We start from the raw sequence: 576,716 nt of genomic DNA, 5'->3' as shown, positions 1-576,716 counted from the left end.
AGGTACAGTAGGACTTGCTAATGGATCAGAGATGCAACATAAGAGAAAGAAAAGAGTCAAGAACGGCTCTAAGGTTTTTTCCTGAGCAACCGAAAGAATGAATGTAATACTGTTTACTGAGACGAGGAGGAGCAGTGTGAGAGGAAACCAGGAGTTCTGATTTAGGTGTGTTAAGTTTGAAATCCTTCTTAGAAAACCAAGTGGAAATGTCAAGGAAGCAGTTGGATATGTGAATATGGAATGCAGGGGAGCCATTGGAACTGGAGGTATAATTTTGGAATTGTTAATATAACGCCTTGAGACCAGACAAAATCACCTAGAGTAATTGTTCCCAGCCCTGGCTGTGCATTGTAATCAGCTGCGGAGCTTTCAGAAAGGACTGAGGACTGAGCCCCAACCCAGACTAATTAAATCAAAACCTCAGAGGGTGGCAGCAAGGCATCGATATTTTTAAAAAGCTTCCAAATGATTCTTAAAAGCAGCTGGGGTTGAGAACCATTGACCTAAAGAGTCAGTGAAAAGATGAAAGAATGTCTAGGAACTCAGGCCTGGAAGACTCTAAGCTTCATAAATCAGGAAGACGAAGAGGAGGCAGCACAGGAGACCATGACTGAGTAAGTGGGCTGTAGAGCAGTGGTCAGAAAACTTTATCTGTAAAGGGGTAAACAGCAATGATTTCTGGCTTTCTGGGCCATACAGACTCTGTCGCCCCTACTGAACTCTGCTGTTATAGCATGACAGCAGCCTTAGGCAGTACATGAAGGAATGAATGTGGCTGTGTTCCGATAAAACTTTATTTACAAAAGTAGCTGGTGGGCCATTGGTAGTTTGCCGACCTCTGATGTAGAGCATCACAGGATTAGTCCTAGTGGTCTCCTAGGCAGATTATGATGGTGAGCCAGTGAGTGGGAATTAACAAGGATCCCCTGGAACGGAGTGGGTCCACTCTTCAGTGACACTCATGAAGATATCAAAGTCATTGGAGGAGCAGTCTCTGGAGCATGTGGGCACCTGTTACTCATTTAAATATTTTTAAAATTTTTTATTGAATCTGTTGTGCCTAATATAATGCTTGCAGGTTGGGATTCAATAATAGGTATTGAGGGCTGGCCCCGTGGCTTAGCGGTTAAGTGCGTGTGCTCCGCTACTGGGGGCCCAGTTTCCATCCCGGGCACCCACCGACGCATCGCTTCTCCCGCCATGCTGAGGCCGCGTCCCACATACAGCAACTAGAAGGATGTGCAACTGTGACGTACAACTATCTACTGGGGCTTTGGGGAAAAAAAAGAGGAGGATTAGCATGGATGTTAGCTCAGGGCTGATCTTCCTCGGAAAAAAAAATAAATAAATAAATAAATAATAGGTATTGATTTTTATAATTTCACAAAAGCTTTTTTCAAGTGAAATACAACAAAATGAGAAAATATGCAATCTAAAATGAATCCATGAACATACTGGTTAGTGTTTTCCCTTTAATATCAACTATACTGCTGCTTTCAATGTTGGCCAGGTGGGGGTGGGTGGGTGGGAAGTGTGCATGATTGTCTCAAGAGCTCCTATTGGGGTTTCCCTGGAGAAGTTTCATTATTCTTCTCACCACACTTGTTAAAATGAGGCAGAGGGAGTTTTATCTTACGGGTTGTCCCAGACACACAAGGATACAGGTGTATTACTAATGTTGAAACCAGAAGCCTCTGGGAAATTGTGAGGAACCCGTAGAAAATGCAACTTCCCACACAAGGAAAAAAATCACAAAGCAAGCAATTCTTTGGAGACCCAGACTGTTGCTCTCACTGGGTTAGCAGCTAAATCATAATGATAATCATGGTAATTTACAGTTTACTAGGCCCTCTAACTCAAACACCTCAGAGGGTTTTAGAAACCCAAACAAAACTTGTTATCCTTCTGTGGCTAAAAAGCATACAATCTAAAAAGACAAGAAGGAAACAGAAGCAAGGCTAACATAAGTGATTGTTCTAAGTGGTCAGAGAGAAGGGAAGGTAGAAGCAAATTCTAAGAGCAGAGTTCTCGAAATCTGGCTACCCCTAGACACAACTGAGGTGCCATCCCTGTGTGAGGGCTGGAATGCCGTAGGTGGCCTGGAGACTTCTGCTCAAGGTCATAAGCGGAATTGTTATACAGTAGGGCTACGACCAGAATTGGCCGATTGAAAGTACACAAAGCAGATAATCAAGTCACAACTCTTCAACAATATGCAGGTGGGTCTAACTGAGCAAGTCTTGAGTTCCAAATCAACCAGCATTTATTGAGCACCTACTGTGTGTCAACCCTTGGTTGGGTTATACTATTAAATGTTGATATTAAAACAGAATAAAGCAGAGGACTTCCCAGTTCTGGGGAAGATGGAGTAGCCTCACTCCATCCAGGTCCTCCCTCTTACAAGTAAAAATCTCTGGACTTAACATAATAAACAACCTAGGGAGACTCTGAAAAGTGGGAAGAAGAAGGAACCTTGGGAATCAAGGAATGACACAGCAGCGAGTTCCCTGGGCTTCCTTATTGCCTCCCATATATCAAGGACAGGGCACCGCAGAAGCCTTCGGCTCTGAACCACCAACCAATACAGACAAAAAAGCTCCAAGAAAAGCCTGTTCTTCTTAACCAAAAGACCAGGGAAAGAGCATGCTAACAACAGACAACCTTTTTGGTAATGACCACTCTACACCAACCAAAGACCAATAGAATAAAGGCACCATCCCCAAGCCCCGCCCCGCCCAGGGTTAAGTGTGGTCAAACAGAGAGCTGATATTCCACTCAAGCAAGCAAGGGGCACTCTTGATTCCCCCACCCAAGTGCTGTCAGTGAGGCTAAGCAGGAAGCTAATCTTCCATCCTTCTACTGGCCTGGCAGAATCAGGCAGCTATCAAATTCCCCCGCCCCCGCCGGGTGGTGTCATCAAGCTAAGCAGGGAGCTTGGTTCTGATTACTATCACCACGGACTAGTTTTGCCTGTTCTTGGGCTTCATATAAATGGAACCATACAGTGTGTATTATTTTGTGTCTGGCTTCTTTTGTGTAACAAAACATTTTTGAGATTTACCCAAGTAATTGTATGCATCAGTAGTTAGCTCTTTTTTATTTGTGAGTAGTATTCTATTGCATGGATATACACAATTTGTTTATTCATTCTCTTGTTGATGGATATTTGTGTTGTTTCCAGTTTTGGGCTATTATTAAAAGCTACTGTGATCATTCTTGTACAGTCTTTGTATGGATATAACTGATGTGATTTGATCATATAGACAACATTCCAGATAAATATCAATCTCCTGAGTGTCTTCATGTGCTTTACCCATCTCTTCTAACTAAATTAAACAGATAATTGTTAAATTTTATCTTATTTCATGCTGTTTAAAATCAACCTCAACAGGGAGAAAAAGTATGGGAGAATTGGGTGGTAGGAACACAGTGTGGTTAAAAGATATTTCAGTTCACACTAATTGTATAAAATAGAAATTTATATTTCATTTATTCAACCCACTTAATGAATCTAATTAAGTAGCAACACTTGAGATGAACGAAGTGCCATCTTTGCTGCTGAGCAGTTACAGCCAAGTTACTTGATAGTATAAAAGTTAAACCATTTAATTTGAGGGAGTTTTGGGATTGGGGGGATATCTTATTGAATTCTCAGTCTTTGAATATTATTTTTGTATGAACCTTTTCTGAAGTTGGAAGTGATCAAATTTCATGCTGAGCAAGGAAACTGGTAAGCTTTTAAGATCAACAAACTAAAGGGAATGATAAGAATTTAAACGCAGGCCGGCCCTGTGGCTTGGTGGTTAAGTGCGCGCGCTGCGATGCTGGTGGCCCGGGTTCGGATCCCGGGTGCACATCGAGGCACCACTTCTCCGTTCATCCTGAGGCCGAGTCCCACATACAGCAACTAGAAGGATGTGCAGCTACGACACACAACTATCCACTGGGGCTTTGGGGGGAAAAATAAAATAAATAAAATCTTTAAAAAAAAAAAAAAAAAAAAGAATTTAAACGGTCTCCATTCTTGGGAAAACACAAGGCAATGTTATGTGATAAGTAGAATGTCAATTCATCTTCCTCTATGGGTAATTCCTAAGGTATTTTCTTCTCTCCTTCATGAAAGAAAGAGAAAGAGAGTGGCAGGTGAGTCATTTTCAAAACAGACCCAATGACATGGAGAATCCATTCTTCCAAACCGTTTAGAAACCTATTGTACCTTGCCATAATTTAACCAATGCCTCCCATTACAGTTAGATGAGAAACTGGAAAGGCAAGACATTTTGAGTTGAAAATGTAAGCGAATACTTGCAAAAATGTATTTTGAAGTAGAAATTAGAATGGCTGGAACCTGTGATCCAAGAAGGAAAAAAAAAAAAGCCTCTTAAATAAAAATATATTAGGGAAATGAATTCCATTAATAGCATCATCCCAATTTCTATCTTCATCCATAATTTTTAGTTTCATCCCTGCACCCTACCCCTTCCCTAGGAACCTATTCAGCTTCCAGTATGGCTAATGTACTAGATTCAGAGTTTACTTGGCACTTCTCTGAAAGACTTGGTAAACATTCCCATCTATGGTGGTGATGAAGGTTTTGCAAGAGATGAAGGGCCTCCTGTTAGATGCTGCTAAGTGCTCATCATTTTTATTAAGAGAGACATGGTTCAGCTATAAGAGTCCTACAGAAAGGAGCCTAAGCACAATGGGCAGTATTTATAAAGCCTTTAGACTGATTACGCCGATTCTCAAGGGAACACTAAGGAAGAAACTTGAATTATCTTGTTTCTGAGAAACTCTGTGGACTCATGTTCTCAATTGCTTTATTCTGACCTTCACAATATGCTTTTCTATTGATATTATGAATCTCTGTCTTATAAGTTCACTTGAAGTACAATAAAGTCTTGATCAACTAAATTAAAAATAGAGGTTCTTTCCCTCTCATGCATTCTACAAATTGCCTTTTGCCCATTAGCTAGTAATGGTTTCTCTTTCAATTTGCATGGCTTTGCAGTTTTCAAGATCTCTCTGAGCCCTCTCAGCACCCTACTTCTACGTTCTGCTTTTGGACTATCACTTCCACATTGTTTTTTGCTTAATTGTTTGTGAGAAAAGAAAATTCCCCAGTTGTCACAGTGGAAAATGTATCCCATATCCGACAGGAATATGGATGCCATTTCTTCTTGTGTAAAACTATTAAATACCACTCTGCCATAACATCTTAGAACCATGACAAACTAGAAGCCAAAGGGCAGGGGATCCCGGCTGTTGCAGTCCACAGATAATCACCTTCCAAGGGCACAAAGCCAAGCGGAGAAAGATGGAAATGTATATGGAGGGCCAACGGAAAATAACCATCACAAGAAAGGATGAGCCAGGTTCTGACATTGCTGGGTTGTGATCCACCATTGTTGAAACACCAATTAAGGGAAATATTCGATTGAAGGATGAGGGAAATCAGTATACAACTAATGCCTCATCATAAAACTCTCCTAGGCAGGCAGAGTTTCACGGTATAGGACCACCAAGACTGTCTGCCTTATGAGAAGATACAGTAGTCTTTGTAACTCAGTAACTAAACTCTTTCCCATGAGTGTCATTCTACAGCAAATTCTGATATAATGAGATTGTATTGTGCAATATTTTAGGAAAATCAAAGCATCCTGACAATTATAACAGCAAACATTCTAAACAAGAGGGCACCAACAATTTGAATGATGGTTTGAGACCTTCAAGATGACAAGCTTTGGTAGCTTAAGCTCTGGTTTATCCTGGATAAACTGAAAATTGCCTCCTTGCTGGTCTTGCATAAATTTGGATTGCAGGTAAAAAGTGACAAGATGAATTTTCCTTTCCGATGAAATCACTTGTCACCCTTCAGTCCACCTTCAATTACTTGTGCTATCTTTAGCATTCAAGATATATTTCTATTTATATATCAAATTATGGGAAACTATTTAAGGGCTAGAAAGGAATTTTCTTTTCCTGATGTTTTTTGTACCCCCTCAATTTCAAAGTCGTACATTTATGGTTTATTTCAATTCAAATCAACTCCACAATTTCACAAACATTTATTGGATCCTATTCTGTTCAGACAAAACCTGCATATGCTGAAATTACCTTTGAAATGCTCCTGACTCACTCAATGTGTGCCATACTGTGTGTGTGACTTTTGTGTTTACAGCCCTGTATCAGTTTATCTATATTCTCTTTATTCAGTATTACTTTATGACTAACTATTAACACTTGAATTTCTTTCCTTGAGGCTATTAATATAGCTTCACCACCTATTTGTCTGGCCACTCTGTCAATGTTTCACCACTTGGTCTCTAGCTAGAAGAGCTTAGAGTCATCCATACATTTTTCCATAGGTTTTGCCAACATGCATTGACCATGGCAGGCTTGCTTACACCCACTGATCGTCTAAAATGAGGAGTGTAATGATGACATTGCAAACTAGCATGGTTGAGATCCTGCAAGTTAGATCTGTCTGTGTCATGACTCCGCTGTGCTGTGCCAGGCATTATAGAGACACAAAGATGAGCTTTGTGCAGTTTCCAAATTCAAGGAGATTCTAGCCTTCTGTGGGAGAAAGATGGTACAGAATAACTAAAGCACAAGGGAGAAGGTAGTGAAAGTCTTAAGCAGAACATAGGAAGGGGTTAAATCTGAGGACTGTCCATACAACTGAAGGGAGGAGGTGGCATTTGAGCAGAGCCTGGAAAGATAGGTAGGATTTCCAGGGGAATAGGCAGAGGGAAAGGTGAGTCCAGACAAAGCAAACATAAGCAAACTCTCAAAGCCGGGAAAGGACAGAGGTGTTCAGGGAATGTGAAGATGCTGGGAGTTGCTACTGCTGGAGTGAAGAGATGGGGGTGTCGCAGTGGCAAGAGTAAAGCAGACAGGATGAGGTAAATGTGCACGTGAATCCTAGTTCTGCCTCTTATGTGACCCTGGATATGTTACTCAACCTTGTAAGACTCTGTGCCCTCATCTTTTGGTTAGGGAAAATAACACCGTCTCATAGGATGGTTGTAAGGATTAAACAAGCTGAGGCGTTCATTGAATGCTAATATCCTTCCCCCATACCTTATTTTTCTTCTGAAATCATAGTACCTCCAATGAAAGCAAAAGAAGAATTTGAATACTGATTTTTAAAAATGCATAATAACAATTAATATCTATTGAGAATTCAACATAGGCCAGACACTGGGCTTAGTGTTCTGTATGCATCCTCTCCATGAGGCGTGTGCTATTTTCATACCCATTTTGCAGATGGGAAAACTGGGGCTTATAGAGGTGAAATAAATGTCCTAAAACTCTTAAGGGGTAGAGCAGGAATTTTGAGCCAGGCAGTCTGGCACCATGGTCCGTGTTCTTAAACACCACACTAAAGTATGCCCTGTTAAATTTCATCCATTTATTCAACACAAATTCATTGAACACATAGTATGTGTCAGGCACTGTCAGCAAACCAAAGAGACAAAGATCTCGGGACTCGTGAACCTCTGGTCTGTGCAGAAAGAAGGCCAATAAACAAATAAGTAAGTTGTATAATATTTTGGAGGGTGGTAAGTGTGATGAGCAAGAAAAAAGCAGGAACAGACAGTACGGAGCGTAGGAGGAGGTTACAACGTTTCAATATGGTGGTCTTAGGGAAGGTTGTGTAGTGAAGGTGACTTTGAGCAAAGACTTGAAGGAAATGAAGGAGGGCCCTTGAGGATTTCTGTGAGACTACAAATAAGAGGGCCCTGAGATGGGAGCAGGCTGGGTGTGTGGTAGGAACAGCAAGGAGGTCAGGCGGCTGCAAAGGAGTGAGTGAGGAGAAGAATGACCGGACACACCTTGTAAGGCCTTGTGGGCCCCGTAAGGCCTTTGGCTTTTCTAAGAATGAGCTGTGAGCCATGGGTGGGTTTTGAGCAGAGGAATGACAGTATCAACCTGCCTGTGCTTTTGAGGCAGGGGGACCGGTCTGCAGGCTGCTGCAGCCGCCCAGGCAAAATAAAGACAGAGAAGTTGGCAATAGCAGAGGAAGAAGTGACAAGTGGTCTCATTCTGGGTATATCATGAAAGTGGAACCCATAGGGTTCACTGACAGATTAAATGTGGGGTATGAGAGAAAAGTGGAGCCAAGGTTTTTTTTAACCTCCATAACCAGATTGCTCTAAGGCATTCTCCCGCTAACCAGCTTGCTTCACTAGGAAAGGGAAGTCCGCCCCCCTAGGTCTCTCACATCTGGGGTAACAACCTGGGGACAGTGAAAATAAGGGCCAGAGGAACACAGGTGTGCCAGGGTGGAGCGCTGATAGGAACAGTGAAGTAGGGAATTTTAGTTGCTGTATTGGCCCAAATACAACAATAGATTGTGTTTTCAGGCTCCCTAGTGCCCGCAAAGTGCTTCAGGCTGAGAGGGAAGGGAGGTTCACTGATAGAACGTGAATATCTGCCTCGGGAGTTTTGCTACTAGTTTTGCTTTAATTACTCTACATTTTATTAAGCTGCAGAGAATGTAAAGGCTTACCTACTCAGCCCAGTTTTCCCTCTGTGTCTGGGAAAAAGCCATTTCCGTCTTCCTAATCTTGCCCTCTCTACCCAAATGCATGCATCTTCTGCTTGAGGAAATCCTGGTTTTCTGTACACATGAGCATGTGACCCCATACCCAGGGGATACTTAGCACCCACCACAGATCAATGAGGGCTCAGGGCACTTCCCCAGAGATCATCAAATGAGAGCATATGTATACGGACTGGCTCTCCCACTTACCTGCTGTGCGATCTAGTCCAAGTTACTTAACTTAGAAAGGCTCCTTTCCTTATCTGTGTCTTGGGGACATTGATAACACCAACCTCTTAGGGTTTTCATGAAAAAGTGAAATAAAGCATGTCAATCCCCATCTCAGGGTCTGGCACATAAAAAGTCCTCAATAAATATCATTTGCTATTTTATTATGATTATGGTTATGTTTGTGACTAACTTTATCAATAAACTTAATTAAGTGCCTGGAATAAAGCAGATGCCTAATAAATGTTAATCCATTTCCTTTCTTTCTTAAAAAAATTGGGTGCAGAATCTTCCAAAATTGGAGCAGATTATAAAGATACGTGGAGGGATGTGCACAGCGGTATCAGGCAGCATGAGAAGTTTCAAGAGATGAAGATGACTGGGCTAAGTGAGTGGCAGTGATGATGATGTGAAGTGGATGCATTAGAGAGATTTCCAGGACATAAAATGGGCCAACACCTGGTGATTGATTAGACATGAAAGGTGAATGCACACACTCTCTACTCTTTCTGCCAAGTAACAAACCTTTTCTGTACCTTGCACCAGTTATCTAATGCTATAAATAATGCTCTATACCAAACAGCCATAAAGGCTCAATGGCACACAATAAACATTAATTTCTGCTTGTGATTATAACGGTCAGCCAGGTAGCACTGCTGATCCGGGCCAGGCTCAGCAAGCCCTGGTTGAGCTTACTCATGCATCACCAGGCAGGGTCTGCTGGGACCTAGCTGGTTGACAATAACTGGATGTTGACTGCGGCAGTGAAATAACAGAGCCACTATATTGTTATCCCGCAGACTCACTGGGCTTGTTCACACAGGTGCAGCAGAGTTCCAAGAGAGAAAGCAGAGGCCTCTCAAGGCTTGGACTTGGAGCTGGCACACTGTCTCTTCTACCACATTCTATTTGACAGAGCCAGTCATTGACAGCTATTGGCCATGCAATGGATGTGGATACGGGAGAGAGGAGGCATGAAGAATTGAGGACATTTCTGCAATCAGTTTGCTACATACATCAACTTATGCAAGTCAACACCTGTATGGAGAAGAAAGGGTACCAGTCCATAAATCCAATCTCTTACGCTCAGCTGGGTCATCCTGCTACAAACTTATGACAGATTGACTGTTGATCACAAGAGTTATTTGCATCTTTTTAATGACTGAGAAATTGAGTTTTTGGCTACTTAAACGCAGGGTCCCTGTCTAACCTTCACCATCATCTTAGAGAACCCCACTTTGCAGAGGCAATCTTGAAAAGTTGTATGCAGATCACATTGTTGTAAATTGATCCTATTTCCCCAGAGACCTGTTATTTTTGTTGTCATCATTTCTGATTGATCTTGGCAGGATCTGTGAGTCTCTGCTATACTCTAACCTTTAGCTCCCAGATATCTCTTCCAGACTTTCTAATAAGCTCTTTATAAACAAACACTTTCATTTATTGGAGGTGTTTCTTTGTAAAGTAATTCAGTGACAAATCCTTGCTTAAGTCATTTGTCTCCATTGGAAAATTGGTTTTTTTCTTTTTTTAACGCAGGCATCCCTGGACATACTCATTGGTAGATTCAGAAATCAGAATAACAGCCTGAGCAGTGTTTCCACTGAGGTTTCACCTAAAATCAAAAATATCATCCTTAAACCGATGAACTACTGCTCGGTGATTAAGTGACTGAACAGTCCCTTAAGTGAGTGTGTAGACACCACCTTCCAAGCAGACTAACTAGGCAGCCTCCTTACAAGCTGTAATTGTAGGGCTATGGAAAACACATCCATCCATCTGCTCAGTGATAGCTGAAATTGACAGCACACAAAGGTTTTTATTACATAATTAAAATTAAGGCTTAAATTGCAAATATCCCCGTTGGATCTAACACAAGAACTTGTATTCATATTAATGATATACTATGGTTAGATAGGGAAATGATAGATAGACTGATATTCCATCATTTATTTATTTATTTATTCATCAAGTATAATCTGAGTACCTATTGTGTGATCAGTCCCTTTCTTTCCTCTACCTTTTTTCTTTTTAAAATTCTTTCTTTCTTCCTTGCTGCCTTTCTTCCTTTCTTCTTTCCTTTTCAATCTGAAGTATCATTACAATGTTGGCTCCAGACCTCAATGCAGAACTCTCATCAGTTAGAAAGAACCACGTGAAGTGTCATCCTGTGAGTTAGTGAAAGCTGGTATAATAAGCAGGTCTTTTGATTATGATGCTTTGACATCTTGGGGTCTTGCTGACACTGGAAGAGACTGTCCCTTCCAGAGTTAGTGTATTCCTTGAGAAAGCAAACAAATCCTCCATGAGTGTAGCTTTCATATGCAAACCAACCAATCCAGAGCCCATACTCCCCAACCACCTCTTTTATCTAGCTCTTACATTCTAGGCCAATATCCACCTGCCCCAAGGCCAGGTACCAGAGGACTAGAATCAGACACCATGCTGCAGAGCCCACTGAAATTATTCAAACTAGCCAATCCTAAACCTGTTTACCCTGCCTCACAAGTTCCTTCCTGCAGAAACCACAATAAGGGCTCTTGCTACGTTTCCTCCTTTCTCCTTCTGCCTCCTGACTGACCCTGGTGCTTCCCCATGTAGTCCTTCGTGGAGTGATGTGCTTCCTGTTTCTAGGTATCTGTGAGTGTAAAAAATTCTTCCTTTGTGATCGTCATTTCCATGTCTGCATGTGTTACCATATCTGATTAAAACAAATCCCAGATGTTAAAATACCAAAATACTTGGGATCAAACAGGAGGTGAGAAATGTTAGTTTGTCCATTTCCCAGATCTCCTTCCCAGGCCCACAAGTGAGGCAGATCTGACAACCTCAATACGAAAAAAGTGAATCCAAAGGATACCTACCAGTGACAAGGAAAATCCTTTGTACCCAGCCCCTGAGCTGCCTAAGCTTCCTGCCCCGTGAGAGGAAGAGAGAGCCTGCAACTCCATGCCAGGCATAAAGCAGCGATATGCTCAGTGTCAGTTCACATTCTCTCTTCAGTAAAAGGTTTGGAGATAGAAAATTGAACAAGACATGTCCCCGCCCTGAAGAGGGTCATCTGCTGGTGAGGGAGAGGGACAGTACATGAGATAACCACTGTAAGCATGTTAAAACTCCACCCAGTTCTCAGGGAAGCTTCCGGTACAGGTGGAATTTGCATCGGGTGCAATGCAACAAATGAAGGATGAGCAGACATTTACCTGAAGAAAGCCAGGCTGGGGATCTTAGGTAGAGGAATATTATTTCTTTGCAAGAATAAAAAGGGTGAGAAAGGGTATGTAGAGTTTGTTTTTAGAAACCTGATGGTGTTTCCGTGGTTTTACATTTTTCCTTAGTTTGTATTTTCTCCATCAGCCACTCTACCTAGTCAGCAGATCGCAAGAGTAGAGCAGAATTGCAGAGTTGCAGTCTGACAGTCTCAGGAGATAAATCATCCCTTGGGATTGCGAGTTGGCAGGCATGAGGGCAGATCCTTCCTCCTCTTCAGAGCTCAGACCCTGTCTCTGGAGTCTGGTGGGTAGGCAAGAAAGAGAAAGCAAGGTAATTTGCATGTGTCTGGCCCTTTAAGAGCCACTTGAAGTAATACCAAGGAGAGAAAAATTAGCTGGTGAGTTGAGTTTTTAGCAGCAGATTTACACTCTACCATTACTGCACTTTAATCTTCAGCAAACTGTTATTGCCCAACCCCAAACATTGGAAAATGAAGGTGGAAGCCAGAGGTTAGCATTTTCAAGATAGCAGCTATTAAGCACGACAATCATATTTTAGCAGTGGCCCAGATCTTTGACACTCACTGATGCTCACCAATTCCCAAACTCCAAAGGTTTGCAAAATGTAGCCCTCTGAAAAAACTCAAGGCACTCCATTACTTTCAAATTGCTCTACTCTGCCCAGACCCAAACTGTACTCATTTCCAAAGGAAATGACTCTTGAGAATCTGAAGAGCCTCAATTATTCTAAATCACTCTGCAAGGCAAGCACAAAACTAATTGGGGCTCCTGTGTTTGGCGTCAGTCAGGCATGCGGCAGAGAATGCCATAAATAACAACACCAAGTTCAACTGTTGGCCAAAACTCAGGGACGTCTGTTTTCAGCTGGGTAAAATAAAGCCACGCCAACCTGTTCAACACATTCTACTGTGTGAGAGGAAAAACTGGAAAAAGTCTCAAATAAATAAATAAAGCCCTGATTACCAGGGAGTTGCTCCTTCACTATTAACCCATGAGCAGAGATATTTGCTTCTTTTTTTAATATTAAAATAATTACCCTTATTTCCTCCTATTGGGTCAGCAGTGTTTCCAGCTGGACAATATTCAGGGTTTAGGGCCTTTTCATGAGCATTACTACCAGAGGGGCTAAAAGTCCTTTGATCCTTTCAAAGTTCGCTGGCACTGGTTTACCTGTTTGATGTTTTGGAAACCTAGGATACTATAAGTGGAAGAGACTTTGGAGATCTCTTTTGCAGAAGAGAGAAAAACACACACACACAAAAACATTCTGAAGATAAATCATAACCCTGAGCATTTATACCGAGCGTTCATTATGTGTGAGACATTCTGATAAAAGCTTTACATGGCAACTCTTGAATTCTCACAACAGCCCTATGAGAAAAGGCCTTTTATCACCCCTACTTTATATATGGGAAAACTAGAGAAGTTAAGTAAGCTATCCAGGATGACACCACTGAGAATGGGAGGAGCAGGGATTCAATCCAAGTTTCGGCCTGGGGACCTCAGCCCTACAGCAACAGGGCTGGACCCCAGCGGGGTGTTAGGGCTGGACCACAGTGAGTGGTGGGGCCAGAATGAGGACTCAGCCCTTGCAACTCCCTTTAGTTCTGCTCATACACAAGGTTGGCTAACAGAGGCACAGCACAAGAATATAAATCCTTTACTTTCAGCCCACCCCAGATTATGAGCTACATAAGAAAGGCAATATGTTCCTTCCAGTTGTATACCCAACACCTACTACAGCCAGGCCTTTGGTTATTGATCAACTAATGTTCATTGAATAAGGGAATGGATGAGTTTAACCAAAAGTCATGTTCCCTTTGACAGTTTTCAAGTTTCAAGTAAACAACACAATGCAACCTATTTCTAGAGATAAAAGTCCCAGATACAACTTGGCTTCCAGAAATATCCATGCATCCACTTAAAAGAAGAGTCATTCCAAACTATCATCAGTGTTCCATCCACCCAAACATGTACATTAGGCAGCAAGTGGACAAAAGGAGCTTGGGGTAATCATAGGGTTGTCCTGGACAAGATGCTTGAATTTAAATGAGACTCAACTCCGCTAGTGACAGATTCCTGGCCTTTCTCTCCGATATAATTCAGTTAAGGGATAGAGGGGAGAGCTGCAGCCAAAAATACTAAAATAACAAGAAAATGTATTCAAAAAAGTTTCTTATTTTCCGAGGAAAACTACAAGTAAAAAATACTTAAGATGCAAAAGTTAATTATTCAATATATAGCTTTCAAAAATAATTCCATGATATATAGGAGTCCTCATTAATTTCATATATTCAGTCTATATTGTTTCTTTCCAAAATCGTAGCCACTCAACCCAAAAAACACATTTTATCATACTAATTAGGTGTTATTTCCCTTACCCAGATTTGTAGGTATATTTATATGGGGCTATTTTCTGGAAGAAAGTGATGGGAATGGGGGAATAAAGAACAGGGCAACTGAAATCAGACTGCCTGAGTCGAAATCTTTGCACTGCCACTTACCAGCTGTGGGACTCAGGCAAGTTATTTAATATCTTTGTGCCTCATTTTCTTTAATTGTAAGTGGGGATGATAATAAGAGTATCAAAAGACCCAATCCCCTAGGGATGCTCCAAGGATTGACTGAAATGATACATGTAGAGCTTATGAAACAGTGCCTGGCCGGTGTTAAATACTCAAGAAAGGTTAAGTATCATTATTGATTTTCTGTTATCATCAATTTACCTTATTTCCTTAGATCTCGTTTGGAATAATGTGACTTGAGAGGGGTCTACCATTCACAAGTTAGCTTTGATAATAAAGCTGTCACCTTATTTGCCAATTTCATCTCTTAGAGATGCAAGTTCCATTTCCACAGCCCAGATAAGATACTATCACCATGTACTCCATATAAAAGTACTTGAGGTGTTTGGGACTAAACTGAAGAAAACAAACAAAAATTATCTTACCTAAATACAAAAATAATGAAAATGGTCAATTATGATGACCTACTATGTATTGGAACTTTATATAATTTCTAATCCTCACCACCTTAAAAGGTAGACATTATTGTCCTATTTTATAAATATACACCCCAAGGCTCTGAGAGATTAAGTAATCTGCACCAGGTCACACAGCTAGAAAGTGACTGAGATGGGTTTTAAATCCTGCTTTTTCTGACCAAAGCCCACATTATATTATATACACACTACTTCCCTTAGACAGCAGTTTTCAGCTCTGACAACACACTAGAATCACCTGGGGAGTCTTTAAGAGTATCAATATACAGGACTCATCCAAAATAATTGAGTCATAGCCTCAGGTGGAGGGAACACCTAGGCACTGTAATTTATAAAGCTTTCCAGGTGGTTCTAATGTGCAGTCAGAACTGAGAGCCACTTAGCTAGACTGCTATCTTCTGAAATGTGTAAAACAAAGATTAGCTTAAAGGAGCACCTTTCACATTATCTATTCCATTAATTAGTTTAAAGTGGCTTAAATGGAGACTCATTTGCATCATTTACTCCATGAACTAATTTTCCCTTCTTAGAAAGTCATCCATCCAAATTTGGATGAAGAATCACTTACTTTGTTTCTAAATTATAAGCCGTACAATTGCTTCTGGTGATTTTTTCCTTCAAAAAGTATTTTTGAGAGCCCCCTTTGCGTCCTTATTGTTAGTTACAAGAAACACACAAAAAAATGAGCCACTATTCTTCTCTAGGAACTTGTGATCATTATTGCAACAGATACATATAAAGCATTTTATTGATACTGGGCATCGTAAAAGCCATTGGGTATATTGTGGTAAACAATGAACATGTAACTCCTGTCCTCTTGGAACTTATAGTCTAGTATGAGACAGGAGATCAACATGCAAATCAATAGATAAATATGTAATTACAAATTATGGTAAATGTTATGAAGGAAATAGAGAGAGTTTCTGTTAGATTGGATGGTTGGGGCAGTTTCTGTGAAACAGCTTCAAAATCAGGAGGTTATTTGGTAGTTGTCTGATGTATTCATACTAGTTAATTTCATAATAATGAGTATACCCAGTATATGCTTTTTTACATCTGGCTTCTTTCTCTCAGCATAATGTTTTTGAGATGCATCCACGTTGCTGAGTGTATCAATAGTTCATTTCTTATTATCACTAAGTAGAATTTAAACATATGATTATATGCACGGCGATTTTTATGCATGTGAAAGTTTAAATACCACTGAATTAGATTGTCGGTTCTTTAAGGGCAGAGACAATGACAAATACATTTATTGTACTTTCCAAAACTTGACTGCCAATATTGGACTTAGTAGGTATTTAATACACATTAGCTGATTGGATGAATTTTGATGCTCACAGATAATACCTATTGTTCTCTTTCCAATGTCCCTGCCCACGATATACATGTGACTCTTTTTTTATTTTTAATTTAAAGTAGATGTTAATTTGAGCCAACAAAAGACAGGAGTGATTGAGTATTTCTACACAAGGCAAATGATTCATTTAGAGTGAGGGCAAGAAATCACATCAACAGCATTGAACCTGTTTATTCTCAACATCCTTTAAAATCAAATGAGTCTAACACAGACAGACATTGCCCCGTTCATAAACATCTCCAGGGTGGGTTCTTTCTCTTTAGCAGTGATGTTAATTAACTAGACAAAATTCAGATTTATTGAAAGGTGAAGATACTGCTATAAGATCCTAGGAAAACCTGGCTTATACCTTTATTCATCTCTGCCTCCACTGTAGCCTGAGTCACAGCATCTAAGTAGGTGCTCAACAAATGTTTCTGGAATTGAACTGAATGTAGACAAATTGCTTTAATACCAAATACAAACGTTTACAATGTGCTTATCCATAATAATTAGCTTGGGAAATGTTAAAGGAAACCCTTACCCAGCCTGCATTTTAATACAGGGCACATTTCTGAGCCGAGATTGATATTCTCCTTAACGTCTCCCATGAAACCAGACTAACATTTAAAACAGTTTGTATGCCAGAAGCAGTCTGGGAAATGTCAGTGTGGGGTGCGATCATGAGCTGGTCTACTTGAAGAAAACAAGCTCCCCGTAATAAACTGAACTTTACATGGGCTGAGGAAACCTATTAAAATGAAGGGAGACTGACTTGACTAAGCGAAAAGGCTTAGACATATTATTGCCTATTAAAATTTATTCGTTAATTACGGGAGGAAGCCATCAAGAGTGATTCCATTTTGATAGGAGGCAGTTAGAAGATAGTTGTTAAGTGTTCAGGTTCTGGAGTCAGATAGAATTAGGTCCGCCATGTCCTACCTGAGACCTAGGGCAATCCACCTAACCTCTCTGGCCCTTAGTTCCCTGACCTATAAAGAGATGATAATACTAACAACCTCACTGTGTTGCACTCTGATTGAATTACATAATGCATAATGTAATACCTTGCTAGACAAATTGTGGATGGAAGTCAAGCACATCAGCATCATCTGAGAGCTTGTTAGAAATGCAGAATCATAAGCCCCACCCCAGACCTACTGAATCAAAACTCCATTTTAGCAAGACCCTCAGGTGACTTGCTTGCATATTAAAGTCTGAGAAATGCAGATCTTAAGCATATTACACATGCCAGGCACACAGTAAATGCTTGATAAATATTCACTACTATTATTCTATGGAAAATTTTAGAAATATAAACAAAATATAGTTCCATCCTCTCCCAAGAGATAGTCAGATGCATTTCTTTACCGTATTTTACATGTCTTTCATCTTCTTAGAATTCTTTCACCGTTGCAAAGATCAACAATCCTATAATATACAGCATCCAATATAAATACTGACTTTCTTAGTTTTGATGATCATTTGCAAAACTGGGGTTCAACAGTAGACATTCATCACCTAAAAACGCAGGCCAGGACTACAAACTTACAGGTTTATCAAAATTGGAAGGCTGATGGTAAAATGAAATTATTAATTAACCTTTTTCCCCCCACACCATGAACAGATGTATTGGTTTTAAATGGATTCTTCACACTCTGGCAGCTTGGTCGCTGCTTTCCACACCCATAATTGACAGCAAAAGATGAAACACAAAGCAACAAAAGGTAAAAATTTAAGAGGTGATAATTTCTCATTTCCTTAAGCCTATTTTAACAAAGATTGGAGAGAGTGTCTATTGGGTGGAGACAACAACGCTTTCCTCCTGGATTTGTTTCCCCTCTGCATCATTACACTGGCGTGTATTGTCTGAAAACCTCTAAGAGAAATAAATAGTTCAGCATTTGGCTTTGAGAATTCTCCATCTCCCCTGAGTAGGAGCTGTGAGCATAGCGAAGGCAGTGCACTCTTTGAGGGCTTCAAATGGAAAGTACAAGCCATCAGAATTTTTCAGAGCAGCATGCTAGCCCCAAAGCAAATGTATGGTGTCAGGCTGTAAACGTTAATTTACTGGAGTCTTTTCTAAGAACAGTCAAGTTATTTAAAATTCTAATGCAACATTTCTACCCCTCTTCCACAACTGCAGCTGAACGGAACAGAAGAAACAAGAGGAATTTACAATGGAAGCTTTAAAAAGGGTGGAATCATAAGTTTGCTCGCCTGTTGGCATGCTGATCTGAGCTGTTATCCCTCTCTGACTTGGTTGAGAATGCTTTCTGGTCTCCTAAGAATTGCACCAGCCCGCTGCATGGAGACCAGGTCTCCCTGCACAACCCTGTACGTGGTTTGCATGCTATTATCTGATCATGAAATTGAGAAAGTACAATTCATCTTCAGCAAACACTCCCTACACACACACACACACACACATAGACACACTTCCTTCTCGGCTCCTTTCACCCCACATTGGACAGATTTACCTTCATGGGGCCCTCCATTTGCCCCAAGCCCCTCTGATTATAGACATGATGAAGCTAATAAAATAATTCACTTTGCAACGTCTGTGTCTGATAACGTCTCTCTTTTTTAAAACTTGTTATGAAATGAAGGCATATACAAAAGGCACAAAGAATAGGACTTTTCTATGCAGCATACTCCAAAGACTTCCCATCTCATAGAGAATAAAACCCCAATTCCCCACACTGGCCGTGCAGCCCTACATGAGATGCTTTCTCTATCACCCAACCATCCCCCTCCTCTCCCGCCCCACCCAGCCACTCCTGTTTCCTGCGTCTGCTCCCAGAGCATTAGCACTCAATGCTCCTTTTGCCTTCAACATTCTTCTCCTAAATGCCTGTTTGACTCTATCCCTTGATTTCTTCAGGTCTCTCTGAAACATCTCCTTATCAGAATGGCCCTTCCTGACAAGCCTAAATGAGATACCTGTCTCTCCCCAACCCCAGTCTCAGCATTTCACCTCCCCTTATCCTGTTTTGTTTTTCTCCATAGCGCCAATCACATAAAGTATATACTTAGTTGTGTATTTATTTATTGTCTGAACTAAAATGTTCATTTCACGAAGTCAAGGCTTTTGTCTGTTTTCTCTCTGCTGTATTTCCAGAACCTAAAAAGGAGCCTAGGACATGGCAGAGGCTCAATAAATAACTGTAATGGATGAATAATTTCAGCTTTATCTGTGCCCATCATTCAGCTTAAGAAAACTGTAAATATATATATACCATAAACAAAATACACATTATGTACGTGAGTGTGTGTTGATGTCACCCATGTATACTTTCTGGTTTCCGGCACCTTCCTCCTTCCTCTCTCCCAGAAGTAATCACTATCTTGAACTTGGAACTTATTATTATCTCCGTGCATTTCTTTATCTTACACACATATGTATCCTCAAGCAATAGGTAACATTAGGGTGGCTGCATACCATGCTATATCAGAGCATAGCATAACAGAACACAGCAAGGCATGGTATAGTATTATAGTATAGTAAAAGTATAACATAATCGAGTGTAATCATATAGAAAGAAACAGCAGTTATCAAACTTCGACTCATACCAGAATCACCAAGGGAGCTTTAAAAAATCCCAATGCCCAGGCCCCATAAGAAATTCATCTGGACATCCCTGAGGGTGGGACCCTGGCACTGTTTCTTTAAAGCTCCCAGGTGCTTTCAGGGGCAGCCAGGTTTGAGGACCAGTGGTATTTCCCACAACAGTGTAGTGGCCAGGAGTCAGGCTCAGGAGGCAGCCTGCTGGGGTTGGAATCCTGCTTCCAAATCTCTCTGGGGTCTAAAGTTTCCCAGACACCACACTAGTCACCCTGGTTGGGGGAGTAGCATACAGAATCCCTTCTCAGAGATACTGAGCAGAATCCAGTGCTATCCCTTCAACTAACTTCTCTTGGCCGTTTTTCTGAAACATTCAACTCTGTCATTTTAATATGGTCTTCCATCTAAGTCATTGACAATCTCGAAAAAAAACAGATCAATTTCTTGCTTCAAAACACTCATGTTTCTGAATTTGTAGAACTTTATTGACATACAACGTATATAAGGAAGAGTGCACAAGTCATAACTGTACAGCTCAATGAATTTTCACAAACTGAACACACCCACATGACAAGCACCTAAATCAAGAAACAGAACATCCCCAGCCCCAGAGCCCCTCTCCGATCTCCTCCAGGCTCTACTCTCCCAGGGGTAACTACTCACTTGACATCTAATATAATGGATTAATTTTACCTGTTTTTGAATTTCACATAAATAAAATTATAGAATATATACTCTTTCGTCTGGTTCTTTCATTTGACATAATACAAAGCACATTACTATTTAATATCTTTCAGATTAAAAAAAAAGTTTAAAATGGAAAACCAGGCAGAAAAGAACCCAAAGGCACTAATTATGAATAATATATTTGATTCACTACACAGAAAAATTAGAGAAACATGTAAAGGGTTTATAATTTATTTTTTAAGACAGTTATCCATTTTTCTTCAAAGAATAGAGAAACTTTTAGATTGCCTATTTTACCAACTCATTCATAGACCTGTCATTACACTTTTGCATAATGTATATCACTTAGAAAACAATGTGAATATAGATTACAGTCATGCTCCGCATAACGACATTTCAGTCACGGACAGACCGCATATACGACGGTTGTCTCATAAGATTGGTACCATATAGCCTAGGTATATAGTAGGCTATACCATCTAGGTTTGTGTAAATACACTCCATGATATTCATACAACCGTGAAATCGCCTAACAACGCATATCTCAGACATTTCCCTGTCGTTAAGTGACGCATGACTGTATCTATAAAGGCATTGCTAGAAAGGCCAGTGAGGCCAACTCTGTGTGCCCTATTAGTAGGTTACAATAGTCCATAATCCAAAATTCATTTATATTTCATCTGGGTGTATGCTTTAAGGGATATGTGAACTCATAGTGATAATGTTAAGCTAATAACAATATTAGTCTGAAATACCTCTTGATTCACTTATTCAACAAATTTTGAGGGCTAGAAATACGAAGTTGAACAAAAACAAACTTGGTTCTTGCCCTAAAGGATCTTACAGTCTGGAAAGACACAGATATTAATCAAAGACTCATACAAATAAACTTAATGCAAAGGGCTGAGTGGACACACACACAGCCCTGTGAGAGCATATCAAGGGGGGAACTGACTTGCTTGGGAGAGTCAGAGATAGTTTCCCCAAAGAAGTGATGATGGAGCTGATAACTAAAAACAGGACAACAAAAAATGGTGCTGGAACTTAAAACAGCCTTGAAAGTTTACAAACTGCATATATGCAGAAACTGAGTGCAACATCCCAGGGTTCTGTTCACCTAGAATATTCTCCATCATTCCTATTACTATACACCAAACACACACATACACACATGCATACACACACTTTTCTGTGGAGCTGTTATGCAACCTCAGGTGTCAGCTGAAACTTCTCTTACTTAGAGAAGAAATCCCTGGATGTTCCTCATGCACCTAAAGTAGATCAACGTTCCCAGTTTTATGCTATTATATTACTTCTCACATCTTCTTCACAGCATTTGTGATAGAATTTTTCCCCTTCTTTGTTAAGAATAACATGAGATGATATACACCATGTGCTTTATACAATGCCTTGCACATCGTAAATATACACCAAACATTAGCTCTTAGTGTATTTAATGTGTATAATCTCTGCAAAAACACTCTAAGCTCGATGAGGGCAGGAACCGGATGTCACATTTTCCCCAGTAATCCCAGCACTTGACATGGGGCTGGGCATAAGCAGCTCAGTGCAGCACAGTGTTACGCCAGAAGCTACTGGAATCAGACTGTCTGGGTTTGAATTCAGAGCTAGCAGTGTTACCTTGGGCAATTTGTTTAAGTTGTCTTGCTCATGTCTCATCAGAAACTAGACCTAGTCTCTGTGATGCTTTGATTCTGAGATCCTATGATAAAACTTACCCCATAGGGTTGCGAGTGTTTATAAATTGAAAGGAACAGTACCTGGCTCATAGTAAGGGATTTATGTATTAACTGTTACTATTATTAGGGATTCAATAACTACTACAATTCCACTCTGCCTTCTTTAATACTACACTAATATAGTGTTAGAATCCAAGAAAATGAGAATTGAATCCTGCAACATGGTTCACCCAGGGTCACTTCATGCTTCTTGGGCCCTCCTCAGCTGAGTTAACTGAGCCTTGAGGTAGACCCATGAACCTCAGCAGGACTCATTTGGAAAAGAGCTAAATTGACAGACTCTTGGAAAGAACTTGTACTTTTAAACACTTTCCTCTTCTTTCCCTCTTCTCAATTTACCAGTTGGGCTCCTTTCCAACTTACACATGGGTTCATGCCCTTTAATTTTATGGGAATTCCAGGATTTTATACCTGAAAAGGAGCTGGGATATCATCTACTCCAGCATCAGTGACTTATATATGAAGAAACTGAGGCCCAGAGACAAAAAGTGAGTGAAACACTGTGAGACTACAACAGACCAGGGATGAACAGGTATACCTCTTGACTCCAAAAGCAGTATCCTTTCTAACATACCACACAATGTCCTGATTGCTTTGGTTAGTATTGTATTGGTCTTCATTTTTAGAACAAACCAGAAGAACTTGTCCACAGTGGAATGGAAAATATGCTAATAGCTTCTTGGTATTTTCCCAAATGAAAATTGTAGCATAGTTAATACATACACAAAACAATAATAATTTATTCAAATTAAATGCATTAAGAGCTAATATTTATTGCATACTATGGTGTGTCACTATGTGAAGAAGAAGGTATGTATTAAGTCATGTTTTCTTTAAAAAAATAGGAAACAAAAGATGAACAGTACTATTACAAGTCTCACTCAGCCTAGAGAGGTTAAATGACTTGCCTAAGGTCACAAAGCTTATAAGAGCTAAGATTTAAACCAGATGAGTCTACTCTAGAGCAAGCACTGCTGTCCAATAGAAATATAGTGCAACTATAAAATACAATTTTAAAATTTCTAGTAATTATATCTAAAAAGCAAAAAGAAACAGTGAAATTAATTTTAACAATATTTTCTACTTAACCCTATATATCCAAAATACTATTATTTCAATATACAATCAATAACTATATTGATTGTATTGATTGTCTACTAATGAGACATTTAACATTTTTAAAAATCATATTGTTCTGAAATCCAGTGTGTATTTTACACTTACAGCACATCTCCATTTGAATGCTAAATTTTCAGCAGAAATACTTAATCTGTATCTAGATTTCATAAAATTTACAGTTGAAAAACAAGATTCACATACCCAAATTGTTCCAAACAAACTTAAAAGTTTCTCTGATAACTGAACTATTTTTTAATTGAAATTTTATTTATTATTAAATAAAATTAAAAATTTAATTCTACAATCCCTGCAGATACGTTTCAAGTACTCAGTGATTGCATGTGACTTGCAGCTAGAATTTTGGACAGCACAGCTCCTGAGCGCATGCCCTAACCACTACTCACTCTGCTTCCTTTATCACTACACTAACATCATGGTGCTGTAAGGCCGTGTCCACAGAATCCAGGAAAATGAAAATTGGGTTCTACATTATGGTTCACCCAGGATCACTTCATGCATCTTAGACCTTCTTCAGCTGAATTAACTGAGGCTTGGGGCAGGCCCACGAACCTCATCAGAAATCATTTGGAAAGGGCCTAAATTAAGAACCCAGTGAAGTCATTAAGAATAGAGTCTCAGTGGAAGCAAAGAATATGCACTATTGAAATGAACCATCCTACAAAGACACTAATAGCTGGGACTTCTGAAGTGAAGAGCACAACTTACTAGATAAAAGAGAAGCAACAATTCCTTCTGTGGTGAAGGGAGCCAATGGGTCACCTCTCCCCTTTCCATTTCAGAGCATGTTTAAATTAGTTAGAAATTTTATGTTCTGATCATTCCAGTGTAAAAATTCCAACAAGGACGGGAGGAGGTCTGGAAATGTAGATATTACTCATAAAGCACTTATCACACAGATCACACTGGACCTCACAGAATTGCTTCTTTAATTAATATATCTTTTCAGTTGCTCTTTTTTTTCCATTTAATAAGAATTTATTGAGAGGGTACCATGCGTTATATACTTTATACATATTATCTCATGGGAATCATTACAACAAACTCATAGAGAATGTGCTATTATTGTTCCCAACTTACAGAGGATGGAATTGAGGCTGTCTTCTCTTTAGATCTAGAGCTATGCTATGCTGATGTAAACACAGGACGTAGGTAAGAAAAAGTACAGTGTATTGGAGGAATCCAAGGAAATTGGATATTCCCAGAGAGAAGAAGCTGAGAAGAAGAAGTATAAGGGTCAGATCTTACACTAAGCTAAGGAGTTTGAATTTATCTTGAAGAAAATGAGAAGCAGCTCAGGGATTTTTAAACTGGAGACTGACATGATATTATTGGTGTTTTGAAGCACATAAGTTAAAAATCTTTTTGTTGAAAGCAAAAAGACACCCAATCCAAACTGGAAACATTAAAGACTATTTTTTGGTTCTTCATTGAAAAGCCCAGCAGGCTTCAGGTAAGCTTTGATCCAGGTGCTTAAAAATATGTTACGAGGACTCAGTTTTTATCTTTCCTTTTGTGTGTGTGTGTGTGAGGAAGATTAGCCCTGAGCCAACATCTGTTGCCAATCCTCCTGTATTTGCTGAGGAAGACTGGCCCTGGGCTAACATCCGTGCCCATCTTCCTCCATTTTATATGGGACGCCACCACAGCATGTCTTGACAAGTGGTGCATCGGTGCGCGTCTGGGATCTGAACCCCAGGCTGCTGCAGCGGAGCGTGTGCACTTTACCGATATGGCCACCAGGCCGGCTCCCTCTTTCCGTTTCTTAACTCCAATTCCTCTTACTGGTTCTGTTTTGGGCAGTCTCACTCTATGTGTTCCCAACATAAATGTCAACACTTTTCAGTCTATATGATTCTTTATGTCCAGTGGGAGAGAGAGGGCCTGCTTTTTCAGGAGCTTACAAGAGTTAGACCTCTGATTGGCCTGATTTGAAGATACATCCATTTTTGAATTACTGTATAGGCAAGGGGAACAATCCTTTGCTTGGCATAGGCCTGGGTCACGAGATCTAGACCTGGGACTGTGGGTAGAGTCAACTTCTCCCAGATACATTTGGCTGAAATTGGAGGAGGAGTCCCAGAGGAAGTTCAGAATGCTGGCTTTAATGAGCCATTTCTGCTCTTAGGGAAATCTAAAGAAGTTGGTCACTCTATGCCTCCTGACAGCACCAGGCAGGGGGTGTGGCTTTGCCTCTAAGATGCCTAATGCCATGGTCAATTTTCGATGTGACTTAAAAGGAGAATTTTCATCTACTTTTTTTGTGTGTGAGAACACTTACATTCTTAAAAAAAGAGATAAATATGTGAGGCAATGGATGTGTTAAATAACTACATGGAGGGGAATCCTTTCACAATGTATATGTGCACCAAATCACTACGATGTATACTTTAAATATCTTACAATTTTATAGGTCAATTATACCTCAATAAATCTGAAATTTTTTTTAAAAAAAGGAGAATTTTCACAGGTAGTAAGTGTCCTACTGTGATGATACTGTGATTGGTGAGTCAATGGTCCAATAAAAGGCAGAGGGAGGGCACCAGTGGTACAAAGCAAAGGGAGAAGAGGCTGGATGTGGTTTGTCATTTGCGCTAGTCAGAAAAAGAAATGCATCAATCTTCCCTCAATACTGTAGCCATGGCCAAAGGAGACATTCTGTCATTTTCCATCACCATAATTTGTTGGCCCTTTTCTATAGTGACAGTAACAATCTCCGTGTTGGGAACTCACAGCAAAATGAACTACCATTCTTAGCTCTTATAAGGAGCAATAAATTTCAACAGGAAAAAAAGATTATTTCTGTAAAACAAAACCAGCAAACATCTCCAGCTAGGGAAGTTAGCTCTAAATGAAAAACAGAAAAATTAAAGTTTGAGTTTCAGGCTGTGAATTACATGTTTTATTTTCTATGATTGATTTTTCTAGTTAATTAGAGTGGTTCCTTATTAAATCAACACTTCCCCCAAGGGATGCTGTAAATCTTTACTGTGGTTTTATATCTTTCTTGACAAATGAATTATATTTCCTCATGGTATTGTTTTCACTTTTATACCCTAACATTTTTCAGAACAAATGCTTACAGAAACCGGTAGTTAATAAAACAGATTAAAATGAAATCATGAAGGAATAGTTTCTAGTACGATCCAAATTCCCTTGAATTGAGAAGTTTAAAAGAAAAAACTGAAGCTTAAAATGAACTTTTTAACAGTTCTAATGTTATATTTTAGTTTCTGCCCTCATGAAAAGTAAAGTAGAGGAATCAAGACACAAGAGCAACATAAACAGATTGCACCACATTTTACCGCACCTTGATGTTAAGAACATCTGCTTGATGAAGCTATAAAATTCCTATTTAAATCTCACTGGACTGGAACAATAGCTCGATGAGGACAGGGATGGTTCTGCTATCTCCACTGTATGGATGTCCTGCCCATGATAGAAGTTTGGGAAAATTTGTTAAGCAAATAAATTTAAGATGTTCTAAGGGTCAACTGAGTATGCAAGTCTTAGAGCTAGAAGAGGATCAAAATTATAACATGAGTCTCTTAATTTACCCTAACCCAATGTTCTATTATCTAATTAGAATGATAATAATGCAAGATAACATCCATGGACATACTGCTGTATCCCCAGCATCTTTTCCCCTTCTGCCTTCCCCATCAGCTCTCAATTTTCGTTGGAGATCCACAGGATCTTTAAAAATATGACTCCATTCCCAACTCCAGGAACACAGGAGCCAAGTTAAGCCAATCAGTGCATTCCACCCTCTAGTTGCAGGGATTGGTTCAGGATAGGCATGTGACCTAAACAAATTCACTCAGATTGACTCTTAGAACGTGTCCAGGAAATGTTCTTGCATACGCTTTCTTTCTCTAGATAGAATGGAGTGCTGGCATGAGGCCTGGAACCTCTGCAGGGATGTACAGAATAAGGCCTGTGGCAGAAACTGCCATCTTTGTCATTATATAGGAAGCCAGTCAGATGAAAATGCAGATTCACCTGGAGGATACAACTAAGAGAATGAAGGGAATGAGTCCATCGTAAATCTTTAGAGGAAACCACACTTAAAGGTGTGACTTACCTTAGAATGTTCTGCCATGGGAAACAACACATTTCACTTTATTGTCTGAGTTGAGTTTTTTGGGGAAAAGATTTTATGATGAACCCAATGACGTGTAGATATGGTGATAAGCACTTAACGTACAATATTTTATTTAATCTTTACAACATCTATTTGAGGTAGTAATTGTATTACCCCGTTTTACAGATGAGAAAACTGGGGCTTCCAAAGGTTAAATGATGTGCCCAAGATCACAGAGCTATGAAGTGGTAGTCTCTGGATCCAGAGCCCACCCAATTAACTACTATACTATAATCCCTAAAACCGCATTGCCTCTTCTCAGACCCTCTAACACAACAGGCCCTTTCCCATTCAGGGCCCTTTAATTTGTATTTCCCTCTGCTTAAAAAGGTTGTTCTTGTCATTCACATCTCAGGTCAATTAAAACCTCTGAAGTGGCCTCCTCTGGCCACCTTATAGAAAGTAGGACCCTCCCAGGGACTCTGTATCCTCTCTCTCTGTTTCCTTCATTATATTCTTCTCATTCTGTATGTATTCCCCATGAGAATGTAAACTCCATGAAGGCAGAAACCTTGAACGTTGTTCACTCCTGTATTCTAGAGTTTGACATAGGACAGGCACTCAAAAAACATTTGATATTTTTGAATGAATAAATACTTCAATTAATTAGAAATTATTATGATTATTCATATAATCTCACTCCCATTACTGTGTGTTAATGAAATAAAACAGAGATGGAGAGAAAGAGAGAGATTTTAGAGCCGTTGGAGACCATGATCACTGGTACATTTGTTTTGCTATGGTGCCTAAGCAATTTGATGAGTCAGCAGGTCTGCATTCATCTGTGAATAGCCAAGTTATCATTTTAAATGTCCTCTGTATCCAGTCATATGCATGATTACCCAGACAGCTATTTAAGGGAAGAAGGGAAGGAGTTGACTCCAGGTTCTGTGTGATTCATGGGCACGAGGAGACCAAGCAGAAGGAAAATGGAATGAAAATGAGTGCCGAACAAGATCAGTTCTTGGCCAGGTCTGTGTAAATTCAGGGGGCCTTGTTAGCATGACCCTTCCCCAAATCCACTTCTTCTGGAACATTCTTGGCAAAACTCCCAGCCTACATCTGTGCCCTGCAACACATCCCCTGAGCCCAGCCAACTTCAGAACCGCTGTGATGGACAGTTCCATGTACTTTGCCAAGGACCCACCTCAAGAGCATGCCTGGGGAAGTCTACCCACTTTTCTGCCTCAGAAGGCAAACTAGCCCTAAAATGTGGGTGTCCAGGGTCAGTCTTCAACCAATGGAGGATAGAAGTCAGTAAATAAGTGCACCAGTCTCCTGCTCTTTAACAATTTCTCCAAATTTTCCTAAGAAGGGCGCTAATGGGATTGGGCTCTAGTTGTCCACAGTGTGAAGCAGCTTAATACTGTAAACTTTATTAGCTTTTCCCATCCCTGTGTCACTCCCTCTTCTTTTTCTGGTATCTCCTTCCAAATAAACTATCTGCACCCAAGTCCTTATCTCAGGATTTTCTTTCAGGGGAGACTTTGAGCAAACTACAAAAAGATTCTCCCAGATGTGTGAATGCAAACAAGAGCCCTTTCTGGTGGAAAAATTACAAAAAAGAAAAAGGTACCTTTTCCTTTAAGCTGATATAGACCCCTCTCGACAAGCCTAACTTGTATTTCAATCCACCTCCCCTGCCTCCCAGGCCAGGTGATTTTTGTGCAGCCCAAAAGTGCACAACTGTACATGGCCTTCCTACCCTAGCCTCTTTCTGCATCTCCTCAGATGTAGCAAAAACATTCCTGAGGTTTATTTACCTTCGAATTTCTCAAATTCCGAAAATGACCTTATCCCCACAAACTCCATTTTTCCATAACAGATCTATTATTTGTGAATGTATATATTTAAAACCTCTTCTTATAGACAATGAGGGTTACATGTGTTTAAGTTTCATTTCCAAATTACTATACCATACATTACCACACAAGTTCCTCACATGTGGATATTATTTATTCCCATTGTACAGGTGAGAAAATTGAGACTCAGAGAGGATAACTAACTTGCCCCAAACAAAACTAGCTAGTAAGCTACAGTATGATTAACCCGATATTTAAACCCAGGTCTTCTGATTCCAAATCTTAAAATCTTTCCATCAGCCCAGGCAGCCTCAGTAAGCAGTCCAGGAGACAACTGGACATTTTTGGAAGCTGAATATTCCTTCTCTTACTCTACTGAGTTCTATATAAATTTCCTACTGATTTGCAAAGTAATTTAGAGGGACAAGTATCTGGCATGTAAAACTCAATATATATTTTTTCACTGAATGGATGAATGATTGAAAGGATGAGTAAGGAGGAAATGGAATTGCTTCCTAATTGATTCCCTAATATTGCAAATTAAAACTCAAATGATTAACGTATGACAACAACTGCCATTATACCAAAGAGATTCAAGTATGTAAAAAAAATGGTGGGTTTGAAGTCAAACCAGAGCTGGAATCTTGCCACTTACTAACTTTGAGACTTTGAGCAACTCACCTTACAGGGTTGTTTGGAGGGTTAAATGAGACAATATTTTCCCAGTGCCTAGGGCAACTTCCGGAACATAGCAGACTTTCAATAATGAGATGTTTTTATTAATTAATTAACATATATTATGTGTCTCCTCTATGCCAGTCACTGTGCAAGTCACAGCGGTGACCAATAAAAGACAGTGCCTGCCATCAACCAGCCCCCAGCCTACGTGTGTGTGTTGGGGGGGCTGGGTTTATAAATCAGAAGGAAAATTTGAAATGCTCTTGAGTTCTGAATGTCCCCTGGCCATGTGTTACAGTAAATGTGCATCTCATTGCCTCGTCATTCTCCTAGGAGTTCCAGGAAAATCACTCAGCCACTGTTTTGTTTAGGATTGTGTGTGAATCATGGTCTGCACTGGGTTTCTCTGTCTCTTTCTCATTTTGGATCAGTCTGTGTTTATTAAAGCCAACTGATGAGAAAAGTACCTGAGCACAGAATCAAATGGCCAGAGAATTTTCACATTTCCAAGCTGTGGACTCTCAAAAGAGGAGTTTGGGCTAAGTGGGCAGAGGCAGAAGTCCTGAGTTTTAACTACTTCCTGTCCTGTGGCTAACTGAGAAAGCAAGTATGACTCTCAGTTCATGAGCTTAGATGTGCAAAACAAAACAAAAAGCCCCTATATTTCTTTATCTTCTTTAAAGACACTTGGTTCCAATTCAGTGTCCACACCTTCTGGCTGAGTGGTGGGGGGATCGGCTATTAGAGATTCTCTTTCCTTGAGATGACAAATGTCCTGGAGGCTATGTAGCATTGCAATCTCAAGGAAGCCTGTCTGGTCATCAACTCTAACCCACCCTGGTCATCACTGAGAGTCCACACTTCCTCCAGCCCACACTATCCCTCCAGTTCTGATGACGCGACTGCCTCAGGGCCATGTGTGGGGCTAGGGACCTTTGGGATGATTGTGGCCTCTGGTGTCTCCAGGGACCTGAAGCACTCATTCCTGTTGGTGGTCTGCACATCTTCCAAGGGCACTTCCAGGGAGGACAGCCAAAATCTCTTTTGCTTGGGGCATACACACACATACACGCATACTTCTGTCTCCAAAAATCCCTTCTTAACCCAAAGTAAAATTTTTCTCCCTTTCTCTTCTTTCCCATAGAGGCCACTTCCCTCTTCTCTCCCTGCCAGAAGTTGAGCATCATCTATTCAGTAGACTTAGACTTCCAAGATCCAAAGCCCAAAAGGAAACTGTCCCCTCTCCTTTCTTGCTTACCGCTAACCTTCCCTGAGGCAAGGGAGCAAGCCTTGTGACCTGCTTGAGTAAGGAAAGGAAAAGAAAAATATATGGGAAAAACATGCAAATTAACCTATCTGTACGTGATTCTACAAAGGCTCTACGTTACTTGCGTCTCAATGCAGCAAGCAGGGTAGTCAAGTAGGGTTTTGACTAGCTAAATGTCTGATATCAAATATCAAAGGATAGAACCATCTCGTAAAAGCATGTGCTTATAGATAATTAGAAGTTAGACATAAAAGGAAATTACTGCTGCGATGTTTGTATTTGAGCAGAATTGATTATGATGAGGTGTGAGAAAGACAAGGGTGCAAGAGAGTATCACAAGCCATCCATCGCCTTTCCCTAGAGAGCCTGGAGTGGCATCCAACAGCACCAGAGGAAAAGATACAGTTACAATAGCAGTCATTCACTGGGCATTTACTATATGCCAGTAACTCTATCGCATTATTATACTTAAATTTCACAAAAAGGTGAAATGTGAGCTCCATGAGGGGAAGGACTTGTTTCCTTCACTGTTGCACCCCACAGCAATAAGCAGTGCCTGGCACATTGTAGGTGCTCCATAGATATTTGTTAAAAGAATGAATAGATTGAATTATCTCCACTTTCTAGATTAAAATCCGAGGTTTATGGCTGGCAATAACGTAGTGAAAGAGAGAGGATTTGGACCTAGATTAGTCTAGTGCCAAAGAGTCTACTCTTCCTAATCTAAATCCTTGGATTTGACAAAGAAAAAAACAGAGAAGTTTCAAATTACAACAATCAGATGTTTCATGGTCAAGCCAGCATATAGGTTAATCTGGATTTTTCAATATAAAAATTCTGGTTTAGACACAGAAAGACAAACACTGCATGATTTCACTCATATGTGGAAGATCAACACACGGACAGAGAGAAGAGTTTGGTAGTTACCAGGGGGAAGGCGGTTAGAGGGTGGGCACAAAGGGTGAAGGGATGCATTTATATGGTGTGACTAACAAACAATAATGTACAACTAAAATATGACAATGTTATAAAGTATTATGACATCAATAAAAAAAAATTCTGGTTTCTCCTAGACTCAAACAAAAACAAGTTATGACAATCAGATATGAAAGAGGGGACATAGCTAGTCATCTTATAGCAATAAAAAGGATTGTAAAGGAAAACTATAAAAAACTATCTGCCAACAAATCAGCTAATTTAGATGACATGGACAAATTCCTAGAAAAACACAAACTACTGAAATTGACTCACTCAAAAAGAAATGGAAAATTTGAGTAGACCTATAACAAGTAAAGAGATTGAGTTAGTAATTTTAAAACTTCCCAAAAACAGAAGCCCAGGCCAAGATGGCTTTACTGGGGAATTGTTCTAAACATTTGGGGCCGGCCCGGTGGCTTAGCGGTTAAGTGCACGCGCTCCACTGCTGGCGGCCCGGGGTTCGGATCCCGGGCGCGCACCGATGTACCGCTTCTCCGGCCATGCTGAGGCCACATCCCACATACAGCAACTAGAAGGATGTGCAACTATGACATATAACTATCTACTGGGGCTTTGGGGGAAAAAAAAATAAATAAAAAATTATAAACATTTAAAGAATTAATCTAAGAAAAATTAATAGCCATTCTTCACAAACTCTTCCAAAGAATAGAAGAGGAGGGAACAATATCCAACTCATTCTATGAGGCAGTTACAACCCTGATACTAAATCCAGACAAAGACATCACAAGAAAAGAAAACTATAGACCAATACTTCCTATGAATATAGACACAAAAATCTTCAATAACATACTAGCAAATTAAATCCAGTGACATAAAAAAATGATTCACCATGACTAAGTGAGATTTAGTCCGAGAATGTAAGGTTGCTTTAACATCCAAAAATCCATGTAATACACCATATCAATAGAATAAAAAACAAAAGCCACATGATTATTTCAATAGATACAGAAAAAGCATTTTATAAAACCTAATACCCTTTCATAAAAAAAAACGCACAACAAACAAGGAATGGAAGGAAACTTCTTCAACTTCATAAAACCCAAAGCTGTATAAACCCACAGCTAACGTCACACTTCATGGTGAGAGACTGAATGTATCCCTCTAAAATCAGAAATGAGACAAAGATGTCCATTCTCATCATTTCTATTTAACATTGTACTGAAGATTCTAGCCAGGCCAATCAGATAAGAAAATAAAAGGCATTTAAATTGGAAAGGAATAAGTTAAACTATCTCTATTGGCAAATGGCTTGATTTCATATATACATAGATAAATCCTAAGAAACCCACTAAAAAATGATTAGAAAAAAATTAACAAGCTCATTAAGGTTGCAGTGTACAAGATCAATATGCAAAAATCAATTGTATTTCTATACACTAGTGTTATGGACTGAATGTGTTGCCCCAAAATTCATATGTTAAAGCCCTAACCCCCAATGAGACGTATATTTGGAGATGGGGCCTTTGGGAGGCAATTAGGTTTAGATAAGTTTATGAGAGTGAGGTCCTTATGATGGGATTAGTGCCCTTATAAGAAGAGATGAGAGAGCACTTCTCTTTCTCAGTCTATTTCTCACCCCTCCCTGCCACGAGAGGATATAGTAAGAAGGCAGCTATCTGCAAGCCAAGAAGAAGGTCCTCACCAGATGTGGACCAGGCTAGCACCCTGATCTCCAACTTCTCAGCCTCCATAACTGTGAGAAATAATGTTGTTGTTTAAGCCACTCCAGTCTATGGTATTTTGTTATAGCGGGCTGAGCTAAGACAACTAGCAATGAGTAATCAAAAATGAAATTAAGAAAATAACTCCTTTTAAAATAGCATCCAGGGCTGGCCCCATGGCTTAGAGGTTAAGTGCACACGCTCTGCTGCTGGTGGCCTGGGTTCGGATCCTGGGTGCACACCGACGCACCGCTTCTCCGGTCATGCTGAGGCCGTGTCCCACATACAGCAACTAGAAGGATGTGCAGCTATGACATACAACTATCTACTGGGGCTTTGGTGGAAAAAATAGATAAATAAAAAATTAAAAAAGAAAAAAGCATCCAAATGAATAAAATACTTGACAATAAATTTAACAAAAGCAGGGCAAAATATATTCTCTGAAAACTACAAATCTTTGTTGAAAGAAATTAGAGAAGACTCAAACAAATGGAAAGACATCTCGTGTTCATTAATCAGGAAACAATATTGTTAAGATGGAAATACTCCCCAAATTGGTCTACGAATTCCACACAATCCCTGTCAAAATCTCAGCTGTCGTCTTTGCAGGAATTGACAAGCTGATTCTAAAATTTATGTGGAAATTTAAGGAACCCAGAATAGCCAAAACAATCTTAAATAATAATGATGTTAGGGGCCAGCCCGGTGGTGCAGCAGTTAAGTTCATGCACTCCGCTTCGGTGGCCCAGGGTTCACAGGTCCGGATTCCAGGCACAGACCTATGCACCACTTATCAAGCCACGCTGTGGCAGGTGTCCCACATATAAAGTAGAAGAAGATGGGCATGAATGTTAGCCCAGGGCCAATCTTCCTCAGCAAAAAGAGAAGGAATGGCAACAGATGTTAGCTCAGAGCTAATCTTCCTCACCAAAAAAAAAAAGAAAGAAAGAAAAGAAGAATGAAGTTGGAAGACTCACATTTCCCAATTTCAAAACTTAGTCCAAAGCCATAGTAATCAGATAGAGTGGTACTGGCATAGGATAGACATACAGATGGAATAGAATTGAGATGTCGGAAATAATAGTCAATCGATTTTTGACAAGGATGCTGAGACAACTCAATGGCAGAAAATAATTGTCTTTTCAACAAATGATGCTGGGAGAACTGAATATCCACATGCAACAGAATGAAGTTGGGCCCCTTTCTCGTGTCATCCATGTTAAATATTGTCATCTAATATTTAATGCAAAATGGATCATAGACCTAAATGTAGGAGATAAAACTATAAGACTCTTAACAAGAAAATATAAGAGGAAATCTTTGTGATCTTGGTTTAGGCAAAGACTTCTTGGATATGAAACTAAATATTGTGGACTCTCCATGGCTGCAAGTGGTGAAGTGAGACTGTGCAAGCATTTCCTCCCTGCAAGCACGGCCCATGTTGATGTTTCTCAGCTTCGATTTTATATGGTGCTGCTCAGAGTTTAGTCCCAGCTCTTCTTGGGACCCTTGCCTTCCTTGTGCTGGGCTAAGAACCCTGCCCCTCAACACACACGTATACACATTGGCCATTGCTGGATGCTGTTGTAACACAACCTCCTATCTACTTCAAGCTCCAGGAAAATGAAAACTGAGGTGAGATTTTATGACCTGGATGACAGAGGATGTGGTGTCTAAACACAGACCACCCACTCAGACACCTCATGATGGTCCAAGAGGGTGTAACTAAGAAATATGAGTGTCAAGACTTGGATGGCAAGTATGGCAGATTTTAGGTACCTATCTGCCACATGTCATAGATGATTTACTGTGATGAGTAATAAATTGAACCTCCAATAGATCTATAACGTAATCCTCAGCACCAAATAATGGTAAAGGCAGAGCAGGTTCCAGAAGAACTGAAGGACTGCTGAAGCATGAGAATCACATCCAAATTAAATCATGCAACTCTAGTGATTCAAGGTAGAAAATCTTAAAACCCTGTGGTGAGGGCAGAATACTAGGTGGGGGGAAGCTGAGGATATTCAGTGTGGGGGACACTGATGCACATCCAGTTCTCCCTTCAGTGAAGGACTCATTGGCCCAGCTGCTAGCAGTGCTGTCAGCAGACAGCCTTCAGCTGTCAGCCCCTTCAAGGATGGTCTCAGCTATAGGGACCACCTCTTCTTCCTAGGGTAGCCCATATCCAACGGCCATTATAAAAGAGATGCTCAGGAGTATAAAGACTTGGTCATCTTAGCCCTCCTTGGGACACCTCAGAAGGGCTTTCTAGCTCCAGAGTCCCTTGGACAGTTGGCAGAAGCTGTTGCTGGGTCTGCATCACCACTCAGTTTCTTTCTCTAGTCTCCTGCTTCATTCCCCTCCCTTCCACAAGTGTTCATCCCAAGGATACTCCTTAGATAAACCTCCTGCATGATAAACTCTATCTCAGCAAATATGGAGAACCCAACGCTCAGACATGAAAATTCTTGTCCCTGAAACACAGGCCCTGAACACTTTTGTACCATTTTTTATATCATCTGTTGACCATCATCTCTAATGTCTAGTATATCCAACCCCAGGCATGGCATTTTACCTAAGAAAAAAATGTATACTTGACTTGCAGAAGTGTGAGGAATTAGAATTTCAATTTATTTGTTTCATTAGCTTGTCAGCTTCTCCCTCTTATACCTAGAGCATTGGAGGGGAGGAAAAAGTTTCCTCGACCGTCTGAGGGTCCTGGCCGTGTCTGAAAATTAAACTGACAATGACAGATTGAAAGGAGAAAAGCATACAAATTTATTTAATATAAGTTTTACGTGACACGGGAGCCTTCAAGAGGAAATGAAGACCCAAAGAAACAGCTTAACCTGAGTAATTTTATGCTGGGCTTGATGAAGAGTAGACAGATGTGGAGAAGTATGAGAGAGCAGAGAGTATGAAGTAGGTGCATACTGGGGGGAACTTAGTAAGAGCTGTTTGTTCTGATTTTTCTCTACATCCCTTCATCTTGGGAGATAAGGATGCTCCTTTCCTCTGGGAACAGGGAGGGCACCCCTCACAGGAGTGTTTTGTGACCTACTTCAGGAGAGAAGGGAGGGAGAAAGTCAGAATGACCTTCCTGTGCCTGCCATTTCCTCAAACTGCTTCAGCTTAAAATATTCATCATGTCAAGGTCCCATATTTTTGGAGTAGCGTGCCCTGACCCCCATCAGCATCAAGGTAATTTTATTCTTTCTCTTCAAAATCTGTGTAGAATGAAGCATTCTCCGCCATTCATGTACCCACAAATGATTAAACTCACTTAAAACAGTTTCAACCCTGTTCCCCCCACCCTCTTTGGTTTGTATGCCTTGATTCATCCAGAATAAGACAATCAACACTTAGTAAGCACCTAGTTTGAACAAACTTCAGGCATGAGAAGTAGAAATGGCTAAGCCACCCAGAGGCTTTCAGTGGTCAGTGTGTACCCCTCAGGCCTTACCACTTCAGTGCCCTCTGGCTGCTTCCGATGGGCTATGGCTGCTTCTCTTCAGTCAGAAATGTCAGAAAATTAACACACACTCCTCCAGGAGTCCTAAACCAATGAATGAGTGATGGGAGTTGGTGTATAAAATCTCTAGAACCCTCAGCTCTCAGTGGGTTAATTCTGAGTCTTCTTTGACATAACATTGCCCAGAGTTGCACAGGAGTATTCTGGTGGCAGCTGGATGCTACTGACCGAGTGATAACACCCAAATTGAATGCCTTCTCTTCCCTACCTTGTTTCCCCACTGCGCTACTGGCTTCCTTACCTCCCAAATAAGCTGCTTACACTCAAATCTTTGCTTCAAGATCTGCTTCTTAGGAAACAAAATTAAGGTGTACATCATTCCCCACCATGAAGAATTTATAATCTATTAAAGATTCAATATAGACACCGAATAACATAAACAGGCATGCAGGTTTCCCATGACCCAAAAAGAATTTTTGGGTTCTCCCAGCCTTTCTTTGAAATGGAATAAATAATGAATTAAGAATTCACCTCCGCTGTTTAGTATAGTGGTTGTCTGTGGTAACCATAGGGAGTTGTTAGTTAATCCCATCAAAGGCTGTCTTTCTTGCTGAGAGAGTCAGGCCCTCCTCCTGTTCTCTCCACGCTTCCTCACCAAGGGCCTTGTCACCATTAGCACCTCACTGATGGCAGATTAAGCAACTAGAGAAACACAGAAAGTCTCGTTTTGGGAACCAAGAACACCGTTCCTGCTTTGATCTCGGAATCAAAATTCAATGTCAACAGCTATGATTGAATTGTTAAACCTTTCTTTTAAGTTTAAGGAAAAGTAACTTTCAGCTCCAGTTCTTTCTGAATAGCCAGGAAGGAAACACACACACACACACACACACACACACACACACACACAAACTAACAAGTATAAAGAAGTTGTTTGTTGTCCGGAAATCCGGAGAGTAAGAAAAATAATAAAAATACTACGATAACAGCCAACCATTTTTGAATATTTACCGTGTGCCTAGCTCTCTCCTCACAACAACCCTAAGATTTAGGTATTTTTATCCCTATTTTACAGATGAGAAAACTGAGGCTTAGATAATGTAGTAACTTGCTCAAATATTGGAGAAGAAAATAAATATAAAGTCCATGAGAATAGTGATTGTGTCTTGTTTATATTTGTATCCTTTTAGCACAATGTCTAGTGCATAATAAGTGTTAGATAAATGTTCATCGGATGCTGGATGAGTGTTGAAAATCTCTCTGGAGGAATAAGTATTCAATATCAAAGGAATCATCTAGGGTAGCAAACTTGCTCTGTAAGGAGCCAGATAGCAAATATTTTAGGCTTTGCAGGGCGTGAGGTCTCTGTCATAACTACTTGGCTCTGCCATTACAGCAGGAAAGCAGCCACAGGCAATACATAAACAAATGGGCATGGCTATGTTCCAATAAAACTTTATTTACAAAACTGGCAGAGGGCTGGATTTGGCCCACTGGTAGTTTGCTGACCACTGATCTAGGATCTTGCTACTCAAAGTGGAGTCTGTGGATCAGCATCACCTGGGGCAGAAATCCAGGCCCATGCCATTCCTACTAAATTAGAATCTAAATTCTAGAAATAATAAGGGCCCCAGGGATTCATATGCACAGTAACATTTGAGAAGCACTGCTCTAGGAGATTTGGATAGCGTTGACTCTCAACCAGAATAATTACATTGGTTTTAAAATAAACTTTTATTTCCACTCAACATTGCCTGAGCGTGGTGATAGCAGAAATTTGCTTGGTTTGATGTGACCAGGTACGCACTGGTCACTCTTCCTTATTGGTGGAGAGAGGAACGGGCAAAGATGCAGAGGATCAGTTTAAGGCCTACAAAATTGGAAGAGACCACTAAATCTGGATGGCCCAATTTATTACACTCACAAGTAATCACACCACCCCATAGAACCAAGAAGCCCCGCATGCCTGCTTTTCCTTTCCTTCCACAAAGTAGAAATAGCTTCTATTGAACTGAACCAATCAGCCCTGAATCTGATTGCTGAGATGTGTGTGCAAATAATTTAGGTGTCTTTGCCATCACAGGTCATTAAATGCCCACAAAGTGCATAGCTTTTCCCATAAATGTCAGGCTCAGAGCCTTGAAAAAAAATTAATGTCACTCTCCCAGGGCTGAAATGCCTGCTTGTCAAACTTATTAATCATTTTATGTTCTATCAGAGATGAATCCATAGTGGAAAGGACAAAGGAGGGAGAGTGTGGGGTTGAGAGTACGGCCCCGGGAAACGATTGGCAACCTGCTCTGCCTCTTACCAAACACGTGAGCCTGAGCAATGCACTTGAGTCCTCAGAACCAGTCTTCTCATCTGGAAAATGGGGATTAAAAACAGCAGCTCCTATTTTTCTCAGTACCTATAAACATTTTAGCCAGCCCTGGTGGTCTAGTGGTTAAGAATCAGTACTCTCACCACCACGGCCTGAGTTCATTTCCTAGTCAGGGAACCACATCACCCGTCTGTTGGTTGTCATACTGTGGCAGCTGCGTGTTGCTGTGATGCTGAAGACTATGCCACTGATATGTCAAATACCAGCAGGGTCACCCATGGTGGACAGGTTTCAGCAGAGCTTTCAGACTAAGATAGACTAGGAAGAAGGACTTGGCCACCCACTTCTGAAAAACTTGGCCATGAAAACCCAATGAACAGCAGTGGAGCATTGTCTGATATAGCGCCGGAAGGTGAGAGGATGGCGCAAAAAGACCAGGCAGGGTTCTGCTCTGCTGTACACAGGGTCGCTAGGAGTCAGAATCAACTTGAATAAAAAATTAACAACAATGAATAAACATTTTACCGGCTCATAACCTTTGACCCAGCAGTTATACTTCTAGGAATGTTCTATAAAATTTTCGTGTAAGCATGCCAAGGTTTACAGTGACATATATTCATCCAGCACTATTTTTTTTTAAATTTTTTAGTTTATTTATTTTTCCCCCAAAGCCCCAGTAGATAGTCGTATGTCATAGATGCACATCCTTCTAGTTGCTGTACGTGGGACGCTGCCTCAGCATGGCCGGAGAAGCGGTGCGTCGGTGCGCGCCCGGGATCCGAACCCGGGCCGCCAGCAGCAGAGCGCGCGCACTTAACTGCTAAGCCACAGGGCCGGCCCCATCCAGCGCTATTTTAATGGTAAATTTGAAAGTAATCTTAAGGTTCAACAGTATGAGAATGGCCAAATAAATTGTGGGGCAACTAACTAGGTTACAATATGCAACAGTTTAAAAAGAGGTGGATCCATTTGCCCTGAAGTGGAAATATATCTGTGCTGTCCTGTTAAATGAAAAAAAAAAAGATGCAAAATAATGCCATATTTCATTGATTCCAAGATGTGCATTTTTCTCATTTTCACATTATTATGAGTCTTATAATTGATGATGTCTTATAATCGCTATCAGCCAGGCAACAATCTTGATGCTGCACATAAAATAATGGCAAATTGGATAATCAGTGCATCTCACATTTAATGCAGTATGCAAAAAGCACCACATAAATATGGGAATGAATGTTCATATATGTTTCTTTTACACTGTGTATATCTATATTTATAAACACACACACATACATGTTTATATGAAAGCATTGAAAAATGTCTAGAAATATGCATACCAAATGAAGAGTAATCAGTTTTAAGGAGGAGAATTAAGTAAATAGGGCTGGGAAGTGAAATGGGAGAGGCAGTTTTGCTTTTCAGTTTTTATACTTTTGACGCTTTTTGTATTGTTTTGACAGCGAACATATTTTACTTTTTGTTGTTGTTGTTGAGGAAGATTTGTCCTGAGCTAACATCTGTGCCAATCTTCCTCTATTTTGTGTGGGGGTTGCCGCCACAGCACGGCCGCTGACAAGTGGTGTAGGTCTGCCCCTGGAACCAAGCCTGGATCACCGAACTGGAGCACACCGAACTTACCCACTAGGCCACAGGGCTGGCCCCCATATTTTACTTTTTCAGTTAAAAAAAAATAGTGTGATAATAATAACGGCTTTATTCTTGTCTCACAAGACTGGGGTGAAAATGTTATCATACAAAAGTAATTGCTATAGGGCTGTGTGGTGGCTGTACTTTCTTATCTACAGAGACTAAGCATAAGAGACAAGAAACTGGAGATATTTAGTGCTGCCACCTTTTTGATTTTGCCTCGAGTGCAACATTTATTCCGTGAGAAAATGAGACGGGATGGCCTGTGGCAAGAGGAGAAGCCAATCTTTGGCTCATTGGGATATCACTTCTGATCACAAATGTGTCATGAGGCGTTCATTCATGAGGCAAATCAGCAAGGAAATGTCAAAACATAGGCAAATTGTAAGTAAATAGACTCAGACGCTTTGGTGCAAACTTGCTGAGAACAGAGGCTGTAGTTTCCATATGCCCTGACAGGCTCCACTGGTAGAAGCCCTCATGAATATTAACCACTTATACATTTCACGGTGAATGATGGTGGCACAACCAAGCACGCCAACCCAACTCTTGAAGAAGGGCCTGGCCCTGGGGTAGGAGGGACTGAAAGGAGGATAGTCTGGTTTGGCACTTCAAAGGCTTTCTCTGGGAGCCAGAGAAACCACACCCTGAGCAGAGCAGTTTCCTCAAAGACGGATGTTCCATCACATATGATGAAATATACGACTGTGATTTGCAAACTAGACCATAGCATCCTGTTCCTTCTTATTTTGTAGGTATATATGTAAGTTTCATGATGGTATCTATATATTTAGCTCCTGGAACTCAGCACATTCTATTCACCTTGTGCTTTACTGTAACCAAGGCTCAGCCCACTGTAACAGGCACCAGGTACATTTTCCTTCTTAGGCAAAATTAACACAGCAACCTTGCCTCTTTGAAAGTACTGGACTCTTTCGTGTTTACCCCTGAGGATCTGCAGGGTGAGATAGCCTCAACTGATCTGCGCACAGAGAAGTCTCATGGAAAACGGGAACAAAAAGTGGGTGGAGTTAATGAAACAAGATTGACATGTGTGGACAGTTGTTGAAGTTGGATGCTGGGTACACAGAGGTTCATGATGCTTTTTACTCTACTTTTGTGTAAGTTTGAATTTTCCATAATAAAAGGTTAAATAAAAAAAAACAACTGAGGGACTCTTTTTTTTTTGTGAGGAAGATCAGCCCTGAGCTAACATCCATGCCAATCCTCCTCTTTTTCTGCTGAGGAAGACTGGCCCTGAGCTAATATCTATTGCCAATCCTCCTCCTTTTTTTTTTTGCCCCCAAAGCCCCAGTAGATAGTTGCACATCCTTCTAGTTGCTGTATGTGGGACGCCGCCTCAGCATGGCTGGACAAGTGGTGCGCCAGTGCGAGCCCGGGATCTGAACCCTGGGCCACCAGTAGCGGATCACACTCACTCAACTGCTAAGCCACAGGGCTGGCCCCTGCAGGACTCTTGAAGAGGAGTGCTGAATGTCTATATCAGCAGGGAGGGACTAATAGGCCAGCAAAATTTCTATTCTATTCTCAGTTTCTTTACCTAAAAAATGGAGATAATACCAATTCATTGGGTTGTGACAATTAAAGAAAGAAATGAATGTAAAATTTCCGGCACTGTGCCTGAAAGTCTACTATTGCTAAAATAAAATAAGACAAAAATACCAATGTATTGACAATGATTGTATTTTAATGGTGGAATTATTTTTACTTTGCTTTTAACTCCATTTTCCCTATTTTCTACATTGAGTATGTATATCATTTATAATTACCAACAAATTAAATAGTCTTTATTTGAAATTCACGTAGGCTCATTTCTACCCATAGATGAAGAGGCTTGAAAAACTTGGACTACAAAACATTCAAACACTTTCCTAATATTGTAACTTCAATTCTTCCTTGTCTGAAGTTTCAAGGCTTCTGGAACAATAACTTTGAAGTTCCCTTAAAGAACAATTTTTTTAAAAAGCTGAATTATAATATATCCATCTCTTCTACCTAGGGGTTCCAAAAAATGTTTAAATTAGTTGCTCGCTATTTCTGTTTTAAATTAGTTAGTGATTTTACTTGACGAGTGATGGGTTATAGTAACTGACCATCTAGTTCCTCCAGGGATAAACATGAACTATTCTACTACTGTCAAAGAAGCTAGATTGCTGTTGGGTTTTTTCCTAAAATCATGCGCCATGTGCCTGTTGCCTCTGCTTTTATTTAGAGCATAAAACAAATAGAAGACACTGACTTTCAAGAGTTTTTGATGTTGATGCTGCTATGAAATGGTCTCATATATTGTATCAGTTATCAGTTGTCACAATGATGCTGCACGATGAGGCAAAGTTGATACAGCAATATAACTTCCTTGAGAGTAGTAGAATTTTTCATGTTTTTCCCTGGAGTAACTACAGGGTCAGTTACTGTATCCTTCAAACTATCTTCAGATAGAGGAAACCTAGGAGGAAAACTCAGCAGCCTACAATAATAAGCATTGATTTAGCGTGAGTCTGCAGGGTGTGGTTGATCAGGCTGGGCTTGGCTGATCTGGGTTGGACCCTCTCTCACACACACGTCTAGGGGTCAACTGGTAGGCTTGGCTAAAAGAAAAGGGCACCAGGGGCTCTGCTCTGTTCCACCTGTTTTCCATCCTCCAGCAGGCAATCCTAGATGTAATTCTCTTCGTGGGAGAAGAGCGAGCACAAGAAAAATGCCCACGTGCTTTTTTTTGTCCCTCATCATTTTATTCAAAATATGTCTTATATTTTCCCCTTATTTTTTTTCCAAGTGCTTTCTTTAAGCATCTGTTGTGTCATGTCTGCTATCATCCCCATGGCTAAGCAAGTAACTAAGCCCGGATTCAAGAGTGAGGAAGTAGACTCTGCCTCTCTATTGAAAGGAATTGCAAAGTTATGTGACAAAAGTTGAGGCTACAAGAGAGGATAAAGCATAGAGGTCATTAATGCAATCGACATGTCATATAAACTTACGTAATAAGAACTAGCATTTCTCTGTGATGTTGTGTATTTTGCAAAGCATTGTTATGTTTCATATTTCTAAATATATCCCCAAGGACTGAAGAGGGTTAATTCTTTTAGTAGGGCAGCAGTGAGTTGTTTCAATGCTGACATTTCTTTTTACTTCCAGCCTCTTGTCCCCTAGTTTGTACATATATGCTATGATAGTTTGAAGTTACATTTCAGAGATCAGTGAATAAAATTGTGTCTTTGCTTTTTGCACATGCAGTTTGTGGCTGCTTGGTACACTCTTGTGGTTGCCTGATAAACACGCATTCATCTTTCAAAACCTACCTATTATATCACCTCCTCCAGGAAGCCTCTCTGGTCTCTCCAGATAAAGTTAATGAAGCTCCTCTGATCTACCTTTGTGCCTTGTACCTGATTCTGCTTTCACGCTTATGTGTTTGTTTAAGCTATGATCTGCCTCTTGGAGTCCGAGCCCATTGAGAGGAATAAAGATCCCAGGTTCTGGGATCAGTTTCCCAGAGTTCAAATCCCAGGTCTGCTATTTCCTGTATGTGGGACCTTGAACCAGTTATTCAACTTGGGCTCCATGTGCCTCCTTTTTCTCATCTGTATAATGGGAATAATAATTGTACTTACTTAAAAGGGACATTGAGAGAATTAAATGAGATTAAACATTTGGTAAAATACCTGACATAGAGTGCTAAACAAAATTAGCTATTATTAATTATAATCTTATTATCCTTAATGCAATTTAGTTGACTTATATTACCTTGGAGTAAATTTATAACAATGAGTCTAGACTGCCAAAGTACTCCCAGTTCCTTGAGTCCTAATAGGGTCCTTTCAAGTCTATTGTTCAGATCCAAATTATTAATGATACTGCAATCAAGACCTGAATGAGAAGGGGGTGGAAAATTAATAGGTGGGCAGGGGAACAAGCCTCTGAAGACCACCTCATTCTGACCCTGATATGTAATTCCATGAAGATAAAGAAAATACGGGAGGATCAAAATGTACCCTATTAATATTCATCTTTATAGATTTCATTTCCAGGTATTGTCTTTCTGTTTCTCTGAGTAGAAGGTTCACTTAAGTCATTTCACTAAGCTCTGTTTGCCAAAAACCAAATAATAAGATGATGTGGGGACAATGGGAAATAAAATGAAATGGCATAACCCATCCCTGAGGCTGGAAGAGGCGACGAAATAGAATTACATAAGCCGCCCCTAAGTCCTTAATTTGAATGATGCATTTACTTTGAGACGTCTCATCTTCAAAATGGGCGAGCTGAGGATTAGAGGAATTGAACAGATGGCATCTTGATAAATTAAATTAATTTAATTAATTTAAATGAAAATGAAGGAGGAGACACATTGTCTACAAAATTCAGAAAGTATTTCTAGTAGAATAAACCATATGCTATATTTTGAAGCATCTGAAGATTAAATGCTTGTGTCATCATCATTATTTTAACACATTTTGGGGGAAAAAAGAATCTTAACAAATGGAAAGATATACTTTAGCATTTATTCACTGCGTCATAGTGCTACTAAATATTAAATTCAAAAGACGAACTTGGTATATAAATAAACATACCATTGCTTATCAAATAAATTGTCTTGGTAGAATCATATAATTGGGATTTTTAACAGGTAAATGTATACATAGTAAAAATAAAAACACAAGTAGTACAAAAGGGTATACAGTGAAAATTGCGTCTCCCTCCCAACATTAATTCTCCGTTCTTCAAGGGAAACTGTTATCAGTTTTGATATATCCTTTCTTTTCTTGTATATGCTTGTATATTCTGATAATTATATTACAGCTTGACAAAATTAAAGGTTTTTTTTTCAATTTATACCCTCATTTTGCATATATCTTTTAGAAACTAAAATCAAAGCCTTGCAGCTTAGAGAATTTACATGATTTGGGCAAAGTTGTTCAGTGAATCAGTTAGGATTAGTTTGGTTTCAAGTGACCAAAAGAAAGCTGGTTTTAAGCAAAAAAAAAAAAAAAAAAAGCTCATGGGAATATATCCATGAGGTAGATCTGACAGCTTCAAACACAGCTTGAGGTCTTGGCTATTCATTTTCTCTCTTGCTTTTCAGTTCTGTTCGCCACAGGTTGCTTCCATTTTTAGATTCTGTGGAGCGACAAAATAGTGGTCAGCAGCTCTGGCCCCACATTCCACCTAGCTTCAAATCTAGCAAAATGAAAAAGAGCTCTTCTCTTCTCTGGCTATCCGAGGAAAATCTGAAGCTTAATTCTTATTGCTCCAAACTGTCTCATACTCATCCCTGAACAGATCACGGTGCCAAGAGGAATGTCCTTTTGCCCCCAAAGCACATGCATCCCTCTCCCCTACACCCCGCAAAGCTTGTGATCTAAGAGCGAAGGAAGCAGTATTGCCCAGAGGAAAATTAGGGTGCCATTATCAGAAGAAGGATGAATTGATGGCAGGCAGATGGAAATCACAGAGGTTCACAGCACTTATCCAATTAGAAGAAAGATGGGAGTAGGTACCTCTTGCTTTGTGGTAGAAACTAGTCATACTAAGATTAGGGAAACTATACCCTCCTCTTATAGTGCCACATAGTTGTTTATTTCCAAATCTTATTTCTATTATAGGATAAATCTCAGTTGGACAAGGGGTATAAGCTATCTGTCTAAAAGCCAGTCCCATGTTCGTGCTTTCTACAATACTGACTGGAGTTCAATAGTACAATAATTCAGATTTTGGTCACTTCCAATTGCTTTCAGAATCATTCCCAGAAAACACATGGTGAGAGCTTTATGTTTTTCTCCCTTTCAGGAAATCCATTATTATAATGCTTCTTAGCCACTAAAACTAGCAGTTATGTTTTTCTATCACCCAGATAATATGAACATACACATTAAAGCCTATATGAAATAAAAATGATGAAAGAATATAGATGACTTCTATCGAATTAGGGAAATAGTAGGTAAGACTCAGACGAGGTAAACCAATACAAGGCAAAATCTCTCTTTCTTAAATGCACATTTCAAGTGACATTTAAGAATGCTGTTTATGATAAAAAAAAAAACTATTCTCTAACATTGAAAATATATTGCTTTTAACCTCAAGACTACAGTAGATTCAGGCAAGAGCAAGGATCACCTAGTCTAGTGACATGCATGACAGAGCAGACCATTGGGAAGAGAATGAACTCAGGTGCTCTCTTAAAATGCAAATTGTTGGGCATGACCTGGATCTAATGAGCTAATGATCTGCAGGTGGGACCTGAGACCCAGTGTATTAATTATACAATGCGTATGCAGCCTCAACTCGAAAAATGTTGATGATCTAACCCCTTCTTTTTATAAACAGGGCTATTGAAGTGAAGAAGAGGGAAATGATTTGCCAGTAAATGGCAGAGCTGGGGCTAAACCCATGTGTTCTGATTGCTATACTCCTACCTCTTCTCTTGCTTTTCACCTTTCTATACATCCATTTCCACAGGATCATTGAGAATGAATCTGGCTGACCAGATTGTCCAACCTGGTGTGAAATTCTATTAAAAAGATATCTGGTGGGGAAATTACCAGATCAATGGGCTTTAACTGTTTCTTAGAGGATTCATTTTCCTAACCATACAAAGCATCTGTCTGGTTTAATGTTTAGTTAGCTGGTTCTTAAACAAAAGTGTTCCAGATAAGAAATGGTGTTTCCCTTCGTTAAAAAGCCATATATTCAGAAGATCCAAATCAACCGATGGAACTCATTCAAGTTCGGGATACACTGTACCTGAAATGTGCCTGAAACATCAACAGTTCAATTGATTCCTTTTGTTTTCTTTACAATAAAAGTGAAGAGAGACTGAAAAAATTATTACATTGAAACCTTCTAGATTATATTTTTGCTGGCTACTTTAGGTCTTATCTCACCTTATTTCAATTTTATTTTACATAAAATTATATCTGGATAATTTATTTGAAGTGATGTTTCAAACTGGAATTAAGCAGCCTCTACAGTCTTTAAATTTCCACTTGGCAAGATGGTCTCTTCTTTCTGCTGTGACTGATTCAACTTTGTATCTTCTGTAGCCAGCACAATGCCTAGTACATAATATTATGGCATTGTGTGGAAATTATATGCTGTAGTAGTTAAGAGAAAGGGCCACTGGTGTGCTGGTAAGTGTTTAACAACCGGCTCTCCAGGAGAAAAATGTCCTGATTTGTAGCATTTGCTGATTGCCATGGTGTAAATAGCCCACCATAGCCTATTTCAAGCCACCAACATGCTCACTGAATGCAGAGTTGCAAAAAGACGTGCCATAGCACATCATTATATAGTATTTCCACCATAGAGATTCAATAGACAGAAATAACTTCAAGTGCAAGGATAAAGTAGAATGTAGTAAAATAATTAGAAAGCAATGAATTTGAGTATTTATTACGTATGTTTTAATATAATTTATTTGATCAATAGTTTGTGTAATTTAATTTTTAATAATAGCTGAATTTAACAATCAGTGCTCAAAATTCCTGGACGTTTAACAAATGGCTCTTGTAAGCCAATATGATCTGACTTCAGTTGCCACTAGAAAGGGCTTTTGGATCAAAAAGATCTGGGTTTGACGATCAAAAAATGGGCAGAGGAAATGAACAGACACTTCTCCAAAGAAGATATGCAGATGGCCAATAGGCACATGAAAAGATATTCAACATCATTAATCATCAGGGAAATGTAAATCAAAACAACACTAAGATATCACCTCACGCCTGTTAGAATGGCTATAATCACCAAGACAAAAAACAACAAATGTTGGAGAGGATGTGGGGAAACAGGAACCCTCATACACAGCTGGTGGGAATGCAAACTGGTTCAGCCTCTATGGAAAACGGTATGGAGATTCCTCAAAGAATTAAAAATAGAGATGCCCTATGATCCAGCCATCCCACTACTGGGAATCTATCCAACGAACCTGAAATCAACAATCCAAAGAGGCTTATGCACCCCTATGTTCATTGCCGCATTATTCACCATAGCCAAGAAGTGGAAGCAACCTAAGTGTCCCTTGACTGATGATTGGATCAAGAAGATGTGGTATATCTATACAATGGAATACTACTCAGCCATAAAAAAAGACAAAATCGTCCCATTTGCAATAACATGGATGGGCCTGGAGGGTATTATGTTAAGTGAAGTTAGCCAGAAAGAGAAAGACAAACACTGTATGATCTCACTCATATGTGGAATATAAACCAACACATGGACAGAGAAAACTGTATTGTGGTTACCAGGGGCAATGGGGGAGGCGGGTGGGCACAAGGGGTAAAGGGAGTCATATATATGGCGATGGACAAACAAAAATGTACAACCCAAAATTTAACAATGTTAAAAACTATTAAAACATCAATAAAAAATGAAACAAACAAAGAAAAGATCTGGGTTTGAGTCATGACTCCTTCAACTATAAGCTCTGAGACTTTGAGCAAATCTTCTTCACCTCCTTATGCTTCACTCTCCTCATCTGTACAATGGACTAACTGTAGTAAGTATCTCACAAGTTGTGTGAAGAATAAATGAGAAAGTACATGTAAAATTAGTGAAATTTTGTAAGAGCTCAACAAATGTTAGCTTTTTGTAATAATAACAATAATACTCAATAAATGTTGACTCCATGATGAATGGTGAATGGATGGATGGATGGATGGATGCATGGATGGACAGATACTTTTCAAGTGGGAGGAAAAAAAGCCTTTTTTAATGCAAAAAAACATAAATAAAAATGAGCTGTGTTCACCCACCAAATGTCTCTGAGGAGGAAATGAAATCGTCCACTCTGAAATGCTGGGTGATTTAATCAACTCCTCTGCTTTCTCTGGTGTTACAGGCCTACCATAGTATACTAAGAGACACAACGTGACTTGCTATTAGTAGAGTCAGCAGCCACTGAAAAAGCAGGAAAAGAAGTGCCTGTTATTCACCTGGGAGCACAAGTGTTAAATCTGCTCTTTCAGACTTCATTTCTGCATGTCCATGATCTCTTGTCTTCGGAAAAGGGCTGAGTCTGTCTTTTTCAGAATCACACCTCAGCTAATATCCAGTGGCATTGTTTTCCCTTCAGTTACTGCCTCCTCTCCTAAGACCATGCAAGGAAACATCTGTTTCCTGTTCACAATGAATTGATCCCAGCACGCTTAACATTGCCCTGTGGGAATGTCTCTCACTCAGAGCGAGAGTCCGACATATTGGGAACTCTGTTTCCTCTCAGACTGAGTAGAGCCCTTCTCCTTTGGAATTGCTTCCTCCTCTTTGCTCCAGTTTGGGCTTTAGTTTACTTTCACCTGACAAGAGGGGAGAAAAGAGTCTCCTGACAACTGTGGATCCTGAGTCTTCTGTGCAATAACGTCTCAGAGAGAAACTAGTAAGTAGAAGCCCAGTTACCATCACACTCAGCTTTCTCAATCATTCAAATGAATCCCCAAGTGGTGGTGTAACAGCAATGAAAATAGGTGACCTGCAAAGAGGCCTTTGACAAAAGTTTTCGTCAACGAGTCAGGATGAGAATATGGACCTCCACGCTCTAAGTCTAGAACTTTCATTCATTGAATCATGATGCATTGTTGGGGTGCTGGCAGGGAGTTCTTGACATATGAGTAATGCCCTTATTTTTGCTTCTTTCAAATGTTAACCACTGAAAGTATCTATGTGTTTGACTGAAGGCACAAATCTAACTAGTTCTTCTATCCTAAATACATCAAAATGAAGAAGAGATGTTTTTAAGTATCTATAACATGACTGGTAAACAAAGAAAAAGTTTCATCAAATGACAATAATAGAAAATGGATAGAGATTTGGAATAGAAGAAATGTCCTTAACCTGATAAAGGTTACCAACCCAAAGCCCAGAGCAAGCCCCATACTTAATGGTGATATGTTCCTCTTTAAATCAAGGAAAACCCCAGGATATCCACTCTAACTTCTTCTATTATCCTGGAGGTTTTAGTGATTGCAGTAAGACAAGAAAAAGAAAGCAAAAGTATAAGGATTAGAAAGGAGAAAATGAAACTGTCATTCACAAATGAGAAAAACTCAAAAAGCTCAAAAAATCTTCAAATTATTAGAATTAACGAGTTTAAGAAAGGTAGTTGGATGCAAAATCAGTATGCAAAGATAAATTTATACACCAGTATCAACTATTTAGAAAATTGATTCAAAGTCTGTGTATAACATTTTTATGATGCTAGGGAATAAAGCTAAAAGAAGTAACCCTATGTTAATGGGTAGGAAGATTCATAAAGTTGTTGACTCTCTCCAAAATTATCTATAAGTTAAGTACTCTTCCAATCTAAATTTCTGGTTTTTTTTAAAAAGTACTTTAAAAAATAGTTATAGAATTTATGTAAAAGGGGATAGGGATAAGCCATGACATTTTTAAAGAAAAATAAGGTTGGGAGAGTGATATGCTCTCTAGATAACAAAACATAGTATAAATCTATAGTAATTAAGACAGTGTGGTATTGTTTTGGTTATAGACAAATAGACAGAAAATGTAACAGAGTAGCAAAGCCAGAAATACACTTAGGGACTGTTGTGAGTTGAATTGTGTCCCCCAAAAAGATGTGTTCAAGTCCAAGCCCCTGGTACCTGTGAGTATGACCTTATGAGGAAATAGGGTCTTTGCAGATGTAATCAAGTTAAAATAAGATGAACCCTAATCCATTCACTGGTGTTTTTTTAAGAAGGAACAGAGACACACAGAGAGAGAGGGAAAAGCCAGATCTTGGAGTTATGCTGCTACAAGCCAAGGAATGCTAACGAATGCAAGCAACCACTAGAGGCTAGGAAGAAGCAAGAAAGCATTCTTCACTAGAGCCTTCTGAGGGAGCATGGCCCTGCCAGCACCTTGATTTTGGACTTCTAGCCTCTAAAATTGTGAGAGAATAAATTTCTATTGTTTTAAGCCACTCAGTTTGCGACATTTTGTTATGGCAGCCCTGGGAAACCAATACAGGGGTATATGAAATCAAAGTCTAAAAGTCACCAACCGTGAAAAGAAATATTGACAAATTTCACTAATGACCTAAAAGGGAAAGATGATTCTTTTAAAGTTTTAGAAGAAAATATAAAGGGATATCTTTATTTCCTGTTACAGGAATTCTTTATATATTTTGAATACTAATCCATTTTCAGATCTATATATGTATTTTATTGTTCCCCAGGCTTCTCCCTTTCAGTCAAAGACCCACCATCCACTCTAAGTCTTAGGTCTCAAACCTAGGAGACCTCCTTAACTCCTTTCTTTGTCTTGCAAGACATTCAATCCTCCAGAAAGTCCTCTGTTTTGCCACCAAACATATCCAAACTCCCACCACTGCTCATTTTTGCTGCTGCCTCTCAAGTCAAAGCAACCATTGTATACCTCTGGGCCATTGAAGTAGCTTTCTAACTTATCTTCCCGCCCCCACTTTACAGCCCCAATCCTCGCCGAACAGATAATTCTCCACCAAGCTACTTGGTATGGACTGAATGTTTGTGTCCCCCCCAAATTCATGTGTTAAAGCCTTAATCCCCAATGTGATGATATTTGGAGGTGGGGCCCCTGGGAGGTAATTAGAGTTAGATGAGATCGTGATGTGAAGCCCTCATGATGGGATCAATACCATATAAGATGAGAAGAAGGCAATCTCTCGCTGCCACATGAGGGCAAAGCGAGAAGGCAGCCATCTGCAAACCAGGAAGAGAGTTTTCGCTAGAACCTGACCTTGCTGGAGCCCTGATCTCAGAGTTCCAGACTCCAGAATGGTGAACAATAAATGTCTGTTGTTGAAGTCACCTAATCTGTGGTCTTTGTTAGAGCAGTCAGAGCTGATTATGACATTCGTTGAGGATTTAAAAAAAAATAATAAATATAAACCCTATCACACCCTTACTTGAAATCCTCCAGTGACCCCTGGTTGGACTTAGAATAACATTTAAGCATATTTAGAAGTCCTACAAGATCCTATGTGGCCTGGTCCTCCCTACTTCTCTGACTTCTCCTTCTATTGTCCCCTGAGGCCACACAAAACTATCCCAAACTCTCTTCCACATCATGGATCTACATGTATTTAAGTAGAGACTGATGTCACATCTCCCCTAGTGCTTCTCGTGTTCACACTAAACATGCAAAATTTTGTTAAAAGTATCTCATAGGACAGCATTTTGTGTCACTTAATTTTGTACTTTTTAAAATTTATGACTTTATTGTCCAAGTAACACATGGATTCTTATTATAAAAAAATCAAGCAATATGTAAGTATACAGAATAAAACTCAAAAGTCTCTTTTCATATCCCTTCTCAATCTAACTTCCCTCTCAGGCAGTAGAAACTATAAATAGTGTGGCATGTTCTTCCAGATCTTTATCTTTTCACTATGCACTTATATGGACACATACCCAGGACTTTAAGTACAAATAGAATTATATTATTCCCATTATGTCCCCTTCTTCAATGTCTTGTGGACTTTCCATGCCAGTATATATTGATGTATTTTATTTTTTAGTAGCCACACCATATTCTACAGTATACATATACCAAAGTGCACACCATACATCAAAATGTATTTAATGTTTCACCTACTAATGGAATTTAATTTGTTTCTATTTTTGCAATAATGGATAACACTATGATGAACCTCGGTGCACACACAACTTTGTGCACATGTAGGAGCATCTCCAATGGAAGTATCGCTACATATACAGCAATACCCAAGTCACGTCTGGTAAGAGAAGTTAAGTTGGTGAAACGATAATATGGGCCAGGAGATTCATATTGTGTGATTTGATTACAAATCTCTTCTGAGGATCCTTCAAACAGTTGGATTATATAATCTTTGCGAAGCCCTAGGAATGTGTACTACTATTATCGCATTTTCACATGAGGAAGCTGGAGCTCAGAGAGGTTGTCACTTGCTGACAGCTCGCGTGTAGTAGAGACAGAGTCTAAGTCTGGACAGTCCAGTCATGGGCCATGTAGCTCACTGCTACAGCGAAGCTCATGGCTCTATCCTAGGTGAAGAGATGAAGTCTCAGATCAGGTGAAAAGCTAAACCAACGTAAAAGAAAGAGCTAGTGTTTCCTAGTTCTGCCTGGTTCCAAATACCATTTTCTACCCGTGACACCATCTGAGCACCCATAGTGTAGCCACCCATGAGAGGCAAACACTTGAGATTTTTCCCTGTAATTACAAAGTGGAGAAGTGACAACACCAATATTACCAACTGAAGTACTCAACTGGTTATTACCTGAGGCGAGGGAGCAGCCATCCTGGGAAATTAATAGTTTTCACAGTGACATGGAAAATAGCAAGGAGTAGACCAATATTTGTCGACCTACCTTTTGCAAACTCCCAAGGGTCTCTAGAGATATTCTGAGGGTTTATATTGTTACAGATGTTGAGATATATGCATTCATTTTGATTTTTTAAGGTCATAAAATAAAGTAATTAGGTAAAGGGTTTTTTTTTTTTTTTTTTTTTGGTTAAAAAAAGCAAAACAAAACAAAACAGAACAGAATAGTCTGAAGACTTGAAGCTCTTATCATGGGTGTTTTTAAGGTATATAATCACTTTTCACTCAGCTAAATGCCGTTGACCAAAACAGGGAGTTTACAGTTACACAGTTTCGTTTGGTTTTGATTATTGTTGTTTATTCACATACTGCTTAATTTATACTCTTACTAGACAAGATAAAGATAGGAAGCAAGAGAAAAGTAAGAAATTAATGATCATGAAAATGGTAATAAATCTACAACTTCCCCTCAAATCGATACCTTCTAGATTCATACACTGATTTGTCTGATCAGAACTTGTAAACCATACATGTCAGGGTATCTCTACTGCCTCAACTTCTGTTGCTCAATAGAGGAACTTCAGTGGTGATTATGGTTAACTTGCTTTCGATTTATTGGAGATAATAATAACTATCCATATGATGGGTTATTTGCAGAGACACATTGCAAATAGAAGCCCTGAAATTTTTTATTAACTTGTCATTTGGAAACAAAATAGAAAGACATTAAAAATAAACCAGTTAACTTTAAAGTGAAAAATCTAAGCGTTCCAAACAATCAAGTCATGAAGCCATTTTTAAAAATCTATTTCTGATGCTGTAACACCTGTTAAATCCCAATCTCTTTTTAAATAACCATTCAATCCTCAAACTAAATAAGATATGATGTCCTTCTAAAATGTGTTCTTGTGACAGAGTTAATTCCAAGTAGATTAACTAGTGTCTTTCCTTTTTTAAAGGAGAAAAGTTGGCATTTCCTTTTACATATAAGGTGGTTACTGTTGATGGCATTTTAAATTGTATTTTATTATACAATATATATCTAAATATTTTTTAAATAAAATCACTTCTTTATGATATGCCATGAAAGAAATAATGAAGTTATTTATTAACCTGACAAGGGGATTCATGAAGCATCACTGTGTGTAGTAGATGTTTGTTGCTTTTGTGCATTCAGCATCATTTCCTCTTCTTTTGACAATGCTGCTTGGAGTCTCTTTTGGGAACTACTCCCTCCCAGCCACAGTCCCACACGATTTAGGGGAAGCTTATCTGACGCCCTGCCTTGTTGATGGGCACCTTGACTCAGACTAAGAAAATCAGAATGTGACATGTTCTTGGCCACTGGTTGGTTCAGAACTAGACCATGACCCAAACTGGGCTAAAGACTTTTACTGGAACCAGTAGTATAAAGAAGTCCTCTTTTGGCTGGACCCACTGAGATGGGAGGACCTAAGACTGGAATTGTCTTAGCACTTCATAAGAAGAAAGCAACACAGAGAAAAGCAGAGCCAAGTGATAGATAGAGACAAATTCCTGATGACATGTTTGAGCCCCTGGATCCAGCTATTACTGAACTCAGTTGGATTTCTCTCCTAGACTTCTTGGTCACATCAAGCAATAACTTGATAGATGACCTTGAGTAAATAATTTTATTTCTCTGGACTTCAATGTCCTCATCTATAAAATAAAGGCATTAGACTAGATGACTGCCTAAGATCTCTTTCAAATCTTATAATTTTTTAACACTGTGATTGACCATGCATTAGTGACTCCATTGATAGAATTCTTAAAAGGACCCAATTTCCATTGACAGAATAAATGGTGCTGACCATCTCTGCTCTGTTCATAGATTAAAAAAGGTGACGTGCACTGTAATCATAATTGTAGGGGTCTTGAGAGGTCATCTAATCCTCCTTCTGAGTCTCTGATCTAAATTGAAAATATATGAAGATTGTTTCATATATGGTATTTTCATTTTGATGGAGCTCAAGAGCAAATGTCTAAGTTAACTTAATCAAAGATGTTGTTCACAGTCTAAGTATTCCTGCCCCCATTTCGTGAATAACCTTGGTAGTTATCCATTTTAGTTTCCAATGTATTTGACGAAATTCTTCTTGTACAATTTAACAAATGCAAAGAAAAAGCACTTTTATGTAATCCTTCATAGTTTAATAATTCTTTGATAGACAGCATCCATATCCCCTGCTAATTATTTTCCATAAGGTAGGGTATTATATTTCCCAGAAGATGTTTTACAGGTAGGAAAGCTTTTGAAAATATATAATATTTTGACCTTTTGAGATAAGAGATTTGTTGTGAAACTAGTCCTTTTTATTACTAGGGTGTCATTCAAAATAAAATAATACGTTTAGACATGGTGCAGCAATTTACTTGCTATTACTCAAATCTTACCCTCTAATTAGAAAGAGAAATATGAAGCCTCATCAGAGTATAATTTAACAAACTCAATGTCACAAAATTACCATATTTTATTCTTGCCTAGTATCAAAATTTGTAGGCATGGAGGAAAAATGTTCACTTCTAAAATGCAAGATATAACTTATAACAAAAGAGTGCTTGAGAGGTGAGAGTACGGGTTCAGGCTAATCAAAGGTTTTGGACAAGTTCCAAAAGGCGGATTTTAAAACATGACTGAGTCTCCAAATCCTATATGCTTTGGGATGCAGTGGAAAAAGAAATGAAGTCCTTTAGGAAGAGAGAAAACTCTGAAAACCAGAACTTTTAAGTCACTGATGGAAATTATAATGGAGCAATGGGGATTCGACGAAGAATTCTTGAGGGAGGTAGGATTTCACCTCCAGGTGAAAAAGTACATCCCCATGAATGTGACAGAGATCTCCCACATTGGAATCCAGGTTTACTTTACTCTGTCATATCTATCCATCATCTACTTATATACCCATATTAGGGTAGGTCAGAGGCTTTATCCAATAACCCTAAAACTATATTAGTGTAACAAAATCAAGGATATTTCTCATTCACACCACAGTCCCATTGGAGTGTTCCTGTCCAGGAAGCCTTCTACTTGGTCATTCCATTTTGTGGCTCTACCCTCCTCTAAACCCTCCAGGGCCTCTTCAGCTAGCAGTTGAGAAAAGAGGACATAGAGAAAGCACACCCCCATCTTTTTCGCCTAGAAATGACACAAATCACTTCTCTTCATTCCATTGGCCGGAACTCTATCACATATCTATATCCAGGTGCAAATGAGGCAGGAAAATAGAGTCTGTGTGCCAAGAGGAAAAGGGAAAAGGTTTTGGTGAACATGTCATAGTGTCTGCCTCCCCACCCCCATCATCTTTGCAGAAGCAATATTGCAAAATAGTTAAGAATGCAGAGTTAAGTATGTTCTAGAGTCAGACTACTAGGATTCAAATGTAAATTCTGCTCCTAGTAGCTATGTGATCTTGGGAAATTACGTAAATTTTCTGGGTTTACTCTTCTCTAAAACAGGAATAATGAAACTACTTACTCATAGCATTGTTGTGAATATTAAATAAATTAATGCCTGTAAAGAACTTAGAATGTGTTTACAACTTATTTACTTCTCAATATCCGTATCAGTCAGACCTCTAGGTTACAACAGACACAATCTTGCTAACTTAAACAACAGCACAGTATGAGGGGACCGGGAAGATTGCAGAAACAGGCTTAGAAAGCAAACATAAAGCAAGCAACCTCTGGAGGTGCAGGCATCAGGAAGCAGAGCAGTTCCAGCAGGAACAGGTCTATCCATAGATTCACAGGTCACCTCTGCTGCTGAGGTGATGATTTCCTCCAAACGCCGCCATACCCTGCAGCACTTATTCAAATTCCAAGTGCTACAGGAGACCGTCTGATTGGCCAAGCTGAAGTCAAATGCCTGCCTCGAACTTGTCAGAATGGAAAGAGAATTTGGCCCCATTTGCTTTCCAGTTCCCAAGAATGCACACAATGGCACATTTCTAACAGGAGAAAAAGTTTTAATAGTCACAGTACTTTGCCATGATTGAATGCTGGACAACCAAAAAAAAAAAAAGATAAGCATCCACTATATGATCCCTCTCGCCATACATCTACCTATCAATCCATCCAACCACCCACCTGCCCACCCAGCCAGCCAGCCAGTCATCCACTCATCCACGCACCCAAACATCCAGTCATCCACCTGCCCCTCTATCCATCCGCCCACCCACCTATCCATCCACCCACCTATCCATCCACCTATCCACTCAGTCATCCATCCGTCAACCCGCCCACCTACCCATCCATCCACCCAGTCATTCATCCATCCACCCACCTATTCATTCACCCATCCACTCATCCAGCCGTCCATCCACCCACCCACCTACCCATCCATCCATCCATCCATCCATCCATCCATTCATCCATCCATCCATCTAAGTCATCCAGCCAACCACCCCGCCAGCAAGCCAGCCATCTATCCATCCATACAAGCACAGATACATACATATTTGACAAACACATATCACCGGATTTCAGTCATGTTCTTTATATCCAAGCGCCCATAAAAAATAAGTCTTTCCAAGGAAGCTTTTATGGACCTAATTCTCCCCAAGGCTTATGTCTCTCTGAGCAGTAGATGAAAAATATTGCAGCCTGAAAAGAATTGCCTTGAAAGAATTAAGTCCCCTGCCTAAATGCCTAACATAGTATAAAAGAGTGACTCCAGCTCCAGGGTGAATGGAGTCTTATGTTTCATAAGGCAAGATATTTGTTATGATGGCAGAACAAAATGGCCTTGATCAAATCTTAAATCCAGGATGCAGCTAAAGCAAGGATGTCACTTTCAAATTCAGATCCAAGATTTACACTAAAGGCAAAGAGTGTGTGAATTCTATTTAAAATTCTCTTTATAGACCGGATTAGGGTTGCCATTGATACCAAGCTTCTATTCTACCTGAGATGTATTTAATGCTTTGAGCAGAGTTTTAAGGCTTTCCTCTGGAACAAATAACCTCATTTAATTTGCAATTTCTATATTAGAACTGAGGTACTCAAAATAAAAGGAAAAAATTACATTATTTTCTTCAATGAAATTCTAAATTAGCCCTTGGGATCTCCAACTGTGACAGCCCTCACAAAAGATTCTATATTTTAAGGGAGTTAATAGTCTTGGTATTTTAATGCCATGTTTTTGAGGAATTAAAATTCAGTCACCAAAATGTGCTGTAATGCAGTTGTAATAGATACCTTCTTGTGTCTGCTACCCACCCCTTAATGATTGAGTGCAAGGCATCATGCTAAGATGTTTACATAGATCAGCTCATTTAGTCCTCACAACAACCTATGACATAGGCTTTATTGTTTCCATTTTATATATGGTGAAATTAAGACTTGCAGCATCAAGTAGCTTTCCCAACTTCACACACGTATAAATGATGAAACTGGAAACCAAACCCAGTAGTAGTCTGATTCTAGAATCCATGTTCAATTACTATATAGCCTTGCAGATCCATTTACCTGTCTCTCTCCTTCAGGTTGGCTCAGTGATCAAGATCTTGATTATTTGATTATTATTAGGGTTAGATAACTCATCCATGAAGGGCTAACTGGGATAGTTCTGAGAATCTGGAATTGAGATTAAGAGATTTCTGTTTAGCCTATGTTAGCTTCAAAAAATAGAAGAGATAAAATCTGAGAAGTATTGGGTGGACGTATTCTCTACATGGTGTGGGGCTAAGTAGCAGGAAAACTTGGACGGCAGAGGGCAAAAGAATTAAGAGGACATTTGAAGAGAAGTTTTGTGAGTTTCTCAAACCATTTTTGACTTTGTTTAAATAGCATTTGGTAAAACAAGGAATCAATGGCAACCTCAATAGTAATAGCAATGTTGGTGACATCGTTTCCCAGATTTTTATAAGTACAACTATTTCAGTACTTAAGAAAATCTGTAGAATGTGATAAACTAGACAATACTACTGAAATGTGTACCTGTTAGTTGCTTCACTATTATGTCTTTAACGGATTTTTTTAGCATTTTACTTAACTCATGTTAGCAGTCCCAAAGGCATCTCATTTGTAGGTTATTATTCTGAATAAAGCACTGACACTTAACTGGTTGTTTTCTCTTAGCATCCCCTTTTAAAATAAAGTGTTTTTTTCTTTATTATAAAACTTTGTAAATGGCTTCCTAATCTGTATGAATTATGTTTAAATACTATAGACATTATATCAACCAAATACTGCTCGTGTTTTTCTTGGCTGTCCAGTAGTTCAAATCTCTCATAAGCCTAGTTGCATCTCTTCCTTTGAGTTTTGCGGTTTGTCCCTATGTCTCTACCATGTATTTGCCAGTGTGTTTAAGATAGCTGGAATTGCTTTCTGTTGCTTGCAACCCAAACTGTCCTAATCCTATAAGAACGGGAAGGGGACCCAGTATTTATTAAATGTTTGCTACCTGCTAGGACATTTACATAAATTTACTAATTTAATTCTCATGACATTCCTGGGAGTACCAAGTTCAAAGTATTTAAGTGATTTGAAGCAGTCAAGATTTCAACTCTGGTCTCCTGAACTCCAGAGTGCAAGCTCTTTCTTACATCATGAGGCAGCCTACCTCAGAATTAAGAGAAAAGAAAAAACTCAGAAATATTGCTCAAAAGCTGAACTTCAACATCTGTGAATTATGAGTATACAAATAAAATGTGATGACAGTTGCTTGCTTCTAAAGTATATCACTGCCCGCCCTAAAACGTTGAATAGCAAGTGCCTATTTCTTTATGATCCTGTGTACCCGGGGATTATAAAAGCCTACTTGGTTACTGTCATAACTTGCACAAAGCAAGAACAAAGAATGAGGCCCATCCTTTTGAAAAATGTAGGCACTGAACAAGAAATGAGCAAAGAATGAATAAAAGAAGACAGCACATGCAAAACCACGGTGTATATATAGTTGCACGGTTATACTGGTGTTTGCTTTACTTTAGCTCTTTCTTTGGTCATAAGGAAGAGACTCAGACCAAGTTAAGAAAAGCAATTTAATGGTCAGCCAGGGAGACAGGGATCTCAAAACAGAAACCCAGGTGTGAAGGGGCCTCGGGGATGCACGAGCAGAAGCCAGAGCAACTCCAGAGATCTTGGCAGTGGATTTGTACGGATCTTCCCACCAATGCTCCATCCAGAAGGTGACCTGACTGCTCTTTGTCCCATCTTTGTGTATTTTTGCTTCTCCTCTCGCTGCCAACTAGCTTCCTTGCCCATACTCTATGTTTCTCTCTACCTCACAGCTTCTGTTACTCATGGCTTCTGCTTTCTTGTGACTTCTGCTTACTTATAGCTTCTCCTATGTATTATGTTCCTCATGACCCCAGCTCCTCTACGTGGTACCTTTCAACTTCACCTGGTCCATTAGCAACCTGGTGGGCTCCATGTTTCCCAATTCAAAGTCCTAGAGCTAGAGTTTGACGTCTGAGCTCCTCCTTGCTTGGGCAGAGGTTTGTTTGTTTATTTGTGGGTTCTTTAACCAAGACCTCTCATATAGAGCTGGCCAAACCATGGATTGCCTGCTGTGCTTATCCCTAGTCCAAACAACTCTGGGTAGTGTGTGTGTGTTTGTGTGTGTCAGGGAGGTTTGGGGGCATTGGTGGAGCCAGGACACATAATTTAGAAATCACTATAGTGTAAGGCTGCCCCCTCATCAGTGGCAGTGGTGGGAAAAGAACGGACGTGCTTAGTCCGAGTTTTGCCTGGAGTTTCTGTGTATTAATAAGACAATAGCTAATATGTGCCAGCCCCTACTATTTGCTTGGCACTGTTCAAAATGCTTCATGTACATGGTCCTGTGTACTGCTGATAATAACTTTGAGAAATAGGCCCCCATTTTGAAGTATCACCCCCACTTTAGAGATGAAGAAACTGAGGCACAGACAGTTAGCACTCCTAACCCCTACATAGATTAGGTGTTCTCAGGAGAGGTACCATTCAGAAAGTGGAATGGGGCAAAGTCATTGCTTGACTTTGGTATTTTGGATCCCTGATAAGACAAGAATATTTTTTAAGCCCCTAAACAAAGAAACTAAAAGCCAAGGATGGAGAGTGTTCCTCAGTGAAATTGACATGGCAGATCCAAATAAACTACCCATCCCTAAGGATAGTCTGGAGAAGGATTGTCTTGCCAACACGAGGTTGGGAAAATGGAGTCAGCAAAGCAATCGAGGTATATAGATTGACAAGGACACTCAAGTCTCCCTCTGCCAACCTGGATCCTCGATTGTAAAAGGGGAAGAGGAAGGGCCAATTCAGAGTCCACCTGACCTTAAAATATGATGTTCCTCTCATCCAAGTAGACTTTCCAGGTTATTGCAGGATCTCTCCTGCCTTGGAACTCTCCTTTTCCTTCTTTGGTGGCTAACCCCATAATACTACCCACAAAATAGAAAAAGGAAGAAACAATTGTGGATCCAATGTCTGAGCCACATTGTGGCAGCCACTGGGGCCACAGCAGCTGCTGGAATATTAGCATTAGCAGTTTGGGCGGATGCCCAAAGCCAACAGTAGACATGCATCTGGGGCTTTTTTTAGTCCTGGCTGAGGTGGCTGCTGGGTTCTTTTCCTTCTAATGTGCTACTCTCTCTCTTTTCTCTTTGGAGGGCCTGGTCCTGGGTTCTGAGGACGCCTGCAGATCTCTGTGGCCTGGTCAAAGACCATTATGTCTGGGTGAGTCCACTGAGCCATCAGAGGGAAGAGAGGACAAATGCAGAGAGAAGACAAGCTGCTAAATGAACTGAAACAAAATAGAACGGCATAAGGAGTCCCCTGCGGTCACTGTGCATTGGCTAGTCCACCTAACGCAAACTAAAGAGTTAATGGAGGTGGTATCCGTCTCATGCCTCAGCAAACGCCTGCTGTGGTGAATGGTGCTGGCTCCCATCCTCCTGAACGCAGTCGGTTACAGCTTTCAAGCTGCAGACAAACTACCTTGATAGGAAGAAATGTGTAATTACATTCCAAGTCCATCCCCTGTCCTCCTGTCTTTTCCTGCCAGCAAAAACTTACTACTCTATTTCTATCAACAGCAATTCTTCTATCAGAGAAATGCCTAAGTTTTTTTTTTTTCCTCTCTCAAACTTCAGAGTACTTTCTTATGTATTTGTGTGCCTATGTTTTCCAAGGAACAAATTCCCTGCAGAAGCAGGGTCACATACATTGTCATGTCTATGTTGAACACCTGTCTATCAGTTATAGAATCAGAAAATGTAAAGACTTAAATGTTGAGCCACTGTGTGTGTGTGTGTGTGTGTGTGTGTGTCTTTCATTAGACCAAATTTTCCTTCTGAGCCAGAGTATGTCTATCTTTTAGAAAAGAATCACTGGGATCCAGTAAGTTTTGTATTTTTATTTTCGTTTTTAACAGCACAGTGGCAGTCTCTTTGGGGAAGACTTTTTTTTTTCTGCTTTTAAAAAATAGACGTCTAAATATCTTTTCTTCACCTAGTCCAGCTGAAGTGGACTTCACCAGAGTCCGCTCACTCAAGTGACACTTCCTCAGGGAAATGACAGTGAAGTCTTCCCTTAACGGATTTCACCCTTTATTACAGCCACTCTCCTACCTCATGCCCTTCCTTCTTAGCTCTTGTCGTGGTTGAATGTTTCTATTTGTATGTGGATTTCTGATAACTGTCTCTCTGCCCTGCCAGGCTGCAAGCTCTATGAGGGCAGGGACCAGAACCAGGTGTGTTTTTCTCTTTGATTCTCATTTTTCCAACACTGTTGCCCAGAATCTAGCACAGTTCCTGGATCACCTTGATGTATAAGGTGTTTGAATAAATGAGTATATCATTAAATGATTCAAAGGACTGTTTCCTAACTGACTATTTCAAATATTCTACTTCCTTGTTCCTGTTGGTAAAGAGATTTGAATTCAAATAGATGCTGATATCAAAAAGATGCCCTTTTATTTTAAAATCTTGACTTAGGTTAGTACATTCAATTGATCCCTCAAAAATGTGGAAAGTAGCAAGAATTTGCACATGATAATTTGGATTAGAACCAACTAAATCAGAAGACTCTAGAGCAGTGATTCTCAAACTTTAGTGCATCAGAATCACCTGGAGGGCTTGTGGAAACAGATCCAATTCCTGAGCCCCACCTCTGGAGTTTCTATCAGCAGGTCTGGGATGGGGCCTGAGAATATGCATTTCTAACAAGTTCCCAGGTGATGCTGATAATGCTAGTTGGAGAACCACATTTTGAGAACCAGTGTCCCAGAACAAGCAGATGCATAGAAAGCCTGTAGGAGTCTGGGCTTCTCTTAGTGATAGCTTTTCTGCAAAAAATTATTCTAATAACCATTTTACTAGAAATTGAGGTTGAGAACGATGACATGACTGGCCGTGACCACGCAGCTAGCCAGTAAGCTGTAGTGTCAAGAAACGGATCCGTTTCTGATTGCAAAGCCTGTGTTTTTTTGCTCCCATGCCCACGTGTCTCCAAGTTGCCTAAGGGTAAGTGCTGAAGGTAGTTGTTCAATAGGCAGGTGAGTCTCGTGGTGCAGCAGGTTTGGGAAACACTGCACTAGCTTTACTTCCTGCCTCCCACTCAGAAACACAGCTCTGTGGCTGGGACTTCCCCCGCTCCATCTTCTTTCGGAGCCACCCCCAGGCTGGTCCATCCCTCAGCTGTGACACAAACCAACCTACTTGGTACTTCTTCAGCTGGGATCTCTCCAGAGACGAGCAATAGCGTGCGGAAGTTATGCAAAGCTGCAAGGTAAAAAGGGCCCCTTAAATTTTTTTAAGCGTCAAATTTTATTTCTTGGTGAGCAACTCAAGACATTAAAAACAGAACTATTATAGGCTTTTAAGAATAATTCTGCGTGTGTGTGTGTGTGTGCTTGAGATGAGCTAATCATTCTCCCTTATAAACGCTTCTTTTCTGCTGTTGGGGTAATTTGGTGACAAATTGCAAATGCTTTCTGCCTCAGTACATGAGAGGATTCTAATCGCATCCAGGGGAACAGCAAGGACACTCAAGGAGAGTTTGCTATCTGGGGTTTGAAGGCCACTTTCGTTCCTGAAAGGCAGATAAAAAGACGAGTTAGACACAGTACCTAATTTCAAGAAGTTACAATCCAGTGGGGCTCATGTTGCCAGATAAAGTATAGGACACCCAGTAAAATTTGAACGTCACATAAGTCTATCCCATGCAATACTTAGATATACTAACACAATTATTTATTACTTATCTGAAATTCAAATATAACTAGATATCCTGTTTTCTAGCAATCCTGTACAATTATAACACAATTCCAATACTGGTTGGACAATGAGCGTTACTTCAACGGAACTACAAAGGGAGTGGTTTCAGAGGAAGCAGAAGCCACATCTGGCTGAGAAACTAAAGGAAGATGATGCAGGAGGTGGAATTGGAGTTGAGCCTTAAAGGATAAGCAAGATTTGGAAGAAGCAAGATATGGAAGGGTGCTCCAAGCAGGAGGAAGAGGTGAGGAGACGGGAAAGTATAGAGCAGATTTAGCTCACCAGAATACAGATTTTGTGTCAAGGACGCGAAGCTGAAGGGGAGTGAGGAAGCCAGAGCACAGAAGCGGGGCCGGCCGAGGCCTTTAGGATTGATCAGTTCCATAGGTGCTGAAGGTTGCACAGGATCTGGGCTTCAAAGAAGGTTAATCTGGCAGGGGTCTATAGAATGGACTAGAAAGGGAAGATCAATTAGAAAGCTATTCCAAGGGTCTATGTCAGTTTTTTTCTGTGGGTCACAGCTTTTTAGCAAGTTGTGAAATCAGTTTAATTGGTCGTGACCAGCACTTTTAAAGAATGAAACAGAAAAAGACAGATTAAGAAATATCAGTATATATTAGCAATCAACACACTTCAGTGTTGCTTTAATAAATACTTGTTTGGGATGTGTGTGTCTGTCTGTCTGTCTGAGGGTCATGATGTAAAATGTGCTTCTTACAGAGTCAAAGTCCAAAATGTTTGAAAGCCATTGTTCTACGCAGAGGCAGGTCAGTGGTTTCTTTGCCTTGTGCACACCACCTTCTAAAGAATCAGTGCTCTCGCACTGACTTTGGCAGTGGCAGTTCAATATACTATATGATCCCTAGCTCAGACCAGGGTGAACATCTGACCCAAGAGGAACCAGTGTATAGACTGGAGCTGAGCCAATCATCCCGTCCTGAGGGGAAGTCTTGGAAGACATAGTCTGCATTTACACGAAATGGTGGGCTGCAGCCATAAGAGCATGTAATCTGGTAGCTGGTGGCCACACTGGGCCCTTGGCAAACTGAAACAACAAGTTAAGAGGGCAAGAAGCAAGCATGAGAGGGACTATCCAGTCTCCAAAAGATGGAGAGAGATGAAACCTAGTGAGGTCACTGATGGACAAAGAGAGTAATTTTGTGTTCCCCATGTGGCCAGACTATTATTTCTGACCCTTGGATGTCTGTGAGATTGCCTAGTGTGTCTGTGTGTTTTTATTTGCAATAAATTTCCCTTGGTCTTAAGTGAACTGGAGCAGGTCCAGTTCCTTGTTACCAACCGGTCTCTCAGTAAGGCAGACTATTTGGACAGGGATGACGTCGATAAGTAAATATTTATTGTGGAAGTAGAGGGAAAGAGATATACAAAATTGCTAAGAGGGCCTGACAGCTGCTAATAATAATTATAATAATTATAGTTATTATTTATTTATTTGGTGCCTCTGTGTGCCCAGAAACGGTAGAGTAGATAATCCACTGGTTGTGGCTGCCATAATGTGAATCTTCACCACCACTCTACAAGTTCTATGCTTTTTACAAATGTAGACGAGGGGTCTCCAAGAGATTAAGGAAATTGTCCTGGGTCACCTTACTAGAAAGTGACAGCAGGGATTTGCCCTGGCTCCTCATCCTCCACTCTTAGTGCTTTACCTCACTTGATGTAGCCAGTGAAGGGCAAAGATAAAGCTAAGATAGTAAGATCCCCAGCCCTGGGACTACAAAAGCAGTTCAAGCTCTAACTGTGTTGATTTCCCTTTTCATTTCTTTCTTCAACTTATATCCTGACAGCAGTCAATCAATCTCACAGCATGAAACTGTTTCCATCCCACCCCAAATGAAGTGGAAATGACAATTATATAGTTAATTTGATCAACAGTCAAGCCACACAATTCAGATTTACAAAAAAATCTTTAAAAGTGATTTGTCTTCTCTGATTGCTGGTTTCAGTTCTGCCCTGGTTCCACGTGGAAGATTGACAAGGCCTTGGTGCATAATGACCCAATGCTTCAGCTCTCACGTATTCTCTTGGTCCAGTTAGTACTGTGCCCACCCCCCCAACCCCTTCTGATGGCAATTAAGGGAGGACTCAGGGCTACTGTGTACTGTCTTCCTGCTCCAAACCTTTAATGGCTCTATTTCCTGTGGAATATAATCCACATCCTTAGTATGATATTCAGGTGCCTCTAGAACCTAAAACTGAGCTCAAATGTAAGAACTCCCAACTTTCATTCCACAGTTCATCCATACATTAATGTGTGTGTGTATTTATGTATGTATTTGTGCAGAGAACATTTACTGTGCTCCTACCATGTGCCATCCCTGTTCTAGCCATTGGGCATTCAAAAATTAATAATAATGATAATGATAACCAATATTTACCAACTGCCTAACACAGGCCAGTTACTAGGCTAAGCCATTTGTTTGCACTAACCAATTTTATGTTTATCATAAGTGTAGGAGGTGAGTACTATTATCATCCTTTTTACAGTTGAGGAAATCAAAACTTAATGGGTGTTGACCTTACTAAAGGCCACACAGCTAATAAAGGGCAGAGCCAAGATTCAACCCAGATCTTTCTAACTCCAGAATCTAAATATTGAGCTATTGTTCCCCACTGCATCTCCAGAATGAGACCCACACAGTTCTTGTCCTCAAGCAGCTCACTCTCTAGAAGGAGAAATAGTGTAAAAATAATTAAAGGCAAATGAGATATTATGATGGAAGTATGAAAAAAAGAGTCAATCTCATCAAACTGGTTTGCTGGTTCTGCCCCAAGGACCAGCAGCAAATTTCTACCCTCTGCCTTTGCTCCCCTGCCCAGAGATTCCCCCACCATCTTCTCTCAATTTGTCTAATCATACTGCTGCTTAAAGGCCCGTGGGCTTCCTCCTATCTTCTTTCACCCTTCGCTCACCTAGGGCAGACATAGCTAATCAAACATGAAGCTCTCTCCTGCCGAAACTGGATTCACCTCAGAATTCTTCTCAACACAGCCTTGAGGGTCGCCGTTATTAATTAGAGTTGGCACATAAGATAAATATATTTTGTCTCTCAAAGCTAATCTACCTCAATTCATTTTATAAATGAGGAAGCTGGGGCTTGGCAAGCTGGAATGACTGGCCTGAGGTCATACGGTGAGTCAAAGACAGACCTAGGTCTAGAAGCCAGGCGTCCTCCCTCCCAATCCAGGACACTTCCTCCTGTCCCATGCCCTCCCCATTCTTCAGTCTGCCCGTGTCACCTACTGCCAATCATGAAAAATGATGATAAATGTAGTCCAAGTATGCAGAGGGAGAGAAGGAAAGGAAAATGCCAATTAGTCCCAACAGACTGCTGCCTGCTTGCAAGCTGCATAGGGATACACCTTCAGAAAATGTCTTTAATTAGAGACAGATTCTGATGAAAGGTTGGCAGTGTCTCTGAAATCCTTGTTTGCGTTTAAGTGCATGGAAGGCTATGCATTTATATAATTTCCATGCCATATTTGAGTTGAGGAATATTAAATATTTACTCTTTGTCAGTAGCTGAGTAACATGCTGCTCAACTTTCCTATTTACTAACACCACTCATTTATTTAGTCCACGGCTACATTTCCAGTTGGATATTTGAAATATCATTTTCAGCAGATTCTTACATATTTAAAGAAAATTTAAACTTACAAACGAAGGCATAGAAATTATGCACCTGTAAAATAAAGTACAGGCCTACTCACGGTCAGCTAATCCCACAGTGTAGTAGGAAGGGCCTTTACAACCAAGAAGACTGGGGTTTGCATCAAAATTCTGTTCTTACCACCTGTGTGAATTGGACAAATTAATTAACCTCTCTGATCCTGGCTCCTCATCTCTCTCAGAGGTGCAATATTGGTGTAAGACAAGAGGAACTATATTGTCTCTGATGTTTCAATTTTTTGTGCTAAAAATATTATCTTTTGTCTACTTTATGCTAAGTAATAATAGCCAATAGTTAGTAAGCGCTTAATACATTCTAGGCCATGTGGTCGCTGTACACGTGTTATTTTGGGCTGCCTCACTGTATAAGTGCCTGAGTGCCAAGGGCAAGCATCCTGAGAGACAGAGAGACAGCACCAGGCAATGGGTCCTGGCCTGGAAGTCACATAGCATCACATCTACCACACTCTGTTGCTTGGATCAGTCACAAGCCTGCTCAGGTACAGAGGGAGAGAAATAGGCTCCATCTTGGATAGAGGAGTGACAAAGTTGTGGAAGAACAGGTGAGACCAGAAATATTGCTGCGACAATTTGGGGAAATACAATCTTTCTACAGAATATAAATGCCACGAGAGCAAGAAATTATGTAGTTTTCTTCTCTATTTGGTTCCCTTGTCTAGGAGGGAACTGACTCCCAAAAGTGCACAGTACATTTTTGCTGAATGAATGAAAGAATGCCAGTTTGTAAGATTTGTGACTTGTCAAATGCCTTGTTTTATGGAAGAGGAAACAGACCCACTGAGAAGAACGGATCTGTGCAAAGGCAGAGCTGGGACTAAACCTGAGATTCCTGTTTCCAGGCTTGTGTTCTTTCCACACCCAAAATTCTGCCTCTCTTGGATGAAGTTACTGGGAAAATCTGAGACTAAAAACCACATTCTGATTCAACGTCTGGCGATAATGACCAATTTTGGAGCTCCCAGAGAGCTCCTGGAAGTAACAACCCTTCTCCCAACAAAATATCAGTACTATAAATTGCTACTTGTTAAGAAACTTGTGGGAGTGCACCATATTCATAGAAGTAGCTGGAAACCGAGAGAACAATTATTACAGAATTGGTTGCCCATGGTTCAACCCAATGAGATTTGGATTGTCCTGTGTGGTGAAGTGCCAATGAACCAAATGCTGTGATATTTTGGAAGGACCATTGATGGCCCTCTGAATAAAGTTTCAAGCAATTTGAGCCAAAAAGCAATCCTGCATGGGACTCCTGATGGAATTTTATGTAGCTCCTGTGCAATGTATGTTTAGAAAGTAATTGCTAGGCTGGGTTGTGATGTTTTAGTGTTCTGGTCTCAGAAGACTGCACAGCGTTTATGTCATCAGATTAAACTAGTTTATTAGCAGGTTAGTATTAGATGATTCTGTTGAATATCATCTAGAGCTGAAAGAGAGTAAATCAAAGGTCAGAGCAAAGCCTGCAACATTTTCCAGTTAGAATACTGATAAGATGAACGATAAACAAGACAAAAACTGCTGAGCAACAGTAGGGCAGTGGTTAAACACGTCAACTTTGCCACCAAGTTCCGTGGACTCATAGCCCCTCCGTTACCAACTAGCTGTTTGAACTTTGTGAGTTGCTCAAGCTCCCTGTCCCATAGTTTCTATAATGGAGATAATCATAGCATATCCTTAGCTAACTGTGACTTTGTTACTTTATAAACTTTTAAAATTTTAAAACATTTTTTGACTCTTTTATAATAACAGCTTAAAACACAAACACAATGTACAGCTGTACAAAAATATTTTCTTTATATCCTTATTCTATCAGCTTTTTTCCTTTTTTTAATTTTTTTTTCTTTTTAAACTTTTCTGTTAAAAACGAAGACACAAACATACACATTAGCCTAGGCCTACACAGGGCCAGGATCATCAATATCAATTCCACCTCCACATCTTGTCCACTGGAAGGTCTTCAGGGGCAGTAACACGCATGGAGCTGTCATCTCCTATGATATCAATGACTTCTTCTGGAACACCTCCTGAAGGACCTGCCTGAGGCTTTTCTTGAGGAGGTGTCACTCTTTTCAGAAGTATGTCCATGGTGGTTTGCTTGGTTTGTTTCTTTTTTTCATCATAGATTTGCTTGTAAGCAGATAATGCATCATGAACATTCCTCTAGGAATGAAAACCTTTTGGGGTTGGTGTTCGTGCTTTCAAACTTTTTAAGGAGCTTGTTGAAGTCTGCAAAAGCTTCTGCTGAACGCTTCACTGCAAATTTTCTTGGAGGTGCTTCTTTTTCTTCTCTTACAGTTTCCTTTTCTTTTCCTCTTCAGCTATAGTTCCAATGACTCTTCATTAGTCAATTCTTCAGGAAACACCTCTAGGTGCTCCTCAATGTTATCTTCATCCACACTCAGGTTGAAGTTGTTTGTCATCTTAACCACAGTCTTGTTGATTTTTGCAACCTCCTCATCCTTGGCAAATCCTTTGTAGTTGTGGATGAACCTCTTGAGAGTCTTCTTCTGGATTTCATTCATATACTCCTTGGTGACATCAACCCAAGACCAAGCAAGGTTCTTAATGCAGTCATAGATGTTGTACTCCTTCTGGAATTGCATTAGTGTCTTCCAGTGTCTTCCCCAATTGCAGCAATAGGCTGGGCAAATGTCCTCCTTAGAGAGTAGGCCTTAAATGCTACTATAACTCTTGATCCATTGATTGGATCAAAGAGGTGGTGTTTGGAGGGAGAAACACCACTTTGATATTGGGATGAAGATCACCAATGAAAGGAGGATGTCCAGGAACATTATCAACAATAAGCAAAATCTTGAAATGTATGTTGTTCTCCAAACAGTACTTCTCCATTTCACAGGCATAACAATTCAGGAGGGCATCTTGGAAGAGGAGCTGGGTCACCCATGGCTTCTTATTGCTCCTCTAGCACACAGGCAGTGTGTGCTTATTGATATGCTTGACAGGCCCTGGGGTTCTCACTGTGCCAGGTCACAAAGGGTTTCAATTTGAAGCCTGCAATATTGCCCTCAAGCAAGACTGTTATCCTGTCATTAAAAGCATTGAAACTTGCCGTTGACTTGGCCTCCTATTGGATGAAAGTCCTTTCAGGCATCCTTCCAGAAGAGGGAGGTTTTATTCATATTGAATATTTGCTCTAGCAAGTAATTTTCCTCCACAGTCAGCTTATCTAGAGTTTCCAAAAGCTCTTCAGGGGACTTCACATCAGTACTTGCAGACTCACCACTAACTTTCACTTTATATAATGAATAATGATTCTTGAGTCATTTAAACTACCCAGAGCTAGCAGTAAATTCAATATCATAGTCAAGTCCAGCCTTTTCTTTCAATATTGCAAACAAACTTTTTGCTTTGGCCGTGATCATCATGGTGCTGAGAGGGATACGCTTCTGTGTCTGGTCTTCGATATATGTCATTAGAAGTTTCTCCATGTCTGATATAGGTCTTTCTGGAATTTTTATTAGTCTCATTACTTTCGATGAAGCAGGTCCTTTAACACTTCCATCACTTTGTTCTTGTTCTTCAAGATGGCAGCTGCGGTGGAACGGGATGTGCCTGACCAGCGAGCAAAAACCACCACTGACTTTCCAACTTCGTAGTCCTTAATCGCTTTTAATTTTGTTTCCAGGTCAATCACTCAACATGGCCTCTTACTGGCAACATTAGCTGTGGATTTCCTATGCTCGGGGGCTATGATGAACAAAACAACACGAGATTAAATCAAGCACAGGAGGAAATGATACAGGGCCGGCCTGGTGGCGCAGTGGTCAAGTTCACGCCTTCTGCTTTGGCAGCCCGGGGTTCTCTGGTTCGGATCCTGGGCGTGGACCTACTTACCGCTCACCAAGCCATGCTGAGGCGGTGTCCCACATAGAAGAACACTATAACTAGGATATATAACAGTGTACTGGGGGCTTTGGGGAGAAAAAAGAAGAAAAGAGGAAGATTGGCAACAGATGTTAGATCAGTGCCAATCTTCCTCAAAAAAGAAAAAAAAAAACAAAAAGAATGCCAGCATATCTTCCTTACAAAAAAAAAAAAAATGATGCAATCAAGAGACGTGGTAAATGCAAAATGTATGAGGCTGCTGCCGGCATAACATAGCATACTGTTTTACAGTAAACTTGTTTTTTTATAAGTAGAAAATGCACACTCCAAAATAGCAATAAAAAGTATAGTATAGTAAATACATAAACCAGTAACATAGTCATTTACTATTGTTATCAAGTATTATGTACTGTACATAATTGTATGTGCTGTACTTTTGTACGACTGGCAGCACAGTAGGTTCTTTTACACCAGCATCACCACAAACACATGACTAATGCATTGCCCTATGATGTTACAATGGCTGTGATACTAGGTGATAGGAATTTTTCTGCTCCATTATAATTTTATGGGACCACCGTTGTATCTGCAGTCCATCGTTGACTGAAATGTCATTATGCAGCACATGACTGTATAGCACTTTCCTTCGCAGTCTTTCAGGTTATCCTCTTTCCTTCCTTTGTTCCTTCATTCCAATATTTTATGAGCCACCTACCACATGGCTGGCACTCTATCACTTTCTGGGGATGAGGTGATGAAAACTTCACAATCTGACCTCTAGGAGATCACTTACTGTCTTAGGTCAGATTCACCAGAAGGAGACCCCAAGACCAGGATTCACTTGAAAGTGATTTATTCAATGTTCTTAGGTGAAACCAGTGAAGGAGTAGGGGACTCAGGATAGGGGAAGCGGTAAAAGCCAATCACAGGTACCATTTCAGGCAAAATCTCAACCTCAGAATGGTCCTGCCAGAGAGATCTGGACTCTAAATTACCTCTCAAAGTTTGTCCCTACTGGAGGCCGGAGACCTGGGCATCCATACCCAACATCAGTCAGTCCTGGGCTAAAGGGTGCCCTGGGGGTGAAATAAACCCCCAGGCACTTCCACCTCTCTACTTGAAGCAGCTCTGGTAGCTCGGGGTGGGGGTGAGGGAGCAGGTAAAGTAGATTCTAGGGGACCTGGGTGGAGCACAGACAGTGTCCACTCCACTTAATTGCCTTTAACGTTCAGTTTGGAACTTGACCGCTTTCTATTCGGTTCTTTATACTATCTCCCTCATTCTACTCCGATGTCTTAGGGATTTCTTCCTTCCTCCCTATAGATACATTTATTGAGAACCTATAATGGACCAAGGACTGTGCCAGGAGCTGAACATCAGCCCTGTCCTCATGGAGTCCACAGCCTGCTGCTGTTTACTGAACCATGCCATGTATCTTTACCATATGAATGGCTGTAGCCAAATTACCCCCATTCAACATTTATTCTATTGAGTACTCTAACCAATTAGGGGACTCTATCATCTTCCTTTAAAATATATTTGATTTCAGCTTCTCAGGTGGTCAGCATCTATTAGGCTGTTTAGAATTCCTCCCAATTTTCTGTCACCTATGGATTTGTACAGTAGGCAAGTCATGGACAAAAGTGTTGACAGAATTGTACTGAAGACGTGTCCATACATGGACTTCTAGATTGGCACAGATGTGATTAAACAACACTTTTGGAAGTGTGTGCTTAATCCTCTCCACTTACCTGTGCTATTGTCCTGTCCATTTTTTTCTTTCCTTTTTATTTTTAACTTCATAATGAATTTTGTCACATTCATTTGATACAACCCAGTTGTGCTATATCTGTAATAGTCCCCTGACTTTCCAGACTAGTGGCCTTCATGGAATTTCTTGGGATCCCCCGCCTCTTTTAATCTATACTACAAATCATCTCCAAATTAATCTTCTTGAAATTTAATCTTTTATTAATTTATTCCTAACACCACCTTTCATTTCTTTTATCTCTCCTACCTTCCCAAGTCATTCATCAAGTATTTCATTAGACAATAATAACATTCTGTGTAAGGGTAGTATTTCCATTTCAATGGGAGTAGGTAACTATTATAACTTCTATGTCCCAGGTGGAAATGTTTTAGAAATGTATTGTTTGACCAGAGAGACAAATATCCCTTACAACCTATATATTTACACTTTCATTCTCTTTTTATCACAAGCAATTTAAACAATTAGGAGGAGAATGGTGATCCCAGGAGCAAAGAGCATCATACAGTATGTTGAGATCCTCCTACGGCATACGGCGGGAAAATAGGTATGTGCAGTTATTTTATTATTTTTTTTTGCTGAGGAAGATTTGCCCTGAGCTAAAATCTGTGAGACTCTTCCTCTATTTTGTATGTGGGTTGCTGCCCCAGCATGGCTGACGAGTGGTGTGGGTCCGTGCCTGGGATCTGAACCCGCGAACCCAGGTCGCCAAAGTGGAGTGCACCAAACCCAGCCACTATACTGTGAGGCCAGCCCCATGTGCAGCTATTTTGAAAATAGAACATTAGACTAAGATAATTGACTCTTATGGAAAGCTAAACTTTGCACAACCCTCTTAGAGTACCTTGTTCTACTATTAAGACCATATGAAATAATAAGTAATCATTTCCCAGAATATAATATTCTTAATAATGATAATAATAACACCACCATTTATTGGGTACTTATTTGTATGTCAGTCACTATGCTAAAGGTTCTATATCTATCAGTTTATTTAATCCTCACATCTCTATGGAGTAATTACTGTTGTAATCCCAGTTTCATAGATGAAGAATCTGAAGCTCAGAAATGTTGAGTAATTTGTCCAAGATCACCTACATAGCAAGGAGCAGAATGAGATTCAAAAAGAAGCTGTGTGACATTACTGCCTGCTCTCTTAATCCTTGGCTATATTGACCCCATGTATTTTCTCCAAATGGCAGAGGGTTGGAAAGAGAAATTAATCATTAATTTCCTAGACAGCTCCCGTTTAAAAAAAAGGAAAAGAAGTTGTAGTTTTGCATCTTTAACCATAAAAAACTATACTATATCAGTTATCTATTGCCATAATAATGCAAAGTAACGACCCCCAAGCTTTATTATTATACAATAATTAACACTTATTTGTGCTCATGAGTCTATGGCTTTGCTAAGTAGTTCTGTGATCTGGGCTGAGTTCAGCTGATCTGAACTGGGTTCACTCATATGCTTGATGTCAGCTGGTGAGTTACTGGGGGCTGGATGATCTAGGATGGCCTCTCCTTTATGTGATCTCACCTCCTCCGGAAGACAAGACTTAGCTCTTTCTCAAGGCATGATAGGAGTCCAAAAGAGGTGATGGAAGCATGTAAGCTGTCTTAAGAAGCCCAAACTCAGAAACTTAGTCTGCCGTGTACTATTGGCCAAAGCAAGACAGTCCATATTCACAGGTGGGAAACTTGACTCTATTTCTTGATGGGATGCTGCAAAGGCAATGTGTAGAAGGAGGCCATTAACGGGGGTCAAAAATACAATCAACCTACCACAGATACTTTCATTTTCCCTTCTTTATACATATCCTCTTCCTGGCATGCAAGGCCTTCAAGAGTCTGTCTTGACCTTGCCAATCTGAGGGTATTTGCCTTTCCTCTCCAACATGAGCCTTCTACTCTGGCTAGCCCAGGCTCTGGCTTTTGCCTCTGTGGCTCCCCATCTTCGCTCCCAGGAGTAGTGCTCTTCTCCTCCCTCTCACCCATTCAAGCCCTGCTCATCCTCCCAATCTTGGCTCAAGTTTTACTTCCTCCCTGTAGCCATCCCAGACTTCTCTTGAGCCCTCCCTACTCTGAACACTTACTAACATTGGTTAATAACTGAATGGCATTCAGGTCAAATATCTTTCTGAATCTAGGAGTTAAATAAATGTTAGATGCTATTGGAAAATTTTTTTAATCCACTGGCCATGCCTAGAATAAGATTGCAGGGAAGGGAGACTGTACAGGGAAGCTGTATATAATACTTTGACAAAGTCTCAGCAGTTAGACCAACCTGGGTTTGAATCCCTGCACACCCACTTACAAGCTGTGTGACTTTGGACAAGTAACTCAAACTCTCTGAACCTAAAATGTATCATCTGTTAAATTAAATACTATATCATAGAATTTTCTTGGGGATTTAACAAGATAATGTGCATAAAGCACTCAGCATGGTGCCTGGCACATAGTGTTTAGTAAATGTTAGCGACAGCTATAGCTGCCACAACTAATAATATTTCTTTATGTTAGTAATTTATTCATTTTCTAACTTTCCTCTAATACCTTTGGCTAAACGAGGCAAGTTAAATTCACCAAGCCTTTCATTGGCCTCTTTTTTTGACTATCCTGGTAAGTTACACTAGAAAGAACCTTCACTTATATGATTAAAGTGATACTCAAAATATCAAGGTGTGCTAGTTGGAAAAGGAAGAAATAAAATGAGGAAAGACCAAAAGGGTACACAGAATTTCTCATCAGCTGGAACTGGATTGTATGCTCAACAGTGGCAGGGGCTGTGATCATATTATCAACCAATACATACTCAACAAGAACACAGTGCCTGGCATGCAGTAGACCATCAATAAATACGTGTGGGATGATTGATTGAATGAAGGAATGAATTAGATTACAATAAAACCCAAAGTTTATAAAGAGAACACTATTACAGGCCTTAAGTCACTCTGAATGCTTTAAGGATCAAGGCAGGATATTAACTAATTTACTAAAATCCCCAGTTTACCAGTCTAGCGGCCCTCTCAAGAAAAGGAAACCAGACTAGATTGGAAATAATTACTTTAACAATCTTCCTCTAGGGACTTGTTTCCCCCTTCTAATCTATACTCCAAATCACCTCCAAATTAATCTTCTTGAACTTTAATCTTTTATTAATTTATTCCTAACACCACCTATCATTTCTTTTATCTCTCCTACTTTCTCAACTCATTCATCAAGTATTTCATTAGACAATTATAACATTCTGTGTAAGGGTAATACTTCCATTTCAATGGGAGTAGGTAACTGTTGTGATTTCTATGCCCCAAGTAGAAATGTCTTAGAAATGTACTGTTTGATCAGAAAGACAAATATCCCTCACAAACTATATATTTACACTTTCACTCTTTTTATTGCAAGCAGTTTAAAAAATTAGGAGGAGAATGGTGATCCTAGGAGCAAATAGCATCATCCAGCATGTTGAGATCCTCCTACGGCATATGGTAGGAAAATAGATACGTGTAGCTACTTTGAAAATAGGACATTTGGACTAAGATAACTGACTATCATGGAAAGCTAAATTTTTGCCCAACTCTCTTAGAGTAGCATGTTCTATTAAGACCGTACAAAATAATAAGTAACCATTTCCCAGAACATAGTATTCTTAATAATGATAATAACACCAACCATTTTATTGAGTACTTATTTGTATGTTAGCCACTATGCTAAATGTTCTACATCTATCAGTTATTTAATCCTCATGTCTCTGTGAAGTAATTACTGTTGTAATCCCAGTTTCACAGATGAGGAACCTGAAGCTCAGAAATTTGCCCAAGGTGACCCACATAGCAAGGAGCAGAATGGGATTCAAAAAGAAGCTGTCTAACATTACCGCCGGCTCTCTTAATCTCTGGCTATCTTGACCTTATGTATTTTCTCTAAATGTCAGAAGTTTGGAAAGAGAACAGGAGAATATTTCAACATTTCTTCTTTGATTCACTCTATAAATATGGAAAGCCACTGTATTGGACACTGTTAATCACTCCGATCAATAGATCAATGAGTGTTGGCAAAGGAGAAGGGGAGTGAACGCAAATTTTTAGCATTGAAATACGTACCAGGTACTGTGCTAGTGCTTTTCATAGTTATTTTTTTAACCAACACACAAGCACTGCTCTTAACACAGTGACTGCCACAGAGTAAGTACCCATTAAACATATGTTGAATCAAACAGCCAAATTAATACTTCAAAGTGGGGAGCATCCAGCGACAGATCTGGAGGTGAGGGGCTACCCAAAGAGCCCTCTCTTTTTTACTTTTCACAAAATTTATAATGACTCAACCTCCTGATCAGGAGAGCTGTGAAAATATTTTTCACAAACATGAGTTGTTAGACGGAAAAACAATAATGTAAAAATGTGAATATATTTTTTAGACTGTAGAGGTAGCTGAAATTAACTTCTATAAATCACCAGAAATAATGGCCAAAAGGGTGTTAAAATATGAGGTATGAGTGGGATCTGCGACAGGGTTCAGAGTAAAATTTCATGGATTATTTGACAAGGCAGGGGTTCAGAGCACAGAGAAGATGGCTGGAGTGGTCCCATGGACGTGAAGAGATGAAGGGATCCCCCACTCTAGGGAGAGAATCCAAACGCAGGAATCAGACTTCTCACATCCTGTCTAACCCAATGGCAATGGATGCAAACTTGAAGCAAGTGTCTAGAAGATAGAGCAGATCTGCTGACCATTTCCAGCTCCCCATATTAACGGCAAAATGTTCACCCTGCCTGCCTAGGAGTGCAGCAGCCCCAGCCCCTTTCTAGCTGTCCATATAAAGCCATCCTTTGCAAACACTTGGCTCACAGTCATGCCTCCCTCTCACCTCTATACTCCTCTCTTTTTATTCTCCAGCTATTTGAGAGTGATGAAAGGAGAAAAGAACCAGAAGCTGCTATCTCTATTTTTAGATCGTTTCATTCCCGGCTAACCTTGGAGTAACAGTAAATAGCTAAAAAGGAAAAAACTCAGAAAATGTTAAGGGCTTTGAAAATCAAATCCAGGCAAGAAGCCGTCACCCCCATTTTACAGATGAGGAAATGGAGGCTCAGAGGAGGTAAGTAACTTGCCTGAGTTTGGGGGAGTGAGGGGCAGAGCTGGAATTTGAGTTCAGATCTCTCTGCTTCCAAACTGTGTACTCTTACTCAAGGTAAAGAGGATTAAACAGAAAGTTTTCCAACATAAATGTTCAATTTAGAATTCAAAACAGATTTTATGGAGAGGTGATGACAAAAATCAAGCAGCAAGCTTGATTATGGACATTCTGCATCCGTGAGGACTTAAATAGCTGAAGCTAAAACAACAGATTGGGGTGTGGAGCTCATAGGGTGGCACCAAACAGATTGTTGAAAGAATCTTGTTAAAGGAAACTACTATCTATTTGTAGAGCACTGAAGGTGGAGAGGAAAAAAAAGACCCTATTTCACACAATCTACCATGATAGTGTAAAACTATTCAAATATTTTGGAATTGGAGGTTTAAATTATTTGTAAAATTAGGTAAACCAGAATTGAGATAATGTGCCTCACAGAGAGAAATTGTCGCCAGCGAAAAACATCCCCTTCTTGTTAGGTTATGACCTCCTGCAGTCAAAGGATTAATATGAAGAAGACCATATCTGAAACACTACTTGCCAAGTCATGAGTCCCGAGAAACATTTTGTTTTCCTAAGACCCTCTAAAAACACACAAGAAGGCAATAAAGCAACATCTCAAGCCCACTTGAAAGAAGTAAACTTGATAAAATTCTGGGTAGATTAAAATCCTTCCTAAAGTAAAGGAAGACTGAGAAATTGTCACAGGATGCAGGAAACTTGGGAGCATAACTAAAGATTGGGGAGGCATCATAACTAAATGCAATGTAGATTCCTAAATTGGATCCTGGAACAGACAGAGGACATTAGTGGAAAAACTAGTGAAATCCAAATAAAATCTGGAGCTTAGACTCCCAGTTTTTTTGCTTTTAAAAATATACCATGGAGGTGGCCGGCCCGGTGGGCACAAGCGGTTAAGTGCACGTGCTCTGCTGCTGTGGCCTGGGGTTTGCCGATTCGGATCCTGGGCGCCCACCGACGCACCGCTTGTTAAGCCATGCTGTGGTGGCATCCCATATAAAGTAGAGGAAGATGGGCACAGATGTTAGCCCAGGGCCAGTCTTCCTTAGCAAAAAAGAGGAGGATTGGCATCACATGTTAGCTCAGGGCTGGTCTTCCTCACACACACACACACACACACACAAAATATATATATATATACCATGGAAATATACAATGGGAGAAACTGGGTGAGGGGTATATGGGAACTCTGTTACTATCTTTGCAACTTTTCTGTAAATCTAAAATTATTGCAAAAATAAAAAGTTAATTTAAAATACCCTTTATAGGCCACTGCAATATTTTGGCAATGGTCTTCCAATTCAGTGTTCTCTTCCCCTATCACCATAGCCATCTGCATCCTATGACAAGTGGTGAGGTTACAAGAGAGGAGGAAGAAGCAAGCTGCCAAATGTGACCTTGGTTCCCAATCAAGGGACTTTGCCCGTGGAGGGCTCCTCCAGCAAGTTCGTCTTTGTATTGTCTGTACTTGGAATCTTGGGATCTATATATAACATCTGCCCATGAACGTGGGCAATACCCAGTTTGTGCTCCCGATTGTCTTGGCATTAAGCTTATTGCTTAGTCCGTAAGCGTTGTGCCTGGTTTCAAGAATCAACAATCCTAAAAATGTTTATGTTACATAAATGTATACATCCCAGAAGGAGAAAGGCCAAGCGTTCTAAGAAAAAGACAATGTGGGAAGGCCCTAACCATGGATATGGATATTTCAAAAGTTAGAAAACTGCTATGGTGTCTAACTTAGAGATCAAAGAAAAGAATTACTGACCAAATTCTAACTCTCTTCAAGAGAGAGGAGGAAAGACACAAAGAATTCTCACAACCGGGAAAAATCCAAAAAGCATTTAGGACATTGGGTGCTGTTTTCTGAGAATTCTATTATTTAACATCAACTAGTTACTTAGTAAATCCCCACTATGTGCTAATTGCACTCATGTATATACATAATTTCTTTCACTTAAAGAGTGCCTAACACTTTTTAGAAAAATTGTGTATGGTAAACTGCCCAACAGAGGTAACTTATTTGCTGAAATGTATGTAGTACCCCAAAATATGAGATAAAACAAAAAACTATGATGCAAGCTAAATTCAGTATAAACTGGGGAAAGTGTGTAAGTTCTAACATATGATAGACACCCAAATGGAATTTTGATTTTAAATGTAATGTGATGGAAAATATTCTGTGGCTTCCTTCTTAATATGGGATAGAGAGGGGATAGAGACAGTGCATACTCTTCATCATTTTTTATATACATATAAATAAACAAATATATATACACACATATTACTATAACTCTTACTACAAGTCAATGAAGAAAATTATTTAAAAGACTAAATCGCCCAATTCCTTACCTGCAAACCAGGTAATTGAGTCGATTAATTTAACATTATCTCAGTGTGAAATATTAAATAAATGAAATAATTTTTTTTTAAATAAAGAAAGAAGGAAAGAAAACAAGAAAGAGAGACAGAGAAAGGGGGAGAGAAGAAGGAAAGAGGCAAGGTAAGAGGGGAGCGGGGGAGAGAAGCAAAGGGGGAGGGAGGGAGTAACAGATCTGCTAAAAAACAGATACTGCCAGAGGCTTAATTTAATACACTAGCATTTCTTCTCCCACTCAAGATGCTTAAAACAGTGTTCCTCTTCCAGGAATACTAAGTTTGGGAAACACTCCTACAGTTATATGATGCTTTCTAAGAGGGAAGAAAAATAATAGATTTGTCTATGTGGTCTTTGTTAGACAGTAACTGTTCTACTGGTCTCATTGAAAATGCCATCATGAAGAACAGCTGTAACAGACAACAGCCCATCCCCTCCTTTTTCTTGGGATTTGCTATTTTTTTCATAAATCATAAGATATTGGTTCTGAAGAGCAGAAGAATCTAGCAGTACTGTGCTAGCCTCCCAGATAACTCTGGCCAGGGTGACATTACAGGCACAGTCTTTGCCTTAAAGCACCCCCCTCCCTCTTTATTATTGAACTTATCTTCTTGCATTTTTTTAAAAAGTATAAGTATAATGTGCACTTACCATAACAAGTCATACAAAAGTTAATAATATGCCCTTCCCTCCAAGCATCCCTCCCTATACTCTCCAGGTAATCAATCCAATTTTAACAGGTTAGTAGGTATCATTCCACATGGTATCTATACTCCTTCAAACATGTAAAAATATAAATGCTCATAAACAGATTTTGGACACAATATTTTACAAAAATTGGAGCATATCCCTTACTCTACACTGAAACTTGTTTTTTCCTTTGACGATTATAATATGAACATCCCTCTAGGCCAATACATATAGATCTAACTTACTGGTTGTTGTTTACAGCTATGTAGCACTTCATGTTATAAATGTGTCATAATTTAATCAACTATCCTTCTATTGATGGACTTTGTTTCTAGTTTTTTTTTATACTTTTGTTTTTGACTACAACAATGTTACAATAAATATCTGTATCTATTTATATATTAGATACCTGCATTTTTATTTAAATAGATATGCATAGGTGTTTTATTTCTGCAAGAGAGATATCCCAAAAATGAGACTACTGTCTCAAGGAAGGAACCCACTTTGCAATCCAGATATGGAGGCGATTATAACTACAAGTATCCATTTTCCCTCTTTAATATTTGGGATCCCCTTGAGGGTTGTATAGTAACATAAAAAAGACAATAATCAGCAGGATCCAAAGTGAATTTATTGGCATAAAAACCCTCCACTTCGGGGCTGGCCCGGTGGCGCAAGCGGTTAGGTGTGCGCGCTCCGCTGCGGCGGCCCGGGGTTCGCTGGTTCGGATCCCGGGCGCGCACCGAAGCACTGCTTGGCAAGCCATGCTGTGGCGGCGTCCCATATAAAGTGGAGGAAGATGGGCACAGATGTTAGCCCAGGGCCGTCTTCCTCAGCAAAAAAAGAGGAGGATTGGCGGATGTTAGCACAGGGCTGATCTCCTCACAAAAAAAAAAACCAAAAAAAAACCCTCCACTTCATGGGACCAAGCAAAGTACCCCACTGAGCTTGATGGAAAGAGCTTTTCACAGAGATTTCCTAAACCAAAATGTGAAGGTAACTTCCCTAGGCCCTTCTCCACCATGGCTCATTCTCATCACCATGACAACTTCTTAGTAAAGGGAGAAGGAAAAGAGGTTTCTAATATTGCCTTAGCCAGGGTGCTTGTCTCCTCCTTGGAAGGCCAAGATTTGCCCATCACTAATTATTCCTATTTCGAAGAATCAGGGTACCTAATGTTAAAAAAAAGAAAAGAGTAAGACTAGACCTTGCTTTTTTTCAGGGGGAGGGGCTGTGGCAGGCTTTGGAAACAGCAGTGGTTTTCTAGTTAGAGGCAATGCAAATAACAAAAAGAAAGCCATTATTTGTCTGTAAGGCAATGTAGCACTCTTTGACCTCAAGAAAGCTTGCTAGGAAAAGGGGAGAAGGTCATTCTCTTAAATTGGAGCCCAAGTGAGATATTAAATTCCTTGCAATGAATAACAATTCCTTTATGATTATTAATATTATACCTCAGCAGAAGCCTTGGCACAGAGATGGCTGTGAAAATGGATCAGCCCCCTGAGGGCTTTCCAAACACCCAGTGGAGTAGGATTTGTGTGGTGAAAGCCCTCAGCCACCTCTGCTCAATGTAATGAAAACTATTTGGACCAGAGCTCAGGAGATCCAGGTAATGTTGAGCAACTCGCTTGAGTTTCCATTTTCTTTCTGCAAAATGGGGCTAACACTGCCCCTTGCTCTCTTTACCTCCCTGAAGTCAATCAAGCAACATACCTGGAAGAACACCGGAGCCATATCAGGGCAGAGGTTGAGAACACAGGCTCTAGAGTCAACCAAACTCTGACTGTGGCTTTTCTGGTTACTACTGGGTAATCTTGATCCCAATACTTGCCCTCCAACCTTCAGCTTCCAAAAAGGAGATAATATGCCACTTTTATGACTGATTTAAGAGTGAGATGGGATCATGCATTCAAAAGCGCAAGCACAGTGCCTGGCACATAGTGAGATCTCAATGAATAAGAGTTATTATTTGTAAAGAGCCATTCTAATGTGCTAATTCCTTAAGGGAGCTCTAGCTCTTCTCCGAGGTCACTTAAGCATTTCCTTCCGTTCAGTAGCTGCTTTCCTTCCTCTTCTGAGCCCTCTGTTCTTGCTAAAGCCCATTTGCCCTGTCTCTAAGAGATAAACAGGGCCTCGGTGCTAGAATCAAGGCTGCAGAAAACGGTCAAGAACATGAGATCCAGCTGTGGTTTGATTGGAAGCCAAGTGCTCAGGAGCCCCCCAGGCACCACACAGCATGAACACCAAAGTAACTCCTGATTGCTCTGCATCATAGAACAAACCAAGAGATCAAAGAGCAGCAAATAGAGATGGATATAACTAGAGAAATTTCCTTCCATCCACTTTGAGATGAAGATGTGGGTTTGGGAATCAGCAAATGTGTTCCCTTGCCTTGGCCTTTCAGTAGCTGCCATTCTAGCTATCATCTTGCCTTCTACTTATTGCCCTTAAGATCAGGATGTAGAGATTATTTGTCTGAATCAGTCATCCCAAGACATGTATGGAGGACAATTTGTATTTGAGTAGGCTGGGCCAGGATCATTCTACACTAGCTCTGGGGTAAGAGACAGCTCTGGCCTGAGGCTATGGGTAAGAAAGTCATGGTCAAAATAATTCTCAGATGAGGGAGGTTGGATGGCCCTTGTAACATGGTGATAGCTCAGAGGACTGGGAGACCCCTCTGGAGGTGCACAATCTACAGACTCTACCAATAGTAATAGTTACTATCCAATATTAAATTTTCCTTTTCTGCTTTGTAATTCCCTTCCTTAAGTCTGTTAAATACCACAGGCTGGTTGTCATTGTGTTTTGAAGGTCTAAGAGAAGGGCTTGTGGTCATGTTTGGAGTGAATAAAACAAAGAAGGAAAAACATTACAAGATGACAAAATTGACCCATGTTGCTCTCAAGATGAAATTCAAGAGCAAAGAGGGATACGGGGGGGGGGGTGCCGTGGAGTCTTCAAGACAGATTTCAGTGTGTCCCAGGAATTATCTAGGGAGGAGATCATGGTCTATTGAGAGTTGGATCAGTGTATTATCTTGGGTTTAAACAAAAGGGTGACTGACCCCTGAAGGCTGGAGAGCTAGGGATCATCTGAGTTATGTAATCATCATAATAATGACCTCAGCAGCTGCTGATTCTTGGCCACCAGACACTATGTCAAGGACATCAATGCTGATATGAGGTAAGTGATATTAACTCCATTTCACAGGTGACGATCAGAGGTTCAAGCCACTTACCTGAGGTCTTGTAGTAGGTATGTGATAATCTGGGATTCAGACCCAAATCTGTATGTCTCCAAAGCCTGGGCTTTTCACCACAGGGGCAACGTCTTGTAGGATATCAGATCTAGAGTTTTATGTCCAGCCCCACATTTGCCAGGATTTCCTGCCAACAATGCAGCCAGATTTCCTGCCTTAAAGCTTCAAGTAGAGCTTGGGGAGGGGGTGGCAGTTACAAGCTATTGACCCCTGCATGGTATGACTGTAGAGATGCCCAGAGCAGACAGTATGTAAAGGGAGGGTGATGGAAGGGCATGGCTGCTCAATGTGATGAGGGATTAGACAGTAAATGGGGAAGGACCGCCAGTATGGTGGGTAGGGATGCTCCATGGCAAATAGTCAGTTCCCACTCCCCATATCAAGATTGGAAATGACGTTTAGAATTCATCTACTACTGTCACCCAATAGAATTTTCTTGTAAGAATGGAATTGATATCTGCACTAGCCACATGTGGCTAATAAGAACCTGAAATGTGACTAGTGAACTGAGAAACTAAATTTTCATTTTATTTCATTTTAATTAATTTTAATTTAAATAGCCACATGAGGCCAGTAACACATTGGACAGTGCAGGTATAGACCATCTCTCTGCTGCTCAGTATGGTTCTATCATAATTGTGAGTCAAGCGCCAGTGCTGGTGGCCTAGTGGTTAAGTTCAGTGCACTCTGCTTCAGCAGCCCAGGTTTGGTTTCAGGGCACAGACCTACACTGCTCTGTTAGCAGCCATGCTGTGTTGGCGGCCCATATACTAAGAAATAGAGGAAGACTGGCACGGATGTTAGCTCAGGGCGAATTGTCCTCAGCAAAAAAATAAAAAAATAAAAATAAAATTGTGAGTCAGGGAGCTAGATCCCTATTTCTGTGTTTACATTCATGAGAATTACTTTCTAGGAGAAGCTCTAAAGTCAGCCTGCCTGGTCTTGAATCCCAGCTCTTCCATTTACTGCCTGCGTAACCTCTTTGTGCCTCAATTTCCTCATCTGTAAAATGGAGGTTAAAAACTGTAACTACTTCATAGGGTTGTTGTGAGGATTAAATGAGTTAGGGTTTTAAAAGTACTTCGCACAGTACCCAGAACATAGTAAAATGATAAGGATACAGAAATGAACAAGATATATTCCCTACCCTTAAGAGGTTTTTTTTACCACTGCTGTGCCTTTAGCATTTTTATTTATTTCAGTGCCCCCAACCCAATGAGTCTAAATAGTATGCATAGATCAGTGGTATCAATCTAAATAGTATGTAGAGATCGGCAATGTTTTCTGTGTGTGTGCGTAGCACCTAGCAGAGCACCTGGCCCACGGTAGGCACTCACTAAATAATAGCAATTTCTCTCTTGTTGAACGAGATTATGTGCTATGCAGAGCAAGAATGGACCAAACTTTTGCTTCAGTCTTGGCCTCCAGCACGCTGGACTCTGGCAGGACAAGCAGGTCATACCATGAGAGGATTTGCTTTTTTCCTTTTCTTCCCTTGACCATATTTCAGAGGTTTCATGAGATTTGGGGGTATGAGGGCCCTGGGGGTAGTGGGTGCTCCCCCAAATCTGGAAGTCCATTAAGGGACTCGCAATCATCCTTTGTTTTGTCTACTCAAGTAATATGTAGCAGGGTTGTTGGGTTTTTTTTCCCCAATGTCTACTATTTTCTTCTGAGGACTGAACATGTATTTTTCTTGGAGAACCACTCCTTCACATGGCGATTCATGCCCTTCAGTGGGTGATTCTGACTCGAAGAGTGAGCGGGTGAGTTTGGGTTAGCTAATCAGAGCACTGCATGCCCTTAGCCATGGCAATCGAGTATAAGTGTCATTTGGCCCAAATCAATCCAATGAGGTTCAAGTCAAAACTTTTAAGGGACTGTTGGGAAGAAAGAATATTTCTTTCCAAAGGACTTAAACTGAAAGGACGTTGTCTGGAGTTGCCAGGGGATGTTACATGGAGAAAGCCTGACCTGGGGTAAAGTCAACACAAAGCAAAGCAGAACTGAAAGAAAAAGGAACTGAGTCTTGTTGACGTCTCTTGAGCTCTGGACCAACGGTGCCTGAAGCTCTATTGCTGAGTTAGGTATGTGAGCCAATATATTCCCTTCCTTGCTTAAACCAGTTTGAATTGAGTTTCTATTTCTTGTAACCAAAGCAGGATGTTCCCTCTGCCATTTCCTCAGTGCTAAGAGTGTTGTTTCCAGCAACCCTGTAAAAGTAGAGGCCAGATGACCTGCACTCTCCTTCCCATGGTAGCAGCCTTTGGAACCCTAATCATAAAAGACCAAATGGCAAAAGCCGCTCACATGCTCACAGCAGCAATTTTAAGGATGCCCTGTGTGGGGCTGACCCTAAGAAGGGATTCTAAAAAGGGCCTTGCTTCTGTGATTTAAATTCTTAAAATAACTGCAGATTAAGTCTGAGAATTCCGCTGGGGCTCCTGACTGCCTAACCTGGATGGAAAGGTCAGAGATACTCAGTGAATGAAAAATAGGCTAACAGCAAAATAGGCTAAGAACAAAATCATCTCTTATCCTCGGCAGAGCAGAAGAGTGGGTCAGGACTCCGAGTGGCAAATTAGTGACTTTGCATTTATTTAATGACTTCTCAAAAATACCTTTAGCAGCATAGGAGGAGAGCTGACCCATTTTTGGAATCAATAGATTAATAAAAGTAATCCTTAAAAATAGCTTTCCCTTCTTAAAATATATTTCCCATTGAGCAGCAACCAGAAGAAAATTTTTGTCTGGGCCCTGACTCATTTTTCTATGGATTGAAACAGAGTAAGACAGAAGCTTTGGGATACCGGGTGGTTCTTTGCCTGGATACGTGGGCAGGGTTTCCATTCCTGAGTAGAGACTCCAGGCCGAGGTTTCCTAGCTCTCCTTGGTGAGCTGCTCCTCCTCCCTCAGGTGGGGAAAGGGGCAAGGCCTTAGAGGCTCCCCAATGTCACTTTGCCAAGAGGGATGCATCTGGTCTTCATGTCCTGTTTCCATCAAACTGAAACCTGGAATCTGAGAGTAAGAAGCAAGGTCTGTAGTGCCAAGAATGACAACTTGGAACAGGGCAGGGAAGTCCTCTGGGAGGAGTGGCTGCTTAGATTATCCTGGCGCTGAGTGGAGAGGAGAGAGGGAGGAAAGTCATCTTCAGAAAAAGGCAAACCCTTCAGGGCTGATTGTGATTGCGGACAGTGGCATTTTTTTGGGCTTGGGTATTTCCTCATTCTGACTCCCTCAGAATAACACGGTCAATAAGACCCCATTCTGCTTGTTTTTTCCCCCAAGGATTCGCTGCCTTACATATGTAGAAGAAAATATCTTTCTTTCTTCCAGGTTCTGTCCAGTACTTCCTGAACAAGTAATAACTTGGGATCTATGTCCCATCTCCTCCATCCATGTGTCATAGGAATGAAATTCCCTAAGGAGCATTTCTCAAAGGGAGGACATAAACCATTTGTACCAATTCCTCCTAGCACACCTGACAAAAATGCATATTCCAGAAACCCACCACAGACCTACTACATCAAAAACTTGGGGGATGGTACCCAGGAATTTTCATCTTTAAGATTTTTTTCCAGGCATCCTTTATGCACACTAAAATTTGAAAACCATGGCCCAATGGTAAGAGCAGATGTTTTGAGTTGCCACAAGCAGATGCAAAGTAGGGCCTCATATCACCATATGCCCTCTGATCTCCAGGGGAAGGCCCACGTGAAGGGGTGGTGTTTAAACTTGATTGAGGGGGGAAGTAAAAGAGAAAGGACAGAAGTAAAGTAATCCTGTATTTTCCTTCCCACCTCATTGTCAAAGCAATGACAATAGAAACAGGAAACAGAAATAGGTCCTGTTTCTCCCTAGTTCATGGGGAAAGACTTACCTTGAAAATTCCAGAAGCTCCAAGCTCCTTCCTAAATTCAACTCAAAGTCACTTTGATAAAATTGTGGTTAATGTTGTTTTATGGACTTTGGAGGTTTGGCTGCCCCTCACGCCACCAGAGATGGCATGTGTTGTGAAAATTATATTCTTTCAGACCATAGCCTACATTTTTGATAAAGGGAACAATGGTTATTTCACAACCCTGCCTTCTGAGCTCTGAGGTTAAATAATGCCCATGGGAGGGACAAAGGGAAAATGAAAAACTTACTTCAAGATTTCTTAACTGGAATTTGGAAAGGATAGGAAATAGAGACTAGAAGTTATCAATGGGATATAGAATACAAAATTATTAACACATGAAAATTGAACCAAAGGGACTTTCTAGGGAGCAGACAAGATAAGGTCAGAGTTGTCCATAATGATATTTGAATGGTGTTTCATGGAAGCAACATAAAGGTGGGAAAAGGATGACTGACCCCATAAGATCAAACCTCTTTACTCAGGAGCCCTCCCTTAAAGTGAGAAGACTGAAGAAAACCAAAGCAAAGCGGAAGTCCTGAGCTGTGCTTTTGTTGGTAGCAGATCTACCCATCCAGTACGGAGAAAAAAACTAGGTGATGATTCTGATGAAATGTAACAGTTACATTTCTTGGGGCTTACTTCTTAATCCTCAGAATGATTCTATGAATTAAATACCGTAGCAAAGGAAACTTGGGACCTGATTAAGTTGTTAATAACTTGCCCAAGACACATGTATTTATCAAGTAGTATGGTCAGGAACTGAATCCAGTTTCTTGTAGTAAAGGATTTGACTCTTAAATCTTTTAATGATGACCTTTATAATGACTGGAATTCAGACTAGAAGGAAGAAGCAATCTTAGAACTTGAATTGCCCTATAGTTACTGAGGTGTCTAGGAGCACAAGTTTGAATCAAGACAATGGGTCATTTGTTAGGAAAAAAGAATGAGAGAAAGCATATAAAGCACTTAGTGTCTGCATAGATTAAGCAAGCTCTCTGTAAATGAATGTTGTGTTCATCATCGTTATTATTATCAACGACATTTATCATTACGGTCATTACCATTATTCTCCAAATTGGACAAATTTTAAAGTTTACTTAATCTTAGACGTCTCTAAAGCTAACAACAAAAGTCTAAATTAAAAATAGAATAACAAAGCAGGTTGTGAGTAGATTCAACTGCTCTAGGAAATTGAACAGGGTTCAATGTTAGCTAGAGAGTGACAGAGTTGCGATTTGAATCCAGGCCTTTCTGACTTCAGTTTCTGAGCAGATCCTTCCATGTACCATTCTGCTTTTTGCCCTTGAGCCTTTGCTCACATAATTCTCCCTGCCCAGAAAACCCCTTCTGTCTTCCTTCTCCTCTTAGAAAAGTATCACCTTAAAACCTTTCTGGCACTATCATAGAGACATATTTCAAAGTAGAGATTCTCTCCAGATCACCCTCCTTGGTACATTTTCCATCTTTCAGATATATTGGACTATAGCCCATTGTCAATTCCGCTCGTCTAGTTCCTTATACTGTTTCACATCCCAACTCTAGGTACTCCTCTTAGCTGATCTTGTAATACTCGAGGCCTATAGCTCTATCCTTAGACCTTCCAGAGGACATTATCATTTTTCTTTTATTGCCTATATTCCCAACTAGACTGTAAGCTCCTGGGAAGCAAAAAACATTTCGTGCATTCAACTTTGTATGCTCAGGATCTAGCACAGAAGCTGGTACATAATAGGGGCCCAATGTGTGTTTATTAAATCAATGAAAAATAATTGAACTCTAAAATCAAGAGTTACTTAACAAGCCCTATTAGAAATCCCCATATGCCTGCCATAAGTGATAAGGATTATCAGAGCCTCTGCTCACAAAATCTAACTTAAATGACAAGTGATGCTGGTCCCAGTGGTTAAAAACACACCCACGTTTCAATTAGCAGAATTGACATGCCTTTGAGGTCCTGGAATGCACTTTCAGGGCGCATACACCAGAACTCTTGGCTCACTGTAAGGTTTCACGTATAATTCTTGTCACTTAGCATCCCCAGGCTTGAAAATTGGCACATGCTGAAAGGAATCTCTGGGGTAAGAGAAAATCCTGATTCCCTGATATGTTCCAACAGGGACAGAAGGATTGCAGTTTCATTTCCTGCCAATTTTTAAATTATGAATATGTTGGTATGATTATAAGTAAGCGAGACAAGCCTACCAGGGAATCAAATAATCTAGGAACATGAAAACATAGATTATTGTTTTCCTTCTCTTTTCCTCTCCAGTTGATTTGTTTTGCCTTTGCAAAAGAAAATAAGGTCAGGTGGCAGGAAAATTACTTTGGGAAATTTAAATCTACAAAATCAGAGTAAATGGAAATGTGTTCTCTCTCACTCAATCACACCATCCAAATGCTTAACTCTGCTCTGGTTTTCTTGGAATTATGGACAAATTATTTGATTAGTTTAAGCCCTATTTTATGTTAAAAAAAATCACCCTGCTTGTCGCCCCAAATTCCTCTCCAGATTAGATAACCTCTTTAGGAGCCACTTCTTTAAAATAATCATAGTAAAAAATATGACCATTTCAAAAGAATTCCTAATTCAGAACAATAATAGGAGAACAGACTTCCTTTTAAGTTTCTGGAGTAAAGTAAAAAAGCTTAGATTTTATGGCATCTTTTTGTAGTAATCTGAAACACAGCTTTTGTTATGTTAATGTAACACACGACACTATTTGAGGACTCACTATATTTTCCTTTCATACAAAAGCACTTTCAGAATCCAGACAGATTAGGTAGGGCAAGACTACCTTTCCCATCACCATTTTACAAGCAAATCTTCCAACATCCAGCACATGTTAGGTGAATTAATGAGAGGAATAAACGAAGAAATCAAGACTAGGGATGAACGCACTCAATGGAAAACTTCATCTTCCTCTAAAATCTCTCGTTGTTCGTCATCTGAATGTTATTGCTAATATAAGATGAGAATGCTTTCTTGCATACTTCCCTTTATGTTTCAGTCTCCTTCACAGACTTTCTGACTCACCCCTATTCATGATCAAACACAAATTTCACAAAAGGTTTAATTGCATCTAGACTTTAATAAATATTCTATCTGGGATCTGCAAATAAGACTATAGGAAGGTGGGGGAATCTTTTTGTTATGCAAATACAAGCTAGTGGGAGCTCTTTCTGAAAGCTATTTAGCTGAGCCCTCAAAAAGGCAATGTTTGAATGGCCTTTTCTTTCTTTTTTCTTCCAGGAATGTCAACCTCATTACAAGTCTGGTTATAACATCCTTATTTCGTGGTCATTTGGCAAATAAGTTCTTCCTGAGATGAATTTTGATAAACTATGTAATGATAACTTCATGTATTTTTATAATTTCTTTATTCAGGGATGGAAGGCTAAGTGCTTGATAGCAAAATAGAATTTTTGTGGAAGCTTTTCCAACAGGACCTGTCCTCTCTGCAGAAGGCAAATGATGGATATTTCTTTTAGTTGGCCCATTCGGTGGGACACAAATTCATGTATAATGTTGATAATATAGCTCCCATTTCCTGAACATGTGCCAGACATTGTGCTAAGCATTTTAGATGCGTGAACTTGATTCACCTTCATAAAAACCGTATGCATTATTAGTACTTTCACTGCCAATTTCAAAGTTGAAGAACTGAGGATCAAAGAATTAACTATCTTTTTCCAGGTCACACAGCTGGTAGAACTAGGATTTGAACCCAAGTCTGATTCCAAAGGCACAACTCATACCCTTTACGCAAAATTCGGTGTTTTAGGTTCTTGGTTTGGGTATCTTTTTTCTTTTTTTTTGTGAGGAGATCAACCCTGTGCTAACATCTGCCAATCCTCCTCTTTTTTTGCTGAGGAAGACTGGCCCTGGGCTAACATCTGTTCCCATCTTCTGTCACTTTATATGGGATGCTGCCACAGCATGGCTTGACAAGTGGTGCATCAGTGCGCTCCAGGGATCCGAACCGGTGAACCCCGGACTGCTGCAGCGGAGCACACGCACTTAACGGCTTGCGCCACCGGGCTGGCCCCGTGAGTATCTTTTTTCTTTCTGAAAAAAAAACTCAATTAATAAAACTGGAGGTAGTTAGACAGGTTTTACCCGGTGAGTCCTGTCTATAAAAATAAAAAAACAATATACAAACCACGACAATATCAAAGGTAATTATGAAGACAAAAATATCAGATATTTGACCTCGGGACTATATCAATAATTGTGGAGTAAAAGGTTAATATGGACATATCAGAAATTTGCCTTTATCACCTAGATGCCAGTTAACCTGGACAAACTTAGGAAAAAATAACAAACTCTTAACAGGCTATAATTTCTCTTATTTTTCATTTTTATTTTTTTGAGGAAGATCAGCCCTGAGCTAACAACCATGCTAATCCTCCTCTTGCTGAGGAAGACCGGCTCTGAGCTAACATCTATTGCCAGTCTTCCTCCTTTTTTTCCCCAAAGCCCCAGTAGATAGCTGTATGTCATAGATACACATCCTTCTAGTTGCTGTATGTGGGACGCAGCCTCAGTATGGCCGGAGAAGCAGTGCGTCGGTGCGCACCCGGGATCCGAACCCGGGCTGCCAGCAGCGGAGCGCGTGCACTCAACTGCTCAGCCACCGGGCTGGCCCCTCTTATTTTTTAACTAGTTACTCCTATGAGAGATTAATTTTAAAATCAGATATTTTCTATCATGAATTTGGGCACAATTTGAACATTCATCTCTTTTCATCATCCAACTAGTAATATTAGTCAGCAAGGAACTGAGGACTCAGTTGCCCTCAACAATCCTGAGTAAATAATTAAGCCCCATGATGAAGCTACTCTATGATGAAGTCATTCCTACCACCTGTAAAGTCACTAGAGGTTATACAAATCAATGGGTGGAAAAAAAAAATGATTACTCAGTTTTATGTGATTAATCAACCTATTGCCTGAAGGCAACATCACAATGTAAGGTTTTCCCTGTTCCACACATTTTCTGCAGTAATCAAATGTGTTATAGCCACTGCATCATAAATGTGGTGTTTCAATGGCTCACAGTACAAAAGATTTGGTGACTCATAGGAGTCTCATGTTGTTGTGTAGTATAAATAATAATGCAAGAAAAGATAAAGCCTTATGATTTAGGTCTAACTTTCTGCAGTCTCTCCACTGTGAGTTGACTTCGAGTACAGAATATTCTTGAAACATTTATTGCATTTCCTACAATGAGGTGATTGAAACGGAGATTGATTTTCACCAATCCAAGGAAAGCCTATATACTGGTCTTTTAATGGGACGAAGTAATGCCCTGCAAGGAAAAGGTAGAAAAGCATCTCTATGGTGGTTGATGTACCAGCTCAAATACACTCCAAGGGTTCTCCTTAGAGTCCTAGCCAACTCTTCCAGCTTTACCACTTTGCCCCTGCTCTTCACTTAACTCTTCTCCTTATGTTAGTATACCTTCTCAAAATATAAAAGTAGACCAAGATATCAGAGTGGGTGAAAGAAAGAGGAGGTATTCAATCTACCTCCACTCACTCACCTCCAAGGCCTGTGTTGTAGCTCTGGTGTTGACTCTCATAGCCTACTGCAGGTTTCCAGTGCTAGGTTGCCTTTCTCTTAAGGGGCAAGAGGTTTCTCTCTGGCCTTAGAGAACCATGCCCCTCTCTCTCCTTCCAAAAAGTATGGTCTAGCCTTGTTATGTGGAATACAATTTTCATAATAGTTCTCAACAGCATCCCCATCTCCATTGGCATTAATCAGAAGCTTACTACGGGCTAGACTTTGTTCTAAGCATACACATGCATTAGCTTATTATCTCCTTCAAAGATACTGCCAATAAAAGTGCCAGAATTCCAAACAAACACAAGTGATGGAAAGAGACCCACTCCTAAGGAACAAGTTCAAGGGTTCATCTGAATTCTTGGTTTCAGGCCAATCAGGGATCTGAGTACCTGAGCCACCTGGTGAAAGATGGTAGCTTGCCTTATAATCTTGCAGGGAGAAAGGCAAGCTTCTGGCCCCCTGCCAGATTGTTTTGCTACCTTCTTCTATCTCTTCCTCAAGAAGAGGGTGTATTAATCAGATTTATCAGGTGATATATGCCAGTGGAGGCGTGTATATGTGTAGGCAGGTCACTGTACATTGAAGGGCTGTGGCACTCATGTATATCTCTTCTATTTTGTGACTGGGGTAAGTGGATTCAAGGCCTGCAGTCTTGGGGCAGGCCCTTCTCTCTCTTTTTGCAGGCTTGCCTAATTGTACTAATTGTTATTCAGTTTCCTGTACCTTGCAACTGGCCAGAAAGTGATAAAACACCAAAATATGAATTCTAGATAATGAAGCCAGAGTTTCTGCTTAACTATCAAGCCTAAAATGTATGTGTCACTCAAGCATTATCAGAGTTCTGTGTTGAGGGAGTGTTGAGCCCTGGTCTAGCTACCATCATAATGGCGTTGTGATTTTTATCTGCAGTTGTTCCTTGTACATCTCTCCCAAGAGCCACACCAGATAAAGGACAATGAAAGAACAGGATTTGTACACTCATAAGTACTTGGTTGGAACATACCAATTCTAAGTTCTTACAGAAGTCCATTGCTCCTCATGGTAAATTGCTATATAACTTGTAAGTGAAAAATAACAAGATGTCAGCATCTCCCTAAATATTCTTTTGGAACCAGACTAGGCAGAAAGTTCTTATCAATGAAAGAAACAAGAGAAGACTGGTGGCATTCTTATGGACAATGGACTGGAGGAGTTAACTCTACTATGGAAGAAGAGTCAGTGTCACCCTTAGGAGAAGAGGAAGAGAAAGAAGGACACTCTTACGAGCACAGCCCAGGCCTTAATCTATCAACTTCCGTTTTGCTAGTTTGATTTGGCATGTAAGTGACTAGACTTGGTTTAGAGCATTTCTCCCGATGTGTCTACCTCTATTGACCCCAACCCAGATCTACCACTTGATGGGACCCATCCGTACATTTTCATGTACTTTCCCTTTATTCATCAAGCCTCTTTTTCCTACTCACTTTCTTTCTCCAAAAGATTATATAGCCAAAAGAACCATCTTTTAGAGTAGCCTGAATTGAAGGAACTCACCATTTTATTTAAAATTGAAAACAAACTTGTTAATGTGAAAATACCCTGACTTCAGTCATTCTTATCTACAATCTCAGAAAGCCTCTCAGTGTAAAGCCAGTGTAGTTTGTAAAAACAATTAAATACAACCCAGATAATCAACCTAGAAAATTCTTTTGAGAAGGTGAAGATACAATGGTAGCAACATTTACCAAAGTAATCCCAATTGAAGAATTGGGCTAATTAGGCAAATTATCTACCTAATATCTTATCATGTGGAAACAGCTATGTGGATGCTTTTTTCCCGTTTATTTGCTGGCATGTTGCTGTATCCCAGAGTCAAGGCAAAAGATTCTATCCTCCACTTGATCCCTGTAAAGACCAGCATAAACTGCATTTCAATCTGTACCACATCTAGCTCCTACTTCTATGAAAAGAAGTTGTATACACCAAAAATGTGATTACCCTTGTGAATAGTTGGTTTTCAGAATTCAAGTTAACTATTTATTGTAAAATACATCGTTCCATTTTTCTTTTTCATCTTCTTAATTAACAAGGTGGTTTTCCAAGACGAGTTCCTGCAAGTAGTATTATTTATCATTGCAAAACATGTTTTGTTGCCTGGACTGAAAGAAGATGTTTTTGTGTGGTTTGATTCTATTATTTTCAGTCTTATGATTATCCTTTAATTCCATCCTAACTCACTCCATTTTACTTTAGCAAGAATTATCATATGATAAAGAGTAATGATGAAGGGTAGATTTCTCAAGTAAAATAAACCATTTTATAAGTCCCATAAAATACTATTTAAAATAAGGCAAGGATCAATTAAATAAATAAGCAAATATTCTATTATTCAAGGATCTATTTCTGGATTATTTGATCTTTTTAATGTTGTTTCTCTGTCCAATTATTTGTATCCAATTTCTGGTCATTTCATTTATTACAAGTCCTTCTTCCACCAGTTGAAAAAATGTTTAAAACTAAAATCTGTTGAAAAACACTTTTAATACAACATTTAATTTAATTTTATTGTCATTCCAAGGGAAGTGAGTGCTACTATCGCTCATTTTACAGATGAGGAAACTGAGTTTGAGTCATTAAATAATTTTCTCAGAATAACTCTGCTATTAGGTGCCAGAGATAGAACTGCTTGGGTTGAGAGTCCAAGCACTTAAGTTGACATAGGCATACCATAAGGTTCAAATTTTTCCTTTTTGGTGCCTGTGAGCTATTCTTAAAATTAAAAAAATGTTGATTGGATGAGATGATTACATCTAGATACTATGAAATTTATTGTGAGATAAAAAAATTACTTAGTCAAACTATCTTCTAGTAACAAACACACAAAAACATTAAAATGGGCATTAAACTCAGTTTTATTTGATTGAAACATGTTATATGAGTGACATAAACAGCGATTGTTTTTCATCAAAGTGTCTATCAATTGCCAACACGTCAGATATTCCCTCCTACTTGTGGCCTTTTACACAATGACAGCAAATGCTTTGGAGGAGAACGGAGATAATCTAAGCCTATCTAACCCCGGTTTAGTATCTCAGTCATTTCCATTTCCCCTAGACTTTGCTTTTAGTGGGTGGGATTTAAAAATTCAATGTTAAAACTTCTACTTTCACGATATAGTCTCCAGATGGCTGACTAAAATTTATTCCATCACCTTGGGGTTATTCAAGTTTCCTACAAAGCAGAACTGGAGGTGGGGGCAAACAAGCAAGTACCTAAAATAGCTTGTTTGAGGATATAAATACTTACGTGTATCAGAACCTATGGTAGAATTGTACTCTTTAAAATAGGAATATGGATGTTAACAAAAGATAAACACATGTTAAGAGCCTGTGGATGTGTTCTGGGGTTATTTTCTTCCTTGTTCATCAAAATTTGCATCTAGGAAAGCCATAACTCCTGGTTAAGATGCCTAAGGAGTTCTGGTTGACATTTCTTATCTTCACCAGTAGCAAAGACTTATAATATCTCCAAGGATACTGGATTGACTTTTAGCTAAGGTAAAAGATGTCTTTGAGAGGATGTACATTTTAAAAGACAGAAATGCACACCATTTGAAAAAAATTATAAGTATTTCTAGGAAAATCTGCTTAAGTCTCTTTGATTGAACACTCATGGGTGGAATGAGAAGAGTGTAGGTTTACCTGCGCAATGTTATATTTAATACCCATCATAGGTTTATATGATTAACCAAAGGCAGATACTGATTTTATGTTTTAATGAGTATAACTGGGGAAAAAAACGCCACATAACTACAAAGGAATTTGTAAAAATACAAAACTAAACAAATCTTTATTATAGCGATTGAGAAATTCCAAATGGTTCTGAAGACAGAATTCACGGTCACTCTTCTACCAATGCCTAATGTGATAATACTTAAATGCCTAACCTTGCTTAGAGAAGAAATATTTAATTAGTAAATGGCCTTTATCTGGCCTTGAAGAGCACCTCCTCTGCAAACCACATGCTCCCTAGCTAATAATTCATTTGTGTCCTAAACATGATCTCCCCATTTGGCCAAATGGATTATTATTTCAGCTCTTTTTTTCCTCCTCGATTCACCCTTACCTATCCACACACCATCTCCACAACACTTATACCTTACTTGGTCCCTTGTCTTATCACTGTGGCTTTGCAAATCACTTTATCACTTGCAATATCTTCCCTTTTCATCATCCATTCATGTGATTCCTTCCTTTAAAATTTAACTCTCTTTGAGAAATATATGATTCTCTTCCATTCCCAACTGCTTCATTCAAGCCAGCTTTTAGGGGTTTACTAACTTGGATTTGTTGATATGTTGCCTTGAAATAAGTGCTGTCAACCTTTTTCACGTGTATCTGTTGTATCTCCCGTACGGGAAAGCAAGAGTGATGTCTCTTATGAGACATTCTCATAAGAGAATGTCTTCCAAAAATTCCATCCACCACAAGCACCTAGAACTTCATGTTCATTCCACTCACTCCACAAAAAGGTGCTGAAGGGCTGTTGATTAATTGACTGACTGGCCTACTGTATTTTCTGTTCCAGGGAAACGAGTACAACATAATTTGAACATCTTTTACTCCTTTAGAAGAATTAAAAAGTGAAGATTGCTACATTGTAACAATTTTCACATTGCTGGATTATTTATTTTAAATTGATACAGAATGCATGATGGCCACAGAAGTTATGTCCTTCAGGTGAGTATGGTGGTGAAGTCAAATATAAGCCATACATATATTACTTAATTTAAGAAATCAAATAGGATTTTTGGAGTTAATGTGAAGTGAGATGTTGTTTTAAGTTCATTTTTAGCTCTCAGATTAGCTAGAAAGCTTCACTTGAATACCAAAGCCTACAGTAAAACTCATGGTAAATTTGAAAATACCTAAAGACAGATGTGATGTAAACTTTAAATTCATGCTACACTTTTACAATAAATCCTACGAGTATCTATGGATAATTAGAGCATTAGAAAATAAATATAGGAGATAGGGTGGCGGGGAGGTGGAGAGAGGTCTCTAGATAGCCTAAGATCCAAGGGTGGCGGGCGTCGGTTTGTTTTCAATCCATCTGCGGGTCGCTGATTAGATTCAGCACGCTGGCCAGCTCCCGGGTCCGCCGGGTTTATTGGCCTAAGTGAAAAAAAGCAGGGGAAAGGAAGGCACCATCTGCTGCTTTGAATTAATAGATAACCGAGGAGCAGAGATGAAGACAGTGCAACAGAGTCAACGCATTAGATGGTGATGCCGCTGAGTTCTTGGGGTGTCTTTGTCTGATCTGGAGGTCCCCCCTCCTCCACCCAGATCTCCCAGCGAGCCAGAATGGAGGAAGGGCTGAGCAATCAGAAACCCTTCTATTTCTCTGGTAGGCTTACCTCAGCAGAAAGTATTCCCAGTTCTTGGAATTGAAGAATGTTCATAATAGCTTTTGCGGAGGAGACAAGGGCGAGGGTTCTACTCAAATAGTTGAGCTGCATGGTCGATACATCAATCCGCTCAAAATTTGATTCACTTTTATTTTAATGAGAGTGGACGTATGTAAAGTAAATTGCTGGAATCAGAGTTTACACAGGTGGGATAAACACTCTGCCCAGCCCCACTGCCCCCACGCCCCAGGTGTGAAGAAACCTGGGGACAGGAGATACACTCTTGCTTTCCCGTACGGGATCTCGCCGACTTCCTCTTAGTGAGACCTCTGGATTTAGCGTCTCCAGACAGACAGTCCACTCTACGCTGACAAAAAGTCATCACTGGTTTGTCTATTTCTTCCTCCCCCAAGAACTTTTTGTCTGCGGGAGGAGGAGAGAGGTCCAGGCAGTGAGAGCTGGGGATCAAGGAGGAAATTACCCACAAAAGGGAGGGGCTGATGGGGGTGGGAAGGCGTTCGGGTCAGTACCGAAGCTCTGAGACTTTGCGGAGGCTCCGCGCTCTCCCCCCTCCAGCCCTCTGCAGCCACCCTTTACGCCGCGGACACGGGAGAGTTAAGCCAATAAACACGTAAGCGCCGCTCCCTCCCCAATCGGCAAGATGCCTCTTCGGCTCTTGGCTGCATCGACAGCTTGCAACACTCGGCATCTTTTCTGGAGGCGCCTTCTTCAGCGGCTGCAGATGGCATCCGGCTGCGGGCTTGGGGCTCGCAACTGATTCTCCCCCTTGCCCACCTCGGGTCCACGGACACACCTCTCCCTGTCCCTCCTCCCCTCGCTCCTGGGTCTGAGCCCAGCTCCAGATCGCCAGGCGGAGGAAGCAGTCGCGGCGGCCGAGACTGAGCAGCAGCGCGCTCGCTCCCCGAATTCGGGAGAAGAGCCCATCCGGGAGAGCCGACTCCCAGCTGCCTCCGGCGCCCCCCACCTTTTGCACCCCAAGCCGGGGGCTCCAAGGACCCCCTTCCCCAAACGCCACCATGCTGGACCCTTCGTCCAGCGAAGAGGAATCGGATGAGATCGTGGAGGAGGAGAGTGGCAAGGAGGTGCTTGGCTCGGCCGCGTCCGGCGCGCGCCTGTCTCCCAGCCGCACCAGCGAAGGCTCGGGCGGCGGCGCCGGGCTCGGAGGCGGCGGCGGTGCTGGCGCCGGGGCCGGAGTGGGAGCCGGTGGTGGCGGGGCCAGCGGCGCGAGCGGCGGCGGCGGGGCCGGTGGTCTGCAGCCCAGCAGCCGCGCCGGTGGCGGCCGGCCCTCCAGCCCCAGCCCGTCGGTGGTGAGCGAAAAGGAGAAAGAAGAGTTGGAGCGGCTGCAGAAGGAGGAGGAGGAGAGGAAGAAGAGGCTGCAGCTCTATGTGTTCGTGATGCGCTGCATCGCCTACCCCTTCAACGCCAAGCAGCCCACCGACATGGCTCGCCGGCAGCAGAAGGTAGGTGCGCCTGGGAGGCCCAGGGAGCAGCGCCGGGACGTCGCCAGGCGGGCGGGGCGAACAATAGGAGCTGGCGGTGCAGCTGGCGAGGAGGAGGAGGAGACCGCGCCCTGGGGAAGGGGCTACGAGGCCCCCTCTCCGCGGCCAGGCCCGGCCCGGCCCAGCCCAGCCCGGAGCGCGCCAGGAGCTACCTGGGACCGGCGAGGGGCCTGGAGCGCAGTGCCGCGTGCTGGAGCCTCTCTTCCCTGGAGCGCCGGGGAGCAAGGCGGGCAAGTCCCGCTTTGTGGCCCAGGAGGCTCAGGGAGTGACTTGCAGCCCACAGCGCCCAGAAAGGCCTTGCTCGTTTCCTGGGCTCCCAGCACTCTCCAGCGGCGGGCGGCTGCGCTCAGCTCCGGGCCCGCCCTCCTGGGCGTGCGCTCGGCGGGCGGGGGCACCCGGCAGGTGGGGGCGCCGATGTGGAGCGAGGAGAGCGCCTCCGAGCTGCGCTCAGGCTAGCCTGAGCAGAGAGCAACCCCAGGGGCAGGCGGAAGGAAGCAAGCCTGGAAGGCGAAGCTTCCAGTCACACTGCGAAGGGCACCCTCCTCCCCTGCCCAGGTCGGCTGATCACCGACTAGGGTTGCCCAGGGGTCCTCGGGCACCGCTTCCCTCTGGCCGGGGTTCCCTCCCATCTCCCTTCCCTTTCCTCACTGACCCCAGAGCAGGGGCACGCCCTCTGGTCCTGCCGGGGTCAGCCCCTCTACCTTCCTCCCTTTGACTCTCTTCTCTTCCCAAGGTGACTTCGCCGCCACCTTCTGGCTCTCCGAGGCCCTCCAAGCCCCGCCGCTGCCGGCTTGATAAAGTGCAGCTGCAAAAAGCCTCACAATTACAAACATCAAAAGCTTTTTGTGTCTGAGGCTGGGGCAAGGCTGAGGCGGCTCCGGGCTGCCTTTGATGTGAAAAAAAAGCATCTATTTCTATCAGCTGTTCTCTAGCCAGAGAAAGGAGGGGGCGGTTACTAAAAGATGAGAGGCAGTGGTGGGGGTCCAGAAGAGAAGGGGTCAGGTACCCGTTGGAGTGAGTGAGTTAAGAAAGTCAGCCTTCTATTCTGTCTCTTTTAAATGAATCTGCAGCTCTTGGGCTCTCAGAAAAGCCAGTGAAGCCCCCAGAGGGGAGTGCGAGAAGCCAGCTCTAACCCCATCGAGGTGGGGTTTCTTAAAAGTGAATTTCTCCGTTGCTGTCATTTAAGACTGAATTATATGTTGCTGTAGTCGGGTGTTAGGTTTTCCTATATTTATCCACCCTTATCTTGAGTTAGCACAGATTTCTCTGTTTGTTTTGCTAATATGTATACACACACCACCCAGCACTGATGGTTTATTTCAGCTATCACAAGCCTGCGTATCAGTTTTATTAAAAATAAAACTCATTTCCTGGTTGAGAAGTAGCAGGTGGGCTACATACTCCACTCTCCACCTGGGTCAGTGGCCCCTTGCCTTTTCAACCTGTATATTGGACTACACAGAGCAAAAGCATCCTCAGAGCAGTAAGTTTTTTGGATACTCCTTTAAGGTTGGGTGTTGCGTCCACAGGGTCTGATATTTCCAATTTCAGCTTGGAATTATGATAATTGTGTCTTTATGGCAGGGGAAATTCCATCTCCAAAATCTATCCTATAAACAGCACCAACCCAAGATGTCCTATTCCTTTAGCAATGAAAACTGTTGTGACTTAAAGGGAAGTTTGTTTTTTATTTTCTCTTTATCAGTCGAAGGCTCTAGAGCTGTGTCATTTAAGTGGATGCTTAAATCCAGCACTAGAATGGGTAAAGAAGTCCATTCTCGCAGAGACACCCTTCTTCTAAACAGAACCTTCAGCCACCAGGAAAGATCATTGCGAGGCTAAGTTTCTCTGATCCGATTGTATGTTTTACCTGAATCCATTGAAAGCTGTGGTTTTGAGGAGTAAATGAGTTCTGTTTTTACACATGACCTTAACATCAGAGAGACTCCAGGACAGATTAATAACACTAGCATTTGGTCAAACTATTTTTAGTTATTGCAGCAAACTAGTGCTAAATACATATTCTGGCAAAGCTACCTCAGGGCTGTTGGCCAAACTGAGAAGCTGCATATCTTGCTCCTTACTACAAAAGAAAACAAGCTTTTCCATTGCTATATCTTTAAGTTTTTAGTGCCTTCCTGGAAAAGGGTGTTATGCTATTTTTCTCCAAGTAGAAAGCTTGGAACTTTATTATTTTTTTTTTTAATGAGCAATCATTGGAAGTAACTAAGTTTGCATAATCATTGTGGTAAAATTTAAAGCCAACAAGTAAGATTGGTCAACTAAAATTAGTCTTGGAGAAATATAAACTAGTTGTAAATTCAACATGAGTCTGTAGTAGGACAGAAATGGATGAACTAGAAAAAGCTGGAGGAAAAATGATGTAGAGAAAGGGAATAGAGTGATATGGGGGGCAGAGAGAGAGAGGACTGCCCATGAAAAAAATTGCTGAATTGGGGAAAAGAAAATATCATATTGTCAGGTCAAATCATCGTGCTGTACACCTTAAACTTACACAATGTTATACGTCAATTGTATCTCAATAAAGCCAGGGGAAAAAAAAGAAAAGATCATGTTGTATAGAGTATAATAGACTTTATGAAACCAAATAGTCTATATCGTAACACTGGCTGCCATTTTTCAAGTCCCTACTATGTGCAAGGCACTTCACTTAGGTCATTTTTCAAAAATAGGCTTTATTTTTTAAGAAGAGTTTTAGATTTACCAAAAAATTGAGAAAATAGTACAGAGCTTCCATATGCCTCACACCCAGTTTTCCCCTATTATTAATATTTTACAATAGTGTGGTACATTGTGTTACAATTAAAGAACCAATATTGATACATTATTATTAACTAAAATCTGTAGTTCATTCAGATTTCCTTAGTTTTTACCTAAATTCCTTTTTCTGTTCTTAGATCATTTTAAATTCTCCTAATAACCCTGAGAATGTAGGAATTACCATCCTTGTTTTTAGAGGAGAAAACTGAGACTCAAAGTGGTTTTGTAATTTGCCTAAAGCACTAGTATATAGGTGAAAGAGTGGGAATTGAGGCATGGGGTATTCTGATTCCAAATCCTGTCTATTTAATATGCAACACTGGCCAGAAATATTCTAGAGTGGAAAACAGAATCCTAGCATCCTGACAATATGTCAGGTGTAATTCTTCACCCAGGGTTATTTCTATTTGAGTTAAGAAAGGCCTGCCCCTCTCCATTTGAGCACCTATCAAATAGTCAACATGAGCAAATGGACATTTAAGTACTAACCTTATAAAGAGTATGAAGGAGGGAGATGGGCTGGTAGCTGGTTAATCTGAACAGCAGACTGTTTTCAGTCTTTCTAAGTGGTTCAAGCTAAAAAAAAAAAAGTATTTTAAGAACAATTGGGAAGGAGCAGAGGGAGAAAGGGCTATTGCCGGATCATTCTGATAGTTAATTACTTTGTTTTCACTTTACTGGGAAAAGGAATGTCTGGGCTTTCCAATAATCCTTCCAGTTAAAAGAAGGGATTTTAAACAGACTAGGTGAAAACGTATTTTATCATTTATAGGTATATTTTTCTTGACTTACTGTGAATTTAAATATAATATGCTGGTAATGATAATTTATGATCAAAACAAAAACCTAGCCATCAGACTGTCACAATGTATGTTTCAGCAGCTGATAAATGACAATTTGGAAAACAGTTCTGTGCTTTTTTTTTTTTTTTTTTAATCTTCTTTTGTCAGAATGGTAGAGTGAATACCTACAAGTTGGCATGGAAAAGCTACACCATATGTTTCTAAATTATGTAGTAACGGTGATGGGTGGCTACCTCATGTGAACTACTACTTATAGATGTTACTAAGGGAATGTAAAAGCAGGCACTGTAAACAATTCTGTGTAATATTTAGATTGACATGACCAATTTTTTTAATTAGCTAGGAATTATTCATAATGTCTGGATTAAAATGCTCAAAATAAATTATGTGTGCATATGTAGGTTTGTGTACCTCTGTGTCTGTTTGTATATGACAAGGGAAAGGGAGAATTCTAAAACTGTGTCTATTCTATGTGAACTCCTGTTTCATTCAAGAGGACTTTATGACGAAACCAAATGTGTGGTAAATTCAGTCTACTCATTTCCATGTGATTCAGCTTATATCTTACCATGAAATTACGGTCAACGTTGAGTCACTGTTAGCTATAGAAATTTCATTTTTTATTCATTTATGTATTTGACTTTGTTAGTTGGTCATGACTCAAAAGCCCATAACTTTCATAAAATTTAAGACCCACCACTAGTTAACTATATATATGTGTGAGTGTGTGTGTATTTTAAATCGATAAAAGTGATTCATCCATTCAGATATGCTTTAAGGCATTTGGGTCAGCTCCACTATTCAAAATTCTTAAGAGTTGCTTTGTCAGTGCAATATGTGATTTGCATTTTGAAAAATAAAATATTCTAACCTTTTGAGAGAACTAAATGACTATTAAACCAAGATTCCTTCAAAACGAATTATGTGTTTCTCTCTTCATCAGGGAAAGAATTGAATTCTTTAAATATTTTTTGGCATTTTCCCCTCAGTCTCCTTAGTGCAATGAGCGGGAACTACTATGCACTGGTACCAGCAGAGACATCCTGAAGATGCAGAATACCAGAAAAGTAATAAGAGAGATTCTTGCCTCATTACACACTTGGAATAGCCTTATGCTTCGCTAAAACTGGACTGAAGAACAAAGGAAATTAAATATTTCTTTCCTGAAGAATTGAACTGTGTAAAGTGGTAAAAGTCAAATGATTCAGAGATCTTGCCCCTGCAAAAGCAAAATTATTACACGATCGTAAGCTATCACATTGAAGTATAACCAGCATTTGTGATTTGGGGCCAGATGTCTATACAACTTAAGCTGGAATGATTAAGAGAGCTCTAGTAACTTAGTTCTAAGTTCTAAATAAATGACCAGTTACTCATTGCACCAAGCACTCTCCCATACTTGGTGGCAGAACCAGAAGATATCAGGAGAAGATATCTCCTGAATTGGGGAGCTTATGTTCTAGTTTGGAAGATAATACATAAACATGTCAAATAAGTTGAGAATAAGAAAGTGTTTAATTGTGAGATGCTGGTAACAAACACTAAAGTAGAAGAGGGGAAGAGAGGGTAGATATATAATGGTAGAGAAAATCTTCATGGAGGAAGTAGACTAGGGTGAGGTCTTAAAGAATTTACGTGATTTGTGTAAGCATAAGGAAGTTCTGGTACTCCAGTCTGGAGAAGAGCATGATGTAGCAGGAGTGTGGAAAGGAGTCATTGTTTGTAGGACACTATTAGTCTGAATCTTTTGCTTCCAAGTGACAGAAACCCAACTCAAGTGGCTAAATCAAAAGGAAAATAAGGGGGAAGGGAAAGATTTATTGGTGCATGTAATTGAAAAATCCAGTGCAGGGTGACTGCAGGCATGGCTGGATCTAGGAGTCCAAATGACTTCCTAGATAGAATGAAGAAAGCTGGTTGATGAGGAGAAAGGACATATATTGAAACCTGTGTTTGAGCTCAAACTCTATCACTAATAAACCACTGATTGTAGACAAGTCATCCTCTGTCTCTGGGGTGATTTCTCATCTGTCCTAGGAAGAGAGGAATGGGGAAGCTTCAGATAATCTCTATTGTTTCCTCTCTATATAATAGTTGATATTTCGTTCAGGGCAATGAGGTTACTCATTATCAAGATTTGTAATTTCATTCAAACTTGTATTTGGTACGCTTTTACATTACAAAATAAGTCATTGTCTTCAAAGAATCAGATGATTAGAGATGAAGTTAGAGTACACTTTGTCCAACTATCTAAATTTTCAAATGAGAAGATAAGATCTTAAAACGTTACAAGTCTACAGACTACCCGAGAGATTGTAAACTGTGGCCTATGGGCTGAAACTCATCCACAAATATATTTTGTTTTGTCTACAATGCATTTTTCAAATTTTTGAATTAGTTTGCAACATTTAAAACTATCAAGATATTTCACATAAAAAATTGTATTTCTGGCTTCTCTTATAATTGGAAGATGTAGCAAAGCTGCACCCAAATTTTTATGTCCGCAAAAAGCAATAGAAATAAGACTACCCAACCATCACTTAAATAATGGAATGTTAATCACTTTTAACTAAAATTATCCTTGTTCTAAGAGTAACACCATATATAGCTGGATGGTAGGACACAAGCTATCCGGTTCTTTCCAACACCATCTTTCCTTGCCATTGCTGCACAGATATTGATGGTCTGACCCTGGCCCCTGTAACGCATCCAAGAAAAGGATCTGGAATTTGGAACTCTGTGTTCCCTATCTCTGGCAACAATTTCCCGGTTAGGATCAGATTTATAGTTTCTGCAGAATTGGAGGGCTGATGACCTCGTTATTTTTTCATTTGTCAGTCCAAGCATATGATAGAATTACTTCTCTGTTGTTGGCAGGTAAATAAAGGGGAATGAAGCCAGCCAGTGGTTTGAAGTCCGGTCATTGCTTTTGACATATGATGGACAGTAGTTAAGAGCATAGACTCTGAACTTGAATGCCTGGCTTTGCTTCCTGGCTGTACCCCTAACTGGTTCTGTGACTTTGGGCAACTTAACCTCTCTGTGACTCAGTTTACTCATCAATAAAATGGGTAATGGTATCTCCATCATTTGGTTCTTGTGAAAATTAAGTGAGATAATACAGTGAAGCTCTTCGAATAATGCCTGGCATGTGGTAAGTGCTATATAAGTGTTAGTTCTTGTTATTGATAAATGAATATGTGTAATGTTTTCTTATTTTTATCTGTGCAAGGATTTAGCAAGTTAATTATATGTAATGTACTGACAATAGCAAGTTTTATATTCATTATTGTTATCATCATCATGATCATTATCATTATTGACATGATAAGTGGACCTAGAAGGCAATGGTTACCATTATAGCATTGTCTATGGAATAGACGGGGTCAAGAATACAATACATGCCTCTTCCTCTTTTGTTGAGACACTTCACTAACTCTGCAGGCCACCAGTCTTTGATTCAAATCCCTGGTCAGTTTTGTGATCTGGTGGCTATGTGACCTTGGGCACATTATCCAATCTCTTTAAGTCTTAGTTTCCTCATCTGTAAAATGGGGAAAAATAATTACAAGAAAAAAGCATGTTACTTGCTTTACAAGTCCTTAATAAGTAGTAAATGTTGAACAAATGCTGTCAGTAACGGTAATAATAGTATTCTTGCATTTTTGTCCAACGAATGCCCCCATGCTATTTCATACTAGGATACGTTTCCTCATGCTGTTCCTTATGTTAGAACATCTTTCTCCCCTTTCTTCACATGATTGGCTCTTGTTTTTCCTTAAATTAACTCAAGTGTTATCTCCTTCGAGAAATCTTACCCAAACCTTTATATTGGACTAAATTCTCCCATAACTCTCTAGTCTATTTCCACTTAACTCCTACACATTATGTTTAAATTACCTTTTCTGTGTGCCTCTCTGTCACTAGACTGTAGGAACCCCAAAGACAGGGATCACATTTTACTCCTCTTTGATTCCTCATCTCCTAAAACAATGCTTAGCACATAGTAGGTGCTTGTAAACATTGACTGTGGAAATTCCACACTGGCGCTTTATTTCCTAAGGAATTTCTAAGGAGAGGAAGTGACGGAGTTTTAAATACAGTCTCTTTCTGTTATGAAGACAACTTCTGTACCTTATAGAAGCTTCTTAGTGGAAAACATGAAGGATAAACCAATTACCAAATGGTTTCAAAATAATTTATGTTGCAGAAACACACCATCAATCACTTTCCAACTTGGCTTGTTTATACCAACAACTGACAAATTTGTAGACCCATTATAGAGAAAAGTCTTCCTTTAAACACCATAAGCAATTATGAATTTTTTGCAATGGCTGAATCCCAGTTGAACTTGAATCACTGTAGTGCATGTTTAAGTAGCCAAACATTCAGTCAGAAGGAGCGAAGGTGAGAACTAAATCTCCATATTGGGTATATGTGCTTTAGTAACTTTTATTTGATTTAACTCTTTCTGAAAGAAAAACAAAAGAATGGGCAGTCAACAGCATTATAGTGAAAGTTAGGCTCTTTAAAATATTATCTGTCTCAATGTTGCCAAAGTTGTATAATAGAATCTATAAGTTCTACGTATTTAGACATAAATAAATATGCTTCTTTTCTCTACTTTTATTCTCTTATGGGATTTTGGCACTACTTTCTCTCTTATTGTAAGTTATCTAAAGTCCTTTCTAGTGAAGTTAGGATATAAATAAATAACTAAAGTGCTATTGCATACTGGATGTGGTAATAAGAATACTATGGGTATGAAATATCTATAAAAAAGTAAAACTGCTTAGGTATGGATTTTTCTGATGCCTTTCACTAGTCGAAGGGAAAGTTACTTTTGCTAAGCCACTCCTTTCATTTTAACAAGCAGGGGAAACATTGAGAGGTTTGAAAAATAAATTGAATTATCAACCCCCAAGTGTTCCAAGTTTCCAGCTGCTATTCTAAAATTGAGAGATACGGAGTAAACTGATAATGTGGTGATGTCCTCTCAGTAGCCTATGGGAGGAAAATATCAACCTGTCACATGATATTCCTCAGGATCACTTCTGTGCTGTACCAAAGTTCTGAGACACTTTGAAGTTAACTTTTTTTTTATTCCTAAGTGTTGCAGAAGCACATGCTTAGTTACAAACCCTCCAGGAGCTGTAGCGCTTTCAAAAAGACAATGGGATTTTGGCAAACACGCAGAGTGGTACAGAGAACCCACTGTGCCACTTAAGAAAGCAAAAGAAAAACATTGAAAATTCTCGCAAATAATTATGCCTTCTGTTGCCCATGCAGAAAAACAGCCTTTTGGTGTGGATGGTAGGCATAGAGTTGTTTAAGCAAATGAGTTAAAATATATCTTGAACATCTACTTTGGCGATTTTTCTGACAAGTATAGCAACTGTTGTCTCGAAGGCAGTGTGTCATAACATACTGTGTTCAAAACATTTCATGGGGGCTCTTCCATATTCAATTTTTGTTTGTTATACATCGTCAGACAACATTGTTTTGAGCCACTTCTACATACAAGAGAGTCACTAAATCCTGTAGGCAAAATATGCAAAGACAATTTAGACAGCCTTCCTGATCTCTAAAAACCTATCAAACTGCTTGAGAAGTTGAGATGCACCAACATAAGAACATAACTTATAGCGTAACTTATAGACATGGTGATTGTCTGAATCTTAAATATTGACGTTTTTCAGGTCTCCATCCTTGGTTCTTGTTATGGGTTGGTGTGTCCCCCCAAAATCCATATGTCGAAGTCCTAGCCCCTAGTACCTCAGAATATGACCTTATTTGGAAATAAGGCCTTTGCAGATGTAATTAGTTAAAGATGAGGTTGTTAGAGTGTATCCTAATCCATTGTGACTAGTGTTCATATTGAAAGGGGAAATTTGGACACAGAGACAAGCACACAGGGAGAACACCATGTGAAGAGGAAGGCAGAGATTGGAGTGATGTGCAGGGAACACCAAAGATTGCCAGAAAACCACCAGAAGCTAGGGGAGAGGCATGGAATATATTCTTCCCTAAGGCCCTCAGAAGGAACCAACACTGCCAATATCTTGATCTCAAATTTCTAGCCTCCAGAACCGTAAAACAATAAATTTCTGTTGTTTAAGCCACCTAGTTTGTGGTACTTTGTTACGGCAGCCCTAGCAAACTAATATATCCCTCTTGTCATCTCTATACCATCTCTCAGCAACCTCACCACTAATGATGGCTTTAGCTAATAACATCTCTACACTTCCCATTCTCAAATCTTTATCTCCAGCATAGGCTTTTCACCATATCTCAAACACATACATTTAGTCATTTACATCAGTGTTGCTGGAGGTGTGGTCTCAGACCCATGCAAGTCAGTGAACACTTTGTCATGGGTCTACAGTGACATAAGGAACTTGCACTAGTGTGTAAATCAACTCACTACTTTCTTCAAGAAAGTCTTGCTACAAAAAATTGTCAGCTGAATTGAACAGCTTAGTGCTGAAGTTGATGTAATTTCCAGTACTCGCACTTTATCTTGGTGAAGACCAATAACATGCAGTTCACAGACGGCACAGGTCTACAGACTACACTTGAAGAGCATTGACCTCCATGACATGTCCTCTAGGATGTCCTCGGACCACTCAACAGTAGAATTTCTCACCAAGACTCTTTTCCCCTCTATTTTCTAACTCAGTGAAGACAGATTTATTTTCTTACAGTTCTGGTGCTACTATATAACTAGGCAGAAGCGCACAACTCAACTTCAGACCTTTACAGTCGTTCGTCCTCACCACCAAGGGATGCACATATCCTGTCGATATTCCTGCTGAGAAAATTTTCGTCTCTTTCTCCTCCACTTCATCTTCCTCACTGGTGCTCAGCTTTGGGCCCTCATGATTGTTTGCATGGACTTTTGCAATAACCTTCTGTTTTCTCTGCCTCCTTTCTTGCCCACATTCCATCCAGCTTCCAGAGCAATCACTCTGAGGCACAAATCCAATCATGACCTTTCCCTGATCAGAATTCTTTAGCTTGCTGTTGTCTACACAGGATAAACTCTAAACTCATTTGCATGGCATAACTTTGCATGGCATAAATGGATCCTCTCTCCGTATCCAACCTCAACTCCTGCAATTCTGCATACACCCTCAGTTTCAGCCCATTAAATCACTTAACATCCCTGCACTGTTGGTAGCTCTTTTGTGCCTCAGTGTCTTTGCACGTGCTAATGCTATTCCTCCTGCTTAAAAAGTGCCCCCCCATGCCTTCCATCACTCTCCTGGGTAGACAGTGGCACCCAGTCATTATAAAGAACAGGAATAAATAATGACCACTGGATGATTACTCTATGTAGAGTATAGGATATTACTCTATACATTTATAAGCCGTATCTCATTAAATTCTCATAGTAACTCTATAAGATAGGTACTAACCATCTCAACCCTACAGATGAGGAAACCAAGAGGCAAAGCAGTTAAGCAGCTTGTCTTAGGTCACACATTTAATAAGTGGTAGAGCTCAGTCAGGGCCCAGGTGGTCTGACACTGGCGTGCACTCTTAACCATGTGCTATATTAACTATGTTGGAGCATTGAGCGCACCTTACTTCAATTATACCTGTTTCTTTCTCCTGACTCTACAGAGATGATTTCATTTAGTATCCCCTGGTGTCTGATAGATAGTGTATAGATCTAATAGGTGCTCAGTAAATAGTTGATGCGTGAATTCATGATTGTTGTATTCTTGATTGTTTAGAAAACAGTAATAAATATTCCTTACCATTTATAGCATGTTCACTGAGATGATCTCATTTCTTCTTTAAAACAAACTTTTTGAGTAGGTGGGGCATGTATTCTAAATCCCTGTTTTGTGGTAGGCAAAAGTGAGGTCCAGAGAGGTCCCACTGGCTGGACAGAACTATAGAACACCAACCTGGTCCTCCTGAATGCATCTAGGGCTCTCCCTGCTGCGCTGCCAGTCTTGGGTTCACACTAAAAATGGCCAAGGCCATTGAAGACTTTTGAAGATCATAGTGACTCACACTTTTAGAAGGTCCACCCACCTGATAGCAAACATATTAAAATGTACCTCACATTTCACATTCATTTATCTTTATTATTATTAAAACACTGGAAAGGATTTTTTTCACTCTTTCTTTTAAAATTATTTGTCTGTATAACTTGGTTAATAAGTGACTATGATTTCTCAGGAATCATGGTGCATTCACAGGAATCCTTGCCAACTGAAAAAACTAATTTCACCAATTTTCAATTGTAGCAATATTTTCTGAATATTAAATTTAGCAATTAATGAAGCTGACATATGTTTGGAAGTCATTTCACTGAACATATATTAATTTTTATTTTCCATTTTTAGTTTTACATTTTGGAGACAATACATTTTATTTAAGATCTTTGACTTTTTTTAGGCCCCTGCAAAGTTTCAAGACTCTGGTTACCATGATTCTGTTGCTTAACAGATAAAATAGCCTTTGACCAGGCTTGATAGAAAAAGTGGCGTTTGAATTAAGCCTCAAGCTGACTGAGAAGATCAAAGGATAGGGATGTGACATATTTTGGGGGGAAGGAAAGATGCTTTCAAGTATTCAGAAATAAGGTAACGCAAAACGAGTTTGAGGACCTCTGAACAAATATGATTGTATAAGATCCCAATATTGGAGATAAAAGAAATGAGAACAAAGGTTTGTTCGTGATTGTGGATTCTCTTCAACACCAGCGTAAAGGGGTTGGGCTGGGGCGAGGACGACTGTATTTTGTAGGCAATGGAGAACCACTGCAGAATTCTGAGCAGGGCAGTGATATGAACAATGCAGCATTTTAAGAAGATTCATCTAAGTGAAGTGTGTGGAAGGCATGGAAAAGAGAGAGAAAGGAGGAGTGTAAATGTCTTCACACTGTGAAAAAGTTCATGAATTAGCCTTGAATGTTTTATCCAGCACAAATTATCTTTATAGTTTTGTGGGGAAATTTGTAGAAAATCTCAGAAAATTAATGCCTATATATAGAAGTGTCTTGAATCACTAGTTCAAAGGCATTTCATTAGAACAATTGTTGATCCTTGTGTTCATTTTATTAGAGTAATTTTTATGTATTTGTCATAATGTGTGGGGTATGAGTGTCCATTTCTCTTCTTACAAATCTTAAAGATGTGAAGCAAGATGCCTGCCCTTTAAAGTATATTTAATTTCAGTGACCAATATTCTGATATCCTGTGCAGATGCAGACTCTCCTGCATAATGTCGTGGAGAACATAATGACTCTTGGACAAAAATTGTAGAGCTGGACCTCGTGTAATTTCAGAAAATGTACATGTGATTCCATTTCAGTTCCAGCTGACCTACAGGATTCAAATGGAGCTTAATCTGGCCCCAAGAGGGCATGAGCCCCATAATAAGCCCAGGTTTATATCAAGCCCACAGGAGGACAGAGGAGGGGGCTTAGCTTGTGGTGTAGGTATGGGATCGGGAGAGAAAATTTCTGAATGCCCAACCAGACTAGAAGAGAATCTTGGATTTGTCTCTACTACCATATGATTCCATCCCCAAAACTGACCTAGGTTTGCATAGGCATCTGGGGGATAGGATACATTCATACTCCCTGCCCTTCCTCACTCCTCAAGTGGAAAGATTCTGATCTTAGTGGTAAGATTCGAGAAAAGTTATTGGGCCACATTTATTAGTGGTCAGAGCTACTTATGTTAAAAGGGAAGCATAACATTCCCGATAGTTTCTCTCTTCTTGCACATTCTTGGGTACCATCATCTTTTCTATTTTTCACCTGTTAATCCCTATTTGGTAAGATTTGGATGTGGACATAGGGATGGTTAAAGATTATATGTTCCAACCCAGTCTTCCAAAGTTCTAATAATAGAGAGGGTTTTTATTTTCCATTTGTCATTGTTATCTGTGTGTGTAGTTCTCCTGAGAAGATAGATGACTTTAGTCTAAGATAAGATTCAGGTGTTCCTGGGTCACCATGTCATTACACCATCTCAAGGGCTTCAGAACACCACATTAATTACCAAAGGGTCACAGCCGGCTTCCTGGAGGAGGTTGTTTTGCTGCTGAGGAATAGGTAGAATTTGAACACTGGGAGGCAGGAGTGTAGGTATTCTAGTGACAGCATGAGCAAAGGCACAGAAGCCACAAAATGCTAGAACAAAGAGCACATACAAGTTGTAAGATTGGAAAGGTAGGTTGGGACTAGGTAGTGTCAACATTGAATACTACTAGACTTTATCAGTTATCCTTTATTTGGTAGGCAGTCAGGAACCTTTGAAAATGACCTGTACCCCTGAGTAGCTCCAATGGAAATACCACTGAACCGAGGCATAGGGCCTATCACAGATAATGCAGACATCTGGATGAATGCCAAATGGGGGGTGATTGGCCTTGACCTTGTCTTGAAGTGATATGTTTTTCCCATAAGGTACTTGAGGTTTCAAAATTTCCAAAAAATATTGTCAATGCAAGCAGAATGTCTTATTTGCAAAGGACATGATTTGCTCCAGCATTTTTCCATGGCCAGGTTAGAAACAACTTCCTATGAGCTTTGACAACAGCCCCACATCATTTGCCAGACTTCCTGTTTGCCTGGCAATGGAGAAAAGAAAAGGATTTCTCTCTACTGTCTACTTTCCACAGGCAGCCTATGTACCACTGTGTATTATGATTCAGCATTATAGACCTTCCAAGCGAACAGACACTAGTTAAGATTTGTACTCATTTTAATTAATCAGAAACACATTCCCCTCCCCCCACCCCCAAAGAAGCAGTTCTAAACAATTGTGGATCTGCTGTTTAATCTAAAGAGCTTTTCATATTCCTTCCATTTCTATTTGCTGAGGGCTTAAAGCTGTCTTTTAGTCAATATTCAATTAGGATTTGAGTCAGAAGGCCATATTGAGCTCTTACAGCAGGGCAAAACATAGTCACTTGCTCTTGCCTCTATTTGCCTTGTGCAGAAAACAATCCATCACTTTTCACTAAAAAAATGTAGGTCTGCTGCAGCATAAGTTCAATATGATGCCAAATTAAGTGTCTGTTTGCTTCCTTATGACCTGGCAGGAAATGACAGTGTTAGAAAAGAATTGTCAGAAAGAAAACCAAACTCAACATTATACATATTGTATATGCCAAAATTTAGGGAGATTTATGATCTAGAACATTTCCCTCGTCTCCATTCACGGTAAGAATTCTGTGCGTTTCTGTTTTGTGTTCTCATCCAAATGCTTTTATATAAGCCTTTCTCTAATCACTATCCTTTGGCATATTCTTTTGTTTCCAGCACAATCTATTACTCAATATTACCTTTGTCATGGAGCTGTGGTTTCAGAACAGAAGCAATTCACTCCTAGGATTAAAAAAAAAAAAAATCCTAACAAAGATTTTCCACAAATGTGATAGCAACAAAGATATTTGGAGAATGCAGTAATTAGTTTTGATTTTATTTATACCAAATTTACCTGCCTACTTGAAATGTCAAATCTTTGGGGACAACAGCAATATAAGACACTTTTGTTAAGTTAGATGAACATTTACACCTGTTCCATAACCCTAAACTCATGTAAGCAACACACATCATTAAAGTGATGTAGGTAATCCCCCAAATTACCCGATGAATATAATCAATATGACCAGCCAATTGAGATGATTCAGATGAAACTTTCAATTGTACCTTATAAAGATAAAAAAATCTGTATGTCCTATTTTAGTGGACACTATTAGTTACTTACCGGTTATTCATGCCCCAATTTCAAACAGAATTATGTTTTTTTCAGGTAGTTAGTTTTCCTCTTCCCCAACTTCAGAAATAGATGCAGATTTGTCCAAGCCAATCAGCACATGGCACTGCACTGGAAATATAATTGGTTCATGAGTGACCACATGACCTAAGTTGATCCAATCAGACTGAAGGGAAGAACTTGAATTCTATGCTTGGGAGAAAAATTTTGCTCCTCTTCTGATGGACATACCAAGGAAGCATGTGCTGTTGATGCTACTGGCAGCCACCTTTGAACCATGAGGAGACCCAATTTAGGCTGAAGTGAAAACTGAAGATAGTGAAGTAGTTGAGATATGGAAATAACTTGAGTTTCTGATGTCAGTAATGGGCCACAACATTAAGCCAGATCTGGAGCCCACCTTTCATCTGGACTTCCAATAATGTAGTAAATTCTCTTGTTGTGTAAATAATTTTGAGTTGGAGTTTTCCTAGTCAAAACTAGTCTACCCCGTGTTGTATTTCTCTTCAAAACAGGAATTCTGGGACTTGAATTTTCAGGACTTAACTCTTTAATTTATTTTGTATATTTAGGTTCAGACATAGGTAGAAATCTAATCCTATTTACCATGTAAGAAGCAAAATGAGAATTATTTCCTTCTAACTCTGTGTAATTTGGCCAAAACTAAAGTTTGTTGATTAGATATAAATCATGTCTTATCACAAGGTTAGCTTTTATTATGACTAAAAAGATAAATAAGTGAATTCAATAAAATAGTCTTCCTCACTCTGAGTTGACTATTTTCCATATTTTTCTGTAAACAAAAATAAAACATGTTTATTACAGAAAAGTCAAATAATATGGAAATATATGAAGTAGAATTAAAAGTAATCCCCTAACTCCTCTACTCAAAGACATCCACTCTACACATAAAATATATTTGTATTATCTACACGGGCATATATATAGAGAGAGATCAAGATTGCATATACTTTATATAAAAGTAATAATTCTATGTATAATGTTTTCAACCTGCTTTTTTGCATGACAGTATGTAAAGGAAATCTTTCCATGTCAGTAAATATAAAAATATGTCTCCTCCTAAATGGCTTGTAGCAATCCAGTTTATGAATGCGCCATAATTTATTCAACCAGTAGTCTATTAATTTCTGTTTCTTACTACTACATGCATTCTACAGTATCTTTATGTACCTATCTTTCTACACTTCTCCAAATGTGTATGCCCTTAATATAAAGAGTATGTTCATTTAAAATTTTATTACCGATTTCCAAAGCATCTATAAATATTTACACTCCCACTAGTGGGGTGTGAGCATTTCTAATTCCCCAGGTTAAAACTAGACATCAGTTTTTTTTCAGCTTTGCCAACCTGATGGGTGATTTTAAAAATTCTGTATCTGTATTTCCTTTTTACATGTTTATTGCCTCTTTCTATTTCTTCTTTTACAAATTCCCTGTTACATCTCATCATTTTTCTGTTTATTATTTGTTTTTAAGAGCTCTTTCTATTTTAATGTATTAACACTTTGTCATGTGTGTGCAATTTATTTTTGTCATTTGTTGTTGGACCTTGTATTTGTTATGTTGCTGGCCTATTTATGTTTAGCTGAACAGAATTTTTTAATGTAGTGAAATCTGTCCACTTTCCTCCTTTATGGTTTCTAGGTTTCATGTAATGAAATAGCTTTTCCACCCAAAGATTATAAAACTGTTCATACATATTTTTTTGTACTACTTTTATGGTTTCATTTTTTACCTTTATATTTTTGATTCATCTGAAATTTATAATAGTGTAATGAATGAAGTATGAAACCAACTTACTTTTCAAACTAGCCAGTTGTCTCAACATCATAGATTAATTTTTTGCTCTCCAGTTATGTTAAATGGTTATCAAATACACTAAATTCTTCTTTTAATTGAGGTATAATTGACATATAACATTATATTAGTTTCAGGCATACAACATAATGATTCGATATTTGTATGCACTGCAAAATGATTGCCACAATAAATCCAGTTAACATCTGTCACCATACATAGTTAAAAAAATTTTTTTCTGATGATGAACTTTTAAGATCCACTCTCTTAGCCACTTTCAAATATGTGATATGGTATTATTAACTATAGTCACAATGCTGTACATTACATCCCCATGACTTACTTATTTTATAACTCGAAGTTTGTACCTTTTGACCCCCTTCATCCATTTTTACCATTCCTCACCCCCTGCCTCTGGCAACCATCAATCTGTTCTCTGTATCTATGAGCTTGCTTTTATTCTTTTTTTGTTTAGATTCCACATATAAGTGAGATCAAACAGTATTTGTTTTTCTCTGTCTGACATTTCATTTAGCATAATGCCCTCAATGTCTAACCATGTTGTCACAAATGGCAAGATTTGATTCTTTTTTATGGCTGAATAATATTCTGTTGCATTTATATACCACATTTTTTTATCCATTCATCCAGTGATGGACACTTAGGTTGTTACGATATCTTGGCTATTGTAAATAATGCTGCAGTGAACATAGTGTGCATATATTTTTTCTAGTTAGTATTTTCATTTTCTTCAGATAAATACCCAGAAGTGGAATTGCTGGATCATATGGTAGTCCTATTTTTAATTTTTTGAGGAACCTCCATACTGTTTTTTATAGTGGTTGCATCAATTTACATTCCCACCAAGAGTGTACAAGGGTTCCCTTTTTTTTCTCCATATCCTTGCCAACACTTGTTTTTTCATGTCTTTAATAATAGTCATTCTAACAGGTGTGAGGTGATATCTCATTGTGGTTTTGATTTTGCATTTCCCTGATGATTAATGATGTTGAGCATCTTTTTATATACCTGTTGGCCATCTGTGTGTCTTCTCTGGAAAAATATCTATTCAGATCTTCTGCCCGTTTTTTAATTGGATTGGTTGTTTTTCTATTGAGTTGTCTTAGTTCTTTATATATTTTGGATATTAACCCCTTATCAGATATATGATTTGCAAATATTTTCTCCTGTTCTGTAGGCTGCCTTTTCCTTTTATCATTAATGAGTGTCCTCCCTCAGAAAGGTGTGATTAGAAGGTTAAAATTATACTCTTTATAGTAGAGACTCTAGAATAAAATTCCCTGCACCAAAAAAGATGAATCTTCCTGCCACCAGATACATTGATTATTTGCTATGACCTTCACAGGACAAAACTATAAAAGCAACTTACGGAGAGAAACTTATTAACAAAGAGATTAGTAATTTGATTCTATCAATTCCAACCACATAGATCCTATCTCTCAGTTTACATAATTAAAGAAGTGTCGAAATTGTGGGTTGGAATTATTGACAAGCAAGTCACTTTTAAAACTTTCTAAGCTGAGATTTCTGTATTTTAGTTCATTCCAAATAAACTTTTTTTTTTTTTTTTTTTTTTTAGCAAACGGCCTTGCAAATGTTGAGATGCGTGCCAGTGGAGCAGCAGTAGGTTTAGCATAAAATGACACCAAGAAGAAAGAATTCAATCTCTCCTTTTACTTATGTTGTCATATATCTTTTAGATGCTCTCTCACAACATATCACTATATTCTTGACTGTAGGCCATAGATACTGAAAACAATGTGATTGAGTATGATGGAATCCATTCTGACTTGACCTGGTAGAATTATATTTTATTTTCTGGAGGTTCATTCTTTTTTTTAGTCTGTCTACAGAAAAAGGTGATAAAAGTGGCAGTGATCACAGTGGTGTTTTCCCATTTTTCTTCTTTTCAATTAGGAATTTAGTTCCTTCCCTTTGTGCAAAATTAATATGTCAAGTACAAGATAAAGCATTTGAACCACTGCTTAGGTAGGCTTCCTAGGGCTTGCAGCTCATTTGCATATCATTGGAGAATTGAGAAAAAGATTCCAGAGGGTATTATCACTCCAATATCTTTTAAACATTTTTTTAAATAAAAGAACAATTGAATATTGAAACTATCACTAATATAGCTCTGATCTGAGTTATTTTAAGTTTGTAGTTATTTATTTATTCATTCAATGCTACATAGACATGTGGGTAAGTAACTAAAATAGATGAGAGAGAGAAAGGGAAGAGGAAGGGGAAGAGGAGGAAACATTGGTAGATTAAAAGAAATTTAAGGGATATATCAACCAATTATATCAAATACTTTAGGGCAGCAGGGGTTCAATGGAGTTTGGAATTTAAATTCTCACGACCCACTAGATAATTATGATTTAATAACGGCCATGAAAACCATATTATCATATTAATGTTGATGGAATCAAGCATTTTTCCTGTCTTTCCTCACAACTGCACATGAGGCCAATATATTGAGTGCTTACTATGAGCCTTATAATTTACAGTTAGATATATAATCTGATTTGATCTTCAAAATGACTCTGTGAGATATGCATTAATTATCTCGTTTTTAGAGGTGATGGAACTGAGACTCTGAGAGTTAAAGTAACTTGCTCAAGATGGCACATCTGGTAAGTTGCAGATTCTATACGAAGTGCTACATATTTGGCTGCTCAACATCTGTACACTTCTATTTGGGGAAAAATGTAAAAATGTGAGTCTTGTCATATGGGGCTCAGTCTTCTGCGACAAAAGCTTAGGAGACCAGACCTCTGACAGATCTGAAAATCTGATGTAAGATTGACCAATCTGGGGCCGGCCCGGTGGCGTAGCAGTTAGTTTCGTGCCTTCTGTTTTGGCGGCCCAGGGTTCACCGGTTCGGATCCTGGGCCCTGACCTACTCACCACTCATCAAGCCATGCTGGGACGGTGTCCCATATAGAAGAGCTACAACTCTACAACTATGATACACAACTATGTACTGGGGCTTTGAAGAAAAAATGGAAAAAAGAGGAAGATTGGCAACAGATGTTAGCACAGGGCCAATTTTCCTAAAAAAAAAAAATGACCAATGTCTGATGGACATTTCCTTCTGAGGTGAAAAGTGTGGAACAGTTGAAGCGAAGGAACAGAAAACATTTAGAATTTATTCCACCCCCGGCGATAGCATCCCGTGTCCAGCAGGAATAAAGGTAGCAGAGTTACAAGCCCCACTCTGTGAGGGGGAGTGTGCATGACTGTTTTCAAGTGTGATCTAGCTCCTTTCTCAGCAGCCTGGCTTTAGTTCCTGCCTGTTTTCCAAACCCATTCTGCCTTCCTGAAGACCCTGAGACCTACCCAATGTTTTCCCAATAAGTTCTTTTTTCTAAGTTCACTAGAATTAATTTCTTTTGTTTGCAATCAAGAACCCTGGTTTGATTAGCTTGGCCAGAGTTTGACCACAAGTTTGTCTGAAACTGAGCCTGTGACTTTGCCACATAATTAAATCAGACTAACAGAGACTACTTGGCTCTTTTCTCTAGTTTGTGTTATACTAAGTATCCATTTTCTCATTTGCAATAGTATGTTGAATAACCTACCCCTTGAGATCTTTAAGTCTCTAGTTTTAGTCTTCAAATAGTTCAGAGGCCATGGTAACTCCAGATCCTTATGACTTCTTTAAATTTGTGTTCACACTTAGATTAGTGGGTGTTCCCCTCCAAGGGTGCATGTTGTGTGTCCTTGGCTTTGACAGGCATTCATTGGAGGAGGGGGTGTGCCTCCTCAGTACAGTAGGAAAAAAGGATAGGAAAAAAGAAGAAGGGAATCTTCCCATAAGTTGAACATGAAAAGAAAAAGTCTGAAATAAACCATAGGAACAGGCAATTTTGTTAAAAAGGGATGTTAACCACCCAAATCAAATTGTCCTTTGGTCACACATTCCAGCCTGAATTCTTGTTCTGAACAAGATTGTTTCCTGTTTTGTATTTTCCCTTTCATTACAGTTTTGTCAAGTCTGGGATTTTTGTTGTTTGTCAGCCTGGTGTTTTAAACCTGATGAACCTGTGCTAAAGGACGGCATTGATGCTTGTTAATTTTCTCGGAAGAGGTCTACCCATAACACTGTGGTTTGGCTGTGTGCTTTTCCCCCTCCTTTCCTAGACAATGGTGTCGAGGCTCAATGAAAGACATTTTTTTTGTGTGTGTGAGGAAGATCGGCCCTGAGCTAACATCTGCCAATCCTCCTCTTTTTGCTGAGGAAGACTGGCCCGGGGCTAACATCCATGCCCATCTTCCTCTACTTTATATGGGATGCTGCCACAGCATGGCCTGCCAAGCGGTGCGTCGGTGCGCGCCGGGGATCCGAACCCGCGAACCCTGGCCCGCTGCAGCGGAGCGCATGCACTTAACCGCTTGCGCCACCGGGCCGGCCCCTCAATGAAAGACATTTTAAGAGCATAGCAATAACATGCACTCCTATATGTAAAATGTCTACATTTAGCTCTGGATTATGTGATTTCAATTAAGGTTTTAGATTTTATACAGTTGCCAAGGGCCTAGATTTTGAGGGGGAGAATACCTACAAAGCCTAAGGATAAATCTTTTTACATTCTTAAGCTCTGATAGAGATTTTTAATTATCTTCTAATATCCATTCTCCTCTTCTTCCTAATAATAGGGCCTCATTTTTTTTAGTTGGAGACAAAGGCGACACTTCCCATTCCCCCTCTTGTAGCTAGATATTGCACTGGGACTAAGTTCTTGTCAATGGGTTGAAAGCACAGGTGTCTGAGTGACTTCCAGGAAGTGTCATTTAAAGAAGCGGCCCCTCCTTTCCACATCTTTCCTCCTTCCTTTTGGCTAGAAAGCAGACCTGATGGCTGGAGCTTAAGCAGCTTTCTTGGACAATAAGGCAGAATTTTTCTTTTGAAAATAGTGGAACAACAAAATGGAAGTAACTAGGGCCCAGATCAGGTTGAATCCAACTCTATACTGCTTTCCTCCAGCTTTAGTTTGCATGTATATGTGTGCGAGTACACGCACACACACACATGCTAACTGCTGTCTTGCTTACGTCACTATCATTTGGGGACATTTTGTAATTCAATTGTATTTGTCTTCAAAATACGAACATGAGATATTGTCTCTCTTTAACATAGGAACCTCTGATGTATCTGTTTCATGGCCATGAGTCTTCATTATTTATTAATTTCAGTAATAGTGGAAAATACATGTGGTTTTAGTCATAAACAGAGTAGGGAAATAATGTGGATTTGTTTTCTGTTTAATATTAATAATCACTGAAATGAATGAGTATTTGCCTATAATACTTGGAAGATTAATTCACTTTAACTTTAAACTGTATCATTTGTCTCATGGGAAAGATCATTCTTGATAGAATTATCTGTTAATGTTTTTGCAGTTCAGGAAAAATATCAGAAATTAATTATCCAATGGAACATAGAATAAAAAGCATTTCATTATACTAGAGCCTGATAGTGACACTAAACTTGATGATTAATCATCATGTTTATTTTAAACGCATTTGTCGCGTGCTTTACAAAATACCATGCCTTCTAGCAGCTAGGAAGAACATGAATTCTCAACCAGGCTCGTTGGGTATGGCTCTAAGAACCTTCCAAGTGAACCTGGTTTAAGCAGTGAAGGTATGTTTGCACTGCACAGATAGGTATGGCTAATCCTGGGCATCAGGAAAGTGAGTGTGAAACTTTTAAATTATCATAATTCTAAGCAAAGGCAAATTCTATAGAGTGAGTTGGAGTCAATGTATCGTTATCGGAGGCCATGGGCCATGAAGTCTAGATTCTTGACTCTCTACCTCCTTGTTTTTGATCTTGGGAAAGGCACTTAACTTCTCTAAGCCTCAATGTTCATACCTATAAAATGAGGCTAACTTCCGCCTTGGTAGAATTTTTATAAGAAATCAGTTAAATGAGATAATCTTAGGCAATGTTCCTATTATAGTGCTAGGATTTATGATTATTGTTACTGTTAATATTATCATGATAATGATTAAATGGGTAATAGAGATGATCATGCGGAAAATTAAACACACAGTCTTGCTGTGAAATTAAAAACAGGATTATTTTACTGGCTGTATATTGGACAGATTTACTGAAGAAAATCTTCACTCCATACTGGTTAAGAGTACAGACTCTGGAACCAGTCTACCTGGGTTCCAGTCCCATCTCTACCACATACCACCTGTGTCACTTTGGGCAAGTTACTTGACCTCTCTGTATCTCAGTTTTCTCATCTGAAAAATGGGGATGAGAGTACCTACTTCACTGGGTTCTTGGGAAAATTAGATGAGGTAATATTTGTAAAGCTCTTAGAACAATGTCTTGACACTGCTAAGTGCTATATTTGTATCAGCTCTTATTATAGCTGAGTAAATGCGTGAACACTGTGCCCTCTTGACCCGTGATGAAAAAGATCCGTGTAGATTTTGTCTTCTCTATAAACCATTCCAGATATCTTGGTTTACTTCAAATAGGATTATCTGCTTCTTGGACGTGGTTTAAGTAATTTCTTCATGTGTTGATTTTAATCTGAGATGTAGGTTATCTAAATCTACACTTGTGGCTAAAATCCATGAATAGGAGAACTGTCATGGAGACATCTTCAGTAAGTGAACAATGGCTTCTACTTAAAGGAAATAAATCATTTTTCTCAACCCTCATTTGTAGGGGGAGAGAACCATAAGGCAGAGGAAAATAATACATTGACATATTTGGGAGAGAACATTATAGTTAGCAGGCCTAGTTTCAAAGTGCCCTCTTAGAGAAGTCCCAGGATTACAAGATGATGCCAGGTGAACATAGAATTTTCTCTTATTCCCTTTTGCTTTGAATTATTTTATACCTTGCAGGTGTAAGTGCCAAAATGAGTCCCCAGGAGGTCAGGATTGCTCCCTCTCCAAGAAGATAGTTGTGAGGCCACCCCATACAGCGTATATGTTTGTTTGTTTGTTTTTCTATTTTAGAAAACTTTTTGCATGTTGTTTTATTTACAATGCCAACTTTTAAGAGGTCACTCAACTGAAGTTAACTGGACAATAAACTAGGCAGAATCACTTAACAAAAAGAGGGAAAGCCCAAAATGCCACTTTCTGTAGAGAATCCACAGTTCAGCTTTATTCAGAGCAAAAAAAAAAAAAACTGTTGATCGTACTAGAAGAAACTCGCCGGTAGGTTTGGAATCTGTACTCAAACTACACACGCAGCCAGGACAGGATTCTGCTAAGACAGCGGATTTGCTGCACATGTCGTTCCGAGGAGCAGCCAATGACAGTCTGGCTGGTGGCTTTCTTTTGTTTGTTTTGGACTGAAAGGTTTTCTTTCTTCTCTTCCTCACTTGCTAAATCACAAGTTTTCCTCTCAACATTTCGCGTGCTAGTTGGTGCCGAACAATGGACTTAGATGAGACTCGGAGGAGATATTTGCCGTCAATAAGGGCTGTTAAAAAATAGAATGTGTTACAGGGAGAAATTCAGGATTCTCATTTACTGCCTGGAGATGAAGAATGGTCCCTTTTGCTCAAAAGTGAATGGACTTTTAGATGAATGAATACAAGGACTGTCTGGTTCTTGGAGACACCAAGATGACTAGCACTACAAAACAGGATTTCAACGAGATGATTCTATTGTGATTTCCTGACTTGGTCAGTATATCATAAAGGATTGGCAGTAATCCAGAAAATTAGAGGCAAACAAGAATCTGCATCATTTGGGACCCAGGTTTCTCCAGATACCTTGGATAATTGCCAGTCCTTAATTTTGACTTTTGATTTTTCCCTACAGGCCAGTTCCGTTGGTCAGGATATCAAGGGTTTATATTAAAGTGTGAAAACCGTTTATAAAAGGTTTTACTCCCTCAGCTTCAGTTTGCCAACCAACTCCAGGGACCCAGGCTGTTTATTTCCCATCTGTACATATGGCGGGTACACACTTCTAGGCACAAACACACACACACCATACACATACAGAAACATATGCAATATTTTGTTTTCTGGAAAAGAATCCTCAAAATAGACATACGACTGATAGAAAAAATAAGTTTTCACTTACATAATTAAAAATATCATGGTGATCTGGCTGTCATGTTAAGCCATGCATTTCAGAGCTATAATTGTCTTCTCATTATTAAGTATTGTGGAAATTGTTATTGTACACTGTCTCATCTCTTTGAATTTCATGCTATTTAATGATCTTATGGTAGATTTATGTGTCTTTCCCACAAAGAACTCGATGTTTCATAGACAATTTCATTTTATACCCAAATATCTTATGAGTTAGGGGTAATGGGTGGTTATTATCCCCATTGAAGTGGATGGAAATTTAAGGCTGAGAGAGGTTAAATAAGAACTTGTGAGGCTCATGCTGTAAGCTAACAGCAATAATAATGGGGATAATTAGTTTTTTGTAGTTCACAAAGCAGTCCATGTACATTATCTAATTTAATCTTTATTGGAGACCTAGTCTGGATTCACTCAATACATCCTATTTAATTTGCTCCAACTCACTATGTCCCATACTGAGCTCATCATCCGCTTCCCATCCCTCTGAACATTTGCTTTAGATCCTCCTTGCTCTCCTAATTTCAGATGTTAGAATCACCATGCACTCAGTCACCCAAGCTAGAAATCTCAGTAGTTATACTTGAATGTGTCTCCCTTGAATCCCAAGAGTAGTTAATCACCAGTCATTCCATGTTTATCTCCTAAATGTTTCATGCATCTTTCTTCCTCATAGTATCCCCTCAGCTAAGAACTCAGTTCATGCTTTGGCCTTAGTTCTTGCCATCCTCATTTCTCTCTTTGGGTACTTCAAAACCTCTTATAATTAATCTCCTTCGCTCCAGTCCTGGCCCTCTCCAACCCATTCTTCATGCTTATTGCCAGATTCACCTTCTTTGTAAGACCTATAGTGTTTCCTACAGGGTAAGTTATAGTTCCTCACCAAGGCATCCAGGCCCTTCATGGTCCAGCCCCACTGCTGCTCCCTTCTCACCACTTCCTGTCCCATATTTTGGACTCCAGTAAACTGAATCCACCATGGCCCTTCACATTTCAGTGGGGTTTCTAGTCTCTTGGCCTTTGCTAATACTCTCTGCTTCAAAGACCCTGACCATTCCCTTCCCCTGCAATATTACCTCTTTAAGCAGCTTTCCTGGACAGATGTTGGAGGTCATCTGTCCCCACAACTGAATTAGCATCTCTCATCTGTGTCCCCATAATCGTCTGAATATAACTCTGTTATTGAACTTGACAGTTAATTATAATTACCTATGTTTATTTTATACTTATCTGCCCATCCCAGACCCTGAGTTCCTCCAGGGAAGGGCATTATCTTCCTCATCTTTATAGTAAGAGGGCCTACCCAGTGCCTGGAGCAAAGCAGGTGTTCAAAAGTATTAGAGCTGGGAGGAATCTTGTTTTATATTTTGGACATCTGATGCCCTGCTCTCTCCAGTGACTTGTTCATTAATTTTAGAGCAAGGTTTGTCCACGACCCAGAAATCTAGAGTCCAAACAGCTCCTTCTACATCCAGGATGATGGTGATTATTAATGAACACTGACTCTGTCCCGGGTGATTTCTAAATGCGTTATAAATATTAACTCATTTAATTATCATGAAACAGCATGGGATAAGTTTTATTATTATTCCCAGAGAGGGTAAGCAATTTTCGTAACAATCACACAGTTAGAAATTTGTAGAGCCAGGATTTGAACACAGTCTGTGCTCTTAACCCTTTTGAAAATCCGAAGAATGTAGATTTTCTTTCCCCCAAGACACATGTTCCCACACACTATTTTGCACACAGTTTTAGGGGTTTCATAGATTCCCTAAGGACCGTATAAGAATCCCTTGTTTGAGAACCCCAGCTAAACGACCCTAACACTGGATTTTCCTACTTCTAGAGTATCTCGAAGCTCTTTAATCTTCAAGGTATTGCATGATTTATACCCATTCCCTCCTGCCTCCTGACTCTGACTTTTTAATTTACATTCTATAAACCAAGTGTTTTCTCTCCATAACACTTTACATCGTGTTGCCTGCCTCTGTCAAACCAGGAGACCCACGCGTTTCTGAGGCATCTCCAAGCCTCACCATTTCATACCTGATTGGTAGCGAGGACAGTGATGCAAGCAGTGAAAGAAACCAACCCCTGGGCTGATCTCCGGGGTGCCCCACAAGTAGCCATGTCTTCTCAAGTCTGTGCAGATGCTGGGCGCTCAGAACTCACTCCTGCAGTGACATGCTTACGGAGCATGTAGGTTTCTTACCCATATCAGAAAGTGACATTTGTTTTGCTCAAAGTGAGTCCATTTATATAAAGTCAGTCCTCTCTGTCAGCTTTAGCATGTCCATTTTGGAGGCTGTTTCACTAATGCTTAATTAATCCCTCACTGGTCACATCAGAAGAAGAAAATTCTACACTTGTTGAGGGCTCACTATGTGGCAAGACTTGGACTTTCATGCATTATGTCTAGTGGCTACAATTTCCCTGCATTTTACAGATGAAGAAACTGAGACCCAGAGAGGGTGGTCAGTCTTTTGCCTCAAGTCAACTCAGTTAATAAGTGGTGAAACAGAAATTTAAATCTGTATTTGACGAAGTCTCTTTGCTCCATGATAGCTTGCTCTACGGTCTTCTCATGTTAATAAATATCTATTACTTGGGTATATCCTCATATCCTGGCACTGAGTCACCAGATAATTCATTGTGAAACATGATGTAGGGCAGCTCACAAGATCAAAAGGAAACAACTGTATAAAGAGGTGGGAACATTGAGCAGCCCAAGCCATGAATCAGGGGCTGTTCCACATTGCTTCTGAAAGCTATAGCCAGCACATATAGCTACACTGAAAATAAGCTCTGATTGGTCCACAAGCCTGGACCCTAATTAGCATTTTTTAATTTTTATTTTATTTATTTTATTTTTTATTTTATTTTTCCCCCCAAAGCCCCAGTAGATAGTTGTATGTCATAGCTGCACATCCTTCTAGTTGCCTAATTAGCCTTAATGAGGCTCTGTCAGTGTAACTGGAAGGAACTGGTTACACTTTCCTCATCTTTCCTTTTGGACTGATTTTCCTAGGGCTGTTGTATGTGCCCAGGCAGATTGTTCACGCTGCAGTTCTCTCAACTTACCCTCTGCTGTGAGGCTGGGGGAGCAAAGGGTATTCTCTATGTGGATTGGGGGACTGAAAAGTATAAGATGAAAGAGCCCTAATTTTGCATTCAGTTGTGAGTTTTTATCCCAGCTCAGTCACATACAAGCTGTGTGATCTTGGGCAAGTTACTTAACTTCACTGAGCTTCAGTTTTATCATGTGTAAAATGAGAATAATAATCCCACCTTAATAAGAGTTACTGTAAGGATTACATGTAGTAAATTCCCTGACACATAGAATGTGATAGAAGTTATCAATATTAATATTATTATTACTGTTGTGTTACCTGAAAGAGGGCTTTAGTGTCTTTCAGATACTAAGGTATGGTGTGAGGCTTCCCCCTTCATCGTGAAGAGTTATCTACAAAAATGTTTAATAAATTCAGACTGAACAGCAAGGTGTCCACATTGGCATAAAGATGAGCAGAGAAATTGTTTACTTAGGATGAACAAATGTGTCCCTGATTCCTTCTTTTATCAAAAGAAAGTTTCAGGATTTACCTCAAAACCCAAAACTTACTAGTTTAAAGTTCTTCAAAAGCTTCTCTATAGCCTTCGGAATGAAGTTCCAACTCTTGGGCATGGCAAACAATTTTTTTTTATACAGTCATGTGCCGCATAATGACATTTCAGTCAACAATAGACCATATATACGACGGTGGTCCCATAGGATCAGTACCATATAGCCTAGGCGTGTAGCAGGCCATAGCAGCTAGGTTTATCTAAGTACACTCTATGATGTTCACACAATGATGAAATCGCCCAGCAACGCATTTCTCAGAACATATCCCTGTTGTTAAGTGACACGTGCCTGTAATCTGAATCTAGCCTCTCCAGTCTTGCTCTCAAATACTCTTTACTTCAGCCTCCTTGATAAACTCACGGCTCCCAAGATGCGCAGCTCTTTCTCATCTTTGTGCCTTTGCACCTGCTGTTTCCTTAACTAGAACGCCCTTGCCGTTATGTACACACACACATGAATATATACAGGCTAACTCCAAGTCAACCTTGAAAATTCTGGTCACGTTTTACCTCCTTAAAAAGATTTTTCCTTGAACTTGCATCCTGGCTGGCCAAAGGACCTTCCTTTTGGGAATCCCTTTGAATCCAGTGCTTACCTTTCTCCTCATTTTATTTTCATTGCCTGTGTCTCCCACCAGACCATGCACTCTTGGGAGACAGGGCGCTGTCTCTGTTGCCTCAGTTTCTGGCACATAATAGATACTCAATAAATATTTGAATAAAAGGAAGGAAGAAAGAAGGAAGAAAGGAAGAAGTAGTGCGAGGAATATTTTAACTTAGTTTTTTCTTTATTTGGGTCTGAATTTGCCTTATGATTTAGTAAATTCCTGGAGATCAGGGGAAATGCCTGATTTATCTTTGAATCCGAGGTGTTTAGACCAGTTATTCTCAAACTGGAATGCACAGTTATTCTCAAACTGGAATACACACTGGATTCTCCCAGGAGCTCTAAAAGATCCAGAAGCCGAGGCATCAGTCATTTTACAATCTCCCCAGGTGATTCAATGTGCAGAAACACTGGATTAACCAGAAGATGCTCAAAAAATGTGTAGTGATTGAATCATTTGATCAATAAGTATCACCTGGGCAATGTGTCTAACTAGATACAGTTGAGGATGAAAAAGAGCAGAAGACTGGAGAGGAAGAAGAAGAGAGAAAGGCGTTATTAGCTTTTGATTGAGTCTCCCAATGAGTTTGACTCCTCCCAGGAATACAAAATGTTTTTCAAAAATAGTTTAATGTAAACAGTTTCAGTTTCCTCTTTCTCTTTCATTTCTAATTCCGTTGGGCATTGTCAAGTCTAGGTTTGGGTTAGGAAAGCTGAACTTCCCTGAAATGTTGTGAGTGTATCTTGGTAAAGTAACCAGGAGAATGTCTGGCAGTTCCTCCTGTGAAGACTACATGGCTCAATTTTGCCCTTGCTATGACTTCCTGTGTCCCCTTTGTGAGGTCCACACAGCTGCTCTCTCATAATAAGACAGCCAATACTGGCATGCATAATTCATGATTACAAAGTATATAAGCGTGATGATAAAGGAAACTGATGTTCAATTTACATGGCTTCATATTTTCTCATAAAGAACCAAGCACAAACAAATCACAGACTCAAAAATGAAAAGTAACAAGGAGAATGTGTTTGGGTGTCATTTAATAGACATGATGCAAGAAAATTGAGTTTGGAGATTATATGAATACCTGGATCAAAATAGGTTTTTTAAAAATTCAACTGAAGTGTGGCATTAAACACAAAATTTTCTGGATTAGACACACCAATGTCCTTAATGTTTTCTGATTATTTTAATTTGCTGCAAGGTAGCCTGCAATATCAGTTATTTCTGTTTTTATTTCAAGATGGTACTTAATGGGAAAAGGTAACTTTATCTTGTATATCATCATTTATTTCCATGAAACTAAAAAGATGTGCTCTAACTTCCTTTTTCCAATTCAAAAGCTACCACTAGGGCATTGTTTCTTATAAAATGGATTTATATTTTGCAAAGATTTAGAAAAATTTGGAGTTAAATAATATGAAGGTCTTTGCTTCATCAACTTTGTATTCCAAACAATGAACTTTGTTCCTCTAAATGTCATCTCCTCTTCCAAGCAAATGAAAAATGGATGTAAAATTTCATATTTGAACTCTGATGACAGACCAAATAATGATACTACTCACTGTTACGTGGGCATATTTGTGTAAGAAAATTGTAGATGGGAGAACATTGCAGTCTCTTACCTTAGTTTTCCAAAATGCCAAGGAAACCCCTTACCTACACCATTAGCTCATCCTCTATAACTGGGCTGGACTTAAAAAACTTAGATGCTTTCAGGAAAGGCACATAGATGGGAGGAGCAAAGGAATATGGTAATAGTTATCATACTAATAAATATTTGATGAATATTTTATCATGCTAATAAATATCTGGCCCTGTGTTAGCCAACATGCATGAGATCACTGGACATAAGCCTCACAGTAACCCTGTACAGTAATATCATGGCTCTGATGTTTCAAATGAAGAAGGTGAAGCATGGGGAACTTGCCCATGACTTGCCTGTGGTCGCAGCTGGTTAGATGTGGAACCGAGGCCCTGAGAGATATCTGACCTCCAAGTTGGTGCCCTTAACTACTATGCTTCTGCCTGAGCTTATCATTTGAAGAAGCACTAATTATGCCCAGTTGATTTAGAGGAACTCAGAAGACTAAGGATCTAGCTCTGATTTTCCGTAACCATTGTGTGGTGGGCCTTGGCCACCACTTCTCTTCTCTGCTTTCTCCTCTGTAAAAGGAGAGCGTCTGCTCAAGTGTGAAATTAGACTGTTCTTTAAGTCTAAATTGCCTGCTACTGGGTATCCCATCTCCATCCAGTTGGAAATGATAATTCTTGTAGGTATGGTGGGTGGGGTCAATTGAACGCCAACAGCTTGCCCCGTTTCTGGATGTGTAAGCTGCAGAGATGCCCCAAAGCGAATGCCTCCACACCAGAAGCAGGGTGTTATGCTCAACTGATGTGTCTAGAAGAGCAGCTCTTCATGTTGTACCAAACTTCACACTGCCAAGGGGTCCTCAAAGGTCCAAATTTGTTGAAAACATGAATTTTCTCTTATCTACACTCATGATTCTTTTTTCTTCTTAGAAAAACCCATGACAGAGAATTTAGAAAATACAGATAAGCAAAACAGCAAAAATATGAATCATTACTGATCACATCAGAAAGATAATTTGGTGCACATAATTCTAGCACCTTTTTTCTGTGCATTATACATGCACGTATGTAAATTTTTTGAAAAATCAGACTATACTATACACATGGTTAATGATCTGATTTTTCCCCAATTAATATTTTTTAATAGAATAGTTTTATCAAAAATAATCTTATTCAGAACCTCAATAGATAAACAGATAAAAATGGAGATGTTCTGGGGCCGGCCTGGTGATGTAGTGGTTAAGTTTGTGGGCTGTGCTTTGGCAGCCCGGGGTTTGTGGGTTTGGATCCCAGGCACAGACCTACACACTGCTCATAAAGCCATGCTGTGGTGGTGTCCCACATATAAAATAGAGGAAGATTGGCACAGACAGCTCAGGGACAATCTTCCTCACCAAAAAACAAAAAAATAGAGATGTTCTCTTTTGGAGGAAGGGATGTGGAGGGAGGGAAATGAGCCCACGCTCAGCTCCTCTCTGTCTCCCTTATGTCCCCATGGGGGATCTGGAAGCACAACAGGGTGCTCAGAGCCCAGTTTGAACATCTTTTTCTTTAATATTAATTAAGATCCTGTTTTATGTTATACCAGTGCAAAGCCCAGAACTTAGTTAATGAATATCTCCTCTAGGATAGAAATAATATTAAAAGGTACTAGTAGCCATAATCGTTGAAACTATCATTTGTTAAAAATCTAAGAATAGAAAAGTCTGGGCTGTCTCTTCCCAGGCTAGAAAAGTAGCCTGGACTTTCCCTCCAGACCATTGAAAGAGAACTGGGGACAAAAAAGAAGGTACCTTTTGGCTTTCGTACTCTTTCCTAATTTTAGACGTGCAAATGTATTTAAAACATTCCCTACCTAGAAGAAGCAATTCCTCCAAAAATGAACAAGAAGTTGTTAGTTGTTGATGTTGTTTTAAAGAAATAGAGGGGCTCTTCATTCCATCCAAGCAGAAATGAATCCATAGCCAGCAAGAAGCAGATGGCCCCTTCTTCTCTGCCCTTTCGTTTTATGCCTGTGAGACTGGGAGATTTTTCAGCAGTTGCAATGGTTGGCTTCATCTATGGTGCCAGGCAATGCCGCAGCGGCGGCAGCTTGTCTTTTTACGTTTAGATTTTACAGATATGGACTAAGCAAAGCTTCATGTTTTCACATCAGAAGCTGATGATGAGCGATGTGAGGAGAGACCAAGTTAAACAGATTCTTCCCCACTCTCCATTTCTTAGTCCTACGGGTAACAAGTGCACTTGAAGCTGGAATTTATGGCGCTAGGTGAAAACTAGGCTCCAAGGTGAAATTTATTCTCTACAACGTCCTCTGGTGGAATAACCACCTTCCTGTTTACATTTTATGCTGTCTGTGGTAGCAGAAGCATCTTTATCTCAAAATGATTCCTAAGATCCAGGCACTGGGTTTCTGGATTCTGTTTTAACTTTGGCATAGTATATGGTTTGGCCTTGAGCAAGTCATGGAAGCTCTCTATTCCTCTAAGATCATAATGTCACTTCACTTATCCCTTAAAGCTTAACGTAAAGCACTTCTTTAAGAGATTTGCATGGATTGCTGGCTCTCAACCCTAGCTGCACTTTAGGATCACCTGGAGTATTTTTTTTAAACTAGCAGTACCAAGCTCCAATGATTCTCAAGTGTAGCCAGGATTTAGGAACCCTAGCCTTGACAAACCCATTCAAAGTTACTTTCACTCCTATATTTGTTATCTGTTTTTCTTTTCTTTTTTTTGGTAGGAAAAGATTTGCCCTGAGCTAACATCTGTTTCCAATCTTCCTTTTTTTTTTTTTTTTTTCTCTCCCCAAAGCTCCAGTGCATGGTTGTATATCCTAGTTGTAAGTCCTTCTAGTTATTCTAGGTGAGCCGCCACCACAGCATGGCAACTGACAGACCGGAGGTGTGATTCCACAACCGGGAAACGAACCCGGGCCGCCAAAGTGGTGAGAGTGCCAAACTTTAACCACTAGACCATCAGGGCTGGCTCTCTGTTTTTCTTTTTATAACTCTTAACCCAACAGGTCTCAATTTTTAATTTCTGCACGTAGCTTACCTACTGACAATGAACTGTAATCTTCTTAAGGAAAGAGACAGATGCATAATTCATCTTTGTATTCCCACCGTATCTTGACTAGACAGAACCTGTATTCAAAAATTAGCCCTAAGACTTCTTAGCTATGCAATCTTGGGCAAGATGCTTAGCTCTTCTGCATCTGTTTCCTTACTTGTTCCTCATGGATGAGAATACAAATACCTACACGGCAGGGTAGTCTTAAGGCTTAATGAAATTATTTATGTTACGCTTGTAGCACCTAGAAGGCAGTCAACTCAGATGAGCTATGCAATAAATGTTTGCTGAATTCAATTCCTTTTGTGTAGTGATTTTTCCTTTGTTGCATCATTCATTCATTCACTCAACAAAAATTTTTATCACTTCCTACTATGGTTCTAGGTGTTGGGAGAATATGTTCATGGAATTTACATTCTAGAATATCATTTCTGTGACCTTATTTAATTTTTACAAACACCTGTGTTTTCTTATGCCTGAATCAAATAAGACCCTGAAGGCTAAGAGAAATTTAGTGACTTATCTAAGGCCTCGGAGTAATTTGTGACAGAGCCGTGCCTGCAATCCAGGCTTTAAGACTTGCACCCAATGCTCATTCCAAAGGACAAAACCACCATATTGATTCCCCAGTCAGTGACTGTACAATGGGACTATTGTCACAGAAGCAGCCTCATATAGGGGATAAGATTGTGGACTGCCCAGGTATAACTAGGGACTGTCACTTATTAGCTGTGTGACTTTGGAAAAGTTATTTTACCTCTCTGCATTTCAGTTTCCTCATCTGGAAAATGAAGATAATAATATTTACTTTGAAGAGTTCATGTGGGAATTAAGTACATGTAAAGTGCTGCCCAGTACCTGGCATATACAACACAATAGAGGTTAGCTATTATGATGCTTATTATTATATCTACAGTTAAAAGTGAGTAGTCTCTATTTAAAAGCTCCCCAGGACTTGAGGGAGGCTCCATGCCCTGCTGCCCTTAAAATGGTGGGGGTTTGTTATCAAGCAAATGTCCTGGTTATAATGTTTAAAATGTACATACTTGTCTACAATTGTATGTCTAGGAAACGCAACGATACTGACATTTGTTCATATGAAGGAATAAATCCTGCCTGGTAAATTGGAATTCGTCCATGGCCAACAGTTGGTCAAGTCCACAATTTGCACGAGGATATGCGAGGATGTTACACATCCATTTGTAAAAAGAATGACTGGATAATAGAAATATCCTATGGCATCTGTAGCCTGGGCTTGGACAAGATGATCTCTTGTGTGTGTTTGTGTTTTCCTAATGCAAGAATAATCTAATCAAGTCTTCACAGAACATGTGGCGTCTTATTTTGGGAGAGAAATGTCCAAGTCCAGCACACCCATCAGTCAGTGTAACAGCTTTAACATCGTCGGAAAGGCCATGTATTGAAAGATTTCTTAAATCCTGTCTGTGCAGCTATAGAACCATTTTTCTGTAGAGAGACTTTGTTTATGACTGAGTGGGGTTGTGGGGTTTCTAATTGATTTGGCTTTTCTAGCACTCAGTCTAGCCATTATCCCTTCACCTGGCTTTTCCTGTATTTACTCTTCTAGAGAAAAATGAGGAGAGGACAACAAAGACAGTAGCACAAGTTTTTTCAGCATTTCCCTCACTTAGTGTACCAATTTGGCTGATAAGCATATCCAAGGGGGAAGAAAGAAGGCTAGCAAGTGATTGTGATTGAAGTGGACTGGGAGAAGGCTTTTAACTCAGATGGGGGTAATATTTTATGTTGAAGATGATCCTGATTTGTAAAAACGTCAGAATCTAGAGAAGCAACTTTGTTAACTTGCTGTGGGCTAGAGGAGAGAGAGAATGATTTTCAAAGATGAGCACTACTTGGATCTTTCAACGAGGCTCAACGATGAGGACCCACTGGATGCCAGACCTCCACTCGAGACATGGGATTGTGTGAAGATGCTTATGGTCTTCTGTAATGGAATGATTTCAATATAATGTGATGGGTGGCTTAATCGAGCTAAGCACATGATGTTATAGGAGCAAAGAGTGGGGGAACCAACCCACCTGGTGGTAGTAGTAGAAGAGAGGGTCGATGCCCCTGTTTATTGATGACAGTTGGCTGTTAGGCAGGGATAGTTCCTGAATGTTATAATCAAGTGGACAGTTGAAACTCAGCATCTCCTCCAACTACTCTTGCCTCTATCTTGCATTCTTCTCAATATAAACTATATTTTGGTCTTGCATCAAAGAGTGGTTGTCAAAAACGAGTAGAGTACTCGTTAACGTTGAGTATAAAGCCTCGAGAGCTTATACTAGCTCCATGAAGCCTTGATTTGTTCATTATTCTTGTCCCAGAACCCAAGAACCAAGAGTGTCTGGTAAATCGTAGGCCCTTGGTAAATGGTCCGTGGATGGGTAGATGCTGAATTTAAGCCTTATCAAAGTGTTTTCACATTTATCCATTCATTTAATCTTCACAATAACATGTAACATGGGTGAACTTATAATACCAGTCTCATTTTTTATGCTGGGAAACCAAGGTCTCAGAAGGTGAAAAGACTGCACATTTTTAAATCATTAGCTATCAAGCAGGCCCCTAAAATCTTGATATGCCATCATTTTCATTAATCCTCAAACTTTTTTTCTTGTGTAATCAGCCCTAGACTATGCACCTCTACATGCCCATCAAATTAAGTTGCCTATAGGGATCATATATATAAGGTAAAATATTAAAGTAAACTAAATGGAAAACAATTGGGAGTGGTAGAGACTGTGATGAAATGGAGCATGCGTATATCAACTAAAGGAAAGCAAAATCAAATTCTTAATAAAAAACGCAAATACTCCCATTTATTGGTAGGATTGGGTTCATTATAAGCCAATTTGCAACCTCAACAGAAAAAATGAAATGTAAAATATGTCCTAAGCAGAAGAATAAGTAGAAGAGATAATTTTAAAAAAATCTGTTCGTATGTATCTACATGTTATTAAAAGCATACTGAAGGATCTAATTTGGCTCCCCAACTGTTAGCATATCATTAAATTAAGTGGAATAGTAAAAAGTTACTGATATGCAAGATAAATCTAGACCTACCCCTTGTGTTATATAAGACTCTTCTGCATCCATTTGCCTTTTGGATTCCAGAAACTTTTGTTTTTTTTAAAAAGAGTTTTATGGCAAAGGTATGATTATCTCAATGATCAATTGGTCATTTGGTCAGTTCCTCAGTGATAATCCTATCTTTCTACCCAGTTACTTTACAGTCCTCTCCCTGGTAACTGACAACATGGGAAGTGTTTTATGGAGACCACCCAACCCCAGTTAGGCTACTACACGTGTGATGGCTTAAAATAATGATATGGTAGAAAGAGTGTTGGAATTTTGTCTGGAGACCAGATTTGAGCCCCTGCTCCATGAGTTACAAAAGTGTGATCCCAACTTGATCTCTGCCATATATCAGTGGCTCTTCATAGTATTGGGGGGGCGTTCAATTCCTCAAGGGCACATTTGAAAATGTGGTTGGTTGGGGGAGTTGGTTGTGACAATGACTAGGCAGAGCTCTTGGTATTTAATGGGTGGGAGCCCAGGATTGCTACACACCCTGCAGTTCACAGGACAGCCCCACACAGTAAAGCAGTGTCCTGGCCAAAGTTCAGAGAGTCCTCCTTTGAGAAACAGTGCTCTGGCAATTTATTTACCCTCTGTGAACCTCATTTTCCTCATTTGTGTAATATCCTACTGAGCTTATAGGATTATTATGAAGATCAAATGAGATAATATATGTGAAAGTGCTTTGTAAGCCCTAAAGCATTGTATGCATGGGAGGTATTATAACGATTACTCTAAGTGGCAAAGAGAGGCAAAGCTCTTTACAACAAATTATGAACTGTGCAGATCTATAATCTCCCTCTTTTTTTTACATGGCTTAATCTGGACCATCTGGGCCAAGAGGGTTGTTTTGATCCATTAAGGTCTTCTGGTTCTCTCTACTCTTAGGAGAATTCCTTGATTACAAGGTGTATTTATTTTTGAAAGTGCCAACCATGATGGTCATTTACCAGTATCTAATTAATATCAAAGCTACTCCAAAGAATAGTTTCTTAATTATTCATAGAGTCTTAGAAAAATCTATAATAGAAAAAGTCTACATAGCATACAACAGCGTAACTGCTAGGAGTATGGAGTATGAATTTGAATTTAAAGTCTGAAGGCATCCAGTTGGAGGCCTGACCCCACCACATCTGGCCATGGTATCTTGGTAAATTAATTCATTTTTCTAATCCTCAATGATCTATAAAATGGGGATTAAAATATTTGCCTCATAGGTTTTGTGAGGCTTAAATGATATATCTTTGGCATAATGAGTGTTTCCAATTAAAATATACTTTCATCTTGTCCAGCTCCCAAACTTTTGCTTGCAAAGTGTCCATCCTGCCTCAATTTTCACACCTCACTACTGAGGGAAGCATTTATCCCATTTTCAGACTTCTGGAAAGATGTTTGGGGACTATATTGTATTTCCAGTTACATGGTAGAGAGATTCCTTCATAGAACTGGGGGAAAAATCAAGAAATAGCCTCCACCTTGCCCTGCAGTCTATTGTCTGATGTCGTCTGCAATCAAATTGTCTACTGGAATGCTGGTATGTCATATCAAGCCTCCCATCAAAACCATTATAAGACAGTCAGTTGATGTGACATTCTTGGCTTGCAACAACAACTTAGGTGTATTTTTAAATATTCTGTCTGGCACCTCAGGAAAAAAAAAAAAGAATTGAATAGGCAGCCACCAACAGATTTTTTTCCAACAAAGATTCCTTCCCCACAACCTGTCCACCTCTTTCGAGGAAGGAATAGGTTGAGAAATGCTGTACCAAAATAGTAGAGTGGTCATGTTACCTAGCAACCATGCCTAAAGATGGGTGCTAGACATGCCAACTAATTACCAGATCAAGGAGACCCTCCCTCAGAGTGTGGCTTCAACAGTGAGCAAAAGCGTCTGGGTTTCAGTGACTCCTGTGAAGGGATAAGTTGATTTGAGAGCCTCCCTTTCTGCTCAAGAGCTATAGGGATCCTATGGCCCAGGTTGGAATGACATCTAAGCATCTGAAATGGTATGGCCCCAGGTTACTTTCCCCAGACCACCTCCTGCCCTTCTTGTCATGACACCAATTTTTTTCCAGTTTTATTGAGATATGATTGACAAATAAAAATTGTAGATATTTAGGTTGTACAACATGATTTTTTAAGGTATACAGTGTAATGATTTGATATATGTGTACATTGTGAAATGATTACCACAATCAAGTTAATTAACACATCCATTGCCTCACATAGTTACTGTTTGTATGTTGTGTGTGTGTTGGGGGGGAAACATTTAAGATCTACTCTCTTAGCAAACTTCAAGTTTACAATACAGTATTATTAACTATAATCACCATGTTGTACGTTAGATCTCCAGAACTTATTCATCTTTTTTTTGTGTGTGTGAGGAAGATCAGCCCTGAGCTAACATCCGATGCCAATCCTCCTCTTTTTGCTGAGGAAGATTGGCTCTGGGCTAACATCCCAGGGCCCATCTTCCTCTACTTTATATGAGACACCGCCACAGTATGGCTTGACAAGCAGTGTACTGGTGCGCGCCTGGGATCCGAACCTGTGAACCCCGGGCCAATGAAGCAGAGCACGTGAACTTAACTGCTACACCACCAGGCTGGCCTGAACTTATTCATCTTAAAACTGAAAATTTGTAACCTTTGACCAACATCTCCCCATTTTTCCCACCCCTCCATGATGCCAATTTTTTTTAACTTTTCATTTTGAGATAATTGTAGATGCACATGCAGTTATAAGAAACAGAACAGAGAAGTCCTACATACCCTTCACCCAGTTTCTCCTAATGGTAACATCTTGCATAGCTGTAGTACAATATCACAACCAGGAAATTAATACAATCCATCAACCTTATTTAAATCTCACCAGTTTTACATGCACTATGACACCAATTTTAAGGAAAATATAAACCTAGTGCAACAAAACCTCCCTTTAAAAAATCTTTCCTGATAACTCTGATCAGTTGAAAACATGGCCAGAACAAAATGGTCTTGGACATGTCTCAATAACTCCATAAGAGTCTGACTCACATTCTTCTACTTCTGTTACCTGACTCAGAGTTCTTAGGATGGAGTGAAGAGCTGTGTCTCAAGGTCACATTAGGATTTAGGATCAGGCACAGCAGCCCATTTTTCAGTTACTTGTAAGCCCATGGCCTCTGTATAGTCGGGAGGCTAAAGTCTGAATTCTTTAAGATCAAGAAATGTGAAGATCCGGTCGTCACCGTGGGCTACTCTCCTGACGCTTTAACTGCTGCTAAAACTTCCCAGCTGAAGTGTATGATTCTGTATCTGTCAGATTGAGGGCTGAGGGTAGAAGAAGAGTTTTGACTGCAGGTGTATAGAGAGGAAGGACCGTTGCACCTTCACGCCTGGAAAGCTGCTCCATTTCTGTGCAAGGCCAGGCAGAGCTGTTTTCAAAGTTTGAGGCAATTTCTATAGCCAATAGTGACTGACTATGTTGAAGGCTACATGGAAAGGCTTTAAGTATAGAAGCCTGAATTACTGCAGTTTAAATCCAAGCCCCATTATTGACCAGCTATGTGACAAGTGACCTCACCTCTCTGAGCCTCACTTTCCTCCACTATAAGAAATTGGAGATGGAGATGACAATTCATACTTCATAAGGCATTTGTGAGGTTTAAATGATATAAGGCAGTGGTTCTCAAACTTAAGCATGCATTGGAGTCACCTGGAGGGCTTGTCCCAACATATTGCTGGACCCCAGCTCAGAGTTTCAGATTCTGTAAGCTTTGCATGAGGCCTGATAATGTGCATTTCTAACAAGTTCCCAGGTGTTGCTGCTGCCAGCTTGGGGATACACTTTGGGAACCCCTAACATAAGGGACATAAAGAGCCTAAAAACATACCCGACCCTTGGTATTGACCCAAGGGAAGCTTGTTCCCCTCCAAGCTAATAAGGAATGAAGTGCCCCTCCACCCCACCCCCCCCAAAAAAAACCCAAAACCTGAGTTCTCTGACTTTCCAGAAACTGACCTCCTGGTTAACGTCTTAACAAGCAATGTAAAAAAAAAAGCTGTGAAATTATTAACCGTATTTGACAAGAGTACATAACCAATTTTGATATTCCCAGTTTAAAAATGATTTTCCCCTTAGAAGCAAATTTAGGGTTACGGGTTTCATGCCAGATGTGTGTTCATGTGTGTGTGTTTGCAAGCACATATGTACACACACTTCTTGGCTTTTGGTTTGCCAGCTTCACCCCCGACACATAATATTTTCACCAGGCGGGCGTACCTTCCTTGCTATTTTTTGGCAGGTGTATGTGGGAGAAGGAAGATTGGGAAAACAAGCGTTCTTAGAAGAACTGCAAAGAACCTCTCATTAGAGAGGCAAACTAATATATTCCAGTCCCTGGGCTAGTCTCTTTAAATACACCAAATTACATCAGTTCCTTATAGAATAAACTGCAGGCTATAAAATTATCTTTAGAAAAAGAATACTTCTGATATATTTCACTTGTGCTGTGAGCGATATAAAGAAAATCACTCTAGATGTTATTTTCGTCGCCACTGTGGATGTTTCTGCAGGAGAGGGAACCCCAGATGTGAACCCGAGGGATTATTTTAATAATCTTTGGTGCCCTGGGTTTCCCGACCTTGCACGCAACCCTTGATTTCTTTTTATTAGAAGAAATAATGACTCCTTACATGCACTGACTTCCAGCATTGGAGAGAACACCCTCAACAGCCTATGATGGAACTCAGGTTCATTGCTGTAGCCTCACACGTGACTTCCAGATTCAAGGTGATGTTTAACCCATTGCTACAACAAATGGTATAATTGACTCCATTTTTAGCAGATGATAACTGTTGAATATTCATACATTATACAAACATCAGTAGCTTTCACTTTCTGTCAAATATCTGGCTGGGCTTTGAAACGTGTCTTTGAAGATACATCCGTTTTTTCGAAGTTGTAGCAACAGGTACCAAAACACAGCTGCAAAATGTTACAGAATCAGGAGATTGGAAGGGCAATGACAATCTCAGCCTTCGATGTCAATTTGGATTTGGTTCTTTGTCCGAGTCCTCCTAATCCGAGATTATTTCAGGCCATTTCCCCCTTGTGCATTATGTAATGTCTGCAAAGAGAAGTCAGATGGAGAATAACAGCTGGAGGCGTGGCAGAAAAACATGGGCAGTGTTACCTTAGGCTGTCATGTAGCTTACAAACCTGCAGCCCCCTAAGGTCCAGCAAAGATGGAATTGACAGGACTCTTAATCTCTGATTACTTCATTCCTAGGAAAGGCAACCAGCAGGAACTGAAATAGTAATTGCTTTCTTTTAGTCAAAGAAATCATGGATGAAACGATTAAACAGATTAAGTCTTACCTCCTTCAATGCACCAGAATAAATGTAGTCTGGTTTCCTGATAGGACTGTAACTGTCAGTCAAAGGATTAGGCCTTTAGGGGGTAGAAGGATTTAAGGTGGCCTTAAAATGTATTCAAATTTGCAAACTACAGCTGTGTATTTTAATCCTGGAGATACACATTGATCTTGCCTCCTCTTTGAAGTCTGCTGTTCTATTAGCTACAGGCTCTCTGCCCCCGACCACTTTTCTTACATGAAAAAAAAAAGCGATTTTAAAAACTCACTTAAAATATTACTGCACCGAATCACCCGAAAGGGAAATATAATTAAAGGTAACCATTTGTATTACCCTCATTGAGGACAAACTTGGGAAATGTGATTAACTTTGGAATATACGAGCCCGATTATCATCAGAAATGCAGCATTGCTTATCTAAAAAAAGTTTTTTTTAGCCCATTCGGGATTTTGTACTTTCAGGGAGGCTGTTTATCCATTTAGCAATTCAACTGAGGGCTGAGGGTAGCTTTTTAATGTTAGCAACACAAGAATGCCTGTTGGTTTCAGTCGAATCAGCTGAGTTAGTACAACTTCAGAATGCACATTCTATTTTCTCATTAGCTGTCATACAATTGTCTGCACCTATTAATTTTTTGAAAAGGTAATAGATATCCCTGGAGAAATCAAGAGAAAGTGGCAGAATAAATGGCAGGCCATTTCTTATGTGGTGACAGAACTTAAGCATTTGCAAGTTTCTGACTGTCATTGGTCAATGTTCTGGGTTCATTATCTCAGCCTTGACATCTGGGTTTTTAATCTGCAAACCCAATTTCTTTCCACCATTTTGCTGCCTGAAAACAAAAGTCCCATCAGCCAAGACTGTGGTTCTTAATGTTTCTATATCTAATGAACAAGATAATGCATTAGCTACTATATATTGAACTAGGAGAAACCCATCCATCTTTCCATTCGCTTATCTATGCATCCATCCATCCATTTGTTGATTCATTCATTCAACAGGGCCTTCTCAGTCTCTTGCTTGGTGCTCAAGACACCAGCTGTGAATAACAAGTGTTTATTTCCTATGCTTTTGGAGCATACAATCTAACATGGAAGACAGATTTTGAATAAATAGTTAGACATTTGAGGAACCTCCCAAAGAGACTGGCCAGGAAGATGTGGTGGGCAAAATTATAAGATGACCCCCAGTGACCTTCACTCTTGTATAATTCTCTCCACTTTGTGTGTGGGTGGAAACTGTGCATATAATAAGATATCATTCTTTTGTTTATGTTAAATTATATGACAAAAGGGAAATTATTCCAGTGGGCCTAATCTAATTATAAGAGCCCTTTAAAAGCAGATCATTTTCTCCAGCTGGTGGGCAGAAGGGGAAGTCAGCGAGATTCCAAGCATGAGAAGGATTCGATGCACCATTACTGCTTGAAGATGGAGGTGGCCATGTGATGGAGAATGTTGGTGGCCTCCAAAAACCAAGAGCAGCCCCTGGCTGATAACAGGCAAGGAAACAGAGACCTCATTCCTACAGCTGCAAGGAACTGAGTTCTGCCAACAACCTAAAGGAGCTTCGAAGTGAATTCTTCCCCCCAGCTTCCAGGTAAGAGTCCAGCCCTGCTGAAAGCTTGAATTCAGCTTTGGGAGACTGCTATGGGTTTAATTCTGTCTACTGTAAAAAGATATATTGAAGTCCTAACCCCCCAGTACCTATGAATGTTTTTAGAGATAGGGTCCTTGCAGTTTTAATCAAGTTGAGATAAGGTCATTAGGATGGGCCTTCATCCAGAATGACTGGTGTTCGTATAACAAGAGGGAAATTTGGACACAGATACAGGCACACAGGAAGAATGCCATGTGAAGACACAAAGACACACAGACACAGAGGGAAGATGGCCATGTGAAGATGAAAGTGGACATTGGAGTGACGCTGACACAAGCCAAGGAATGCTTGGGGCTACCAGAGGCTGGAAGAGGCAAAGAAGGTTCTCTCCTAGGGCCTTCAAAGGGATCATGGCCCTGCCAACACCTCAAATTTGGACTTCTAGCTTCCAGAACTGTATGAGAATAAACTTCTTCTGTTTTAAGCCATCCAGTTTTTGGTACTTTGTTACAGCAGACTTAGGAATATAATACAAAAATAGAGCAGAGACCCTGGTTGATCCTGCCCAGATTTTCATCTACAGAACTGTGAGATATAAATGGGTGTTGTTTTAAGCCACTGAGTTTGAGGTAGTTTGTTATATAGCAACAGAAAACTAATATAGAAGAGCATGAAAAGAGTAATCTACCAAATCTGAGGGCTGTTGTCTGAGAAGGATGTTTAAGATGAGGAAAAAGAATGAATATGAATTATCTAGCTGAAAGGAGCGAGGGAAGATTGTTCCAAACAGAGGAAATAACATGTGAAAGGCCTTGAGACAGTAAAGAGCCAGCTGCATTCAAGGAACTAAAATATTCAGGCTTTCGCCCTTCAAACAGTGTTGCTATCAATGCCAGGCCTAAACTAGGTACTGGAGGTAAAATAAGGACCTACAGACATCATCCTTGTCCTTACAGGACTCAGATTTTAGTAAGGGAGATTAAAAAGTGTTAATCAGACTAAGAAATAATAATTACAGTTTATAAGGTGGGCTGTGAAGGAAAACACGTGGGACTGAGACAGAAAACCAGAGTATTGGATGGGACATTGAAAATGAGACCGAGAGTGTTGTGCTGTGAAACCAGGGAGGTGGGCGAGGCCGGATCAAGAAGGATGCTGTGATGGTCTGATTCTCTTGGGGAATATTTCAGGAAGGCACTGTCTCCCTTACTAAAATGCACAGTAATCAGGCTGCTATAATAACCTCAGCATCCTGTATAGTAGACAGCTGCACCTTCTCAGATCAAGGCCAGCAGAGAAAATTCTAGACCATTCCCCTAACCTAACACAGGATTGTACCCCCAAGGTGGTAAATTATAGCCTGTCCAGGAGCACTGGGCTTTTATTTAACCATCACCAAAACCCTCCACTCCCATTTGCACTGCAAACAGTCTTGGTTTCATTAATTTCAATTTACTTGCATCGTGGTGTGTGTTTGTGTGTAAGTGGATGTGTGTGTGTCTATCTGTCTCAGGGGTCCCTAAGACTACCCTCTGGCTCAATGATCCACTAGAAAGACTTACAGAAATCAGAAGAGCTGTTACACTCATTATTACAGTTGTTACAGCAAAAGGATACAGATTAAAATCAGCAAAGGTAAAAGGTGCCTAGAGCAGAGTTCAAGAGAGACCTGGCACAAGCTTCCAGTTCTCCTCTCCCAGTGGAGTCATAGGGACAGCGCTTACTTCTCCCAGCAACAATGTATGACAACTCGTACAGAATATTGCCAACTGGGGAATCTCACTTGAGCCTTGACATGCAGGATTTTTATTGGGGGTCATCCAGGTAGGCCTGGAGTGCTCACGTGGCTGACCTTGGTCACTCAGTCTCCACTCCCCCCAGAGGTCAAACTGGTACAGTGTGGCCCCAGGCCCCCACTGTTAATCATATTGTTCATATAAACTATCTGGCATGGCTCAAGGACTCAGGTAAACAGGAATATTTTCATCAAGGTACTCATATTCCAAGAGTTTAGAGGTTATCTCCCAGGAGTTGGTGAAGGGGGTGGGGGTGGGGAAGGCTATCTTTCTTTGGAATGTGCAGGGTTTGAATATCACAGACCTGCTGAATCAACCCTTTACTGTAACATACACACACAGACATTACTTTAACCCTAACTCCAACCTTTGCTTCCATCAAATGTTGAAAGCATCATTACCAAATTCTTGAAATCATAGCAAAAAATGAAAACTATTTTGCAATGCTTTTATTTTATATTCCTTGCTTTAGTCTTTACAGTCAAGATTCACATTGTCAGTATGTTTGGAAACCCTTTTTTCCATTTAATTTTATTGAGGGATAACTTACATCCAGTCAGATGCACAGAAGTGGACAGTTCAATGAGTTTTGACAAATGCATGCACCCATGTAACCTAAACTTCTATCAAAATATAGAACATTTCCATCACCCTAGAGACTTCTCTCATGCCCCTTCACAGTCAGTCCCTCCCCACTCACCCCCACCCCCATCCCCTAGAGCCAATCATTGTTCTTACCTCTCACCAAAAATTAGTTTTGCCTAGTCTAAAACTTCATATAAATGGACGCATACAATGTGTGGTCTTTCGCATCTGCTTTTGTTTTTTTTCACTCAGGATAATGCTCTTGAGAATCAACTATGTTGTTGTGTGTATTAGCAGTTTGTTCCTGTTAATTGCTGAGTAGCTTTCCATTGTATGGCTATAACATAATTTATGTATCAATTCTCCTTTTGACGGACATTTGGATTCTTTCCAGTTTTTATCTATGATGAGTAAAGTTACTGTGTATATTCCCATTCAAGTTTTTCTGCGGACATATGTTTTCATTTCTTTTGGGTAAATAGCTAAGAGTGGAGTTGCTGGCTCATAAGGTAGGTATATATATTTACCATATCTGCCAGGCCATTATGCAAAGTTGTTGTACCATTTTACACAGCTACCAGCAAAGTGTGAGAGCTATGGTTGCTCCACATCCTCTCCAACACTGGTTGGCTGTCTTTTTAATTTTAGCTATTCAAATAGACATGTAGTGGTCTCCTTGTAGTTTCCTTTGCATTTTCCTGTTGACTAATGATGTAGAGCAATTTTTCATGTGCTTATTAGCCACTCATACATCTTCATTTGTTGAAGTGTCTGTTAAAGTCTTTTGCCTGTTTTAAAAATTGGGTTGTTTGACTTTTTATTACTAAGCTGTAGGAGTGCTGTCCCTGGCTTAGCCTTTCTTGGGATTTTGATACAGTAGGTCTAGTGCATGTCCCCCTGTGACTCTGAAGTGCAGGCACGTTTGAGGACCACTGCATTAATGGGTAAGATATGAGTATGCTAAGACTTCAACTGTTCTGGGCAGCTGTAACTGAGATTTTCCCATACATTAGTTTACCCAGTGATTATTGTAAATTGTCAAGGAAAACATTTGAAAAGTGATTCCCAGTGTGTTGTTTCCTTCTCATTCTGAACTTGACACTGAATTTTAATGTCAAACGTGAGCTAGAAAATTCCTAGGTAGGTGACAGTCACTTAAACCAAATGTGGGTTGCATACAAGGTATTATATAGTTATTAAACGGCCCTTGAGTCCAATGTAGCAGCATCCTAAACCATATCCTGTTTTTCCTCCCTCAAAGGGAAATGTGGTAATGTAGGTAGACATTTGAACTTGGAAGCCTATATGAAATTTACATTCTTTCCTTAGTAAAATTGGTTTGGAAACAACTCGAACCTGTGTTAATGTTCATATCATATGAATTTGTCTAGCAGACAATCTTCCTGACCCAAAATGTTAGGCTTCTATTCAATAATTCCTTGCGCTTTCATACTGATTCACAGAGAACAAGCTATCTGCTTAAGGACCTCTATTTACTATTGAAAGAAAAGATTAAATGAAGAATTCCACCCAATTATTTAATAAACCCTAGACATTTTCCCTTTAAAGGAAACTCCACATTTGAACATTGTTTTGACCTTTGGTTCATGGTTCTAGGGGGTTAAAAGGCTAAAGAATCATAGTATCAAGGAATCAAAAAGTTTCTACAAACTTAAATGTGCCAGTAGATTGTTTCTCTTTTCCAGGGAGCCCTACAGCCTGAATAAGCTAATACCAAGACGGTAAGTAGGTTGCATCTCATATGAAAATGCTGATTGATGTGGTTTCCTGAAGGGTCCAGAGGCCCTTCCCTGTTCTTAGGATTTGTGATGCCCACCATCCCTGAGCAAGCGAGTACCTTTTTCAATATTGTGTACCTGACCTTTCAAGATATGAGGTTCTGAAGTTAGCCAGACAGCAAAAGCAAACAAACTGTGCAGTGTCTGTCAAATATTGTTATCATGATGTTTAGAAAGGCTCACCAGTCAACTTTTGATTCTCCATGTAACTGAGAGAAGATATGTGAAATCCTAGGGAAGGAAGATATTCAGATCCTCAGAGACTCCAGAGGATCTTTGCCGAGACCTCACCTGACCTTGTTTTTATTTCCTGACCTTGGACCGTTGGGTGTTATTCTTACTAGGTCAAGGTTGAGAAAGACCAAGAAAAGTTCAACCCAGATCCTTTACTTCATTTGCAACTCTGGCCGGAACATTTTGATGAGGAGAAGGTGGAGGAAAACCTGGGCTTCAACGAAGCTTCTGGGTCACTAGTGGTTTTCCTTGTCACTGCTGTTATTCTTGTCACTGCAGACTGTGGAGATTTGAAAGCTGGGGGGATTAGCACAAGATGCTGAGATGTGAAAGGAGTGATGACTATGTGTCAGTTCTGTTTGAATTACTCCAGGAGAAACTGCATTTTTAAAACTCTCCTATAAAAAGACGTGAAGTTTTCTGAACACACAGCTTCATACTATTCTGCAGTAAGGTAGGTTTCTGCGAAAATGGTAGGGTCGTCTTATCCAGCAGTTTTCCTTAGCCATGTCTGATTTTTATTTTATTTTATTTTTATATTTTAACTTGCCATCAAGGGAAAATTTCTTCCTTTTTTTTCACCCTGGAGTAATGTGTTTGCTCTAAATGACTGTCCTAAGCTGTGAATAGATTTCTTTTTTTTTTTTTTATAAAGAGGTGAATAGTCTCCTTTTTTGGTGAGGAAGATTGACCTTGAGCTAACATCCGTTGCCAATCTTCCTCTTTTTGCTGAGGAAGATTAGCCCTGAGCTAATATCTGTACCCATCTTCCTCCATTTTATATATGGGATGCCACCGCAGCATGGCTTGATGTGCAGTGTGTAGGTCTACGCCTGGATCCAAACCTGCCAACCCATGGCCGTGAAAGCAGAGCGCTCCAACTTAACCACTACATCACCAGGCTGGCCCCTAGATTTTTTTTTTTTAAAGTTCTCTTCTGTAATTTCCATATGATGCTTTGAGATGAGGTCATTTTAACATGTTACTTAGTGGGAGGAGGCAGAGACTAATAAAATACCCACCATTGTAAACAAATTTATTTGAGGATGGGTAGGAGTGGGACATAGGGACAACCTCTAAGACCAGAACATAGTCAGTTCCTTGAGGACTGTATCCAAAGCCTGCAGCTAGACTATACTTTTCCTACAGGTAAAGTGTCCCTTTCCTAAAGGGGCACGGTTCCAGAAACAGTTGAAATGGAAAGGGTTTTTTCCCACCACATATAAATAGGTTTTGGTGTAGAAACACATTTTTTTGTCTTTTGGCCTTACCTATATGCCTTGCAAATATGCTAAGTGTTCATAGCAAGCCAGGGTCAGAGTGTCTGTCATGCAGTTGTTAATTTAAAACTTTATAAAAATATATCTGTCTTCCATGGTCACTCTTTGTGAGAGCTAGACAGGTGGAGAAAAACTGATCTCTCTTCCAGCTTGAATTGGGAAATGAAATTATTACCGAGCAATGGGATCGCTCTGCTCACTGCGATCTGAGACAATTAATCATGAGTTAGGGATCGAGAAAGGAAGCTTTGCTTCGATTAGCTGGCATAATGGGAAGATGGGTGACTAATGTCTCAAAAAAACCCATCTTCAAGAATTACAGAATCTTGAGGTAGTTATATAGGGAAAACAGGTAGTAAGGAGGGGGTATAGAAATGTCAGCCTTCAGGCGTGACAGACTCCAGGGTCTTTCTTTATTCTTTTTTTCTGTCATTGATGATGAATATCTTGTAGGTGCATTTCCCACCTGTGGTCTGCCTGTTCCTGGAAAGAAACTCATAGAACAAAGTTTTAATTTATTAAGCTATAGGGAAGTGGATATGTAAGCAGAGGCCATAAGTCAGGAGAGCATATGAATTATTTTAGAGTCACACAGAGGAGGGGCTGGGGTCATTTAGCATAACAAGATGGCCTCACTTATGTTCACTTACAATTTGAGAAATTGACAATAAATACTTTAACTATTCTAGTTCCCCACAGTATCATGGAAAGATTAACTTGAGGGTTTCCAAGGCAGCCCTTAGCTCTTCTAATTCAATCAGAAAAGTTTAGTTATTACTAATCTCTCTGCTTTCAATGAATTTGCACACCTGAAGAAGAGAGTAGACCCAAGAGACAGAGAGAGACAGAGATAGACATATAGAAAGAAAAGACACACACACACACAGGAAAAAAATGCCTTTTACTTAAAAGCCATATCAGTTATTTTATCTCAGCTTACTTAGAAATTCAAAAAGGCAGAAGCATGAAGCAGCATAAAGTGACTATCTTTAATAGAAACACATAAGATAGGAGTATATGACACGAAGCTTCTAACTTTCTCATGTGTCGAGTTATTTTTATGTAAATGGTATCGAATTATAATGGACATATGGAAAATTGCACAGATCTTACATGTACACTCGTGTAATCTGCATCCAGACCAAGAAAAATGACGTTACCTGCACCCAGCCCCGCCCAGTCACTTGCCCCACCGAAGGTCACCACTATTCTGATTTCTGACACCACGGATTAGTTTTGCCTATTTCTGAACCTTATATAAATAGAATCATGGAGTGTGATGTCTCTGGTGTCTGGTTTCTTGTACTCACTAATTTGTTTGTGAGGTTCATCTATGTTGTTGCATGTAGCAGTAGTTGATTCATTTTCTTCCATGTAGATTCCATTGACTATACCACAATTTTTCACCCATTCTACTCATGATGGACATTCCGGGCTTACAATTTGTGTCTGGGGTTGTTACAATTTGTGTTGCCGTGATCAATCTAGTACATACCTTTTGGTGAATATATACATATATATTTTGTCTCTATTTATCTTTAGAACTGTAGTCTCACACAAAAATGTTAAGAAACAGAAATTTAAGTTTTTTAAGAAACTGTACACTTCAAGAGAAGGACAGAACAATTTCAAAAGGGGTGACTAGCTCTGCTAAGGGAGGGAAGAAAAAGAAGACAGAAGCAAAGCAAAATCTGTTTAGTGAAGTTTGTGTCTTGACAGGGAGGAGCCCTCAGAATTGTTTGCCTTTAAAATGTTAAAATTTGTTTAGTGATTCATATCTTTGACTAATTGCTTTGATCTTTAAAGTAATGAAAACAGTTGAAAGAGGAAGAGAGTGGGTACTCCCTGTGCTCAACAATTAAGTTTCATGGAAAAATCCCTAATGACTGCCGAGCGCACAGTTTACTCCAGACTCATTCAAAACATGCTTTGCGGTAACAAATTCATGTTGGCATTTTCAGAATATGGCTTGCCAGTTTCAAAGGAATCGTAAATTTGAGAACAACCGTAGTTTAGGTTCTCCCACAGTGTAACTTCTTCCTGAGATTTGATTAGACATTTTGCAAAATTATAAACCTGTGTTGTATGTGTAAAATACATACAGATTTAGAAGAATGATAAAAAAATAAAATATGAATAATTTTTTATATTGATTACATTTTAAAATGGTAATATTGTGGATATATGGGTTAAATATTTTATTAAAATTAATTTCATCTGTTTCTCTTTATTAAGGCAGCTACTATAATATTTAAAATTACATATGTGGCTTACATGACATTTCTGTCGGGTTTTTAGACCTTCACATCACCTTCCAAGGACTGGTGGTTTGGCCCAGAAAACAGTGAGTTTGACAGGATTGGGGAAATAACTTTTTCAGGTGTACTTACCTTCTAAGTACTTATTTTCTACATCTACTGCAGATTCCGTGGCATATGTGGGCTTAGTTCAGCTCCAACTATCTTTTACCTTGTTGTTTCATAGTTTTTGTCATAACATTAGAAGACAGTTAGTAAGTGCCAATTGTGTGCAGAGATAAGAGAGATGTGTTGTATAGCTGTGCCTCTGGTTGAAGATAAAAGCCACATGTGTTTCATTCTTTTATTCATTTAATAAAGATTTAGTGAGCTTCTACTGTGTGCTGGCAACTAGGCAAAGCATGGAGGATTTAGTGATAAACCAAGCACAGCTTCTGCTGGAAGGGAGCTTGGAGACCAATGGAAGAGAAAAACAAGAAAACAAAGCAAGTGAATGGAAAGGAGAGACCGTGGGGAGAGTGGGGAGGCTTCTGGAGTATGATCTGCTATGAGATAATAGAAAATTTTTGATGGTCTCTGCCCTGGTTCCTGGCATGGAGCTCCTGAAACCCTTGTCATTTCCTAAGCAATAAGAGTGTCTTTTGTTCTGATGAGGAGACTTTGAGTAGCCTCCTGGATGGTTCCTAGATAAGGGCTAGTCAGAGGAAAGACCAAGTCATGATTAGAAACTTGGAATTTTCAGCCCTGCTTCCCATTGTCATGAGAAGAGAAAAGGGCTAAAAATGGAGTTAATGATGGATCATGCCTCCGTGATGAAGCCTCCATAAAAATCCCAAAAGTATGGGGTTAGGAGAGCTTCTGTGTTTGTGGACACATGGAGGTGCTAGGAAAGTGGCAACCCCAGAGAGGGCACGGAAGCTGTACCCTCTTTTCCATATACCTTGCTCTACTCATCTCTTCCATCTGGATGTTCATCCTTTATCATATCCTTTTAAAATAAATTGGTAAACAGTAAGTAAACTGTTTGCCTGAGTTCTGTGAGCCACTCTAGCAAATTAATCAAACCTGAGGAGGGGGTCATGGGCACCTCTGATTTACAGCTGATTGGTCAGAAGCCCAGGTGACAACCTGGACTTTCGATTGGAATCTGAAGTGCAGGAGGGAGACAGTCTGGTGGGACTGAGCCCTTAACCTTTGGAATCTGATGCCATCTCAGGCAGATAGTGTCAGAATTGAGTTAAATTGTAGGACACCCTGCTGGTGTTGTGGAGAATTGTTTGGTGTGGGGAACCCCCCCACCCACATTCACCCACCTTAGAATTGGGTGTTAGAGTCAAAATACTTGCTTTAGACACTTCTGACCAGTGTTCTTCTAGTCCCAATGCTTTTTTTCCCCAGAAACAGGCTCATTTAATTTCCACCAGGAAGTCAGAGGATCAGGAGGTCAACAACCAAGAGTGTTCTGGAAATGGAGTCTTACATATCCATACATAAATCAGTTGTGGCAGAATCATGCCTTTGGCGGATGCTTTGGGGCGCTGTCTCAAATGGAGTGATGGAGAATCCACTTAATCCCTCCTAATTCAGAAAGAAGTCCAACATCAGTTTCCTAAAAGAAGACGTGTATGTTATTTCAGATGATGGAGAGTGTAGGGGAAGAGGGAGAATCCCCCTCTGCCCTTTCCCTTAAGGTTCTTATGGCTGACCAAATAATTAACAAGACAGGTTAGCAGGAGAAAATAATACCAAGTTTAATAACATGTATACATGAGAGAAACCAGGGATACTGTGTTTCTCAACACAATAGCAGAGATTCTCGTCTTAAATACCATCTTCAGCTAAAGACAAAGGAGGATGTTGGGGGTGAGGGGAGTCAGTTACAGGAGATTACCACTAAAGCACAGTAAACAAGAGTAAGGTTATTATGCAGATTTAAGGCCTCACCTTCCACATTGATAAGTTTCTAGAAATGAGGTCATCCCCCCTCTTCCCAATACAGAGAGGGAGATACCTTTACAAATGGAGATTTCCCTTATAAATGTAAATGTTTGTCTGGCAACTTCTTGCAGGGCCATCTAGAGAATGTGGCCAGAGAGACAGAACTTTTGATAAGATGGGCTTGTTGGTGCCTTTCCTATTGTAACATCTATTTTACATTATATTACAGCCATCAGATAGTAACTCCTTCCTGGAACAGATCTTCTGTGTCAAATTCTTTAGGCAGTTAGTGGGGGAAGTCAAATGTCCCTCAGAGAAAGCAATCAAGGTAAAGAGATATATTTCAGGGTGGCCAAATCTTGATCTCCCACAAGAGCACACTTTTAAACCACTTAATTGCTCCTATAAGTGATTTGCATAATGCCCATAGAACCATCTAGAGAGCATGTGTGGCCTGAGGCAGTGCAAGCCAGTTGTTTTCTCTGCTGCCTTTAAAATGAGACTGCATGCATATCTGAAGCTGAGAGACCTGTGTGATTGCATCTTTTCACTGGTTCAGAATATAAAAGATGGCTTTTTGTTAACTCATTTTCTAGTAGGAAGGAATTGTTTCTAAAGAGTGACAGTTTCTGGGTTCAGACCTCAGCTCTGATAGTCACCTCTGATTAACCTCGGGCATATTAGCTAGACTGGGCATCATCACCTCACAGTTGAAGGCCCACTTACATATGGCAGTGAAAGGACTTTTAAAAAGTAACATTTATCTGATTATATCAGTGAAATTATGCTCATTGTATAAAATGTACTCATGAAGAAAAGTATATAAAAATAAGTTTAAAATCATCTGGGGGAGCCAGCCCAGTGGCGGAGTGGTTAAGTTCGCACGCTCCACTTCAGTGGCCAAGAGTTCGCAGGTGTGGATCCCAGGCACAGACCTACGCACCGCTTATCAAGCGATGCTGTGGCAGGCGTCCCACATATTAAGTGGAGAAGATGGGCGTGGATGTTAGCCCAGGGTCAGTCTTCCTCAGAAAAAAAAAAAAAAAAATCACCTATGTTCCCACCACCAAAGAAAAGTATGTTAACATTTTTGTGCATTTCCTTCCAGTTGTTTTTGGATATTATTTTTTCATAGTTGAGGTCATACTATATTATATGATTATGTTTCCTGCCTTTTTCATTTGACATTATTGTGTAAATATTTTTAGAATGAAATTATTAAGTAAATATTATTGTGTAAAACTGTTTTCAGAATGAAAAATAATTTAAAAACATAATTTTGATTTCGTATATAATTTTTCAGGATAAGCATATATTATGTAATCCTTTGGAGGACTTTTAGGTAAATAAGAGACATTTAAGCCCTTGGAGGACATTTAAGTAAATAAAAGGCAATTTTAAAACTTTAAAGCAAAATAAATACAGTATTTTAAAAGTTTAATTCAAACTCCAACATAACATATCTTTTGATTTTCTTTTAATGCTTTTTTTTTTTGAGGAAGAGTGGCCCTGCGCTAACATCTGTTGCCAATCTTCCTGTTTTTCTTTTTTTCTCCCCAAAGCCCCAGTTCAAAGTTGTGTATCATAATTGTAGAGTTGCAGCTCCCCTGTATGGGACACTGCCTCAGCATGGCCTGATGAGTGGTGAGTAGGTCAGCGCCCAGGATCTGAACCAGTGAACCCTGGGCCACTGAAGCGGTGCGCATACACTTAACTGCTACGCCACTGGGCCAGACCCTCTTTTGATTTTCTTAAGGTTATAAATTAATTTACTTAAACTATGACACTCAGAGATAATGAATGTCCTCATTTGAGAGAGAGAGATACTTTATAGCAAAAATCAACTGATGAGTATTTAATAAACACTAGTCCTGCCCTATATGAAAGAATTGTGAATTACCAATTACAGTGCATGGGCGAAAACATTAGGTGGCATACCTGTGAGAGAAGGTTTCAGAAAGAGATGAGGGAACCTTAAGCTGGGCTTTGAAGGATGGGATAGGATTGAAATAAGTCTGTGTAATGTAGAACTTTTGACAGTCATGTGGCATATCCCTTCATCTGCAGATATTGGTTTTCGTGATTATTTTAATACAACAGATGTAAATCCATACTGCCAAATGCGTGCATTTTCTTGAAGCTTCCAGTGTGGATGGCTGTCCTTCTGAGAGAGGAAAATGCCAAGCAACTAGGTCTAGTGTTGATTATGTAATACACAGCGCTGAAGGGGGTGCAGGAGAGGATTGTCTTACAGATTTTTCATAAGATTGCCTGGTAGCAGGAGTGGGGAGGACATGTGGAATCAGCAGGACAGAGCAATTAAGTAAACATGTTATAGATGCTGTAGAGAGTTTGACTTGATTCATTCACGTGTGCTTTACACCCGTCTCGTCAGGGAATTGACATCTCTGAGTCTCAGATTTTGTCAGGTCATCGGCCTCCTTGAAAGCCTGATGAAAGCTAATGACCCGCTCCTTTCCAACACACACACACACACACACAAAGTTGTATATGTTCATATCTCAACATCCACCTTTTAACTTACAATGTCATGAGTTCTAGGTGAAGAATGGCTGATTTAGAAACAGAGTATGGTTTGTTTATTAAATACTATTCCCCAAATCTGGGTTTGGCTTCCTCCTTCTAATTGCTTTGGTTTTGGAATCGGGCTCATTAGAAACAGAAGCAGAGAAGGGAGCTTGGCTTAGCTGTGCACACCTCCCCCCACCCACCCAGCACTATGCTTGGCATCTAATACACACTGGGGTCCTGAGTCTTCACAATAGCACGGAGTGGGTGGCATCTCCTCTTAAGAACTGAGACTGGAGAATGATTTTTATTTTATCTATAAATTTTCACAATGGAGTAAAACTGAGGCTACCTAAAACTGCACATGATAAAATCTGATACTGCCTAAAAATTGATGGGAAATAACATCTTGACAAAATTTAGATTTTGCCAAAGTTGACCCAGGAAAATGAGCGATGGTCGAAATAATGGCCGATGAGATAATTCACTGTGGCAAAAAATCTTTGAAGTCATTGTGAAAAAAATCTGATAGAAGAAGCAAATGTTTATTAAGGTTCGAAAGAAATGAGCTCACCTGTATGAAAATAATTTTGATAAAATAAAAATGAAAATGGAAAAATTGGAGGTGATTCACTTGTGCGGAATAGAAATTTGATTAAGGAATTAAATTGGCTTAATGTCATTTACCTGAGAAACTACTGCCTTAATGAAGATTCTCCAGTGTTGATTTAAATCTGATTAATGTTTGTAATCAAAACATTTATGGTATTGAAATGTCAGGGTCAAACTCTGGGGTCAAAAGCTCTTGTTCCCTGATGGGTCCACTTTATGCAATAATACATCAGAAACACAACTGTCTCTAAAGTGCAAGAATTAATTGCTGTTGCAGTCGTTAAAGGTCCATGGAAGCAATTCTTGACTTCAAAGCGATTGATTGGAAAAAGTGATCACTTTTGGACTGCAGCCTTTGCTGTCTCAATTAAGACTGTAAATGTTAGAGAGGAAATAATTATTCCAGTATCTTATTCAGGAAGAGTTGCAGATTCCTCGCCTAAGCAAGGATAATTTCTGTATTAGTGTCATCTGAATTACTGCCTTTTCAACTGGAAACAGTTCTCTCTAAAATACTTGTTTGTTCTTATGCTTGTTTTCTTTTATTTTTAAATTGTATTTGGTTGCAATTGAGGTTAATATTAGTCAAATTTGACTTGACTTGGATCACTAAATTCAGTAACAGGCTCTGCCAGTTCCCGCCTGTGTGGCCTTAAACAAGTTACTTAATCTCTCAAACCTTGTTTCCTCAACCATAAATGGGAGCAATAACACTCACAGCATGAGGTTATTGTGAAAATTAAATGAGAGGAAGACTTTAAATACTTTGGCTTAAAGTAGATGCTCCATAGCTTGTAGTCTTTATTGTTGCCACTATTATTAGTACATTGCACATTTTTTATGCTCACAATGTAATTACTCTAGCCCTTTGGTTTGAATGATTTGTCCCCCAGTTAGGTTGAAAATTTTCCAAGACAAGGGTTAGGCTTTCCTCCTTTATCTGTCCCTTCCATTCCTCTGTATCAGTCATCAGAATCCTGGGAGAAAACAGCAGGCTTACCCAGGCTGGGTAATTGAGGTGTGCTGAATGAAGGGGTTATTTAAAGAAGAGTGGACAGAATAAGGGAAACCCATAAGGGATGAAGCAGCACCCCAGGGCTAGCAATAGGAGGGAGCCCATAATGCCCATAGCTTGAAGGGGTAGGGGAGGAGGGTCACCCAAAAAGAGCTGTGGCTTTAGACGGAGAAGTACCAACCTGCCATGTGACAGGAAGGGAGCCAGTAGAATAAATACTCCAACCTCTCTCTCATCCCTCCCTCTGATCTCCTGCTGGTGCCTCTCACTGGCTGAGCCCAACAGAAAGCCAGAAGACAAGGAAGCTGGTTAAGACAGTCTGTAGAAATCAACATCTCCAAACACAAAGCAGGGAGGAGAAAGGAGGAGCGGATCTGGGAAGTAAACAGAGTAAGCAGCAGAGCCTCCCCGCCCAGGCAATTGATACAGCTGTTTTCCATACAATAGGTGCCCATCAAGGTTTATGGAAGGAAGGGAAAGGAAAACTGATTGAAAGTGGTTGATAAAATGTTAAAAATCCATTTTTAATAGTAGATTGAGAAAGATTCTTCCTAATAGCATAGTAGTTTGGAGGTAAGGTTTGGAATGAGACCAACCCCAGTTTGAACCATGCCTTTACATCTTTCTAACTAAACAATTAAAGGCTGTTACTAAATGAGTCAGCCTCAGTTTCTTCCTTAGAAAGGGGGAGATAAAGTTAATATCTACCTCATAGGCTGCTTTTGAGGAGTAAATGAGATGATGTAGATAGTACGCTTGGCGCAGAAAGAAATGCCAAAGAAATAGCAAATGAATTCTCAACTGGGGCAATTTTGCCCCCCAGGGAACATTCTGCAGTGTCAGGAGACATTTTTGTTTGTAACAGCTGAGAGGATGCTACTGGCATCTAGTGGGTAGAAGCCAGGGATTCTACTAAACATTCTGCTATTCCCAGGACAACCCTCCGCAACAAAGAATTATCTGACCCAAAACGTCAATAGTGCCAAGATTGAGAGGCAGTGGCCTAGACTGTTTTCATCTCTGCATCTCCATCCTTGGGCCTATTATTTGATACTGGCCCTTAGACCCATGATTGCTATTCCTTTGTTCATTCTCAGTAAATTGGAGATTTTTGTCCTCTCCCCCATAAAAAGGTGAGGCGATATCATATATATAGCACTTCAACACTCTGTGACTTTGTCCTTCCACTGTGTTAAATAAATAAGGAAAAATAGAAATCACTGTGATATGTTGTAATCCGAACTACAACTACCCAATATTAAAGCACTTATGTCAAATACATGTTATAGATTTGTAAGGCAACAACAATACAGCGCTATCTCTAGGGGCATTTCAAATCACCAGGGAGCAGTATGCTGGAACATATTGTTATTTCTACAGCTATAATCTCTGTTGAGTCTCTTTCCTATAGCAAATAAAAGCACAAACTCATAAAACTAATAAATCTGAAATAAGTCAGTGGAATTAAACATTAATTTAAATAAGGACCAGCCTTAAATATAGTTTGATGGGGTGTTTTTCTCTCTCTATCGCTTTTCTCTATCCCCCGACTCAGCCCATTCTATCCAGAGTTGTTGCCCCTGGCAACAGGAGACTTCCCTCTTGAGAAAGTTGAGGTTATTAAAGCACAATGCCCCACAACCTCAAGATGGCTCTGGGTCTTCACTGTTTGTTTCATTTCCTCCAACCTCAAAGGAAGAGTGATCCTCCCAGCTCTCCAATTCACTCATTTATTCATCAAGTATTTACTCCAGTCTTGGCTAAGGCAGAACAAGCATAATGTTCCCTGTTCTCGTGGAGCATGCAGTCTACTGGGGGATGGGCACATAAATCAAGCAAGCAAACAAAGGGCTGTGACAGAAAGCAAAAGCGGTCCTACTTAGGCAATCTGATCAAGGAAGGTCTTTTTGAGGAGGCAACATTTCAGGTGAGGCAAGAAGGAAGAGAAGGGGCTTTCCAAGTGCAAGGCAGGGGAAGGCTCTCTAGGAAAAGGACTAGCATGTGCAAAGGCCCCCGGGTAGGAAGGAGTTGGCTATGTTCAGGAAATAAACATTGGTGAGTGAGGCTTCAATGGTGAGAGGATGTGGGGCAAGATCGGCTAGAGAAGAGAGTGGGGTCAGTGAGGAGCTTCAAGTTCTTCTGAAAGAAGTGCGAAAATGGAAGTATTTTAAGCTGGGCAGCAACTTAATATTTGTCAACATCCAGTGTGCATTTTCTATGGGCCGATGGCACTTTATAGAGGGTAACTCATTTAACCCTCAAATCTACCTTGTAAGATAAGAACTATTATCATACCCATTTTTACAGATGAGAAAACAGAGGCACGAGGAGGTTAAGAAACCCAAAGTCACATAGCTATATATCAGGGTTTCTTAACCTCACTGCCATTGACATATGGGGCAGGGACTAGAGTGTTGATTGCAGGATGCTTAGCAGCAACGCTGCCCTCCACCCACTAGATGCCTGTAGCAATCTCCGTTCTCCTCCCAGTATTTTTTTTTTTTTTGAGGAAGATCAGCCCTGAGCTAACATCCAATGCCAGTCCTCCTCTTTTTGCTGAAGAAGATTGGCCCTGGGCTAATATCTGTGCCCATCTTCCTCTATTTTATATGTGGGACCCCACCACACCATGGCTTGACAAGCAGTGTGTCGGTGCATACCCAGGATCCGAACCTGCAAACCCTGGGCCACCGAAGAAGAGCGTGCGCGCTTAACCGCTGTGCCACTGGGCCAGCCCCCCGCTCCTCCCAGTTTTGACAACCAAAAACATGTCTAGACTTTGTGAGATGTCCCTTGGGGGGAGGGGAGCAAAGGAGCAAAATTATCCCTGTTTGAGAACCGCTGCTTCATAGAGAAAAAAATTAAAACACCTCAAATCCCATCATCCTGTAATGACTACATTGATGTCATCCAGGCTCCTTTCTAAGCTTTCTCTATGTTTACTTCGGGGCTGGCCTGGTGGCATTTCCATTGATATATTCCACTGATATATATTATTATACACAGAATAGACTTTTGCTATTTAGCTCAGTTTTGGAAGACAAATTTACCGATCTGAATCTTTGTCTTCATGAAAGCCTCCCTGGATAGAAACCATAAAACAGCATGTTAACACAAGCAAAGTGACGTGGAAGAGTGATGCCTACACGATTGTGTCCAATGAAACAAATATGTATAAAAAGAGGAAAATCAGGGGACCGGCCCCGTGGCATAGTGATTAAGTGCGCCTACTCTGCTGCTGGCGGCCTGGGTTCGGATCCCGGGCGTGCACCAATGCACTGCTTGTCAGGCCATGCTGTGGCGGTGTCCCATATGAAGTAGAGGAAGATGGGCACAGAGGTTAGCCCAGGGCCAGTCTTCCTCAGCAAAAAGAGGAGGATTGGCATGGATGTTAGCTCAGGGCTGATCTTCCTTACAAAAAAAAAAAAAGAAGGAAAATCAGGATCTAGGAAAATCTAGACAGGATGGATGATCGAAACTGGAAGTATTATGACATTGTCGAAAGAATGTAAATTTTGAGGTCAGAACTATCCAGATTCAAATCTCTCCTTAACCTCCTGTGTAACCCTGAACTTGTCTGAGCCTGTTTTCTTATCTGTAAAATGGGGTGATGACACCTACTTCATGGGATCAGTGTGAGGAGTAAAGATGATTTATGAAAAATACCTGGCACATTGCTGGTGCTAAATAAATTCTAGCTACCATTATTATGATTGAGATGATAAGGTTGGAACTGCTGGATTTTAAAAATTGAACCACAGATTTCGTTTAGAGCTTCCTGGAGTCCGTAGCAAAACAGGAAAGTTACATGATTGATAATGTTAGTGAAGTAAAAGCATAGAAATTCCTTGGGCAAGACAAGATTATCTGGGAAGATAGGCATGAAAGAAATGTTTTACCTGGGTCTTCATTGAGACCTCATTGAGCAATATAAGCGACAATATCTTTAACATTATCCCCACAGCAAAGAAATTAATTTCTATGCATTCATTTTTTCTTTAATCTTTCATAGTAAGCCAAAGTCATAAAGCCAAAGAGCAGTCCTTGGCAGGAATTATTTTTAATTTAGCCTTACATCTGCCAAAAAATTCTTGCATTGGTGGCATTTACTATGATCATCTATTCTTTCTGTTTTTATTTTACAGGCACACATTTGAGTAGTGTTTATGAGGCACTATCTCTCAGTTAGACTTCTAAGTAAGTCTTTGAGGTATATGTTATAATGCCCATTTTACAGATGAGCAAATTAGGATTCACAGTCCAAGGTTAGTCACAGAGATGGATCCAGGACTTGAACCAAGGTCCATTTAACTCATTCAATTCCATCCTTCTCCTCTACCCCAGCCTGCCACTTTAACAAATATAGCTACACTGTGAATTCCCCTGACGGAAAAATAAAAGGCCTTTATAGAAAAATAGAAAAAAGGAAAATTAAATTGGGGGCTGTAGGTGTAAAACTGTTTCATTACTAAGACATCAAGGAAGAATGTTTTGTAAATGAGTTTTCTGGGAGTGATGTTTTAATCTTTCTGTTGTTGTTCTGGTTTATTCCATCTCGTTTAACTAAAATGGCACAGATAAAAAGGACATTAAAAAACACATTCCACAAGATCATGGCAGTGCAATATATACACCAAATTGCATGGATGGCTCTGTTTTGAACTGTGTCTTCAAAACAAGCAGAAATAAATGAACCTGTTTATATTAACAAAGAAAACACAAATCTGCCATTTGTACCTTAAATGTAATTCTATATTTAATCAGTCAGGTTAATTCATATCCAGTAAAGACACTCAAAGTTAACTGGCATTTAAAATATCTTCTCAGTTAATTTAATTTTCGTTGTTCTGCACGATTCTGAGTGAGAGTATAATAAATTAGTCATAGTCTATATATTAAAGTAAATGATTAGTGCCTTCAAAGAGAGTGATACCCTGGAATCATACAAGGAATTTCACTTCCGATAAAGACCTTAATATTTGCTTTCAACATTTTCTTTCCTCAAAAGAATGATGATGATGATGGTAATGATTGTGAGGAACTGTGAAGGGTCGGAGATTTTACTCTACTTGCAAGTGAACAAGTTAACTTTCCAGAGATTCATAGATGCTGGCAGATGACACAAAACTCCTGTGTCAATGACAGAGGCCTTTCCTAACTACAGCACAGCAGGGGGCATGTGCTTCCTGTTTAGACTGGTTCCCCACGTTCCCCAAGTCCTACGGGGTGACATAGAGGAGCCCAGGTAGATACTACATATTCAGTGGGTCTGTATCATAGCTGAGGAACCCCAAGCTTAGGAAACCCCACTCTTTTAAGATGCTGCTAGCAAACCTGCCCAATCTTTGTCCTGGAGGGCGACAGTATCTTTATCATCCTGGTCAGGAAACAAATCTTCCCTCCACCCTGCAGAGAAATCCTATCTCAATCTTCCAAAATATAAACATCTTTGAAAGGACAGTCAAGAACAAAAGCTGTCACAAGAATTGTGAAAACACTCCGGGGAATCCCTTCCCAACAATGATGATGATGGTGATGGTGGCAGTGGGGACTAACGTTTATTGAGCTCCCATTTCCCAGACACTGGGCCAAGCTCTTTATACACATAACCTTACTCAACCCTCATTACAACCCTTGAAGTGGACAGTATTATCCACATTTATACATAAACATAGTGGAGACTCAGAGAGGTTTAGCAACTTTCCCAGGGTCACGTATGCAGAAAGTGGCAGAGCCAACACTTGAATGTAGGTTTATTTGACTCGAAATTTGTGCCCTTAATCCTAACATTATTTTGCTGTTTTACAAAATGTACTTACACCTGAATATTTGCCATAGAGGAAACAAGTTGCCGTATAAATATAGAAAGAATTTAGATTAGGTCTGTAAAGGTATAATCATTTTTCTTACCAAGATGTCAAAGGAGAGTGTTTTACAAGTGAACTTATTGGGAGAGTAGATTTGAATCTAGGATGCCTGTCTCCAGAGTTGGAGCACTTCACCACTGGGCTATATTGCCAACACTGGACAGATGAACCCTCAGTCATAAAAGCCAGAGTCCTCAGTTAACTGTGGGCAACTAGCCCCCTTATTTGACGCTTTAACCTTCTATTTAAGAAATGTACAGTCCCTCAAAGCACGGGGGTAAATTGTCATCAATAATGGTGTGTACTATTTGTGAAGTGCTGCCCTTCTCTTGGAGAACAATTTAGAAACACACGACACACGTGGGCTGTCCAGGGATGAACCACTGCAACAGGATGCTAGAAATGACAGCCAACTTGGGTGAGCAGTTCTATAGGTTAACACCAACAGTGGCTGGTGACGTTAAGGCCAAAATATCTTCTGATGTCTAGAGATACCCATGGCAATGGATTATCCATCAGCATCTGGGAGATTCTGATACTTTAAGAGCCAGGGCAGGTCATGCATTCTTTCATTCAACAAATTCTTAAAGAATTTCTACTATGTGTGAGATCTTTGTTCCTAGTCTGGTATAAATACTGAGAAGCAAGCCTGTTATTAGAATACAAAGTGATACATCCTATATGGGAGCTTTATACACAGTTTGATGGCAGAAGATAAGAAAAAGTAGACAACACATCCCAAGGACACTGGGGGGAGCTCCACATGGGTAACACTCGGAGTAAACTTTAAAAAATGAGTAGAAATCTGATATCCCTGTTCATGTCCTTCATTTATTTCAACCTGGAATGTTTAATTTATTTAACACTTATTTGTATATTGTCTATATCCCATGTCTTTCTTGTCCACTTTTGTATTCACAGTCCCAAGAATAGTGCCAGAAACACAGTAGATGCTAAGTATTTGTTGAATGAATGAATGAATGTTAAACATTGTTTTGGTTGTATTCTTCATGATGGTGTTTAAAAAATACATATGTGCATTTTGCAGTGCCAAAAGCTTCCTTTGTTATAAGTAACTTTCAGAAAACCTTTTAAATTTGCCTTCATGGCAAGATCTGTCTTCTATAAAAGACAGGAGGCAAAGTGGAATGAGAGTTGATGGACTGATTCATTCATTATTCATTAAGTGTCTTTTGAGTGTCTACTACACGCCAAGTGCCGATGTTAAGCAGTCGTATAGAAGCCAACAGCTTGATCCCTATTCATGAGGAAATCAAACATAGCCATGGGACACAGTTTGTAGGCACACTGTATAAGAAAGAAAAAAACAAAGAGGCGTAACTTCAAAAAAATGTATGGAGTTAAAAGGCTATTTCTTGGCCATTCCCTGCAGAAAAACTCGGTGCCTCAAATTTCAATTTTCTGGGAGGAAAGCTTTTGGGTTGGATAATATAGGTTACCTCTGTACATTATTAATTTCCCCAGACTGTTTCTCATCCTCATCTTACTTTTATTTTTCTCTTAGAATAAAGGAAAAATTATGCAATTGGTGAAATTGTAAATATAAGCATGCTTATAGTTTTAAGAAAAAGGATGAATTAAGCTTAGAAATATCCTAGGATTTATTTAATTGGAAGGTGATTACTAAATACTAAATTAATGGGAACTAGTGTTTTCATAGCAATGGTTTGTTTATCCAAAGAATTTTTGTCACACATCTTTTTGATTCGAACATTCCCTACATTTATTCCAATTTTATTTTTTCTGTGCAGCACTAAAGCATACAAGTTTATTGAGCAGTCTAGCTTATTCTCAAATATGCTGATCCTGAGTGGTTATAAAATATTTATGCAGGTCATTTAAGTTGAATCAGAAATGCTTTCTAATCAGAGTGAAATCATCTTTTAGTTTAAGCAAATGATGCCAGTATAAAAAAAGAGTTGCAATTATGCCTGTACCTAGACTCTCTCTGCTATCGGCCTTCTGCAGAAAAATTTTTAATGTTTTTTTTAACACAGCTATTGTCTTCTTATGTAACTCCTTCGTGGACTTCATCACTTCTTCTCTTAACTTGACCAAGTGCAAATTGCTGCTCTTCAGGAGCTCAAGGAAAGGAAACTTTGAGGTTGCTTCATAAAAATCGAAAGAACTTAATACCTTCCCTGGAGATTTCACTCTCCTGAATAAAACCTCCCATAGCTCCCCATTGCTTATAGGATCAGATTCAAGCTTTTTCACACGTGATTCACGACCATCCCTGATCTGGCCCATGCCATCCTTTCTCACACTTAACCATCTAGAGTTTAACCGCTTAGAGTTTCCACACCATCATGATTTCTGTACCCTTGTTGATGCCGTTCTGTCTACCTGGAATACCTGTCCCAACTCTCTTTAGTTGACTGTCTCCCAGTTGTCTTTCAAAAATCAGCTCTGCTCTCATGTCCTGCAGGAAGTCTCTCCCCACTGCACAGGTCTGGCAGAGTCCCTCTGCACTCCATAATACAGAACCTTCTCTTGGAATCATCTACCCATATCTGCCTCACCTAAATAGACGAAAGTTCCACAAGGCCCAGAATGTGTTTTATTCATCTTTATGACCCAATGTCTGGCAATTTGTCAGCACTCAATAAACATTTGTTGAATGAATAAATGAATGCATGAGGGTCCATGAGGGAGAACCTGAAATGGGAAGTCAATGAGGCAGGAAAGACCTTAAAAATACAATTCTAGGGAGGCAAGAAGGCAAGTCTGAGGGATACAGCTAATGCAAAGGAGAGCAAATTTATGCATTTGTTGAATCAATGTTTATTGAGCATCCATGTGCTAACATAGGAGGTGCAGTGACGAACAAGATAAATAAGAACCCTACTTCATGGAGCTTCTAGAGCGTATGCCTAGATTATTACCGGAAAAAAAAAAAAAAGGTAAGTGCTATGAGGAAATGAACAAAGTGAAGGTGATGAAAGGGTGGTATGGGGAGAGATTTAGATTGGATGGTTAGAACAGGCTTCCTTGAGATGATTTTGGAGATGACACCAGAAGGGTGAGAAGGGGAGTTAGCCTTGCCAAGAGCTGGTGGGTGAGTATTCTAGGGTATGCAAAGGCCCTGAGGTGGGACAAAGTTCAAGATTTTGAGGAAGAGAAAGTCTATCATTATATAGAAGTTAGGTTGGGGAATTGGAGGGCCTGAGTTCAGAAGGAAGATGACCAGTAAAAATAAAGGTGGCTTGTTGGTAACTCTGAGACAGAAGACTCAGAAGCCTACAGAGAAAGGACCCCTTCGAGCTGAAGAGGCTCTGGCAGGGAGACAAGCATCTGAAAGAGAGCCTCCCACAGGCTAATTATTGGCATCCACATTTGGTAAACTGTTGTGTAAAAGGAGAAGGAAGAAATTAGATTTTTGAAAATTCTTCCCCTAAACTACTGGGACCAGAACATTCATTTGGAAGGGCTGTTGCATTCTTTAGCACCTTGCCCCTGCTTTGTGAACAGGAACCACAGATTATCTAGCCCACAAAAATATATCAGCAGGGCCCTCCGTTCCCCAGGGAGGGACAAGGGATGGCATAAGGGACATTAGCAATGATTTCTGCTCTATTTTTCGTTACTGTCCAGCCTAAATGCAATAACAATGAAAACTAATATAATATCAATAACACTTACGCCAGTGACTGTGCCAAACAACTCATAGCACAATGGTCAACACATGGGCTTGGGAGTCAGACTTCCTGAGTTCAAATACTACCTCCTGCACTTACCAGCTCTGTGGCTTTTGGCAAGCTACCAAGTATGCATGCCTTCATTTCCTCATCTGTAAAATGGGAGGAGGAGGAGATAATAGCACATATCCCACCCTACGGGCCATTGTGAGGAGTAATTAGATAATACACGTAAAGTGCTTAGAACACTTCACACATACTGCTGTGAATGCAAGCTTGTACCACTAACGTTTAATTATCACAACCACCTTATCTGGTGGGTAAGTTTGCTATCCCCATTCTACGTATGAGAAAACTTTAGAGGCTTTATGTAACTTGCCAAGGTTTCATAGCTGGTTGGTAGCAGAGCTGGGATTTGAACCAAGACTGATTTCAGAGCCTAAGCTCTTAATCATCGCTCTGTCATACTTTTTATTTAAATTAGAGTTATCATCTGGCTTGGAAACTAGCCCATTTATTCACACATTTATTTTGGCAGATTTTGATTGTAAGCTTGTTTGTTTGTTTGTGAGGCTTTAAGAGAAAAGGGGCATAAGTGTGCTGGAAATTCAAGGGTCTTGGGTCTTGCTCAGACTTCTGGTCCTAGATCAGCCCAGAGTTCCACAGGTCCATACAACAAATTAGATGTTAATTGGAGCTCCTGCTCTTCAAAGGCTTTTCAACAACGTTATCTACAACTTATAATAATGATTCTAAGGGACAAAATCATTAAACACACGTGTGTATGCACACACACACACCCCTCATGCTTAGGATGGTTTCAGTTTTTCTTTTAATTTTCCCTGAAAATTGGAAATCCGTAAAGATATCTATTGAAATTCTCTAAAAACCAGATTCACTACTCTCAGAAAATAACCCCATCTATAATTAACATGAGGTCACCAAGTTTTCCGATCTAGGGTCAGGATGTGTTAGGGGAAAGGACCCCTGTTATTTGGTGCAGTCATTTTCTAGCAATGGTTTGTGTCAGAAGGTCCATGCTCTGGGTTAACAGTAATGCTGGCAAATTTCTCTAGAAAGGGTGCTGTATGAGATGATCTGCTGCATATATTAGCTCAAATGCTGAATTTGTTTCTCCAGGCTCTTCCATAATTTTTAATTCAGTTCATGATAAATTTGGTCAGCAGCGCCACTGAAACTGATTCTTACATAATTCAGGTCTGTGTTGGATTCTTTCCAAGAAGACTCAGTTACAGAGAATAGCAAAAGGACCCTGCTTCATATAGATAACTCAATTTGACCTTTAACAGCAGCATCGACCCCCAAAGATACCATGGAGGAAAGCTACCAATTAATATACTTGTTCTAAGAAATCAAATAAGTAGTGGTGCCATATTCTGCACTGTATTAAATGTTGTGTGTTATGTTTCATGAGCATTGCAAATGCTTATTGTCACTCGGCATTCACAAGTTCTTGCAACATTTGGTTTGAAAGCTGAGCAAAGTAGAGGCAGAACTAATTTGTAAAGAAAAATACTGCCAAACACTTCCTAGGCTGATAACCTTTAGGCAGTTTTTTTTAAAATGTCGCTTGAGGGCTGGCCCCATGGCGTGGTGGTGAAGTTCCGCGCACTTTGCTTTGGCAGCCTGGGTTCCTGGGTTTGGATCCCAGGCGTGGACCTACACCACTTGTCAGCCATGCTGTGGCAGGGACCCACATACAAAATGGAAGAAGGTTGGCACAGTGTAAGCTCAGAGCTAATCTTCTTCAAGGAAAAAAAAAGAGGAAGATTGGCAACAGATGTTAGCTCAGGGTGAATCTTCCTCAGCAAAAAAATAAATAAATAAATAAATAAATAAATAAAGTCACTTGGCTACTGAGTTGGGTATTTTTAGATGCATGTATGTTTTTATTTTATTCACCAGTGGTGTCTTTCTAGCTTGTATTTACTGAGCTCCCAAGTACCTGATCCTCTAACTGAGTACTTTAAATGTATCAACTCATTTCATCTTTACACAGCCCTGTGAGGGTGATGCTACTATCATTCCCATTTTACAGATGAAAAGACTAAGGCACAAGAAAAATTTTCTAGGAGGTGGCAGAGCTGGGCTTCTCATTCAGGTAGTTGGGCTCCAGAATCCAAGCTGTAAATCTCTATGCTATACTGCCTCCCAAAATGAGGTTATCAATAAATATTTGTTAAATAAATGAATTATCATGTGAGCTTCAATTGGTCCTGTGGCAGAGGACGTGGCCTTTAACAATTAAACAGTGTATTTATTATTCACGTGAAGTGATTACCTTGTGATATTTTATGTAATGAAACATATATCCACGTACAGAGGATCCATCTCTTTCTACCTGCTGAATTTGGTAAGAGTGACATTCCCCGAGAATTAAGCCACAGGAGAAGCCACAGCATCATTTCAGCATGGCTTACAGTTTATACTCTTATCTGCTGCAAGGGTCCATCTAAACAACTGGTTCCAGAGTGTGAATCTCCTGCAGCTGCATTGTAAGAGCCTTGAGAATGAAAACAACAGCAACAACGACCATTTATTGGGCGCTTGCTATGTGCCAGACATGTGCTAAACACTTAGTGTGCATTATCTCATTGACTCTATACAAATTGTTTCTGTTTAGAGGATAAGGAAACAGTCTGAGCGAAGTCAATTCACTTGCTCAAGATAACACGTGTAGAAAGGGGTGTTGCCAGAACAGTTTGATCCCAAGCTCATTTCTTACCTTCCGTGCCATACTGCCGAGTGCCCACTCTCATACCTTCTCTATTTTCCCTGTTGTACCTTGTCCAGTGCCTGGTGACATGGACAGATACTGGTATCTGCTGATTGACTGAAAGATTATTTGGTTGCTTGATTGACTGCTGGAATCAAATGGAAAGTTCAACAGTTGTCTCTAGAGTGGTGATTCTTGTACGTTTGTTTGCATATGAATCACCTGGGGGCCTTGTTAAAATGCAGATTCTGGTTCCCTAGGTTCTAGTAGCGAATGAGATTCTGCATTTCTAACAAGCTCCCAGGTCATGTTGATGCTGCTGGTCCACGGGCCACGCTTTGCATTGCAAGGCTCTAACCTGAGCTGTCCAATGTGGTAGCCACAAGCCTCATGTGACTATTTAGATTTAAAACAATTAAAATTAAAATCCAGCTTCTCATTCACACTAGTCACATTTAAAGTGCTAAATAGCCGTTTGTGGCTATTGTCTACCATATTAGACAGGCAGATGTAGAGCCTGTCCATCATCATAAAAAGTCCCTTTGGTCTGCACTGCTATAGAATATTCAGTTAATACAGAAAAATAATCTACTTTGTGAGTCCCGAATACATTCATATCTCATTTCATTGGCCTGAAGAAGTGTCTCTTTTCGCATTATCTCTTAGGTTATCCTATCCATACATCGGATATACAGATCTTTGGTGGGAAACGGCAATATTGCACAAAGAATACTGATAAATATATTTTTTTACTTAGGATCCAACACATGTGCTTGAGAGAGAAAAAAAAAATGACACTGTTTTTAAAATAACAAATTACAGGATTGTCACGACTCCAAAAGCACCAGAACTTTATTGAAACTGTTCTAATTAGACTTAGAAAGCATATGAGAGTGCATCTGCAAACCCAGCACTCTCTGGTCTTTTTTAATCACAACTGTGACTCTTCTCCACACACAGCTTTGTCAAGGACTGAACTTCCATGAATGCCTTGGGATCTATAGTCATTGTCAACAGAATAAGGAAAATCATTTGATCATTGACCATATCCTTAAAAATCATTTTGTCCAATCCTCTCATTTCATAGATGGATAAACAAAGGCTCAAAGAGGAGATGTAATTTGCAGTTAGTGCTAATAGAGCTGGTCTTAGGTGCACAGTGATATTTGCTGAACTGATGTAAATCTAGTTTTCTTTTCCCCCCCTGGATTATCTGCGACTGAATGACACTAATCACAGAAATATAACACTTTTTACTTCCGTTTCTCTGCATTCTGTCAAAGATATAACTGGAGACATTAGATTCAGGAAGAAATACACACGGAGACATTAGATTCAGAAACAAATTGTCTGGAATGAAAGTGAATATGGGGCTACAACATTTATAAAGTAATTTCTTTTTGTATCAGTGGTACCTATTCACTACAGAAATTTAGAAAATACAAATAAGGAAAAAGAATAAAATTTAAATTGCCTATAACATGGTTATTCAGAGATCCTACTATAAATTTGGTCATTATATAGCCTTATTATTTTTCTGCGTGTGATTTATAAAAATATATATCACATACTCTTTTTCAGTATCATGGACATTTTCCAAAATCATTTCATAAGATTCTAAATCATTTTAGTGGCTGAAGTAATATTCCATTGTATGCTAATACAAAAATTTATCCATTTGAATCACAGTCATTCAGCATTTATATTGTTACTTTTATTTATTATAAACAACCCTGTGAGGAGCATCATTGCAGGAAAAATCGATATAACTTTCTTTAGAATAAATTCCTAAAAATGGAACCGTTTGGTCAACTGTTTTAAAAGATTTTAAGCCTTCTGATGCAAATTTTCAAATTCCCCTACAAAAAGCTTGTAGTCATGTACCCAAGAGAAAATATATAAAAATAAACTCCCTGAGGATATGAACGATGGCTATTTTATTCAAGACTCTCTTCACAGAATCTAGAATAGTACCTAACACAGAGTAAGCCCTCCATAAATATTTGTTAATTAGCCCAGAGCCTGCTACATAAGGATGCTTGATAAATGTTAATTACAATTATTACTTTCTTTGAAGTTGTTATTCTTCTCACTATGCACACATTCTCACTGCAAAGCAACATTTTTATAGGTTAATGTGGAATTATGTCTAAGAATAAACGTAAAACTCCTGAAAAACTCCAACCTAATCCCTTTTGTATTCTCACGTGGATTGCCTCCTTTGTTGAATATCTCTAGAACACGTTTAGTGTAGAACTGGTTTCTGCCTTTTTTTAAAAAAAAAAAACTTAATTCTCTTTATTCTTTTTTTTTCTTTGTTTTAAGCTTTTTTTTTTTTGAGGAAGATTGGCCCTGAGCTAACATCTCTTGCCAATCTTCCTCCTTTTTTCCTTTTCTCTCTTTAAAGTCCCAGCAGATAGTTGTATGTCACAGTTGTACATCCTTCTAGTTGCTCTATGTGGGACGCCACCTCAGCATGTGTTGATGAGCCGTGCATAGGTCCGCGCCGAGGATCCGAACCAGGGAACCCCAGGTTGCCGAAGCGGAGCACACGAACTTAACTGCTATACCACTGGGCCGGCCCCTCTGCCTTTTTTTTTTTTTTTGACAGCATATTTGTAAAACTTCTTCCTTGCTGTCAGTTGATGTCTGCTCAGGCTCAAAAAATACAGCTCACTGGGGCAAATCAGCCTGAACAAAATACTATTGAATTTATGAAAAACAAAGAAAATGGGGCAAGTCATCCCCCATATAAGTGCTTTTTAGTGTGTCTGCTGGTTGGACTCACACACTCCTTCTCCCCTTTATGCGGGAGTATAGCGGGATAATTAAAAACATTGGCTTTAGGTTGGAACTTGGGGTCTGCCATCCTGGCTCTGTCACTTGGGCAAATTAGTCTCCCTAAGTCTTGGTTTCCTCAGTCTTAATAGCACTGCCTGCTTCTCAGGGTCTTCAAGAAGAGCCCTGAGACAGTGCACATAAAGCTCTTAGCACCAAGTCTGGCTCAGAATGAACCCCGTCAACAATGGCCACTGTTACTAGAACTTCATTACCACCGGTGCTTGAGAACTGAATATGTGTACAGTTTTATGTTCCCATGGCTGCATTTTTATAGACTTGACATTTGTTTCCAAATTCTAAGAGATTAGTGCAGTAGATTTTACTGAGCTTACCACGCAGGGGAATCTCTCAGCAGATTTTATTGAGCTCATCTTCCACCTGGAAAAAATCAGACCCAAAGTCGCGTAGCAAATGCTTCCGGCATGCCAGAGATCCAGAAAAATGTCAGAACTAGAACTTTAACCAAATCATCTCCATTCCCACGTCAAAGTGTCAGACTACTTCATGATAATCATGCAAATGGTACTAGTGGTAGTAATGATCATCACAATGGTGACGAAAGCTCGTGTAAAATGAGTGCTTATTTCTGGCCAGGCAGTATGCATTTCTACGTAGTATCTCATTTAATCCTCACAACGACCACAAACGTTAAGTGCTATTATTCCCAGAAGCTGAGAGAATTTGTTGATTTGTCCAGGATCACATAGCTGGGGACTGTAGAGCTGTGACCAGAAACTAGTGCTATCTAGAGCCCAAACTTGTGCTTTTAACCACCACAAGCTGCCCTGTAAAAACCCACCATTCAGAAACTAGTCCCTGCTCTCAGCAGAAATCAGAATATTTTTTTCTGATCATTGAAATGACTGCCAAATCACCAGGATTGAATATGTAGCCAGATCACTATTAGAACCTAAACTCTGTTTCCTGTTTGCAGTCATACTTAATATCAGTGAAAAACACCTGAAGCCTCTAGACTTTGAAATTTGAAGTTCAGCGGAATTTATTTTTCAAGTCTTCTTGGAAAAATATCTGTGTGAAATCCTGCTTTCCTTTGTAAGAAGAGACTTCTTTTGCCTGTATTCATTAGCTCTCTGGTTGAGCACACAGAGAGGAGCAAGACAGCAGATTATTCAAATAAACAAGTCCTCTGATTGAGAGCACACTAATAACCTTGTTATTTAGGAGAGACCCTGTCCGCAGGAAAGACTTTTTAGCAAGAAGTCATGTCACTGAATCAGGAGCTAGAACAGGGACTAAAGTACACATGCAGTGGCTTTGCAGAATTTTTAAATGCAGCTATGTGGATCTCCCAGGTCATTTTGGTGGGTCTTTAAAACACGTGGATTGAAGGCATGAATTTAAGTGGACATTGAGAAATGAGTAACTTTCTAAGTCACCGACTTCCTAGGTATCCCCAGAATAAAGTGCATGCTTATCTCAACTTCCTCTTAACTCAGTTGGTTCTCATCTAAGGAAACGTAGGGATACAGAAACTGTATGATGCAGCCATACAAGCAAAACCTGAGAGGAAGTTGGAGAGAGGATGTATATGGTGAGAAGTGCAGGCTCTGTGCCCTGTCTTATTTCTTCCAAGGGCCTCTTATTTTTCAATTGTGCCCTTTGTAAACAAATTGAGGGAGGTAACTAGTGAGGAAAGGTATTGCATTCTCTGCCCTTCAGTTATTTCAGAGTTGACTGTGTGGGGTACATTCCATGTCATTCAAGCGAGCCTTGAGGGACACCTGACCTAGATGAGCAGTCATGCCTTTAATAAAACTGCCAAAATAAGTTACGGAACTTCTTATACAACTGTGAGATTCCCTCAAAGACACACTGAAGGTTACTTGTATTTTATTATTTAGAGCATAACATGGGTGGTAGTGATCAGAGAGCTTGGTTGCACCATGATAATGACGATGACAATGATGATGATGATGACGAACACTATGATGATAGTACCTAATATTTCGGTATACTTACATATACCAAGGGCAGAGCTACAACTTTGTACATTATCTCATTTAGTCTTTACAACAGTTGTAATGAAGATACTGTTAATATACCTATTTTACAAACAAACTGAGAAACCAAGCTATTACCCAAGGCCACAAAGCTAGTGAGCAATGGATCCAGAATTCAAACCCAGTCTAATTCCAAAAGGAAGATCCTTAATTACTATACCCATGGTCTCCAAACTTTTGGAACACACACCCCATTAGTAAAACATTTTAAGGATACCCCCTCTTTATACTTATTTATTAATGACTAATACTATACTAATATACTACATACATAATAAAATATATATAAAAAGTATAAGAAGGATGAACCAAAGATGAAATAATGTTTGATTTTATTATATTTATTAATGGTAAAAAGTTTTCTGATCTCGGGAAAAGATAATTATAATTAATATTCTGATGAAAGTAATATGCTTCAGTATTTGAAAATTTCTGTTTACTGCTTTTGGATGAATAACTGAAAGGCCCACTTCTGAGTTTTTTCCAGTGCTTGGTTATAACTGGAAAAGATGCTTCAGAAAGATCCTTAGATCCAAATGAAAGATGGGCGTCATTGGCTGCACTTTTGAAATCAAGATATCCATGTTTCAATACTATCCGCCAATTATGCAAAGATTTTTGTTGAAATCCAGCTAGTAAATTGCTGTCGTTTCCAGTGTCAATCTATGTTATTCAGCAAACATCGCATCTTTATAATTTTTTGAAGTTTGTTTAAAACATACTAAAAGTCTTAGTTCAAAATCTCCGAAAACTGATTAATCAAGTTTATGAAATTGTTTCCAATATTTTAAAGAGATTTTTATAGATACATCAAGTATATGGATATACTCTGACATCACACAATAAAAGATTCATTTCCAAAAACAGCTTCTGCTTTAAAATTGCTCTCTTGGGGCCGGCCCTGTGGTGTAGTGGTTAAGTTTGGAGCGTCCTGCTTCAGCGGCCCAGGTTCGTGGGTTTGGATCCTGAGTGCGGACCTACACCACTGCGACCCACATATATAGTGGAGAAGGATTGGCATGGATGTTAGCTCAGGGCTAATCTTCCTCAAGCAAAAAAACACACGAAGAAGATTGGCAACAGACGTTAGCTCAGGGTGAATCTTCCTCACAAAACAGTAAATAAATAAATAAGTAAAATTGCTCTCTCCATAACATTAATTTTTTTTAAAGAGTTTGTCTTTGTGTCCTAGATGCTTGGTTTTTATATGTCTTGCTAATTGTGATGCCTTCAGGCCATCGTTAGCTAATGTCAAGACCGTATGCATAGGGCATGGTTCAGCGTTGATGATGATGATCCATATATCAAATCTTTTTCCTCATAATTTTGCTCTGAGGAGGCCTGGCCTCTTGATAGATGTGAGGAGCTCCTCTTTGTTTTTACTTCATTATACAGCTGATGAGGAGTAAAGGTGGAAGCATTGATTGTGCCATTTTCCTCCTCGTTTGTTACGTTATCATCAACTTAACCAGCTTAGGCAGGGACAGGAGGTGGGAAGCTGGCGGCTCTTTAGTAACATCACATTGCTTTCTTTTCATGGGTTCTCGGTTTGGGGAATGGCCAAAGATCTCACCGTTATGAATTGGGTGAATACGGCAGTTCTGTGAGAAGTTTACTTTGTTGTCAACCCAAAAAAATCACGGGATGGCAACAGTAAGGCTCAATGTGCGACATTCAAAATCCAGTTTTTCAAAATATTCAAAGTACAGCACAAGCAAATGAAACTCACGGTGTTAGGAGATTGAGACTCGGCATTATCGTGGTGGGGGAGTTAAATTGCTGTAAATAGCCTTGGACACTAACATTCCCTGCCCCCGGCCCAACCACTACTATCACCAGAGTTAAATCACTCATGAATTTTTACAAAATCTGTTTCTAAATTACAGAAATATCAAATATGTACACAAAAGCAGTGAGGTTAGTGTGATGAACCCTCATGTACCCGTCACAAAGCTTATTAATTGTCACTTCATGGCCAATCTGTTTCACCTATATTTCCCATGCCTCCCTATTGCATTATTTTGAAGCAGATCTCAGACATAGTATCATTATATGCATAAATATTTTAGTACGAATCTCCAAAATATTTTTTAAAAGTAACCCATGGTACATTTATTACACCTGATAAGTTAACAATAACTCCTAATATCAAATGTCCAGCCGGTTTTAAGCTTCCCTGAGGTTCTTGCAAATATTTTCTAGTTTGTTCATTCAAATCAGATTCCAAATAAGGTCCATACATTGTAATTGATTCATATGGCACATATATTTTAACTTATAGATTTTCTCTCCATCTATTTTATTATTATATTTTTTTGCCTGCAATTTTTTGGTTGAAGATCCAGGTCATTTGTCTTAGAGAGTTTCCCACCGTCTGGATGTTGCTCACTGCACCCTGGTGGTATTATTTAACATGGTCTTCTGCAGTTCCCATAAATTGGTATAGGATCCAGTGGATTATCACATTAAGATTTGATTCTTTTACAAGAACACCTCAGAGGCAGTATTTGTACTTCCATTAGTAGTCACATAATCACTAGTTCTCTCCCTTTTAAGGATGTTAACAGCCCGCAATAACAGTTACCTAGATCATTATTTTATTGAGGGGTTGCTACAAAGTGACACTCTATCACTCTTTTTTCATATATTAGCTGGAACAATTCTATAAAGAGAATGTTTCATTCATCAATTGTTTACTTAGTCTGAGGTACAGATCCTACAAGAAAGGCAAAAAAAAAAAAAAAGAAAAGCTTGATACTTTATATGTATCATCAAAATAATGAGTTGGTTTCTGAGCATCCTTTGAAGGTAACCAATTACGTTCCTTTTCTTCTGTTTTGTTTTGTTTATTTGAGTGCTGTTATGATTTAGATATATTTGACATGACATCCTGTGTAGCCATTATTTTTATTGATTCTCAAATCACCTATGTTCAGTGGGAGTCTCCTCTAATTGGTTCCTGAGTCCTCTTATCAAGATCCCAGCAATCTCTGATATCTTCCTTAATTTCTGGTAATATAAGGGTCATCTTGTACATTTCCTGCCTCAGACAGGGAATCAGCTGAGGAAGCCTGTCAATTTTCCTGAGTATTCAGAGATCACAATAAAGAAATCATTTTCATTTTAAGCTTTGATTCATCTTCCATTTTTAAAATATAAGCTGAGTGTATGTGTGTGTGTTTCTCTCCCTTTCTCTTAGATAAATGGTACCACACTATACATACATTTCTCTGCCTCATATTTTTGCAATTAACAATCTGTACTGGAGGTCACTCTGTATCAATATCTAAAACTATTCTCCACTCCTTCTTTATAATTGTATAGTCCTCCATTGTATGGTGATACAATAGTTTATTCAACCAGTCCTCAACAATGGACATTTGCTACTAGAAGTAATACTTCAATGAGTAGCCTTGTACAGAAATCTTTTTTAACTCATCTTACCTAACTTTATAGTCATGCCTATTAGCTTAAGTACATTGCTTAAGGTAACACAACTGATAAGTGCTGAGCTGGGATTCAGACCCCATGTAATTGTCTAGCTCCAGAACCCGGGTATTTATTTGCTGTCTCTTTATTATCCCAGGATAATTAAAACACTGGACCTGGAATTGTATTAATTCAGTGTAGAGGTACTGCTTATCTGAAGCTTAAAGTTTACTCTGCCTTTGATTAATACAAATAAGGGGGAAAATGACTATTACTTGATAAATGCACAGTTTTAGGAAGGAGACAACTTTCAAAACTTGGATCCATAGGAAGAAAAAACAGAAGTTCTTGATGGTGGAGAAACTTGGGGTGCTTGAAACTAGAGTTGGCCTTTTACTGGGGCACAAACCAAGCACACATCAATCAGACTGCTTACCCAGGTCTTACTCAGACTCGTCACTTAGGTCATGTTTGTTTGAGGAGAGCCATACATTTTGTTGTTTGTTTTCTTTCTGGAACCATGGGAATATTCTAGAAGGGTGGAAGATGGTGCTATTAGGAAGATAATAGTCTAGACTATATTCAAAACTCCTGGAATCCAATGCTTAAGCACCAAAGACAGTTTCTGATGCCATTTTTCCTTCTGTCCAGGATTTGGCCTCCAGGTAACACAATACAACTTTGTATATCCTTCTAGAGAAAGAAATTTGGCCATTCTTCATAGCCAAATTTGACCCATGAAGACAATTTTCCTTTTGGTGACTGCATGGAAAATTGTGAGTCAGAATTTACCTCTTCTTTTATTACACACTAAGTGAAATGTCAGATGTGAACTCATACCACCCGTTGGGCATTATGAGGGTCAATCAGAATGGTAGCTCAAAAAAGGCAAGGTTTTTTTGCTTTTTAAATTACCACTGAACCCTCAAGGTCTACAACAGTGCTTGGCACACAGCAATGCTCAATAAATGTTTGGGTGGGTGGGTGGATGGATGGATGGATGGATGGGTGGACCGATGGGTGGATGGGTGGACCGATGGATGGGTGGGTGGATGGATGGATGGATATCGAGTGGATGAATGGATGGATGGGTGAATTTGGGCTCCAGAAATTTGAACAGTAAGCGCTGATGTTAAACTTTAGAGATGCTTCTTTGGAGTCCGCATTGTGCAAAAATTACCAAGAGAGGGAAATGCTTTTTTCCCTCATACTTTTCTTCTCTTTCTGTCTCTCGCCTTTGGATATTCTTTCCTTTCTCCAGAGCTTTTCAACTAGTTCCAGAATGCTGCTTCTCTTCTCCCTTACCCTCACCAAAAGTCCAGATTTCTCAACAGAGCAGATGTCAGCTTAGTGTTGGCTGGAGGAAGGCAGAGTATTAGGGTATAAATGACTAGAAATAGATATTTAGTTTTTTAAAAAAATGCTTCTTTGAACTAAAAAAACCTTAATACAATTGCGAGGGTTCTGGGGACCAAAAGGAGATGAAGAATTTTAGTGAAGTGGAGGATAAAAAGCCTGCTATGATCTCTTATTATTAATTTTTAAAATCAAAGAGGCAAGCTTCCAAAAGGTGGTCCCTGAGATGCAAAGACTTGGAATGCCCGGCCTCTGCATCACCCCTGCCATCTGGTGTTCTGCTTGGCTTTGTGTATTGGCTTCTGTGGAGCACCTCAGATCACTCCTGCTGTCGTCTGAGCCCCCACTGCCCCCCAACAAGCACAGCGTGTCCTGGTGCCCAGGAGTAGTTTTCTCTGCACTCCAGCCCTCCCAGCAAAATTTACCTTGCTTTTTCTAGAAACATTGTCCCACATTGCCCCCTTGCTATTTCTGCTCAAGGATCCTTTGCTGCCCATGCTGAGTGTCAAATATGTCCTTATTCCTTCATTCTGGTGTGTTAGAGGCCCAGGAGGCTGACCCAGCGTATCTGCTCTTCTCTGGATTTCTACAGCCAACTTCAAAGCTGCTTGTTCTTTGAAAGGAGGAGGTTTGTGTAGAAATAGCTTCTGTGTTTCTGAATGGGAGTGTGTCTGTGGAGTGCGTGTCCTGACATAGCCTCAAGTTTCTCCTACCAGCAGAGTCAGTGCTCTTGTGATTGGCAGCAGCCAACTCAGCTGTAAAAGAGCTGGTGGCTTTGTCTGCTGTGAGCCCTCAGGGCAGTAAACTCTCCCAAGAGAGACTGTGGAGTCTGCCCTGGGACAAGCCTTCTGGTTATGGGTTATTTGAACAGTAGTGTGTGTCCTCTCACCCCCAGGAAAACACATCTCCTGCAACCCAAGGTTGCCTGTCTCCAAGAGGTCTCGTTCACATTAGCAGAGTCACAGATCATGAAGCAGACTGGACCCCAATGAGCATCAGGCCAACTTTTTATTTCTATAAATGTAGAAATTAAGTCCTGAAGAGAGACATCAGGACTAACACTTACTGAGTAGCACTTAACTGCCAAGTTCCACGATCAGTCTTTATATAGTGCCAAAGTATATTTTTTAAGAAGTTAAAAACATGACTCACGTATAAACACGTATTGAGAATTTATCAAAAGTTTTATTTAACTCATTATTGAAAGTACCAGCAGGATGGAAAAACTGGTTCAAAGAGCATTAGAAGGTGAGAGATTTATATAGTCAGCCAGCAAAGGAGTGCTAAGAAAAGTTTACTAAGTTATATTCAGTATTTGTTAGTGTCCTACAGGTCAGTAAAGCTGTAAGTTTGGGGATTATCTTTTCCCACCAGACGTAAATCATTTGCAATTTATCAATATTCTGCAAGTTAACCTCTGGCTTCACAGAGTCTGGGCCCTAATTAATAGAAACAAGTAAATCAAAGAAACTTACCATTCTTCTGAGACTGGGGTTACCTCTGGGTAGGTTTATTAGACAGTGCCCTGCATGACAAAAAAGGTGACACAGTCATCTTTTAGCTTTATTTCCAAGTTTTAGGTATTTTTCCTAATAAATTATCTAATTTAATGTTCAATAACCTAAGATATAAATATCAATATCCCTATTTTAAAACAAGCAAACTTAGACAGTTACAAAGTCACATAGCTCAAAGGTGGTAGAGCAGAGAAAAACATACCTTCATCTTCATTCCCCACCTAGGGCTTTAAAAAAATGTATCCAGCTGTATTTTATGATATGTTCATTTATCCAACAAATATTGAATAAGTGGCTTCTATGTATCAGGCACTCTGCTAGTGCAGGAAATTCAGTAGTGAGTGGAACAGACTCAGTTCCAGCCTTTCTGAGTATGTTATAGTAGGGAACATGCACATTCAACAGATAAATACAAGAGTGATGACAATTGCCATTTTAAGGAGCCATAGGAATATGGAGCCTTATCTGGATGTTCAGAGACAGCTTCCTGGAGGAAGTGACGTTTTACTTGAGTTTAGTATTTAAACTGGGGTGGGAGAGGGGAAGTAAAGCATTGCAGGTGTGCACTAAAGCTGTGCATTGAGACAGAGTTTGTGCCTGAATGACTATTTCCCAGTTGCTTAATTCAAATATGAATTCTAGATTTTGAAGAAGTGAGATGAATTTTCTTGGAGTTTCAACTTAAATTCTTCCCACTCATAAATTATATAATGATAAAAGATGAAGATGGATGAAGGAGGAGGGAGAAATGGGGGAAAACATAGGCGAGAAGGATGAAAAAGGAGGCAGCTTTCCAGTGGTGTGCTCAAACTAGCTCTCAGGACCAAATTTAAGATTTCAGGAACTTCATGAGCCAGATAACGTCACATTGGTAGCTTGAGATCCCTCATGGTGAAAATATTTACATCACAGAAACCAGCAAATGCTACAAATCAGGGCTTTTTTTCCTCCCAGAGATCTGGTTGTTAGACCTTTACCAGCACATCACTGCAGCTTTCCCTGGAGGAAATTCAAAATCGTGAATTTATTTATCATTTTCAGAGAGGGTAATTAACTGCTCCTTATCTCTGCTGATTATACATTTCTAAGTTTGGAAAATACCTCTTTAGAATGAAGTACCAGGAACTCTGTGTGTGGCTGTGGTAGCCTCATAGTCCAACTCTCATCAATGATGAATCCCCTCTAAACAACCAAATACTCTCAATGATAAGAGACTTTGCATCAGAGAGCAACCTAATCCATTTTTTTAAAGTTCCAAATAACAGAAAGTCTGTCCTAATGTTGCCCCTAAATTGGCTTCCCTGTACTTTCTCATCACAAAGTCGCAGAATATTCAATCCATGCTAAAGAGAATAGGAAAATACCTTTAATCCTTTATAAAAATACATCATAGTTCAATTAATTCAGCAAACATTTCTTGGAGTGTCTCTCACCTTTGGCTGTGCATCAGGAATGCTCGTGAAGTTTCTAAACTTGTATGTACCCGGATCTCTGCCCCCAGATGTTCTGAATGAGTGGGTCTGTGGAGGGGCCACAGACATTGATATGTTCTACAAGCTTCATAGGTGATACTGATATAAATGATGAGCCCCCAAATTTATTGAGCCTCTTGGCCGCTGCTAGGATCCGGGATTCAGTGATTTAAAAAAAGAGGGTTCCTCTCCTAAGGAGCAGTTTAGTAGGAAGGACAGACATAAGAGTTCATGCTTTACATTAATATTATAATAAATGCCGAGAGGCAGGGGATGAGCAAGTTCAGACAAGGGAGGTCCAGCTCAGGGGCTGGGAGGGGCCATCAGAGAGAGGTGGCCTTAAACAGCATTTTGATAGGCAAGTAAGGTTTAGCCAAGTGAAGAAAGTAAAGAGAGAAGACAGAAGGAAAGCCCTTTAAACAGCATTAATAGCCAAAAAAAAAAGAACAGTGCATCAGTGGAGTTGTGAGGACTGGCAGAAAATGAAATTCAGATTATTATTAACCAACCACAGGGGCAATGTTCCAGACACAGCATAAAAGCATATCGTTCCCCAATTGCAGACAAATATCACAAAGGGCAAAGAAGGAACTTTGCTCAAAGAGATTTCAGGAATCTTCCATGCAGTTTACCCATGTGCTTACCTATACATGAAATAAATACTGCTTGTTCATTGGTAGGACAACAGGTGTCATTCAACCTGAAGGAAATTCACCCTCTCGGCTGCTTTCAGAAGGAACCAAAACTATTTCTGTCAGATAGAGCAAGAGTCATTAAATCATCAATGCCTTTAAAATATCAGTAACACAAAATCTTGGGGGAGGGAATTGAGTCAGTGATAAATATCACTTTAATAAGCTGGAACTCATTTGTGGATGCAGAAAGGTCCCTGAAACCTCTGTACAGCCCAGCAAGTTCATATTGCCACAAGGCATTGGAAGATGGAACTCAAGGACACTGACGGCTTTTTACTCTTTCCTGCTTCTGAATTTCAAGACAAGCTTGAGTGGCAGGATTTTATGTTTTCCGCTGTGCAGGCTTAGGTCTGCATTGTGTGTGTTGCTATGTTTGGATCCCTTTATAGAAAAATCTTCACAGGTGTGTGTGTGTTTAATTTACTTTCGTTTTTAGAGCAGTTTTAGGTTTACAGAAAAACTGAGCCAAAAGTACAGTGAGTTCCCACGTATTTGGTGTCCCCCCACGCCCAATGCAATCACGCCTATTATTAACATCTTGCATTACTGTGGTACATTTGTTACGATTGATGAGCCAATATTGACACATTATTATTAACGAAAGTCCATCGTTTACATTAAGGTTTGCACTTGTGTTTTTAGTATTTCCCAGTTTCAGAGCATTTTCCCGCTTTGTCTGGATCATGAAAGGAGATTGTTAGAACCTAACTGAAGACCTTAACTTGGTCTCCACATCCCTCCAAATACCCCAGCAACCTGAAGAGTGACTGCCAATCAGTTGTACCTTCTCTCCCTGTTCATGACCGACAGGACAAGATTCGTACCTAAATCAATTTCAGTGAAGCCCATAGTCACAGTTTGTGAGGTGTTACATTGAAGTATCTTCTATAACCTATACATAGACTGCATCCAGATTTTTTCAACTTTTTCTCTGGAAATAATTGCTGCTGATAAGTTCACTATTAAACCTCATAAGACTCAGGATGGTGTTTAGGGATTTAGTGATTTCATATGCTGCTGTGCTGGTCTTTTTAATCTGGGCTCCAGCCAAATGGAACGATCTGTCATTCCATTTCCTATAGATTGTTGTAGCTTTATTTTTGGACTGCCCTGCTGTACATGCTCATACTAAGAGCTGCCTCTAATCATTTTTTTTTTAGTCTACTTGGTCTAAATTATAAATTGACAAAAGAAATTCTTACTATGTTCCCCAAATAGGCCCCATGTTTTCTCATCTCTCTTTCTTCACTCATTTTTTGACCCCATCCTGGAATGCCCTTCTCACCTGTCTCCCACTTCTCCTCCCTCTTCTTCTTCTCCCAACTATTCCTATCTCTGCCAGATGAAAGTCTGGACACTATTCAAGACCCTCCTCTCCTCAGATGCCACAGCTGGCGTGAAACATTCTTCTGATTCTACACTGAACCCAAAAATTCATTACTGTTCCCTGGTCCTGCATGCTCTCAAACCATGTCACTCTCCTGAATAAAACACTTCAGTGGTTTCCCATCCTACTTTGAATTAAATCCCAACTCCTCACTTTGGCACACAAGGCCCTCCGCCATGCTCTGCTCCCTGCCTACCTCTGCAAGATCTACCCTACCATGCACCTCCTGGCTAACTTCCTTGCAGGATTAATAGCTAGCTGGTCAAGTCTGGTGATTCACTAGGTCAGTGGTTCTCAAAGTCTGGTCCACAAACCCCTAAGGGTCTGCAAGATGATTTTCCTCGTAATACTAAGACATTATTTGTTTTTTTCCCCACTGCATTGACATTTGCACCAATAGTGCAAAAGCAATGGTGAGTAAAACTGCTGGTGCATTAGCACAAACCAAGGCAGTGGTGCCAAACTATACTAGTCATTGTATTCTTTACAGCCACACACTCGCTGTTTAAAAACTACCAGGTTCACTGGATACTCTTCTTGATAAAGCAGTAGAAATTATTAATTTTATTAAAATTTGACCCTGAATACACACCCTTTTAATATTTTGTATAATGAAGTGGTAAATATACATAATGCAGTAGGCTGCTTAACAAAGGGCGGTGGTTGTGTCGTGGAAGTGGACTTGCGTGATGGAGTTGCCAACTCCTGCCCAAATAGGTCTTCAGCAATAACATGGCTCGTTGGTCTTTCTATTATTTAATGATTTAATGAAACATCAATTTTACTTGAAAGAACAACTGAAAAACTAAGATTATGCAAACTTAGGTATTTAGCAGATGTTTTCTAGAAAATGAATGGAGGTAGCCTGTTACTTCAAGAAAAGCAACTAGCAGTATTTTTTGCCAATGATAACCACTATAGCTTGACAGTATCTGACACCTAAAGATGTTTTTGGTGATGCCAGTCGTGATAATAAAAAATACGTCTGATTTTTTGCATATCGTGTAATGAAATGTATCAACATTTAGAATCTTTTCATAACTCAGTGAGCTAATATCTTACATATGATATTATTTTAAAAATCATGCATGGGTAGGGGCCGGCCCGGTGGTGTAGCGGTTAAGTGTGCGCGCTCTGCTGCAGTGGCCCGGAGTTCGTGGGTTCGGATCCCGAATGCACACTGACACACCACTTGTCAAGCCATGCTGTGGCGGCGTCCCATATAAAGTAGAGGAAGACAGGCACAGATGTTAGCCCAGAGCCGGTCTTCCTCAGCGACAAGAGGGAGATTGGCAATAGATGTTAGCTCAGGGCTAATCTTCCTCACCAAAAAAAAAAAAAAAAAACCATGCATGGGTAAATGATTCATTCAAAGAGCAAGATAGACCAATGAGTTTTAATGTAATAGAGTACAAAAAGGTCATTGATATGGTTTCCAATTTTACTTTGCAACTAACCTTTAAGAAATACCACTGGTTGAGCTTTGGTATACTATCAAAGAAAACGATCCACGTATATCTGAAAGGGCTATTAAAATATTCCTCCCTTTTCTGACAACGTACTGGGGGAGGCCAGATTTTTTTCACTAACTTCAACCAAAACAGCATATCACAACAGACTGACTACAGAAAAGATATGAGAATCCAGCTGCCTTCTATTAATCTCTACAAGAGATTTGCAATACTATAAATTGGTGCCAGCCATTTCACTAATTTTTGTTTTGGAAAATATAGTTATTTTCATAAAAGTGTGTTATCTAGGTTAACACATAATGAATTTATTGTTATTTTTAATGAATTAATAAATATTTTAAACTTCCCGGTTTTAATGTCTATCACAGTACTTATGAATAAATGTAACATAACTTGCATAAACAAAAGCTCTTTGGAGTCTTAAATAAATTTTGAGAGTGTAAAGAAACTTGAAACCAAAATGTTTGAGAACCGTGGCAACTAGAACAACTCTTAATGAGGCTTAGAGCCTAAAAATCCATATTTGACCGCATGTCTGAAGAATCTAGGTGAATACTGCCTGAGTACTTCCTAATTGGAAAAACATATTCTTACCTTTAAAAAACTGTATGTATTTCATTCAGGGGCAGGACACTTGATCCAACGTCTAAGACGCTTTGCGGTGTGTGTGTAGGGTACCTCCTCCCCCTGTTCTTTTTCTCCCCCTCTATCCTTTTCCTCCTCTCATCCCATCTTCAATCCAACTCTTAGCCCAACTCATTCTCTAGATTGACTTTTTTCTAATTTCTTTTCCTTTTCTACTAAATAATTTTCTGAGAGAATTCCAGCTTAATCAATGTTTATGTTTTTTCTCCAAGATCACTTCCCTTTAAGTCATAAAACCCTTTGTTCTTTCTCTCCTGCCCAAATAGGGCCTTAGGAATAACATGGCTAGTTGGTCTTTCCATTATTTAATGATTTAAAAATTCAGAGTTAGTTTTTTTTTTTTTTTAAGTCAGGAAGATTAGCCCTGAGCTAACCTTCATTGCCAATCCTCCTCTTTTTCCTGAGGAAGATTGGCCCTGGGCTAACATCCGTGCCCATTTTCCTCTACTTTACACGTGGGATGCCACCACAGCATGGCTCAATAAGCGGTATGTCCATCTGCACCTGGGACCTGAAACTGCGAAGCCCGGGCTGCAGAAGCTGAGCACGCAAACTTCACCACTACGCCACCAGGCCAGCCATCAGAGGTAGTTTTTAAAATAGCAATTAACTCAAAGATATTCAGCTGCTGTTACCTAATTTCAATTTTTTTTTTAAATGATCCAGAACTTTTATAGTGGATTTTAAAAATTTGTCTGAGGAAGCACTTCCTAAAATGTGGTAGCTGTACGCAAGATGATGGTACCTATCTAGTTTAGCTATTGCTAGCACATAAAGCCAATGATTTCACAGATATTATTGCTTAGAACAAGTTTCAGTTATAAAAAATGAAGTGATTTGAGATATATTCAAGGCGAAATATAAACTAAATAGTAGTATAGTTGGTATATGGAGACAGTATACTCATGAAAGTATTACTTGAATGGTTGAATTTTGGGAAACCATGTTCTAAAGAGAAGTCCAGGGTTACAACCTCATCATAACTCCTCCCACCTTCAATACTTTTGCCTCTTCAACTTTTATTTCAGAATTATTTAGTCACATTTTTCCATGATGAAGTCTTGCAAATTTATATTTTTTGCTCAAGCCAAATGTATAAAAGTCGCTTAAAACACCTTTTTCAGAATATGTTATGTAAATGTACATAATATAGAAGGTGAGAAGAATTTTATGTAAATAAGTAAATATTTGGCTAGGATGATATAATTTCTAAATTTTCTAGAATCGAAACTTCACTTAGGGTAGAAAATATTTTAATCTGGTGGTAAGAGGAGGATATTTTATTAATAAAATTCATGGACTAATGTAAATTTTTGGTAACCTGTAAGGAAAGGAAATTAAATAAACATTGCTCTCATCTCTGTAGACTAACTTATGGCTCTTAAAGCACTTGTTAATGACATTTTGGTCAGCTTTTGTAATGAAGAAGGGTTTTAAAAACTACTTTTTTCCTCAAACAGTGATTTCTTTTTAAAAAGAGGAAGCCTAGCTCACATCATTGATTGTAATATACAGTGCCGACCTTATACTTTAGAGAAGGACTTCACTTATGTGTATAATTGGAACATCTCCTTACACCCCAAAACAATTTTGTACTACCTGTTGCCTATGCTTAGAATGCTACCATTTTAAATTCGTTCTTTTAGGGTAAACATTGCTTCCCCCCTCTTTCATAATACAGTTGCTGCTGTGATAGGAGGCATATTAACCAATAAGCACCTTGGGAACTATGTGTTCCTTCATGCCTAGAGGAAGCCACATGTATCCATTAGGAAAGCATCTGGCTGTAAGTAAGAGAGAACACAATGACTTGAACAAATAGCAATTCATTTTTTCTTACACAATGGAAAGGCCAGAGATGGGTGTTTACAAACATTTGTTCAGCTCTTCAAAATGTAAGGACTGACATCTCTATGATGCTTTTGGCCTTTCCTTCATGGTCACATAACAGACACCACAGCTCTAGATAATATACAGATGGTCCCTGACATGATGGTTCAACAGACAATTTTTTGACTTTACAATGGTGCAAAAGCGAGATGCATTCAGCAGCAACCATACTTCAAATTTTGATCTTGTCCTGGGCTAGCGATATGTAGTACAGTACTCTCTCCAGATGCTGGGCAGTGAGCCGCAGCTCCCCGTCAGCCATGTGATCATGAGGGTAAACAACCGATGCACTTACAACCATTCTGTCCCCATCCAACCATTCTGTTTTTCACTTTCAGCACAGTACTCAATAAATTACATGAAATATTCTACACTTTATTATAAAATAGGCTTTGTGTTAGATGATTTTGCCCAACTGTAGGCTAACGTAAGTGTTCTGAGGTAGCACCTATAAGGTAGGCTAGGCTAAGCTATAATGTTCAGTCATATAAGTGCATTAAATACATTTTCAACTTTCAATATTTTCAACTTAAGATGGGTTTATCTGGACATAACTCTATCATAAGTAGGGGAAGATCTGTATTTGTATTCTTAGCGGAAGAAGAGGGCAGCTGGAAAGGAAAAGGTTATACCAGCAGGTATGTTCCTTTTTTTGAGAATTTCAAAAGCTTTTCCAAAAGAGCCTTAATACCTTCCTGCCTCTGTCGCATAGCTACTCCTAGATGCAAGGGAGATGGGAAAGGAGTATTTGTCTTCTCAGCCTCTAAAATGTGAGGACCAAGAAAGTGGGGGTAAAGACTACCACATCTATGTAACTTCGAAAGACTGAAGAAACAAGGGAAAAGGAGCACTGAAAAAAGATAAAAGATGAACGAAAGGGAAGAGGAAAAACTAAATCATAACAATAATACTGCTCGTTGTTTTTATCAGTTGAGTCGTTACTCTGTGCCAGATACTATGGTATGTACCTTACATATATTATCTCAGGTAGTCCTGACAAAAATGCTATATAAGGGAGATAAGATTATCTCCTATTTACAGAGGAGAAAACCAAAGTTAACTTACTTGCCCAAGGACTTATAATAATAAAGCCAAGATTTGACCTGAGCTTGCTCTGACTTCAGTATCACCTCTCCCGAAACCAGCACTTAGAACATTTGGTTTTCTCTTCCCTGTAGATCCCGTTTCACACTTCTCCAGAACGCTGCAGTAAATTACCAACTGCCTGAAATGCTGTGGGAATTTTCGGGCCTTGCCTAATGAGGTAGATTGAACCAAGAATGCTTGAATAGTTCTTGCAAACGCTGCTGCAGCACTTTCTTCTGCCTTAATTACCTTTCATCTTTTCAGGTTTTCTGCTCTTGGAACTCATTACTTCAATTTTGAATTCTGATCTGATGCACAAGTGATTTCTATACATACTGAATGCTTTTAGATGGACTTCTATTTTAGGAGAGTTTTGTTTGTAAGTGGCCCATAGAAGCTGGTTTGTCTATTTAGAGTTGTACTGTCAGCTACTCTGGGCCAATTATCTCGGCATGTTCGTGCAAGGTCACCTTCAGGGTTTAATCCTATCTAGGTCAGTTAACTCTTACCCAGAGATAAATTCTGTCCCACAGATTCATTCTTAGACTGGTTATTTGTGTGAGTTCCTAAGGGAGATTTTCATCCACTCATACAGTCAGCAAAAGGATGCTAAGGAATCAAAGATGAATATGTGATCTCTGACTACACTGTAAGAAAACGGTAGGCTAAGATTGTGCCCTGGTCATTTTATATTCCAGAGCCTAACACTGTGCCTGGCATACATTAAACACTCCGTAAGTTTATGTATTCATTCAACAAATATTTAATTAGAACCCACTATTTGCCAGGCACTAGAAGCACAGCAGTAAACAAGATAGTGGTGGTTCTTGTACATGGGAAACATATGCTCTTATGGGTAGATAGACAATGAAAAGTAAGCACAATTTTAAAACTAAGAAAGAAGGCCCAAATGTCCCTCAATAGGAAAGTGGATAAATAATGGTCGAGTCATACAATATTATACTGCTCAGTAATGAAGGTGAACAAGCTATTGCTACCCCCAAGCATGCGGCAGAATCTCATAATGCAGGCTGCACTCATATCAAGTTCAAAAACAGGCAACAGTGGGGCTGGCCTGGTGGCGTAGTGGTTAAGTTTGCATGCTCTGCTTTGGCAGCCTGGGGTTTGTGGGTTCGGATCCCAGGCCTGGACCTACGCACCGCTCATCAAGCCATGCTGTGGCAGCATCCCACATACAAAATAGAGGAAGATTGGCACAGATGTTAGCTCAGGGCCAATCTTCCTCAAGCAGAAAGAGGAAGATTGGCAACAGATGTTAGCTCAAGGCCAATATTCCTCACGAAAAAAAAAAAAAAAAAAAAAATCCAGGCAAAACTAATCTATGATGATAGAAGTCAGCTTAGGAGTCACCTTTGGAGAGGGACAATGACTTTGGGGACATGCAGAAGCTTCTGGAGTCCAGGCACTGTTTTTATCTTGAGGGGAGAGTTGGTTCCATGGGAAAGTTCACTTTGTGAAGATTTCTCATGCTCTGTGCTTATGACGTATTTTTTTCTATACGCATGTTATAATTCAATTAAATAAATTTATCTTAGAGAAGATAAGTGCTGACTATGGTGATGGCTGTGAAGGCAATGCCTAGGGTCCGGGGCAATGTGCTAGAGATTAGCTTGAGGGGCACTGCGTTAGACAGGGTGGTCAGGGAAGACCTTCCTGGGAGATGCTGGGTAAGCTGAGCCACAAGGGTGAGAAGGTGGCAGCTATGGGAAGATGCAGGGGGAGAGCATCCCAGGCAGGGGCAACAGCAAGTGCAAAGGCTGTCGGGCAGGAAAGGTTGGAGCACATTTGAGAAGGAGAAAAGAGGCCAGGGTGGCTGGAGCAGAGTAAGTGAAGAGCAGAGCGGGACAAGACAAAGCCAGGGGCGGGCAGAGGCCACGTCATGTGGGGCCTTGGGGCCGTTTTGTTTATGGTCTGCCCCTTATCGTTTGACTCTTCTTTTGTGCCAGGCAGCGTGCTAAGATCCTTAGGTACATGATCTCATTTCCTTTTAATTTTTCCAGTGACCCTGGGAAGTAAGGTAGCTTATAATCCCCACTTTATACATGAAGAACCAAGGCTTAGGGAGAGTAGCTTGCCCAAGGTCACCCAGCTTGGAAGCAGGTGGTGTAACCAGGATCAGAACCTACGTCCCTTTGACCACAGCCTGTGTTCTCAACTCTTGACTTCTGACCCTGCCTCTGCACTGGTGTCTACATAAATAACTACTTCACAGCATGATGCATATACCCTTAGGACTGTGAATAACTACTGAGGAAGTAGCAAACTCCACCTGGAGGGTCTGGGAAGGAACACATGGGCTGGATTTTGAAGATACATATGGAATATTCCCTCAGCCATGCTTTCTTGAGGGAACAGTACAGGCAAAGACTCAAAGATGAGGATTAGTCATCACAGCAGCCATCCTTTACTGAGCATTCATGCTATGCCAGGCTTTGCAGTGAGGATTTTACTCATCCCAGTTAATCCTCACAACAATCCTATGAGGTCACTAATGGCCCATTTTGCAGATGAAAAAACTGAGGTGTGGGTAGGTTAGTCATTCCACCAGTGAAACACAGCAAGGGAGGTGACTAAATAAACACTAAATAATAAACAGTTTATTAAATAACATAAATAAATAAACACTGTTTTAATTAAAATAGTGGTGAGAAAAGTAGTGAATGCGGAGTGGCAGGCGTCAACACCCAGATATGAACATAGCTCTGCCACTGAAATCTGTGCCCCTAACTCTCCTGCTGAGAGCTTGAGGTGTCCAGGGAAGTGGGGGTGTTTTGTGTGGCTTCACGATGTGTGTTCTCTGAACTTGACTTAAATTAATGTTCCTGGAGGCCTTCTCTTTTTGAACATTTTATATTCTGCAATTTCTCTCCTCTGAAATCCTAAAACATACTTTTGTGCACTTTGTTTTGCATGCCTATTCCTGTCCATCTAGACTACAAGGTCCCCGAGGACAATCCCTTATTTCTTTTGGTTCCCCAGAGCCTAGCCCTGCTCAGTAAGATGAGTAGTTGAGTGGGTTTTGTTGCCTATTGAACCCCAGGGCCTGGGGCAGGGCTGGGCAGGCGGTAGGTACTCTGTAAATATTTCTTGAATAAATAAGCACTATGCTTATTTAACAGAAGGTTAGAGTGATAATGGATTTTCCTGGGTCAACAATCAATCTTCATCATTCAGATGGTGTGCACCTAATTTTATTTCAATTGCTTAGGCATTTAAGGCAAAAGCAAGGTTTATTGGTCTCTCCTCCCTTTCCTGCCCCACCACTCCACTCCATCCCACCCCTAAAATCATGCAGAATTGGTATTGACCCAGTCTCTGAGCAAGAAATTCTGTGAGACGCCTTGGTTGGTACTATACTGCAAGGATTTATGACTTAGGCTGGTTAAGCCTGGCCTGTTTAAAAGAAATTCATGTTGCGGTGTCACTTTTATGAGCAAATCAACTACCGCCTAATATTTCACTTTAAATGGTTTCAAGCACATACCAAATAACGATGATTTTCTCTACAACTCCACTGATACCGATATACCGGGGTCAGAACAGGAAAGCTTCAGCAGCTTAGAAGTGATTTCATTCCATTCTCTAGGCCTGCGCTGTCCAATATGGTCGGTAGCCACTAGCCCCATGTGGCTATTGGACACTTGCAATGTGGTTATGTTGAATTGAGATGTATTGTAATACACCAGATAAATACACCTGTACTGTAATACACCAGATAAGCACAGTAAAAATACAACAGATTCAAAGACATAGTATAAAAATAGATCGTAAAATATCTCGTTAATCATTTGTATAATGATTACATGTTGAAATGATAATATTTTGGACATATTGGGTTCAATAAAGTATATTAAAATTCACTTCACCTGTTTCTTTTTACTTTTTTAAATGTGACTACTAGAAAATGTAAAATGACACATGTGGCTAACAGTGGGCAGTGGTGATCTAGAATGTAACAAATAAAAACCTGATAAAACCCAACTCCTTTATACCTGCCCCCTACTTCGCTATTCTCCCCTTCTCCCAAAGTTACAAAAATGAGCTACAGCACCCCAGCTCCTGTCTATGTCCACTCCCAAAACTCTGGTTTGTTTTGTTTCCTAAATGAGTCAACACTCAAGCCAGGCTTCAGTCTCCTATAGCTTTAAGCTTTGTTTTCTATTAGCAAGACTTGTATTGACTCTAACGATGCAAGCACTTTAAATTTATATAGAAACTCATAATTAAAAAGAAAAACTCATATTAAATAGCTATAACTATCCCAAAGTAGCAAGTAGTTAGAACTGTCACCATTTTCTAAGTGACAAAATTATCCATTTTTCAAGTGAGAAAACTGAGGATGATAAAACATTTGTTTATTTAAATCAGCCTTATTCCAGAAAGGCTTTTAACTCTCTGGCCAATTTAGAGAATACAAGTGGCTTTTCCAAGATGACAAAATGGTCGACAGAACTGGGACTGAAATGACCTTCTTACTCTTTCCACTAGAACCGCAGCTCTCAGCACGGTGTCCCAATATCACTTATGAAGTATAACTTTTTATAAAGAAGGGCTAAAAGAGCAAAGTTTTTAGCTGACTATCTTTTTATATAAATTAGAATAGATTCAAGGATATTCAAAAGTAATTTATCTTCTGTACACTTCGCTCATTTATTCATTTAACAAGCACTTACTGAGGGCCTGCTGTGTGTAGAGCGCTAAGCTGGCCCTGGGGAAACACTGAGGAACAAAATAGCGAGAAGAGACAGATCATCTAGTAAATTTACTCATAACTAACAAGTAAGCGTAAATGGTATGCTGTGGAATCATGTAGCAGGAAGACCCGGCTTCATAAGTCAGTACTGCTCATGCTGAGACGGAAGGACAGTGGGATACGGCTACATAAGTGGCGGAGGAGACAGAATAGGTAGGAATCTTTTAGGAATGCTTTCCTAAGTGGGAAAGAAAGGTGGCATTGATCAGGCAAGGAATTGCACATAACCTACTCTCCAAATGATCTATGCCACATCCCGGAAGTGTATCCTGTACCTAGACTTCATCTGTCACGTGGTCATAGAAGAAATAACAACAATCAAGTTTGAAAACTTCTGCATTTTGACATGCTGCACTTAGCAGGATATTTCTTTCTTTTTTCCCCAGCTTTATTGAAATATTATTGACATATAACATACGTAAATTTAAAGTGTACAATATGATGATTTGATACACATATATTGCAAAATGATTACCACAATAAAGTTAATCAACATCTCCATCCCCTCACATAATTACCATTTAGTATTATTAGCTATAATCACTATGCTAATCATATAAGTGGATGTTTTTACCCTTTGACCAATATCTCATTTCCCCCAATCTCCAGCCCCTGGTAAACACCACTCTACTCTCTGTTTCTCTGAGTTCAGCTTTTTTTAGATTCTACATGTAAGTGATATCATACTGTATTTAACTTTCTCTGTCTGATTTATTTCACTTAGCATAACACCTTCAAGTTTCATCCAAGTTGTCCCAAACAGCAGGATTTCCTTCTTTCTCATGGCCGAATAATATTTAATTGCCTGTTATATATATATATACACACACACACATACATACATACACACACATACCACATCTTCTTTATCCATTCATCTGTTGATGGCTATTGTGAACAATGATGCAATGAACGTGAAGGGGCAGATATCTCTTTGAGATCCTGTTTTCGTTTCCTTTAGATATATACCCAGAAGTGGGAGTGCTGGATCATATGGCAGTTCTATTTTTAATTTTTTGAGGAACCTCCATACTGTTTTCCATAGTGGCTCTACCAATATACATTCCCACCAACAGTGCACAAGGGTCCCCTTTTCTCCACATCCTTGCCAACACTTGTCTCTTGTCTTTTTGATGATATCCATTCTAACAGGTGTGAGGTGCTATCTCATTGTGGTTTTGATTTGCATTTCCCAGATGCTTAGTGATATTGAACATCTTCTCATGTACCTGTGGCCATTTGTATGTCTTCTTTGGAAAAATGTATACTTAATTCCTCTGCCAGATTTTTAATTGGATTGTTTGTTTTATTGCTATTGAGTTGTATGAGTTCCTTATATATTTCGGATATTAACTCCTTATCAGATAGATGGTTTGCAAATATTTTCTCCCATTCCATAGGTTGCCTTTTCATTTTGCTAATTGTTTCTTTTTCAGAAGCTTTTTAGCTTGATATAGTCCTACTTGTTTATTTATGCTTTTGTTCCTTGTGCTTTTGGTGTCAAAAAAACATCACCAAGACCAATGTTAAGGAGCTATTTTCCTACGTTTTCTTCTAGTAGTTTTACAGTTTTGGGTCTTACATTTAACCCTTTAATCCACTTCAAGTTAATTTTTGTGAGTGGCGTAAGATAGGGGTCCAATTTCACTCTTCCGCGTGTGGATATCCACTTTTCCCAGCACCATTTACTGAAGAGACCATCCTTTCCCCACTGAGTGTTCTTGGCTCTCTTGTCAAATATTAACTGACTGTATACATGTGGGTTTATTTCTGGGTTCTCAGTTCTGTTCCATTGTTCTATGTGTTTGATTTAATGCCAGTACCACACAGTTTTGATTACTATAGCTCTGTAAAGCGGGATGTTTCAGACCACCTGAGAGGCCTGTGCAGAGGTGTCTTTATCAATCATCTCTTAAAAAACAAAACAAAACCCTGATTTGTAGCATTTACCAATTTCCATAGTGTAACTAACTACTCCCATCTTGGCTGTTATCTAGCTTCCAATAAGACGTCACTGACTGTGGAGTTGGGAAGAGAGGTATGGTAGCACCCCATTATATATCCACAATACAAATATATACAAGTGACAAGTACAGCAGATATAAGTAACCTCAAAAGCGCAGATAATGGTAAAATAATCAGAAAGCAACAAATTTTGAGTATGTATTGCCTTTGTTTTTAATAATTTCTATTTGTATTTATGTAACTTATAAATATTATTTTATTATTATTATATATTATTTTTCGGTAATGGCTGTGTTGAACAACTGCCTCACAAAATTCCTGCAAATTCCTGCAACCATCAGCTCTCACATGCCTGTACAAGCTGGCTTCAGCACGCCAATGGGCCTGGCATCTTCAGTGTAAAGTAACCATGATCCTTTTCTAGGACAAGTCCTCACTGTCCCCTCTTTCTATGTCTCTTACAGATCAGCAAACAGCAGCTGCAGACAGTCAAGGACCGGTTTCAGGCTTTTCTCAATGGGGAAACCCAGATTGTGGCTGACGAAGCCTTCATGAACGCAGTCCAGAGTTACTATGAGGTAAGACCCACCATGTGGAAGAATGCCGGGACTGCTCAAGCCTACAGCCCAGGGCTTATGAACTACTGGTCAGTGGAAACTGCAGCCCTGGCCTTCTACAGGAGCATCCCTCCTGAGGCAAAGGGGTTGGTGATTGGTTACAATTTTAAGGAACAACAGCATTTTGCTTCGGGGAAAACTGTAAATAGAAGCTACTGTTTACCAACTGATTTTTATACCAGGCAGTGTGCTGAGTGCTTTACATAAAATTTCTTGTTTAATCTTTACAAAAGTCTTATAAGTTAAGTCCTGATATTATTCCCATTTTGCTGATGAAGAGACTGAGGTTCAGAGAGGTTAGGTCCATTACTCAGGGTCACACAGCTATTAAAATGCCACAAGCTGAGACTTGAACTGAGTCAAGAGCATTTTCCCACCGCTTACACCCTTTCTAAAGGATGTTAACACCTGCTAAGGTTGGAGCCTTCACTAGCTTCCTTGTTCTTTCTATTAAAGTGGTGCTGCGAGTTCTTTTCTGCAAGTTAGAACACCATCCAAAACGTAGTCCCGTTCTCAGGGGAAAACCTATAAATGAGATAATATATCCGAGTACATATTACAAGTAAATTTTCACCTTTAGACCTCAGAGGCTTATTTATCAGTAAAGTGAATTTGGAATTCCACTAGGATTTTTTTTTCCTCCCCAAAACCCCAGTACATAGTTGTATGTTCTAGTTGTAAATCCTACTAGTTCTTCTATGTGAGCCGCCACCAAAGCATGGCTACTAACAGACAAGTGGTGTGGTTCTGCGCCCAGGAACGGACCTGGGCTCCCGAAGTGGAATGCACCAAACTTTAACCATTAAGCCCTTAGGCCTGGCTCCACTAGTATTTTTAAATTTTATAATTATTCTTCCATAATATGTACATTGGCTATTGATTGTACACCATTAATGAAATAGAAATGCCACACCTTCCTACTGGCAATGTTTACCTGACATGCATAATGTCAAAAATGATTATTTGGTCATTGAAAGACATTTTCCTTTATATTAATCTATTTTTATGTGAACCAAATGTCCTCTGTATTTGGAATCCTATGCCCCAAATGTCTTACCCACTGTCAAGGCTAGACTAAAACTATTAGAAACCAACTCCTAAGCACTGAAAAACTTATGGCATCCTGCCATATGCAATTCAGAGTAATAACAATCAACAGTAAAATAGGTGTAAGGAAATCCAACAAATTCTGATTTTTCCCCCAATGGATTGATTCACTGATTTTCTTCCTTCCTTTCTTTTTTTAATTATTAGGTAGCAAATTATTTCAAAACAAAAACATTGGTGCTCCTGCTTCTCTGGTGCTCCAAGCACATGCTGCTTCTGCTCGTTAGGCAATCTAGTCCTCAACAGATGCTTTAAAAACGTTTAGTTGATTGATTCGGTTAAACTCTCCTTCCCACTTGTGAAAGCACTTGATTCCTCCTTTCACGGAGAGAGTGGAGCAAGATTGCAATTAGATCTTGTGAAAATATTATTGATTGGTTTGTTAATTAACGTTTAATAGTAAACAGCCTTTGTCTCTCTGATGTTTGCTGGGTCCAGCCACACTCGTTTTATACACAATTTCTTCAGTGAAGTTTCTATTCAGATCTATTTTAGAAGTCAGGCTCATTTTTATATTTGTCAACCTTAAGCTTTCTTTCGTTTCATGAGTAGTATTAATTATTGCCAATAAGTGTCAAACTTACTGCTCTATCTGATGTGATGCAATTTTTCTGTTGAATTTAATGGAGAGTGGAAATGAGATTTGGAATCACAATGATGGTATGGCAGAGAATAATCTGAATATATTTAACAAAAGAGTCTGTTTAGAAACTACCAGAGAATGAAATTAATTTCCCCCATTTTTTTCAAGTTCCAAAAGCCAGTTCAGACCAGGAAGACCCTTATCAATAATTGTCCATGTTTAGAGTCATTCACCAGTTTATAAATTTTGAGATTGCAAATCTCAATTAGAAAGCTCATTTGACTAATGACATAAATTAAAAGAAAGTGCCATTTCTATCTATTAATTAAATTTGAAAATTAGTAGTCATCAACATGCTAATGAGTCTCTGGAAATTACCATTATATTTATAGTGATTCTGATATTTTCTTCTCTAGTGGCCAGTTTATTTGAAAGCACTTCTTTTTATTCTGGTGAGAATACAGGCATTGAGAAATTACTGAATATTTGGTGTTGAGATTTGAGTAACAGGAAATAATGTGGAATATTAATGATTTACCATATTCACTAGCAAAGCTTTAGAGTGTCTTGAGATTCAAGTTTCCTGGAAAGCCTGACCCTCTGAGCAAAGGTCCCCAGTCAAGGGATCAGGATGAACACTTTCCCTGGGATTGTTGCAAGGTGGCCACTCCTCCATTTCTCCCTTTCCCTTTACTCTTGGGCAGTGGAGAAGCAAGTGTCTCTTCCTCCACCCTCCTCTGGGATCCAGTTGCTTCCCTGTCAGAGTATCTGTCTTGATCAGGACTCTTTGGATTTTAAGTGACATATACCTGCTTCTGACTGGCTTAGGCAAAAACGACAGTTATTTGCTCAAGCAACTTAAAAGTCCAGTGGTAGACCTGGTTTCAGCTGCGGCTGGATCTAGAAACTCCAAAGATGCCAGCAGGATGGGTATCTTTCTCCGCATACGTAGGCTTTGCCCTCGCCTGCGTTGGCTTCATTCTTGGGCAAGTTCTCACCATGTGGAGGACCCTGGCAGCACCAGGTCACATCCTCCCAGCTTCACAACCCCAGGAGCCATACCTCTTTACTGAGAGTTCCAGCAAAAGGCCTGAAGGTGACTTGGTTGCACTGACATGGGTCATGTGTCCTTTATGGAGCCAATCACAATGCATGAGGTGTTAAGTAGACTGGGGCATCAGACCTAAGACAGATACCACCTCTGGAGCCTGAGTGCAGGCTCAGCCCCACTGGACCCATTTGTGTTGAAAATACAATGGATTCCCAATAAGAAATTAGGCTGCTTTTTACCAGAAGGGACAATGTATGCTCTGCAGGCAAAACCCACAGATATCCTCCTCCTAAACTCACTCTCTCTTTCTCTCTCTCTCTCTCTCTCACACACACACACACACACACACACTCACACACTCACACACACATTCCACCCCACCACAGCTTCACCTCCCAGTTTACCAAGAGTAATGTCATTAAAAAAGAAAACAAACTCTTTTTCAAAAAGTCCTGAGATTACTACACTAAAAAAAATCAGTTTCAGGTATTGGCCTTGTCTTGCTAGGGCAATAATGGTTTGTCAACAGAGTAGAGTAGCAAAGAGCCATTTTTAAAACGGAAAAGGAGTGGGGAGGCACTGTCCTTTCTCCATCTGTGCCTATCCAGCCCAGCCTGAACCCAGCTGGCCAGCATTAACGGCAAGCTGGAGAGGCCGGGGACCTGATCTGGGCCAGGATAAAGCGAGGTCACGGTTCCCTAACGCTCTCGAGAGCATGCAGGTTAATTTTATCCTTTGGTGGTGGCCCTGATTGTCAAAGAGGATCAAGCAGGGCAGCGAAGTAATCCCTTAATCTCTTCCATTATGGCTTTGAGGGCCCACCGCTGAGGTGGGTGCTCTGAGGTCAGGCCCAGCAATCCCATCCTGTTTCCACAGCCACCGTCCTAAGACATCAGAGAGCCCACGCATTTCTCCACGGCCCCCAAGTCTTTTCTAACTCTCAGCTCTGTTAAGACAAATGTCTGAAACATAAGCCTTCCCACCCCCCATCCTTATCCTCACCTCCCCATCTCCCTGCTGAATTTTGGTTCCTTCACGTGCTGGTCTTGGCGTTACAGAAAAGAGGTAAATGGAAAAGTTTCACAAAACCTTTCTCACTAAGATGCTGCCTGAAGTGAACGTGGGGGTATTTGGTGAGAAGTGGGAGTGTAGAATGAGATGGAAGACGTACAAGCACTCGTTTTAGAACACTACAGCTGAACTCTGGGCTTCAGCCAGTGAAGCTGCTCTGATTGAGTTTGGTTTGGTTTGGTTTGGTTTTTGCTGAGCTCCTCTAACAAAGGGCCAGTTGGTTTTTGTCAAACTAGCTTTGAATGTTGTACCCAACAGAATTCTTGAGTTGCTAACAACAGAAACTGAATGTGGTTAAATTAACAATAACTGTTGTTATTGCTGTTTTTGTTATTAAAAGAAATAACCAAGCTTAAGAAAAGATGGAAACCAGGGCAGCTGAACTTCAGGAAGCCAGGTAGCAGGATATAATGGACACCTCGTTATTGGTATGGATCTGCTCCAACCCCATTCCATCCTTGTACCACCCCACTCTGGGGTCTGAACCCCACAAGGAGAAGTCTGATTGGCCAAGCTCAGGTCCCAACCCACCACTTGGCTAAGGAAGGACAAGATCCCATGATTTGTAGTCCCACTGAAACTGTGTGCAATGGCAAAGATGTTCTTGGACTGAGGTGCTGTTATCAGAGTGGAAGGACGGTTGGCAGGCAAAAACTGCAGGTGTGTCCCCTACACTGGGGGGCATACTTTGTTTAGTCTTTATGATTGAACTTTTTTTAATCTAAGAAAAGTAGAAGCCAGGTCTTAATCCAGCTATTTTTCTGAAATGATGTTATATATTTTCCAGCAAGCAAAACTATAACTCTCAGGGGTTTTAAACCAGATATATCCCTAGGAGAAGAGTAACTACCCATTCTAAAGGCATTTGTTCTTGTGGGGAAAACCAGGCAACGACGGAGACGGCAGAGGTCAGAGTGGTTAGGAGGATGAGTTTGTTCCCCAAAAGATGAACTAGAATTCAACCCCACATCTTTTGGACGTTAAACGTATCCTCCAACCCTCCCTGACCTCTGCCTCCTGATTCTAGTCCTGTTCCACACTGGCTGTGGGACCTCAGCCAAGTCTGAGCTTCAGTTTCTTCCTCTGTAATAGGACCTTCCTGGCATAATTGTTGTCAAGATTGAATTATACCCACACACACCACCTCACCCTAATCTAGCACCCAGACAGTGCTGTTATAAATATATTAAGGTGAGAGGGGGACCCTGGTGCCCATCTGCTGCATGGAAAGAATAGAAGAGAGTTGAGAGTGGATAGAATCAATCCACTCCCTAGTTCCAGGGAGTGGGCGTGGGATAAGGGAGGTGCAAGGTCAAGGAGGGGAAGGATACAGACAGGGGAGAGAGAACTCTTTTGCTCCTAACCTACAACCACCTACCACAGGTCATGGCCCAGTTCTGCTCCTCAAGTTTGCCCCAGTGTCCCTGGCTTTTTTGGGAGGAATATCTTTAAGATCCAAAGGTGCGTTTGATTTTAGAAATTAACATGGACCTTGCCTCAATGAAGGCAAAATTTGTAATTTTGCCACATAGAAAAAGGTGTTTTCAGTGATAATGAAAGTAAAACATATTATAAAAACATATATAAATTATAAAAATAGACAATATAGAAAATAATTTAAGTGAAATGGTTAGAAAATTGCCTGTAATCCCATCATCCTAGACAACTACTATGAAATTTTGGTGTGTATCTTTTCAAGTTTATTTTTGATGTGTCTATACACATAAAGATAGCTATTCAATTTCCATATAAAGATTATCAGGGAAATTACCACAAGATATTAATAACCCACTTGTTTCATTTAGCACAGTGGTTTTCGATCTCCTTCCTACCACTGCAAAAGTCACACATGTGACATACTTTCATCAGTTTTATTACCTATGATGTTCTCAATCCATGCTCCTGTCCCCTTACCCCACTGCACCCCTACCATTGGAAGTCTCTGGTTTAACAATATATCATGGACATCTTTTGACACTAATGAAAAAATATTATCTTTTTTCATGGCTGCATGATATTCTACTTAAAAATAACAGCTAACTTTTGTTACCTTCTGTAGCTGGCACCATGCTCACCAGTTGACACACATTGTCTCATTGAATCTTCACTTAAATCTTACAAAAGAGGTTTATTATGATTCCCGTTTGAATGATGGAGAAACTGAAGCCTGGAAAGATTAAGGTATCACCTTGCTCAAGTGACAAAGTTAGCAACTGGTAGTGCCAGGATTTGAACCCAGGCCATCTGACACTAGAGCCTCCTCTTCCCATTACTTATGTGCCATTCATGAGTAGCAACCAAGTTTGGTGGAGTTTTTTGATCTTATTTCCTCTAACATCTACATCTATTTCTTGTTTATGTTGGAATGACATGCTTTTCTAGAGCAGGAAAGGGTCTGTCTTGGTTTTTCAGCCTGTCAGCAAGGAAGTGGGCGCTGGGCCAGCTTTACCCGGTACCATGTACGGTAGTTAAGTCCTGACAGGCTTGTGTGTTTCTAAAACAACCCTGAGGTTGCTTGGCTCTGGTGATGGAGGGAAGGACTGATGGATGAGGTCAAGTCTCTGAATTGACTGCCCTTCATCATTCCATATTTATTTGTTTATCTTCCATCTCCTATTATGACCTGTCTGGATGTTGGAAGAGGAGCAGGGAGGATTTGTGGATGTGCCGCATAGAACTGTGCCTGGGGTTGAAGTCTTTTTTGACAGCCACCAAAAACAAAACAGAAAACAAAAACAAAAGCAAGAGGTAGAGCTCCCAGTACAAATGAGTTTCAAGAGTTGTTTTAGAGACACACAAGCACATCAGTACTCTGTGGCTATATTCACTGCAGGGCGAGGCTGGCCCAGGCCCCACTTCCCTTCTGACAGACTGAGAAGCCAAGACAGATGATCTGCCTGGAAAATTAGTTTTCTGCTGCCTCCTTCTCTCCCCATGGCTGTTTTGCCTTCTTTTGACACTTCATCTTTTCTGTCTTCTCAATCTTCAGCCTCCTTCCTCCACACTCTTGACACTCTGCTCATCTCCCCTCATTCTGGGGCCTGGCAGTCATATCTAACCTCTGGACAGATGGAGCCCTCCATCCTTCAAAGTCCTCTCAGTTTGATCCTCATCAAAGAAAGCCGACTGGATTAACCCCATGTGACAGTGAAGGAGAGTGAGGTTGATAGAGGTTAAGTGACTTGTCAAGGCCATCTACTAGGAGTTCAACAAATATTTATTGAGTAGCTATTATGTACAAGGGAAAAGACTATGTGAAGCAGATGATGTGTGCAGGATCCAGGGGTCACCCAGCCAGGTATGGATGCCAGATGGGACCAATATGCCAACACCCTCATTTCTTACCCCTGGTTATCAGGTCCCATGGAAAATCTAGCCTCAGTCAATTGTTTTGAGAGATCAGTATATTGTGCTTTCTGGTTTCTCCTTTACCTTCTTGCCCCCATCCAGATATAAGCTCAATAAGGTCTCTGCTTTGAGATGTCTGCTTTGTTTGTATTGTTCATTCACTCATTCAACATAGCACCAACTATGTGCCAGGCACTGTCTTAGGCTCTCAGAAGAAGTAATAGGAAAAAACAGCTACAATGCCTTCCTTCCTGGGACTTACAGTGTAGCTGGAGCCTCAGGTATTAACCAAACAGTCACAAAGACAAATGACAAATGGCAACTATGGAAGGACTTTGGAGGAAAGGAATATGGTGCTGAGAGCTTACAATGGGGTCCTGCTCCAGGTTTATGGGACACTAGTATGGACAGATGGGGAGGATAGTATGGCTTCATTGTCAATTGAATGTTTTTAAGTCACTTCGAATGTTCAGTAGAGCTGACAACAAAGAATTAACCCCTTTGGATCCCCACCACCATTGTCACCCACCTGTGCTCCTACAAGGGCCTCCCACTGGCCTTCTGCCCATTCTCTTGGCCTCCTTCAGGTCTGTTTTCCACATTAAAGTCAGAGAATGTTAACTTGATCACGCCATGTCCCAGCTAAAACCTTCAATGGCTTCCCAGTGCCCTTTAAATGTAGACCAATATCCTTAATGTGGCCCCCTATGCCCTTGGCCATCTAGCCCCTTCCCGCCCATCTTATATTGGTCATTCTCCCACCCCTCACTGACATAGCCACACTGGCTTCTTCTTGTTTCCTCAGACACTCAGGCTCTTTACATATATTGTTGCTTCTCTCTGAAATATTCTTCTACTGTCTCTTTACCTATCCATCTTTCACATATCACCTCAAAGGAGTTTTCCTCTGGGAAGGCTTTCCTAACTACATATTGGAATAGATTCCTGGCAATAGGCACCCATGGACTTCCCCTTGATAGCACTTGTCCCAGATATTGACAATTGGACATTTGGATGGGATTATAGGATGATGTCATGGAGGGCTGGATCTGCATCTGTTTTACTCACCACAGTATCCCTGGCACCTGGCACAGTGCCTTCTACCTCGTGAGTGGCCAAAGAAAGGAAGAATGGGTTCATGAAGAAGAGTATAAACATTGCAGCTGGAAGGACAACCCCACAGCTTTATAGTTCAACTCCCTCAGTATACAGATAAGAAACTGGAAAATCAGAGAGGGGAGGTGACTTACCCAAGGTCACACAGTGAGTTAGTGGCAGAACTGGCCTGGGACCTCTGTTTAGAGCTCCTATCACAATGCTATACTTCCTCTCCAGAAATTTTCTCTAATTGCCCCAAAACTTTGATGTTTGAGATCTAGACTTATAACTGAGATACAGTGTACTAGGAAAAACTGTCTGCATTAAGCATTACAGATTTTCAGGTGAATTCTTTAGCTCATTAAGAGTCACTAAGGCCTGAGGATTCATTTGAATCTTTTTTTCTATAATTGATTTTTAAATGAACTCTAAGGTCTCAACTGAGTACCGGTTCCCAGACACAGGGGAGCGGACCATGGCCTCAGCCCTCCTTCTTTCTAAATTAGTTCATTAAGTTGACAATAGGTGGAGGCCACCTTTATAACATCTCTCCTCCCCAAGGAAGGCTTTGTGATGAAGCAGGAGGCAATGCCATCTCATGGCCAACAAGGGCATTTCCTGAAATCTGACGGGGGAGTGAACATTTGTTCTGCCTCTGGAAGGGTATTTATGCACCTTCTGAAGTGTGACCAGGACACAGCTCAGAAGTGTCAGATGTTTCCTCTCTGTGAACAGGAAGTAGCAGCTTCACCGCCTTATATTACACCCCAGAACCGTGTAGCTAGTGGAATCCCCCGAACGGTGGGCACTGGAACAAAATTAAACTGTTCTTAATGGATGGCTCGGCCCCAGGACCCAGGAAGCACCAGTAAAACAACCAAGGTTCTCCACCAGACAGGTGAGACCCACAGGAAAGGAAGGAACCAGGGTGAAGTCAAAAGATCATCCATTTATATTCAGCCAATTTGAGTTACAAAGAACAAGTCCCCTCTCCTCTCTGGAGTCTTGGTTTTTCCATCTACAAAATGGACTGCATATAATGCCTACCTTCTTTGTTCACTCACTTTCAAAGCGCCAGGCTCTATACTAGGGACAAATGATATTGTGGGGGACAAGAAGGACACAGTCCTTGCCCATGTGGAGTTCACATGTTGGGAAGGGAGACAGACATTAAATGTATACTTACCTAATACTTATTCAATTTCAATTGTGATGTGTATCAATGAGAGGGTAAAATAAAATGAGATATAAATAGTGGTTAACATCTAAGTGCTATGAGCCAGACATCATGCCATATACTTTACATATAATAATGATAACAACCACAACCACAACCCATAAGGCATTAATATGTGCCCCTTTTTTAAGCACTTATCATATATTAACTCATGTAATCCTCATTTAAAAATACCTGTGATGCAGAGACTACTATTATCCCCATTTTATAGATGAGAAAACTGAGGTACAAAGAGGTTAACTTGCCAAGAGAAGTACAGCCACTAAGTGGCAGAGAAAGAGCCCAGGCAGTCTGAGCACAAAGTCTGTATACTATATGCTGCCTCTCAGGGTATTATTATCTCATTTAATCCTTGCAACAACTGGGTAAGTACTATTGTTTCTCTCACTTTCCAGATTTCGACGCAAAAGCAAAATGTGTAAGTGACTTCTCTGAGTCTGCACAGCTAGGAGATGGTGGGGCAGGATGTGACCCACACTGGTGCCTTCTGTGACGCCCATGAGAGGGTTGATCCAGCCCCCAGCCCCAGGAAACTGGTATCTCCAAGGCTGACTTCCTAATGTATATCCTGGCCCTGTTCTTGCTCAGGTATTCCTGAAGAGTGACCGTGTGGCCCGCATGGTGCAGAGTGGGGGCTGCTCTGCCAACGACTCTCGGGAGGTCTTCAAGAAGCACATCGAGAAGAGGGTGCGCAGCCTGCCCGAGATTGATGGCCTCAGCAAGGAGACTGTGCTGAGCTCCTGGATGGCCAAGTTTGATGCCATCTACCGTGGGGAAGAGGACCCCAGGAAGCAGCAGGCCCGGATGACGGCGAGCGCAGCCTCTGAGCTCATTCTGAGCAAAGAGCAGCTCTACGAGATGTTCCAGAACATTCTTGGGATCAAGAAGTTTGAACACCAGCTCCTGTACAATGCCTGCCAGGTAAGGTGTCAATCATCTGGGCCCAGAGCTGTGAGTAAGCATGGCCACATTATGAGTTCCTTATGCCCTAGTCCCTGTTGACTTCATGGGCCACTTCTTGCTAAAAAAACGTTAAAAATTATGTTTTACAAATGCATTGGTAAAAGTTGACTATAATCCAGGCTAGAATATATTCATATTTTTCTTCTACTTTTAAAAGAAATTAAAACATTTTTGTGAGCCCCAAAAAGTCTTGTGGGCCCTAGGCACTGTGCATATTGGGTCTAATGGGTAAATTGGCCCTGTGAGTAAGGTCTGGCTCCGGTGTGTTGCAAGTGCTACAAGAACAAAATAATGGGTTTTTTTAAAAAGATTGTTTTGCCTTTAAAATAGGTGGTGTTTACCAGTTGAGGGACTTATACTTCCTTAGCTGGGGAGACAACTGGACTTAGCACGTGGTCATCAAGAGGAATTATTTAAAATCGAAAGCTTCCAGAAGGCCTGAGTATATCATACCCACATATTAGTCACATCATGAATTTCCGAGTGGATCTGAGGGGTCTAGCTGCGACTCTGCTTGGGTCCACCCCAAACTGGGCCTGTATTTTTTCTGGATTGGGGGTTGGGGGTATGTGACACTCTAGATCTTCATTTCCTGCAAACCTTTCCATTATATTCGTTCATTCAACAAATCTTTATTGAGTGCTTACCTTGCAGTCTTTGCAAATTTTAGTGAGTGTCACTAGGGAACATTTTTTAAATGCACATTCCCAGCCCCCAAATCTAGAGATTCTGATTGTACATTCTTGGGGTAGGGCCCAGGAACCTGAATCTGAATCTTTAAACAAGGGCCTCCTTTCCTGGTACTTTTGTTGCCCTTCCCCTTCTAAGAACCATTAGAGAAACTCAGCTGTGCCCCCGTTTCTCTGGCCCAGCTCTACCCCTAAGGTAGGTTAAATGAAGACACTCCAGGGTTTTGGCTAAAAGTTGTTTCTTGCTCAGAATCAGACCGACCTAGGTAAATCTTAATATGACCCCTCACTAGCTTTGTGGCCTTGGGGAGTTAGTTAACCTCTCCACACATGAGCTTGGGATGAAACTGTTACGAGGATTCAATGTGTATAAAGCCCAGAGCAACACGGGGCACTTTATAAACGGTAGCAGTTGAAATATATTCTAGTCTACAGGAAGAGGCAAAAAGTCAACAGACAGTATTAGAACTGCCATAAACATTTAACATGAGAACAGGATTGTGAGGCTTACTTCTTTAAGTCTCCTAGCCACTCCCTAGTTCAAGGCACCAACATCCCTCACCTGGATGACCACGTTGTCTACTCAACTGGTAACCCTGGCTCCCCACTTGCCACACGATAAAGCACCCACCACACACAGCTGGAGGGATCTTCTTAAAATGTAAATTGGATCATGCCACTCCTCTGCTTAAAACCTTCTCGTGGCATCCCATTGCCTTGAGAATGATGTCCCAACTCCTTGCTAAGCCTTGAGGCAGTACATGAACCAACGCTGCTCAGACCATTTTCTCCGCATGCTTGCTCACTGACCTTCTTTCCGTTTCCCCAACACATCAAATCGGTTCTGGGCCTTTGCCTTTGCTCCTCCCTCAGCTTAGAATGCTCTTTGCCAAGACCTTTGCATGACTGGCATGGCTTAAATGCCAACTTCTCCAAGAGGTCTTGTAAGACCACCCCATCGAAAGTTCCCCCTTGCCTCACACCTCACCAAGTCACTCTCTCTTCCATCCCTCTGTTCTATTTTTATCACATATTTTCCATTGCTTGATCATCTATTTTTACGAGTTTACTACCTGTCTCACCCTCCATGTGCATCCTTCACTAGAATGTTAGCCTCGTGAGGATGCAATTCATCTTTGCCTTATTTGCTAATATTTCCAGTGCATGAAAAAATTCTTGGTACATGGTAGGTGTTCAATAATTGCCTGCTGAATTAATAAATGGATGATAGCAGATTATTTTAACTGGTAGATAGGGTCTTATTATCAACCGTTATAGCTCACCTAGACTTTCTGGATGTTTTGGTAATTAAGAATCTGTTTAGCATTTCATAATATAATATATACATTATACTCAAAGATATTTCTGACATCCTACTTTCTTCTTAGCCAACTTCAATTCAGAACACTGATTGCCAACCCGAAGGTAGATGATTTCTCTGGTAGGTCAGGAAGTATTTTGAAATTCTCAAATAAATCTCAATATAAAATTAAATTTCATTGTTCTTTCGATTTAAAATAGTACTGCATACCACGTGGCACTTTTAGAATGGGTAGGCAGGTGGTATTACCATCCGCCACCACCACTACCACCTTTTCCACCATGAGAAGATGGGTTGTCATAGCTTCAAAAAGTTTGACAATCACCCACCTAGGTTACAAGTAAGATTCAAAATTACAGAGATAATCGATTGTTCTTAAGCCTGCTAGGCATAAAGTGATTCTAGGAATTAATTTTTCTTCTTATTGTGATGGTTTATCATGCATATTTTCTGTTCTTGCTCAAACATCAGCATCATTGGAATAAATCCAGTGCTATGCCATTGCTTATTTCGGTGTTTCTGAACTTGTTGAGTAGGATGAAGTGACAGGACCATATTTTACTGTTTTCCACTAAAAAAATAATTAATTCAACTCATATTTTTAACATCTGTTCCTTGAGTTAGAAAAAAAATAAAATAATATAAAAGAATTATGTCCTATATCCCAAGAATAACAGTTGTCCCCTTAGCTAAAAGAGAATTCTAAGAAATGTAAAGGAAATAAGGCATTATTATTATATTCTATACTCACACCTGAGTCTGATTATTGCTTCAGGGGTTCATGTCAGTAGAAATTAGGACAAAGAGCATATGCAGGTGATTCACAAAAGAAAAAAATATAAATGAAATCTAAACATATGATTATTTTTATGTTCCATGTTTTCAGTAATCTGAGTTATATAAGTATATTGGCAACAGTAAAAGTATTTTAAAACAAAAATAACATTGGTAATGATAATACATCGCAAATGTTATAGAAATGGGTATTCTTGTACCTTACTGTTGGAATAATTTATTATTATAACCTTTCTGTAATTTGTTAATTTCCAGCAAAACACATTTATAATGGGCAAACCTTTTGACCTAGCAGCTCTCCCTCTAGGAATTTGTTACAAGTAAATACTCAGAGACGTGCACAAGAGTGTTAAATCCAAAGATGTTCATTGCAGCACTTTATATGGCAGTGAAAAAATGGAAGCAGCTTTACTTCCCAACAGTAGGAGATTAATTAATTAGATTTAAATTTAACCATATGAGAGAATACCCTTCAGCCAATAAAATAGCTGTTGAAGAAGAAAGCTTACCACAGGGGAAAATGTTCATTAGATATTGCTAAGTGGAAAATCAGGCTATGAAACAGAGCATGAAGGCATAATCTCATTTTTATGGAAAAAGTACTGGATAGGCAAAAAAAAAATCTTAACTGTGCTTATCTTTAGGGATAGCGTTATTGTTGAATTTTATGGTTTTCAGTTGTGCTTTTCTGTGTTCCAAATTTTCTTAAACATGTAGGTATTTTGTAAAGGGAAACAACAAAACTTTCAACAAAGAAACTATTAAAACAATGGGATAAGAAGAAAATTATTTTCTGCATTGTTTTCTAGACTTCAGCCATTAATATACCATCTTCATAAATTTTGTCATTTCTGAGTACTACCTATATGATTATTTAATATTTCTAGTTAAACCAGCTCCTAACTCACTTTTAAAACCTATCTTTTTTTTTTTTTTTTTGTGAGGAAGATCAGCCCTGAGCTAACATCCATACATCCATGCCAATCCTCTTCTTTTTGCTGAGGAAGACCGGCTCTGAGCTAACATCTATTGCCAATCCTCCTCCTTTTTTTCCCTTTTTCTCCTCAAAGCCCCAGTAGATAGTTGTATATCATAGTTGCACTTCCCTCTAGCTGCTGTATGCGGGACCCCGCCCCAGCGTGGCCGGAGAAGCGGTGCGTGGGTGCGCGCCCGGGATCAGAACCCAGGCCGCCAGTAGCGGAGCCTGCGCATTTAACCGCTAAGCCACGGGGCCACCCCCCCAAACCTATCTTTATCTTTAGAAGTAGCGTATGTGAAATCACAGCTTTGAAGTACAAGGTTTTTGTTTTAAACAATATGCATTAAAGTGAAACATAACCATTAAAATGGGAGCTCTTCATCAGTTCCCCCTCTTAAATCATTTCACACTACTGTTGATGTGGGAGAGGTGCCTGGGGTGACCAGTGCCCTGACATACTGAGGTTGGTGGGACAGAGCCCTCTGACGCCGTCCCTGAAAATAGCCCCAGACTGACCAGAACAGCTTTCAATGAAGTCTGCACGTCTTATGCCCTGAAATCAAGTTTCAGAAATTATAGATTCACTCCCTGGCTTTCTCATAGACTGCGCTCAGCTCTGCGCAACTCTATCAACTCACAGGAGCAAAGATACAGAAGTGAAAATCATACGGCTTTCCTTCTCACCCTGCTGAAATTGTTTCTTGTTTTGTTTTATATTTTCTGGACCGTCTTCTCCTTATGAGACAAAGCAATTCCTTGGTGCTCCCAAACCCAGAAATGAACACAATGTTTTCTTCTTATGCTTATCGCATTCTAGGGGAAGCGGTAATCTGATTGCTGGTGCTGCTTTGTGAAGGTTCCTGTGATCTCTCTTTATGAGGTTCTGCCAGTAACTGCAGTTTTCATCTCAAAGGAGAAATGACATTTATCAAAGAGTGATTATATCAGTTACATATCAGTTGTCTGTTGTAACTATCAAAAGTTAAAAAAACTATCAAAAGTTAAAAAAAGCAAGGAGGCTTACCAAATGTCTTCATATTTGCACCTGCAATTTTGTCAAGTCCATTTTGTTTGAGAATGCATGGTTCTATCTCGTAAAAGATTTTGCTCGTACTCCACATAATAATTAACGTAAAATAATTGGAAACTCTTATTATGAAATCAGTGTTTTTATTTTCCTAAACTCTTAGGAGGACGCAGTCAATTGTGTAGCTATTTGAGCATTTGAGTTGAATTCTAAACCTAACTCAAAAAAAGTAGAGTAACTTCTTTGCGAATGGGTGGCCTCATCTGAAAAATGAGACTAAGACAGACCTGATTTCCATCTTCATAAAATGCAAAGCTAATTATAATAAGGATGATGATGTATCTTAAAAGTTTAAAAATGTGAAGCACCATTTCTCCCCTTTCCCTTTTGTGACCTCTGTATCTGGAGTCGCTTTGATGCCTAGTTGTACCAAGTATCTGCTACTTCCTACCCCTCTGCTTAACTTTACAAATTATCCTTAATTGCTTCATTCTGAAATGTGTGGACATTTTCCCTTGAAAAGCACCTCTGGGGGGTGTTTTAGCAGGAGGCAAAACTACGTCTTCATGTATTTTTTACATGTAAATAAACTCCTCTTAGAGAAGCAACCCGGCTAATTTCCAAGGGGATATGGATGAGTATGAGCTAAGGAAGACAGCTGTTTCCTCGTGTTTTGGTTCTGTGCTTTTAGAATGACATCTCTGGGCAGCCCCGTGGCTTAGCGGTTAAGTGCGCGCGCTCCGCTACTGGCGGCCCAGGTTCGGATCCCGGGCGTGCACCGACGCACCGCTTCTCTGGCCATGCTGAGGCCGTGTCCTACGAACAGCAACTAGAAGGATGTGCAACTATGACATACAACTGTCTACTGGGGCTTTGGGGAAGAAAAAAAAAGGAGGAGGATTGGCAATAGATGTTAGCTCAGAGCCGGTCTTCCTCAGCAAAAAGAGGAGGATTAGCACGGATGTTAGCTCAGGGCTGATCTCCCTCACAAAAAAAATAAATAAATAGAATGACATCTCTGGTTGTGCTATTACTGATCTCACTCATAGCTGCTGGAAATGTGAGCGGGATGACTCTCACCTTCTCCTCAGCCATCATTTGTGCCTAATGGGCAGCAGGGATAACATGCATGCTCCAAAACTAATAGAAGGTGACAGTATTCTCTTCATCTATCTTCTCTCAATTTCTGGATATTTTCCACATAATCTGGAAGACTTGGCTAGAAACACATGGGATGTAATTTCCCAAGCTATAAACACCTTTGCATTTTCAATATTGAATTTCCCATCATTATTGAACTACTCATTTTGTTAACATTTTACTTTCTTTCCTCTAAACCATCATCAATGTGGCCTCTGATGATATGGGTATCTTATTACAGTGCTATCTTCCTTGGTCTTGATTAGCACTTGGCAGCTTTTCAGATAGTTTATTAGACTCTAAAGAGAAACCTCAAATTATCAGGCTTTCAGCTGTGACCCAGATTACTGGGTTGTTTCCGTACCTCATTACAGAGTCTTTAATCCAGAAGTTTCCAGTAGATCTGTTGGCTGAGAATTCACTTCTTGGGCCAGGCTCTGTTTCTTAATCACTTTTCTTGGCCCTCTAATACCAGTTCAGTTCTTTGCACACAACGGTCTTTCAGTAAATATCTATTGAATAAATGTTTTAAAATCTGAGGAGGATGGCAATGGCAGTCTAGTATTAAATACTTTTATTTAGCAAAGTACTTTCATTATTCATTCATTCATTGAACAGATGTTTTAAGCACCTACTGTGTATTAGGTACCACATGTCAGATGCTGGGGATAAAGCCTAAACTTCCCTACTTTGCCACAGAATGGCCCATGATCTGGCTCCTGATAGTCTTCCTCCTTGCTCACAACTACATACCTCCCAAAGACTTTATAGCTTTTGTTCTGCTTAGAGTATTGTATTTGTTTTTCATTGTGTTGCTGGGTAACAAATTATCAAATTTAATGGCTTAAGAGAATATCCATTTATTATCTCACAGTCTCTGTAGGTCAGAAGTCCAGGCATTACTTAGCTGGGTTCTCTGCTCAGGGACTCATAAGGCTAGAATTAAGGTTCTGACTAGGCTGATCTGTAGGCTCAACAAAGAAGGATCTGCTTCCAAGATGCTTCATGTTGTTGGTGCATCTCATATCCTTGCAGCTGTAGAATTCTTCAAAGCACCAGCAACAGAGAGAGAGAGAGTCACTGGTACTTCAAGTTTCTGATTTCTAGACCCCCTTTTTAAAGGATCACCTGATTAAGTCAGGTCCACCCAAGATAATCACCCTTTTCTATTAAAGTCAACTGATTAAAGACTTTAATTACATCTGCAAAATCTCTTCACTCTTGTCATATACTATTGATTAGAAGCAAGTCACGAGTTCTAGCCACACTCAAGGGGAAGAGACTGCAGTAGGAAGAGATTATAATATACCCAGTATGGCTGGCTCCTTTAATTATTGTTTTAAACGTAACCTTTTTAGAGAAGCTCTCCCTCACCATTCTGTCTAAAATAGGGTTCTCCTTGGGGTTTTTTTGTATTTTTGTTTGTTTGCTTTTTTTGTAACAGTACCTTCTTTGTTACCGTCATAGAACTTCATATAATCTGACATTACCTTACATACTTATTCATTCTCTTATTGTCTGTCTCTCTCTAGACTATCTCTTTAAGAGCAAGGACCAGGTTTGTTGCATTCACCACTATATAGCCAGCACTTAGCACAATGTTTGGCACAAATAGATGTTCCACTAAATATTGATTAAATCAGTCAACGCAGAGTCCAAGGCATTCATGGCCTCCTGGGGCTTAAATGCCCACGTTCCACAAAGGTGTGTGTTTGGTCGTTTTTTCTGGTTAGGCCGAGTGCAGCAATGAAGCAGACATGTCAATCTGAGACCTGAATCCACCTCCCAACACTCCTATTTTATAGTGTGGATTTCACCTGAGACTCATAGTACGTCTTTCCCTCTGGCACACTCAACCTGTCACTCCTATCACAGGGTTGAAGGAAGACGTAGAGAAGTTAAACCTTGTCTTCCCACCAAAGTCACACGCTGCCTCTAACAGTCGTTAGATATTTGACGGACTGCTGGTTTTCAATGGCTTTGCTTGCCAGATGTACTTTAATTTCAGGGATCTTGGGATGTGGAAAGAGATCAAGATGTGTATACCACATGAACATGTTCTACTCTGTCAGTAGGGGAAAAATTAGAGGGCATTAAAGATGTGGAGGGCACAGGGCTAGATAGCAATCTTTAATTTCCCAGAGCAACAATTTTCTGATGACTCCATCATGATTTTTTTTACTTCTTTATCAGTTCTTCCTAGAACACATGGCCAGATATTTCTATCTGACTGCACCTGCTGTTATGAGAGACTAACTTCAATGGGAAGTTGAAATTGAGAGACAGTGGGTATCCTGCATCTGTAGCACAGGGAATTGGGTATTTTCTATGCAGCCTTCAAACCTGCTATAGAGATTTGAGCAATCTCTTCCCTTTGTTGCCAAAATGGAATCATAAATATGCTCTTTTATTCGAAGTCCTTTTGTAAGCATTGAACTACAAAATTGTAATCAGAGATGTTAAAGAACTGTACTTTCAGAAAAAGATATACAGAAATAGTGTTTTCTACTTTTGCTACCTTTTGCCAAATGATGGAAGCTATTATAAACTATCTAACACAGCTTTGCAAATAGAGATATTTACAAGCCTTCTGATCTGTTTCACCAGCCCAGACTCCCCATGGTAATAATTTGACTTTGTCTTCTTCCAGCATGTAGCCTTCTGGCTTCTCCAATGATTCAGACCTACAATTAGCAGAAATTTGGGTAATAGAGTGTAGTGTACTGATTAAATTTTGTTGTTAACCCTTTTTGTTTTAACCCTTTCTGAAAACATACATAAAGTGTCCTAGTCTGTTTCCTGCCTGCCTAGTGAATAATTCTGCCTGTCTTTCATGGTGGACTCTCAGCCAGGGAAGGCCTCGTGATCTATGTTCTGACCTCCAGTTTGAACCGTAATAATGCTACCAAATATGAAGCATTTACTATGTGCCAGGCACTAAGCCTAGTACTCTACATATGTTATCATATTTAATTCTCACAATAAGCCCGTAAGGTGGATATTTTTACCGACATTGTAATAAGGAACCTAAAAAAAGAGTTAAACAATTTTTCCAAGGTCAAACAGACAGGCAGCAGCAAAACCAGGATTTGAACTCAAGGTTGTATGACTCCAAAATAAGCTCTTTAACTCAATTGCTGAAGATAGTAGTGATTTTCCACTGCTGTGGAAGGTTCTGGAGAGTAAGTAGAAAGTTTACTGATCCTGCCTATACTCTGGGAAGATAGGTATATGTGTGTTCTACTAAATCTTTTAGGAATCTCTTTTTAAATAGTCTGCTCCTTTTTTTCCCTAAAATTTATTGGAGGAAAAGAAAGGTCAGCTGAGGACTCAATTCTGTGTATTGGCTAATTATGATTTAATAGGTATGTCTATATTCAATGGATACCGATTAGGTTTATGTTTGCTTCACTCAGTTAGCTTCTACCATATCAATACAAGTGTTTCCTGATTTAATTTTTGAAAACATACTTAAAGCCCCACATTGTTCAGAGGACGGTTAAGGACAGGAAATGCTTGTCTTGTCTTGTTCTTGCTAGTGTGTGATCAAGCCAATTGGATGACTTAAAAAAGTGGCTACTTCCTGCTTCACAACATGAGCATCTTCCTGATGGGGCCCAGTGACCCCAGAATTAAAACAAAGTTGCTCTTTGGAGAAAGAACACCTGCAAAAGCTCGCATGAAATTTCAGATTATGAAGGTTGTAAATGAAGAATTAAACCAGTGGTTGGTAAATATTTTAGGCTTTGTGGGCTCTACATTCTTTGCAGCAACTACTTAATTCTGTCATTGTAGCAAAAAGCAGCCATAGACAATATGTAAAGGAATGGGCATGGCTGTGTTCCAGTAAAATTTTATTTACAAAAACAGGCAGCTGGTGGATTTGACCCAAAGGCTCAGTTTGTCAGCCCTTGAATTAAATAACATATCACATCATAACAAAAAGAATTCTTCACTTTCCAAAAAATTACCCTAGGGATATAAGATGTTACGTTTTCAACCCAAAAGGATTTTACACAAAACTTAGCCTATCCATTCAGTGAACAGTGGGAAGTAATGGTTGTTTACAATGTTGGAACTGAAGACAGTCATTATGTAACACAGAAGCCAAGTATGTGCTGTCAGATTCTTAATATACTAGACTCACTACAGGCTCTGCTCTTTACCACTGTAAATCTTGGACAAGTCACTTAACCTCCCCTAAGCATCAGTGTGCTTGTCTGTAAAATGGGAATAACAGATTGTGCCTCACTACATTTATTGTGAGACTGTGATAAATTAATGAATAAATCACTTAGCACCATGCTTGGCATATACGCATTTTTAAAAAATATAAACTATCATTATTATTTGTTATTATTGCCACTTGAGCCAAGACTTGGTCCGTGATTAGGGGTTTACCAAAGGTTAGTCTTTACAGAATTTCACAGTTAAAACCTTCAGCAGAGTTATAATTTAACTCTAGTATTATACAGAAATTAAACATTGAACACCAGTGGTTGAAAAATAGGACTCTAAAGTTAGAGATCTGCATTTACATTCTGGCTCTGCTACTTACTGTGTGTTCATAAGCCAGTCAGTTAACTTCTCTGAGCCTCACTTTTTCCTCATATAAAATGGGAATGATGATAGTACCCACCTAATAAGATGGTTGGTGCTGGTTATTATTAGGTCACCATTAATTAATCAAATTCCTGTGTCTTGGAAAATTTCCATTCTGATGAATAGTGATGTTTAGAATTGGGCTAGTTCTCTGGAATCAGTTCTTGAAATCAAACAATTAATCAAATTGTGCTAGGGAAAAATCTGAAGGAGTGTAACACAAAGTCCTTGCCTTCAAGAAATATACAATGTAGTGAGGGAGCAAAACTAATATGCAAGCAAAATCCATCCATACTACAAAGTCAGTGTATAACAGAGTAGACACTAGTAATGTACAGAGGCAGCGTGATATGGTAGAGATATCACGTGTGTGTTTTACAGAAACATCTGGGTCTGAATCCAGGCTCAGCTACTCATTATCTATGTAACCTTTAGCAAGTTCATTGACTTCTCTATAAAACAGGGATATTAATAGCTACCAGGTAGAAATAAGAGCCTGTCACATAATAGAGATTCAGTAAACAGTAGCCTGAGTTGGTCATGGTAGTTAGTGGCAATGGTGATGGAGGCAGTGGGGGTGGTGGCACAGCAGTGTCAACTTCAACAGCTGGAAGACTTTGGAGATGTCAGGTAACAATGGGGTTTGATTGGTCCATAGCCACTCCATAGAGGAGGTACTGGTTGAGCTGGGTTTGGATGATGAGGAGACAGTTTAGGCTGAATGAAGAGAGATTATCTGAGATATCTACTATCCTATTTTGCCCAGTGATGAACCAGAGCAGAGAACAAATTGTATCATAAAGATAATGTGGTTGATTAAATAATTGGTCCTAATTCTTCACTCGCCTATATTAGAATTAAAAACCCTACCATGGCTTATGGTGCATCGAGTAAATTTATCCACTACTTGACTTTGAGCCTAGCCATCACATTTGCTTTGTCAATGGGCTATTGCCAGACTTGAAGAGTAGAAGACTTAAAATGTGGTCTTGCTGCCACTACACTTGGTGGTCTTCTAGGAGAAGAACATGCTTCAGGTGGTTGTTACTCCTCCAGCCTGGGTCTCAGGATAATACACATGGAACAGACCTGAACTGAACACACAGCCTGGAACCAAGCCCAGCTAGCCCTTAGTCTAAAGCTATCCACAGTTAGAAGCTTACAGCCAAACCTAGTCTAGATCAGCAGAACCCCAGCAAACTCACAGACCCATCAACATGATAACAAATATTTGTTGATGTAGGTCACTGAGTCGGGAGCGGTTTGTTATGCAGCATTATTGTGGCAATAGCTGACTAATGCAAATGACATTTGAAATAAGAATACATTATAAGTAGTAAACCATTAGCAAGATACAAGTGTAACTGTATCTTATAGAACTCCAAGTATAGTGGGGTTCTAGGGTTAATTACCAACCTCTCTTTACTATTGCAACTGTCTTAATCCAGAATCTCTTCTTTTGTTCCTCTCATTGTCTGTGTTAAACGTGAATTGTCCGCTTTTCCGGACTATACTGATGTGCTGGCTTCCTGGCATCAATGCTAATGTGCTAACTTTAAAGGGCCCCTGCTATGAAATTGGAAAGAAGGAGAAGATAGATTGACTGGGGCAAATATTTGAAAACTAAAGCTACATGGTTTTACTCATTATCCAAGAGTGGGGGTAGAGTCTGAATAGATTTGGGAACTGGACAAGAGATCAGGACGTTTGAAATTTCTCTTTATTAAAGAAGCCAAGGAAACTTAATGAGGATTGTTTGAAATCTGCAAAGCCCTTGCCATGTAAGGGAATTTATTTTACTGTTACCATGATACCTGTGTCAGTTATCTATTGCTGAATGATAAACAACCCTCAAACTCAATAGCTTAAAACAGTAAGCATTTGTTATTGCTCACAAGTCTACAAATGAGCTGGGTGGTTTGTCTGGTCTTGACTGGACTCACTCATGTGGTTGTTGTCCACTGTGGGTGTGATAGGAAGTTTTGTTCTATTTGGGGGTCTGGTGGCTATAAGTTCACCTAGGATGACTTTAGCTGGAATGATGCAGGAATCCCCCATGAGGTCTCACACCCTGGATTTCTTCACATGGCTGCTAGACAGGGTACTAAGTGAGAGAATGGAAGAGTGCAAAGCCTCTGGAAATCTTGGCTCAGAACTGTCACACTGTCCCTTCTCTTGGCCAAGAGAAGTCACAAGTTCAGCCAAGATTCAAAAGGAGGAGAAACAGTCTCCATCTCTTAACAGGAGGAGCTGCAAAGTCACAGTGCAAATCATGTGGGGACAAACAGAGTAAAGGATGTGGCCACCTTTTTAAATCTACCTTCAAATCTTTGAGTTGTTGTTGACATGATTGTTGTTGTCATGCCCAAGTACTCAACTGTTTAAAGCCAATATATGTTCAATGTATTTTATCAATGTCTTGTAATGAATAGGCAATGTTTTATTAGAAAATACTTTTTTTTTTGCTATAGAAAAAATAAACACCATATATAACAAGACCTGAAGGTTGCTGACCTCTCCTAGTGAAAAGGGAAGCAAAATTTTTAAATGTGGAAGTATTTTTGTTCTCAAGAAACTTAACAAATATAGAAAGATAAGTCCGATAATGTTTTCAGGTAGCGGTTTGGAGAGTCATCAGCTTTTTATCATTTCAAATGTCTTTCAGAGAAAAGAACATATTTTCTCTTCTGATCCTTTTGTCATGGAGAAGCATTAGCTACTTTGTTATGTTGCCCTGAGACAAGCTGCCATTGCTTTTCAATCTTAAAATACTGTGTTGATTACAATAAAATCAGCAAAATTTTATTAAAAAGTGTGGTGAAAGTGAAATTAGGTGTGCAAGACTGGATATACCATTAATGATAAAAAAATCACGCATTTATTCAACATGAGTTGAGTGTCTATCATATGCCAGATATTATTCCAGGAACTGGGGATACAGCAGTGAATGTGACAGGCACGATTCCTGCCCTCATGAAACTGACATTTAATGGACAGGAGAGGATATTGTCTGTGTGCACATGATTCAAGCTGTCTCACCACCAACACATTCATCTTCATCCCACAAGAAGAGACCAAGAGGAAGTGGTAGCAAGCTACTTCTTTTTAAGGATGTAACCCAGAAGTTGTACTCACCTCCACTCAGATCCCATGGAATAACTTAGTCATATGACCACATCTCTTTACCAAAAGCCATGGCTGCCCAGCTAAGACTTTGTGTGTGTGTGTGTGGGGGGGGGGGTCGAGATTCATGCACCAATAGGAAGAAAGTGGGCGTAGATACAAGGGCATGCTTAGCAGTCTCCACCACTTTGGCAGATTCTTTCATTGTTATTATATAGTTAGACACCACATGATGTCGTTTCAGTCGATGACAAACTACATGTACAATGGTGGTCCCGTGAGATCAGTACCATATAGTCTAGGTGTGTAGTAGGCTATACCATCTAAGTTTGTGTAAGTACATTCTATGGTGTTTGCACAAAAGTGAAATCGCCTAACAACGTGTCTCTCAGAACACGTCCCCGACATTAAGTGACACATGACTGTATACTATTTAAGACATGCAAAATGATAGAAAATATAATAACACCAACACCTACATACCCATTACCCAGATTAATAAATAAATGTTATTGGTGCAGTTGAAGTCTCAGTCTCTCACCCTGCCCCAAATATAGAGTAATCATTTTCTGCTTTTGCTGTTTATCCTTTCCGTGCATTTCTCAGTACTTTCATTACCGACATATGTATCCTTAATTTAGGTCTAGTACTGTTGTGACTATTTAAAATCTTTATATAAAGTTATGTTGAACTGTGATTTTTTGCCATTTTTTTGGGCTCACAATTATACTGAAAGATTCATTCATATTGATACATGTAACTCTATTCATTTTCTGGATATATTCCATTATGGATATATTTGCATTTATTTACTTAATAAAGAAATTCTAATTCTTTTGCTATTACAAAAAATGCTGTTATAAATATTTCTTGTGCACATGTACAAGAATTTCTCCAGGGAACATATCTAAAAGTATAATGACTGGGACATGAGGTAATTGCATCTTAAAGTTATTAGATATTACCAAATACTGCTTCAATTAGTTGTGCAATCCCTTGGACAGTATAAAAGTAACTACTGTACTCTACAAATATCCATAGTCCAAAATAAAATTTTATTTTATGAAGCAACTGTCCCTCTCCTACATTGTTGTGGGGAGCATAAGACTCAACAATTCCATCCCTTGGTACATATCTAAGAGAAATTAGTATATTTGTCCATCAAAAGATATGCACAAGAATATTTATAGCAGCTTCATTCCCAATAGCCAAAAACTGGAAATAATCCAAATATCCATCAACAGTAGAATAGATAAACTACGGTATTCTCATTTAATGGAACACTCACACAATTTTTGAAAAAGAAGAAAAACACTGCTACATTTGACAAAAAGGACGAATCTCACAGACATTATATTAAGAGAAAATATCGCAGCCCAAAGTGTATGTCTTCTATGATTTCATTTATATGAAATTCAAGATCAGGAAAAACTAATCTATGGGATAGAAATCAGGATAGTGATTGCATCATTGGAGATAGGAAGGGAAACTTTGAAGGGATTGATTTAAAGGTACTCAAATGCTGGAAATGTTCTATATCTGTAATGTCCAAAATGGTAGCCACTAGCCTCATTAAGTAAAATTAACAATTTAGTTTTTCAGTTACATTAGCCACATTTCAAGTGCTCGATAGCCACATATGGCTTGTGGCTGCCAAAATGGAAAGCACAGACAGAACATTTCCATCATCACACAAGGTTCTTTTGGACAGCACTGTTCTATATCTTGAGTTGGGTGGTGGTTACACAAGTGTACATACGTAACAATTAATCGAGCTGTGCTCTTAAAATTTGTACTTTATAATAAGAATGCCTCACAAATAAAATATGCTTCAAAATGAATGTTATTCCTCATAAAATGAGAGTGAAGAGAGCAAGAGAGAAAAAAACAATAAAAAAATCTTATAAATAAGGGCTTTTTAAATTTGAATTTTGAATGTAATATATGACATGAATTCAGGAGAAAAAAAGCACAAGAGCTTGGTACAAAAATAAATTAATAAGACTTTTTAAATGGAGATTATTTCTCATTCACTTTAATTAAGATCCTTCTATGTTTGCGAGTTTAGCAAATTATCAAACCAAAAATAAAAACCTTAGGCTCATCTCTCAGGCAAGTTTTCTCAAATTCTGCAGCATCCATGGATGTTCTTCTGGCATCATTGCCTTTGTTACATTTCTATGTACCTAATCTATGTTGCTAATTAGATTTCATCATGAAGCATGGTTTCAATCATTTTCTGTCCAACACCAGCATCTTTGTTTGTGTAGAGATGGTGACCCCCAACCGTGTGCAAATGCGTGCAGAGTAATGAGTTAGATTACAGTGGTCTGATTTCTGGTTTATGAAAGTTAATTGGAAGTGTAACTTCAATCTTCATCATGGAAACCTGATTAACCCGTTGCCTATCTTATATTTGCAATAAAGAATTCATTTCCACATATATTTGGTTTTAGATTAGCAAGTAGCATAACAGAGACGCAGTCTGAGAATTGTAGGTCAAAGTAGACAGTCTTACACTGGAAATAAATACATGTCCTCCATCATGTTTGAACAGAGAGAATGAATCAGAGGAGCTGTGTGACCTTGGGCAACTTCTTACTTTCCCTAGGGCTGTTTTCTCACGTCCTGCCTTTCCTGACTCTGCCAGAAAGAGTTATTTTGTCCCTTCTATTTGTTCCCACTACAAGACATTGTGACCCCCGTAACAGCACAGAGCACGGTTGTCCTGTAATTTAGTCCCATGCACATCATCTGCCTCTATGAGACTGTGAGCATCTGGAGACTGTAAAATACGTCTTTGTTTCCTTAGCACATATGCCACTGCCTGGCCTGCAGGATATATCTCAAAATAATTTGTTGAATAAGTGAGTGAGTGAATGAATGAATGAATGAACGTTGTATTATTTATTGCTGTGTAACACATTACCCCAAAATTTAGTGGCTTAAAACAACACGCATTTATTATTTCATAGTTCCTGAGGGTGAGGCATAGCTTAGCTGGGTCCTTTGTTCCAGGATCTCTCACAGGCTACGATCAGAGTGTCAGCTGGAGTCACAGTCCTCCCAAGTAGGGATGAATCTGCTTCCAAATTCATGGTCATTTTTGGAAGAATTCAGTTCCTTATGGGCTGTTGGATTGAGCCATCGGTTTCTTGCCATGTGGGACTTTCCAACATGGCAGCTTGCTCCAGCAAGAAGGAGAGGGTCTGCTAGGAAGACAGGAGTCACAATCTTTTATAACCTAATCACAGAAGTGACATACTGTGGCTTTTGCTGTGTTGGATTTGTTTGAAGCAAGTTACTAGGTCCAGACTTCACTCAAGGGGAAGAGATTACACAAGGGTATGAATACCAAGGTAGGGATCACTGAGGACCATGTCGAAAGTGGCCTACCACAAATGCCTACTTCACAAGACTATGAGGAAGTTCAGAATGAGACGTGTCTATGAAAAAATAGAGTATGCTTGCTGCATGCTCTTCCTACATTGTTCTTTCCCCTTGAACGCACTTCCCCTACATCCTTCTCATCTTTCATGTTTCAGCTTAAATGCCACACCTCCAAGAGGCCTTCACTGAATATTAAAATATGAGCCCTGAGCCATTCTTTTAACCCAGCACCCTATTTATTTTCTTTCAAGCAGAAATTACCATCCATAATTATTTTATTTTCTTATTGTCAGTCTCTTCCACTAGAAAGCAAGCTCCCTGAGTGCAGGAACCCAGCCTACCAATCCTCTCCTCTCTTACCAGTTCCTCACACATGGTAGGCCTCTTAATAAGTGCTGAGAAACAGTACTACTCTATCCTATTGTAACGTATTTGCTTTAGAAGATTAGTGCCAGTTGGAGTCATCATAGTTGTATTAGTTTTCAGGGGTTTAGAATCAGAACAGAGCTGTCCCAAGGTAGGAGACTCTTTATTGAGAGTGCACATCCCAACAAAACAAACCATCTTTGGTGGGAAAGTTATTAATAAACTACAGTGACAAACTTGGATTACCTACATTTGAGAGCTAAGACAATACTGAGGCACTATGACAGTGACATTTGTGTTTGGTTTTTGTCAACTCCCTTCCCTGTCCTCTCCTGAAGCCTTCTTCATACCTCTAAAGTAGCCAACAGCCTTACACCCCTCTGTGCCACCCCTCTCAGCTCTGCCCGCTGCCCCAGCAGTAAGGGCTACATTTTCCAATGCTATAATGGCCACCATTTATTGAGTAATAACTACATGTCAGGCTTGTACTAAAAATTTGATATATGTTCTTCCTAATTCTCACCATAACTTTTATACAGGAAACTGAAGTACAAATAAGTTAAAATGAAAAACTTAGGACACCCAGACTTTGAAGGTCAAGCTAATTCCACCATCAGTGTATTCATCACACACTCACCAAGCCCACTCCCCTCCCCAACATATATAAAAAATACGAGCGCCAGCCCAGCAGCGTAGTGGTTATGTTCACAAACTCTACTTTGGCAGCCCGGGGTTGGCAGGTTCACATCCTGGTCACGGACCCACACACTGCTCATCAAGCCATGCTGTGGCGGAGTCCCACATACAAAATAAGGAAGATTGGCACAGATGGTAGCTCAGCAACAGTCTTTGTCAAGCAGCAAAAAAAAAGGAAGATTGGCAACAGATGTCAGCACAGGGCCACTCTTCCTCACCAAAAAAACAAAATTAAATTAAAAAAAAAAAAGACTAAAGACTTGGGAGTGAGCAGGTCTCTGTTCTGGCCGTGGTTGTGCCACTAACCATGTTACCTTATACATGTCATTTTTAAACCTCTTTCAAATACAGTAGTCAGTCTCTCTGAAAGAGGCCTATTAGAATTCCAACTCAGGCCTTGCCTACAGATATCAGACTGTCAGAAGCCTGGGCCCAAATAAACATCTCATACCTATGTCAAATTCTTCTTTCCTTCCAAGCTATTAAACTGAAATGTTAAATGAGCCAGAGAATGGATTTTTCTCTAATTTTCCCAGAAGACATCAGGAGAGTGTATAACTCAGTGGTAAAAGTGGAAGCTTATAATAGAACAGAAAGAGACCTCTTCAGGTGAAAGATGGCTTGTTTCTCCTGCAGTGTCTGGACTTCAAGTCTGGCTCAACCTCCAGGATATCCTTTGCAAGTGTGGTCTGCAGAATACTCATGGCAGAATGTTTATGATCCCAACATAGCTCAGTGTCCCAGGTAACCAAGTGTAGTGAGAAATGAGCATGGTCCCTGTGGTATGCACAGGCATTATTAGCACATTCTCTGATGATAGGAAGTGGGATCTGGGGGGAGGGGGTTGAAGAGGGTAAGAAGTATGAGAGGCTCAGTATGAGGAGAATGAGGAAGCTTAATATTGGGCTAGAGTACTATTGACATTTTCAGCTGAATGATTCATTCTTTTGGGGGATTGCCCTGTGCATTGCAGGATGTTTACCAGCATCCCTGGCCTCTACTCACTAGATACCATTTACATACACCATCCTCCATTTGTGACAACCAAAATATCCCAAGACATTGCCAAACGTCCCACGGGGTGGCGGTGGTGGCCTAAATCACCACCAGCTGAAACCACTGGACCGGTGTAGGGATGTGGTTTTGGTCAGAATAGGTTACACAGCAAACAACCCCAACATCTCAGTGGCTAAGACAAGCAAGAGTTTGTCTCTTGCTCCTTCTACATGACCATCATGGGGTGACAGAAGGGCTCTAGACTTCACAGTTACTCAGAGGCTCAGGCTGATGGAGCAGCCAGCATCTCTAATGTCATGAGTTACCATGCCAGAGCGAATAGAGTGCTCGAACCAGGAATTAAATGCTTCATCCCAGAAGCTTCACTTCTCTTACTCTCGCAACCCATTGATCAGAACTAGACTCACCCAACCACAGGGAGACCAGGAAGTGTAGCCTTACCATGGGCCCAGCAGAGAGGAGAACTAGAAATATTTGACAAGCAGCATTTATGACCACCACAGAGCAGAGGAGGTCTCCCTTCCCTGTTGACCAGAATGAGACAGTGTTAAAGGCGTGATATACAAGGTTATCCAGTACTTACAGAAAACAACAACAAGAAGAAGAACACTGATGTAATAATGGCTACAATTTGGATTGTGCTTATCATGTATCAGATACAGTCACGGCCCACATAATGATGTTCAGTCAATGATGGACTACATATACAATGGGGGTCCCATAAGATTAGTACCATGTAGCCTAGGTGTGTAGTAGCCCATACCATCTGGGTTTGTGTAAGTACACTCTATGAGGTTTGCACAATGACAAAATTGCCTAACGACGCATTTCGTAGAATGTATCCCTGTCCGTTAAGCAACACGTGACTGTAATTTAATTCTCACACAACAACCCAAGGAGGAAAGTAATTCTGTTCTTTTCATTTTATGGATTGTGAAACTGAGACAGTGAATGCTTAAGTAACTTGCCTAGAATGACATAGCTAGTAAGTAGCAGGACTGAGATTTGATCCGAGGTCTCTCTGACATTAAAGACTGAGCACGTAGACCTCACTTTATAAATCAATTTGGCTGTTGTGCAAATCACTTCTTTCAGTATCGGGTTGAATGAGCAAGTTGTCTCTCCTGCAACCTGCTCTGAAACTTTGTGGTTTAAGTTAGAGGCATGATTGAGGTGTGTTTGCAAAATTGGTCCATCCTTCCATTCCCTGACAATTTTTCTTAATGAATCCTACCATTCCTAGAGCATTTGGAAAAGTGCCTTCAGTCACTTTCGTGGGGTGATCATACTCAGAGAAACAAATAGAGTGTTTCCAGACATTCAGAGACAGCCCTGAGCTCCACATCATTTTGAATATTAAGAAAACAGGCTCCTGGGCCGGCCCTGTGGCTTGGTGGTTAAGCGCGCGCGCTGCAATGCTGGTGGCCCGGGTTCGGATCCCGGGTGCGCATCGAAGCGCCACTTCTCCGTCCATCCTGAGGCCGAGTCCCACATACAGCAACTAGAAGGATGTGCAGCTATGACATACAACTATCTACTGGGGCTTTGGGGGGAAAAAATAAAATAAATAAAATCTTTAGAACTCTGAAGACTGATAAGAACATGGAAAAATCTTTAAAAAAAAAAAAAAGAAAACAGGCTCCTACAGTAAAATCAGATAGTGGACTCAGCAACAGGAATACTTTAGGATGCTGTGACCACTCCACTTGAAGCAGGCGTGGGCACACCTACTGTTTCTAGATCCCAGATGCTAAAGCCAGGGGGTTAATTACAAAAGCAAGCAATAATAAAAATGACTAACATTTATGCTAGGGATTATTATAAGTAGGCATTATCTCATGCAGATAAATACTGTTAACATAACCATTTTCGAGATGAGAAAATCGAAGCTGAGAGAAGTTAACTAGTCAAGGTCACAGAGCAGGGTTTTGGAAGGACTCCAGATTTGACTCCAAATTTCAAGCATTTATCCCCACTAGTGGATGCATGAAGTTGCCTAACCTTTTAAACACACACACACGTCTCTTTCTAGTGCCTTCCCTGCCCCCAAGTCAAACTGAAAATATTTATTTCAGAGAAAAAGAAGAATAAAAGAGAGATTTATTTCACTTTCCTCCTCCCTTGGTCCAAGGGGCTACTGAGAATTGTTAAATTTATGATGTCTAAATACCAACAGTAAGGCTTTCCCAAGCAGCCTTCAGAATGAGATAACTCAGCCATTTACTCAAGTTATTATCACTGAGAAAACCTGTAGATTGGAATATGAAATGACACTGGGTCCAAAGTCTCCCTCAAGCTCAAATTCCAGTCTTCAATGCCATATTTGAGGGGCTGTTGAAGATCTTGGTGATAATTATTGTTAAAGGAATGAAGATATAGAAGGAAAAGAGGAAGCTGAGATGTGGGGCTCTTACTATCTTCCAAAGAATTTAAATGAATTTATTTAAGGAAAAAGTGAGATGAGTGTTAGATTTAAGAAAGATTTCCCTAATTAAGTTGGAAACAGATTGTTAAAGGTAATAAGGAGTGTATAACATCTCCCTCCCTCAGAAGTCTGAGAAGAGGCCCATCCATGCCAGATGGAAACAGCCACTGTGGTAAAAAGAACATGGACTTTGCAGACAGAACCTTCTGGATTTGAATTCCAGCCCTGTTGTTTACTAGCTATGTAACCTTAAGCAGCAACTTCACCTTGCTAAGCCTCAATTTCCCCACCTGAAAAATAAAAACAATAAAATGTGCTCTATTGGCCATATAGGGTTATCTATGTAATTGAAGGATGTAATGTGTAGATGGCCATTTATAAATTGATAAGAGCTATGCCAGCACAAGCTGAACCAAAACTGACTTTATGCCATTTCTGAAAACCCACCCTTGCTCCTGAACTTATAGAAGAAGAACAAGACCAGCAGTCAGAATGTTCTCATTTTAGTTTCACTCCAGATATTAGCAAACTAAGTATTTGGGAGGAAGCTTCATCAGGCTTTGCATTTTCTCTGTCCATTTTCCACCAGATGGATCACAGGCTCCCAAGACTGAAACAACAATGGTAGGTTCTTAACAAATGTTAGTTCTGTCCCTCAAGACAATGGTTATAAAAGGCCTCCATGGTGTTCTCATTCAAAGTTGCGTTACCGTTATCCTCTGCAAAACCTTTCTCTAATGGCAAAAAGTGTAGGAAGCCCCACATCTCTGCAGGTGCCACTTTAACAGGGCATTGGCCACTTTCCCAGGCAGCTGTTGAGAATGACAATGTCTTTTTTGTTGAAGAGGCTACTCACTTTAGAGTCTGTGACTATTGCTATGGAGACAACTGGGAAATCAGAGAAAAACTAGGTATTGGGCTTTTAAAATCAACATTTCTCCCCAGATTGCCCACCAACTGAAACGGTTCTTACGGATTAGTTTTGCCTGATTTGAACTTCCTACAAGTGAAATTATAAAATACATACATACCCTCTTGTGTCTGCCTTCTTTTTCTCAACTTCACATCTAGGAGACTTATTTTTATTGTTGTGGGTAACAGTAGTTCGTTCTCATTCATTGCTATATAGTGTTCCAGTATGTGAATATACCAGAATATATCCACCCTATTGTTGATGAACTTTTGAGATATTTCTAGTTTGTAGTTCCTATGAATAAAGTTGTTCTGAATACTCTTAAACATGCTGTTTGATGAGTGTTAGCACTGCTTTCTTTTGGTAGATACCCAGGAGTGGAATTCTGGATCATGAGACAGATATAGAGATATAGATATGTAGATGTTCATCTTCAGTAGATATTGCCACACTGTTTTCCAAAGTGGTTTTACCAATAAACACTGCTACCAGCAAAGTAAGAGAATCTGGGTGCTTCACATGTTCACCCACAAATAGACCTTACCTATGTATTTTAAAGCAATGACTTCTTAAAAAAGAGTTGCCTTAAAAATCGGTATAATTCCACATAACTCTCCCAAATGCCTACCAATACCAGATAGAACCATGAATAGAGCAAGAACTTGACTCTCTTATGGATGGTTTTTCTGATCTTACTGTGCCATTAAGAAAGAGAGAGAATTTTTGTTTGAGGGTTGGTTTGTTGGTTGGTAGGAAAAATATAAAGAAGGGTTAATTACTTTGGGCTAAATATTGTTTTTACTTTTTTTTGCCAGAATCCTGTATTATTTATCGTTAGCCATTGATCAATGCACTTAATGGGTCACTTGAAGATATTGCATATCCCCTGCGTAACTAGAAACTAAGCAATCTTGGATCCCTGTAATTAAGGATAAAGCAAATTAGCCTTCGTAGTAGAGTCTATCTCATGTCTTAAGATAATTTCGTGTCTCCTCCTGTGAGGGCTGGATCAGTGGTCCCTGACAGCAGTAAGTAATACTATGTTCCCCTGATATTTGTGGCTAAGGCCTGGTCTACTGAGAACCGCAGGGTTGTTTTCATTTCATCTGAAGGGTATGAATTTTTCATTTCATCTAGAACCAGAGTTTTATTTCAAATTTGAATACAGGAAAGTCAAAAGTTTCATTTGGGGAAAGAGGTACAAATGCATTACTTATGCCATGAAGAGCTATTAATTATGATTTCTCAGTCCATGAGGTCCCCAAATCTGGGAACTACTGAGTTAGACACCATCGCAGTGGTGCCCAGGTGAGATCTGATGAGTTCTTAAGAAAAGGAGGAGGTGGGCGTGAGAGTGGCTGAGATAAGCCAGCAGACATGTGGAGGAAAGAGTGGTCTCCACCGAGTTTGTGGTTTCTCCCGTCCCGTGAGTGAAGTGGGGGCAGCGCATATTGACCTGAAGTCCTGCTGCAGTGCCTTCACTTCTGTTTCAGCCCCGATGCGTGGGAGCTCCTGAGCATCTATCCTGAGCACATACGCATCAAGGTTAAGTGCATGCAGGGAAACAGATGGCTCCCATCTCATGGCACCAGGAAGCCACAGACACAGCTCCCTTAGACACTGCAGGACCCAAGTGAGGCCACCTGACCTGTGACACCCTCTTCCTTGTGCCCTTCCTCTGCCCTCTCTGGGATATGTGGCCCCCAAGAGAAGGCTTTCCAAAGCACCTCAGTGAATCCTGCACCTCTCTGAGACAATGGCCACCACGGTACCTCTCAGACAGAGCCTGCAGAGGCAGGAAAGGGCCCTGCCATGCCCGGAGAGCTGCCAGGCTCCGAGCAGCAGGCTTCTCGCATTTTAAGCAGCACATGCAAATTAAATTAGCAAGGGTTCCACTTCATCTCCTGATCAGCTCAGCCACACTCCCCAATAATTCCCAAGCCAAACTGACCCAGTTTGAAATTAAAATCAGGTTTATTTTTAGAGGGATATATTTTCCCCATGCCTCAGTCTCAGTGGATGCTTTTTCTGTTTGGCCTGATAAACATCCAAGTACAGTATCCCCAGACCTGCTGAGCCCTTCCAACAGCCACTTGATAGATAAAAGGCCTAGCAGAGTCTAGCTCATGTATATTCAGATGGCAGAGGCCGGCCCCACACCCCTCTTGTGCCGTGCCTGTGTTGACAAAGGGGGCTGTGGACATGGTGTCCCTTTACCTGCACCTGTCTGCCAACCTTAAAGCTGGCGTCAAGGTCTCTTGAACTGGAAAAACCTTAGAGTTTAAGGTGATTTAGAGCCTGGTCACAGTCGGGTTCAGCAGAATCTGCTAGCATTCATTGGAGACCTATAACATCTTCTCTTGATAAAAATCTAGTCAGTATGAATTGCCTCTTTGCAGCCAGGTCCAAGAACATTTTTCATCCCAGCTGAAGGCTCCGTACTTTTCCTTTGTAGCATTTTCCACAAGGAATTATTCACAGGATTGTGTGGTTAACATCTGGCAATTTTCGCAAAACTGTAAGCTCCCGGACGGCCTCCGCCACCTCTGACTTGCCCATCACCATCCCCTACTAGTGCGTAGCACCATAAGAAGTCCTCCACAAATGAGTAACAGCAGCTGCTGGACCAGTGCTTCTCAGCTGGGGACAATTTTGATACCTAATCCCCACCCCTTGTGGACATTTTCAACATCTGGAGACATTTTTGGTTCAACTGGGGGAGGAGGGGTGTTACAGGAATCTGGTAAAGGCTGAAGGCCATGTTGCTGCTAAACATCCCACAGGGCACAGGACAGCCATAACAAAGAATTACCCAGACCCAAATGTCATTAGTGGTGAGATTGAGAAACCTGTGCTGGATAAACCACTCATGAGTGGTTATGCCTAAGCTGACAGGCCTGCCCTCTCAGTGATAAACATCACATGGGGTTTGGAGTAAGGCAGAATCAGGCTCCACCTCCCACAAACAAGCTGACTTTGTACAATTTACTCGACTTCCCTGAACCGAATTTCTGCATCTGTAAACTGAGAATAAAGCTATTACCACCCTTATACCATTTTAGTGAGATTGACATGAGCTAATTCCTGTAACGCTTATAGAACCATACCTGACACATGGTAACTTTTCAATAAATGTTTATTGTTATTGTTGTAATTATTATTATTGTTCTTGTTACTTTTTGAGTAAGGAAGTTTGGATTCAGCTCTTACATCAGTCAGGATAAGCTACATTGTGCTGTAGTAACAAACAGCCCCAAATCTCAGTGGAATTTGAAAGACTAGGACTTATTTCTCTTTTATGTTATGTGTCCAACATAGGTTGGCAAGGGAGTTCTGTTCATAATAATTACTCAATGATTCAAGCCAATGGTGCAGCCCCTATTTCAAATGATGTTCCCTCTGTGCCAGAACAAAAGAAAGCTCTGGTGGATCTTGCACCAGCAAATAAGGGTTCTAGCCTGGAAGGGACACATAGCACATGTGTCACAACTCATTGGCCAGAACTAGCCACATAACCCCACCCAATCCCAGTATAGGAAGTTTACTCCTACCATGTTAGCTTAGGGAGCTGGAAATGTTTTACTAACAGGATGAAGGATGACCACAGACCTTTAGCATAATGGTAGGATGAACTTTTTCTTCTGGTAATGGCTATGTTTTTCAGGATGTGTATTTTCCAGGAATGCGTTACCTTTATTTACAGATCATCTAATTATTTATATTTAACAAATACTTGCTGAAGGTGGGCACTGTGCTAGGCACTGGGGATATAATAGTAAGCAAAAAGAGGTAAATCCCTGCTCCCATGTACCTTACAGACCTTTTGGGGAGACTAAAATTAATTTACAGATCTCACTAATGAGTTTGTAGTTATAAATTGGGATAAAAACTCTGAAGGAAAGAAATAGAGCTCTGTGGGTGAATCGGACATACATTAGGGGTTCAGGAGTAGCTTGTCTTAACTGATGTTTGAGTTGAATATGTAAAGGATGAGTAGGCATCCACCAGGTGAAGTAGAGAGGGAGTGGGGAACATTTACGACAGAGGGAATAGTATATGCAATGGCCCTGGGCCAGGAGAGGGACTGAAAGTATGAGGGGTTGCATGCAGGTGTGTGTGGTTAGAGCAGGGCCAAGGAGAGGCATGGTGGCAGATGGGGCAGGAAAGTCAGGCAGGGACCAGGACATGCAGATCCTGGGTGACATCTAGTCGGGATCTGGTACTTGAACTCCACTGTGAGCTGAAGCCTTTGAAGGACTTCATGCAAGGAATTGGCATATGAACCCAGATGGCATGCCCATGAACTTTGAACTTACAAAGGGAGTCCTTGTGTTTGGAAGGCTCCTGATTCCTTTTCCTCACCAGAAATGTTCTGAAATCACAAGTCCATACCTTTACCTGCGGGATTTTAAAGCAGATACTCTGAGCCTCTCTCCAAACCTGAACCCCAGAGCCAGCTTATGTACAACAAATGTGTCCCTTTCTGTTTGCACTTCTCATGCTCAAGGAGGCCTCCCACAGACTCTTATAAGCAAATGACATATCCACCCATAGCAGTACAAAATACGCCTAATGCAACTGACAGTATGTTGTTCCCTCCTGGGAATGTAGGTTGCACTCAGTCGTTCAGACATGGAAGATTGGAATGTGTCACCTCCTTAATCTTGAAGGATTAGAGTTTCCAGATCTGTTGCCAAAATGGATTCCACTCACTGAGCCCACCCAGTCTAATGTCTACATCTTTACATGGATGAGAAGACTTGAGCAACAGTTACTCAACTGGGGAGCATCCAGGATTCTCAAACTAGTATTCTAGGAATTTCACCAGGCCATGCTTATCTTAGAGGAGAGAAATAGCCTGGATGTTGCCCTTCAGACTTGGACAGAAAAACTTCAAGCTCTCTGGTCATTTCCCTTTGGGTTGAAAGATATACAGTCAGGCACCACATAAAGTTTTGGTCGACGACAGACTGCACGTACAACAGTGGTCCCATAAGATTAGTACCGTATAGCCTACGTGTGTAATAAGCTATACCATCTAGGTTTCTGTAAGTACACTCTGCTCTGATGTTCACACAATGACAGAATCACCTAACGATGCATTTCTTAGAATGTATCCCTGTCATTAAACAATGTATGACTGTAGTTTGGAAACTCTCTAAGGGTGGAAATTGCTTAAGCTTTGCACCTTCAGAAAAAAGTTCCTGGTTTATAGTGGGCCCTCAAACACTGCAATGGAGGGATTTTTTTTTAATGCATTAGTTCATTCATTAGCATAGCCATCATCCATTGAGCACCTACAATGAGCCAGACACTGTGCCGGGCGCTGGGAATGTTAAATATGTGAACAGGGCAGGTGTGTTCTTGGCTCTATGGAGCTTTCATTCTGGTGAGAGAAGACAGGCAATAAGCATATAAATAATTAAATAAGATAATTGCAGATGGTAGTAATTGTTATTAATAAAATAAAAGAAGGTTATGAGATAGAGTGTCAAAGAGGGGGGGAGCAATTTCTTTAGTTGGAGAGGTCAGGAGAAAAATCACTCTAAGAGGTAACATTTGACCCAAGAACTAAATAATGAGAAAGAGGCAGCCATGAGGTGGATGGAGACAAGTTTCCAGGGGGAAGGAGTAGCAAGGAGAAAACAAGTGTGGAGGGTTGCAGGAGCATGGAGGACAAGGAGAAAGGTGGTAAGAAATGAAGTCAGAGAGGTGGACTAGATCCAGATCTTACAGGGTCTAGGAGTCCATGAGAGTGAGTGTGGATTGTGTCCTACCTGCAACAGGACACCATTGGTGAATTTTAAGCAGGGTGGTAATAAGATTCATTTGTTCCTTGAGATTACTTGGGCTGTTTTGTGGAAACTGTGGTGAAGGGTGAGCGAGCATGGATGTAGGAATCTGAGCAGCAGTCAAGTGAGAGATGATGCTGGTTTGGAGATACTGAGAAGCTGTCAGATTCAGCAGAAAGTACAGATATAGGACTAATAAGAATTACTGCTAGACTGAACATGGAGTGTGAGGGAAAAGAGGAAATAAGGATGATCCCCGAGTTTTTAAATACAAGCAGTGGGATGGACATAGGTGTTGTTTTCAAACATGAGAAAAGAGGTTTGGCGGTAGATGGAGTCAAGATTTCTCTTTTGTGCAAGTTAACTTTGATACTTCTATTAGATATCTACGTGGGCATGTTTAGGAGGCATACAAATATGTATGGCGCTCAGGGCTGGAGATGTGATTAGGGTATTCAGTTGTGTAATAAATGCCAAATACCACAGGACTAATTTGCATCGTTAACAGAACATTTGGCATTTCTCTATTCTTTCATTCAACAAATAATGTGTTTACTACTACAGTATGTGAGATTCTGTACTGAACTCTAGCAGTTTCGATCTCATCTTGATTTGTGATGGGCAAGTAGTACAACTCTTCATCGATTGTTTTATCTGTCTAGTCTTCAATGTAATGGGTATATTGAAAAAGAAGTGAATGAATTGGAGATATTGGCGTATAGGAGAAGGAAAACATAAAATCAATCAATTCCAATCTGCAGACTTTCTATGGCTGTTGCTGCAAGAGTAAATTGCCCTGCCACTGAGAAGTTCTGAAACAACTAAGATTGAAGCACTGGTTTGAATGCCTACACTGTGGACTTCACTAGTCTTTTAATTATCTCTGCCTGCCTAGAGTTGACCTTACAAACTATTAACTAACATTTCCAGAATTTGCATTTGTACCACCAGGAGATTAGAAAAATAGGATCATTTGGGACGTGAGTACTAGATTTTCAAGACTTTGTGATGTTTTGTGTCCCTCCAAAATATCCACTAATTCAGCCAAAAAGCCAATCAAGCTACATTATACAAGTTAGATAGTCAATGCAAGCAGATGATGAGAGACCAATATACTCTTCAGCTAATTATCCTGATACCCCAGAAGTCTGATATAAAAGATAAAGATCATGTCATTTCTCCGCCCCGATTCTGTCATTTTTTTAAAGGTTTGGTTTTGATATAGACAAGTGGTGGAAAAAACAGTAAAGTCTTCCCGTTGGGTGACAGTATCTAATGTAATGCCACCTTCAGAAAATGGCAAAGCGCTTTGATCTGTCAGACTACGTAGCAAGCAAGTGATATAGAATGTTCTGAGTTTGCATAAAGATCTGGCTTCACATTTAAAAAACTATCATTTAGGGACCTGGACCCTAAGCTTTCTAGATTTTTCCAGAAATTCTTCTACCATTCTCTACTGGATCTAGATTCACAATAGTATAAATTGAAATATACCACTATTGTAATCTATTGTTTTCTTATCTATAACCAAGAGATAAATGTGAATTTTCATGGTCTGATAGTATTCTAAATGCTACACTGAATTTTAAATAACTAAGCATTATGTCTTTTGTTTCATTTTAAAAGACTTTGTATATCTTCAAGTAGCATTTATAATATTTAATGTGCATGTATTAATGTGTGGCAATGATTCCTAAGGTTCAGGTAAATTGTCTTTTACTGAAATACAGCATGGATATGGTGTCTTTTGTGACTCAAACAAATGTAATATAATGCTTAATTCCTATATTTATTAATTCTTCCTGCATATAGTATTCTAAGGAGGAAAAGCAAGCTCCAAATAACATGTTGAAAACATAATAGGCATTTAATGAATGTTGAATAAATATACACCTCAAAATATTTTTATATATTATTAATAATTGTAATAGTAGTAGTTAACACTTGCCAAGTTTTTATAATATCTCAGGCACTAGGCTGAGTACCTTATAGGGATTATTAATTTGATATTCACAAAAATCCTATAATGTGTGCTTTATCAATATCATGATTTTAAAGATCAGAAAACTGAGCTATTAGAGAGTTATAGTAACTTGTCTAAGTCCCAACAGCTAAGTAGAAATGAGACTCATGCAAAGGATATTCAGAAACTAATAACTATTGTAGATGTTGGTTAAATTAAAAAAATTAACTTCATGACATCTATTACATATACAAAACAATATATGTAATGTATATAAAGAGTTGAAAGAGTAATAATAAAATGAACACATACACTTAGCTTAAGAAATACATTTTACCTCTTTATCTAACTTTTTACTATGGAAAATCTCTCACATGTGCTAAACAAAATACAATTGTATAATGAGCCCCCATGTAGCAATCATCCAGGTTTTATCATCTGTCACTCAATGAGTTATGGTCATTCTTGTTTCATCTTTGTCCCCACCTACACCCTCTACCCTCAGATTACTTTGAAGCAAGTTTCAAACATCATATCATCTGCATTTCTATATGTATCTTTAAAAGAAATGAATTCTTTAAAAAATAATTATCATTGCCACAAAGCCATTATCACACCTTAAACAAATTTACAAATGTTCCTTATCATGTAGTATCAAATGTGGTCACATTTCCCCGTTTTGTGGGTGGATGTGCATATATAAATTTTTTTACAGTTTGTTTGAATTGCTATACAAATGGGGTCTATACATGTGATTGGGTACTCTATCCCTCAAGTCTCTTTTTAATCTATAAGTAGAAACTTTATTTTTTAAATAAAAGTTTCGCTGATCCCAGGAAAAATGAGCGTCCTACATGGCAGGCGATTTTGCATCAGCACAAACTTAAAATGACAAGAATATTGTGCTCTTAGGCATCTTCTTTTTAGGACTCTGGCCTAACCATATCTTCTTTAGATCTGTGAATTTTGCCAAATACTGGGGGTTTTTTAAATTAATTTTTTCTACCCATCTAATTGGTTCCTTTGACCTACCTGATATTTTGCAGGCAGGCTTCTCCTTTTTGTCTTGGAAGTCTCTTGCTTTGCACAAACAACCTCCCCTCTTCTTTCCTTCCATTCCTTTCTTTGCCGTTGGAATCACAGCCCTGCGGTAGTTAGCTTTCCTCTGATTCCTTCTGGTCTCCATTCAGCACAGCTAAACAGCAATTCCAAAGCGGTAGCTGAGAGGGCAAAGCCTTCCTTGTTAGCACCCCAAAATTGGCCTAATGCGGATTCTAGTTCCCCAAACAATCTCTTCAAAATAGGAATTTGTGCAGTCTTGTGTAGCAAAAATGAGCAATTAATTAGCCATGATATAAAGCTATTTAATGCTACATATACAATTCCTTCATTATAAAAAAGATTTTTAAATTCAACTACTTTGTAACAGAGAAATTAAAAGAAACCTCCAAAGTTTGTTTGCTTGCTTGCTTTTCCTCTGTACCAGCTGTAACCTTAGTTACATATATGTGTTTAAGAGCTTTTTGGTACAGAACAGGTTTTTGGGAGTTCCCGGTTTCTTAACTTACTAGCTGGATGAGCCTCAATTACTTCGTCTGTACAACAGGACTAATAATAATCTATAAAAACTGTGGTTGATTTAACCAAAGGTGAAGGTTTTGGAAGGATATGGAGAATTCAGAGAATCAAAGAAATAGCTGGAAACCTAGGTTAAGGAAAAGGCAGAAAGACGGGTGGCTATAGGGATCTAAGTAGCAAGAACTAATAAGAAGTCTCCCCCAGGTCACAACTCCTGAGAAGGATCAGCTCTAACGGGAAGGATTCCAAGTCCCAGCAGAGTGATGCTGGCCAGGGTTGGGTCACAATATCCCTCCTTGACAAGGCTCCTCTATTGACAGGTCTCATCACAACTAAACAAACTGAGGAAGACGCCATCCCTCTAAAGGAAACTAGTCCTTTACCAGGAGAAAGAGGATTGGTCTGGACAACAAAACAATGCCCATCACATTATCTCACAGAGTTTTAATGAGGATTAAAGAAGATAAAATGTATAAAATTCACGGTGTCTGGAATTTGGTAAAAGCTCAATAAATGGTGGCCAGTATGATTATTACGGTATAAAGGAGAAAATGAGCAACAATTCAGCCGTGATACAACGCTATACAATTATTAGCAATTCCTTCACTATGAGAAGGTCCTGACATTACAACTCTAGAATTCTCAGCAACGGCCAGGTTTGATGTTGGCTCATTTACATCCATTAACATTATGACCTTAAGTCTTAACCTTTCTGGCCAGTTCCTTCTTGTACAAAATGGTGGTGATAATACCAAGTTATGTCAGAGAACTGCTGTAGAGCGCAATTTCTGACCAGTTGTCAAGGACTCAGGGAAATAAAGAGGGACTTTAGTGCCAAACATCTCCAGTGGAGTCAAAAAGAAAAACTGAGGCAAGCTGCATAAAACCATAGTGTATGCATTTTAAAAAGTGTCTTTTAGGGCTCAGCCTCGTGGCATAGTGATTAAGTTTGCGTGCTCTGCTTTAGTGGCCCAGGGTTCGCAGGTTCGGATCCTGGGCGCAGACCTACACAACACTCATCAGGCCATACTGTGGCGGTGTCCCACATACAAAATAGAGGAAAGTTGGCACAGATGTTAGCTCAGGGCCAATCTTCCTCACCAAAAAAAAAAAAAAAAGGTCTTTCATTAATAACCCTACCTCATTGCAAAAGGATTTTTGGCTGCTCATATTCTGTGTAAGTAGCAGTGATTCAACTTTTAACTAATCAAGTTAAGGATGCAAACTGGTGAAATGAAATTCAGAAATGAGCGACAAACCTTCATTTTTAATTCATCATCTAAGAAACATGTCTATAACGCAAATAGGAAAATGGGCAAAGGGCATAAACACTGAATAAATGCAAATATACAATAAGCATAGGAAAATAGTATCAACATTGCTAATAATCAACGAAATGCATGTGTGACAGCAGTATCAGATTTTTCACCTATCATATTGGCAACAATTAAAAATAAAGATTACCAATACCTAATGCTGGCAAGAGTGCAGGGGACTGGCACCCTCACACCTTGCTGTTAGGACTATAAATTAGCACAATGTTTCTGGAGGCAAATAAAATGATATCTTTCAAAATTAAATCATAAAATACCAATTGATCCAATAATTCCACTTCTAGTAATCTGTCTTACACAAGTATTCATATATGTGATCAAAGAAATATATACATGAATATGCATTGTTTTTAATAGCTAAAAATTAGAAACAAAATATCATTTGAGGATTGTTTAAAATTTTGATATAACTATACAATCAAAATTTTTTGTAGTCATTAGAGAATTAAGTCTATCTATCTTCTGAAATGAAAAGATATCCAAAATACATTTTAAAGTGCAAATCCTAAGTTGCAGAAAATTGATAGTGGGATCTCGTTTTGTAAATATGTGTTCTAGATATTTTAGAAGGACTAAAAAGCTATTACTCAGGAAAATGTTGGTTTTTTAAGTTGCTATTAAGTAGCCACTATGGAGTTAGTGAAGTGGCAAAAGGAAATAAGACTAAATTCTTTGATCTTGGACTCTACATCATAATAGGAGAGAAATAACAAACATGCATGTAGCTATTAGAATATAAAGCAATACTATGAATAAACAATTAAATAATAAATAGGATGCAAACCTGGTACAAACCAAGAGAACAATCAGGTAATTTAAGATGCTAGGAGGGTTGACATGGGGGGAGACCTGGAATTCAATCCCAGCAACCAGCTGTGTGACCCTGGACAGTCCCTTCCGCCCTCCACATCTTAGCTTCCTTGTTGGTAGCACAACCAAGCTGGCTGGACAAATCACCCTCAAGAGCTAATGGCTTATGATCCAGACAGTCACGGTAAGATAAGAATTTATTGTTTTTGTTTTTTCAATATATAATTATTTTTAATGACCAGAGTTTATAGAATTTAAAACTGTTTCATGCAAGGGATTTTTGGAGGTTTTAGGGGGAGTCTATAAATTGCATTTAGGAAGTCCATGAACTCAATTGGGAAAAAAAAATTGCATCTTTATTTTTACTAGCCTTTACCTGAAGCTTAGCATTTTATTCAATTATGAATGTGGGCAACAAACTATAATAATATTAACAAATATTTTTATATCGTATTAGTAGTTGCTGCAGATACCTTGAAATATTGTTTACACTCATCACTATGTCAAAATTACTGTAGATATTTGATTTGTTGCTAGATCTTGTTATTTAATGTTATTAAATAAGCACATATTATTAAAAAGATGTTTAAAATTATTTTGATATCTGTGTATCTATAGAATTAGTTATCTTTGTAATCCTACATATATTATTTCATGCATTTAGGAACATTATGATGAGAAGGGGTTTATGGGCTTCTCCAGTCTGTGCCAAGGAGTTCTTGGCGCAAAAGAAATTAAGAACCTCCACCTTTTTTCTTGTTTGCTTTCCTGCTGTAGCTGAAACCAATGAATGGCTTCCTGGGGAGGGGCACAAACCTCATAAAGAAGCAGTTCAGTGGGGGATACTGGCAACATGAAGGAACAGGCACAGAGGAAATCATAAGTCAGGAATTAAAAGGAGCGATAAGCATGGGTAGGCAGCAATGATAAGGTTGGGTTAGACTGAAAGTGTTTCATTTCCTCTTTGCCCTGATAATTAACTTAATTAAGATTCATCCCATTATTTCCTATCCTCTATCACCTCATGAGGAAATTGCCCAAAGACAAATTCACAAATGTGGTTGGAGGGGGCAGAAATGGAAAGTCTAATGTTCTGGGATCTAAATTAGTGATTCTCAAGCCTAGCTGTACGTTAGAATCACCTGGGGAGCCTTTAAAAGGATAGCAGTGAAGGGGAGTAGGGGAGATGTGTGTTACTGACTGGGAGAGGCATGAGGGAACCTTCTAGATAGCTGAAAATCTGTCATGTCTTGATATGGGTGGTGGTTAAATGGATGTATCCCTATATAAAAATTCATTGAGCTATACATTTAAGATTTGTGCACTTATAACCCAATTTTTTGGAAAATAGCAATTGTTGGGGCCAGCTTAGTGTTTTACTGGTTAAGTTTGCTTGCTCTGCTTCAGCAGCCCAGGGTTTGAGGTTTTAGATCCTGGGCATGGACCTACACACCGCTCATCAAGCCATGCTGTCGTGGCATCCCAAACACAAAATAGAGCAAGATTGGCAGCAGCTGTTAGCTCAGGGCCAATCTTCCTCACCAAAAAAAAAAAAAAAAAAAAAAAAAAGCAGTTCACAGGCCCCACCACTGAAAAGTCTAATTCAATTGATCTGGAGAAGGGCCTGGAATCAGTATTTCTTAAAAAGCTCCTTCTGCCCTGCCTCGGTTGATTCTAATGTGCAGCCAGGATTGAAAACTACCTAGAAGCATCACAGGATGGAATTATTCACTCAGTCATTAAGTCGAGAAATATTTGAGTGCTAACAAGTAGTGAGGATAGGGAGAAAGATAATCTCTGTTCTCGGGACTTTTTATTAAGTGAAATAAAGTAATAATTATCACTATTGAGATGTTAGCGAGTAACCTAGCGATCCTCCAGTTTCAGTGTGATCTTCAGAATCACCTGGGAAGCATGTTGAAAATAAAGTTTCCAGACTGCACCCCAGAGAATCTGATTCAGTAGGTCTGGACTGGGGCCTACGGAACATAAATAACGTGGGGTCTGGCATATAGTAGGAGAGCAATTAATAGCTACTGAGTGTATGAATTAACGGGCCACGTGTTTCAAATAATTTAATTTAATAACATAATAAGTATCTAATTTAATGATAAGCAACAACCCTCTGAGGGGTATGCATTAAACAAAACTCAGTCCTACACAGAAAGCACCTGCAAATTGGAGATGTTAAACAATTTGTCCAAGATCTAATAGCTAATAAGTTGGGAATCGGGAATTCAAGCACATGTCTCTTTGTAATGACCTCAAGTCTGAAAGCTCATGAAGAATGTAGTTTTGTTTTGTTTCTCTCCTGGCAGGGAAGGGAGTGGAGGAACTAGTGTTATGGGAAGAGAAGAGAGGGGACGACTCGATTCGTCAGATTATTGCTTAGACAGCCCCCTCTGTTTGAGCAGGAGCTAGAGATCCCCTAATTGAAGACAGTAGTAACTGTAAGATGCCGGAAGATGGATCTGGACGCCCAGTTAGCTCTTGCAAGTACCTTCAAACGCCTTTGCAGTGAAAGGGAAGGTGTTCTGGCATTGGAGCTCGTTTCCTCACATCCCACAGAGCTTTCCTCTGGGGTGGAGCCCTGGCTAAGAGAGAGGCTGTTAGCTAATTGTTCTGTCTGCACTTGCTTTCTGCTCCACTTCCAGTCCCTTGGGCTTCCCTGAAAGTCAAAATGGACTTACTATGCCTCTGCCCCTTTCTTTATCCTGTTCAGCTACTGCAGATGCCACAGCTGCTCAGCTTTCCGCTTCATCATTGATCCGACAGTGGAGGCAATTACAGCAGGGTCACAAGAGATGCAACTGGGTTGCTTCGTTGTGTCTGATCAGGCTCAGTCCTAATAAAGACTGGGAAGGAGGTAGAATTTTTCTACAGGTTCTATACACGCCAACTCAGCCTCCGGCTCCTCTCAATGCTTTTGCCCTCTCTAAATAGATTGCGGGACCAGCCCTGTGGCTTAGCGGTTAAGTGCGCGCACTCCGCTACTGGCGGCCCGGGTTCGGATCCCGGGCGCTCACCGACGCACCACTTCTCCAGCCATGCTGAGGCGGCGTCCCACATACAGCAACTAGAAGGATGTGGAACTGTGACATACAACTATCTACTGGGGCTTTGGGGGGAAAAGAAAAGGAGGAGGATTGACAATAGATGTTAGCTCAGAGCCGGTCTCCCTCAGCAAAAAAAGAGGAAGATTAGCATGGATGTTAGCTCAGGGCTGATCTTCCTCACACAAAAAAATATAAAATAAAAAATAAAAAAAATAAATAAACAGATTGCTGTCTCATGAAAAGGAAGTGGTGTATAAGGGAGTGGGCCCTGAGGACAGGAGGCTTGGGTTTAAATCCCCTCTTATAGCAACTTTGGGCAAGTTATCTGACCTCTGAGTACTTCACTTTCCTCATTTGTGAAATGGGAATAAAAATAATAATAATGATAATAATACTACATCAGATCATGCAGATTAAATAAGATTTTGCATACAGAGTACTTAGCACAATGATGGATGTGTAATATACATACTATATATATATACATGCACATACATATACAATACATACATAGCAATATATATATACATGCATACCAATACATAAACACACAAATATAATTATTATTATTCCCTGGCTACTTTTTCTTCCTCTCCCCACTTCAACCTTTTCTCTATGCTCCTAACTCTCCTTGTACCAGCACTGCCCGATACAAAGATAATGCAAGCTATATATATTATTTTAAATTTCTGGTAGCCACATTAAAGTAAAAATAAGAAGATAAAATTAACTGTAATAATATATTTTATTTCACCTAATATAGCCAAAACGTTATTATTTCAACATATAATCAATATAAAAATTAAGACATTTTACTTTTTGTTTGTTTGTTTACTGTCTTTGAAATCTGATGTGTACTTTGCAGTTACAGCACAATTCAATTTGGACTAGCCATATTTCAAGGGCTCAGTAGCCACATGGGGCTAGTGGCTAATGTAATGGACAACAAAGCCTTACCCTATCACCCCTCTCTGTGAAAACTTACAAACCAGTATTTCCCCTTCAGCCTCTGCTATCAGCTTTTGATTCTTTCATTCACTCAGGAAGTGTTTATTAAGTGCCTACTATGTGTCAGGCACTGTGTTGAGTGTTATGGATGCAAAGCAACATAGTCCTTGTTATGGGGTGAGTTCTGTCCCCCAAAAACTCATATGCTGTAGTCCTAACCCCAGTGAATGTAACCTTATTTGGAGATAGAGTCTTTAGAGAGGTAATTAAGTTAAAGTGAGGTTGATATGGTGGGCCCTTACGCAGTATGACTGGTGTCCTTATAAAAAGGGGAAATTTGGGCAGACACGCAGGGAAAACACTATGTGAAGACAGAAGCAGCAACTGGGGTGATGCCTCTATATGCCAAGGAATGCCAAAGATTGCCAGTAAACCACTAGAAGCTAGGAGAGAGATAGGAGACAGCTCCTCCCTCACAGCCTCAGAAGGAACCAACCCTGCTGACGCCTTGATCTCTGACTTCTAGCTTCCAGAACTGTGAGACAATAAACTCCTCTTGTATAAGTCGCCAAGTCTGTAGTACTTTGTTACAGTGGCCCTAGCAAACTAATACAGTCCTTTTTCCCTATTACAAGATAGGGACTCCTCTACCTTCACAAATGGTGAAGGATCCCACTGCAAAGTCTGTGATCAAATTAAGGAGGAAAACAAAGGTAATTACAAAGTAATAGGGGATGTAGATAATACATATGTAAAGACACAAATACATGATTACAAACTGGGATAACTGGGTGCAGTGACTGAGAACAATACTGGGGTGAAGAAAAACTTACTATGATAAGGAGGTCATGGCAGGCTTCATTGAGGAGATGCCATTCAAGTCTTTATCTGAAGGAGACAATGATCTGGGGAATTCAAAGCAGAAGGAATTGCCTATGAAGGCTTCTAAGATGGAAAAGCACCTGGCACACTCCAGAAAGTGCCTGAAGGCTGATGTGGCAGGCAAGGCAGAGATGGCATGAAACGAGGGTATGTGAGAAGACAGGAGCCAGCGTCACATGTGGGGCCTCGAAGCCCATCATAAATGGTGCAGATTTAACTCTAAGTGCAGTGGGAGGGCTTTTAAGCAGGTGAATGACATGATCTATAGTTTTAAAAGACCACTCTGGGTGTTGAGAGCAGAATGGATTGGATGGGAGTCGGGGAGACCCCCTATTATGCCTCTCTGATGGGGAATGAGGAGCGACTGAGGGAAGAAGAGTGAGCTGGGGGAGATGGGTATCTACGGGCAAAGAAGAATTCCTCAATTTGCCTCTTGTGGCAGCTGCCTGTAAGGCTAAGATGCTGCCTTGGAGGGGAGAGAGGAACCGCAATGACCTCACCCCGGCCACTGTTAACTCTCCTGAATTAGAGCGTGTGACACAAATGGTGAAGGAATCCTGCAAAATCGATCATCAAATTAAGGAGAAAAACAGCAAAAGAGGCTGATGTTATCCATTTTCTCCCAGAGCAACTCTTCCATCTTACTCAGAGTAGTGTTACTTTTGTCGTAAGTTATTTTTAATACTGAGCTGGAATCCCAAACATCATCAAAGTGCAGAGGTGCTGGGCTTGATTCATTTAAGTGGGGATTTTCTGGGCTCTTGATCCTTCCACATTGCTGACTTCATTAGAGGTGTTTCCCCGTATTGGGCTTTCCAGAAGTGGTACAATGAAGAGGGGAAAGGGATCTTTTCACGCAGTGGTTTGTTAATTGATTGAAAAGTTGTCAGTCACAGAACACCTACGAATTCTGTAAAAGCAGACATAATCAAATGTTGTTTGATGCTGGATCCTCCTATACCTCATTGCACATTTTTAGAAGTTCAAGAGTGCTACGTCTGGCTGGTATTAGCTTTGTACAAGAGGAGAAAACCATCCTGAATAATCCCCAGCACTTGCCAATGATGATAACTTTAATTTCCATGTAACAAATCCATCATCATTAGCACCAAGTCCAATTCAGGGTGGGCAGATGAACGGAAGACTGCCAGATAGAAGGAAGACCAAATTAGGGATCTTAGCTGGGAGCAAAGAAGTGAAGAAAGAAAACAGTAGTTGAAATAAATAGAACCCCAAAAGATACCCACAAATTTCCTTAGATATCATTAAATTATGTGTGAGTCAAATGAAAAGTAGAATGAGTCGGAAGTCAAATTTATACTCACGTGAGTATGGCACAGACAGGCAGCTCCCAGCTACAATTTACCAGGAGTGATTGTAGAACAGATTCAGAAAGCAAGGGAGCAATATTCTCTGAGAGTAAGGAATGAAGTTACCCGTCATCACTTGGGCCAGGAGAAGTGCCCCTATACAGCTAAACCATGGTTTCATAACATCCTATCTTATTTTCTGCAGCACAGGTATAATGATCTGCAATTGTCTTCTTTGTTTAATTTTCTCATTTATTGCCTTCTTTCCCCACTAGAATGTAGGCTCCATGTAGGCAGAGACCTCACTGGATTCCTTCAGTACTGTGTCACCAGGACCTAAAATCTGGCCTGACATGGAGACGGGATCCAATAAATAGTTGGAAAGAATGGATGAAGTCAGAGTTAAGTCCTAGGGCATGATGACCTGGTGTTGCTTAGCTAAAAAGTTCCTCATGGAATTTTTTGCAAAGAATTCACTTGTGAACACCCTGTTCTGGATGAGGGGACTTGCAGAGAAACAAGCTCTGCGACGACGATGGGTCAACTGGATTGTGTATATACACCGACTGGCTCACTGGGAGTTTTTACTCGTCTTTCAAGATTGCACCTTTTACAACTAAGGGAAAATATGACCTGGCATTTCATCTCAGTATGATTTGCCTGCTTTTCGCCTTGGAATAACACATTATGTGACCTTTGCCGGTCTCCTGTAGCTCTGCCACATTATCCAAGGAGCCACTGCTTCAAATCTGTCTTAGAGCCCCATAATTCATTCTGAGTCCCTCCCTAGTGTCTGCCACTTCTAAGACTTTTTTCTTCAACTTGCCATTAATCCCACTGAAAAAAAACTGGCGTCAGAATTCAATTTCAGCTTCCTGGTGAGACAGACCAAATGTCAGCAATCTTTGAGGACTGGAGAAAGATGTGCCCGGGAGCTTTCTCAAATCCACGTCACAGAGTCTCCAGCTGTGAGCTGCAAGGCCAATTCTCTACACTGGAAGTCAAAAAATGCCCACTAATTTCCTTTAGATTAACTACAGAACCATTCTCCATTCCCACTGAGAGATCCCTTCCTGGATTAAGTGACTTCTGGTAGAAAAGGGTTTGGAGTCCCTTAAGCAGTTTAATACATTTTCAGAATTCATTAAGTAGGGTCACTCAGTTGGAGGTGTGAACCATCTTAGCAAACTCCTAGAAATTTACCAAAAAGTTGAATCAGGGTGTTCACACATGAGTTCATTTAAGGAGCAAGCTGCCTTAATACCTTGTAAATAATTCTACTGTCAAAATCTCACGAGCTTTTAATATGTTTGTTGCATGATGGGGCTATCTCTAAAAAATATTTGTATGAACAGAATGCTGACATAAAAATGGAGTGGTTGAGAACGCTCCATTTTTATGTCAGCATTCTGTTCATACAAATATTCTGGGGCCAGAATATCTCAGCTCAAATTCCACTTACTGGCTGTGTTATCCTGGTCAAGTCACTTTACCTCTCGTGCCTCAGTTTCTTCATCTATAAAATGGAGCAAAGGGTGGCACCTATTTCCTAGAATCATTGTGAGAATTAAAGGAGATTCATTTAAAGTGCTTTAAATTTACATTAATTAAAAGTATCTAAAGTTTAATTCCTCAGTTTCACTAGCCACATTTTGAGGGTTCAATAGTTACGTGTGACTCTTAGCTACCATCTTGAACAATGCAAATTAAACATTTCCATCACAGAAAGTTCTGTTGGACAGTGATTGCCAGAAACAGACTTAAAATCATCCCAGTAACTCCTGCATTTCCTTTGCTTCCATCCAGGTGGTCACCAGGTACTCTTGAGTCCATATTTTTCACACAAGTTCCCTTCTCTCTGTTCTCATCACCACCAATCTATTTATTCCTTGATGATACAGCTCATCTCCCGACGTCTCTCCTGAGCTTCCCTAGGCTGAGCCCCACAGCTCTTTCTTCATTCCTCCTCTGCCAGGCTCAGCCTATAGCATTATGACTGGTCACTTGCACCTTGGTCTTCATAATCCTCAAAGGCAAAGACCATGTTTTATTTATTTTTGTGTCTCCTACAGTTCTTGGCATGTAATAGGTATTCAAATATTTGTGTGAATGAAGGAATCGATGAATAAAGGAACAAACTGACCTCTTCCAGGGAACAGGAAGCTGTATCTAGTTCTTAGTCATTCTGCAAGCCACCCTTCTCTGAACTGCTTCTGTGCCCCGAGGCAGTGCCTACAGGTGTGAGCCTATAGATTTTACCTGCTGTGAAATCAAATGACAAGCAGGGCATCTCTTCCAAGCATTACTTTGCCCTCGGGCTTCTCAGAGAGACTCCCCAGTGGTCTCATGGTCCCCTGGCAGAGGCCAGGAGCTATGCTCCTATCCACGTTCTATTCATACCTGTGCCTTTAAGTGGGGTAGCTCTGGGCCCTTATCATGCAATCTTTTAGTCCTGGACGTCCACTCCCCACAACTACCAACACTAATAATAATAACTTTTCCCCAAAATAGCTGCTCTCTCTCTCATCCTAAATAGTAATACATGTGAGACTGCAATTCTGGGGATCCAGCTAAGGCTTCCCATGCTGCCTCTACCTCTTACTAGCTGTGTAGCCTTGGGGACATTACTTAAAAATTCAGTGCTCCCGTTTTCCCAGCCATAAGCTGAGGATAATCATGGTACATCCCTTATAGAGTTACTGTGAGAATTAAGGGAGACAAAGCACATGAAGTGCAGGCACAGTGCCTGAGGCGTGGGAAGAGCCAAATAGAGATGATAGTGTTAGCTCTAGAATTCCACTTCAGTGACACCAATGAGCCATAGGATTAGCTCCCCAATTCCTTCCTTTAAAATGCAAAAATCATCCCTAATAGGAGTGAGCCGCTTTCAGGGATTAAGTTATGATAATTATGATAATGAGAACTAAGATTTATGTAAGGAGAACTTACTGTGTACTAGACACCATGCCAAATGCCTGATCTGCATTATCTAAATTCCTGAAGGAAACCAAGGGAGAGAGCAACCAAGATGAAAACCACAATGTCTTTTTATGACCCAGTCTCCAATGTCACAAATCATCACTTCTGCTGAATTTTACTCCTTAGAAGCAGGTCATCAAGTCCAGCCCACACTCGAGGAGAATTAGGCTCCACTTATCATTTGTAGACATGTTTTTAAAACCACTACAGATGTAAGATGTATTTCTTTCTTTCTTTCTTCTTCTTTTTTTTTTTTTTTGGTGAGAAAGATTGGCCCTGAGATAACACCTGTTGCCATTCTTTCTGTTTTTGCTTGAGGAAGATTGTCCCTGACCTAACATCCATGCCAATCTTCCTCCATTTTGTATGTGGGATGCTGCCACAGCATGGCTTGATGAGTGGTGTAGGTCCATGCCCAGGATCTGAACCTGCGAACCCTGGGCCGCCAAAGTGGAGCATGCAAACATAATCACCATGCCACTGGCCCGGCCGCCGTATAAGATGTGTTTCTTACTCTAGGTTGTGGTCTAAAAAATTTGAAAGTCACATCTCTAGGTTGACTGTATTATCTAATTTATCAGATAGGAATCATGGATCCAAAGCATGGTAGAGAGAGAAGACCCATAAAGCACATGCAGACCTTTAGAATAAGAGGCTGGCAAACTTATTCTGTAAACGTTAGTAAATATTTTAGGCTTAGTGGGCCATATGGTCTCTGTTGCAACTTCTCAACTCTACTGTGATAGTGCAAAAGCAGCCATAGACAATATGTGAAAAACCAAGTGAGTCTGTGTTCTAGTAAATTTTTGTTTGTGAAAACAGACCATTGGCCAGATTTGGCCCATGGGCTGTAGTTTGTCCACCACTGACCTACACAAGGTTGATCAATCCTGGCTTTCCAGTGGACTCAAGAGGACTTTTTCTTAATGACCAACGTGTAGGCCACACCTCAGTTCAATTAAATCAGAATCTCTGGGAGTGAGAACCCGGATATCAGTATTTTTTTCAAAATCTCCCCAGATGATGCCAAAGTGCATCCAGAGTTAAGAATCAGTGGTATAGGAAGTGATCATTCCACTTGAGGAAATTGAGGCCCAGCAGGGTGAAAAGCTGAGCCCTGAATCACGCCCACATTGGGTGGCAGTGCCGGGACTGGTGGACGCTTACCAGGAAAAGGGGGCCCAGCGAGCTGCATTTAAGCAGGTATTCACATATCAGAAACAGTGCGTGAGATGCTGCCCGCACAGGACACATCTGGGTAGACCAGGGGCCTGGGCCCGTCCCAGAGGGGCTTCCTGAAGAATTGTTTTGCTGATGAAAGACTATGAAGGAACCTGAATTCAAAGACAAGTATGGGGCCTGGATTCATCACTTAGTGACTTTGGGCAAGTTAATTCATCTCTCCAGTTCCCTCTTTTCTCATCCATGATACAATAGCAAGCATTTTCCCCTAACATTTATTGTACAAGGCAACATGCTAAGTACATTATGTACCTTCTCTCTCCTGACTATTAGAATAGCTCTATGAGATGGGTGATGTTAGGATGTCCATTTTTGAAGAAAAGGAAACTAAGGATCAAAATATTTAAGTAGCTTGCCCAAGATCCCATAGCTAGGAAGTGATTGAGCCAAGATATGAACCCAAGTCTTTGTGTCTCCAAAGCCCGTGCACTGGACTGCCTTGCTGTGTCTCGCAAGACTCTTGAGATTGAATCAGATAATCTATGAAAATGAGTTAGAAACTCTAAAGCACTGTACATATGTCAGGCATTGTTACAGAAGGTCATATGTAAGAATATCAGTGAGTGGTGCTCTGGAAATGTTATCCATCAGAACGTCCTCACTGCAAAGAGCCCTGTTCTGGTCAGCCAGCCCCACGCCCCCTGATTGATGGGGATGCCTCTCTGGATCACTGCACAGACAGAGATGGAGGCACGGCCCCTATCTTTACAGTGCACTACTAATGAGCGTAGGCCATTCTGCCTCCAGGTAGCCAGATCTCTGTCTTCCCTCTCCCGCCACAGAACACCTTCACTGTCATTAACAGGGTTTTCACCCTCATCTCCTTATTGTTTTCGGTAGTCTGTTAAATAAGTGAATTCGCCCCCTTTGCCATCAGCCTTCCTCTTGCTGTGTCACCTCCCCTCTAAGCAAGGTTGAGATCTGTTCTATTAGGGTGTGACAGCACACTGCTGTCAGTCTGTCTGCCTGTATTAGTCAGGGCCAGTCGGGAGACAGAAACCAGTTGTTTGAACTGAGAGGATTTAGTATAAAGGATTGTTAACTATTTATCAAGTTATTAAGTAAGTAACTGAAAAAGTAAAAAGAGAACTCGAAGGCGCCATAGAGGCAGCAACTGCAGGAAGCAGCCGCCACCCCTAGAGTTGGGGGAACAAAGAATGGAGTGGAATTATTCAAACCTAGAAGCTTAAAGGAGGGGGCACGCAGAGCTGAAACTCAGAGCTCTGAGTACGGTGCTGGGTGGTGACTCTGGTGTCTCTGAGCTCAGAGGCAGGGCCTTTTGAGGCTGGTACCCAGACCTCTGAGGAGGGGACTCTGGTGGCTGGTGTTGGTTTCTCTGAGGGAGGTGCAATGAGGTTGGTTCTGCAAGTGTTGAGAATGTTGCACCCTGGATTCAGCTGCTGCTAAGGGGAGGCACTGCTGCTGCCTGGAGGAAGAAGTTTAGCTGGAGTGCAACTTAGAATGGAGGAAGCAAACAGGAAGGAGCAAGTACCTTCTCCCTCTTCACCCTGCAGCCTTCCCTAGCACGGGCTATTGGCAAAGCCTAACAGGGAGCAGCTGGCAGAGCAGAAAAATGGTTTGTAGACTCCTAGTCACAGCATCACAGAGCAGAGTATAGAAGGATGGGTTTGGATTTGAGAGACAATAATTTAATTACTGGCCCAATGCGCCTCTTTGCTATGAGCATCTAAACATACTCTTTATGCATGCTTGAACTTCCATACAATAACGAAGCAATTCTGTTTCCACTTCACAAGATGCAACTACGCTTCATACAAACCAAAACTTTCTCACCCTATCTCCAAAATGAAGAGATGCGAGATCCCCACAGTCATCATATCTCTCTGTGCTCTGTTAATTGCCACGAAAATTCATCACCACCCTATCTGCATTTTCTGTTATCTAAAGACTAAATTGTAAAGTTAACCTTCAACAAACTGATATAAAATAATGAGGGGAAGGAAAAACCAAGATCTCAAAACCAGCAGAGCTCAAAGTTCCAGGACAGGAAGAAAACATGCTATGAGTGGCTTCTTAGTTTTAACAGTGAGATAAGACAGTCCCATTTTCGCCTTTGATTCCTAGACTCATGAATTCTGGTGCTAAGGGAGACAGAACCATATAATTCTCCGATTTAAAGCATCTACTGCATCCTGTAAGACAGAACCCCATTCTTTTCGGGTGCTGTCTCCTAACCAGTAACATGACTGAGTCTTCAGTAAACGGTACCAACTTTAAGTTAGGCCAGTTCCTTCTGGATGGTGGGTGAGGATGATATGTGAGATGTGCTAATTCCATGGCAGGAGCCCATTGCTGCACTGCCTTTGCTGTGAAATGAGTTTCTTGATCAGATGCAATGCTGTGCAGAATGTGCTGATGGTGGATCAGGCATTCTGTGAGTCCACAGATGGTGATGGTGGCAGACTCATATGGGCAGAGAAGGCAAATCCATATGTAGAATATGTGTGCATTCCAGTGAGGACAAATTTCTGTCCCTTCTTTGATGGAAGGAGTCTAATGTAGTCAACCTGGTAGCTGGGCTGATCCTTCCAGGATACGGTGCAGTACTAAGGACTCACTGTTGGTCTCTGCTGTTGGCAGATTAGGCACTCAACAGTAGCATTAGCCAGGTCAGCCTTGGGGAGAGGAAGTCCATGTTGCTGAGCCCATGCATAGCTTCCATCCCTGCCATCATGGCCACTTTGCGCATGGGCGCATTGAGCAAGCACTAGAGTGGCCAGGGGAAGAAGCTGACTGACATGGACAGAACATGTCCTTTTGTCCACCTGGTCAATGATAGCCTCCTTCTGTGATTACCCTGTAATTTCACACATGAAACGTGAGTGACCTGTGAATGCATTTCATGTTAGAGCTGATGAATGGAAACTTAGCAGATATGGTCATAAAATGGCAAATGAAGAAACTGAGGTATTATATTATTAGCTCATCTTGTTTGTAGAAATGGAATTTTGAGTATTTTTGCCATTCCTTTATTCATCAAATAGGTGTTGAGAATCTGCTGTGTGCCCAGCATGACGCTGAGTGCTGGGGATACAATTGATAAGAACAACAGAGTCTGTCCCTGTCCTCATAGTGTGTAGCTTACAACCTAGGTTGAGAAACAGTAAAATGAGAAACAGACAGTAAAAAAAGTGAATACACAAAATAATCATTGCTTGTCAGAATAACTGGGAATGAAATGAACAGATTGATGTGATAAAGAGTAATGGGGTAGGAGGTGATGAGCTCTACTTGAGATAAAACGATCAGGAGGCCCTCTCCAAGGAAGAGAATTTAAGCTGAGACCTGAAGGATAGGGGAGAACCAGCATGGAAATAGAAAGGGACTGAGTGTCCCTGACAGAACGGAGAGGAAGTGTCGGGGCTCTGGGATGGGAAAACCAAAAAGGCCAGTCATGGGGGAGAATGACTCAAGAGGCTATTAGAGAGGTTGGTAGAGATCAGACCATCTACTGAGAGGCCACGATATTTCTAGAAATAAGCGAGAAGAGACATTGATGGCTTTTAAGTATGAGCACGGCCTCCTTTACATTATGATGTCAACTCTTCCTAAATTAATTTATAAATTCATATTATTTATAAATGAATTTTTATATTTCATAATTTTTTAAAATTTCATAAATATTTATTTATGAATTTATAAATTCATATTCATAATTTATAAATTCAATTTATAAATTTATTATAATCCTAATAAAAACACCAATAGATTTTCTTACTTAAAAGGAAAAAAACCCTCATTTCAGCTGTGTATGGAAATTGTAATACAGGGGGCAAGAATCAAAGCTAGGAGACCAGGTAGAAGCTGATAGACTGTCCTGGTGAGCAATGCTGGTGGCATGGAATCAGATGATGCTAGCGCAAATTGAAAAGAATGGCATCCTTATCCATCTTATAACTGAAGTTGGTATCCTTTTACCAGTCTCTCCCTACTTCCCCACTCCCTTGCCCCCAGGGAGGATCTAATGGATAATATGGTGACTAGAGTTGATAATACCGTATTGTATAACTGAAACTTGCTAAAAGAGTAGAACTTAAGTGTTCTCACCAAAAAAAAGGAAATATGTGAGGTAGTAGATCTGTTAATTAACTCGATGGTGGGAATCCTTTCACAATCTGTGTGTATGTCAAGTCATCATGTTGTACACTTTAAATATATTAGAGTTTATTTGTCAATTATTCCTCGATTAAAAAAAAAGAAAGAAAACAATGGCATCCTGCAAGAATATGGTTATAGGATCAGGTTTATTTGCAATAGGCCAACAGGATGTGGGCTTATGGTTCCAAACCATTTCCAGAAGGCTGGAACAACATATAGGGTTTATCTCCTGGGCCAACAAATAGGTTATCTCCTGAGCCACATCTGAGCAGGTGGTAGTTGTTGTGGTGAGAAGTTTTGCAGCTCAGTGGGAAAGAGTGTAGAGATGAAATAGTGATGTCTGCATGGTGCAGGAGAAAAATGTGGTAGTAACTCTACCAGATATTTGCCTTCTCTGGATCAGATGGTTCCTTTCTGCTCGGTGGTTCTTAGAGTTTGTTGAACACAAGGATTTCCTTGGAAGTGGGGTAAAAACGCAGGAACTGGAGCCCCACTCCTAGAAATTCTGATCCAAGGATTTGGGATGAGTTCTGAGCATCTATATTTTTTATAAACTCCCAGGCAATTCTGATGCACACCAGAGTTTGAGGACCTAGTCTAAACTAACATCATCCATATTCTAAAAGGTACAGCATTAGTAGGTTTTGTAAAGACAGTGGGGTTGAGAATTTCAGATGATGGATGCTGAGTGACGGACAATGTTTATTAAAAAAATCTATATGCATCTGGACTTATATATACTCTTCATAAGAGAAGACCACACTGTCAAAAGAATCATCCTGTCTCTTCGTTCACTATCTTAACCCAGGGACTTCCAGGAGAGGAAATACCATTACTGGCTGCTGTTGGAAGAATCATTTTTGAGCCGTGTCTTACTCTGTGTGCAGGTGAATGTAACTTTAAGAAATTCTATGACAAGGCAGATGGGATTCTCGCTCGCTCTCTCTGTCTCTCTCTCTCTTTCTCTAGGACTCACGCAGTAATCCAGCCTAACCATGAATTTAGATTTCCAAGCTGCAGCCCTAAGGTCCAGGGCCCAGCGAGGGTTGTAGGTACTGAGCAGAATTTGGTGGGTGGAAGTCAGCCTACTATGATGCTGCCATGAACAGAGAGACAGCCAAGGTGCTTCTTTTTAATTTATATGGAGATGAGAATGGTTCCTGGAGCTGCTGCATTTTATTGCCAAGTCAGGCATTGATGTCCCTTGCGGCCTTGGAAGGTTATTTAGTTTCAGTCTCCCAGGTGGTAAAGAAAGAAGCATGCTGCTCACCTTGGAGGTGTTTTCTGAGGAGGAAAATGTGAAGTTCTGTATGGCTGCATGATGGCAGCGAGGGTCTACTCCTGTATATAGTCACTCACCCATTTAAGGAGCACCTACTGCGTGCCAGGTTCTGTTCCAAGCACTAGCACTACAGCAATGAAGAGGAGACACTGGTCCTGTTCCCACAGAGCAACAGAAGAGTATCTTAAGGACGATTTGTGATGGCAGTTAACATAAATGGTATGTTTCCAAATAACGTTCATAGTTAATCGTGCAAATCTCCAGGTCACTCATCTTGATCTCTAAAATCATATCACCAGTAAAATTCAGCAATAATGTCTCCTTAAACAGATATACAGCAGTGAGAATACTTGGATAGCAACCAACTTAAACTGATTCCAACTAACTTAAACAACAGCATTATTTTTTTTTTGGTGAGAAAGGTTAGCCCTGAGCTAACATCTGTTGCCAATCCTCCTCTTTTTGCTGAGGAAGATTGGCCCTGGGCTAACATCCGTGCCCATCTTTCTCTACTTTATATGTGGGATGCCCGCCATAGCATGGCTTGATAAGCAGTGCGTAGGTCCGCACCCAGGATCCGAACCTGCGAACCCCGGGCCGCTGAAGCAGAGCACACGAACTTAACCTCTATGTTGGCTGGTCCCCACAACAGCATTTCTTTAAGAGACTGTTGAGCAATCAGACCTGGAGAAAAACAGAAACAGGTCCACTCTGAGGGTAACAGCAGCAGATACTGCTGGGCAGTATCTTCAAGGTGCCGCCATCTGAATGACTCAACTCCAATTTAATTCTGTCCTTACATTCCTCTACTTAATGATTAAGATTCTCAGGAGAAGGTCTGATAGGCATTATTGGGTCTTATGCCCATGTTGTGGCATGAGTAGGAGGGTGAGTCGGACAGCGGTGGGAAGGTCGTACCTTACTTGAGACTGCCATTCCACCAGAACGAGATGGAATTAGGGAATTCTAAAAGACAAGCAGTGCACAGTTGCCAGAATAAAAGGATGCCATGGTGAGACAAACAAAAATAGCAAATTTCCACTGTAGATCTTATATTTTGTATTGTGCAAAGGTGTGACAGTGTTTTGAGAAGTTCAAGTGGTTGATGTCAAAATGGCAGGGTGAATTTATAAAACAAAAAGCCATACATCCATACACAGCCCCAAACAGGTATTCTCCTTTGGAAAATTTCTAGTGGTGTATGCCTGATTTCAGAATGTCACTGACAACAATAAGAAGGACTGGTTACTCTATAAGCATGTTCTAGTAAACCACTTGGATTATTTAAACTAACTCTTTATGATAGTTTTGTTTCTATACTCACTTTTCACTTCCTATCTTCTGCTACTTAGAAACCCTAGTGATTAAGCTTTTATGTAGTTTATTTAATAGAGTCATTAATATACATCATGCCTCAACTCTCTCCTTTAACCCCCTGAATCTGGAGTCGCCCCTGTGGAGTCCTCTAAGTTCAGTGGTCCTGCCTCAGGCCATAGTGTTGACACTGCGGGCCACACCCTCCCTTCTCAAACTTCCCTGCCCCCTGCCTCTCATCATGCTTTCCTCTCTCAATTTTCCTCCTTTTCTCTGGTCGCTCCTTCTCTGACTCCTTCGTGGTCTCGTCATGGCTCTTTGCCATAGACTGAACATTTGTGTCCCCCCAAAACTCCTATTTTGAAACCTAATCCCCAGTGTGATAGTATTTGGTGGTGAGGCCTTGTGAGATGACTAGGTCGTGAGGGTGGAGCCCTCGTGAATGGGATTAGTGCCCTTAGGAAAAAGGCCCCAGAGAGCTTCCTTGTCCCCTCTGCAATGTGAGGAGACAGTGAAAAGACAGCTGTCTATAAACCAGGAAGTAGACTCTTGTCAGACACAGAATCTGCCAGTGCCTTGATCCTGGGCTTCCCAGCCTCCAGAACTGTGAGAAATAAATTTCTGTTGTTTATAAGCCACTCAATTTATGGTACTTTTTATAAGAGCCTGAACGGACTAAGATACTCCTAAATGTGGCTCTTCTCATGGTTCCCACCTGGACTTCTGTTTTGTCTCTCAGCCTTAGTGACCTTCATTCCAATGATATCCACTGCCCTTGCCATTCAGGTGACTCCCATTCCCTGCCTTTGCTTCAGTCTTTCTATTATACCCTAATCGCGTATTTCCAACTGATCTGGAGATTAACATATCCAAAATGAGCTCAACACTCAACCTCAACTGAGAGTTCCATCTTCTAGTTTTCCAACTTCTGATGTCACACACTCAGGAAGCTAGAATAAAAACCTCAAATGTCATTTCCTTCACCCCTACATCTGAGTTACTGCCCAATCTATTGCTGCTGTCGCTAGCCTGGTTCAGACCCTCGTGGTCTTGAGCCTCTAGTACCACAGTCACCCACCAATTCTGCTCTCTGGCTTTGCGCACTCTTCCTTCCTTTCCATATAGTGTGGTCTCTCATGCCCAAACTGAGAAGTAATTCTGATCATGTCACTCCTTGCCCCAAAAAACATTTCAAGTCTTCCCCTATCAAAAGGATGGGTCATGATTTCAAACGTTGACAGAGTTAATAGAAATGAGTTGAAGTGAGTTTGGTATAAGAAAATTCAGCTTTATTTTCCACGACCCTCAGTATAAGAGCAAAACATAATAACTACCATACATCTTCTTGGCGACTAGAACTATCTATCATAAGAAAAATTTGGCGGTAAATCATAACTTCCTTTTTTCCTCAGTGTGTTGTGAACACAATGGGAAATGGTGGGGACTGTGGCCAGCTGGAAAATAAACACCTCACCTAATGGAGACAGCTGCTAGTCAACTCCAGTAGAAGAATCATTGGCCCACTTTTGACAGATCTTCCAGAATTTCAAGAGAAGCTAAAAATCTCAATTAAAAAATATATTTCATAGGACAATCAAAGCACATCTTCACTCCAAACACAGCAAACGGGGTCCTATTTGGGACTCTAGTCTAGAGAAAAACCAGTATTCTTCCCAGCTAAAATACTCATTACTCTTCTCCATAGTTTTGCCCTGAAGTCAAGCCAAACTACTCGTCTTCCTTCTAAACTCGCTTTGAGCTTTCCTACCACCATACTTTGCTTGTGCTGTTCCTCCACCTAGAATGCCCTCTCATCTCATCTCCCATTGAACCTTTTGAAATCTCACCCATCCTGCCCATCTCAGGAGCTACTTCTTCCTAGAAGCTTTTCCAGTTATTAAAAGGGAAACGTATCTCCTGGGAAAGATGATCTGAGAAGATATAAGCACATTTGCATGAATTGATTTATCAAACAGAAGCAGAACCTGAGGCTTTGAAAGATTAGGACAAGGGTCTGATAAATTTTGGTGACTTGGCAGAAATACTTTAATGTCAAGTACACTTGTGTCCAAAGGGTTATATGAACACATCATCCAAATACAAATTAATATGTTGTTTTTTTTTTATGCCTTACAACCCCCTCCTGAGAATGACAGAGAACTGACTACATTTTATAAAGCAGCAATTCTGTTGTCACTCAGGGAGCCTTAGGGCACTGACATTCAAGTGAAGGTCTTGGCTAATGCCCAGCCCGTATTTCTGGGCATCGGTTTTCTTCTCCTTCCACACTTTACAGCAGTTGGAGGTCATTATCTCAAGATGACATTCTATTCTCTTGGCATTATCTCTTAATTATGTTTACATTATGATTTTAAAATTCATTGTGTACAATCTCTTTAGATTCACATTTCCTATTATAGGGAAAGTGTTCATAAGCCACCTAAGGTAATAACAGAAAAACAATGGAATGGAAGAATGCATTTTTTTCCAGCTCAGGTGCAGCATGGAAAAATTAATTGCACTGTTTTGCCTAGAGAAAACACTTTACTGCTTGGATGAAATCAAATGTCAGCCCTTTCTTAATCAAGATGTATTCATTGTTAGGACTAGGAAATTTTTCTACAAATAAATATCACTAAAACTCGTGAAAGCTGTCAAATCACAGCCTAGTAACAAAGGAAGTCAAAAGAAACATCATTTGTCACACTATATTCTTATTCACACTCCGGAAAGATTTTTTTTCTGGAACTCATTTAGAGAACATTGCTGACAGTGTCAACTCAATTTCTCTTCTTCTTCTCTTCCTACATCACCTCTCACTGCTTCCTTGGACACCTTGGGGACAGTGGGTTCCAGTGTTCCCAGTTCCTTCTGATGCTAGACATTCTGAGGGCTTTGTGGTCCATTGTGTGAGTTCTTCGCGAGAAGAGAGAACAAGACAACACGGAGCCTCTGAGCATGGCAAGTTCTAAAATGTCAGCTTGAGAAAAGCCTTTTCAAACCTGAAAGCTTACTTACAACTTAGGTGACAAGAGATGATGACAGAGTAGGACAGGAAGATGTTTACAGATGGTGAGAGCAAGAACAAAATGAGACTTTGAGCTAAATGGGAGGCTTGGAAAAGTTCCAGCTGGTAGAGCAGATGGAGCACTATATATGGAAGGTAAGGCCAAGAGATTATGGTCCGAATCTGCCCCCGCCTTCCTGTTTGTATGGCACATAGTGGGCACTCCATAAATATTGGATGACCTGAATAAGAATAATAATACAACAACAACATCTCCTGCTTACTGGTCACTTCCAGTAAATTCATTAGCCACGACAATGCTATTAGGTGGAGACTATTATACCCATTTTAGAGATGAGGAACTGAGGGCCACAAAATTCCGTTATCTCAGTGGTTCTCAGCTGAGGTAATTTTGCCCCCCAGAGAACATTCGCCAACGTCTAGAGATGTTTCTGGTTATCACAACTGAGGGAGGAGTGCTACTGGCTTCTATTGGGTAGAGGCCAGGGATGCTGCTAAACATCCTCCAATTAATAGGACAGGCCCTGCAGCAAAGAACTATCCATTCCAAAATGTTAGCAGTGCTGAAATTGAGAGACCATGATGACTGATGGAAAACTTTGATAAAATCCTGATCCTTGGGGGCTGGCCTGGTGGTGTAGTGGTTAAGTTCAGCGTGTTCCACGTTGGTGGACTGGGTTCACGGGTTTGGATCCTGGGTGCAGACATACACCATTCATCAAGCCGTGCTGTGGTGGTGTCCCACATACAAAATAGATGAAGACTGGCACAGATGTTATCTCAGGGCCACTCTTCTTCACCAAAAAAAAAACAAATCTTGATCTCTGTTCCCAGACATATTGTCCAAACCACAGTGCTTTACCACCTCACCAGTGTAGCGTAATTGGGCCCCTAGCATGGCATGTGCTCACTAAATAGTTGTTAAATGAATGCAGAACGGGATTAAATGAATGATTTACTTTGCATGTTTTTCTTTACCTTTCTAGGCCTCAGTTTCCTCACCTGTAAAATGGGTATGACTTAGTTCCACCTACTTCACAGTTATTGTGCAGTTCAGGTGAGATAATGTCTTTGAAAGTTCTTTGTAAATCATAAAAATTAATGTATAATAATAGGGATTTTTACCATAGACGAGTCAAGGTGGAAGCAAAAAAAATGTGAAAGGTAACAAGGAAGCAGCAATAAACACTCAATGCACAATTTGACATTTAAGGACAAGATTTCAAAATACACAATAGATAATATTAACAGAAAGATGAAGTAGTCATGACACTCAGCCCTGAAAATTGAAAATGTTCAAGCCAGTCCTTCCTGGTCCTAAATTCCTGGTCCCCTGGGGTCTCACAGGCCTCCCTTTCTAATGATTTACCCTCTTGTCATTTAATTAAAAACAAGAAGAAATTCCTTTAGTTGGCAGCAGTTACATGCTTTTTCTTAGAATTTATTAACAGTCTCCAGTAAAACGCCCCTGGCTGTTGATAGAAATCATTTCTACTTGAATCGGATGGCACTTTGCAGTATTTCCTGCCCGATTCGGGACTTTTTCACAAATTCCCCGAGGTGGTCATTGTGAACTTACAAACCTGTCAACTGATATTGAGGGCAGTGTGCAGGGAATTTTAGCCATTTTAAATTGCTCACTGACATCAGCTCTTTAGAAAAACAAGAACAGATGGGAGAGATTTGCCACCCCCCTCTTGGTCTCCTCTCAACCCTAATCTACACAAACAAGACTGTTGATCCCTCTTCTCTGCCATAAACAAAACTCTTTGTGCTGTTTTGAGCTACAAGCCTCTGGCCATGAAGGAAGCAACCCATTCCCGATGGCAGTTCCCTGGCTGTGGGGACAGCTGCCGCAGCTGTGCTACTTAGTGGCAACCCACAGCTATCACCATCGTCACAATTATGTTATTAAGAACTAGCATTAGACCAGTATCTTCTGGGCATTACTGTATGAGGAGAAGCATGAGACCAAAAGGGATGTGCAGCAGTGACAAATTCTCTAGTCCCTGATGGCTTAAAATACATTCCTGCCTAATTTCCCAATGCATTCTGGGATGCTCCCTAAGTGGAAGATATTGTCAAAATGCATAACGTTAAATAAATGGTCATTTTGAAATACACACTAAAATGCAAATGAGTTGGACTTAACTTATTATGAGCCACCAATACAAGATAGGCAAGGTACCATCATGAAATATACTCCATAAACAGGATGTTCAAAAAGCCAAACAGAAAGAATGGAAATGATAACTCTCAAGCATATGCCATTATGAAACCTGGGGATTTTATTTGCCTCTGCTTGTCTTCAGACTAAGCACTTTTATTTTTTCTTACTTCGTGACTTATAATGTACATTAACTCCAATTGCCAAAAAAAAGCTTCAGAAATTCAAGGTAAATATCTCTCAGGGTCACAGTCAACATATAAATGTGTTTCTGTTGTTTGAGACCAAAGACGCCTTCCTGCCCACGGATGTCAGTTGATCCATTGACTTCCTCCCCCGCCTGACTTGCTGAAATAACTTTGAATTAATGTTACTTTTATTGTTGTTTTCCCTATGTAGGAAGGCACAGGTATTTTATGCTTCTGAAATGTTATATGGAGAAAAGTAAAATGTTCTTCTGTTTGCCAGAAACATGTCGTTTTTAAATTTTCATTTATTGGAATGCAGTTAACTTAGTCTCTCAGCCTTGCTCTTCGTTTGTCGTCTTCTCCTGACGGCCACTTTCTAGGTATGTGAACAAGTCATTTCACGTCCGAGACTTCAGTTTACTAACCTCTAAGCTGAAATGTTAGGACTAGACTATTTTTAAGCTCCCTTTCTCTCCTAAACATGAGCATCATTATCACCACTTCTTTGATTTATATTGAAGATTTATACTTCACCAAACGCTCCCAGAGAAAGTCTATTAACTGTTTGTGTCTTTGATTGTACATTCCTTTAGTCTTGATCACTTGTGTCAGGGATGTGAGTGTGTCTGTGTGTGAGTGAGTGTATGTTAGCAGGTCAGGTTTAATACCTGTGAGAACTGCTTAGCTTTATTCTGCTTCATGACCACATCGTGCCTTGGTGGCCATCTTACATGCTATTGATCATAAAAACTGGACAAAGGAAGTAATCATAAAGGCAAAATAAGTCATTTCTCTGCTTATACGTTTTTATAGCTCATTTTTAAATAAGGAAGAGGATTAAATAACGTGCTTATTGCAAAACAATATTTTAAAGAATCAGAAAACTACATATCATTCTGTTTCAGTTATCTATCGCTACGTAAAAACTACCCCAAAATTTTAGCTTAAAAGAGCAACCATTTTATTATCTCTCATGATTCTATGGGTTGGCAGGGCTTAGATGGGTGGTTCTTCTGCTCAGTGTGATATCAGCTGGGATTGCAGTCATCTGCAGCGTGCATGGAGCTGGGACAGAGAAGATGGTTCACTCAGATGGCCTGCAGTTGGTGCTGATACAGCCTCTCCATGTGTGTTGGGCTTTGCCTAGCACGCCAGCTGGGCACCGAGAGATGGGAAATAGAAGCTTCCAGTCCACCTAACACTTGGGCTCAGAAGTACCAGAACATAATCGAGCTGCATCCTGTCAGCCAGGTCCAGTCACAAAGCCAGCTCGAACTCAAAGGAAGGGGAAATAGATTCCACCTCCTGATACCAGAAGTGGCACATGAATCCAGGGAGGAGGGACCATATTTGGAGACTATTTACTAGTGTTAACATTTTGATATCTATATGTCCACTACTTCTCTGTCTTTATGCATGTACACGGATATATTTCAGTGTCAAAGATAGATTTTTTAAGTGCCGTGCAGTTGTTTTTAGTGGTAGAATCCTTTTTTCAAATGAAATGTTTCATGGATTAAAGTCTAGAGCTGCTTTGCCTAAAGTGAGGGTGGGAAATCTGAAGCTCCACCCTTGGCCTCTGTGGAGCCATCCTCTGTGGCCCCTGGGGGACCTACAGGGAACTGCAGGACTCACTACAACACAATCTGAAAACCACTGACTAAAGCATGGTGGATAGAATACCCATAAATGTCATCATTCCCTCCTACAACCTCTCCAAACTAATAATTAAGGAGAGTGGGGAGAGGGAATAATGACAAAATAATAGAAGTTGGAAAATAGATAGACAAGAGGTAAACGATTTAGCAACCCCAAAGAAACGTAATCCTAAACCAGCAATAAGGAAATCTGAGAACACTATTATGTATATCCTTAAATGGCTCAGGAATTGGTGGTGCTATGTATCTCTGAAAGTGGAGCTAAAAGGGGCAGCTAAAAATAAGGATTGGTCGAAAATCTATTTCAGAAGCGTTGCTGTCCTCAGAACTCCAGCCATACTCTTCCTGGAAAAGGACTGAAGAGGATAAAACACAGCATCTCTGGACGGGGTACAGCAGGCACAGTTGTGAGTGTAGATAATATAGTGAAAGGGGATTAAGTGGACAGATGCAAACTGGGTGTTGAGATCCTCAGCTTTCTTCTGCTGCATAGCAACCAGATACTGACAATTAAACCTTTATTCTCCAAGCAGGAGACAGGAAGCATCTTCTCTGGGGAATCTGAAGCACTCAATAGGGCAAATCTGGAGATGGTGACATTGGAGATTGCCCACAAATAAACCACCCAGGTCATCCTAAGTGAAGCTCAGAGTCAAAAGCTCTCTCAAATTCTCAACACTTCCAAGCAGATTTTTAGCTCCCGCTCCCTTCTTTAAAAAAATAAAGATTACCAGACGTCTGAGGAAAGCCTCTGACATGGAAGATAGAGATGAAAAGGAAGATAAGAGGCAACCTAGAGAAAACATAGACCATGAGGGAGAAGAAAGTGTCAACAGATGTTAAAATCCTTGGTGACATCAGAGAAGGTATTGCAACCATGAAACAAGAAAAACTTTGATAAAAATTCAGTAGAAAGGTTGGAAGATAAATTGAGAAAATCTTATAGAATATGAAGGAAAGACTTAAAGAGATTTTCAAAATAGGAAAGAAAATAAGAGCATCAGTTCAGGAGGTCCAACATCAGAATGATAGGAGTTCCAGAAATAGAGACGAGAGAACATGAATGTGAGGAAATCATCAGTGAAATAACTCAGGGAAGTTGCACGTAGCTACAGGAAATACAGTTCCAGGCTGAAAGGTCCCACTCCACTAAGTGCCCAGCACAATGATGAAAACAGACCTGCACACGAGCACTGTAGAGTGAAACTTGGCAACATCAGGAACAAAGAAGAATCTTCAAGCTTCTGGAGAGGTGGGTGGGGACTGGGGGAGGAAAATAGGTTTAAACAACAAAGAGTAATTTAAATGATTTTGGACTTTTTGACAGCAACACTGGAAGCTAGAAAGCAAGTGAGTAGAGCTGTCAAATTTCTAGAGATTAATGATTTCCAGTCTAGAAAGTTGCATAATAAGCCAAACTATCAATCAAGTTTAAGGAAAGAAAAAGGTATTTTCAGACATGCAAGTTCTCAAAAAAAAATTATATCCCATGGATCCATTCTTAGAAAGCTACTGAAGCGAGTGTTCCACCAAAATAGGGATGTAAACCGAGAAAGAGGAATACTTAAGATAAAGGAAAAGGAGAGCCAACACAGGACAGGAGAAGTAAGGGGAGTGCCCTCTCCTCAGATGATTGTAAAGAGAGAATCCCAGGATGAAATCTAAGTATCAGTTGCAGAAGACAATTAGTCCTGATTGGAGCAGATGAGAAAACTCAAAGAAAGGTTTCTTTAGGAAGATGAAACTGAGAGAATAACTGATGAATTGAACATCTCAAGAAGAAAGTTAGGATCAGTGAAGAATTTGGGGTTGAATTAGTAATAAGTACAGAGAAGCAATTATTTACTCCATGGAACACAAAAAGTTGTACAAGAAAGGAAAAGCAATCCTAGTTTACTAATGCTTCAGCTGTGAATAGCACCTACACAGTGAAAACAATGCATATTTCAACCCAAGTCTCTTTGACTCCCCAGTCAGAATTCTTAACTATGCTGTCTTGAGCTCAAAACCAGTTTTAATTTCCATTTACTGCTATGAATCTCTGGTTAAAAATGAAACCAAAACAACCGATATTTGATGGGAGAAGCTGATAAGCATGTTAACTATTTTATTCCTTGTGATTCTTTGGAATGTCCTCCCGTAGCAAGTCATGTTAACTATTTTATTCCTTGGGATTCTTTGGAATGTCCTCCCATAGCAAGTCAGTTCACCAGAAGGCTACATACTTGGGCATTTCACCCTGGGTTTCTTTGGAAGTCTTCACAGAACTACACTTTATACCTTTGGCTTTCGTTGAGAATGGTTATCAGAAACGGCCTTAAGAGGAACGCTCCTGCATTTTTTGTGAAACTACCCTCACTGACACGAACTGTTAAAAAGTTTAGTGTCCCCTTTGTAAATTGTCTGGTGACAGGTTCCTCTCAGAGTTCAGAACTAGCAGTTTTGAAGTTTGATTATGAAAACAAAGTAATTTATCATGTTCTTCATTTTGCTTTTGGTGGTTAGGAATTCAGAGTCCTGTTGTTGCTCAATTTCAGTAAGTTTCCTTAGCCTAGCTTTTTGAGTGAAGTTACCATTCCCAATTTTTCAAGGGATTCCTGTCCTTTTTAGCCTTGTTTATAGAGGTTTGGTGCATCCATGCATTGTTGGAAAACACCTACTTCTTTTCTGGAAGTAAAGTAGTATTATAAATTATAAGTAAACGAATGGGTGAATCACCTTCTTTAGTTGGTAGCAGAATTTTCAACTCTATATGATCTTTTGATCTACTTTGATTGTAAACTACTGAGTTCAGAGACAGAGTCTCCACCTTCTTTGTTTCCCTCACAATGCATTGTACAGTCTCATCCTGCAATAGGTTCTGCTTACAGTTCCGTTGACAACCAGCAGGAAGAGACAATTTTCCCCCAGCATCTCTCTCAGAAGAGTGAGACAGTCTCTTACCCAGAAACCCTCTAGAAAATGTCATCTTGCCTCTGATTGGTGCATATACTTTACACCAAAGTATCATGGCCATGATTCAATCACTGTGGCCAGGTGCATGGGATCTACTAAATGGCTTAAGCCAGGGAGGACTCTCATCTGGAGCTGAGAATGGGATCAGCTTCCCCCAAAGTGCATGAGCCAACTGGGGAAATGGTGAGTATGGAATGAAATTTAGAGTATTCTTATAAAGGAGAATGGAGGAAAGGATGTTTGGTTGAATCTGGCCATGTTCTTTTCTTGGGAAAGTCATTTAACTTCTCTCAGCATCAGTGTTCTTTCTCATATGAATTGAGGATAAAAATCCTTCTTTCCCCAGCGGAAATGAGCACATCCTGTGTCCATATCTTGGTTTCTAATACCATTCTCCCGTGAAAGGAACCAGGGCTCCTTAGAGAAATGGCTAAATTCTAGGGCTAGGGTAGGCAATATACAAGATGAACCTGGAGCATCATGTAGTGCCCCAAAGTAAAGAAGTGCTCAAAAAAAGAGAAATTCACAATAATGGGCATATGAAAAAGGGACACAGGAGCCAACGGAAAGAATTCACAATGTCCAAATCTGTAATAATTTGAGCAACAAATTAAATAACATATTGGGTTATAATTCAAAGTATAAAATGAATAGACTTAAATTCATACTGTAATAAATAAATGACAACAAATAAATGGATGAGAAGAGAAAAATGAGAGACAAATTTCCCATAGAGAAGAATTCCAAATAATTTATGTAGATGCTACTTAAGGAGGTGCAGCATAACTTGCCCCATAAGTTTGGCTACACTTAGTGACTTGCTCCCAAAGAGAGCATTATGAAGGGGAGAAGGAGAGAGGAAGTAACTTTATAGTGGAGAAACCTGGAAAACGTTACCTTAGCCAGGTGACAAAGGCTGATATCAGCGATAAGTCATGTGATAGCATGTACCCTCAATATGATGTGTTGAGAATGGCTCTTCACTTCTGTGGTCTTCATCCCCCAAACCCATAAACCCAGTCTATCCATGAGAAAAACACTAGACAAACCAAAATCAAGGGACATTCTGCAAAATACCCAACCAGTACTCCTCAAAACTGTCAAAGTCATCAAAACCGGGGGAAATCTGAGAAACTCTCACAGCCCAGAAGAGTCTGAGACATAATGGCAACATGTAATGTGGTATCCTTGATCAGATCCTGGAAACAGAAAAAGGACATTAGGGAAAAACTAACAAAATCCACATAAATTATGGAGTTTAGTTAATAATCATATGTCAATATTGGTTCATTAGTTTTGAGAAATGTGCCATGGTAGTGGAGGATGGTGACACACCTGGGTGTGGGGTACATGGGAACTCTCTGTACTATCTTTGCAACTTTTCTGTAAATCTAAAACTATTCTAAAATAAAAAGTTTATTTAAATATAGAAAAGTCCTTCTTTATGGGATTGTAATCACAATCAAATAAGTTTGTGCACATTCTAAAGCACCTAGCCTGATGTAGGCACTCTGTATGTTTAGTAGATTTGGCGACTATCAGCAGGATTCACCCTTAACCCTTCCAATCCGTTCTCCATGTAAGTCATATCAAACACTAATCTGAGCTTCTCATCCCTCCTCCCCACATTTCCCACCCTACCTTCCAGCTTTAAATCTTCCAATGGTTTGCTACTGCTTCTAGGATAAAGATGAGTAACCCTCCCATGACCTACAAGACCCCATGCACAGTCTTTCCATGACCCCATGCATGGCTTGACCCCTGTCTATCTCCCCAGCCTTATCTCATATAACTCTCCCCACTCTCTCTGCTCTAGCCACACCGACCTGCTTCTACATTCCCTCCTGCACGGGCCCTTCTCACACTCTATGCCTGCCTGAACTGTGCTGCCCCACTCTTTGCCTAATTAACCTCTTCTTGTCTTTAGTTCTCAATTCGGGAGTCCCTAGGCCAAACTCCTTTTGCAGAATCTTGTTCTCATCCTTTGGAGCAATTATCTATTTGTAAGTTTACATTAATGTGCATGGCTATTTGATTAATGTTTGCATCCCTCACTAGATTATAAATTCCATGAGAGAAGGACCAGTTAGTTTATTTATGCTCATCATTGTATGCCAGCACCTAGCACATTGCCTGACACAATCTATGTTTAATAAATATTTGTGGAAAGAAGGGAAAGGGGAAGGAAGGAAAAAATGAACTGCCTCTGTTACAGTCTCTTTTGGAAACTTTTTTTCCCAGTCATCCAGATCTCTTAAATGAGACTTTTGAAATGTTAAACTAGTTTCCTGCCCTCTCAGCTTCCAACTCTATTGAATAGCAAAGAGAGGGAGACTATTAAAATGGACTAGCTTGAAAATCCTGTGACTCACTGGACACTAACACTTTTCAGAGATGATGTTTGAAGCACTAACATCTAGAGTGGAAAAACAGTGCTTGCAGAGGAAGTGCACAAGGCAGTCATGAAGAGCTAGCATCTCTGGTGCTTGGGGCTTCCTTGCAAAGATTCCCAATTAAGCTCCTTTAGGATTTAAGTGTCTCCTATAGCTGAGACCAAGCAGGTCTGTTCTGGCATTTTTCCAGTCATTTAGTGATTCCCTGGCTTCCTAGAGATATCGGTTTCCTCTGCTAAAGTACAATAAACAGTGACAAAAATTGCTCCTGCACTTATCTTTAATGTCAAAAAAAAGCTGAGCTCTTTCCTTGATTCTAGAAATACTTTTATTACGGTATCAAGGCACAGCCACAAAATCTGTGGACTGTGAAATAGGATTTCAATTATTAAAGAAGGAAGCCTCCACCTTTCCAAATTACCTTCATCCCTTGTGCTGCTGAAAATAGCTCATTATCGTTCCTTCTGACTCTTTTCTTACTGCCTTTGAATTCATTAGTTAGTAAGGCAGCCCTGCAAATAAGTGCTTTTTAATTCCTCTACGGTGCAAACATGGTGTGTCTCTTTCAATATGACTTTTCCCCAACTAAGTTCCTCTGGAGAACAAAAGGCCTAAAGTGTCATCCTTCCCTCTATTGTCATCCACATCCAGCATCCCTGGTGCCTCCCCACCTATTGCATAAGTCAGTCTGGAGCAGAATTTAGAATAAAGTGGATGAATCTTGGAAATCATGTAGACATATTAGTCATTGAGCTGGAGGCTGAAGAACCAGAGTTCTTCAGAATAAGATTTTGTAGTAGAGACTCTGAGGGTAAGCTTTCAATGAGAAGAATCCAGTGTAGGTTTCTGTTCATGTGGATTTGTCAAACAGAAGAAATCTTGCCCACTATTTCTTTCTTTCTTCAGGTTCTATCAGAGATCAGGAAGAAACCAGATATGGTTCTTGCCCTCAGAAGTTTGTAGTCTTGTAGGAGCATTAGATATGTGTGCAAATAATAATACCATATGCTACAGTGGTAAATGCTGTGAGATGGGGCCATCAGGAGGGCTACCTCCAGAAGGTTCATTTCCTTCTTTCTTTCCTCAAGAATTTATTAAACCCCTAACAGGCAGGGCTTTGTGTCAGTCTCTACGGTGATCATGTTGAGCCAAAACCGTGGAACTTACAGACATCAATCAGCAATCACACTAACGGATGTGCAGTTGCAACTAACCTGGGTTCTGTGATGGCAAGTGCATGGTTTTAAGAGATCCTTTGAGAAAGGAGTCTGAAAGACAGGATGTGGTGGAAAGCCTGCCCTAAAAAGGACACACGGCAGGGATTGACTTAGGGTAGAGTGCAGTAGGAGCACCTAGACAGGGCAACAGCACATCTGAGGTGGGCTCTGCTGCCTGGGAGATCCTAGTCATGCAGAGACGTGTTCTCATGAGGGAGACATTCTTCACCTTCCTGTCTCCCAACCACACATCAGCTCCAACCTCTGGAACTCCATTCTAGAGGCTCCTACTGCTGGTGTTCTCTAGGCCAGCATCCACCCCTTCTAGGACGAGGTTCAAGCAAGATGGCGGTAGCTCAGCTACCTTCCTCAGTGTGCAGTTGGCCTATGAGAAACCCATGCAGGTTTGGCACACCAAATAGTCATAGTAAAAATAGGCCCCAGTTGCGTCCCCCCACCACCCTGCTGTCTTCTTCCAGTTCTTTTTGTATTCTAGTCTGCTCAACTGGACATAGATGGACCAGTTGGCTGCAAAGCAGACATCCAGGAAGAAAAATGAGATGCCCCCTCTTCTTGCAGGCATTCCAATCTCTCCAAGTTCTTTTCTTGGAGGAGAAGCAGCAGGTAGCCCCACAGGGAGCAGAAAGAAAAGCCACAGCAGTCCCTCCTTGGTCAATGTCCCAGGAACCCTGTTGATTCTCCTTCTTTCCGAACAGTCCCTCTCCTCTCCTTTCCCAGTCTTCTGCTTCTATACACAAGGGGACAAGGTTGGTGGGGAGGGTCATTGGGATGATGACTGGGGGTAGCAGGTCAGGCTGGACAGCTCTTAATAAGCCCTGGAGGGTGTGAATGCCCCTCTAAAGTTTGTGTCTCTAATTCCTGAACAGCAGTAAGAATCCTATTTGACACCCTATTGCGAATGTTTCCTCGGGTCAATGTGTTTCTCTTTTGCAGCTTTGTTCATGTAGTAATTATATGTAAAAATATGCATAAATTTATGCTTAAAAAAATCTTTAACAAGGGAAGAATGATATAAATCTGGGCCCCAGAAATCTCAACTTCACACTCACTGTAAGGCTTATCAGGAAAGAGAAGCTGACTTAAGATATTCTTTGGTAAAAGGAATTCGTTACAAGCTCTTTCTTCTCGACAAGATTAGTGTGGTTTCTCATTTCAATGAAAGAATCCCCAGGAACACAGATGTTAGAATCAAGCATTAATTTTTTTCTTCATTATGAAATAGTGACATTGGGAAACCTAAAAAGATAACTGAAAATGGTTTAGTGAGGAAGGAGGGCAAAATCTATTCCCAAATTGGAAAAGGAGTGGGGGTTTTCTACTTTTATCTTAAGGTGCATTAGATAAAGGGATGGAGGGAGCACCTGCCTGGACATCCTCCTCCTCACCCCTGCTTCTGTCCTGCCCAGGTTTTGTACCTCTTTTGTTCTGACTCTGGTCTGGGTTGCATCTCAGGCTTTTAAATCAAAGAGAGGTGGTTGTATGTTTGTGTCACCCTTTCCCTCTGAGTGACAGATCGGCGTCCTGGTTTGTGAATATGTTATGGTCAGCATACATTTGACAGAATGTTAGAGAAGAATGTGTGATTTTTCTGGAACAAGAAAGCTTGCAGTCGGAACACATGTGGAACGTAGTGGGGCTGACACACTCAGAACGCTCCTGGCACGGTTCCAGTCATTGAACCCCCATGTCTTACACACCTCAGTGAAATAACCTCTAAAGCAGGGTTCCACAAATACCTGACTGGATTATTTTTGCAAACCTGTTACCTACTTGAAATTTCTTAACCACAGTATGAACTGCCGAAATTCTCATTCTTATCACTTTCTTTCCTCAAATTATTTCAGATCTCAGCCCAGCTGGTAATATTGGGAAGAGTTTAACAGCTAGAGGATTAACATTATAAAGTTAAGCCTCCGTGTCAGTTTAGCAGAGTTCTCCTTGCCCCGGTAATCAAATGTTGTCAGGGCAAACATCTTGCTTGCCGGAGGTCAGTGTCTACAATGGGGTTTCTCAACCTTGGCACTATCGACATTTTGGGCGGGATAATTCCTTGTTGCAGGGGGCTGATCTGTGTAGCGGAGGATGTTTAGCAGCATCCCTGGTCTCTCTATGCTGGATACCAGTAGCGCTTTCTCCTTCAATTATGACAACCAAAAATGTTTCCAGACTTTACCAAATGTCCCCTGGGGAGCGGAATCACTCCCCGCTTCTACTGGTTAAGAACCACTGGCTTGTCATAGAATTTTGTCAAGAAAAATCCCAATCTGGATCTCTTGAATCTAAACCTTTTTTTAGGAGACTGTGGTTAAGGAGAGATCCGATGCCTTCATCTTATAAATTATGATGGCTAATGTCACAGTTTATATTGAAATTGTCTCCTGAATTTCTGCAGCTCTGTTTTTCTGATAAGAAACTGAAGATTGCCATGAAATTAATCACTCCAGAGGGGTTTGCAGAGGGAGATATAGCTCTAATCCTTGGCTTTTCCCCCGGTGCTGGACAATATAAATTGCCAGTGCTTGTTGACTTAGAGATTAATTATTCATGATTGGGAAGCTTATGAATTTTTCAGAATTTTTTCCTTGTTGGGTGCAGCAGTCTGACTTCCTATTAGGAACATAAGATCCCTTCCAACTGTCCTACATCAAAGCCATAGGCTGTCACCTAGGGTGTTATCTTGTTCTGTGCAGGCTTGCTGCATATGTTGACTCTAAATTTTTTAATCAGCCATTTTCCAACTCAACTGCACATGTCAAGCCGTAGAGACAGAATCCATTAAGCTCTGTCTGAAACCAGCAGGGGCCTTGTGGCATCGTGATTTGATATCTCTATGGCATAATTTCACGATAAGAAATCACAGGACTACACATCTTGCTAAAATGTCAGCAAAATGCCTGCAGAACTTAAAAGGAAGTAAAATACTATGAACAATAATAATAATATCTATACAGCCCTTTCAACTCTTCAAAGGATTTTCATATCTATTTAAATATCTCATTTTCTCCAAACTCTGTACTTCTAGATCACTCTCTTATTTGTATCAAATAAAATGAACAGGTAGCTGATCCAATCATCTCTTAATCAGTAGAGTTGATAATGATAACCGTGATAAGTTGAATGATAAAAGCATTGAGGATAATTTTTTAATTAAGAAAACCACATAGACCAGCTTAGAATAGTGAGGGTTCTCTGTTACATGGAAGATAAAATATTTATATGCAATCACTCGATAAATATATGTTAAACACCTATTTTCTGTAAAGCACTAGCTGAGCTATTAAGCTAAAAATAATTTGGATTTTGCGTCATGTTAAAACCATTTCTCAAAAATGTATTTTTCCACTCTCCTGCTGTAGAATACAACAAACGTCTTGCCGAAAGGCATCATTTTGAAAATCAGTTCTGTCTCCAGGAATGCTACATAAAAAGGGCAGGGTATTCACCTCATACATACTTTTGGTATTGCTTTTTAAAAACACAATCCCCTTTGTGAATTTCCTTTCCTTGTGAAAGTAAGTTCCTTTTTCAAAGATGGTTCACTGAGATCCCTGGCTAAATTTTCGTTCCCTTTGAGATTTTACAGTAATTCATGAGGGGGAATATTTGCTACAACTGCTACAAAGTTTTTTTTTCTAAAGGCCCTAAACAGCATTCCCTTTGCTATGAAAATTCAACTTAGGTGCTTTTGGAAATATGAAGGGGCAGCATCAGCAAATGAACTATATAATCTTAAAAACAGTTTCACAGAGGATTAGTCTTGCATCTGAATTGCAAATAAAATTTCAAGAGACAAGAAATCATCTGTCTTGATGGTGGTCTGCCACTCAAAGTGGTTCTTAGCCTGGGCAATTGTAAGTATATTAGAAATAAATTAGATAGTGAGACCCTAGGGCCATCTTGATTTGAACCTCTCCAGTACCGGAATTGTGTATTTCAGTCACTATTGTTTTAATTTATACTGGTTAAAATACTGTTTATTTACAGGTTTCTCTCTCAGAGGAGAGTACTTCTTTTTTTCATTTCCCTCCTCTAAGCCAAGTCATATTTGTCTTTCACAATGCAAATTTAATTATGTTACACCATGTTCACTTGTGTTAATTTGAATTGATGTCAATTGTCCACACAGGTCAGGTAAAATAGAGAATTGAGCAATTTCCAGATACTCAGGAGAGAATTTTATTATAAGCACTTTAACCAGAATCCATAGTAGTTTTTTGTGGCAGAGACAGTAATCCTCACAAAATATTTTATATGTTCCCTTACATTTTCTGGCTTCCCTTGCAATTAGATTAGGGCCATAGGTCTGGTTCCAGCAAACAGGCTATGAGTTCTCCATGCTCTATGTTCTCCTATCACAGTGCGCCTGGAAGCCATATGCTGAGATGGCACAGTCACAAAATGGTAGGGCTTTCATCTACCCAGCTCCCTGAGTGATTATATGGAATAGACTCCCCCATAATCCACAGTGGACATGTAGAGTAAGCAAGAAATAAACCATTGTTGTCTTAGGCCACTGAGATTTCTGGGTTAATTTATTACCATGGAATAAATTAGCCTACCCTGATGAGTTCATTCTCCTTTTTTAATTTACTTTTTCAATGTTTACTTATATTTTCAGTATAACATATGTTTATCTTTGCTTATGATTGACAAGAATTCTTGACCCCAACTTCATTGAAAATATGAAATCTTCTCCCTCTGAATCTCCCCAACCACTTCCAACTTGCTGAAGGTGACAAGAGTAGGTGTCGATACATTCCTACAAATAAATCCAGAACTGTCACATGTGTTAGAATAGATGATATCTTGATGCCTCTGCTCATCTGTAGCACACGATACAGTATATTGCAAGCAGGAAGAATTTAGCAAATGCTGACAATGTAATTTGGGTTTTTTTTTTTTTTTTTTGGTCATTTCTTTTCTCCCATCTGTTGGAAAATTTGAAACCTCACTCTTTTTTAATACTACCTCCTCCTCTTGCCCACAGACACTTTAAAAATAACTAATAAAAAATATGTCTACTTGGTAATGGATTTGATACCAGGAACTAACTGTTCCTTTGACAAGTCTTAATCAAGGTGAAACACACCCTTTATAAATATTTTTGGCTTTGAACAATGGTATCACAAAGGTAGACACACTCTTCAGGGCAGGCAAAATGAGATAATGATATATGTGGGTAGACTTACGAATAGACCCAATTTCCTACCAGGTACTTGTGTAATGATCAGCCTGGGACCAGAAATTAAGTGTCTTATATTTGTGACATGCCGCTCAAAGGAAACAGAGGTGCATATGGCATTTCTCCTGTACCCTGGAAATTATAATTGACATGGGCAGCTCTATGATTTATAGCTCTGAATGTCTTCTACTGCTTGAGATCTCTGTTATACACACTCACACATACACGCTCACCTGCATGCACATGTACCTTCACTAAAGCCGTAATTGCAGACGCTGGAAAACTCGATTTTATTTTGACCTTGTGAGTAATTTTTATACTGCGTTATCAATATTTGAAAATGAAGTTCACTTCCTTTTAAAATAAAGAGTGGGCATTTTAGCAAAAGCATTTGATTTTATTAGTGTATAAAGATATTTTAGATATCATTGGATGTTTTCTGGATTTCCTGTTGAGTGCATTATTTTTGCCAGTTATAAATTTCTTTTCACCGTTACTCAATGCTGCTGAGATATCAAAATTATTCAACAGCACAGGAAGGCATTTTATTTTCTATAATATTCATGTCAAAATCTCTTATGGCTCATTTTGAAAAAGTGACCATTGTCCATCAAATCAGGTGCCTGAACAGAATTTCAGGAATTAGTAAAAACTAAATTCAAAACTAAAGACAATAAAAATAATAATTTACATTTGTGCAATACTTTACTAGTTTTGCAAAATAACCCTTCTTGTTTGTTTTTGAAAGAATTTTGAAAGTTATCCTAACCGAGTGTTGTGACAGCGAACTGGTTAAAAGCCTACACTCTGGATTCAGACAGAAGCGAATTCGTGTCCTACCTCTACCAGTTCTTTGAGGTGTTACTTAAATCCCTCCGAGCCTCAGTTTCCTGATCTGTAGAGTGGTGTTGATTGTAATAGTAATATCTGCCTGAACGATTAAACAAGATAATGAATGAAACACTTGGTATGATGCCAGGCCTAGTAAATACTCAATATTCAATATATGTCAGCTCTCATGTGGACCATAAGCTCATGGAAGGCAAGTGCTGAGTTTATCCTATTCTCACAGCTCCTAGCACAATGCCTGACACAAAGCAAGTGTTTCATGAATATTTTTAAATGGTGAATGGAGTATTAACATTCTCAGATTCCAGATGAGGAAACTGAGGTCCCCAGAGTTTAATTGGTTCACACCTCTATTATTCACACCACTTTAGTTAGATATTCTGCATTCTTTCTGCACTTAGTTACTCAATTTCACTTATATATTCAACAAGGATTTATTAAGTTTAAACCATTTGCATTCAGATTTCTATTTAGGTCATGATTTAAGTACCTGTTAAGTGTCAGACACCACACTAAGTGCTTGGACAGACACCTCATTAACTCATCAAAACAACTCTGCCAAGTAGATATTATCTCCATCTCAAATTTAATTCTGCAAATATTTCTTGCTCGCCTACCATGCATCAGTCACTGAAGATTTTATAGTGAACAAGACAGATGAGGTCCCTGTCCCTGAGGCATTTATGGTCTTGCAGAGACCACAACCCAGAGCAAGTAATGCAAATGTGATGGGAGTGATAAAAGAGGAGGTTCAGGATGTTAGGGGGATCTAGAGCAAGTGACCTTGGCTGGGGCAAAAAAGTCTCCTAAGGAACCAGTATCCAGGCTGGAAGTTGGGTTCATGAGTAAGTGTTAGCCAGATGAAGATGGCAGAGGAGGGCAGAGCATGTGGATCGGCCTGGGGCCATGAGGGAATATGTCATGTTTGAGAACCTAGAAGAAGCACAGAATGGCCTGAGCCTGGAGGGCAAGACAGCGTGATGAGAGATAAGCCTAGAGAGCTGTGCAGGAACCAGATGGCAACAGCTCCCTGAGCTTTGATAAGGATCTCAAACTCCTATTGCCAAGGGAAATGGAGCATTATTATAGGGTCTTAAGCAGGAGGGTAACATGAGCAGATGCACATTCCAAAAAGATGAGCAGAATGCAGTGCTGAGCGTGGATTCAATCTTTGCCCTCAAAGTCTAGCGTGCAGCATCAGCATCACCCAGGAACTTATTTGAAGGGCAAATTCTTGAGTCTCACCCCAGACCTACCGAATCAAAACTCTGCAGAGGTGAGGCCCACAACTCTGTGTTTTACCAAGTTTTCAGGTTGATTCTTATGTGCGCCCTAGTTTGAGAACCACTGGCTTTTGGTAGCAGTTCTCATTCTTCGCTGCACATTGGAATCACCTGGACAGTTAAAAAAACACTGATGCCTGGGCCCCAAACCCAATGTCTGATTTTGTTGGTCTGGGTACAGCCTGGACATCAGAATTTCCTTTCAGCTCCCCCAGGTAATTCTAATGTGCAGCCAGGAATGAGAATTGCTGTATCAGGATGCAGGTAATCAGGTCAGTGGACCAGGATGGGGACGATGGCAGCCTGGCCTAGGGAAGTGGATATACAGAATAGACGGATTCAAGGCATATTTAGGAGGTGACTGCACAGTTAAGAAGGGATAACCCAACCTATTCCCCAGCATCTTCTCTCCACAAAACCACCTACTTCTTCTACACCCTGGGCTTTGGCTGCGGCACTCCCACCCAGAAAGACAACGCCCACTCCGTTCTTTGAATGGCTTCAGTTCTATGTGTCGTCAGGATAGTGCAGGTGAATGGGACCATCTCCCCATCCAGCTGTGAAGATCATTAAGATGATCCATAAAAAACAAAGCTGTGTCCTTCATGCTGGATAAAAACCGTGGTCTCCAGCCTCAGTAGTACTAAATTATAGCCTTGACTTTGTGGACCCGCATCATATTCAAGGCATCATGCTAAGTGCTTTACGAGTACCATCTTCTTTCATTCTCGTAAAAAGCCTCTGCTGTTGGCATTGTTGCTGTTAGGACTCCCACTTTGCAGAAGAGGCCACAGACAGAGAGAGTTCATTATATTGGCCAACATCACAGAGCTGGCAAGTGGTACAGCAAAGATTTGAGCCCACATCTGACTGTTTCCAGTTCCTGGGTCGCTGACGACTATGCCCTACAGCTCTTCTGGCAGGGAAGGAAAATCTACGACATGTGACACATAGAAGGCTTAGGTACTGGGCTGGCTAGCGATGCCTATGAAAGCAGGTTGATACGTGGCTAAAGTAATCAAGGAGGGCTTCCCTGAAGGAAGTGGGTCTGAAACCAGACCCCTAAAGATATATCAGATTTGAAATGGCGGAAAGAGCAGAAGAGGTCATTCCCGGACTGGGGTGGGAATGGTTGAACTCTGCAGGATCATAAAGGAAAGGACTGGTTTTCTGTTTGGGATATTTTTGTGTATTTATTTGCTGCTTGCTCAGAGAATTACTGCATTTGGAGCTCTTGTGTTATATTTACTGCCTTGCCAGAAGCCAGCAAAGACATAAAACTGGTGACTCAAATGCACAGGATGTTCTCATTGGCTGGCAAACTCTGGGAGCTAACTCCCCGCGTTTTGCAATCAAGACGTACATCCTTCAGAATGGAAACTTTGACCTCCTCAAGGTCCTTTCTTGGAGAGGAGATAAGGCATGGTAAAGAAAGACAGTAATAATCTTATTTTAACTCTTCCACAAATGAGGTGGTATCTCCTTGGGTGATTTTTATAAAAACAAAATGTAATTGAGTGTGCATGGGACACCAAACTCCACATTTTCTCTACAAAATAACCCTGGAACAGAATCCTGGTAACAGACTCAGATGGGAGGCAAGGCTACAGATTTTACCAGATTCACCCCCAGTAATAATAACAGAAGTAATAATAAATCTCCAATGTGTTGAACCCCTAGAGTGGGAAAATATCTATTATCATCAGTACAACAGTCCTCTGAGGGTATTATTTTAGAGCTACAGTACAGATGCTCAGAAAGGTTGAGTGCCCTTGCCCTGGTCACACAGTAAGTATATGACAAAGATAGGGTTTGATCTCAAGGTTTTTTTAATTCTAAAACCATGCTTTTATTTCCTATGAGTTATTCCTTCTGTGCAGCGCCAACTATCTCTGAAACTACTTGCAAACTACTTAATCTTTTGAAGCTTGGTTTCCTACCTGAAAGTGGGGGAAACCTGATCTGACGCTTCAAGTGTTATTAGAATCAGAATGTATGTATGGATGAAGTGTGGAGCCTGCAGCATGCCGAGTACTAATGGCTGCTAAGATTTATTGAAAGTGACTGTGTGCCAGGCACTCTGCTAAGTGTGATATACCTGCCGTCTCATTTAACCTTCCATCAATCCTAGGAGGTGGGTATTGTCATTATTATTCCCATTTTAGAGTTAAGGAGTTGAAAAAAACCAAAAAGCTAAGGCTCAGAGAGATCTAATAACGTGGTTAACGTTGCTCAGCTTCAAAATGGAAAGGCAAGGATTTGAATCTGGACGGTAGAGAGGGGGCACCTGCCGACCTCCACTTTAGAGGTGGACAAGGCGAGGACAGGCTGTAAGAGACAAGGGAAAGGAGTTTGGAGGCGGCAGCCGAGTATTGAGGGCAGTAATGTAGCCACAGTCCAAACCTCAGTACATTCCTGAGACAGGAGCTTGGCCACCCACATCCCCTATTGGGCACTGACACCATCCTAGCTGTAACTTTCCAGACTGCAGTGCACCAGGAAGGCAGTATCCACTGGAGTTGTTTGTCTCTGAAGGAGGATAAAAAACATGGGGCTCTGGAAAAAAGCAGGGGTATGCCAGCTGAAAGGAGTGCTTTATAGGAAGGCACGTCTGCCCTGCTTTGCAGTGGGTCTTGGCAGCCTCCTTCTCAGACACTAATCGCTGGGAACCTAGGGACCAGGCTGGAGAGTGGAGAGAAAACAGGATGAACGGATTGAGCTAAACCCGGGTCAGCAGGTGGCTTGCACCACAGCTGCTTATGGCACACCTGCCTCCGTCCCCCAAAGCCCGAAATGAAGGATGCTTTATCAGGAATGTGACCAGTAATAGGCCAGCAAAGTTCAGTCTTTACCTATTTCTGCAGAGAATGGCACTTCCTGGGGCACAGTCACTAAACAGCAAGACAGCAAACTAGAAGCTAGCAGGTTGGGAATTTGGTCCCAGCTCTCTCACTGATTATTATGTGACTGTGGACAGGTCATTTTCCCTCTTTGGGAATTAACTCAGTCATTTAGTCGGTCAGGCAATCATCAGAGCCCACTATGTATTTGGCAGTGTGCTGGGTGCCTCGGAGGCACAGGTGAGCAAAATCACCCACCCTTGTCCTCCAGGAGCTTAGAGTCTAGAAGGTAGACATCGAATAATCACGTAAGTACATGTAAAATTACAATTGTGATAAATGCTAGTAAAGGAGAGGTGCTTAGTGCCAGGAGAACCTATAATGGGAGAAAGTCACTGAATTTGCAGGGGTCAGAGAAGAGTTTGCTGCAAAGGATAGGAAGGAGTTACCGGTCAAGGGGGAGACAAGGGAGGGTGCTCCTGGTGTGGGGAACAACGTGTGAAAAGATCTGGAAGCAGGAGAAAGCAACCCTTCCAAAGGCCACAGCTGGGGACCCAGTGGAGAACACTGAGGGAGGATATGGTGCCCAACAGGCCGCAGAGCTCAGCAGGGCCTACACCTAGCCTGAGGTACTCCCTCATCTCTAAAGCTCTTTCCAGCCACAGTTCTAGGTCATTTTCATTTTAGTCCTGAGGCTGAAGTTGGTCCATTTGCTCTGAGGCTGAGTACCACAGATTTTTCCAAAAAACAGAACAATTATTCAAATAATGCATAAAGTAATCTGCCTGTTTCTGTTTAAATGTTCTGCATATTTGAATCACATCTTCTCTTTGCTTGACCAAAGGCTGCCTCAGGGCAGTAACAATGATGACTTTGGAATAGTCCAGAGTTGGATTCGCCTCCATATCATCACAATGTGTGAGCACCGGAGAATTCAGGCAACCCTAGAGAAAGCCGGCACCCGAGGATGTCTCCCAGGTACACTGCCAAGGCCCATCCTCCAGGGCTTTGAAGCTAATGAGTAGGCCTCATGGGCCCATGATGATTTCTCCACCACCCTAGAGGTCAGACAGGGCGTTCAAATGTGGATTTCTTTTTACTGAGATATAGACTCATAAACATAGCCAGGTTGCTTCTCCCCACCCCGCCAAAAAAATTCTGTCTATGGACACAAGAAAAGTGAAGCACACAGAAGAATTGACTAGGTGAGCTTATCCCAAAATGTGTGGTTGGGGTGTTCAAAGGTATCACACACATGGGCAGATAAGTTTGGGAAATGTGGGGCCACATGAGGTTGCCTTGGCATAGGGCTGCTCACTAATGTGTCTGTGGCTCTCCAGGGAGGGGAGAGAAGGAGCAGACTTTATTTGGCCCCAGAACCCTTTCTCATAGAGGATCTGCAGGACTAATGTTCCCCAGAATGTAACTTTGAGAAATGCTCATCTAGGCTTTTCAAAGACTCCTGGAACAAAACAGCTTAGATTCTGTCAATTCTCAAATGAAGGGACTGTGGACAGAAAGGTCATGACTTTGGCCTGAGATCCCCCTAGTTATGGGCAAATGAAGGACATGAACACAGGCACCTCCTGTCCACTCCAGGGCTCCCCCAGCCCTGTGTCTGGTTTCTTTCATAAATCATACAGGGCAGGGAGGGGAGTTAATGTCTCATGAATCCCCATCCTAAAATAGGGATAATTCTAGAAACTATTTGCTAAACTATAGGACCTACTATGTGCACACCACGCTAAGTGCTTTGCACACATATCATCTCACTTAATCCTTCTAACAACACACTGAGGGAGGTATCTTACTCCTGTTTTACACACGAGGAAACAGGCTTAGAAAGGTTCAGTCACTTGTTCAATCCCTTTGAGTAAGGAAGTTGCAAAGGCAAGATTTGGACCCCAGTCAACCTGACTTCCCTGGAAGCATGCCACACATTGTCTCTCTCGACAGCTGTGCAAGATAAAAACGATCCCCACTTTGCAACTGAGGAAACCGAGGCTCGGAGAGGTTGAGAGATTTGACAAGGTCATGCAACTAGGGAGTGGGATAGCTGGGCGCAAACTCTGCTCCCCCAGATCCTCAGGCCTGTGTCCTCTGTCACACAGTGTTCCTGCAGGCGCGAATCAGCCCAACAGTGGTGCTGGTCAGAGTTCTTGTCTCTGCATTGACTAAAGAGGCACAGCCGTGAGCTGGAGAGAATCCCAAGCCTCACATGGGCTTGAATGACACCTGTCTGCACTTAGGCAGCGCTGAGCTCAGTTCTCCATCACTTTAAAGGAAAAGCCCAGGGAAATAGTTCCCTTTGCTTGGCTGGCAAATCAAAACAACCAAGCTGCCTCTGCTTGACCTCTGCTAGTAGGAAGATTATTTGTCTAATTAGGTAAAGAGTCTTCATGCACATGTACATATTTTAACCCTAATGAGCTGTCAACGGGAAAGGTTTGCCCTTAGCCTGTTGGCCAGGTGATCTTTCCTTTCCTCATGGAAAAGACCAGTGTGGTAAACAGAACCTCGTTTCCATGGAAGCTCATTCTCTGGCGTTTTCTTTCCAGCACTTGAAAAGGTAATTACTTGATTTCTCTTTATATTTTTGGATTTCATACAGTGGGGCTGTCAAGCTTCTCAATTGAGGAGGGCCTTCTCTATCATGCCAGGCTATTTTAGGGAGCTTCGGTTGCATTTCTGTTTTCATCCTCCCTTTAGATCATTAGCAGTCAGGCAGCAGTGTCCACCTTCCAGCCACTCCTGCTAATTAAAGTCTAATGGAGCAAAGGGACTTGACCCTGGAGAAAGTGGGAGATGCTGAGAAGCCAGGGAAATTTTTTGAGAGATGGGAGCCCCCAATCACCTTTCTTTCCAGTGCACAGACTATCAGACCAAGACCCCACGTTCACACCAGGGAGGGACACTGTACCACCTGGCACCTTCTTGTCTTAATCTTTGATGCCCCGTTGTGGCCCATGTCAGAAATATAGGCAATATGGGCTGCTCTAATAACTCTAACAGCAGCCACCATTCCCTGGGGATTTGCTGCATGCCAAGCACTGGGCTGAGCACTTTGTTTCTTGTCTTAGTGAATCTTCATGACAGCCTTAGGTGGGCTTATTATCCTAATTATTCAGATGAAGAGAGCTAAAGCACAGAGAGGTTAAGTAATTTGTTCAAGGTCACACAGCTACTAAGTGCCAGAGCCAAGATAAGGACACACCCATTGCTATCATTTCTTAGGGAGGAAGAAATTTCTTAGGCCATCATTTCTTAGGCTCTTGCCCTGCTATAGCCTCTCTGGGAGAAATCAGCCAGTCATGACAGGTGACAGAGGGTAGATATTTCTCTGCCCTGCACTGGTCCCTCTGTGTTAAATTGACCTATGTATGCAAGGAACAAAGTCAGTGAGTTAGTTAATTGTCAGGATCAATTAGAAAACCAAACAAGACACTTAAGAAGGAAGCTAAGATAATGCAGAGCAAAAAAGCTCCAGTGCCAGGCACAGCAGACTTCATTTCAAATGGCTCATACCACTTTACCAGCCATGTGAACTGGCGCACATTCCTGAACCTTAGTGAGACTCAGTTTCCTCATCTGTAAAATGGGGGTAATAATGGCATCTACCTCATAAAGTTGTTTCACACGTGGAATTTCCCAAACTGCTCCATGGAATATTTGTTTTCAGTGAAATAATTGTATAAAAGACAAAGTTAAATGCAGTTAAATAGGCTTATTCACTCTCGAATTTCTCAGAATCTTAATTATGCTAATATATATTATAAATTTTCAGGAGGGAGCAGCATTTCCTGACCCCAGAGTCCTTTTCCTGGGAGAATGCACATTAGCATCTATTTCTTGGGACCCTTGTAACATAGGTCATAGGGTACCTGGGCTTGATATGGGCATCAATAAGTGCTAATCCCTTCTCTTTTGTGCCCAAATTCTTCAAATAACCATACCTGTTCTTGCTAGATTTGAGTTCCATGGAGGCAGGGTCTGGGTCTGGCTTGTCCTGTCTGTATTCTAGTGTGTTGGCATATCAAGATATTCCATAAAAATCTGATAAGTGAATGAGTAAATGAGTGAACCAATGAATTAATGAATGAAGCTTAGTGTAGACCTAGCCTGCTCATTTTCATTGCCGGCATTCTCTGCTGTTTCTAGTTGTGTTCATTGTGGCCAGTGGGAGAACTCAAATGCCTCTCTGAAACTTAGTAACAGGGATGGTTCTGTTGGGCTGTGTTTTCTCAGTTTTAACCTCTGTGAACACCATATCTTTTGACAGAATTCGCGACTGTAGCCCCTAACCAAAACGTTTTGCTGCTTCTCAGTGAAGCAGTCAGATGTTTCATTCATTTGCATATGTATTTTGAACCAGACATGTCTGAGTGTTCCCAGTGCATTTGCACCCAGATCCGAAGAAGTCTTGGGCTTCCAAGGGAATAGAATAAAAACAGCTCACTGGAGTTAAAAACCACACTGAGGATACAGTGTTTCCAATGTGTGCCTATTGGCAAGCGGTGACTGATGGACCACTGGTTATCTGGATCAACTGGTGGTCCTCTTTATATTTATTTAGAATGGGATTTGGAATTTCCAACTCATGTTCTCTGGGAATTATTCAAAAAATAAAAATTTAAGTTAAAAAATAGTTGAGTTGGTCAAAGTTTGACAGATTTCATTACTGCAGAACTTCTCAGAGACAGGGCATTTCAACAGGATTTCCCAAACTTATCTGACCATTCTTCTGGAGCCCTTCTGGAACCCTTTCTTATGGAGTATCTGAGAAGATTGTGGTTCAGCAGAACACCCTTTGGGATATGCTACCTTAGAATATATGGCCAAAAGTCGCAATCCAGTCTTTGTGACCTAGGAAATAGTCCCGCTCCTCAAAACTGTGGAAAGAAGATAAGGAAACTCCTGAATTGAACAGAATGATAAACATGCACAGCATAAAGCCAGATGGATTTTTATGTGTTTTGTAAAACAAACGAAAGCAGACTATTCATAATGCTTCAAAAGTAGGACCATAAATTTTCAGTGTTCTCGTTTATATCATATCAAAAATAACTTATTTTCTAAACCATCTCATAGTGTAGATGAGATTCTCTTTTTTTTTAGGCATGGAGCTGGGTTTTCATTTTCAAATTTCTGAATAAGAATTTCATCATTTCCCAATTTCTGAATAAAAATGGCTTTTAAAAGAAAGGGACTTAGGAAACTCATATACTTTGCAAGTTACTTTTTGTTGTGAGTTAATATGTACTCACAACAAATATATGTAATATGTACAAGTTATATGTACAAGGAATAAAGCCCATCCTATTTGAATGCCACTGTTTCCTACTTATTAAACTTTTCTGTGAATAAAATAAATCAAATTACTGAGAAAAACAGACTTAATTACAGTTTGAATGATAACACTAGGCTTCCTTGGAAATAAAGAAAGAACTTCAATTTAAGGAGCAGGAATCAGCAATGATGGCCTGCCACCTGTTGTTGTATATAACATTTTATTGGAACACAGCAGTGCTCATTCATTCACATGTTGTCTATGGCTGTTTTCACACCTCATTGGAAGAATTGAGTCATTACAACAGAGATCTATCTTACGGGTTTCAAAGCCTGCAGTATTAATTATATGGTCCCTTACAGAAACATTTGCCAATCTCTTTTCATAGACTCATAGAAAGATGTGAATGGGATGGAGATTACATAACCAGCCCCTTCATTCTGTAGATGGGAAAACTAAATCCAGAGAAGTTATGGAATTGTCCAGATTTATTTATGCTTGGGTATTCTGATCCTTTTATTCTAATAGCTCACCATCAGGGAAGACAAGGATAGATTTCAACGTTAGACACCAGCTGCGTGGTAGTGGCCATCTGAAGTACTGGTTGAGATGGTCTCTGGGCACAATGAGAAGGATTGCAATGATGGATTAACCTTCCATGGTCCAGGGGTGGGAGAGCAGCAGAATATGTGCCATGTAGGTACTGTGGATACACACTATGTCTGCTCCATACATTTCCAGTAGTTATGTTTACATCTCCTCCTTGTATGGTAGACAGTGTATGGTAGACATACAAGGAGGAGATGTAAACACTTTCTTCATTGGGCCAAAAGAGAGGTGCTGCACTGGGCCCTCATTAGAAGCACTGCTGCCTAGCAGTTCAGAAGTGATTGTTATACAAGCTCATTCGAATGTCTTTCTTAGCAACTGCCTTCCACATCACACTCTGCTGAAAGGATTTAACTTAGGATTTCACTCAAACTAGATTTGTCTATTACACGATTCTTAACTTTTAGTGAAACATGTCCACAGGGGCACAGAGTAGAGGATGTAAAATGGAAAGTCATGAGTTTATTGGCTTTTGTGACCAAACTGAAAGTCTCCATGTTTGTGCTTTTGTGCAGCTGGACAATCCAGATGAGCAAGCAGCCCAGATCAGACGAGAGCTGGATGGACGTCTCCAAATGGCAGACCAAATAGCCAGGGTAAGGAAACTTTGGGGGCATTTGCTGGGGGACCAGGCCAAAGTCCTACACAGGAAGCACATTGATTATTAGCGGCCATGAAAAGATAAAACTGAGAAGCAGAGAGGAAGAAAGATGAGGACGATCACCCTGATTGGACCCTCAGCCCCCCTTTGTTAGTGCAACTCACCCAGAGACAGTGCATACATTTCCTATGCTCCAGTCACCAATCAGACTCCAGCCTGACCTTTCTTCTGAGTCCCGGACTTATATTCCCACTGTCTATTGAGCGTTTCCACTTGAATATTCCCCTGCACTTCAAGTTGAATGTGTTTAAAATCTAGCTCCTTGTCTTCTTCCTCCCACTATATGCACATACCTACATTACTCCTCTTCAGGTGTTCTCCATCCACTTACTATGGATGAAACCTCCTAGTCATTCTCAATTTCTCCTTCTTCCCGCAATACTCCACACTCAGTCAGCCACCCAGCTCATTGATTCCACTTCCCAAATGTGGGTCAGATCTCTTTACTGCTTTCCAGCACCTCTGTTAGGGCTTTGATTCAGGCCCTCATCTTTGACGCTTGGATCTTACAATAGCCTCCTATTGAGTATCCCTGGCTCCACTCCTTCCCCCTCTCATGTTCATCCTTCACGCAGTTGCCATTCTAAACCTCATATATGAATATCTCACAACACAGCCTCAAAATCCTTCAGTAGAATCCTCTGTTGTCCTCAGAACAAAATCTAACTTCTTTAGGATGATATTCAAGGCTTTTAATCCACAGACCATTATCCTTCCTGATTAGCAGGAACACAACTTTCCCACCAGAACTTCCCATTCCAGCTACAGAGAATGTCTCTCTGAATATTCCAGGCCCTTTCCAGCCTTGGTGCCTTTGTACCTACTGGTGTTTCATCCTGGAATGACCTTTCTTCTCTCCTTCACTTAGCACACTCTCCTACTCAGCCTTCAGTACTCAACTTAAAACCCCTTCCCTAAGAGCTTAGCAGTTTAGTCCTCCCCACTTTCGTGCTTTCTTCATGCCATGTATAAACCTTTATTACCACAGATCATTGAATGGTGACTATTCCTTTATGTGTCTGAGCCTCCCAGTAGATAAGATTTCTCTAGGGTTGGGGTTATGTTTTACTATTGATGAGCCTGGGTTATCTACCACTGTTGTTGTCGCTGCCATTCGTGTTATTATTAACAGTAGTAATGCCAGTACTATTTATGGAGTGCTGATTCTGTATCAAACATGCTAAGTGCTTGACATGTACCATCTCATTCAATCCTCAAAACTGCCCTATAAGGACCTTTCAGTTATCATTCTTGTTTTAGAGATGGGGAAATTCAGACTGAGCATGAGAGGCTCTAGTTAAGAAGCTAACACTGGACCCTAAATTCAAGCCTCTCCAAATATCCGGGCTAGGACAAGGATGAGGCACCCACCTCAGGTGCAAAAGAGGGGAACCAAAAATGTAGTAATCAAAATAAATAATATTTTAATGCAATATTGTAAAAAATCATAATTAATGCAAAAAAATCCATTTTAAACAACTGGATCCAGGGCCAGCCCAGTGGTGTAGTGGTTCAGTTCACGTGCTCCACTTTGGTGGCCCAGGGTTCGCCGGTTCAGATCCTGGGTGTAGACCTACGTACCGCTCATCAGGCCATGTTAAGGCGGTGTCCCACATACAGCAACTAGAAGGATGTACAACTATGATATACAATTCTCTACTGTTGTGAGATTGGCTCAGAGCCAATCTTCCTCAAACAAATAAATAAATAAATAAATAACGAGATCCTACTTGTTCCTACAGTAGCCGCAGGCCACGTGTCCATGTGAGGGTAGGGGGCTGTGGGAGATGGTAAGGAGGATGGGCACACAGTAGAGCTTTCATTCAACCTTTCTCTTTATGGACAGAAGTATCTCAGGACTTGGACGCTTGGAAAGGAATTCTACTGGAAGAGAAATGGAAGAAAGATTCCAAGAAGCATAAAAATCCCTGTTTGTGCTCAAGCAGTTTTATTTAAATATTTTGCATCTTGTTTTTGGACACCTTCAAAGTTTATAGTAGAGTCAGTTTGGTGGCTAAAAATAGTATGCAGTTGTGGATTTGGCGAAAGGTAGTGTAAAAGGCTCTTATGTTTGAAAATCCTGCTTAATGTGGGAGTAAACATCAATAAGGCTTTGGAATTGGCTTCTGTAAACTCAGTGTCTCCTCAGCGGATAATCCAGAAAATGGAGGTCATTTGGTCCATTCCCTGCCTTTAGGCAACTATTACATCCCCAACTAATAAGTATTCATCCCATTTAAAGAAAATTACACACACACATACACACACACATCAAAAACAAGTTCATGGCACCTTTATTTTAGTTTTGTTTGAGACTTAACATGATAACCTAAGAAACTAGTGTAAGATAATTTTAATTTTTAAACAATCATGGATGAACAACTGGTAGATAGGGAGCCAAGTTGCTCATCTCTGAGCAGTAGATCTAAGAACTATCCCCCAGCCCACACCACTAGATATTCTGACACCCAGTAGGATATTACTAACAACTTAGAACTAGGCATTTTTGGACAATGAAATAGGCAATTAAAGTGAATCTTGGTTATTATTTGCAGAGAATGGAGAATAATTTCAAAGTATATGGAGGATTCCTCAAACATTTAGGGTATAGAGGATTTCTATGAGAGGGTCTGCCGCCTACTATCTTCTGTCCTCCTAGAAATGGACTGTCTTCTTCTGCAATGTTTATTCACGACAGTGGCCCCCTTGCCACAGCTAGTTGGTTTTGGAAGTGAGCTCTTCACCCCAGCGGAACCAGTCAGTTCTCAGCCTGCCCTGGCCACAAGTGATTGGTCCAGAAATGGATGCCTGTTGCAAACTAAACCAGTGAATCCCTTCCCTGGGACCTGTGGACTGCGGGCCAACAGGGCTACGTTTCTAGTGCTAGAAAGATGTCTGCAGACATGTTCAGCTCTTCCATGTAGGGAAAAGAAGATGAAAGAATGAAGCCAACATACAGAGAGAGACAGAGACAGGGAATAATATACTGAGATCCTCAGGATGTTCAAGTCCGTGGTTCCACTTATTGTTGAGCCTCAGCTGTGTAACTCCTCCATCAGTTTAGTTGGGTTCCCAGAAAAATAAATTCTCCCTTTGTCTAAACTAGCCCGGCTAATACTGAGGAAAATTGAGAAATATCTCATCTACTAAAAACTAAATAAAATATTAAGATCTCAGATATTGGCTAGTTCATGAAGAGATATTAAAACAAATCACCTCTGCTTATCTTCTTTTAGAATGCCCTGATTTTTCTATTTCTGGCATCACAGTGAATTTTAGTGAGGGTGTACATTTCAACCCATATGGCTGAACATCAGCTCCTGTAAATATCATAACCAGAAATTCCTGGATATAGATGTCATCCATCATACGTAATTCACTCTGTTCTCTGAATTAAAAGGTGAGTAGAGCACTTTTGATTGCAAATTAGAGGCAGCAACTCAAGAAACCTTATGTAAAAGAGAGGATTGATTCTAGGGATCAAGAATTGTCTCACGAAGCCCATGGGCAAGACACAGCCAAGACCCAGGAAGGCACTGGAACCAGGGCCACCAAGTGGTCAGGACTTTCCCTCGCCTCTCGTTTCTGTGTGTCCCATTCGTTATTCTTTCTTTCTTTCTCTGCAAACCAGCTTTCTTTGCTTCTCAGATGGGAAACATGGCTGCTCCACAGCTCTACATGTTTCCAATATGGCCAAATAGGGAATCATTCAACCAATCAACCTCTCTCTTAAATCTTTCTCCCTATCTCCCCTTTCCACTTTTCTTACTACTCCCTTCAAATTCACAGTCTCAAGAGTCAAGCCTCTGATTGGCCCAACTTGGTTCAAGGGCCAATTCTGGAGCAATCAACCAACCCATCGTGGAGAGGGGGCTGAGGGTCTCATTGAACACACAGTTGCTAGAGATGCATCACTGAGGGTGAGGGTGGTACCTAAGAGGTAGAGCTGTGGGCGGGGTGGTCATTATGAATTGGGAGATGCCCCAAGATGTGCTCAAAATTAATAACTATTACCTATACGGTGTTCACTGGGTGCCAAACTCTCTTCTAAGCATTTTACGTTTGATAACCTAGCTAATCCACCACCCAACCTTATGAGAAAGGTGTTATCATTATCCCCATTTTATAGAGGAGGCTGAGGCAGAGACATGAGAGGACTTGGCCAAGGTCACTCAGGGACCAGAATCTGCACTCTTAACCAGTATCCGTACTACCATCCCAAAACGTCTTCCCAAATACAGGCCCTCATTTTCCTCATCACCCCATCCAAGGTTCTAACATGCCTTTCACCCAGGCCTTCACCTGACCTTCTCCTGACCTCTCTCTCTCTCTGTTAATCAGTCCTCTATTAAATGTGTTGGGCACTGGCTGTGCAATTTCAAATTTTCACAATTTTAATTTAAACCCGTGACAAACAATTCTGGGAGTTAAGATAATTCTCCCCAGTTTAGGCACATCAAACAGTTTAAGTGATGTGCCCAAGTTCACTCAGCTGGTAAAACAGAAAGCTGAGTGCTCTGATTCCAAGTTTCAGCCTCTTTCTTTTGAGTAGTCAGATGACAGGCAGGAAATTTCACCATGGCAGGACCGCCCCCACATCCTCTCTCCCTGAGGTCTGCCCCTCCAGGAAACTGCTTTCTGTCTTCCACTAGAATTTGCTATGGATTCCCTTCAGTTTATCCAGAAGGCCAAGTGAAGCAACAGCACCAGGCAGAACTGACTTCTAGAATTCTGAATCCTTTCTCCTTTGATTTCCTTGGACTCTGGAAAAGAGGTTTTAGAGACCCCGGTGGTTCTGCCAGCAGCATTCTCGTCATTACACGGTTATGAAAGGCATTTGTTTGTCCTTGCTTCCTAGGAGAGAAAGGAGGCAAGTGCAAGGCAGATTTCCTCTATTGCAACCCTACACTGTGACCTATCCAATCACACCAACATCCCATGAATCATCAAACACAGACCGCTGCATGAGCCCTCACTGTGAATATCAGACACACTGCCTTAAAAGTCCCATGAAGAGATCTGAATGCATTTTTAAAAATCTGTTAGAAAAGACTTCTTAATCCCTGTTCAAACATTTCCCAAATCCTCTCATGTTGATATTAAAGTGTCCCCAAATTTCACCCAGGAATTAAGTCTAAGTTATTTAAATTGTGTGATCAGAAGTTGACATTGGAGCTTAAACAGGCAGATTGTGGCATTAGTGCTGCTGTGATATTTGCCAGTTCTTTTGGCCACGTTTTGGGGTAAAATTCCAAAATTATTGAGCTAATTATATAAGGCAAATAATATAGCTTTTGTAGTATTAGTAGCAGAGGTCTGGAAGTGAAACACCGCTGGTTTTTCAAGCTATTGTTTAAATGTGGAGTTGCCATTTAGACCTCTATTCTCTTCAGAGCGAAATTACCATGGCATACCATGATCCTGTTGCAAACATTGATGAGAATATGCCCCCAGGAGAGAAATAATATCCGAATATTTCCTGATGGAAAATTTCTGTTCCATACATTGCCAAAAATCAGATAACAATGGAATCCTCTCCTACCAGAAAATGATACTACCCCCTCACTTACAAATTAATTTTATTATACTTGGCATCCACCCTGCGTCATAAAGTAGCACAGTGTCCAGGCACACAATAGAAGTGCAGTTGAATTTTTTGCCTGAAGGAATGTATGGAGGGAGCATCTCCCTGACTCTGGCCTTTGTCAGATAGCTAAGAACCCAGGGAAATCTGAGTTCAAAGAAAAATCTAAATGCCAAGGAGGTAATCTGAAGTTCATTTAAGTGAAGGGAAATCCATCTAATTCATAAGAGCTGAGAAAGTGAGACCAAGCCACTTCGAGATGGGTTTGAGTAAAGAAGCCAATCCAGGAAACTATAACACCTGTGCCCAAAATGCCTTCTAATGTCTGTGATGACAATTTTGACAAATTATTACCAAGACCTTCTTTCTTTCTTTCCCCCATCACTCCCTACATTTTACTGCACACCCACCACTACACAGTCTACTTGGAGTGGCCACTGCTGTGGAGGACTCACTGTCACCAGCCCTCTACTGAATGCTGTGAGATGAAGTAATGCCTAGAGGGTGCACTATGAGGAGAGGCCCCATAGGGTTAACCTTGGCTCTATTGCCATTTGGGGCCAGACAATTCTGCCCTATCATATGGTAGCTAAGAATGCAGGCTCTAGGTTTCAAACTTAATTCTACTAATTACTGATTTAACTTTTATGCCCCATTTTCCTCCAGAAAATGGGAATAAATAACAGCACTAGCTGCCACAGGTTGTTGGAAGGATTAAATGAGGTACAGCATGTAAAGTGCTTAGCTTAGTGCCCAATATACGGTTAACACTCATAAATGCCAACTGGCATTGTGATCTCTACTATAGTCACCATCATCATTATTATTATTGTCATTGTTAGTGGTGGTGGTGATAGCATGGTGCCCGATATGTATGGATATGTATATATGTTTATGTATATATGTATCTGTATAAATATATGTACATCTACATATACATAGTCAGTGTATAGACAGATAGCCAGTGGTCAAAAAGTATTAATATTTGTTATTATCTTTTACTCTTCACGATAACTTGATGAGGTTTATTATCCTCATTTCAAATATGGAAACTAAAATTCAGACAGGTGAAGAAACCTGTCTAAAGTCACACAACTAGTAAGCGGCAGACCTAGGATTCAGAGTTGAGTCTGTTTCACTAATGTGGACTGGATAAGGCTCCTTGGTGCCCCTTTGTACTCTGCACTTGCCTCTATTACTTCATGTGTCACATGGTGTCTAATTGGTCGCTTTTTGGCATTCCTTCCACTCCATACCATTACCAGTCGGATGACTCTTTCATCCCCAGTGACAGCTGTGCCATCTGCCACATGATAGGAGCCCAGGAAGTATTTGAGAGATTGTATTGAATAGGTGCAACACTGTTGGTGAGCTCCATGTCTAGAAAGTGTCCTTCTGCCACATCCTTCCTTCTGATCATCCACCAGTATGTCATTTGAGCCTTTAGGGTCTAAGGATCCTCTCTCTGAGTGGGGGTATCCTTGTCAGCTTTTACACGAACCCACTTCATCCTCTGTGGGTAAACACGCAAAGACACTTTCAAATGCTATTTTTCAAAATGTTCCCCAAATCCCTCAATGTGGCCAAGCATAAATAACCGTGGTAGGAATTGTCCTTCGGAGGCCATCCCCATGAGGAATGTTATCAGCCCAAAACAAAAATAAATGGCTGGCAGAGATTTTCTTTGGAAGACTTTGTCCACCCGTACGCTATGTCTTTCATAAAGCAATATGAATAAACAATCCTTTTGTCAAGGATAATTTACTTTTATGCTTGGGAAAGTAGCAATAGAGATGGACGACTACATTTTCCTTATTTTGGCACAACTTCACCTTTGAAATGTGTTTGTAATGGGTCTGCTGCTGAAAACTCCCTGCAAGAACTTCAGCCTAGATTGACAGAATGGTATTTCTTCTCAAGGCTTAAGTACTCAGGGCAGAAAAATGGCCTTGTTTTCCTTTGCAGACTTCAGTTTTATGAGCCTCTTTTTATGATGTCATTAGGAACTATCTAAGTTCTGGGAGGAGTGATCATTCTTTGGATTTTTACAGTATTCTGCTGCATAAGGTTGGGTGGATGCTAACTCTGGGCCAGAGTGGTGGTGTCTGTAACCACTCGGTCTTCTTCCAAAACTTCAGGACTGTGGAGTTAAAAGGCCATATGTGAGTTCCAAAGATGATGTGATAAAAGGGACTGCACTTGATGGCAGGGTCTCTCAAGGTTGATTAGCAAGAGAGAACCCACTTGACAGACGTGATGGTTTTTCTCTCCAACTCCATGGCAACTGCAAGGCCAGCAGCTGCCAATAAAAATCAGAGATACTACTTACCCAGCTCTCCAAGAATCCCATGTAGTTATGAGGTTTGGGCCCCAACATGAGGAGGAAAGAGATAAGTCATTGTAACGGCCTTCAGGCTGTTAGCATGTAACCTATGCTGCTTGGCAGCCTTTAACATGGCTTTGGGGACCACTCTTTGACCATGAATTAACCTACCTCATTCTTCCCTTCACTCCTGAAAAAGATCATGTTCAAAAGGAGATGGGGAAGTATTTTGAGACCACATACAGTTATATAGACCTTCTTGGATTGATGGTTACCTGTTATATTTTCCATGGAAAGGAGAAAAGAACAGTGGCCCTGTCTCAGCCAACTCAACCTGGTTGCAAACACTTCCTCATCCATCAGAGTCTCAGCAGGGACTGGGCTTGCTGTCTCAGCAACACTGGGCCACCAGGGCACAGTGTTGGTTGGCAATAAATGTTTTCTAAGTGATGGTGGCCCAGCAGCCAAGTCCTCACATCTCCATGGCCTTTTTCATAAGGGATACCCAAGTTTCTGAGGCTCACAATTGTCCCCTGATTGAGGCCAAGAATGATAAAAAGCAAGCCCACTGTGCAAGAATTTTGAAGAAATAAGACTCTTGCTTTGAATCATTACTAGCTCCTGTCGAGCTCATCAACGTATTGTCTCATTTCCGAGGCATCAATCCTGCTTCTCCTCTCACGTTCACCCACAATATGTTTAGAAAGCACCACGCAGTAGGCTGAGCCCAACCTTAAAGGAGGCAGTGATTATACCAAGAGGTTCCAGAAGGAACCGGTACTCTAAGGTTGCTGGGTGGATTTCAGACTCCTGTATTCATTTACATGGAAAAGCAAAATCTCAATGTTCTTCCAGAACTTAATTCATCATCTCTCCACCTCCTCCTCACAGTGAGTTTTAGCTGCATTGACATTTAACATCAACATTTTGACAAGCCATCCATTCCTTCACTCAACTCGTATGTATTTAACACTTACTATGTGCCCAATGTTATGCTAGATAACAAGAAGTCAGCAGGAGTTTCAAGATAGGTATGGTCCTACCTTGTGGCCCAGCAGGAAAGGCAGACACTAAACCAATAAATTTCACAATTGTTTCATTAACTATAATAAGTATTACTAAGAAGGTGAGCTGGGTACTGCAAGAAAGTATAATAGGGGGACCCAACCTAGGGAAGTAAAGTTTTAAGGTAAAAAGTGGAAGATAAGATGGCTGAGAGTTACCTAGGGAGGTAGGGGGAAAAGGGAACACTTATGATGGCCCCCAGGTAGGAAGAAGACTGGGATGGCACAAAGGTGTCTCCAAGCTCTATATAGAGGATACACTCTTGGAATCTCAGTGAAGTTTCTGTGGTGGCAAGGAAGAAATACCTTTCTAGCTAACTAGTGGGTAGGGGGAAATATTGAAAGGAAAATAAGAGAATCTCAAGAATCCAAAATGCAGGAGGAATAACTAGGCTTGTGGGAATTCACAAACCAATAAAAGTCAAAGCCCCTGTCTGTGAATCTAGATAGCCTCTTCTCTCCTCTTCTCTTCCCTCCCTCTTCTTCCCTTCCTTCCTTCCTCCCTCTCTCTGTCTCTACCTCCCTCCCTCCCTCTCTCTATCTCTCTGCCTCTTTCTCTCTCTTCTTTTTCTTTTTTTTAATAATTTTATTTATTTATTTATTTTTCCCCCAAAGCCCCAGTAGATAGTTGTATGTCATAGCTGCACATCCTTCTAGTTGCTGTATGTGGGACGTGGCCTCAGCATGGCCGGAGAAGCGGTGCATCGGTGCGCGCCTGGGATCTGAACCCAGGCCACCAGCAGCGGAGCGTGTGCGCTTAACCACTAAGCCACCGGGCCGGCGCTTTCTCTCTCTTCTTTGTCAAGTGTCTTACTCTGCTTTCACCTGGTCCAATATGGCAACCACCCATGAGCCTATATGATCTTACAATTTCAGCTCCACCACTGATTGCAATTTCAATATATCTCAGTTCAATTGTTTGAGAGATTAAATCCAGTTGATTGCTGGCCACTTAATAGAATTAGTTGGTTGACTTTGAGTCAGGTGCCCATATACTAGACATATTATTTTTTGCCACCCAGAATTGGCAAACCAATTCATGTTCCTTGTGATTGAGGTGAAGTTCTAGCCCCAGCCACAGGGAGGGAGGACATAACTCATGCCTAAGCAATTCAGCACAGCATATTATTGGCCATAGAAATTGGTTCATAAGTCAGACTTTGGGTGAGATTTCTGGGAGAAAAGACTCTCCATCTTCCACGGGCATTACAAGAGGAGATGTTCACTCTTCCTTTAGATAGTATGATGTGATGTTGTGAAGTGCAGATCTTTAGCAATCTTTTTGTGACATTAAGGGGAGCCAGACTGAGCATGGAGTCAACCCAGAGGAACCCAAACCAAAATTTGGAGGAAAAACTCAGTTGCGGAGATATCATCCAAATCCTGATTCCAGCCTTGCTTGAAGCTGGGTCTACCCCAGGACATTTTCAAACCAATAAATTCCTATCATTGTTTAAGCCAGTTCAAGTTGGATTTCTCTGTTGCTGGCAAAAAAAATCTGACTAAGTTATTTGGCTTGCTCCTCATCTGATCAGTTATGGAGCGGGACTGGGGAAGGCAAGTTTGTGTTTCAAGTGGGAAACGATTCTTTGAGAAGGTGATTGATCCAAAGTGTATTCAAGGCACTTGGACAACTTAGAGCATGGCTAAAGTATGTTGCCATTATGACTGAATGCGTAAGCAAGGAAAGAAAAAAAATAGAGGTCAGTTCTGGTGCTGAAGTGCTTATCTTCTTTTCTAAAGAATTTTAATCACGTTTTCATCACTTCATTAATTTTTTCAATTTTTCTTGAAAACAGTAACTATTCTTTTTGGAAATAGCCACAGGCTATGTTTGAAACATCTCAAATGAGCTCCTTTTGAATTATTCATGTGAGAAAATCTCTATAGATATCCAGAAATAGGATCTCTTTCTGTCTCCATAACTTAAAAGCAACTGACTGCATTTTGCTAAAAAGAAGATCTGTTTCAACTGAAACCAGATTTGAAAAATATCACCACATTTTTCTTTCCACAAATCAGATTTGCTGGAGAAAACAGGGAAAAAAAATAGAACTATAATAAAAAACTTGACTCTTTCTTACTATATGTTTACTTATGTGTTTCTTACCTGTTAGAGATTATAAATAACTAGAAGTCAGGCAGCTGTCTACTCAACGAGGCTGAATGTTTTTCTAGCAAAATGCCACAATATCTGGACAAATTTCACTAGTTATCATAACTCTGGGCTGCAAGACAAAAACTTTCTATGTAAATTAGGTCTTTATTTACTCCTCTTCTCATACTTTACTTTTTCTTTGCAAGGAACGTAAATTTCCCAAGTTTGTATCCAAAGAAATGGAAAACATGTACATTGAGGAGCTGAAGTCGTCCGTCAACCTGCTCATGGCCAACTTGGAGAGCATGCCGGTGTCCAAAGGTGGCGAGTTCAAGCTGCAGAAACTCAAACGCAGCCACAACGCTTCCATCATCGACATGGGCGAGGAGAGCGAGAACCAGCTCTCCAAGTCAGATGTCGTGCTGTCTTTCTCCTTGGAGGTAAAAAGCTCTAAACTCTTGAAAGTTTTCTAGCACAGCAAGCAGGACATGGGTGATTAGATGCATCATAATCAGCTTGTTTTCCTCCTTGCACCCCAGGAGCAGTTATTAAAATAACAGCTTGCTAAGCATAGGTCAGCTAATCAGCAAGTGATTCCCCAACTCCAGGAGCCCACACCATTTTAAGGAAATGCAATCTTAAGAACCACCTACTAAATTTAATCTTGCATTATTTTCCCTGTCTTCAAGCAGTGCTCAAGGGTTTTGTAAAGATCTTATGCAAATAAGAAAGTGTAAAATTTTGGCAACCTGTGTTACAGTTATGAGAGATGCAGTCTACCATCAGTTTCATGGTGAGTTATAAATTTTCTTTACCATCATCTCTCCTGTTGGCTACACAGTAGAGAGGCCCTTGTTGTGGTGGAGGCTTTTTTAGTTCAGTCTCTTCTCTGTCAAGTGTCTTACTCTGCCTTCCCCTGATCCAATATGGCAGCCACTGCAAGTCTACATGGTCTTACCATTTCAGCTCCACCACTTGGTGGGAAGAACACAAAGAAAGAACCCATTTGGGCTAGAATTGTGGCAGAATGCTCAACATGTCAATAAATTTCTCTATAACTTCTACTTCCATGTTTGTTTTTATGCATATAACCTAAGGAATTGTTCTCATCCAGCTACATCAGAATTACCTGGATCACTGGTTCGGTATGCAGATTCCTGCACCACCGAGACCTATTGACCCAAATCTCTAGGGGTAAGAATTAAAATGGTGCAGTCACTTTGGAAAATAGTTTGGTGGTTTCTCAAAAAGTTAAACATAAAACTACCATGTGTTCCAGCCACTCCACTCTTAGATATCTACCCAAGAAAAATGAAAATACATGTCCCCACAAAGACTTGCTCACAAATGTTTATAGCAGCATTATTCATAATAGCCAAAAATGGAAATAATCTAAATGTCTATCGACTGGTGAATGGATAGACAAAATGTGGTACATCCATATAAGGGAATAATATTCAGAATGAAATGGAACAAACTACTGATACATGCTTTGATTTAGATGAACCTCAAAAACATTATGCTTAGTGAAAGAAGCCAGACACAAGAGACCACATATTGTTTGATTCCATTGATATGAAATATCCAGAAACAGAGAGTAGATTATTGTTGCCTAGGGCAGGGGATGGAAATGGAAATAAAGTATCTTATTGGGGGAGATAAAAATATTCTAGAACTAATTTATGATGGTGGTCATACAACATAGTAAATTTACTAAAATCACAACATTGTACACTTGAAATGGGTTAATTATATGATATATAAAATATGCCTCAATAAAGTTGTCAGGAGAAAAAGAATCTCTAGCTAGAGTGCAGCTCTGGAATGTGCATTTTAATGAGCTATCCAGGTACCCCTCATGCACTTCGAAGTTTGCGAACCACACATAACTTATTAATGCTCAAAACCCCACAAGCATTTTAAGATGACTCTAGATTTGGGGAGAACAAGAGAATAGATCAAATTTCTGTAGATTTGATTAGAATTTATAAAGACTAAATTAATTTTCTAGAAAATCATTAAGGCTTGCTGTGAATTAACTGCAGGTAATTTGTTTTACTGTGCTCAGTTTGGATCGAGATAGTCAGATTACGGTGTTTTCAACGTGTATTTTGCAGTCAGAAGAGGCAGTATTTAATTAAATATTGAGCACTTGGTGTGTGAAAAAATCATCAGCGTAATTTCACAGAAACTTCCTTTCTTTCTTTCTTTTTTAATACCGCCACCTGAGGTACTGAACTCTTTTTCTTAGGTGTCTTTGAATTTGATTATTGCCAATTAGAGGTGGCAATTTATTCCCTACTGCCTCGTCTTCCTACAGCAAGGGGAAAAAAGTGGTTTATTGATTTTCATGAAGCTTTTAAATCTGTAATTTTCTAATTCTTTATCAGTACTCACTATTATACAGCTGATTATCTGAAATATAGATGTGGGCGAGTCCCCAACCATATTCTCATGTGTACATGATTCAAACAGGCTTTAACTTGTAAGTACAAGTACCGAATGAAATGCCCTAGGGTTTCCAAATACTTTTTAATTAGAACACTAAATTGCACATCATACTAAAACTGCCAGCAAAAATCATTGTGCATCTATTTGTGAATGTGTTTGGGGGAACATAGTCGCGGAGGGTGGGGGCAAGAAGAGGAAGAAAGAAAACTGTCATCTCATCAGGGCAGACTGGGGTTTGAATTTGCAGGTTGGTGCGAGATGTATTTTCTGTAAATATAGAACCGCATGGCTGGAAGGGACACCAGCGAGTAGTTAACTGCAGCAAAAGAACTGAGGTCCATGATGGCGTGGACCTTGGGCAGGGCAAGTGCTCTGAGAGAGAACGATAGGTATCTGTAGAATGCCACTATGCCTGCTTTGCCATCATTAATTCAGTGAATCCTCACAACAGTTTTTTGCAGCGTTTACAGACATAGAAACAAAGCCTCAGAGAGGTTAAGAAACTTGCAAAGGATTACACAGCTAATGAAGATGCAGATTCAGGATTTAGACCCAGATCTTTTAAATTCCAAAAGTTGTGTTCTTTTTACCGTGCCTCCCATTTCTTTTCATTTGTATGATTCTTCCCAGTTTAAAATTTTTCAATTACATGCATCATCTCATTTGATCCTCACACAGCAGCCCACGGAGAGAGATAGGACGCATATCATTGGCCCCAATTTACAGATGAGGAAACTGAGGCTCAGGAGATTTGAAAGGAAAGTGGAGTGACTTCAAGGTCAAGTCTTCTGCCCCACATCACATGAGTAGTACAATGGTTCTCAAAGGAGGGCTCCTGGATTAGCACCATCAACATCAGCATTACTGTGAAAATTGTTAGAAATGAAAAGTTTGCCCCACCCCAGACCTACTTATCAGAAACTGGGGGTGGAGTCCAGGGTCTCTGGTTTAACAAGCTTTCCAGGTCATTCTGATTCACACCAAGTTTGAGAACCACTGGGCTATTAAGCAGAGAACAGTGACTTGTGAGTCTTGGTTCAATGCCTGCCCTATTGTACTTCCTTGAATCAAGCCCATTAAAAAAGTGTGCTTTTTTTGCACACCCATATCCTTCTCCTTGTGTAATGCCATTACCTGTTTTGGAGTACAATTGAGTGAGTTTTAATGTTTTCGTATACCTTGCTCATTGTAGATCTCTGATGCAGGTCATTTGTTTCTGATTTTTAAATCAGTATCTCTGCCCTCCCCTCCCTTCTCTCTAATAACTCACAAGGCATATCACTGAATATGAGAATAGCAGGTGATTAAATGGAGTTTGAGGGTAGTGGTGGGAAGTGCTAGGAATTGCAAATAATACATCATGGTCCATCAAGACACCTGCCTTTTCCCTCAGTCTAGAACAGAGAGTATGCAGTTGCAGACATGTTTTGGTTTTGACCCAACAATGTTGGCCTGTACAAAGTTTGTGTATTTTATTCCTCCCTTTTTGGATTATTGTCAAAATTTCAAAATCAGCTTTCTGACTTTGATTCTGATTCAGATTTCCATTTTCTGGTGGGAAAAATTAGAGTGTCTGGCAACTCTGGACTGGGGAAAGACAAGGCCATAATGGGCAGCAACTGAGTAGCAATTGCTCCCATTAGACACAGCATGTGCTTTCCAGTTTGCCGCAGTCCCCACTACTCTTTATTGCATCTCTGACTGTAATGCTGAATGTTACTTGCCCTTTATCTTAGCACTTGCTTTAGCACTATCTTACTGTAAAGAGAAAAGTGAATCCATGGGACTATGTCTCTGCCAAGTGCTGAATTAACAGCTAGACTATTTTTAAAGAAATAGGAGAGAGCCTATTTCTTTGTAGAAATGAAAAATGATCCTATGTGTCTAACACAGAAAAGAGGAGCCCGTTACCTGTCTGGCCCCTGTGAGCATCTGAATTAGTGAGCCTTGTCTTTCCATCTGGGAGGCAATAAGCTACACTATGAAGAATTACATCCTCATACTAGACTGACCCCAGCATGGCTGGTAGAAACCTGATAGAAGCCATCAGATACCTGTTGGCTTTTTTTGTCACTTTTTCTCATCTATATATTTTCCTCTGGGTGATTCTGCCCATGGGCTTTGGCAATAACCTCTACTACGTGTGATTCTGTTTCCAGGTGGTGATCATGGAAGTCCAAGGCCTCAAATCCTTGGCTCCAAATCGCATTGTGTATTGCACAATGGAGGTGGAAGGAGGAGAGAAACTGCAGACTGACCAGGCTGAGGCCTCTAAACCAACGTAAGTTAACGTTCTCCACAGTTCATCTTCCAGAAGGTTGTTCTCGTTGGCTCCATTTTAGCCAACTCCAAGTTAAAGGTCTGGTTTCCCCAGAATGTTCTAGAAGACATATACTTTGTTTATTTTTCAAACAAAGTGAGTTGACTACATTTTTATTTGGCAGCCATAATAGGGATTCCACTTCCTTCAAAGTAGAGAATGGAAGACAATTAAAGAAACAATCTGCTTTCTGGAGGTTTTATGTATTCACCTTAGAAAGTTACATCTTCCATCCTTTGGTATGGTGTGCAGGAGAGTTTGATATAAATTTGTTTTATTATATTTTCTAAATAATACTTTGTTTACAGTATAAGGAATTTTTTAAAAAATCTTTCTCTATGTGCCACAGTTATGAATATATCATCAAAGCAGTATGTTACATTAGACATAATACATTAATTCATTCGGTCAATACGTATTTGTCAAATGCTCACTGTTTGTGTACAAGGTACTATTGCACAGTAGAAAGGAAAATAGTCACTATTGTAGCCCTACAGAGCTACAGAGTGGGGGCATCATAAAAATAATCACACAGATACAAATAGTTAGAAATGCTGAAAAGGAAAGAGCACTTGGAGAGGAGATAGCAGGGGGACTTAAACGAGTTGGTGGGGACAGAGTCAGAGTAAGCCACCTTTAGGAGTTACAAGACATTTGGGCTAATATTATAAAAGTTGAACAAGGGGAGTGAGAGTAGAAAGAGCATTCCAGGCAGAGTCAGCTTGTGCAAAGGCCCTGTGGCAAAGAGGAATTGAAAGAAGGCCAGTGGGGCTGGAGTTCAGAGAACAAGTTATGCCATAAGCTGCCAGTGAAGCAGGAAGGCGCCACGCCATGAAGGGCCTTGGTAGGCCGTGGAGAAGAAAGCATGGGGATACATGATTAGATAAGTGTTTTGAAAAGATCACTCTGGCTGCAGTGGAGGGGGCAGGAGTTGATGCAGGAGACCACTTAGGATTCTATTGCAGTGGTTCACAGGAGCGATGATGATTAATTCATTTGGGTCAATAGACTCTCAGGCCTCAAAGATCCTTGAGAGATCACTTCTCTCTTCCCTCCCTACCCACTGCCTCTCTTTCTTCCTTTTCTATCTCAGTTAAGCCAGCCTAAACTAATGAGCATCTTTTTTTATTATTGTTAATTCATAAGAAAGTCATAAAAAGAGTCACTCCTAACAGCAGCTCACTGCCTTTCCTCCCCTAGAGCATTATGAGCTGTTTGGCAGAACATGAATAACTTACCAGGATGTTCAAACAAAATAGTTCAAAGAAAGCACTGAATGTTTCCTGGACAAGAGAAAATCTGAGGGCATTGTATGCCTTCAAGTGGTTCTTTGTATGAATAGCAAAGGCCTCAGATGCTCAGAAGCTGGATGAAATTAATGAGTGTATGCAGAAGGAAATGGAAACCAATGCAACTGGTCACACACCATCCTTCCTCCCTTTTTTAAAACTTAGTTTCAAACTGAAAATGAATACCATTGATGAAATCTCAATTTTTCCCCCAAGTTACCATGACCTGATCATTATTAATGCTATTATGTTATGCTGGATTATTTATATGTGCTTTTTAAAAATGTGTCATGTATGTCATGTATTTGGTGTTTCTGCCAACCTTTTAAGATGTTGGGCCCAATATAGTGTCACAAGTTAGAGAAGGAAGGAGAAACCTCTGATTATTCTAACGGGCTGTTGTTTCATATGGGCTATTTTAACTCAAAACATAATTCCTATCATTTCCTTGGGTTTTAAGGTTTCAGTTGCCAGGGTAAATGATGAACTGATTTTCATGCACTTATGAATGTTTAAAGCAGAGTTTCAGATTACAAATAAATATGGAATGCTTGGGTCTACCTACTGGAAATATTCATATTTCTCATATATATATTTACTCATATCCATACATGTACATTATTATGTCCATATAAATAAACATCTTACACTGAAACATTTTGCTTTTCTTGCCAGAAGTATATTTTTTTTATTCCTCTTCAAGCAGTGAGTGGGTGTTACCAACACCCCACAGATGGTTTGCTTGTTTGTTTTTTAATACAGTAAGAATGCAAGTTTCATGACTAGGGTCAAGTCAAATCAGTCAGTAGTGGCTACCTAGAGTGCTGTGTTGAGAAGGATTCTGAGGCCAAATCTTTATTAAGAGGAAAATAGTGCCATGATCAACTTGTAACATCTGGCATGGGAGAGGATAGGGTACAAGTGCCCTGTATTTGCCATTTCTATAGCATCCCAAAGAGATACCCAGAGTTTTGAAATCTACCAATGCTCATTTTTCTTTCTGTCTCTTTATCCTTTCTGTATAAATTTTCTTATAACCTCTACACATCTTCCTTCTCAATCCACAATTCTTTGCCCAATTCTCTTCTTTACCTTTTTCTTTGTCATAGTTCAGTTCTGGTAGTTTTCCTCTGCCTCCAGTTTTATTTGGTAGGATGAATGAGCCTGTTGGTGCAGATCCGTTTTCCTCCTCTCTCCCTAGTTTGGAGTTATCCGGAATCCTCTCCATAAGTTCTTTTCTTTGAAGCTTATATTTCTTTTCCTTTCCTCTCCTCTTCTACTTACAATTTCTCCCATTACTAATCTCCAGCTGTCATCTCTGCTTGATTTTGATTATCCCAAAAAGTATCCTTTTGAGTGAGATACTGCCCCAGTAATCTTCTGAATCTTGTCTTTGACTATTCTTATAGCCAGCAGATGCCCGTACTTTATTATACATCCTAAAACCAAAATTCCATTCAAGCCTGTTTTATTCATTACTCATGAATTCTGTTGTTGCTGCTACCAAGTATTTCACCCAATAACTGGAACACCAGCATCTTATCCTATCTCCTGTCTACAAGGAATTTAGCTCTTGTCTTTTTTCTTTCCAGTATAGTCACAAATTCAGGAGGACATTACATAACCCAGTTTGTCTAAGAGTATGTTTTTGGAGCTTTAATGTGTAGAATACTGTAAGAAAAACAAGGACAGGGAGAGGGGTCCTATGGTCAAGTAAGGTTGGGAAATGCAAGACGTTGTATCTCTTTCTGAGTTATTCACGGTATACATTGGCATTTTAAAGGCTTTAAAGATTTCCAACAGTAAATAAACCTGTTGAGCTTTGTTTATCCATGACTTTCCAAAAGTTATTTCAACTAGAATCTATTAGCATCCATTGGAAATGCTGATCTACATTGTCGAAACCTAGTAATGGATGTTCCCAAGCTCTCCCTCACCTCCTTCATCAATGCCATCTCCTCCCTTACAACCAGGGTCCTGCCCAGCATGGTGCATAATATGGATCAGGTGCATAATATACAAATGCTGTGTTCATGAGTTAAATATAATTTATGGTTGGAAAAAATGGTGTGTGCGTGTGTGTGTAGCCCCCACTCATCCTTTATTTTATCAATCTCTTTGCTACCTGTGGTTATTTTCAAGCAGACTATATACCCTTTCAATTCTGTTCTCCTCCTCTCCTGGGTTTTTAACATGGAAAGCCAGAAGAATATATGATAAAAAGTTTTAAAGATATATATTTATTTAAAAAAAATATTACCTCCAATTACAACACAATGTTTCCTCCTCTGGTGGGAAGCCAATGGGGGTGCTGAGGCAGAAGTAACCGAAATCGTGTTTTCAGGTGAGCAATCTCAGGAGGGCATGGGAATGGAGAAGGAAAACACTTTGTGGGTTCAAGAACCCAGATATATTTTTCCACCTCCTTTGAAATAGAGCAGAAGACTTTTCCTGCCATGAGGCAGTGTTTTTCAAAGGACGGCACTCTACCTCTGCTGATAGCAGAGATTATGTTAGGTGTTACCAAGACATGGCATTGAGTAACACCAAATCACGTAATAAGGAAGTTATTCCTTTTCCATTTATTTTTCAGTTCTTTTGATCAAGTCAAGGAGAATGTTTTGGTTTGGTTCTAGTAAAGTTTTAACACTTCCACAGGCCTCAGGCTCAGAGCCTTCTGCAGGCAAGAGCCTCCAGTTAGAATTTAATAGCACTGTTTAGATCTCATTTAACCGAAAATGTTTTCTGTGTACTGAACCTTGGAATGGTTAAAATGGAAACAGAATATCTTTCCTGAATGGATCCTTAAAATTTAGATGTAAGTGAATGATATGAAGGGTGGGCACTTGTATTCCCTCGACAAGTGTGCATGGAATGTTCTACTTGGGTCCAACCAGTGCTGGGGCTACAGCCGTGAATAACGTGGATCAAGCCTTGGCCTCGTGGAGCATGCATCCTAGTAAAGGACATAGGCGATAAACAAATGAACAAAGAAGTATAGAAGATAATAGGTTGTATTTTGTCTTGCCTTCCATCCGCGGCTGGTGGTGCTGCTTCTGCAGCAGTGACAGAAGCTTGCCTTTATAAAGAAGTACATTAACATTTAAAAAGTGAATTAATTTAAATAAAATATATTAAGTAAATAATAGCGCAGGTGGTACCTAGATATGATAAAAAATAATCATGAAAATATCTTGTGTTGGTATGTGGAAATGGCAAAGGTTGGGAAGACGGCATGGAAATTACTTTAATTTGGGAAAATTGATGTAAGGAAACCTGACATATTCCCTGAGTAGAAGATAGACTCCAAAATGAATGTCTTTCTTAGTGGATTTGTACAGTGTAAATTACCCTCTAAAGAAAGCATGCCCTGAGGATTAAATACCAGAGAAATTTAAATAATTTTGCTGAAAAGAAAGGCAGCTTGAGTTAGCAGCTCAATATTGTGCTAACTTATCTGAAATTATATTCTTCTGAATTGAAACCAAGGATGCCACTTGGCATTTGATTATTTCACAAGTTCATTATTCCCTGACAAGCATGGGCTTCATGACGTATGGATTTCATTATTGTCAGGAATTAGAACACGTAATCAAACGGTTTCCTGCCACTTTCCAAGGGAATAAGAAAATAAAATGCCCTAACTGGTAAATCTTGCCACAGCCCTAGCATTTTTCAATGGCACCTTATCTGATGAGACCATATTAAAGGAAAAAAAACAAAAACAAAAACAAAACGCAAACGCAATGACTTTCTATAACATTTTTCTTCTGTGAAATATATCATTTGTGCTAATGGTGCAACTCAGAATGCGCCAGGCTTATTATGCCCAAATTATTCATGGAAGTGGAGTTCCATTAAATCACCCCCACATTTAGTCAGGTACAAAGTCAGAAAAGGAAGTTGTGCCCTCCAATTCTTTGCCTCATGTATCATCTTCTTAATGGTACTTCCTTTCTCAATTTAGCTAAGAATATTTTCTGTGTACTGGGCCTTGGAATGGTTTAAATGGAAACAGAATATCTTTCCTGAATGGCTCCTTTGAAATTTAGATGCATGTGAATGATATGAAGAGTGGGCACTTGCATTCCCTCAACAAGTATACATGGAATGTTCTACTTGGGTCCAACCAGTGCTGGGGCTACAGCCATAAATAATGTAGATCAAGCCTTGGCCTTATGGAGTGTACATTCTAGTAAAGGACATAGGTGATAAACAAATAAACATATAAGGTAATGGCAGATTATATTTTGGTTGTGAAAGAAATTAACAGGCTGCTGCATTAAAACGTAATAGGATGTAGGGTACTCTAATGGCCAAGGAAGCTCACTCAGAGTAGGTAATGTGTGAGTTGGTATCTGAAGGATGAGAAGGAACCAGCCATTAGAAGAGCCAAGGAAAGCATTCCAGGCACAGAGAACGGCGAACGCAAAGGCTTTGAGGTAGGAAGACATTTGATGCGTTCCAAGACCAGAAAGGAGAGCAATGTGACTAGAGATTAATGAGGGGGAGCGTGCTACAGGAGTCGTCTAAAGGGCAAGCCAGGGCCAGACGACTCAGGGCCTTATAGGCCGCATGAAGGGTTTGAACTTCATTCCAAGATCATGGAGAAGCCATTGGAGGATTTTAAGCCAGGACAGTGTATGATTGGATTTCCATCTTGAAACCTGAAGCATCTTTAAAGACCAGAGTAAACTTTGAATGACAGGTATATTGGTCGATAAATATTTATGGAGCACATACTATTTGCCAGGCATTAGTGTCAGGGAATAATATAGTGTCAGGGAATAATACAGACGTGACCCTTGACATTGTGGAGCCATGGAAAAAAACTGACTGGAAAAATCCAAGTGCCTGGGCGCAGAGTGATAAATTCTTCAGGAGCCACTCTAGCTTGAGAACTGCAAAAGCTACCAAATGGAAAAAGCAATGAGGCCTCCTGAGAATAGTCTCCTTTCTTGTCTACCTCTCTCAGAACTCAATGCTCAAGGTCACAGTCTATAGTCCACCTTTTTATAGTACTGAGTAGGAATTTGGTTACCATTTCTCTTGTTTTTCTTTTCTGAGAAATAAGGCTTAGGGCCGGCCCTGTGGCTTAGCGGTTAAGTGCGTGCTCTCTGATGCTGGCGGCCCGGGTTCGGATCCCGGGCGCGCGTGCGCGCCCCGCTTCTCCGGCCACGCTGAGGCTGCGTCCCACATACGGCAACTAGAAGGCTGTGCAACTATGACATACAACTATCTACTGGGGCTTTGGGGGGAAAATAAATAAATAAATCTTTAAAAAAAAAAAAAAGAAATAAGGCTTAGCTTCTTCCAGAGTTAATTAAATCATAAATGCTAAAAGCCAACACTGACCCGGAAATTCAATTTTGCTAGGCTCCCAGAAGATGTGTAGTTTGGGAGGAAACAAAATTGTAATCACGGTTTGGGATGCTCAGAGACTGTCCTGCCTTTCAGACCAGAAAACTTGGTCCAGAAGCCACAACTTTAATGAAAACCAGTTTATATTTGCTTGTGAGCTGGAAGGTGAAAGTAGGCTGACTGGTAAAACAACAAACAGTAGGGTAGATGGGGGAAAGGAATGGGGTGTTTGAGAACAAGCTGTGGATAAGGAGCTCTGAATGCTGCACCCAACTCCATCATAAATTTGCCACCCTGTCTTGTATAGGTAACCAAGCTTTCCAGCTTCACTATGTCCTCATAAGTCACTATGTCCTCCTTCTCCCTCAACAATTCTATAGTTTTTTCACCCTGCTGATCCAAAGAAGAGCCATAATGGCAGAACTTAAGACAGAGTTTCAGGAATTGCAAGTAACATCAAGTTGATGGTATTTCTAGAGCTGGCGGGAGTTCTAGAATTGGATGATCGAGTGGTAGCTGGAGTTTGAGAGTTAGATGGTGATGCTCCATCTAAACATGATAAATCCATTAAAGTTATGATTTCATGAGTAGTCCAAAGTTGGGTAGGTATGAGACAAGAATGTATTTTTTAATAGCACTTTGAGGACTAAGAGACAACAGGTCCTTAGTCCTGTTTTTCTCTCTGGTTCAGCTCCTCAAATACTTTGCCTGAACTTACTTGCCAATTATATCTAATGCTGATGTAATCTGAGAATTGGACTGATTGCCCATCGCTGTTTAGCAGAAATCCCATTCGATACATTTCTCCCCAAGTGTGAAAAACCGCTATACTTGTTTAGTGATCAGGGAGAATATGGGAAGGAATGCCATATAGTTACTTATCCGTAACAATGGACGCAGCCCAGAAGCTCTAAATTCTCACTAATAAGAAAACAAGACAGGCTTGGTTTACGTTCATTTATGCATAGAAGCAGTATGGCGTTGTGAATAAGAGCCCAGAATCGGAAGCCAGAGCACTGGGTCCATATCTCAGCTATGGGACCTTGGGAAGGTTACCTCACTCACCGCTTCATTTTCCACATTCTTGTGAAAATTAAATGAATTAACATACATAAAATACTTAAAACAGTGCCTGTCACATGTTAATCATGTTGGCTATTATTATCATGGCTTCATTCTTGTTTGGAGGGAGAAAGGAGAGATGGGAAAAAAAAAGCAACCTGGGTCTAAATAGTAATCACTAACATGGATTCAACACTTTTTATGGGCCAGGAGCTGTACGAAGTATTTCACAGTAAATGTCTTATTTAATGCCCTCCTGAAACCCATGAGATAGGTACTATTGTTATTCCCATTTTACTGATGGAAATACTGAGATTCAGAGAGGTTAGGTGCCTTGGTCAAAGTTGCACAGATAATAAATAGCTGACCAGGAGCCAAACCCAAAGCCTGTACTTTTAACTCATTCTGCTACCCTATCATTCTGAAAGAAATCATACCACTAAAAGAAGTTATTTTAATTAGCATTGACTACTCAGCAAAACTATCTTACAGGGCTCATTTCCTTTCCATAAATTCAGTTATTTTTGTGGGTTAAATCACTGCCTCTGTTTCAATGATGGTGAACGTGCTGTCACACATTAGTACTAGTACAGTGTTCCACCTCAATGCCGACACTTACCTCCGCAGACATAATTCGACCCATGTGCAGCAGCACTGTTAGGTGCCATGTATGTGAGTCTGCAAAGATAAGCCAGAGGTGGCCCCTCCCCTCGAAGTGCTTACAAAATTCCAGGACAGCCACTAATGATAATGATCATCATCCTTCCTCATGGAAATCATTATCAATAACAATTGCCCCTTACCATTTATTGAAATCTACTGGGTGCCAGACAATGAGCTGGCTGGTACCATATGGTTGAGTCACACAGACCTGGGTTTAAATCCCAGCAATACCACTCACCAGCTGGGTGACCTTAGGCAAGTGGATTCTCCTCATTGAGCTTCAGTTTCCTTAAATTTGAAATGGAGATGATAATACAACCTGACCCATGGGATTGGTGTTGAAAAATGATATGATCCATGTTAGCGGCTGAGTTCAATGCAAGGCATGTGATAACCTCTCAAGAAATATTAATAGCTAAAACCCCACTGAAATCTCACTGAATGTCACATGATACTGTTAAGAAGTAGACACCCACTATCCCATCATTACATATTTAGGAAGCCTGCCCTAAAATCCTACAACTCCTCAAACCCAGGCCATATGACTCCAAACACATGGAAAGCAAATAACCAAGTCTGCCAAAGAAGAAAGGGCACTATTGCCAAAATGCTTTCCAGAGCCAGAGGACAGCCCCTCAGCGTGGGCTGCCATCAATTTGATGACAAGAACTGGTTCCTGAAGGTGAGAGAAATGGAAAAGGGCAGCGGTCCTCCCTAAGTCCTCACCCAGAGTCACAACACACCAAATAATCCAGCCCCCTACAGTGTGGGACTCCACAAGCCCATTCTTCCAGCTTCTTTCTGGCTCCTTTGTTCAAGAGAGGCTAGAGTGCTGCTGAGATTATACTTTCTATGTGTTCACAAGTGTCTTATTTGTTTTATAGCAAAACCCCCTGTGCTGTGACATAGAGCTCACGTCACTGCAGGGATGCAGATGAATGTGGGGCCTCCGGGGAAGACAGATGCTCTTCCTGGCATGAGGCCAATCATCAGGGTGTTTGGAAACTTCTGGGGCTCTGGTGCTTAAGCTCTGGAGTCCTTCAAAGTTCCCTAGGTCCCTTGGTAAGGAATTAAAAGCTTTCAGCCTCGCCCATGGCTTCTGGTTGGTAGGGTTTGGGGTGGAGCAGCTATTTCAGGTAGCCCTTAATAGCTGGAACCTGCTTGGAAACATTTTGGTGATTATAAGGCAAATAAAGGTTTAGCATAGGCATAAGAGCAAAAGCTTTGGGGGGAGATAATCCCTGGTTTGGATCCCAACTGTTCAGCTGACATTGTTACATTGAATGAGTTACTAAATCCTCTGAACCTCAGTTTCTTCATCTATGAAATGAGCCACTGATGCTTATGTCATAGGCTTGTTGATGAGGATTCAAATTTAATAACATATGCAAAGTACTTGGCACAAATATAAGAGCTGTTATTCTTATCTTTATAATTATTGTTGCCATCAGTGGAGCCAGGGTGAAAAGGAAAACAGCACAGACGATCAAAGTCAGGTGGTGTGAACTAAAGAAGCTTAAGATACATTCTCTCTCAGTTACACGCCTTTTTTTTAGTTTCCCTTGAAATGTACTCACTTATATGTGGATTCCTTACCTATACTTGGAAAAATCTGTATATCAGGCTACTTTTCTGATAATGCCTTACATATAACAGATGGTCAGTAAATCTTGATTGACTCAGAGCTATGCCTTAATGGGCAATGGTGAAGGGCTCTGAGAAAAGCTAAGACGGGGGTCCATGTGATGGGCTTGAAAACCTCTTTAGAATACTGATCAACATAATGATAATTATGGTGGAGATTTCTCCACTGAAATAAGTGCTCAATATCCAAAAGAATAGAAATGGCTGCAAAATATCCAAAAGAATAGAAAAAGTCTGAAAAATAAAGTGAATCCGTGTGTGAGCTTGACTTGATACCAAACCACTGTCACTTTTCAAGTAATGAACAAAATACATACACGCACACACAGAGGAATTGATAGGTGTATTACAAGTTAAACTAAGTCTATGTAAATTTAGGGGTATCTTGACATTTAGCAAATAGACTGTCATGTGATCTAATTAAGGCAGGGTATTGTTGTTTTGATTTTTTTTTCTTTTGTGGATTTACGAGAGAGATAGAAGGAATAAAAAGGGAGCTCTCGTCTACCATTACTTTACACATCGAATAGTATGATAGAGTTGCAATATCAGTATTTGAGGACTATTGGGAAAGAGGAATTGGAGGCAGGAGTCCCGGTGTCTGAAGTCCCAGTTCTGCCCTGCTGTGTGTTGTCACCTTGTTTTTCTCTCTACTGCATCAAATCATGTAAACTATTTCTACTCCAAGAACAAAACTAAGCGATTTTCTGTTGAGCCATGTATCAGGACTTGGGACCTTGAAAATGCTTCTCTCTTTCTCACTTTCCTACTTTAGAGAGACCCCAAACAAAACAAACCTCAGAACCAGCGTGGTCTCTGGAAATGGTAGCCTCTAGAAGAACTCACTGTGCTCCTTTGGTCGTTTGTGATCAGAATTCATCCCATGGGCCTGCTACCCATTGATCCCACAAATACTTATAAATCAGGGAGAGAACCAGATCACAGAGAAAGGAGCATAAGATGCTGTTCGCCATACTCCTCCATTCACTCAGTCAGCCCTTCCTTCCTTTGTCTCATTTAGGTGAGTGGTGATGAACATTATCTCCTTTTTGAGCCAAGAAATCTTTATAAAATTTAAACAGTAGTACAAGGCAGAAAAGTAAAGATTAGGCTATATCATAATTCTAATCTTTGTAGCCCCATTTGGTGTGTGCTAGCGTTCATCCATTAAGCAAAATAAGATAAACCTTACCTTAATCCATTCCTATCTGGAAGGAAGGAAAGCTTAATAACTTGCTGTCACTGTTAACAGTTCCCACACTGGCAGAGCTGGCCCCAAAATATTTCATTCTTCCATCGACTTCAAGGTAAAGGAAACATCTATTTGGTGTCCATCCTAAATGTGCCATATAGAGGCCGTTGGTGGGAACTTTTTAGCTATTAGTGCTAAGAAATTATTGTTCCTATCCTGTAATAACAGAAGTTTAAATTTTCACTATCAAAATTGTAATAAAAACTAAATTGTTAATAATTTCATTTGATTCTTGTATTCCCAGAAGCTCCTTCTGTAACATCAATACTCAGCTTTGGCCAAATATTGATTTGTAGCCCTCAGTTCATTTACATTCAGCCAAAATGTAGGTTCAGGGCTTCTCCAGCTCTGCTGTGAAGCAAAGATGTAGGGTGAGTTGGTGGAGATTAACCAATCTAAAGAAAAGAAGCTGTTTTAGTTACATTGGTCAGAAAGTGTCCCCAAGAAGTGACGATTGAACTTAAACCCAAACAAGAAGGGGCTGACCACACAGAGAGTGTGCTGGGCAGAGAGAGTGGAGAGTTCAGAGACCCTGTGGTGAGAAGGAGTTACCCCGGCATGTTTGAGGGGCAGATAAAAGGCCAGAGGGCTGGAGCAGAGTGAGGGGGAAGAGAGCTAGAAGTGAGTCAGCGGGGCTGGCCAAAGCCAGATCCCATAGGGTCTGGAGGGCAAGATGAGAAGTTTGGATTTTAAGCTTGAAAGTAATGATAGTATTTACGTATTTAAAAGATCCCCCGGCTGCTGAATGGAGAATGATTACATGGGGCGTGGGCAGCAGGGACACCAGTTGGGAGGCTGTCGCAGTCACGTGAGAGATGACAGTGGCTGGTGGTGGCAGAGGAACAGGAGTGAAAGGGACAGGTTCAGGATACCTTGGGACCTAGAGCGAAGACTCTCCTTCTTATTTCCGTTTTCTACTCTTTTCCAAAGAGCATTCTAGCCCTGGACAACACTTGGCTCTTCTCTCATGAGACTACAATTGTTTATTACCTCCAAAGCTTGCCTTCACGCACCACTTGCCAATTTGTAAGTTGTAGTTCTAGAGTCTTGGTAAATGACCTTCAGTGAGTTGAAGCCAGCCCGACATCTCTTACAATCTTGTGGGTAATGGATGTACAGCTGAGAACTGGGACAGTCGGTTCTCTAGCTGGGTCTTTTGTTCTTTGCAAGGATTACTCTAAGCTGTACCAAATTTGTTCTTTCTCCACGTTAGCAAAGACATGTCTTTTACAGAATGTTACATGCCGACATTAGGGTGACATTGACACCAAACCAAAAAAGAAAATGAACGCATTCACTTCCCCCTCAAGGTTTCATTTCCTGCTTGGTTTAAAAGTTGGATTGCACTGTGCTTGTTGTAATGCTTGCTTCTGGTAGGGAGGTATTAATGTGAAAGGATTTCAAGAAATACGGGTCCAATCTCACTAAGTGAGTGAGCGGTTCTCTGTAGATAATGTGAGTGTTGGATACTTGTAGTCTTTCATGAGGATAATGTTTAATTACATTTAAGTAAATCAGGCTTGACTCCAACTTCACAGTGGAATCTTAGGCCCAGGATTCTCCTAACAGATGCAGCTGCTGAAAAATCTGGGCAGGAAATGCGTGTTTTTGTACATATACGTCAAATAATATTTTTTAGTGTCTATTTTGTATAAGGAACTGTGCTTGGCTTAGTTCTTAAAATTAGACGATGTTTTCTGATCAGAAAATTAATATGTCTATTGCCAAAAATTGAGGAAAAGTATAAGGAAAAATTAAATATTACTCATGATCCCAATACCAGGCAATAATGAGTGTAAACGTTTTGGTGTTGTTTTCCGTTTTGCTTTTCCATATCTATGACTGTGTGTACACACACACCCACAGATATATGTATGTGATGGATAACCTTGTATGGAAATCTTTACACTCACCTACGATTGTTTCTTTTGGAGAAACTCCTAGAAATGGTGTTATTAATTCACAGCTATGTCCTCCTATGAATGATTAGGGTGACCATCTCATCGCGGTTTGCCCAGGACTTTCCAGTGTTAGCACTGAAAGTCCCGGGTCCTGGGGCAAATTGGACCAGTTGGTCATCCTATTTGAGTGAACACATATTCAATCTCCGTCAGCCTGTATACTGGGGGAAAGTGTATGGCTGATGGTCACTTGCTGAATTTATTTGTTGGGAGCCCTCTGTCTCTCCAGCTTCCACCATCAGGATGCCGTCTTTGTCTCTGGCAACCTCAGAGAATTCATTGCAGCTTTTAAACTTGAGCCTGGAATTAAGATGTGGTTCAGCTGTTTGTATACAAACAGCAAGCAAGTCATTGTGCTCAAATGAAGGTCATTCTCCGGCCTCACTGAGCAATTTCTCAATTTGCTCCATTTGTCTGGATACATAAAAAGCTTCACGATTAGAATTACTATATAAACAGCAGAGTGATTCTTCCTGTAACTAAGCAAGCAGATTACGTTGTGGTGTTTGTACATTGAGGTGAGAACAATTAACATCTTAGTTATATTGGTGCAGGATCTTGGGTGGTTAAAGCATCAGGAGAAAACAAAATCATGGATTAAAATATATGGAGAGAGATAATACACTGAAACAAACACAACTCATTGCAGGAATTTTCCAGGTCTTTTGCAATAACTACTAACAATGTAAGTCCTTTTTTACATAGAACATTTTTGTTAGTTCTTTCCCAATCTTTTTTTAACATACCAGAGATCAGGACACCAAATCCATATTGTAGGTGTTAAATTTAAATAAAATGGGTCTGCCAAGCAAGTCTTAGGACCAAGGTTAATACCACCAGCTTTAATTAAAGTAACCTAAGATCAACTACCAAATTCGCTTCTAACACCTAAACTTTTCTAAGGTGTAGGAAAAAGTATTGTATCTAGAAAAAATGGGTGTATAGATATAAAAACAAATACAAATATAATTTGGGGGAATATACCCACACACAGTCACGTGCCACATGACGATGTTTCGGTCAACAACGGACCACGTATACGGCGGTGGTCCCGAAAGATTAGTACAATATCGCCTAGGTGTGTAGTGGGCTATAGCGTCTAGGTCTGTGTAAGTACACTGTATGATGTTTGCACAATGACGAAATCGCCTAATGATACATTTCTCAGAACATATCCCCATCGTTAAGAGATGCATGACTCTATATGAAAGGATTCTCTCTTCCTTTGGGCTTTTATTATATCTTTTTAATAAGTAAACTAAGAAAAAGGCTTGACCCCATAATGAAATGGAAAATACTCAGCCACTTAAGAAATAAGAAGAGAAACCTACATAACCTTGAGGACGCTCTAAATAGAGAGGCAGTTAATAGGGCTTAATTCTAAACCTAGGTTGCCAGGGTGACTAAAACCACTAGTCTCTTGAAACTGACATCAAACACCTTGTTAAAAGTGAGGGTAAATCACACAAAACTCCAAACCACCAGTATTTGCACTGATTTTTTAGACCCAAAGTGTTGATCAGAAGTACATACTTTCTCCGCATGAGGTTAAAGCTAATCAAGTGATTAAAATTTCAGCATAAGAATACTTATTTTAAAAAGAAAATGGGAAAGTACAGATCCAAAAATATCATCAGTTCAACCAAAACAAAGACTATGGTTTAGTCTCTACTGTCCGGCTCTTTCAGATCTCCAGATCCACTTTGCATCCTGATTTAATGTGTTTCCTTATTCATTCAATAAATAGTCGTTTACATAAAAATATGAATTAGACACTGCTCTAGGCACAAGGGGTACAACAATGAACAAGACAGACACAGTCTCTTTCCTCAGGGAACTGATATTCTAGTGGGAGGAGACATAAAATAAGTATGTAAACAAATAAGACAGTGATAAGTACTACCAAAAAAATTAAACAGGGTGATATGATTGGGAATGACCAGATAGGGGGAAAATTCCCTTTGGATTGGCTGGTCAGGAAATCCCTCCCTGAGGAGGTGCTATTGGAGTTGCGATTTCAGTCAAGGATCCAATCATCTGAAGATCAAGCAGAACATTCAAGGAAGAGGGAGAAGTAAGTTTAAAGTCCCTGAGGTGGGAATAGCTTGTAATGTTTAAGGGACGGGAAGAAGAACATTGTGTCTGGAGTATGTGAGCAAGGAGGACAATAATAAGAGGGATAGGGGAGGACCGTATAAGGTAGAGCCTGTGGGCCGTGAAAAGATTTGGATTTAATTTTAACTGCCACAGGAAGCCATCGGAAAGTTGTAAGCAAAGGATGGCCATGATGCCAGTTACTACTTGGGCGATGGATTGGAGGGAGAAGCAGAGCACTAAACACCTTTGTAATATTCTAGTTCTAAGTTGAGTGATAGCTTCCTGGGTGTGTGTTTAATTATTACACTTCAGAAATTACATATATGCGTATACTATTTGGCAATAAAAAGGAATGTAGTACTGACACATGCTACAACATTGATGAGCCTCAAAAACATTATGATAAGTAAAAGAAGCCAGATGCAAAGGACCACATATTATATGATTCCTTTTATGTGAAATGTCCAGAAAAGGCTAATCTGTGGAGACAGAAAGTGAACTAGTGGTCACCTAAGATTGCAGGTGGGAGTGTGATTGGCTGCAAATAAGCACAAAGGATCTTTTGGGGGTGATGGTTATATTCTAAAATTGGATTATAGCTGTGGTTGCACAATGTTGTAAATTTACTAGAAATCTTTGAATTGTACACTTAAAACAGATGAGTTTCTTAGTATGTAAATGTGTGTGTGTATGTAAAAGTGTGGGGGCGAGAGAGGAATCCAGGTTTGGGGTTTGAGCCACCAGACAGCTGTGGTGCCATTTTCTGAGTTGCAGAAGAGCAGGTTATTCACTTGTACTAATGGTGATCAGTACAAAGCATGTTGCTAGTAATTAGTTACTACATATTGCACACACAAAAATTAATGAAATATAGAAAATTCAGAATTGTCCCTGTTTTAAGATCTGTCTCATTCTCTTATACTTTTATATGCTTTTTTTCAGTCTGGTAGAAAATGATTGCTTGATGGCTAATACGTACAGGGAATTGCATCTAGTCTGCATCCTTCGATATCTGTGTCACGGGCCTGAGCGAGTGAATGCAGCTCAGGCAGCGTGCTCTGCTGTAGCAGCACAAACTCGTGCTGTGCTTTCCTCCTCTGCACATGTCAGGGAGCATTTCTTTCCAATGTGGTTATGCCCATGGGAACAAGTCACACAACAGAACACTTTCCTAATCTGTGAATCTGAACAGAGAAGGAGGAACACTCTACTTCACCTACAATCGAGAAGACCTAAATACTTAGAGATTATTAGCACAAAAAATTTTACCTGTAAAAACTTCCTTTGAGGCAAAGGATGGATCAAATGATTTATGAACACATTGCTTACCCTGGGGTTTCTCAATTAGAATTTCACGTGACAGTTTGAGGCTGAAGATCTTTGAGACCTCAAACAATAATGGCTTTTTAAGGAGAGGGAGAATCCTATTTCTTCCCACTAGTTTTTAAAGCATTGATAGTGACACAGTCCAGATGAGGGAGGGAGGGGAATAAATGTGTGCTTGAGTGATCTCCCGTGATCAAAACTAAATTACCAAAAAACTCACAGGTTAGAGTTTTCCAGATCTATAGATTGTTTACACAAGAGCTTAAGTGGTGAACATAAGTAATGTGTATATATACATTTTTTTAATTCCATATCACCATATAACTTAAAAGAAAAACATCAAATAATGGTTTTGTAGAGATTTTTAAAGAATCTTTTTAAAGATTCTCAGATTATCCTGAGAGCATGACTCTGTTTAGTAATTTCTATAGTTATGGCATCAATATAGTTGCTGTCTTTTAAATCCTTTGGTTTGAAATTTTCAGTTTAGTGAACAGGCTATAAAGTAGGTCTTATTTGCTTTCTAACAAATAAGGCAGAACAGCTTGCCCATGGGGATTTAAATCATAATTTACATTTAGGTTTATTTTTATAGACAGGCCATAAGTACAATTTGCAAAGCTGGCTAAAACTAAGGCACTAGAAAATTAAAAAGAGAGATTTATTTTTCCCCTTAAAATTGAGCTCAGTTATAATCTAAAACTAATTGCTTTAATTATACAGAATAATTGGATTAGACAGAGGTTTGCATATTTGTCAGAATCAGAATATGACAGTTAACATTTGCTGTTCTGTTGAAAACAGGATGCACACACACAAAAAAAGCTGGAAAGAAAGTAAAATGTAACATGGAAATGATTCAGAGGAATTAAGGACTTAACATTATGTGAAAAGAAATCCTCATATATACATATTAATGATGAGGTTTTGTAGAAAAATCTATTCCAAATATGGCTTTGAGAAGAATTCGGACATATATCTCCTTGTAAGTCACCCTCCCTTTTTCAAATCTGACTTATTTTTAACATTCACTACAGTTAAATATACAGTTCAAGTATAGTGGTACTATTATTTTTTTATTTATTTTTCTTTAAATCTACTCCCATTTTTAAACTAAGATTTTAAAGGGAATCTTTTTATGTCTGATTGTAAATAGAGAGTAGCCATAAAAATAACTTTAGTGAAAACAAAACAACGTTAGTAAATTTTTGATTGGTTCTGTTCCCTGCAAAAGGAGGCTCCAAATGTCAACAAAACTGCCCTCTCTTTAAAACAGAAAAGGATGAGCAAATTTAAGACAGTCTTCTGCCACATTGAGACTTTCTTCCTGAGGTAATCAGAAGGCTTGGAAGAGAATGGCTGTCTCATATGGCCATTTTATGCTGCCTAAAATCATCTCCATGATACAAGATCTGCATTTTGAGAATCACAATGCTCAATCTCTGTTTGTTGAATGGTTTAACAGTACTCTGAATTTCTCTGGTTTACATTCATTCGCTTGGGTGGTTTTTCTACATCCCATGGCTTTTTTTAAGCTTAGTAAATCTCTCCATGCCAGCTTGCGAAGTAAAGTGAATGAGAAACACTTAATTAGTGATATTGTTGAATGTGGACAGTCATTACAAAAGAAAGAAAACATTTTCCTTCACAGCTGGCTCTCTCTCCTGATTTATCTGAATAAAATATCAAATAAAAGTGTTAATTCTTGATGGAAAAACCAAAGAAAGCTCCATGGGGAAGAAAACATTTGAAATAGGCCCTTACTTTCTCTGAATTTTATTTTGATATACATTAGCATTTTATTGCAGCCTTAAAAAAGATAAGATGACAATTATTGAAAAAGTTCCCAGGCCACCAATAAATAAAATGAATAATTCATTAATTTGATAAATTTCAATTGAGTATCGACAATGTGTAAAACACTACCAGATGCCAAAGATGAAAAAATGAAAAGCAAAGACCTTGCCCTTAGGATGCATGCACACTCACAGGGAAATTAGTCATGTATATTAATAATGAATATAAAATAGAAATTTCTGAGGCGAACTACAGATTCCTCCTCTTTGGGAAAACCAAAGAATGCTCCTGCAGGAGATGGCCTTTGAAATGGCTTTTGAATCTGGCTGTGAAGCACTTGCAAGCGCAGAATGAGTGGGAAGGGCATTCCAGCAAAAGGAAGCAGTGTCCACCAACACCCACAATCTCGAAGGTGGAGGACTGTGTGGGGAACATAGTTTCTAAAAAGGGGAAAGAGAAGAGAACAAAATCTATAAATTCATTCATATTAAAGGCAAAAGAAAAGTCTTGAAAATTAAACTAAGGGGAGAGAACTTAAAGAAATAAGTATATTTAGAAGGGACAGCATGAAAAGTGGAGAAAATGCTCGTGAACTGCCATCAGTGTGACCCAGGTCCAGCAGTTGCCAGTTTCTGGGCTTCCCTACTCTAAGTTTCAAATTCTAGAATGAGGGAATCTGATCAGCTCAGCCTGGGTCAAGTGCTCATCCCTGGATCTGCTGTGGCCTCGAGGGCAAGATCATATACTATGGACATGGCTACTGGAGGCCAAACCAGTGCATGGAGATGGGGCCAGAGAGAAAGGATTATCCTGAGCTGGACACTAGTGTACACCCAGCTCAGAACAACTCTGTGAAGTAGGTATATCATCCCCATTTTACAGATAAGGAAAACTGAGACTCAGAACCATTAAGTAAGTTGCCCTATGGAATGGGAAGAAACTTGAAAATAAAAAGGAAAGAAGCGAAACAAATCTGTCTCTGGGAATTTCCAAATTCTCAATAAAACAGGAAGCAAGTACATCTGAAAAGAGATAGGCAACTTAATCTCTCAACAAGAGATTTTTTAAAGAGACTCTTTAAGAGGCTTGAGAAGTTTTGGAATAGTTTCCTTTTTTAAAAAAAATATTACCGGCCCTGGTTTAGATGGTTCTTTGCACAGCTGTGTATTTAGCAGAGAACAAGTCATTTGCATTTTTGGACTGTCTTTTTCCTGGAGACAGATGGATGGTCTGATGTAATTCTCAAACAGCTGGAGCTGGGAAGGGTGCACAAATACACTGGGCTGGGGATGGGGAGAAAGAGCAGGGAGGACCGAGATACAGGGAACACCTTGTATCCTACCCAAACAGCCAAAGGCAGCCCCATCAGTCCTCCTACTGACTTGTGTAACTACTACAAGTGCCTAAAATTTCCACACCACTGAATGAAGGTAAAGATTTGGGCCAGGGTTTCTCAACCTCAGCACTGTTGGCATTTGGGGCCAGTTAATTATTGGTTGCAGGGGGTTTTCCTGTTCATTGTAGGATGTTTAGCAGCATCTCTGGACTCTAGAAGGTTCTAAGGAGTTCTTAAAAGTTATAAAAGGAAGAAGAGAACAAAATCTATAAATACAAGCTGAATAGTTGCCCACAGTATCCCCACCTGAATTGTGACAACCAAAAAATGTCAACAGACATTGCCAGATGTCCTTGGGGGTGGTGGGGGAATCACCCTAGCTGAGAACCATTGATTTAGCTAATAATCCTTTTCATCTGTGATATCAAACCATTTTTTTTTTAAATTCTTTTTTTTTATTTATTTTTTATTATTTTTATTTATTTATTTATTTTCCCCCAAAGCCCCAGTAGATAGTTGTATGTCATAGCTGCACATCCTTCTAGTTGCTGTATGTGGGATGCGGCCTCAGCATGGCCGGAGAAGCGGTACGTCGGTGCACGCCCGGGATCCGAACCCGGGCCGCCAGCAGCGGAGCGCGTGCACTTAACCGCTTTGCCACGGGGCCGGCCCCAAACCATTTTAATTTATTTCCACTGACTGGAACAGTGGTTTAAGAAAATGATCATTCAACTGTGGGAAGTTACAGTTTCTGTTTGGCCTTGTGGGCAATATCATCAATGAAACATATATCAAAGAGTCTGGTTGCCTGGGCTAACCAGCTCAGAGAAACGGCAAGTCCAGGATCTAATGCTCCTCATATTATTGACAACTAGTGACCAAGGTACAGCTAGCAAGCAAGAGAGCCAGGAATTTATTGTAAATCTATTTAAGGCTTTATTCTTGAGTCATATTATCTTCGTACATGCCAAAAATAAATAGAAATCCATTCCAGTCTAGTCCATTTCCTGCTGGTGTCCAGGGCTGGAACCTCATTAAAGTGATTCAACCAGAGAGATGGAGGGATTACATTTCAGTATTAATTAAATACTAGGGAGTTATCAGCACCAATAAAGAGTAATCCAGAGGTGCTTTCCATTCAAAAACTCAACTCCCTGCCTCTCTGTCTCCCTGATCTAAGTTTCAGATTCTCCAGAGAACGAGACCTGGAATGGCTCTGCTTCAACCTTGTGTCTTTCTTTGGTACAGTCAGCTCTGGACAAGGGGCAGAGCCACGTGGCATAGACACAACCACTAGAGCCCCATCTCTACCAAACGCGTGGGGGCCAACTCCTAGAGGAGGGAGATGGAATTTTCTTGAGATACCCTTACCTTCCCTACCACTATTATGCTTTTGTATAACACAGAATCAAGGTCCATTTTTAAAAAATAACCAAGGTGCATTTTTAAATTATGTTTGAATGTTAACCCTATCTACAGCTCCTCTGTATTATAAATTAACCCTACTTGGTTGAATTAACAAGGTAGTTAAGAATGCAAAGGACCTAGTGTATTCTTGAACATTTCCAGGGCAGCTGAAATATTTCTGCAGCAAATGGAAATGTGCTTGGGAACACAGGATTAGACATGCACCGTGGCTGAATTTTAGCCACATTGTCTGGAAGTCAGCACCTGCCAAAATTGGGGAAGCATTTACAGCCTCAGATTGCCATCTAGTGGCTAAATCTTACCATAACTTCCTTTTTTCCTGGGCTTCATGAATCTTTCATTTGTGTCTCTGAGTATCTTATCAGTGAACAAATGATTAAATGGGCCAGTGTATCCTCACAGCCCAGCTCCAGAATAAGCAACAAAGACTTCTATAAGAAGAAGGAACCAGGATCCCGAAAAATACCAGTACCTAATGTTAGGCCCTTTCCATTTATAAGACATTTTCATATTTCTTACTTAATCGAGGCTGGCTCTCTACCTTTAAAATCCTAGCTAAAATAAGAAAGCCTACAATTACCATGTTCTGGAAAACAAATCAGATGTGCATATGCATCTAGGCCTGATAGTTCAGCTTTTAGAATAAGTTTCAATGGCTCAGAAAGAAACTAAAACAAAGGCCTGGTGCACAAGTAACAGTGCTGTGTCCATCTTGTGCCCTGTGTAGCACCAGGAACTCAACCTGGCACGTAGTTGAAATGCAATAAATATTTGTTGGTTGAGAGTGGGAAGAATCCAGAAGTCATGTACATTTAACTCCATTTTATCTCCCTCTCACACCCCAGAGCCTCTGAGGCATGGGGAGGGTCTACTCAGCATAGGTTTCCCTGGGGATACACACCAGCTTCAAGCTGAAACCAAGGCAGGGGAATCAATTACAGAAACTCTACACGGTAGAGTTGACTGCAGAAGGAGGAAGAGATGAGAGACGGCTGGCATTATCGGGAAAAGTGCACAGAGAATATGCGATTTGTGTGTGGTGAGTATGATGTAGTAAGAGAGAAACAAGGAGCCATTACTGGTAGAGAAAGCAGCCTCAGGGAAGGTTTAGAAGCAAGAAGGACTATGGGGCTTGCGGAGAATGAGGTCACCATTAGGAGTGAGGAAAAGAGAGTTTTGGTCGTTTGGATTCTGCCAACCCAGCAAGCATTCCCATGCCATGAAGGCTGGCATTCTGATCTGCCCGGGTGGCATCCACAACTCTGGACCTCCTGTATGCCACTTCTCTCACCAGCAGACTCTTTTTGCTCCTCTGCACTTGCCTTGCATCCTTCCATCTAGGTAATGGTCCTCTGGACCCAGGAATGGCCCCCAGGAGGTTCCCAGAATGCAACATTCAAGTCCACTTCCCAGAGGACTCTGTGGCTCAGCCATATCCAGAGATTTGTCTATACTTTGTATTCACACAGGATTCACGGAAAACTTACAACACCTTGGGCAGAGACTGACTGAAACAGAGATACTAGACACAGAAGGGAATGTTGAGCTTATCCCGCCCAATCTTCTCACTTTACAGATGAAATGACTGGCCGGCGAGAGGATGGAGCTTGCTCAGAGTTGCACGGGACTAGAGTGGGGCCTGGAACCCAGGCCTCTGAACTCAGTCCAGTGTTCCTTCTAATTCACCACCCTGCGTCCTGAGAGAGGCACGGAGAGGCAGAGTTCCTCCTCCATTCTGGAATTCCTGCTGGGAATTAAGAAGGCTGGGCCCTCTGCCAAAGGCACAAGTCCAGAGGCCAGCTCTGGCAGGTTGAGGAGGCCAGCACTAATGAGAGGGCCAGGGGCGGTGGTCTCAGGGGGTGCAGCGTTTCTTGAATCCCAGTTTCACTCCCAACCAGTAGGGGCATGTGGATTAGCACGGGGGTTTTAAAAAAATGACTCTGAAGTTGAACTGACAGGATTTGAATCTCAGCTTCACTCCTTGCTAGTCTGGTGACCTGCAGCGAGTTCTCTAACTTATTCTTTGAGCCTCAGTTTCCTGCTCTGTAACAGGGCAGCAATGATAGTACCCGCTCCATACGGCTGCTATGACTATGAAACAAGATACTGTGTCTAAGTGTTTAGCACAGAGCCTAGCATATTGAGTATTCAGTAAATGTTAACTTGTTGTTGTTCTTTAATTGAGTGACCTTGATCAAGTTGCTTAAAGACTGTAAATTCCAATGTCTTCATCTGTAAAATGGGAGTGAAAAATGGGAGTCACCTTACAGTGACTGTGGGGCTGATTCAGTGAGATCCTGCGGGTAAAGCTCTTAGCACAGATCAGACACATAGTAGGCCCTCAGTCAATGTCTTTGACGAGTGAACCGTTAGACATCCCTAATTGGTAGCAGTCCCTCCTACCTGCCATCCCTGCCCTACCAAGAGGAGGGGGCTGGGTCTGTTCAGCTACGTCACTCTTTCCAATAGGGTTAAATAAAACCTAATAATATGAACAGATTCCAGTTCCCCAAGAGTAAAACAAAAATCAATAGCATCCAATAAATAATGAATGCCTTTTTGTACATCAATAACAAATGCAATGCTCCAACCACACAGAACAATCTTTCTACCACTAAACACGCCAAACAAATAAATAAAGGCAACAAAAGAATCTACAGTCATAACCTCAAACCAAGAGATGCATCCTTAAGCAGCCACAAATAACATATTGATGGGCTCCAATAGAGCACCTCAAAGAGAGTTCACTAGGGGGAAGGGCATAAAACACAGTGCAATAAATAGTATCTAAATGTCTCCTCTTATTGGAAAAGCTGTAATGCTTCAAAAAACCTGAAAAAATCATACACCAAAAACTTTTTTCAGACCCTTGTACATTCCCAGTATTCCTAAGAGACAGAAGGGGCAGATGCTGGGGCCAAAAATCAGCCGGAAGTATTGGCCTTTCCCAGTGGCTGTCACCTCTTTGATGGGGGGCAGAGGAGCTACAGGGCTAGAGAAAGCCTCCTCTGCTCTAAGCCATGACTTGAAAAGTCCCACATTAGAGACATATTATTTTGAATGTAGGCTATACTTTTCAAGCTGGAACATGCATGGAACCCGAAGTCACAGAGTTCCACAGGGAGCATCTTCCTGTCATAGCAATTTATTGGTAAAATCTGAACCATTATTTTTATATCGAAACAAACATGTGATGGGGTAGAATGCAAAATGTGCAGGGTTTTTAAAATCAGAATGCTTCGAATAAATGTAGTACTTGCAGAGTGGCATCTCAGACCGTGCCACCAGGCTCCTGAGAGTTTAAGTTTATCCTTTATTTGCCTCCACCATTAAAAAAAACGGAATTGAAACACCAGATCTCTTGGGATTCCATGTCTGCTGCACATACCTTTGTGAGGAAACACAGGTTAGACCATGGGTCAGCAAACGTTTTTGTAAAGGGCCATATAGCAAATACTTCAGCTTTGTAAGCCATGCAGTCTCTGTCACAACTACTCAACTCTGCCATTCTAGTGTGAAAGAGCCACATCTGATGTGTAAATGGATGGGCATGGATGTGTCCCAATAAAACTGTATTTACAAACCAGGCAGCAGGCCAGACTTGGCCCACAGGACATAGTTTGGTATTCCCTGGCTTAGACCATCCCTAGCCATCAATACCTAAGGTTAGATTATTGTACAACTAATCTGGAATGTTAGCTCCACGAGAGTGGGGACCTTTCTTATCTAATACTCTAAGTATCTAGTACAGCATCCGGGCCTACTAGATGCCAATAAATGAGTAGATAAAGGAAATTTTGGGTTTTCAGACTAGTCTGTGTACTAAGAGAAGTTTTCAAGAAATTTCCATATAATGGAGTAGTGCCAGCCCAGTTGGAAGAGCAAAATGTCAGACTTCTGAGTATGAGGCAGCAGGCATCTGAAAGGAAGAGATGCATGGAATATGGGAAGAGGCAAATGGAAGAGGAGGAGTCAAGTGAGGAAATGTAGACGGAAGGGGCTTTGCTTTACTAAAGCCTTCTTCTGTCGCAATTAACAGAACCCTAATTCTAACTGGCTTAGACTGAGAAAGGATTTCATCATTCCATGGAACTGGAGTCTAGGGCTATAGGCATTGCTGGATCCAGATGCTCAAAGGAAGTCATCAAGAGTTTCTCTCTCCTTCTCTCAGCTGTTTTTCTCTGGGTTATCTTCACTCTCAGGCAGCCTCTTTCCTTATGGAGATAGACTGGTTGCTGCCAATAGTTCATGGGTTACATTCTCTGAGTGTAGTAATCTCAACAGAAAAAGCTTTGCCTTCCCTGTGGTTTTAGCCCAACTCTTGTGGCTGACTCTTATTGAATCAACTGAGTCAGGTATCCACCCCTGAACCAGTCATCATAGCCTAGGAAATGCAATGTCAAGAATGGCCACCTCTCACTTCAGGAGTGGGGTCAGCTTCACCCAAACCACATGAACCAAGGTCAAGGAGAGGTGGTTCACCAGGAAGAACTGGAATGCTATAACTAGAAGCAGGGGCAGGGATGCTGAGCAGGCAGAAATAACAGATGTTCATGAGCTTCACCTACTTCACCTGAGCCAACTCTGCCTGCCCTGTGATAGCTCACTCATTATACCCAACCTACAAATTTCTACCCTTTATCCAGCAGCCTAAGTCAGCCACCCTCCATAACTGCCACCACTTCTCTGTAAAAGTGAACTGACTCCATATGTGTTAGATGCTATTACAGAGCTACTGAACAGCCTCCTCCTCTCTCATCTCCATATTAAGTACTCTCCCACGTCACATGATCCTTTAGCCCCTCTACTTTCCCCTTCAGAAATATCATCACAGAAGCCCTCATTCCATTTTGGGCTTCTCCACCAGCCTATGAGCGCATGAAAGCAGGGGCCATGTCTGCAATAACTCCAAGTGCAGTAGGTGCCTGATAAGTATTTGTTGATTGAAGAAATGAACACAGAGTTGGACATTTATCCTGAGAGCAAAGGAAAAGACTGAAGGATTTTTAGTAACAATTCCTTTTAACTTCCCCTCCCCAATACACTCCCTCTGCCCACCCAGATTTTATCCATTCTTAAGACCCATTCTAGACACCCCCACCATCATGACTCCCAAATCACTGCCACTACTGCCATCAATCTCATTCTCCTCTGAACCACAGTGCTCATTACCTCTATTATTCATTTATTAGCTCAGTGTATTCTGCCTTGGGACATTTCTTGAACTATATTAAACTGTTTAGTTCCTCAGTGCAGTTCTTTAATTGTTCAGGTAATTACTCAGTTCTTCAAATGAACTAGGATAGAAACTGGGAGCCAGGCATCTTTCATCACCTCAAACCTTTTCATTGTGGTGTATAAAGAGTAGATTATCCATTATGTAACGTTTATCTAGAGATTGATTGTACATCTTTTCCCAGGGTGCCAGGGTACTTAAAATCATAAAATTTAGGATATATATCTTTTTCTGCAGGATTTTTTACAAGGTTAGAGGGACATTTGAATAAAACAATTATTTCCAATAAAAAAATATGCCTAGGTTTACAAACAATTTTAATAAAATTTGGACATACTAACAGTATATAGATAGACCATGTCTTATGATAAATATCTGTGGTATTAGACATTCAAAAACTGTCCTCTGTCTTGGTGAGTCTCTGGGATACCTTACCTGTAAAATAGAAATAGTCATACCTACATCATAGCGTTGTTGCAAGAATTCAACCAGATGATGTCTTTGCAGTGCTGAGCTCATGTCTAGGACATAGTAAGCAGTGAATAAATATTGTTGTTGACAGTATACAAAAATGTGGAATTACAGACAAGATGTACAGATGTGATCCCTTATTATAGATAAAGCATTGACCAAGCCAAGGTCCTTGTGATAGTTAGATGAGACTTTGGACTGTTTGGGGAGATGTTGGGATGAAATGAATATATTTTGCCTTTGAGACATGAATTTTGGAGGTCCAGGGGCAGAATGTTATGGACTGAATGTTTGTGTCTGCCCCAAAATTCACATGTTGAAGCCGTAATCCCCCATGTGATGGTATTTGGAGGTGGGGTCTTTGGGAGGTAATTAGGCCATGAGAGTGGTGCCCGTATAAATGGAATTAGCGTCCTTATAAAAAGAGACACAAGAGAGATGATCTCTCTCTCTGCCATGTAAGGACAAAGCCAGGAAGATGTCTCTCACCAGACACTGACTCTGCTGGAACTTGGACCTCCCAGCCTCCAGAATTGTGAGAAATAAATGTTGCTTAAGCCACCCAGTCTATGGTGTTTGTTATAGCAGCCCAAGCTGACTAGCGCATTGACAGTATACAAAAATATGGAATTACAGACCAAATGTGCTGTAACATGATCCATTATTACAGATAAAGAATTGGCCCAGCCAAGGTACCTGGATATGACCATCAAAGTGTAATCTAACTCCTTACGGTAAGCTATGAATATAAGCCAAACATTTAAACTTTCCCACAATACCACTGCTGTAGGAAGGGCCAAACTATGTATCAGTCACTCATTTGTATCACTTATCTGATTTTTTGGCATTTTCTCTCACTCTCCCCCAGGACATAGTTTTGTTTTTTCACCCTCTATGAAAGAGAAGAGAAATTTTCAACACCCTAAACATCACCAATATTTGTGCCTGACATAGGACAGAAAGAGAAGGAAAAAGGCTGTCTGATCCAAACAGCTCTGCATTTTCGTGTTAGGCACGTGTTGCATTTTTAATGAGGCAAATAACTCACAAAAATTTATAAGCAATCATAATGGATAATGAAATTATCATTCCCCACTTAAAGTGATAAAATTAATGACCACAATTCTATGAATTTTCTTGGATGATTGATGGAGGGAATAAACCTGATTTTATTGTGCTCATAAGGAACTGCCAGAGCCTAAGCTACTGACAGTCAGATTGGGGAGAGGGAGGGCATCTGGAGGCGGAAAAAGAAGACATGTAGACTTCTTTAGGGGATGTAAACTAGAGTTTAATTGAAAAGCCATGTAGTATTGATTCTGCTCTCCTCCATCATGGGAAGGGAGGTGAAGCTATGTGGCAGTTACTCAGAAGGTCATGAAGTTGTCTTATTATTTATGTAAGTCTGAAAGCTATGAGGAGAGGGTTTAAAATACTAATGGTGGGGCTGGCCCGGTGGCGCAAGCGGTTAGGTGTGCGTGCTCCGCTGCGGTGGCCCGGGGTTCACCGGTTCGGATGCCGGGCGTGCACCGACGTACTGCTTGGCAAGCCATGCTATAGCGGCATCCCATATAAAGTGGAGGAAGATGGGCATGGATGTTAGCCGAGGGCCAGTCTTCCTCAGCAAAAAGAGAAGGATTGGCAGATGTTAGCTCAGGGCCAATCTTCCTCACCAAAAAAAAAAAAAATACTAATGGTTACTGATTTCTGATTTTCAGCAAATTTACTTACCATGTTTTACTTAGAGACAAATACCTTCCCCCCCACCCCTCCTCTACATTCTCCTCCTCCTTCATCTTTTTTTGGGGGAGAGGGAGAAGATTAGCCCTGCACAAACATCTGTTGCCAATCTTCCTCTTTTTTCTTTTTTTCTCCCCAAAGCCCCGGTGCATAGTTGTGTATCATAGTTATAGAGTTGTAGCTCTTCTGTATGGGACACTGCCTCAGCCTAGCTTAATGAGCCATGAGTAGGATCCGAACTAGCAAACCCTGGGCCTAACTTAACTGCTATGCCACTGGGCTGGCCCCTCCTTCATCTTTTTTCTCCCTCTTCCTGCCTCTCTCTGTCTCTCTCTGTCTCTGTGGGGTGGGCCTCATATCTGTTGGTTGCTTGTTATTCCCACAATATTGTAAGATAGTCACATTAAGGCAGAGCATTCTTTCTTCATCCGGATTTGTTTTCCAGGAATCGAGTGTAAATTGGGGTCCCACACATACTTCATGAATCAAGCCCTCTTGACTTTGGCTGACCTCATCCAGCTGAGATGTGTGATAGTCAACATTCATTCAACTCAGGTTCCATTCTTAATTTACTAAATGAGATGATCCGTGTAAAAGCACCTAGAACAGTGATTGGCACATAGCAAGCAAAGCTTTGTTATTATCATCATCATTTGCTGGGGAGTGGGGGAGTCACTTAAGAGTGACTTCCTACTAAGGGTCACTCTTGTAGTAATTCTTACAAAGTTGTCATTCCAAGAGCCACTGTTCCAATGTGTCCATTAATGGCTCACAAACTAGAAAAGACAGTTTACCTGTGGTCAGTATCTCAAGGAAACTGAATAATTACTCTTTCCTTCCTGCAAGGGCCACTAATATTGAGGGGAAATCTATGATTGGGAGACCAAGGCCTGTCTACTTGTTCATCTCTGTGAATCTCAATCGAAGTATTTCCTGTAGGCCTGTTTGCTCTTTGTCCAGCACTCTGCTAAGGACTGCAGACTCTGCAGTAGTTCACAAACATAGCCAAGCAGCGAAATCACCAAGGAAGATAAACACCCCTGGGCAAGCTTCTCTCTATATAAATTCTTGCGTTGTAAGTATGGGATAGAACCTGGAAATCTCTATTTTTAGTACCTCACCCATCCTGCCTCCAACCCATGATTCTGAGACCCTTATCTTGCCCCATCTAATCTATTATATGCTCCCCAGCCTCTCCTTACCCCAATCTATTCTGTACATTCTTGACCAATTATCATCCTAAATTACAAACCAGCTAAGAGTTATTGAGAATTCTCGTACCTGACACTACGCTGAGCCCCTGACATTCATTGTCTCATTTAATCCTCACGTCACCCGGAGAGGTAGACATTGTTATATCCCCATTTACAGATGAGAAATTTGAGGCTCAGAGGGATTAGGAGACTTACCCAAGATCACAGAGCTGGTTAGTGGTCTGACATATCTGTGTCTACACCAGCACCTGACACAGGAAACCCAAGTGTTTCTGATTTCAGAGCCCCAGCTCCTAAATGCTGCATAATAATGATAACATCATTATATACACATTATGTACACACATACACAATAATCATTAAGTGGCTCCCCTGCCAAAGGCTCCCTATTCCCTGCAGCAGGGATCACAAACGTAGATGTTTACAAGGGCCAGGTGACAAACACTGACGCCTAAAGATGGTGTGGATAAGGAATAAGAGCTAAGCTCCAGTGAACAAGCTTCCTGCCTGCCCAGGTACAGTGCCTTTTCAGACAGAGGCTGCGTCCTTGGCTCTCTACCTTCAAGAAATCATCATCAACATGATCACCAACAAGGATCATTGATTGAAGTACTGATCTTTATTGTTCTTTTTTGGACCTTTGCTTCTTACTTATGACAATTTCTATGTCATAGCCCAGGCACTGACTTTGCAAACAGGAGTCAAAGGTTTCCCTGTTGGAGAAGAGGAAATTTAGAGGTCCAGGGGCTCACAGAGCTCAGTTCAGCTTGTCTTTCTGACCATTGCCCACCCACCTACCTGCATGCATGGAGCACTCTAGGGTGTGCTGACCCACCTGAGATCCTGCAGTCAATTCATCGGAGTAAAATGACTAAGAATGGGACTCGAATATCAGAAAGAGGAGGTCACATCTACCACTTAGCAAACATGTGACCTTTGTCAAATTACTTCATATTTCTAAGTTTCGGTTTCCTCTTCTGGGAAACAGGGCTGACAACCCTCACCACCCCATAGCATCACGGTGAGGATTAGATGAGGTAATATATGAAAAGCACTTGGAACAGTGCCTGGCTCATAGTAAGTGCTCAATAAATGGTAGCTGCTGGGATGAACTGATGACCATGGTGGTGATTGATAATTAAAATGATTACATTACTCAGCCTAGAGTATAACAATTTGAGATTTCCCCAGCCCTCCCCCTAAGGTATATAAGGTACCTTAACATAGATTGGACAGGTGGTTGAATTTGTGAATGAATGAACAAATGAACAACAACAAAGAAAAACAACAACAAATGAGGACTATTAAAGCTAAATCAATAAACCTGCCCTCATTCACTGGAAAACTCAGAGAGAGCAGGTCCAATCAATTCCCTTTTGTCTCCAATTCTGTATTATCACTTCAGCCTCTCAACTTGCAAGTCCAGGGATGAAGTCATTTGCCTGGCACCCAGTGACCCATCTCCATTATAGACATAACAGTATCCTTCAGCAATTAGGTTCCTTATCTATTGAATTGATTTGGATTAAAATAAGTGGAATCAGAGGACTCAGAAGCCTAGGTGACCCTGGACCTGGCCTAGGGGAAACGCTAGCAGGGGATGGATAAGGAAGAGACTGGCGGGGATACTCTGGGAGCCTCTGAAGTTGGGCAGCTAGAGGGGGAATTCTTATCAGGCTCCTGTACAGACTAGGGAAAATCCCCATGTACAACCCCATTATTATCACTGCACCTGTTGTCATTTATTCAGTGCTTTGTATGTTATAGGCACTATGCCAAATACTTTATGTGTTTTATTTCATTTCCCTTCATAACAGCTTAGGAATTGGAACTCTGTTGAATTTTCAGATGAGGAAGCTGATGCCCAAAGAATTTAAGTAGCCTCCCATGGTTACGCAACATATAAGTGGCAAAGGAGAGGTTCCAAGCTGGCCTAGCACATTTGGAATATTCTATTTATAATGAATGAAAATTATTCTGACACTAGAACTCTTTCAATAGCACTATTTAAAAATTGATTATTTATTCAGCAAATATTTGTGAAGAGTCTAAAATGTGTCAGGCATTAGTCCAGATACAGATATGGCAGAGAACAAAGCAGACAAAGGCCCCTGTGTTCCACAGAGCTTGGCCTCTAGAGGGGGGAGGCAGGCAGTAAACAGACAAGAACAAAAGGAAAATATATGTTGGATGGCAGTAAGAGCTAAGGAGAAAAACAGAGCAGAGAGGGAGAATAAAAAGTTCTGGGGATGCTATTTTATGTAGGATGGTCAGGGATGACTTAGCTGATAGTGACTTTGGGCAGAGCCTGGAAGAAGCTGAGAGAGTGATTCATGCAGAATGCTGGGGGAGGAGCATTTCAGACATAGGGAACAGCAAGTGCAAAGACCCTGAGGTGGAAGTATGCTTAGTATCTTTGAAGAACAGCAAAGAGACCAGTGTGGCTGGACCTGAGTGAACAACGATGTAAGTGACAAGGTCAGAGGCAAGAAAGATCCAACTCATGTAGGGCCTTGGAGGCCGTAGTGAAGACTTTGTCATCTACTTTCACTGAGATGGGGAAGCATTGGAGGGTTTTGAGTGGAGGAGTGATTGGAGCTGACTTACATTTTAAAGGATTGCTCTAGCTTCTGGGGGTTTGGGGGACACAGGGAAAAAGTAGAGAAACAAGTTAGAAGGCTATTTCATAAATCTGGGGAGAGATGATGGTGACTTGGACGAGGGTGGGGGCAGTGGAGTGGTGAGTAGTGGTCAGATTCTGCCTGTATTTTGAAGATAAGACCAAGAGACTCGCTGAAGTCACGGATGACTCCAAGCTTTTGGCCAGAGCAACTGGCGGGATGGAGTTGCCCATTGCTGACCTGAGGAAGACTTCAGGAGGAGCCAGTTTGGATTTTGGGTGGGGAAGATTAGAAGTTGCATGTTGAACATATTAAGTTGGGGGCGCCTGTCAGACATCATTAGTGTGCTCAGTGTCAACCAGGATTTCTCAACCTCAGCACTACTGACATGTTGAATTGGAGAATTCTTTGTTGTGGGGCTGTCCTGTGCATTGTAGGATGTTTAGCAGCATCCCTGCCCTCTACCCACTGGAAGCCAGTAGCTGCACACCCACTCCCACCACCACTGTAATAACCAAAAATGTCTCCAGATATTGCCAAATGTATCCTGGGGGGGCAAAATGCTGCCACTGAGAACCACAGATGTAGACAGAGAAAAGAAGAGGTCTACAGGCTGAGGCCCGGCTGTGCTAAGGTTTAGAGAGAAGATGAAGAAAAGCAGGAAACGCGACTGAGGAGACATGACCAGTGAGGTAGGAGGAGAACCAGGAGAGGGAACTCACACTTCACTTGCTATTTGAGTGATTCTGAGTAGTTATCTTGATAAAAAACCCTTTGCAAACAAGTGCATCAGGTGGATAGAATTTAATGGTAAGTCGGCTGGTCCTAATGGCCCAGCTATGCCAAAGAAAGGTTTTTTATAAGTTTAGTCACAGCCTTCTTTGAGAAAGCCTCCAAATTCAACCGTTTGGATTTCTAAAGGGCCTTTTAAACCCCTGTCACCTCCAGGACCCTGTTCATAACAGTAGCTAATTTATTCAGCGAAGCCATGTCATGTGTTCACTAGGCTCACGCTTTACCTGAGTTATATAATTTATTCTTTATAACAACCCCGTGAGGTTGTTATATTTTGCTTACCTCTAGTCTACACATGAGGAAACTGAGGCTCAGAGAGGGTATGTCTCTTGCCCGCAATCACACAGCTCCTAAGAGGTGGAGCCAAGATTCAAACCAAGCCATCTGACTATAGAGCCCATATCACCTTTAGATTTCCTCACAGGCTGCACCTGGCTTCATTTTCTGCCACTTGATTTTCCAAGGCATGGAGCCTCAACGTGGTAGAAACATTAAAAAGCAAAACTGAGTACCTGACAAGCAGGAGCAGCAGAAGTGGAGAGATACCCAGAAGCTGATGGGCTCTAAGTGGATTTCATTGCCTGCCTTACACCCATCTCTAAACAAGGAAGAGGAGGATGCAGGAAGGAAGGAAGCAGGCAGGCTGATGTGACCAAGAAGTCTCCACTGTAAAAAGATAACCAACATTTGGAAGCACTAAAGGTTTTTATGACCATTCTCTACCCAGGAGCCTAAAGAAGGCAATTTTGTTACTGTCAAATCCGTAGCAAGTGAGAAAATTTAGTCCAGAGGTGCAGGATTGGCCCTTGCACTGGGCGTTTCGGGTACACTTGGTCGAGCATCCTCCTTGAAATGTATGCCTCCCCTGGGACTAAGACAAGGAGAGTACACAGGCCTTACAGGTAGGTGTGTGGCAGAAATACCTGCCCACTTACTTTACCTGGGCAAAGGACATGGAACTGATTTTTATTGGGAGGATGCATGCAAGTCAACATGCAAGGAAATTAAAGTTAATTCTGGCTCTTATCAATTGGTGAGCCTCCAAATTTATTATTTCAGTGTGAAAACAAAGTGCCAGTCGTGAAGTTTTAGTTACATCTGGGCCCAAGACAGTCTGGCCAGCAGAGTGATCTTATCCACTCAACTCAAGTAGGCACAGTGCCTGGGACCCAAATGTTTTACAAGAGCCTAGGAAACTATCTAAACCTCCAAAAGAAATGTACGAACTCTAAAATACAGATAACTGCAAAATCAAAAATAATATTGAAGTAAATTTCTTTTAAATTTAACCTATATCCACTAGTTGATTGCAACTCAGTTCAACTTTCATCTAGTTTTTTATACATTTTTTATAAGATGGTCTGGAGAACCTTAAGCATGTTTAATATTATGTTTGTGGGAGTTTCAAAGTAAGAGTAGCTGGGCCCTGTAGAGGACCCCAGTGGTCAGTGCCAGGAGAGCCAGATGTGACTTGGAACATAGGTAGTATTTTCACTCCACTGAGACAGGGTCAGTGTACCATTGTCTGGTTGAGTGGTGGTGATATATGTCAATTAAGATTTGTCACTTTTCAAGAATGGCTCTCTGGCTCCAGATTGGGCCAATGCCACACACTTGGCCTTGAGAACAATTTCCCCAATGCTTTAAGACAACACCTCAGTCCTTACTGAAGAGCATTTGGCCAGCTGGCCCATTCACCATTTCCCTTTGAGACTCCTGGCATTCGTGACCACTCCCAGTGGTTTCTCATAAATGTTAAACAGAGAGAAACAAGAACAAATCCACAAGCTAGTCCCTGGGGGAAGAGACAAGCATGGCTCACAACAGTGTCCTCAAGGATCCCTCTCTGTGGGATGATGGGAACCCAGCCCATGAAAACAAAACCAACAACAGTTCGCATAATCCCCTCTGTCAAAGGAAACTGGGAGGTCTCACAGGATGGGGCTGGCTGCTTGGAGGGCAGCCAAAGCTCTGAATGGCCACCCCTGAATCCCCCATGTCCTGCCTCTGTATGCCCACCACAGCTTGGGTGCCCATTCGGACAGAGCCACAAATATTGGGGAGCACTCAAGTACTACTGAGGTTAGCTTAATGCTCATTGCCTTCCATGTGGGAGGCTTGATCCAGAGTGCCTTTGATGTGGTTAGGGCTTCCCCTGGGAGCACTTGACCACGAGTGGTTTGAGAGACATTGGCTGCCTGCCTTGGCCTTGGGAGGTGTTGATATTCTTGCTTATTAAAGGACCTAGACAGAGTTTGTGGCAGCCTTAGCCAGCACTATCAGGCCTCAGTCCAGTTCTCACACTGTGGAGAGACTGCCTCATTTGACACTGGCAAACAGGGAGGTTGTTCTCTGAGGACATATGAACTAGGAACTGTTTTTCCAGGCCAGCAAGGTCATTAGGCAAGTGTTTATTGAGTGACTGCAATAGACTTTTAATAGTATGAAAGGACTATAAGATGTGTCTGGGCTCTCCAGGATGTGCTATTCTAACTAAGGAATCCAGACCAATCTAATAGGACGTAAAGTAGAACCAGGATGATGTGATTAAGTACCAGATAAAGGCACTGTATCTGTTAGCTATGGCTAAGTAACAAACCATCTCAAAATGCAATGGTTTCAAACCATAGTCATTGATTTCATTCACTCATCTGAAAATTGGTTGGGGGTTGGCTGATTCATACCAGGCTTGGCTGGGTGGCTCTGCTTCAAGCTGTGGGTCTGATTGGCCTTGGCTCCTCACTGGGGGTTGGGCTCAGGCTTGCTCCACATAGTTCATTCTGGGACCCAGGTTGAAGGGATAATAGCTACCTGGAGGAAGTTCTGCTCACGGTGATGACAGAGGCGCAGGAGAGCAAGCCCAACCACTAAGGGCATTTCAAGCCTCTGTTTCCATCACATCTGCTAATACCTCATTGGCCCAAAAAAGTCACATGGGTAATTTTAAAGTCAAGTTGTGGGGATATATACTCTGCCCAGAAGGAGGCCAAAGTGAGTAGTCATATGGACAAACCCAACATCAACGAAGCAGGAAAACAACTCTTCTCTTGGGGAAGGTGGAAGAGAGTGAATCTATTTGAATACTAATCTGATCTATCCCCCAGAGTCATGAGAAGACCAGAGAAGGAAGATAAGCAGGCTAGGGGTGAGCATAAGAGTTTCAGGCACTCGGAGAAGGAAGTCCAAGAAAGTCAGAAGGAGTTCTCAGCACTTAGTCTTTTGCCACAGCTGCTCAAAAATCAAACCCGAATTCAAGTCCCAATTTTATTTTGCCCAGCCTGAGAAAACACAAAAGCCATTGCTCAGATGGTTTTGAAAACATCTTGATGTTTGATTCTAGTGCCGGCACTTGGACTAAGTCGATGTGTATCTCTGAGATGTCAGTGAAAAATTATGGAGCGCTTATTGATGATTGGGCTGGGAAGCATTTTCTCATCTAATTCTAATGAGAATGCTAAGAGGGAAGCACTAAAAACATTCCCATTTAACAGATAAAAAAGTAGAAGCTGCAAGAGATTCAGTCAGCTGCTCAAGTCACTCAGGTAGAGAGTGGAACACCTAACCCTGGCTGCCAGATTCCAGAGCCTGCTCTCTTAATCCTGAACTTCCTGGATAATGTGAATCACCCTTTTTTTTTTTTTTTTTAATTTTTTGTTTATTGCAGTAACATTGGTTTATAACATTGTAAAAATTTCAGGTGTACATCATTGTACTTCTATTTCTGCATAGATTACATCATGTTCACCACCAAAATACTAATTACAACCCATCACCACACACATGTACCCAATTATCCCTTTCACCCTCCTCCCTCCCCCCTTCCCCTCTGGTAACCACCAATCCAATCTCTGTCCCTATGTGTTTGTTTATTGTTGTTATTATCTACTACTTAATGAAGGAAATCATACGGTATTTGACCTTCTCCCTCTGACTTATTTCACTTTGCATCATGCCCTCAATGTCCATCCATGTTGTCACAAATGGCTGGATTTCATCGTTTCTTATGGCTGAGTAGTATTCCATTGTGTATATATACCACAGCTTTTTTATCCATTCGTCCCTTGATGGGCACTTAGGTTGCTTCCAAGTCTTGGCTATCGTGAATAAGGCTGCAATGAACACAGGGGTGCATGTACCTTTGCAAATTGGTGTTTTCAAGTTCTTTGGATAAATACCCAACAGTGGAATAGCTGGATCATATGGTAGTTCTATCGTTGATTTTTTGAGAAATCTCCATACTGCTTTCCATAGTGGCTGCACCAGTTTGCACTCCCACCAGCAGTGTATGAGAGTTCCCTTCTCTCCACAACCTCTCCAACACATGTTGTTTCCTGTCTTGTTAATTATAGCCATTCTGACGGGCGTGAGGTGATATCTCATTGTAGTTTTGATTTGCATTTCCCTGATAGTTAGTGATTTTGAACATCTTTTCATGTGTCTGTTGGCCATCTGTATATCTTCTTTGGAGAAATGTCTGTTCAGGTCTTTTGCCCATTTTTAATTGGGTTGGTAGTTTTGTTGTTGAGATGCATGAGTTCTTTATATATTTTGGAGATTAAGCCCTTATCAGATGTATGGTTTGCAAATATCTTCTCCCAATTGTTAGGTTGTCTTTTCGTTTTGTTGATGGTTTCCTTTGCTGTGCAGAAGCTTTTTAGTTTGATGTAGTCCCATTTGTTTATTTTTTCTATTGTTTCTCTTGCCCGGTCAGATGTGGTGTTTGAAAAGATGTTGCTAAGACTGATGTCGAAGAGCGTACTGCCTATGTTTTCTTCTAGAACTTTCACAGTTTCAGGTCTTACATTCAAGTCTTTAATCCATTTGGAGTTAATTTTTGTGTATGGTGTAAGGTAAGCGTCTACTTTCATTTTTTTGCATATGGCTATCCAGTTTTCCCAACACCATTTGTTGAAGAGACTTTCTTTTCCCCATTGTATGTTCTTGGCTCCTTTGTCAAAGATTAGCTGTCCATAGTGAATCACCCTTTATAAGAACTCACATTGTACTCAGTGATTCTCCCATTTAACTGGGGGACAAACTGATAGGAAACCCTATAAGATAGACACTATTAACGTGCCCATTTTATAGACATGAAAACCGAGACCTGAGAGGCTAATAAATTTGTCTGAGATAATAAAGCTGTTAGATCATAGAAATAAAACAGTCTGACTCCAAAACTCTTCCCCACTGCACCAGATTCCTCCTTTGCAAATGAGGGGCCTGGCCAAAGTGATCTTTAGGTCTCCTTTCAACTCAGAATCTGTTGCTCTGCCTCTCCCAGTTGTTTTTCCTCGTTTGGTTCATGCTCTTAGTGGAACTCGTTGGAATGCAAAAAGGTTTGTGATGCATTTTGTAATTCCCCTGGCCCAGGTCTCCTGACAGATTTGGCCTAGCTGACTGCAGCGTGAGCCTTCTGGAGGCTGAAAGGTGTGCTAAGGCAGAGTCAGGTTCTAAAGACACAATTAACCATAGCACTTCCCAGTTGTTTATGAGAATTACAGGTTGCAACCGTAATAACCAGCTCAGGTTACAAGAGCAATTATAGGAGAAAGCCCAGTGTAGGAAATTAAATAGGAGTTGGTTGGCTGAGGCACAGAGAGGAGAAAGTGCATGAACGCATTCTCAGCAACCTCTTGCGAGCTCCTTTTTTTTGTCTGCTGTGCAGTGAACAGTTCATTTTCTCTAAAGGAACTTGGACTAAACAGACGATTAGAGGAAGGCAGTCAGGTGATGGAGATGCAGAAGAACCTCAGACTGGGGAGGCAGCCATGATTTCCAATGACAAAAACCTCACTTCCTTTCACAATAACAGGGGATATCTTTGGGCCACACTGTAAACTTTATTTCAAAGAAGGCAACACTGACACTCAAGCCCATGATGTGCTGTCCTCTCTATGATTTAGCCCTTGACAGCTCCTCCCGACTCCACCCCAGCCCCACAAACCTCATGACACGCAACCCCACTCCACCCACCTTAATCCCACACCATCATGTTACTAAGCCCCTACCTTGGGTTTCCCATTTAGATTTTCCTTTTGATCACCCATATATTTTCTTGTGAGTCAACTTCCAATGAAGAATACAATCTCAGCTCTCACAGCTGGATAGGAGGTTGAAATATCCAGGCTGTAATGGATTTGTGGTTTCCGATCTGGCATGTAAAGTGCTTGGAAGTCATGGTTCCCATCCTCACAACAAGAAAAAGGCTGAACAAACTGAAAATCAGCAACTCTTCTTAGATCCTTCAGAGAATTTAGGTCACAGGGCAAACTGCTGCCCCCAAAATGAGAGAGAGAGGCAGATACAGAGTCAGACAGGCAGATACAGAGAACCACAGCCTCCTGGAGCAGAAGGCCAGGAGCAGAAATTGTCGCGGAAGCCATAATGGGTTCCTTTTACCCAGTAGATCACGTTCAGCTTTCAATAAAAATTAGAAGTCAAACTAAAAGACAAAAGACACAGTTTGAAGAGACAGAGCAAGCATAAGAACCAGACTCAGATATGGCAGAGCTATTGGAATTATCAGATTGGGAATTTCAAACTATGATTAATATGCTAAGGTCTCCAATGGAAACAAAAGTGGACAACATGCAAGAAGAGATGGGTAATATAAGCAGAGAGATGGAAATTCTAAGAAGTAATCGAAAGGAAATGCTAGAAATCAAATACCCAGAATCTTGTCTTTAGGACAAAAAACTATTAGCCCCCGTCCCCCATTATACAGGTAAGGAAACTGAGACTCTGCCAGTGGCTTGTCCAAAGTCACATAGCTAATGAGAAAATAAGAATTGATACACAGATCTCCTGTATTTGAATGAAGTGTTATATATTTTATTCCCTCCGGGCTTCATTCAACAGGCATTTATTGAATGTTTCCTCTGCTCTGGGCACTGAGCTAAACATTGGAATGCAACAGTGAGCAAGATGGACTTGGTTCCTGCCCTTATAAAGTTTATAGTATAGAATTTTCCTGCACTTCCTCTTTAACCATACCAAAGAATGTAAGTCTGTGATAATCAAACATTGTTAAATTTCACTTGCAACTCAAATCTCATCTCCACATGTGTATACTTGTGAGCATGCCCCGTGTGCCAGCACTGCATTAGGTGCTGGCGATATAGCAATCCCTAGACATAGGGGAAGGAAATAGACATAGATCTCTGCCCTTGTGGAGTTTGCATTCCAGCAGGAGGAAACAAACAGAAAAACAAAAAAAGAAGTACAGGTGATAATTGCTTCCTGGTAAAGTTTTAACTGGCCACTCTATTTAAATAATCCACCTACCCTCTTCCTGGTGCTTCCCATCTCCCCTTTCTATTTCGCTTCATAGCAATTCATGATGTATGTAGGAGGTTTGAAAGATCTGCTGATGAAGTGGACATGGGGTGAAGAGAAGAAAACAAAAACGATGTCCAGGTGGCTGGCAGTTCCTTTGACTATGCTGGGGAAGCCTTAGAGGAGCAGATGTGAGGGAAGCAAGTTAAAGCTGAGGTTTGGACACATTTGATTTCAGATTCCTGGAGAGGAGACATTCCATGGAAATGTCAAGTGGGTGAATCGGAGCCTTCATCTCTCTGCCTCCCAGACAACCCAATTTCTATAAAGCAAGCGCCTCATTTATTTAGATAAGAAGTAGTTTAGCTTTTCTAGTACATTAAAGGCCCCAATTGCATCCTATCAATTAGTTTGCAGGAAACACACTGTGATGGCACCATTGATTGGCTTGGTGTACAGTATCATGCAGTCTACCTGAAATGCAGACCAAAAGATTTTAATGCAGTTGTCTCCAGGAAATTATTAACTTTCCCTCTTAGCAACGGGACCAAGGCACTTTCATTCCCTGAAATGACACTTCTCCCTTGTTAAAGCTCACAGTTAATTTTATGAACCACACCAATTTGACACCCAGCTCACATGAGCCGTATACCTTGAATAAATGCAAATCCAATCTCCGTGGCATGAATTTTGGCCTTATGCTGAGCATCACCATGGCAACTAATGACATCATCCCCCAACACCAACCTGCACAAAATCCAATTCTCCAAGGGTCTTTATTTGCCTAAAGTGGATGTGTTCTTGGCTTATTCACATACGCATTCGTAAATATCACTCTGTTGTCAAAGATTTGCAGCGGATGTTTACTGTCATTTTGGGAGGTATATTCCCTTTGTGGCAAATGTTTTTTGTTCATGAGAGGGGTGGGGGAAATTCTAATGAAAATTACTGTGTGTATTTGATTAGCAACATTTGTTGATAACATATGGTCTGGGGAGGCTTCCGCAAATAAGAGGCTTTAAATAGTAAACAGAGATGTGACTGCGATGAAGCAGATGCTCTCCAAACACACAGTAGAAGGTTGCTTTGCCCGTAGATTTCTCCTTCCCTCCATCCAAGTGTGTATACCTCTCCCTTCTTTTCTCCCCCAGATCAAAGTGTTCACCTTCAAAGCAGTGGCACTGTGGAATAGATTTGGAGAAATAATGTGCTGTGACATTAAAAGTCATCTCCACCCCCCCAAAATATGAATTATCTGCTACTCATGTTTATTATTTGATATTAATAATGATGTAGTGTGACTAAATGAGCCAGCCAGCTCAAGTGGATCTGGAAGCAGCATTTGGGCACCACGTGTCTGAAATGCTATGATACACCATCCCAAATTTTCCAATACACCAAGAGTGCTGGCAAGAGCTCCATGAAGAATTTAGGGCAGCAAATTGGATCATGATGGGGTGAGCTGTCCTTGTAAATGCACGTTTGCGGTTCATCTGTGTGGATGTGCTCGGGTGAGCATACTTCTAATCTGCTAATGAAAATAAAAGTATTCCCATTAGACTGAGCTGGCAATATAACTGAGTAGAGCAGAGATCAGTAAACTTTGTCTGTAAAGGACCAGAAAGTAAATAATTTAGGCTTGCTGGCCATGTGGTCTCTGTCATAACTACTCAACTCTGCCTTTGAAGTGCAAAAGTAGCATAGGTGATGTGTAAACATATAGCGTAGCTGCGTCTTAATAAAACTTTATTGATGGCCATTGAAATTTGAATTTCATATAATTTTCATGTGTCACAACATATTATTCTCCTTTTGATTAGTTTCAGCCATTTAAAAATGTAAAAAGGGGCCGGCCCCGTGGCTTAGCGGTTAAGTGCGCGTGCTCCGCTACTGGCGGCCCGGGTTCGGATCCCGGGTGCACACCGATGCACCGCTTCTCCGGCCATGGTGAGGCCGCGTCCCACATACAGCAACTAGAAGGATGTGCAACTATGACACACAACTATCTGCTAGGGCTTTGGGGGGAAAAAGGAGGAGGATTGGCAATAGATGTTAGCTCAGAGCCGGTCTTCCTCAGCAAAAAGAGGAGGATTAGCACGGATGTTAGCTCAGGGTTGATCTTCCTCACAAAAAAAAATAAAATAAAATAAAATAAAATAAAATAAAATAAAATAAAATAAAATAAAATAAAATAAAATAAAAATGTAAAAACTTTTCTTAGCTTGGCAGTCGGCCAGACTTGGCCCAGGCGCGTGGTTAAGAGGTATGATTCCTAAGCAGTGGAAGTCACGCTTCATCCAACGCCACATAGCGCATGTAGGTCAGTCAGCTGGTTGTGCAGCTATTTATTGCCCACCTTCCTGCAAAAGGTATTTGGCTTGGCATGGACACAGGTGTCTCGATACATGTTCCTTCATATTTGGAGGTACTACTGTGGGTGACTACATTTTCATTGTCTGTGTGTGTGTGCTTATGGCTGAAAAGACCAAAAGTAATAATAAAAGTTCATTTTATAACATGGTGGCACGTTCCAGCATTAGACTGGTGGCATCCACGTTGCCTCCAGCCCCTGGCCTCCTGAGCTAACTACTCCTTGACCCTCAAGGACCTATGCCTTGCTCTTCAGAGTGCTGTCTTTGTTGCTGTGTATGCTGGGTCTCCTCCACATGCTGCCAGCTACTGTGTGCCCTTTAGAGAGCTGATGTGCTCCTAAAAAACATTTAATTCTCAAGGAGATAAAGCCCTCTGTTTGGCTCAAAGGAGGCAGTCACATCCTTGGTTATCTCATGTGTCACATCTCTCCACAATCGCCTGAATTTGGTGACATGTTTATTCTGAATTTGTCACTTCTTCCTAGTCATTAAAGAAATACTTATTGTGTGTCAGGCCCTGGGCTGGGTCCAGGAGAAGTTTTTTTAAAATTATGCTGTGCTCCCTGCCCCCAAAGTTTTCACCATCTAGAAAGAGAACCAGATACACACACAGATAATTGTCAAACCACACTATAATACTGTGTTATAAGTTATTGAAAAGCAGTAAAGCTCTGTGGTTTAATGCACGGGTTTTGGGGTCAGAAACTTGAGTTTGAAGCCCACCTCTGTGAGAGCCTGAAACCCTGCCCCAGTTACTTAACCTCTACGAGTCCTAGCTTCTCCATTTATACAGTGGGGATAATAGAATATACCTCATAGAGCTGTTAGAAGGATTAAATGAGATAATCCATGAAAAGCACTTAGCCCAGGGCCTGGCAAACCATAGCACTTGAGAATTGGTGACTATTTTTAGCGTTTTTGTGAGATAGCTGTACAGTGTGAGTACAGTGGTAGATATGATGGGATCACAGAAGAGGGACACCTCACCCACTTTACTATATCTGTCTTGTGTTCAGAGATAAGTTAGTTAACCTTGACTGCTGCTTGCAACAAATATTATCAACTTCTGGTCTTCTCAAATCAAAGTGCAATTTTATTTCAGTTCTGGGAGACTTTTAAGAAGAGGTATTCATCTTAATAGCCACAGTCAATACAAAGGAAAAGAAATGAGCAGAGAAGAATAAAACAGTGAGAAATAGATTTATTTATCGATATGCAGCCCCACCAAAAGGCCAAGGTTTTTGATGCTTCCTCCACTGGGTAATTTGTCTGTAGGGTATGTAGCACTCTGCAAAATATATTGAACATGTGAAATAAATTCAAACTGAGAAGCCGGAGTAGCCTAGAGTCCTATCAGTCTTGAATCAGAACTCTCCCTTTGAGTTATAAAGGTAACTAACGTTAACTGGATCAAGACACAGAGGAGTGAGGTGGTGGAACGTGTGAGGGAGGCAATATGGTGGCGTGGTTAAGAGTTTGGATTGTGGAGTCAAACTGCCATTTACTCCCTGTGCATGACACCGTACACCTTACTAGCCCCTCTGAGCTTCAGTTTCCTCAACTGTAACTATGGGGGTGATAATTGTAAGCATTTCACAGGACAGTCAAGATTATTTAAAAAGATAAAATGCATGTATGACTGTATAACATATTTGAGATAGGAATTTCTGCCTTGCACATATTAATCTTTGAATAAATATTAACTGTTTTTATTATAAAGACAGGTCTCTCCATGGCTGGAAAAAGATAAAGAGTGGACATTTTCATGACTTTTTTCTCAAAGAGGAGAGGGGCAGGGAAGGGTGCTGATAATTAAACTTCCTTGGAACTCCTAAGAATAGGAAGCCTTGACAAAAAGAAATTGGGAGTGGTTTCACAGAGTCCAATGACTATAGCAAGGGGCAAAGGTTTCATGTCAACACCAGTGGCAGCCAACCTCCCCTGCGTGGCGCATCCTCGGTCCGGGCTGAACACACTGGGGTGGCGTTGGACTCAGAGCCTGATTCATGTGCTTATGACCCATGCAGCTGCAGAGGCCCCACGCTCAGTCGGGACCTACGTTTGGTTTAATGCTCTGCTGTTGCCGTTGTGAAATTCTTAATAATTTTATATTTGAACTTGTGTTTGTAAGTGAAGTCCAATGGAGCCATGGAGCATGCATTAGAGCAAGGAAATACTCAGAGAAAGGAAAGTGCTTTATATGTTAGTTCCTTTAATGGCGCTTTTTTCCTGCCTTTTGAACCAGGAGCTCCACATTTTCATTTTGCACTGAGCCCTGAAAATGACATAGCCAGTCCTGATTAGACTGGAGACTTTCTCTTTTCACCTGCTCCACTGGGCCAGGTTACCATTTTGAAATCTGATGCATAAGTTGGGATTCAGTGATGACCTAACAACTTGAGTTGAGCCAAGGGTCATGGTAGGAAGTCAAAAGCACAGCTGCAGGCCTGGTGGAAAGGAAAAGCAACTCAGTGTCCAAATGGATGGGGGTTGTCAGGACAGCCTCCAGCAGCTTGAATTCCCTCCAGCTGATGGGGTCTCGGGGGACTTGCCCTGCCTCACTGTCTTGAGTCCTATTGAACACTGTGTGAGCTGAGCATCCTTGGGTAGCAGCAGGTGTTCGGGCAGACTGGGTTAGTGCCTGCTGAGCAGGCCCAAAAATCCCTACAACTAGGCCCAAGGACAGTATCATGGGGATACAGAGTGGGGGACCCCCAGGGCACTGGGATCAAGGCCTCTTTGTGGCTTAGTGTTAAAGCATCTCATTCCAGAACTCTTTGGTCCCCAGTAGGAATCTTCTTCATCTCCATGACCAAGCATGTCCTCTTCCTTGCTCTATTGTGATTATTATGCTTCCTCAACGATTTTCATGCACTTAGATCCCCGTGGATCTGGGCTTCCCCTCATCTTCATTGTTCTGATGCTCTTTGTCAACTCTCTCTACGTTCCTCATGTCTTTGAGTTTAGTTAACAGGATTTATTTGACTGCAACAGTGAGACTAGAAGTCAGGCTTTCATCATTTACAAAAGAAGAAATACAAATAACCAATGAACACAGAGTGAAATATTCAAGGCTGCTATCAGTCAAAGAAATGCCCATGAAAACAACAACGATAAAATCAGCCACTATAAAAAGTAAATAGGGACAACCGACGCAGGCAAGAAGCCCTATGATTTGCACTCTCATTTCCAGATGTGGGAGGGCACTCGCTACCTTGGTAGAAAGCATTTTGAGAACAGGTGTCCCAAGCCTGGACAGTGTTCATTGATGAGCACAGTTCCTGCAACATTGTGAGAGCACCATAATGTTTGTTGATAAATGAATGAAGAAATGATCTCCCATCTAGGTCTCTATCCCAAGGAAATAATCAGAAATGAAGTAAAAAAGTAACGTCCATCCCAATCTCCACAGTAGAACAATAGTTAAATACATTATGATGCATCCATAAGTGTAATATTATAAAGTCATTAAAAATCGTATTTCAATGAATATTTTACAGTATGGAAATTGGCAACCATAGGAGGCAAAATGAAAATATCTCTACAAAATTATATCTATTCCTGTTTCCCAGTTCTATAAAAGAACATACACTTGGCATCATTTGCTTATTCAACAAATATTTACTAAGTGTCTTCTATGTGCCAAGCACTGTGCTAAGTACTGGGTATGCAACATAAACAAAACACACACACTCCCTGCACTCATGGAGCTCACAGAATATCAGGAGATTCAGCTATTAAACAATCATACAAATCAATAATTAGAAATCCAATGATTGCTAGGATGGAAAATTAAAGAGCATGTTCAAGAGAGTTTAACACTGGAAACAAATTTGGACTGGGAGGTCAAGGGACACGTTCTCTGGGAAAGTGGTACCTGAAGAGGTAGCTGGGTAGAGAGGAGGATGGGGAGAAGCCTGGTCAACAGAGGGACCTGTGCATACAACAGCCCTGAGGAGGCACAATCAGTAGGCCCATAACACTGGAGCGGATGAGTGGGAGACCATACCAAGAGGTCTGGATTACACCCTGAGTGCAGTGGAACAGGTGCCACAGAAGGGTTTAGGGCGGACTCAATGCAATCCAGTGGACACTTCAGGAAGATCATGCTGATTCCAGGTACAGAGAGGGTGGAGATGGCTCTGTAAGAATAATGATGAGTGAATGAAGAGGCCACATGTGAAGGGCCCATCAGGGGCTCTGTCAGCCAAGCCTGGCACTCTACCTACATGCTAGGTAAGCCAGGCTCTCCTCTGAGGAAATCTAAGCCTCAGATTCCCACAGACCAGTGAGTGGGGAAGGGCATTTTCCATGTCATGTCCTTCTACCATCCACTCCTCTTTGACAGGGCTGAGCTCCATCCATTCCTCTATTCAACTCATCTTTGGATGCCGGTAGAATGGGTCTCCCTACCTCCCCTCTGCTACTGAGGTCTCATTTTAAGGTCAAGTGTTGGCTCGAGGTCAAATGAAGCCCCATCTCAAAATCTAGAACTGCGGTTTCCAAGAGCTAGGGATTCAAAGGATGCAAGGAAATATTAGTGGTTACCCGGAAATGGTTTGCAGGTATAGCAAATGCGTGGGGGAAAGTTCTCACCAGCTTGATTTCATGCTAATTCCAAGTGATTCCTTATAGTGCTCTGTGAAGACCCGTGGCAACTTTCTGAGCATCTGTCTTGCCTTTGCCTAACAAGTTAATTAACACTTTTTGTCACTCTGGCAGCTTTGGAGGGGAAAGGAGGGGAATGTGACAGCCAACGCTGCCTCGGGTTAACCCTGCATTCACCCGACCGCGGAATAAGGCAGCTGAGTTCAGCATCGTCAAGATGAAGGTCTCCACACTGACCTCTCTGATTCCGTCCGCAGCTGGGGCACCCAGGGTGACTTCTCGACAACCCATGCGCTGCCTGCTGTGAAGGTGAAGCTGTTCACAGAGAGCACAGGTGTCCTGGCCTTGGAGGACAAGGAGCTCGGACGGGTAAGCTCATTCCATCACAAGGATTATCTATTATAAGGGGCTGCAGAGACTGGGCATCCCCAGTCCCAAGAGGCAGCATTGCAAAGTGCTGAAAGGCCCAGCTTTGAGGTTTGAATCCTGGGCTTCACTCCCCATTGACTGTGTGATGTTGGGCCTATCCCTCAACCTCTCCAAGCCTCAGTTTCCCCTCTTCAAATCTGGGCTACAGTAGTGCACTCTGCAGAAGATAGAGCAAGAATTCTCAACACCATCAGACCCAAACACCTTTAAGAGCAAAGATTTATCATGCCCTTCACTATCCTGAAGTGAAATTCTTAGATAAATTAACAAACTGACCCACTTCACAATTTTTTTTTTTTGGGGGGGGTGAGGAAGATCACCTCTGAGCTAACATCCATGCCAATCCTCCTCTTTTTGCTGAGGAAGACTGACCCTGGGCTAACATCCACGCCCATCTTCCTCCACTTTATATGGGACGCCGCCACAGCATGGCCTGACAAGCGGTGCATCTGTGCACGCCCGGGATCCGAACCCGGGCCGCCAGCAGCAGAGTGCGCGTACTTAACCGCTACGCCACAGGGCCGGCTCCCCACCTCACAATTTTAAAATCAACACAATGACATAACATAAAGGAGAAAAAAAAGGAAATTTAATAAGATAATTTCAGAATGTAAAGATTCAGACATGACTGCCCTGGAAGACCTAAGAAGGAATGCTTTGCTTGCCCCCCCATATGGAGAATCACCATGAAGGTGACAGCTACGAAATCTGCCCTGGAGGTTGGTGCCTCAAAAGCCTGAGTATCAGTAAACTGATTTCTTGAATCAGTAAACAAGTGTGGGTAACAAAGTTCCCTTGATTTCCCTGGAAAAGTACCAAAAATACTTTGAGTGTGTGCGTAAAACAGATTTAGGATCTTGACTCAGTTAATTATAAACAGGTTTTTCCACCTCCGATTATATCCCGTGGGAATATTCAAAAGTCAGGTAGGATGCAGCAGGACTATCCCTCATTGGGGAGGCTCATCTCACTCATTGTGGGATGTTTAGCATCACTGGGCCCCACCCATCCAACACCAACAGAGCCCAGCACCAATTATTTTGTCAACCAAAAATGTCCCCCAAATTTTTGAAACATCCTGAGAGGTGGTACCCATCCCTGTGAGGACCACTGAGATAATAAAGACATTTCTTCTTGCCTCTCAGCTATTGACTCTGCACCAAACAGCCGTGATTTTCAGAACATAAATGGGATTTGTCACTCACCAGCTTAAAATGCTTCTGTTGCTCCACACTGCTTTTAATTCAATCTGAACTCTGTAGCACAGCCTACAAAGACTCATGTGACCTGGCTTCTGCTCAGCCCATTTGCGGCTACCTTTCCCCTCATCTACTGTGCCCCAGCATCGTTGGCCAAATTTCAGTTCCTCAAATAAACCACATTCTTTCCCACCTCAGGGGACTTTCTCTCTGCCTGGAACACTCTCCCCACCAGCCAACTCTTTGAAAGGCTACCTCCTTCTTGTATAAATGCCACCTCCTCCTTTGAGTGCCCTTTCCTGACTGCCTATCTCCTTCATTCGCTACCTCAGCCCCCTGCTCATGTCATCCACTGAAGTTATCATCAATGAGTGAGAGAGGAATTTACAGAAATTGTGGCTTTTGGCCCCTCCACTGGACTGTAAAAGCTCCATGGTGATGGAAACCTAAACTATTTTGTTCACCACCCTATCCCCAGAGCCCAGCACGTAGACTCAATAAATTTCATTTCATACTGATTGAATGCATAATCCTTTCCAAAACCTGTGTGACCTTAGCCAAGACATTTAACCTCTCTGAGCCTCTGATACATCATCTAAAGAATAAAGAGAACACTCCAAGACAAGCACACAGGCACACACACCTAACAATGCCAGCAAGAATGCATTAACCATGCTTTCTATTTTCTTCCTTTGTTTTTTCACTTCCTTAACCTGGCTTTCATCTTTAGAACTGACCTGGAATCATATTACTAGGACCTAGACCACAGATGGAAGTAAAACAAAATGTAAACAAGGCTAATAGCAAAAAGAGTGCCCCCAAAAAGCAGGGGCATGAAAGAAAAGAAGAGAGTGAGCTGTTTTCTTTGAGAAATGACAAGAATTCATTTCTGTCCCTGGGGAAAGAGAGACACACACAGAGTGGGGAAGTGGCCTGCCTTTTATTTTTCTTCAAACTTTTCTTTTCCGTGAAGAATCGTGTCAAGAATCATGCAAGTCTTGGAGACCTAGGATATTAGTGGTTAGAAGAGACAAGCCCAGAAACCTGAGTCCACAGAGGGCTCCATGGGACCCAGGAGCCCCTTGAAATTGTTTGCAAATGTTGGGGGAGAGGAGAATATGCATTTTTCTGGACTCACTAGTCCAAAGCATTCACCAGCTTCTCAAAGCTGTTTCCATTCAGAAAAGTTAAAAGCACTGAGAAAGTCAAACCCTTTCATTTTGTAGATGAGAAAACTGATTTCTCTGGGAGGCAGGACACTTCCCCGGAGCCACCCAGTTAGCTGGGGCCGGTGCATTGTGTACATTTCCCATCAGCCAGCCCACTGTCTGGAAGACTTTCTGTGCAGCCCCTCACTGATTCTGCACCAGAACCCTCATGAGGCATGAGGCAGAGTTATGACTCTTCCTGTACAGATGAGCACGCTGGGACCCAGAGCAGGGAACTACCTTGCCAGGAGCGATGTGGCCTCAGCTCCACGGCTCTTTCCGCTACACCACGTTGTCCCCAGGCAGAAATAAAACCCTCCACTCTGCTGCGGTGGTGAACGCCATGAGTTTGCCACAGTCATTCATTTCTCAATAAATCACTCTGTCCTCCAGCCCCATTATACACTCCCTAGATACTACTTGACACATCTTTCCTGCCAGAGAAACTTTCCACCAATTGCAGTGGAGCTCACCTGCCTGGCCCGTGTGCTGGCTGGGGCGCCCTCTGCTGGCAGTTCCTCCACAGGCCACAGCTGGGTGACAAAGGTGCTCCTTCATTCACTACCTCAGCCTCGTGTTCATGTCCTGAACTTAACACTTAAAAGCAAGGCGATTCCTTGGACCCCTCCAGAGAGTGTTTCTATGTGCTAATTCTTCCCAAGCTTAGCAGGGCACAGCCACATTCAAAATCCCAGTGCTATGTTCATTCATTGAATAATATTATTTTGTTCCATTTTTGTTATGTTTCATTTTTATTAACCTTTTGAACTGAAAGAATAATTCATACATATTGTAAAAAAAAAATTAAAATAGATATATAGTGAAAACTAATGATCCCTCCCACCCCACCCTAATATCCTTTCCAAGGGTGTTGTTTTCGGTTTATTCTATATTTTTCCCAAACTATTCTATACATGAACAAGCATAGCATATACAAGCATACGTGTATATATCCCTCTTAAAAAAAAAGAAAGCAAGTACAAGTGGAAGTTACTGTATATGTACTGCTTTGCACTTTGCTTGAAATATCCGTAGATTTGGAAATTAGTCCATATCAGCCCATACTGAGTTCCCTCCTGTTTTCATAGCTGCATAGTATTCCGTTGTGTAGATGTATCATAATTTATTTAGATTGTTTCCAGTCTTTGGCTGTATAAACGATGCTTCAATGAATAACTTGGTTTATTTCTTTGCACATATGTGTGTATACGTATAGGATAAATTTCAAAAAAATATTTTGCTGAATGAAATTTCAATACTGAGAGACACCAAATTGTCTCCTAAAGAGTATACACCACTTTATACTTCCATAAAAGGCATAAAAAAGTGACTATTTCCCCACACGCTTGCCAACACTGCAATATTATCAAACTTATTTATTGAATATGATTGTGGGCCCGCTGTGTCTGGTCATTTGTCCAATGCACAGAGCAAACAGGAGTAATGACAGGCAAAAATCCTTAACCTCACAAAACTTAAGGGATATAGACATAACACCAGAAATTATAGTGCAGTGTGATAAGTACTCTGCTAGAGAAAGACACCTGGGAGTCACAGAACAAGGGGACATAACCCGAGTTTGAGGGGCAGGGACGTCTTCCCCTAGGGAATACAGAGGTAGGGAGAGATATATAGGCTAAGTGTTGCAAGGGATCAGCCAGGTAAAGGCTCAAGGTAAAGCAGTCCCCCACGAGGACCTGCCTGCATGCACAGGTAACTCAGAGAAGCTGGGGCTGGCTGGCAAGCAGCCTGCTGCATGGAGTGGGTTGTGTTCCAGCATCAGCATCACCACATCAAAGCACAGAGCACATGGGCCTGGGCTGAGATGACGAAGTGCTTGATTAGCAGCCTGGAATGTCCAGATGAGGTGTCTGGACTGTTCAGGGCTCATGTGCACCCAGAAGGACCCTAATAATTCAGCAGGGCTGACACATACAAAGGAGTCGTCGGCCCATTGGGCGCATGGCAGGGTGGGGATGAAGATGGAGGAGAACTGCGGTGACCTCGTCTCTCCATCCACTCTTGAGAGGTCTCCCCAGGGAGTGCCCACGTGGGAACAAGTCTTTGTGGAGTGGCCAGTAATGAGCTGCGGCCATTCACGTCAGCGAATGGACACCATATTGCCAGTGGGAAACGCGCCCAGAATCCATATGGCGGAAGGCCTGTTAACGAGCTCCGGGTGCCCAGAGCACTGCTCCTACTTTGATTTTGTCAAACAGGCAGGAGCAGAAGGAGGCTCAGGGCCTTGCCTGCTGCTGTTCTGGCCCTGGCTGGGGTTTCTCTTACCAGTCCCTCCCCCACTTACTTCCCAGCACATCACCCCCGCTTCACCCCTCAGGCCACACTAGCCCAGGAGAGAAGGTCAGCTCCACGGGGATCAGCAGGCTCCTCCTCTCCATCTCCCAAAGGCTGGGGTCTCAGATGTGGAACATAATGTGGGTGACATATCGGACAGGTGTTCTCTTGAGGGAAGAGAGAAGTCTGCACGACCCCATGGCACCCAGACTTGCTCGTTTACTTATGGCGTCCTCAGCAAATTGCAGTTCTCTAGTGCCAGTTAAGTGAATTTATACATTTTATGATAGAATTTTAACTAAATTGAACAAATGGCCTAAAAAAGTTATTACAGAAGAGCTATGATTTGAAGGTAATACTGGTGTTGCAAGCCTGGCAAACCAGATGAAAACCGTGGAGCTGACAGCAGCTAGCTATTCTGTCATCTACATCTCGAGATAAAAACAATGTCCACATAATCAGATAGGATGACATGTCAGTGAAGACCTTATGAAATTATTTATGAGACTGTTAAACTATGGATTTTCATTCCGTATCATTAACAATGAGCCTTGCCCTAAATATATATGGTACCTTAAAATATAGCTAATAATAGTTCAAAGCCACTATAATTAGCAAGATGGTTAAAAATATCATTTTTTATCTTTAGCCCATCTTTTTAAAACTTCTATATTTGTGTATGTTTTGTGATATATGTAATTATGTAATATATTAATACAAAGTAAAAATATATAATGTAAAATATATATGGATATATATTAATGTATTTATATAAATATTTATATTGATATATTTTTATATTGATAGTGATATAGTTACAGATATTTGGCTAATTGCTCAAAAATATTTTACTGAAGGGCATAATCAAAAACTTTTGGTAGCCTCCCGTCTGAAAAATCAGGCCTTCTTGTATTTTAATCGTGTTATTAGACCTTGAGAAGACTCAGATTTTGTGTTTAGCAAGGATATATAAATTTTCTTTCATGGAAGAGAGGGAATTTAGTGGAAAAAAGAGGGTCAGGCCAAGAATCAGAAGAAAATCAGCACAAGCGAGGCACTTGAACGTGGGCTGATTTTTTCTGCCATGTTTCCTGCTCTTCTCAGAGCTCTTGTTCCACAATCACACAGGAAGCCATATGCTTCTACCCTCCAAGCACGGGCCAAGTTTGCTTGATGGCAGTGAGGCTGACGCAGCATCTGGAAGGCCAGTGTGTCCACCCCTGAGATGCTGAGCCCCTCCGGTCCCCTCCAGAGGTGAAAGAAGCCCAGGAAAGGAGCCTGACTTCCCTGCACCTGGAGAAAATAGACGCTTTGAAAACAGAGCCCAAACAACATGCAACAAACCAGGGCGCGCTGCCATCACAGAAGCAGATCTTAGCAAGCCCAGCTTTTGTTGTGCTTATATTTAGTTCATGTTCCTTTAGTTTAAGGGATTTCCCAAATATTTCACTTCTCCCCAAGTGCACGTTTCCCAGATCCCATGTGGCTCCCGAGAACTTTTTCATCACAAAATGAAAAAGTGGATCCACTTCTTGCTTCACTTATAGCATCTGAGACAATGCGAACTGAGGCAGAAGACCCAAATCAGAGTGCCATCTCAGAAGCACACTGGTAAAAGGCATTTTCTAAGAGCTGATCTTTCTTTGAGCTGTGTGTGCTTCCTTCCATATTAGGACAAAGTTGGGTGCTGTGTGTTAAGATTTCAAGGCCAGGTGAAACTTGTGACTGTAAGGAAGTGCCATCCCTTCTCTAAATGTCACATTTCTCATCTGTCAAATAAGGTCCCTTCCATTTTCCCCTGCAGCCGTTGAGGGATTTCTCCTCTTGAAATAGTAGAAGGAATCCTGAAGAATGGAAAAAGGAGTGAACTAGAAGTGCTCTCTAACATGTAAGGATATTTCTTCCTTTCATACATCCATCTTCTTACATGAAGAGAATAATGCTTGGAGAACATGCTCTGGTCTGGGTTGCTTTAGTACTTCAGAACGTTAGAAAAGTGCAAAAGCTAGATCACAGAAATCATGATCTTTACTTTTACAGAATTAGCCAGGGAGAGAGAGAAGAGAGTAAGGGAATGCCATTTCTGTTCTCAGGCCTGGCTCCTTGGCCTGAGCCAGCCATGGCTGGTAGATGGAGCCTTGGATCTGAGTCCAATGGCCACGCCTCCACTTCAGTTAACTGCCTTCCTGCTGGCTAAGGGACAAGACAACTTCTCAGCAGTAAAGTTTCTCATCTATAAAAACGTGCCCATAACAGTGTTTCTATTTTCTGGCTAAGATGGTTATCCTTTTTCCCGACAGGTTATTCTCCATCCCACCCCAAACAGCCCCAAACAGTCAGAGTGGCACAAAATGACAGTCTCCAAAAACTGCCCCGATCAAGACCTCAAAATCAAACTTGCTGTCCGAATGGATAAGCCTCAAAACATGAAGCATTCTGGGTAAGTGTTTCTTCTCTAAGTGGCAATTTTGGACATACTCCATTCATTTCTTAAAATATTTTTTAAAAAAGGAAAAAGTGATCTTCAGAGAACTACATGGAAGGGAATATAAAGGCTTCATGAGAGATTATTAAAATAGTTGACTTTGATATTTACTATAAGCTTCCTCAGTTCTTATGATTGCTGTGTTTTTATTTGTGCTGTCAAGATAGAATAAGTTCCTTCTCCTTTTCTAATTGGATTTCCAGCATAATTCAAACCCTTCCTGGAAGCATGCTGGGTGATTCTGGTTTAGGAGGTGTTATTGGCTTCTTATACCCTCTCAAAGGCAGCTAGATCTTTCAGACTCTACGAATCACTCACTTGCACCTTCATTAACAACCACATCTGGGAGGTGTGAGCGGTTGCCATAGGCAACCTTCAAACAATCAATTCGCATTAAATCAGCTTTAGTGTTTAGTGCAGCATTTAAATAAATGACCATTTAGACCAAAATAGAAAATTTATGATCATTTTCAGTTTCTTAAGGTTTGAGAGGAGTGACCAATTAAGTAATTTCAAGTATGATAAAAAGGTTAGGTAAAATATACTTTTATTTTACAGATCAAACCAATGATTTGTACAGAAAATGTTTATTGATCGCTGGATATATGTTGAGCTATGGCTTCTTAAACTAAATTGCTTGGATACCAGTATCTCAGAAAATGTGATCACTTAGAAAGGAGTTGGGCCATATAACTCTGAATAGGCGAATGTTTAGCCAATGGAAGGGAATGGATTGTTTTTTAAGGATTCTGCAGGTACCATTTGCCAACCAGCCATCGTTCTGCTTAGCCCCTCTTGTCGGTAGAAACGTCTCATTAATTCTCTTTGGGGTGTATGTGTTTATGAGAGGGCTTAAAGTGGTGAAACTGGCATGAAAATGGAGGACTGGTTATGTGCTAGAGGTTTGAGGAATTCAGAAACCCAGCACCAGGGACTAGACGCTGATTAAGACAGATTTAAACAGAAGCCCATGAGAGGCCCAGGAGGGAGTTATCAGGACCGGAAGTACACATCCCAGCAGATAAGCAGACCACAGCAGCATGCAGTCAGAGAGTGAAGAACAGCAGCCCACCCTTGGTGCCTCAGAGTTCTAGGGAGCAAAGAAAGTTCAAGGTTCCAAAGAAAGAGAGCTACCTACCAGTCAGGGCACTGGAGGGGGTCAGGCATGGAGAACTCCAGAGGAAGCAAAGGTCACCCACAAGCCGGAGACCCATTACTGAATCTGAGCTCCAGCTTGGATTTGGAAAATTTACATGGCATTATCTTGAGGCCAAACTATTCCCAGAGCCTGAGATGGAATTATGGCAAAGCTCTTCTGCTTGTGGCCATGAGAAGGAATGAGCCAGGCTCTTGCTGCACACTCAGTCTTTCTTCAGCCGTCCGTGATGAAGGGCTGCCAGCTTCTCCTCAATTAAATTAGCAACTCATGGAGATGCCTCATGAAAGGTTTCTGAGGTCAGCTTTTCCTCCTTCTTATCATACTCCTGGCATATATTCCAAAAATGTTAAATGGAATTTCCCCCTAATATCTCTTTGCCTTCGATGTAAACATCCTTATTTCAAGACAAAGGGTATGCGAATTCTGTTAGGTTCCTATAGCATACAGGAAAAGATTCTGCATCTTTAGCAAAATATTGGCTCATAGATATTCAGTGAATATTTGCTAAGAGAACCAAAGCATGAGTGAACAGGACGGAGGAAGAGAAAGAGAAATGAGGGGGGTAGAGCAGACCAAAAAGAGAGAGAACAAAAATATGAATGAAAGTATCTGTCTTCAAAACTGCTTTTTAAAAAAATTTTCCTTAGAAGGATCAGGAGCTCAGCCCACATTCTAGGCTCCTTTGAAGCTCTGTACTAGGAGTTTTACAAATACTCTCTTATTTAATCCCAACGGCAAACACTTGACGTAGATATTATTTTCCCCATTGGACAAATTCCCATTTCCCACATTCTCTTCATTTACTCTGTTGGAAACTGAACTAACTGAATTGGTTCAGTAGTGTTCCTTTTGATTCATTTGTAAAATTGTTAACATATTTCAGGCTACCTTGACCCTACGGATGGCAGAAGAAATATGTAGCTCACTTCTCACAGGTCCATAGCTATTTCATATCACTAGGCTGCCATTTAAAAAGTACCCCTGCAAGGAAATATACCAGGAGGGCCTAAAGGAGCTCTGAAAAGTGAACAATGGATGCCTTAATAACACTGCCAGACCCAGTGTGGCCTAAATCAGGGATAAACAACCTTAGTTGCACAAGGGATGATTCAGGGAAAATAAAAATGTTTGGACTAATTTTTTTTTATTTAACCTTAAAATAGCTTTATTGAGTCTCATTGTGTGGGGAAGGGAGATAGAAGTATCAGAACAGTGTCATAGCTTAGAGAATGGGAGACAGAAAAAGGAATTTTTAAGAAACATCACTGAAGTTACAAATTGTATCCACTTTAATGTTGATTAAAACATAAAAGGAAAATCAGAATTACTGTGAATTACTTTCTGTTGGTAGACTGTGGTTCCTTGAATGAGCTACTGGGCCCTTCAAAATAACTTTCTTTACTGAATACAAAAATGTCAGTGAGAAAATCAACACTGCTTTTTGGCCTTAAGATATTAGTATCTGGGCATATTTAAGAATGAGCAACTCCTTAGTGGCTTTCTAATTTTTCATCTTTTACGTCCATATGGTGCTTTCAAGTTCAGGAAGTACAATTACATGCATTATCTCATTTCATCCCTAAAACAGGCTCACAAGGATTAGGTATTATTATCCTCCCATCTTAATAAATGGCCTCTCCCTTCACCCAGTTGTTGAGACCAAGATCCATGGAGTCATCTTAGACATTTCTCTTTCTCTCTCACCCCTCATCTCATCCATCATCAAATTCTCTTCACGCCGCCTTGAAGACAAATCTAGAGTTCCACCTCCTCTCACCACCTTCACATCATTCGAATCCAAGTCTCCCTCACTTCTCTCCTTCACTTGCTGCACTTGCCTCGTAAGCAGTCCCCCAACTGCTGCCCTTACCTCCCTGTAGTCTTTTCCCCACCCTGAAGCCTGAGAAATTTTTTTAAAACACAAGTCAGATCCTGGCACTTGAATGCTGGAAAACCTCCAATGATTCCCATCTCATTCAGAGTAAAAGCCAATGTCGTTACCATGTCTACAAGGCCCTACCTGATAAGGACTCCACCACCTATCTGACCTTGATCACTGCTCCAGACACATTGGCCTCCTTGCTCTTCCTCAAAGATTCAAACTACACCCCTCCTGAGCGCCCTTGTCCCCACTGTTTCCTCTGCCTTGGATACCCACCCAGATGCCCCCACCCGGATGTCCCATGGCTCACCTGGACTTCTGCATGTCTCTACACCTTATCAGAATGCTTTTCCTGGCCCACCTGTGTCCCTACCCTGTCTCTCTCACTCTGCTTTATTTTCACCAGAGCACTTATCATCATCTCACATATCATATATTTCTTCATTTAGTAGTTTGTCGTCTGTCTTCCCCATTAGACTGTGAGTTTCTTGTCAGCAGGGACATTTGTCTCTTTTGTTCAAAGTAGCTAGTACAGGGCCCGATATGTAGTGAAAGCCCAATAAATTATTTGTTGCCTAAATGAATAAGTGAATGATTCCCACTTTACAAAGAGGGAAACTGAGGCTTAGAGTGGTAAACAGACTTGCCCAAGTCAGAGTAAGCATCAAAGCCAGGTCTGGAATTGTGTTATTCCTTTCAGTTCAACTTGAACTGAGGACCTGAAACTTGAATAAAATACAGAGTTTCCCATGGTTCCTCTTTGGATTCATTCAGTGAACCACTGTCCACCAACCAGGAGTAATTGACAGCAATTCTGATTTTCCTTTTATGTTTTAACAAACTTTAAAGTGTATACAGTTTGTAAATCTTAGCCATGCTTCTTAAAATCCTGTTTCCTCTTCCATTTTCTTAGCTGTTCCAGTACTGCAGATTTCGTGTTCTTCAAAACCATTACACTCCTCTCTCCTTCTCATAAATGTCCAAGACACCATTCCCATTGGCACAGACTTTCAACAAGACTACCTAGACTGACCTAACTGAATATTTTTAGGATTCCATTATATCTCCATTGTTGACTTATTTTCTATTAATGTCAATTAGATCAAGTTGGTCGATGGTGTTCAAATCTTCTAAATCCTTATTTATTTTCTATAAATTATTGAGAGAGAGGTATTGAATCTCTGACTATAATTATGGATTTGTTTGTTTCTCCTTACAGTTCTGTCCATTTTTGCATCATATATTTTGGAGCTTTGCTTTTAGATGCATAAACATTTAAGATTATTATGTCTTCTTGATGAACTGACCTTATAAAATGATCTTATGAAATGATCTTCTCTATCCCTGGTCATATTCTTGGCCCTGAAATTTACTTTGCGTGACAGTAATAAATATAGCCATTCCAGATTTTTAAAAACCTGATGTAAGCATCGTAAATCCTTTTCCATCCTTTTATTCTTTACCTATTTATGTCTTTAAAGTGCATTTCTTGTAGGCAGCATAGAATTGGGTCTAGCTTTTTAAATCCAATCTGAAGATTCTGCCTTTTAATTGGGTTATTTAGCCTATTTGTATTTAATGTGAATATTGATATGGTTAGGTTTAAATTAAATTTCTATTTGTCATCTTGCTATTTGTTTCCTGTTTGTCCGTCTGATCTTTGTTTCCTTTTCTTTCTTTTTCTGCCTTCTTTTGGGTTAATTGAATATTTTTATGATTTCATTTTATCTTCTTAGTTGTATTATTGTAGATAAATACCAATTAGGTCAATTGCCTAGAATGGAATTCTTGGCACTACCACTTACTTGCTGTAGCCAAGTTGCTTAACCTCTCTGGGGCTCACTTTGCTCAGCATAAAATGGAGGTAATGACAGTGTATGCCTCATAGGGTTGTTGAGAGGATTAAGTGTAAAGCATTTAGAATGGGGTCTGATACACAGTAAGGGCTACAGCTACAGAAGCTTTGGTGGTGGTTGTGGTTGTGGTTGTCATCGTCGATGTTGTGGTTTTCCTCCATTCTTTGCACTTTTCCCAGCCCATGCTTCTTCCTGCTGGGCTGCTTCAAGAAGATCGAGGCACCCGGAGTCTTAGCACCGTTCTTGTTCTCTTTCACTCCCCAAGGAGTAGAGGAAAACATCCCAGCAGGAATCATGGTTCTTGTCTCACTGTGACTGCTCTTCTTAGAAGAAATTCTCATGAATAATTTCTGGGGGGAAAAAATCAGCTTCTTTACTGCTTGTAATGGGCCGGGCACCACCAAGGTGGCACAGGACAGAGAAAACAAGTGTGGCACCTCCTCCCTCAGGGCTGAGCCTCACTCTCCACCTGGACCAGAGCAGCACCAACTCCTCCTTTTCTAGGCTTTTCAGTGACTTCTGGCTCCATAGCTCCCAAAGACAAAACCTCAGCCTGTCCCTGGTTTCTATGTCCCTCTCAGCCATCCTTACCCCTTTGTAAGCTGTCCAGTGGCAAGTGATTCTGGCCTATGTCCTGATGGGAGCACGTACTCTCCTCCCTGCACTGGGTGCTCATCCCCAGGTATCCTGAGAGAAGACACACAATTAAAACTTTTCCCCATGAATAGCTATCGAGCACCCACCATATGCACCCCTAGTGCTAACCAAAGAAGATACTTAAGAAATGGAGTTATTGATTCATTTACATTCATAAACACTGCATGAAGGAAGACTGTCCCTTTTAATAAAATGACAAGTTACAAGCATCACTATGGGTGCTGTCCTGCCAAGTAGTCCCAGGGCAGAGGGACACTAAAGCCAGGGGGTCTTCCATGACTCAGCATTCGTTTGAGATTTCTGGTACTTAAGTTTAACCTAAGTGCGTCTTCTTCATCTCTTTTTAGTCCTTTGTAGTTTGCTCTGGCCTCTTGTATGACTAACACATTCCCAGAAAATGACAGGATGTCAGTCACCCGCTGGCCTGGGTTGATGACAATGCTACAAGCAAGGATACATAGAATCATGATGCAAAATATGACCTGCAGCCCCAAAGCCAGACATGTGTACCTCGCTTTATAAAGCAAGTGTGTGCCCAAACTGAACATAAACTCAAATAAAGAATCCTAAGATGAATCCTTTGCAAAGTTGGCGGTTAATACTCTTTCTACTAGAACTACTATTTCTACTACCACAACTACTAATGACAACAAACAACAATAATTCCTAACATTATGGAGCACATACTGTGTGCCAGTTACCAGGCTAAACACTTGACATGCATCCTCACCATCAGTCCTCACAGCAACTCTATGAGGTAGATCCTATGTTATCCCCATTTTACAGCTGAGGAAATTGAGGCACAGGGCAGTTAAGCCAAAGGGCAGTTAATAACAGAGCAGGAATTTCCACCTAGGTGTTTCCACCCTGAGTCTGAGATGTAACCACTAGGCTAAACTTCTGCTCACTACACTAGAATGCTGATTTATCCATTCGTAAATCCAGGTTGCTGCATATCCGGATGGCCTGGAGAGAGAGTTGAGGGCCACTAACGCCCACACAGATAGATTTGTCTGTAGTGTGAGGAGCTAGCGGGAGGGAAAGCCACCTGTGTGTCGGCAATGACAGAGCTTCCATCTGCTCCAGGTACTCTCCATTCTGTTTTGCGAGCATGTTTCAACTTCAGAAAATAACCTTAGAGCCGGAGCTGACTAGACAGAAACAGTACATTGCTGCCCTCAGTTTTTCTCGGTTTTGACACCTTCTGGTATGTGCCAAATTAGCAATAAATTCTGAGGAAGACCTCAGAGGGAAAGCCCCTCCTTCACGCAAACCAAGTGATACTTTCCAAAAGGGGATTGTTAATTTTTCTCTGATGCCACTCAGCTTTCCCATTCAGAAGCCTTTAACCAGAAATCCTCTCTCTTCAATTGGGATACCAAATCACAGTCTTATTTCAATAAAGGAACCACAGTTTGTCACCTAGAATGGGAGGAAGAATAGCACAGTGAAGAGGGTGCTGTGGAACCAGACCCTTCCAAGTTTAAATTCAGGCTATGTCATTCACCAGCTGTGGAGCCTTAGGGAAGTTTCTTGAGCTTTCTGAACTTCAGTTTCCTGAACTGTAAAATAAGAATAATAGCATAATAGTGTACCTAATAATAAATGTTTACCAAATTGTGCCAGGCATTGTTCTAAGCACTTTATATTTCATTAACTACTTTAATCCTTACATCAACCCTTGAAGTAAATACTGTTACTATTATCCCCACTGTATAGATGAGAAAACTGATGTAGAGATAAATCTAGTAACTTGCCCAAGGTGACACATGAACCTCAGCAGCATGGCTCCAGATTCAAGCTCTTAACCCCTCCAGGTGGGTATAGTAAACTCACGTAAAGTGCCTGGCACAACACAGAAGACTAGTAAAACTTCACTAAGCAGTGGCTAGTATTTTTATTGTGAAAGGAAAGTTAATGATTCAATATGAATTACATTCTAGGAGTTCTAGTGAACTCTTTTTCCTACTTCCATTCTCCTCAGTTAAAACTGTAAACACTTTAGATGTAATAGCTGTGGCCATTGTTTCGAATCTCTTTATGTAGATTCAAGTAAAGAGGAAAGAGAAAATAGGTAGTAGTGCCAGATTGAATTCCAGGAAAGTGTGAGACTGTTAAACCTTGCCAATCATTATTAAAAAAACAAAATTTTTTGCCCACTTTCATGATTTGATCTTTTATTTAATCTATTTCTCTATGTACATATGTCCAAGATTTGTTTTCACGTATTTATTATTTACTACTATAATGATATGCTTTCCTCTGTACACAGAGATATTTTATAATAAGGCTGATATTTATTGTGCATCTACTTCCTGCCATGCCTCCTACTTATACCTCACAAGCATCATCTCATTTAATCCCCACAACAATCTCGCAAGGGAGGAACCATTCCAGAGCATCAAGAGGTTAGGCATCTTGCCCAACATTTCAGAGTAACCAGCAGAACTAGAACTGGAAGACTATACTCTTAATCAGTACGGGCCCATAATCCTCTCTCCTTAGCCTTGGCTGAGCCTCCCTTTTATGTCCATTTCTGCCATAAATATATTAATATAGTATTTCAAGGAGGTTGAGAGCACTGTCCAGGACAGCTGGGTGATCCACATAATAACAGAGGTGACCATGTTGGCCTCAGGGCTGATGAACTTACCAGCCTTCCAGCAATTTCCATGGCCTCAGCCTCCGTCCAGCCACCATCCGCTCTCTCCTCTGTACCACTGTAATAATCTCCTCACTGGTCTCCCTGCCTTCTCTCTTGCCCCTTCCATCTATAGCACACTCACCACCCAGCAGCCACTAGGATTGTCTTAAACAGAAATATAATCATGTCAATCTCCTGCTTACAGCCCTTCCATAGTTTTCCATCTTTATTTAGAATGAGTATATTAACAATTAATTAACGATTTACCCATTTAAAAGATCACCCTGTCTGCTGCATAATGGGTGGAGTATAGGGGGGAGAGTGAAGGCAGGGAGACCAATTAGGAGCCTATTGCCTTGGCCCAGGTGGAGACAATGATGGTTTGACTAGGGAGTAGCAGTAGAGATAGAAATAGGTGGGATATTATTTGGAAGGAAAACTCAAAGAACTTGGCGATGGATTGTGTGTCTTTATGCAATGTTTTAAAATCCCATCAGAAATCTTTATAAAGATCGCCCTGGTTTCCCAAGAGCATGGCATTCAAAACCAATTGAAATATAGCAAATATTTATTGACCATATATAAGGAACTGTGCTAGGAATCTAAAAAGAAGAGCAAGGTCCTGTTCTAAGGATTTAGAAAGAAGGAACAAGGTTCCTTCCCTCAAGGAGCTCACAGTCCAATAGGTGTAGCAGTGTGATCACTGCAACAGCAGAATTATCTACAGGGTCCAGGAGGTGGTGACATCAAGGTAGGATTTAAACTTACGAAGACTATGTGTTCAAACATAAGCAGCCAGGAGAAAGCATTCCAGGCAGCATAACATGTGCAAAGTTATAGAGATGTGAAACTTCACACTGGTGTGACCAGGAGTTGCAGATAACATAAGGTGCAGAAGCTGAGTCTAGAGGGTTAAGCAGGGCCAGAAAATGAAGAAGTTTTTAGGCCAGGTCAAGATGCTGGGTTTTCTCTCTATAGGCTATTTCCCCGAGTGTATTTATACCACTGATGGTACACAAGATCATTTTAGTGGTATACAGACAAGCATGTATTAGTTAAATAGTTACATATGTATTTTAATGTTTGTTACATAATGTATATCTAGTATACCAAGCTATAATATAAAATTTCCTTTCAAAACAAATCTCTTCATGTTAAATCAGTCAATTTGAAGAAAAATGTCAAGTAAATCATAGAATAGATGGACAGATATGGGATAAGTCATGAAAGTGGAATGTAAGTGGCTAAAGTTTGGGGCTCCCTTCTTGTAAAAAGAGGAGACCCAATGAAGGAGTTTCAGCAGGGAAAGGCATGATAGGATGTGCAGATGGTAGGATCCATCTCATGGCCAAGAGGAGGATGAAAATCATTCTGATATCCCTGAAACACGTTAAGAGTTCATCTATAGTTATCCATGGAAGCAAAAATGTGGGCTGGGACTGAAATAGTGGAGGTGTGAAGTGCACAGACTGAGCAGAGTGAAGAACTTTCCAGGAGGTAAAAATCAACTGCACTTGGCAATTGAGGAAGAAGTGTGAGGAAACAGAAGGACCCAGGATGACTCCTGGGTTTCTGGCTCGAAGGTCTGAGTAGATTTTGGCCACCAGCCACTCCTAAGGGCCCCTGAAATTTATCAAACAGTGTAAATTTTAATTAGATGCACTCTTCATTATGTTCCAAAGCAGAAATTCCATCTGCATCTAGGTGAAGTGAAGATTTGGAAATTGTCTGGTTGGTTTTGATAGCAGGTAAAGCCAGCTTTGGAACTTGAGTATTTGAATGCATTTGAGTATGACCAGATCTCTCCTCACTTGGTCCAATAGGGTGAAAACCACCAGCCTCACTTTCTTGTTCAAGGCCAGTTCAACATGTAGCCAGCCATTCACAAGGCCAAAGAGATAATTCATGAATGAAATTAGTAATGCTAATCATAAAATCTCCAGACAGCTTTGACCTATGCCTCTATAGTTCTTAACCCTTCTTTTTACTTCATTTTTATGTATAAAGATTAATTTCCATCAACAGAAGAGCATATGTGGGGAGTGGTAGGGGGAGGACTTTCTATGTCAACGTGGAACTTTCTCCCTGTAATACACCTGCATTTGCCAGAATTACAAGAAAAGAAAGTGAAGGGAGGTTTTCCTGAATGAAACTTGACAAGAGGTGAAAGGGATAGAGTTGTGAGATTTAGCATTCTTTTTTTTCTCTCTTGTGCAACACTTTTCAGGAGTTTCCCTACCTAAATCTTTTAGCACATATATAAATTAAGTCGCATGTAACATTTTCCGAGGTGCTTTCTGGAATCAATCAATGACTCTAAGTCAAGTCTGATAATGGGCCACAATTCCTTCTGTAAGTGGAAATGAACCTTGCCTGCTATTCCTTACTCTCAACCCCACAGCTCCAAGATCTGCTTTCTGTTTCTGAGCCATGTGCATTTGCTTGTTTATGAGTACCTACCTTCATGGTCAAGTGTGTTAAACAATGCACTCGCTCAAGCATTGATGCAACTCTGGTCTTTTTCCTGTTCCTTAGGTACTTATGGGCCATCGGTAAGAATGTCTGGAAGAGATGGAAGAAAAGATTTTTTGTCTTGGTGCAGGTAACACTTCAACTCTAATAACAGTCTTAAGAGCCATCAGTTTTAAGGATTTGATTAATTAATGTTTTAATTAATTAATGTTTTTAATTGAGGTATAAGTTGCTTAAGTGTACAAAGCTCAAGCATTTAGCTCAATGAAGTTTTACATATTATATACCCATGTAAACACCATTCAGAGGAGTATAGAATATTTCTAGTAACCAGAGAGCTCCCTTGTGCTCCTTTTCCTATTTTTATATCACTTTAAAATTTTAAAAATTAACGCATGCTCATTATTTTTTAATTCTAACAATACAGAATTATACAAGATAAGTAGGAGGAAAAAACTCCCACCCCTGCCAGTGATGGAGGACCCCAGGGAGGGAGCAAGCCTGTGCCTGTTTAGGGCAATAGGGACAGTAACATTGTTTTAGAAGAATTTGCTGGGGTTTTTTGTTTTCTGTGTGTGTGTGTGTGTGACAAAGATCGGCCCTGAGCTAACATCTGCCAATCCTCCTCTTTTTGCTGAGGAAGACTGGCCCTGGGCTAACATCCGTGCCCATCTTCCTCCACTTTATATGGGACGCCACCATAGCATGGCTTGCCAAGCGGTGCGTCGGTGCGCGCCCAGGATCCGAGCCGGCGAACCCCAGGCCGCCGCAGTGGAGCATGCGCACCCAACCACCTGCGCCACCGGGCCGGCCCTGAATTTGCTGTTTTTAAAGGCGCTAAGATAGTCCTTAGGAGAAAAGTCAGAATTTAGTTGGACGTTTTGCATCTATTTTATTGTTTAGTATGTTTGATTTTTAATGACCTAAGGAAGAGCACTCCACTCTCCTTGATGCTTGGGGCTTTCAAAAGTCTTATCCGACCTCCTATAACTAGGTTTAACAGTCTGGAAACTTTCCAGATAGACTCTTTTTTTCTTTAGCCAAAGATAACCAAATTCTCATGTTGTTCTGCTACTTGCTTTTTTAAGAAACGAATCATTGTAGACATTTTTCCATGTTTGCTCATATAGCTCTGGCTCTAATACCTATAGAATTTTCCTTTTTTATTTCTTGTGATGAGAACTTTTAAGATTGAATTGCTTAGCAGCTAGAATTTTCCTTTTTGATGGACCTCCGGACTTCCCCAATTGGGACTATTATTAGCCATGCAGCATGGAACATCTATGTATATACAGAAACAGATGTAGATGCAGATATTGATTTTAATAATACATTAGTAATATATAAATAGCATCTTTGCTCTCTCTCGTGTTTCTTAAAAAAAAAAAAAATTTTTTTAAGAAAAAAATTTCCAGGAATAGTAATACATGTCCTTGAAAATCTCTCCCCCTTTTGTGCGGGGGGTTGTTTGCTTTTTGCATCAGGATTTTTCAGTTTACAAAGGAATTTGCCATTACCTCTTTTTAATTTGCAGGCTCCACCAGAGCATGTAAACTAATTCATTTGTCAAAAATTTGATTTATGCTGTATTCTGAAAGACATCACAAAGTGAGTCAACTTGTAATTTAGTGACTGAATGTGTTTATTGGGTTACTGTGTTGGCTGTTAGCACTGGCTGGTATTTAGAGCACTATCAGTTCTGAAACCTCACTATAAAGCAACTGCCTCTTAGGTCTAAATGGTCTTAAAAGTTCCACCAACCCTGAGCTTCTAAGACGAGTCCTTCTACAGATCTACTCAAGTCCCTGCTGTGCCGCTAACACAAAATGCCTCTCTCTAGCTATAAGCAGGAGGTTTATAACCTTTACTGTCATGATTGCTTGAAATTGTTTGAAAATCCTAAGAGGAAGAGAGCACATCCATCACTAGCCTCCTCAAAATCATCTCCCCTCCGGCCCCTGTCTCCCACTCTCTCTCTGTCTCTCGCTCTCTCTCTGTCTCTGTCTCTCTCTCTCACACATACACACACACACACACACACACACACACAGAGTCTACATTTTTGTCTGTAATGCACGACTGTTCAAATTCTCCCTACGTGAGATTTCCTTTTCGTTACTACCTTGGAGAACCAAAAGATAGATTGTAAATGGACTTCCGACAAGCCAGGGACAAAGGACTTCTCAGAGGGGTGCTGAACCAAAGCAGCGATTCCATTTTTAAGGATCAGGGCTAACATTATTATGGCTGTGGCTGGAGTCCACCCCACCAACTGTGAAAGGACTGTAGCAGTTGCAGGGGATTTCTGTGCCAGAGACTTGTGTCCTACACCGTGAGATGGTGTTCGCCAGGTAGGGGCCTGGACCACCTGCACTGGGTGGTGTTTAAAATGCAGATCCCAGGGCACCATCTAGAAGACTCTGATGCAGTAGGTCTGGGATAAGGCCTTGTACATTTTACAAGGACACCAGGAGATAACAATGCAGGTTGTCCAGAGACCACCTTTGGAGAAATATTTCCTCAGTGGTCTTTGTCTCTTTCAAAGTGAAGACTCCCATTCCCTTTAGACCACACCCTCACAGAGTCTATGTTCTCCATGGAGTTGAGCATCAGAGTAGCTAAACAGATGATTATATGCAAATGACATGACAAAGCCTCCTCACTGTGTTCCTTGAAATTCCAATATATGCCCTAAGAACATGCCTGCAGACTGTAACCCAAGGATTAAGGGGAAATGGGTCTTTAGCACCCCAAGTCAAGAAATTGATAGATAAACTCATTCTAAACCCCAGGGGCCATAGTAAGGACCAAACACATTGATCACCATTGTCAGGAACTGTGAGCAAACCAATGCTGATGAAGAAGGTGCCAATTCCATAGAGCTCCTCCTGAGCTCCCTACCTTGCGTGTGTAAGGGGAGGAGTGGAAGCAGCCAACTCTTCATCCTACCAGGCTAGAAAGTCTCATCTCGACCGTCTTTTTATTTTTAAATATTTTTCTTCTATGCTAAAAGATTGCTAGTTAAAATCAGTTTTTGATTGGTCTTCAGCCAAAGTATTTCTGAGATACTTTTCCCCTTTTAGTACCATAGGAACCATAATATTCCATGGTTCCTCTAATAATGCTAATAATTGCTTATATTTATATGATCTCTCAGAGTTTCCAAAGTAGTCATCAAGCTGGTCTTCACAACCTTTCTATTCTACAGTGAGGACAAGTCTGATCCCCATTTCACATTGGAGGAAACTGAGGCTGAGATGGTTAAATGACTTGCCCAAGGTCAATGGCTCATAGGCAGCCAATGTGAAACCTAATACAGGTGTTCTCATGCCAAATGCCTTCCATGACTCTAAGCACTTAGGTGGGACTAGCGCTCAAAGATATTTATGTGTATACAATGTTCTAGGACTCACTTACCTTGCATCAGATAGAACTAATGTGGTCCCTAAATCCATACCCTATTTCTGATTCCCTACAGATAATATAATGACTAAAAACTCTGACTATTCCAGCTTTCAGAAAAATCACTAAATCTGAATGAGATAAAATATTGTCAGATAATGTAAAATGCCTTGCACTGCAACAGTTGTCACCCAGGAAACAATATTAAAATACGTTAACCATGAAAGTGAATTGTAAGACAAATAAGGAGTTGAGTGATTTTTAACTCTGAACTCGGTTCGTTTTTCCCACTCAACTTCACAACTGCCCTAAAGGCAACTGCCTGTATTTATATTCTGTTTGCAAATGACAACAAGCAACCCAAACTAGCTTAAGTTTTAAAAGGAGAAGAACTGTATTGGTTAGTTAATTAAATTAGTAATTAACTAAAGAGTCTTCTGGCATGGCTAGGTCCAGGGCTTAAACAAAGTTATCAAGACTCACACTGTCTATCTATACTATCTCTTGACTGTGCTTTCCTCTGAGCTGGCTTCACCCTCTAGCAAGCTCTCTTCTTGCAGGGGACTCTGGCAAGTCAGTTTAGCAGCTCCAGAGGAAAGACAGCTTTTCATTCCCAGCAGTTCTAGCAGAGGCCCTGATTGAGATTTCATTGGCCCGATGTGGTCACGTGCCCATCCCTGCACCAGTCACTGCAGCCAAGAAGATGTGATGCCGATTGGCCAGGCCTGGGCTATATATTCCACCCACCTTACCTCCAGTTAGACACAACTAGCCCTACACAAACTATATGGGCTGAAAATGGGGAAGAGGGTGATTCCCTAAGGAAATCAGGATTCAGTTACCAGAGGGAAATGAATGCTCTGCATGCAAACATAAGAAATGTCCCACAGTTGTTATCATCATCTCCGTTTAAGGATAATGAAACTGAGTCCCAGCAAAGTTAACTGAACTGCCAGGGGTTCAGTTAGAACATAACGGATCTGAGAATCAAATCCAAGTCTGTATAGCTCCAAAACCTATTCTCCCTGTACTCCACCAAGTGGCCTTCATGTCGATGTCAATCAGGAGGCTGGGATTTAGGCTCTCTGATCCTTCATTCACAACCATATCACATTAAAAATGCTCCTGGCAGGGGCTGGCCCGGTGGTGTAGTGGTTAAGTTCACACACTCTGCTTTGGTGGCCGAGGGTTCACAGGTTCGGATCCCGGGAATGGACCTATGCACCATTTATCAAGCCATGCTGTGGCAGGCGTCCCACATATAAAATAGAGGAAGATTGGCACAGATGTTAGCTCAGGGCTGATCTTCCTCACCAAAAAAAAAAAAAAAAAAAAAAGATCCTTGGTCCCAAGAATTATGTGCCTCACATCATAAAAATTTTCTCCATCCTCAGATCTTGATTCAATTAGTCAATGCTTCCTCATGAAAACCTTCCCTGACCACCTCACTAGACCAAATGCCCAAGCTCTTACAGTACCATATAGCTCTCTTTTTTATACTTATCACCATTAAAGTTACACATTTCTGAGATAATGTGATTAATGCCTGCCTTCTCAATAGACGCGAAGGCAGGAATCATATCTGGTTTTGTACATCTTTATATTCCCAGCATCAAACACATTACCTAAGTATTTCTTAAATGAATGAATGAATGAATCTGCCATAAATAATGAATTCTTTTCTAAAATGTATGTATGTGAACTTTGGACAAGGGCTAGTGACCATGGCTCAGTAAAAATAACAGCTAAGTCATTCTTAAAGAAAAATAAGGAAAGGGGCTTTAGACAAAACATATTCTATCGTTAGTCGTGTGTCCAAGTATTTTAGTCTTCCATGGGCGGTAGGAGGAAGAAAAGGGAGAGTCAGGGACAAGAAAAGACTGACCCTCTTATCTCATAACTGGACTCTCACTGCTAAATATAATTGAAACTCAAACCAACCTTAAAGTTTTCGGACAGCTCCTCCATGTTAAAACAGTGGTTCTCAAACTTGAATGTGCATTAAGAAATATCTGTGACAATTATGAAAAATATAGATTCCTGAGGCCCACCCTCACCTGAGATTCTGATTCAGTTGGTCTGACTCTGCATGTTTATTACCTACCCCCCCCTACATACACACACTCTAATGAAAGTGGTCTCTGTCTGCTCTTTAAGAAACATTATTTCAAACCTTTTCCTGGTTTCAATAAGTGGTTCGAAATGAGCTAAGGGGTTGCTTGTGTGTCTGAGGTCCAGCCATCTTTAAAACAAAACCTCGAAGACTATACCCGCAGAAGTCCCAACAGTCCATCCCATGATGCCATGAGAAGGTATATGCCAGCTGAAAATCACAAAGATGTAACAACTGTAGTCCTATAAAAGCCCTTCTCTCCAAAGTGCACTTTCAGATGTCTGCTGGTCGTTTGAGATCACTAGATCTCTATGTTTTCTGTTGTTCTAGTCCAGCCTCTCTGGCAGAGGTGGCCAACTCTCTGACTTCTAGCATGTATTCTAGGCTCTTCTAAGCCATTCTTACAACAGTGCTCACTATCTCAACTTTTCATCGAAACACAGTTTAAATAGAATTCTACTGTGACAAAGAAGCATGCATTTCATTGGGAATAGCTTTCACTTTGTGATGTCTTGTGGAAGCTTAAAAAAAATCAAAAAGCTCCCAGACCTTCGCTATTCCCTCACCCTTCAAGCTCTCTAGAAAAAGTGAGCTTCCCCCAAAACTCGCCATAATTAGAATTGTTCAAAGAGAAGTCGTTTCTTCTCCCCTCCTTTATTTCTTAAAGTAGGTCGCCAAATCCCAAATTAAAATGGTCCTCGTAAACCAACTCAAGGTTATTTTAGCCCAAAGTTAGTCATGAACAACTTCAGCATTATTCCCAGAAGAGGGCAGCAGCATACAGCACTCCAAGAAGAAGCACCCGGAATAGAAAAGCAGAAATGCAAAAGCCCAAAGCGTGTAGTAACAGTAAATGCATGAATCTTACAAAAACACCCTTCTGTTGTGATATCTTTCTGATGTCAAGTGAGTGTCTGCAATGCTCTATTTGTTTGGCTAATCATCACGTTAGCCAACTATGTCATCTCATCGGTTGCCAGAGACAGGTAAAAATCACCACACAGCCCTTCCTGGGACATCTGTGATCCCTATCATGCTGGGGGCGTGGGGATCACTTCTCCATGGGACCAGTAACCGATTGGGAAGGCCTGGTGCTGTGCTTGGAGTAACATATGTAAATTTGGAGAAAAACCCTCTTTATTGGATTATGCATAGCTTCCTAGAACGAATTAGACTCAATTAGTGAATGCCCATTATATGATAGATTTTGCTTATGAGGAGGTGAATATAACCAAGATGTATGACTCCCGGGGCCTGCCTTCAAAGGATTTATAATCCGGTAGGCAAAGAAGCCTACTCAGCCAGTCTATATTAGAATATTAGTGCCACATGCGAGGAAACAGCTTACATAAGTGCATATATGGAGTATTTGCTATGGGAGTGTCATGCATGCTGTATAGCCCTTCACTGCTCAGTTAACAATAACTGAGCAATAAGGAGATGCAGGTAAAATACAGAGGAGGACTCTGAGATTTAAATAGGCAACAGCTTATCAGAGGTGGGATGGGGCCCCAGCCCTATGTGACTCCCAAGCTTGCACTCACTGTTAACCTTCCTTTTTTAGGAAAAGAGGATGTTATTGGTTGTTCTGCTTATTATGAAGAATAATACGTGTCCACTTATGAAAATACTCTTAGTGATCTGACCTTATGTTTCTGTTGACGCCCATCAAGGTCTTGTAATATAAGGAGCAGGTTCTGCAAAGCATGTACGTTATAAAGAAACCCAAGTTAGGCAGAAAATTTTCACCAGGAACCAATAGAGGGCAGCAATAGATAAACCAACCAATAAAACCATCTCCCCTGGACTCCCTTTATCTCACGGCTGGGATCTTTAGGCCACTGACAGTGCAGGAGATGCATACAGGGCTTGAGAGTGCCAATTTCTTATCACCGTAAAAAAAAAGACAAATTTCACCATGGAGAAAGAGACTAAAAATGTCCCTAGCAGGGATCAAAGTTCACTTAGAAAATGTCTGTTGTAATAAAGGGAACTAAGAGATGAGGGATGTGGCACTCCTTCGCCAAGACATTTGACATCCATGGATGGTAAATATGCCCATGAGCTTTTAGCCTGAAGCCTGAAGGATGCTTGCTCTCCCATGGGCTCCCTGCAGATGAGCCAGATGTAGAAATGCTAAGTATCGATGCTGGGTCTGGATGCACCGTGACGACAGGGTCCTAAGGCCGGCCTGCAGCTGAGGAGCACCTGCCTGGCACGGGCACAGATGTGCATATTGGTAGTCAGGGCTGCGCCAGTGACAACAGCCATGCCATCGGGGGCTGAGGATGGCTCTACTATGACTGGCACCTAGTGATCGAGCACTCATTGCTTATGACAGCGTGTCATTCCTGCACTTGTCTGAAATGAAGGGAAGACTTTTCAAAGCAACCAAAAGCATTCCTTCAGTGGGAGGAGGGGAATAAGACATATTGCTTGATGCTGAGAATTGGCCTGCAAAAAATAAAATGCTAAAAAGAAAGTCGAGGTATAAATAAATGAATGACTAGTTCCTAACTTCTGACCAAGGCCTGTGTCGTGTCTCTAAGCATGGCAGTCTCAGCCAGGGCCATAGTCATATTAGGTAGAACCTATAAAATTGCTGTTATTCAATCAGTTTTTCCCTACAAAAATGACAATTTCCTGTAGCTTAACCCAATTAAAAAAGCAGCAATAATGATAATTGCTAACTTTTATCCAGCACTTACTAATACGCCAGGAAAAAGATTCTAAGTGCATTCCACGTGTGAACTCATACAGTCCTCACAATCAGCCAGTGAGGAGGTAGGTTCTCAGATTATATCCAGAAAGCAGATGAGGTAACAGAGGACCAGAGACGTTAAGTAACTTGCTCAAAGTCACACGGTTTAGAGGTAGCAAATCTCAATGTGAACCCAGCTCCTGGGTGCAGGACCTTGGGAGAAAGGATCTGGTTGAATGGGAGGGTTTCTTCAGGGAAGATGGGCTCTCAGGGACCAAACTCACAGTCTGTGCTTTTCCTTCCCAGGTCAGTCAGTACACGTTTGCCATGTGCAGTTATCGGGAGAAAAAAGCGGAGCCTCAGGAACTTCTACAACTGGATGGCTACACTGTGGATTACACCGACCCCCAGCCAGGTACCTGCCCACCCTATAGGCAATGAACCCACAAAACTCTCCCCCTTTCCAAATCAACCGGCAGCGATTTGCTGGGCACTTACCCCATGCTAGGCACTAAGCTGAGTTACTAGGGTTTCACAGGTGACCACAACAGCCGCAGGCCCTGATCTTATGGAGTTTCCACCCTGGTTCAATAAATGCCATCCCAACCCAGGGCTTTGGTTTGACTGAAGGGATCCTAGTAAAACCAAAATGAAAACATAGTACATTTTTCTTTTACATAGCTGTACCCACGTCAAGTATGTACTCCATCCTAAAATGCTAAAAAAAAAAAAATTCCCAGAAAAGAAGTTCTATATGTACACCAACGACAACGTGTGTGTGTGTGTGTTGGTGTGTGTTATTTTCCATCAGTGATATGTGGGCTTGGCAGGTACGTATTTTGTCTCCGTGTCCAAGTGAGCCTGCCCTGCACATCCATATCCACAAACTACAATTCAAGGTTAGCTGATGGCACTTGAAAAGAAAGCCCCCGCTAAAAGTCTTTTTTCCTAAGAGGACATCAATACACAAGCATGGACATCCAAGCTCCTAAGCCTTATGTAACTAAGAGAACCACACAAATGGTAGTATTTCTCATAAGTTCTACATTGCATAAGTTCTACATCCTGCCCCCTCACACCTCTCCCCCCACCCATTTTATCTTTTTCCCAGAAAAAAACGAATAGAAATCAGCCTCAAAGAACCTTCAAAACAGGAGGGGGGGGGTGCGAAATCATTTCAGCGTATTAATGAACAACAAGCCCCAACAGCCCTCTCCCAGAGAAGTCTATTTTTGTGCCAAATCTGTACAAGGGAAGCATTTCCAACCATACTGCATTATTTGGCCCAAAACCTTTTTTTCTCCTCCCATATTGCTCCTCCACACGCAACAAAATACACATAAAAGAAAAACAGAGTTTGAGAGAAGACAGGGTGTTAACCTGAAAAGGTGGGGCAGAGAAGGCCTAAGGCCTAGCCCACTTCGGAAAATTAGCATCTTCGGCATCTCAACCCTGAGTGACTTGGACCAGCCCCACCCCCTTGGACTCCCACGGGTAATTAGCATCCTGCCAGAGCATGATACAAAGCTGACCACATAAGGCATGAATTAAAGGCTCTGCCTGGAAATCCTTCATAATAAATAGAACCTACGAGTTTGAAACAGTTTCATGTAACATCTCATTGAAAGGATGTGGCTCCTGCATTAAAAAACCAGCCTTCAGGGTATTCTGTGGTGGTTTGCGTTCTTCTCAAACTGTTGATTTTTCTTCGGAGAAATAGGTTCTGGCTTTCCTACACCTGCATTTGAAAGTGGAAACTAAAGGGCCAATATGAAAAGCAGAAACAATACCATTTCGTGACAGTATTTCCTTGTAAGCCAGTTCACTCCTCCTTTCCTCTACGTGATTGCAGGTGGACCTTACCAAACCCCACCAAGTAGACAGGACCAGGATTTTCATCTCGTCTCGTGAGGAGGAAAAAGAGCTGGGACTTGGGGTCTAATCCATGTCACCTTTTGGCACTTAGAGTAAAACATAGCTGTGTGTACATCTATAGCAAAGTTCGAGTTGTTGTTCTATCATATGAAAGCAGAATTCTCTTCCTACAGCGGGGAGGGCAGGAAGGGGAGAGAAAGCTGTTCTGTCTAATGGAAAAGGAGTAGCTCTGCACATATATTATGAAAGCTTCTTTTCTTTTTTCACATTGATCTCATGGGATATCATTTATAAATTCCTTTACTGAAGATGTAAATGGAAAGTAAATTGATTACGTTCTTGAGAATAATAAGCAGCTTCTTCTCTGCCTTTCCATGTGCCAAGTCCTATTTATTTCCAAAGTAACGTTTGATTGAAAATGGAGATTTAAATACTCCCGAATGTCATAAGAAAAGTCTACCTCAGAATTTCTTAAAGAGTGACTGTTCAAAATAGAAGTTCCTGGAACCCCGATCATAACCCGTGAACCAGAAGTGGGAGGGCAGAATCCTCATAGTTCAACAAGCTTGGTAGGGGATTCTTATGCACAGTCAAGTTTGCCAGCTGGAGATGGAAGTAATGCACAATTTAGCCAATGTCTTCAGAGATTTGGAGTCTCCTCAACTGCTCCATGAAAGGTGAGTGTGCAAATGGAGGAGGACTTCTGAGTCCATCTTTCCCCCTCCTGTGTTGGCTTTGTCCAGGTTGTCAATGGAACCACCTGGTGGAGATGTTAACGGGGTAGGTAGCCTTGCAGCCGTGGATGCCCTTGACTTTGTACCAGCCTGGGAGCCAAATGGCCACCCAAGCACAAGCATTTGTACTAAATCAACTCTACCTGTTTAGGGTCTTTGAAATGTTAATTTAGGGAATTGGTAAATAATTGTATGTAAGTTTTACATAAAAGCTACTTATTTTAAGCTAAAAATGAAAGTGTTTCACTTTACCTTTCCCTGGGTATAGTTTGGAGAGTATGTGACAATCTCTCAATTCCTATCAGATTAAGTAATTAATTAGTCTTTAAATAAAAGAATATTCATTCAAAATAATTCAATGGCACAATTTAAATGACTATATTAAATCATACACAACTTTACCATTACAAATAGACTATGTCCATGAGGATTGTTGAAACAGCAATTCCTCCTCCCTCCAGGGAGCTGGCCAGCATTCCTTGCCTGGTCTGCCTCTGTCCATTCCAAGACATGTCCCCTTGTTCTGGACAGGTCCTACCTGTGGGCTGTCCTCCACATTCTCCTTGGCTTTCCATAGCCCATGCACTGTTACACATCGTATTTTGCAGATTCAGTTCCCAGCATTGCTGCCTTGTCTAAGACTCTGCTGCCTTGAAGCATGTGTCAGTGTTCATTTTGCTTTCTCCTCCTTTGGTTTTCTTTCAACTGGGCTGCTCTGCTCTCTCCTTGCTCTCATTGGTGTGTCCTTGGTCTCCCATGCTTTCTGAAAGGGCTCTGTTACTCTCCACTGCTGTCATGGCCATTGCTTCTGCTGCTTTGGATGTTTCTCTTTGTCCCCCACTCACTCCATGATTAGGCTTTATTATGTTGTTAGTAACTAACCCTCAGAGAGCTGTTACTGTGTGCCAGGCCATGCTATTCCATGCTTTGCAGTAGGATAGCACAGTGGTGTCGATGATCATCAGCTCTGGAGCCAGACAGCCGGAGTTAGAAGTCCAGCTCTGATGCTTCCAACCCTACTCTGTGTTCATGGATTAGTTACCGCCTTCTCTGTAACTCAGTTTCCTCATTTATAAAATGAGAATAATAATACTTACTTCTTAAGGCTGTTGGGAGGATTAAATAAAAATTTGAAAACTTTTAGCATCTTTCTATCTCCACCTCTCACTTTCCAAAGCAACCCCATTAACTGACTTTCTGATAGTAGCTCCAGGAACACAGCATCCCCAACCCCAGCTGCAGGCCCTGGGGGAGAGGGGAGGGATGTGTTAAGGGAAAGTACCCATCCAGAGATGTCTAGCCTGGCCTTCGCTGAGAGTGTCAAAGTAGCTTATCCCAAAGATTACCCTGAGGCTAGACTACAGAAGGTCTATTGACCCACTCTTCCTATTAGCGCCCAAGTGCTCACTTTTCAGAGCTTAAAGCATCCCTCAAAGCTCTTCTTCTTCCTCCTTTCCCTCCAGAATTTTCCTTCTTGTCATGCCATCCATTTGTTTCATCAGGTTTTCCCAGCTTGCTAACTGCACATTTTCCTACCCAAATCACACATTGTAAAACCTTCCATAAGAAAGTAGGCAAAATATTCTCTCATGATCATAACCACCAAAAAGCTTTTATTAAAAATGCTATACCACCTCTATATAAAGAAGTAGCTGTGTATAAGTAGTGGCTGTTCTAGAATCCCTAGCAATTCTAGTGCAACACAATAACATACACCCACTCTTGTGAGAATTAACACCTAAGTTAATAAAATTATCAGCACAATGGAAATTAATATCACAAATCTTTTCTAATGCCAAATGTCAAACAGATTAGTGACTGGACCTTGTTGGAAATTTGGGGATGCTAATCACCCCACTCATTCTCCTCTCAATATTTAACTGATAACTGAGGTGCGGATGGGGGACCTGATGAAGATATGAAGCTTTATTTCTGGCCAGAGAGTACCCAGTAACCCCAAAATACAGGCTTTGGGAATATATTGACAGGCATGATGTAGCTTTGGCCTGAGCCCAAAGAGAAGCTTCCATCTCCCTCTCTCTAAATTTTAACCTTGAGAACTGCCTATGGAAAGGGATGGGTCTGTAGAGCATTCAATCATTCAACAACCATCTGCTGAACCCCTGTTATATGTCATGAACTATTCTAGGTACCAGGGATATAGCCGCAAACAAAACAGACAAAAACTGCTTGTCCTCATGAAGTAAAGTAAATTTTATAGTTTGTTAGAAGATTATAAGAGCTATAGAGACAAAGTAAGCAAGACAAGAGAGATGGAGAATGAGGGGTGGAGGTCAGGGAAGGACTCAATGAGAAAGTGATGTATGAGCAAAGACATGAAGGGGAGGTGAGGATGTGAATCATGCAGATTCTGGAAGAAGGGTAGTCTAGGCACAGGAGACAGCAAGTGCAAATGTCCTGAGGTGAGAACGTGCCTGGAGTGTTCAAGGAACAGCAAGAGGCCAGTGTGGCTACTGTGAAGTGCATGTACGTACACACTAGAGAGAGAGAAGAGTAGTGGGAGATGAGGGTAGAAGGAGTGGAGGGTCAATTCATGTGGGGCCTGGCAGGCCTTGTCAAAACCTAGACGTTTCCTCTGAGTGAAATGAGAAGCCACTGGAGGTTTGAGCAGAGGAGTGACATGACCTGACTCTTGCGCTAAACCGAGTGCTCTGGCTGCCATGTTGAGAATCTACCATAGAAAGTGAGGATGGAGGCAGACAGATCAGATAGGAGGCAACTACAGTAATCCAGTGAGCGGTGAGCATGGAGGTGGAAGAGGGGTCAAATGCTAGTATAATGTCCTGAAGGTAGAGCCATCAGAGTTCCACTGGAAGCAGGTAGTGAGAGAAAGTGAGGAGTCAAAAAGGACCCCCGAGGTTGTGGGCTTGAGCAACCAGAGGGCTGAGCTCTGCTTTACTGAGATGGAGAGGAGTTTGGGAGAAAGACCAGGAGTTCAGTGTCAGGTATGATAAGCTTGGGGTGTCTATGAGCTATCCATGTGGAGAAGTCAAGAAAACCATTAGATGTTCAGCTCTGCAGTTCAAGGTAGAGGTCCAGGGTGGAGATAGAAATGATGGATGGCATCACTGGCGGAGAGGCTGTAGATAAAGAAGAGAAGAGGTCCAAGGACAGAACACCAGGATGCTACCACGCTCGAAGGTTGGGAGGAGGAGAAGGAGCCAGCAAACAAGACTGACAAGCAGCAGCCAGGGATGGAGGAAGAAGTCAGGTGACCTGGAGCCAAGTGAGGAAAGCAAGTCAAAGAGACTAGAGTGTCAAATGCTGCTGATATGTCAATGGATGGAGTAAAATGGAGACTTGAATTGCACTTTGGATTCAGCAGTGTGGAAGTCATTGGTGACCTTGGCAAGTCTCAGTGGGCCAGCAGCCTGATTGAAAAGGCTTTAAGGCAGAATAGGAGGAGAGAGACCCTTGCGATTTGAAGCGTGGTCCTCAGACCATACCATCTGCTTCATCTGGGAGCTTGTTGGAAATGCAGGATCTCAGGCTCTACCCCAGACATACTGACTCAGAAGCTACATTTTAACAAGATGCCCAGGGATTCACATGTACACTAAAATTTGAGAAGCCCTGGCAGAGATTCCCCATATATTGTAAAGAGAAGAAGAGTAGGACAGTAGCTGAGGGGAGAAGCGGGGTCAAGAGATGTTGTTGTTGTTGTTTGTTTGTAAAGATGAGAAAAATACTAGTATGTTTAGTGGCGGATGTTTACCTAGCCAGTAGGCAGCCTGCTGGGCAATTCTGTCCCCAGCAGGACACAGACAGAAACAAGAGCCAGGCTCAAAACGTCATTTTTAACATCATGGCTCCAATCCGTGGACAAGTGAGTACCAGACTTCCCATCCTAGAGTCAGATAAATTGCTCCTCCCTTCTCCTGCCAAGCAAAAGCAGCAGAGACTGCCTTTCTCAGGGCTCCGTCCTGCCGAGAACATTGCTGCTCAGCTTAGTAGTTTTTATTCCCTTTTATTCCAGGTTTGGAGGGTGGCCGAGCCTTCTTCAATGCAGTCAAAGAGGGAGACACCGTGATATTTGCAAGTGATGACGAGCAAGATCGCATCTTGTGGGTCCAAGCCATGTATCGGGCCACTGGGCAGTCACACAAGCCGGTGCCCCCAACCCAAGTCCAGAAACTCAACGCCAAGGGAGGGAATGTGCCTCAGCTGGATGCCCCCATCTCCCAATTTTGTAAGTAAATATGCCAATTGTTAAAAATAGCTCTGTAGAGTAAAGGAACTCTTCCAAAGTTGAATTAGAAAATCTAGTTGCTTTCATATATTAAGGATTCATAAAATCATGTTTGCTGAAAAAATAATAGTGAATTCAGGGGCAAAAAGTTGGGACAAAAATGTTTGATGAAAGTAATTTTAAAGTGCAATACTTGACATTTTCCCCGAAGGACTAAACAAAGGAAAGTATATTTTAGGTGGAGTTTTATCTCTTTATTTTGGTGAGAGTTTGGAATTCACAGCCAGACATGTATTTGTTTGAGTCCTTCAAATATAGTACATTATGTGTGTTTTGCCTCATTTCTTCCTATTATAAGTAATTTTTAAATAGGGCTTGGTTTGAAATAAATTTAAATATGCAACTTGAACTATTTAAAAATAAATGATGACATTATCACAGGCAGTGGAAAAACAAAAAACAAAAAAAAACACATGGTACCTAAAATCCCATTCTGAGCTAAAATACCAGGACTCAAAAATGAAACCATCTTCTTAAACAGCCCCAGTTCGTATTCCAGTGTCTTCTCCTCTTTCCTCTGCATCCGTTTGAATTTCTTGCCCCTTTCCCATGTCTTCTTCCTACCTAGGGTGGTTTTTATCTCCCAACACTTCTGGGACACAGGTGAAAGTCAGCATATGCTTGGAGACATTTATTAGCACAAAGAAAACAGAAACATAAAGCATCAAATAAAGTAATTCATTTTAGTTACAAACGTTAACCCTAAATAGAGACGTTGCCTTAGATTGAATATCAAGTCAATTAGTGATAACTCAAGGACAAGTCATTTTTAGCAGTAATCATACTGATCTCTTACTTTACCGTGAAACCCTCTCATTCAGTCTAGTTCACTGAGCAACTCTCTAGGCGATGAGACCATACTAATGAGGAACACAGACGAGGTCCCTGCTCTCAGGATACCTGCATCCCAGTGGGGGAGTCTAGACAGCAAACAAGTCAACAAATAAATGAGGTAGTTTCAGACATTGAGAAATACCATGAAGAATGTCTTGCAATGGTCACTGAGTGGAGAGAGGGGATATTAGACAGATGATCTGAGCATAAGCCCAAATGATAGGGAGTTGGCCCCACAAATATCTGCAGAAGGAGAATTGCAGCAGAAGGCAAAGCCAGTACAAAGACCCCATAGCAGAAACTTCACCTGAACACAGGGCTTCACATAGCCTCTCCCCTGTTGCTCTTAAATAAAATATAGATATGGATAGAATAACTTTGTAGCTACAGCAACTAAATAGAAGTAAATCCTCTTTTCAATGAATTCTACTGCCATGTCCGTTTCTGTCTAACCAGACTATGTTCTTAAACCTTGTGACATCCTTGCTGATGGGGAAAAACTCTTTTTGGATGACAAATACCGTCCCAGGTGTTCCCAGGAATTCCTATCCAGTACTGAGGGTTTCCTAAAGGAAGATGCATTCCCTGTGGAACATTGTAGATAATCACACAATCACCTGATTTCCACAGAGAAAACCCTGAAGGAATAGGAAGAGGTTGAGAAGGGACTCGGGGGAAAAGGGACAGGCCTCCTGATCACAACCACCAAGTTCCCACTCTTCTTGTTTTCTCTAACATTTGTAGCACTTGAGTTTATTGGAGAGTAATAAAGAGAGAAGGCAGCATCTCTTTACTAATGGTTTAGTCATTCGTTGAGATAAAGCATACCCCACACAGTGCCGCATAACAACGTTTCGGTCAATGACAGAACCACGTATACAACAGTGGTGCCGTAAAATTAGTACCATACAGCCTAGGTGTGTAGTAGGCTATACCATCTAGGTTTGTGTAAGTACACTCGATGATGTTTGCATGAAACGAAATCACCTGACGACGCATTTCTCAGAACATATCCCCATCGTTAAGTGACACGACTGTATTTATTTAATTTTTTTTAAAAAAACAATTCTGTGATGGAATCCCTCTTTTCACTTTGCCCGGCAGGCTCCTTTTTAATAATTTTGGAAACAATACATCCTATCATATCCCTCTGAAATGGATCTCAGTATCAGGGAAAAACATTCCTAATTATAATCACCATCCAAATCAACCTCATAAAACATGTATCTTGGGTAATATTTGGAAAATACTGGTCTTATTCCCAAATAATCTCCATTTCCTCTGAAGTCATTTCACCTTACATTCAGTGTCTCTGTTCTACCATCTGCCCAGATTAAGAAATTACTACTTGGCTTGTGATTGGCCCCACATTTTCCTCACTAGTATAAGGAGGAGGAAGGACATTCAGGGGTAAAATTAAATGGAGACCAGACACTGATTAAAAAAAGGAGACTGCTGCTGGAGGCTGCTGAAGAGGGGATAGATGTCTCTTCGTGGAAATATGCAAGGGCTCTTGATTTAGATTTTCCTCTGTGGACAGGATTCATTTAGCTATGAAATTCAAATGCTGATCGTTAGGCATTAACAGGAAGATTCACTTGAGTACACTCAAGCTGGATGTATGTCACTACCCTGGTTGACATAGCGAACTTGTATTAGATGGGGCATTCAAAGCAAAATTCTAAGGGTTAGAATTTGGGGGGTGAGTAATATCATCCCTAGAGAGCGTGTGAGGTAGGCTGAGAGATGAGTGAGAAGGTCAGATAATTCATGCCTCTGGGACATATCAGTACCTCATGGTGGAGCCACCTTCTCCTGTCTTGTCTCCTTAATCACTGCCCAGGAACAGAGGTTCTCCCGAGAGTGTGAGGCCCTACTACACCTACAGGTTCCGTAAGAGCAAGGCCACCACTTTCAGCCATGCAGATTGTGCACTGCAGGAGGCACTTTTCACATAGGCAAAAATGGGAACAACAACCTATTGAGTTGTGCAGTGCCCAATTTGCACAAACGTACACCATAACCCTATAATAAATGACAATCGTTACCCAGAGCTTCAATCCAATAGTGTTGAACACAATAATCCTGTAGTTACTTTACTACCCCTGAAACAGAGCCTCAACGTTGCTCCAGGTTGTATCTATTATTAGTTTAGGCACTTAATAAAAACTGCAGCCAGAGTGAGGGCAGGTGAGGTTTCTGTTCCCATAATTTAGAAACCAGCAGAAGAAACCAGTCACTTTTAACCAACTCAACCTTCTGCACCTGAGCATTTGCAGTTAGGGATATATAAAACCCACGAGAAAGCTCAAAAAAGGAACCAGCAATTTTACATTCTGTGGTGTCACTGAGTAGTTATGAATAACAACCAAAAAATGGCTGCGGGTAGGGGTGTATATCATAATTTTTAGCGCAGTCTGCCACAGAATGGTGGTTATGTCACAGTTACTTCACAGCTGCATTTAGTTTGTTAAATTCAAACTGTCACTATTAAACAGAACAGGCCTTATATATGAGTAATTCAGTCAAACTCACAGTGTTGATTGATGCTTAGGGTGATCAACTTATTCAGATTTGCCTATGACTTCCCTGGTTTAGTATTGCAAGTCCTATGTCCCCAGAAACCCCTCAGTCCTGGGCAAACTGGGACAAGTTGGTCACCTGATACTACAAAGCAAGGTCATAGAAATATGAAAATCACAACATAGTAATACATAACAAACTTTGATCCTTCCCTTCCATTTGGTTCTGTCTATACATTGATTTGTTTTAATTGGTACATCACAAACATTAAGTCAATCACAGATTCTCTAACAAAAAGAGTAAAAACAATCAAGTATTGCATTTTAAAAAGGTTTCCTTGACTTCCAAAAAGGTAAGGGTCATTTTTAAATACTTAATTCTGTACACATCTCATCAAATCCTGTTTTTGAATATTTGTTCAAAGTATTTGCTATTCTTGCAAATGAATAATTTTTAACAACTTTTCAATGAGTTAACTTTGTAATCAGTTTATTAGTATTTACACGGCAAAGGGAAGCTACAGAGAAGTGGGAGAGATTTTTTTGGGTAGAGAAAAATAAACACTCCAGTCTTGTCATGTCGCTGTCTGCTCAAGGGAAACTTGAGAATGGAACATTGTACAGTTGGGAAAACTAGGGAGTAATTGTGAGTTTATTTGAGTCTTTCTAAATTCAGTTTAACAGACTTCTTGGTGCAGTTTTTATTTTTTGCAATTTCAAAAGCTCAAATTCAAAATGAAAAGACACATCGAAGAAAGAGTGGAGTGGAGTATTTATATGGAATTGTAAAAATCAAAAAAAATAGATCCTGCTATTCATTCATTTGTATGTGACTCTACAATGATTTTGGGAGGGTTCCACCAAACTTTAAAACTTTTTTGTTCTTTCGTGGTTTTTTTGGTGTGTGTTGTCGTTGATTTAATTTTTTCCCTTTTATTTTTGGTGAAAACTTGAAAATATTGTCAGTGCCTAGCTGTACAACTTTTTTAAACAAATACTTGCAATTTTCCAATTTTTAAGGCCAATATTGCTTACCTTGGAAACAATGTCCAAATCTGTAGTTGAGTGTTGCCATGATTTATTATGCCAAGTGGCCTCTCATTGAGACACCTGATCCTTGTCCAATCTGTGTTAGAGGAAACAGTAAAAATCAGTACCTCTGTTCTCATATGGAGTCGGGGGGAGGGAGTATTTTAAGCTTTGCTATTTGGTCAATGATTATTGGATATATAACTTGCAATGAGTCTCATTTTAATGTCTGTTTCTCAACTAATAACTGTTAATCACATCATAGATTCCCAAAGTTGGATGTTTTTGAGAATTATTCTATTTTTGCTACCACCTGAATAGTCTTCAACAGTTAGGGGGGTCTTGGTTACTGTTGGTTTGGGGGGTTGATTTTGGTTTTTGTTTTGTTTTGTTTCATTTAAGTTTCCTTGTTCAATCTTTGCTCGAACCCAAGAACTTTAGCTGCTAGGTTAGATTCCTGTCTGCTTTCCTGAGCCTTGTTGCTAGTCTTTATGTTATTCTGGTTTGTTCCTTCTTACCCTGCTAACTTCTAGCTGGACTGAAGGGTAAGTGTTCCCCCATAGCTAGCACAGCTCAGATAATCAGACTAGATTATCTGACACCTGCAATGTGCTTCCTCCCCCTCCTCTTAAATCTTCCTCATGTCTAGACTTCGTAGTAAAACTTTTCATGTTATTTTCCTGACCTTAGGTTTGAAATGTAAGCTTCCATACTGAAACTAGGATGCATGTGATGTGTGCATAATTGCCTCCTCTCCTTGGCTTTCATATTGGCATCAAATGATCCTCTGAGTAAAGCCAACCATTAACATCTCCTAATTTTTTTCATTCCAAGAATATTAATTAACATCACAACAAAATGGCAAATAATTCCTTTGTTTCATGGAATTCACAGCTACCTGACTGCTTAATGCCTGAAAACAGATCATTTTGCACTCTGATAATGTGTTGTTGTTGTTGTTGTTTTTCCTCTCCCATTCCAAAGATTAGAATGGTCATGTACCAAAGGTGTGGTAACCATGGATACCTTAACAACTAGAAAGGTAGGGTAGGAAACCCAAAGATGTTAACTGAGGAAGACTTCAAGAAATTGCAGAATACAGTTAATAAAGTAAATGCATTATTTGAACAGTAAAGAATTCATTCTACCTGGCTTGAGAGTGTGCTGTAAGTAAGACCCAATAGAGGATTACTTTTGAAAGGAGAGCTATAATACACAAAAACAGGAAATTCAGGACATGGTTGAGTCCATGTAGCTTATTCACAAAAGCTTCCGATTCACAAGCTCACAATGCCATGGAGGGTTTGACCTCTGGTCTCAAATGTCTCTCTTCTACTCCCCCAAGAACAATGACAACAATAACTTTTTTGACATCATTTGTATTTGTATTAATTTTTCTAAAAATACACCTGTAAGAGAAAAAAGAAACTTTAATTTAAAAAATCTTTCTCTTCACTACTTAAGTTATTAATAAAAGAGAGTATATAGTTCCTTTATTCATATAGGAAAAAGCTGTCCACCAAAAATGTGCTAAGGGAAGAGTTGACATTAGAGGGAGCTAGAAAAATTGGTCAAGAGAGCAGGCAAATATGTACTTGAATATTCTGAATGCTAATTTAGAAGTTGTAGGTCGTATCATTTCTCCTGACCATTTAATAGTAGTCCTTTCTTCTAATTCTTTTTGTTTCTTTCCTTAATCTGCTTTCTTTTCCCCTTTCTTTCTTTTTTCTTTTATTTTGCATAAATGTGCCCCTGGCTAGAAGACAGATTTTTTTTTTTGCCACTCCAGCAGATACTTAATTTAGCTTTCCTTTCCTTTGAATGTCTGATGAGGCATTTTTAAAAGCTTACCGTAGAATGTGAACTTAGTGGGAATTTAGGAATTTGCTATACTTTTTTAAAGAATGAAAGAAAGGATGGATGACGAGATGACTGAATGAACTTTGTTCAGAGCAAATTTACATGTATTTGCACAACAACCCATTGCTATCCTAGTAGATTTCCAAATAGTCATTTGCCTTAATTCCTTTCTATAGTTTTATCTCATGAGATTTTTGCTATATCTTCTTGTATTGTCAACTTGCAGTTGCTACATTGCAGGAATGCAATATCAAAGAATTAATTCAACATTAACTTAATTTGCATGGCCCCAAACCACACTGCAAATCACTTTCCTTCTCATTGTAAAAGTAAATGACTTTTTAAAAGAATAGACTCCCACAATCAGGTTCAAAATTTGCCACACACCATGGTATGGTCTAAAGACCACATTACATGAAGGTTCATATTTTTGTTAACTACTTCAGACACATTTGACATATTATTCACTAATCAGCTGAGTATTTTCATGTCATATAGTGATTTACAGTAAGATACATTATTAATTAGTCTACTCTAGAAAATTTATTTTTGTTCATGTTGCAGGGAACACAAAAAGATCATCAAGTACTCTTAATTAATTAATTGAAAATATAATAACTACTACAGGAAAAATTACAAATCACTTATTTGTTTTGAGATCATTGACAAAAATCTCTGTTATGATTTTTACTCAAAGCAACTGTCTTATAAAGAATTATAAAATTAACATTGAAATAAACATCACATGTTTATCCCCTTGGGTGTATTGCCATAATAGTTTTAGATTCAAGATTTCTGCAAAATGCAATGTGGTCCCCTCTTGGCCATGCAAGTTAGCTTGATTTAGTCAAAGGGACCATGAAGGAATTAAGTTGTTTCTCAAGGGCAGCAGGCAGGGGAGGACCAGTCTTTTGCGTGCTGTGCAAAGCCAGGCAAGGCACAACATCCCCTGGTTACTTGATCATGCCAAGAAAAACTCTTCTAGAAAAATCCATAAACAGCCAGCTGCCATCAATCATTGTCATTTCTTTATTTCATGTCTTCTGATGAGGTTGACTACTGTCATTGTTCGTTATTGTCCAAACCATACATTCACTCTTGTACTGTCAAGCAGATATGACAAGCACACATTTTCCATATAAGAAAGATACAAAGTCACCTTTTAATTTGCAAGTTGAGTTCACAATGACTTTAGAGTTACATTAGCTATTCTCTTTCCTCTAGCATCCATCAGGAGTAACAACAGCCATAACTGTGCTCTAAATTTCAGTGATAAAACAGCTACCTCTAGCTTATTATAAAAGGGATTCATTAGAGAAAGGAGCCTAGCTCAGACAATTTATTAACAATAAAATCATAATTATTTTCAACAGCAGAATTTTGTTTTCCCTAGCCTATAAATAGTTCCAAAATATAATATTACAAAATAAAAAGAGAGATTTGACCTTTTGTCTTCATTCCCTTAGCTGTTAGAATAATAGGAAAATCTCAATAAAATGAAAATTTGAAAGCTATTTTGTTCCCCCCAAGAAAATTAAATTTATTTGTTAGACCTTATTGTAAACTTATCTAAAAATTTTTATATCTGAAACAAGATCACATAAATATGCTTGCTCTTAAGACAAGAAATCACGAAAAATATTGTATATTTTTTCCTATTCTGAGTGAGAAAAAGGAAAAGAATATCAAACATGAAATGAACCCAAGCATCATGATTAATTAATTAAAGAGCAACGTTAACAAAAGGGTGGTCAATTAGGGATATCACTTGAATTTTAATGCAATAGATTAAATGAGAGTATAAAACCCAAACAATCCTATCACTTTAGGAACCGGTGTTTTCCCAACATTTCTTCAATGCCAAACCAAAATTGTATCTGAGCAAACTGGGGGTAAAGGTTTTGATCAGTTTCCACTTGAAAGTGTACCTGCTTTCCATAAGTCTGTTTGTCTATCAGCCTGCTTTTGTGTCATGGGTACCATTGACAGCGCTTTAACTTTCTTAATGCAGTTTAGGTACATTTAAGTATCAGCTTTGTTCATCTAAGTTGAGTCTGAAGTTAGTCTTCTCTGCCCATGCTATAAAAGACTTCAACATCTTGATGCAATTAAACCCCAGAAGTGAAACAAGTAGCATTGTTTGGAAGATGTGTTGAATTATGCCCTATCTGCAGAGTTTATAAAATTACACAACCCAATTTCAGTACATTTGGAGCTCTTGTAGACCAAACAGGACTTTAGGAAATATTCAGCCAGGTCTGGAGAAGGTAAAGGTTGAAGCCAGTTTTTAAAATGCAGTCAATCCTTGATTTCTTAAAAAAAAAAAAAAAAAAAAAAAAGGAACACACGTATTAATGAAAAAGAGCATTGGTACATATCTCCCAAAGCAAGAGATAATCCAAGCGTCATTGGAGTTTTAAGCAGCCACTTTACCCTCCTAATTCTCTTTTGCTCAACCTAATTCAAATTCATTTGCATTCTCTTGACACATGCCAAACATTGGCAAAGAAAGTGATCCCAAGGTGTCCTGAATTCAGGAACTGACACTCTCATACTTTTGCTCTGGGCTGTTTTCCCCCTGCTAATATCAACATCGGAGTTTTCTTTTTCTTTAATCAGCCCATTCCAATTGTTTGTACAAGGGAAAATGGGGTTGCAAGGTGCATTTATTTTTTAATGTTCAACACTGTAGAAGAACAGACTGGGACAGTGCAAGAATGACTATGTGGTGTTGCTTGGGAAGCACCCACAAGTTCTTTGAAACAGAATTTGGAACAGCTGGACCACTGCAGTGTTTTATTTTAAAATAGACAACATATGTAATGCATATGGTCCGAGACATGTATGGAGACACAGGCAGACAACTGAATGGTATCCAAAGACACCTGCACCTAGAATTCTGTTTCCTTCTAGGAGATTTTTTTCCCCTAAGAGCACATGTTCCCACTTTTGGATTTGCAAGATGCCATCTGAATCTCCATGTGTGTGACTCCTTAATAAAGTCATTGGGAACTTTCCTGGGTTGGAGGTGTCAGAGTAAGTCAGTTAATAAACACCTCCTAAGAACTTGGCTCCTGTGGGAGCTGGCAGGAGAAATAACAGACCAGTAACTTACCCTCAACAAACATATTATCTACCGAGGGATTCAATTGTATGTGTGTGTTCTGACCACAGAGAAATTGGAACATAACCCGGCAAAAACACAGAGACAGGATGTAGGAGTTGGTTACACAAGGGCAGAGAAGAAGCCTAAAGCAGAGATTGGGAAGGACTCCCAGCTTCCTAGAAACAATATGGTTTAAGAAGTAACCTATAACTAACATTAGCTATAAATGCAGAGACATCCTTGGCTCACGAGAACATTAAACAAACTGGTTGGGAGCGCTAAGAAGCCTGCCTGTTCACTCAGAGCTAAGGTTTATTGGGCACGCACCGTGTGCCAGGTGCTCAGGGGCTGTACAGGTACTTCTCATCAGATCCTCTCAACAAACCTCTGAGGGTAGACTCAAACGCTATTCTCAATTTACAACTGAGGAATATGAGACTCAGAAACACAAATCAACCTGCCTCACGTCACGCATGTACTAATGGCAGAGCTAGCCTCAAATTCAGTCTTTGTGACCCCCTCAGCCCACCCACTTACCCACCTGCTATTCTAGCCCAAATAAATTGTTCCCATTGAATTTAGTATATCAACATTCCATAAAATCAAGAAATAGAAAATGTTTGCTCAAAGAGTGAATTTATTTTGATGAAACAAATTCATTATTTTAACACATATGTATTAAGTGCCTGCTATGTACCAGGTACTGTTCTAGGTGCTGCGAATATAGCAGAGAACAAAAATACCAAAATCCCTGCTCAGACTGAGCTTAAAAATGAGATCCCTTCCACTGACACCTTAAAATAGCATTCCCGGCCTACCGTTCCTCTTTTTTTCTGAATATGATAAGCTCAATGAAACTCTCAAAGATTTCATGGGAGCCAGCCACCCTTTTAAGCACTCTTGAGTTGTTGGAACTATTAAGATAATGCACCTAATTCTGAATAAATGATGATTTTGTGTAAGCAAAATCCAGGGGCTGATTGTTTTACTTGCTGGCAGTTCCCACTGCATTGAGCTCCGTCCCACACATGTAGAAGTTGTGCAAGGGATTGTGAGGATCATTAAATGATGCAGAAAGAGTGACAGCAGAAAGAGGCTGAAAGATCGGCCCATTTAACACACAAGGAAACTGAGGTTCAGAGAGATCAACGACTCAGCCGGCATCCCACAGCCATTTAAAAACGGAGCTCACACTAGAATCCGGACCTCCTAAATCAGACCCAGCCTCATTCTACATGTGGACTGAAAGAGAGGGAAAAGAAAGGGAAAAGGAATTTTTTATGTTGATGAGATTACTTTCTGAAAAGGAAAACAGGCTGATATCAAGCATATTTTTCAGTAAGCCTGCTTTAAAACGTAAGTGAGAATGAAATTGTTCTTGAGATTTACTCTAAGCCAAAAATGAGCACGGTGAAGCTGTATTATGATGGAACGGGGAGGCGGGGAGTGGCTCTGTATCCAGGTCTCCACAGAGGAGCCAAGTTGCCTTTTCAGATCCATTTCCTGAGTGGGCTGCAAGGCAAAATAGTTCATCGAAAAGTTTTCAAAAGGTTCAACAAATAAAGAAAGAGTAAGAGACTTGAAACATGTGCCGTATTTTTAACAGCTACAAAAGAGCCCCTTTCTCTCTGAGCTAAATGACCGGTTGCATCATGATAATTGAAGAGCAATGAAATAGCCGAGCCAATCTGGCAAAGTAAGGCCGTGGCCGATTTGTCAGCTTGCAGCCTATTCTGAGAAGTCCTAGAGCAAGAAGCGAGTGCTAGCCAAAATGCCTCATCTGTCTGTTCAAATTGGGAAGTACGGGATGGGTGAGGGTTTTTATGAGGATGAAACAGGATGAACAATTCGTGTACCCCACTCTTGGTTTTTCCTGAATTAAATTGACCTGGGACTGACAAGATGGAGGTGAGAGCGCAGAATCTGTCCTTAGGGATGGAGAGGTACCACTTGGATTGCAGGAGTGCCATTCTGCTGGGGGAGACCTAAAATTGGAGCAGGTTTAAGACCCTTGCCTTGGACCAAAGGAGACACAGGCACACACACACATGCAGACTAGAAGCAGCTAGCTTTTTCCCCAGCACCATCTTGCTGGCCACCTCTCTTACTAGCCATCCTGAGTCAAAGGAGAAATGTAGCTTGGAGACCAAACAACCCAGCAAAAGAATCCTCCGAGATAAAGCATCTAACCTCAAATTGAAAGCACTTTCCTGAAGACAAATCTGAGGCAATTAACAAAGCAAGGATGATTCTTTCAGATTCTCTAAAATAATTCCTGCACATTTGATATCCCTTCCAAAAGCTTGTGTTTTATCATCCTAATGGAGGGATTTGGCTATTAAAATACACATTCTTCAGCTTGCCTTCTGGAAACCGTTGCTTCTGTGTGTCTTGGGCATAAACAACACATCCTGTTCAAACAGTGACCACTTGCTGCTTCTATAAAAAATGATAGAAGATTTTAAAAATCTAACAATAAAAGGGCATAAATCTGACATACCATGCATTTAGATTTGAATGATACACAAAATCAATAATGTGAGGAGAATTAATCATCTTGAAGTCACACTGCTACCATAACCCCAGTTTTCAGCCATACCCCAAGCATGGGAGGGAGAAAAAACTGCCTGGGATGAAGACCACATGTGAAAATATTATCCAAACACCCTCTCGAGTCAGAAATTGATTTTCCCCGTGTCCTGACAGCATCGCTGCTCCCTGGCAGGTCCTCGTATTCCAGTAGAATATTGCATGCAAAGGGATGCATAAACTCTTGCTTGATTTGATTTAAGATTCTTTTTCTTCACAGTCTGCATACCAAGAGAGTGAGTAAATAGGAGGTGGAGTGAGTGGATGCCTTTAATGTCTAGGACATTCATTCCTACCTCTTCAGGATTTGCTTGGTCTCACTCTAGTTGAATTCTCTAAGTTATTTTGCCGATTGAGTATAGAGTATTTGAGTTACACATATTGAGCTTAATTAGTTAGCCCTTAAGAGGTTTTCCCTCCAGTCTCACCCTGTAAGGAAAAGTGTGAATACATCGAGACTATTAATGCACAGTAAATGGCAGATCATAGCCCTTGCTGAGTAAATTTATTTGTCTCTTTCATAAGCTTTGCTGACTGTGTAAGCACACTATAAGGCAACGTCCTTGGCTAGCACAAACTAAATTCCCATTTAACTTATTCTCCAGGTTTCAATGAAAATCTTTTGTTATTATTTTTTTTTAATTTTGGAGGGTGGGGATCCAAACCTTTTGTGAAACCAAATTGGCAATGGGAATTTGGAAGGGGAGAATACAAATATTGTCACTTTGCTGAAAATCAGCATAACCCTTTTTCCAGATAATCCCGATAATTGTAGAGAAATTGCTCTAGACGTAACCACTGGAATGGCAGAATCTATTAAAAACCTAAAAAGCTCAATAGGCTTTTATAAGCAAAGATCCGATCTGCTTTCAGTGTTTGGTGAAATGCAGGCGAAGTTACCGGCGTGTGCTTAGTTTTTAAAGAACAACATAAATGCACTGGAGTTGTGATCATTTGATAAACATGTTGATGCCAATATATTTTTGCCTAAATGCAATAAACTCATCAGTAAGTGATGCAAGTTGACAATGGGAGGTAAAAAGAATATCTTGGGGATGTTGGTGGGAGGCAACGGGGAAACAGCTAGCATTCGTCATGCCTAGTGAATTCCTGTGTATTTGAAATGTCAAAGAAAATGTGATGTGTTTCTCTAAATTGTGTCTCTCTCTACATGTATAAATGAACAGACGCAGATAGAGCTCAAAAACATGGCATGGATGAATTTATCTCTTCCAACCCCTGTAACTTTGACCACGCTTCCCTCTTTGAGATGGTGCAACGCCTTACTTTGGATCACAGACTTAATGATTCCTATTCTTGCCTGGCAAGTATATTCTTTGGTCTACAGCAATTTAAACATGATAACATTTTTTTAAATAAAATATTTCTCTACCTTTATGTCAGAAGCTCTTTTCTCCGTTACAGAGCCCTTTTAACAATTATAAATGTGTTCTTGATTTCCTGGGTTGAGATAGTTTTACTTACCAAAGAAAGAAAGAGCGGAGGAAGTTATCAGGAGAGACGAGTCCAATTCCCCAGCCTCCCTATCTGAGCTTCCCCCTTTTCAGCTGCTACATGAGAACTATTCCCAAGAGGGTAATCGAGTTTGGCACCTGCTTGTGGAGAACTTGTAAAAATTGCCTTGGTTTCTTAGAGTTTAAGATCCCCCTCCTGCCCCACTCCAGATGATAAGACTCAGTGCTCCTGTCTCAGATACAAATATGTTCGTTTCGTCTATTTTTTAAAGATTAAAATGATTTGTAAATAAACTCCGCTTCATTTTTCCTAAGCTAACCTGGTTTGGGTTTGTTTGTTTGGGTGGCTTCTTTTTCTTCATAGTATTCAAAACATTTTTCACCCTCTGGGGGAATTTTTTATGGTGCTGTAGATGTTTGGAAGTCCAGCTCTCCAGCAAGAGCATCAACGTTTCTTGAAATCCTGTTTTAAACCTAGATTTAAATCATTTAAATTCAAGGGATTGCTATTATGTCTTGATTGAATTTTTGAAGTCACATTTTGGGCTTTATACTGTCACATCCGGAAGCCTAAAAAAGACCCAATTTATTTCCTTCTGTAAACCACAAATTATTACTTCATTTCTTAAAGGTAAATGCTATTAATCCCACTTTAGAGACAGGAAAGGTAAGGGGAAATGATGACATGACTTTCCCAGAGGAAAAGCTTTATCCCTGACACCAAACACTAGGGTTAATATATCTGTATATTATTAATATTATATAATTAACTATGGTTAACATATTAGTGATATTAATATAAATATAATAAAAATGTTTCTTTTCTAAATGACATATGTCCTAAATCTATTTTGACTAATTTTAAATTCCTTTTTTTCTGCACCAGAAGCCAAAATATTAAAAATAGTAGATAAAATTATTCTTAAAAACAGAAGTGGTATTATGTAGAATAATTTATTAATCTGCATCTCATAAAAGATTCATTGATTATCTCAGGTTTAGAATCAGTTTATCAGAAGAATCTGAACTTTGCCAAATTGGAAAGAAACACATCACTTTGACTTCAAAGAAAAAAAAAATCTTACCTTGCATTGCAAGGCAATTTTTCTCAAATGTGTTTCCTACGATTATGTGATCATTCACGTAGTTATAAATTGCATTCATTAAACTTGTAAGACTGTGCCTCTGAACTTAAATCATTCCCTTTTATGCATAATTCCTATTCTCTTGAGGAATTTTTTAAGGTATATTTTCAAGATTTTTTTCACATCATCATTTTTTAAAACAATTTTCTTTTTCACTAAGAAATTCATCACTAAGGAGAGTTAGTCAATGGCCTCTGAAAAATTAAACCAGAAATGAAATTTTGAAGCTTGCTTCTTATTAATCATGTATAGACTTAAAAATATGGTCCAAAATCCAAAATTAATTACAAATAGCACAAAATAGTTTCCTTCCCCATTTGTATACCTGTATCTATTAATCATCATCCAAAAATTTCAGAAAATAACAGCAATTAAAAGGACCTTATCTCCTGCTTCTATATATTCCATTTTCTCATTATTACAATTTTTTTTTCAGTTAGTTTTGGAGACCGACCAGCAGGGATACATAAATTTTTCTGTGTCTTCGACTGAGTTCCTAATTGATATTTCTTCAACTCTTTTCAAAGCAGCTATTTTGGCATCTACAAAAGACTTGGTGTCATCTGAGTCGTAGAAAATATATTTTAATCTTTCACAGCAGTGTTGTTTCTAAGATTTAGCATTTGGGGTAGCAGATGGAGTGGCAAAGAAGTTGCCTATAGGGGCAGCCCACTGCCTCGACTACTCTCCCGCCCTCTGCAGTAACTTATAATTTGAAATAGGAAAGATGCCGTCTTTCGCTGGATGCATTGCTTAGCTGCATGTTGTCAATCGAAGATTCCCCAGATCACTAATACAAGATTAGAGTGTTGCAGAGGCCTCCCTCCCTGCACTTCAGTGGCCTCTACATGCCCCCCAGTCACTTTCTCTTTTTGCCTTTTCTCTCCCAAGATGGAGCAATATTCAAAAGAAGACTCAGAGAAGACCCTCAAAGTAACATTAAATTTATGTTTAACACAATCCTAAATTCCCAGCTTACAAAGTACCACCTACATTGGTTTATTTCTTGCTTCAAAAAGGCACTAAAACCAAAAGAAGCTGTTTGACTTCAGGCCTGGCCCAAGGGTGACCTTGACTGGCAAGTCACTTGGCCTTTCTGAGCATCTATTTTCTTAAGTGAATAATGGAGGCAGCAATTTCTATCCCATCATGCCTCCCAATCTGCTCTAAATTGGAGATTCCACCCAGGTTCTCTTTTATAGCAGAGTTTCATCTGGTCCTGCAGCAGGCAAATAAATAGTAAGAAAACAAATAATTGCCAAGGGAAAAATAAAATAAAATGCTAAACCAGGGCACAAGAAGCTCCTCTCCATTTAATGGAATCATATCTGATTCGCAAGTTGAAAACTTAGTCATGTTGTTCTCTTTGGAAAGTTATGTTACTATCGTCATCTTAAAATTTAAAAAAATTTTTCTTCCAAAGTGAAAGGATTTATGAAGTCCTGGGATATATGTAGACCAATCCTACTATTTCTTAATGCTCCAGAGTAGAAAAAACAGAAGACTTGGAGGAAGGCAGAGCTGGATGTGAGTCCTGCCTCTGTTTTGTATTATCTGTGAGTCACTTAACAGCCCTGATTTCCATTTCCTGGTCTATAAAATGAAAATAAAACTGTTCTGTCTACTTCACAAGGTTGCTGTGGGGCTTAACCGAAAGTTCTTTGTGGTGTGTAAAGCACTATACCAATTTAAGGCATTAATGTTATTATTTTCTCTTATTGGTAACCAAGACTTTGCCCTGCCCCCACTCCAGTACTTTTTAAAGGCATTCAGTTCAGTTAGAGCAGTGAGTGAGATTCTGTTTCTGGAATCATGCTGTCTGCTAATCCAGACTCTACCACTTACAAGCTCTGGGATACTAGGGAAATTCCATGTCCTCCCTGAGCTCAAATTTCCCATCCATCAAACAGGGATAACAGTACCTACCTCATAGGGCTGTTAGGAGAATTAAACCAGACAGCACAGGCAATGCGGCTATAGTGGCTGGCATTTAATGAGTGATCAGTAAGTGTTTGCTCTGGCTACTTTTTAACCTCCTTCTCCAGTCACCCACCCTCAACCCTAGCAGCTCTCCAAAAAACAGCCTGTATTTAAAAGAAAGTCTTTCCTTTATTCCCCCAACAGGGCTGGTTCAGTCCTGGCCAGGTGTTTGTACTAGACGAGTATTGCGCCCGAAATGGAGTCCGAGGGTGTCACCGACATCTCTGCTACCTCAGAGACTTGCTTGAACGGGCAGAAAACGGTGCCATGATCGACCCCACCCTCCTTCACTACAGCTTTGCCTTCTGTGCATCCCACGTCCATGGCAACAGGTAAGCACGTGTCTGGAGGTAGTCCTCAAAAAAAATTTTTAAGGCGATGGTTTTATGACTGGTCGTGCTTTTAGGATCATCTCTAACTCTGTGTCCATTCCCATTCCCTCAGTAGTACACACACACACACGCACACACACCAGCCACACAAACACAAAGAACACAAAGGCCTAGCTTAGTTTCTTCTCCTTTCAAGAGACTTAAAAGAAATGACAAACGGGACTTCTAGAGTGATCGCTGAAGTTAGAACAATCTAGGTTCAACTCATGGCTCCTCTATTTACTAGCAATGAGCCTGGATGGTAATTAAACCCTCTGTGCCACAGTTTTCTCATCTGTAAAACAGGGATGATAGTGTCCTCATGGGGTTATTGAGAGGAGGCACGTGGATATAAAGGGTTCAGCACAATGCCTGGACCATGGCAAGAGCTTGACAAATGCTTGCCTTTGTTATTCTTATTCATTCCGTAAATATGTAATGATTGCACACTGAGGGTCAGACGCTCTGGTACACATTCAACATACATGGTGAGCAAAAACTAGACCCCAAACAAAGGCAGAATTACATAGAGATTGGTGCTCTGAGGAAAACGAATACAATTCCATGATAGCATTTAATGAAGGAACAGGACTCAGACGGGGTGGCAGGATGGAGGGAGGGCCTCCCTGAGGAAGTGACGTTTGGGTTGAGAACTGAAGCATGTGTAGGAGTTGAGTGGTTCCAGGCAAAAGGAGCAGCATGTACAAATGCCCCGCAGAGGGAGGAAGCCAAGTACATTTCAAGAGCTGGAACAGGCTAGGTGAAGCTGCAAGGCAAAGATAATCATAACGCTTATCTTTTAACCATCAAGCTGGAAAGAACTTCGGAGATCACAGTGTAATCAACCCCCACATTTTATAAATTTTATAGACCAGAACATCAGTTGTCCTAACTCCGTACTAAGCACTCTCTTTAGACATTGCCCAGCTCCTGGAGGAAAAGATCCGTGTTCTGAATAATGCAAAGCAGCAAATAATTTAAAAACATTATCATTTGGCTCTGAAGACATAGAATAAATTTCCACACTGCCACAGCCAGTTTACTATCCCAATGAATATAGCCTCACGTTACTATAAAGACGAGCCTACTTTACCCCAGAGCACCCCAACAAGTAACCAGGGAAGGCACACCCAGGGAAAACTAGGAGGCTTCAGAAACCCAGCCTTTGGTGAAAAAGTTGCTTCTCTGGGGAAATTCACATGTGGGAGAATCCAGAATTGACTGCATTTTTTTTTAAATCAGAATTGTGTCAGTCATCTTCATCTTTGCAAGCTATACAACCCTGAAATATCTGTGGGATTTGTTCTGTGCTTTTCCTCTCCCTAGTGCTGGTAGATGTTATGAAATGCAACTTCAACATTTAGAGCTAGATAATAATAGCATTGTAGGTTTGAATATTTAACAGGCAACAAGGTTTTCATCACCTCCCATTGTTATAAGGTTCGCTAGCCCAGCACATGACCTTTTATTTGCATAAAAGATACTCATGAAAACTCTGATACCTGGGGAGTATCTGTGCATAATTCTGCTTTTTATAAATATGTACACTTTGATGACTATCTGTTACAGCCTCTTGGACTGAATTCTTTAAAGAGAGAGAGAGAAGTTGCATTATATTCTCTGGGTTGTCACACTGTATTCTACATATGTTACTGAATAAGAAAGTGTTATAAAATAATGAAGTGTTTTTGTAAACTCCCTGGTAAACATCATCATGAATTATGATACACATTGTCTGGATTTCATATTGTAAGACTGCCACTTGATTCACAGTTAGGTTTATACATCTTGTCATGGAAACAGTTTTGGATTTCTTATTTTCTTTTCAGTTCTGATTTTCCTTATGCAAGTTTGCATCTTTTTTTTTTTTTTTTGCTTATTATTTTAGTTTGAATGCATTTGCTTTTGCTGTTTGATGCATCCTTCTTTTTCTTTCTTTTGTTTGTGCATGTGTGTGTGCTCTTGATTCTCCTGTGGCTGGCCACACTCTGTGCATGCCCCATGCGACCACCCCCTCTCCAAAGTCAACAAATGCATGTGTACCTTAGTGGGCTGCCACCAAATACAGACCCTGAAGGGAGCAAAACTCCCTCCCCATCTGAACCAGAGGCTAAAAAAGATACCAAAAAGGAATCCAAAAAAAGAAAAGATTTCAAAACCCAGGCAAATCCAGAGCCCAAAAGGTAAGAAGTTACATGTGTATTGGCTTGTGTTTTGCAATGTCTGTGACCTTCCTTCCCCTATCCCCCCCATCCATGCCACAATTTCCACCTTAGCGAACAGCAAGCTTTGGAGTCTCTGCTTCTTTAAGGTTTTTCAATTGTGCACTTTTTAAAAACAATCCTAGCAATGGGCAAAAATACCAGGTATTAGGACTGAATTTGAGTCAGGTGTCTAGTGACTCTTAAAACATGTTCATATTGAAAAAACTAATTGAGCAATATGTAAACAGAATCGTGAGTCAGATTGCTTTTTTTAGTGGCATCTAGTTAGGAGCCTGGTACCTTACCAAGTCATTCATAATAAGCAACCTGTGCTTTATAATTTTGAAATTGTGTTTAAGGAGCAAATAAAATAGGTTGGCATAGATGGGTATATACATTTATAGTAGCTCCAACGTTTTCAGCAAACCCTCCTCAGTTCCACATTTATCTCATGAAGGAAATGTATCTTCAAATAATGATTTACAATAAAGACACAAAATAAAGCCTATCGTTAAATTAATGGCTTCTGGTAGAATCACTTATATAATGAGGTCACCTTGAAGACACTTTTTAAGTTCTAAAATTGTGTTTATCCTCTCTTGTTTCCTATGTCCTTTGGGAATGCTGTCTTTGGGAATTGATAAAATGGCAAATTGGTGGCTTTTTTGCCCTTTTAAACTAGATTTACAATTATCTCCAGTGTTATCCTTATATCCTTCTTCATCTTGCCTACTTTCACCCCAAGTTAACAATGACATTTTAAAGTTTTGTTGTTGTGGTTTTGAAACTGATGTTCTGACCCTGGCGTTGCCAAGCTACACAAAGTTCGCAAACAGGTAGGCTTTATGCTTCAATATGAGCTTATTCACTGGAATATTCCTAAGTCCTGAAATATATACAGTTCACTTGTAGGGAATGAAGATGCAAACTTGCACTTCGTAGGGAGTGTGGCAAGCTGTCAGTATCTGCAGGTCCCATAGTGAAGAAAACCTGATTCCATGTGGACACCCATCTTATGAACTTGCAGTATCTAAAGATGGAGATGAAGTGGAGTTTCTGTTTGTGTTTCCCTGTGAGGATCAGACTACAAGGCACAAGTGTGGGGAGAGAATGCTGTAGGTACCTGAAGGAAGGCTCCCTCTGGCTGCTGTCCAAAGTGCTGCTTTTGGCGTGCTCAGCGTCGAAACAGAGCAGAGAGTAAAGGGCCACACTTGATCAAGCCTGACCTAGTCCCTGTGCCTGAAAAACTATCCAAAAGGATCTTGAATGGTACTTTGAGAGGCTTATGTGTGTTTCACGGTCTATTTGCATCGAATTTGTTTAATGAAGAAGAAATCATAATATCAAGTATCAGGTATGTAGCATTCTGCAGTTTACAAAGTGCTTTCATATCCTCTGTCTCATTTGCTATAACATTTTCAGGTTAGCTATTTTTACATCCACTTTACAGATAATGAAACTGAATGTCTGTAAATTTAAGTGGCAAATCCAGATATTCTGAGTCTAAAGCTTTTCCTCTTTTCAGTACATCAGCGCCGTATGTAGATTCTAAAGATCTGAGTGTTAGAGCCTGTTCTGCATAAATCTAGGATTATCATACCTCCTTTCTGGGCTTCAGTTTTCTCATCTGCAAAATGAGCACATAGAATCATAGCATCTGCAATATTCCTTCAACCTTGGAAATTATCTTCTAAGGGTTATAATAAAAAATGAAATCATCCATTGTCAGATTTCATAAAGTTTAATTAAAATAAGGATAACCACTGCCATTTAATAAGTGCTTGCTATAAGCCAGGCACTGTGTGAAGTGCTGTTTACATATGTTATCTCATTTTATCTTTATTACATGTCTATGAGATAAGTATCATTACCCTCATCTAACAGATGAGGAGTTTGAGGCTCAGATAAGTTCAGTCACTTGGTCCATAGCAAATAAATGTGTAAGCCTAATTCAAACATGGATACTCTGACTTTGGAGCTTGCATTTATAACCCCTGTGCCCCACTGCCTGCCCAACATTAGCACTTGTGTATGACGTGAGATGCCAAATTCAGCCATTTGATCTGCGTTTCAACATTTCCAGGTGAGATACTATAGCAGTCATCTGAGTTAATTAGAGTTTTACATTTTTGTCCTAACAATGTCCAAAATCAGTTTGGCCCTCTTGGTAATTTTGGCCTTGTCGAGGAAGCCAGAGACTATCTGGAGTTTTAGACCACCTAAGGGGAGAGTCTCCTTTGAACACTAACAGTGTTTTGGTACTGGGGAAACCATTTTCCTAACCTCTTTCACCAGGATGAACACTATTTTCGTGTGGAGATGTTATCTATTCTTTGACCCAGATTAAGAAGGAATTCATGACTCATGGAAACAAATTGCCCTTTAACCCAAATTTAACTGAGCAATAGAGCCCATTCCTATTGTCATCTCACAACCAGCTTCAGACTAGGTAAAAAAATAGCTTTTTACCTAATTATTAATTTTTTGCCTATTAATAACTCAGCAGCCCCAAAGATAGAAGCAGAGCCCTGCCCTGCTGCAGCTGGAAATATTACTGACCGCTCAGGTGCTGATGACCCATTTTCTCCCGCCTTCTCTGGACGTCTGCCACATCTCCGTGAAAAACTATCCTACGTGAATCCAAAACATTTAATGAAAAGTAGACACATCTGGTCATCAGGAAGATGTTTGCTGTTCGTAATTCCAAGCACTGGAAGATACGGAACCATCCACATGTTTGCCAACTTTTAGAATAGTAGTTCTCGACTAGGGGTGATCTTTTCCCCCAAGGGACATTTGGCAATGTCTGGAGACCTTTTTGATTGTCACATCTGGGAGGGATAGTGCTATTGTCATCTAGTGGGTAGAAGCCAGGAATGTTTCTAAATATCCTACAATGCACAGGACAACCCCCTACAAACAAACCCAAAAAAACAAACTCCCAGGTGATGGGCTGAAATTTCTCCCTCTTACTTGGATTTTTTTGTGTCTTTTACACAGACTTATTCTGGGTCTAAAGGCATAACAGTTGCCACCACTGATTTTCAACTTGTGCAGTAGTTCTCACACTCGTGTGCATATAAATCACCTGGGGAGTTTGTTAAAATTGAGGGTACGAGGCCCCATCATCCAATTTGATTTGGCCAGTCTTAGATGGAGCTGGGCATCTGCACTTTTAGTCAGTTCCTGCCCAGGTAATTCTAAGGCATTTGGTCTTCAGATCCCACTTATTTAAAGCCTTGCTTGTCAAACTTGGCTGCACATTGGAATCACTTGGATAGCCTAAAAAAAATGCTGATGTCTTAGCCCCTGCAGGGGTTCTGATTTAATTAATCTGGGATATGGCCTAGGCATTATGTTTTAAAAATCTCCTCAAGTGATTCTAAGATACCGTGATGCTTAAGAACCACTGATTGAGGGAACATTAGTTTGGGCCAGCTCTTTAAAACTGAACCCATTTTCTCAAAGAGAGAGGGAAAGAAAAGGAAAATGTGAGTATGTTCATCTGGTTGCACTTGGCGATCATAAAATCCACAGATGTAAATTGCTATATCTTCTAATTTTCAAATCAGCTCCTAAAGTTGCAGTACTTAATTTTCACCACAATATTTTTAGTATTCTTTCTAGATGACATTTAGATTAGCATTACTTTGGTCACTATCCCACAGTGACAAGGCGATCAAACAGCTCTGATGATTGCAAGTTGCGTCAATGTTCCTTGGATCCTTTATTATTGGGATTGGAAATTTTTCTCATTTACATTATTATTTAACATTTCTTGAATGCCAGTGCTGCTCTTCACATATGGCCTGTGTAGAAAGTACATTGTATCAGCAATTAACAAATCCATAATGCCAACCGCCCCAATCCAAAGTAAGCTGCATAGATTAATGAGTCTGCAAGCAGATGTAAGAGGACATGAGTCCTAAAAATCTCTGAAAATGAGTCCAAGGATTCTTTTGGGAGATGTATTTGGAGCCAAGGTGCTGCTTGTGTGCAGAAACCATGTCATCCCTGTGGGTGAGATTTGAGTAACTGAACAATCAGATGGAAAGCACTTTTCTCTTCTGTTACTCCACCAGGGTCCCTAAGTTAGTAAGTGTTTCCATCTACCCTGTTGCCCAAGACAGAACCTTGGGAGCTGTCTTTGACTCCTCCTTCTTTCTCAGCGCATCACAAGGATTCAGTTACCACGCCCCATCAATGCACTTAAGTATCTCTCAAGTCCATCCCTTCTCCCTCTCTTCAATACTACTACCAAAGTTCGGGTCTCTTATCTTCTCTCCCCTGGACCACAGCTATTGCCTTATTGACCATGTCTTTGCTTCCTGTGTTGGTCCCTCATCCCCAGTCCAGGTCACATAATGATTTCTTTTATTTCTCTTGTATGAATGCCTACCTGGAAGTAAATGAATAATTTTTGCATATGTATATTTTTTTCCTTTCACTCTAATCTCACCTTTTCTCCTCCTTCTCTTCTTCTTTCCCATCTCTCCTTCCCTCCCTCTCTCTCTCTGTCTCTGCCACACACACATACACTCATTATGACATTATGCCTGGTGCTTTTTAACTCTCCCTCCCCAAAAGAGAGAGAGAGAGGGAAAGAAGACTGTGTAGCAGGGATAGCTCAGTTTTACTGACCTCTGAACATAGCACTTTAGTAGCGGGCCGGCGTGGATGGGAGATGACAGTGACCCCACGTTCTTGGTCTCATGTTACACCCTGACACAAGACATTATTGCGCTTGTGGACACAAGCACGTGGCTGGTTGGCCTTCCAGCTCTGAGCAGGTGTTGGCCCTCATATGGCTGAGTCATGCTCTCTAAATTCTAAAGAACCAGCTTCACCTAAGAGAGAGTAAGAGGGAGAAGGGGAAAAAGTCCAAACACACTTTAAGTAAAAGTCTGCCTCCCACAGGGAAATTCTCTTTAGAACTATATTCTAACTTGTAACCCATGGGACTCTCTTCCTAAGGGAAATTTGCCCCATGAGAACAACAAATTTTTCAACTCAGACATAAAATCTTGTAAAATATGCTCAATTATCTCTCCCATTAGTGCAATCTTTCTGGTCCATAACAAACCATCAAGTAATGTGCGTTCCCCTTCTAAAATTTCCACAGTGTGTCCTCATCCTGTGGTCACTGAATTCAGCTGGTGCAAAAACATATTTTCAGATGTCATACCCTTTTCAGGGTGGATGTGATACCAAAAAGCCATACATATTGCTGGTCTGACCACTCAGAAGTTTATACATAGGGTGTTCAGGGTGGAATCTAAGCCTAACTTTCTATGTGTGTCTAGAAACAAAGAAACCCATCTCTTCTCCTCTTATTCCTCAAAGAGAAAAATCTATTTTGGAAATTGGTCCTTCTCTGGGGAAAGAAATATATGATTTCCCGCAGTGCATACATTTTATACCATTTCTCTAATCACTGTTAGGTCCTTGCTTCATTCAGTATCTGGACCGAGCCTGAGCCACTTTGACTAATGGCCTTATGTCAATAGCATCTATATTCTTTGAGACTGTTCAGTAGGGAGCGACTTCTCATCCTTTAAGTGTTCTTATAATAGAGTGAAGACGCCTTCTGATATTGTTGGGTTATAGCTATACGTTTAGAAAAACAGTAAACAAGTCAGCAAAGACTTCCCTGGTATATTTTTGCCCTCTCCAAGCGTCTTTTTCAAATGGACTGATAGCCAACCTCAAGAAGCTTCAATGCACATTGTAATGTGGTAGAAACTGCTTGTTGTTGCTTCCTATCTTACTCCTTGTGATACAAACACTTTGATATATTTGTTTTAGCAGCGTGTCTGAGCCCCAGGGCATCAGGGCATAATTAGAAAAGGCCATGGGCTGGAGGGAGAGAAGGAAAGGGTAAGACCGGGCTTTCCTAATGAAGCAGTGACTATGGGATGTGCGAGTCCTAATTACAATTTATAATTAACCTAGAGATTATACCAACCATCCAGATGAGCAAGCAGGGATGTCTCTTTTTGAGACGATAATGCTTTGGTGCTATCTTGAATTTGTAGTTATTGACCATTGAAAGAGACAAAGGAAAATATTCCACACTAGGATTAAATTCAAAGGTGTCATTCTAAAAGTTGTGAGGATAAAGAATTACTAGCAGAAGTCAGTTAAAAAAGAGACAGAGGTTAAGAGAGTGTGTTTGGTATAAATGTTCTATTTAGGGAGCATTGCAAGGAACATCTAAGATAGTCTGTCCCACTCTGGCCCTTTAAGCTCTCATGTTCCGGGCTGGAACAATTCAGTAGCAAGTAGGATTCAGTTATCCTGCTTGTTTAAGGACATTTTCATGGATCCGTAATGCGGTCTGCAGGCATGCATCCATTTGGAGAGAGAGAATATATCATGTTTACGGTGCCTGCACCGGCATATGTGGACATTTGCATTTGGAGAGAGAGTATATTTCCACTTCAGCTGGAGTTTTACCCCTTGTTGGTAGTGATTGGAGCTTAAAGCTGTCTGTATGCAGAGAGGTGGACCAGACACTTTTTCCTCTTTTGCTGAATCCATACATTTCTTTTTGCACCTGGATTCTACACTTGTCACCAAATAAATGCAATATCAGAATACATCAATCATTGTAAGCTTTGAATTAATTTAGTAACCTGACCTTCTTGAAAAGATATCTTACCTTCCAAACAAGGGGTTTGTGGCCCAGCTTTCAACATAATATGAAGAACTGTGCTAGCAGGATAATTATATGCTGGGAATCTGTCTGCTCACCTGGGTGTATAGGAACTATTTAACGACCTCAAAGAGATAAATTCACTTTCACAAAACACATTGCAGCTTGATTTCTTTGACTAGATTGTTCACACTTAATTTCAAATATCAAAATAAAATGTTTCACATGAAAAGCCTAGTACTTAATTATATTGGATTAATCCTACAATAAACATTGATTAATAAGCTCTCAGAGGCATTTGAAGAAAGGAAGAACAATTTGCATAACTAGTAACTTAAAGGATGGGCAGCTGGGTTATGGTAGTTTCAATCTGACAAAAAAAAAAAAGGAAAACACAACTCTAGATATATTATTATTTGTGACATGGCTCAAGATGGGAGACTGTGAGGAGAGTAAAGATGACAGAACTGGTGCTAACCACTGTGACAAGAACTTGAAGAGCAGCCGACATGACATCTTTCCTATCATGCTGCCGAAAATGTCAACTTTGTGAAGGACAGTGAGAAAATGGTTTGCCGAAAACTTGAAAGGTGGATTCCGGAGATGCCTGCTGTGTCAGATGCAATATAGTCTGTTGTGGCCAGAAAGACCCGCTTCTGGCTCCAGCGATGGCCTGCAGATGGGGGAGCCTCTAGTCTTCAACAGGGCTCCAAAAATGACTGCACTTGACCTGCATATTGTCTCAGGTTTTCAGGATCATGATATACAAGATGTGAGTTGTTAGCCAGTGTGCAGTTAGGTGGAACCAGAGACCAGGGGCCACATTACCTTGTCGTGTGTGTGTGTGTGCTTCTAAAGCTAGGTTTAAAGACATCGACGCTTCTACTAAAATTGGGAGCATGGGAAAGGAGGGGATATGAGCTTTATGAACTTGCATCAGTTCAATACAAGTAACAAAAACTACCTCCGGATCATCTAAGCAAAAGGGAGTTTATTGGGATGCCGTTGGGAGCCTCAAAGAAAGGGAGGGGAAAACTGGAATGGAGGCAGCTACAGAAAGGTAGGAAACAGGACCACAGCAGTGGTTCTCAGCCCTTAACTGCACATTAGAATAACCTGGGAACCTGGGGAGCTTTAAATATGACAATATCTGGCCCTGCTGCAGACAAATCAAATGGGAGCTGGAGGATAGGACCTCTGAAAGCTCTCACAGGATTCTCAAGTACAGCCAAAGATTAAGACTGACCTGTGAGGATAATCTGGTCACGGCACAGCTGCTGGGACAAGCAAATTTCACCTATTTCTTCTATCCTTGCATCGTTTACTCAACAGAGGTTCCGGAAAAGAGTGTTCAGTTGGCTGATCTTATATCATAGTCCGGCTTAGATGTACAGTGACCATGAAAGGGAGGCACTGGCCTGTAGGAAACCCTTCAGCATTAACAGCGGGAAAATAGACCCCTCAATTTACCCTCCCCCCAAGAGTACCCACAATGTGGCCGAGGTCATTCCTCCAAAGGAAATTCAGGTGCTGTTAGGAAGTGGCAATGGATGCTCAGAAGCCAAAAAACAAGAGGGCAGAAAGTACACCAGTCAGGACAGAAGACGATGGGGGATTCAGGCTCCTAGACATGTGTTCTGAGTGAAGACTCATCTCAGCCTAGGATTTACTAGCTAGGAGTTAAAAATCCAGCCTCCTCCCTTCTCTCAATTCTTTGTGACTCCTTAAGTGTTAAAAGTATTGAGAAAGGAACAAGATGCAGAGCCAGTTTTATGACAATTATAGAATCACCCCCAAATGTTTCCAGGAAAAAAAAAAAAAAAAAAAGCATGGCTTCTGAGAGACACCAGTACAGTTCTTGTATTTATTTTGCAACCAGCACTGCTTAGAATGGCACCTTGGAAACAGTGCAAACACCACTTTTGGAAGGGATTGCTAGCTTTATAAGTGGACCGTGGACTTGGAGAAAATCTCTGGTTCCAAATTCACTCCAATCCAAGGGAAATTGGGAACGCTGAATCAGACATACCCTTTCAGCCACCTACCAAATATGTTTTTTGCACTAGGGCAGACATTCTCCAATTGTTGTCCCCGAACCAGCAGCACCAGAGAACTTGTTAGACATGCAAATTATCAGGCCCAACCCCAGATCTATTGAATCAGAAACTCTGGGGTGGGTCCAGCAATCTGGGTCATGGCAACCCTGCAGGTAATTCTGAGGCATGCTCAGGTTTGAGAACCACAGCTCTAGGAAAAGTATTTTATTGCTTCTGTGAGAATAATGTTCCCCAAAATATTGAACGAGGATTTTTCAGTTAGTAGCTTCATAGAAATCTATCTAAACCCGTACAGTTAACATTAACAAATGATAGGGGTCAGTGGAAAAGAAATTGTTTGACAGAATTTTCAAAAATAATTATGTTAAATTAAACCAAAAAAAAAGGATATTTTTGCTTTTTAACTGATATTGTTACAACCTATGATCTGTGACAAATTATATTATTCTTGTCTGTCTCTTCCTCAGTTTGTAAACTAGCATCACCTGTTACCAGTGCCATTTCGGAGGAATTCTGGCAATTATAAACAAATTTGCATTTGATGTCAAATCGTGATTTTTTATCACCTGTTTTTGTTGGTGAACTCTGTACTCCGTGCCTTACAGATGTAAAGTTAGTTTGTTTCATTTATTTTAAAATAAAATTATTTGCACTAACATAGGCAATTAAGAAGCAAATTTAAGAACTGCAACAGTAATTTTTAGTCATTTACTTTTTTTGCATAGTGAGGGGCTGTCGGGAAGTTGAAGCTGATACCTTTAATAATTACAAATATGAATTATCAGAACCAAAGGAAAAATGGATAATCAAATTGTACATTTGTAATAATACGCGTTGTAGTGAGAATTAACTGAGAAGGCCAGGCACACACTAAATGTTTCATTTTAATCATCTCAAGCACAAATGTAGAAGTTGCCTTCTAATTGCATAATTGCTTTAGAAGGCTGTTGGATAAGGAATGAATGATTTTCTTCAGAGAGGTTTATGTCCTAGTAATGACCACAGACAGCTCCGGGCTGCCCATGTTGAATGGTTTTTTCCCTGTGATCTATTAACTCCTCTCTGAATTGTAAATTATATTTAATAGCATTTTTCTCTGGGTTAATTCCCTGCTAAGAAATAAAATGCTTAAAATGGCTCCCTTTTTCCCAAATCGAGTGTGTGCATGCACACACCAATCGTATAAACGTGTGTTCAATGCATTACTAAGCTAAAATTTGTGTAAACAAAATCCAAAAGCCACAGCTAAAAGAAGCTATAGATTATAACAGAAACATGAGAAGTTACCACAGAAAGTGTCATGTGTATTTTGTGGGGGCCAATGAATTCATCCTGAGATTTAACTGCAGATTCAGGGACATTTTACGTTAAAACATATTTTAAATAAAGTTTGTAAATTAACATTTGAGATTTTTCCAGAAAATTTGAAAATAAGAGCACATTCATAGATTCTGACAGCCTACCTGATATTTACCATTTTGCCTTCTTACTTCCTTTAAGTTCAACGGAGTGTGAAGAAATGGATTATATAGGATTTTACTGTTTAGGAGTGTTTTTTATAAAATGGAGGAGGAGAAGTTTTCTCATTTTTTTCAAGTAGGGCATTTTTAGTATTTAAAAAGAAGGGAAGCTGACCAATTAACCCCTAACAGGAGGTACATTGCTATTATTTGCCAAATCTTTTGTGCAGTCAGACTGGTCTAGTATACAGGATTTTCCCAACTTATGCTGGATCCTTGAGAAGGCCTATAAATAAGACCATTTGTTTGGTCTCAAGATGACTTGCATTTGCAAACGGAAGAATGTTCCTATAGAAGTTTCATGGTGACGCACCAATCTGCAAACTGGCTCAGCCAGTAGTCAAAACAAGTCACTACGGGATCTGGGAAACTGAAGTCTTTGAATGGGTCAGATTATCCTAATTTGGCACATATAAATTTGGGCTATAAATATACAGCCTCCCTTTGTATTTTCAACTTGAATGGTCCAAACCAACTAGGCAAAATAGGTGTGAACCTAATGGTGATTAGAAACATGAAAATACTGTGATTAAACTGAAATTCACGTATTTATGCTAGGGTCCTTCCTTTTATTAAAATGAGCAATAGTTCACTAAGATTGAAAACCATCATATGCAGTTTGTTCTTTTTTTCCCCCCAGCTTTACTGAGATATTGACATGTAACATGTGTAAGTTTAAAGTATACAATGTGATATTTCATACACATATATATTGTGAAATGGTTACTACAATAAGATTAGTAACACCTACATCCCCTCACATAATTACCATTTTTTGTGTGCGGTGATAACATTTGAGATCTACTCTCTTAACAACTTTCAAGTATATAATACAGTACTATTCCTTATAGTCACCATGCTGTACATTAGATCCCCAGAACTTCTTCATCTTATAGCTGGAAGTTTGTACCCTTTGGTCAACATCTCCCCATGTTCCCCACCCCTCAGTCCCTGGCAACTACCATCCTGCTCTCTATTTCTATGAGTTTGACTTTTTCAGATTCCACATATAAGTGAGAACATAACGGTATTTTTCTTTCTCTGTCTGATTTATCTTACTTAGCATAATGCCATATTTGCCATAGTAGTGTATTTCACTTAGCATTCTTGTTGTTGCAAAAGGCAGGATTTCCTTCTCTTTTTATGGCTGAATAATGTTCCATCATATATATATCACATTTCCTTCATCCATTCATCTGTTGATGGACACTTAGGTTGTTTCCATGTCTTCGCCATTGTAAATAATGCTGCAATGAACATGAGGGTGCAGATATATCTTCAAGATATTGATTTCCTTTCCTTGAGATATATACTCAGAAGTGGAATTGCTGGATCATATAGTAGTTCTATTTTTAATTTTTTGAGGAACCCCCATACTGTTTTCCATAGTGGCCATACTGGTTTACATTCCCACCAACAGTGCACAAGGTTTCCCTTTTCTCCAAATCCTTGCTGACACTCGTTGTCTTATCTTTTTGATGATAGCTATTCTGACAGGTGTGAGGTGATATCTCATTGTGGTTTTGATTTGCATTTCCCTGATGATTAATGATATTGAGCATCTTTTCATGTACCTGTTGGCCATTTGTATGTCTTCTTTGGGAAAATGTCTATTCAAGTCCTCTGCCCATTTTTTAATTGAATTGTTTGTTTTTTTGCTATTGAATTTTATGAGTTCCTTCTATATTTTGGATATTAATCCCTTATCAGATAGATGATTTGCAAATATTTTTTCTCATTTTTTAGGTTGCCTTTTCATTTTGCTGTGCAGAAGCTTTTTAGTTTGATGTACTCCTACCTGTCTATTTTTTATTTTGTTGCTTGTGCTTTTGGTGTCATATCCAAAAAAAATCATTGCCAAGACCAATGTCAAAGAGCTTTTTCCCTATATTTTCTTCTGGGATTTTTAAAGTTTCAGGTCTTATGTAAGTCTTTAATCCATTTCTTTTTTCTTTTCTTCTTTTTTTTTTTTTTTGTGAGGAAGATCAGCCTTGAGCTAACATCCATGCTAATCCTCCTCTTTTTTTGCTGAGGAAGACCGGCTCTGAGCTAACATCTATTGCCAAACCTCATCTTTTTTTTTTTTCCCCCCCAAAGCCCCAGTAGATAGTTGTATGTCATAGTTGCACATCCTTCTAGTTGCTGTATGTGGGATGTGGCCTCAGCGTGGCCGGAGAAGCGGTGCGTCGGTGAGCGCCCGGAATCCGATCCCAGGCCGCCAGTAGCAGAGCGTGCGCACTTAACCGCTAAGCCACGGGGCCGGCCCTTTAATCTATTTCAAGTTCATTTTTGTGAATGGTGTAAGATTGCAGTCCAATTTCATTCTTTGGCATGTGAATATCCAGTTTTCCAACACCATTTATTGAGGAGACTATCCTTTCCCTATTGGGTATTCTTGGCTCCCTTGTCAAATATTAGTTGACTGTATATGCAGCAGTTTATTTCTGGGCTCTTGATTCTGTTCCGTTGGTTTATGTGTCTGTTTTTATGCCAATACCATACTGTTTAAATCACTACAGCTTTGTAATAATGTTTGAAAGCAGAAGTCGTGATGCCTCGGGCTTTGTTCTTCCCCCTGAGGATTGCTTTGACTGTTCTTTTGTGGTCCCATACAAATTTTAGGATTATTTTTTCTATTTCTGTGAGAAATACCATTTGAATTTTGATAGGGATTGCACTGAATCTATAGATTACTTTGGGTGGTATGGACATTTTAACAATATTAATCCTTCCAATCCATGAACACAGGGTATCTTTCCATTTATTTGTGTTTTCTTCAATTTCTTTCACCAATGTCTTATAATTTTTACAGTGTCTTGTAATTTGTTTTTCATTTAATACATGAGTGCTTAAATTAATCTGAACACCTATAATTATAAGCTGGAAATTGAGTCATTTAAGAACATTTCACACTGGGAAACACAGGTACTTATAAGACAACTGGTTTTCATAGGAGTTTGTGTGCATAATTCAGGGGTCCCAAAGCTGACTGCCTAGGAGAGAGACAGGTAATGCAAATTAGAGATGTGGACCAGATGAATGCCTGCCCCAGCTAAGGAAGGAACTGTTAGTTGGCACTTGCCAATTAATACCAGTTGTTCCAAATTTTCAAGAGAATTGTAGTATAAAACTTTCCTAAGTTTAAAAATATTGGCAAGTAGTTCAAAATTTTAAAATTCTGCGAGTCAAACAGATGGTCTAGAAGCTGGACCTTCAAGCCACCGGTTTGTACATTTTACCATTTCCCAATAAATGAGTGACAGTTCTGCAAATGTCTCTGAACAATAACCCCAAAGAACCCCATCCTCTTTAGTAGCCGGCACTGAAAAGCAGGACTCCTCCTAAGGTCACGTCGATCATTGCAGTTGTTCTTCTAAAATGGACAGCTTCCTCCTGCTAGAGATTTGATTTGATGGTGTCAGCAGATGAGGTTCCCGTCACTTCACGACATGTCTTCTTTCAGGCCCGATGGAATTGGAACTGTGACTGTTGAAGAAAAGGAACGTTTTGAAGAAATCAAAGAGAGACTCAGAGTTCTGTTGGAAAATCAGATTACACATTTTAGGTAAGGACCTGGAGTTGAGGGGCTAATTAGGAGGGTAAGACTGAGGAGGGACAAATAAAAAGCTTGATTTTCTGAACCTGTAAATCTATCAAAGATATATTGGATGTTTAGAAATATCTGAATGGAAAAGCAAACCAATAGGACAGGGTTCCACCATAGCCAGGAGACTTTGAAATCCTAAATTCATTTTATTTCACTAAAAGCACAAAGCCCTCCTTGTGTAAGCTGACCCTGGTCATCAATTTATATTTTAAAAATCTATTAAAAAGTTGAATTGAAGCTTCTTCAAGATTCCTCAATAAAGTAGTGAAAAATCCTGTGAATCAGATCACATGACCGGGAAGGAAGGCAGTGGTCCCCTAGGAGAGTCTCCATCTTCTCCGTGACCTCAGAAACAGGACTAGCTGGCTATGCAGAGAAAGAAAGAAACTTAGATCAGCCTTGGCACATTGACTCTTCGCCACACACTCGAGACAGCCAGCAGGCCTGATGCTTGAGCCTTGCTCCACATAGCCCACTTCTCCCTTGGAGCAAGTCAGACATTTCTAATGCTACACTGGTGGTTCTGGACCAGAGATCCTGAAATAGTAACTCAAAAATAGTAAGAGCATTTATAATACATAATAAATTTTTTTTTAAATTTTATTTATTTTATTTTTTCCCCCCAAAGCCCCAGTGGATAGTTGTATGTTGTAGCTGCACATCCTTCTAGTTGCTGTATGCGGGACTCGGCCTCAGGATGAACGGAGAAGTGGTGCCTCGATGCGCACCCGGGATCCGAACCCGGGCCACCAGCATCGCAGCGCGCGCACTTAACCACCAAGCCACAGGGCCGGCCCGATAATACATAATAAATAGTTCCTTTTTGTTAAATATTTTCTAAGTGCCAGACAAGAGGCTGGATAAGCATTAACTCATTTGTTTATCCTCAGAACAGTTTGGTAAGGTAGTTATTATAATTCCCATTTAAACAAGGAGTAAACTGAGGCTCAGAGAGGTTAAGGAACTTGCCCCAGGCCACCCAGCCGGCAATTAGAAGTAGAATGCATACATAGGATACTCTGAGTTTAAGTAGCCCATGCTGGTCCCTTTGTACCAGGAGGAACAGTGTCCTGAAGGGCTTGTGACAGCCTGAGACAGTCAGTGGAAGTCTTAGTGGTACCTAACGTGGTTGTATCTGTGCCATCAAAATCTTCCTGGATAAATCTTTATTGATCATACACTATATGTAAGATGTGTTGCCAATAACAAAAGATCCAATAACAATTACCACAATCAAGGAAGGACAATTAGCAGAATCATAAATTTGCTCAAAATACACTCTTTATTTCCTGTATTAATCCTCTGGGGATGTAAGTCAGTGGGTTTGATAATTTTAGCTTGTTTCAATGAATATTTTTTAATGATGGTCTCTATAATAACATATAAGGTCACATTTGAGCTAACGAGTGGTTCTCCTCCACAATAGGAATCTAAACAGAGCCTTATGTCATGACTCTAAATATTCTTTGCTGCTGCAGACATTTGCAGAGTCTCTCTTTAGTCATTATTCACACATACACATATATACATTATATACACACATATATGGTGTGAATTCAGATTAACATAACACAACGTGACAAAATAAAAAGCATTTTCTGTTCCTCAGATAGAGTTGCTATAGGAATCAAACTGCAGCATATTTTGTGCTAAAATGTAATCGATTTGGGCAACCTGAAGAATTTTCTGTCTTTTTTAGGTATTGCTTTCCATTTGGTCGACCTGAAGGTGCTTTGAAAGCTACTCTCTCACTCTTGGAAAGGGTAAGAATGAAAGTAAAAGATAGGTTACATACATACCGAAACATGAACATAATGGTAATGAAATATTGTGGTTGAATGACCTAGTTTAGAATTTTGTAAGGCTTTGTTTACCATTCATCAAATATCAGAATAAACGTGAGGAAACTGCCAAAATTCTAGCTTTTCTCTCCAGATTCCCAAATACTTAGGCTATATCAAAGATATGCTCCTCGCCCTTCCCTGACTCATGAATGGGCTTTGCCATCCTAACTGTGCGTTGCAATTCTGTTTTCTCTTTAACGATGGCTCTTGGTCAATATTAAGTCACAAGGAGGCATTCACAACTAATTTTAAGCTTGAGCTCTTAAGAAGTATAAATGAGTAACACATTTGGTTGAACCATCTTAATAATCTTTTTTTCCATCTAAAGGTTTTGATGAAAGATATTGTTACCCCAGTGCCACAAGAGGAGGTAAAAACAGTCATCCGTAAATGTCTAGAGCAGGCTGCTTTAGTCAACTATTCTCGGCTGTCAGAGTATGCCAAAATCGAAGGTAAGGCTCCCTTCTGACCCCAATTTTTCATTTAAATTTTGGTATGCCTCCCTGGGGAAGTCTCTCTCTTTTCTGAGGGGCACCGGAAAACAGTGGTCCATCTGAGTATGTTAAGCTGAAACTTGAAAGCACTTGAAATGTGGAAGCTTCCTTGGCTGTGGCCAAATTAATCAATGAAAGAACAGGGGCTCAGGAAAGATTCCTCGTAGGGGAAGAATATTGAATACAGGATATTATCAGATAACTAACGTCCTTCCGAGAGTCTGTGTTGGCCCTAAGTTTGCTCTGTGGCTAATGTTTTCCTATGAAAGAGTTCTATAGGATTGCTACCTTCTTTAAATAGAGGAAAACAAAGCAGTTCGTGGTCCACTGTTGATACCATTGGAGGTAAAACAAGAGTTGAATAAAGCAACATCAAGATTTTGCTTAACTATTTCTTGCCCCTTGAAAGTATCTCGTCTTTTGGTAGCACTTCAAACTTGATGGCAGGTTAGTGTCCAACTGTCTCTGATGGCTCCTGGTTTGCTTTAGATCTCATTCATTCTTGTTACTCCAGTCATAGGATGGTTGTTACCACTGTCCTCTCAGGTTTTAGGGAAGCGGTCACTGATGACCAGGTAATCACCCAAAAGGCACTTTGAGTAAACTGTACTTGAGAAGGTATGGTTCTTTGGGACCTATTCATTTGCCAAGGTATTAATCACTTTTCATTGCTACCCTGTTGGCTGCTATAGGGTGATTTGAAAACCACACCCAACATGACCAGTGGTGTAAGTGTATAAATGTGGAAGTTCTGTGTCCAAAACTCAATGTGTCCGCAGTCTGGAATCTGATGTTCTCTCACATGTGAAACACCTGACTAAAACCAGCAAATGCCCATTGTCTGCCTTTAGGACATGACTGGGGAAAAAAAAAAAGACCTAACCAACCACTGAAACCCCAACACTTACCCTGCCAAAGTCCTTGTTTCCTTAGAGAATTAGGTTGAGATCATGTCAAATTCACAGTGTTCTGTACATTACATGTCCTCTCTCTCTCAATTTTGTCTGTCTGACAATGCAAATTGTGTACCAGTGGTAATGAATTCATTGTTATGCATCCAGGGAGAAACACTTAAGAATTGGGCACTAAAAGGATGTTTTATCAACTCTTGACTTGGTAATGAGTGACAAAAAGAGAGGAACAAGAAGATCATTAAAGGGCTATATTAGCAAATAATTGTTCCAGCATTTACCTTCCCAGGACATAATGATTGGTTGTATTTGGTAGAGTCAACCGGGTACCTAATAATTCTAGGCAAGGCCAGAGATGGGATGGGATCAAGAAACGTTCAGTTGCCATGGCTGCTGCCTCGTAGGTCTTGGTCTAGCTATGATTAGTCTTTTGGTAAGATCTGCTCTCTTCTTTCAGATAAATATATCCAAAAACAAACTTTAAGATCTGTAAGTAAAAATGCATTCATTTCCAAAGTAGATCAGCTGGTCTGTAATTTCCTTTTGTGCCTCAATTCTTCTTGGTTGTGTTAATTATCTTTTGCACTGTGACTTTTAGGTCTGGGGATTCTTTGAAGAAACCAATCTTTTTTTTCCAACTCTCTTTTCAGAGAAGTACCTCATTCCACACTACCTGCTCTCTTCCGCTTCTCTCCTTCCTTGTCCGTGATTGGCTCAGCCACTTTTTGATGTTACTCTGCAAAAGTGGCTGTGACACCAATTTCAAAGCATGCTGGGATTGTTAATTCAGACAACCCAACATCCTCTGGCTGCATGTATCAGGTTTTCTTTCATGAACATAGTCCACCGTAGGCTGAAACATTGCAGCTTTAAAGATATTACTACCAGACGACTTTCTTTTACAAGGTTCTGATCATACGCTCAGAAAAGAAATCTTCCCTTTTTACATTTGAGCCCTTCTGCGAGCATTAACAGCTTAGTTCCTTGAGAATTTTGGAAAGAAGTTGTAGTAATATTGCTGGAGACTATGTTTATGAAGAAATACCTCAAGAGCCTTAGATACTAAAGTCTGAAATCCTTAGTATCTTGGAGCCTTAAATCAATGAAATTCTGTTTCCCTTTACCCATGATGTTTTTGGTCATTGTATTCTTGCAAACAATTCTAAAGAGACGTGTAAAATCATGGTCACAATTTCTCTCGTGACTCACGGCATGCTGAATGGTTAATCCAGTAGATCTCCAATTTTGAAACTCCTTTTTCTTTTATCCTGTGTTTATCCCAAAATACTCTGTGGCTATTTTCCTTTGAGCTAATGTAACGTTTTCCTCTAACCTATGACCTTTAACCTCTTTACCTCTGACCTAAGCCTCTTGCATGCCCAAATCCTCTTTTATAGGGAAAAAGAGAGAAATGTATGAGCATCCTGTCTTCTGCTTGGCCTCCCAAGTGATGGATTTAACCATTCGTGAGTACCTACCACCTCCTCGCCATGCTGTCTTCACTCTTTCTGTTTCCATTATTTCAAGAAAATCCAGATCCAAACCAACTCACTCTCCTTGCTTCAAGTTTTTTAGCATTGGCTTGTCTGTTGATTCTGTCTGTGAAACCCAGTGTGAGAAGTCCAGTCACTTTTTATCAGCCTAAAACAGGTTAGACAATTAAGCCATTTGTTTGTGATAAACTCAGATTTGTCTGTAAGTTTTTCAGTTATTCTCTGTCTGTGACCTGAATGCATTTTTACTTTGCTTGTGTGTAACCCTGATTTGTAAAGTGCTTGTCACTGGTACACAATCAAAAGGTAGCAGCTAGGCTGGGAGCAACGCCTTAGGTGTCAGATAAAGGACAGTTGGGGCAAAATCATGCCTTCTTTTCCATGTTTAAGATGTCAAACTATTGTGAGTATAAGATCACACAAGGTGGTCCATTCTCGGTAAAAATTAGATCTTATATGCCTCCTGTCTGTTCTCTCTCAAGCTGGGAAGCTTTTCCTTGTTCTCTCTGGAGATTTTGACTTGTCCTGTCCTCTAAGCGCTGGCTAGAACACATGACTTAATTGTTACTTGGAGAGTTCGTGTATGTTTCATAGCTTGATTTCACATTAAAATTAATTTTACTAATTTTCTATTTGTGCAGCATTTTCCACCTCTGTGAAGGAGCCTTTTTTTTGCTGGCCCCCACACTTCGGGGCGGTGGGAACCCATGGGCAACCTTTTCTTTCCAATATCATGTATCACGCACACGTGGGGGGCATTTTGGTCCACTTGCTCATTAATCCTGCATATGTGTTCTTGTTTCTCTCTCTCTCTTCTCTCCTTGTTGTGCTCTCTCTTTCAAATAGAGAATCAAAAGGACGCAGGTGAACCAATTGTATATGCATTATGAACTATCAGGATTGTTGAGTTATATTTAGTTTTTGTTTTTGTTTTTGTTTTTTAATAGCTCCTTAACGTATGTACTCCCAAAGACTGATGTGGAGTTGCAATAATACTTAAGGAGTTAATTTGTGCTGTCTGAATATACCTCCTGCCCATGAGATGTTGACCTTTATAGAGCAGAATTTCCGTGAAGGCATAAGCTTTGAAGGAACAGAATTCTGGTTTGCTGTAGAGCTTCATTTCGTCTTTGGTTTCAGGATTCCAGTGATTTGGCCTCATGTGCTTTTAAAAAAAAGTTACTGAACCAAACTAATCTTCCTTTTTGTTTTTCATTTCTTTTTTATGTTTTCTGCCCGATCGAGAAGTTTGTGTTCTTCTATGAATGTTGATCAGCCAAGACAGAGAGAAGTTGTGTCCATGTTGTTCTTGTATGTATTGTGTGATGAGGCAGGATACACGCACAGGGTGGCTAAATGGTGGCTGTTGCTGGAAGTTTTGTGAGAGGAAAGCTCTTAGAAAGTTCTCTGGCTTTGGAAATATTTTTCTTGTTTGGTCCCAAAACTTCTGAGCATATTTTGAGGAAAGCTGTAATTTAAAACTTTAATAAATATATAGTATTGATCATTGTTTTTAAGATCTAAAGGATTCTCAAAAGATAATTATCATTTAATCAAAGTTGTGTGTATTTCAGATCAATTCAGAAAGCATTATGGAGCATATGCCAAACACCAGGCTAGCAATAAGTATTTGAAAACTTATAAACCCATGTTCAAGACACAGGAGCCTTTCTCTCCCTGGAAGGGAAGGTATTCCTTCATTCACTCATTCACTCATTCATTCATTCATTAGTCAAGTGCTTAGTGGGAGCCTATCATATGCCAGGTACAGTGGTAAAAGCCAGAAACTATGTAAACAAGAGGAAAACACCTGTTAACCTCATGGAGCATATGTGCAAATGTGGGCATAAGTGTAAATTACAAATTCAGTACACAACACCACCAATGGGTAGAGTTAAGTGTAAGAGAGCATTGTGAGAAAACCATGGAAGTCTTCACGAGGGTGGTAAGATTGAACTGCATCTTGAAAGATGAATTACAATCAATGGAAGGGAGCTGGGATTGGTAAGTGGAGAGGCATCCTAGATAGAGAGATAATATGTACAAATGTATACGTAAAACCATATAGCTAATAAAAATAGCTAATGCTTCTGCAATGTGTGTTATGTGCCAGGTACGACTCTAAGTGCTTTATATGTATTAACTCATTTAATCCTCAAAACCCCTTATGAGGTAGATATTACTACTATTCCTATTTTAGAGATGAGCAAACTGAAACACAGAGACGGTAGATAACACACTCCTAGACAAGTAAGTGATAGAGCTAGAATCTGAGCCCAAACAGAAGCCACACTCTTAACTACTCTATAATTCAATGTGGTTGCAAAACACGGTGAAATGATGGCAGTAATGGGTGCTGATGACCGCAATGTAAACAGGAGGCAAGGTCTCAATGGCCTTTATATGCCTTAATAATCCAGAGTTCAGACTGTATCTCATAGTCCAAAGTGTCTTAACCTGGAGTCTATGCCAACTTTTGCATGCATATGGATTTTTCAAAGGAAAAATTCCACAGGTCTCACTTCCAAAGGTGACAGAGAGTCATTGAAGGCTCTTTAAGCAAGGAGACGGCTTGGTGATTTGCACTCCAGAAACATCATACTGGCCATGATGGAGAGAAAGGACTGAGGAGGAGGAATAGAGTAAAACTGAACCTAAAACTTGAGGTCAATGCAGAGATGGGTTTGAAGATTGGTATGTCAGAGGCCTCTTCTAGGCAAAGCAGATCTCCATCACAATCAATCATAATTGCTTCTTTCTTGACCTTTAAATCTTTTTTCTTATCCTCCCTCTCCCTTTTCAATTTCCTTAGAGGGAACAAAGCACAAATACATGGATGGGTATGCAAAACCAACTGCATGGAGGTGGCAGGGCACAGCTGGAGTTACATGTGCAAATTGGGGTGGAATATGGACATCTCCCAAGTCCTTTAGTCAGGCTGTGCTTTGAGAGGCTATGGGACTCTGCAGATGGCATTTTGGTGGACTTATGCTTTCTGTCTGGTGGCATTATTAGAAATTAAATGTTCAGTTTAATTACAGTATCTCGAAAAAAAAAGATGTAAAAGGCTGCTACTCTTTGAAAGAAAAGCTGTGACTCCTGCAAATGAATTCTATTATTTTAAATACATTTCCATTTAATCCATCACGTGTTCTGAACCCAGCAAGCTCTGAGCAAGTCTACGCTACTATTGCTGTTTTGCTTCAGTTCTTGGCTAAATACTTGCATAATTTTCTGAGCATCATAATGATTCTACTGGAACTTGAAATAAAACAATTTTTCCTTCAAATATGCCAAGAATTTGCAAAATTAGATAGATAGATAAGTAGGTAGGTAGGTAGATAGGTGGATGGATAGACGATAGATAGATAGATAGATAGATAGATAGATAGATAGATAGATAGATAAGCAGCCCACCAATGGGCCCAGGCACTGTGCTAAGGACTCTACATGGAGAATCTGACTCAATCTTTACCTTAGTCCCATAAGAAGACTTTATTATTGTCACTTTTACAGATGAGGGAGCTGCAATTCAGAGAGGATAAGTGACGTTTTTAAGCAGGGTGTGAACCCAGACCTTTCTAAATTCAAACACCATGCTTTTTTGTCTCTTTCCACCATGCAGCCTTTCCAGCTGATATGGTGGGCACTTGGACAATATCTGTTCATTCAGTGGATAAGTTCAAAAGTACCTACAGCTTTTAATCCAGGAAGACCACTAAAAAATAGAGCAGTCTTTTCTGGGACCAGATTATTGCCAAAATCTTTCTTTTCTGAAGTCTTCCTGAGGGCCTTTCAGATTCCCTGAGATTGCCAAAGAACTAAGAACTTTTTTCCTTCCCAATTGACTGAAAACTTCTAGAGTAGATCAAATCCATTCAAAGGACTTCCAAGCAGATTCTATAGTGTTGAGGTTGTATCTTTCCCTATCTCCAGTCAAAATTCCTACAAGTCCAAGGCCAGTTGAAGAAACAAAAGACACAACCAAACTTGCAATATTCATAACACACGGTGTGGAACCACAACACACAGTGTGGGACCACCCATCCAAGAAAGTAGTGAGGGAAAATCCCATCTCAGCAAGATCTAGGTCATTCTAAAACGGGACCATCTCATGCTTCGTGTCTTATACATGTGGGACTAAATGTTTCTATTTTCATCCTTCTTGTTTCAGTGATGCATAAATCGAGGTTTCCAAGCCCAAATTACTCTCTAGACTAGTACCTTATCTATACTTTATAAAAAGTGAAGAGGGGAAGGAGAAACAGGTTTCAACCACTGTCACCAAGGAGGATCTTGGAGGAAGATAGGTTGTGTTAAAAATATGCCATGAACCAATAAATATGAAACCAGTTCTCCCAGAAAAAAGACGTCATGTTGCTACTGCTGCTGATAACTGTCATTTATTGAGAATTTTGTGTGTGCTAAGTAGTTACATATATATCTCATTTAATTCTCACAACAACTCTAAGAGAGAAGTATTTCATTACCATATTTCCTTGAATCTAAAAGGCCATCAATTATAAGATGCACCATTAATTATATACTCCTAAGAACAAAACAATGCTGCCAAATAAATTGTGACATGCCATCAAATGTAAGATGCATCCAATTTCAGAAATGTTAAAATGTGCCTCTTACACTCTATGAAATAAGATCAGGCACGGAGCCTGGCACATAGCACTCATTAAATAGTTTAGCAAATAATATTTGTTTATTATTATTTAAAAGGAAACTTCCAAATCCAAATGTGTATAGATGTATTATTTGATTTCAGACGTGGAATATAAAATGATGCTTCTCAAACTTTAATGATCATACAAATCCCTGGGGATCTTGTTAAAATGTAGATTCTGATTAGGTAGGTTTGGCATGGGGCCTGGAAATCTGCATTTCTAACAAGCTCCCAGGTGATACTGAAACTGCTGATCCAGGGATTGCAATTTGGATGTCCATGGGACATATGAGGCAGTTGATTTACCTTTTTATCATAAATTTCAAAATAAAACATTGCAATATAGTTCCACATATATTTGTTAAATATCCACCAAGTTCCAGGAGCTGTGCCTGGCACCGGCGGAGTGAGAAATGAGCAAAAGCAGCTGTGGTCTGTTCCCTCAGGGAGCTTACAATAAAGTCAGGAACATAGGCATAAAACAAATAGTTACATCCTGGTGATGATGGTAAAGGGAAATGAAGGTGCTGCAGGCGTGCAGCACAATGGGGTTTCACCTCGGCCAGGGTCTTGGATGCATTGCAGGGGGAGACATGATGGAGGTCAAGGCCTGGTTCCCAAAGAAGAACTGCCTGGGGTGTTCCCTGGCCTTGATGAAGTGTGTGCCTCTATTCATCCTCCTTCCGGGTGCCCCAGGTTCCTGCCCCAGAGAGCTTGTGGCCAGCTACATGAAAGCCCATTTAGGGACTAGGTGGATATTTAATAGTACTATTAAATCAGTATTCTTGCTATAGCAAGTGACAAAAACCAAAAACAAACACAAAAAACACTCAAATAGCTTAAGCAAGAAAAAGGAATTTTTGGCCCATGTAGCTAGGAAATAGATGGAGGAACCGGACTCATGGATAAAGAATTTTAGTGTGTTTTGATCTCTCCAACTGCTGACAGGCTTCTTTAACATGGCTGGGGGTCATGGTAGGGGAGTTGAGAGGAACAGATAGCACGGGGCTTTCATCCTAGCTAATGACCCTAGAGGAAAAGAGCTTTTGTCTCTGAGCAACTGTATAAAATTCCAGAGAAGGGTCTCATTGGCCCAGCTTGGGTCACATGTTAATCTCTGAGCCAATCATAATACCCATGGTGGTGTGGGGTGCTGTGGTTGGCCTAGCTTGGCTCACATGACTTCCCTTGTAGGATTCATTGCTTGACATTTCCCGCCAGAACCGCGTGGAGTGGAGGAGAGGAACTTCTCCTGAGGAAGGTTACTGCACATACAAGAATAACAGATGTCCACTACTGTGTCTATCCAGAATTAAGCTCACTTTTCTTAGGTGCAACAGCTCAGTCTTAAGGACAAAGTCTGACTTGGGATACAAAGATACCAAATTGGAGAAGAAAAATATAGTAGCGTTATTTCTTCCTTGCGGATATAATTTATTTTAATTTAAATAAAAAGTATTTTTAATTATCTTAAATCATTTTTAGTTGCATTAAGACACCTGAAGTTGTTCTCTGTTTTGGAAGTTTAAGTTATAATGTTGACTATACAGCAATTCAGCTTAGCAGAATTGTTAAGTAGCCAGGGGCTTTGGGTAAGAGAAAAAAGTTGCTGCATAGTTTAAATGCATATTGCAACCACAGAGTATTTGTTTTTCCATGAAATCACTGCTTTGGGCAGAATCTGCTGAGGATTTCCACCAATATTTAAGGACCTGACCTGGGCCAGACACTGTTCTAGCCCCTAGAAATACAGACCTCACTGGGCATAGGGGGAGACATGTATATAATTTGTAATTCTTAAGGGCAATAAGTGTTCAAGTAGAGATATCAACAAAGAAGTTGGGCATTTGTTATGAAGACACTTTCTTGTTATGGCATATGGAGGCGTAACTCTTGTTATGAAGAGGATCTCTTAAAGGCTTTTGAGCAGAAGTGTAGCAGGTTCAGACGCATGCTTTATGGAAATCACTCTGGCTGCTGCATGGACAATGAACAGCAGCGGAGGAAAGGGACTAAGGCCTGGCTTGGAATCTTGAGCAACAGTTGAGGTGGAGATGATGAGACTTGAGTGGCATGTCTACCCCCTCGGCAAGAGTGTGCGCACATGATCTAGTACAGTGGGAAATAAAATCAAGAGACATTTTGGAAGTAGAATGGACAGGCAATGCCACCCATGTCCTGATGGGGAAGAGACAAAGACGACTGCAGTGAAAAGAGTAGAGAAAACGATCCCTGATTCATCCAACAGTCTTTATTACCATATACTTTCTACTGTCCTAGAGATGGAATCTTCTGAAAGGGAGTGATGAAGATGCAAAGACATGAAGTATATATATAATGGACAGAGCAACTAAAGAAATTATGTTGAATTGTAACACTGCATTAAGTGTGTGGTCCGTGTAGCCATCATTTTAGGGAGGCAGAGTACCCTGGAAAGCGTGATATGGCTATCTGCTTAGCTTTCTGTTCCTACTCCAGTTTTTATCCACCCCTACCCCCAAATCATAGCAAATTGCTACAGGCTCGTTATTTTCAGTAATAGTATCATACAAACACTGGCATCTTCAGCGACACATCAATAGGTTGGAACTTGGTACTAAGTGGGCTTTCCATCAGCAATATCCATCTCTCATATGATATTTCAGGGATTGGCAATTTGCTCGCTGGAACCAGAGATGGTCAGGTTATTTAAGGGCTAATTGGAGTGTCTCTCGCTCCTGGATGCTTCTCTTCCTTGGCTTAGCTGAGCATGTAGAGGAATTCTCTTTTTGTTTTTCTGCAGTCACATTTAACTCTCTCTCTGGAAGCCAAGCAGATTTAATTGTGTAAACATGAGCAATGGTAATTGGGTAAATGAAGTTGGAAACCAAGGTATGATGTTTTTGTTTTGCTCTGTGAGGAAAAAAAATCGGGAGCTTGTTTTTCTATGGTGGCAAACCTCACTGTCAGAATTCTGGACAGACAGTTGGCAGGAAGTAATCCCTTTACGAATTTTCATCAAGACCCATTGAGCTGAAATATGTATCTGCTGCCTCACGGGTTATGGATCAGCCTGGGGACATTCCATTGTTTTATAAACCACCAGATTAAGTTTTTCTCTAAACAGGTTCAGTTATCTGGGTGAGAATGAGTATGGAGTTTCCATGAGAATTGCAAACTCAGGTAACACGCATTCATTGAAAGAACCATGAGGATGTGTTACCAGAGATGTACCTAACTTGACACCGCTGTAGGTGGAAAACAAGATTTTAACAAAATATAAAATATGGAGTACTTTTTTATAAAGAAATGATCAGTAGTTTTCTTTCTTTAAATAGCTATAATTTAAAACTGATTTTTTCAAACTCTATTTATACAAAATCTTTCCCAAAGAAAAGATTTAAATAAGAGGAGACTGGTAAATAATTTTTTTTAGCTCTGTATTCAAAACATTGAGGAGGTCCTGCAAGAAAAGGATCTCATCAACTTTTGCCTTTAATAGATAGTTTTGCCAGAATGTTATATTTACCCTAATTTCTCGTATTTTTCATTAATGTCGCTAGAATTCCATTTCCTATAAGCTTGCAGTAAAATTCATTTTCCCAGTTGAAAATTCAAGCAAACCAAGAAGCAAACTTGGCAATGGAGTACATCCCCCTCACCATACAGATTGCTTTGTAGACGAGGACTATTAGAAAGGAGCAGGTCCAAGGTTAATGAGACACTCATTAAAAAGAGAGAATTGTAGAAGCTGATAGTGCTCTGTGCCTGTATTGAAGGGAGGCTATTGTTATAGGATGTTTGCAGTGCTGATATTGTAAAGCACATGACAGATGGGTCAAGTGCTGATTACGGTATTCTAACATTTGGAATAGCAAGTAACATATTTGATAAGCTGGCAAGTTTTTATATATGATTCAACCCACAATATAAAAGCCACGAGAATTCCAAATTGAAAATAATTAAATGAGCTGGAAACAATCAGATACCACACATTTTTCCTCCAAATGACAGATTTTGACATGTTGAAATTCCACAAGGGGAGCAAGAATATTCCCTAGCTCACTTGAACTAATAACGGCCCTTCATCTGCTTTTGCAAAGCAATTAATTCCTGCTTTCTCACGATGTTGGAGATAGCAATAAACATTTGTAGACACCTTAGGCTTTACAGCGATCTGTCCCGTGCATTGTTTTATTTGCTCTTACCAGCAGCCCTGCAAGGTACACAAAAAAGATACTAATATTCTCAATTTGTAGATGAGGAAACGGAAGCACAGAGATGTTTAGGTAGAAGGTGCAAGGTTACATAGAAGGTTAAGTACCATATTGAAGGTGAGAAGCCAGATCTTCCAACTACGAATACATCAAGTCCTATTTCTGGTCATCTGGAAGGAGGAGGCAGCTTTTAACATAGAGGTGTTCTTTATTGCACAAAAGTGTATCATCTTTCGGTCAACAATGCTGCCACCATCATTCATGTGTATCCGTCTGGATAAAGACATCCAGTATTTGCATCCAGCCTCTGAGTGTCTTGGTAGGGTGGTGCTGGTGACGCCGGTAAGAGTCCCGTCCCTCGTCACACGACGTCACGCCTCTGTAATGTTGCAGTAACCCCAAGAAAGCAGCAGCTCTCCATTTGTGTTTTATCATTTTTGCTTGTTTGGTTGTTCTTTCAGAGTTTGTCATCTTACTTGTCACCCTTTGTGAAAGTCACTTTGTCTCTTTACTTTTTTTGCTGTCTCTCTTCACCTACCTGAGCAGCTCCCCCGCCACCTCCTGGGCCTCCTCCACTCACCCAAACGCAGACCAGCATGTTGTATCAGAGGCTCAAAGGCATGCCTAGGCCAAAATCAAGTACTGTAAACTCCTACCGTTCGTTTACTCGGCAGCTTTCTAGTTTAGTTTGCTTTTCTGTTCATTATTCTTCTTGACATTTTGTTTCAGTTTAGAATATGGAGCTGAGGCTCAGGCTCTCGAGTTTGACACTGCAGGTTTTGAGAGACTCAAAAGAGAGCATTTATTTCCAAATGTCCACATTTTTTTGTCTAGCTATGTCTGACATATGCAACATTTTCAAATCTCAATGTCAGCACAAAATAACATTGTTGTGGCATAACATTTTGCATGACAATTTTTTATATGTCATGAGCTTCAATTCTATCGTATGACATGTTTAATAAGTATATTGTATTTTTAGTTCCCCGTTGTCAGTGCTCCAGCTAATACAAGATTGGGGGATAGGAATATTGCAATACATTTTGAAACAGCAGAAGTGACAAAAAAAAAAATCATTTCTCAGCACAAATTTCTTGTTGACCTCTTTTGGGGGGAGGGAGGAGGTGCTGGAAGATTTTGCACAATATTTTCTTTAAAGACAACATCTTAGAGAAGTTGCTTTAGTACCATTTTTGCCATTTAGCTAGTAAGTTAGCTACGCAAATGAAGAGGAAAATAGTGTTGTGTCTCAATAAAGCAGCTGGATCTACAGAGGATGGAATTGCAGCTAATTAATAGTAAATGAAAGTCTGGCTACATGGGTTAATTGGAAGATCAAGCGTTCTAGATTAAAGGATCCTTAACCTGCATACTTTAATGGTGCATGTTAAAATAAAATTGCAAAAGGTTTTATTAAACATACTGTCTGTATATATACATGAGGCATACACATATCTGTGTACACGTGCACACACTCACAGAATGGCTGCGTGCACATATGCACTTTATGTGTATCTATTGATATATATTGTAGTCAATCTAAGAGTACTGCATATTAAAACAAATCTTCAGGTGCCCTAGCTTAAGCATCTTGGATTTCTCCAAACATAAAAATCATTCACAGTTTTTAAATCAAAGTATATAAAAATATTGGTGGGAATTATTTCATTTCTACATCATATGTTGTGTACAGCTACAATTCCCCTACATTTGGTAAGTATTCCACCCAAAAGAACAATGCTCTCTATTTTTAAAGCAAGAGATTTCAAAGATGTGACCCAAGTGGAATTTCCTGCAGATCTGTCTTAATGTGCAGGCTTGTCTGGTTACTAGAAAACGTATGTAAGTGTGTGATGTGTGTATGTGGGTGTATGTGTCGAATGGGTAAAAAGCATAGGATGAGGAATTTGCAAAATTGATGTGTAAATGTGAATATCAACTAATAAAAAATAGTAGCCTATGCATATTTACTATCAAAATGCAAATGCCTCACTCTACATATATTACCCAAACATATATACACAGTATGTTTGTAGAAATGCCTGAAAGTCTACTAATGAAATTATGACAGTCCATTTATGAAATTATAAACAGGCCAGGTGCCCCAAAAGAACAGAAATCAATCTTGTCATTCATTGTATCTCCAAATATATATTGCTCTGGACCAGGCAATGAGCTGTCAGCCCCTAAACTCTGCACATCTCCTTACTCTGAGTGTTGGATATTCTCTGCCTGATCTGCGTATTTATATTCCCCAGGGCTCCCACCTTCATGCTCTAACCATACCCAGCCACATTTCCACCTGAGCATGGCAGAGACAATGGAGCGTTCCATTGACCTGAATCCAGAAAGCCCATTTTCACACCAGTCATCAGGCCTTACTGGACTGAAACTTGCAGCACTTCAATGATCTTACCCCGTCCCATCCATCGCTCTTAGGTCCCATTGGCCAGAACACTCTTTTTGTGAAGCATTTCACTGAATTTGTTTTTCATTATCAAATCCTAAACTGCTAATCATCTGATATGTTCATCTCCTATCTAAAAAATGCACAAAGGAAAAATTAGAAGGTACTTTTAAATTTTTTTATAAATTAGCAATTGCCTATGCCTTGTTGAAACCCCACCACCAAAAAACAACAATAACAACAAAACCTTCCTGTGAGCATTAAGTAATTTTCTCTAGCAAGAAAAATCCTGAAGCCAAAACATATCTGCTTCAGATGAAGAGAATAAAATAAGTTTTGAAGTCCCCTTGTGCACATACATACCTCCCTCTGGAATCGTGCTAAATGCTCCTTATTGTCATTATACTTCGTGTGCTCCAATGACTCTGAGTCTTCAAGGTTTGAAGGGGTCTAAGCATGAAATTCAAGATCCTCTGTGAGTTCAGACTGAATTCAGACAATTTCATTGGCTAAGAAAACCTTTATATTTTAACTATTACTCTTTTTCCCCCAGGAAAAACACTTGTAATTTTTGGTAACATAGTGACATGGCCAAACATTCATGAATTCAGCTCTATAAAGGATGCAACATAAACCAGAGTTCAGTTTGTTCTTGAGTCAGATAAAAACACAACACTTTCAACACAATAAAAACTAAAAACAAAGAAAAAACTTGAGTACATTGTTGCCACCCAACTGATAAAATTTCAATTGTACCAAGCAGTGGCACAAACTGCCACCACTTCATCCAATAATCTACCCCAACATCCTTTTAATAACTCTATCCTGCCTTCTACCTAATGGCCCAGGAATGTCCATTAATTTTCAGTCTCCTCCCTGGGCAACTTAAAACAGCCAGACCTTTGACTCTGCTTTTTAAAAATGAACATTCCTATACCTGTTAAACGTGCAGACCTGTAATGAAAAACAATGCTGTGGTATCAAATGTTTAGAGACAAATCCAGGAAACGAATATAGCCGCAATCAAGATTAAGCTTCTGTTACTGCTTTTTACTTCAGGTAGCTCGAACACAGTCTAGAGAGTGATATAAGATAGTACAGTTATGCTGTCTTTAAAGAATGTGTGTACAAAATGTCACTAAATTTGAAATGGGCTGTCATAGACTTAATACAACTTAACATGCAAATTTAAAGCTGGAGCACTGCTTTTTCTTAATATGTATTATAATGATGATGGTGATAATGATAATAATTAGATGGCTTTATGGTTTGCTCACTACTAATTACGTGGCACTTAACATTTGCATGAAACTTTTTTAAAAATTGGTAACTATTCGAAATTTCTTATCCACTAGTTCTAATGGCCGCAAAACTAGCCTGATGCTTTCGCTGAATTTTAACACCAATTCTTGTACTACAGAAAATGTAGGCCGGTTAATCACTCCTGCCAAAAAGCTCGAAGACACAATACGTCTTGCTGAACTAGTCATTGAAGTTCTTCAACAAAATGAGGAGCACCATGCAGAGGTGAGCAGGCATGGTGGGAAACGTCTCTTGCTGTTCCTTAGCTGAGGCTGCAGAACCGATTCTACTGGCGACGCTGTGAATAAGATGCCTTAACACCCATTTTCTTTTAATTGGCGTTGCAAAGAGAATGAAAGTGGAAGTTTTGCAAGGAGAAGCCTTTGGAAGGTTGTTTAGAACAACCAAAAAGTGGTTGCATGTTGTACATTTCAGCTTAAGTTTTCAGACGTTTCTAGCAACGAGCAAAAGAGGTGAGTGTATTTTAAAGATAATTATTCAAGCAGCATATGGTTATTGTCCAGACACATGAAATAATTTTTGGTCTTTTGTGGTTGTTTTTGTTGCCACCACTGTTGTTTTTATTTATTTTATTTGGTCTATGGATCACAGGCCATGTTTTTGAATTTATCTCTGTAACTTACTCTGCTTGCATTAGAGTCTTCATTTGTAAACATTAGATGACCTGGGTTGCTAAACGCACTGACAGAAGCAAATTATTCTGTGTTGTTCAACTTGTCCATTCTCCAACACACATTTAAGTAAATACAGCTTACTTGTTTTTACAAACCACTGTCCAAATGATCATTTTGATAATAATTATAAACCAAGAGATTTCAAGGCTCACTAAATCCCAACCCTATAAGGACTTTAAAAACCCAACCCTTCCAAGAAAAGATTCCGAGATTCCATTATGGTCAAACTGTTTTATCGCTGCTTGTTTCAAAACTGAGATTTAAAATCATATCTCTTAGAATAACCTTTTTGAAAATTGCACTAATTCTCACTCTTCCTCTCCATTCAAATCTACAGCAAAAGGGGGAAAGAAGGCATTCCATAAAAGTAATTTCTCAAGCACCTAAAATGATCATCCCCATGACTAAATGGAAATTGACAGTATAGTTAAATAATATATAACACACCATAAACCCAATCGTCCCGACTAATGCCTGATTGCATATTCAAATTTCCTCCCTGTTTTTCTACTGTTCCACTCAATCTTGGCTGATCGTGGCAGGGGAAAGAGGTATGTGACTAAACCGAATGAGCCAGCCACCTGCTGTCATAGTCTGTGCATGCCCTTCTAGTACCATGTCTTCTAATGGGACTTTTCCCCAGTGCTCCTGCTTTCTAACACTGACCCAAGGAATGTAACAGCAACTTCCAGTGGACTGCTTGTGAAATGGGTGGCCCTCCACGGCAGGGTAAATGTGGGGTGATTCTCTTGTACGTGCATGAAGCAACTGATATACTTAACAAGGACTGCGGTTACATCCGACACACGCCCCCCACCTGCCTTGACTCTGTCCTCAGCCTGTCGTAGTTTCCTATGTCCGTCTGTACTTACCTCTATTACAGCAGATGAACCAAATGTAGTAACCAGTAGCTAGCCAGAGTGATACTAATCTTCCTCTACGATTGTCTGTATGTGAATCACATATACAGTATTTATATATAGAGAGAGTGCCCAAGAACCATTATTTCCCTGAAAACTCTCTTAAGAATGGGGCAAAGGCCCCTTGAGGCAGGTATAACTGACTCCTAGAGCACCCAGCAATGCACAGCCAGGAGTGAGAAGAGGGACCAAATCAGCACCCTCCACACATGGAAACCTCTACCCTCCAGACATAAAATTAGGTTGGGCTATCATTTTTTCCGCTCTATGGTATATGATGGTCTTTTCAGATTGGGGGGCATTTGGGGTTCAAGTGATGGTAAGTATGTTCTTTCCAGGTGTCCAAACAATTGTCTCCAGAGATGTGGAGGGGTTCTGGCCCATCCCCTCCCCCTGACTTTGGTGGTGAGGCTTTTCCCACAATGCTGAATGAAATCTAACAGTTTTGAAGACGTGGATACGCAGAAGATGGTTTTCCTCAGTCGCCGTTGTGCTTTTAAGTGAATGATAGAAGAAAAATGGCAGATAACGCTTGATTTATAATCAAATTATTTTCTGAGGATGCTACAGGCTAAGAAAGGATGGATATTTTCTCAAATTACTCAAAAGAGGTACCAAAGGGAAGTTGATATTCCAAAGAAGACATTTTCCCACTTTTCCAAAAAGCACTTCTCACTCAGTGCTAATTGTCAGCTTAAACTGCCCTAATAACCAACATCATAAAAATATTTTAATCTTGCATATCCAAAAGCCATTCCAGGTAAATAAATACGGGAGAAATAAATTCAATTCTGGTTTCATTTACTAATTTTAGATGTTAGGAGTTTTCAGCACACTTTCGAATTTGGAGACCCAATTTGCTTTTAGATAAATGTATAGGATTATTGCCCAAATTAGTCATTTCACCCAATCACAAAATTTTGTTACTCAGTCTATCAAAAGCTACCTATCTGCTGAGACCTGAGGCAACTACCTCGGTGCTTTTTTTTTTTTTTTTTTTTTTGCTGAGGAAGAGTCGTCCTGAGCTAACATCTGTTTGTTGCCAATGTTCCTCTTTCTGTATGTGAGCTGCCGCAGCATGGCCGCTGATAGATGAGTGTTGTAGGTCTGCACCTGGGAACCAAACCTGGGCTGCTGAAGCGGAGTGCGCTGAACGCTACCACTAGGCCACTAGGGCTGGCTCCTCAGTGGTTTTTTTGAAGGACAAGGAGGCATAAGGCAGTCTGGGCCTTCGAGCAATACAATGCAGAGTGGCCAGGAGCTCGGGCTGTGCGCCAGAGAAGCTTGAGTTTGAATTCTAGCTTTGCCTCTTCTTTGCTTTGTGATCTTAACCTCTCTTATCCTGTACATTGATGATAATAATAAAATCTACCTCAGATGGCCATTGTTAGGATGGAAGGCCACTTAAGTAAAGCTTATGGTGTTGTGGCCTGGCACATAGTATGCACTCCACAAAGCTTGGCTGTTGTATTATTAGGAACAAATTGCTAAGGAAGCAAAATATATGAATATGTGATCATAAAAAGTACAAAACCTATGTGGAAAGTACCAAATGAATATGTAGAAAGGAGAAGGGTTTTTGTTTCAAGGTGGGGTGGTCCGGAAAGGCACCACCACCTGTTCTCAACATCACTTACAGATTGCAATCACCTGGGAAGCTCTTAAAACTTGCCGATGCCCAGGTCTCACTCCAGCTCAATTAATCAGACTCTTATGGGGAGGGGCCGAGTATTGGGAATTTTTAAGACTGTCCAGCTGATTCCAGTGCAGAGCCGGGTCAAGAACCGTTGCCTACAGCTGAAGAGGTAGGAGAGGTAGTTGCCCTGCCACACTGAAGATGAGGTTTTGCTGCCAAAAGGATGAAGTACAAACGTTTTATTCCACTGGCCAGTACTCACTGACATTTTCTCTGGGTGCTCAATAAACTCTAGGAAATCACTAAATCCCAGGCACGGATCTTGGCTTTTGTGGGCTGTTTGGTGGCACCACACAAATGAAAGTGACAAGTAGATTTTCCTCCCCTGCCAAAAAATACAATAATCCTTAAAGCCATTTTTAATTCCAATGTAAAGTAATTAAATGTCCCAAGAGAAGAAGAAATTCCCATCAGCTAAGAATACAGCATATATACATACACGCAGTGTATGGTAGCAGTTGTCACATTTATCTCTCAAGTGCAGCTTAATTCTGCTCTCAGAGCCTAAGATATTCATGCACACACATACACACACACACACGAATTATGCCTTCATGTATTGTTGCTTCACCTTCCCAATCTCTCTCTCTATGTATACATATGTATATTTATATATGTATTGTGGTATACAGAGGGGTGCATATATACATGTAGTTTGTGTACAAAATAGACAGTGTGTTCAGTGTGATTGACTGTACCCCTAAAGTGTACATCCTTGCCTTTAAATAATGAAAAGCACTGGGTAAGTATTTAGAAGCCAAAATATAACTCCTTATTGTCTTTGGAAAAGGTTTCTCAAGACTTGAGATGCCCACAAACATTGAGTTAGCTCGTGTACAAAAATAGCATTCATCTGTATTCACCTGTAATAAATAAATATAGTATTGGGTTGTCTTTTTTTTTATTTTAAAGGCTTGTCTTGCCCAACCCAGTCACACAGACTCTATTCATTTGATTGAAGTTATGATATGGCTTTTGGTTGTTACTACATTTGCCAGAATCTTTTTCTCCTTCTCAGAGAGTCATGTTTCATTATGACATTCTGAAAGAATTGCCGTGGTATATAGAAATAGATTTGGTCTGCACTTCTCCGACAGTCCCATATTTAAATTCTCTTCGTTCACTAGAATCCTAAGTTCCTCTGCCAGACTTCAATGGTGATAATACATATCATAATAGTCATCATTCTTTGTAGGGCTACCTATCTATAGGATTATTAATGCAACAACTGTAGATAATCGCTCAATAATTTACAAATTCCGAGGGACTAAGTTCTCTATAGATAGTAGAAGTGAAAATATCTTATGGCCTCTGGTTTGCAACTTTTAAATAAAGCTGGTAAGAACTAGGTATGAGGTTGGGCTAAGAAATTTTTAATTTCAGGCATTTAGGGCTGGTTTTTTGTTTTGTTTCGTTTCCTGTCATCCTAGAACAAAATCATGTCTGGGAAGGCAACTCAGTCTCCCCAGTAACTTGTTTTCTTGGACTCACCCTGAAGATGTAAAGTTAATCAAATAACTAAGGAATAAGTAGCAGCCAACATTTGCTGTGCCTTTGTGAACTTTGCAAGTATCCTGCATCAGATTGATGACAGTCATCCCTCTGTAAAGGGGTGGGGGATGGGAGTGGGACTCCAGCAAGTTCCAATATTTAGAAGGTCTCTGCCTAAAAGGCAGGTGGCTGGGAGAGCTCTGGGGGTGGGATGGATTTCTTCCTCGGCTGGATTTAGCCAGGTAGTCAGTGGAGCAAACCCCAAACCCCAGGGTTCTCATGGCCAGGTGATAAAACTACAATAAAACCTCATCGATTCAGACCCAAATACTTATGACTATTCAGCTGCAGATGTGGCTTTCTACATTTTTCTTAAGTAAAATGTTTGACACATCTCAACTTTCTCTGGAAATTCTAAAGGCTCTTCTTACGAGTTTCATCCCAGAACCTATGAAATTAAAGCTTCTATCTCTTTGAAGTCATTTTATAGGTTAATTTATCTACTATTAATCTATTATTAGAAAATTTAAAAACTTTTACATTTTGGTATATTTATATAATAACCAATAACCTTTTACTTTGGTGCCCAATTACAGACTGCATTTGAAAGCAGCAAAATGATATCTCTTTTTAGAAAGTGCAGTAATTTAAGGTTTTTTTGCTGGCAGACTAGCATCTCTCTTCTCCCATTACTCTGAATATGTGAGGTTTTACAATAAATTAAAATGGAAACAGCAGGTGTCTATTTCCAGCCAAGCTGACCTTGCAGAATGGTCCATGACTTGATTTTTTCCATTTAATTTGCAAACCAGCCACATGTTGATAAAGGAGAAGTAAGTAAAATGAAATCTCATGAAAGAAGAGAGGTGGACCCCTATTCTGCCTCCTAGTGGCTGTTAGAATATCCCCAAATAATGAATAGAGCACAGAAGAGCTTGGCCATTGAACAAACTCTTTCATTTATGGAATTATTTCCATAATCATCTTTCATGTTTCCAAATGCCTTCCCATCTTTTTTCGGTGAACGCTCCGGAAAGTGTTTCCAATGTAAATACTTTACGGCATTGGGTGGGGAGGTGAGGGATAAGAAAGGGCTGGTGATTTGTTTTTGTTTTTCTGCTCTCCTTGAAATCAGCAAAAAAAAAAGCGCCTGTTGACACCGCCACTCATTCTGCATGCTCCCTGCCAGAAATGATTAGTCAACATGCATGCATGTCTTTGAATTGCATTCACATCTGGCCCAGTCCGATGTGAATGTCGCCCCCGAGACCCTGCACAATGATTTCCAAGGACCCACGTGCATGAAAATGAGTTACTTCACTGATATTTTTTGGTTTTCAATGTACATATGTGTCCAACCCCCAGAAAAGTAAGTCCTAATCTTACTGAGTGTTTCCTAGCTTAAGCCTGATCTTTCCTACAAACAGGATGCAAAACCAGAGGCTCCCTGCTTAAAGAGATTTTGACTCAAAAGTTTTGTGACATTTGCAACAATGGTTTCCTTTGCCTTGGTGTGAAATAGGAGTAACATTTCCAATGTGTAGGGAAACATGAGTGGCTAAGCTTGTATGAGACCATAGACAATTAAGTCCCAGATGTGTAGAAGAAGTGAACACTAATTGCAAATTTTCAAGTTAGACCAGCAGAAAACCCATAAACACAGTGAAGAAACTCCCAAATTCTAATACCTTAGAGCAAGAACTAGCCAACAACAGTGATAAAGAGCATGACTCAAAACATACTGGGTTATTGTAAATTGAACAGAAGTTCCACGTCTGTCATTTCTACAGCTGCATCCTCTGACCAGCATGTCAGAATAAAGACTTTCTAAGGCAGGCCTGGAATCGTGAAAAGCATTGCCTTGGGACACTTAGAGCCCCAATTGTATCAAAATGCTGTTCTCTTTACAATAAAATTACCAAACCCTGCTGGATGCACAATTAATCTTGAACAGTGAGGGCTGGACTTCACGTCTTACGTTGGAGAGAGCTCATCGCCTCTTTGTCTGTTGTTTTTCTGCCAAATTTCAAAGGCCTTTGCGTGGTGGTCAGACTTGGTGGTGGAGCATGCCGAGACGTTCCTGTCACTGTTTGCAGTGGACATGGATGCAGCATTAGAGGTGCAGCCCCCAGACACATGGGACAGTTTCCCACTGTTTCAGCTGCTGAATGATTTTCTCCGTACCGACTGTATGTATCCTCTTTGACTATTTGACTTTCGTAAGTCGTGCGCAGATAAACAGATTGCTAAACCATCTTTATCCCAGGCAGACTACAGGCTAGCTATAGCTCTTCACAGTTTTATTATTACTTTTAAAAAAAACAGAGTTACAGCTGATGGACGTTCTCTTTCTTCCAACAAGCGTCCTGTTGCAAGGAAGCCCTCTCTTAACCAGGCAGAGGATCCCCAGAGCAGTGAGCAGTGATGTCTGTGCCTGTGTGTTTTATTGGCTCTTGAACAAGTGAATTAACTTAACCTCTTCACATTTCGTAATTTTTATCAAAAGATGCTTCTATGAGAAAAAGAATTTCTAGCTAAGTACATCCCAAGCATTTCAGAGTATCTTACAGCAACACATAGCCATAAAATAGACCTTCCCCCACCAAGGGGAGTGATGATGAAAGGAGGGGCACAGAATGTTCTTTCTTCCTGGTAAAGTAGTGGGAGGAAGGGGAGTGGGTGCAAGGGAAACCTAAAAAATAGGGTTGATTGTTGTTTTTGTTGTTCTAAAGTGGCATGATTGTTTTTCCTTTTTAGAAGAGGGACGCAAATGGGTAAAATGTCTTTAAATTCCCTTTTCCTTCCACACAGATTTAAGCATGAGCTTTGATGCTGTTCATGTACTTTTTTCCTTCTCTTCGTTTTTTTGGCTCCCTTAGAAGCAGTATATTTAATGTAGAAGACAATCCTCTCTGTGTGTACATTGTGTGCTGATAAAGCAACTGTGGGTTCTTACCAAGCTTTTGCTTATCTGTTCTAGATAATTTGTGCAATGGAAAATTTCACAGACACCTGCAAGACCTGTTTGCCCCACTTGTGGTTAGATATGTGGATTTGATGGAGTCCTCAATTGCACAATCCATTCACAGGGGCTTTGAGCGGGAGTCATGGGAACCAGTCAAGTAAGGAAACCTCTTTTGATACCATCGGAGTTTGGGTGCAAATGGCTGGAGAGTCATAGGGAAAGGGATTAATGCTGTCTTATAGTTTTCATTCTTAGCACGGACAGAGAGCAAACACCATACATATTTCTAACCATGATGCTCATAGGCTCCTTGTCCAAAGGGTGAGGGAGGAAGAGGTTGAGAAATGTTCTATGAAGTGCAATCTTTGTTTTCTTGCACAAGATAAATAAGGAATAAGGGATATAAACCTGGCTGTGATATGTGTATCTTACTCCGGTGGTGTTATCCCCAAGACTTAATGTTTCCCGAAGTGTGTTCTGTAGGCGTCTAGGCAAGGGGCCAGCAAACTTTTTCTATAAAAGGCCAGATAATAAATATTTAGGCTTTTTGAGCTACACAATCTCTGCTGCAACTACTCAGCTCTGCCATTGTAGAGCAAAAGCAGCCACAGACAATGCGTAAACGAACAATCGTGGCTGTGTTCCCGTAAACTTTATTTACAAAAACAGGAGGCTGGCCTGTGGGCCAGTTTGCTGTTCCCTGGTCTAGGCCTTTGAGACACACCTCAAGAAAAGGACTGTATGGCCAAATATGTTTAGGAAACTCTATACAGGCATACGTCATTTTATTGTGCTTCGCTTTCTTGTGCCTCACAGATATTGAGTTTTTACAAGGCTCTCCACCGGCAAAAAGATTATAACTCACTGAAGGCTCAGATGATGGTTAGCATGTTTTAGCAATAGAGTATTTTTAAATTAAGATATGTAGATTGTTTTTTTTTTTTTGACATAATGCGATTACACACGTAATAAACTACCATATAGTATAAACATAACTTTTATATGCACTGGGAAACCAAAAAATTCGTGTGACTGGCTTTATTGTGATATTTGCTTTATTATGGTGGTCTGGAATGAGCTCACAATATCTTTGAGGTATGCCTGTATACCCCACTCATCCACACCACACTCATACCTCCTAGAGAGCCACAAAGCACACCAGCTTATTTCAAAACTCTGAGAAAATAGAAATACAGAGCCTTGTGGTCAAATGTATTTGACCACAGTACTCATTTTTTTAATGCGATATCTATCCTGTAGGACAAATTATAGGAAATCTTGAGAGTTGCGAATTTGGCAATTTCTACAACTTTGGCAAATCTTAGATCTTATTTAAAAATGTCTGGCAGATTCAGTGCCACCTCTATTTCCCAGCAAGGAGGAGGGCTATGACTCGAAGTGCCAGAGGGTCAATCTCAGACTCCTCTTGCGTGAGTTCAGAAGTAGAAGGCTCCTAGACAGAGAGAATTTTCTGGTGTGGTTTGAACAGCTTCAATAAAGCCTGGTATTAGCTTTGCCGTGTTAGATTCTTTTTTTTTTTTTTCTATAAGAAAATGATTTTGTTCTTTCTAGTCCTTTACATCTTTGGGATGTAGCAACCAGTATGGAGCAAAATGGGGGTATGTACAAGCCGACTTTCCAGGTGCTCCAGAACAAATATTCAGGAGAATTTTCCTCAATTTGGAAGCCTTGACTTGTGCCCTATCTTTAAGCAGTTTTCTAATTTGAGACCCTCCCTCTAATACTAAACTGTATAAGATTCTGACTGATAAAGAAATTAATGCAAAATAGCTTTCTCAGTCCACCTTCCACATCTGAACCACAGGAGAAATTTCTGGCCTTACCCTACTGGGAGCAGGTTAATAGGCAGTAGCTCTTCATTTGCAAGTACCAAGAAATCTAAATTTTAGCTTGTTATTCTCAGGTTTATACCCTGTCTCTTAATATGGCCCTGCTTACTTGTAACTCATAAGAATGAAACTGGGTCCCTTGGTGATAAGGCATTAATGAGGGACTCTTTTTTTTAATGCTCACTATGATCAAGACAGTTGTGCTATGGAGAACAACTGTGAAAAGGAAAGGGTTAAAATGAGTAATATTGGCATTTTGAAAATAGCAATGGTCTTGAAATAGCATTTACTTACTTGGGTTTAAATGTGGAGGCTGCTACTACCAACACACGTGGGAAGAAAGACTTAGCATCCTTCACTAGTTCTTAAGAGCCCTAGAGTTAGGGCCTTGACCTCTGTTTTAGCCAGAAGATAAGGGTTTGACCTCTATGAATTTGTTTTCTCATCTGAAAAACTGATTTTTTAAAATGTCCCTACTCAGTGTCTGAGAATTGTCATGAAGCTCTGTGATAATATCACTCAAGTCATTTTATAATCTGTTAAATTCTTCAGAAACCAAGCAAGTGACTGCCATTCCTTTTGAAGCATTAAATATTCTTGATATTATCAGAAGTATAGGTAGAATCAAAATCATGTTCACAACTGGAAGTCTTAGTCTGGGAATGTTTTGTGGGAGATTTTTTGAATGACTAAAAAAAATATAATTTGAACTCTTGGGTCAGTAATTTAAAGATCTAAAAATTCATGAAAGATTAATAGTTGCAACTAATAACCTGAGAATATTTTAATTAGATGTGTTATTTTCTTAAATAGCTTTTTGCTGTCCCAAACTGTGCTGTTGCTTTGTGAAGATGATTGTGGTTTGTTCAATTCGTGCTAAATAGTATGTGCCTTTCAGAGTGTATGGAGATGTTTGGAAGTGCCAACTAAAACATAAGCTAAATTAAAATTCTTTGAAACCACATACGTTTTATTAGCTGATTTGTAAACAGAATGTGGATACCATGAGACAGATTTATATGGCTGGCACAAAATGCAGAGTACAAAGCGCTTGGGGACACGTTTATGTGCTAAAAGGAATGAGTCTCTCTATGCTTCCTACCACATGAAGAGAAACAGAGTAAGACCTTTTGTCTGACCACGAGGTAGAGGGCGGATAAAGAAGCAGAGATTCATTTTTCTTTTTGGATTTTTTTCCCAAGTAAAGAATGATTTTTTTTTTTAATGTTTTTCATCAACCTTACTCAAAAACAAGAAACTGACCTAGATAAATAGACTTAGTTTGCCTCATCTTCTCTAATGTTACCACACACACACACCACAGCCTTTCTCTCAAACAATTGTTATACTGAAATAGTTCTGTTCTTCTACTTCTCAAAAGTCATGATTATAGGCAACTTATTACACATAAAATGACTGAGAAATGCATTGTAAAGCTTACTTCAAGAAAAACTAGTGTTCAAAATGTTAAAGAAAAACAGCACTCTGATGAGAAAATGCTACCAATAGATCGAGCTTGCTAAAAAGGATTTTAAATATTTTTTCTTCTTCAGATTTTCTTATTTCAAAATATGGCCATGTAAAAGAAAGTAGAGATATAATCATCATTTGGGTTTGATACAATTGAAGTTATTTGACAGAAGGGGTAAAATGGCTAAGTCCTATGGCTGCCTTTCTCTAGAAAGATGGCCTTCCATCTCTGCAAGGAGAGAAAAGGAAGACTGCATCTCTGTTTCCATTAAGCCAGATGCAGTCGTGATTAGACTCTAAGAATTGGTGGAAAATGTGATCGCATAGCGTCTAACCACAGCTGAAGATAATCAGCATCTCCAGGACAGGCCCAAGCTGGAGCCCATAGCCCTCTCAGGGTATCCTTCAGGACGTGTCATAGGGCCACCACCCACAGCTGGGCAGGTTGTTCACAATCCTCCCAGCCACCCTGAATATGAGTTTTTGGTCCTAACTAGCTAATGGACAACATTTCTACCAGCTCTTTAGAGTTGGTTTGTTGTTAGTCAAGTCATCATGACCTTCAACGTGGAAGAAAACTTAGAAAGCAACTAATCCAAAACTTGCCAAGTCTAGTAGCCCCTCCGCACTACTCTTTCCTGGACAGATCATCTCTCAATCTCTGTGTACTCACCTGCAGGCACAGGGAACCCCTGTTGCCCGTTTCAGGTTAGGATGGCTCTGAATGGTGGAAGTAAACACTGCTTCTTGATATATGCACCCTGAAAAATCTGTATTTCTCATTTCTCAAAATGCACTTTATCTCTCTCTGCCTGAGATATACATATAAAGAGTGTTTTTAAAATAATGTGATTTTCCAGATTGTCAATGTCAATATCTTAATGATAATAAACCGTCAGACCAAAGATACCTTAGCAATATGTAGGTGGCTGCTATGAAAGAGACAAATACTGGACTTGGAGTCAGAACTCGTGACTCTGCCAGTAACATGCTGGGTGACCTTGGGCAAATCAGATGACCTTCCTGAGCCTCAGTATCCTCCTTTGTAAAACAAGGACTTTGAATACCCAAGACTTTTCCCACACTAACAGGGCCTGGGACATAACATATGCTCAGTAAATGTTTATTGATTAACTGACATTTATTAAGGAACCCATACAGGCTGAACATGGTAAGGACACAATAGGAAAACTATGAGGACGGGAAAAAGAAAAAGATACATTTTTCTGATCGGGAATTTCAATCTAGTTGGGTCTGAGCAACATACACACAAGAAAAATGACTAAATATTTACCAATGTACAAATGACGTAAGGAAGAGTTATGGGGGCATAGAGTAGAAGACAGTGAACCTCCATGGAGGAGTCATGAAGGAAATAGCTTAGAGAGTAAGATTTCAAAAGAGGTATGGTTGCTCGGAAAAAGCGTGAGCAAAAGTAGAAACACGGAGGAAAGTAGGGTATGCCGTAGAAACAGTGAATGCTAGGTTTGGGCCAGCACAGATTATAAAGGAGGCAAGCCATGAGGTCGGAGAGATGGTTGGAAGGTTGTAAAGTCCCATAAAGATTGGAACTTTATTCTCTAGGTCATGCCTTCTAAAAGCGGCTTTACATCTCTCAAAGCCAGTGGAAATTGGTTCTTGGAAGGGGGGAGGGCAAAAAAAAGATCTTCCTCTTGTTATGTATATGTATAAAGCACAGGTCTATATTCAGTACACAAACAGATATATAGTATATTGGTGGTATTAAGTTTTCATAGAGAGGGCAGCTGGGGGGAGTCTGGTTGAAATAATGAATAAAATGTTGAGAAATACCACTGCTCCAAACTCTTGGAACGTAGCAAAGAGTACCCATGCCCCACAGTAGCAATCGGACCTAAGAATAAGCACTGAGAGAGGCTTTAGTGCCCAGAGCACCAAGAGAAGACAAGCTGTACTACATATATTCATGCAACAAATGGCTCATATAGTAGAAGGCTTTCTGTATCTTAAATCTAACCCCATCCATAAACCTAAGGCAGAGGTCTTTGAGAGAAGACCCAACCATATCCTCTTTCTGCGTGGAGACACAATCTTGATTAAAATTAATTCTAGAAGTAAGGAATGACTCTATCTCTAGTCATTTCCATCAGTAGAAATTTCTAGATGAGGCACACACACATTTGTAATATTCATCCCTGTGAGGGAGAGCAGATGAGAATTTTTTAATCCAATGCTCCAGGGATGGGCCCTTTGACTTGAATAGGAGCTATCCTTTTTCAGCAGAGTCCCCAAAATGAAAGAGTCTAATTTTTAACATATATCAGTTGTTAGGATTGCAGTTGACACAGCTTATACTATCCAGAGATATCCAGCTATGATTCTCACAGAGAAGCATGATGGACTTGTTTTTATGTAGTTGCTAAAGGGCCCTGTAAAATAACAATTTGTTATATCCATGAGCAGCTCCAAGAGCCTGATCTGACCCGAGTGCTACTAGAAAATTCCCCCTTTTCACATGTATATTAGTGAAATATAATGCCTGGAATTGCCTCTTTGATTATTAATATAAGTTATTAATATCAAAATGAAATATTAGTAACATTAGTAATACATTATATTATTTTGCTAAAAGCAGAAATATCAAGCATGCTTCAGCCTTTTAAAAATAGAACATTATAACATGTCACATGAAGGATATGTTTCTATATGAGTCCAGTGCAGTGGTCCAGCCAAAATGTCATATTTTACAAGTACAATATGTTTTGATTAATATAAGTATTTTGTTAATTTTCGTGTGCAAAACGAAGCTCATTTCTAATTTGTGTATCCATTATCCACTAATATGTTTAAATTAAGTTTCTTTTGCATACATTTGTATGATATTCATTCCTAGCTACTTTTAATTTGCTCAGAATTGACATTTTAACTTTCCAGGCTGCCATCTCTGAAGATCTCCTAATTCCTTGATCATTATTCAGTGTGTGTATCATTTAATGATCACATTTGCTTATATAGGCTTACACATGTCTCAGTGGAAATCGCCAACGGTTTTGTTACATGGCAGTGTTTAAGACTGAGAACCAGCAGGGACTAAATTCAAAGGCAAATTCCCCAGCTAAACAGAGAAACATGGAAGGAAAAGTTCCATTTTCCCTTCTACTTAATAGTCATATTTAGCTAATCTTCCCTTGACCGTTCCCACAAGGGCACCCTTTATTCCCAAGTTCAGAAGTATAATTGGCTTTCCCAAAATGTGAAGTATAAAGGGTAAACCTGTGAGACACCTGTTTCCCTTAAGGAAGAGAATGCCAGGTTGGCGATTTTGCATTCTAGGTTTTTCCATCTACTAGCTGGGGCTATACTATTCACTATACGTGAAAGAGTAACTTGTTTCTAGAGGGAGACAGGTGTCCAGACTATCTACAGGGTCCAGAATTTCTGACTTCTCAGGGGCCGTGCCCCCCTAAGCAAGCCCAGAGGCAGCTCCAGCCCTTGCAAGACTTCTGTTAGTCAAACACAGCTTGCCCGGGGCAGAACTGCTTTGGCAAAATTTGCTCCTCTCCCACAAGATCCAAAAAGAAAACCTCAACTCCTTTGCCAAAGTGCTGTCAACTCCACTTAAACAGGAAGGCTCCTCTCAGATGCAGAGTTAGGCTGGGCTCTACGTGCCAGTGACTTTGGCTGGATGGAACACCCTTAAAATGCCACTACAGAGACAAACAGTGCCAGCTTGTGGCGCAGTATATGACACAGTCCCTCCAAAGAGATGGTTGATTCAAGGTGGAGTTTTTGTTTTATTTTCTCTTTTTACTCGTAAAGCCATCCACCTCTCTTTCATCTCATCAGTTGATCAATCTTCGTTCAAAAACAAAAAGCAGATACAGGGTCAAATTTTTTAACTACTTATTAATTTTTAACTTAAATTTTAACTTTTTATAGAAAAGCACACAGCTTGATTAATTTTCACAAACTGAACACATCCCTGTAACAATCACACAGATCAAGAAACAGAACTTCTACAATACCCCAGAAGCCCCTGTCATCCTTTCTCCCAGTCTCTATCTCACTCTCAAGGGTAATGACTATAACATGAGGCCACATTTTAAATCCACTTGTGGTCGAAGAATTTACTGTGAGCTGAATTTTGGATCCTTTTGTTTTCGTTTTTGTGTGTGTAAACATCTCTCCGTTTTAATTGGACTTAGTTTGGGAGGGGAAGTTTCCATTTTCTTTCAGTGTTCTGTAAATTATTCAAAGCTATGACCATTCTTCTTGATACAATTCCTTCATCTTCGCCATCAACTCTGACACCACATTGCACATACACCTGTCTTCAGAAGTAGCAGTTGGAAAGAATTCTGTTTCTATACATCACTATTATGTGTGTGTTCAAGTGGGTGAATTTTGTGTTACATCTTGTATCTATTATCTGCCTTAAGAAAATGTGCCTCTGTCAGAAATAATTTATAAATAAAAGAAAATTAAACTGCTCCACCATTTCTATCAATCCCAGCTACTTCACACCAGCTCTAGCCACAGCACCACCAAGAATTGCATGAACTTCAAGTTCTTAGTATGAGACAAGTTCTAGACTCTCATGGCAATAGATCTGGAAACTGAAGGCCCCTCCCAAAGGCATTTAAATAATGTGATCATTATGTGTAGTTGTCCAGATAGCGTCCACACTTTTAAGTCAGTCTGTGGTTAATTTTTTTCCATCAACTTTTGTCATTTCTCTCTGAATACTGAGCCACACCACAGCTCCTCATCCGTAAGCTGCTTTCTGAAGTGTGTTGCTTGAGTTTTTGCTCTTGTCTTGCTGTGAACTTAGCCTATTTATTTACAACTGTCGTGTGCTTCTGCCACATCTGCATTGTTACTGTGATGGTATTTTTTCTTTCTGTCTGTTTCTTCCACAGGAGTTTAACCAGTAACCTACCCAATGTGAACCTACCCAATGTGAACCTTCCCAAAGTACCAAATCTACCAGTTAACATCCCTCTAGGCATCCCACAAATGCCTACTTTTTCGGCACCGTCATGGATGGCTGCTATATATGATGCTGAGTGTGTATTCAGTTCACATTAGATCTAATTTAAATTTAAGTGATCTTGGCATGGATATGTATTGTTTATTTCTATACATCCTATATAACAGAGATGGAGATGGATAATTAGACATATTTTGCTGATCATACAGAGACAATATTGTTTATTTCTGGCACGCAGCGTTTGTAAGATGTTAGCTATATATACGGCACTAACAATTTGTCTTACGCCCACTGAACGCTTGAGGACTATGTTTCACTTCCTGGATTCTTTTGCAAGAGAATTCTGCCCATGTTTTGTTTTGGAGTTTTTTTTTTGGTTTGTTTTTTTTCAATGCAGGTGATGTGACTTGAGGTGTTATTCATCCAAAAATAGTCCAGGAAACCTCTTTGATGGGCTGGCCAGTCACCTCCGGCCTGATCCAAATCTAAGAGGGAAGCACACCTACCTAGAAGCTGGTTTTTGTTTTGTTTTGTTTTTAAATAAAAAAACGCCAAGAGACTGTTTAAACCATAAAGCATATTTCTGGTGTCAGCAAATGGCAGAATATAGTAGCAGTATGTTCAGGGCTAAATGAAAATTTCTGACTGGATCAAGCCTTAGCAATGTAAATGTTATGTAAAGATACTTCCCAAGGTTAGAATGCAATATGGAGCATGGGCATCTAGGTAGCAGGAAGATCTCTACATTTGAGAATGCAAGATTCAAATAACAAGTAATTAAACTTATTTGGTAGCTGTGTCATCTGTGGTCTGAGCGTAAGGTCATTCTTTACGTTCATCCACGCAAATGCCAGGAATGCATGGTTTTGATTTTTCCTGGATGCCGGGCCACCCCTTTAAAGCCAGCAGTTTGGGGGAGTGGAGGTTAAGTAGCCATTTCTTCGATCTTAGAAAAGAATCCTCTCTCCTTTTTTCCTTAGCAAGAAGATCTAGCACCCCGAAATTCTACCTCAGGGAAATTAAATTAGAACCATGTGCATGATTTAATAAGTGAAATAAGGTTTAGCGATTCTATACCCTCCTTTGATCCTTTTCTTAGACCACAGCTAATTATAGGCCAGATAAGCTTTTTCTTGAAAGAATAAATTGGCACATTTTCAAAGGCAAGTGTTATTATCAAAGGAATAAAAAATGATCTGAAACTGGCAGTGATGTTTTGAAATCTTGAAATCACATTCATCAGTATGGCCCTCAACATTTTTATTTTTGCAGTAATCCAGGTAGAGAACAGGACATTAAAATGACTGCTCTACTTGGCTCCTCTGAAGCTGCTTAATATTTTTAAAAGCCTATATTCATTCACAAGTTCACAATGAAATCATATGGTCAAAGTGTCTGATTTTCTTTTAAAGAGAAATGAAAACCTCCAAAAATTTGTATCTGGAAAAAAATTCTTCTAAAAAAACATAAATCATATTCATGCTAAGATGACTATATTAAAAGTTAGATTAGGTAGTATCTGTTAAAAATTTAAAAATAAATATCTGAAAGCTTCTCTTACCTTCTTCTGTGCATGCTCTGTGACATTGTTTTTGAAAAGATATGAATCAAGACATTGCAATGAAGCAGATAATGGTCTCCGTTCAATTAATTAAGGCAGGAGTGGGAACACATTTTGGTAACTGCTCAGCAATCAAAATAATCTTGGTGCTATTGCCTTAACATTAACAGTTTATCTTAAAAATAAAAAGAAAATATTCTTTTCCTCATGTCAAAACTTAATAATAAGCTCTTCAAAGAAAAAAAAAAAAACCCTAGAAGAATTTTTTGAAACTCTGAAACCAGATGGGTGTCAAAATGTTGTTGTAATAAATACCAATTATTGCATTCATATGTACTTAATGATTTAAAACATACAACCATGCAGTTCCAAAACGGGGTTTAGACTAGACGAAGTTGGGGTTTCTTTTTCCCAGGCATAGGATGAGGTAGGGGGAAGGCTGAACTTTCATGGAGAAACAATGCATTCTCCCACTTTTGAGCAATGCTTATGACAGTATCTGAAAAGAAGGCGTAGATTTTCAGTCACCCACCAGGAAATGCCTGATTCTATATCTTTTCATAATTCCAGTTTCCTCCTTTGCCACCTTTCATTTTAAGGATGTGTTTCCATGTTACCTGCTCCTTCGTGTCAGATACATCTACGTACTGACCTCAGACTGGTCTGTCCTTGAGAACATTACCCTGTTGGTCCAGGCCGTAGGCTCCCTCTCGGCATGTTGGGAGTTTGCCCCCTCCCCACCCTGCAGTAGCTGTGTATGCATTTATGCACTAGCTATATTTCCCTCTGAAGCATTAATTCAATGCAGCTGGCATCTGTCACAATAGAAACACCCACTCTCATCTGTTTCTATAGACGATGTCAGAACAAGTGGTAATGCATGGTGTGTTGGACATTTTATAAATTACCGTGTTAGCATTAGTGGTATGCGAGGAAGGGGGTGGAGGGCGGCCACTCCTCAGAGCTCCAAATGGGATTGTTACAAAAGAGCAAGCCAGCCAGAGAAGGGCAAGACGGTGAGAGATGGAGCATTTCCCATACACAGGCTTTCGTGGATGCCCCAGGTAAAAGCTGCTTAGATGTCATTGTACAGAAAGGAATCAAGATCAATTTCTCCCTCTATACAGAGGACTGGGTAAGATGGTGCAATGGTAAAAAAGCTCAGGTTTTGAGCCCTAAAGCTTTGCAAATATCCCTTGTCCACTCGCCTCCCCCCCCCCACCACCTTGTCCTGGGGCTGCCTATGCAACGGGCTGGTCTATGAAAATTGGAATAATAACCAAACTGAACAAGAATCTTGGATTCAAGGTATCCAGGTGTACTCGTCTCGATTTGAGTCACCCCAGTCTCTTCCCAGCTCTTCAAGAGAGAAAGCAGGTCCTCGCTCACCACTTTGTTAGCACTGTCCTTTTAAAACTGAAAGTCTTGTGCAATCTCCAAGAGGCCTCCACTTTGGAGGGGAGCTGGGGAAATGCATGAAACCCTGAAATTTAATAACTGCATGTTGCCATGTAGTTATTATCCATTGAGACTTACTTCGCCCTCTGGTTCGTGGCCTTCATCTGAATCATCACATGTGTTAATGTGGTTATTAAAAGAAGGCTGATTTTTACCATACACCATTCTCCTAGTCCTTATGGGGCAAGACCTACCTCAGACTTCTCACCGATCTGGAATAATTGGCCAAACAAAGCTGACTAACTCATGTATGGTAAAACTCAAAATCTGCCGGTGGAGACTGCCCCCACCTCCACTGCCAACACGCGTCGTTTTGTATGTTGGAGCCACTGTTTGCCTTAAGCCTTCCAGCCCTCAGTTGTCTTTGTGTCAGCTTTTTCAGAACCCAAGGCCAGTGAGTGACTCTTGTTTTCTAATTTTTATCCTGCCAGTAATGGATCAGGCACTTCAGAAGATCTGTTCTGGAAACTCGATGCCCTTCAGACTTTCATTCGAGACTTGCACTGGCCTGAAGAAGAGTTTGGAAAGCACCTGGAACAACGGCTGAAGCTGATGGCAAGTGACATGATTGAATCTTGTGTCAAAAGGTAAGCATAGGTGGCTGGACAATTTATGCCTGCCTTCCCCACTGTACACTGACTCAGGGAAGTGTAGATGGCCACTCTCTTTCAATTGGCCATAATTTGGAGTTTTTTGGAGAAGGTGATTGCTTGTCAAAGTCAGCTGGAGTGGTGGCTTCCCAAGTCTAGCTTCTGTTCACCTGCCGCACATCTGTCCCAAACCCACCACAATATGGCTGCCAATTTTTTTTCATGTAGCTCATGAGGAAAGGGTCCATGTCCCTTCTTGTCTCTGTATCTTTGATATCTAGCAGTATCTGGCACAAATATTTACTTAACAAATACTTAACATTTACTTAATAAATTTTAAATGTATGAGTGAATGCATGGGTGGATAGCTGGCTGGAAAAAAGAAAAGCACATATAATTCTGGAGCTAGCGTATCCAGTGCAGGTAGCAGGAATCTAATGACTTTCCAGCAATGTGGGCAGAACCTCAGCAGCATCATTCATTCTGTGTATGTGAACTGAGCACATACCGTATGTTAACTATTAGTTGTCTTGCCCAAAATGTAACTAGATATCAACAAGGGGGAATTAGACATTAAAGATACATTTTGATTTCCTACAAATTGCCTGTTTTGTCACTGTGGCATGTAGGATTGAGGTGTGAATGCTGCCCTTGAAATTCCCAGGTAGACTGCTCTGAGCAGATGAGGAGAAGAAAATGAGGACAATATGCATCCTTTCAACAAAAATTGTTTGAGCTCCTCCTATATGGCAGGCACAGTGCTAAGTTCTTGGCATACCACAAAGAATGTGAGACCGCATCCCTTCCCTCATGAAGTATCTATATCTGAATATCAGATACACAAATGAAATTCCTCTGATTTGACATCATTGTCATCACCCTATGTGTCCCCAGACACACATCCTTTTCCAGTTCGTAACTGTTCCATTATTTTTCCTCATTCAAAAAAAAAGACCACAAGCAGTTCAGGCCACTCCAGATCTGTAAATGTTGTGTAGTTTAGCTGATGGATCAGTTGAGGGTGACGGGGGCTGGGTTTGGCTGGGAGTGATCTGAACTCATTATTTTATATCTTGGAAGAAGAAAAGAGAAGTAATAGCATCAAAACTGGAAACCAAAAGGGCAAAAGAACCACATAACCCCAGGGAGGTGAGCGTCTCAGCAGGAATTGGGAAGGGAGCTGGGTGCTATGGAGAGTCTGCGCGGGTGTTCAACAGCACTTCTGGAAGCTTCAAGACCTGGTGATCCAGATTTTGTGTTTCACTCTTTTCTTCCCACTCAGAACCAAAGACAGGCCTGTTTCTCAAACCTAAGGTCAAAATGTTCCCTTAGAGTTTTGAATTCCACCATTTCCTACATAGTTCACATCAGTTTTAGGAAAAGCAACACTTTTCCTATGGCTAAACCATTCCAGCAAAAACTTCTTGCAGAGCAGTTCCCCTGTGGTGAAAAGTTCTCCCCTGATCTATACTAGGAGCTATGATGCATTAGACTTAACCCTTACGAGGTTCTGATCTGTGCACACAATTGTACAGAAAGACATGTATGCCCTTCTCTGAGAAGCCAGTCTTTTGAGTAGGGAGTAAGAGATAGGGAGAAGCTGGGAGAAAAAGGGAAGACATACGGATGTGAAAGGTAGTTAGTGACTCTGTTTTACCCCTTGCCATGTATCTTTATGGGTCAACCACTTCAAAGATGTGAGCTATTCAGAGGCAGGGAGTGTACCTTGTTCATTTTGAGCTCCTCGCCTGCCCCAGGTCCCGGCATCATGCTTGGCACATGATAGCTGTTAAGTAACCTTTTATTAACAGAAGTGGGTCAACTGCACACGTACACCTGGCACTGGATGCTTAAATGTCCTGATACCCTTTCAATTAAGGCCCTAGACAGGAGCAAACGTATGTGCAAATATCATTCCCAGACCTCCAGATTCAGAGGGTAAAACATGAATAAATCCTTGGATGTTTTAAGACATAGAGTCTACATTAGTAGAGCCTAGAACCATTGCTTTCCTTTTGGGGACAGAATAAGTAGCCCTTGTTCTGAAGAACAACGTAGTAAGGACATTATTTCACAGATGTAAATATGCAATGCCAGAAGGTCAATCAGGCACTCCTCATTTCCACACTTGGACGAAATTTAAATCATTCATTTGACAGACGTTACAGAGCCTCTAGTCTAGTCTACATCAGGTACTGTGCTCCACACGAAATAAGACACCCTAACTCTGCCGTCAAGGAGAGTCCGTTGGATTGAGTGACCTCTCCATTCCCGGCTTTTTGGTCCTGCAGAGCCCTCTCAGTCACATTAATTTTGCATTCAGCTTCCTCTTTTCACAGCCCCACACTGCAAGGGCTATGAACAGTTCTCCTGTGAAAACAGAAGACGATTACTTCATTGTAAGGGAGTGATTTAGCATTTCCATTTCTCAAATTGGACCGGAACTGGCACACAAGCCTCGGAAGATCAGCACAGGGCCCTGTCCAACTCAGTCCCCATCAGGCTTGCTTTTCACAAAACCAAAAAATGATGTATTTTCAGTGTAGCTTAAAATGATCATCATGATTAGAAAGCTACTTTAGTGCACCGAGTCTTTAGAAGCCAAGATACATTTATCTTTAACATGATCACATAATATATAGGAGTGTTTTAAGGTTTTTTTTTTTTAAGTTTTTTTCTTAAGAACTGGGCTTCCAACCTTAGAAATTATACTTGGCTTCCCTGAATGCACCCAGGGTGTGTTAGCAAGCTGGCATCCTCTCCTGAGATAACTAGCTGTGTGGTCCTCCTATGCGCTGTTAGAAAACTGCTACAAATACCTTTTAAAGTGATGCTTTCCTGGTGGCTGCATGATCTCCAGAACCTGACAGTGAACAATGCTGAAAAGATGCATTGGATGAAAGGAGCTTTAATAAAACCACTTACTAACCAGATGCTTTTCTTTAAAGACATGTGATGATGTGACCCACTTCTCTGAAACCTTTTAAAATATAACTGGGCCCCTATACAATGCTGATATCAAGGATTAGATCTCACATCTGGATTACCAGCTGGCCATGTTGGACTAGGGTTTTCCTGTGAGCGGTTAGCGCGTTGCTGGGATCATAATTTGACCAATGTCAGAATTATATTACATTAAGTTTCCACCATTACACAATTCTTGAATTGGTAAGTATATTATGACATTTTAAATTATGAAAAAAATATAGTCTTATTGCAAAATAATATACTGACATTGCAAAAAAAAAAGCCAAACAAACACACTGGAAGTTCCTCTCCCAAATTCACTCTCCTCCCCAAAGGTAGCCATCTTATTTTTTCAGTCTTTAAAGCAATATAATAAGCTTGTTGGATTTTTTTTTTTCACTTCAGTCTCTCAAAACCAGAAAGAAAAAAAAAACAATAAATGTCATTTAAGATTTTTCCCCACCATGAGATTTTGAAGATTAGAAACTGCTTTTTTGTTTTTTGGTTTTTAAATGAAGCGATTCAAGGTAGGCAGTTGCCAATGTGAGAGAACTTACATATGCTATAATGCTATAATTGGGTTTTTGTTAATTCATTCATTCTCCTGCAATTAGGGTCCTCCATAGCATGTAAACTATAGACAGAAATACGCCGAGCTACAGGTGTTCCGTGTACTGCCGAGAAAGGAAGTTTTACGTGGCTGTCTCCGTGAATAGGCCTTCCTTAGTTGGGAAAGTCATTTTAAAAAGAACACATGTGAAGTCATTGTCGATTGAAACTGATTACAGCCTTCAATTTTCTTTTTCACTGACCTCTCAGAAAATGTCTCCTCCACCTGCTGCCATCTGAATGCTGAATTGGTCTTTTCCTACTTTGTTTTAATAGAACCAGGATTGCATTTGAAGTTAAGCTGCAAAAAACCAGTCGATCAACAGATTTTCGAGTCCCACAGTCAATATGCACCATGTTTAATGTTATGGTTGATGCCAAAGCTCAATCAACAAAACTTTGCAGCATGGAAATGGGCCAAGAGGTAAAAAAAAAAAAAAAAAAAAAATACAGATTTTTTTCGCCCCTCCATTGATCATGTAGAAGAAAACTTCACAAATTTCTTCCATCTACACTAACTAGTCTGCTAGTTTCAGAAATAGACTAACATTTGTAGATTCAGCCACAGATGAATGTTTGGTATCTGTTTGTTAAGTAAATTTCTAAGGCATGTGCTGTTGAGAATGCCAATCACTTGGAAATGATTCTTGGCTGGAGTTGGGGTGGCCACAAAGTTCCTTTAAGTCAAATGACGTTTGGTGACCTTATTTATTAGGCTGGTATCTCCAACAGATCTGTTTGCCAGAATGCAAGTCATTTTCACGTTTGAAGCGCATTTTATCACTTTGAACATCTGGACAGCAGGAGAGCTCTCTTTCTTGCAGCAGATATCTTCCAGGATATATAATGTTAGATCACCCTGCTACCCAGTCCCCAGCCAGCAGGTTCTGAATTTCCAAGAAATTGCAGACTTTCAATTTCCTTAGATTGAGTTGATTGTGAATCTTCTCTGACCAAAAGTTTAGTCCTTTGCTAAGTTTCCAATTCCAAAGTGGTATTTAAAATGTAAAGGAGAAAGAAACAGCAACTTGGGCTTGATTAAAGACTATCATGATCATTTTTTCTCCGATGGCCTTAAGCCAGCTAGATATTCATATACCAATTTAGAATTAATTCAGAAGCATTTCTGGCAACTCTCATGTTGTTGCCAATTGGCATAAATTGCTCCTAAATCAGATCTTTCGATACCAGCCTTACATGCTCAGAATTTTCACTAAATTATATTTGCTCCTTATTCGTTATTTATTTTCTCTTTCAGCACCTTCCATTTTTAAATGTGGGTTCGTGGTATTCTCTTTCTGGCAAGATCATCTCTGACCTTCTTTCCCCCGCAAATCAGCTTCTTCAGCCACCCCTGTTAGCTTCTGCTCCTGGCTGATTTTCTTGTTGGGGACCTGTCCCCAGGGCTTATGGTCTAGGCACAAGGGTCAAAGCAAGGGGCCCTCAGTTCTCTTTCCTGGCTCCATTTGCTGCATGTGAATGATCTGGAGCAGTGGTTCTCAAATTTCAGTGTGCATCAGACTCATCTAGAGAGCTTCTTAAAACCCAGATTGTTGGGTCTCACTCCAAGAGTTTCTGATAGGTCTGGGGTGTGGTCCAAGAATTTGCATTTCTGACAAATTCCCTGGTGATACTAATGCTGCTGGCTGGTCTGGAGACCACACTTTGAGAACCACTGGTCTGGAGGCTGTGTCCAAAAATGAGTTAAGGAGAAGGGCTCAGGCACAAAGGACAGCCTCTTGAGGAAGACACCAGGATTCTTGCCCTGGCTATGCTGCAAACTGGAGCTGGTCAAGTCGCTCAGCCTCTTTGGACCTCAGTTTCCTCATCTGTAAAACGTTAGCACTTTCTAGTTTTATTCAAGCTGTTTTTAACTCCAGAATCAGTTCTTCATTCCTTACCAAGAAGGCCACCATGTGAAACAAATAAAATTAGAACTGCTTTGGATGAAGTGGGGGGCAGGGGGTCAAGGAAGAGGGAGCCCAAAACCCAAGCTACCACGTTCCTCTTCACCTCTGCATTTCTACACTGCCTGCTACCCACCCCTCCCCCCTTCTCTGAGGGACTCTGAACAATCTCTTAGGCTTCACAGAGCCCACTTTCGAAACCCTGTTTTTGGTGATCTCTAAAGTTCGTTAAGATCCCTTTGAGTTCAAACTTTCCAGAGTCCTATCTCTCCTGAATTTTTCTCCCCTTGGAGCTTCCTTTTTTTTTTTAATTGAGATATAATTCATATATCACAAGTTTCACCCTTTTAAAGTGTACAATTCAATAGTTTTTAGTATATTCACAAAGCTGTGCAACCATCACTACAGTCAATTGTAGGACATTTTTACCACCCTGAAAAAAACCCAGACTCATTGGTAGTAATTCCCCAACCCTCCCCCCACCCCAGCCCTAGGTAATCACCACTCTACTTTCTGTCTCTAAGGACTTACCGCTTCTGAGCATTTCATAAAAATGGAATCTCATAGTATGTGGCCTTTCATGACTGGTTTCTTTCACATGGCATAACGTTTTCAAGATTCGTCTATGTTGTTGCATGAATCAGTACTTCATTCCTTTTTATAGCTAAATAATATTCTATTATATGGATATAGCACATTTTGTTTAATTCATCAGTCGATGGCCATTTGTTTCTACTTTTTAGCTACTAAGAGTAATGCTGCTATGAACATTTGTATACAAGTTTTCATGTGGACCTGTTTTCAACTCTCTTGGATATATACCTAGGAGTGAAATGGGTCATATGGTCAATGTTTAATTTTTTGAGGAGCTGCTAAACTGTTTTCCAAAGTGGCTGTACCATTTTACATCCCCATCAGCAATGTATGAGAAATCCTAATTCTCCACAGCTTAGCCAATACTGCTTATTATCTGTCTTTCTAGTATAGCCATCCTCGTGTGTGTAAAGTGGTATCTCATTGTGGTTTGGATTTGCAGTGATGTTGGCGATCTTTTCATGTGCTTGTTGACGATTTGTATATCTTCTTTGAAGAAATGCCTATTTAAATCCTTTGCTCATTTTTTAAATTGGGTTGTCCTTTTATCATTTAGTTATAAGAGTTCTTTATGTATTCTGGATACTAGACCATTATCATATATATGATTTGCAACTATTTTTTCATATAATGTGGGTTGTCTTTTTCACTTTCTTGGTAGTATCCTTTAAAGCACAAAATTTTTTTAAGTTTTATGAAGTCCAATTTATCTGTTTCCCCTTGGAGCTTCTCAAGATGTCCATTTTAACTGAGTTTCAGAAGGATGACACCATTCCAGGGTGGGGAAGAACTGTGACACTAGAACTGGCCTCTCTTTTCCCTCAGTGGCTTTTACAGTCCTTCTTCAGATTGACTCGGTTGTGGCGGTGTTTAAAGAACTCCTACATACCTGGTCAGATGGCTAAACAATCCTTCCAAACAAACCGAGTCACTCTGATCTTAACTTTTTTCTTTTTGAACTGGGATTTGGGGAGAGTAGAGGGAGTGGTGGTGGTGGTGGGAAGGGTGTTGTCACAGACCTCGCTGAAAATCTGATGAAATTTATGGAGCCATTTCCCAGGAAAAAAAATACTTTCACATGGGGCCAGCCAGGTGGCGCAGCAGTTAAGTGCGTGCACTCCACTGTGGTGGCCAGGAGTTCGTAGGTTCGGATCCCGGGCACCCACCGATGCACCGCTTGTCAAGCCATGCTGTAGCAGCGTCCCATATAAAGTAGAGGAAGATAGGCACGGATGTTAGCCCTGGGCCAATCTTCCTCAGCAAAAAGAGGAGGTTTGGCATCGGATGTTAGCTCAGGGCTAGTCTTCCTCACCAAAATAAATAATAATAATACTTTCACACAATTTTACTATACAATTTCAGGGGACCCGTGGACGTTGTTAGGCCAAATGATAGACCCCAGTTGGAGATATATGATGAGAAATAACAAGTTGATTTTTTTGCAGGGGACCCTGTCTCTTATCTTTACCATTAATCACTTCTATGCTAGAGTAGAATGACCTTCTCTTAACCCTTGAGTCTTGGTTTTCTAGAAGAACAAGTTGTCCAGTGGCTTAATAACTGTATCTTGTGGACCCCACACCTTAGCTACCAAACTGTGTGACCTTGAGCAAGTCACTTACTCTTATAACCTTACTGTCATCATGTGTCAAATGAGAGAGAGAGCATGCAACACATAACCTTTGAGAGGTGTGTAGTTTGTCAAAATTGGGGATAAAGCTCCCTAATTTCTGGACGTAAGATTAGAAAGTTGTCTTCGATATGCCCAAATAGTAACATTTTGAGGCTAAACAGTAGTGCCTACTTCTTTCTGGACATTGGTCTAGCTGATAAAGTAGAAAAGACTTCATGTATTCCCTCCAAATAATTCAACATTACTTTTTTTTAATGAAAATAATAACTGAGGTTCATAAACATTTCCCTTTTTTCTGAGTGCACACACCCCCAAACTAAATGATCTTTATTAAAAGCCCATCCAATACTGTATTCTTATCCATGCTTCTTACCCTAAGACTGTCAGTTTCCCAAGCCATGCTCGAGAGACCTGGTATGCCATTTCTCCTTAGTATAATTGAATCAGAGACACCTAAGCAACCAGCTTGTGGGAAATGAGGCCTCTTCTGACCTTAGAATGCCAGGTGACTGAGAACAGGCAGACTGCAGCCAGACATAGTTGTACGTAAATATATACTTCCTCTGAGGGACCTTGCCCTGTGGCTATGACCTTGAGTAGAACTTCCTGGGAATTTTCATGCAAATAGTCTCTCCTTAACTTTTCTCACTTTGTAGACTGGGGATATTCATCTCCAAAGTAAAACTGAATTGTTAAAAAGAGATTGGCCAAGGATGACTGGCAACAGCCTGAAATTGGGAGAAAAATAGAAGTCCAATATCTCTATGTAGTTTTCACTTTGTGGGTATTGGCTATTAAGCTCATATTATAGATCTGGTTACTAATACCTGCTTCCACCTGGATTCCAACTCTCTCAAGGTGTTTTAGACTAGATACCGGCCAGGTGATACAATATTCTCCAATTTTAAGATCACTTCCTGAATTTCATCACTGGGGTAAAGTCTCATCTAAAGGCAGCTGTTGAAACATTTGTTAACCATACTTTCCCATCTTAAATATTTATTTTTTCATTAAAATTTGCAAAGCACCAATAGAGAGGAAATTGTGTATTAAATAGTTTCTCACTTGGTCTAGTGTGTTTTCATCTCGTTTCCAAGGTCAGATGGTCTTAACAGAAAGACAACATACACACAATCTGTTCCATGACAAGGCAAAATGTGCAGCACAGGAAGTCAAGTGGAATGATTTTCAAGAAGTGATTCTGAATTTGCAGCAACGTAGCCCATCCGAAGCAAAAGAGAACTCCCCAGACTTTCCATACCACGGAAGATTAGTGGCTCCCTTGCTCTCATCATGATCTAGTGCCTCAGAATATAATTTAGAGATTTTGTTATTATTGTTAGGGTCAATCCAATCCAAGAAGGCCAGCAGAGGGGAATGGAAAATGCAAAAATAGGAAGGATCCCTCTTTGTACCCATTTTGGGATGCAAATAGAATTGGATAGTCCATCCAACTGCAAAAAAAATTGTGACAGATAATCTAGTTGGAGGGATAGTAATTAAAAGATGCCCCAGTAGTATTTATACTCCTTCATGGAACTTCACATATGCATGGAACAACATATCTCCCAAGAAAGAGCCTAGTGAAGGCAGAGTATGCACTGTTGCTCCGGAAAAGCAAGTCAATCAAATAAGTCTCAGGAGAAGCTGGTAAAAGGAATTCATGTCTTTTGTAATTACTTGAATAGGAATGGCAGCTGCCTTGATATGTACCCCTTTGCTACATGATAAGCAGAGTAGATATTACCCTGCCCTACTATCTTTCCCAAAGTAGGTTTTATTTAATTCAGATTATAATTTACATACGAGAAAGTATATAGATTTTAGACGAGTTTAGAGGAATGTATACACACATGTAACCAGCGTGCTAATCAATTAGTAATAGTAGTAGTAATACTGCCGTAGAGCACTTCTAAGTTTCTAAGCCACGTTTCCACGCATGTGTCCTTACTTTGTTAGGTGAGTGAGATTTCTATATTCACAACAGGGATAATTCTAGCCCCACTGAGGAGAGGAGGAAATAGACCAACAGAGATTGATACACTCAAGTTTCCTCTGGAAGTAAGAGGCACACTTTTTTTCATAAGCAGAAAGAAAGTAAGAGACACACTTTTTTTCAAAAGCAGAAAGAAAGAAAAATACAGAGTGAAAGGGAGAGACCGTGGGACTACCTGGAGAGAAGTCAGCGCCAAGTTTGGCATGGGAAAATTGAAGATGGGAAGAGGCTCCCATGAGCCGCCACGTCTCCATGTACTTTAGTTTGAATTCCTTAGAGAATTAAAAGGTTTGAGGTTCCCCTGCTTTTGAAGAGAAAGCTTGTTTGTCTTTCAAGAAAGACTGACACTGTTAACTCCTCAGACCAAGAGCCTAAATCTTTCTTGGTGCATAGTGAACAATCACTCTTGACTCTGCCATTTCAGCCAAGTTTTTCAAGAGAATGTTTCTATTCTCAATGATGTTCTTTGTTTGGTTAGAAGCCCCTCATTTAATATTTTATATTATTCTGCCTACAACTAGCTTTTTTTCTTAGTGAGTTAAATCTCACAATTAATTTAATAAATGTGAATCATTTGTAGCAATCCAAAGAAAAGCTAGCAGAATGAGGCAGTCACATGAGGAGGGAAAGTAAGCATGTGATTCTGGATCTTATCTCAAGACCTAAAAATGAATTTGGAGCCCTGTCAATATTCCTGAATTCTTTTGCTCTGACATCTTTCTTTGTGTTTCCAGCCCAGAATTCTGCAGATAGTTTTTGCATTTAACTTTAGGTTTATGCCACTTACTAGTAAATCCTTTCGTGAAGCTAGCAGTGGAGACAACATGGGTTCTGATTCATCAGGGCTATACAACATGGGCCATTTACTTTATTGTTTTTCCTCTAATCAACTAAAAGGAAACTAAAATGAGATGACTGAGGGGCTGGCCCGGTGGCATAGTGGTTAAATTTGCGCACTCTGCTTTGGCGGCCCCGGGTTCGCAGGTTCGGATCCTAGGTGCGAACTTACACACCTCTTATCAAGCCATGCTGTGACAGGCATCCCACATATAAAGTAGAGGAAGATGAGCATGATGTTAGCCGAGGGCCAATCTTCCTCAGCAAAAAGAGGAGGATTGGCAGCAGATGTTGGCTCAGGGCTCATCTTCCTCACCAAAAAAAAACAAAATGAGATGACTGAGCAATAAGGTCATCTCTCCCTACCCTTATCTTCTACTCTATGAACGTGAACAAACAATAATATTTGAATTGCAATTACAGTTGACAAAATGTTTTCACCTCTAGATACTTGATCTTCGAAATAGATCTATGAGTCTGAGAGCAGGACTACCAGGAAAGGACTTGGCCCTAGTTTTTAAATAATAGTAAATAATAGTATAATAATAATAATAACAATAGAACAGACCTGCCAAAAATCTTTATAAAGGGTTTGCATCATTCTCTTTCCAAAATCAGTAATTTTTCCTGGCCTCTTCCCACCTCATTGGTCCTGGGTAGTGGTAGTATTAACTGTTTTTTACAAATGAGGAAGCTGAGCTGTATTTTCTTAAGCAATGTGACCCCCAACTTTGCACTGGGTCTTTATCTAGGTTTTCCAATTACAAGCAAAATTCCCCTATGACTTTAAATGAATTAACCTAATTCACGTCCATTGGCTCACATTCAATAATTCTGATTGCCAGTTATCAGAATATCAAACCACATTACTACGGCTTATTATTTCTGTATGTTTTCATAGCTTTTTGGATGGTTTGTTTAATTTTTATTTTCTCATGTGTCCTTTTGTCCTAATTTTTATTTGCACTATTCCTTTTTTTTCTATTCCTAATTAATCATCCTTCTGAAAGTTTGCTAAAGAGTGGGTAAGTGCATTTTCTTTTCCAAATAGCAATGTTTTGCATTGTTATTTTTTATTAAGGAAATATGGAATAATTCAAATGGATACTAAAATGATCTAATAAATGTCAAGGAGCTGGCATACAGTATTTTCTGTTGAAATCGCTTTTCCTTTTTTCCTGGCATTTACGGAAGATTTTTGTTTGTGTGGGGGTTTATTTTCGCATTACTATTTAAATGTAATCCACAGTGGCAGTTAGAGAAATTGGAAAACTTAGCAGCAGTCTCGGGAGAGGTTCTAAACCTAGGTCTGCTTATACATGAATGGAGGAAAGGAGTGGCTACCACAAGGGTTCAGAGAGAGACAGACTCTGCCTCAACACTGAGTCAACACCTGGAGATACAACTGAGGAGCTCTGAGGCATTAACCCAAAACATCTGAAGGTCTTAGAACAGTTTTTGCAAAATCCGTCACAGTGTCTTGGTCAAATGCCCTTGGGAAAGATTCCACTCCCTAAGCCACATCCCCCAGCAGTTTTCCAAAGGTAATTTTTCATCTCCTGTATTAAATTGTTGTAGTATCTAGCTTTATAAGACCCAGATCAACACAACACACTGCTAAGCCATTAAGCCATCCATGCATGCTGTTTGTAAATGTGTGTCTGTGTCTACACATATCCAAGCTATGGAAAGCCTTGGGTGAGGAACAATGCACCTGGTAATTTTTTTAAGAGCTTTAGATCTCTCTTCATCAAAGATCTAGAGTCAGAATCTTACAGATGCTTCTGGGACTATGGAAATAAACTGGGTCTGCAGACCAGGCTTTATTTATAAATTGCCTTGTCTAAAAATTACTGACGGATGCAATGCCATCGCCTCCCAAACATGCTAATATTTGTCTTTCTGTGTTCTTTAGCATCAATACCATTCAAAAATAGATGAACTAATTGAAGAAACTGTTAAAGAAATGATAACACTCTTGGTTGCAAAGGTAACCTTCAGCTTCGGGTGAAATGTTTCATTGTGAACATTGCTTTGTTATGTCCGCATTCCCATTAAAATGTAACACGTTAAAAAGTTGAGCTGGATACTCGTATTTCTCAGGAAACAAGATTGTACGTCACCCAGCCTCAGCTCGGAATGATTTTTCTGATGATTGCGAGCCGTGTGAAGATGAATTGATGAAGTGGCATATGTTAACTTAATAGGAATTTGTCCCCAAACGTTGCACTAGGATATGTGGAAAATGTTTGTTTTGTTTTCCAGCACTGACAAAGTTAGATTTTTAAATACAGAAAGTTAAACGGTAATAAGGAATTCTGCCATCATGAAAACCCCCTTTCCTCTAGTTTCACATGCAGTGAGAGTCATAATAAAACATAAAAGTCAGATAAAGCTATTTCAGTCACCCTCATGAATTATAGAATTTTAACTAAGTAATGCTGAATGGGAAGACATTTATATTTGCCAGTGCTAAACTTCTGTTTCCCCCAAATTACTGATAAAATACAAATAAAAATAGATTGGATTAAATGTAGTGCTAATATGTAACGTAAAAACTGCTTTGCGCAGTTTTGGATTTTGAAAAGTGCATTTAATATTATCGCATGCTATATGCAACTCAATAATATTTTGTCACTTTGCACTTCTGTAACACTCTATATTTGCAATCACATAATAATGAAGAGAAAGCCGGATAAGTCAAATATTTCTATATAAAGGCAGTCTATTGCTTTCCCCAGAGGCGGAAACGAAATAATAGAATGCAAAATGAGCAGAGGGCTCAAGGCTGGTCTCTATGTGGTCAGGAGATGTGGCTCTTTATTCCGAACAATTACAGTTGGAAATAATTCTTTTTCTTTTTTGCTGTTTTACTAGTTCGTTACTATCTTGGAAGGAGTCCTGGCAAAATTATCCAGATATGACGAAGGGACTTTGTTCTCTTCTTTTTTGTCATTTACCGTAAGTAAAGAGCTTCTTTCTTTCCTGGTTTTTGTTTTAGTTTGAGTTTGGGTTTGGAGGCAGGGGTGCTGTTGTGTTGTTTCATTTTTGGTTTGTGTGTATATGTTAACTGCAGTCAACTACCTATGTGTAATAATAACACTAAGCAGGACATTTCATAACAGCAGGTAATTCAAAACCATTTCTATTTCATTTGTGAATATCAAGTAGACACACACACACACACACATACATCTCTATATGTATGTATCCAAAGAGTTGCCGGCCTGAGCCCCCTTAGCTATCTCAGGCAAATCACTTAATATTTCTGGGCCACCAATTTTTCATCTGGAAATGAGGAAAATTAATTTTAGAGGTGGCAAATGGAGACTTGCAGGTCAGATGGAGCCTGGAAATATGTTTCATTTGGTCCTTACTGCGTCGGGTACACTTCTTAACTGAATTAGTTGCCCAGATTGAAAAATCAGGAGAATTCACAGAGAAGTGCATATTCCAGGGACTTGATCAAGTGAGTGGTCGGCAGCGCCGGGCCTGCATATGTAAGCCCGCATAGCAACAGGCTGCTGCTGGAGCTGAGTCATGTCCAGCCAGTCGCCTCACAGACCAGGCACGTGTTTGCCAGTTTTCCGTAGCCTCCTCCTGGCTGTGTTGCTCATTCGCGTACCTGCCTGGGCTTGCAGACACTTGAGTTTACAACCTCTGGAGCAGGTGATCGAGTCGATACAAATTCTGAGAGGCTCTAATTCTGTGCCAGAATTGGGCACTGGCATAGAAGTGAGTTAGATGGTGGGCAGAAGCCAGTCGAATTCTCTGTAGGTAAGGGATCAGTGGAGAAGGCCACTGTAAATAGGCTGCTTCAGGGGCCTGGCTCTCCCACCCTTCCTAGTGCTAGGCAGACACTGAAGCTGCATGTTTTCTTGCAATTTCTGACCGCAAGGGTTCTTGCTGGCTCTGAGACCAGCTGTTTTCCTCTGAAAATGCCATAGGAAAGGCAATCAATTTAGGACCCACGATCTGTGGGTTTTACAACAGCCTTACTGTATGAAGAATCTCCTAGAAAGGCACTGAATGCCATGAGTAAGGCTTGGCACAGGGTAGGGCATAGCACATCATTGTCTTTGGAATCTAACAAAACCGAGTTCAATTCCCATTACCAATATTAATCAGCTGTGTGATCTTGAGTAGGTGTCTCATCCTCTCTGAGCCTCCGTCCTATTTTGGTTTGGGTTCTCGTTTTGGGGAGGGGTGCCATTGTGTCATTTTGGTTTGTGCTTGTGTGTGTGTGTGTTAATTGTGGTCGACTACCAATGTCATACAGGAGTGGGGAATAAAATGATATTTCCCATAATGAGCTGCTGTGAGGATAATAACATAAGTGAAAGAGCTTAGCATAGTCCTAGCACATAGTAGGCCTCAATATATGGCAGCTATTATTAATAAAAGATAACTAATATGATTACTATACGATATAAACATACATGCACACGAGTTCTTTGCAAATATACCCTACTTTGTTCTTTCCCTAACCCATATGTTTGATTTCCTGGGATTTAAGGGAAATGTAGACAGAAAACATTTAAAACAATTTTTAGATAGCATCCACGTATCTACATGCCCAGCTTGTTTTAATGTGCAGCTCTAAACTTCCCGGGTGTAAAGATTGAACTCAACCCCAGAAGTGTGGTGGCACCAGCCCCTGGAATTTATTGGCGAAGGTGGGGTAGGAAGAGGATGGTGACAATAAGAATTCTGTCTGATTTTACTCTGTAGAACCACCAAGGAAACCTATCCAACCCACTCCTTTGACAAACAAAGAAGCCAAGGTTCAGAAAGGGGGAGTAATTTGTCTAAGGTCACACAGCAATGGGTAGAGTAGGGACAGGAACCCAAGTCTTCTGCCAGCTTCCCCCTACCACTGAACAGCTTCCTGGAGAGAGTGGGATTCAGCTGGCAATTGCCTGGCACTAGAAGGCAGATGGGCAAATGAGTGGGGAAGATTCATAAAGATGGATTCAGGGCACATGAGTGGGAAATATTAGATAATCTTTCATTCCTCAGTGAAGTCATGGAAATGGTGAAAAGAGGCAGAATTAAATGCAACATTTCTGGAAAATGTTCCCCTGACACCCACAAAAGATATCACTTTCTTTGAGTCTTCATTTTGAGCAACGGTTTTTACCATACTGGACTTGAACCAGTGAAAACCAGGAAAGCCCCTCTGCTCTTTATCGAGCAGAATTCAATCCACCACGGGGCCCCACCCTAGTCACTGACTTACCAAGAGAACTAATCAAAAGTGGTCCAGTGGCAGCGGTGACAAGGACATGGTACCAGAGAGATTCTCACGGAGGGTTAGAAACCTAGTGTATCTGACGCGGGAGTTTTCAAGCTGAAATTTTCATCCTCTCATCTCCCTTTTCTGAGACATTTTGCAGCCGCACAGCATGCCTAGTGAAGTCCCCATAACTGCAGAACACTTCAGTGCCTGTTGCTGGGCCTGTAACTTCCCTTCCTTAGTGACACTTCTCCCACACACTAGGCCATCCCAAGGCCAAAAGCACCCACTTATCATTTGCAGCCTATGTTCTCATCTCCTGCTGGTATTCCAGTGTTGGAGAACACGAGCTGTGCTTAGAGGTGGCAGGAATATCTCCACACGTGGATTCTGAGCTCCTGCCCAAATTTCAAAAGGCCTCTGAAGACTTCCTGCAGCCCAGTGGTGTTAATTATCCCAGAGTGGAGTGGAGGTAAAAGGGTTGAGCAGAGGCACCAGGTGTTGTGGAAAGATCCTTGAAATCAGTGATGAGAGAACCAGCTGTGAGTCCTGGGACACTGGACCAAGGCGTTGAGATAGTGCCGACACCCTGGCAGAATTGCCTTAACTCCACTCCCATTTCTGATTCAATTCTTCAAGTATTACTGTGCACTTACCACGTCCCCACCTCAGCAGGGCTGCCAAGTATGAGCCATGTGCTCTGCCCCCCAGAAAGCTGACAAGCATCGACAAATATGCCACCCTTTCCCCCTCTTTCTCCCGCTGAGCGCCTCCTTTCCTGGGTGGGCTTGATTTCATGGTCCAAGCCAGACATTTTGGAAAACGTCTGCAGTGGCACAGAGCAGGCAGGAATATTTATTTCTCGTCTCCATCTGCATTGCTTCCTCTCTTGGAGAGGAGCTGGGGGGAGGAGGGAGGATGAGATGTGGCTTCTTTGTGCCAGCCCGAGAGGCGCCCAAGCACACCCCTCCCCTCCTCCCTCCCCAGCCTCAGCAGCAGTAGCAGCCTAGGATTTATGGAGGCAGGCGCCTTTCGAACTTTTGAAAGATCAGCCCAGTTGGAAGTCGCAATTAGCAACTATCCGCCCATTTCCCCTGACTGCAAGATGTGCTTTTGTGTGGGTTGTCTGCTTGGAAGCGTCCCTGTCTTGTGGGTAGCTTCGCGCTGTTCTTTTAGGAGGCCAAGAAGGGGGACGAGCAGGTGCCTGGGTTCCTCTCCCAGCAAGTTAAAATCCTTTCCTTGATCCTATCCAGGTGGTAACAAATATGCTGGTTCTGAAATCCATTTGTTCTTTCTTTCATTCATTTATTCAGTCATTCATTCACCAAACATTTACCTTGGTAAATGTTTACCAAGCACCCATGCGTCGTGAATTGTGCTAGGTGCTAGGAACACAGCAAGGAGCAAGGAAGGCGTGCTCTGTTCTTTTGGAGCTTACATTTAAGGAAGGAGACAGACAATAAAAAAGGAAAGAAAATTATAGCGTGGGGGAAGAGCCGACAGGCCGCAAACTGGAGAGAGCGTGAGAGAGAGAGAGAAGGTAGCGGGTGGTGGTACTGCAGCTGGGATAGTCACGGACGGTCTCTCTGAGGAGGAGACGTGAGCTGACACTAAGAGGAGTCAGCCATGGGTAAAGAGTAGGGGAGAATCTTCTGGACAGAACAGCAACCGCAATGGCCATGAGGCAGGAAAGCAAAAGGCATTTTTGCGGGATATTTTGGAAGTAACATGAACAGGATTGAGGATTGAGTGGATGTTAAGGGTGGAGACTGGATTGGAGGGGGCCAAGGTGGAAGGCCCGAGAACTGTGATGTATTGAGGAGCTCAGCTGAGCTGAATGAGTCCCGAGAGTCCATAGGGTACAGCAAAAAAGCCCAGAATGGAGAGACCTGGGATGGGAGGGATGGGATCCCAGCTCTGCCCCTCACCATGGAGCCGTGTGACCTGGAACACGAGACGACACTTTGGCTTTTAATTCCCTTCAGTGTAATATGATGACAGTTATATTAGATGAATTCAGAAGTCTAAAATAACTACAGCTCCTATTCTTCAAGCACTTGCTAAGTGCCTGGCACAGGGCTAAGTGCTTTAAATATATTTTTCTCATTGAATCCTCTGAACAATCCCATTCCAACAACACTCTTCTGCACATGATGAAACCAAGGCTCAGAGAGGTTAAGCCCTCCAGCTCGACCAGCACACTCGCTCCTTCTAAACTCTGGAGCCTCTGAGGAGGAGTGAAGAGGTAGGAGGAGCCCACCCCCACCCCTGGCAGACAGAACAATTAGATCAAATCCTCTGAAGCCCCCTAGAATTCACCCAAGATCTCCCCATCAACCAAATCAATTTGAGATGGTCGCAACGTAACATGGAAGCCAGTCAGGCAGGAAGGATAAAGCCCATTTTAGGGCTGTCAGGGGCCCAAACCTACTGTATGTCCAGTCTCCTAGGTCTCAAATTACCCTCATTCACCCTTTTCTCTCTTTGCTAGCACGTTAATTATTTTGCCACTTAGAAATGAAACAAAGGAGACATGCATCTTCCTGCTAGAAGCCAGCATAGGTCACCCAGCGGCTTCAAATGCTTTTATGCAGACCTCTTGATGTCACACCAGAGACCAAGACCACCTCCTTGGTCAAAAGCCAGAACTGGAACCAAGAAATTCACTTCTGTCCCCAGAACATTTTGGTTGCGAAGCATTTCAAACTTTAGAGTGGGGTGAATGTTCATAATAGTTGGTTAGTGTTATCTCTGATGGGGTTCCATTTTGGCTTTGGCTTTGGGGAATGCCCACCGTGGGAGAGATGGCTGTTTATAGTGTGGGCTGGTGATGGTGCTGCAAATAGTGAGGTCTTGGTCCACCTTCAGAGGGTAACATCATCAAATTATCAGATGCTGAATTCATGTGATTCAAGTCAGTTGGCCTCTACATGTCAGAGTGGAAGTGACAACCTTGGTAGTAATAGCTGATGTTTATTCAATACATACTATGTGCCAGGCACTGTGCTGAGTGATTCATGTGCATTTTCTTATCTGATCCCCACAATCACCCTATGCAGTAGATACAGTTATTATCCCCATTTTACAGATGAGGGAAGTTGAGTAATTTGTCCAAAGTCCTACAGCTACTAAGACCCCACCTTAGATTTACTGCTCTATTATCACCAGAATGTTATTCCCCATAGAAGCACAGAAACCCATAAATGAAGTCAATTAGTGACTCTTCTAGGAACCATCTACTAACTGATATCATTTCTAAGGGAAAGAGTCATGTATTTTTCACATCTTACCAGCAAAAATATTTTATAAATAATTTACCCACCAGCCAATCAGTTTGGAATAAAACCAAAGGAATAGACATTGAAAATTCCCCATTTCCTTTGTTCTTTCCAGGTAATCTTCAGTCTCATGTTACTCCTTCATTCAAAACATGTTTATTGAGTGCCTACTATGTTTGGGGCACTGGGGGCTTCGCAATGAATAAGAGCAACAATGCCTCTTATTGTATATTCCCATGAGAGAGATATATTCTCAACAAGTAATTTACAAGTGTGGCAATTATTCAGAGAGAGAGAGAGGTAGCTGACGCAATGGGACCCAAGCTCATCTGGGAGGCCGTGAAGGAAATAACATTTGAGCTGAGGTCTAATGGATAAGTAAAATTTTGCCTGGCAAAGATAAAAACAAAGAATCTTCCAAGGTACAAAGACTTGGACGAGAAAGGGAAGGGCTAGTACATTCTGGGAACTGGAAGTTCATTGTGACTCAGGGAAAGGCCAGAGCAGAAGGAAGAGAAGGACAGGGATGGGATTAGGAGCTGGTCAGCAGCCTGATCAGGAAGGAGCTTGCCCAGGGCTATGGAATTTAAGGGTTTACACAGGGACATTATCAAAATTGATTCAGCTGGAGAAGCTACGAGACGTCACAGAGAGACCAGCTACCTGTTACAAGCTGGGGTTGGGTTTGTGGTCTTCTGATTTTGAAACCTTGAGCCACCATTGGAAAGCAAGACTTACTTGGCCTAATGTATTTTGTTCACGTGGACCAACAAAAACACTGTGCCCTGAAATGTTCAAGAACTATAAAGCACTGATCTGACACGTCTTCTACCGACTTCTTTCATCAGCCGCCCCCCAATGTTTCAGATCTTGACATCCACTTTGGGGTCCATGACAGATAATTTTATCACCTAGTAGGACATCATCCTCATTTCTAGTTCATGCCTTGAAAACACAGTTGACAATTAACATGCCTGCTGTCCAAAGCAACCCTTCAGAAGCTTTTCAGCAGAAAAAAATAGGCATCCAAACTTAACCATTTCCCTTAATATTCTTTTGGAGACAGATGAATGTCATTCAAAGTGAACATAAGACAGACGCAGTGTTTTCTTCAGACTGTGAGGTGCTGAGCGACCAGGTCACAGAAATGTCCGCTGTGAAATAAATACCTAATGAACCTGTACGTGCTTCAAACAGGAAGTAATTGTTCTGAAATTAAAAATTAGAGGTTCTGACCTGACCTCTGAGCCACAAGCAGTGGGAAGCTTAGCACCAGAAGTTAGAGGGAGAGATGTGATTGTGAAGCCCACACTAACAGAGCAAGTTATTGATCATTTGTAAGCCTCAGTTTCTTCATCTGTAGAATGGGAATGCTGATGCCTACTTCAGAGAGGGCAATTAGAAATAAGGTGAGCAGTAGGCTTTGCATGACACCTGGCACCTGGTGAGTGCTTCATAAATGGCCATTCTTAGCCTTACCTTCAACTTAAACTTGTAAGAAGGTTTAGATGACCCTAGTACTTTTAACCTCATTCGTTCAGTCCTTAGCATGGCAATTATTTCTCCGAAGGAACCCAAACTATTATTCATAACAGGATCAACCAAAACTCTCTCATAACTTCTATTTCAGCACCTTCTTTTATTCAAAAATTTGATTCATCAAAGATGTTTTTCATTAAGTTTAGTATATTTTTAGCATTTAGTGTTTTATTTTAATTCTTCAAGAATTTTTCATTCATACATGGTTTCTAGAATACCTCTCTATTAATCAAAATATTTGCTTAACCAGAATTGAATATTCCATTGTCCAAGCATATCTTGGGTTGAATCAGATTTATTTCAATATATATCTAGGTTACTTGTTTGTCCAGTTATGTCCCTGACTAGAATATAATCTTGGACAGTAACCATTTACCTTAGTTTGCTGACCTATAAAATGGGAATAATAATAAGACCTACATTATGTAGTATTGTTAGAATTAGATGAGAAAATGCTTTATACCTGGAACGGGGTAAGCATTCAATACTTGTTAGATATTGTTGTTATTGTGGTTATCATCGTGGTTATGTCACTGAGTACTGAGTAGTAGAATTAGTTACTCAATCAGCCACCATATTTTAAATGACTGCTGTATGTAAATTACTGAGCTAGAGTAGTAGATATGGAAAGATTAAAAAAGAGAGAGAGAGAGAGACCTTATCTCTGCTATCTGGAAGTTGCTTTCTAGAGTGCATTCAACAGAAGGAACTTTTGAGATATTCTGGTCCCTTTTATCAGTGATGTGCTGGAGTCTGCTCAGATTTGACCTGCTGTTGAGAGCCAGTTCTCCACATCTCTTCCCATCTCCACATTTAGTGATATCCCTTTGGTAGCTTGAAATCGACCACGGTCGAAGTATATGCACCATGGAAATCGCAAACGTTACGAAGCAGGGCTGCTGCCCCTGCTGCTGCCTTTGGAGAGTCTTTTTATTAGTATGTCACTGAGTGTTTTCCAAGCATAGGATGTGTACCACATGATACCTGAGATGATGTTAGATGCTACAAAAACTCAGCCTTAAATAACACCAATCACATGGTGAGAGGGTTATTCCCTTTTTAATTTTATTTTCATCCTTATCCTTATATCAAGGAGAAAGTTTCCATGGAATGCTTATCTGTCTCTCACACTTCTCTAAAATTTCAAATCTTCATATGTAACGAAGAGAGAAAGAGCTGGCAGGCCTCAGGCTGGGTACTTTCAGCATGCAACCGTGTCTGCCTAGAATGTAATAATTTTATTTTATTTATGTTATATTTATTTTTGTGCTTACGTTCTCTTATTAAGATTGATATTGATTTTCCATTTGTGGTAGTGATAGAAAATTTCCTTTTATAATTATTTAAAAAGTGAACCAATGTAAAGAATATTAAGTAAATAAGTCAATGTAGTACCAATGGCACCTGGGCAATAGCCAAAATCAGGGAGGTGGTGTTGATGCCAGAGGTTTGGGAAGTTGTGGTACATTCTAGCTGCCCCATTTTGTAGTTGTGTCAACTGAGACCAGAGAAGTAAATTGACTTGAACAGCTAGTTAAGTCACAGAACCCAGACTTCCTATCTCGTCCATTTGTTTGTTTTCCTCACTCTTTACCTGAGATGAGGAAAAAAAGGAGAAGAAAAAGACCCTCTCCATTTGCAGCAGCCCTAGGCTGACTCTGATAGACAAGTTGTCACTGGCAGCAGTGATATAAACTATCTATACCCTGAAGTTCAGGCTGAGGCAGCTGGAGGGTGAAGGGGAGGGCATCAGGGGTAACAGGTGGTCCCTTTGTGCAGAAACGTGACTACTCAGTAACGACAGTACAGCCCTCATTGGGGGTATGTAAGACATGGCCCTTGCCTTCTTCAAGCTTGCATTCTATTGGGCTCCTTAGTGTTGAGTGATGTTCAAAAGGCAAAGCAAAACCCGAAAATGCCAGAGGTGGGCAGAGGCCCCACTTATAATCAACTAAGAATAAGCCTTTATGCCTGCTTAGAGATTTTACAAAATTAAAACTTTCCAATTTGCACTTCTGAGTTTCTCCTAAAATGAGAGTATGCCACGTAAATAGACAAATGGAAAAGCAGTACAGTGTCGTTAAGAGGACAAATCCTGGAGTCCAGCAGACCCACATTCACACACCAGCTCTATGATGCTGCCAGCTTTGCGTCCTTTAGAAAGTCGTTAAACCTCTCTGAGCCTCAGTTTCCTCATCTGTAAATGATCACAATCATCATGCCCACCATTGTGACGGTTAATTACTTAGAAATTGGTTAGCCTCGTGCCAGGCAAATAATAAGCATGCAACCATTGTTAACTCTAAGCAGCATTCAAAGGGTGGGTTTGAAGGAGCCTCTGAGCCTTGCAGAAATCCTCCCTGGGAGTGAAGGGTTGAGACAGAAATGAGGAAAACTGGAAGGAAAAACAGGTCTCCTTCAATCAGGCATCTGTTCGGAAGCCCCAGGGGGGAAGAGAGATGAGAACATACACTTCCTGGACCCAGTCTTGGAGCACAGTACCCTGAGCAACAGGAGACGCGAACAATTCTCCTCGTTAATGAGGCTGCAGCTCCTAATCTGTGCATGGAACAGAATGCTTTTGCTTAATAGAGATCATTTCCCTGCCTCTTGCCCAACTCCCCAGCAGTGCCAGCAGCTCTTTGTTTAGTGAAAGGTAGGGACTTTGAGTAGTGTGGTGGGATGGGCTGTAGGAGGCATTATTACCCTCATTACTATGATAATAGTTTAATCACAATCAATATTTATGAACATGCACAGAAGCCGTGCAATCAACCAGCAGCCCTGCAACTCAGGGTTGTCGTGTTCTTGCCTAGGGACGCTTTCCAGGAAAGCCTAGGCTCTCTCCCACCTTCCCCTGGCCCCTCTGAAGCTCTAGAGTGGTCCTCAGAGGTCATTTCAGAATATCCATGATGGTTACATAGATAGTTACATGTGAGGTCTTGTCTGTGGTAATAGGTGAATATCGTCATAAGGTAATTCTTTTTGCTTTCCAAAGTACTTCCACAGTCATCGTCTGGATTTTATCTTCAGACTTTGGTAAATCATCTTGTGAAAAGGGTAGGGCAGTGTATGGGGCAGGATAAGACAGTGGGGGATCCTTTGAAGTCAGATTCACTTGGGTTCAAACCCTAGCTCTACCACGCCTTAGCTGTGTTCCCTGGGGAAAGCAACTTAACCTCTCTGAGCCACAGTTCCTTCTTTTGTAAAATGAGAAGACAAGTTCTTATAAGAACTGAATAATTTAGTGTAAATTAGGCATTCAATCATTGACAAATGCATCTATATTTTTATATATGACTATATATCAGGTGTCAAGTATTTCTATGTTGTCTATTAGAAAACTAAACAATTGCTTTTCCAAAGTCACATAGCCAATGGTTAAGAGAGCAGAAGTGAGGGTCCAGACTTGGAATCCAATATTCTCTTTCTATGATCTGAAATTTTTTTAACTGCCGTTTAACACTGGCAACTTAGAGAAACCTTATTTTAAAAACATTTCAATGCTTAACTCTTTTCTTTCAAATATGAATCAAATTTGGAAAGCCAGTGATCATTTTTCTGAGCAATGGCCATCTGGTGAGCTACCCTTAAAAACATTTTGGTGTCACAATTCTCGCATCTGTAAAAACAGCATTTATAAACTCTGGCCCTCCTAAAAAAAAAAAAATGAGGGACGATATGCATCTGTGTAGCATTTACAAGGTGCTTACGTGGCATAGTGCGTCACAATTGGCCGGAAATGCCATTGATCTTCAGCAAGCAGTGAAGACATTTCAGCCCTCAAGTGACAGAGCTATGAGAATCCATCATGCTGCCTATGATTCCAGGCATACTTCAAGGTTTGTGTTTTTCTCTAGTCCTCAGAAAGTGTTGGAAGGGGCTTTCACTGTAATTGTCACTTGGCCCCAAGCAGGAGCCACCGAGGTTTGCTCAACTGCTCACCCGCACACACAGTCCCAGTACATCCACCCACCGGCACATTCTGTCTCCCCCAGGCAGGCAGTCCCTCAGTTGGCACTTACAATTGATTCATCTTCCCAGGATGCACTTAGAGCATCCAGATTATGTATTGAGGGAGGTTTCTGCTAGGTTTTGCTTTTGCCATTTGTGGATGACATATCTCAGAATACTGATTTCAGTCAACTAAAAACCTTGAAGAAGTGACCCTGGAGAAGATACATTCTTCCTGCAAAATGCCTTTCTCCATTAGAGTTGAAAATTCTATTTGTTTTTTTCGTTTTTCAATAATTTTTGATGAAAGAAATATACATATATGGTTAAAAAATGAAATAGTACAGAAATATTCATAATAATTTTTTAAAAAGCAACATTTCTCTGTCCTACCCGTTTACACCCTCAGTCCCTTACCCCAGAAGGGACCCTTTGAAACTATTTCCTTTTTATCTTCATAGCTCTAAGTACTGTTCTTCTATTGCTATTTCTTGATTTATCGATCTTAGAGATTGACTTCCTACTGTAATTGACAGAGGTTTAGCCTCTGTAGAAGATGGTGAACATCTTCTACTTAGCCTCCTCCATCCTCCTGTGAACGGTTGTAACATTGTAACATTGTGTAGCATTATTGTTCCTCTCAGCACCTTTATAGCTTGAAATAATACCCTCCCACCTCCAGTTCTTGTTTCATCCACAAGATGAGGCTATTGACATCCATGCCCTTTTCCTTCCCCTGCCTCCTCCTCGAGTGGATCTCTTGTTCTAACACAGATATTGAATGACACATCTCTTCATTCTTATTTAAAAATGTAATAACCTATATTTATGAATGTCTCTTGAGTCTAGACCAGCACTGTCCAATAGAACTTTCTGCAATGATGGAAATATTCTATATCTGTACTTTCCAATGCAGTAGCCGCTAGCCATGTCACTCATGAGTACTTGAAATGTGGCAGGTACAAGTAAAAAGTTGAATTTTTTAATTGTATTTTGTTTTAATTCATTTAAATTTAAATAGCCACTGTAGCTGTTGGATAGTTCAGGGCCAGACCAAGCTTAATATACAAATCTGATTACCTAGAAAAACCTGATTTTCCGGCAGAAATCATAATAATAACTGATACATAGTTCTTACATACGATGCCCTGGAAACTGTCCTAGAAACTCAATTAATAACCCAACAACTTTATGAAGAGTATTGTTATCCCCATTTTATAGATGAGGAAAGTGAGGCATGGAAAAGTTAAGTAACTTGTCTAGTAAGTGATAGAGCTAGAATTTGGCCCTATGAGATCCAACTCCAGACTCTATGCTCAGAACCACTTCCCTATACTGCCTCTAATCCCCATTAGAAATTCCCATGTCCTTTTTCAGATATTTCCAATCTGCTGATCATTGATGTGGTCATGGCTTCTCCCATGTCACTGGCCTGAACAATGCTTATCATAGGAGCTATTACACTTAGACGTAAACTCTGCCCATTCCATTTCTGTCACAAAAGCAGAGCATAAAAACTCGAGGCTGAGGAAGGATATGGGCAAATGTAGGGACTTAGGGCAATTTAGCAGAGGGACTTACTGCCCAGTCACAAAAAGGCTGTTCCTTTGTCTTGGTAATTCCAACAACAGTAGTATAGCAGCCAGCATGTACAGAGGGCTTCCATGTCCCTGTATTATGCTCCTTTATGTGTATCATCTTCATTAATCTTCACAACAGCCCAAAGAGGTACAGATGAGGAGGCTGCAACAAAAGGGTGCTGGGAACATTAAATGAGGTGGGTCATGAGAAACACCAGAAACAGTGCCTGGCATAGGGTAAATACTCAACAATCCTTTTATATCTGTGCCGAGTCTACCGGCTGGGCCATGCTACATTGTCTGGTACCTGTGTGAATGGTCTTGATTTATCTCTAAGGTTTTTTCCCTTTCTCTGTTACTATAGTTTTTCCTGGAGCCTCATTTCCAGAGTTCTTCTTAATACCAAAATATTAATAGCCTTTTGTTTTACTGCTAGAGTATTTATAACCTTTTCAAGGTGTGGGAAGTATTTCCATCCCACATTCTTCCTAGAACCAACCTACCTTATACACCACCCGAGAGTCACAGACATTTTTTTAATTCCTGAAAGAATCAGGAGAAAACAGGAAAATACTTAGCCCAGCACCCTATTATAATAGTTAAGGACATGAGGTCAACAGCTTAGATGAGTAGCAGAAGTCAATCGACTAGTTAATGGTCAAATTGAGAATAGAAATTTACATTTTCTGATTCTTCCCTCCCCCCGCCCCCCACTCCACTGTCTCCCATTTAAGCATGTTCTAGTCCAGGGGTCAGAAAACTTCTTCTGGAAAGGACCAGATAGTAAATATTTTTGACTCTACAGGCCACATATTCTCTGTCATAGCTACGTCATAGCTACTCAACCTCTACCCTTGTAGCATGAAAGTAGCTATCAACAAGATGTAAATGAATGGACGTGGCTGTGTTCCAATAAAACTTTATTTATGGACACTGAAATGTCCATTTTCTGTCATTTTCGCATGTCAGGAAATATTATCCTTCTTTTAATTTTCTTTCAGCCACTTAAAAATATGAATGTATTTTAGCCCATTCTTAGCTCGTGGGCCATACAAAAACAGGGAGCAAGCTAGATTTGGCCCACAGACCTAGTTTGCCAACCTTTGTTCTAGTCTATTAACTATTGATGGGAATGTACTTCGTACAGTCAACTCCCAGCTAATCACAAGTGAATTAAACCCTAGTAATAATATTAGTTAATGCTTATTGAGCTCTTACTATGTACCAGGCACTGTGTTGAGTACTTGATATAATGTCAACCTGTTCAGCCTCAGAAGAACCCTCTGAAGAAGATACTGTTTTTATCCTCATTTTGCAGAGGAGATTCTAGGGGCTGTGGGAGGTTAAATAATTTTTCCCAAGGTCATTCAACTAGTAAGTGATGAAGCATAATTCAAATCAAGATCTGTCTGACCCAAAGGCCCTACACCTCCCACAAAGTAGGCTCCCCTTCTCCCAGATCCCAGGTCGTCAGAAGGTAAGAAATAGCTTTAGAATGACACGTCATTTTCAGAACATCAACAACCTGATGTAATGAAAGGACTCTGCACCTTATAACGAGACTTGGGCTGCACTCTAGTTCCACCACTTACCGGTTCACCTCTTGAGAGTTGCTTAATCTCTTTGAGCCTCAGCATCCTCATCTATGAAGGAGGGTTGGTGAAACAAGCCTTCCTAGGTTCTACAGTGATGATTAATTGAGCTAATTATACCTAAAGTGCCTAGCACAGTGCCCCAAACATATCTGCTCAATAAATATCATCAAGGCTCAGGTGAAAATCAGGTTGCTAATTAATGTTTTTATAGCCAAGAGACCCAGGACTACCCAAATCCTGTCCTAGACCATCAGGCACCTCCCCACAGTGTCCTCCACAGAATTACATGCAATGGATGATGCTGGGGGAATAAGAGACAAAGTAGCACCTTATTGAATGTTTTGGTTATCTATTGCTGAATAACAAACTATGGCAAAATTAGTGGCTTAATAATCGTTTCATTTTGCTCACAATTTTGTGGGTCAGGAATTTGGAAAGAGCTCAGCTAGGAGATTCTTTGGTTCGTGTGGCTCTGACTAGGGTCATTCACTTAGCTGCATTCAGCAGGTGGCTGAGCTGGGCTGGGGCTGGATGTCTGATAACTTGATGTGTCTGCATGTGGCTTCTTTCTCCCCGTATGGGGGTCTCATCCTGCTGATCTTCTCCATATGGCTTGGGCTTCTTGCAGCGCAGTAGTCTCAGGGTAGTCATACTTACATGGCAGCTGGCTTTCAAGAGTGAGGAAGTGGAAGCTGCCAGCTCTCTTCAAGACTAGGCTCAGAAGTGGCATGGTGTCATCTCATCATATTCTGTTCATCAAAGCAGTCCCACATCAGCCCATACTCAAGGGCAATGGAGGAGTAGACTCCACTTCTCAATGAGGGAGTGGCATGCCCATACAAGAAGCAAAATAATTGATGGCAAGCATCTCAGGAAACAAGCTACCACCTTGTGAGCTGAGCTTTGGGCCCACATTCCAATGCAGAGAACTCTACAGAGTCACACTGGTCTCCAGGGATCTCTTTCTAAGACGTTAGGTCTGAAAAGCCAGGGAGAAATAGAAACAGAGAGAGGGTCTAGACCACAGCCTGGCACAGGGCCAGCAAAGAAGAGAAGAAGTAAGATGGCTGGACCTCTTACTGCAGGATAGGTCACATGCTCCTGAACCACTCCAACCACGGAAACAGAAGCACCATACTTAAGTGTGTGGATATTTAAGGTTTAAAGACCCCCCCCCCACTAGTAAGCATAGCCCAACCAGTGCCCCGGAGTCTGACCAATCAAATCAGCCCCTTTGGAGGTGGAAGGAAAAGAGAGTGTAAAAATAACACCCAACACTTACTGAAAACATACTGTGTGCCAGGCCCTGTGCAAAGGTTTTTACATATATTAACTCAGTTAATCCTGAACATGCACTAAATGAATTAACACAGGTCAAATGCTTAGAATGGTGTCCTGCACATCTGTCTTTATTGTTAATCCATACAACCAGCCTGTGAGGAGGTATTACTGTCATTATCTCTATTTTCCAAGGAAGAAGCTACTGCTTAGAGGGATTAATTACCTGGCCCACAGCTGGTAGGTGATAGAACCAGGGGCCAGCCCAGGCGTCTGACTCCTGACCTCAAGCTCTTACCTCTGCACTGTACTGCCCACAGTGTCGGGAAACAAGACAACTTTTAAGCTTTTCTCTTAGAGGCAACAAACACCAGTTCCTTTTGAATTGATAATGCTTGGCTGCACTTTTCTTAAATGTCCCTTTAAGAGTGTTATAACTTGAAAACCAACTTCAAGAAAGCACTAGAAACCTCTAGCCTGGGTGCTGAGTAAAGAGTACCATACTCAGAAATTCATTCATTCAACACATTTTTATTTAGCCTCTACTATATACGAGGCAGTGTAGACACTGAGGAGAGAGAAGTTCTTATTCCTTACAGCCGACATTCTAGATACGAGGATGGTGCTAGATGGTAAAATTCAGCTAATAGAGATAAAATTATTTTATGGATATGGTAGTGGCACTAAGTACCATTTTTACATACTGAACTGTCTCAAGTCTCAAAAAACAAAAAAAGACACCTAGATCTCTAAGATTGCCTGGGTTAGAGAAGTGGAGAAAAGAACAAAATAGTATCATTATCCTTACAGCAGAAATTTCAAAAGCCAAACATTGAAGTAAATTTTGCTGGCCCCTTGAAATGGTGGTGTGGTGGGCAGGTTCTAGGCAAAGGCAGAGAAATCAGCGCAGAGCTCTTGTGAAGTCAAACAGGCAGGGGTGGAGTCAGCTCGTGCAGAGAATAAATCGTTTCCTTGGTTGGGTTTTTTTTTTTAGGAGACCATGGGGAGAAAAGAGGGCTCAGGCAGTCACTAATGCACTGGTATCTGCTCAGATTTCTTTTTTCTTCCATCTTTGAGTCTTACCCACCAGATTTCTGTTTGCAAAAAGGGCCTAATCCACTTTTTTTTTGTCTGTGCATTGATTTAATAGTATCAAACCCTGAGGTCCTCGTGGTCTGCACCTGGGTTGCTTTTTCCCCTAATGAAGCAGAAGTGGTTTAAGCCCCCGCCGTGCTCCCTATCAAAGCTACACAATGATTAACGCAGGTCTCCTTATTAGGACCAGGCAGAAGAAAATCCCTTAGTCATCAGCATTGTGAAATCCCGGAATGGTGAGTGTTCAATGAAAAGATTACCTTGGGCACCTGAAAAATAATGGAAGAGCTCAACAGAGAAACCATTAAGCCTGTCTACACACGCTAAGTCAGGTGGAGGGTCGAGGTAATTAGCTGGGACATTCAGGCCAGAGAAACCGTTTTGGACCTTCTGCCCTGAGTCAGTGCAGATAATCATTCAAATCCTTCATACATTTTTCCTAGAGAAGCCATTTTAGGTTGTGTCTACACACAAAAGAAAACAAGACTTAAATATGACTGGTCAATCAAAGTGGTCTGATAGGTGGTGGTTTTTTTTAACTGAATAATAGGCAGCTTAGGGGATGTGAGGTCCAAAGTTGTAACTTATTAGCTGTGTGACTTTAAGCCAAGTTGCTTCATCTCTCTTGGCCCCAGTTTCTTCAACTGTAAAATGGGAATATTAATAGGACCCCCTCCAAAGGTTTTTATGAGGATTAAGTATAACAAAAGCAATATTCCTAACTCATTGCCTGGCAAGTAGTAAGCACTTGAGAATTGTTACTTATTGTTATTAGTTGTTAGATGGACGTGACTCATTCTGAGTGTTTGGAGAGATTGTGTGTTTAGACATCATCTAAGAAAGGGACCAGGAATCAAGGAGTAAATGCCTTCATCTACAGGCCCTAATATGGCGCCTTGTACATAACAAGTGTTCTCTGCTTCAGGCCTGTGAAAACAGGAAGAAGTTGCTCACTGACAGCTTGTCTCCCTCTCCCTCCCTTCATCCTTGGTCTCCATCAGCCTCTCCTACTTTGTATCTCTTTTTCTAACCTCCTTTCCCAGAACTGGCTTGTTCTGAGAGGTTGAGTATAGAGGCTCATGGATCCTGCTAGAGAAGGGGTATTCTCTATCCCATGAAAGGGATGGTCAGAATGCAAGGATTCCCAGGAAAAGAAGTCTGGCTGAAGTCACAGTTCTTGCCTCTCCCTTGAGGGCAGATGAGTCCCTGCTTAGAAAGGGTGCCAGACCAGGTGTCTGAAGCAAACCCCTTCCCTCACCCTTGTCCCCTGTGGCCCAGGTCACATGGCTTGGTCCCAGAGAGCAGTAAGTATGTGTTATTGAATATAACTGAGCACATTGGCCTGGGGAACTGCCCTCTCACTCATGCCTAACTCAGCCAACCTGAGTTAGGGAACAGAGGTCTTTACTGCTTGCCTCAGTGTTTGAAGGTGATTTCTCCAGTGCGTAGGGTGTTCACAGAATTGGCAGAAAGTAGGTGAGACTGAGAATTACCTCAGATACCTGCTGGTAACCTGGGGAGATTCCAGCATCCGTTTTATGGCAAGAAATTGCCCACGGGCTAGAGTTGGGGAGTGAAACTAACTGTCACCACTGCCACCAGGATGAAGAACATGTGCTTTATCTCCACCAATTAGCCAATATTTCCAGTAATTGATAAGAACAGGTACATTTTATAGCTTTTCCCATGTGCCCAGCACTGTTCTACACACTAGATGGGTTACCTCCTTCAATTATCACAGTCTCCCTTAGAGTAACATTTTTATTGTCCCATTTGCAGAGGAGGATCAGAGAAGTTAAGTAATTTGCTCAAAGTCACCAAGGTAGAAAATGGCAAAGCCAAACTTCTAACTCTGCCAATCCTGAGCGCATCCTATTAGCCACTTCACTAGGAAGATTTCTTTTAAAATTAAAAAGAAAAGAAAATTACATACATGCGCACACACACTTTTGAGAATCATTGATGGAAAAAATACATAATAACAAAATTCTATAAAATAGGTAGTACTTTTAAAGAAATTTGTGTTTTATTCATCAAAACAACATCTACATATAATGGAAAATAGTCTTGTGTAGGTTGTAAGGCCTGTTGTTTATTTGATCTAGAGACAGTGCCTGGTGTGCACTTGGATTTTCTGGCCCTCGGCAATAACTCCAAAGCCCTAGTGGATCGGGAGGATTGGTCCTTCCTCTCTACTTAGAGTACAGCTGGCAAAAAGACATATTCCTATGGACACTTGAAAGAAATGTGTAGCACCGTTGGCATTAGGCAGGAAAGCGGTCAGGGACCAGAGTTCTGACCCTGGCTTTGCCAGTTTATTCACTCTGCTATGGCTCACCATGTCTACTATAAAAAATGGAACCAGTGACAGCTTCCTACCTCTTAAGGTGACTAGAATCAGAGACCAGGAAGAAGCCTTGGAGGTAACCTGTCCCGTAGGGAAAGGCTGACATCCAGAGCATCCTGCATGGCCTCTGCTTGAGCTACTCCAGTGAAGAGGTCTCAGCCACCAGAGAGGGCCAGAGCCTGGCTGGACTCAGACAGCTGTTTGGACCTTCTTCTGGGGCCCTGTCATTTTACTCATTCATCTTGATGCCATGCTCTAGAACCACCATGAAAAAGTTCAGTCTTCCTACATTGAAGCTCCTTAATTAACAAGAAGATTATCATTTTCTTTGCTATTAGCCCTTCCTTTTCCAGGCAAGATGTCTCTGCTTTCACTTTCCTTATAGAAGACACTTGCAGACTCCCTGTATCCTCATCGTCAACATCCTTCTTCAAGTTCAATGGCCAGAACCAAAAATGGTACACCACATGTTTCTAAATACTAATAGGACTGCAATTTACTCTGAGCTCCTTTTTTCCTGTTATTATGGTATGGGAGGAAGATCAATAAGAGTAAGTGCAAGTCAGCAGTTATCAGATAAGAAAACAAAGCCTAACTGAAGGCTGGTGCATGAGGGACAGTGGATGGTTTTCATTCATGACATAGAGCTTATCTCATCTTCCCAAACTGCCTTGAAAGGAATAGAATTTGATTGGTGTCATTCTCCGAATTGGAACTGCATGTTAGTGGTAAATGGAGAGTAGGCGTGTTTAAAGGTTGATCATTTCAGCTGTAGCAAAACTCCTACCAACTGCCAAACACTAACTCTACAAAGCAAAGAAGGCAATTTCTAGCTGAGAAGAATTATTTTGCCAGCACTTGCTCTGACCACTGTTGCTTGAATTCCTCATACTTTCCACCATTGGTGAGGAGATCAGGAGTTCAAAAGGAAAAATATGGGGGCCGGCCCGGTGGCGCAAGCGGTTAAGTGCGTGTGCTTGGCTGCAGCGGCCCGGAGTTCGCCGGTTCGGATCCCGGGCACGCACCGACGCACCGCTTGTCAGCCCATGCTGTGGCAGCCTCCCATATAAAGTGGAGGAAGATGGGCACAGATGTTAGCCCAGGGCCAGTCTTCCTCAGCAAAAAAAAGAGGAAGATTGGCAGATGTTAGCACAGGGCTGATCTCCTCACAAAAAAAAAAAAAAGGAAAAATATGGACTCAGGAAACCTACATGTGAGTCCTGGCTGCTCTGCCTTTTAGCTCAGAACATGGTCAAATAGATTCCTAAATTTTATGGGTTGTAATGTTCCAGCTTTAAATAGATATGATCAGTAGCCCCCATTTTGCAGGGTGGCTTAAAGAAGAAACTGTACATGAAAGTGCTTTGCAAAGTGAAGAACATCATACAATTGTTAGATATTATTGTAAATGGAGGAGTCTTAAAAGAAAGGAAAGCCTTTCTTGCCCAAACTAAGTTCTGGAACAGGAATGGAGAGGAAAAATTTCAGCTTGGGAATCATTTACTGGAAATGTTAATTGTGCAAAATCTGGAAAGCGTTCCTCTCTTTAATGGCCCAGAGTGGTTTCCTTCACCCACCAGCCTTTGCAAGTGGTCAGCTTTATATGCACCTATGTTGGCTTTCAGCCTGACTCATGCGGTGGCTTCTCAATCTGGGCATTCCTCTGCTTAGTCCTCAACCATCCTGAAGCCAGCACTGGTGCCTGACTTTCTTTCCTTCCTTTCTTCTACAAATTTCCCCTGAGTGCCCTTTCTAAGCCAGGTACCAAGTGAGTCACTGGGGAGACAGCCATGAGCAAGTTCAGTGGCAGACAGACATTGCACAAAAATTACTGAATTGCAATCATTGCTGCAAAGAAAAAAATGTAGAGTTCTAAGAAAATCTGTAACAGGAGAATCTAGGAATCATTTTGGGTGCTGGCAATGATTCCAGAAGATGGAATGCATTACCCTCTCAATAATTAATCAATGAGTGTTCAACCCTTTAAAGTTTATGAATCATTTTCTTTTATGTTTTCACTTGATCAGGCTCTCAGCCCTGCAAAGTACACAGTATTATCACCCTCTTCTAGAAATCTAGAAACCAAGGCTAAGGAACTTGAAGTGATTATCTTAGGGCCAACTAGTTCTGTCACTTACAGAACTTTTGACTCTAAATCCTGGGCTCTTTCCACCCCACGCTACTGGCTCACTGCTGCTTTCCCTTAGGAGCTGACATCTTGCTAAGTGCCTTTGAGAAAAGAGCAATCGGGAAAAACACACCCCTGGATACTTTCTTGGGAGACATGTGGGTAGAGGTTGTGATTCCCAATATTGGTCTCAGCCAAATGGCAAGAAAAAGCCCACCTGAGATGTGAAAAGACGTCCTAATTGCTTTGTGTGCATCGCAGTCTTTGTAGTTGCCAACAAAATGGGAAACCCTTTCTGACCCCAAATGTAGCCCCTCCATCTTACCTGTGCCTAGAGGAACCTGTGTGACCTGAGTCAAAATGAAACACATAGAATATCAGACATGCTCCCATAGGTTTTATTCCTCAAACTCAGCTATTCGTTGACTTCTTATAGCACCTACAGCCCATCCAGATTTGCTTATGAATTGATCATCTTAGCTACCATTTGTTCCATGCTTATTATGTCCCGGGACTTCATGTGCATTCACCCTTATACCAACCTGCTGAAATAAGCACTATTAGTATCTCCATTTTGCAAATTAGGCAACTAAAGCTCAGAGAGATGAAATAATTTGCCCAAGGTCACCCAGCTTGTAAGTCATAGAGTCAGGATTTGAACCCAGGTCTGACTCCAAACTCCATTCTCTCAAACAGTATACTCAACCACACTCCCACCCCAAAAACTGAAAATAGATTTCATAACCATTTCCTGCACTTCTCTTCTGGGTGTTTTAGCATTTAAAACCAGGAGACAAAACAGCAGCCTTGGGATAGTTTTGAAAGCCTCTGGTACCCTCCCAACCCCCACCCACAGGTACCTATCTCCCTCTGAGTTAAGGATGCCCATCCCGTTTTCTGGAAGAGCCTGAAACTGAGAACTGAAGGATGCCATTAGGACAAACCTGCAGCCAAATTACACAAAGACCCAAGGTCCAAGAAGTGACAGCGGCCTTACCTGCTTTTCTAGGCTGCTGAACCCTCTGCTAATCAGTTTGGGTTTAGCTATGGTCATTTTTCTACCTCTTCAAGAGAGGGAGGAAAATGCAAAGCTTCTACACAGCTGCAGAATCTGTCAGTAAAACCTTGCTTTCTCTCTTCTCTGTCTCTTTTCTCTCTTCCTCCCTCCCCCTGCCTCCCTCTTTCCCTCTTTCTCTCTATTGCCTCTCTCTCTGTTCTCTCCAAAGCACTACTACGGCTCAGGAAAAAAATAGCAAACAGATTTTATTTTTTAGTACCTTTCTGTGTTTCCTGGTCAGCTCCATGTGCCAGCATATTGTTCTAACTCTGCTGGTGCTACAGCATTGAGCTGTGAACAATTAAACATAAACACCAGCCTCACTGCCATCCTCTTCTTTCCTCCTTAGGTGAAGGCAGCTTCCAAATATGTGGATGTACCCGTGAGTATTTGAAAATTGTCTTTGTGGGGTTTTTTTGCTTTCACGAAAATTTTGATGGTGCTGTTTTCATGAGTTGCTGTTAAATTGTATATTCCTGACTTGAATCACCAGAAAAGGGAAGCCAAGACTATTTCATGGTAAAGATTTTTTGAGATGAGAAGAGGGTATGGTTTCTTTTATCAGGAAGAGAGAGCCTATTTGAGGGTAAACCCAGTTCACTTTCACTTTCATTTTCCGTGGTTTCTCTGGACGTTTCATTCTGTTATCTTCCTGCTCACCTCCCCTCCTGCATGCACACCTTGGGAACAGAGCCATGAGCTGGAAATTTGCACAAGGGTGCCAGAATTTTTTAAAAACAAATAAATCCTGAATTTGTTCATTTTAGGGTCAATTCTGCAATTGTTTTAAGGAAACCTTACGAAACTGCTTATAATTAGTGCAGACCTCATTAATGAAGAGAGCTTTCAAAGTTCACAGATAAAGCCCTCAAAGTTGCCCAAAATTTACATTTAAATTGAGGTTAAGTACTACACATGAATGGTAGAGTGTGGGATTACCTGTGATAAATCAGGATACATTTATAGACAGACTTTGCCCTGCCTATTAGCAAAATAAAATTGGAGAGATTTAAATATATTCCAATAAAGGGGAAAAGAAAATGATTCTGTTTCTCCACTTCTAACAAAAGAGGTGTGAGTCTATTATAAAATATTAAATTTAGAGAGCTTATCTCAACAGCCACCAAGGGTCTTGTACTGAACGTTTCTCATTCTGAACGTGGTTAAGTACCCTCCTTGTTCAAATACTTATTTGTTAAAATTTGTTTTTTTCTAAAAGGATTTATATTAACATTTAAATTCATTTCCCCAGGAAGCTAAGTGTGTAATGGTTTATTGGCTTATTTCTCAAAGGATGGCAAAATGGAAAATTGGAGTGAGTTTAGCATTAGCATATATTTTGTTTGTTTAATGAAAGAATGTACAATCAATAATTATGCTTTGAATTTATACAATACTTCTCATCGAGGGACCTCAGACTCCTTCACGTAGATAGTCCTTATAATGGAGAAGAGAAAAAACTCACATAATGCAGCAAAGAAAGAAGTTAAGTAATTTATTTTTCCAAGCTCCAAAGTATAAACTTTCAGTTCACAGGGAACAAACTACTCAAATTCTCTGGGCCTGTTTCTCCATCCTTAAAATAGAGATAATAATACTCAAGTCATGGGTTTGCTATGCTGATTAAATGGCACACATATATGGAACATTCGTCACCATACCTGGCACTCACTAGACATTTCAGAGGCAGGAACAGGGCACGTTGGGGAGGGAGGTGACACCCACACTCATGCACAGAAGGGGAGGGGGATGAATTTGCTGACATCAGCCCTGGCCTGCACTGGTCTTCAACAGTAATAGAAATTAGAGGCTCCCAACCCAAAGATCTGGTGGCTGATGTCTGTTTTCTACAGGCCTCAAAGCAGAGGGGAGATCTCACCAGCGAGGCTGGAACAGGTGACCATAGGCAAGGCCCAAATACCTGGAGAAACTGGTCTGGCAACTGGTATTAGCAAATGAAATTGGCATTTGGGGGAGGTCAAAAAGTCATATATCGGCAATTTCATGTGGTTCAACCTAATTCCTGCAAGCCAGGTTCTGACTTATCGTAAAGATGAGGGAAAAAAAATGGACTCTACATTGACATGAAAGGTGTTCTGATCTGTAGTCATTCCACGTTTATGGATGAATTATGCTATATCAGAAGCCTTGCTCAGCTCTGGGGGAACAAAAATGAATTAGCAGAGTTTCTACCCTCTAGGGAGTCAGAAGAAAAAGATGCAGCATGTCCCAAAATGTGGTACATTTACCACTGATGAGATACAATATGATAACAACGACTACAGCCAAACCTCATAAAGCACTCACTATGTGCCAGTCACTGTTCTAAGCACTTTACATTTAATCTTCACAACCCCACTTTAAAGATGAGGAAACTGAGGCACAGCGAGGTTAACTTGCTCAAGATTCTACAGTGGGTAAGTAGCAGAGCTGAGATTTAAACCAATGCCTTTAAACACTATGCCATCTGCAAGATGATTTTAGTTAGTATATAGACAAACACCTTTATTTGGATAATTGAGTAATTACTGTAGTGAGTATTAGAAAAAATATGATTAGTCCATCAAACCCATAGTTTCACCAATTATTATGACTTAGGACAAAGCTAAACTTTAAAATTAAGTTGATTAAAGTATATTTTTATAGCAAATAATATTATAGTAATAATATTATAATAAACGTTTTAGTAAATAAACAATTTTATAGAAAATAGTACATAATACACATATGTACTATAGGTACATTGCTTACATATAATAAATAATAGTAATCATTTGCTTCTCAAAACAACCCTATGAGGAGGTAATATGATCATCCTGTTTCACAGCTGAGGAAACTAAGGAACAGGGAGGTTAAGTGGTATGCCCAAGGTCACCTGGTGAGTAAACAGGAGTGAAGATTCAAGTGCTGGGAGTTTGACTATATAGAGCCTGCTAGCATTGGCTCCCAAGAGTCAACTGTGTGCATTTCTTTCCAACTCTGCCTTCAGTAAAGGCACACTGTTAGCTCAAACTCAGCCACGGAAGGAGTCTTTACACCAAGGAAATTGGCAAGCAATACAAATCAAGGTTTGTTGTTTTGTTTTGTTGTTTTTGTTTTCTGTTTTGAAGAGCCAGTTACTAGCACACCAGTGACTATCACCTATTAAATCAGTGGTCCCCAAACCAGAATGTGTAGGGGTAACACTTGGCCAGGTTTTTTGGTTTGTTTTTTAAAGTAGAGATTTCCAGCCCCTTGCCTCCAGAGATTCTGATTCAGTAGTAGATTCTGATTCTCTTTCTAAAAAGCTCTCCACATAATTCTGGTAGGTACTGAAGGTTGGGAACCAATGGACAGAATCAGTGATTCACAACCTTGGCTACCTATTGGAAACACCTGGGGAGCTTTTATAAGCATTAGTGCCAGGTTGCTTGTCAAATTGAAAGAGAATCTCTGGGGTGTGGGGTCTACGCATCAGCATTTTGTAAAGCTCCCCAGGTCCTTCTCATTTGCAGCCAGGTTTAAGAACCATTGGATAAAATCATCTTTCAACTTGTTTCTAGCTCTGAAGACTCAGAGTTCATCTGTGTTGCTCTGTGAGGTTTTTGGCACACAGTTTATTGGTTTAGTTCCTTGTGGGGACTAGTAGTTAGTTACCTTAGAGGTTTGTCTCTTAATTATCCACACTAATGGAGAGAAGCGCTGTTACTAGTCATTCAACACGGCATAATCCCCAAAGCATGTCTCTGTCTTAGATGTAGTATTCGACCCTTTGGTATACGTAGCAGATTTGCATTCCTAATTAGGGCTTGCTTAGGATACTGAAAATTTGAATTTGTTTCCTTCAAGCTCAGAAGTATCCTTGTAGGAGCAACCTATGATTAAAATGTCCCATTTTTCCTAAGCCACAGGGTGGCTCCTTCACAAATTGTCTTCCACACGTGAATGGAGTTAACTATACAGACATTTATTTATTTGTTGTTTGTTTAATATGTTTCTAAAATCTATACCCTATTCCATCAGTCTGTCCAAGCCACGTTTAAAGTAAACAATTTAATTATGAGATATTAAAAACCATCACCTACAGTTTTTTCCACTGTGTGTAGATAGCAATGAGGTATAAAGCCTAATTTGTCTAATAGCACCAGTTGTTTAGCCAAGAATATTTTCCATCTATAACTACAAGTTAGCTGGTTTGTTGGTGAACAGTCTAACTATTTTAGTTGAAAATCTACTTAGATTGCATTATACATCCTTCCCTGCCTTTTTAAATAGGGAACTGACTGTACTTGAAACTTTTCTGGATGACTGAGGATCACCATTATGACTATGTCTGTCCCCAGGGGCCACATAGTGACCCGCTCCCCCTGGGGCCTCCTGAGGTCTAGGGGCAGCTTGCCTCTGCCCTTGAGAATCCCAGACCCCAGTGGCTGGTGGGTCTGCATGTCTGGTGCTACAGTTTGGCAGCCTTCCCCTCATGCCCAGGGCATCAGGAGAGGTGATGTCTCTCTTATATTAGTACACCTGTTTAAATAAGTCCCCTCTTCCCACTTCCTGGTCCACCAAAGAATGGAAAGCAAACATGTTCGATTTGGATGTAAAGCTGGTTAACAAGGAAGATGGTTGTGAGGGGGGCCTGAGGACTCTCTTATGAGAAAACTGTACACATTTTCATGCAGAGACTTTGTTGTTTTTATTTTGATGTTGGTTTCTCTGAAGCCTCTTTTTTCTTGTTGGTTCCAAAGTAGATTCCAAAGGTAGGTAAGGCTATTAAGTGATCTAATAGTTGGGGAGGGGGAGTGGGATCATAGTGGCTCATGTTTGTATAGCAGTTTATGGCTTTTAAGGTGTTTTAACATACATTATTTTAGCTGATGATCATAACAATCCTTAAAGGTAAGTAGAGGAGCTATTATTAATCCCATTTTACAGATGGTGTAACTAAGGCCCAAAGATATTTAAATGATTTTCACAAGTTCCAGTTTGTGAGGGATCCAATAAAAATCCACGTAGTGTGACTAAAGAGCTAAAAACGGAGGTGGGACAGGGGCTTATTCATTCATAGACTTGTCCATTCAGCAAATATTTCCTGGCACCTATTATGTGCCAGGCATCGTTCTATGTGCTGAGGATACCATAGAAAATACATCGCATAAAGTCCCTGTATTCTTGGAGCTTATGTTCTAGTGGAAGAAGACAGACAAAAAGTAAACAAATAAAGTTCAGTGTCAGATTTTGGTAAGTGCTATGAAGAAAAATAAAACAGTCAAAAGATAGAGAATCATGGAGTTTTTTAACTACCTGGGTGAGATGTAGTTTTTTTAAATCAAAGTTTTAAAAAATTAAACCAAATGCTCCTTTGAGGACAGCAAACTTAGTCAAAAGAGGAGTGGTGAAAATAACCGTTATTGTAGATCACTGTTTCTAACATTGTGGGTTACAAATAGGCCTGCTGAATTTGGCTTTGAATCTTAGCTCTAAGACGGCTGCATGTGTCCAGGAAAAGGCCAAATCTGCCACAAACATCACCAGGGAAGAAATGGAAACAATAATAATAAGTTTCTCAAGTCCCCCAGGTAGAGGTCCCATCTCTACTGAGAATGCCCTTTGATGTGCGACTGCCAAAGGGAGAGAAGGAGAGAGGTGCCAGCTTAGAACTGATAGCTATCACTTACGTCCCGTTGGAGAAACTCTATTGTTTCGTGGCATAAAACTGCAACAATTATAGGACCATCACCGAACCTGCTCAATCCATTCGCTGAAAATTGCTTGAAAGTGTAACAGTTGACTACTGTGGCTTTGGGTTGTCCTCATTGTTTTTCAAATTAATACCTTGTCATTGTTTCAGCAGGTGTTAAGAAATGTTACTAGCATCCCAGGGGCCAAGCATTGGCCCTTTGCTTGATAATTGTTTGCTTTGTATCAGGAAAAAAAAAAAAATACAGTCCTACTGTTTCCAAACCTTCCTCATTTTCACCCTGGAAATTACACAGAAGTGTTAACTAACTTCAATTTGCAGTGCCTGACAGTCACGTCTTGTAGAGAAATGATACTTTGTGATCTAAGGTAAATCACAGTAATGAAAACTAATCTTTTTAGTTATTAGCAAACATACATATCTACTGTGGAAATTTAAGGGGTTTGTGGCAGCTCTCCTAATGACCCATATTACAGTGTTTTAATAGGTTTCTTTGGCGATAACTTTGATTGCGACATCTCAAGCAGTGTACATTCTGAGTTTCTTTTTTTATTTTCTTACAATAAATCATTCCCTAACTACTGGATGAAACCACCTGCTTACCTTTCCAGAAAATCTAATTTATTTAAAAATCAAATCCTTTCCCTTCCCCCCTTTTTTTTAATCCTTAGACTACAAGGCTGCACTGGGAAGCAAAGACAAATGATTTAATGTCTCCTCTGAGTAAACTGATTAGGAAATACTACATACTCAGGTTAAACCAACCAAAAAAATGTGACTTGGGTAGGAAGGGGTATAGATTGAAATATGATTTCTTTACTTAGCACTTCCTCAATTTTTTAAAGAGGAAAAGGGGATCGGGTAAGGCTGTCGCCTTTCTAACGTTATATTAAGGACAGACAGTGGAAGACAGAGTATGTTTGAATATTCTTACATGGGGGTTTCAATCCAAAGAAAAGCCAGAGAATGTCAGCGGGTTATCCAGTGAAGATTTATCCATTAGAATATCTTGGCTGGAAAAAAAAATTAATAGTAGAAAAAATATCTATAAGACCCTATAATCCCAACTCCCTTCTTAGCCAGGCTTTATTTCTGGAAAGAGCAAGAGTTTTGAATATCAGTTCCTAAAAGTCCAGGCTGTGGATAGCTATACCGTTCCTGTGGATACCTTCAAACACTTAAGGGGTGGGTGGGGTGGGGTGGGGTGGGGAAAGTAAAAATGCATGCGTGATCAAGGAGGAGTCACTATCTGAAAATCCCGTTTTCATGTTTTCCTGTTTCTTTGCAGAAACCCGGGATGGACGTGGCCGACGCCTATGTGACTTTCGTCCGCCACTCTCAGGATGTCCTTCGTGATAAGGTCAATGAGGAGATGTATATAGAAAGGTTATTTGATGTAAGTAAATGCCTTCTCCTCCTTGAAGATCAAGGAGGAGACCCTCCAAAATGTGACAAAATAAGAGACAGGAGGATAAGTCACATTTTGAGAAAATGGATTGGTCCTGATTCAAACAAAATCTTTTCCTCTCCCTCTGCCTTAGGCTCTTATCTGTCGTGTGTCTTTCCGAACCCACTCTGGTGTGGCCATGTCTCAGTCCCAATCTGTGTGATCCGTAGGACGGCGCAGAGCCTCTCAGCAAGCAGGCTCGTTCCTGCACGAAGCTTGTGAGGCAGCTTTCTCTAACTGGCAAAGACCCCTCTCGGTCATGCTTCTCCTCTTCGCAATCTGGCCTTGCTTAGAGAGATGCTCTTGTCTGGGAGGCTGAGGCCGGCTCCCTCTCCTGGGGGTGGTACCTCCCTGGCACCAGCTGCGGAGTGCAGATGTGCAGTAAACGTTGCATTGTTGTCACCTCAAAGATTATTCCATTTCTGGAAGACTAGAAATCTTTAGTTAGCCCTGGGTTTTGGCAAACACTTAAGTTAGAGTTGCTTGGTCAGTCTTGGTTCTAAACCGAGGTGACCCCTGCCCGCCCACCCGCTTGAAAATTTGGGAGAAGCAGCAGATGTGCAAAGAGCAGGTAGACCAGGCTGCCAGACCCAGACTGAACTTCAGAAAACACAGATTTCTGAGGGTTAATAGTTATCAAGCAATCTTATTTCCACCATGACTACATCTGCACTTCCAAAGCAAGCCACTGAGGCAAAGAGGAAAAAAAAAAGGAATCTGTTTCGGTCTCAAATCGCTGCCTCTTTCAGACCAAAGCAGATGGGGCTGCCTAATTTAGCCAGATATTTTGCTTCAAGTTTCCACTGAATTTGCCAGTGTAGACCGGGCCAGAGTGCACGGAAGCTGATGTCCTTGTCTCTGCGTAGCTCTAATTGTGCAGCCTACTTCTGTGTCTCGTGAAGCGTGGGCTCCTCCTGTCCAGGTTTCCGTATTTTTAGTGCCAGCCCGAACATTAATGTTTTGGTCTACTATGGAATCCTTGTTTCTATATTTTTTCTGTGATTGTGTTCAGCAATGTACATTGAGTTTGTGTGTGTGTGTGTGTTTGTTCCATAGCTAAGTGAGCTCATTGTTGGCACCGCGCAGGATTCCGCAGCTTCTGACTTTTATACGCTTTGTCTTCCTGCTCATTTGCTTTCGTCCTGTGTTGAAAAGGCTCCTTTCTTTTTTTCTTTTCCAATCATCCCCTTTCTGTGCTCAATATCGCTCTTGCCTCTGCATCACCTTTCTTCGAGAAAACCCTTCTTACTTTTTAACTCCCACTCGTCCTCTCTCAGATTAAAATGGAACTTATCTCTCATGTCAAATGTTTTATCACATTGTATCAAGTGGCATGAATTAGAATCAAATAATCTTCCTGTGTACATCTTCTAGCATGACCCACATCCACTCAGAATGCCTCATACATGCATAAAGCTCACCAGCAGGTCCTCTCCCTTCTCTGCATGCGTGCCTTTATGAAAGTACCGAGCCTAGAATGTCTGGGCACAACCACCTATCCAATAGGCATTGAAAACAGAGACAGGCAGCACCCTCGGGTCTGCAGTTAGGAGTGGGGACACTCAGCCCATCTCCACTGAATTCAATTCCAAACCACAAATTTTCAAGAAGCCTGTGGATTGTTCTTTTCAATGCCTAGGTTGCCTTTTTTCTTTCCTTTGATCAGTATCTTCTGATTCTCAGTTTTGTGTGGCCCTTGCGTGCGTGTTGCTGTGTGAGTGTGTGTGCGAATAACCTCGTGCTCTCTAAAACTTTAAGACATCTAGTACTGAATTTGATGTTTAATCTGCTGTTTAGCCTGAGGCTTCATTGACAAATAACCTACCCTTCCCTCTTTTTCCTTTTTTAATTAGAAGTACAAGGGGAAAAAAAAATTTTTAAGGTAGCCTTGGTGAAGGTGTCTACTCAGTGGCTTTTTTTTAAGGGAAAGTGCAACTGCATCTTTATTTAAAAACCAAAACTACAGTCTTGACTAGCACAGATGGTAAAACTGGACTTGTCTAACTGTTGAAGAACGCAGGCAAATTCAAGCCCTCTGGCCTTTAATGTGAATTAATAATGAAAAGCAATATTACTAAGAATATGTTTTTCAGAAAGCAAATTACATTTAGGGTCATTCAAAAATTCACAACTATTGCCAGTCCCTTGTTGAATTGCACTGACCAGCATAAAACGGCATCAGTGACATTGTGAGAACCCCACAACTTAGGCTTATATTATCCCAATTGTGTTTTGCTAAGGGAGTCGTCGTTACACTTCCCTATCTGATTTTAAAGACTTAACCATTACAATCATTCAGCGAACATCACTTCCCCCCCCATGGAAAAAAATTTTTCAGTAGCTTATTTAGAGATAATGAATTTCTTTGCCATTTACTTTCTTACTTTCCAAATAACCTGCTCCCCTAATTTACAGAATATTGGTGCTAGGCAACCTAACTGATGTAGTGCAAAAAAAGTTATTGAATCTGTCATGGATTTAAAACATTTGTCATTTGAAAAACCCAGAGCTTCTCAAAGAGCTTCATTACCATTCAGTCTCAGTAATTTAATTCAGTACTTACTGTTTTTCTATAATCTAGCAGCAAAACATCAGATTACCAACATGTTTGATTATTTTCGGCTTCTGTTTCCTCAAGCATGGTGTTTATTTCCTTGCGTATATACTCTGCAGGCTCTTGTGTCCACCAAGCTAAACAAGGGAATAGAAATATTAAGGCAGAAGGGTCTGCGAAACCTGCCACCCTAAATTTCTTGCTACAATGAACTTGTTCTTTAAACACCATTCCTTAATGATAGTGGTCCTGGGGCAGGTTTCTAAACAATTGGCAGAAATCTATTGAGAAAAACTTGTTGATCTGAGAGGTTTCTCTTCCAAATTGTTGCATTTTGATAAATGGCAAAAATGAATAATAGAAAATTAGCATTTTGAATGAGGAAAAATATATATCTCTCTGAGATTGTTTGCTGTTTGGGGGTTGTTGATTCTGACTGTTGTGTTATTCTCTGGTTTTCGATTCCTGCTGGCGTCTGTCATTCAGAGGCATGTTATCAGAGTTCCTGTTGTGTTTTTAGCTGTGTTTCAAAGTCTCAGTTTTATTTACCTGATAAATCCTTTAAATTCTTGCTATTTAGTATTGTTCCCTTTTCTTTTGCCTTTTTGAGTGTGCCTTGTAGAAAAGGCTGGATGGCATTAGAGTGAGTTTATACCTGAGAATATTTGGACTAATAGCTGGTCATTTAATGAGTGCATCTTCCGTTTCAACCGGGCCCCTATCTTGGTGCCCTCTCTGAGCTGGTTTTCTCTCTGCCTCGTCATTGTACTTTTGGCTGGAATCAGGTGCTTGTGGGAGATTATCGGCATAGCATTTGGGGATCTATATTTAATGTTCTGCATTTTTATCTATTTTATTATGTAACTTAAGAGCAGCTTTCCAAATTCATCTTCACCAAATTTTTTTTTTCCAAACAAGCATTCTCTAGGTTTATTGAAGAAATACAGTCAGACATAACGTTGCCTAACCAGGTCTTTTTGATACAGTGAAAGTTTCCCTGTTTATTAACATAATTGATTTCCATAGTCCTTCTATAAAATATTATCAACTTTTTTGGTAATGCACCTAAGAAAAAGCTAACCAGTCCAAAATTAAGTGCCAATTGGAAAAGATTCCTCCAACTGCTTCCCATAGTATTTCAGATATGCAGCTGTGCGTTTTTTCATCCGCATTTTTGTAATTTTTTCTTAAAAATGACATGCAATTGTAAACTAGTTTCAGTTGCTGCAAAATACCAGTTTACAATATTTTGAAACAAAAGATTCAGAGATTTAAAGCTAGAGAGTATTACAATATGGACAAAACAATGAATTTAAATTTTATTAAAGATGCTGAATGTTTAAAAGAGAATCAGATTGGTGTCAGACTCAAGTGGAAGCTTGGCCTCCTTGAAAATTATTACTGACTTTTAAAGAAAATATAAAACATGGATATGAAATAATCTCCATATTCCTAAAGTAGCAGCTGAGCAGGAACGCAGAAACCCAAGAAATAACTCGAAGACGGTGATTTAAAGCTTGAGTGTCCATAAATCATGCAGATGGCTTTTCCCCCCTTCTCTGGTGATTAATTCAACATCTTCCCCAAAACAAAAACATGCTTTTTGAAATTAGAGATCAGATCATCAAGAGAAGCACCTAAGATTTCAAAGTCTAAACAAAAATTAATTTATTTTCTTTCCTCCTTGTACTTCTTGAAGACACAGACTGAGAAGAAAATCGGGATTAAAAGAGATGTGCTTAGGGTGAATTCATCTGCTTAAACCTCACAGGCTCGGAGATGAGTGATTAAAAAGCCATCTCGAACTTGGATGGAATCCACATCAGTGGTAATGCCACATCCGCACTGGCTTTCTTCAGGCCCCCGTGTCATTGTGAACCAGGCCCAGGAAACATTGGACTGGAGATGATACATGGATTATATAGGTCAATTATACACTTAATCTGCCTTCTGGAGGATTAAGTATTTGCAGATTGACTCTGCATTTGGCTTCTCCGTGGCAGTTATCAGATCAAGAATGGGCCCCCTTACCAAACCACCTCGTAAGCACTTAATCAGTCAGTGCGGGCAGGTTCGGATGAGGCTGCTGCTCCGTGTTCTCTGCCTTGCACAGTTTTTAATTTGCTGTTCCATTATCAAATCATATATTTGTCCACTTTATATGTCAGCACAATAATTGAGTGTGAATATTTCCCTTTAAAGGGGTAATTTGAAAAATGAAACCTCTGCCTTTTAAAATATATTTGCTGTATTTATGTATGAAACCACAGATAACCTTATTTTAATAACCGTATTAAATTACAAAAGCACCATACACGTGAACATATATCAGTCAAAATAGGACTCATCCTTCTTGTAGACTGAAGAACAGTCTACAAGGAAAGCATTGTTATTATGTTATATCTGTAAGGTATATATATCACCAGTGTCCAGGTGAGGGGAACTCTTCCCAAAAGTACGAAGTGGGGAGAGGGGAACAAGATTCACCACAATAATAGGTTGCAGTTCTAGGGGGGGCTGATTAAAGAAAATGAAGGCGTATGGCATTCTAGACCCTGAGAGAGTGAGTTATCTCCTCTATAAGCAATAAGCAGGTTTGACTGCCCCGAATGGGAGCTTCTGTGTAGTGATCGTGGGCCTTGCTTCTGGAGCCTTCAGACTTCACCCCTGATCCTTACAAGCTGGGTGACTTTGGACAAGGTATTTAATCTCTCAGAGCCTCAGCTGATTCATCTGGGTAACAGAGATGATAATAAGCAGAACCTCACCGTGGAGTTGTGATGAGGGTGAAATGCCGAGTGCAAGTGCAAGCATCTGGCTCTGAGGAAGCGTTTGGTAAGTGTTAGCCACCACCACCATCATCATCACATCATCATCATCATCACTGAAATGGACATGCTTTTCCCAGATCTCTTTTTTCTTGTTAAACAAAATTCCACATCCGTGCTAAGGTGCTGTAAGAGTCTCGCTGTCACTTTAAGACGTTAACCCCAAGCTTGCTTAGAATTACAGCAGCCTGGTACCCTTTTCGTTTTTGTAAAACATAGTTCTGAAATAGCAATGGTCAGAACTGGGGCTTTGAAGTAAGTCGGACAGGAGTAGGAATCCTGGTTTTGCCACTTCTGAGCTATGTAACTTCAGGTGAATTCTTTAGCCTCTCTGAGCCTCGATTTCCCCATCTGTAAGGAAACTGGCCTCTTACAGTGGTTGTAAGGACTAAATAGCATAATGACTGTAGACTGGCATAGTTAAAAATTCAACAGGTCTTTTATTATCATCATCATCACCTCGTAGAACTATTTGTTCCTCCAAGTGATTTTGAAATAACCTAGCCCTACTCCCTCAACAGAATTGTGATGCGTTGGCAAATAAATCAGAATGGACCTTCTAAACTTGAGAGGCTTTTCGGAGGGTAAGGAAGGGATAGTTAATACCTTTTATTATTACAAATGTAGTATATGTACATTGTAGACATTTAGAAAACACAGCTAAGCAAAAATAGGAAAATGCTATGTTCCCAGTGCCCAGAGATTATTCCTTGAGTGTTTATTTTTTTGGATCTTTTTCTATGTGCTTATATACATTATGTACTTTTTACCAAAATAAGTAAGCAAAAAATTGCTTTTTTAAGTTAATGATTTTCATTTTCCCTGTCAATAAATGTTTGTCCAATACACTGTCCATATTCAAAATTCCCCACTTGTCCCCAAAATATTCTTTATAGCTGGTTTGTGCAAACGAGGATCCGATGCATAGCCACACATTGCATCTGGCTGAGATGCAGTTTAAGTTTCTTTTTACCAGCACTGGCCCTTTTTTCACGATCCTGACTTGTTAAAGGGACCGCCGTGCCAATTGTTCTGCAGACTGGAGGAGTTTATTACTATCTAAACATAGAACTGATTTGGGGTGGAAAAAAAAATTCTAGCTGAATTCAACCAAGTAGTTCTTTTAGACATAATTAGTAGTACAGCATAATTCAACCAGAGTTTTTTAAAGCTGTTCTCTGTATGTAAGGAGAATTTCTGAAGCTAGTTTAAAAAAAAAAAAAAAAAAATCTAAACAGCAAGGAATCCACAGAGACCAGGGTACAAGTTGGCCATGTGAAGAGCTACAAGGATTTTATTTCATGTAAAAATGCACAGATATCTGAGCTGGATGGGTAAATCTGAGGTCCATGGTCCAGTATTTCTTATATCACTGTAACTGCTTTAGTGAAATCTTGGACTACACACCAAATCTTGTCATATGCACCCCTAGACCATTAAGAAGGTTCCTTTGTTAATTCTACTAGGATTTTCCCTGAGGTTATCAGTCTGAAATTAAGCCCTTCAAATCAGTCTGAAGCTGAGCTTTCAATACTCCTCAGATCAAATTTTAATTGAACTATGACCTCGTCCCTATCATACTCAATTATAGGGTAAAGAGCATGTCCTCCAGTCAACTAGGAGATCCTGTGTGATTATGTATATTGGAACAGGAAAACAAGTCCAAAATGTACTAGGAAAGGTAGTTAAGAAAGAAGAGACAGTTGATTTTTCCACCTAATTTTGAATTCCAAAGTGAATTCTGGCCGTTAAACCACGTCCTGGGCCATGCATTAGAATTGTAGAGGAGGGTCATTTCCCAAGAGTACAGAAACTGAACACAGAATCAGAGGGAAATGAGAAGTGGAAGGCCTATCCCTCTCACCTTGATTTGTGACATTTTAATGTATATATATATATATATACTGTTACCAGATACACACACGCACATGTACACATATGATTGGGGTTTGGGTTCTTGGAAGCAAACTTCAGACTCAAGAACTTTCCAAGCTTGAATTATAAAACAATCCAAGTTCATCTTCCTGACTTTTATCCTCCAGTGATCCTCAAAGACCCAATGTCTTCATGATTTCCCTACTTCCCACCACCCCAATCTGCTTCTAGCAGATTTGCTCTTTCCTCCCCTATTAAGGTAAAGAAGACTTAGCGCTGCCCTTGTTGGGAGATTTGCAATTTTAACAAAATATTTAGTCCAAAGGATAAGACACTAATCATAGAAGTTTTTGATCTTTGACGTGACAGAAAGCCAGCTCTATTAGGATGGGAGGGGATGGAAAGGAGAGTGTTTTGATGCCTCTGATGCCCTATTGCAATGAATCTCATATTCAAATATGAATCTTCTCTTCCCCCATGGCCTTCGCAATAGCAAATAAATGATAACAATTAATTACTTTGCTTCTGGAGTCTTAGGTATAGAAACACATTTCTATTCCACGTGGACATGGCAATGCTTCTCTCCATGCCTGGGTGGTTCCAGCAATCCTGCATACAGAAAAGATAAGGGGGCATTAATAGATTTGGATTCTTTGGATTAATTGTGTCAAATGGGTTATTACTATCCAAAAGGAATTGTTTATTTTCTGTTAGCATCATCCTTACAGATTTGTATTTCAGTGGCATGTCTTCAAGTAGTTCTTTTCTAGTCTAGCTGCTTTCTTCTGAAGCCATTCATAGATATAGGTCTCGTTTTCTTTCAGGCAAACCTTATGTAAAACCAGTCTTGAATTTTCTCTGGTGCTTGTGTGCAATGAAGAGTTTTGCTGAGTGTCTTTATCAGAACAGCTTTCTGTATTCTAGGAGACATTTGGCGAATACAGTTAATTTGCTTTCTTTTCCAGTGGAGAATGTTCCAATAATCATTCTAAGAAGCTAGGCTGATTGCTCTGTTATATTAAGGTCACAAGTATCCTTGCTGACATGACCCACACAATACTTTTGTGTCTTAGGAAAGGTTTTTTTTTTCTTGTGGCAGACTTATGGCATGCAGGCAGTGACAGTCTCTTACACACACCATACCTGTGCACACATGCGTGCACACACACACAAACACACTGAGTAGCCAAGGCACATTTTGTGGAACAAATATTATCACATTGCATTGCAAGATACAAGACGTACTAAGTCCTCAAATTTAGTACATCCTGGCAGAGAGAGGCTGCCAGGCTCTGTAGAGGCTACTATCAAAAGATTTCACTGTGTATCCATACCTAGAGTCATAGTCACTTGCTCTAATATTTTTTTAATGAATGAATTTAAAATGTCATCTACGTTCTTATTATTCAAAATGTGGTCCATGGACCCTCAGCATCAGCCTCACTTAGGAGTTTGTAAGAGGTGTAGAATCTCAGCCCTAAACCCCAGCCCAAATAAGTCCGAATCTGTATTTTAATAAGATCCTCTGTTGATTCAAATGCACATTAAAGTTTGAGAAGTCCTGGGTAAGATCAGTTACTTTCATACTTATTTGCCCACAACTCACAGTAAGAAACAAATTTTGCTTTGCAACCCATTATGTGTGTACACACACCTACATGTGAAACAAAAGTTTATAAAACAATATTTACCCTCTATGTGATGCAGTCTGATATTTTTTATTCTATCTTTCAAAAATGGTGGTGACCAATAAGATGATTTCATCCCACACTAATAGGTCACAACCCTCGGTTTTATTTATTTATTTATTTATTTATTTATTTATTTATTTATTTATTTAATTTTTTGTTTACTGTGGTAACATTGGTTTATAACATTGTATAAATTTCAGGTGTACATCATTATATTTCTATTTCTGTATGGATTACATCATGTTCTCATGTTCACCACCCAAATACTAGTTACAATCCATCACCACACACATGTGCCTAATTATCTGCTTCGCCCTCCTCCCTCTCCCCTTCCCCTCTGGTAACCACCAATCCAATCTCTGTCTCTATGTGTTTTTTTGTTGTTGTTATTATCTACTACTTAATGAGTGAGAGCATATGGTATTTGACCTTCTCCCTCTGACTTATTTCACTTTGCATAATACCCTCAATGTCCATCCATGTTGTCACAAATGCCTGGATTTCATCGTTTCTTATGGCTGAGTAGTATTCCATTGTGTATATATACCACAGCTTCTTTATCCATTCGTCCCTTGATGGGCACTTAGGTTGCTTCCAAGTCTTGGCTATTGTGAATAACGCTGCAATGAACACAGGGGTGCATGTATCATTACGCATTGGTGTTTTCAAGTTCTTTGGATAAATACCCAGCAGTGGAATAGCCGGATCATATGGTAGTTCTATCCTTGATTTTTTGAGGAATCGCCATACTGTTTTCCATAGTGGCTGCACCAGTTTGCACTCCCACCAGCAGTGTATGAGAGTTCCCTTCTCTCTACATCCTCTCCAACACCTGTTTCCTGTCTTATTAATTATAGCCATTCTGACGGGCGTTAGGTGATATCTCATTGTAGTTTTGATTTGCATTTACCTGATAATTAATGATGTTGAACATCTTTTCATGTGCCTGTTGGCCATCTATACATCTTCTTTGGAGAAATATCTGTTCAGGTCTTTAGCCCATTTTTTAATTGGGTTATTAGTTTTTTTGTTTTTGAGATGCATGTGTTCTTTATATATTTTGGAGATTAAGCCCTTATCAGATGTATGGTTTGCAAATATCTTCTCCCACTTGTTAAGTTGTCTTTTTGTTTTGTTGATGGTTTCCTGTGCTGTGCAGAAGCTTTTTAGCTTGACATTGTCCCATTTGTTTATTTTTTCTATTGTTTCCCTTGCCTGGTCTGACATGGTGCTTGAAAATATGCACAACCCTCAGTTTTAAAAGCACAGCTAGAGCAAAGTTTCTCATTCTGAGCACTATGGCCATTTTGAGCCAGGTAATTGAGCCAGGTAGGATACTAGCCTGTGTAGTGAAGGACGTTAAGCAGCATCCCTGGCTTCTACCCACTAGATGCCAGTAGCAACCCCCTCTCAGTTGTACGGACCAAAAATGTCTCTAGACATGGCCTAGTGTCCCCTGGGCAGAGGGGGACAAAATCGCTGATCTAGATGAACCAGAAAAGAGGTTAATGCCAGATGTGTACAAGGGAGGCCTACCTCTCTGCATGTCAGATGTCCCTCTGCCACCACCACCACACACATGTGATGAGTATGCTGTAGCAACAACAACAAATTGTCCATTTTTCACCCCGGCAGTTAGCTTGGGAGCTATGCCAGTCTCAGAAGTAGATTATGTTTAGGAGGCGTCATGTAACAAGAAAAGCTTGTGAGACATCCAAGACTCTTCACCCCTCTCACTGGACCTCCCCAGAATAGTCCCACTCAGAGCCAAGAGAAGGATCTGGAGCGGGATATTAGATCAGCAATACGCATTCCAGCTTTGGCCTCCCTCAGTTGCTTTTCTTTTCTTTTTATAATTCTACCCGGACTTTGGTAAAAAAAAAAAAAAAAAAAAAAGTCATTGCTTCCTCCAGGTGGCTACAAGTTATTTTTGTATGTCGAAAAACCTGAAAAGAGGGCTCAAGTTGAATACCTCATTCATTCTAAATTCCCAATTCAGAAGAGAATAGTTAACAGCCTCCTCTTCTGTTAAACTCCTGCCGAGTTGACTAAAAATCCAGTTAATGGAGTCTAGTGATTGGCCTCCAGTATGAGTATTCCCACATCAGAAGGCTTACAGTGACGGTGTCACTTGCCATATTGGGTTGCCTTGACTGCCTTTGGCAGAATTTTTCACTCCGACCATCCCTGGACTAATGCCAGTTTATAGCAACAAATCTCCAGGTCTTGCCCAGGATGGGGGTATTATTAATTACCAGATCTGCATGCTAACCGGGATATAAAAGCCCCTCTCATTTTTTTGTATAAAAAGGAATTTTTTGAAAAGAACAAATAATATGTAAAGTAAGCAAAGCTAAATTCATGAGTTTTCTTGCGACATTCTTTACATCACTTTTTGAGGAAGAGAATTATCACTCCCTTTTGTTCAGAAAATTCATTATTTGGCCTAGGAAACCATCCTGTGAAAGAGAAAAGACCCAGTCGCTAGGTGCCTCCCTAGTTTTGGAAGCACTAGGTCAGTGTTTCTCACAAGGGACATTCAGCAATGTCCACAGACATTGTGGACAATTTTTGGTTGTCATAAATGGGAGGGTGCTATTAGCATCTAGTGGATGAGGCCAGGGATGCTGCTAAACATCCTGCAATACACAGGACAGCCCCCCAACAAAGAATTATGCAGCTTGAAATGTCAATAGTGTGGAGGTCAAAAACAACCCTTTGTCTTTAATGGTACAGGCTATTTGAGTTTAAATTTTGGTATAAATCTTGAGCATTATCTGTGGATAATTTTCTCACCAAGGGATTCCAATGACTGTCTCTAAAGAAGTCTCTCCTTGGCAAACATCTCAGAAACTAGTCTCAAAAATCATTTTAATACACTTCATCCAAAAACGTCTTTTTAGGGTCTAAAAAATTAAAACCAAGGAATCATTAACATTTACCTTTCTCAGCTTGAACTTAACACTCACGCATGTGTATTTCCCATGGAGCTTCAGTACTTCAACGAAAACTCTGATCTTGTCAGTTAGATGAATCACAACAGCTTCCTTCTACTAGAAAGTGCCTCTTAAAGTTTTTAAGGGACTGGCTCCTTTACATCAAGCAGACATTAAGAGAATAGGCTTTACCGTAAGACATCCCCCAGTTCAATTTCAGGGTCTGCTACTTACTAGCTGTGTGACTTTTGGTAACTTGCTTAACCTCACTAAGCCTCAATTTCCTCCTCTGTAAAAATGGAAGTAGAAACACTACATAGCTGTTTGGATTAGAAGGACTAAACGAGGCAATGCCTGTAAAGCATAAACCACGATGCTTGGCACATAGAAATTATTCCACAAGTGTCTCTTCTTCTTGTCATCTCTATCAGTGGTGGTAGTAATGTAAAAACTAACACACACCCTTGCCTAATGCTAAGGTAGGCTTTGCAGCAGAGAGAAGAAAAGTAGTGATACATTCCATGCCAACAGGCGTTTTAAAAGCCAGAGATGAACTGGTCAGAGAACATGATGGCAAGTAGCAAAGAGCCCAGTTGTGCTGCAGGATCCCTAATGAAGATCTGTTATAAAGTAGAACAAGATCCCAATGGGAAGGAGCCTCCAAGCTGGTGCCCCAGAGGAGCCAGCACTGGGCTGGATCTACAGATGTCTAGGATTTGAGGAGGAGAAAGAGAGAGGATTCTGTGCTCAGGCACTAAGCAAGGAGACGTTATTGCTTCCTCTGGGAGCATCCCTGACTCACCAAGATCACGTCTTCATTAGCCTCAGCAGAACTTCTCGTTGGAGAGGTCCCTCCAGAATTTAGATAAGGGATCACTTCACCCAGGTTGTGATGACTCCAATCTACGCATCTGGATATTTGCTTTGTAGGCATTAGCTGCTCCATAACCTTAAGGGCTAAATTCTTTTTATATTAATATGTGTTGTTTTTGTCTTTTAATGTGTGCTTCTTAACCAGGGGTGTGCATCAGAATTACTTACGTATATTTTTATTTTAAAAACGTACTCATCTTAGCTGTATACCAAAAATTCTGAGTCAGTAGATCTAAGGTAGGGCTCAGGCATCTGTCTTTTTAAGCAAGTCCAAGGGTTTAATCTGTTTGGGAACCATTAATTTAGAGTATTGATTCTTCACTGTGGGTGATTTTGTCACCTAGGGTTTATTTGGAAATGTCTGGAGACATTTTGATGGTCACAACTCGAGTAGGGGGTGGATGCTACTGACGTCTAATGGCTAGATAGTAAACATTCTACACTGCACAGGACAAAGAATTATCTGGCCTCAAATGTCAATAGTGATAAGACTGATGAATCTTATCATTGATAAGATTGATTGATTTAGAGCATAAAAGATTCTGAAAGACATGTTGAGTTATTTTTATTAATACCTTTCTTACTTTGTGTCCTAAAGAACAACTTCATTATCTTTTTATTTTTATTTCTATAGTGACAGTATGAAGATATAGGAGAAGGTACTACCGTATTATTTCCATTTTTAAGACAAGAACCTAAGGCCCAGAAAGAACTTACCCAGGACTCTGAGGCCCCACAGGCGCCATCTCCTAAAATTATGGTTTTTCCATCCCCCCTCTGAGAGCAGTGATCTGGTCTATCTTTTCCACCACTGTATCCCTAGTGTCTGGCATATATCAGCCCTCAATAACTATTTGTTAAACAGGTCTTGATGAATCCTTAGCCCTCTCATATTATCTCGTGTACCTTGTCGAGGATATTTTCTATTTCCAATTCTAACTCGAAAATAGTAATTAAAGCCTCTAAATATCTGAGTATGAATTTTTGCAATTGTCACCTGATTTTTTTGAAAGCCTGGAATGTATAGTACTCTGGTCAATTTAATGGGGGACGAATTGTTTTGGCCCAGTTGACTTTCCGGTTAATTTGAAGATTTATTGGAAAACCTTGTCTGTTTCAATTCCTACTTTTGAAACGATTTCTAAAATGTCTTAGTTCTGTTTTCTGCCTTACTGAGCCTATGAAACAGAATCTAAGTCTCAGGTCAAGATTTTTCAGGACTCTAGCTTTACCCTGCTTAACCCCAACTATCACTCTCCAGTCATGAAGATGTAAAGAGTGAATTATCAAGGATTGCACCACTAATAAGTTCCCAGACTCCAAACACAGTGTTCTTTCTGCCATACCCTGTGCCTCAGGAAGACGGGGCTGAAATGTTTATTAGCCCAAAGTACAAAGACAAATGCAAACAGGGAGAAAGATTCCAATTAATTGAGGATTTTCATAAATGGCTATTTAATAATAACAACGATAGCTTGTTTAGTGTTTCTTTTATGTATATTTTCCTGACTGTACATTGGAGATAATAGCATTATCTTGTTAAAGGTGTTATTTCTTTTAAATCCTCTTAGCAGCCCTAGGAGGTAGGTACCTAATGATTCCCATTGTTTAGCTATGGAGACTGATAAGAGCCAATATTTATTGGGTACTATCTATGTACCAGGTACTGTTCTAGGCATTAAATGTAATAATTCCTATAATTCTCATAACCTCCTTGTGAGGTAGGTTTTTACAGATAAAGATGTTGGGTGCCTGAGAGGTAAATTAACTTCACTAAACTCATAAGCCTGGGAAGTGATCAGTCTTATATCAAACTCCTTTCTTTCTGATGCAGAGCGGCCACAGAACCATAATGTCTTAGAAAAAAACCCTACACTGTTCAAATATGTGCCCCAAAACTCCCACTCCATTGAGTGTTCTGTGTCCCAGATTCATCCACTGGGGACTTTCCTGTAACAGAGTCACTATTTCCTACATGGGACCACAGCAGTATACAAGACAGAAATTGCAATTCCGTGACCCCCTGGTAGAACGTGGCTCATTAGTCATGGCTTGTCCACTAACAATAAGGGGAGTTGCATAGCTAATCAGGCAGACCCCTTAATGAAAACTCAGCTCCACCAGGGTAGGCCTCCTCCTGAATGTGAGGACATTGTCACCAGGCTCGAGTTCCACGAACACCAGCAGAACCTAGACCTGAAGGTGGGAGATCCCAGGAAGCGCTACTGTACCCACATCAGGGTGAAACCCCATCCTCAGCGGAGAGGGACCACAGCACAGTGGGAAATCTTGCATACCATATGTGCTGCAGAAACCACTTCTACCTAGGCCCAGCTAAGGGTGGGTTTCAGCTTTCAGTCTATCTCTCCTTCTGTGTTCTGTCTAAGATCTTGTATCCCATAAGAATCAAGTTTTGTGGTTTATTGGGGGCGGGGGGAATGATGGTAACACAATACCATTACATCCCAGACAGTTGATAAGTGGTTTAGGGTAGCAGTTTAGGTTCCTTAAGCAGAGCTTGACACAGTGGTATTATTAAATAACAATGCCCAAGATTTTCCTACAAGGCCCTGTTGACTCTTCTAACCTACCCACATAGCTAAGTTTTCAATGGCACCATAAGGTTTCACACATCGGCAATACTTTACAGGAGGGGAAAAGTAATCCAAAATTACAGAATAACGTGGTTATACAATCTGTGCATAATACAAATGTAGTTGTAACTAAATCATTACGTGGTCATTATCCAGTAATGCCTAGGGTGTCAGCGATGTGAAAATTTGTAATCGGGTGTCACCAAAGTCCTTCCTTGATTTGTTTCTAGCCAAAGCTTACAATAAACAATGTGACAAGGTGATGAGAGAGAAAGGAAGGAAGGAAGGAAGGAAGAAAGAAAAAAAAAGAGAGGAAAAAAAAGAAAAGAAAAGAAAAAGAGTTGTTTTTTTCTCTTGAAGCTTTAAAGAGCTTACCAGATAGATCGTCAGCTGTTAGCCACCCTTGAAAGTGGCAAATCCCTTGGCCAGTGGAAAGTGGTCTCTATGCATTGTTTCTAAAGAGTTTGTTTATTCAAAATATGTCTGCTTTTGGCATTCAGTTTCGTAAGTGAGTGGGGGCTCAGGGTAGTAGCCGAGGTCAGCACTGTGCACCATGTACTGAAGCTCGCTCCTGCCTGTCGTTTCTGAACACCATCAAAGAGTGGTGACCGTGGCACAGGGGGACATGGATGTGGACGTGATGGAATTCTTTTAAAGGCTCCCCACTTGGCTGACACAGAATTAGAGAAACGGAGGCCTGTTTGCATTTGTTGGTGCACATTAGAAATAAATTTGGGCATTCAGCTTAAAGAACTCACTAACGGCAAGATGCACAAAGAAATGCTATTATGTATTTAGCAGTCTTTGTGAGCCTGGCCAGGCAAGGGGATTTATCAAAAGAAATATGTAAATAACACAACCTGCTTTACAAAGGAAAAGAGAATAAAATTAATCCAAGACATCCTAGGCGTAATACTATTTTCTGCCCTCAGCTTTTCTTTTTATAACTTGAGACATGCAGCCTAACAGTTCAGCACGAACAATAGGACACTCAAAAAAACCCAGCCCCAGGGCATCTCTCAGTCCATAGGAAAGAACTCCAAATGAGTCTTCAGCCTCACGCACAATATTATTATTAAATCTAACATGATCATAGCCAAATCGTTGGCTGGGGCACAACCCCCCTTCCCCCTCCTTTTTGGGGGGGAAAGGGGGAAGTGTTGGGAGGGGTGGGGGAACCAAGCCAATCAAAGTTAAAATAAAGTCTCTTTCAAGCAAGACTACTGTCTATAACATGTTGTTCCTTATAGAAAGTGGGATATGGTGGCATTTGCTTGATTAACTTGCTCGACAAAAGTGACAGCTGCTGTGGGTGCATGCGGATAAGCTGCACGGCGCAGTTCCGCCTTTGTACATCTGTCAGCAAAAAGGGAAGAATAAAGAGTGAAAAGAGACAAATTGGTCCCAAAAGACACTCCATTCAACTTAGGAGGTTTGCCCCATTCAGGCGCTCGCTGTGCGCCTCAAGTACTGAGAGCTTATTCAATTTCATTCACTCTTTCGAATGAACCCACAAGTGTTTAATTTCTTATTCTGTCGCCTCAAAAAAAGGGGAGGGGGGTGCAGACGCAAGGGGAGGGAGCCTTGTGGACGGGAAGCATTAATGGCAAGGCAGGGCGATCCAGGCCGCACATATTAACTCATGGCTGATTTACGGTTTAACTCTGTGTGCTCGAGTCCTGGACTCATATGAATGCTTCAGTGGGGGACCTGACGCAGATTTCTTATCTCCTGGCTGGTGGATCCAAAACCATCTGGAGATATCAAGGGCACTCACCAAGGTCAAATGTGTGTCTTGTGTCAGGACAATGGTCTGAGGTTTATGCCTTTTCCAGAGATGGGGTGGCAGGCTCCCCAGGTTAAGGTTTGGGTAAGAGATGAGGCAAATGTGGGGTTTTCTTTTTCCCTCCCGGAAAGAGAAAAAAAATTAGAGCCACACGCAGTGAGAAGTAGTAAGAGGGGAATATGGTTTCCAGAGATTAAAAATAAAGCAAGAGGAAAGGGCGCCATTGGGAGGCAGAGCCCAGCTGTACATGGTGAGAACACATGTTAACTTTGAAACAGCAGCACTTCGTCTTTCTTTTCCTCATCCCTGAGCCCCGGGCATCAGAACCTGTGTTCTGGCCTCCTTTAAAGGGGCAGTTGCTACGCACACCCAAATGTTTCCTCCTAGGATTTTAAGAAGCCTTCGCCAATCCACCTGTGCTGCCATACTCTGCCCGATCTCTTGCCATCTTTTCTCCTGCCTTCATGCCACTCTGCCTTCTCTTTTGAAACCCAGTACTCCCTTCCAGCTCCTGAGCAAGCATCTGAGTATTGTCCCTGCACCCAAACCTTCTTGTTGACTGCTTTTTGGAAATCACTCAATGCGCTCTCTGGCTCCTAAAAAGATCATACCCTTTCCCTATGAGAAATCATTCCCCATAGAACCCAGGTTCACTAAGTTGACATAGACGTAATTTTAAATCTACTTAGAGCACTTTGGAAAAGGGTCCTGGACCCAGTTATAGCTGTTGGCCTTTGTTGTCTTGGAATTCTGGGGCTCTGGACAGTGCCTCCTGTCTGGTATATTAGTGTCTGGTATATTCAATTTCTGCTGGAAACGAGTTGTGTGGTTTGACCTAAAGCATTCCATTTACCTGTTTACCTGAACTTTTCCCATGTAATAGCATGAAAATTATGTGAATGTAGAGAGTGTGCTTTTTTATATTGAGAGTAATGATTAAAACAACCTCAGCACAGGAAAACAACTCCTGAAGTCAATTCGAATTTTCCTGCATAAGAACTTCAACTTTGACTCATAAAACTCTCATGATTCATGACTATAGAAATTTGAATATGTGCACATTATGAAATTAGCCCTAATGTGATTAACCAACCCTGTTTTAAAAAGACAAAGTTGGCACTCCACTTTATCTTTCCGTTCTGTACATGAGTTACAATACTTATTTTAGAGTATGATTTCTATAATCATTTCTATATGGTATGCAAATTTCTTATTCAGTTGCTTACGTCAATCTGCTTGCAAATTAATGCAGTTAACTCTAATTGCGCTTCCCGTACCTAAGAAGCAGTCAGGCGGTGCGCAGAGGCTGTTCATGAATAATCAGTTCAGTTCATAGGATGAATCCTTCTCCTACCTCTGAAGTCCTTGTATGCATATCAGAGAATAGTGTCCAGATAAATTATTCACACTTCTCACATGGATAATAAGTGGTAGGATGTGCCACCAAAACTAGAATTTCGTTTTCGACATAATTGAGCTTTAAGTGATTGAGATGACTTGAAAGTGTGAATTTGGATTGTAACTATACATTTTCTCAAACAGTAGGTTCCTTTGAGAGGATAGAAGCTGAAGGCATGGGGGTCCATTTTCTCAATGCACAGGGAGGCCTAGGACTAAATCCCCAACATATCCAGAGAAAAATAGGCCCCAGAAAAAGGTATTGTTAACTGTGGTCAGTTTGTTAATGCCTAAACTGCACACCTGCCCTTGGAGGCCCAGGTGGCAGACAGGGCCCCGTTAGAAGCTGATTGGGGCTTAATCACATTGGGCTCATTATTTATGTCTCTTGGAGAAAGAAATAGTCTGAACTGAGAAAATCCAGGTACATAAGAGAGCTGTTCCCTTTCTCTTAAATAGCACAGTTCCCCAGTCCGATTGCCAAAAGTTAGGTGTCAGCCTCTGACATTTGCTAAAATACTTGTCCATTTAACAGAAGTCACAGACTCGAGTTTGTCCTGATTTGCTGTGATAGGTCCTGCTGATCAGCTAGGGGGTATTAGAACAGCTGGTGTTGGGCCCATGTTCCATCTTTCGTTCAGGGTTTGACCACTGGTTACATTTTTATTCAATTACTTAGACTCCCAGCAGTTTCAGAAGTCATGTTGTGTCCAGGCAGGCACAGATCTAATTTTGATACCTAAATTGGATTCTTTCTTTCAGGACAGCAGGGTTTTGGCGGCTAATCAAAAAAGATAGAGGGGAAAGGTATATTTCACTATTTGGGTACCTGAAGTTCAAAGGTGGAAGGATTTGGTGGGAAGTCGTGTCTCGCTCATTTAACATGACATTAAATATGGCATGGAGTTATAGAAAAAATGATTTTTTTAGGGAGTCCATGGGCTTCAGGATCTCTGGAGAGTCAGAAGCAGGAAAAATAGAATGAAAATTAAAAGCCAATTTATTACATATGGCTTATTACATTTCCTTTTCTCTCTTTTTCATAGAGAACAAATTCATATACATATTATATACTATAGAAATGTAAAATGAGGTTTAAAAAGTAACTATTTCTTGAGGTTCTTAGGAGAATTAAATGAGTTTAATCCATATAAAATGCTTAGAATAGTGCCTGACACATAAGAAGTGCTCACTAAATATTTATTCTCATGATTTTTATTGCTGTTATTGCTAATTATTATTAATGTCACTATAGAACTTTTTTCCACAGTGGATTCAATGGAACATAAGTACCCTGAGAGATTAATAGGTGGCTCATGAAAAGTGGTTCTTTAGTCAAATACATTTGGGAAATCCAAAACAAAGTTAAATGGGTTTCCTTACTGCAGAACTTCTCAGAGCATTTACTATGTTAATGTAACCCTATGAACCTGAATTGTCATAGTATTCAGACAGTATAAATGGTATGCATACATGTATTCTCATATGCTTTTGAAGGCCAGCAAAAAATGCAAAGCTGGAAAAGTTAATGCTGGTATTATTTTTATTTCCTTTTAAAAACTTGCAATTAAATCCCTCTAGGTAGTTGTTTTGTCCTGTCTGCATTTAGCCCCACTGATAGGGTAGAATAGCAATCGTTCCTCTGGAAGAGCCTCCAATTTTCCTCCCCGCAAACTTTGGAGACGGTAGCTGGAGGCTCAAGTGGGGAACACGACTTCCCCCGCAGCTGGGAGGCTGCTGCCCTTTGATGCACACATGTTCTTTTCTTTTTCATTGGGCATTGTTCTGTGTCTTCATCATGTTTTTGAAGGCGTCCCACAGCCTCAAATCCATAAACTTCAGAACCACGTTGGGTGCAAAAGTTGAAAGGCCCTTACGCAAAATCTCAAAACAAGTTCTTCTCCTGGACAAAGAGAGGAGTAGCCTCTATCTGGAGCTTTCCAGTCTAAGCATAGGTCCCCGTTTAAATAAGTAGAGACACAAACTCTCTGGATTGGTTCGGCTGGGCTGGGAGCCCTGCGATAAGAGGTCACTGGTGTGAGTTACTATGGTAATTGAGTAGTATCAGCAATAGTTTTGCCCTCATGAGCATTAAAGCACATAATAATAGGCAAACAACAGTGGTTAAAGCAAGCAGGTAGGATTACTATGTTCTTTTGTCAGAAGTATATAATGTCTTGTAGTCAGTTTTAAAGACTTCTCAACCCCCAAATCCACCCCACTGTCACCTGCTGAGTAATTTTGTGTGCTTAATCTCCTGCCCTCAACTCCAAGATCTCTGCTAATTTGAGGCAAATGGGTATTTCTGACATTAAATAGAGTGGCAAGGAAGCTCTGACCTAGAAAAACCCACGTTCTGAAGCACTGAGAAAAATATTCTTTCAACAATTTTGTTAAGACTCTTTTGAATGACGAGAGAAAAAAAAAAATAGCTTTCACTGAAACGGGAGGTTGCAGCCTCCCAAGGAAGGATTTTTGCAGAAGAAGAAAAAAAGAAAGAGAAACTTGCAGAGCATCCCCACTCCCAACTTCCCCCATAAAACTTGTCACTTCGCATTGCCATCCGCTACCCCAACAATAATCACTCCGTGCCTATTGCTAATTGCAAGCACAGCTGAGGCCCAGCGGGGAGCCCTTGCACAGTCTCAGGCCTTTATACGAGGCTCAATCTGTTGTATGGCACTTGTTCACACACAAAAAAACTACCAGCAAAGGCAGAAAGAGGCAGAGTCACAGGTTTCTTGTAATCCCTCCGCCTCCCCGCTGACAGCCCGGCCCTAGAAGCATTCCTGGTTTTGTCCTCCTCTTTACAAAATCTGAAGTGACCTTAAGCTTCGAGCATGTCAGCTTTTGAATGTCGAGTTGCTGGCTTCTTCAGGTGCATTAAGGAGCAGGGGGGGCTACATCTGGCTTCTGCGTGTCTGTTGGCAGCACCCCTGGGGCGAGCTGTGGCTTCCTGTAACATGTAAAATATGAGTGTGAACTCAGGGTTCATAGCAAGGAACAGGAGGTCATGCCTCCATTCAGTTCTAAGTAAAGAAACTGGGAGTTTGCAGATGTTTTTCTGTATGTGTAATGACACCACCCCCCTCCCCAGCCACCAAGCAACCGAGCGCCGTTTTTTGATAAAATGTGCCACAATCAGTGTGCTACTTGCAGATTTATTCATATCAATTTTTGCAATTTATATATTCAGAGACAAGATTGCTATTTCGGCAACTTTATGTTGGATGTCGTACGTTTGCGTCTAGAGAATGAGGGAAAGAAATATGGGGCGGGGAGGGTAGGCAGAGAAAGAAAAGAAATTAAGTCTGTTCCTCGGGCCACCAGCTGGGGTGTTGTCAAGGAGACAAAGCGTCCGACAGGAGGGTCTGTGTCCCCCTTTTGCCCAGCGGTCACTTCCTGCCCAGGCTTGGAAGTGGGAAATCTACTGCTTCTGGCCCAGAAGAAGGCCCCTTAATAGCCACTCTAAGGAGGAGAGTGGGGTTGGGGTGGGAGGGAAAATCTTCTCAGTAGACAAGGCCCACGCCTCCTGAAGAAAGGCCTTCCCATCCTCCCTTGAGGTCAAGAACAGGTAGGCCCAAGGAGACCCTTGGCATGGGCCTCCATTTGGGCCTGGCAGGGGGCCTCCAGCCTTTCCTGTCCACCTTCCCACCCTCTAAGATGAGAAAGGAATTAAGCCTCCTGTGAAATTCCCACTTGCAGAAATGTCTGTTCCCAGCCCAAAGCCTCATACTGTATTTTCACCAAAGACATTGGTCGAGCGAACACGGAGATTAATCCTCCTTAGCCTCGGGGATAAATGCTCCCCAGTGGGGCAGTGTTAATTGCCAAGCTTGGTGCAAAGATCATTTTGAGGCATTTAAGAAATACATGATTTTTATTAGTATAACTGTTCCATGTAGGAGTTATTTCTCAGCAAAGGGCAAAAGCTTTGCCTGCCTCGCATTATTAGCCTAATTCTACTTAATTGTTTCCTAAAATAAGGGCTTCCTGAACGCACATTCCAAACCTTAATAAGTCTGTTGTGGTGGGAGCAATTCTGGATGGAGGAGCTGCTGCCCTTTTCAGCAGAGGGAACCAGGCTCTCAGGGCTGAGTGCTGATTGAACAGCCCTGGGCTTAGAAAATCAGGGCTCGGGGGTCGGTGAGGGACGGGGAGGTCTCTGTGAAAACATATGGGGTGACGTGCCATGCAGTGTAAAAAAACGCATCCTTTTTTGTTGTTTGGACCCAATCCTCTATGAGGATTCTCAGTTCTCGTCTCTGGGCTTCATTTAATTCTATTTCACAGATTTAGAAATGTTGGCCCCGTGGCATGTTTTAAATAAACCAAATCAATGACTGAGCAAATGCTACCAGATTTGTTCTTTGTTCTTCGCAGTCTCAAAACTCGGCCTTGAGAAGTCGTCTCAGTCCTGGTATTAAATGAAGTGCCCACGTTCACCTTACAAAGAATTTTTTGGCTTTTTGTGAAACATGGTTGGGTGTTCCAGATTAGAATATGTACATTGCTACGTAGCTCAGCTTTCTTAAGCAAAGTTTCCTTTTCATTAGGAGAAGTGATTTTTCATTTGCCATCTTTTCGTGTTAATTGTGGTGAAAAAAACAAAATATAAAATTTACCATGTTAACCACTTCAAAGTGTACAGTTCCTTAGGGTTAAGTACACTCACACTGTGGTGTAACCAATCTCCAGAACTCTTTTCCTCTTGCAAAACTGAAACGCTATACCCATTAAACAATAACTCCCCATTTCCTCCTCCCCAGCCCCGGCAACCACCTTTCTATCTTCTATTTCTATGAATTTGACTATTCTAGATACCTCATGTAAATGGAATCATACAGTATTTGTCTTTCTTTTTACTGGCTTATTTTACTTAGCATAATATCCTCAAGGTTCCTCCATGTTGTAGTATGCGACAAGATTTCCTCCCTTTTTAAGGCTGAATAATATTCCATTGTGTGTATATATCACCTTTGGTTTATTCATTCATCTCTCAATGGAAACTTGGGTTGCTTCCACCTTTTGGCCATTAAAAATAATGTTGCTATGAACGTGGGTGTGTAAACATCTCCTTGAGATCCTGCTGTCAATTTTTTTGCATCTATACTCAAAATTGGAACTGCTGGAACTCCATCTTTTTATAATAGCACTTACTCAGGTTGTGGAAATGGTGGAAGAGTGGTATTTGCCTTTGAGTTGAGATAGCATTCACGATTGGAAATTCATATTAGTGCCTCCGCTTTCCCATCATATGCCTTCCCGTCTTTAGGTAAACGTCTATGAGTTGATCTTTGACTTAGTTTTCTCATTCAGAGATGGTAAACTATTTCCAGCAATATCTTATGAGTATTAGGAAAGAACGCCTTTCAGGGATCATCACATCTCCTTGCAGGTAACACCTGCCATATTGAGACATGGGGTGGGCAGCATACAAGGGATTTGTGACTTGTTGGGGTTCATATAGTCTGATTGATTCAGAAGCAACAAACTCATTTCCATTCCGGCTTTGGCTAGCTTGGATAGCTTACTGAGATTGCCAAGAAGTTAATCAAACCATTAAAAAAACAAAGAGTGTGTCTTCCAGAGAGAGACCCTTGTATAGCCCATGGAAGTCAAGCCTTGAATTAAACTCTCCTGCTTGATTTGCTTTCAGAAAGGATCCTTCAGGACTCCTAGTTCCCTTGTATTTCCCGCCAGGCAACTAATAGTGATAGGACTGACGTGAGTTGGAAGGCTGCAGTGCATTAGGTCAGAAGTCTAGGTGTAGATTCATCATTTTGATCATTCATTTGAAATGTTAATACAAAAGACACTTGTTGTTGGATATTTCTCCACATTTCAGGTTTAAAGAGTTGAAATTTGGTCTTGAATAGATAACTGCGTATTGTAATAAAAAAATATTAAGGGGCGGGCCCGGCAATGTAGTGGTTAAGTTCAAGCACTCTGCTTCGGCAGCCCAGGGTTCACAAGTTTGGATCCCGGGCATGGACCAACACACTGCCTGTCAAGCCATAAAAGGTGGCGTCCCATATAAAGTAGAGGAAGATGGGCATGGATGTTAGCCCAGGGCCGATCTTCCTCAGCAAAAAGAGGAGGATTGGCAATGGGTGTTAGCTCAGGGCTCATCTTCCCCACAAAAAAGTAAATAAAAAAAATATTAAAGTATTATTTAGGCCTTTTCTAAAGAGGTTAAAATAATATTGCTCCCAAATGCTAAATTCTATACACATTCCTATAGAAGAAGCAAAAATTTTAAGCAGTAACAATTAAAATCAAGTTTTAAAACATTATTATTTCATTTCCACTTTCTCTTCCTTATGAGAAGAAACTAAAGGCAGAAGAGTAGCTGAATCCACACAGCACAGGTTGTAGATAACTACAGTCTCTGGACCCATAGTTACAGCAAGGTGCCTCTGACTTCTCCATCAGCCTGGCTTGTGTCAGACCTTCAGGCGGATGCTCCAGAGTTCAGAACCTTGAAGAGCCACAGCACTAAGATGGCTTTGCAAAGACTTCAATGAAATGAGTTTTTAGATATCCAGAGAATTACAGATGTTAAAAAAAAAAAAAAAAAAACCCACCTTCAACTAACAAGGACATTTGGGACAGCCTGGAAGGTCATCCTGATTATCTGTATCCTGTGATTTCAGTGTCTGGTTATTTTTGGCGTCTTTGTGCTTTTAGCCGAGCGTCCTGAAGCTGTGGCTGGGAAATACCCATTTCTAGGAGCAGTTGTTTTGGTGAATCAACCCCTAAATTACAATAACACTCAAGTAAGGCAAAAGATTCATATTTCAACTATGTACCCATTTTTTAAAGCATCAGATGATATGTCCTTTTAGAAAGTGTTTATTCAGCCCTCAGGGAGCTTTGACAGATCCTGACACTTGCATACAATTTTTTAGTGCTTTGCCCACTTGGCGTCGAGGGCTTGAACATGCCAATGTTTATTTGTCAAACTCTCTCTGAATCTGGTTTAGAACACTGAATACAACCAGATCCCTGGTGATCTTTGGACCTGAGAGACCCGTAGGGCTGTGGAATTGTAGCTTAGGTTAACGAAGCTATGGGTACTTTGGTAGAAGTGTAAGGAAACTCTGGATGGTGCTTTTCGCACGTTCTTAAATTACCCAAATTGTAAAGAAGAAATATGCATTGAAAGCTTCAAATGTAAAAGATTTCATTACAGTATTTCAATATAGCAATTTAAATCAGTTGTGGGGTTTCTTTTCCTAACTAATAATAACCCAGTTTTGTCACAAAAAGCAAAGTGAAGAACTTACTCACATGGGTATAGTCAAAGTATTGTCTTCCACTTTGACTCTCTGCCAATAAACAAAATGTCCTTTCTTCATTGGACACTCTAGGCAAGGGGCTGAGGCACTTTCTCTGATGTATGGCTGTGTTGAGTTGGAGAAAGGGTACTTTCCAAACAAAAGATAAAAATCCTCCAGCATTCACTGTGTCTCTTCAGGTTGTTTACCACGAGGTTACAAATTACCTGTTTGCTCAGATGTTTTTAGAAGAATGGAAGCTACTCAGAAAGCTCTGCTCAGCCCTGAATAGCTTGCACTTAGGGAGGTGTGATTTCTTATTTATGAAGCCGGGTAGGATAGCGTGGCTGAGATAATAACAGCTAACACTTAGTATATGCCTGGTGCTGTTGTAAACTCTCCACACATATTAACTCATTTAATCTTCACCCCGACCCTAAGTAGTTTTTATTTTTATCCCCATTTAGCAGATGAAAAAACTAAGGCACAGAGAGGTAAAGGGATTTATCAAGATTCAAGCACAGGAGAAGTCTGATTCAAGTCCATTCTCTTAGCCACTATGTTGCACCGCCTCTCAGCCTCTGGAGTCCAGGCTCCATCTCTCGTAGCTGCTAGACCACCTTACTTCTCTGAGTCTCAGTTTCCTCAAATGTGAAGTGAGACTATAGATGATAAAAAAAGACTCAGCTGTTTAGAGTTTAGCCATGAACTGCCCAGGCATCTAGTGCTTTGCCTGCCTGGCGTATATGGCTTAAACGTGCCAATTTCAAAGGAAATACATATTTTAAAATGAACTAACAATATTGATCATTGTTATAACTTTTTTTCTCCAAAACTCTGTTGGGAAAGTTCAATCTATTGTGATAAAGGCAACTTTTCTAGTTCTATTTCTCCTTGAAAACTCAAACTGCCCACAGTGAGAACTTTCTCCCAGTAGCAATTGCTGAGTTACCAACCTAAAAGAAATTAAGAATAGGTCAGGCAGAGCTACATGGGAGAAGAAAAAATATGTTGATTCTATTTAAGAAATTGTCTCTCATCCCCATCCAACTTTTTCTAATCATTTCCCCTAAGAGTCAGTAATAGTTGACTCTCATCCATCAGTTCTTTAAGGCTACTGAGTGGTTTTCCGTGGGAATACCCCTCACTCCCCACACGCTGCTTAGCAGCATTCTAAGCTCATAAAAAGAAGAATCTTCTCAACACCAAGCCAAGCTCAGGCCCTGAGACAGGTTCAACAGCATTATCCTACCCACACACTCCTCCTTTGAGAAGTTCAGAGCTGAATGACTTTGCTGAGGAAGCACCTAGAATTAGAGCTGTTTCTATATAAACAATCCATTACTTTTTAAAATTATTGAGTTGAATGCAACAACTCATACAGATAAATGTGATAAATGAACTTGAAACCTGTCCCACCACCCACTAGTTGTGTGACCACAGGCTACTTATTTAACTTATCTATGCCCCTTTTCCTCATCTACAAAATGGGAGTGTAAATAGTGTCAACCTCTTAAGAGTTCAACTCAGTGATTAAATTATATAATGCTTGTAGAATGCTGTGCAGTGTCTGCACATTGTAAATACTTGGTGTTTAATGAGTAGGTAACTATTTTTAATAATTGTGTGTGTGTGTGTATATATATTAGGAACCTTGTACGAAATAGTACTTTGTTTAAAACAGTAGACTCTAAAGTCTTATAGAATAGTCTGGTCTGATGGGGGGTCGCGGAAGTTAAGGTGATAAGTTGCCCTTCTGATTAGTGAGTATGGAAACACAGTGAAAAGGAGAAAGTTCTATCTCCTTTCAGCCCCTATTCCTTCTTTCCATTGCCACTCATGTGTGATATGTATGTGGCTTGCTCTGAAAACAAATGAATCATTAACAGTAAGGTCTCTCTACGACATCAAATTAATGTCAAGATGGGGGGGAGATCAGGAATTTAGATCCATCCAGGTGGAAAAGGTGTGATCACTGTAGTAAAGCTCCACCTTGCTGATTAGGGATTATCCAGATCTAAGTGAAAGTCGATTTTCTGTGAACTCCGTATTGTCCGGTGAGGTGTGAATTATTTATCTTATCTCTCAATCCTGCAGCCTTTCCAGAAAATAGTTTCCGGGGGAACAGTGCACCCAAGGGTGGGAACTAGGGAGAGGTGAATGAGTCACTTCTCACCTGCAAAATTTTGGAACTTCTCAGTTTGAAAAAATATAGTAATCAAGGTAGATAATATTTTAATACAACATTTTAAAAAATCAGATTAATGCAAAAAAAATTCCTGATCAAAATGTTAATTAAAGACAGTATGTAATCCCTCACTTGTGAGATTCTGCCTCATTGCCTCCCACTAATCCTGGCTGTAGCGAACCCTGATGTTATAGAAGAGACATGTAATGTATAGGGATTTCTCTGCATGAAGTCGATGTGTCTGCAGGGCAGACTGTGTGACCTCAGTATATCTGCATATTAATTACCTAAGCTTCTCCTAGAAATGGATCAAGAAAATTCCTTTGTGTTGTATATTGAAAGTATATCTGTTATGTTTCTGAGAGTAATAATAACAATGGTAGCTAAATTTTATTGAGTGACAGTGCCTCTGTGACAGTGACAGTGTCACTATGTGACAGTCACTCTGCTAGGCACTTATACAATTATCTCGTTTAACACTCACAGTATGAAATAGGTACTGGTATTAACCCCAAGAGGAGACTAAGAATCAGAGAGTTAAGTAGCTTGCTGGAGGTTATCTAGCTAAAAGGTAGCCAACCCAAGCTGAAGCTCTAACTTCAACCCTATACAGGGTTTGAGAAATCACTCATTATTTGTCTGAATCCTTTTAATCCAATATTTAAATCTAGGTCAATATAGTTTAAAATACGCTTTATGCACCCAGGATGGTTTTATAGGTTTGGATGACGATCTATCAAAAAACAACTTTACAATGGACTTGCATTGCTGAGAGCTAGTCATGTGTCTTATAAGATTTCTGCATACAATTCCAGAGATACTCCAGGAGGAATAATTCCCTCCACCGCTACATGGCTTTCCCTGGGCACTTGCTCTGCTTTCTCCCTTGTTTTGTGGTATTTCTTAGGTTGAGAGAGAGAGAGAATAAAGAGGGGAGAGACGATGGTGATGGTGATGATGATGATGGTGGCGGTGGTGGCTAACATTTATTGAGGCCTTATCATGTGCCAAGTACTGTGGTGAGAGCTTTACTAGCATTAATTCATTTAGTCACCAGAAAGCCTATTAAAGGCTGATTAATCCCCATTTCTGATCAGGAAACTGAGTCTCTGAGAATGTAAGTAACTTGCTCAAGATTACAAACTCAGGTGAAAAACAGGTAAGGCCTATGGTATTAATGACTCCATGGTAGAAAGGAAGAAAGTGGAATTAAGTAGTGAAGTTTTAGATCAGCCCCCGAGCTCCTCTTAAATACAGCCTTCAGATCTGGTTGCAGCTACTGGAGAAGCTCCCAGCTTTCCAAGGGCCCTATTATCCTGCAGGCCATAGCTGTGATGGGCATCCTTTGGATTCCAACCCCAAAACCCTTCCAGAATTATCCCCAGAGGGCATCCTTTAAAGTTGCCCAGGGTACTGGGGATTTTTTTTCTGCAGTGCTTTCTTAGGGTTAAAGTAACCTTATTTGGGAAGTTTCCAATTAATATACCTGAATTAAGGGGAGGCAGCAAAGGAGTTGTGATTATATTTAAATATTTAGTACATGTCATCAGCTCACAATTTTTAATTCTAAGGGTTTAGAGTACATTTTATGAAAATTTTAGTGCCCAGGTGTTAGGATATCTCTGGAAAAGGCATATCTGAACCAAAGAGAAAACAAAATGGGGAGAACTTAAAATGTTTTATTAATTTCCTCTTTTGAAGAATCATAACAAATCTGCTGTATTAGCGTGGATCTCAAATAAAGCAAACCTGATTAATAAGCACTGTGAACTGCATGAGGAAAAGCAAGAACAACCCAGACACTCAGGAATGTGCTGATAAATGTTTAACCACTGGCTTTCTGGGAGGGAGAATGCCCTGGTTTCTGGTGTTGGCCAATTTCCATGGTGTAAAGACTCCCACTGTAGCCTATTTCCACCTATCAGTGTGATATCCCTGAATGTGGAATTGGGAAGAGAGGCACAGATCAGCTTTCATGACCAGCACACTGCTATACCCTCTTAGGGAGGAGTAATTAGATGATCAGCTGTTTCAGTCCTATGCCACTTCTGGACTCATTAGCTGTGTGACCTTGGGCAAGTCACTTCACCTCTCTGGGCCTTTGTTTCCTCCTCTACAAAGGATAATACGGAAGATCCCTTTCACCTCTAACATTTTAAAGTTCTAGAAGGCAGTGACTCCTGCTTTCTCCGACATCCAAATGCCTTTAAGCGCCTTTCTGGAAAACCAAGTTAGCACTGTGCTGTATCCAAGAGTGCCTCCAATTTCATCTACTGAGCATAAGGTTTGGAAAGGAGTGACTTACTCCCTTTGCCTCTTTAAATGCGTAGCCAATGGGGCATCATACATTTTTTACACTTCTTTTGCTAGATGTGCGATCCAGGAGGAAAGGCATGGATGTTCCAGGGCTTTCTTGTTCTCCTGGGGTGGGAATCTGTGCGTGTGATACACTGATCCATTGCTCTATGCATTTCCTACCTCCCTACCCTCTCAGTAGCAGAGAAAGAGTATTGATAGTATTCTACCTTTTTATTTTTATTTTTTACTATCCAATAGCCATTTATAAGAATGGGAATTACTTATATAAAATGGGGGGGGGTGTTATTTTTTTTCCCTGAAAGGTGGCACGTCTCTCAGCAAAGAGAAAAAGGCATGTTGCACAAGGCTTGCTGGCAGTGATATAAGCCAGCGCCGGTTTGCCTGTTGTCACAGCCAAAGCAAAATGCCACCTCTGCCTAGAAGCCAGAGTGCCACATTCCTCTTTTGTGTCCTTGAGATGCACCCATCATGAGGCCCTGGGCTTGTAGGTTTGGCCAGGAGGTGACCCATGTTCCTTGAAGTTCATCTTCCAACCCCAGGAGGTGGGGGAGGGGGTGGCACTGCTCATGACTCTCAAAATAGATTATTAGAGCCCCCAGAATGCATGTCAGATACAGCGAGTAAATGTGGAATTTGAGGCCCAGGATGAACACAAGAGAGGCCCCAGTTGCCGAGAGTAAGGTAGGGCGGCAGAAACACAAGTGACCCAGTGATGTTCCAGTCCCCAGACCCCTTCTTAACAAACGAACATGCAGTGACAGCAAAAGCTCCAGAATCCCAAGGCAGGAGGTGCCAAACACATCCTGCAACAACCACTAAGCAAAAAAAAAAAAAAAAAGTTTCAATAAAATGTTCTCACTCCTCGAGGGGAAAACCTGTCCGTGCCTGAAGCAGCTTGACCTGGGCAAACCCCCTCCCTCCACAGGGTGAACTGCAAATCTCAAGAAAAAAATCCCCAGCCCCCACCCCGCCTGCTCCCTGGGGAGGGACAGAAGTTTCCTAAAACTGACAGTTTTGCCTCCATGATCTTTAAAAGAGCAGAAGTTGGCTGTGAGGCTGCAATGCTGCCTCGATTGGGGTAGTGTGGTCTCTGTTTGCGGCTGGGCTCCAGGGAGAGCCACAATTGGCTCTGATGAGGAAGGAGCCTCGAAATGAAAGATTGCAAAGAGGGCTTCTGAACGCCGTGGCTGAGACTGTGTCGTTTCTTGCAAGGTGAAACTTGGCAGTTCTACCTTGCAAGTAAAAACCCAAATTAATTTTTTTTTTTAAAGAAATTAAGTCAGAAACAAGGCTTCGGAAAAACTGTGAGTGTTAGGCATAAACTGATTTTGGATGATCTTTAGGTGAGAAAGGGTGGAGTTACCATCAGAAACATGTTTTTATTTATGCTTTTCAAATCCCCACTGGTGTGCAATGTGGGTGCGCGTGCGTGTGTGCCTGTGTTGTATGTGTGTTGGTTAGCAGGAGAGAATGCATCGTCTCAATTCTCTAACCACTTTTTTTTACGTCTTTTCTGTGCACAGTTCATATAGATGCCCCATAAATAAATATATAGGTCCATCCACACCTTTTCATTTTATTTGTAAATTGTTTGGTATAAGCAGCAATGCGTAATGAAACCTGGTGAAGTTTAAAAGATTAGATTTTTTTCATACTGACACTTCATAACACTGTTCATACGTCTCCGAGTGAGATTTATGAATATATGAGCAGTACTGCAAAATGATACCGCACCAGAGACTTCCTGCACCACAGGGGTGGCAGTCTAAAGTGACACAGCTTCAAGCATTTTTCACAGACAAGAAGCAAAATTTAACCCCCTTAAGGGGAAGTATGATTTCAACAGCTTGAAATGAGCTCATTTGTAGATGTGTTTTTTCCTCTCATCTTCCATAATTTTTTGGTGTTAAGATTAAAACAGATTGCACAGCCAACGTAAGGGCATATAAGCTGCCCAGAGTATACTTTGGCCCTTAAAGAGAAACCCTCCTCCATTGTCTTTATCTGAACGTCCCAATAGGGTAAATGAAGGTAAACGTCACCCTAAATTCCTAAGGCGCTCAGTGTGATTCTCAGAATTGTCCTTAGCAGACGGGGGCTGGATTTTTCAAAAGGTAAGTAGCAGGTGCCCGTCGTCCTGGGCACCTGAGACAATGGCATTAGGAAATAAACAGTGAATTGAATCTCATCTGAGTGAAATTAACCAACAAAAAGGAGAATCAGAAGAGCAAAAGATGATCTTTATGAATTGATTGTATATGACGTGTCTATAGTGGAAGAGGTCTGTTTTAGATTCCAAGTACAAACTGATCTCTTTTAGGCTGACCTGGTACCTTGTAATTTTGTGTCAATTAATGTTCATGATCTCTGTTCTCTCAAACTCTCTTTAACCATTTTGTTTCCTCTTGGAACAGAGCGTGGTGCTCAAATGTGGCCTGTCCCCTCTCTGCTCTGTAAATGCTCCATGATGTGTTGGCTGGAGAACTTTTGTCTCTTTTTTCAGCAATGGTACAACAGCTCCATGAATGTGATCTGCACCTGGTTGACGGACCGGATGGACTTACAGCTTCACATTTATCAGTTGAAAACACTAATTAGGATGGTAAAGGTAAAAGAAAAAATAATTATTCTTCTTTGCGAATAGCTTACTGAAATACGTTTCATTGGCAAGCTGCAGAACTTCCTTAACACAAAGAATATTAGTTTACATATAAAACAACACGACTTCTAAAACAGTATCTCATGCAAGAAAAACCTATAAAATCACTTTGGGATGCATGGTTAATTTCTTACTCAGACGTCAAAGGAAAATTTAATAAAAAGGAATTGAATGTTTTATCCAGACTGGAAAAAGACTTCATGTATCTGCCGTGCAAAAGTACTGCAGGGGCCATCATGCCCTTCCCATTAGACTTTCAAAAGCTGGCTTTTGGTACCACTGTGCTAATTACATCAATTACCAATTTCATTCACGGTTTAATTGAATAAAATTTTGCCACAATTAATTTCATAGAAATATTTACCTTCAGCTATTTCTAAATATGTCCTGTGATCATTATCAGGATGCCAATCAATATTGTTCTCCTAGATAACTGTAGTAGTTTCTCTTACAATGCGTGTATCCAATCAAATGTACGGGATCACAAAGGTGAGATAACATACCCTGAAAGTAGCTTTTTTCCCTGTTCTTGTGTGTGCGCCTTGGACTAATGATAATTATTTCAGTGTGAAATCTCAGTGGTTTACATGAAATAATAAGATCACAGAAGGGGGTAAATACGTTTTTGATCATTTCAGTTTCCATTTGATGCTTCACTATAGAGGGGTTTAAAACATTCGTATACAGAAATCGCAAAGTACAAAGTCTCCTATAAAATATTTTAACAATAAAACATAGCTAAATTTTTATTTCTTAACAGTTTGCTAAAAGTCCCCCCCATCCCTGCTATCCCCCCATCCCACCCACCCCCTGCGCCCCATTTCTTAGGCTCTTTCGGATTAGCACCTTCTCATTGAAGGTGCTCCTCTACCCCAGCGCTGACTTAAAACCAATTACTGTTCCATTGAGTGTAATTAAGGAGAATTATTATCATCTGCATTTGATCTCACAAAGAGTCTGCCCAGGAAGGTTACAGACAGCAGTGTGTTGGAGCTCTTAAAAAAGAAATGTATGCACTCAGACCAAGGACCCAGACTAATTTTCATATTTTTTAATTTCAATTTCTTAGGGCAAGCTCACTAGTCATTGCCTGATCACTTGAATTCTGTTCTTTGGGTATAAATACTCTTTGGGCGAGTTTTTCTGTTTGACCCTTGCTGGGTAGATATGAAAAGAAGACATTAATTTTAATATTTTAAAATATCTTCCCATGACTGACATTTCCAGATCTGTGTTGGGAATGTTGCAATTAGCAGTATTTTATTAAGAAAAAATATGTCAGAGACGAGGTTTATTCTTAGCCTTCTGCCAAAAAAATACAGACGTGAACCACAGGGAAGGGACACAGAAACGTCACTGCCAAAGGAACTCCTTCACTTTCTTCAGAGGTAGGCCCAGCTTAACTATTGCCATAACACGGAGGGGTGAAGCGGAATTCATCACCTCTTTACTAAGTACATTTACCCAGAGGTCTCCTTCTCCGAGCCAAACTTCCAAAGATAATTGGCTTTCTTTCCTGCCTCTACATCCACTTTGTTTCTTCATCTGTTCATTCATTATTCAGCAAGCATTTATTCATTCATCCAACATTGGATAGATATTCGTTGAGCCCCCACTTGTATGTTACAAGATGGAGGATTTAAAAATGACTAGATATGCTCCCTACCCTTAGGCATTTAGAGCCTAGTTGGGGAACGCACCGCTCTGGAATTTGAATAAAGGGAAGAATACTCAAGTGCTTTCTATCTTTCTTATTCCCATCATATCCTGGCAACAATTATGTTATTCTAAGTGGCAACAGAACAGCTGATTGAAAGGTACATAAAAAAAAAAATGAAGTGAATCATCTGGATATCTGGTCTACATTATGCCTAGCATTTACTCAGCCTCCTACCCTTCTCCCTCAAGGTGAAGACAGTTCAGGTAGCTACCTAGCCACCTAGGAGAGCCTTGCAGCTTGATCCATAGTTAGCAGGACCTTTTAATTTAGTGTTGAAACAAATTACTTTTAAGAGGGAAAGAAGGTGCTATGAATAATCATGCTGGGAAAACAGGTATAAATTGGCAAAGGGGATATGTGGTCATCCTATCCATTATCTTATATTATTGGACTTCATTAAGCTGAACTGCATTCACTAGTTGACTCTGCAGTCATTATAACACATGACCTTCAAGAGTGATTGACATTGTGATTGTTGACACTGTCACTGCATTAGATGGACTACAAAAAATAGAAATCACAATGGGAATGGCATTGAAGTATGTTAACATTCCTTCTCTTGCCCCCTTAGCAAGTTTCCCATATCAATAGGAGAAGCAAACAGCAGAATCAGTAGCTGAAATGATATGCAGTGTGAAGAGAAGAGTTGTACTTAGAGAGAGACCTTTCTCAAAAAAAAAATTTTCATGAAGTAGACCACAGCCAGACGCTTCTGGTCATGTTCAATTAACGCTAAGGGATTTCTAGAAAAACAGTCCCTGGGATACCTAAGGAAATCCGAGAGAAATCGCCTGAAGGAACAAAGAAAGAATTTGTGGTACAATAATACCAAACCATTGTTCTTGAAAAAGAGCCAAATTTCTTCCCTGAGACCAAGTTGTGAACGGAATAGATACACTTCTTTCCGAAGGAGATGAGAAATGAGTCACATGCCTGCAACATATTGATGAAGCATTAGCGCTCCATCTTCCCCTTAATTGTTGCTGCCCGTAATAGGTTTCATATACCAACATACATATGTCTGTCTTGTGAATTAGACAGAGGGATATGCAATTACAAGCCTTAAAAATACTCAAGACCAGACTGCAACAGAAATTGCAAAATACCATAATCACCGATCCATTATTTATATGTTATAGCCCCTTACACTGTCTATCATATTATACTAACCTAAGAAAAAGAACCAGACCAAAAAAAAAAGAGAGGAACCAAAACAATTATGGAACATTTCCCTTTATGGAACTGAATAAACACAAGCTTATGTTCTTTGCTTTGTCTCATCTAATACAGTTTATCCTGTCACAATTTCTCATTTTCTGTCATTCAACGAATCTCAGTTTTCAGTACAATTGAAATCTGAGCATAGTGGCTTTTCATTTGACAATGCAGGAAGTGTGACACTTAGCTGAAGGTCAGTGTTCTTACCCCCACACTCACTTGGTGCCCTTTCCCTCCCCTTCATGGAGATGAGATCTCTCTTATCACTGCATCTTTTCCCTCCTTAGAAAACCTATAGAGATTTCCGATTGCAAGGGGTCCTGGACTCGACCTTAAACAGCAAGACCTATGAAACCATCCGGAACCGTCTTACTGTGGAGGAAGCCACAGCATCAGTGAGCGAGGGTGGGGGCCTGCAGGGGATCAGCATGAAGGACAGTGATGAGGAAGACGAAGAAGACGATTAGAATGCTCCAGCCTAGAGTCCACTAGGATGGAGTCCTGTAATCAATGCATGTCCTTAGTCTGTTAGTTAACCCCATTAGGGAATTTTCTGTCAACTACCATGCCCATGAGATGTTTACCAATACAATTTCCATTTTAGCTATGTGGTACCAGGATTAGCAAATGACCTTCGAATCCACAATTTCCTGATTCCATGTCTATAGGTTTACAAGCAATATGGAGCACCATTCTTTAAACACCATTCGTGGAGAATACATAGTCCAACTGCTAGGCGTGTCCCTGTTATCAGCAAAGTTAAATGATGCTTCATTATTGTACTGTGTATGCATTGACGGTAAATGGATGTGAGGGCGAGTACACCAAGTACTTTCACTCCTTTGTTTCACGTATGTGGATGCCAGTTATTTAAATGAGTACAATAAATTAATTAAGACTCATAGATCTGCTTTGTTTTTTGAAAAACAAAAGGCAAGTCTCCAACAACCAACTTTTGGTTCTTTCTGTTCCCTTAAAACTAAAGACTGAGCCCCTGTGCCCTTGTTAACCCCTCCTTTCATTTATCCATATAGTTAGCCAAAAAAGGATGGCTACATACCAATGGATTGATCCTCTTAATTGCCATGGCAAGGGCAATCTTATCATGATTTAACATCAAGCACAGTTCAGAGCAACTGTCTTCTGTCAAAGTTTATCCTATTAAATGTTACATTTTGCTTTTATGTTTCAATAACTGTGTATGTAAAAAAACTGAATATTTAAATTACAACCCTAGACTATAAATGTGTTTATAATAAGATATGGATATTTCCTTCAGTAGATTGTAACCATAATTTAAATTATTTTGTTCCACACTGTTTTTTATATCTGTCATGTACATTGCATTTTGATCTGTAACTGCACGACCCTGGGGTCCTCTGCAGAGCTATTTCTTTCTGTGTAAAGTAGTGGATCCATCTTGCTTTTGCCTTATATAAAGCCTACAGTTATGAAAGTGTGGAAAACTGTGGCTTCTCAATAAATAATTATTCAAATGTCCTAAGAATACACTTTCGATCTTTTTTCCTCTGTCTCCTTTGAGAACCAGAACTGAAACGCACGAAGCAGGAAGGGATGAGAAAGAGGAAGGACAAGATAATTTTCCTAGCGTGTTCTTGAAACTATTGGAGTAGGTAGCTTTCAATGCTTGTTTCCATGAGACACAGTCTAAAGTTCCATTAATTCAGACTCCAGTAATTCAGAATCTGTGGGCATTTGGACATGTTGGGCAGATTACGCTTGCATTATAGGATAAATAAGAGTTTGCTAAGCAAGAGAGTAGTGTAAACGAGAGAAATGTTTCTCCTGTATGGAGAGAAGGCCAACAAACTGTTTTTAAGCACCACTTTAACAGCAGTGTTTGCATTCAAACAAAGCGTGTGCCAATTATATATGATTCTTATATATTTGTTAAAGCATTTTACAAGATTCTCAAAGATATGGAGTACTCTTCTGGCTCCCCAGTCCTTGTCAGCAATATAATCACCTAGGTTTGAAAGAAATCAAACATTTTGTAGCCTGTGCTGTTTTATTTCTGTCTGTCACTAAACCAAGCTGACCTTTCCTTGGGGCTGACTGAGGTTTTAGAGAAATGTCTACTTTTCCAATGGAACCAGGTAGAGTGCTCACCAGCAGTTCACTACAAGCCAACCCCTCTAAAGAACACATCCAACTCTGTTGAATCCTTGAGGTCTGCAGGTGCCAATCAACAGTACTTCCTGCCCTCAGTGGTTTTACAAGAATAACTCCCGTTTATTGAGCACATATTCTATGCCAGGCATTCTGCATGTATTACCTCATTTAAATCTCAAAACAACCATAAGAGGAGAGGACTGTCATTATCCTCATTATAGACGAGAAAATTGAGGTCATAAAGGTTGAAGTAACTTGCCCAAAGGTTACACATCTCCATGCAAAAACATTAATCCAGCGACACTAGCATAGAACTGGTAATACAAATGGTGGGGCTGTATCATTCAGGAGTGAAAAACCTTTGATTGCCCAATGACACAAAGTTAAGTCAAAGTGGCAAAGCCAAGATTTTTTAAAATACATTTGTATTAATTGTATTTTTCGTTGAAAAAGTAAAGTTTATTTCTTGCCACAATTACAATTCAAAAATGTGCAAAGTAAAGAGGGAGCATCTGTCCAGTGTGTATAGAAGTTAGAAAAAGGAAGAAAACGCTCAGGAGCCCTGGAGAAGAGCTGAGCGAGTCAAATAACTAATCAAAAGGCCTGATCCTAAAGGCATAAAGAGAAGTAAGTCAGAAAAAACTGTGTCTCCAAAACCAAGGTTAAAAAAAAAAAGAAGATTCCTTCAAAAGGAGAATTCACCACAGTCTAGCACTGAGGGTCCTGTTGAGTAGCATCCCCCAGCGTGGCGACCCTGGAAGGACGGCTGTGGAGGAGGAAATGACATCAGAAGAGTTGAGAGAGAAAGAACTGCTCAAGTTTAAGTCTCAAGTTATCCTTACCACAAACTCAAAAGCTGAGAAGGAGACAGTTGTAGTATCTTGAGTTTTCTTTTTTATTTCTTTGGGATGGAATCTTAAGTTTTCTCTTTTTCTCCTATTTATTTTTTAATTAAAATACAATATACACACAGAAGAGTGCATAGATCCTAGGTATACAGCTCAGTGATTTATCGCCAGTGAACACACTCCTGGAACAACCAGCAGGTCAAGAAAGAGAACATAATAATGAACACCTCCAGACATACCCACACCCGTGGCCCCTTCCCAATCTCTGCCTGCTCCTTACTTGCCAAAAGTAACCTCTATCCTGATTTCTAGCAGCATGGATTGAATTTGCCCCTTTTAAACCTTTATGTAAATAGAATCATAGTATATATTCTTTCATGTCTGGATTCTTTTTGCTCTACATTATATTGTTGCTGTAGCTGTGGTTCATTTCTTTTCACTGCTATATAGTATTCCAGTGTATGCATATACCACAATTTATCTGTGTTAAACTGTTTTTAGTTTGGGGCTGTTATGAATAATCCTGCCATGAATTTCCTTGTACATGTCCCTTGGCACACATGGTGGGCCACAGGATAAAGGTATGTTTGTTTTTAGGAGATACTGCCAGTTTTCCAGAGAGGGTGAACGAAGTTATACTCTCACCAGTAGAGTATCAAAGTCTCTGACAACACTAGGTATTGTCACTCTTGTTAATTTTCGTCATTCTGGTAAGTGCTGTAATGGTTTATAACTGTAGTTCACTGATTACAAAAATGGAGTTGATCGCCTTTTAATATGTGTCTTGGCAATTTGGGTAGCCTCTCTTGTGAAGTGCATGGTTAAGTCTTTTTCCCTTTTTTTAAAAGAGGAAAATTCTGGGGCCATTTGAAGACCTGTAGGGAAGAGACCACAGGAAAAAGTGCCAGATGGATGGTGAGACATAGAGATGTCGAGGGAAATGTTAACCTGATGGAAAAGCATTCACTATGTTAACAATCAGCCCACAAAGAATTGAGTATATCCTGGTCGGGCACCACTCAAAACACCCAGCCTCTCTCTAATCCATTCTCTGTCATCAGCCAGTGGGGCCTTTCTCTCATCCTTCAAATCCCAGCTACATATGACCTCCCCAGGGAAGCCTTTCCAAACCCCATCCTCAGTTCAGCATCCATTTCCCTGGTATATATGCTCATAACACTCTCTACTTCTCTTTCATAGTATTCATCACACTCTTCACGAACAGGTTATTTGCATCTTTTCATGTTTCATGTAGCTTTTCTCTACTTCAGGAGGGTGTGGGCTGTGCCAGCTTCCCTATATTGTATTCACTAAATACATGACTAATAAATGAAGGCTGTTCTCTTAGAACCTTTAGTCTAGGTGGTATGAATCTTCAAAAGACTCATATAGACTAAATACTATAAGATTCAGAGGAGGGAGAAGGAAAGGAAGGCTTCCTGGAGGAGGTAGGCCTTGAAGTGCACATCAAGAGGACAGGAAAGGACATGGATCAAGCAGAGGGAGGTGAGGGGATGTGCCACTTGACTGAAGCTGTTTTCTCCTCTGATGGATTCCCAGTGCACACAGTAAGCACTCAACAAACACATGTTGACTTAAGATATTAACAAATATGCTCAGTATGTTACGGGAGCCTAGCTTATGGAATGATGTATGCAGGGAGTTTGGAGAGATTAAGATGGGAAGAGTGGATTAAGATTTCAAAGGAGGACATTTAGTTTAGTTTGGGTTGGTTGGTCTGCATAACTGAGAATTTAACCAGTATTTTTATTTTTTCAAAATATTTAAAGAAATTTTTTAAGTTAAAAAAATAAAATAGAGCAGAAATATATTGAAAAAAAGTTTAAGCCTCTCCCTTTCCCAACCCATTTCCCCAAAGTAGCCATTGCTAACAGATGGGCATATATTCTTCCAAATATGTTCAAATCATATACAAGTATATTGGAAATATATGTTATATATATATATCCAATTGGAAATCGGATATATATATCTCTCCAATATCCAATTGGATATATTTATATATTTTTAATATATTTTCACAAATTGGATTCATCCTGAGCCTACTAAGGCAAATCACGTTTCTTATCTACCAATATAGGATCATTTCCGTGTTTGCACATATAGATTTTCCATATTACTTTTAATGGTTGTGCTGTATTTAAGATTTTCTGGTCAAAGAAGAAACAAGAGCAAAGTGAGGTAAACTGAAAATCCCGGATGAATCAAAACATAATGGAGGAAATGAGCTGTCTGCAGAAGTGACTTACGAGACTGTTTAAAATGTGTGACTAAAGAATTTCTTAAACACCCCAAATCCAACCCAAGCTAACTGCACTGTATTGTAATTATCTGTTTATGTGTCTGTCTCTCCGCTGGACTAACAACTTCTTGAGGTCAGGGACTGTGTATCCATTTGTGTATGTCAGTCTGGTGCCTGGGATATAGCGGGCACTCAATAAATGTTGGTTGAATTGAATGGGTGGACATCAAGGAGGCACATCTGGATATGATTATGACCAAGAAAACATAAACTAAATTTATCACAAACACTCTGTCTATAAAGAAAGAATACTAAATAAATTGAAGAATCTCAGCAGCTTTAGGAAAACCATCCACTCACCACTACCATGACCTAAATTTCCAGTGCAGGCATGAACAGTCATACTGTCAAAAATTTGGGTTTCTGTAAAAATTTTAGGAAATCAACCAACCAACAAGGGTTGTACCACTGTTGTTTTAGCATAAATTTTAATAAGTTTATTTTATTTAAATTTTAAAATCCAAAATAAGTTCCAAAAATCCAAAACAATTTCCATCAGCACGATTAACAAATCTGAAATCAAATTATGCACAATTCTGCAATTCTTGGTAAACAAATTTTTAAAAATCAATATTCATCTTTTATTCGAGGTTGTTTTGCTTCTCCATCTAAGTACTAAAATTATCATCTGTTTTCCTCCTTATGAAACCATGCATTTCATCTAAAGTTGTAAATCTGCATTCATTGTAAGCAAGCAAAACACGAGAAAAGGGCTGGCAATGGTGCAATCTGCCAGCAGAGTTCTCTGCCCTGACGACAGTACATTGAAGGTCAAAGAAAAACACTGCACAACAAATTAATCACAGCCGCCAGCTAACAGAGGGATAAAATGATCACAATTAATACACACAACTACAAAATAAGAGGAATGCAAAGGCAACAATAAGTGACGAGTACGCAAGTAAAATTTTTTCTTATTTCCTAAGAATTGATGGTGTGATGGCAAAAAGCACTTGTAAACACGGTTAAGTTGGCATATTTCCCTCTGTCCATCAGAAACAACTTGGCTTGTTTCCTGGGTGGTGAATACAATTGCAAAGAATAAGCAAGGCTTTGCTTAAATCTCCAAGCAGGACACACGTGATTGAAGATAGTACGAATTTTAGAAAAAAAGTATCGGAAATTTTGGAATGTACTTAAAAGAAAATCAAAGGCAATAGGAGAAGACAAATACTGGTGGTATTTGATGCAAAGAAAGCACAGTTTATTGGAAGCTATGACTAGGTTTCAAATTCAAATGTCACTCTATTATTGTAAACGGGACCGCTGAACTACGCACCTCGCTCAGTCTCTTCAAACACTTCCTAGAACAGGTCTTTGAGAACAATAAATTCCTCCACGATATTCTTTGGTGCAATTACTTTCATGTTGAATAAAAAAATACCCTTCAAAAAATCGAACGTCAAGATTATAGACTAAAAATTCCAGAGCATATGGAGAGTATTGACTTCGCAATGTATTTGGGAAGTTTTGGACACTTTAATTAAACGACAATCTCTAGTTTCACATTGTGATATTGAAAGTTGAACTCCTAGGAAGTGATTTTTGGTAGGATGAGATGTCTTTCTCTCCAAACCCAGAGAATAGTTCTGCTAAAATCATTCTCGGGAGATTAACATAGACTAATGATCCCCATATCAAGGAAATGGGTTTCCTTCTGCATTGATAGGAAGTAAAATCATCTCTGATCCATTTATTCTCCAGCTTTGAGTCAAATCAATTCTATGTCATATTTCATTGATTCTAAGATAAAACTTTTATCACTTTTAACTTTTCGGAAATTGGGATTCATTCTTCCACTGTAAGGAAACAAACTCACATTACATTTACCCTCTGCCATCACCCTACCTCTGTAACAAGGCTGCAATACACAGCCTTGGGCTAACATTTCCTTCGGAGAATGCAAAGAAAAGGAGGTACCTGTCCCAGGGAAGAGCCTTCCACACAGTGAACTGAGGGCAGAGGCAGAACTAGGGACTGACCCAGGAGTGGACGTGAAAGAAGTGCCCATTTCCCCCAATATGTTAAAGAAAGATGATCCTTGAGAGGGGGAGGGACCTAGATCCTGTTATTTCGAAGGATGGGGGTTCAAACCGCTCTAGAAACAAAGATGAAAGCAGACATGGCAGGATGTATAGACCACTGGGTGACAGATCTAGCAAAAGGGCACAGCAGGTGGAGATTGAGAGCACAGGTTCTAGAGTCAGGCTTACCTTGGCCCAGATTTCAGATGATTGGTGGCAATTACTAGCCATGTGACCTTGGGCAAATTACTTAATTCCCCTAGGCCTCAGTTTTCTCATCTGTAAAAGAGAAATAACCAGAATAATATCCTAAGCGTTACTTGCTGTGATAAGCTCCTTGGGTTACCATCAAGATTAAATGTGTTAATACAGTCAAGTTCCAAAAAAAAAAAAACAGCACACATGCTAAGTGCTCAGTAAATGTTAGCTAATATTTTACTGTTAATTTCTTAATCTCTTAAGAGCCTGCCACGTGTTTCAGGCTCTGAACAGATCACGGGTAGGGCTAAGTCACTACCCTTTAGAAGCTGGGTGCTGCTCCTCACTGTTCCTGCTCCACCTCTTCCCAAAAGAACAACTCATGATCAGCTGTGGATTAGGCAGCAATCTGTTGAGCAAGGTATTCTTGCTACCCAGTTCTGTTTTTAGCATTTGCTTTTATGCTTTGGAAAAGAAGAACCTGTCCCCCTTGTCCACATTTATTTGCAGTCTACTTTCCTTTGACTGTGGATCTCAGCAAATAATTATTGAAGGAATGAGTTAATGAATAAGTGAATTTCTCTCCATGCCTTCCCTTCTTCATCATCACTGCCTTAATATGGGTTTGCCTAGAAACAGACCATGAGACAAGGATTCCAGTGCAAATGGTTTACTTGGGAGGTGATCCCAGGAAACACTAACAGAGGAATGGGGAAGAGAGATGGGGAAGAGAAGGCAGCCACTATGGGTAGCTGGAGTTTTCACCCTAGAGAAATCTGGGAGCCAGGGTACAACATACATTTTGGAGTTATCCCTCCTGAGGGGTGAGAGAGCTGGGGTGTTTATACCCCAAATCCTCTTCGTTGTTGGTTGAGGGCAGCTGAGAGGTGAGGGTAGGGAAGGTTAATTCTCCGGCACTTCAGGCCTGGAGGGCAGGTAGACAAAGAAAACTCTGATCATCACAGAAAGCCCTCAGGTGATTGCAGTGAAGTGATAAGGACCAGGGGCAGTGGACAGGGCACCAACATCATCTGCTACAATGATCCTTTTGCAACTAAGGGCAGAGGCTGTGGTCAATGTTGGCCTGAGGACAGCAAGACAGAATCAGCATTTCTCGTGCCAGGATCATTGCCTCTGCAGGCTAGACTTGGAAGCCTCCCAAGAGTAGTGAAATACATTCAAGCCTTTACTACAATGGAATACAATGGAGCCAGGAACAAAAATAAAACAGATTTCTATATGCTAGTACTGAAAAATGTCCAAGATAACACTGTTGAGTCTTAAAAAAATCAAGGGGTAGACCGGCATTTAAAAGAATTAAAAATTAATAAGCAAATCTATGTGTGCATGTGTGTGTTTGTATTTATACACACATTTTAAAGATATTAAATGGACATTTGTCATTTGGGCTTATCAGAATCCAAATCCAAAATCCATGGAAATTGAAGGGGAAACGTTCCCTTTCCCTGCCCCCGACTGCTAGAATGTGGCTAATGAACCAACACTCCAGCTCTGAATTTTGACTCTTAAGACAAGTATCTAAGGGTATGGTGGCATTAGAGGACTTACACTGTGGCTCCAGGACAGTCCAGGGGCACCCAGTGACATGGCAGCAGACCAAGCAGCAGCAGCATCCCAAGCAGAGCTGTCCTGGCTGCTTTTGACTATGCCTCACCTCACTTGTCCCTCGGTTCCTGACCAAGCCTGTTTCCCCAGCCCTTGGTAGATTCTACAAGCTACTCCATAAACTCCTTTTCTGCTGCCAGTTTCTGTTGTTGGCGAGCAGGAGCATGCACTGATATAGGAGGGATTCAGAAGACACTGCTAACAGTGGTTACCTGCGGGAAGGGGGACAGCAGACTTTGCATGGAAAGGAGATGTATTTTGTTTTATGTTGTTTGATTATTGTAATCATGTGCACTTATTACTTTTTCAAATTAAAAATATTTTTAGGGAGTGTAGTTCAAATAAATTTACTTTTTTAAATGTCCCAATAGAGCAGCATCTAGACAAGAAAAATGTGGATTCAAGTATAGTTCTAGTAGCAGGCGCAGGATGGAGGGTTAAGTATTGTCCTCTTACCTCTGCTCGAGTCCTCTTACCGGGGAGACATTCTTCACCTGGAGTGTTTGGCTAGAACTCAGGAGGTCCATGAACTTGACTAGAAGAAAAAAAAAAAAAAGGAGGCAGCAAACCAGAGTAGCGTTTGCAGTATCTATGACTTTTTCACCAAGAGAAATCACAGATATTTTCATGTCACATTACAGTTATTGCAGTATCTCAAAATATCGTTCATACTCATCACTACTTCTAAATTACCTTAGCTATTAGACCTGCTCCTAGATCTTATTTAATGCATTAAGAAAGAATCATACCTATCACTGTATCACATGTTTATTTTTTAAGATTTTGATAACATATCAATAAATTAGTCTTCTATGAAATCATACATATTTTATCTTATGAATTTAAAAGCATTATTCTGAGAAAAGGTCCACAGGCTTACCACACTGTGAAAGGGGTCCGTGGCGTATATGCACCACACACACACACACACACACACACACAGAAAGGTTGAGAACCTCTGCCAAAGCTTTCGCTTTCATCTTTCACTTCCCCATCCCACTCTTTGCTTTATCTATTGTTTCTCTTCCTAATTTCCTTACCTATAAAATGGGGACGGTATCCTTTCCTTTTTTATTCAAACCATATGAGCCATACACTTTTAATTTCCTGAACATCAAACCGTGAAACTGACCAAAGCAATTTGACAAATGATAGTTTCCAGTTTACTGTTTGAGGATAAGAATAGGTCATATTTTTGTGTTTCTAGATAAGATGAGATCAGGGTTAAGAGCAAGGGTGTGGGGTCGCACGCTGGCGAGCTGGGAGTTTTGGCTCTGCCACTCACTTAAACATGTGGCCTTAGGCTAATCACAAGTATCCACCAAGCTTCGTTTGCTTCATCTGAAGGGAGAATAACTGGTCCACCTGCTCTATAGGGTCACATTGTTGATGCAATAATAACACTCATTGTTAATTACTAAGCTCTCAGTGCCTGGCACATGGTAAGAAACCAGTAACAGTGGTTGCCTCTGGGGAAAGGGACTCAAGATTTAGTTTGGAAGGGAGGCTTGATTTTTACCACATACGGTATTATGTTGTTTGAACTCAGTAAGTGTCAGCAATTATTTTTACTGCGTCCAAAAAGTCATTGAGTCAGGAAGCACAAAATTCTGATCTACTAAGAGATCATCTCCTAGATGATTCATATTAATTTATTTCCTCCTTTATGCTCTCTAAGTGAAAACTTAATGTAATCTACAAACATAAATCAAAAGAGAATACTTACCACACTGAAGTTTGTTAAATAAGCATGTGCAAAAATTTAAGTTAATAGGGACAGAGACTTACTAGCTATGGCCCTTCTTTCGTTCCTCAAGCAAGCTCTTGTTTAGAGAATGTTAAGTTTCTCCTGTACATTACTCGTACCACCTCCACTCCCACTCCCAAGGAACCTAGGGAGGTGTGGGTGGGAGAGAGAAGGCGCTTAAAGGAAATCTTGACTCTGGAATTAAAATAAACATCTTCTCAATACCCAAGGAAAAGTCTGGGAAGGCTTCCTTCTCTTCAGTTAAAAACTAGGTACCTTTTAAAATATTTGTAAGGAGAATGAAAGTATCAGCATACCTTCCAGAACCATGGAGAAGGAAAAGTCAGTCTGCCTGTTAACTACAATCAGTAACTAAGAATCTCGATCGGGGCTGAGCATCATCACAGGACAGCGGGGAAAAGGTCTGTATTTTTAAACCAACATGAGGCCTACCCTGTCCCCAGATGCTAATCACATGTGAAAAAAAAAAATACAAGTAGTGCAAAATACAGTGCTGCAAACTGAGTTGAAGGGTATACATGGCAGAAATACAAAGAAAAGAGAGCATAATTCTTTCAGTCATTTGACTCATCCAGCAAACCAAGTGTGCTTGCTGTCCAGGTGGTGGGGGTGACGGCAGGGACCAACACTGAACAAGAGAGGCCCCTGCCCTCCAGAAGTTCACAGGCCAGGGGCTTAAACAGCAAAGATCAGCTCTCAAAGGAATATTCAAGGAGGAGCGGCAGAAGAAGGGCAGCATCTTAAGTGAGTTTTTTAAACTGCCAACACCACAGGGATGCTGTCAGCAAAATGCAGACTATGAAAACTCTACAGGACAAAAAAACGTGAATTTTTTCAAGAAATATATGGCAAGGGAATAAAAAAAAAGAGATGGAGAGAAATCTATAAATTAAAAGAGACTTAAAAGGCATAACAACCAATCATAATGTATGGACCTTATTTGGATCATAATTTAAACAAAAGATTTAAAATTATGACATTTATAAGAAAATTGGAAATTTGAACACTGGGTATTTGATGATGTTAAGGAATTATTGTTAATATTTTAGGAGATGGTACTTTATTTATGGATGACAAAATATTGTGTCTGGGACTTGCTTTAGAATGGTATGAGCAGGGAGTAGAAGTGGATGTAGATGAATCAGGATTTTGGCCAGGGAGTGATGTTATTGGGGCTAGGTGATGACATATGGATCATTATATTATTCTGTACTTCATTTGTACATGTTCAAAACTCCTCATAATGAGGCTTGGTTATTTTTTAATCACCAAGGGAGGTCAGTAGAAATCAGAGAGGTAATGAAAAGCGTACAATTCTCTGGCGAGAGAAGCTCAAATCCAGCATGAAAATCTAGCTCTTGTGAGTAAATAATCCTCCTTTTTGTACCTTTCCTCCTATTTGTGTGGTATGGGCAGGATGCCTCTTCTTATTGCTAGTATTTCCTTCGTCTGGAGCTTCTGATTCTTTTTCTAGGCATGGTGAGAGGTTTGAACTGGTCTAGCTGTTCTCAGGAGCACCCCCCTCCCGGCCAGCCAGCTTGCATTTGCAAAACATCTGGCCAAGGCCAGAGCACAGTCCTTTGGGAGCCCTTTGGGAGAGGAACAGACCACCTTGGCCTCATTAGCCTGAGGCTCTAGCTCATGGGGCTAGACCTCCAGCTACAGGTCAGTATCCACATGCAGGACCCAGGGGCAAGCTGGCCTGGGAAGGGACAGAAGGTCTAGAAGACGAGGGGACAGCAGCTTACTTTCTGACTGGGGGCTTCTGAAGAGCAGAGGAGTGAGGAGGCTTCTCAAGGAAATGTTCAAAACCTAAAGCAAGCTGGAATCATTTGGATGCCCAAAAATATATGACACTGGCCTCCCCTTTCTCTAGATGGTTCTCTCTCTGGGCCATCCTTTCCCATATTTCTTCCTCTAGTCTGTCACCCAGGTCTGTACCATCATTTCTACAATCCAAGTTCTCCATAATTTGGCACCTGAGTCAGCCCTGGATAAGAACCTATGGGCAGAAATAGCACTGAGATACCATTTGGGACCTATCAAATTGGTAAGGATTTTTTAAATGATAATGCCCAGTGTTAGTGAAGGTTACTGGGAAAGAGGCATTGTACCCTGTTCTGAAGGGCAATTTGTCAGTTGGTATCTAAAGCTTTAAAAATGTGCATATCTTTTACCACAGTAATTCTACTTCTGGGAATTTGTCCTAAGGGAATTAGCTATGCACAAAATTTATGTGTGAGAATGGTCCTGATGGAAATGTTGCAAAAAATTGTGAACAACCTAAATATCCAAAGGACTGTTTAACTCACGATAAAGCCATATAGTGGAGTACTACAGAGACATTAAAATCATGTTTTAGTAGCATATGTAAGATATGGGAAAATATTCATGCTATATTAAAGTGGATTATAAAACAGGACATATCATATGATGTTGACCTCGTAAATGCATAGCAAGAATAAATGCTGAAGCATTGCCTGTGATTTCTAGGTAGTAGGAGTAGACACAATTTTAGTATCCTTCTTGTAATTCTCTGCTTTTCCCAAAATTTCTCCATTGATTGCTTTTTAAATCAGAAAAAAAACACTTCACTTTACAAAAGCAAGTACAGAACACGCTAAGAAACAAACTTTTTTACCCTCTTCTCCCGTCTTCCTCCAGTCAGACTGAAGGACTGTCGTTATGAATAACAACAGTTATTGTAATAACAATAGCAAACATTCAGTGACGGCTTTCTTTTGGCCAGTCACGTGGGCGCTGAGCTCTTTCTGTGCCTTTTCTCATTTAGTCCTCACCAACCTGGGACGAAGTAGGTGTTCATCTCCTGTCAAAGATGAGCAACCTGGGCTTGCAGAGAGCTTCAGTAACTTGGCTGTGGACACACAGCTAACTGACCATCCAGGCTTCTAAGTTGATCTGATTCCATAACCCACACTGCCTCAAAGACACTCAGCCCTACAAAGTCCAGAAAGGAATTTCATGTTGTGTCATACATCTCAAGAAATGCCATGCTCCAGGAAGACTCAAGTCCACCCAGACCAGAATTCTACCTCCAGGCAATGAGCTGCCGAAGGAGGAGTCCATCCACCCGTCATGGAAATGCCTCCAGAACCAATTATTTATTAGTTCAGCCTGTTGCCTTTGTTGAAGTGAGAAGTTTCTTAAATTTTTTAACTTCACTATTAGGGAGTTCTTTGGGTATGTTTTTGTTTTTTACTTTTTCTGTCTAACTCCGCCTGCTTTGAAAGTCTTGGACCACCCTGGCCACGCCCATTATCCATCTTTCATTTCTGGGCACATAGCCTGGTTTACAGAAGATGTTTACGCATGTGTATTGGTTGAATGAAGGAATGTAAGCTGCATGAGGGCAGGGATTGGGTCTATCTCAGTAAGCACTGCATCCCTGGCATCTAGATGGTGCCCAGGATAGAAAGTCTCAAGCAAGACAGGTGTGCTGGCTAACTAATGGATGAAGTATATCACCTTAGGTCTTATCTCCCCTCACTCTTTCAGGACAAGAGAATTCTTATCTTTTTAGTCTATCAAAATTAGAGCAGCAGCTCTCACCTCCTCACCCCTATCTTAATTGCTTTAGTTGTGGGTTCTTGGTGTCTTCTTCAAGTGCTGATGTGAGGTTTACAACCAGTGCCACTGGCAGAATTCACCACGGATTTGCACAAAGGGATTGACAAGGATTTGGTTTGATTTCTGTGTCCCAAGGCTTTTTCCTACTAAAACAAACTTCCCCACCCTCTCCCAGAGCAAAACTGCTAGTTGTGCTAACTGGGTCACTTACCAGAGAGCCAAGATTCTGTCTTTTTCCTCCTGGTCTTGTCTAGGGCCAAGACCCAGTGAGCTGAGCTCTAAGGACTTGCCAAGGCTTTCTATTAATGCCAGTTCCTACAAACATCCTGCACCCCATACTCCCGCCTTCAACCAGATCCTCCACCTCCCAAGGCAACCCCCCAGATTGTGTCTCTGGAAAGTTTGAGGAGTTCCTGGCCTGAGGATCTTCACCTAAAGCCCTGGGCAAGAAGTACAGGTCCAAGTTGAAAGCTGCCACCCCTCTACTGAGGTCTTGGGTGAGAAGAATGCTTCAAATGAGCTCCCCTGTTTAAGCGTTCTTGAGTCCACTGCAAGTTCCCTGCAAAGTAGGATCAACTGTCCAGGCTCCAAAGACAATTGTATTAGAAGTTTGGATGCGGCTTGTTTTTAAGTCTATATGAGAGGCCAATTAATTGATGTGGTTGTCTGGTCCAGAGGAAGAAATTCAAGGGGCATTACTCAAGAACAGGGTCTCTTTCGGGAATTGGGGGAGAGGGGGAAGTCAGACAAATTCATGCTGATTATTCACTTAACAGACATACAGATATTAAAATAGATATGTAGAAATGTGAACAAAATATATTTAACGGATATATAGAAGTAGAACCAATATATAAAAAAATTCAAATACTAAGTGTACACAGCTCAATGAATATTCACAAACCAGAACCCAGACCAGGAAACAGACCCTTACTAGCACACCAAAAGCCCCACCTGTGCCCCCAAGTTTTGCCTACTTTTGAACTTTATGTAAATGGAATCATGCAATATGTAGTCTTTTGGATCTGGCTGCTTTTGCTCAATATTATGTTTGCGAGCCTCATCGATGCTGTTTAGTGTAGCAGTAGTTTGTCGATTCTTATCGATGTATAGTATTTCATTTTGTGAACATACCACTATTTATTTATAGGTTCCACTCTCGATGGTTATTCAGACAATTTCCAATGTAGGACTGTTACAAATAGTGCTGTTGTGAACATTCTAGAACGTCTTTTGGTGAACATAGGTGTACATTTCTATTGGGTATATACTTAGGAGTGGAATTTCTGGGTCAAAAGGAATGCAAATATTCAACTTTAGTAGATACTGCCAACCAATTTTCCGAAGTGTTTGTCTCAATTTACACTCCATCAGTAGTTTGGGCTAGTTGTGTAGCTCTGGGTTTTCAGCATGGTGCTTAGGGGTACGGGTTCTAAAAACAACCTCTTACAGGTTGTGTCATCTTGGACTGTTATCTAGCCTCCAAGAGCCTCAATTTTCAAATCTGTATAATGGGCATATTGGTTATGTACACTGACTTCATAGGACGAAGTGAGAACTGACTAGAGTGGTTCTCTATTTAGCTTAGTTCTGTGTCTGGCATGTAATAGGCCCTCAGTAATAAGTCATCATCTACTGACTGCCGCCCTAGCTTAATCTCCAAAGAGGGAGGGTTCTGTGTGTGTGTGTGAGGGAGACAGCGATGGAGGCAGAAAGAGATTGATTCATCCTTGGTGGAGCTCAACTTAGACAAAATAAGAACTGCAGAAATGCTAAGTCAAACTACAAATTCCCGTGGTGGAGCATGCAGCCAGAGATCTTAACCCAGGCGAGAAGAAGATGGGATTCGGCTGAACACGTGCGAGCTCAAGAAACCCGAGCAGGAAAGAACTTTTCCGTTCGCACGCACACCCGGGAAGTTCCTATCAAGACCAAACCAAATCAAAGAAAACCAACCAACCAAACTACACAAAACAAAACGGAGAGATTCGCTCGTAAAGCGATCACAGCGTTTCAGGCTCTTATCCAATGGACCATCCAACTGAGAACTGCGCTGCCCGGCAGACATCCAGAAGTTTGGGCGAACCTGAAATCCCTGCCTCTCACCCCTCTGCCCCTCCCAGTCCCTCCTTTTCCCTGCCGGCTTAACTCCGGCTCTCGGCACTTAACGTTAATACCTTTGGGCAGGCTCCACCGTGTAGTTTAACTAGCTGCCAAGTTAAATAACGCGGAGGATCCTAAGCCGTCTTCTCAGGGAGTCAGAAATGGACATCATCGGAACTACATAGGGCCCGTCACTCACCAAAACGCCTTTTTATTTCACATACATATATATTTAAAATATATCTATAATACACAGTCATTTATATGTTTACGTATTATAGATATACATATAATTGTTCTTTATAAACGATTATCTCCTTTGGGTTGCACACTAAAATTGAGTGGCCAGAGGAAAACGCGTTTGCACGAGGCGACTGCCTTCCCCCACTTCGACTCTCAAAATGACACGTCCGCTGGCAAATTGCTGCGCGCGGGTATTGGATCAGATTCCTAATTAAATGGCGTTTCTAAGTGAAGGGTTGTCAATAGCAGTGAATATATATATACGTATACATATACATATATACACGTACATATATACACAATATGCATACATATGCATATATATGATATATATATATTTTGTGTGTGTGATTATATATGTATCCAAGACAGAGAGGAGAGCACACCAAACTCGCGCGGGTGGAGACTGCAGATCTACTCTTTTGGGAGACTCCTCTGGCCTAAGAGCGCGCAAACTGCCCAGATTTCTGAAGACACGGCGAATGTCCGCTGATGTGATCGCGTAGGGGGTTGGGACGATTCTGGAAATCATGATAGGTTAGCACCACCAACACCCTCCCCCTTTGGCTGCAAAGCCGGCTGCCCTTGACTTTTAGGCACCTCTCCTGTTCGTGGGTGAAAACCAGTCTGTGGGTGCATTGAGATTTGCAAACCAGTCTCCGAGTGCCACGGGCGCTGCAAGACAGCCGCCGGATGCAGTGGGACGGGCGCTCCGCCACCCTGCCTGTGGGCGCCGCAGCCTCCCCGAGGACGCAGGCAGATGCAGACGGCTCTGGCCCATCTGTCCCTGGAGGCCGGGGCCCGAGACTGTGCTTACTCGCTCCGTGCGGGAACCCGGGAGCTCTCTGGGCGCGCCCGGCCTCGCCTGGCCCGGGTATCTGGGGCTCTTTGTCTCCCCGCCGCACTAATCCTGCAAACCGCGCGCACCGAAGGCGGAGGCCGCTGCGCCTTGGACAAGCCCGCCACTGCAAGCCGGTTCGAATGTTTTCAATAAAATGCTTCCTAGGGGGGGGAAAAGGGGGGGGATCGCAGAAGAATTTCTCTTCAGAAGTTAATCTATTTTCAGCGGTTAAGCGCGGCACCACGTAAATCAGATCCTAAACGTCCCTTTAGAAAGAAGGAAGGGAGGGAGGGTGGGAGGGTGGCTCCTTAAACCACAAAGTTTGTTTGGTTTGGGGTTTTTTTGCTTTTGTTTTTTTCCAAACAAGTTACGCAGGAGCTGGGAGAAAGAACATCAAATCTTCCCAGTGAGCGTTTCCCCAAACTCAGCTGCCTTAAGCATCCCGTCTGCCCCTAAGCTGCTCAGCTCCCTGGGGAGAGGGCACGAGACGATAGACTATGTAGTGCAACCTAACAACCAGGTGAGAAAATAAAAATAGTATTTAAAATAAGCCTCTTGTCATCTAGAACCAAGAGATACGTGCCACCAGGGCCGGAATTGCAACACCTTTTCGGAGTCGAAATGCTTGCCTTTTCCCTCTGTGATCCCAGAAGTGGAGCAAACGTGTGAGCTTTTGCTCAGAAAAGGAATTTTCCTCTGCAGTTGTCTGTACCCCGGGAAGGCGTCTGCTAAGTAATTTGTCCTAAAGTGAGGGCGATTTCTGGCATTAAAAAAAAATTTAAACAAAAGTCATCATTACAGTGTTCGGGTTAGTGACCATAAAAAGGCCCGAGGGAGGGGGCAGGAGGAGAGGGGAGGCTCTAGCCGCGCCAGTCATATTTAATATGCTTCCCACAAGAGAAGCCCCTGTAAAATCAATAGGCAGCCGCCAGCTGTGCTTAAACCTGCGATTTCAATTAAAATATTGCGCTCCATTCCTCGGGGTTGAGCCTGGATCCCCAATCAGTCGTGTGCGAGTGGCTTGGCCCCGGTGCAGCGTCCCACAGCCGCAGATTCCCGAGGTCGCAGTCCGGGTCAGGCCCAGCGGAGCCGCAGAAGCGCCCGGCTTTGGCACCCCGCTCTGCAGCGTGGGAAGAGCCCAGGCCGCGGAGGGGCGTCAGGCTTAACCCGGGCAGTGTTTCCCCATTGCGGCCGAGGTGTGGTGGCCCGAGCGTGGGCCAGATGGGCCGAGGTGAAAGCGTCTGGCTTTGGGCTGAGGCGCCTGGAATGAGATGGGCCCGGAGCTGAGGCCTCAGGGCGGAGGAGGACCCCTTGGTGGGTCTAGCCGCAGGTCTGGGCGCCCCGGGATTGCGGGAGCGCAGCTTCGGAATCCAGCCCCTGGGGCGGAGCGCGCGCTGAGGCCTAGTGGGCCTCGCTCGGGCCATGACCGCCTGCCTTTGGTCCGGCTGTAGACCCCGAGGCACCGGCACCTCCAAAGTGGAGCTTGTATTCCAGTCTGGACTGGGAGAGAGGCTAGAACTTATCCACCACCACGGTCTCGGCTCACCTCTATCGGAAAACCAACGCTTTAAAGGACAGGACTTCTTGTAGAGCGGGCGGTCTGCTTATCCCTGGAGCCTCTTGTTGCCCTTCATGTCGAGTTATTGTGGGTTTCTTCCCCTCACTGAAAATGTGTAGGTAGAAAAAAGTTACCCCTAATCTCACAGCACCCCTCCATCAACTCCTGAAAATGGTCAAATTTCAATTCCTATGGTTGTCCCTCTTTTTTTTTTAAGCATTTCAGCCTCAAAAAAAAGAAGAAATGCTCCGATTGAGAATGAATTTGGAGGATTGGGGGGCAGTGAATCGAAATCTCAACACTACCTCCATCAAGCGCCACGTTTCCCTAGTCCTCTATTATTCTGCCTGAAATCATCTCGTTTACAGAAAATATTTGTTTGCACTATTAGTTGGTACTGGAGTTAATTACTCAATGTGTTAACGTGAAGTAATATGTATAAAAGTAGGATCAGTGTTTATTGTGTGGGTGAGCTGTTGAGCGGTGCTTGAATAAACTGCAATTAGGGTTAGATAGAGATTAATTAACATGTGAGTGGCAAGGTGTAAAATAGTTTCCAACTCTCCACTTCAGTATAATCTGCGGGCTAGGGAAGGAGAAGTTTGTGGAAGCTAATTAAATACTTTCATAAAAGCCAGTGTATTCACCCAACATTTGGAAAGAGAGGCACATTAGGGGCAACTTGTTTTTACCCAAATGTTTTCTTTCTGTGGAGGTAGTACTCCTTTGTGGTGCCGGGAGAGCGAGATGGCTTATGCAGCTACAAAAAGCTCTGGCGATGGCAAGGCAGGTTCACAGGAAGCCTTTGGAAGACTTTCAGCCTGATGGAGCTTTCAAACCAGCAGATCTTTCGAGCTGCTGCCGAGATCAACAATTACCCAATTTGGAAGGGGGTTGGGGTGCAATGCTGGTGGCTGAACGGGATCCACAGGAAAGTCGGGATAGAAATTCGGGTTTTGAGACCCTGCGGGTGTGTTGATACTATTTCAGTGTCGGGGTGAGTTGTTGGTTTGTTTCATGTTTGGTGGTGGTGGTGGGGAGTTCATCTGTGTTCTTGTTTTCACATTAACATAGGGATGGGGGTACATTGGGTCTGGAATTCTGCCTCTCTGAACATCTAAATTAAATGAGCTGTATGGAAATGTTCTCCTCCAGAGGAGCAAGCCTCTTTCTAGCTTGGAAATCTGGAAGTTGTTGGGGGGGTGGGGCGGAGTGTTGGGGAACAGACTCATGACTGCTGAATTTGGAGGCAGTTTCCGAGCTTGGCAGGGTGAGAAAATAAATCCATCGCAGCCGCCCTCCAGGCCACTTTCCCTCGGAGAACTCATTTCATTCCCTCTCCTTGCTTTCCAAGTATACTTTGCCTTTCCCTTACCTGCCATGTCAATATCTTGTCTGAAATTACATGTCAGAGGGGGAGTGGGTAGGAGAGAGAAGTTCTGAAGGGGAAAAGGAGTGATTTGCCTGAAGATAAAACTAGCCCTTCCCCGGTCCCTTTCTCTGATGGCTTCCTGGGATGTTTTACAGCTGAGAGGCCTGGGACAGGGTACCCAGTCCCTCAAGACCTGTTCCTGAGTGAAAAAAGGAGAGGGTTTGAGTCCATCAGCACTTTCTTGGGCTGGACAAGATCGTGTGTCTTTGGAGATGGAATTCACTATCAAACCCTCAACCCTGTTTGCTCATACTATACCCACTGTAATCCTCTTAAACTGTGGTTGTGGCTACCAAGCTCGTGGTCTTGCAAAAGCCGGCTGGCAAGATATAATTGTCCCGCAAACAAAACTGTCCAAAAGTTTTTTAAAAACCCCTGCACCCGCTCCTTATCCTTTCCTAAACCTAATTCTCTCGCTCGCTCTCTTGCTAGCCCCCCTCCCCATAAGAACCCTCAGCCTCGACCACTTTTGTTGTCGCCAAGAGCACCCGGCCTGTTGAAAGTGCTGGAGCGTCTTTGAGCAGTTTGTTGTGATACGCAGGTGGAATGGTCTGCAAACAGATGAATTCAGCCCCTCCAACCCGAGCGCCGAGCGCGCTGCTTTTGTGCGCCAGGCACAAAACGCTGAATTCCTCCGAACTTACTTGGGGCCTGTCTAGAAAAGGGCCTTTTCTTCCCTCTGCTTGTACCTCTGGCCACACTAAGTCTCTGCCCGCCCCCCTTCAGGCCCCCTCCCTGTCCCCTCTGATAATCCTTCTCTTTATTTTAGAAAAACACAAAACCCGGTTCCACGCGGTGCTTTAGTGGCTAAAAGTGAAAGAACTGCCTTGGCAGAATTCAGCTCTATGAATCACTTCGGAAAATTGGTTCGACTGAATGGCCTTAGGAGGAAAAACGTTTTAATAGGATCCAGGGGAGGTTCTGCTGTTTCAATCTGCTCCTTAAACAGGTGGAGATTGGACCTTCTCAATTATACAAACAGTAAGTACTCATCAGCGGGGAGAGCTGCCCTCCGAATCCTCCCCGCACGCAGCCCTAAACCAGCAGCAGAGCCGGGCTTTGCCTCAGAAACCCGATCACAAATGAGCGATTCTGATCGATTAGGATCTCAAACAGTCCTCCAGCTCACGGTGCAGTCTCCTCCAGCCGAAGGCGGGGAGCCGGCCAGAGAGGGGGAGGCGCACCGGCTCCGCGCCGAGGCCCCCGGGATCTGGGCGCGCGGCCTTGCTCTTCCGGACGCTTCGGGGTCGTCATTAGGTGGCGGGAGCTCTCTCCCGACCTCCGACGCCAGCCAAGGCGAGCTCGTTGTTTTTGCATAAATTAATATTTCCCCATTAACAAGTTCCCCCCTCCAAACGCGGCGCTCGCGTCCATGAGCCACATCCTAATGAGGTAATTATCATTTGCGCGTGTTCGGGGCTGGCGCCGGCTCCGTGGGTAAATGGCAGTTTATTAGCACGATGCCCAGCTCGGCTGCAGAGGGCTAAGGGATACTTCGGCGACTAGACGGACACCCAGGGGCCCTTTGGGGCGGCGCGTCCAGGACGCCCTGCCCTCCCCGCGTCCCCCAAATCTGTAGGCCCCCAAAGTTGTGAATCACGCACGGAACTCTGCCTGGGTTTGGGCTCCCCCCGCCCTTCTTTCCACCGGCAAAATCATCACGATTCTTCCCCCTCCCCCTCCTGTCTCTTCCCTCCTTCCCGATTCGCGAACCGCTCGCACTTTCCCGAGGGGAGCGCGGGCGCCAGTAGCCTCCTTTTAAAGTTTGAGGGGCGGTGGCGGCGGCCGGCAGGCGCGGGGGAACACAGGGGCCGCTACGGGAGCCGCGCCGCCGCCCATGTCATTCCACTTCAAGTGACTTCATGTGATGTCAGCTGAATGTAAAAGACAGTGATCTCACGCGGAGGGGAAGATGTTTGCCATCAAAATGTGACAGAGGAGACACGCTGCATGGCTCGGAACGCATCTCCTTGGCGGTGGGGGAAACAGGTAAATGCGAGGTGGCTCTACCGATCCTCTTTAACTTTGCCCCTTCACTGTCCAGCTCCCAGCACGCGTGGCGGAGGCCGGGTTCCCGGAAACGGCTCAGGGGGGTTAATTTGAGGCTCTTTTCTTTCTTTCTTTTTCTCGCTCTCCTCTTTTCCTTTGTAAACCCTCCCCCTTTTCCCTCTTTCGAGGTCCCAGGGCAGGGGCTGGTGGGTTCCTTTGCGTGCTGGGTTAATGGGCGGTAATTTGGTACCCTTGGGTGCACTTTGTTCTGCCCCTGTTCATTTGAATGCAAATGGGTGACCTGGACCCGACAAGGTGCTTATTAAGTTGCGGTTTCCCTCCCTGCCTTTTCCGGAATGCAGACTTAGAGGAGAGAAGCTGCGCCCTGGCCCAGTCCCGCAAGGCTCGGCTCCGGGCGCCATGGCAAGCTCGGCTTCCCTGGAGACCATGGTGCCCCCGGCCTGTCCGCGCGCCGGAGCGTCGCCGGCCACTTCCAAGACGCTGGCCTTCTCCATCGAGCGCATCATGGCTAAAACGTCGGAGCCCCGTGCGCCCTTTGAGCCCCGGCCGGGGGCGCTGGAGGCGGACGGCGGCCAAGGCAAAAAATTGCTCAACCTCTGCTCGCCACTGCCCTGTATGATCCCCCTCCAGCCCCTAGGCTACGAGGTGCCGTCCAAGACGCTGCTCAGTTACTCCGAGCTCTGGAAAAGCAGCCTCCGGGCGGGCGGCGGTGGAGGAGGAGGAGGTGGAGGCGGCGGCGGCGGGGGGGCCCCTGTGTGCGGCGCCAGCGGCTTGTGCAAAACCAACTGTGGCGTGTGCTGCAAGGCCGAGCTGGGCCTGGCGCCGTCTGCGCTGCCCGCGGGCAGGGTCATCAAGCCGCAGGTCATCAACCAGGCGGTGGGGCTGCCGGCCAGTGGCTCGCTCTACTACTTCAACTACCTGGACTCTGCCGCGTACCCGCCGTCTGAGCTTCTCGGCGGCCACCTCTTTCCGTCAGGCCTCCTCAACGCACAGGCCCCCACCGCCCTGGCTGCGCACCCCAAGCTCTTTCTGCTGGAGAACGCCAAGTTGGCCGGCCTGGCCGCGGACAAGTTCCCCCATCCAGCCCCCTATACCCATAAGGAGCGCTTGCCCGCGCCACTGGAGCAGGTGCTGAAGGAGAACTCGGCCCTGACCGCCGAGAGGGGCGGCGTCAAGGGCCACGGCAAGCTGCCCGGGGGCTCTGCGGACGGCAAGCCCAAAAACTTCACCTGCGAGGTGTGCGGCAAGGTGAGGCCCGGGGTCTGCGGTCCAGGAGGGGGGACCAGTGGCGGCTGCCTCCCGGGAGCAGCCTGGACCGCCCCTTTTTCAAGTTCAGGAGCTCCCCAGTAGCTGTCGACTCAAATCAGGAGCCTAGTTGGGCCTCAGTTTCCTATTCTGTAAAATGGGGATGCCCTTGTCAGCGGCCACACAGGACTGGTGTGAGCAGTGGGTTGGGAAGCGCTTTGCAGAATGAAAAGGGCTCTGGTTTCTGAAAGGGGGTGTTGGTTGGGGGGGAGGTAGGCTGTGGCCTCCCCGGGCTGATTCTAGACTCTCGGGATGGACACCACAAGGCCCCCTCGTGTCCTTCCATAGGTGTTTAACGCTCACTATAACCTCACTCGCCACATGCCGGTCCACACCGGAGCCAGACCGTTCGTGTGCAAAGTCTGCGGCAAAGGCTTCCGCCAGGCCAGCACGCTCTGCAGACACAAAATTATCCACACCCAGGTACGTGGCCCCCGGGTCCGGCCCGGCCCGCGCGCAGCACCCCGCGCCAGAGCGACGGCGTTGGGGAGAGGATGGCCAAGGGTTCCCCTTACTCCTCCCGGGGGGCCCATGTCCCTTGAAGGTGCCCCCGAGGTGCTCTCTCCAGGCTGGAGCCTCGGCCTCACCGTGCGCGCGCCCTTCTCCGCAGGAAAAGCCGCATAAATGCAACCAGTGCGGCAAAGCCTTCAACCGCAGCTCCACGCTCAACACGCACATCCGCATCCACGCGGGCTACAAGCCCTTCGTCTGCGAATTTTGCGGCAAAGGCTTTCACCAAAAAGGTAACGTGGGGGGCGAGGCCCTCTCCTCACCTCACCTCGGGACTCGGCGGGTCACCGCTAGCGGGAAGGCAAAGAAGGATCCGGAGGGAGGGAGCGCGAGAGCTGCAGGCTCGGGCGCAGCATTTCTTTGGAATCGGGTTGTGCCGGGTTTGGGTGGAAGCTCTCCGGGCCCGGTTAGTAGACCTTGCTGGATTCAGGCTGGTTGCACTGGGAGACTCGGAATTTGGGAGGTGGGAAGGAAGGAAGGGGCAGAGGAAAGGAAGTAGGAGAAAGAGAGGGTATTGCCCTATAGAAAGAGCTTCCTTTTGTAGCCCGGACTCCCCTTTCAAATGAAAAAATTCGAGGCAAAATCCACCTCCTGGGAACAACTTAAGACTGGGGGAAACCCCTCCTGTCCCCAGAACTCCCAGGCCCGGCGCCCCGCTTGGATTTTCCAAGGCACTTTCGGATCTCCAGGTGGTAGTTTGGGGACCAGAGGGAGTAACTTTAAAAATGAGAAGAAAAAAAATGAGGGACGAAACCTGGGTTCGTGCGAATTTCTTCGAGCGAGGCAGCAGCCGAGAGAAGGACCCGATGCGTTTCTGGGCTGTGCAAAAGTTTCCAGGCCGGCGGAGCACAGCGGGAGGGACGCTGCGTGGGTCTCATGACTGGGCGGGGCAGGGGCGCGGGGCGGCTACGTGGGACTCGGCCCTCCATCCTGGGGTGAGAGCCCCGGGCTTGACGCGTACGAAGTTTGACAACTTCTTCACTCGGAGAGGTCGTGCCCGCCTAGCCAAGAGTCGCCTTCTTTGCGCGGGCACCTGAGCCAACCCCGGGACGCCCGGGCCCCCCTATTCCACTTCATCCCCCCCCCCCACTTTTTTGTTTTTGGTCTCCTGTAGGGAACTACAAGAACCACAAGCTGACCCACAGCGGCGAGAAGCAGTACAAATGCACCATCTGTAACAAGGCCTTCCACCAGGTCTACAACCTGACCTTCCATATGCACACCCACAACGACAAGAAGCCTTTCACGTGCGCCACTTGCGGCAAAGGGTTTTGCAGAAACTTTGACTTAAAGAAACACGTGCGCAAACTCCATGACAGCGTGGGCCCTGCCGCCCCCTCCACAAAGGACCTGACTCGGACGGTGCAGAGCTGAGAGCTACTGCCTCGCCCTCCCTTCCAGCCCCATCCAACCCCAACACAGATCACACGTATAAACTTATTTCTAAAATTAAAAAAAAAAAACTATAGCAGAGAGGCTAAAATCTATTTATCGAAACCAGCATATTTTTGGAAAGCTAAACGTTTCCTCGGTGACTGGCAGCAAACGCGTGGCTCCCACCTTTGTATATTCGGGAAACTTATTTAAATCCAGTGCGCCGAAACGTATTAAATTCCAGGCCTCAGCTTCTCGGCCGGCGGGTTTTAACCCCAGCCTGTCACGTGAACGCCCCGGAAGAGCGCGGCGCCCCAGCCATCTTTATACAGCCATGTAAATCCTCCTGTACGAGCGAACACGGAATATATACATATATAACTCAATAAACAGAATCATGAGTGCGCGTTTTCTTCCCCCCCATCACCCCTCGCCGCGAGGTCAGCTCAGCAACGCCCAAAATGAGAAGGAAATAGGCATGTATAGCATTTCCCTCCCCAAATGCGACTTCCTTTGGGGCTCTGGGACCAGGGTGAAGCCAAACCAGTGTTCCTGCGGCACTTCTGTGTTAAGACCCCCGGGAGCGAGGGCGCAAAGGCCTACGTTGGCCTCCACGTGGTGCCAAGTTTCTATTTGGTGACCGTTCCGACGCTTGGGATTCTGGGTGTTGCCTTATTTGGTTGAGAAAATTTTAAAAAAGAAAAAGGAGGGGTTAAAAGTGGCCGGGTGTAGGAGGGCAGGTTTTGGGTGCGTCCTCGAGCAAAGCGCCGCGCCGCGTCGGGGTAAACGGCGTGGGCACGTCCCCTTCTCTGGGCGACCTAAGCGGGGCAACTCTTCCTCCCAATCTTTCCTGGAAGCGAGAGCTGGAGGCTAAGGATCCCCAGCACAGCGGGAGCTGTGGGGCTCCTTGGCCGGCGCTGTTTATCTGGGACTGGGACCGGCCTCCGGGCGCTGTGCGCCCCGCCGCGGGAGGGCGCACCCGGGCTCCCGGAGCTCGCAGCCGTCGCCTCCCGCGTCCTGATTACCGCGCAGTTAGCCTATTTCCTGAATAGCTATCTCCGCCGCCGAGCACGCTGATGAAATGATCTCACGCTTGCTTTCTAAGTAATGACCCAAATTAAGAGAGAAAACAGAGACCCTTCAAACAGCATTACATTAATCATCTAATCATTCCCAGGAGGGGGCCGGCCGCCGCAGCCCCGTTTGATCCGAATCTGGATAATCAAGAGCTCGGATTACTGGCTCGGCGCGCCGGGCCTCCCTCCACCCCCTACACACACACACTTAATATTCGCGCGGCGATTCAGCCCACGTCTTCTGGAACAATGTTCCCCGGCGCCGGGCAGGGGAGTGCGCTTCCACGCAGCCTCGACGTTGCAAAGGCTTGGGCGGCGGCTGCTGGGCGCTGATCCCACGCGGATTTCCACGGCAGGTGGAAGCTATTTGGAGGGAAAGATAGTTAATGCGAAAGGAAACCCTCAAGTCACTTTCAGAGTGACTTGATACTTTCAGAGTATCCCAACGCTCAGTATACAGTAGGCGCTCAGTGCTGCTCGCTCTAGGATCTTCCACAATCAAAAAAGCTAGCATTTCCCCAGCGCTTGCTCCACACCAGGCACTCGACACACATTCTTTCGAATGGTCACAACAATCCGCAATCTGGGGATGATTATTCCCACTTTACCGACAGACGAAGAAATCGAGGCAGAGATAAGCTAAATGACATGCCTAGGGTCACAGGGCTAGTTAGGGTTGGGATTCGAACTCTGGCCTTTTAGGAAGCCCAAACTGCCTTCAGTCCTCGCGGGTGGAGGAGGAATTTCCGGGTTGGGACCCGAAAAAAGATGTTCGGCTGCTGGGTGGAAGCTCTGTCCTTGTCACAGCCAAAGGTTGGGTTCCCAGCCCCCGCCCAATTCGCAGACCCATTGCGCGGGGAAGAAGAATTGTCGATTTTGTTTGCACAGAGGACAGCGACAGCTTCCTCAGGCTGTCGCAGGGGTATTTTTAGTACCTCCGATTCAGAAATAGGAACGTGTACATTAGAATTCCATTTCCTGAAAGGAGAGCGTCCTCGTTTTTTGTATTCCTCCCCCCCACCCCCCACCCCAGTCTGGGAAGACGCAGCCAAGGGGTGGGGGTGGAGGGGACGAGGAAGCGAGGAGGAATTTAAATGTTAGCTCTTTCTGGCTGCAGTTCGCTGAGGGGAGATTGGGACCTAGAGGGATATGCAGATTTAACTCTGAAATCTCGGTGGAAGCCACAAACCCCAGGAAACCCCAGGATGGGCGAGGAGGACTTGGCGGCTAAGGATATGGAAATATCGCCTTGCTTTTCCCAGACAACTATCCCCAGGGGGATTGCGGTTGGTGTGGAGTCAGCTCCTTTCCTTGTTCTCATATTAGGTTTTATTAGCTCCGCCTCATATACACACACCCCTCCCCATTTCTGGGAGATCTTGGGTGCCCTATGACAGTTGTCCCAACCAAAATCCTTTCCTTCTTGCATTCCTTAAAGTATCCTTTGCGGATGGGCTTCTTGGAGATCAGACAATGGTCAGGGCAAGCCCACCTTCTTCCTAAATAATTCCAGCACTTTGGGCCAGGGGCAGACACCACAAAATTTAGTGCAAAAGCACCCTCTTAGAGAATTGGGTTAAAAAGTTGGGCTGCATGTGGAAATCTTGATTAAGTTCTCCTCTTTCCCGTTAAGAAGAAAAGATAAATAAAAAATAGATGGGGCATCCCCATGCAGGGAAAGAACTTTCTTTGAGAAATTCTTCTGTAATAAGTTTTCACGGGGGAAAGACTGAAGGGGTCGCCCATCTCGTAAAACTGGAGAAATTTGTTTCCAGGTGACAGTTCTGAAGAGGGGTGAAGATCGTATGCTTGCAAACTAGACAGCAAATGAAATAAAACTAACGGGTAGAGCAGGAGACATTTCTCTCTTGGATTGCTCATCTCTGCAGTCAGGGAGAGGCGAGTAACTGTGGCTCTAGGGTAAACCTGAGCAGAGTTTCTTATATACTCCAACCTCTTGGAGGTTGTTTCCTTGTAGCCTGATTGTTACTTAACTTTCACACCAGCTCCTGTCAATCGCTCTCACCTGAGGAGGTGTTATTTCACATCTGGTAGTAATTGCAGGTAAACAGAGTTCTTCTGTATCCACAGGGCTTAGCTCTACTCTCCACAGGTTTGAAGTCACTCCTCCCGGGTTTAAGATGTCTGCTTCCTTCAGGTGTGGGATTCAAGAAAGGATTCCATCACCTGAGAAGTAGTGTGAAGAATAAAAGGAAGCTTCTGCCTGGATTACTAAGCACCTTTCACAGCCAGTGCAGCTTCTGAAGCCAACGCTTAGCCTTCTCAGTAACCATCTTAACTGGGATCCTACTTGTTCACTATGCATCAGAATTGATGGGTGAAAGGTTCTGTTTTCTGATTTTTTCCCCCTCTTAATATTAAACTGTTTGTATGACTTGTAGTTTGCAATATTAATAAATGACTTCAACAAGGTAGTCATCAGCTGCATATTAATATTCTAACCTTGATTAATTTGAAGAGGCTGCCCTTAAAAAATATTTTTAAAAAAATGAAATTGCGGGGGAGGGGAATCCTGTCACAGACACAAAAAAGACTCCAATTATCTTTTCCCCTACAAGATGTTTGTTCTGTCCATGACTGCTCACACTTCAGCAATCTTGCCAGCAAGACTCAAAAAAAAAAAAAAAAAACCCTCCTTCTTCCAAAGCCACAGCCTTGTACATAACAGATTGTACAGTCCTATTGCCTTAGGCGGGTTAGAGGTTCCTCTCTGCAAAGAGCGACACAGAGAAGTTGCCAGCATCCAGACACATTTTGGGGGGCTCTGTGCTCATTCTTGCCTTGGCTGCAGAAGTGGGTCTATACAGTCCCCATTTTGCTGTTTGGCTTACGAGAGGATAGAGGGCTGCCTGAGCCAGGCCCAAGAGTCACAGCAACAGGGCCTCCAGGTGTGCTGGTGGTGAATGGGCTAGGGGGAGGAAAGGGGCGAATAAGAGTGAGGGTAGGGGGGCTGCCAAAGACAGGACAGGAGTCTTGAGAAAACGCTGGGAAATAAACAACCTCAAGGCAGCTGCGTTGCCCTTTTCCCTGCACTTCCCTCTCAAACGTCTGAGCAACCAGTTTGCTCCTAGAAACATGTTAATTGCCAACGGAGCTCATTAAGGCATGCACATGCAAAACACAGCAAGAAAGATTAAATGGACAAAAGCGCAATAATGAACTGTCAACAATCGGGCCCATCTACCCGACCAGGATCACTCAAGAATGAGGCATTTAGAGGCAACAAAGGATTGTCTGGGACAGGAAGAAAAGACGACCTAGACTTTTGTTTAGTCAACACAATTGATTACAAATGAGAGATTAACAGGATAGCTTCAGATTTTTTTTAAAAAAGGCAGAAAAGAAAAGTCCAATTAAGTCCACCGAATGTTAACTACATTGCGTTCCATGCCTAGCCCCAAAGAAATTCTCATTAAACCATCCCTGGCGATCCCTTTTGGAAAGTAATTTGTCTCCCTGATGGAGCAGAGAAAGAGAATCATGTAAAAGAAAGCGTTAGTTCTTGGCACAATGAGCTTAGGAGACACACTAGAAAGAGCCAAAGGGGGAGTTAATGAGCATCTGACAAACTGCTTGGATTCAGGCCTAGAGAACAGCGATGAAAAGATGAAATTGGCCAACAACTATTCTTTATATCAAACATAAAAAGGCCAATCTGAAATGGGGCTGCTCAAAACTGGTTGAAAGTACATAGCCCGAGAAAAGGGAGCCACGGCCAGGCCCCTTGGTGGACACTGGACAGACTGAGACAGAACTCAACAGGCCAAGAGCTAGGAAATAGGCAGAAAGGTGGGCTCTCTATCGCAGAGCAAACTCCAGCCACGGGCCCCAGGCCTTTGGAGGTGCTGATCTGAAGCTCTTGGTGCCCACCCCTACCCTCTAGATGTTTCTTTCATGAGTGAAAAATGTATCAGGCTAGCCTTAGAGGGTTCTCTAAAAGTTCTGGTAATCTGGTCATTAGTCTCTGGCATTCACCAAACTACTCCTCTCTCTTCTAGAGCCATAGGCCCCTGAGGGGCACTGTATGTCACCAGCTCACAATTAGTTCTTCTACTCTCCCTTCTAGTGACCATTCAAAACTCTCGTCCCCAGGTGATTGCCCTCCTAATTCTGCATGGAGCAGAGGTGGCAGGGAAATGAAGACACTGATCGAACATGGCTTTGCAGAACAGGTCATGAAGTATTCAAATTATTGCTCATAGTTGTTCATCTGGCTTTAAGAAACCACTTCATTTTAATGTTTCCTTTTTTGAACAAAGTAGGTCAACAGTAACTGTCTACATGAGACATATATTACATATAATCAAACATAAACAGTAGAAGTGTTTGGAGGTTCTTTTACACTCAGTGTCCCGTAGAGCCAGGTAAACAGAATCTAGTGGTGTGATGGGGTTTTCAGCTTAGGCCACCAGCTAAGGAATCCAGAACAAATTCTGTGGTTTCTGAATGCCTTATTTATTCCATCTTTGACATGGGCCCAGTGCCATCTCAGATACTAGAGTGCAGCATTTAAATCTTGATTCTAGGTTTTGTGTTCTTACTCTCAAATCCTTGGTAACAGCTATCACATTTCCGAGGGCTTGGCTTGCACTTCAGGCTTTGCTCATGCTTCGTGGAAAAAATATATTGGTGTCTAGAAGTAAAGAATGGGGAAGAAGAAGTATACCAATTCAAAATAAAAACAGTCATCTAAGATTAAGGACGAGTTCTGGTTTTCAAAGCACAGAGGTTATAAAATCTAGAAAGGTGCATTTCAGGAAAGAGGGGAGAAAATGAGACTTTTCTATTGCAGATACACCGGAGTCTGAAATAATTAGTTCTTCACCCAGGCATCTTGTCAAGGCCACATGACCTGACACACGATTGCCATTGTTTCTCTCCATTCTTCAATGTTTGTCAGTCCTAGGTCATATTTGGAGCTCTTTTTCCTCAAAGAGTTTCAATGTCCTAGTTTTGGTCCCCAAAGTGGGTGGTGTTATCCTTCCCTAGGCATAGGGAAGGATAACATTATCTATAAGGAGAATGTCAAGTGAGTGGTTAGGAGCCTGGGGTCTGGCATCAGAACGACTGAGTTCAAATTCCAGAGAAAATGACTTTGTCTCTATTTCCTCATTTACAAAATAGGAATAGTAAGAGTGTCTATCACAACTGAAACTAATATCATGTTGCCTGTCAATAATACCTCAACTAAAAAAAAGAGTAGCTATCTCACAGGGTTGTTGTGAAGCTTAAATGAATTAACACATATAAGTAGAACTTACAACAGCACCTGACACATACATAGTATGTATTCCAGAAATTAGTGATTATTACCAGAAAAACTCAAGCAGTAAGCTTTAATACAGCACTTTATAAAGAAACTTTACCTGTGTTATCTTGTTGACTCCTCACTACATATTTACTAGGTAGGTTTTTTAAGCCTCATTTTAAAGAGGAGCAAACTAATTTGCTGAGAGGGTTTGACTCCCTTTAGTTCACACGACTGGAACATGATGAAGTGGGGACTCACACTCAGATGATTCTGTCTCACTATGGGGCCAGGGTTCTAACAGGAATGTGCATAAGAATCACATCAAGTTTTTGCTAAAAAGGCACCTGAATCCCATTTACTGAGACACTGAATCAATAGATCTGCTCTGTGGCCCAGGAAAGTGCATTTTAACCTGGAGCAGTTGGTTCTCCAGACTACACTTTAAGAAACACTGATTTAGCATCTGTGTTCTTTCCACCTCACCATGATGCTGCCTTTGAAAGATGAAATAACACCATCAGCTCTTTGTAAATTAATACATTTGATCACTCATTCAATAAATATGACATGAACACCTCTAATGTGTCAGACACTATGCTGGGTACTGGAGTTACAAGGAAGAGAAGGGCATAGCCTCTGCCGGAGAGTTTATAGTTTAGTAGGGAAAAAAACCACATACAGTAAAAACCCCCATATGATACTTGGTTATGAAGATAAAATTGGGCATTCAATCCAGTCTGGGTTGGGGTGTGTAGTGGACATCTGTTATTTTTGCCTGCTGATCATCATTCTCCCGTCTGGTAACAACATCCAACATTTCCTTTGGAGACGTCACCCCTCCCCCACTCTCAGTCCATATGGTTAGGGTGGGGGCTATTCCATCCCTCCACAGTGGGCATGTGACCCAGGCCTGGCCAATCAGAACACAGCATCTTCTTGGCCACAATGAATGGCTCAGGACTGGCACCTGACCCCTATGGGGCCAATGCAAGTCTTACGCAGGACTTTTGCCAGAGCAGAAGCCTTTCCTTTGGGGTTTATAAGTGGGTTGGATGTTAGTCTGGGAGTCTTGTGTAGGCATATTTGCTACAGTGTTAGGGAAGACCTTCCTGCACTGAGAATATTAGAGGTGGAGAGGGAGAGGAATTGAGAACTGGCCCTAAAGACCTCAGTGGACCCTGGTGTGACTGGAGCCCAGTGCACCCATGGACTTCATAGCAATTTGCTCTAATAGAGTCTCTCTGCTCTAACCCTAAGACTCCTGACTGGGACTGGGCAGAAGAAAGAAAAGTCTGAGAAGCCTCTCTAGAGGAAGTGATGCCTGAGTTGATTCTTCAAAGAGCAGAAGGTGTTAGCGATGGAGAAAAGGAGGAAAAGATATCTCCAGCAGCCTAAGTGAAAGCCCAGAAGTGGAGGAATGATGGTGAGTTGATGCAACTAGATGGGTTTGTTACGGCTGGGTTTATATCAGTAGTTGTGACTTTGAAACCTAGTTCTGCTACTGAACAGCTGTGGGGCTCTGGGCTAGAGGCTTGTCTTCTCTAAGCCTTGGGTTCCTCCTCTGCAAAATGGGCACAATAATAACATCTGCCCTACAGGGCTGTTATGACTCAATGCAATGGGGCAAGTCAAACGCCTGATGCATTGCTCGCATGCAGGTAAGTGATTGCAATTATTATCACCGGAACGTGAGGCACCTTAAGAGGGAGTGACTGGTTAGCCTTCTAAATTTCCAGCATGGTCCAGTGGAGTGGTCTTCTGGAGCTAGAGGTATCTTAAGGCAGAAATTAGTACCCGATTAGCATCTGCCCGGCTGCTGAGGCCTGCCTGTTTCTGAGTGAAGTAGTGGGATGTAGATGAAATATCATAGGAGTCACATAGACCAGCTGATTTCAACACCTACCAGCTGTGTGGCCGTGGGCGCTTCCTCTTAACATTCTGCTACCCAGTTGCTTCATCTTTAAAATCTTTAACAGGGTTGTTAGGATTTAAATGAGATAATATGTGTAAAGTGTACACATGTGTAAAGGCACATAGTAAATGTTCAATAAATTATAGCTGTTTACTCTAACTACTAATTACTACTACTATTATTACCATTCAAATAATTTTGAGATCCCTGTTCAGCAGAGCAAGTAGGACTGGAGCGTTCTTAACAAATAAAGTGCTGTGAGCACTACAAGGGCAGGGACTATCTGCTTTGTTCACCACTGTGTGCCCAACAGTTGGCACGTAGTAGGTACACTAAAATTAAGAGTTGCACATCAGCTTCTACTCCTCCTCACCATGGTCAGGAAGGTTACCCTGCTCAGTCTTCTCAGCAGCCACTCGCACTTCCATCGTGTAGCAATTCGGTTATAAAACAAATATTTGTTGAAGGCCTGCTATGTGCCAGGCATTGTGGTGGGGATACGACTGTGAACAAGACAAACTTTGACCATGAGGGTCTTCCATCCTAATAGTAGGAGACAGGTGATGAACGAGCCAAGAAACAGGAAATAACTTCAGATTACGGTGGAAGGAAGGAAATGCAAGAGAGTGACCCGACAGGACATACGTAGGAGAGGGCTACTTGAAATAGGTGGTCAGCACCACTGTTGGTGCAATTAAAGTCCTTGTTGCACCCAGGAACTAAGAGAAGCATTGACACGACTCAAGTCAGCCCCTGGAACTAATCCACTTGGACTTAATCAGAAAGCCTCTCCTCCCCCACAGCTCCAAATTGCCCATTGGTTGGTCCAGCTCAAATCTGCTTTGGACTCAGAAAAGCAGTTTTCTACAATATGCTACAGAAAACAAAATGCACCCCTGGGCAGCGGGTGCTATAGGCCACTGACCCACATAGCATTTTTCCCACTGAATGGCATGGTAATTGATCAAAGTAAAAAATTTTATAGAAAGAGATACTGCTGCCATGTTTTTAAAGCGTGTGTTTCCCAGCCAAGTCTCCAGATGGAATCACCGAAGCAACACATCCTTGACTTAAATGTGACTGTTTAACAGTTATATTGGGTAGGCCATATTTTTCCACAAGGAGGTGGTTGCTTGTCTTAGGAACTTGAGACTCTTAACAGACTTTTGGGTGAGAGCTTTCCAGGATACCACTCTTTCTCTCACACTTCCTGAAGTCACAGAAGTCAGAGACCTAGCTGTAGTGTCGGGGGTGGGGGTGGGGGGGCACGATAGAGTGAACTGTTACACAGCTCACAGAATGGCAAGGTTTGCAGGAAGTCTTAGTGCCAATGACTGCTACTAATGAACAATTTGTAAGCATAAGGATGGTTCTGTTATTTGTTTTTGCGTGACCATCCTCTACTTTCCCTTATTCTGGTTATCTGCATTCTGATTTTGCTTTGGGGGAGTGGCCCTTCTCCACTGAGCACAGACCATTGGAACTGTGAAGAAGGTCCCCCCATGCCATGCCCACTGGCCAAGGGACAGACATGGGGCCTAAGCTAGGTCATACAGATGCTTTCTCTGCAATTCAACCCTTGAGCAGAGGGATAAGACTACAAATAACTGATGCTCATTAATTCTAAGGAGACTGTGGGTAAGTCTGTTACTTAAACATCCTGAGTTGCCCCGATCTCTGCCCTTCCAGACCTGGTATTACAACCTTCCCTTTGTTCTGTTAACTCCCCCGTAACATTCCAGTGAATTAATTTTCCACATACAGTGGCCAGAGTTGTTTTCTGTGGCTCACAACCAAAGAGGCTGACTAGTACAGTAATCTTCCCACCCATGACCCACCTTCTTCTTACAGTCCTTAGAAACAGAACTTCTGAAGTTCAAGATTGGATTGTCTTGCCCAGCATTTTTATTGTCTACCTGAATCCCTTCTTTCAGTTCTGAGAATCTTTCAAGTAGACATGGCCTACTTTGCTTCATGAAAATATTTTGGAGGAGGAAAAAAACCCTATAGCACTATCCATACCCCACATTTATAGTCAGATAAAAATGACTTCAGGGTGAGGTGGGGTTGAGGCTAAGACAAGCAACTCAGGGAAAAGAGAAATTAAAAATACAGTACTGCAATGATGAGATTTAGGGTTGTTTTGCTTAGAAAGAGCTCTCGGGAAAAATGGGGAGATGTTGGTCAAAGGGTGAAAACTTTCTTTAAATGATGAATAAGAAGATGAATAAGCTCTGGGGATCTAACATACAACATTGTAACTATAGTAAATGATACTGTATTGTACACTTAAAAATTGCTAAGAGAGTAGATCTTATATGTTCTCACCACAAAAAAAGAAATGGTAATTATGTGACATGGTGGAGGTGTTAGCCAACGCTACAGTGGTAATCATTTCGTGATATTTAAGTGTATCAAATCAACATGTTTTACACCTTAAACTTACACAATCTTATATATCGATTATCTCTCAATAAAGCTAGGGAAAAAAAGGAAATATCTCACCTTCTTTCCCCACCCTCCAAAAAAGAAGAAAGACCTCTCAGAATATAATCTGGTTATTTTTTTTTTCAGCACTCTCATTATATAGGAACAACTTAAGTGTAGTCTACTGAAAAAGAGAACATCTCAATGTAGACTTTTGGAAGATAGTTGGCTGAGGTCAAGCTGTGAGATGGGAAGAAAGCTGGCTTTCTTTCCTGGAGGTCTGAGCCTAGAAGTCTGTGCTTTGTTTATTGAAGAACACAAATCCTAAAACCTGGTGCACATTTAGGGCAAGAAGAATTTTTAATCTATTGTTTGTCCTTTTCCAAAAATGAGTCCATATAATTTCACCCAAAACCCTATATATTCAATAAAGAGGCCAACATAAATTGAAAATCAAGGTAATAAACTGGAGAAAAATATGCTAGCTACAAAGATTACTGAGAGAGAGGATTGACTTTCACGGACACTGAATCTCCTGGTAGCCAAGGCAAAAAGGGAAGGACAGTTGGTTATACTGTTATTCTTCAAGAGACACCAGAAAACAAACAGAACAGCTTCCTTGATCAGATTTTCTTGTAGATTTCCTTTCAAATTACGTCTTCAATCTTGAGTATTGTGACGTATGTGCTCATAAGCCCTCATGTTGATTAAGTTCTTACAGGTTAGCACCAGTTGGGTTGTGTAGTAACAACTAGAAGGTGCCAGCCAACCTCAGTTATGGCACAGAGTTCAGGAAAAAAGAAATGCAGGGAGCCAAAGCCCTCTGATTATTGTAGCTGATTCATGAAAATGCATGGCTTTTAGTAAAATTGTCCTCTTGGCTAGAATTTTGTCTCATATAAATTTCTCATATGTTACACATCTATAATAAAATTTGCAGGTTTTCTCTGGGGATGAGGGTAGAACAGAGTTGGATGTCTTGAGTGAGCCAGAGTAAACGTGGGATTTAAACTGTAGGTCAGGATTAATTTGAAGAAGATGCACACGGTCTCTACGGTTTTCTCTCAAATCTATAAAATTGACATAAGACCACTGACTATCTACTGCAAAGGAATATTGTGTTAGAAAAAGAATGTACTGATGTTTGCAATTGCATCACTCGAGGGGTGCTTGGTAGAACTCACAAGTGGCTGTTCTAAGCTTAAAGTGCTCATCACCTCTCTTCTGGTTAGATCATGGGAAATCAATAGCTTGGAAGTCAGTGTTATACATTCCATCCTCTGGGAAAATAAATGCCAAGGCGTCTGCTAGAGAGAAGAGACTTGGGAGATTTTAATTTCCCCATGAGTTCTTTAGTGTTGGCTGATTTCCTCCTCAGTTTGAGCTTTCCCACTTGTGGTATTTTGCACCAGAAATGCTGTTCCTTTTACTCAGCCCATGAAGTGGCCCACTTCTCCCTCCTCTACCTCACTCTTCTTGTGGCTGGCTCCTTCTCATCCCTGGAGTATATAGCCTACTTCACAAAGGTCTTTCTTGCAAAGGAAGGAGTTAAATAATACAAGACAACATAGTGACACTTGGGGTAAATTTGGCCAACAAAGAGACTTATCTTTGGAAACAGCCCTTATCTCCCCTGTTCCATCTCATTATCCTAGATGTTTTTCCTCTCACTCACTCCGCATTTCTTCCCTTCTTTTCCTTCATTGTACTTACCACAAGTCATATATTTACTTGTTCCTTTCTTGTTTCCTCCCTAAGTACACTGGAAGTGCCACAGTGTGGGGTCGTGTTCTCACCATTGTATGTCCAGTGCCCAGCGCCATGCCTGGCACACAGTAGGCACTCATCAAAATTGAGGTCTGAATGAAGTTGTGTACCTCCTCCTTGAAAAATCATCTGTTGAAAATGATACGCGAGGTTCAGATGGTAACTGTCGCTGGTTGCATGCTCTCACTCCAACTGGGGAGCAGAAACTCAAATCAACAGAATTTATATTCTATCATGA

At 40.8% G+C, this 576,716-nt stretch overlaps 2 protein-coding genes across 5 annotated transcripts; both read left to right on the top strand.

Annotated features, from left to right (window-relative positions):
* The first annotated feature begins 102,197 nt into the window (after positions 1–102,197).
* On the top strand, positions 102,198–539,711 carry CADPS (calcium dependent secretion activator). Of its 4 annotated transcripts, XM_087431281.1 has the most exons (29): positions 102,198–103,149; positions 200,717–200,830; positions 210,953–211,285; positions 292,612–292,692; positions 304,033–304,266; positions 308,437–308,558; positions 356,403–356,514; positions 363,577–363,716; positions 374,495–374,561; positions 382,954–383,062; positions 389,254–389,466; positions 402,654–402,790; positions 406,211–406,398; positions 408,462–408,620; positions 422,337–422,438; positions 424,180–424,243; positions 424,653–424,776; positions 439,921–440,027; positions 446,637–446,793; positions 447,585–447,726; positions 455,788–455,934; positions 459,309–459,464; positions 463,320–463,467; positions 471,926–472,000; positions 472,888–472,971; positions 495,447–495,479; positions 502,063–502,170; positions 535,047–535,151; positions 538,428–539,711. In XM_087431281.1, the coding sequence occupies exons 1-29, from the start codon at positions 102,706–102,708 to the stop codon at positions 538,605–538,607; spliced, it is 4,185 nt and encodes a 1,394-aa protein (XP_087287407.1). In that variant the 5' UTR covers positions 102,198–102,705; the 3' UTR covers positions 538,608–539,711. The 4 variants fall into 4 exon arrangements, with proteins under 4 accessions (XP_087287407.1, XP_087287404.1, XP_087287406.1 ...); XM_087431278.1 differs by lacking the exon at positions 455,788–455,934 and having other exon boundaries at positions 102,199–103,149; positions 538,428–539,709; XM_087431280.1 differs by lacking the exons at positions 408,462–408,620; positions 455,788–455,934 and having other exon boundaries at positions 102,199–103,149; positions 538,428–539,710.
* A 21,472-nt stretch (positions 539,712–561,183) lies between these two features.
* FEZF2 (FEZ family zinc finger 2) lies at positions 561,184–564,073 on the top strand. Its single transcript, XM_004419878.3, has 4 exons — positions 561,184–562,083; positions 562,429–562,563; positions 562,751–562,883; positions 563,765–564,073. Exons 1-4 carry the CDS (start codon positions 561,235–561,237, stop codon positions 564,022–564,024), a joined length of 1,377 nt encoding a protein of 458 aa, XP_004419935.1. The 5' UTR covers positions 561,184–561,234; the 3' UTR covers positions 564,025–564,073.
* Positions 564,074–576,716: the final 12,643 nt, after the last annotated feature.

Source organism: Ceratotherium simum, chromosome 5 (assembly GCF_057802395.1).
Source record: "Ceratotherium simum simum isolate JZ-2026a chromosome 5, ASM5780239v1, whole genome shotgun sequence".
Classification (NCBI taxonomy): Eukaryota; Metazoa; Chordata; class Mammalia; order Perissodactyla; family Rhinocerotidae; genus Ceratotherium; species Ceratotherium simum.
The sequence above is the reverse complement of the archived record's forward strand: the minus strand, read 5'-3'. Positions and strand labels throughout refer to the sequence as shown.

Bases quoted from the DNA above. Each gene is read 5' to 3' on its own strand.
- FEZF2 (XM_004419878.3), top strand. From the start codon at position 561,235: ATGGCAAGCTCGGCTTCCCTGGAGACCATGGTGCCCCCGGCCTGTCCG. The intron at 562,564-562,750 runs GTACGTGGCCCC...CCTTCTCCGCAG, and splicing joins ACAAAATTATCCACACCCAG to GAAAAGCCGCATAAATGCAA. The intron at 562,884-563,764 runs GTAACGTGGGGG...GGTCTCCTGTAG, and splicing joins CAAAGGCTTTCACCAAAAAG to GGAACTACAAGAACCACAAG.
- CADPS (XM_087431281.1), top strand. From the start codon at position 102,706: ATGCTGGACCCTTCGTCCAGCGAAGAGGAATCGGATGAGATCGTGGAG. The intron at 304,267-308,436 runs GTAAAAAGCTCT...TTCTGTTTCCAG, and splicing joins TGCTGTCTTTCTCCTTGGAG to GTGGTGATCATGGAAGTCCA. The intron at 383,063-389,253 runs GTACCTGCCCAC...CTTTTATTCCAG, and splicing joins TTACACCGACCCCCAGCCAG to GTTTGGAGGGTGGCCGAGCC.